Source organism: Pseudorca crassidens, chromosome 13, assembly GCF_039906515.1.
Source record: "Pseudorca crassidens isolate mPseCra1 chromosome 13, mPseCra1.hap1, whole genome shotgun sequence".
Taxonomy (NCBI): Eukaryota; Metazoa; Chordata; class Mammalia; order Artiodactyla; family Delphinidae; genus Pseudorca; species Pseudorca crassidens.
The window spans coordinates 81,602,415-82,114,149 of record NC_090308.1 but is presented as its reverse complement, the minus strand read 5'-3'; the positions used below and the strand labels follow the sequence as shown (position 1 = coordinate 82,114,149).

At 39.7% G+C, this 511,735-nt stretch overlaps 2 protein-coding genes across 4 annotated transcripts; one reads left to right on the top strand and one right to left on the bottom strand.

Annotated features, from left to right (window-relative positions):
• The first annotated feature begins 64,748 nt into the window (after positions 1-64,748).
• COL19A1 (collagen type XIX alpha 1 chain) lies at positions 64,749-416,805 on the top strand. Its single transcript, XM_067702906.1, has 52 exons — positions 64,749-64,877; positions 77,925-77,999; positions 78,851-78,950; positions 109,447-109,570; positions 111,849-112,124; positions 116,204-116,284; positions 120,025-120,150; positions 121,196-121,258; positions 129,460-129,513; positions 152,236-152,280; positions 154,891-154,935; positions 205,030-205,083; positions 221,716-221,769; positions 223,794-223,829; positions 262,728-262,781; positions 309,710-309,763; positions 327,851-327,904; positions 340,394-340,438; positions 346,011-346,073; positions 350,936-350,971; positions 351,884-351,919; positions 352,016-352,069; positions 352,754-352,807; positions 357,950-358,003; positions 358,697-358,786; positions 359,562-359,606; positions 359,714-359,791; positions 361,359-361,394; positions 361,514-361,567; positions 361,668-361,721; positions 362,782-362,823; positions 366,934-367,038; positions 367,120-367,173; positions 367,421-367,474; positions 372,203-372,256; positions 373,659-373,712; positions 375,945-375,989; positions 378,970-379,020; positions 379,106-379,150; positions 379,610-379,636; positions 382,684-382,737; positions 387,843-387,887; positions 390,991-391,035; positions 391,139-391,201; positions 395,340-395,375; positions 395,511-395,555; positions 398,160-398,330; positions 399,851-399,917; positions 410,056-410,207; positions 414,914-414,991; positions 415,172-415,288; positions 416,590-416,805. The coding sequence occupies exons 1-52, from the start codon at positions 64,787-64,789 to the stop codon at positions 416,803-416,805; spliced, it is 3,705 nt and encodes a 1,234-aa protein (XP_067559007.1). The 5' UTR covers positions 64,749-64,786.
• Positions 416,806-423,757: 6,952 nt separating this feature from the next.
• COL9A1 (collagen type IX alpha 1 chain) lies at positions 423,758-492,730 on the bottom strand. 3 transcript variants are annotated; one of them, XM_067702864.1, is made up of 34 exons: positions 492,600-492,730; positions 485,217-485,294; positions 484,479-484,499; positions 482,952-483,026; positions 482,656-482,691; positions 482,458-482,520; positions 476,379-476,432; positions 476,079-476,114; positions 473,409-473,432; positions 472,993-473,046; positions 471,677-471,730; positions 471,002-471,034; positions 470,209-470,265; positions 468,747-468,800; positions 464,320-464,373; positions 462,970-463,023; positions 460,344-460,397; positions 458,904-458,957; positions 458,730-458,783; positions 458,553-458,606; positions 457,693-457,746; positions 456,621-456,665; positions 455,503-455,556; positions 455,345-455,398; positions 447,553-447,606; positions 446,647-446,718; positions 446,102-446,137; positions 445,370-445,414; positions 443,846-443,878; positions 440,664-440,810; positions 440,395-440,449; positions 438,763-438,951; positions 432,812-432,889; positions 423,758-424,672 (listed from the first exon to the last, which is right to left on the bottom strand). In XM_067702864.1, exons 2-34 carry the CDS (start codon positions 485,277-485,279, stop codon positions 424,476-424,478), a joined length of 2,061 nt encoding a protein of 686 aa, XP_067558965.1. In that variant the 5' UTR covers positions 485,280-485,294; positions 492,600-492,730; the 3' UTR covers positions 423,758-424,475. The 3 variants fall into 3 exon arrangements, with proteins under 3 accessions (XP_067558965.1, XP_067558966.1, XP_067558967.1); XM_067702866.1 differs by lacking the exon at positions 423,758-424,672 and adding an exon at positions 429,300-429,892; XM_067702865.1 differs by lacking the exons at positions 484,479-484,499; positions 485,217-485,294; positions 492,600-492,730 and adding an exon at positions 484,562-484,905.
• Positions 492,731-511,735: the final 19,005 nt, after the last annotated feature.

Sequence of the window (511,735 nt, the reverse complement as noted above, 5' to 3'; positions counted from 1 at the left end):
AAAATTGTATTAATTTTAGGAGTACAACATAATGATTTGATATTTAGGATATTGACCAAACTGTAATATATGTAATACTTTTCTCTTCTTCAGGTCTGTTGTTTTTTTTTTTTCTTTTTGACGTTGCTTATTGTGCTTTTTTGCCAAGTAAATTTTACAAAATATTATAGAGTTGCATTATCAGTATTTTTTTTAAAGAAAGTCAGAATTAACAGGGTTTTGGCACACTCTGTTTATAAAAGAATTCCCCCATGTTTTTCCCTATTATTGGTACAGTTTTGGCTTTTACATTTACATCTCAGATCCCTTTGTAGTTTATTCTGGTGTATGGTGTGAGATATAAGTTCAGTTTTACCTTTTTCCATGGCTATCAGCTGTCCAATATCAATTATTAAAAAGACCATTGTTTCCTTTGTGACTTGAGATGCCACCTTTTATCATATACTAAATTTTCTTGCATACCTGGGTCTATTTCTGTACTTACTATTCTGTTGTACAGGTCAGTCTATTCTAATCAGCATATGTAATGTGTGTAACATGTAATGAAAGCAGCAATGGTAGTTCCCACCTGTTATGGGTTGAACTGTGTCTTCCCAAGATTCTTATGTTGAAGTCCTAATCCCCAGGGCCTCAGAGTATGACCTTATAGGGATATAGGGACTTTACAGAGATATCAAGTTAAAATGAATTCATTAGCATCAGTCCTAATCCAATATAACTAGTGTCTTTATAGAAATGAGAAATTTGGCCACAGAGGCATGCACAGGGGGAAGACAATGAGGAGAAGATGGTTGTCTACAAGCCAAGGAAAGAGCCTGTGACAGAGCCTTCCTTGCAGCCGTCAGAAAGAACTCACCCTGCTGACACCTTGATTTTGGACTTCTAGCCTCCAGACCTGAGACAATACATTTCTATTTTGTAAGCCATCCAGTTTGTGGTACTTTGTTACAGTAGTCCTAGCAAACAAATGCAGTCCTCATTGACCTCCTTCTGCAGGACTATTCTAGATATTCTTGCATATTTAAATTTTATAATTGAGAACTTAAAATTGACTTCAGAAAATAAAACTTGTTGGTAATTATATAGATATACAACGTTTCTGTGTGTTCAGCTTTCAAGTCTACTCAATATTCTAGGAATGTTTAAAGTTTCTCATATTTCTTGTTGAGTTTAGGGCTCAGTATTTTTATCTTTTTTGTCTTGATTATAATTTGGATTTTCTCTTACATTATATATTCTAACTGGTTATTGTGTGTGCATTTTAAGGCTATTAATTTTATACCTGCTTCATTAAAAATAATTTGAAAGTTTTCTCTATTTTTTCTAAGTTCTAAAATAAATATCCCTCAATTATTAACTTCAAAGATTTTGTAGAATTGCCTTATGAAAATAACACTGTATTTTTTTTGTGTTTTTTTTTTTTTAACAAGAACTTTATCTCATGGTACATTATGTCTACCTTTAGTAGAGACAGCTAAAACAACTTCTCTATGCCATGGAAAATAGCATGTTAAAGCTTTCTATATAAACTGTTGTCAATGCTGGTCATTTGCGTTTTCCTTGAAAATTATCCACTTAATCCATATTTTAAAAATTATTTGCAAAGTTATCTGCAAAGTAGTCTCATTTTTTAAAAAATACCTCTCTTTCAGTGGTCATTTTCTCCTAGCTATTTTTATTTTGTGTTCTTGATATTTGTCTATTTTGCTGATTTTTTTTTTTTTTTTTTTTTTGCCTAGCTGCTCAGCTTGCAGGATCTTTGTAACCTGGGCCCCCAGCAGTGAAAGCACCAAGTCCAAACCACTGTACTTCCATGGAATTCCCTATTTTGCTGATTTTTAAAGAACCAATATTCTTTTTTTTTAAACATCTTTCTTGGAGTATGATTGCTTTACAATGTTGTGTTAGTTTCTGCTGTAAAACAAAGTGAATCAGCTATACGTATACATCTATCCCCATATCTCCTCCCTCTTGAGCCTCCCTCCCACCCTCCCTATCCCACCCCTCTAGGTGGTCACAAAGCACCGAGCTGATCTCCCTGTGCTATGTGGCTGCTTCCCACTAGCTATCGATTTTACATTGGTAGTGTATATATGTCCATGCCACTCTCTCCGTCCCAGCTTACCCTTCCCCTTCCCCGTGTCCTCAGGTCCATTCTCTACGTCTATGTATTTATTCCTGTCCTGAACCTAGTTTCATCAGAACCATTTTTTTTTGATTCCATATATATGTGTTAGCATACGGTATTTGTTTTTCTCTTTCTGACTTACTTCACTCTGTATGACAGACTCTATGCCCATCTACCTCACTACAAATAACTCAATTTCGTTTCTTTTTATGGATGAGTAATATTCCATTGTATATATGTACCACATCTTCTTTATCCATTCATCTGTCGATGGACACTTAGCTTGCTTCCATGTCCTGGCTATTGTAAATAGTACTGCAGTGAACATTGTGGTACATGACCCTTTTTGAATTATGGTTTTCTCAGGGTATATGCCCAGGAGTGGGATTGCTGGGTTGTATGGTAGTTCTATTTTTAGTTTTTTAAGGAACCTCCATACTGTTCTCCATAGTGGCTGTATCAATGTACATTCCCACCAACAGTGCAAGAGGGTTCCCTTTTCTCTACACCCTCTCCAACGTTTCTTGTTTGTAGATATTTTGATGATGGCCATTCTGACCAGTGTGAGGTGATACCTCATTTTAGTTTTGATTTGCATTTCTCTAATGATTAGTGATGTTGAGCATTCTTTCATGTGTTTGTTGGCAGTCTGTATGTCTTCTTTGGAGAAATGTCTATTTAGGTCTTCTGTCCATTTTGGGGTTGGGTTGTTTGTTTTATTGATATTGAGCTGCATGAGCTGCTTGTATATTTTGGAGATTAATCCTTTGTCAGTTGTTTTATTTGCAAATATCTTCTCCCATTCTGAGGGTTGTCTTTTCATCTTGTTTATGGTTTCCTTTGCTGTGCAAAAGCTTTTAAGTTTCATGAGGTCCCATTTGATTATTTTTGGTTTTCTTTCCATTTCTCTAGAAGGTGGGTCAAAAAGGATCTTGCTGTGATTTATGTCATAGAGTGTTCTGCCTATGTAAAGAACCAATATTTTGATTGATTTGTTTCACTGTTTTTCCATTTCATTAATTTCTGCTTTTATCTTTCTTGTTTATTTTTCTATGATATGCTTTAAGATTATAACTTTTGCCTCAAACTGCTATTTTAACTGTACCTTAAAGATTCCTTTATGTAATACTTTCATTATTGTTTTATAAATTCTGTAATTACATGTACACTTCCCCTTTCTTCGGAGATTTTTTCATTTTTATTGCTATATAACCGCTATAGTACAGTGCACAAATTTTAAGTTTATATGTTGATGATTTTTTACTTAAGAAGACCCCTTGTAACCACCACCCAGATTATGCTGCAGAATGTATATGGTGCCTCAAAAAGCTTCCATGGTCTCTATCAATGAGCAACCACCCATCTCCTCATCACTATGGTCATTATTAATCTAACCTCTGTCACCACAGGTTAATCTTGCCTATTTTTGACCTTATTATATGAAGACCCACAGAGTAAATATGGCCAGTAACATATGAAAGGATGCTCAGACTCTTTAGTAATCAGGGAAATGCAAATTAAGCCAACAATTGAGAAACTATTCACATCACCCAATGGGAAGCATCTTAAAGGCTGAAGAGTGAAGTGGTGGCAGGGACATGAAGCAGTGAAAGCTGTTTTAGAGGTATCTTGGGAAATATGACCATCTTGGAAAATAAAATGTCATTATTATGTAAAGTTAAACATGCACATATGATACAACCCAGCACTGTCACTTTGAGATTTATATCTGAGAGGCATTCCTGCATGTGTTCACAGAAGGCACATTCCAGAATGTTTTAGCAGCATTTAAAAAATAATAACAACATTAATAATAATAACATTTGATGGAAACAACCCAATCTTTCTCCCCTCACATAGATATGTTGTAGAGCATTTACACAATGAAATAATACGTGTGGTAATGAAAGTAAACTACCGTCATGCATCACTTTGAAAAGATCTCTATTTATGTTGGGCAAAAAAGCAAGTTATCAGAGAATACATACAGTATAATTCTGTCACTATAATACTTTAAAATGGGTAAAATTATGCAACATATTCTTTAGGGTTACAAATGTGGTAAAGCTGCCAAGAAAGCCAAGGCATGGTAAATATAAAAACAGTGGTCTCCTTTGTTGTAGAAAAAGAAAACTATTGTGAGGGGTGGCTCACAGGAAGCTTCAACAGAGTTTCAAAGCTTTATTTCATAGGCTCAGGGATGTTGGAGTGCTCATTTTACTATAATTCTTTAAAATGTACTTAGACAATACACATACTCACCTATGTCTGATATATTTCATAATTATAAAAAATTTTAATAATTTAAAAAAGACATAGTGTCTACTGAAGTAATATTTACAAACAACTATGTGAACACATAAGTAACATTACCAGTTATGCTAGAAAAAGTGTCAAATATCAGATAAAGTGTTGTAAATCTTGGTATTACCTGTATTATTTGTGAAGAGAATAAAAATATTCATGAACACCTTGAGAAGTAATACATAATTGTAATTTCTAGGATAATCTTGAAAAGGAAAAAACAGAGTATATAATTTTCAAACTAGTAGTAAGAAAAAATGAAATGCTAAAAATAATTCAAAAGAACAAGAGGAAAGAAACATGGACCAGGCTACAAAAAAAAGCAGAAAATAAGATGGAGGATTAAAGTCCAACTATTCTTTTTTGTACATAGGCCAAATGCTTCAGTAAAAGACAAATGTTGTCAGATTCGATTTTGTGTGTGTGTGAGTGTGCGTGTGTGCGTGTGTGTGCGCATGCATGTGTGTGTGCATGTGTGTTTGTGTGTGTGCTGTGCAGTTTGTAGGATCTTGGTTCTCCCACCAGAGATTGAACCCGGGACCACAATTGTGAAAACACAAAGTCCTAATCGCTGGACCACCATGGAATTCCCGGATTGTATTTTTAAAATTCTAATTATATGCTCTTTACATCAGACATATATAAAAACTAAAGGTGCAGATAGGTTTAAAGTGAAACATGAAGAAAAAAATCCATCAACAGGCACAATCTAAATGTAAGAGAGATAGTAATACTGTAAATTTAATATGTAAAATATATGCTTATATATATTTAATATAATTAATATTGTATATTAATATAAAAGATAGACATTAATTCTAAAATATTTACTGAGGATAAGGAGAGTAACTTCATAATGGTAAATGTTTAATATCTAAACAAGATATCAAATGTTAAATTTGTATACACTTCATAGAGCTTAAAATTTATAAGTCAAAATTGATAGAATCGCAAGAAGCTATAAATAGTATATAAATAAATCATCAAATCTCTCTAAGAAATTCTTATAAAATGCAGGCAGAAAATCAATAAGGATACAGGGGCTTCCCTGGTGGCGCAGTGGTTGAGAGTCCGCCTGCCACTGCAGAGGACACAGGTTCGTGCCCCGGTCCAAGAAGATCCCACATGCCACGGAGCGGCTGGGCCCGTGAGCCATGGCCGCTGAGCCTGCATGCCCGGAGCCTGTGCTCCGCAATGGGAGAGGCCACAACAGTGAGAGGCTCGCGTACTGAAAAAAATAAAAAATAAAAAATAAGGATACAGAAGTTTAAAGAATGTAGGAAACACACTTGAGCAAATGGACACGTACAGAACATGGTGACCAACAAACACAAAATATGTTTCTTTCTGAATACATAGGGAACATTCACAAAACTGTGTCTTCTGAGAACTTATAGCTTTCCATTCATCTCAAGAGGTGTTCAGCTTTACCTCAGTGAAGAGGGTTCTAACTGCTACATCAAGGTTTTGCCTGATGATTCCAAATTTAGATCATCTTGGAGTTTCTGTCCGTTGATTGTCTTTTCCCTTGAAAATGCATCATATTTTTGGTATGTCAAGTAATTTTTTACTTTATCCTGGACATTTTTAACATTAAGTTTGAAATTCTGGATCCTCTTAAAATTCTCTGAAGAATGTTGATTTTGTTTGTTTGTTGTTTTCACAGGTGATCAAAGTTCCAGCTCATCTTCTGTATTGTTGGAGGAGATCACTGAGAGGGCGTGATCAATGGTTGACCCTTGAGTTAGACCCAGGTGATCAGAGGTTCCTCACCCCTCCCCCATCCTTAGGATGTGCATTCCGCTCACCATTCCCGTATTAGGAGCCGTTTCAAGGATGCAGCCTTGGGACATAAATGTGGTGTTGAGACTCCCTGGATGATATATGTGACTGACCCCGCTCAGGCCTCTATATAAACTTCTGCCATTCAGGTGGGTGGGTGCAGAATTCTACTGGTCTTACTGCCGCCCGAGACAAGCCTTGGAAGTAAGTTCCCTTGCTCAGTAAACCTGCCACCTACCCATTCGGGGTGGTCGGCCTCTTTCTTTGGTCTCTCCTTGCCCTCTGTGTACAGGGACCAGTTTCAGATTTCACCAGGAGGCTCCTGAGGTTGTGAACAAACACGGATGCAATGTAGGTTCAGTTGCAAAGCTCTGCCCCACATCTGAGCCACTCAGAGTCTAGTCTGGGATGTGAATGGTGGCTTAGCTTGTAATTTAGTTCTTAAAGCCCTTGTTACTCTTCTTTGGCTGTGTTCTGTACAAGCTCAGTTTGGGGGAACCTGCAAATGACATTAGTTAGCTTTCTGCTCTCTGGAATTTGTCCCTTGCTCTCTGGCTCCCAGATATCCCTGGTTTTTCTGGCCAAAAAATTTGGATTCTATCAGAGTTTTAGTCCCCCATGCTGTTGTGCAATCTGTGTGTACCCTTGGTGTGAGGTTTCAAGGGAACAGAGAAAAGAAAATAATCAGGATGTTCACCCTCTATTCTTTGTACAACAGGTGGTTTTCCTGCCCTTCACCCAGTTCCTCTATCCAGATTCTCAGGGTGCATGGTACCCGCCATGAGCACAGGCGTGTCACGTCACAGTGACAGGAAGTTCTTCACTGTCATTGATTCCTTAGTAATGGCAATTCAGTTCTGCAACTAGCACTGGTTTCAGGAGACTTCGCTGGCCCTTAGTGTAGAAGGACGGTTTCTCTTGAAGTTCTTAGTTTTGCTTCCACTTGATTCTGCCCGTCCCAGGATCAACACCAGGAGATAAAGGAGGAAAGAAAGAAAGAGAGAGAGAGAGGAAGGGAGGGAGGGAGGAAGAAGAAAACCAGAAAACTTACCTTCACTCTCCCAGCCATTCTTCAGATTTTGTCTTTCTTCCCCGATCTGCTTGCCGTTCAGTATTCAGGTAGTTTCTGTAATACCTTGTCCATTGCCTGGTGCTAATCCATGAGAGATGCGAGAGGTGGCTGTTCCATCTGGCCTGCACTGGTGTCTGGCACAGGGTCCGAAATGATGCCTCGCTCCAGACTGTGCCACAGAACCCACGCTCCCAAGGACACCGTGCAAACACCACACCCAGAGCCTTCGGGAGCTGAGGGAGGTGTGCCGATTGAATGGCCCCCGGGAGCCAGGGCACTGGCTGGAGACAAGCAGCACCGACTGGTCCTGGAGGCTGACCACCTCCCCCTTCAGTGGCGCATCAGACAGCAGGTTCTGCAGGGAGAGTGAGCGCAGCCGATACCAACCCCTGGGCTCCAAGGTCACCCTGTTCTACCAAGGCCACTTGTTCAAACAGGAACCTCCACGGTTACGTGATCACGGAGAGGTCCCCTGACCCCTACCTTATTAAATATGCACGAAGCCAAGCAGGAGAGTCTCATCTGGACTGTTAGGCCTGGCGCCTGCAAACTGCACCCAGCCCAGGCCTTGGGATAAGCAGAGCTCAGTGGTGTGTGCTCTCTGCTACTTCTTTATCGGTACGTTTCCCCCTAATAAGCCCTATTTTATGTCTGTACACATGGCTTGGGTGGTGTGTGTTTGTGACCGCTTTGCATAAACCAGATTGAAAAGGTAGTGATCTTTTCATCTTCTATGGAGAGCCTCCATGTTTCCTTTTTCTAATACTATTGCTAGGACTCTATAGACTTCAGCGTGTTCCCAAGTTCTGCCCGATATCTAGCCTTCAGTCTTCCTGCTGAAGCTTACTTAATTCTTTCTTGAATTACTCCAGTGGAAATCTTTACTCATTATCAGAGGATGTATCTGCATACGTCTGCATATTTCCAGAAATTGTCAAATCCCTTGACAGCCTCCTATCTGCAGGCTAAACTTCAGACACATTTCTTAAAATACTTTGATATAAAACATGATCTCTTTTGGCATTTTCGCACTTCAGAACTCAATGTAATTAACTTATATGTGTTAACTACTTTCAAATCAAGCCTTTTCTTTGCTAACATTGCATTGCCCTTTATTCATTATGCATATTAAGGAACCACTAGAATCATAAACACATGGAACTATCAAAATGCTTCTGAAGGGAACTTAAAAATGTCACTTCTTCTAATGGAATATTGATTTCCATGTCTCACAGTTCCGTCTTTTATGTTAATACGACAGTAAATGCCATTAACACTGCAGTGTTTAATAAATACTAAGTAATTTAATTTTTGGAAGGAATTCAGATTCATTCTTGCTATAAATCAAGTATATATGCCTAAATTATTATAGTCAAGGCAGGAAAACCCAGGATATAAAAGCATAGCAAAAGTTTAAATATCTATTTACCTCCTTGAAATGCAATGCAATGAATCTGTTATTTTTTTTAAATAATTTATTTTTGCTGTGTTGCAGCTTTGTTTCTGTGCGAGGGCTTTCTCTAGTTGTGGCAAGCAGGGGCCACTCTTCATCACAGTGCGCGGGCCACTGACTATCGCGGCCTCTCTTGTTGCAGAGCACAGGCTCCAGACGCGCAGGCTCAGTAGTTGTGGCTCACGGGCCTAGTTGCTCCGCGGCATGTGGGATCCTCGCAGACCAGGGCTCGAACCCGTGTCCCCTGCACTAGCAGGCAGATTCTCAACCACTGCGCCACCAGGGAAGCCCAAATCTGTTATTTTTCGAATGTCACCTGTGTGGCAAGAATATTGCAAAGCAGTGCAGGGCATGGATAGGAACAGATGGAGTTTTTATTCTTAAGACCTTTATAGTATAAAGGTGAAAAGACAAGTATAAAAATAACATTAGACAGATTATGATAAGCATCAAAAGAAATGTAAGAATAGGAATGATAATTTAGAGGGTTACCATTACTTTAGGGGTCATTTTGTTAAACACATTCTTCTTGACACTGAAGCAATTGTGACTTAGAGAAGTTGAGGAATTTGCCAAGAAGGAAAGTCATGTATTTGTTGACCTATAGTAAATATAGCTATTGACCTACTCCCCTACCCTGAGCCCAGCATGTGGTATGCGTACTTCTCAAAGAATGGGTAAGATTTAATAGGTAGAGTTTGGAAGGAAGAGGGCATTTGGAAAGAGGGAAGAGCATGAACAAGAGAAAGAGGCACGAATGCACAGTCAATGCAAAGAGTCAATTTAGTCTGAATTTTGGACAATGGTTCTAAAACTTTAGAATATGGAACAAGATTTTTAAACCTGAAAACTCCAGGCCTGTGCTCCTAGAGATTTAGCTTCCGTAAGTAGACTGGGCCCCAGCAATACAAATGTTGACAAAACATCCAGGGATTTGAATGCAAGTGCTACAGAGACATCGTCACTCATCTCTGGGATGAATGGTGGAAGATGAAGTCAAAAGTCAGGGTGAGGGGACCCGAAAAAACCAAAACACTCATTTGAAAAGATACGTGTACCCCAATGTTCACTGCAGCACTATTTACAATAGCCAAGACATGGAAGCAACCTAAGTGTCTATTGACAGCTAAATGGATAAAGAAGATGTGGTACATATATACAAGGGAATATTACTCAGCCATAAAAAAGAATGAAATTTGCCATTTGCAGCAACACGGATGGACCTGTAGAGTATTATGCTAAGTGAAATAAGTCAGACAGAGAAAGACAAATACTGTATGATATCACTTATATGTGGATTCCAAAAAGTACAACAAACCAGTGAATATAACAAAAAAGGAGCAGACTTACAGATATAGAGAACAAACTAGTGGTTACCAGTGGGAATGGGGGGAAGGGGTGAAATAGGGGGAAGGGAGTAAGAGGTACAAACTATTAGGTGTAAAATAAGCTACAAGGATATATTGTACATGGGAAATATAGCTAATATTTTATAATAACTGTAAATAGAAATTAACCTTTAAAACTTGTATAAAAAGTTTAAAACAATATTTTTAAACAGTAGGATAAGGGGGGCTGTCAAGATGTCAGATGATTTTATGCTGAATTTGTAAACTACGAGGAGACATTCAGAGTTATAAGTAGGAAAGTGACATTATTATCCCTATGCTTTTTTTTAATTTATTTTTTTATATTTTTTATTCTTTGATTTGGTGTGTCAGATGAAGGCACCAGAGGTAACTATAATAGGTGAAGAAGAGTACATTTGTTCAGCTTCCTTATCTTTTTTTTTAAAGGCTATTTCTTTAATTAATTAATTTATTTATTTTTGGCTGGGTTGGGTCTTTGTTGCCATGCTCCAGCTTTCTCTAGTTGCAGCGAGCGGGGGCTACTCTGTCGCGGTGCACAGGCTTCTTATTGCGGTGGCTTCTCTTGTCGCACAGCACAGGCTCTAGGCGCGCGGGCTTCAGTAGTTGTGGCATGTGGGCTCAGTAGTGTGGTGCACGGGCTTAGTGGCTCTGCAGCATGTGGGATCTTCCCGGACCAGGGCTCGACCCGTGTTCCCTGCATTGGCAGGTGGATTCACTGCACCACGAGGGAAGCCCCTTATCTTTAATATCGTGATTTTTTAAAAATTAAGTTTTATTGCAGTATAGCTGCTTTACAATGTTGTGTTAGTTTCTGCTGTACGTCAAAGTGAATCAGCTACACTTACACATATATCCCCTCTTTTTTGGATTTCCTTCCCACTTAGGTCACCACAGAGCACTGAGTAGAGTTCCCTGTGCTATACAGTAGGTTCTCATTAGTTATCTATTTTATACATAGAATCAATAGTGTATATATGTCAATCCCAATCTCCCAATTCATTCCAACCCCCCAACCCACCTTGGTGTCCATACGTTTGTTCTCTATGTCTATGTCTCTATTTCTGCTTTGCAAATAGGTTCATCTGTACCATTTTTCTAGATTCCACATATATGTGTTAATATACAATATTTGTTTTTCTCTTTCTGACTTACTTTATTCTGTATGACAGTCTCTAGGTCCATCTGCATCTCTGCAAATGACCCAGTTTCATTCCTTTTCATGGCTGGGTAGTATTCCATTGTATATATGTACCACATCTTCCTTATCCATTTCTCTGTTGATGGACATTTAGGTTGCTTCCATGTCCTGGCTATTGTAAATAGTGCTGCAATGAACATTGGGGTGCATGTGTCTTTTTGAATTATGGTTTTCTCTGGGTATATGCCCAGTAGTGAGATTGCTGGGTCATATGGTAATTCTATTTTTAGTTTTTTAAGGAACCTCCATACTGTTCTCCATAGTGGCTGCACCAATTTACATCCCCACCAACAGTGTAGGAGCGTTCCTTTTTCTCCACACCCTCTCCAGCGTTTTTTGTTTGTAGATATTTTGATGATGGCCATTCTGACTGGTGTGAGGTGATACCTCATTGTAATTTTGATTTGCATATCCCTATGCTTCAAGAATCTGTGTTGCAACAATATATAGCATGCCTTCTAGGTGGGAATCCAATGGGAAACTATTGAAATAGTCTAATCAAAATGAGCCTGAACAACAGAGTAGCTTTAGAATAAACATGAGGAGGCAGATATATATAGATATAGATATAGATATACAAAGTTATTAAAGTAAAATGTATTATTGTAGGCAACATAGTCTACAACAAAGAAGTTAAAGAAAAGACCTGACCTTTCACGATTAATGCACGGGAATATAGTATTAGTGATGGCACTGCTAACATTTTTTTCATGTAAAAGCAAAATTTTTTCTTTTTCTGAGAAATGAAAGTATGGGAGTAAAGAATAATTTTTGGAAATGTTAAGTTGGGTATTCTGTAAAGCTACCCAGGCATTCACACTGTAAATCTGGAGATTAGGAGAGGTCAGGGCTAGAAAAGGGAGTTGAGATTCATTCTCACGGAGGAGATGGTAGGAAACAGGAGATTAGACAAGACCATCAAAGCAGAGGGTTGACCAGTAGGAAAAATGAGACCAAAGGACAGTTCCTGGGGGCAGACCCACCTTTTAGGAGATTGGAAAGCAAGAGTAACAAAAGTTTCAGAAAGCCCCACGCACCAAAGATTCTGTATTCCAGATTCACTTCTCAAGATGAATGTCTGCACATCAAAGCAAGACGAGCAACTGGGTCACAAACCATCTACAGAAATAGAGGAGGTGCCGTCAGGGCTCATTCTTATCAGAACCTGTAAAAAGAGAAAGCAGATATCCCAGGTGGTCCTGTTTTCAGAGGAGGGATTTCATGATGTTGGAAAAACTGTTATCCATTATATCACATCTAACAAGGAGAACACAAGGGTGCCATGAAATGCAGGCCAAGGCAAGATAAAAACCTCAATTCCATCTGACTCTCCCCCATCAAAGCCTACTTGACAGAACTAACTGTGATGAAGATGTGAAAATTATGAAAAAATGGGAAGATATGGAGTTATTTGATGATTATATATACTTTTAAATTCATTGCATTAACTCCATCGTAAGCCTTCTGACCGGTTATATTTTCATAAAAAATTTAAAAATTAATATCCTTACTATCTGAGGACACTCTATAGTCAGAAAAAACGTTTCAACTTCATATCCAATGTGTAGAATCTTTCCAAACAAGTTTCACTGTAAATATTGACACTATTACTCAATTGACATGTCATCATCTTTTCTATGGGCCTATCAAGAAAGGTTTAAGGGCTTCCATGGTGGCGCAGTGGTTGAGAGTCTGCCTGGCAATGCAGAGGACACGGGTTCGTGCCTCGCTCCGAGAAGATCTCACATGCCGCGGAGCGGCTGGGCCCGTGAGCCATGGCCGCTGAGCCTGCGCGTCCGGAGCCTGTGCTCCGCAATGGGAGAAGCCACAGCAGTGAGAGGCCCGAGTACCGCAAAAAAAAAAAAAAAAAAAAAAAAAAAAAAAAGGTTTAAATCAAATACTTTGGCTCAGTTCAAGGTACACTGTACATTTGGTTCTTTATTTACCACCAGTCTAGAAACCCTATTTTTTTTTTAAAGGAAATGATATTCTCTTGGCATATCTTATCTAAGTGACTCACTAATTCATTTCGTATTTACTACACAACTTTCCCAAACTTCATAATTCCTCTATTTAATGATCCAAATGAACATTTTTCCCCAGGCAGCAAGGTCTACCTCTATTTTTTTCTTCAAGATTTACTTTAAACATCTTTCTTATTGCAACTTTTTTTTTTTTTTGGAGTTTTAGGTTCACAGCAAAATTGAGGGGAAAGTACAGAGATTTCCCATAAACTTCCTGTCCCCGTGTGTATCGCATGCCCCATTATCAACATCTCCCAGCAGATGGTACAATTTCTCAGTTTTACAATGAGGAACCTATACTGCTACACCATTATCACTCAAAGTCCATAGTTTACAGTAGAGTTCACTTTTGATGTTGTACATCTTATAGATTTGGACAAAGCTATAATGACATGTACCCATTATTATGGTACCATACAGAGAATTTTCACTGCCCTAAAAATCCTCTGTGCTCTACCTATTCATCCCTCCCCCAACCCCCAAATCCTGATATTTTTACTGTCTGTATACTTTTGCCTTTTCCAAAATGTCAAATAGTTGGAATCCTACAGTATGGAGCCTTTTCAGATTGGTTTCTTTCACTTAGTCATATATATTTAAGGTTCTTCCATGTCTTTTCATGGCTGAGAGCTCATTTCCTTCTATCTGGATACTATTCCATTGTCTAGATGGACCACAGTTTATCCATTCACCTTCTGAAGGACATCTTGTTTTGACAATTATGAATAAAGTTTTGACAATTAGGAATAAAGCAGGTTTTTCGGTGGACAAAATTTTCAGCTCCTTTGGGTAAGTTCCAAGGGGCACAATTCCTGGATTGCACATCGTAAGAGTTTATTTAGTTTTGTAAGACTCTGCCAAACTGTCTTTCAAAGTGGCTGCACCATTTTGCATTCCTACCAGAAACGAATGAGAGTTCCTGTTGCCCCACATCCTCGTCAGCACTTGGTGTTGTCAGTATTATGAATTTCAGTCATTCTAATAGGTGTGTAGTGGTATCCACGGTCATTTTAATTTGCATTTCCCTGGTGACATATGATGTGAAGCATATTTCCATATGCTCACTTGCCTTCTGTATATCTTCTGTGATGAGGTGTCTGTTGAGGACTTTGACCATTTTTTAATTAGGCTGTTTGTCTTCTTAATGTCAAACTTTAAGAGTTGTGTATTTTGAATTACAGTTCTTTATGAGATGTGTCTTTTACAAATATTTTCTCCCGATATGTGGCTTGTCTTTTCATCCTCTTGATACCTCTATTTTAAAATCTACTTTAAAATTTTTTAAGTGATTTACCTATTTTTCTTTTTTGGAAATTGAGGCTGTACTTACTCACCTCTGTTCTTCTGCAGCACTCCCATTTCCCATGATCTCTAAAACACGATGACAAAATCTCCAAGCTTTATCTCTGAGGTGGTTTTTCAAACCTTGTCTTGTTTTGTTTTCTTCAGTCATCTTGATGCCACACAATTTTAAAAATCAGTATCAATCTACCTCCTGAAGAGTCCATTTTTACAGCCGAGGCAGGGAATTTTGTCATTTGGGGCTTTGAAAATAGCCTTGCTTTCTGTATCAGTTATGCACTGCCATAACTCCTGCGCTGTTCTGAGACTGTGTTATCAGTTACCTGTGGTAATATTAAATCTTTATATTCCCTGCTCAGCTTCTGTACAGGTCTGGATTACCAGGCTGGGTTCCCACCTTCATATCTTGTATATTAACCCTTAGTTGTTTTAGTTCTCTTGTTTTCTTAACTAATACAGCCTCTTGAGACATCAGCTTGAACACAGCTAATTAATGTATGCCCTCCTTCCCTAGGGAATGTCAAGGGGGTGGGGATTCTGCTTACTTCTGAATTGGACAACTAACCAGATTCCCCTGCTATTTCACCCTGCCTCTAAAATTAAATCTTCTGTGTCAACGCTGGCTGGAGCCTTGCCGGGGCCAACTTTGAACACTTATTCCTCTCCCTGGGGCTAATCTTGGTGGTCAGATGGGCTTTCTCCAGTGTTCAAACCTTGAATACTCAAATTCAGTTTCCTACTCACTCCTTCCTCCTAACTGCCCTGCATTTTCAGGGACTGAAACCTGCCTTATATCTTAACCCACCTAATAAATGACTTAATTCACTTATCTGGACCTGGATATTTGAACACAGGTAAAGGTTACATGTGTTCTTACTTCCTCACCTATGTTTGATTTAATTATCATTTAATGGTATCAGTTAACTTTCCAATATAGGGAAACATAATGCAAAATTCATGTTAAAGGTCTTGTGAAAGGAGTTGACTTTAGTCAATATTAGTGCTTTATCAGGTACCCATCCCACTATAAATTTCCTTGAAGGAAATACATGTCCAGGGAACAAAGTCAAGCAAATACGTAAATTTGCTCCATAAATAAGAAGCAGAATTATCCTTGGCTATCTGCTTTGACCTTGTCATTCTCTTTATGTAAAAACTTTACGGTGCTGTTAGAAATAACGGTCCCTTCTGTAGCCCTTTAATTCTTTATGCCCTTCACTTTGCTCCAGAAGACTGGCCACTTAGTTCCCCAAAGCCTTGCCTTCAGTGGGTATTTCATCTCAATAACCTAGTAAATAATTTGATGTTCTGAGTTCCTGAGGCTCCATCAATTAATATAAGCTATATTTTCACTGCTCTCAATTCCAGGCAGGCCTCCTATTCCCATGACGGATCGTGGTCTGCAACCATGTCTCCTCATTCACTCTATCGCTCAGCAAATGAAACTAACTCGGCTTGATGGAAGCAGAAAATGGTTTTGTTAAACAGATACAGGGTAACTCACCCAACTTCTTCGTGGCTATACAACAAGGAACGGTGACTAAATCACAGCACAGAAATAGTCTGGTGAAAACGCCACTGCTTCCTTCATTGTGCACTTAGCTGTAACAAGGAACGGTGACTAAGTCACAGCACAGAAATAGTCTGGTGAAAACGCCACTGCTTCCTTCATTGTGCACTTAGCTGGGAGAGAGACTATCTCATATTTTCAGCCTTTACAGTGGGAGGAGTTCAGCCTTGTGTGGTGGGAATTCCCCAAACATGGAAAAGGAATTCACGTGTTGGACGGCCAGAGAGAATAAAAATGTCCACAACGTTATCTTCAGCTTATTCTGTGGCAGACAAAAGAAACTGTAATAGGTCTGCAGTCTTTAAGAGTATGCATTAGTATGTATATTAATTTTGAATTATTTATATCTTATAATTAATGGAAAGCTCCATTTGTTGTATAAATTTATAACAGAACAAAATGAAAAAATGTGGTCTCTAGTTTTAAAACGACAGAGGAATGGATCACAAATATCATAGAGGTGATGTGGCAGTTTGATCAATCTTTCCATCATTGTTAGGTCAGCCTAAACTCTGGAACCACTGACCATTCCAATCGTTACAATAGGAATATAAATCAAGGAAGGATTAAATTTCACTTGATAGATTTGACTTTTTCCATTAATGTCAATGTTTTGGGACTATTTTTTATGTTTGATTGAACTTATTTTCATGACAAATATAAATATAATAGGGAAAATGTTTGATCAAATACTACAACTTTATTCTAGATAAGTTCATTTGTATCTTTGATACAAATTCCACATATGAGTGATATCATATGATATTTGGCTTTCTCTGTCTTACTTCACTTAGTATGATAATCTCTAGGTCCATCCATGTTGCCGCAAATGGCATTATTTCATTCTTTTTAATATCTGAGCAATATTCCATTGTATATATGTACCACATCTTCTTTATCCATTCCTCTGTTTATGGACATTTAGGTCACTTCATGTCTTGGTTATTGTGAAGAATGCTGCTATGAACACTGGGGTGCATGTATACTTTTGAACCAAGTTTTTCTCCGGATATATGCCCAAGAGTGGGATTGCTGAATCATATAGTAGCTCTATTTTTAGTTTTTTAAAGGGGCCTCCATACTGTTCTCCATAGCGGCTGTATCAATTTACACACCCACCAACTGTGTAGGAGGGTTTCCTTTTCTCCACACCCTCTCCAGCATTTATTGCTTGTAGATTTTTTGAGGATGGCCATTCTGACTGGTGTGAGGTGATATCTCATTGTAGTTTTGATTGGCATTTCTCTAATAACTAGCAATGTTGAACATATTTTCATGTGCCTCTTAGCCATCTCTATTCTAGGTGAAGGGAAAAAACAGAGCCAATGGGAAACTGATGCTTCAACTATGGGGCTGTTGTATTTCTCAAGAGATGTGAGAGGCGTGTCACCTCCTGCCAAGCCAGCACTCTACCCATTCTGTCAGCCCTGCCCTGCTGCTCAGGTTGGCCACTATGTCGCATACAACTCTTTCTTCCTTCCCGATTTCACCTCTTCCTCTTCCTGCTGTCTGGTCGCTTTCTGATAGCAAGTCAACACTAAATGACAAGATTCCATATAACTGAAGACTTGACTGGTGATATTGTTATAAAATTCACACATTTATCATGGAACCTGCTTAGTTTCAAGATACCATTAATTGACATTTTTATTAATAGAATGTTGCTATCCCCAGGGAAATTTTGGGTTAGAGAAAACTCCTTACAGCAATAACCAGGGACGTGATCCAACTTACAAAGCAAGAGGAAGAAGTTCCTAAAACTTAATACTTGCTTTAGGATTCTTTCTGATGAGATGACATAAGCTTACTTGTCATGATCCCAAGAGAATCAATCTTAGATAACTGATCAAAGCCCATGCCTTTGTGCATTTGGTTCTAATGAAGGATCCTTTTTTTGTCTTATTGCCAGCTGCTGCAGTCCTTCCATAAAGATGAGAATTTTTTTCCCAAATTTCTTACAGAAGACTTAAAAAGTTTTGTATTTCTACTGATTCTGAGAAATACACTCTTTCGGAGCACTTATTACATGGGTGGACTCTAGTATAGTTCCAAGTATCATTTTTTAATTTTCTATTTATATGAATAAAAATTTTAAGTAATAAATTTTAGGCAGTTATGTGTTCAAAGACAGTTCCTGAATTGCAGGAAAGCATAAGAATAGAGCAATTCTATTTTGGAGAGAAGAATATTTACAAATTAAATTATATTTTCAAAAATTGGACAATTCTTTGCAAAAGTAAGACATATGTTCATGCTTGTAAATTGTTTACAAATACTTTTAGTCCTTGACATTTCAAATATTTGCTTTGAGTAACAAAAACTAACTTGAAAATAAAAATGTAACTATATCTGCAAATTTCATTCAGAGGTCCCAAACATTCTGATTTTATTTTGACAAACTTGATCACTCCACGGTTTGTCCCTTACTAAAACTCGAGTTTTGTCCTGTTTGGAAAGCCAGCGATTTGACCATTTTCCTCTTACCTGTCCCCCTGAATTTACTTCCTGATCATCGTTATGTATAATTTTTTTTACCCGAAACTGACTCAGTAATACTTGCTTTGGGTTAGAACCCTAAGCAATATTTGGGAGAAGATGGGAAATATGATTTCCATGGAAACTAAAAATATGATATGATCTTGAAGGGTTGGCCTTAAATAAAGGTGATTATTTAAGAAAAACTGACCGAAGTGTTGAATCCTCTTTAGGCACTGCATGCTTGGATCAGGAGGTGGGGAAGCAATTCATCGGGACTGTGGAAGCTACTACACTGAGGGGGATTCATTTTGCCTCTCGTCAGGATCAGTTTTACCCGATTGTTTCAGCTTCTGAGAAGCTTCAAAGCTGTGTAACTTGAACGCTGGGACCTCACTTCTCCCAATACCCACTGAACCCCAGCACCAGGTCGTTAAATATTTTCCTGGAGTAACAAACACGTTTTTAACTCCAATAACAAAAGAATGATGTCCAGAAGTTTCATTACTTGTATATAGAATAACTGAAGAATAGAAAATATAAAGGTTAAAGTGGTCTCTCACACAAAGCATATTGTTCTGTCAGAGAAACAATCCTTCCTTTTTGATGAGTGATTTATTACATATTGTTTTTTAATTACTTAATTTATTTTTAAATTTATTTTATGTTTGGCTGCATTGGGTCTTCGTTGCTGCACGGGGGCTTTCTCTAATTGCAGCGAGCGGGGGCTACTCTTCGTTGTGGTGCGCGGGATTCTCACTGCGGTGGCTTCTCTTGCTGTGGAGCACGGGCTCTAGGCACATGGGCTTCAGTAGTTGTGGTGCACTGGCTCAGTAGTTGTGCCTTGTGGGCTCTAGAGCGCAGGCTCAGTTGTTGTGGCACACGGGCTTAGTTGCTCTGAGGCATGTGGGATCTTCCTGGACCAGAGATCAAACCCATGTCCCCTGCATTGGCAAGCAGATTCTTAATCACTGGTGTCACCAGGGAAGCCCCTAAATATTGTTTTAAGCTACCACAATGCTATATAAATTAAAACTATTATGGTTTTGAAGCACTGATTGTCATATTTTTTCCTATAGTAATCTTTCTTTTTGAAAGATTTTTGTCAGACTATAGATGATTAACCTCATTGTAGCTAATGGATATTTTTAAAGCTTATGTAGAAATATAGCATGAATGCCATGGTGAGTTGCCAATACAAAGGGCATATTTTATAAATGGAATTCATCTTAGTTAAATCAACCTGTATTCTGATTCTTTAAAAAAAAGTCCTCTTTTAAAAGGATTTCTTCTTTTAAAAATCCTACTTTTAAAATGTCTTTCAAAATGACATTTTTAAAATGTCATTCCATTTCTTTAAATTATTTCCAACTAGTTACATATACACAATAAACCCAAATGAGGAAGATGCAAGAGGGAGGGGATATGAGGATATACGTATATGTATAGGTGATTCACTTTGTTATACAGCAGAAACTAACACAACATTGTAAAGCAATTATACTCCAATAAAGATGTTAAAAAAATACAATAAATATAATATTTCAATTTCACATTTTTCAATAAAAATAATTGTTTCTTCAAAAATAAAAAAACAATTGAGAAGTGTTTAAGTTGACCTTAAAGGGTAATATATATTATTAGCCAAAATGAATAATGTAATCTCTAAGTCAAGGAAAAATGAAGACAGCAAGAGCATTCTCTGTTTTAAAATATTTTCAGAGAACGATAACTTAATTTTTCATTCAAGATTAAAATATACTCTTGAAACCAAAACTGCTGAGTTAAGTGAAATCTTGTTCTTTTTATAAAATATTGATTTTATTAAAAATTTGACTGTTCCTAAAATATGCTTGAGTTCATTAAACACTAGATTACACTCACTGTAAATTTACGCAGCTGATCCATAAGCTGTGGGGAAAAAAAGTTCATATTGGAAGGGCTGACATTGTCTAAAATATACACAAATCTTTGATATTATGATCTGTTTGGTATCATATTTACCTATGGGTCATTTATTTTTTCCTTAGAAACTCTAGTATGTCAACAAACAGCTGTTGCAAAGCATGCTTATTTTTCTGAGCTGATAGGGAATCAATGGATGTAATTTAGGATTTTAATAATTAAAAAATTCAAAACAGGAAAATGTTTCTCTGTCCCCACCCCTCAGAAAATTTCACATGCCTTAGGGAATCAGAAGACTCAGTTGCAGTTCTAGTCGCCAAAACTAGATGGCGCTCTACAATTATCAGTGCATCAAGTCAATTTCCAGAGGTTTACTGTCATTGGAATCAAGGGTTTAATTAAGGATGTATTTTATGACTTAATTAAGGATGAGTTTCAGGTTTGACCATCTCCTATTCTTCTTCTATAGACCTTTTAAACTTTGTTTTTAATTTTTTACTGAAGTGTAGTTGATTTACAATGTGGTGTTAGTTTCAGGTGTACAGCAAAGTGATTCAGTTACACATTCATATACGTCCAATTTTTTTCAGATTATTTTCCCTTATAGGTTATTACAAAATATTGAGTATATTTCCCTCTATAGACTTTTTTAGGGAGTATGAGACATGCTTTCCTTCTGTTTATTGCCTTAGTTATTCTTTGCCCCACTTCTTAGTCCTTACTCAACACCTGTAAAATCATCAGACATATTGATAAAGAAATTAAGCCCTACAGTAATATTTAAGGGGAAAATCTGTGTTGCACAGCCAGCCAAACTCTTGGCTAGAATTAATGTTCTTGGCTTTGCAGTATCAAGACTAGCCACCTCCCTAACAAGAAGAAAAAGTATGGGCAGGAAGACCGAATTCATTTATGGGAAGGAGTTAGAAAAGTCGGGGTGAGACCCGGTTGTTGCTGTTTCTTCCATCATCACACACAGTAGTTTTGACTCCCGTCCTGAATCACCTCCGTTTCCCCTGTCCTCCACCCTGAGGATCTGTTGTAGAAGCAGCAGAAGGAAGAGGAAGAGAGAAGGACTATGAAAAGCTCACAGAGAAGCACATTCTGTGTGCCAGGCACTGAGCTGAGCTCTTGACATGTGTTTCCGTACTTATTTTTTGAAGAAATCAGAGGAAGTGTGAATGAATGATCTCTCCTTTACTCATGAGGAATCTGGCGCTCGGGTGAACAACTCCCCAAGGTCAATAAATGGCAGATCAAGGAATATCAATGGGGTTTTCTACAACTGTAATTAAGGCATCCAAGAAAACTGGTAATTGTCTCTTTTCTACACTCTGTCTACAGTGAGCAAGCCACAATTCCAGGTCAATACCGTGCAATGTACAATCCTATCTATTATCTCATTTAATATAATAGCCAACTCTGTTGCACTGTGAATAGAAAGTGAAATTTCCAAGTTCAGATCGCCAGTCAGTGGCAATACCAGATAAGAAAATAAGTCCTCTGATAATTAATTTCTGTTTTAGATAAAACTTAAGTACATGAAAATGGTCAACTCATATATTTTTGCTGTTTGCTTTATTTCATATAATTGCCATAAACTATCTTGTTTCACAGTTTTGCTAGTCAATGAGCAATCAATAACGTTTTTATGACCATAAAGTAATTCCCTAAGAATACAAATAGGACACATTAAATTGTTTTTCTTTGTTTTAATTGAAGTATAGTTGATTTACAATGTTGTGTTAGTTTCCATTTCAGGTGTACAGAAGAGTGATTCAGTTACACACACACATATATATATTCTTTTTAAGATTCTTTTCCTTTTTAGTTTATTACAAAATATTGAGTATAGTTCCTTGTGCTCTACAGTAGGTCCTTGCTGGTTTTCAATTAAATTTTAACAATTGCCTACAAGTATGTTTAATTATGCCAAATACACTATAAAGAATATAAATAGAAGACATGATTCCTTCCTTTATGTTCTTAATAAATTACTGGGTAAAACATATATAAAATTTATTCATTACACATTTATTTACTGACAGCTACATCCAAAATTAGTACTGCAGGCAGTCAGAGCCCCTGACCAAGAGGACTGCGGGACAGGACCCACCAGGTACCACCACAACCAGTCATGGGTGTGTTTGTCTGGACACAATTATGGGGAAATCACTTACCATGTGGAAAAAATGCCATTGGCCTTGGGATGAGACTTTCATTTCCTGCCTGGTTTAGAGGAAACCCATACCTGTATAGGAATCCTTAAAATGGCCCCTTCACCAGATGTCAAGCTGTGTTCCTTCCCTCCTCAATCTTTCACCCACTTCTGCCTGGCTTGTCACCATTGCCTTGTATTTGGAGACTTGAAGAAAGTGTTTATCCTCAAAGTGTAAACCTCTATTGTTTATGTTGCATAGCTGAAAGTCTTTTGTTTCTCCACTGATTTCTGATTACTATTCACTTTCTGATTCATGATAATTCAGAAGCTTAGCAACTAACCTCAGTGTGACCTCAGTCATGCTCAGCGAGACTTTTTCTGATGGCTAATTATCAGGATGACCTTACTCCCAACCAACTTCCCTTTTCTGATTCTCAAATTTGACCCACTGAAATTAATTTTACAGTTGACATTTTGTCGTATTTCATTAGCTTTTCTCAACATTTGATTACACACATTGTTTGATTACACGCTTGTCTTGTAAGTGGGAATCATGCTCACACTGAAATGAAAGCTATGGTCATTGTGTAAGAGGTGAAATTTTTACTCTTTTCATTTCCTATGGTAGGTGCGGCTTTGATAGCCTGATGCATTGGGATCAATTTTACATTCGTGTATTACCAGCCCCGTCTGGACTGCATTCCCGAAGTCAGGGTCTGCAAACAGGCTGTCTAGTTCGGTCAGCATCACGTGTGGACATTGGATTTCTGACACCAAAACTCCTCAACCGTCCTGGTCAGTTTTTAGTCTTACAGATTACAAAGAGCTGTGACACATTTTATCCCCTTAAATCTTCACAACACCTCTGTGAGATTTGATTTTAGTTTGTAACCTCCAAACTACCCACGAGGAAATCAAGGATCAGATGAATAAAGGGACTTTTCCCAGGGTACACAGCCAGTGGGTCCCATGAAACTGGGATTCAGTTAGGCCTGACTCTAAATCGAGTACAAACAGCTCATGTGTGTTTAGCACCTGTTACGTGCCAGGCAGGACTCTAAGCACTTTACATGTAAATATTAACTAATTTTAACCTCACAACAACCCTTTGAGGGAGGTACTGTTTTTGTCCCCATTTCACAAATGAGTAAACTGAGGCACAGAGAGGGTAAGTGACTTCTCAAATTCCCACAGCTACTAAGGGACAGAATCTGGCTGCAAACTCGGGCTGAACTCTGCTGACTCTCTTTGTAGAGCGCCACGGGTTTGATGACCTCTTTGGCATCTCACAGAGGTTTTAGGATTTAACAGGATAAAATATATCATGGCTCTTTGTAAGGAATCAAAGCTATCTTCTCCTCAGGAGAGCTGAGAAATTCAGGGTCAGAAAGGAAGTGTGCACATATTATACTGGTGAGGCATGTCCCAGCCAGGTAAAAGTGTGAGTATAAGGCTACGTATTCAACAGAGAATATGCGCCGTCAGCAGCTTTCCCTGCATTTACCACCTTCCTATTTGGAATTTCCTCTAGGTGGTTAAGGAATCAAGATCAGAAAGTTAAGGGCAGGAAACATAAATAATTGTAGGTCATAGGTCCATTCCATATCATTTTTATTCTACTCGACTTCTGTCTTTGTTTTTAAATGATCACCTTCTCATCAAGATTGGCTTTACAAGTTGCCTACTTGGAAATTCAAGAGGCTTATAGTGAAACTTAAAGAAAAATTTTTTTTCCACTCAATTCCATAAATCTTAAAGTTTCACCAAGAGATTCATTTTTCTCTTTAGGTTAGATGTTTTTCGCATCATCTCCAAAAACACTCGTGTGTCACTGTCACTTTTGACAATACTTTTGCATCAAGGTTTTTAGGATATTTAGTTTTGATCAACTCCATTATGAATTATTAGGTGGGTCCCACAGCAGAAAACTCATTTATTTTTGCCCTGGGTAAACAGCTTCTGTCCATTTTATAACTCAAAGCTGTCTGGGGAATTGGGTGATTACCTGGTGAATCTGATCAATATAAACAACCAAACTAGATAATAAAGGCTAAAATAACTTTAAAAAATTAAACCATTATTGCTCAGTCTATCCAGATCCTTGTCTTTATTCAGCACTGAGTTTCTCTGTGGATGGAGCTTCATGGCTCTTTATAGTCTCAGAGAAAATGTCCCTTTTTCTCACTGTATTCTTGAAATACCTATGCTGTGCTTTGTCTGTATGTAAGCCGAGGACACAGGGGTTGCTTGGCTATTGTGTTTAGGAACTCCCAGCTGAGCCCACCAAGTCTCACCAGGCTGGTAAAACCCTTCAGTCCAAATTCACAGCTGACTGAATTTTCTTCCATTTCCTGACGCTATTTGCTCTGAAATACTTAGAATTTGGACTCAAAACTTTTTCGACAAGACACTGTATCTTGACAATAGGCATTAATAAGATGTCGTTGTTACTGAGACACTGACCATAGATCATGCTTATACAGTGTATTTGCACTATAGAAAGTATCCTCCAAACACCGTAGAAGGTTGGGCAAAGCAGATATAAGGAGTAAAAAGGAAAGACCCTTAGAAATCTCAGAACTATTAAAAGTATAAATCGTAAGTAGGTTTTCTTCCTAATCCCAGCAGTATACCCTAAAGGATAAAGATTTACAGTCCTTGTAATTTTATCTAGGGTACTGTAACTGCTATTTCTATTCTTAGCTAAATAAATGTGTTGTCGTTTTTTCACTCTCACGAAACTATTTGCTTCAGTATCTTCTAGCTGGTAAATTCCACTTGTGTTTTAAGTTTTAAAAGGCAAGAGAAATTTTTAAAGTTGCTTGCTTTTGCTGACTTTTAGAATTTTTTTCCATCGTGGTCGTTTTAATATTTCTTTTTGTTTATTTATCTTCTTCATGGATTTATTTTGCATTAACATTTTCTCATCCCCAGCACAAATCTCAAGTTCTCTTTGGCACTATAAGGAACTTAGCTGAGAACTTAAAAAGAGCATACATGATTAAAAGTATATTCCCATTTGAAACATTGCCCTGTCTCCTAGGGAAGATGAGATGCAAATACACGTGACATAACTACCAGAGTGGCATGGTGTCTCCTCCCTGGGACAAAAGGTGGGTTCTCAAATGAGCAAGCTCTACCTACTGCAGTTACTTAGGTTGCATAAACTTTCGCAGTGAAGGGGCAAGGATTCCTCTCCCTGAGTACCCCTAGAAGCTCCTTACAAGGTAGAGCTCGTAGTGGTTTTCAAATGTCAGTGTGTACCAGGATCGCCCAGAGAGCTTGTTAAACCACCTAGTGCTGGACCCACACCCCAGAGCTTCTGATTCAGTAAGTCTGAGGTGAGGCAAGAGAAGTTGCATCTCTAATAAGGCCCAGGTGATTTTATTGCTGCTGCTTTGGGGACCACGTGTCAAGAATCACTGCTTTAATACATGCAAAAAGGGCTTTTTATTTACTTGTTTGCTCTTGATCAAAAAATATATATAATATATATCCGAATAATATATATTTAAATTCTTGAATTTTTGCTTCTCTTGATAAGAAATCAAGATGCTAAAAGCGATAGAAAAACAATTAATGATGATATCTCATTGTGGTTTTGATCAACACTTCCCCAGTGATTAGTGATAGTGACCGTCTTTTCATGTACCTGTGGACCATTTGGACCTGTGGTTCTTTTTCTTTGGAAAAATGTCTATACAGTTCCTCTGTCCACTTTAAATGTTTGTTTGCTTGTTTGTTTTTGCTATTGAGTTGTATGAGTTTTTTATATATTTCGAATATTAACCACTTGTTGGATATACAATTTGTAAATATTTTCTCCCATTCTGTACATTGTCTTTTCATTTTATGAGTTATTTCTTTTGCTGTAGCTTTTCTTTTCTTTTTTTTTTTTTTTTGCGGTACGCAGGCCTCTCACTGTTGTGGCCTCTCCCGTTGCGGAGCACAGGCTCCGGACGCGCAGGCGCAGCGGCCATGGCTCACGGGCCTAGCCGCTCCGCGGCATGTGGGATCTTCCCGGACCGGGTCACGAACCCGCGTCCCCTGCATCGGCAGGCAGACTCTCAACCACTGCGCCACCAGGGAAGCCCTGTTGTAGCTTTTCAGTTTGATGTAGTCCTATTTATAGATTTTTTGCTTTTGTTGCTTGTGCTTTTGCTGTCATATCCAAAAAAATCATTGCCGAGACCAATGTCAAGCAGCTGCTTCTTTATATTTTCGTCTAGAAGTTTTACAGTATCAGGGCTTACGTTTAAGTCTTTAATCCATTTCAAGTTAATTTTTGTGAGTGGTGTAAGAAAGGGGTCCAATTTCATTTTTCTGCATATGGTTATCCAGTTTTTCCAATGCCATTTGTTAGAGAGAATATCCTTTCCCCATTGAGTGTCCTTGGCTCCCTTGTCAAGTTTTAGTTCACCATATATGTAGGACTTTATTTCTGGGCCTTTTATTCTGTCCCATTGGTCTACGTGTCTGGTTTTCTGCCAGTATCATACTGTTTTAATTACTAGACATTTGTACTTTGAAATCAGCAAGTGTGATGCCTCTGACTTTATTCATCTTTCTCAGAATTGCTTTGGCTATTCAAAGTCTTTTGTGGTTCCATACAAGTTTTAGGAATTTTTTTTCTATTTCTGTGAAAAATATAATTTCAATTTTGATAGGGTTTGCATTGAATCTAGAGATGGCTTTGGATAGACCAAATTTTAGCAATGTTACTTTTTCCACTTCATGAACACAGGGTATCTTTCCATTTGTTCATGTCTTCTTCAATTTCTTTCACTAAAGTCCTCTAGTTTTCATTGTACAAATCTTTCATTTCCTTTGTTAAACTTGTCTCTAAGTATTTTATTATTTTTGAAGCTGTTGTGAATGAGATTTTTAAAAATTTCTTCTCAGATATTTCATTGTTAGTGTATAGAAGCACAATTTATTTCTATATGTTGATTTTGATATCCTGCAACGTTACAGAATTCATTGATTAATCCCAGTGGGTTTTTTCACTTGCACATGACCTTCATTATTCTTTCTCTCTTTCATATCATTGTGATGGTCATTGTCTTTCCTTTCACACAGCCTACGGTTGTGGAATGATTGCTATATGCCATGCACATGTATCTTATAGGTGAAGAAACTGAGACACAGAGGGATTAAGTATCACGCCCAATTCATACACCTAATAAGTGGCAGATGTGAGATGTGAACCCAAGTGTCTAACTCTGGAGTTTGTCCTTAAACAATGTGCTATATTAACTTTCAATTTGCAAATGGCCACACAATTGGTTAAATGGCCTTTGAAATAGCTAGTGACATACATTTACCTGTTGAAATAGCCAATTTTGAAAACTATTTTTGAGATTAATGGTTAGATCAGATTATGCATGTTGAAAAAAATTTGTAGTTGCAGTCAGTTGCCAAAAGATCAAAACATGACATTTCTTGCAAGGCCCAATCTCTAACAACTTTCCAGACTCATCTGCACTACAACCCACACTCCAGTTGACATCAGTCTGCTCATGAGCCCTGAAATGACGTTCAGCCTTTGCTTATCCTGTATTTTAAGCCAGTTTTAAACATTTCTCTTCTGCTCCCCAAAGGGAGAATAATTGTTTCTTTTCTCAAGATTCACAGTGTGTTAGTTAACACTCAATCTTTCTCTTCTGAACCAGAAAGCCCTTATCGGGTTTATTCCTCTAGAATCTAAGCTCCCTGAGGGCAAAGTCAGACCTCACTCACAGCCGTGCCCCTCCCACTTCTGGCTGTGCCTGGCTCAGAACTGGGTCAATGCAAGCTGAAGTGTATACCACTGAATGATCCTAGATAAGAAATACCTTGCCGGTGGTCACTCAGCTATTTTGGTTTGAGGCTGAGACTTCAAAACCAGGCCCTCTGAATTCCCATGAGAGCTAAGATCTTTCCACAAGGTCATTTTGGTGATACTGTGCTTGAAAACTCTCTATTACGTTGCCACCTATTTTTACTAGGATGAATTCTTTCTTGTTTCTTCTGTGTGTTTGTTCTACTTCCATAATGTAAGCAGGCTGCCACATCCAATCTGTCATTCTCTCTCTTTCTCTCTCTCTCTTGCATCAGCCAGGCTCTGAATTACTTATATTTCAACCTGCTATTCACAGAACTACCTCCTCTCCTATCTCAGTTTTCTAAATATGTCCAAAACATTCTTATCCTTCCATATTCTTGACTTTGAGGTTATGTACTTTGAACTTCTCCATATACCCTGAAAGCTCCTAGTCTTAGTGTTCTAGCTCACTTTTTTTCTCAATTAGTCAGTAGTTCCATTAACAGGACGTCCTAGTACGTTTTTCCCATTCTAATTAAGAATCTGTGTTTAGAAGCATTTCAAAATCATTGACTACTAATTAATCCAAAACACTTTCACATCCTCTGATTGCTTTGATACATGAAAAGAAATGTAGAAAAAATTGGACTAAGGCAAGTATTTCCAATAGAAATATCTACCTAGGTTTCTAGGGTTGGACCTGAGAAACATTTTTATCATATCCTTTCTCACAGCATCAATTTTTTCCTGTAGTATCTTTCTCTTTTTACTATATGTGTCTTTTTATGCCTTTCAATCTTAAAAGAAAACTGCCAATGGTGTCTTAATTCTCTTGCTTGAATTTCTTCTCAGATTGTTTTTTCTTGATTTCCTCACTCTTATTTTTAATCATTTTCTATATTTTTCATCTGTGAGTAGCAGATGTGGGTAGACTTAGTTATGCTAAGGCAAGAATTAGGTACCAAAATATAATTACTCACCCTATGCTGGTACACTTGATTTAGGAGAGTAGACAATGATTACTTACAAGGCTCATGAGTCAATATTTATCTGGACTAAAATTTTAAAATTTTATATTACTGATAAAGATATAGATTCAGCATGCAGGACCCTTGTATAGTTGGAATCAGTGGAAAAGGGAAAATGGAAAAAGGTTAAAACATTAAAAAATAAGTTTAATAAATAAATTATTATTATTTTATTTTATAAAAAGAAAAAGGTTAAAGATCAGCATTCTTTAACAACTTACTCAATAAACAGGTGTTGAATCCATATTATTTGCAATCACTAAGGAAGATATAAAAACCTGAATGAAATCTGCCTTTCCAGAGCTCACAGTGATATTAAATTTATTTATTACTGGCATCACATAGATGTGGAAAAAAGATATAGAGGATATTGATGGATTTTAAACAGGAGAGAAAAGATATTAAGTTCAGGGAGTTTTATCTTCTTACAGCTACAAGACATTAGAATAGGGTATACATTTAGGAATGTTTGTCCCAAAGGTGTCTAGACAGTAGCCCTCTCAGAGGTTCATAGAAGTTTTAGGTCAGGAAAAGCTCAGATATTATCTAGTCCAACTCTATCACTTTACCATTTAGGAAACTGAGACCCAGAGAGCTGAAATGCTTTATCCAATGTTGGTGACATGTAAGTGACAGAGGGAAGAGTGTAAACCTGGACTCTACATTTTTGTTGATCTTTCTATTTCTAACCTTTGTTACCTATTCATTCCTTTTACAAATATTAAAATAGACCTGGGACTACAAAATATCGGGAATGCAAAGTAAATAAACTATTTTTTGTTCTCAAATTGGTTCTTGTGTAACAAACTTAAAAGGATGGGATAGAGGCGAGGGTGGAGGTGGCCAATTGGGAAAGAGGCAGGAGAAGCCTGCTCAGAAGTGGTTGGTGAGACTGGACATGTTGCCTCTGGGGTTCACAGTTCCAGACATTTACAGGACACTTCTGTCCTTAGTCTGTGCCATGCATGTCTTCCCAGTGAGCTCAACTTGAAAATTAATATTGAATTGTGAAATTAAAACAAATTTGGAGAGGGAGACGATGGTGGAATAGAAGGACTTGAGCTCACCTCCTCTAATGAAAACACTAAAATCACAACTAAATGCTGGACAACCAAAAAAGACTGGAAGCTGCTAAAAAAGATATTCTACGTACATACTAAGAAGACGCCACAGCGAAATGGTAAGAGGGGTACATTCGTGACACAATCAAATTGCATGCTCTCTGGCTGGGTGATCCACAAACTGGAAACTATATCACAGAGTTTCTCCCACAGGAGTGAGAGTTCTAAGTCCCATGTCAGGCTCCCCAACCTGGGGGTCTGGCATTGGGATGAGGAGTCCCTAGAGCATTTGGCTTTGAAAGCCAGTGGAGCTTGAGTGCAGGAGCTCAACAGGACTGGAAGAAACAGAGACTCCACTCTTGGAGGGCACACACAAGGTTTCACACATACTGGGACCATGGAAAAGCAGTGACTCCATAGGACACTGGGACAGACCTACCTGCGGATAGTGGAGGGTCTCCTGGGGAAGCAGGGGTTAGCTGTGGCTCACTGTGCAGGCAAGGACACAGGTGGTGGAGGACCCAGTGAATATTTATCAATGTGAGCTCTCCTGGAGGTCACCAGTTTGGCATCAAGACCTGGCCCCACCCAACACCCTGCAGCCTCCAGTGCTGGGACACCTCAGCCCAAACAACCAACAGGGTGAGAACACAGCCCCACTCACCAGCAGACAGGCTGCATAAAGTCATCCTGAGTGCACAGCCGCCTCTAAACACACCCCTTAACATGACCCTGCCCACCAGAGGGACAAGGACCAGCCCCACCCACCAGTGGGCAGGCACCAGTCCCTCCCACCAGGAAGCCTGCACAGCCCCTGGGCCAACCTCACTCACCAGGGGCTAGACACCAGAAGCAAGAGAAACTACAAACCTACAGCCTGAGAAATGACAACCACAAACACAGAAACTTAGACAAAATGAGATGACAGAGAAATATGTTCCAGATGAAGGAACAAGAAACAATCCTAAAGGAACAACTAAGTGAAGTGAACATAGGCAATCTGCATGAAAGAGAATTAAGAGTAATGGTAGTAAAGGTGATCCAAGATCTCGAAAAAAGAATGGAGGCACAGACTGAGAAGATACAAGAATTGTTTAATAAAGAGCTAGAAATTTAAAGAATAAACAGAGATGAACAATACCATAACTGAAATGAAAAATACACTAGAAAGAATCAATAGCAGAGTAAATGAGGAAGAAGAATGAATAAGTGAGCTGGAACACAGACTGGTAGAAATCACTGCTGCAGGACATAATAAAGAAAAATGATTGAAAAAAAAATGAGGACTGTCTTAGAGACTTTGGGGACAACACTAAAACACAAACATTCGCATTATAGTGGTCCCAAAAAGAGAAGAGAGAGAGAAAGAGACTGAGAAAATATTTGAAGAGATTATAGCTGAAAACTTCCCTAACATGGGAAAGGAAACAGTTACCCAAGTGCAGGAAGCAAAGAGAGTCCCATACAGGATAAACCCAAGGAGGAACATGCAAAGACACATAGTAATCAAACTGACAAAAATTAAAGACAGAGAGAAAATATTAAAAGCAACAAAGGAAAAGCAATAAATAACAAACAGGGAATCCCCATAAGGTTATCAGCTGATTTTTCAGCAGAAATTTTGCAGGCCAGAAGGGAATGACACAATATACTTAAACTCATGAAAGGGAAAATCCTACAACCAAGAATACTGTACCAAGCAAGGTTCTTGTTCAGATTCAATGGAGAAATCAAAAGATTTATAGAAAAGCAAAAGCTAAGAGAATTCAGCACCACCAAACCAGCCTTAAAATGAATGCTAAAGGAACTTCTGTAGGCAGAAAAGAAAAGGCCACAACTGGAAACAAGAAACTTACAAATGGGAGAGCTCACCAGTAAAGGCACATACAGTAAAGGTAGGAAATCATCCACCCACAAATATGATATCAAAACAATCAATCATGAGAAGAGGAGAGTACAAATGCAGGATATTGGAAATGCATTTGAAATTAAAAGACCAGCAACTTAAAACAATCATATATATATATATAATATATATATTGTATATATATTGTATATATATAATATAGTGTATATATATTTTATATATATATATATAATATATATATACTGCTATGTCAAAACCTCATGGTAACTGCAAAGCAAAAATCTACAATAGATACACACACAAAAAAAGAAAAAGCAATTCAAACACAGCTCTACAGATAGTTATCAAATCACAAGAGAAGAGAACAAAAGAGGAAGGGAAGAAAAAAGACCTACAAAAACAAATCCTAAACACTTAACGAACTATCAATAAGAACATACATATCAATAATTATCTTAAATGTAAATAGATTAAATGTTCCAACCAAAAGACATAGACTGGCTGAACAGATACAAAAACAAGACCCATATATATGTTGTCTACAAGAGACCCACTTCAGATCTAGGGACACATACAGACTGAAAGTGAGGGGATGAAAAAAGGTATTCCATGCAAATGAAAATCAAAAGAAAGCTGGAGTAGCAATACTTACATCAGACAAAATAGACTTTAAAATAAAGACTGTTACAAGAGACAAAGAAGGACACTACACAATGATCAAAGGATCAATCTAAGAAAAGATATAACAAGTGTAAATATATGTGCACCAACATAAGAACACCTCAATATATAACAAATGCTAAGAGCCATAAAAAGAGAAATCGACAGTAACACAATAATAGTGAGGGACTTAAACACCCCACTTACATCAATGGACAGATCATCCAGACAGAAAATCAATAAGGAAATACAGGCCTTAGATGACACACTAGACCAGATGAACTTAATTGATATTTATAGAACATTCTATCTGAAAGCAGCAGAATACACATTCTTCTCAGGTGCATATGGAACATTCTTCAGAATAGATCACAAGCTGTGCCAAAAAGCAAACCTCTGTAAATTTAAGAAAACTGAAATCATATCAAGCGTCTTTTTTGACCAAAACACTATGAGATTAGAAATCAAGAGAAACTGGAAATAAAAGGAAAAAACTGTAAAAAACACAAACAAGTGATGGCTAAACAATATGCTACCAGTCAACAAATGGATCACTGAGGAAATCAAAGAGCAAATAAAAAAATACCTAGAGACAAATGAAAATGAAAACATGATCGTCCAAAACCTTTGGGATGCAGTAAAAGCTGCTCTAAGAGGGAAGTTTATAGCACTACAATCTTACACAGGAAACAAGAAAAATCTCAAATAAAAAACCTAACCTTACACTGAAAGCAACTAGAGAAAGAAGAACAAACAAAACCCAAAGTTAGTAGCATGAAAGAGATCATAAAGATCAGAGTAGAAATAAATGAAATAGAGATGAAGAAAACAATAGAAATGATCAATGAAATTAAAAGCTGGTTTTTCGAAAAGATAAACAAAATTGATAAACTTTTTTCAGACTCATCAAGAAAAAAAACGAAAGAGCTCAAATCAATAAAATTTAAAATGAAAAATGAGAAGTTACAACTGACATCACAGAAATACAAAGAATCATAAGAGACTACTAAAAGGAACTATATGCAAATAAGATTGACAAACTAGAAGAAATGGACAAATTCTTAGATAGTTACAATCTTTCAAGACAGAACCAGGAAGAAATAGCAAATATGAACAGACCAATCGCAAGTACTGAAATTAAAACTGTGATTAAAAAACTTCCAGCAAACAAAAGTCCAGGATCAGATGGCTTCACAGGTAAATTCTATCAAACATTTATAGAAGAGTTAACACCCGTCCTTCTGAAACTATTCCAAAAAACTGCAGAGGAAGGAACACTCCCAAACTCATTCTATGAGGTCACCATCACCCTGATACCTAAGCCAGACAAAGATACCACAAAAAGAGAAAATTACAGGCCAATATCACAGATGAACATAGATGCAAAAGTCCTCAAGAAAATATTAACAAATGAAAGCCAACAATACATTAAAAGGATTGTACACCATGATCAAGTGGGATTTATCCCAGGGATGCAAGGATTTTTCAATATCTGCAAATCAATCAGTGTGATACATCACATTAACAAACTGAAGTTAACAACCATATGATCACCTCAATGGATGCATTCAACACTCATTTATCATAAAAACTCTCCAGAAAGTGGGCATGGAGGAAACCTACCTCAACATAATGAAGGTCATATATGACAAGCCCACAAGTAACATCATACTCAACTTTTAAAAGCTGAAAGCATTTCCTCTAAGATCAGGAACAAGACAAGGATGTCCACTCCCACCACTTTTATTCAACATAGTTTTGGAAGTCCTAGCTATGGCAATCAAAGAAGAAAACGAAATAAAAGGAATCCACGTTGGTAAAAAAGAAATAAAATTGTCACTGTTTGCAGATGACATGATACTACACATAGAAAATCCTAAAGATGCTACCTGAAAACTACTAGAACTCATTAAAGAATTTGGTAAGGTTGCAGGATAAAAAATAAATACACAGAAATCTGTTGCATTTCCATACACTAACAATGAAAGATCAGAAAGAGAAATTAAGAAAACACTCCCATTCACCATGGCAATAAAAAAACAACATACGTAGGGTTAAACCTACCTAAAGATGCAAAATACCTGTAATCTGAAAACTATAAGATGCTGATGAAAGAAATCAAAGATGACACAAACAGATGGAAAGATAAACCATGTTCTTATATTGGAAGAATCAATACTGTCAAAATGACTATACTACCCAAGGCAATCTACAGATTCAATGCAATCCCTATCAAATTACCAATGGCATTTTTACAGAACTAGAAGAAAAAAATTCTTAAAATTTATATAGAGACAAAAAAGACCCCAAATAGCCAAAGCAATCTTGAGGGAAGTAAATGGATCTGGAGGAATCAGACTCCCTGACTTCAGACTATACTACAAAGCTACAATAATGAAGACAATATGGTACTGGCACAAAAACAGAAATGTAGATCAATGGAAAAGGACAGAAAGCCCAGAGGTAAACCCACACACCTATGGTCAACTAGTCTATGACAAAGGAGGCAAGAATATACAATGGAGAAAAGACAGCCTCTTCTGTAAGTGGTGCTGGGAAAACTGGACAGCTACACGTAAAAGAATGAACTTAGATCACTCTGTAACACCATACACAAAAATAAACTTAAAATGGGTTAAAGACCTAAATGTAAGACCGGATACTACAAAACTCTTAGAGGAAAACATAGGCAGAACACTCTGTGACATAAACTGCAGCAAGATCTTTTTGGATCCACTTCCTTGAGTAATGAAAATAAAAACAAAAGTAAACAAATCGTACCTAATTAAACTTAAAAGCTTTTGCACAGCAAAGTAAACCATAAAGAAAATGAAAAGACAACCCACGGAATGGGAGAAAATATTTGCAAACTAAGCAACTGACAAAAGATTAATGTCCAAAATACACAAACAGCGCATGCAGCTCAATATCAAACAAACAAGCAACCCGTTCAAAAAATGGGCAGAAGACCTAAATTGACATTTCTCCAAAGAAGATATACAGATGGCCAACAGGCACATGAAAAGATGCTCAACATTCTTAATTATTAGCAAAATGTATAGCAAAATGTATAGCAAAATGTATAGCAAAATGTATAGCAAAACTATAATGAGGTATCACCTCACACTAGTCAGAATGCTCATCATCAAAAAATCTACAAACAGTAAATGCTGGAGAGGGTGTGGAGAAAAGGGAACCTTTCTACACTGTTGGTGGGAATGTAAATTGGTACAACCACTATGAAGAACAGTATGAAGGTTCCTTCAAAAACTAAAAATAGAGCTGGCATATGATCCAGCAATCCCAGTCCTGGGTGTATATCCAGAGGAAAACATGGTTTGATAGGATACATGCACCCCAATGTTTATTGAAGCACTATTTGCAATAGCCAAGACATGGAACAACGTAAATGTCCATCAACAGAGGAATGGTTAAAGAAGATGTGGTACATATATACAATGGAATATTACTCAGCCATAAAAAGGAATGAAATAATGCTAATTGCAGCAATATGGATGGATCTAGAGATTATCATACTAATTGAAGTAAGTCAGAGAACGCCAAATATCATATGATATCACTTATATGTGGAATCTAAAAAGATGATATAAATGAACTTATTTACAAAACAGAAACAGACTCACAGACTTGGAAAACAAACTTATGGTTATTAAAGGGGAAACATGGGAAGGAGGGATAAATTAGTAGTTTGGGATTGACATGTACACACTACTGTTTATAAAATAGATAATCAACAAGTTCCTACTGTATGGCACAGGGAACTCTACTCCATATTCTGTAATAACCTATAAGGGAAAAGAATCTGAAAAAGAGTGAATATGTGTACATGTATAACTGAATCGCTTTGCTGTACACCTGAAACTAGAACAACATTGTAAATGAACTATACCCCAATATAAAATAAAAATTAATTAAAAAAATAAATTAAAAGGATGCGATAACATTACAAAAGAAAGTAAACATAATACCAAGAGGGTACATAGGGAAGAGAGCAGTCGTGTCAGTGAGGGGGGAATCCCCAGATCCCTGCTCTTTATGCATTGACAGAGACCTTCCTGTAAGTCAAAGAGGTTTGGGTGACATCAGGAAAATTTCTGTAGACTAAAAAAAATAAAATGCTGTCAACAACATCTTAGACAAAGAGATAAAGATTCTCACTTTACACTTCTGCTAAAAGTGCAGCCAAAGAAACAAGTTTTGTTGAAATGTTTTGTTTCATTTAACATTTTGACTTGGATATAAACCAATCAGGTAGATTTATTTTTATTAAAAGTTTCAGGATAGTGTTTAAAACACACATAAAAAAACCCCATACAAATAAAAATGCTATATTTTATTGTGTCTTCTAAATTTTTTCCTTTTAAAGAAAGCTTAAAATTTGAGGTAGTATTAATTTTGCTGCATCAATAGAATATAACTTGTAAGTCACAAAGAGTGGTTTATGTCAATTATTCATGAAAAGAAAGTTCCAACGCTGACAGTTAATTTTTATTAAAGAAAGATACAAGGTTATTGTTGATCATAAATTGCCAACTGAATTACATGGAGTAAAAAGAAAGCAGTGTGTTTCTTTCTTAATGAATTCAGACATTCAGTGTTTAGTCCAAGTTTATATACATACTTCTTGAAATAATAAAAGACTGAGTTTCAAACCTGGTTTATTTTTATAAAGCTACTAGCTTTCTCATATTAAAATTTTGAAGATAGCTTACTCAGTCTCCATTTTATTAAAACTTTGATTTCTTGGGTTAATTTCAATAATATAAATAGCAGTAAGGAGCTATGAAAATTTCTCTTTTTTGAGACTACTCAGAATTGTTTTACATAAAGCAGACTTTGAAAAGGTCAAGCATATCTAATTTTCAAAGCAGAGTGTACGTGGTTCAATACATGATGTACATGTTACAGTTACAGGTGAATGCGAAAAAATTTTGGTAATGATACACTATCTCCCCAGCCCACTCTGACAAAAAACAAACCCCAAAGGTAGAAAGCATGGTCTATTTTTAAGATAAATATAATTATTTCTGAGATACTCCAGAACCCTAACATTTTGCTCATAGTTATATCTATGAACTGGAAGACCCACATGATTTTATGATGGTATTATTGAAAACGAAAATCTTGGCTTTTGCAGAATCTGTAGAAACTCTAATATAGACAAAGGCCATTTTTATAATAGTTAAAAGTTGTTTCTGTTGTTAAAAGTTAATAAGTTTGGTCCACAGTCTTCTAGGAATATATAAAAATGTTCTAGAATAATATTTAAAATAATTTGTCAGCAAAATATTACTAAAGGCTTTCAAGTCATCCATCAGTCTGCAATCACATATTTTAGATATAATTTACATTTTACCATCATATTTAAAATATTGTAGTTAATTATTCCTGGTAATGTTGGAATTTCTCTCCCTATACTTTCATTTACATTTGAAGTAGCAGAAAAATTGCCTTTTGGCACTTGAAATGACATTGCTGGCAGAGGTTAATAGGTACTTTCTGGTCAAATTGTTACTGCTTGCTTTTTTCTTTGTTTGTTTTTAATTGTTATACATGCACAGTTTGCAAGGCACTATTCTTTACCAAATTAGAATGATATCTCTTGAGAGATAGTAAACAGAAACTCTATTTCTCTTACATGGAGCAATGGCATATAAAATATTTCCTTATAAATCTAAATTTAGTCCTCTGGAAAGAACTTAAACTATAAGAGAGGCAGATAAATTCTTGGCAATGGTGTGGTACAAAGTAGAAGCATTGCAGTTCTACATTATTCAGCAGGGCTTTTTTTGTTTGTCTATGAGTAATATAAATTTAAATTCAAATTGACTAAAACAGAAAAGGGAATTCATTGACTAACATTATGGAAAACTTGAGGGTTAGGTTCTGCTTTGGGGACTGCTAAATTCAGATGCTCAAGAGATCTCCCACTCATTTCCCAGATATCATTTGCCTTGTGTTGGTTATAATCTTCAAGCAAGTCATCGACATAAGGTGGCCTCCAGAAGCTCTAGGTTCGGTGTTAAAACTAGAGTTCTCTCCTCAACAGTTCCAATAAAAGTCCAGCTCTAGGTATCCTGGGGTGACTTGGACCATGCACACATCCTTGAAGCAAGGGAGGAGAAATGTTCTCACTGTGTCCAGGGAGGTCACGAAGCTGTCAGTTCCAGCCAAGCCACATAGACTGTCCATGAGCCAGAGGTGGCTCCTAGGAGTAAAACCATACAATATTACCGAAGAAAGATGCTAAATAGGAAAAAACAATAAATGTCTATCTTACTCTCAAGTGTAGGGCATTTTGGTCCACTTACTGCTTGATGACTCCTGCTGACTCATTGTCTTTTCCTAATATGATACTTGACTTGAGTTTGAAATGACTAGCAGTAAGAATGTGGGTTCATCTTGATTTTTATGGTATCAGAATGAAGGACAGATAGAGCATCTGGAAGCAAGCTTACAAGGAATTGTCTGTTGCTTTGGGTCAACATGAAGGAAGCAAGGATTTGAAGTACCTTAATCCATTATTTTAAAGCATACCTTAAGCTCTATTATTGTAGTATTTTATAAAACCCTTTTCTTATTTTGTCATTGCATATGATACAAGTATAACCTATTTTTAAAACAAATTCCTGAGTTTTTTCCTTATTGGTAAGCTGTTTTTTTCTCCCAACATGAAGGTCACCATTACAGTTCCAGGCAAAGAGATAGAGGAAGGGAGAGGCCTTCTCTGGAAGGAAGAGGTTAGGATGTAGTGCAAGCCTGCCCCTTTGTCCAGGGCTGTGCGGGGAACTGGGGAGTCAAAGGCAGGACAGTGATCTCCAGTACCAGACTGGAGAGACCTAGTCAGCTGGAAGAAGCCAAAGGATCCTGACTGAGCCGAGAGGGGACAGACAGCGGTTTATTAGCATCAGGCAGAGCAGGTGCAGAGCTGTGATTCATCCAGCATGCGTAGTATGACTGTACTTGTTGTTTATAGCCAGCGTCTGTTTTCTTAGGTGTCCTTGTTGTGCCGGTTTTAAAAAAGTTCTTACCATCACAATCAATAAATGACAATCAAATGTTCGTGGTTGGCCAATCCGTGCATATCCCAGGACCAGCGTGAGGCTGGCCCTCCCTCTCCCCCAATGCCATGCAGTGATTTACACTTCCCTCCTACACATCCAAATGCCACCTTGAAGAGAAATAGGGGATGGAGAATGAGGCATTGTTGCAGGGTTACTTTAGGATTATGCTAATAATCTGTCCAGATCATTGGATGCCCTAATATTTGAGTCAGATGGGGATAAATTTGGTATTTCAATCCTTCTTCCTAGTGAGTAGGTAGGGTCATGAAGATTAGGTCAGTTACAGAGAAATGGAGTTACATTTATATGCACATCCAAATTGTGGAATATATAAATTTGCAATCCTGATGCACAAAATAAGGAATTAGCTTTAGGACCAGTTAATTTCCCCATGGACATTTGCCTGGGATCTCTGTGTGATGTTAAAGCCATAGAAGGCTAAACTTGAGCCTCATAAACCCTACTATGACCCAATTGAAGGATGATACCTTCATAATGAAAATGAACACTCAAAAACACCTGCAGATCATTGTCTAAAATAAGAAAAGGAAGGAAAATCTACTAGCCGTACGAGTGATTAGTTACCCTTTCTTCTCAGTAGATTTAGGAAGGCTTATAATTTTTTAAATAACTCGATTATTTGAAAATGGAAATAGTAGTAGAGGCTACAGGAGAAAGTCGAAAAAAATTTTAGCAAATATAACAGATACAGAATTAATATCCTATTTATAGAAGATAGATTGATCGATTGATCAATTGGTCAATAGGTAGGTAGTACATGGGGCACAAAAAACACTAAAGTACATATTTACAAAGGAAAAGGATAGGGACAGAAAATTTACAAAAAAGAAAAAACAAAAAGAAATATGTGGAAAATGTTTATTTTCAGTGAAGACAAATCATATAAATGATTTGTATAAATAAAAAAAGGACCCTTTCTCACTATTGAAACAGCATGTTATATATTGCTGGTGATTTTGTAAGCTTTTTAGTAATTTTGCAGTATATATCAAGAGGCATAAGAAGGTTGAAATTTGGGAACCAATAACTTAAGAAAATACATAACCTCAAATGTAGAAAACTCTAGATTCATAAACATGTTCATCATGGTTTTTAGCCCTAAAAAAGATGAAACCACCTAAACATTCCAAAGTGGGAGAATGATTAACTACATCTAATCATAATCATCTGAATATTATGTAGGCATTGTGAATACAGGTTATTAGAACCAAAACAAAATGTTTGTCTTCATGCTTAAAGAATAAAATCCACTTAAAGATTTTAGGTATGCTATTATTATATCTAATAACAAGTGTATATCTAAAATATGCTTATGCCAGAATAGTAGGAGTCTCAGGCATTATTTTTCTGTTTTCCAAATACCCACTATGTAGTTAGGAATTTTTATTAATGGCTAAAACATATAAAGAAAGAAAGCATCATTCTGGGTGAGAAAAACCCTGCCTACTCTCTTGGCTATGACAGTAATTGTGTTGCTGATGGATTCGAACATCTCTGGACTCTAGTTTTCTTCACTGCAGACATTATCCAATGCAATCCATTTATTCCAGTCTTTCAAACTCTAAAATTCTGTGATCTATAGTTTATAAATAATGAGCATAAAAAGATAGTTTCAGATTTCTTTCAAAATATTGTTGCCATTATGATATGGAAATGGAGCATTACTATCCAGCAGGGGAGCTTATAAAAAAGAATATAAATAATGCATTTTAAAAGCTTTTACATGCTTAAAATATTTCATGAGTTATGGAAAAGTTATAAAAAAAAGAGTCACTAAACAAAAGCATAAGATTAAATAATCAACACTCAACAAGATTTTCAACAATATATATTTTGTGCAAAGCACTGTGTAGTAAAAAATATAGAGAAACTAATTAGAGAGAAAAAATTTTTAATGATAAGTTACATTAAATATAAATGTATAAATTTAAAACAAATTTACTCATTTTATGATTAGCATATTTTTGGGGTTCTATATTAAAATGTTTTTTTATCATCAGTTAATGAGTATATTTTGCTATATTATATTGTAAAGTTGTGCTTTTATGTTTACTTTTACATCAGTAATCCAGTTGGAATTGAGTTTTTTTAAAAATATGGTATCATGTAGGACATGCACCTTTGCATTATTTATTGAAAATAAATTGAAAAATTTTGGAATCTACATGTTGATTGATACATACTTTAAAAATAACTTCTGATATTTTGATTGGTATAGCATTGAAATGGATTAATCTGTGGGAAACTGGTACCTTTACAATAGCAAATTTACCAAATCACAAACATAGTAAATGCCTCCACTTATTTAGTTATTTAAAATGACCTCTATAATGTTTTATACTTTTCTGTGTAGAAGTCACACAACCTTATTAAAATTATTCCTTTTATTTTGTTTTTAGTGCTGTTGTAAATGGTTTTTTAAAAAAGAAAATTTCATTTTCTAATTAAACATTGCTAGTAAAGAAATATAGATAATATTTATATACTGATCTATAACATTGCTGAATTCTCTTATTAATTCTAGTAGTATTAAAATTCTTTTTATTATTTTTTATTCTATTTTTTCTTTTTTTATTCTATTATTCAACACGTTTTCTATGAAAAATGAGAGTTCTACTTTTTCTTTCTAAACCTTATGTCTTTTATTCTTGCCTTCTTCAGATTAATCAAGCATTTATTTCCACGATAAATATATATATAATTGTACATATAATTTAAATTCAAAAATTCATTATATTTGGTTTTGTCCGTCAAAATCTGTTTAGCTTTATCCATTTGTTTATCCTTTCCTTTGATTTCCCTTTTTTCTTGAAATTTTGTGCTGACATTTAGAATTATTTTATTTTTGTCTGAAAAACTATATTTAGTGTTTTCTTTTAGGATGTGTTGGTGATGAAATAGCTTACTTTTGTTATCTGGATATGCTTTTATTTTCTCTTTGCTTTAAAGATAATTTTGAGGTCTGAAATTTTAGATTGGCAGTTATTTCTTTTTAATACTTTAAAGGCTTCATTTCATTGCCTCTGTCTTGCATTATTTCTTTTGAGAATTAAGCTGTAAATCTTATGCTGCTCCTTTGAAAATGTCTCTTTTTTTCTCCAAATGCTACTAATTTTCTGCAGCTTTAGTATTATGTTCATAGATGTTGTTTTCTTTGCATTTATCCCATTTAGATTTATAGCACTTCTTGAATTTGTAGCTTCATGTCTTTCATCAATCTTGGGGAAAATATTGGCCATTATCTCTTCAAATGTACTGTCAACCTATTGTCTACATCCTCTCCTTCAGGGACTCTAATTATACATATGTAGATATTTCACTTTGTTCAGATGATCTTCTGGCTATTTTTTACTCATTGGTCTTCATACTTCCAGCTAGTTATTTCTACTGACTTTTTTTTTTTTTTCCGGCACTTGGGTCTCTCACCGCTGTGGCCTCTCCCATCGCAGAGCACAGGCTCCAGACTCGCAGGCCCAGCCGCCATGGCTCACGGGCCCAGCCGCTCCACGGCACGTGGGATCCTCCCGGACCGGGGCACGAACCCGTGTCCCCCGCATCGGCAGGCGGATTCCCAACCACTGCGCCACCAGGGAAGCCCCTAACTCAGCACTCTTGCACAAACTTTTCCTTCTGCCTGAATGTCTCCAGTCTACCTGCTGTGTCTCCATAATTCACTCCCTTCCTTCTTTCAGGTTTCTGTTCAAATGTTACCGTTCCATTGAGGCCTCTGACCTCTCTTTATAAAAGAGTAACACACGCTCTGCCTTACCCTCAGCACCCACCCTGGCAATATCTCCTTCCTAGCTTTATTTTCGTCCATCCCATGTGTCACCATCTGACATATATTAGTCACTAATTTCTGAAGTAACTATCCATCACTTCCCTTGGGATATAAATCCTATGAGAGAAGAGAATTCATTTTGTTCATTTGTATCTCGACAGTGCCTCAGACGTGGTAGCACTCTATAAGTATTTGTTGAATCAATGAATATTGAATACACAATATTTTGTGAAGAATTTTCAGAAGGTTTTCAATCCAGCTAAGCCATTAGGAGATAATTATTCACAGAAATTAAATCTAATCTTCCAGTTAGAACATAGCATTGGCATATGAAAAATTGCTATGCATTCATCTCATCTCATCTAGAAGAATCCTTAAACATATCTGCAACTGGTTAAACCAGAAGTATTGATGGAAATATTTGGAGCTATCCCCATCTCGATTAACTTTTCCACCACAATTCATGTAAGGAACATGGAATCTTATCTGTCTTGTTAATGGTTGTTTCCCGAGAAGTAAAAACAGTGTGAGGGGCTCAATAAATATTTTTTGTATTAAAAATTTATTAGAAAATATATATGTGTGTGTTTTTATATATATATATTATGTATTATCCTACAGTTTATAAAGCTCTAGGTCTTCAGAATCTCTTGATTATTTGATGAAGAAAGATTCTATTTTCTCTTGCATCTTCAAATAAAACACAAAGTCAAATGCTCCAACCTTGTAAATTACCAAGGTATTAACGGGAAGCCAGCTGCAACTTACAAATGTCCCTTTTTATAAGAAGTCAATTTGGGCATGTGTTCTCCTTAGTGTTATATAGCATTTGATCTCTCTAGGTCATACATCCATTTTTTAATCTATCTTAACGAGGACTCCTAAGGCCCAACAATGCTTTCAACATTCTCTGAAGCTCACACACGCGCGCACACACACACACACGCACGTATTCATTTTAAAATTCCATTATGTTTACACAGCATGAGGCTACATATTATATGATTGAAGTTTTCTATTTTATTTATGAAAAGATACCTGTGCTATTAATTAATTCATTTATATGGGGACCAATATAAAACCATGAAGAAATTGGACAACAGTACTAGGAACTATAACCTTACCTTAAATACGTAACAAACATATGGTGAAACAGGAGACTCAGTTTTGCCTAGAACACAGCACAAGTCATGCTCTGGTTAAAGGCGCTTAGAGAAGCACATTAACTCCTACAAGCATCATGAGAGTTATTTTAGAAGATACACAGCTCAGGCACTGAGGGAGCCTCAGGCCCTGAAGATAAGGTGGCCAATTAACACTGCTCTTAGGAAAGCTTACAGTGTTGCAGCAGTGATCTGGGGCTTTCACTGGGCCATAGTTACATCGGTCCCAGTCTGATCCCTAGAAATCAATCCTAAATATAAAGGATCTATATGTAAAGTCCTGTCCTTCTATCGATACTTTGTTTGTTTGCTGTATGTGCTAAATATGGGGCTGTCTCACAGGCATTTATACCCATTGTCCTGTTATAATAGTCATAGAGCCTCCTTTCACTCTTGAAAATGTGCCTGCTTGGAAAGAAATGATCTGGTCATCCTATTCAAACCCATCTGTGTAAAGGGAAAAGATTCCTTGTCATAGGCAGTATCTATCCAGAGTCTTCCTTGCAGACCAATACCCTTGAAGAGATTCATTAAGATGAAAGGAACAGAAAAGCCTAAGAATTGATTTACTTTTGATCATTTAAAGAATACATCTTGCTGTTTGTCAATAATTTCAAAATTATGTTTTCATGTGCATATATAAATTATATAAAAATATGAATAATTTTTACTCTAAATTCGACCTTGCTCATATGAACCTAATGGGACACCAATATTAAAAAAAATTACATGAATACCAGTTTTTCATAACAGGGTTATTGTTTCCTTCTTTTTTCCAAAAATAAATCCTCCAAAATATTGAAGGATTATTAAATAAAGGAGGAAATGTTAGGAAATCGCGCTCTACTATTTTTTCCCACTGACCACAACGTGACATGGTAGGGGTTCCTGTCCTTCTAAGATGACCAAGGGTGCTGTGTTGAGCAGTAGCCTGCCCTCAGCCACTCACACACTTAACTTCCCCGCTTTATTAGGGAATTATGTGAGTGCATGCGCTCATTTACATAGCTAAAAAAACAGATTCAAGATTTAAATCACTGGATTATTAAAATAGTGTTTTGCCAAGTCTTATGCCAGGAAACCTAAACACTAGCTCAACACAGAATTTTTAAGTTTGATTTATTTCACCAAGTCCATAAAATACAGTGTTTAATTTTCCCTTTCACTTCTGCATATCTGCAAGTGTCTCTGCTGCACAATGATAATTAGGGTTCATGAAAAGAAAGCAGTCTGTTTCTGGGCTCTCTCTCTCTCCGGCACCCCCTCCTCTTCCCCACTGCCTCTTTCTCTCCTTTTTCCCTCAATTTCTCCAAGGTGGTTGGACAGGAGTCATCCAGGTCTATAGCAACTCCTGTCCCGGTTCAAGGACCAAAACAAATATTAATGTACTACCTTCTGTGAGGAAAATCTGGCTTCATGTGCAGAACTTGCTGCTTCAATCTGTTGAATCTTGGAGAAGCTCACGTGATTCTAGGTCACCTCCTCCCACCCCTGGCCCCCTTCTCCCGATGTGACAGGGGATCGCTTAGCAGGGCTTATGCCCCTCCTCCACACTCAAACACAAACTGTGACACACAGGGCTTGTCTGTCATTTATTACGTAGTTCTCCCTTTCCCCCTTTTGCCTAAAGGATGAGCTTTTGAAAACAAAGCAACTTTGCATTTAATTGAATTGATTAAAATGAATATAGAAACATGATTGGTCCAAGCGATGTTTAAGGTCTCTTGTGTTCCTGAAATACAGGCTTGTTCTCTGTTTCTCTGTTTACCTCAGCCCTTACATCCAAGCCTCCAGCAAGTCTTGTCAAGTTCACCTCTAAAACGTGCCTAGAATTTGTTTACTTCTTTCCTTTTACAACCACCATCCTCATCATAGCCACTGTCATCCTTTGCCTGGATATCACAGCCTCAGAACTGGTGTCTTCATTTCTACTCTCCCATTCTCCACGGGGAAACCAGAGTGATCTTTGCAAAACAAAAATCAGTTCATGTCATTCCCATGCTCAAACCCTTTTTACTGGGGCCTCAGAGGTCCTGCAGGACTTGGCCCTGGACCCCAGCATCTCTGACCACACCCTCTTTTGCCACCCGTTCCAGGCAAGAAGGCCTTTTTAAGTTCATGAACAGGCCCAGCTCTGCCCGCCCAGAACCTCTGCACTGGCTGCTCCTGTCTCTGATCTTTGTGGAGCTGGCATTCACGTCTCAGCTCTAATATCACCCCTTAGAGATGCTTTCTAGGGCTATCCCACCTGTATTTGTCTTTTGCACTCTCGCCTAGTAACTTTTTTTATCACATCACCTCCACATTATTATAGAGAGAGCAAACGGTTAAAAAAAAAAAAAAAAGATGCCAAACTCCCAAGGCCAGGTGCAAAAGGAGAAAGGCCCCGGTCCCTTAGCTTCCCAGGTCCTTCTCAGTTTGAAGAAGGCTCACCTGGCTTGACAGCGTGTCACCAGCAAAGCCATGGGAGCTACAGAAGAAAGAGGGCTTCCTCTGCAAGAAAGAGAACAAAGAGCTACCAAATTGTTCCCCCTCACCTTATTGGGGTGCTGGGTCGATCCCCTGGAGGTGTGGTGAGACTTTCTGAAGAAGATCCCCAGTGAGAGGGGCTGGGTTGGCTGAGTGAGGGACAGGGCCTGCAGAGCTGCACGCGTAGCTGGTTAGCGGCAGTTCTAGAGGCAACAAAGATCCAGGGGAGGATGTGGGATATTGCCCTGGTGGGGCTGAGTGAGTGAAGATGCCCTTTGTGCATCCTCCTAACCATGGAAAATTACCGGTGACTCACATGCTTCACCCTCTTACGATGAAATGTGACTTGGAAGCTTCTCCCATCAAGGGATGGAACCTTGACTCTTAACTGGCTTTGTGACTTGATTTGGCCAATAGAATATGGTAGAAGTGATGGAGGCCAGTTCTGGGTTTAAGCTCAAGAGGGCTTGCAGCTTCCACTTGGTCCCGAACCCCTGTGACCTCCTGGATCAGGCCAGCCTGTTGGAGGGTGCACATAGAGGAGAGATGACCTGTCCCAGCTGAAACACCTACTACCAGCCAATCTTCCTCCGACCTGCCGGCTGACGACAGACACAGGGGAGAGCCCAGCTGAGAGCAGTCACACTGAGCCCAGACAAATGAACTTCACTCAGCAGACCCGTGAGCAATGACAATTGCTTATGCTTCCAGCTACTGAGTTTTGGGATCCGTTATTATAGCTAAAGATACGTGGAGTAAAGAAGCTGAATGCTGCCCGTGACCATTTGTGTCACCTGCCGTGAGATTGTCATTCTGACACAAACCACTGACATGAGACTGACCTTGATGGAGAAAACAGACCCTTCCTGGCCTCACATAGTCCCTGTCTCCTGACGGAACGAGCATCCCCAGGCTGGGGCCAAAACTGGGTGGTAGCACCACAGCAGAACCAGCTGAGCACTGGCCTCAGTTGGGGAGAGGCTCAGCGCAAAGCATCTGTCTGGGAGCCCATGCAAGCAAGTCTTTAGATACAAGATAGTGGGTTTTTGTTTTTTTTTTTTTTTTTTTTGCGGTACGTGGGCCTCTCACTGTTGTGGCCTCTCCCGCCGTGGAGCACAGGCACCGGACGCGCAGGCTCAGCGGCCATGGCTCACGGGCCCAGCCGCTCCGCGGCATGTGGGATCCTCCCGGACCGGAGCACAAACCCCTGTCCCCTGCATCGGCAGGCAGACTCTCAACCACTGCGCCGCCAGGGAAGCACTGTGCGCGGGCTTTCTCTAGTTGCGGCGAGCGGGGGCTACTCTTCATTGCGCTGCGCAGGCTTCTCATTCTGGTGGCTTCTCTTGTTGTGGAGCACGGGGTCTAGGCACACGGGCTTCAGTAGTTGTGGCTCGCGGGCTCTAGAGCACAGGCTCAGTAGTTGTGGCGCACGGGCTTAGTTGCTCCGTGGCATGTGGGATCTTCCCGGACCAGGGATCGAACCCGTGTTCCCTGCATTGGCGGGCAGATTCTTAAACACTGCGCCACCAGGGAAGCCCACATGGTGATTTTTTAAAGTGATTCCATGAGAATCATAAGCTACATATATTCTAAATTGAAAATAAATATTCTAGAAGGAGGTTACAATGAAAAGAATCAATTTTATAGACATAAATCTGACATAATGTTCTAGGCAACCTATCATTTATGATGTGTCAGCACTGAATTTTTTTTTAGTTGCATATAAGATTGGTTCTTTAAAAACATTCAGGAGTTAGTGCAAAGTTTAATTAGAGAATAATTAGAGATTCTTGTTCTAAGAATAGTAAGAGATTAAACAAAGTTGTGTTCTCATTTTCAATAATGAAAATTTCCCTTAGGTTTGGAAAAGGAGTGAAGAGGACATAGGATGAGGACATTTTCGACTAATAAGAATCTGTTGTCTTGATGTGTTGCTGTCCTCAGAGCCTCTGCGCTGGGTCTTTTACAGATGAGATTATTTTGGCAATATGGTAATTTAATTCCCTTAGATGTAAATACCAAACGAACGTACCACTTTTCCGTACCAACTCTGAGATTCAGTCTATACGATGTCATTAGAAAATTGTATGTCCTTAGTTACTTAACCCCCCAAGGCCTCATTTCAATAAATACTTGAAGATTATACTAAGGAAAAATAATTTATTGTCTTAGATGCTCTGGGTATCCTTAAAAAAGGAAAAGACACAGTTCCAGCCCTCAAGGAGTTTACAGTCATGTCAGGGCCAAATACAGAAATGTGTGTGAAACAAGGTGTCAAGTAGGCTGCCATTAAAAAGTGCAAATTGCGCTCCACCATACAGAGGCAGGGAGGGTCTGTTAGGTGGGAAGAGGCCAGGGAAGGAACTGTGTGATAGAAAACACCTCAAATAAGCAGGATTTCAAGAGCCACCTGGCATTTCAGTTGGCGGCTACAACAAGAGAGTGTGAGAAAGCACTGGCTGTTCAGTCTGTGGTCACAGGTCATTAACCTGGTTATGGCGTCATGCGCATTTAAGGGAACTGAGGTGACGGGGTGGAGGTTACGCGGTTTAGGGCCTCGAATTCCAGGGAAAGGATTTAGTTCAGTCGGAAACAAGACAATTCACTTTCCTCTTCTGAATAAGGGGAGACGTGAGCTTGTTCCCTGTTGATTCTTTCAACAAATCTTTATTACAGAAATAGTAAACTCATCATTTCACATGTAATTATTTAGTGAAAGTGCCCACTAGGATGCTCTGATGATTTGTAAATATATTTACTGAGACGACAAAAAATGGACCCTTGAACCATGTGTGTGTTGGGATGTGAGGGACTTAGGGGCGCTGAACCTCTACGCTGTGGAAAATCGGAGTATAACTTTACAGTCAGCTGTCTGTGGTTCTGCAGCCACGGATTCACCAACTATGGGATTTTGTAGTACTGTAGTACGTATTTAGTGGAAAAAAAATCCACGTATAATTGGACCTACACAGTTCAAAGCCGTGCTGTTCAAGGGTCAGCTGAAGTTTGTTCACTGAAATCTTTTGATCCTGACGCTTTCACGTATGAATACAGTTTCCCCCTCTTTTGAACTCTCCCAGCATTTTATATCTTCTTTGCTTATTACATTCCGTATTTTTATTTCAGATCGTCATTATACACATATACATCTCTTTCTTACCAAATGTTAAACCCCAGGAGGTGGGGCCCATGTCTAACCTATCTGTGTATACCCTACAGTGCTTAGTTTAAGAAGCGTTCAAAAATACATATCAAATGAATAAACGCTTTAAATGGTATTAGCTTCCTAGTGAAATCACTAGGCTAATTTCAAATGTTTTACGTTGCATCCTAATTTTTATCTGGAAGATTCCTCCTGGCAATCATTGAAAGGGGTACCTGAAAGGCCAATTTCTCAGTTCTCTTAAACCCACTGCTTTGTTAATTTGTTGGCGATATATAAAACACCACACTTGTTCATGTTTGTTGTACTTTTTATTACAACAGCAATACATGTTCACTGTAGAAAATTTATATATTGCAGACAAGCAAAAGGAAGAAATCAGAATCTCCCATATCCTAACTCAGAAGTAATCACAGCTACTGTTTCAGAGGAGTTTATGAAGCAGGCTCAACATGCATTTTTTGTTTTGTTTTGTTTTTTAACATCTTTATTGGAGTATAATTGCTTTACAATGGTTACTTTCTGCTTTATAACAAAGTGAATCAGTTTACATATACATATGTTCCCATATCTTTTTCCTTTTGCATCTCCGTCCCTCCCACCCTCCCTATCCCACCCCTCTAGATGGTCACAAACCACCTAGCTGATTTCCCTGTGCTATGCGGCTGCTTCCCACTAGCTAACTATTTTACGTTTGGTAGTGTATATATGTCCATGCCACTCTCTCACTTTGTCACAGCTTACCCTTCCCCTCCCCATATCCTCAAGTCCATTCTCTAGTAGGTCTGTGTCTTTATTCCCGTCTTGCCCCTAGGTTCTTCTGACCATTTTCCTTTTTTTTTGAATTCCATATATATATGTGTTAGCATACGGTATTTGTTTTTCTCTTTCTGACTTACTTCACTCTGTATGACAGTCTCTAGGTCCATCCACCTCACTACAAATAGCTCAATTTCGTTTCTTTTTATGGCTGAGTAATATTCCATTGTATATATGTGCCACATCTTCTTTATCCATTCATCCGATGATGGACACTTAGGTTGCTTCCATATCCTGGCTATTGTAAACAGAGCTGCAATGAACATTGTGGTACATGACTCTTTTTGAATTACGGTTTTCTCAGGGTCTATGCCCAGTACTGGGATTGCTGGGTCGTATGGTAGTTCTATCTTTCGTTTTTCACGGAACCTCCGTACTGTTCTCCACAGTGGCTGTATCAATTTACATTCCCACCAACAGGGCAAGAGTCTTCCCTTTTCTCTACACCCTCTCTAGCATTTATTGTTTGTAGATTTTTTTAATGATGGCCATTCTGACTGGTGTGAGGTGATACCTTATTGTGATTTTGATTTGCATTTCTCTAATGATTAGTGATTCAACATGCATTTTTTAAGCTGTTTAATACACTTGGCTAATTTGCCCTTTACAAAGGGCAACTATTTGGTGCCCCTTCTTTTGATGTCAAGAATATTAATCCTGTCAAAATGGGTGGCGGAAAAATCGCCCCTTTATCAAGCTGCATTTCTTTGCATAGTAATTTAGTTGAATATTTTTTCATGTGTTCACTGACCATTTGTATTTCCTTTGTGAATTGCCTCTTTACATTTTTGCCTATTTTTTTTAAATTGGGATACGTATCTCTCTCCTTTTTTAAAAAATGATTTTTGAGAGCTGGGTGTGTAGTAATAAACATTTTCTCCAGTCAGGCATTTGTCTTTTAACATATTTCCTTTCAGCGTCACCGATCCCTAGGAAAAGGGTCTAATAAGCTAAGTGAGAGTCAGATCCATGATCACCTCTTCCTCTCATTCCTAAGCTGAGTCAATGTCAGGAGCTCAATGTCTTCCAGGAACAGAAGCAAACATAGTAACCACCAGCGGAATATTATTTTCTCTATGAGGACAATTATTTTTTGAAACAGGGGTAAAAATAGCATTTAAAAATCTTAAATGCCCTAACTTACTTTTGCCAAACATTTTGAACTAACAGGACTACTTTCTTTCTACCCTTACTTGTATGATACGAATACGAGACACAGTACCGGCCTAAAAAGGAATAGAAAGGGAAGTACGTGCTCTCGATGACAAGTCAGAGTTGGTAATTACAGCTGACAGTGACGTCTGTTCCTCCTCTATGGATGCATTGAAGAATTTCCATGGGGTCTGTATGGGAGTCATGTATGCCTGTGCCCCTCCATTCAATAGAGAATGAGCGCTCTTATGGCTTGTTAACCAAGAAGTTAGCTGGGGGCAATGCTGAAATTCTTTCTTCTTGGAAAATGGAAACTATGAAGGGGGGAAAAAGTGAAAGAAATTACAAAAGGGAAAAAGTAAAGCAACATGGCTGGGAGTACAGAAGTGCACAAAAACGAAGGAAAGGAAGAAGAAGTTGCCATGTTAAAACAGAAGCGATTGAGAAGTGAGGTTTAGAACACACGCATTCTTTCAATTTATTATGGGGCAATTATCAAAATATGGTTCAGTGTTAATTTAAATGTTTAAATTATGTAGGTGGGGCATTAAAAATATGGAACAGTTTTTTAAAATGCATTTCAAATGGAATTTAGCCCACTTAAGGCATAAAAAATACTAGTTAAACATGTCTCCCATGGGAGAAAAGTAGAAAACCGTTTGTTTTTGAAATCTTAAAAAAATTTTTTTGTCACACATGGATACAGCTAAACTGGGTGTTAGAAGCCCTCCAAGCTGTTTGCCAGAATTCAAAGTCCTTTCACATTCCCCTGTAATTTTCAGATGTTCCTTCACCAGTGGTAGCTTCAGAAGTAAGTGGGAAAATGCATAGTTTATAACAGTATTGGGGTTAGATAAATAAAATGGGCTTGGTTAGGAGATCTCTCTACTTGAAGTCACTTTGGAATTCAGTGAAAGGAACTGGATAAAGGACCAAATCCCAGGGATCTGATAGTTCGTGATCATGAAGCCAGCCCACATTTGAACACTTTCCTGAAAGCAAAACACAGGAGGATTTACTGATCTGGAGATGCTGGAGTATCTAGGGACAAAGGAAGCAGTAGATAATAATTTTTAATTGTATTTCTTTATTTTTCACTTTCTTCCAAACTCTTATCTAGTTCAATACTTTGAGCAGGAAAATGAGCAATTCAAGAGAAACAAGAATATTACAGTGTTTGGCTAGTTCCAAAACCTCTTAAAGACTATGAAATTATTAAAATATTTATGAAAATAACGCTAACATGAAGATGATTTACTTGTATTAAAGCACAAATTAGAAGCAAAATTTCAGGCTTCCGGTTAGGTAGTTTTAAAGGCTTATTTTAAATAGTACTAATTAAATGTCAATGTAAAGTTAATTGTCTATGGGAGAAATAAAACCTGGATGCTTTCATTTCAATTAAAAGGTAACGTACAATTGCTTTGAGAGGAAAAAATATTCAAAGAGGGGTAATACTATTTAGAAAATTAGAGAAAGGTCACCACAGTCTGATGCAGGTATGGGAACCCTGTTTTTCGGATGGCCATCTGGGCAGCGTGACTCATGTAACATCCTCCCTCCTTGGCCTCTTTCCACAGTCAACCAAAAACCAGTGATGAAAATCACAGGAGAAGAAAACACATCAGGAGGTTTTCAGTCCTGACATGTAAACACGGTTTGCATCACTATGGATGCAAGACTCTAAAACTACAGGGATTTTGATCAGGATGAAAGACAGGTTTAAAAACTACCAGTCGACTCTTTCACTTCAATGAGGTGGAAATGAGCCGTCTGCTAACAATTTTTTTTAACACTTAAATTTTTTTGCCAGCCTGATTTTATTTCCTGATCTGTGAGCGCAGACATTTGTGAAGCCTATTGCTATGGTTTAAGATAACTTTTAAGCTTAATGATTTTCACCAGTATGGATCAATAGTATAATTTATCCTATTTCGCCAATTGTGGCAATACTGAACATTAAACCAAGTTATCTGTTTTCTAATGCCTGACTTACTTTTCCGAATTCTATAATGGTTCCTACTTTTCTTTCAAACATATATATATATATATATATATATATGTATATATGTCTATACAATACGTATATATACCTACAAGTATACATACATACCGTCTATATATACTGTCTCTACACACACGTCCCCACACACCGATCTGCAGAAAAATGTCACCTTCACAGGTTCGAAGGGATCCCAAAGCGTTTAAAACCCAGGATCTGCAGTACCAATCCATAGAAAGATATAATATTTAAAATCACAAAATAGTTTTGTGGACTCTGAGACAAAACCGTGTCACGCAAGCCTGTACACAAGAGCCTGATTAGAAGGCTGGCGGGCTCTGCTGACCAAATTCATCTAAACTGACGGAAAAGCACAAACTGAAACGTAAACGATGTCCTTCTTTAGCTCAACTGTTAAAAAGCCAATTATCTACCTGTGCGTGCTCGCCGCAGGCAATACTTTGATGACACTTCGCAATCTGGAGTGAGAAACTCTGAAGCCTTTGCATCCACCCGTCCTTCTATCTGGGAACAAGCGAATAAAACAGAAACCCGAAAGGCATAACTCCCGGCTGTAGGGCGACGTGGCTGTAATGCAGGAAAACCTGGGCCTGAGTTGGCGGAGTCCTCGGTCCTCGCCGAGTGGGAGGGTCACACGGGGAGAGACTAATAAGGGCAGCGAGGCGTCCCCCGTCCCCACTCGCAGGGCGCTCAGTGCTCGCGGTGCTGCAGCCGCGCGCGGTCTCCGCTGCGCCTCCGAGGGCCCCGCGCGCGGTCAAGGTAAGTGCGCGGCGCCGCGACCCTGCCCGTCGCCCGCTCCCTCGCACGCACGCGGCTCCGGGTCGCCGCTCGCGTTCGGGCTCCTTCGCGTGCATCCGCTTTTCCAGAAAATCTGAAAACGGCGCTACCCTCGTAGGTGGGTTTGGGTGGATAAATAACGTACACCTGCAATTGCGCATCCCCATAGGTAGCTTAACCCTGGGACCGGCAACGTTTGGCACGATCTGGCCACTGGAGCACGCTGCGTAGACCGTAGGTCGTGTTCCTGTGTTCCCATAATGCAGGCTGCGGGCTGTATACTTTAGTTCTAGGTGGTTCTGCCGGCTCTGTGTGTTTGTAGAGCGGAACCAGGACCCCTGCTGATGCGGTGAGAACAGGCACCGAACACAGAGGAAACAAGGATCCCTGGGGTGGAATGCGCAAAACAAACCCACTCAATAGAAATTCAAGCCGTTAGAGCTTATTTTTTGGTTTCTGTCTCGAAGCGAGGAGACAGTTACGGGACATAAATTGGGAGACGCGGGGTTGCGGCGCCTCCTCCCCTACCCGTTCTGACCCGAGGCTGCTTCTCCGAGCGCGGCTCCCGGGGTGCGGCGCGGGTGGGGATCCCGGGACTCGGCCTCCCCGGCCCGGCTCATCCCGGCGCGCCCGGCCCTGCGCCCTGATTGCCCCGCAGCCGGAGCCGCGAGGCCGGGCCGAGCGCCGGGGTCCCCGCCGTCCCCTGCCTCCGCCAGATCCGCCGCGGCCGCGGGGAGGAGGCGGGCACTGCAGGGTCCCGGAGAAGTTTGTTGGCCCGGAATCAAGCTTGCCGCGGCCGCGGGCTCTCCAGCTCCTCCGGGGCGCGCGGCGTGGCCGCGAAAGCTGCCTCAAGTCGGTTACGGAGGGAGGGGGAGAAAAGCGAGGCGAGTCGGTGGGCAGACGAGCCGGTGGACCGGCAGGGCTGCAGCAGCCTCAGAGGCGCAGAGACGCGGATTGGCAGAGGGTGGGGAGAAGCAGAGTTCCAGATCTCAGGGTCAGCCAGCCTCAGGGGACAGCAGGCTGGGGGTAAAAAGAGGAGGACCCAGATTCCCGCAAATGCATCGTTTTAATCGAACCATCCAGGAACTGGTGACCGGAGCCACTGCTGGAGGCCGGGAAATGGGAGCTTAAAGGAAACCACTGAGCTGCCTCCCCCTACCCCCCCCCCCCCCACCCCGCCCCGTTCCAAGACTACTTGGTTCCATCTTCTGCTTGGAGGAGGGGGCCGAGGAGAAACCAGATGGGAGGATGGTCCGGACGCGCAAAAGGGTTTTGTATCTGCCTGATAATGGAGCGGAGGAGATAAAACCTCTCCAACAGCCCCCTTCCCACCCATCCCGACAAAAAAAAAGAGAGGGAGAGAGCAATGGTGCTTCTTCTGCCCCAAAACAAGTGCCACTGTCATTCTTTAAGGGATTTAATAAACCTCTTCAACTGAGTGACAGTCTTTCAGCATCTCCTTCTGGTCCATGGGGAAAAAACGGTGGGACCCTAAGTAGAGATCTTTGACGTGTGCCTGCAGAAGAGAAGAGATGTTTAGGTCTTCAGATGGTGCAACATGTCCCTAAAACCCCTTCCTGAGGAATAGCTCTTCAGGATGGAAAAGAGGATGGTGATGCCCAGGGTGGAAAGTTCATTCTCTCCCCGGGTGTTAGAAAATGGAGAAAGTTACAGGCAGGTGCTTCTATAATGTGTTGTCCAGCCTGATCTCTAGAACTGGTCAGGAATCTAAGTGGGGTTTGCTGAGAAAGGAGGGAGAAGGTGGGCGATAGAGTAGGGGAGAGAGCCTGAACCTGATAAAAAAAAAAAAAGGTCAGAGAAAGAGCAAAAAGATGACAGGAAACCAAGAGTGATTATTCATTCTCACAGTTGGGACGTGATCTCTGTGCCTGAATCATCATCATCCAAGGAAACCACCTAAAACAGATGGAAACCCGTGGTATTGTCCAGAAATAGAAAGTTCCCATCTACTTTCTGGTCCTTCAGTTTAATCTCTCCTGCTGCAATTTTAGTTCATTTTTTTCCCCAGCAGACAGCAATGCCCAGTGGGTACACAGAATGGATGGTTTAAAGGCAGGAGAAGATACGCAGATAGAGACCATGGTTGTCTGGCCAGTTGGCATCATTAATACAAATTCAAGTGAAGAATGAAAAATTAGCAGGAATATGAACTAGCAGAGCTAGAGAGATGCAATATATAACCTGGAGAGGATGCTGGAAAAAATATTTGAGGTGGGCCACGTTGAGGAGTATATCTTAAAGAGGCAGAGAATAAGGAGGCTTAGCAGAACACAGCAGGAGAGAGGACCTTCCAGCCAGAAGGAAAGGCACGTGTGGAGGCTTAGAGGTGGGCGTGAGCCATCATGTGCCTGGTAAGTTGGGGAATCTAAGCTGGGGTGAAACCAGAGATGAGGAGATCAGATAGCACCTGCCCAGGAAAGATTGGAGAGGAGAGCTGAAGGGCCAGGGGCTCGATAGGGTGTGATTCTGCAGGCCACGAGCGAGATAACCAGGTGAGGAAGTTGCATATCGAATTTGGAAATGATAGAAAGATGGGAAATGCAAGCATGGTATCAAAAAAAAAAAAAGAGTGGAACGATAGGCCTCTCTTATCCATGCAGAGGTTGTGAGGCCCAAAGCGCCTCTGATCCCTGTCGGAGAGAAAGCAAAGATAATCCTGAGATTGCAAGGTTATTCGATCAGAACATTAGGAAAGGCTTCCAAATGGGAACATCAGGAAAAGTTGATAGATTAGGCAGAAAGATACCATATTTATTTAAAATTTGAAGCGGCATTGGGTCATTGATACAGAAATACCTGTGGAGGCCGAGCTAGAGGATTAAAATCTGACAAAATATAGGTCGGTCATGGTGGTTGAAACTGAGAATAGCATCCAGAAAGAAAGTTGATGGTGACAGCTGTCTTTTAGAGAAGTGAGTCAATAAAAGAAACAGGTTGTTGAGGGTGGAGAGAGTTGGTTAAACCTGCTCAAGGGGAACCTAAGCCTGGTGACCCCCTGGGAAGTCGACACTAGTTTTGAAGTGACAGGAAAAATAACAGAACTTTGAGGAAATGTGATAGTGTTGATCAGTTTGAGAGAACTATAAACATTAAGAACCAGGAAGTATGTTTTCGGTAAAAGAAGAAAAGTTCAATAGTATTTTTTTGGTCTCACTAAATAACTGAAATTATGTTCCCTGAGCCTTCTTTTAGTAGTTTTTCCTCTATTTCTCTGTAACTCTTCACTTCATCCATATTTTTTGTAATTGTAAGTCCCTATCTGAATACGTTACTTGGCTTCAACCTTTCATTTGCTTAATTTTAGTCCACATAGGATTGCCTTAGACTATATTCATCCTACACGTTGATCAAATGAGGATCTGTTAAATGCCAAGTTGAAACAAAATGCAAATATCAGATACAACCTGTTTTCGCCAAGATACTCAGTATAGAGGACACAGAACGCGCACAGGTTACTACGATGCAGGGTAGACCAAGCTGAAGCAGGGCTGGATCCTGAGCGCTGGTGGATCACAAGGCAGTGAGTAATGGATTCTGAGACGGGGCTTGCAGACGTCACAGAGGACACAGCATGTGAGCTACACGTGGAGGGCAGATTAGACGAAGAGAGTTGGAAGAACATTCCAGCATGTGCAGAAGCCTGGCACATTTTGGGGCTTGGGAATAGTTTGATGGAGTAGAGTTTGTTTGGACATGAGCCTGGTCAGATGAGTGGAGGCCCTGATGTAACACAGCCTTGAGTGCCTGCTGCCCTAAGGAGTGGGCATGGAAGGCACCAGGAGGCTTTGAGAAGGCAGAACACGAACGCCGGGTCTTTGCTTTAGAAACAGAATTCCTGGGCAGTAGGGAGATGGAACTCCAGGCAACAGTCCTGGGGGAGAGGAGATTATTGGAGTCAGTCGCACTTTTCCAGATTCAAAATTGTAGGGAAGTGAAGTAAGGCAGCTTTTGTGAGGATGGTTGGTATGGATTCAAAAACCATTTCAAAAGTAGATTTGACAGATTTTGAAAGAGATTTTATATGGGGGATGAAGAATGAATTCAAGATGATTTTGAAATTTCTAGCCTGGATTCCTAAGTTAAAGATGATGCCTGTAATTAAAAGATAAAAATCAGGAGGGTTCTGTAGAATATAACAAGGGCAGAAACATTGCCGAAGCTGCAAAAGACCTCGCGGAATAACTTCAATTTCATGACTACGGTCAATAGCAAAATGATGAAATAATGCTGGATGGAGTCCTGAGCTCTTGAGGATACTTTTTTTCCTGTTGTGGGCTTGGATTTTTAACTGCATAGGCGTGACTTTCCAGCCAGTCTTTTACAATAGTTTATAGACTCCACTATAGCTTCACTAAAGATAGATTCTAAAGATTGGTAAAAGAACAGATGTGTAACACCTGTTGCTTTTGCTTACTTACAAGATGTGTCACTTCATAACAGTATGGCCAGATTTCCTTGGTGGAGTTATGTACAGGCGCATTGGAGGGTAGTCAAGGAAGTTTGATTTAAAAATCAACCCTCTACCCACTCACATGGCATTTCCTTTTATAATAAATGTTCTGAAAACTTGGGTTCTTTCAGCCGTTTAACAACTCAAGCCTATTTTTTAAAGTCCACATGTGTTGCTCATTTAACAGCTTACGTAAAGCGAATCAATGTTGCCTTTCTATTTTCTCCTTTCACTTATCTTTTGCATGTTATTTTCTAGTTGGTATTAGATCTAATGCTCTGCCCCTTTACCTGAGACCAAATTCAAATTTCAGAGATGCAGAATGAGCATTATTAACTGTTTGATGGCAGAGAATAAAATTATTCATGTTCTGTAGGCAGATTGGGCTTGGTTTCCTTTGAGATGGCCCCCGACCATCTTATCTAGGCAGCCCCCATTCCGTCATTCTGTCTACTGATTCTGCGTTCCTTTGCTTCCTAGTGTCTGTCTCTAAAAGATGACGTATGTGTCTGTTTGTTTGCCATCTCCCTGACCAGAGTGACCCAGGGACTGTTTGGCTCACTGCTTTGGTGTCCACAGTGTACGTAGTAGGACCACATCCTGTTGATGGGATGAAAGATTAAGATTTCCCAATATTCCTTTCTGTCCTCTTTGTGGTCTCTGTACACAAATATACATTAATAAGAAAATTTTAAAAATCTATGTCCTAATTCAAATATTCTCAGTTTTTATAGTTGCCATCTAAGATTTCAAGAACTGGATTAAAGAAGTTTAAAGGACAGTGGCTCTTTAAAATTCCCTAAGCCCAACCAGTCTCCACAGATATTCTGGTTGGCAAAGGATGGTGAGAATAATGGGTTTTGGTAGAGGTCAGAGGCCAGCCTTCAGGCAGCCGATTTCTCTTTGCTGTTAAGACAATGAGAAGCCAGCTGCAGGCAGGGCTGTCTGGATGACCTTAGAGGGTTCCTGGTCTCCAGGAGTGTTGTCTGCTCAAGACGGCCAGTGCTGGGCATACTCACGACAGTGACTTTCGTACTGGGAAGGAACTGTGGAGGGTCTGGCTCGAATCTTGATGGAGATTAGCTGAAATTTGAAAAGGAAGCTTATAGGGATGTGATAGGTCTGTCCCACACCCTGGTAGTAAACATCATGGGGTAACAGCAGAGGACTTTTAGTCAAGCAGACCCAAACCGGAACCCCAGGCTCTGGGATCCTCTCTATGAGCTTTAATGTTTCATGTCTGTACCAGGCAAGAAGGTCCCTGCTCTGGGCTCTACATTTTAGAAGGTCTTGCTCTGTCTGTGCACCTGCTCTCAGTGGTAAGAGTCCACAGAGGTAAGGGGACCGGCCCACCCAAAGCCAGAGCTTCTAAACTAGGCTGTGGGAATCCAAGATCCTGACATTCCCTGACCAAATGACCTTTAGTCATCTTGCAGGATCTGGACACCTCTTCCTTAGGTCCATCTTCGCAGGGACAGACCAAGCCACTGGTGTGAATGATCCTAACCCCAAGGGGTGGTCAAGGAGAGAAGTGTGCAGGTGCTGTGGACAAAGCTTGGGCTTACGGGCATGTTCCCACATGCGAGAGTGAGGCCCCTCACGGTGCCAATGGAACCAGGAATGGGAAACAGTAAGGGAGGAGCTTTGTCTAGTCCAGAGGCCACTGCATCCCTGGCAGCCTTCTCTGTTCAATTTTGAATGTGATCTTGGCTTTTAGGTCTTTGTGAAAGTTTATTTGTCAAGGTGAAAGGAGAAAATATATACTTCTTATCAGTTTTACTAGCTTTATTTTTAACTTTTAAATATTTAGACATATGGAATGCAGAGCTCTTGCCCTGTACCCTGCTCACGTTAGGAGCAGGCATGCCTGCCTCTCAACTTATTATGAATATTAAATAAAATACCATATATAAAAGAAATTCTGCTTCAGACAATGAGACCAAGTATGTTGCCGGTAATCTCCGTATCCTTCTTAAAATGCATCAAGAGCCATGTTTGTATAAGTATGGAAAAAGGTGATTTGGGGGCCCTAAGAAACCCCAGCATCTACATATATTACCCTGAGGTTCTACATTAGTTACTCAGTCGGTAAAGTACTGAAGGTTAAAGTTTAAATCCTACCTGGAAAGAACAACACATTACACTGTGATAACATTGGCTCGGATTCATTTGTAAAACTATCTTGATAGTCATGAGCTAGGATCTGAGGGGACAGGAGAGAAAACAGGCAAGTTTCAATGAGGAAGGAGATTTTTGGATGGTGGAAAAAGCCCAGAATTGAGAAATCCAGGGAGGGCACCAGAGGTGGGTGGAGAACAGCTAGAAGCAGCCTGAGGACAGCAGGTGTCTGGGGATTGTGGGAAGGATCTGGGAGAGAGGTCCAGGAAGACCTCAAGGGAAGTTTTGCCCTTGACACTTTCGTTGGGGTCAACCCTGGAATTGCCTGCAGCAGAGGGAAAATACCTGGGAAAGGTGTCTTTTTTTTTTTTAAACACAAACAAGGCTTCCTTTTGAGACCCTGTAAAAAGTTTTTTCAGATGTTCGTAGCTGCGTACATGTCTAATCAGGATTGAAACAATGGAAACTTCCAATAGCAAACACGTTTTCGAAACATACAAAAAGAAAGGATGTACATTACAATGACCCTTAAAATATTATAAGATTCTGAAATGCCTTAAGAATTCTGAATGATTAAACTATTGTCACTACAGATTCAAACGTAAGTACACTTCACTGTGTCTCAAGATTTACAAATTGGCAGTTTCCTCCCTTTCAATTCAAAGGATATTTACTGAGTCCTGCTTTTCCAGGTACCATGCCAGGCACCAGGATACAGTGATGGACAAGACACACAGTCCCTGCCCTCAGGAGCTTAGAGTTGAGTGAGGGCCATAAACATGTGTACAGACAGAAAAGTCTGAGCTAGAGAAGAGAGGGGCCACGGCGTCTACTGGTCAGGAAAGGGCTCTTCCACATAGTAACATTTACATTGAAGGATGCAGGATGAACAGGACCCAGCATGTTCCTGGATGAGGAAACAGCATGTGCAAAAGCCCTGAGGCTGGAAAGAGTGAGGGAATTTGAGGAACAGGACATCAGCAGGAGGGCGGGTAGGAGCCAGTTTACTCAGGGCTTCTGGACCATAGAAAGCCTTTTGGATTATATTCGAAGTTCAGTGGGAAACCATTGAAGGGTTAGAAATAGGGGGTGACGTGATCCAACCTTGACTTTAAGGAAAGCTGTCTAGTGCTACATAGAGAGTGAACTCGGTCAGGAGCCCATCGTGGATAGGGAATCAGTTAGGAAGCTTTGGAGGAGTCAACACCAGGGCAACCTGAGCTAGGCCAGTGGCAGAGGAGAGGAGAGCAATGGTTAGTGGGTTTGAGATGTGTTTGGGGTAACACTGATGCGACTTGTTGATGGGGATGTGTGAGATGGGGGTACAGAAGGTGGAAGAATCCATGCGATGCTTGGGTGTCTAGCTGGAACGCTTTGATGGGGGCTAATCATGGAGACTGGGAAGAACGCGAAGGTGCAGGGTGTGGTTAAGAACCAAGCGTTCGATTTGTATGTAGTTACAGATGTCTCCGTGATGTCTGAGAGGCAATAGTGAGTAGGCCGCTGGACGCAAAGTCTAAAGTTAGGAGACCAGGATTAGACTGGAGAGGTAAATGTTAGACCCATCATCTGACAGATACTGCTTAAAGGCGAGAGGATTGGTAAGATTACCTAAGAGACATTATAAAGAGAGAGGAGAGGAGGACCCATAGATCCCACCATTAAGAAATCAGGTAGAGGGCTTCCCTGGTGGCGCAGTGGTTGAGAGTCCGCCTGCCGATGCAGAGGACACGGGTTCGTGCCCCGGTCCGGGAGGATCCCACGTGCCGCGGAGCGGCTGGGCCCGTGAGCCATGGCCGCTGAGCCTGTGCGTCTGGAGCCTGTGCTCCGCAACGGGAGAGGCCACAACAGTGAGAGGCCCGCGTACCACACACACACACAAAAAAACAAGAAAATACTGACACATGCTACAATATGGTTGAACCTCGAGGACAATATGCCTGGTGAATAAAGTCACAAGAGGATAAATACAGTGTGATTCCACGTGCAGGTGACCTAGAGCAGTCAAATTTGTAGAGACAGAAAACAGAATGGTTGTTGCCAGGGGCTGGGGTGGGAGAAATGGGGAGTTACTGTTTAATAGATACAGAGTTTCAGTTTTGCAGGATGAAAAGTGACAGGTGGTGGTGGTGATTATACAGCATGAAGATACTGAATGCCACTGAACTGTACACTTAAAAATGGTTAAGATGGTAAACTTTGTTACGCGTATTTTACCAGGATTAGAAATAAAGATATATACAAATCATCGTAAGTAGCGTGGCTTTAAAAAAATTTAGAAGAGAAATGTAAGTTCTATGAGGCTGTATAGACATTGGTAACTAATTAGGAACTAATCTGAAAATACTTTCAGAGGCTTTCATGCATAATAAGGTATATATTAATATATAATGTCTAATTACATGTATATGCAGATATCCAATTCTATAATTATATATATTGTAAAATTCTATTGTGTTCTCTTTGGTGACGAGGATTTTCTGGAGATAATGCTGAAGGAAACTGTATGCAATAAGCTCAATTCAGATATTTTGTTCTGTTGCAGGTCTGTGGCCACTGGATCCCATGGTTTTGAGGCGCCATGAGACCCGCTGGCTCTTGGAAGCTTTGGTTCTGGGCAGCGATGCTCCTGCTTCCTGCTTCCGCTTCCGTGGTGAGCAGGGACAAGCCAGGTATCCAGGCCACCTCTTGTCCGGTCTCCAAATGTTATTTATAGTTTTTATTTTAAAAAAATATGAAAATAAATCTTATTAGGGTTGAAGAAGCCATAGATTCAATCTACTAGCACAAAATAGATAATAATTTATTGTTTTCCCCATTGACCTTCACATTGCACATTGAGAATGTCTAAAATTACATTTTTTATATGCATATTATATTAGTCTAAATAGCCTTTTCTTTCTCTCACTGATATTTACAAATATAAATATGTATGTACATCTCTGTGTGTGTCTATTTTTCCTTTTCCCCTTTTAATGAAGTTTTTCAAGTTATTCAAATTGTAAGTATAGAAACCCATCCTCAGTTAGGATTAACCAAGGACATAGCTAATGTTAATTACAGAAAAGTGAAAAACAGAATAAGAAATAGAAAAGGAAATGTAGTTTAATTATATATCAATTTTGTAGTATCTCAGATGAGGCAAACGAAAGATTAACAGTCGTGAGAGCACTTTTTGAACTAAATAGATAATATTTATTTGCAACTGTTCAGTTATCAACCTCATAAATATTTCCAAAGGACTTGAAGGCAATTTGAAACATTCACTTCCACTTCTGATTTTTAAAAATGATCCGGTGGCTAATTTGGAAGGCTCTTCTTGAAGATTGAGTATGCGTTAAGTTACTGACCTCAATGTACTTCGCATTCCAAAGTTGAACTAGACACATTGAAAAGCCATTTGCTGAGCAAAGAGAAACTTCAACTCACCTTCTATGCAAAGGATCACATATGATATATTCTGACCCTGGTCACATATGATAACGTGTCCTGAGACTATGAGTCTTATTGTGCTTATTCTTTTGAATGTTTCTTTCAGAATTTTTGCTAAACAGGTATAAACATACCCTAGTAGAGACTTTTGAGTTTGAAGCACTCATAAAATCAAAACATATCTGAGTCACAGTGTTTTGTAAGTCTTTATGATTTTTTACTAATTTGGCAGGAGTTACATTTCATAAAATAATCTACATGAAAGTTTGAATATTCTAACACTGTACAAATGACATCCTGTGGCTATCATACTTTTTTGGGGGAAAATCTTTTTTCAGAAAAGTCGGGCGTGACTCATGGCAAAAAGAAGTCCCTAGGGCAGGGAGTTTATTCTGATAATGTTGCTACTCTTCTGAATTAAAAAAATATACATTTATTTATTTGGGCTACGCCAGTTCTTAGTTGCAGCATGCAGGCTCTTAGTTGTGGCGCGCAGACTTCTTAGTTGCAGCATGCATGAGGGATCTAGTTCCCTGACCAGGAATCGAGCCCCATGCCCCCCGTATGGGGAGCACAGAGTCTTACCCACTGGACCAGCAGGGAAGTCCCTCTTCTGAATCTTTTTTACATCTCTTCCTTTTAAGAGACATAGCAGGAAATGCAATTTGCTACTTAATCAGAGGGGATAGGACTTTTCTGGTTTGAAAGGAGAATGAATCAGTTTCTAGGCACATGCTAGTGTGTAATAAATAAATGTTCCTGATGACATTGATTTGAAGGATCTACATAAATGGTTTTCCAATTTTAGTGTGAGCAAGAATCATCTGGGGTACTGATTCTGGAGTCCCACTCCCAAAGATTCCTATGATGCGGGACAGCATGGGGTGGGATTCAGTAATTTACATCTTTAACCAGCTCCCCACGTGAATCTAATGCCTATGTTTGCGGAAAACAGAGGAACACTCACCTTTGGGATGATTAACTATTTCTTTTTATTATTATTATTTTTTCTTAGCTGGTTGTCTTGCACCTTACACTACCAGGTTGCATTTGTTTATTTATTTAGACTTTAATAACGTTCTTGGGAGGGGTAAGAGCACTTAGCATGAGCTCCTCTCTGGTAACAAATTTCTATGTGTATAATACAGTACTGTTCGCTAGAGATCTTGCGTACAGTACTGATCATCTTGCGTAACTGAAACTTCTCCATCTTGGGATTCCCCTGAATGTTTTGCTCTTGTAGCTTGGCTATGTCAGTTCTTTAATCAGGTTATATTGTATGCAGGAAGACTGAAATGCATATATTCTAGCCCAATTTACCCTACCAAATTAATCTTTCTGAAAGATTTTCCTAAGAGTGTGAATTCCAAATTAACGAACTCTAGTAAGATTCACGTAACCTGAAGCACTAAGGGAAATTCCTAAAGAAAAAAAATGAAGAGTTGTTTTTTATCAGGGCATTTGGTAGGAGATGCTTGTGAAACAGCCCACACTAAACGTGCCATGGAAATTGCTTAACTGCAAGTATCGTTTGCTTTCATTGAAAATGTCAGCACAGCCCTGTCATAAGTATTATTGAAGAGTATAACATTTCGGGCCTGGCAGGGGCTATTCTCATGTCTTGTGTGTCTGATTCATAGCACAAAGTTCCCTTTTTAGTTTCCTCATGTGCAGACCTGTGCCTGTGGTCACTAACCATTTACCGGAGGGAAGTGATTACAGCCTAAAAATAAAATATAACAAATCTGAGGGAGAGGCTAGGGTTTCAGCTCTGGAGTCTGTGAAGTTGTCAACAATCTGCTGTTAAACTTAAATACACGAAGGATAAATCGAGTCTTTTAATTGCTTTACTTAACTCAATGGTGTGCCTAATGATTGCTTGCAATATTGGGCCAGTTGGGATGGAATTCAAGAGTAATATGGAGGGATTCGATAATACCTTTAATATTAAAATCTCGAAGCTATTCAGAATTAGCTATTCCATATTCTTTCATCAGTTTTACTATTATGTTGAGATTATGACATAAGGCATGTTTGCATATTTTCACACTGCAGATAAACAATTCGAATGTGGCCGTTTCAGTTTAGTTGTCAAAAGAGGCTGGGGAAGAGAGTTGTATTAATCAATATACATCACAGAGATCATCTCAAAACTTGCTTTAATTACTTTCTTAAAACTTTTCTGTATGATAGAAGCTTATGTCTCATAATGGTTCCTATGTCTCATGCATTTCCCTTAATCTGTTCTAAGGCAAAAGTACTGAGTTATCATCAAAAGTAATAAAAACAGAAAATAAGGTAAGAAAGAGCAGCAAGAAAAGCCAGACTCAATAAAGAGATAATAGAATGTCATCCCTTTCACTTATGGTAAAACTTCAGGTTAAGTGTCTTGATGGAATTGATTATAAACTTAGGCCCCAAACTATACACATACACCTTTTTAAACTAGTTTTCTATTGATTATAAGGAAAAACTATTCTTCTGAAATTTGGCTTTTACTAATCGACACACGCTGCACTCTTAAACTCAGAGTCGAAGTATGCTATTACATAGAGAGTTTTATTTTGTGTTTTGAAGAATTCCTCATGTTCAGTATGGTACCAGATAAGAGTCCTACTGCTGACAAATGTACTTTGTAACTCCTAAATTTTTAAAGTGCAGGAAAGCTTCACAATTATTAAATAAAGGTTATAGCTCCTAACCTGGTATACTCCTCTGGGGGAACAGTTTTGGATAAAAAATTAGCAGTGAATGTTCTGTGACCCCTCGTTACCCCTTTGTTAATATAGCTGTGTTCCCATTTTTTTCTCATTTTGTCACTTTTCCATATTTTTTTGTTATATTCTGGTCCAAGGTGCTAACCTCTTGTTTTTCTCCCAAACTAGGATACTCTGTAATCCTTCATCAGATGTATTAGCAAAGTATGAAATGTACAGGAGTCCCCAGGGCAACTAGTAACAATTAAATGAAAGGCCTCTGTCAATGGGAAGTCTGTCAGCCTTTAAAAAAAACAAAACAAAACACCTAAAGGCTGTTATTTTGATCCATTTATGAGAAGAAAACAAACTAGTTCTATGTCTGTGGTAAATTACTGCTCTTCAACTTCCCCAATCCTGATCTTGAGACAAATGCTGTGTCAAGAGTTTTGTCACTAAAGGTAAAGAAAACAATTTTCCTAATGCATGTTAGAAAACAAGAGTGATACCTGTCAGGGTGGCCATCATCAAGAAAACCACCAATAACAAATGCTGGAGAGGATGTGGAGAAAAGGGAACCTCGTGCACTGTTAGTGGGAATGTAAACCACTGTTGGTGGTGCAGTCACTGTGGAGCACTGTATGGAGGTTCCTCAGAAAACTAAAACTAGGGCTTCCCTGGTGGCGCAGTGGTTGAGAGTCCGCCTGCCGATGCAGGGGACACGGGTTCGTGCCCCGGTCTGGGAAGATCCCACATGCCGCGGAGTGGCTGGGCCCGTGAGCCATGGCCGCTGAGCCTGCGCGTCTGGAGCCTGTGCTCCGCAACGGGAGAGGCCACAGCAGTGAGAGGCCTGCGTACTGCAACAAAACAAAACAAAACTAAAACTAGAACTACTACATGACCCAGCAATCCCACTCCTGGATATATATCCCGAAAGAAACAAAAACACTAATCTGAAAAGATACATGCACCCCAGTGTTCATAGCAGCACTATTTACAATAGCCAAGATATGGAAGCAACCTAAGTGTCCATCAACAGATGAATGGACAAAGAAGATGTGTATATATACAATGGAAAATTACTCAGCCATAAAAAAGAACGAAATTTTGCCATTTGCAGCAACATGGACAGACTTGGAGGGAGTTATGCTTAGTGACATAAGTCAGAGAAAGAAAAATACTGTAGGTTATCACTTATATGTGGAACTAAAAAATAAAATGAACTAGTGAATATAACAAAAAAGAAACAGACTCACAGATGTAGAGAACAAACTAGTGGTTACCAGTGGGGAGAGGGAAGGAGGGGCAGGATAGGGGTAGGGGATTAAGAGATACAAATTATTATGTATAAAATAAATAAACCACAAGGATATACTGTACAATACAGGAAATACAGCCAATATTTTATAATAACTATAAATGGAGTATAACCTTTAAAATTTTTGAATCACTATGTTGTACACCTGAAACATATAATATTGTATATCAAATATACCTCAATAAAAAAAAGAATGATAAATAGAACGCCTGTGAAACTGGGCAGATTTAACTGCGATTTTACAGGTAATAATAATTCCATAATATGTTATGTGGACTCCAGAGGATATGAAGCAATAGAAAAAATAAAGCAGGTGAAATGGACAAGAGAGAGAAATATTGCAATTTCTCAGGAGATAGCTGTTGCCCTTCCTCCCTTCTGGCCTTACCTCCTGTGTAATGCCATCCATCCCTGTGGCTTTAAGTATGGTTTGTATGTCAGTCACTCCCAAATTTACCTCACAGCCCGCCCCTCTTTTGTGTTCCATACCCATATTTCCTAGTGGCACCTTGAACTTGAGATTTCTAACTCCGTGGCTTTTCCACCGCAGCTGAATTCACTCCTTGTCACAATTCCTTTTCTTCCTCTAGTGGCATTCATTTCAGTAAACTCACCTGTTACCCAGCTGAGCAAGGCATCTCCCCCTCCTCCCTACGTTCAGTCTGTTATCACGTCCTGTTGATTCTTTTTTTTTTACAAGAAAATTTTTTAAAATTTATTTATTTTTGGCTGCGTTGGGTCTTTGTTGCTGTGTGCGGGCTTTCTCTAGTTGCGGCGAGTGGGGGCTACTCTTCGTTGCGGTGCGTGGGCTTCTCACTGTGGTGGCTTCTCTTGTTGCGGAGCACGGACTCTAGGCATGCGGGCTTCAGTAGTTGTGGCGCATGGGCTCTGTAGTTGTGGCTCGCGGGCTGTAGAGCGCAGGCTCAGTAGTTGTGGTGCACGGGCTTAGTTGCTCCGTGGCACGTGGGATCTTCCCAGGGCTCGAACCTGTGTCCCCTGCATTGGCAGGCAGATTCTTAACCACCGCGCCACCAGCTAAGTCCTCATCCTGTCCATTCTTGTGTCTCAGTTCCTTCCCCCTTGTCCATCTTCAGTGTCACCTCTTTAAGTTACCACCCTACCTGGCCTCCAAGAGTATGAGCATGTGGGTGAGGGTGCCAGATGAAATACTGGCCACCCAGTTAAGTTTGAAGTGGGACAAATAATGAAAACATTTTAGTATAAGTATGCTCCAAATATTGCATCAGAAATACGTATGCTAAAAATATTTTTGTTCTTTATCTGACATTCAAATTTCATTGGGCACCTGTGTTTTTATTTGCTGTATTTGGCAATCGTACATGGTATGAAGGGAGGAGAGGGTGTTTCATTATTTACAGGGTGGTCAGGGAGGGCTGACCTCATCGAGGGGCAGTTAAGCAGAGACAGGAAGGTAGTGAGAGAGTGAAGCACGTGATCACCTGGAAAGAAGCACATGCCAAGGCCCCGAGGCAGGGGCGTGCTCAGCGTGTAGGAGAAACGAGACAGAGAGGGAGACTGGAGTCCAGTGAGTGAGGAGAAGGGCACGTGCCCCTCAGAAATGCATCTGTACTTTATGTGTTGTCAGCAGCTGATTTCTGAGCCTGCAAGCTCAAAGGCTAGACCTTGGACTCTGGTAAAATTCACCAGAGCAGCAGACACTGCCCTGTGAGGCCTCTTGGGAGATGCTAAAACCTTGCTCTCTAGGAGTACCAACGGGTAGGCTTCTGAATTTATATCTTTCAGTCACATATCTTCCCTAAAGACCTCTCAACAAGCCTTAATTCACAGGTAGTTTAATACTGTAATAGGAGTTATTCATGATACATTTAAGTACAAATGTGTGGAAACATGTACACTTAGCAAAGTTAAAATATAAAGTATATATCCACTAGACAAATGATATATTTCCTTTCTTTGCAATCAGTAAAGTGGTATATTAATAGCTTAAGTAATGCTAAGAACCCTCTACAAATTGTAAAGGTGTAATAGAACATGTATACATTTATTTTTCAGGATGCCTCTAATTTTGACTTTTCCCCTTGTCTTTGTGGTGCACAAGGAATGACTTCACTCCTGGTTTCTCCTAAGGCCAGAGGCCTCTGGGGCCACAGAGAGTGACTGGTGCGTTTTCTGTATGAGCACCAGCAAAATACACACATCTTTTAGGTATTCAATCAGCAGGGAAAAAGTGGAAAGTTAAAAGAATGGATTTAACCGTTCTGGGCTTTTTAGCTATTTGAGAGGAGAAAGAAGGAATTGAACATGACTCCCGTCATTAAACTGAAGACTTTTACATATGAGTGGGTATAGAAAGACCAGAACAATGATAGGAAAAGTATGTTTTAAAAGACATGTGATCTAATCTCCAGACTAGAATGCTTAACAATATAATAGGAGGCCCAGTCAGCAGGTGAAAACAAGCATGAGGATTTAGAGATTAAGGGAACAAGTGATTTTTTTAAGCATGTGTTTCAAACTGAGAGTGGGGACAAAGTATATTTCCACTAACGAATGAAGAGAGTATCATAGGTACTCTATTACTTTGTTTAGAACATTTTTTTTGGGGGGGGGGTACGCGGGGGGGGGGTACGCGGGCCTCTCACTGTTGTGGCCTCTCCCGTGGCGGAGCACAGGCTCCGGACGCGCAGGCCCAGCGGCCATGGCTCACGGGCCCAGCTGCTCCGCGGCATGTGGGATCTTCCCGGACCGGGGCACGAACCTGCGTCCCCTGCATCGGCAGGCGGACTCTCAACCACTGCGCCACCAGGGAAGCCCTAGAACATGTTTTTGAGATGGATGTTCAGTATAGAGAAAAAAGCTGGACTATGGGAAACGAATTTTATTTCAGCTTTGCCATTGAGTTACTATGTGATCTGGGGGAAAATCACGTAAGTTCTCTTGAATGATTTGTTCGCAGGTCATCAGGTTTCTAATTTTTAGAGGGAGAGAAGGGTAAAATGTATGTGATTACACACATTTGTAAAATGTATGTAATTTTTTGTAGATAATCTAGATAAAATCTTCCCCAAATCTGACCTAGTTGTCTTCTTTTCTGGTTCCTTTACCCCCTTTCAATATCCTTCCAACCCTATAAGCTGCCCAGATCCTTCAAGCTAAGTCAGGAGGAAAGTGGGTCTGAAAATCACTGACAGCATCTTAGCATGAATTTGTCAAAAACTTCTGCATTTATGTTTCAAAAGGTCTGTTGATTAAGGGCCCCTAAATAGTGCATCTTTTGTGGTGAAATTTTCGTAATTACTTTTGAAAGGTTCCCAAGAGCCTTTGAAATGACACTGCTGCCGGGATTCTCCTGACTACCTGACAGGATGCTTGGATATTTGGGTCTTATCAGTAGTTCTTCAAGATAGCACACACATTTACGCAAAAAGTATGCTTTACTTTATGTTAAAATGCAAGTGGCAATGCTTAAAGAAATTAACATATCCAAATTTTAATAGCCACTTCTCCTGTGTTGCCATTTTTATGCAGTGGACCATGAGACTCACACATTCAGCTTCTTGTGCCTTGAGTCTTCCCCCAAAGAATTAACATTTAGTTGTTTTTTTAAACTTTAAATTGAAGTCGAATAAAATTGAGTTAAAATTGAATATATATATATATATTCTTCTTCAGATTCTTTTCCATTATAGGTTATTACAAGACATTGAGTATAGCTCCCTGTGCTATACAGTAGGTCCTTGTTGTTTACCTATTATATATATAGTAGTGTGTATATGTTAATCCCAAACTTCTAATTTATCCCTTCCCCTGTTTCCCCGTTGGTAACTGTAAGTTCGTTTTCTATGTCTGTGAGTCTATTTCTGTTTTGTAAATAAGTTCATTTGTATCATTTTTTAGATTCCACATATAAAGTGATATCATGATATTTGTCTTTGACTTACTTCACTTAAATTAACATTTAGTTTTCATTTGTTTTGTTCAGCTTTTCATAACAGAGCACATATTCTAGAGATACAAAGCTGTATTTGATTTTCATAAACTAAAGACTTTAGTGAAGAAATACTTTCATAAATATTGCTGGAAATGTTCAATTTTCTTCACTTCAAAGTGACAGGTTTATTACTTTGACATCATCATATATTCATTAGATCCTCAGAAGAATTTAAATAAGATATATACTGTTTCCAACTTGGCAATAAGCTAACATAGCTTCCACTCATTACCAAAGTGTCACAGTAGGAAGTTCCTTCCACAGTCTGGATATTTGCTTTGCCAATCATCTATTGGGGTTTCCCTATATATGTTGTGAAGAATTTAAAGTTAACCTCATTTTCTACAGTCATATAGTTATGCAAAGTCATTGTAAAAATTTGATCACAGTTTTGGTGTTTTGCAAAAATTATTTTGAGCTTAAAGTGTTTTCTCACAGACATGCTGTTTTGTATGACACACACCGGGGTCCACAGATCTTAGGTGCACAGTGTAATGAATTTTTGCATATGTATTTACACATCTGTGAAATTGCCACTCAGATCCAAATATAGAACTTTCCATGACCCCAGAAGGCTTTCCTGTAACTAACCCAGTTGACCCCCCTGCCAAGCCAATCAGTATTCTGACATAGATCAGTCATGCAATCTCTTGAACTTCACATAAATGGATTTCTGCAGTTTGTGTTCTTTGGGGAACGGTATTCTTTTTCAGTTACCACTGTATCTCTGAGATTCATCCAGGTCATTGCATGTAGCAGTAGTTCATTCTTTTTTCTATACTTTTTTATTGTATTTACCACAATTTGTCCATTTATCCTCTTGTCAATGGACATTTGGGTTGTTTCCAGTTTTGGATTATTATGAGTTATGCCGCGAGGAATATTCTCTTCTAAAAGAGCCACTTACACCATTTTTGTACTCATTTCTCTTGGGTCATTGAATTTCCAGGTTATAGAGTTCATGAATATTTAGCTTTCGGAAACGCTGCCAATTTTCTAAAGTGGTTGCACTGTTCACCCCCACGAGCAACGTAGACGAGCCTTCCTTTTGCTCCACAGCCTCAACAGTATTTGATGCTGTCAGTTCTTTAATTTTTAGCCATTTAGTGGTATATCATTGTGGTTTTACTTTGCATTCCCCTGATCACTAATGATGTTAAGCACTATTTCATATGCGGGTTGGCATTTTGGATATTTTCTTTTGTGAAGTGCTTAGCTTTTTGGCACATTTTCTTTCTTTCTTTTTTTTTTTTTTTGGTGGTACGTGGGCCTCTCACTGCTGTGGCCTATCCCGTTGCGGAGCACAGGCTCCAGACGCGCAGGCTCAGCAGCCATGGCTCACGGGCCCAGCCGCTCTGCGGCATGTGGAATCTTCCCGGACCGGGGCACGAACCCGTGTCCCCTGCATCGGCAGGCGGACTCTCAACCACTGCGCCACCAGGGAAGCCCCGGCACATTTTCAAAATAGGGTTTTCAATCTTTTCCCCGTTGATTTGTGAGAATTCTCTGTATGTTCTGGATATGATGCTTGATTGGATATACGTATTGTAATAGTCTGTGGCTAGTCTTTTCACTCTTTTAATGTTGTCTTGTGATTATTAAGATTTTAATGAAGTCCAGTTTATCAACCTTTCGTGTTTTCTGTGTCCCTATCAAGAAATATTTGCTACCCTCAGTTCAGGAAGATTTTACGTTTTTCTGTAGTTCCTTATTGTTTTACGTTTCATGTTTAGGTCTAAGATCATCTCTAATTAATTTCTTTGCATGGTTTGAGGTAAGGGTCACAGTCCAGTGTTTTTCTACATGGACATTCAGTTGATGCAGAATCACTGACTGAAAAGACCATCCTTTTCCCATCGAACTGCAGTGGCCCTTTTGTGGTAAATAAGGAGACCACATGTGCACAGGTCTGTGTTTGGACTCTGTCCAATTAATCTGTTTATATGTGCACCAAAATCACGTTATAAAAATCCCTGGTGTCCAATAGTACATGTTCTCAGGCTTGTTCTTCTTCAGTTTTGCCTTAGCTGTTCTAGTATTTTTGGAGTTCACCTTAAATTTGAGAATCAGCTTGTCAGTTTTCAAAGACACAGACACACACACACACACACACACACACACACACACACAGAACCTCTTGGGATTTTATTTGTTATTGCACTACGTCTATATATAAAATTGAGAATTGACGTCTTAACAATACTGAGTCTTCCAGTCTAAATACTTGCTTAATCCACTCAGTCATTTAGGACTTTAATTTCTCTCTTCAACATTCTCTAGTTTTCAGTGCAGAGATCTTGGTTTTTACAAACATGATGATGAACTCAGATAGAAAATGGGTATGATTTCAATTTTCTCAAAAAATGGGTAGTGTTTACAAAAGACCCGATTTTATTATTATTTAGGACCTGCAATCATGTTAAGATCTCTGAGACAGGAATTTCCAGAGAAACTAAGTAATCTTTAAAATGTTCGGTGCTATATATTTTAATTGTGTGGATTGCAGCTTTTAAACCTAAGTGGTAGCACTATTTATGATACGATTTATTCTTCTGGTTCAATATATTAAGCTGATGCCCTGGCACCACCCTTGAAGTCTTTGACACATTTGTGAAATGAAGGGCTGAAAGGCTGAGCGGTTGACCAGGAGAACTGATGGTTTCCACTTCCCACAGAGCAGGAGATCAGTGTGGTTTTCAGCAGTTTATCTCCTCTCTGTCATAAAAACTTTGAGGTCATTATACCCAAACATGAATTTTAGACATTTTAGAAAATTAAGGTTGTGACTGCATGATGCCAAAATAGTTCATCAATTTAGCTCAAGAACTGTCCAGTTGTCCAGTTGGCATATTATAAAAACTAGCTGCAATATTGTCTGGATTGGCTATTAATTTCCTAGAATCCAGCCTGAATTAAATTTAAACAAACCCCAGATAATAAGAAATTAGTGTATGTATGTACATTACTATATTACTGTGTTGTGGTGCAGTGAGTATGCAAATTCACCATAAGTGGAGGCAGACTTTATCTTTTATTTCTTTGAACATCGTTAATTAGCATTAGCATATAATTAATACTTTCTCAATGATTTTTATCTCATTTATTTTTCATTATAGGCCACTTTGGTATGGCAGAGGTCTTTGCTTCTGCTTTTTAGTTTTATTTTAATAACTTAGTTCAGGCTGCTCTAACAAGAATACCATAGGCCTGGAGGCTTAAACTACAGACGTTTATGTCACACAGTTCTGGAGGCTAAGAAGTCCAAGATCAGGCTGCCAGCCTGACCAAGTTCTGATGAGAACCCTCTTCCTGGTTTCCTCACAAGGCAGAGAGAGAGAGAGAAAGGGTCCCTGTTCCTCTACCCTCTTGTAAGGACATCCATCCCATCACCAGGGCTCCACCCCTAGGGCCTCATCCAAACCTGATTCCCTCCCAAAAGCCCCATCTCCAGATAGCACCACACTGGGGATTAAGACCTCAGCATACGAATTTAGGGAGGGGTACATTTAGTCCCATGCAGTCTCCTCCTGTTCTACTAAAGTTTAATATCACTAATACCTAAACCTGAATCCAAGCTGTGTGAAAATAGTAGTAGGTCACTTCTTCTAACATTAGAATATACTTTGAATATGAAAACTTAACGATATTAAAGCTAGCTAATTTCCTAATGTCGAGTATAGAGCGACAATTAGAACATTAGAGCAAATAGTAGCTAACACTGACAAGCGTTCCCTGTGTACCAGGGACTTCACATACATAACCACATGTATTCCTCACGAACACACTGTGAGGTGGGTAATACTCTTATCCTTATTTGAAAGGAATTGAATTGGGCTTCCCTGGTGGCGCAGTGGTTGAGAATCTGCCTGCTAATGCAGGGGACGCAGGTTCGAGCCCTGGTCTGCGAGGATCCCACATGCCACGGAGCAACTAGGCCCGTGAGCCACAACTACTGAGCCTGCGTGTCTGGAGCCTGTGCTTCTCAACAAGAGAGGCCGCGATAGTGAGAGGCTCGCGCACTGCAATGAAGAGCGGCCCCCGCTTGCCACAACTAGAGAAAGCCCTCGCACAGAAACAAAGACCCAACACAGCAAAAATAAATTAATTAATTAATAAAAACTCCTACCCCCAACATCTAAAATAAATAAATAAATAAAATAAAAGGAATTTAATAGAGCGGTTTAATTTCTTTCCATTTTATCTTACATTTCCGATTGTATTGTATGATTCAAATTTATTTGAAAAAAATGATAGACAATGTAATGAAAATTCTCAAAACCTTTTGTTTTTGTTTTAATAGAGAAACAATGTCCTATACTGAGGAAAGAGGGACACCAGTTTACAACAGACTACACAGATAAAGTTGAAGTTTCAGGTAAGCATTACAGTTCTTCACAAAGAAACATTTTTGTGTAAAATTATCACCAAACACATAGTGTATTGTAGGTGACTCCTTCACATTGTAATTTAAGATAACACCAATACTAAAAAATTAAAAGCAAAGAAGTCAGATGTTGTACAAAAATTTCTGAGCGCAGAATTCTACATCATTTAACCTAGGACCCCCAACAACTCAACCTCTCGGAGAACAAAAATTATTTAAAATTTTAAAAGTTGTATCCATTGTAGAAAGTTTGAAAAAAAGAAAAGAAAATGTATGAGAAAGAAGATCTCACTACCCAAATACAGTCATGATTCCCTTTTTGTAACATTCTTATCTTTCTCTTTCTCTTTTTTCCCTTCATCCTCCGTTTTCTCTCTCCACCCTTCCCCCACCCATATATGCACACGTAATCATAATACATATACTGCATTTGAAATCCGAGCATTTCCCCACATCAACATATATTTTTCTAAAGCACGATTTCTTTTAAAAGACTGCTTAGATTTCAATTGAATGGCTGTAGTACTTTTTACTTAACTAATTTTCTGTCTTTAGCTATCAGAGCTGCTACAATAAACTACTCTGCTTACTTATTTAGAATAATTCCTAGGTCAAAGAAAAATAATACTTGAATCTTGTGACATATATTTCATCCTCCTATATCCTAAATAGAGGGAAAAGAAATCAAGAAATTTTGCTGATCCCGTAAAGAGCAGATTTAACTTGAAATAAGTCAGTCTACAGATAAGGACTACAAAAAATCCTATTTAAAAGTTGGTAACTCTGTGAATTTACTAAATTTAATAAAACTGCTGGATTAAATCATTTGTCACATTCCACAGGTTTTGACCTAGGAGAGCGCTTTTCTCTGAGACGTGTATTTTGTGAAGGTGATAAAACTTGTATCAAATTGGGAAGTTCACGTCTTATTAGAGACACCATGTAAGTAAAATAATAATTTTTCTTTACTTTTTAAAAAATTTATTTATTTTTATTTAATTTATTTATTTTTGGCTGTGTTGGGTCTTCGTTGTTGGGCGCAGGCTTTCTCTAGTTGCGGTGAGCGGGGGTTACCCTTCGATGTGGTGCGCAGGCTTCTCACTGCGGTGGCTTCTCTTGTTGCGGAGCACAGGCTCTAGGTGCGCGAGCTTCAGTAGTTGTGGCTCGCGGGCTCAGTAGTTGTGGCACACGGGCTTAGTTGCTCCGCGGCACGTGAGATCTTCCTGGGCCAGGGATCAAACCCATGTCCCCTGCATTGGCAGGTGGATTCTTAACCACTGCACCACCAGGGAAGCCCCTTCTTTACATTTTAATAATACAACATAAACTACTTTCTAAAGAGATTCCAAACAATTTGTTTAAAAATAAAAAGTCTTGTCAACAGTAACACAATCACTTGAATGCTGTGGTAAATGTGTTGTTTGATTATTTGTGGTTTTTAGTAATCTTTACAAACTGATCTTGTTCTATAGCGTAAATTTACATGTATCGATAGCGGCATAATCTTTAGAGAATAGTAAGTAAATTTGTTTTTGAAGAAATATTATTTATGTTTAAATAGACATAACCAAAATTAGATTTTAAAATGTGAATTTTAAACTAAGACACAATGTAGACTTAGAGACAAAAGAGTGATATTTATTTCTACATGCTTCATGCATATAGATAAGCTCCATGGTAAATGAAAATAAAAGAACTTAGCCCTTACTGTATATTCATTTTATATATTGTGTAGAGTATATAGTAAAGAAAAGTCTTTTTTTTTGGTCTTGTTACTCATTTCATTTCAAAATGAATTTACTGAAGGTTTTTTTTTTTAATTGTTGGTTTGTTATCTTTACTATATTTCTTCTTCTGATAAATATGAGATTAAAAAGAATGACTTGCCATTTAAATACTGACAATTTGTCAGCAATTATACAACGCAATAATAATTCCCCATATGGTTGGCTATATGTAATTGGAGGATGGATCAATAGTAATTCAGAAAGCTTGAGTCATCAGGAAGGCAAATATAGCATATATGGTCCTGATATTCAGCCTTTGAGTCCAAGATGAACATTTCAGGGTGTGAATACACTGCAATGAATAAAGCATCAAATTCTGTTTGGGGGCTTCCCTGGTGGCGCAGTGGTTGAGAGTCCGCCTGCCGATGCGGGGGACGCGGGTTCGTGCCCCGGTCCGGGAAGATCCCACATGCCGCGGAGCGGCTGGGCCCGTGAGCCATGGCCACTGAGCCTGCGCGTCCGGAGCCTGTGCTCCGCAACGGGAGAGGCCACAACAGTGAGAGGCCCGTGTACCGCAAAATAAAATTTAAAAAAAGTAAACTGCTCATTAATTGGTAAGAAATCAGAGGGCTAAGGAAGAGGGTAATTTGATACCAGGGGATGTAATGGGTGATTTGTCTGGTGGAGAACTTCAGCAGATGTCACTGTACAGATCTATGCTATTGTGGGCATCTTAAGCCTGAAGGTGGCTTCACATGCAGGCATTAAACCCTCAGGGCTTGACAGCTTCCTATTTGGGTATTCATATGCAGCAAAGAAAAGTCAATATGTATCTCATCTGTATTTCATATATATTGGTTTAGATGTTTCTTAACTACCAGTAGATAACTTTAATTAATGAATTTAAGCAAGGCAATAAATTCTCTTCCAAAAATTAAAATGCATTTTCTCTCTTGCCCTTTTCCTGATGACTTAAACCCCTCTAAGTCTGGCCAGGTGGCCAGAGTACTGGAGAGACAATCTTTGAAAATTCATCGAGCCTGTGTGTAAGAAGACGTAGCGAATTTTAAGTAGCTACATTGGAAAACTTCCTGCCACATTTAGACATTGCTATTCTCTTTTGAATATGTGTGATAATAAATATTAGGTACTACTTGAAATTTATTTTCCGACCTCTGGCTCTAAATCACGGTGCGACTGCTGGGCAATTGATGTGCATGGAGTCTCAGGCTCTGCCAGCAGAACCCGGTCCCTCCACTGCAGGAAACTGGAGGGCATCTGGTTAAGCTGACTAGCTAGTGTCAAGTAGCTTGGCCCAGCTCCACTTACATTTCGCTCCATGAGCCAAGGATGCTAGGATGCTTCTCTCACATGATGCCGTTCTGATTTTTCAATGAGACTGGAGTAAAGTTGCAGCTATTTATATATTTGTAAATGAGCCATCTTGCAGAATCAGCATGGGAAAAGGCAGATGCTAGTTTATATGGAAATTGGGACTCTTTCTGTGCCTGAGCTTGCTTTTATTGTTCTGCCATCTTCCAGGTGAGGGTTACGAGGGGAGAGATCTCATGAGTTGTTGGTCAGGTACCCACTTAGTGCCTTGAGCCTGGCTTAATGTGAGGACCCAAAGGCAGCTCTTGCAAGGGTCCTTCAGATAAACACTGTTGTACCCAAAAAGGTGGCACAGGCTCAGGGAACATCTGACAAGGTTTCTACGTTTGGTTTTCTTTTCTCTTCATGTCCATTCTTTAGTATTCCTTAGGATAGCAAATGGTAAGTATTTGGGTGCTTTCAAAGATTCTGGGTGGCATGCTACCCAGTTTTCTAGAATTTTCTAGCATCATTTTAGAGGAGATTTTCTCAGCTTCATGTATCTACAAGTATCTCTGGTCATGTGAAAGAAATAATTATTTCTCTACAGATTGAAAGCAATATCCCAGGTGATCATACTCTGATTACCTTTAAATTGTCTTTTGGCAATTATCAGGGCAAAATGGTGAAGTTTTGAGAGAAAACATATACAGAACATGCATATGGTACAGAGCGCCTTATTTTCTTGGTATAACATAATTCTTATGTTTCATTGGCTGCTTGTATATAAACATGTTTTTAAATAAAAATGTGTTAGTAGTTGAATATATAAATTTGAAATGTCACAGAAAAGTGAATTCCTGATTTATTATTGAATTCAAGGACGGTAAAGAGCCTTATCTCTCAGGTTCTATGTCTATCTGGAATACTGTGTTGAGAAGGCTTCTGAGGCCCTGTTGAATTCAGCAGATTGGAGTGCTATGGCCCATTCGTGAAAAGAGGGGGGAAGGGAGGGCTGTAGTCTGTAGTCTAGTCTGTAGCCTCTCTGATTTAGGATGACACCTGTGACCGGGTAGCTTTTGCAGCTGCAGCAGTTCCCAAGAATGGGGGGAAATGAGACTCTGTGTGAAAAAATAATCAACACAGATTACTAAGATTTTATGAGCTTGGATAGTGTAGCTAGAAACAGTGGCATAGCTGATAGATATGGTCCTCTTTGCTTTTGTTACAAACAGATAAATCTCCAGTGAAGAGGAGTTGTCTCTCTGTCCCTTTCATTAAATTGGTGGTTGCTTTCTGGAGGCAAAGGGCTCTTTAGTTTCATGGCTTTACATGGAAGAAAAAAGCTGGTAGAAGCCCTTTTCATTTGTGTTTTGTAATACATAATAATCCTCAGCAATCCTTCTAAATATTTAGAAGATATATAGCGTTTTTTAGGAGATTTTAAAGTTCTCTGGACCTTAACAGTTCCCTTGGAAATATTCCCAAATATGGGGAAAGCTGTTGTGTGTATCACAGCATCATCAGCCCTGGTCTTTGCTCCTGTTAAATGATTCACCCCGTGGGCATGTCTTTTCTACATGGACCTTCACACTACCTTAGCTTTTTATTATTATAAATAACACTACAATATACAGGAAAGTTGTTTCCTCTGTTTTTCTGGCTAGAGAGGCCAGTTAAGACTCACCACTTACTCATCACCTCCTTTGTTTATTTTTCACGTGTCCGTTCATTCAGTAAACACTTGTTGAGCCCAAAAAATTCATAAGATTGATTTTTTCAAAGTAGAATTACAAGTTCAGTTTTAGAGATCTTGGTAATATACTTCTAATTATGTTCCATCATTGTTTTATCCATCTCTTCTGCATATTACCCAATTTCCTTAGTAACATTGGATATTATACTTAAAAATTTTGTTATTAAGTTTTGTGTTTTTAACTGAAAACTTGTAACAATTACAAATAAAAGCTGTGGCTTACTATATAAATATTTTAGGGGTTCCCAGAATTTTCTGTTCCGCTTAGGGTGAATAAGAGGTAGCATTCAATAAGTCACTGAAATGAATTCAGTCTAGTCCAGAGCTCACCCTTCTATTCAACATTTACTGAGATTACTATGGACTGAGCACTTTATTAAGCTCTGGGATTGCACTGGTGGAAAAGTGTGGGTCTCATCTTGCCTTCCTGAAGCCTGCTGGAGAGATACACAGTGCAAGGGAAAGCTACACTTTGCTCTTGCCTTGATCCAAGAAGAAACTGAGCTGTGTCCCTCCTATCATTCGAGCATAGGCTGCAGGACTCAAAGCCCACAGCTCCTCTCATAAAAGCTACACTTTCTGAGCACGTGGGCTCAGTAGTTGTGGCTTGCAGGCTCTAGAGTGCAGGCTCAGTAGTGGCACGTGGGATCTTCCTGGACCAGGGCTTGAACCCATGTCTCCTGCATTGGCAGGTGAATTCTTAACCACTGCACCACCAGGGAAGCCCTAAAATTTTTAAATCATATAATTTAGGGAAGTTTTATTTTAGTTTTATTTTTTAACATTTATTTTATTGAAGTATAGTTTATTTACAATGTTGTGTTAACTTCTGCTGTACAGAAGAGTGATTCGATTATACATATATATACATTCTTTTTCATATCCTTTTCCATTATGGTTTATCACAGGATATTGAATATTGTTCCCTGTGCTATACAGAAGGACCTTGTTGTTTATCTATTCTACACATAATAGTTTGCATCTGCTCACCCCAAACTCCCAACCCATCCCTCCCTCACCCCCTCCTCCTTGGCAACCACAAGTCTGTTCTTTATGTCTGTGAGTCTTTCTGTTTTGTAGATATGTTCATTTGTGTCATATTTTAGATTCCACATATAAGTGATATCATACGGTATTTGTCTTTCTATTTCTGACTTCATTTAGTATGATATTCTCTAGGTCCATCCATGTTGCTGCAAATGGCATCATTTCATTCTTTTTTATTCAGTTTAGCCAAATTTTATATATTAGATAGAAAAGAATTTTAAGAGTATTACACAGTTTTAAGAATGCACAGAAATATTTACTTCTCTATCACAAGGACCTCTTTTATATTTTTCTAGAAAATTGAGAGATGTTAATATGTTCCAATAATAAATTGCTTTAGGTTGAAATGGCTACTTGTTTGTTCATAACCACGGGAGTTCCCCTGGTGAAACCTGAAATTGGCCCCTATACACAGAGGGCAAGGAGAGACCAAAGAAAGAGACAGAGCCCCCCAGATTGGTAGGTGGCAGGTTTACTGAGCAAGGGAACGTACATACAAGGCTTGTCTTGGGCGCGGCAAGAGCAGTAAATCTCTGCACCCACCCACCGTAATCATAGTTTATGTAGAGGCCTTAATGGGGGTCAGTCGTGTACACTGTCCAGATGGTCTCAGCCACGCATTACTCTCTCAAGGCTGCATCCTTGAAACAACTCCTAACGTGGGAATGGTGGGCAGAAAGTACATCCCAAGGACAGGGGAGGAGGTTTGGAACCTCTGATTGCCCGGGTCCAGCTCACAGGTCAACTGGTGGGCAAATCCTCTCAATGACTTCCTCCAATACTTCTAAAATGTAACATAATATGAAATATTATCAGTTCAGTAGTTTCATTTAACAGTTTTGGAAGCATTTAATATTATCAACAATTTTAAGTAAGTTGTGATTTTCCTCCCTCAGATTTCATATAATTCAGTAGTTTGGAGGGAGAAGTAAAAAGTATCAGTAATTGATCTTATGTATATAGATTCTACAACATTCATATCTATGTTATTTTATTTTATTTTGGAAACATCACTCAACATATCTACCATCTTAACAAATGTTTAAGTGAATAATATGTCATTGCTGACTATAAGTGCAATGTTATACAGCAGATCTCTTTGTAATTATGGCTAATTACATGTAAATTATCTTATCTTAAAACGTCCTGATGCCATTTACCTTGAGAGGAGTGAAGTACCAGTTAATTCTACTACTTAGGAGTCATAATAATGCCGATGTCATCATCAAGTAATAAAATTAAGGCGTCCTATTTTGGTAATTACTCAGGCCAGCTTGACAGGCATTAATTAATCTACTCCTATGGTTGGATTATATATTACATTTTTGTCTCTCTTCACTTGTCTTTTTATCCTATGAATCAAATCTTATAAGAGACAGCAGAGGTTTTGCTTGGGTGCGGGTTATATGTATGTATCTGTGGAATGTGCACTGCAGGTTTCCAGAATATACAAAAGAAAGCAAGCATGGAACCACACACTTCAGTCATCTTTAATCTTATTTGCCCCATAAAAATGCTATGAGGATTAATTAGCTATTAACCTTCAGTGGTGGCAAATGTGCTGCTTTTATAATGGTTGTAAACCCAAATTTAAGCATGACCTTAAATTGATGAATTAACCAGAGCATCGACCGTAGTAATATATGATGTTTCGTTATACTAGTGCTTAAGAATAGCTTTATTTTTTATTTTTGCGGTACGCGGGCCTCTCACTGTTGTGGCCTCTCCCATCGCGGAGCACAGGTTCCGGACGCGCAGGCTCAGCGGCCATGACTCACGGGCCCAGCCGCTCCGCGGCATGTGGGATCCTCCCGGACCGGGGCACGAACCCGCGTCCCCTGCATCGGCAGGTGGACTCTCAACCACTGCGCCACCAGGGAAGCCCAAGAATAGCTTTATAACAGCTCTACAGATTTTCTTGTGGATCGACAGGACTCCATGTTTCATAAAATAGCATTGGATAGTCTAACCCTCATCCTGAGACACAGAATCAGATAGGAAGATGCAATTATGATTTCACTGACAAACTCTGAAACGTCTGTGAATCCAAGAAGAATAGTGTCAGCTAATAAATCACTAATTTATTATCATCTCAATTCTTTCAACTGAGCCATCAAGGCTAATCAGGAAATAAGCATGGTGGCCACAAAGCTGCATATGTTATCGTATGTGACTCACATCAGCTTGGTAGCGCCTCGTTCATGGCCTCATTTTGGTCGGCACTACAACCAGCCCCTGACAACCACCCTTCTGCCTTCTGTCTATGTGATTTGACTCTTCTAGGGACCTCGTATAAGTGGAATCATCCAATACTTGTCCTTCTGCGTCTGGTTTATTTCACTTAGTATGCTTCTGCTCTTGGGTCCTAATCTCCTTGTCAGTGCATGTCACCCGCCCTTTGCTGTGGGTCCCCTCCATGAAAACGCTTCTTCCTGGGACCCAGCCAACCTCTGCTCAAGGCTGCTTATCCTCAGCCTTCAAGGCCAAAGTTGCTCTGTGTGTGTGTGCTTTGGAGGGTGGTGGCATGGGTTCAGTGACCCTCTAGCTGTCCCGTGGATTCCAGAGCAGTGCTGCTTGGGTACAGAGCCTCACAGTGTAATTTGTTTGTTTGTTTGTTTTTGACCGCGCCATGCGGCTTGCAAGATCTTAGTTTCCCGACTAGGGATTGAACCCGGGCCACGGCAGTGAAAGTGCTGAGTCCTAACCGCTGGACCGCCAGGGAATTCCCTCTCACACTGTATTTAACAACTAACTCTTGGCACTCCTTCCTCTGTGGGGCTCTAAAGCTCATCGATACGGATATAGGCAATCCTCTCTACTATCTTCACAGATAATAGCTCTCTTGTAATTTACCCAGGATAAGAAAATAAAATTCCCTTTGCTTAGGAGACCTATGTAGGAAAAAATATTTCATGATATAGTCACCATTATTTCTAAGTTCAGCTTTGATGCCAATGAAAGAAGAAATTCTAACCAAGTATTTCACTCAATTCCCAAATGACATTGAATACTCACTATGTGCCAGGCACTGAGGATTTAAGAATAAATAAAGACAGCGTCCTAGTTATTTCTGTCTGGGAATTATGGAATTTGTAGCAATCTTTAGATATGAGGTCTGATGAACTCTGGAAGAGCGGATGAACCCTTCCAGGAACCAGGAAAAACTTCATAGGGGATGTGAAAAAAGGCTTGAAGGATGAGCACAAATTTGCCGGGTGGTAGTTGGAGGGGGCATCATGGTGGTTTTCAAGGTCAACGTAATTTGCAGACTGGTGAGAAATCCCGTGTGCTTAGTAAACAGAGGGGAGAGACTGTCTGGTGGTGAAGGAAGCTGAAGGGGCAGCTGAGGTGCTGTTCTGAAAGGCCTTACGTGCCAGGTTAAGGGGTTAGAACTTTATTCATGTAAAAAAGGAAAGTAAAAGGTGAAAGATTTCTGGGCTCTGAAGAGAAACCCGAGTGTATCAGTTATACCACAAGAAAGCCATGTTCAAAAGCGTGAAGGTGTGGGAGGAATAACGTTCCATTCTAGAAAAAGAAAAAAAAAAAAAAAAAAAGGCTGAGTATATGCCGTTGGGAAAGTCACAGCTTTGGGTAGCGACCTGGGACTCCCGGGCTGACCCTGAATTAGAAGCCAAGCCCCCAGACTCAGAAGGACACTTCACAATTCAGAGGACTTCTTGGGGGTGGAGCGGGGTTTGACCCGGGATTTGTTTTATCTTTTTTGGGGGGGTGGGGGACAGTGAAAAAACCTTTTTGAAGAGCAGCTTCTCTGGTCCATCCTCGATTTTTGTTATCAGAATGCCATCTAGTAGGAGGGCTCATTTTCAAGGGGAAGTCATTTACAACGTCACAATGAACAAATGCTAATCGTAACAGGCATAAGATTATTAGAGAGCCATCCAAGCTTTCTTTTCCCATTAGCAACCTATGTGGCTGAATCCCCCGACAAACACAGAAAGGCTAAGATTTCAGAGTCTCTGTGACTATGGAACTCAGACATCATTCCCCCAGCCCCCCACGGCGGGGTGAAGGCATTTCAGACAAACCCTTCAGGCCCTGCGAGCCAAACTGCTTGTAACGTGACAGGTGATGGTGAATGTCAGCTGGGCAAGAAATGACTTACTATAAACTCCAAGCATCTCTCACTTCACTCTCAGGAAATGTAACTTGTATCAGATTTCTCTTCCTGGAAGATATTCAGCAAGTCAGAGGCCCCACTGATACTTGTAAATACGGAAGTTCTTCATAAAGCCTGCCTCACGCTTATTTAGAATGGAAGAATTAATTTGGAAGCCAGTTCTTGATATTTAAAAATAGATTTTTTTCCATTTAGCCGTTTCGTTTTTAAAGCAGAAAAATAAAGGTTGGTCTTGCTAAATATGATCTGGAAAACTCACTTTGGCTCTACCAAAATAGACTTTTAAAAAAAGGGCTTCGCTTCAAGGCTTGCGCTATGAGCTGGTGGAATTAGCCCTGGAATCACTGTAATTAGTAACTAAACTTTTTAAACATTTTGTTCTCTAAGTGTATATCACACTTGGCTTTTGGAACACCACTTACAAAAGGAAATTTCTCCAGAATAATTGTGCCATCTTGTTTTTCAGTCTCTAAGGACTGTAATAGTGAAAGTTTGTTCATCTTTGTTTTTTTCCTTTTTACATTGCACTCCTTGCCTCAAATTCCTTATTATTTAGTTAGGTAAAAGAACAGAAAAGAAACTGGTAGTCATGGGTTTTTCTTTCTAATCCTCTCTTATTCTGTAGTTTGGTTTTGTTCTTTACTTTTCTATACATGAAACAGAGATATTACTTGCCACATGACAAACTAAGGTTCTTTTAGGAACACTGAACAGATACATCAAATTGAACTTGTTGTACAATGAAATTGCCAATTGCTTAATATACTAAGGAGTAAACAAATTTATGAGCTTCATTATGGTCTTTATTTTTCTTGACACACTACTAGGGCATAGTGGGGAAAAAATGAGATCCACTCCCTAATTCCATCTCCCCATAAAACAACTTTATCAATAAATACTTGCATGTACTTACTTTAAAAGAGTGCATTACTATTATTTTTTTAATTAATTAATTAATTTTTTTGACTGCGTTGGGTCTTTGTTGCTGTGTGCAGGCTTCTAATTGCAGTGGCTTCTCTTGTTGCGGAGCACGTGCTCCAGGCACGCGGCTTCAGTAGTTGTGGTGCGTGGGCTCAACAGTTGTGGCTTGCAGGCTCAGTAGTTATGGCGCATGGGCTTAGTTGCTTCATGGTATGTGGGATCTTCCTAGACCAGGGTTCGAACCCGTGTCCCCTTCATTGGCAGGTGGATTCTTAACCACTGAGCCACCAGGGAAGTCCAAGAGTGCATTATTTTTAAGTTTTATGATTTTCCCTGGCTCTTCCATGCTTGCAGTACTCCCTATCTGGAAGGGAGTGTGGAAGAGCAGAGTTCATCCCCTTAAGGCAGTGCTTATTGGTTTCTCATTAATTGGACAGCCAGGAATGCCCATTATTTGTTCAGCTGACATTGTTCTGTCCCCGAGAGACTAGACAGCTTCCCTTCATTAAGGTAACTTTGTGTATAGCTGTGTTAGTCATGGATTCCACAGCTCAGGGGGTGAATGGGATGGAAGCTTCCACTGACCCCTGGGCCAGGGTCAGTGCTAAGGGTTCTCTCTCTTTCCATAATCACTTGAAAGAGGCACATTTATGATCATTATTTTCACATCTCAGGGAATTACCTGTCTTTTTAGTTAGGTAACCTTTCTATTGATGTTCTTCCTTAGGCATTAAAATCCCAACTTATAACTTCTCACCAGTAGGATAAAAAAGGAGGCAGTTTTTATCAGACGCTTCATACTTTTCTTCACATTACATAGGTATTAGTATATACACTGTTCTCATATTTTTCACTACATACCCCCAATTGTACTCATTTAAAGAAAATGCTTCGTGAAAAATCCTATTTTTTTTTCTCTAATAAGTGATCTCTAAGGAATACAGGGCAAATATTCCTGATTGGTTATCACCTTCTATAGCATACATTTCTTTCCTAAAACCCAACAGACAGTATGCCCATTTTAAGGATATTACTATGTGGTTTGTGATACTTCCTGATCTGTGCTCAAAATATCATTAGAAGAAGGAATAATCTACCCCTCAGGGCTACTGGTCACCTAGAATGTGCAAACGTCATCATGAATCCTTTGCTCGGAGCCCAAAATGTGATTTACTCTTGTCGTTAATATTATAGTATGATGTTAAACAGTTTAATTATTTTTTCATTTCTTGACGTTAATATTTTATATTTATTTACACCGACCCTGCCCCACCCAGTACTCAGAAAATAGTTTTTTCTCCCTTACAGTCCCAAAACATTACTTTTAAGTCAGGTCAGTAATGATGAGGGAAACTTTATCTTTAGCCCAGAGGACGCAAGCAACTTGATATACTGGAAAAATCTGACCTCGGAACTAAGAGTCCCGAGTTCAAGTCCCATCCTGACCTTTGTTATTTAACAGAGGCAGTTATTTAACTTCTGTGGCTTTAATTTCTCATTTATCCAGGGAGATGTTGCTCTAAATCACTGTTAAGGTCCCTTTCAGCTTTAGGAGTGTAGGACTACAGGAAATTGTCATGTGTGGTTTCTTTATAACGGAAATATTTCCAAGGATGGGGAGACTTCTGCTCAAAGACACTTTTGGAGAAATCTTCTTGGAGCAGAGATTCTATTTTGCTACAGTCTGTAGAGATTTTAAACTTCTTTTTGAAAGTAAGAATACTGATTGTATTTGTTCCTGGAATTGTCTTGTGTCAAACGTTTTGATTAACCTGCTTTAGACTTGCATAGGGCTTGGTTTTTCCTTCTGCATTTTTCATGATGAATGTGATGTAGCCCAGTCTCATAAGGCCCTGACTTTTAAGGTGTTGTGCAGGGTGACACAGACTTCGTACTGAATACAAGTGTTTGATATCTACCAGGACCGGTCATAGGCATCATCATGGATTTTCCATGAATGGAACACATTTTTATGAGCACCTCCTATATGCCAGGGACTGGTCTAGATGCTTGATTTAGAGCAAGGAGTCTGGCGGAGCCCCTGTTGTCATGGAAATCACATTCTAGTGGCTGGGAACAGGCAATACATGTGGAAACTAATACATTTTTTTAAAAAGTTGGGCTTTCATAAACCTATGAAGGAAATAAAACAGAGCAAGTGTTGTATTACTATAGACCTTTCAGAGAAGGGACATTAGAGCTGAGACCTGAATAGTGAGGAGAAGCGTCCATGTGATGACTCCTGGGAACAAACTTCCCAGGAAGGAATCAGGAAGTACAAAGGCCCAAGACCTCAATAGAATGAGGTGTTCAAGGAACAAAATTCAGGTCACTGCCACTGGAGTGTGGGTGCCACACAGAGACTGGAATAGGACACGATGTGGCAGACTAAGGCAGGGGTCAGAGCACTAGGCCTTGTGAGCCGTCATCAGTGATGTGCGTTTCATTCTAGGAGCCACGGGGCCTTGTAGGAAGGTGATAAGTAAGGGAGGGACCTGGTCTGATTTTCACTTAAAAAGCTCATTCTGACCGCTGTGTGCAGGCTATACTTCAAGGGAGGGAAAAGAGGGAGAGCAATCAGGACGTGTAACAAGAGTCCGGGGCAAGACGTGGCAGCTTGGGATGGGGAGTGAAGGTGGAGCTGGAGAGAAGTGGACAGAGTCGGGATCCATTTGGTGGTAGACACAGTAAGACTTGCTGATGAGTTGGATGGGATTGGAGTTCATAAAGGAAAGGCAAGAATCAGGTATGACTTTTAGGTACTTGGCTGGAGCACCTGGGTGAATAGTCATGTCTTTTACTGAGATGCGGAATCCTTGTAAAGGGATGTGTTTGGTAGGAAGCAAAAAGTTCAATTTCAGTTATTTATTTAGACTTGCCTTTAACATCCAGGTAGAGATGACAAGTGGCAATTTAGGTGTGTGAGTCCACAGTACAGGTAAGGGCAGTAGTCAAGGTTTATCTTGGTTGCCTCTCCCCTTTTCACCTCCTTCCTTCTGGAACCTTCCTCCCAAACTTTCAGTGCCTTCACGGGACACATTTGCTGCCCAGGGCTCACAACAGTGGCATCTCATCTTGGTCGGCCTGACTTAGGGGTGCCTCCTGCTCTGACCTTATTCCTCCCTCGCTGTGCCTTCCCCATTTAAACTTCCATGCTTTACAGCAATCCCCAGAGATTCCCTGTTCTTTGCTTTCCAAGGACAGGATTAATTATTACACGATTTGTTAAGTAATGCGTGACTGGTTTCTAGGGACTATTTTAATGGTAACAAAGCTTGTGTTTATAAAACACATTTTCCAGAGAGGAAGAAAGCTCTCTCATAGTAGAGTATTAAGTGTTTGGGTTTGTCAGTGAAAGTACTTCATAGTTAGGGAGAATGTGAGTATCTCTGAGTCCATACCACATATACAACAGACAGCAGAGTTCCATTGAATATTTAATAACAAGTGTACACACACACAGTGATTAAATACTTCATCTTAGGCCAAGATCTTTCCTGTAATATAGATGCCTTATAGACATCATCGTTTTATTTGTATTTTCTGTTGCTTTTATTTATTTATTTATTTTTTGGCTGTACCACGTGGCGTGTGGGATCTTAGTTCCTTGACCAGGGATTGAACCCATGCCCCCCTGCAGTGGAAGTGTGGATTCTTATCCACTGGACCACCAGGGAAATCCTTGTATTTTCTAATGATTTTAAATAAATTCTGATCAGGAAAGTATTTTTCGTTAGTCAAGTGGGAAAAAAAGATCTAGAGAATGTAGTTATTATGCTATTTAGACAAATACAATCCATTCTTAGAGTCCTATACAGTAAATCCCTATGGTTAATAAGATGTTAATTTTTATCTGACTCCACAAATATAGTTACTAGTACTTTGTAATTAAATATTCTGTTTGAAGCATGTGGAGAAAGTATTGGAAAAAGTGTATTTTCATTTGAAGTTTCTCATCTTCTCTTACTTAACAGCTCAGTGACTTATTATGAAGGCTATAGGCTGGGGCTTATAGATTTTATGACTTATTTTTAACCTCCCATAGTAGTAAAAATAATGTTTTTGTGTTAATTCTCCCTCATCTCTGTCCTTTAAGAATATAAGGTTAGGGGGGCCTCCCTCCCTGGTGGCGCAGTGGTTGAGAGTCCGCCTGCCGATTTAGGGGACGCGGGTTCGTGCCCCGGTCCGGGAAGATCCCACATGCCGCAGAGCGGCTGGGCCCGTGAGCCATGGCGGCTGAGCCTGCGCGTCCGGAGCCTGTGCTCCGCAACGGGAAGAGGCCACAATAGTGAGAGGCCCGCGTACCGCAAAAAAAAAAAAAAAAAAAAAAAAAAGAATATAAGGTTAATTTATAGGTTGTTTTAAAGGTTAGGATTATTTTTTCCTAAACTGAAAATAGTAGTGCTTTCAAAAAAAAGATCACTCCTACAATTTATGCTGATTGCATAAAAACCTCTTAATTTTAATACCAAGAGGGAAGCACGGTAATGTAAGGATCTTTATGAAATTTTGTACTGAGGTCAGAGCCTCAGATCTGGGCATTCTTCCATAGCTGGTCATTATAAGGAACCCCGCTTTTGATCCTCCACCACTTCCTCTATAGTTTTAGAGCATTTCCTTCTATTTTACGATCGAACTGAGGGCTGCTATACATAGAGAATATCAGAGAGCTGTTGGAAACTAAATTTTAGATTTTCCTTAACATTGAAATAAATTACAGGTTCAAAAGAGTCTAAAATATGTGAATTACAAGGCTTCAGAGACACTCCGGATTATATCTAGAACTCTCAGTGGGCTAGTGTAAGGAGGACTCCAGAGGCAGGAAGTGTCCTGGGCTCCTGTGGGTAATTTGGAATGACTTTACTTTGGCTCTCTATGACTTTTACTTAGTCATATTTTGTAAAAATTGTTTTTACATTGAACATTTTGTTAATTTGGCATACCTCTGCTCTCACCTGTCCATGAATATTTAGGTGACTTTCATTAATGTGAAGAAAAGTAGACAATGGGAAATAAAGGATTAACTATACTTATATTTCACTAAACTTTGAGCTCTTCAAATGTAGGTTAATATTAATTTCTGTGGATGAACTTCTCATTTACAGTCTTGAACTAGGTACAATGTGTATAAAATGGAGGGAGGTAGGAAATATCCCATTGAGAATTTCTAGCCCAATATACCTATGAATGACTTTGGCAAGTAAGTCTCAACAGTATTTTTCTTAATGGGAGTATCACTGAATAAGCAAAGGATAGAATTTCTTATAGGAAATTACACTCTATTCAAAAATATTCAAGCATGGATATCTTAGACACTGCAAGCTGTCATTTTATCTCTCTGGTAACAGACCAGTAATCCAATATGGTGTCTTTTATAATAGAAACTTTGGCAAGATGCAGAGAAATTATTCTGTGTCACGTTAAGTGTTTGTGCTTGTGTGATATAAACAAAAAACATAGTCTGTAAGAGTAGATACATGTTGTATTATTTTTAAAATACAAAATATTTTCTTCAAAAATTACAGTCTAGGCAAGCAAAATCATTTTTGGCCTCAAAAGCAGAATATCAATTTCTGAAAGGGAAATATAGTAATTATAAGGATTTTCATCCATTATAAACTTAGACTAAGAAAAAATAATTTTTCTTTAAACATAACTAAATTTATTTCAATGTATTATTTTAAGACTATGTTTATTAAAACATTATTAATATTAATAACATTATTTTGTTTTATTATTTTTGTCACAGAAGAAACCTTTCATGGAATATAAAATATTTTCAATATTTCAGTTACATTTTTAATTTTTTAAAATAATTATATTTAGTTTTATTTATGAAGGATTAAGGAATCATATCAAAATGTTTCATTTGCTGGATCGCTCACTCCACTCATTTAACAAATAGTTATAGACTGCCCTGTTGGCACTGTACTTATGCTTTGTGGGTGGTACAAAGATGGATTAAATGTTGTCTTTGCCTTCAAAGAGCTTGCAATCTCATGATGAAATGTTACAGGTACCTATATGACTATAATCCTAAGTAGAAAGTGAGGAAAAAGGTGTTTTCATTTTTTTTTTCTTTGCGGTACGCAGGCCTCTCACTGTTGTGGCCTCTCCCGTTGTGGAGCACAGGCTCCGGACGCGCAGGCTCAGCGGCTATGGCTCACGGGCCCAGCCGCTCTGCGGCATGTGGGATCTTCCCGGACCGGGGCACGAACCTGCGTCCCCTGCATCGGCAGGCAGACTCTCAACCACTGTGCCACCAGGGAAGCCCAGTTTTCATTATTTTTTGCTTTGTAACAAACCACTGCAAAACTTAGTGGCTTAAAAACAACAATTTATTATTTCTCATGATTTTCTGAGTTAGAAAAAGGCACAGGATTTATCCACATGGTTCTGCTTCATGAGATGCTCACTCAGGTCACTGAGCTGCATTAAGCTTGCAGTCAGGCTGAACTGGAAGATCCAAGAAGATATTACTGATGATGTCAGAAGGAATGGCAAAGTAAGAAGCCCAGAAAATGTACCCATCCATAAAAACAGTAAGAACACAGGATAAATGGTCAAAATCAATATTTCAGAACTCTGGAAATTAACCAAGGGCTTGCAACAATTAATGGGTGTTTATTCAAGAAAAAGACTGACCCTTGGTAAGAATAGCTAGCTTTGTGGCATTTTAAACTTGTCCTATTCACCTCCCTCCCTCTCCCACAATGGTTGACTTGCAAACCAACAGCTCTATAATCACAAGGGCAGACTAGCAGCCTAGTAGCCATTGAAGGGAGGAGAATGGGTTTAGAGGTCAACGAAAACCCTATTTCTAGAAAGCTGTCATTATTTTACCTGACTGGTAGTTCCTTGGAAACCCCAACTCACAGGGCTTGTCTTTATTTGACCTGACTCAGCTCACTCAATAAGTACAGCCTTTTTCCCCTGGCATTTGTTGAAAATAATCAAGAGTAATTGTTTAACATTGCAGCTACCCAAGACAGCAATTAAAATTGGGACAAATGAGAAGATGACCAAATACAATTAAAAGGAAAAGTTGGGGGAGGAGATGTCCATAGAAAGCATTAGAAACCTCCAGCGTGTTTGTGCGATCTACACCTATGTGTAGGCACAGGGATTTGTGGAAACCCAGGAAACCTCCAAAAAGGCCCTACGCTCATTGCCCTGGCCAACTTTGAAACTCTGCACAGGCAAAAAGAGGAGGCTAAGGAGAGTTGTAAACTGCCTGCCTGAGCGTTGAAGCCATTCTCCAACATGCACATAGTGTCTCAGAAGAGGTGTGGATGCTTATAGGTCAAAGGCACTTAACTGTTCAGCCATTAGCTGACCACTAAACTAACTGAGCAGAGACTCCAGTGGTCACACATGACAGAGAAAGCACACTTTACAAAATTAGTTCAGGAAAGTGACTAAGAAAACAAACAACGGCAGCAACAATTATGACAAAAATAATAAACAGCAACAACAGCAAACCACTGATGGATGGAGAATAATCTGATTCCCAGAATTGCCACATGATATTATCTAAAATTTCTACTTTTCAATCAAAAAATTACAAGATATGCAAAGAAACAAAGTATGGCCCACACACAGAGAAAAGAGCAGTTAATAGAAACTGTTACTGAGGAAATCTAGTTATTGGACTTACTAGGTAAAGACTTTAAATCAGCTATTTAAATTATGTTCAAATAACAAAAGGAAGCTGTCTAACGAACTAAAGGAAATTATAAAAATGGAGTCTCACCTAAAGGAGCAAAGGATATACAATGGAGAAGGATAATCCCTTCAATAATTAGTGTTGAGAAAATTGGACAGCCATGTGCCAAAGAGGGAAATGACCACTACCTCACTACATACACAAAAATCAACTGAAAGTGGATTAAAGACTTGACTATGAGATCTGAAACCATAAAATTTCTGGAAGAAAACACAGGCAGTATGTTCTTTGCCATCGGTCTTAGCAATAACTTTCTGGTTGTGTTTCTTCAGGGAAGAGGAACAAAAATAAAAATAAACAAATGGCAGTCTGTATATCTTCTTTGAAGAAATATCTGTTTAGGTCTTCTGCCCATTTTTGGATTGGGTTGTTTGTTTTTTTGATATTGAGCTGCATGAGCTGCTTGTATATTTTGGAGATTACTCCTTTGTCAGTTGCTTCGTTAGCAAATATTTTCTCCAATTCTGACGGTTGTCTTTTCATCTTGTTTATGGTTTCCTTTGCTGTGCAAAAGCTTTTAAGTTTCATTAGGTCTCATTTGTTTATTTTTGTTTTTCTTTCCATTTCTCTAGGACGTGGGTCAAAAAGGATCTTGTTGTGATTTATGTCATAGAGTGTTCTGCCTATGTTTTCCTCTCTAAGAGTTTTATAGTTCCTGGCCTTACATTTAGGTCTTTAATCCATTTTGTGTTTATTTTTGTGTATGGTGTTAGGGAGTGTTCTAATTTCATTCTTTTACATGTAGCTGTCCAGTTTGATTGCCAACAAACACATGAAAGGATGCTCAACATCACTAATCATTAGAGAAATCAAAACTACAATGAGGTATCACCTCACACTGGTCAGAATGGCCATCATCAAAAAATCTACAAACAATAAATGCTGGAGAGGGTGTGGAGAAAAGGAAACCCTCTTGCACTGTTGATGGGAATGTAAATTGATACAGCCACTATGGAGAATAGTATGGAGGTTCCTTAAAAAAACTAAAAGTAGAACTACCATATGACCCAGCAATCCCACTACTGGGCATATACCCTGAGAAAACCATAATTCAAAAAGAGTCATGTACCACAATGTTCATTGCAGCTCTGTTTACAATAGCCAGGACATGGAAGCAACCTAGGTGTCCATAGACAGATGAATGGATAAAGAAGATGTGGCACATATATAGAATGGAATATTACTCCGCCATAGAAAGAAGTGAAATTGAGTTATTTGTAGTGTCGTGGATGGACCTAGAAACTGTCATACAGAGTGAAGTAAGTCAGAAAGAGAAAAACAAATACCGTATGCTAACACATATATGTATGGAATTCAAAAAAAAAGAGGTCAGAAGAACCTAGGGGCAAGACGGGAATAAAGACACAGACCTACTAGAGAATGGACTTGAGGATATGGGGAGGGGGAAGGTAAGCTGTGACAAAGCGAGAGAGTGGCATGGACATATATACACTACCAAACGTAAAATAGATAGCTAGTGGGAAGCAGCTGCGTAGCATAGGGAGATCAGCTAGGTGGTTTGTGACCACCTAGAGGGGTGGGATAGGGAGGGTGGGAGGAGGGAGATGCAAAAAATATGGGAACATATGTATATGTATAACTGATTCACTTTGTTATAAAGTAGAAATTAACACACCATTGTAAAGCAATTACACTCCAATAAAGATGTTAAAAGAAAAAAAGAAAATGTATTTGAAGAAATTATGGCTGAAAACTTCCCAAACCTAAAAAAGGAAACAGATATTCAGATACAGAAAACACAGAGGATCCCAAACAAGATAAATCCAAACAGACTTTCACCAAGACATATTATAATAAAAATGGCAAAAGTTAAAGAGAGGATTCTAAAGGCCACAAGAGAAAAACAAAGAGTTAATTACAGGGGAACCCTTCATAAGGCTATCAGCTGATTTCTCTACAAAAATGATGCAGGCCAGAAGGGAGTGGAAAAATGTATTCAAAGTCCTGAAAGGGAAAAATCTGCAACCTAGGATACTACCCAGCAAGATTATCATTTAGAATAGAAGGAGAGATAAAGAATTTCTCAGAAAAGCAAAAACTAAAAGAATACAGCAATACTAAACTTATCCTAAAGGAAATATTGAAAGGTCGTCTCTAAATAGAAAAGAAGTAAGAATCTATAGGAAAGAGAAAATCACAATTGGAAACTAAATCACTTAAATAAGCCAGTACACAGATTAAAAAAAAAACCAAAAAACAAAAATTTATGGAAAAGTGATGAAAACTACAGTGAACAGCAAAAAGGTGAACATGTAGATGCAAAAGAGGATATCAAAATTATAAAATGTAGGGGAGGAGAGTAAAAAATGTAGATTTTTTTTTCTAGAATGTGTTTGAGCCTATACGACTACCACTCTAAAGCAAGTAGATATAGGAAGGAGTTGACATATGTGAAAAACAGGGCAACTTCAAATCAAAAACATACAATAGAGTCACAAAAAACAAAAATAAGAGAACATAAGCATAATACAAAAGAAAATCATCAAACCACAAAAGGAAAAACAAAAAGAAAAAGGAAAGGACAAAGAAGAAATATAAAATCAATGGCAAAACAAGGTTTAAAATGGAAATAAATGCATATCTATTAATAATTACCTTAAATGTCAATGGACTAAATGTTCCAATCAAAAGACACAGAGTGGCAGATTGGATTAAAAAAACAAGAGCCTAAAACATGCTGCCTACAACAGACCCACTTTAGGGCAAAGGGCACATATAGGTTAAAAGTGAGGGAATGGAAAAAGATATTTCACGCAAGTGGAAATGACGAGAAATGGGGGTTGCAATACTCATAGCGGGCAAAACAGACTTTAAAACAAAGGCTATAAAGAAAGATAAAGAAGAACACTATATACTGCTAAAAGGATCAATACAAGGAGAGGATATTACACTTGTCAACATATATGCACCCAATATAGGAGCACCCAGATACATAAAACAAATACTAAGACATAAAGGGAGAAATTGACAGGAACACAATAACAGTAGAAGACTCTAACACCACTCTCACATCAATGGACAGATCTTCAAGACAGAAAATCAATAAGGCAACAAAGATCCTAAATTATACAATAGAATAGTTAGACTTAATTGATATCTTCAGGACATTACATCCAAAAACAGCAGAATACACATTCTTTTCAAGTACACATGAAACATTCTCTAGGATTGACCATATACTAGGGCACAAAACAAGCCTGAACAAATTTAAGAGTATAGAAATTATTTCAAGGAACTTTTCTGACCACAATGGCATGACAAGAAATCAACCACAGAAAAAGAAACAAGAAAAAAACAATTACATGGAGACTAAACAACATGCTATTAAAAAACCAATGGGTCAGTGATGAAATCAAAGAAGAAATTAAAATATACCTTGAGGCAAATGACAATGAAAACATAACCATACAAATTCTATGGCATGCACCAAAAGCAGTTCTTAGAGGGAATTTCATAGTGATATAAGGCCTTCTTTAAGAAACAAGAAAAATCTCAAATAAACAACCTAAACTACCACTTAAAATAATCAGAAAAAGAAAAACAAACAAAACATAAAGTCTGCAGAAAGAAGGAAGTAATAAAGATCAGAGAGGAAATAAATAGAGATTTAAAAATTAGGAAAAGTCAATAAAACCAAGAGCTTGTTCTTTGAAAGCGTAAGTAAAATTGACAGATCTCTGGCCAGGCTCACCAAGAAAAAAGAGACAAGACCCAAATAAACAAAATAAGAAATGAAAGAGGAGAAATCACAGCTGATACCGTGGAAATACAAAAAACCATAAGGGAATACTGTGAACAATTCTATGCCAACAAATTTGACAACCTAGAAGAAATGGAAAACTTTCTAGAAACATACAGCCCACCAAAACTGAATCAAGAAGAAATAGATAACTTGAACAGACAGATCACTAGAAATTAAATAGTATCTGTAATAAAAAAAACTCCCTACAAACAGAAATCCAGCACCCGATGGCTTCACTGGGGAATTCTACCAAACATACAAAGGAGAACTTATACTGATCCTTCTCAAACTCTTCCGAAAGACTGAAGAGGAAGGAACACTCCCAAAGACATTCTATGAAGCCACCATCACCCTGATACCAAAACCAGACAAAAACACTACCAAAAAAGAAAATTACAGGACAATATCTTTGATGATTATAGACTGAAAAATTCTCAACAGAATATTAGCAAACTGAATCCAACAACACATAAAAAAGTTCATACACCATGACCTAGGGTCATGACCAAGGATTCACCCAAGGGTCATAAGGATGGTTCAACATACGCAAATCAGTCAATGGGATACACCACATCAACAAATGAGAGGATGAAAACCACAAGATCATCTCAATAGATGCAGAAAAAGCATTTGATAAAATTCAACATCCATTCATGGTAAAAATCGCTATGAAAGTGAGTATAGAGGTAACATATCTCAGCATAATAAAAGCTATTTACAATAAACCCACAGCCAATATAATACTCAATGGTGAAAAGCTGAAAGCCTTCCTAATAAAATCTGGAACAAGACAAGGATGCCCACTCTCACTACTTCTCTTCAGCATAGTATTGGAAGTCCTAGCCACAGCAATCAGACAAGAAAAAGAAATAAAACGTATTCAAATTGGTAGGGAAGAGGTAAAATTGTCATTATATGAAGATGATATAATAATATATATATAGAAAACCCTAAAGACTCCACACAAAAGCTATTAGAACTGATAAATGAATTCAGCAAGGTAGCAAGATACAAGATTAACATACAGAATTTGGTTGCATTTCTTGACACTAACAATGAAATATAAGAAAGGGAAAGTAAAAAAGCATTACCTTTTAAAATCGCACCGCCCAAAATAAAATACTTAGAAATAAACCTCACCAAGGAGGTGAAATACTTATATGCTGAGAACTACAAAACATTAATAAAGGAAATTACAGATGACTCAAAGAAATGGAAAGATATCCCATGCTCTTGGATTGGAAGAATTAATATTGTTAAAATGGCCACACTACCCAAAGCAATCTACAGATTTAGTGTGACCCCTATTAAATTACCCATGACATGTTTCACAGAAATAGAAAAATTATCCTAAAATTTATATGGAGCCATAAAAGACCCAGAATTACCAAAGCAATCCTGAAGAAAAAGAACAAAGCAGGAGGCATAACCTTCCCTGACTTCAGACAATACTACAAGCCTACAGTAATCAAAACAGCATGGTACAGGCACAAAAACAGACATATGGATCAATGGGACCGAATAGAGAGTCCAGAAATAAACCCACACACCTACCGTCAATTAATCTTCAACAAAGGAGGCACCAATATACAATGAAGAAAAGAAAGTCTCTTCAGCAAGTGGTGTTGGGAAAGCTGGACAGCCACATGTAAATCAATGAAGTTAGGACGCACCCTCACACTATGCACAAAAATAAGCTCAAAATGGCTTAAAGGCCTAAATATAAGACAAGACACCATAAAACTCCTAGAAAAGAACATAGGCAAAACATTCTCTGACATAAATCACACCAATGTTTTCTTAGGTCAGTCTCCCAAGGCAATGGAAATAAAAGCAAAAATAAACAAATGGGACCTAATCAAACTTATAAGCATTTGCACAGCAAAGGAAACCATAAACAAAATGCAAAGACAACCTACAGACTGGGAGAAATTATTTGCAAATGATGCAACTGTCAAGGGCTTAATTTCTAAAATATACAAAATATATATATTTTAGAAATATATATATATTTTTAAAATATACAAAAAATATTCTAAAATATACAAAAAAATAAACAAACAAAATTTCTAAAATATACAAAAAGTTGTATTGAGTCATACAACTCAATAACAAAAAAGCAAACAACCCAATCAAAAAATGGGCAGAAGACCTAAACAGAGATTTATCCAAAGAAGATATACAGATGGCCAGCAGGCACGTGAAAAGATGCTGAACATCGCTAATTATTAGAGAATTGCAAATCAAAACTACAGTGAGGTACCACCCCACACCAGGCAGAATGGCCATCATTAAAAGTCTACAAGTAACAAATGCTGGAGAGGGGGTGGAGAAAAGGGAACCCGCTTACACTATTGGTGGGAATGTAAATTGATGCAGCCACTATGGAAAACAGTATGGAGGTTCCTCAAAAAACTACAAATAGAGTTGCAATATAATCCAACAATCCCACCCAGACAAAACTATAATTCAAGAGGATACATGCATCCCTATGTTCATAGCAGTACTATTTACAATAGCCAAGACATAGAAACAACCTAAATGTTCATCAACAGATGAATGGATAAAGAAGATGTGGTATATATATATATGTACAATGGAATATTACTGAACCATCAAACCGAATAAAATAATGCCATTTGCAGCAACATGGATGGACCTAGAGATTATCATACTAATTGATGTCAGAAAGAGAAAGACAAATACCATATGATATCACTTACATGTGGAATCTAAAATATGACACAAATCAATATATCTATGAAATATAAATAGACTCACAGATATAGAGAACAGATTTGTGGTTGCCAAGGGGAATGGGCGGTAGGGGAGAGAAGGATTAGGAGACTGGGACTAGCAGATGCAAACTATTATATATAGGATGGATAAACAACAAGGTCCTATTGTATAGCACAGGGAACTACATTCAATATCCTGTGACAAACCATAATGGAAAAGACTATGAAAAAGAATATATACATATATATATACACACACACATATATGTATAACTGAATAACTTTGCGGTACAGAAGAAATTAACACATTGTAAATCAAGTATACGTCAATAAAATTAAAAAAATAAAGATGGCAATGGAAAAAAATGTTACAAGGCTAAGCACAACACGGGGAATATAACCAACACTTTATACTAACTATAAAAGAAGTATAACCTTTAAAAATTGTGAATCACTATATTGTACACCTGTAACATATAATATTGCACATCAACTATACTTCAATTAAAACAAGTTAAAAAGTGTCAATACATCAAGACAATAGAGCAATCACAAATATGTACCCCAAAACAAAGCCCCCAAATTCATGAAGCAAAAACTCACAGAATTGAAGGGAGAAGTAGACAATTCAACAGTAATAGCTGGAGACTTCAGTACCCCATTTTCAAAACAGATAGAACATTAGACAGAAGATCAGTAAGGAAACAGAAGACTTGCACAAATCTACAAGCTATTTAGACCTAACAGACCGTAGAACATTCCGCCTAACAATAGCAGAATACACACTCTTCTCAACTGCATGTGGAACACTCTCCAGGGTAGGCCATATGTTATGTCATAAAGCAAGTCTCAACAAATTTAAAAGGACTGAAACTTTCCTGCTGTTATAGGATTTTAAAAGCAGTCCCATTCCTAATACTAGGTTTTCCGTTCATAACCTTGAGTTCTAATTTTCCTCTCCCAACTGATTTTAAGAACTCATTAGGGCAGGAATCTTCTTTTTCCATCTTTGTAAGCCTCTCTGGGTATTCAGCAAACATTTGTGCAGATCCAGCTTTGCTAACTAGCAGTCACTGATTTGTTTGCTTTTGCACAATGTTGGTCTGGACAGTGTTTATGAAAAATCTGAAATAGTTGCCAAAATTAAAACTCTAAACTTTTCAGATAAAAATCTGGGTATTTGGCTTGTCTTGAAAAATGGGATGAACTGGCAACCCTGGACCCACTTCCCCATATGGTAAGAGTTGGCTGGAGCTAATTAGCAGCTGCCCCTGTAGAAGGGCTGGGCTCTGCATTTCCCTTAGTCTAACGTGTGTGTCCTCTACATGAGAATGGGTAACAGTGCTGTTATTAACTCACTTGCTCTATTTGTTTTTACTAAAGAATTCTTAAGAGGAAAGTGAAAATTTCTTACATGCACATTTCTATCCAAGACAAACTAAAGCTAGACTTAGAGGGGACCATATGTTATTTTTCTTTTAGTTTACAGACTTCTTACATCCGAATTCAGCTCATTAATTGATTCTTTAATAATATTTATTGAGTGCCTACCTTGTGCAGGCACTGCTCTAGATGCTGGTGAATAGGATAGACAAAGAACCTTAGGAAGCTTACATTCCAGTTTCCTGCCTGGGCCCTAGAGCCATGTGGTTGTGACTCTTGGTTTATATCAATGAAGACAGGATGTCTTCAGTGTTAAAACCTTCAGAAGGAACAAGGGGAGTGAGGATTTAGAAGAGGCCAGGGGATTAGGTGATTGGGAATACTTTTATTTTAGTTTACATTTTATATTATTTCATTTCATTTTACTTTATTTTATTTTGACTGCTCTTATCAGTTTTGCCCACAGGACCTTAATAACAGATGAGCACAGAGACAGAACCTGTCTTTGTGCTGATCAGAAGCCAATAACAAAAACAGACATTTCCAAAGTCACCCTTCTGGGTTCTTAAACATGGTGCCAGGTCTCGCCTGTCCTCCTCACTCTGGGTGAGGTTTTTAAGTCTGGTGGCCATGCTGACCAGAGCTGACCCTACAGAGTGCCCCCTTTTATGCTTCCCACTGTCTGGGGGGGTCTCTTCACCAACCTTACTGCTTACCAGTGACGTCCCTGGAGTGTCTGTTGGAACAGGAGGTGGGCAGGGAGCTGAAGGCTGACCCAAGGGTTCCAGCCGCCCACTGACACCCAATAGTCACTACGTGGCTAAGGTGACCAGCACTGTTAAGTAGGCGTGAACAAGGCTACCAGGGCAGGAGTGACACACCGGAACTTCACGGAACCACCAGCAAATCACAGGGTACGCGGGACTGAATACCCCTAACGGCTTTCCATATTGGAAAGAATTCTGCATCGGAAGTCACAGGACCTGGCCCACAGCCCAACTCACTCGCCATTAGCCATCTGGGTGATGGTGTCCCTGGGTGAGTGAAGGGCCGGATGCAGAGGCCTCTGGATTCCAGCAGCACTGGTTCTGGGGAGATACTCCCCTTGGTATGGCATGGAGGCGGGAGGGGCCATGCGGGAGCACAGGTAGGGGAGGACGAGCTCGGAGACAGTGGCTCAGGACACAGTCCTCTGGGGCTGGACACCGGGGACAGTGGCCCGGGACACAGTCCTCTGGGGCTGGACCCTGTGTCCCACTCGCGGATGGCCCGGCCTGGCCCGGAGGTGTGGCGGGAGGAGATGGGCCTGGGTTTGGCCCCAGGAGATCCTGCAGGGCGACCGCAGGCACCATCCCTTGGACAGGATGCCGGTCCCGCTGAGGCCTGTCCCCTGCGAGTGCGGTCTCCGCCCCCATCAGCCCGGGCAGCCCCGCACGTCCACGCCTGTCTGCGGCCCGGGCTCAGCGCCCCCTCCTCGTTCGGTGCAGAGCCTCCGAAAGGGCCTCCCCAAGACTCACCAGCTCGGCCTTCGGACCGGCCTCCAGCTGCCCCGTCTCCTCCGGCCTCTTCTGTGACCCAGTTACATCCTCCTGAAGAATTCAGTTCACTGTAGCCACCGTGCCACCTGGTGGGTCACTCGAGCCCTCCGTCCAGGCGATGATGACCACGGCCTGGCCCATGGTGGTTTCCACTCGCCTTCTTCAAGAGGTACCCAAGGGGCCCTTCCCGTCACCAAGTTTCGGCCTAAAATCGGTGTTGGAACCCATATGACAGTTTTCCTCCAAGTGGTCCGAAGGGGTTCCGAACTCGGGGACTTGTCTCGGCGCAGGCGTGCTCTGAGAGCCCCTAGTGTCGTGGGTTTCCTCCCTCGGGACGAGATTCAGGCGCGTGAAGGGCGGAAACCGAAAGAGAGGGAGGCCGTCTTTTTAGGGCGAGGGTGAAGAGTGACCATCGGTACTTCAACATTCCAGATGCTCCAGAAATGATGGAACTTGCAGTGCTTGGCGGAGGGGGAGGGGGGAATTCCTTAAGTTTAAAAAGGGGTTATCTTTTCATTATTTCATTATTTTCCAACATCCTAATTAAAAGCAAAAGCCAAAAAAAAAAAACTGATAAGCTTCCACAGCAGGGATATTGCCTGAATACCGAAGGACACATTTTCTGATCTGCTCGCCATCCCCAGTACAAATCCCGGAGTTATTCATTATGGGTGGAAATCCCATTTGGAGATAAGCCCATCCGGTTCTTGTATTAACTTCTTGACTCGGTAAGCTAGGCTGTATTTGCCATCGTGGCTGTGGCCGCTGCCCGGGTTCCTCCAACATTGCCCTGTGGCGTCTCGAGCTCCCCTCTGGCGGCCGCTGCGGTTCCCCCTCCAGCCCGCAGCTGCGCGCTCCTTCTGGGCGGGAACCGCGGCTCCCCACCCCCGCCCCAGGCCCACTCGCCGACTGGGTGAGACCGCTCACGTGACGGCCCGCCTCGGGAAGAGGGGCGCACCGTGAGCATCCTCGCGAGGGCCCACGGGATTGATTTTAGAGTACAGGAAGGCTCAGGGCGGAGGGCTGTGACAGTGTGACGTTCAGAGTCTTCATTTAAGAAACTTGGTGGATACCTGGAAGGGTAATATAATGCTGTATAGAGTTTGGAGGGAGTTTTGTCTGTTTTACAGCAGGGGAGAGGGTGAAGATATGCATACATTTGTAAACCGAGATAAGAGGGGCATCGGTGAGGGAGAGATGGGAGATGAAAATGGAGTTTTATCCTCTAAAGTGCAAAAATGACTGTAGAGTGGGAGATGAAGCCACAGAGACAGACATAATACATTCTTAGAAGACGGGAAGCAGTGGGGTCACAGGCAGCAGAAAGGAGGAAGTTAGAACCTCGGAAGCGCAGGGCGGGGTGCTGCTGGCACGTGGTGTACCTCCCCGGGCACGGGAGAGGCTCATCTCAGGGAGGCACCAGCCAGCCTCTGTGGAGGCTGGAGAGGGGTGTGTGTGTGTGTGTGTGTGTGTGTGTGTGTGTGTGTGTGTGTGTGTGTGTGTGTGTGTGTGTGTGTGTGTGTGTGTGTGTGTGTGTGATGAAAATGAGGCCCCAGGTTGCCTCCTCTTTCTTCATCCAGCCAGACAAGAGCTGAGAGCCAGAAAGCCTCCGGACTGGGGGTAAGCAGGTTAGTGAAGAAGGTAAAACTAGAGTTTATATATATTTAGAGGCAGACCTCCTTTTATTGTGTTTCACTTTATTGCACTTCATAGATACTGGATTTTTTACAAATTGAAGGTTTGTGGCAACCCTGGGTTGTCAGATGATGGTTAGCATATTTCTTTTTAGCAGTAAAGCATTTTAAAAATTAAGGTATGTACGTTTTTAGATATAATGCTCTTGCACATGGAATAGAGTACAGCATAGTGTAAACACAACTTTTACACACACGGGAAAACCAAAAAATTCATGTGACTCACTTTTTTTTTGCTGTACGCGGGCCTCTCACTGTGGTGGCCTCTCCCGTTGCGGAGCATAGGCTCCGGACGCGCAGGCTCAGCGGCCATGGCTCACGGGCCCAGCCGCTCCGCGGCATGTGGGATCTTCCCGGACCAGGGCACGAACCCGTGTCCCTTGCATTGGCAGGCGGACTCTCAACCACTGCATCACCAGGGAAGCCCGTGACTCACTTTATTGTGATATTAACTTTATTCCAGTGAGCTGGCCCCAAACCTGCAATATCCCTGAGGTATGCTTATGTACATATACCTACATTTATACAGTATATACGTGAGTGTGTGTGTGTGTGTGTGTGTGTGTGTGTGTGCGCGCGTGCGAGTTTAACCAACTAAGAACTTTAGGCCAGTATAGCTTTTTTTTTTTTTTTTTGTTCCTGATTTCCCTACCACTTGTGACTTTTTCTCTAACACAAAGTGTAAAACCAAAGTTTCAGAATTCTCCATGAGTTTGGTTGTCAGTTTCAGTGGACCTTGGTGTGATATTCCCAGTGAGTAGTTAACCATCTCAATGTATGATGTTTTATTTATATAAACAAGTTCTGGCTATGTTAGTCCTTAAGAGAATTCTTACCTACTACTCCTCATGATTTTTTAAAAGAAAAGCAAGATTCCTGCCTTGCAGAGTTTTTACATACAATGCAGATAACTTTAAAAGTCAACTTGGAGGAATGTATTTCTCCATGTTTTCCAATGAAAGTCTAAATATGATTTATGTTCATGGTGAATTTTTCTCCCCAAGTTTCTTCATGGATCCAGTGAGACCAGGATTTTGAAACAAGGTTGAGACAGAAGCATATTTGGACTGTCTTTAGGCTTCTCTCTGCTACCTAGAAATAACTTACTTATTTTCTGTAAGAATAAAAAATAAGCTAAAATGTCTTTATTATATTTAGTTTCAGTCCTAAATTGATACCTACTAGGAAATCAGAATTAGGAGTTCATTTTGCAAGGGTTTAATATGACAGAAGTTCTTTGGAAGTATACATTTAATTGCTAGCAGTGTTCTTTGAAATGCTCTGTACTTCTGTCTACCGATAAAGCCTAGGGGTACTATTTATTTCCTTTATAACTGTCTACCGTGTGCCAGACTGCAGTGAATTCTGAGATTCTGTTGGAACATCTTGTTCAGTAAATGAATATCGCCCCATAGTACTATAGTCTAGTCACTCGCTTTTACACACCTCAAGCTTTAACAACACCTTCCCGGGAACTTTTTTAAAAGGGAAAGAACAAGGATACAAATTCCATAGGTAAAAGTAGACGTGGAAGCGTCCATGTATGCATTTGGTAGAATGCTGTAAACATGCATAATGAATTCTAAATTCATTGAGAAAATGTGACTAAGATGTTGTGTTGCAGAGACCTTCATACCGAGATTTTGTGTCCTTGCCTTCAGTTTTCCCACGATGGTTCTTTGTTTTTCTCCCACAGTAAGGTGTTTCCCAAAGGCCTTCCTGAGGAGTTCGCCATAGCAGCCGTGTTTCGGGTACGAAGAAGCACCAAAAAGGAACGGTGGTTTCTGTGGCAGGTTTTAAACCAGCAGAATATGCCACAGGTAAGGAACCAGAGAGATGTACTGATCTGTGGCCTCTGGTGGGATTAGGCCAGGTGAATCTTGGATCTGTGGGCATAAATTTGGGAGCAGACCTCATGCACGACTATTCTGTCTTTTAGTGGAATCCTCCACAGGGAAATGCAAGTATTCTCAGAGTTAGAAGGATCTTGCTGAGATTTGTAATGGGAGAGCCTGGTGGGTGAGGCAAGATTAGTTTGTTTTCTGTTTTTGTTTTGTTTTTCTGTTTGTTTTTTTCTACTAGATTCATATTTTTGTCTGAAGACACTCTAACTACCCTTCCTTTACAACTGCTTCATTGACACCAAGACCACTCACTGACGACTTCATTTCCTATTATTTCTGATATTATACATCATTTTAAAGCTGTTCATTGTTTCCTCTGAAAATCCTTAGTAAATTAAGAGATGAGATACAAATATTGATTCCATCAATAAAAATAATTGAACACATGCTAGATGCTAGTTAGTGACAAAGATAAGAGACTGGCAAAGCGTGATTCCTTTTCTCAGGGAGCACATAGGTCTGGGGATGCCATGTATGAGAACAGCCTATTGGAGCATGACCACAAGGTGACAAGTGAGGTGGCCGAGGACAGCTCGGAGTTGGGTGGGGACTGTGCGAGCATGGAAAGGACGGCTCCCCCAGATGGGACATGAGAAGAGCAGGGGTCTAGGAGTACTTGTGGGAGACGTGGCATTTGGGCAGAAAGGAGGGGATGCAGGTGCTCCAGGGAGGGGAGGTAAACATCACAATTACTTACGGGCACCATCCATCTGTGTTTATTTCCGTACATATCCATTGAAATGTGTTTCATTTCACTGGTCTTTTAATATGTTATTATATAGTCACAGTATTAAGATGGAAATATGACTTGAACAGAAAGAACATGTTCTCTATGAAAATGTATTTTCTTTGCACCATGCAAAGCATCAAAGGTTAAAGAAGTTGATCTCAGTTTCCATGCTAAGAGAAGTGATTATTTCTTATTGTTTTTAAATTAGTAACATTTAATTCTTGAATCACTCATACAGAATTATATATATACTTAGATAAACACACACACACACACACATACGCACATACACATACGCACACACACACACTCCTAGATGTCCTCTCAAGAAAGGAGCATATTACATTCATCACATATCCCATATTTAAACCATTTTTGTAGCGGTTGTTTGCTGTTCTTTTTTTTTTTGCTGTACGCGGGCCTCTCACTGTTGTGGCCTCTCACATTGTGGAGCACGGGCTCTGGACGCACAGGCTCTGCGGCCATGGCTCATGGGCCCAGCCACTCCGCGGCATGTGGGATCTTCCTAGACTGGGGCACGAACCCGTGTCCCCTGCATCAGCAGGCGGACTCTCAACCACTGCGCCACCAGGGAAGCCCTGCTGTTCTTATATGTTAACAAATCCAACGGACACAAGTATCATCTAAAATATTTTACTGAGTACCTCAGTTCTACTAACATGCAGCTTGAGTTTATTTTCAATTATTTAATTTTTTTATTGGAGTATAATTGCTTTACAGTGTTGTGTTAGTTTCTGCTGTACAACAAAGTGAATCAGCTATTCGTATACATCTATCCCCATATCTCCTCCCTCTTGTGTCTCCCTCCCTCCCACCCTCCCTATCCCATCCCTCTAGGCGCTCACAAAGCACCGAGCTGAGCTCCCTGTGCTATGCACCTGCTTCCCACCAGCTATCTATTTTACACATGGTGGTGTGTATATGTTAATGCTACTCTCTCAATTCGTCCCACCCTCCACTTCCCCTGTGTGTCCACAAGTTCTTTCTCTACGTCTGCGTCTCCTTTCCTGCCCTGCAAATAGGATCATCTGTACCATTTTTCTAGAGTCCACATATATGCGTTAATATTCGATATTTGTTTTTCTCTTTCTGACTTACTTCACTCTGTATGACAGACTTTAGGTTCATCCACATCACTACAAATGACCCAATTTTGTTCCTTTTTATGGATGAGTAATATTCCATTGCATATATGTACCACATCTTCTTTATCCATTCATCTGTCGATGGGCACTTAGGTTGCTTCCATGTCCTGGCTATTGTAAATAGTGCTGCAGTGAACATTGTGGTGCATGTATCTTTTTGAATTATGCTTTTATCAGGGTATATGCCCTGTAGTAGGATTGCTGGGTCCTATGGTAGCACCTTGAGTTTTGATTTGTGTGCTTTAATAATTTTTAAAACTGAATTTCAAACATTTAAAGATCATTTGCATTTTTGCAGGTTTCTATAGTAGTTGATGGTGGAAAGAAGATGGTGGAATTTATGTTCCAAGCTGTGGAGGGAGATGTGTTGAACTACGTTTTTAAAAATCGAGAACTCCGTCCTTTGTTTGATCGTCAGTGGCATAAACTTGGCTTCAGTATACAATCTCGGGCCATTTCGGTCTATACGGACTGTAACTTAGTTGCAAGCCGGCATATTGATGGAAAGGGCACTGTGGACTTCCACGGAAGGACTGTTATTGCAACCCGAGCTTCAGATGGCAGGCCTGTGGACGTGAGTTGTTAACTAGTAACATTCATAAATTAAAATAAAATATCTTATTAAAACCTTTTTCCTTTAATAACTGTATAATATATTCCCTTCTCAACACTGTTTAAATTAATTTGCCATCAGATGTGTGAAGCATAGCTATGTATTTCCAACTATATATATATGTATATATATATATATATATAAATATATAGTGTGTGTGTGTGTGTGTGTGTGTGAGAGAGAGAGAGAGAGATACGCGGGCCTCTCACTGTTTTGGCCTCTCCCGTTGCGGAGCACAGGCTCTGTACACGCAGGCTCAGCAGCCATGGCTCACGGGCCCAGCCGCTCCGCGACATGTGGGATCTTCCTGGACCGGGGCGCGAACCCATGTCCCCTGAATCGGCAGGCGGACTCTCAACCACTGCGCCACCAGGGAAGCCCTCCAACTATATTTTCACATATATTATTTTCTATCTATTTTCACCCATTTTTCTCTAGCCTGTGAATTTAAAAGAACTAGGTTATGCCTTAAAAAATAAGGTTATTAAAATTAAATGTTAGTAAAAATTGAAAATATTATACAAAAGTAAGCTTGGTCTAAGTTCCTATGTCTTGAATAGAAAGGACTGGAAAAAGATGAAATTTAAGTTAAATGGTTCTGGTGTTTTCATTCAAGAACAATAGGCTATTTATTCATCCTCAGAATCACAAATGTTTGTACTGCAGACTGTTTTTCATTAGCTTATAATGTTTCTTTAGAGTTCTGTTGGACTGAAACACAACAGTAGGTCATTGGATGAGAACAATTGTCTAGTAAAACCCTTTCAGATGAAAAGTTTCTTTAAAAATTATATTTGATGCTCACATGGTACAGATTTATTATTAATTTCCCAAAGGCCTATAATCTTTAAAAAGGGGGATATATCTAAATTTGATGACTTCACATTTTCTTATGGGTGGAATGATGGGAAAACCCATAAAAATAATCTGAATGCAGGACACCAATAGGAATTGTTAACGCAAAGCCCTTAACAGTTCAATTTTGTTTCAAAAGTACGGTTCTGTGCACATACATGTTTGGCCAGCATATTATTTCTAAAGGCCCCTGTGGAAGGCATCAGAGATAGATGACAGATGGATAGATAGATAGATATTATATATATGTGTGTGTGTATGTATATATATATATATATATATATCTCCAATAAAATATTATTTTTAAACTGTCTTCTCTTAGACACAATGAACAAATCAGTGAGAGTGTCATAACGAGGGTTCAGTGATGATTATCAAGATACCCCAGAGCAGGAGAAGCCAGTTCTGGACGTAAGACATCATGGCATCAGGGAGAGTGAGCTTGCTTGGGGATCAGACAGGTGTGATTGTAAATCCTAGTTCATCCACTTAATTCTTATGATCTGCTAATTTATCTTGCTCACTCTTAATTTATCTGAGTCTCGGTATCCTAAATTATAAAATAATATTGGTAGACTCGTTAGTTATAATTGCATGGCGTATGTGCCATAGTGCATAGTATGTGGTCAGTTTTCTGTGTATTCATTTATTTATTTAGGGCCAGACATGCCGTTCAACCTGGCATAAAAGAGCGGAAAACAACAACAAAATCTGCTCCTCTCTCAAAGATCTTAAAGGCTCAGTCTGTGTCAGAAAGATGGATCAAGTATGTGTCAGTAAATGGTGGCTGCCAATAATAATCACCGTATTAATTGTAGTGACAACAGTCCTAGACAGACCTTTCAGAAAGGTCTCTCCAGAGTCAAGGGAGGAAGTGGAGTCCAGCAGCTAAAACTCAGACGTGTGACTTCCATGGGTGGAGTGTAGGTAGATGGGAAGTGATCTTCAGGGGATTCTAGTAACAGGAGTAGGGGTGGCGGTAGCCCTTGCTGGAGCCCTGGTGTTGACTGGAATCTGATCTCCTGCAGGACTAGCGAGGGCAAAGTGGGGAATGGCAAGAACCAAAGAACATGAGGATTAAGATAAATTCATAACCTTTGAGGGAGAGATGACAATGAGAGAGGAGCAAGTTATTCCAAGAGTGGGGTCCTGACTCCAAGCTCCCGTCTCAAGGTTGAGTGTTGTGTCCTGTGTCTAATTAACTTTTTACTCAAGGGAACAACCTGAGGCTGAAGAATATCACTGTGAGTCCTGATGAAAAGCCACAATGGGAAAATTATAGTCTCACAACACTTTCATAGTTTAATGTGGAATCTTAGTTCACTTAAGAAATAATATTAAAGCCATGTCACGATGATGGAGCTTTAGAGGAGTCACTGTTTAAGTTAAACAAACAAATAAAATACGTATTTTACTTTTTAAAGATTCTTGGTCCTACTAAAACTCTAAGTAAACTAATATTTTTATTATCTCCATACAAGCTCTGTGATTTATAAGATCTGTTGTAACATGAAAATGTTTTGTTTATTCAGAACGTAAGTTATCAAAAAAACCTTCTAATGATTAGGTTTTATTTTACATATACTACCCGTGTGCTTTCGTGCAGAGAAATAGGTGACAAAACTGATAAAAGAATTTTTTTTTAACAAAAAAATTCTGTGTGACAGGGTCAGTGCATTCTCATTCTAAAGCACTATGTCAGTGAAGGATTCTAAAGCAACTAATGAATTAAAAAAGCATAATTAAACTAGGCTGATTGTAGTTTCAGTGTCATGGGTACTTTATTAGGTTCTAATCCATGAAAAATTGATCATCTATCTTCAGTTAAGTAAAATAATTCATATGAAGGCCCTAGCACAGTGGATGATACATAATAGAATTTCAGTATGTATTGACTATTTAGATAACAGTGTTGATGATAAATTAGTTTTAGTTAAGGAGAATATTAATTAATTGGAGTCTCTACATTCTTCATTCTACATAATGGGTATGTTACTGCCTGGTGTTTCATTAGACTATGTAAGACAGTGTATTTAAACTTTATAAATAAAAGTTTACTTCAGTAACCTTGCAAAAAGTTATAGAAGAGAAATCATTAAGTTTCACTTCATCTCAGAATTTTGCATTGGCTGCAAATCTTAGGCTGTTCATGAAGCCAAAAGATGTCTGGAATTCTTAATGCTTTCTGTGAGCTGAATTGATTTTGTTCATCTCAGTGTAGAGTAATAGTTACAGCTTTTTCCCTCCTTTCTTGCTTTGTTGGTGTTGGGTTAGAGATTCAGAGCTAACCTAAGATATCTGCTTTCTATTATCATAGGATTATTATATTATTATAGTTGGGTCTTACTATAGAAAGTACTTACTGACCTCAGAGAAATACATAATCTAGCTCTGTTACACTAGGAGACAGAGAAAGATGTGGAAAGAGGAGAGAGAGAGAAAGAGAGAGAAAGGCGGGGAGAAGGGCAAGGAAAGAGGTTGTTCCTGACCTATGTTATATGTCAAATCATCATAAGATTATTAATTAAATTATTAAATTTACAACCACAAACTCGTTTGAAGCAGCCTCTCTGTGCATCTGTCATATTGAAATTTTGTCAATAGTCTGTACCATTTACTTTCTCTGATGTGGTTGTTTGATCTTGCACTTGAAGACATGATTGTACTTTCCTGAAACTACTTTTAATTTCATGTCCGAATGCCAACAAGTGTGGATTTGCTGAGCAAATAGAAGAATCAATTATTTTTGTAAAAATACTGTGAGTCATGCTCAAGAGTATGCCATGTAACATAAAATCCTTAGGTATTAGACAGTATCCATGAAAAGTAGATAAAAACTAAATACCTTTTTTTTCTTCTTATCGTAGTGCATTCCTCTCTTTAATTAAATACTTCTTTTTGATGGTTTGAAACAAGGAGCAAAGATCTGCAATTGCTCTATTACTTGATTTCCTTTACATATAGATTTATCTCAACAGCCGAATCCATTTCTGTTTCTCAAAGGGTCCATAAAATCATGAATCCTAAATTAAACAAAAACCGAAATATCTGCCAGTGATCTATTTGTATAAATATTAGCTTCTTTTTTTTCTTTCCAGTTAAATTACCATCGTTCCCAAATGCCTAAATGTGATTTTCAAAAAGAAAAATACTAATGATATATCTTATTACTAATTTTTTAATAGGTTGAAATTCACCAACTTCAAATCTACTGTAACTCGAACTTCGTAGCTCAAGAAACGTGTTGTGAGATATCAGCCCCTAAGGTAAGCTCAGTTTTGGGGGTGTGAAGACTGTAGAAGGCCAGTTGCCTGGGCTGTAGAGTCGTGTAGGGCAGCACTGAACGTCTTCTCTTGAATCCAGGCGAGGAAACAGTTCCAAGCAAGAGACCCCTCATGGGGCTGTCCCATCGTCTCTTGTCACAATTTTAATCCCAGTGCTTCATCTTGAACTTCAGGAAAGATATGGCCTCACTTTGGACTCCACATGAGTAAAAGAGAACTTATGCCTTTCTCACTAAACGCGCTCTGACGGTAGCATCAGCATTTTCCAGTTACAGGGGTTTTACGTCTGTGATTGTACGTTATTCCCACTCACTTCCCTCTCCTAGCCGTCACCCTTCCTGGCCAGTTTTCCTTTGTGAGAGATTTTTCACCTGCACCTTCCCCTCTCCTGTTAGCGCCGTGGTCCACCTTTACCTCGTGCTTGGATCGTCGCATTATTGTGTCATCCTCCTTCCCTGTCCCCACATAGCCAGAATAAGTCTCTGCATCACTGCTTTGTAGGTTCATTTACCTTCTTCCACTAAAAATCTGTTATTCAGAAACACCGATCTTCTAGATATTGTGCTAAGCAACAAGGCTGGCTGACGTGAATAAGGCACATTCCCGATCCTCTGCTCTTCTCACCCTCAAAGCCTTTGGTTACTCCCTGTTTGCAACAAATTAGAAATTCAGTTTCTTAGTCTCTCACTCTTAATATTCTCAACCTAACTTTACAACTATTACTTTCTTGTACCAACCTTCCATTAAAAAAACCCCACTAAATTCAGTACTTTCTGCATCTCTTATTGCAATGGTCATGTGTGTGTCTTACATTATTAGATATAGTTGTATTTGCTTTTAATTTATTCAACTACCTTTGAAACTCATTGAGGGGAATTGCACTTTTGTACCCTTCTTTTTGAACAATGAACCCTTCTTTTTGAAACAATGATTATTGCTTTGTTTGTAAAAGATGTCAAAACATTGTTTCTTGACTTGTTGACTGGTGTTTGAAAGGGATTAATTCTGAAAAGTCTTACAGAAAGAACATATGAAAAGTAAAAGGTGAAAATGTTATTCTTTGGGTCAGATTTCCCAGAAGTTCTAAACTTACCATTGAAAATTGTAAGAATATTTATCCATAGTTTAGTAGTTCAAAAGTATTTTTAACTTCTATCACTCACTTTGGGCAGTAGAATAATAATGTGATTAACTGACTCAAAGCATAGCTAAGTCTGTAAAAATTATATGTTTTGCTAATGTAACTTGGTTTTATAAACCATATCTCCAACCCAGTTTATGGCTCTCATTGCAAGGAAAGCCAGCCAAATATCTTTCTATAAATATCTGAAAAGGTAATTAAGAATGCCAGTCTACAGACTTGAAACACCTAGACTTCCTGGAGGCACACATTTAAATCTTGAAGATGTGAATTCTCCAAAAGTTTTTCTTTAATTAATTATGCTTCTTTTATGTGAGAGCTTTTAAAATACGAATTTTCCCTGATTGAAAAGTAACAACATGATGTTCTGAGGTACCTAAATATTATACTCTTGACCAATAGTCACTCCAACTTGAATTACGAGAAAACTGTTTAAGGAAATAGGTGATGGATTCGATGGAGTGGCTCGATAATTAAAAGCAGTGACATGACCCCACACATCATGAAAAAAAATTTTAAATCGTGCTTGAAAAAGATTTGGTTTTAAAGAGTAGAAAAATAAGGTAGGAAATCATCTCCAACCTTGGAAAAAAATAACAAAAGACTGCTTATTTTCCTGCTGATAAGTATTTGGGGCGGACATCACCATTCTGTTAATCGTTAACAGGAAATGAATATGTGCTATACTTACATTTAATGGAAATATATATTTTGGAAGGTAAATAGTTATATAAAAGATACTTAAGTGCATCTGTTGTAATTTTGGCATCAACTATATTTTTTGAAAAATATTTGAACTCAGCAAATTTTAATGTACTCGCTTAAAAATCTGATTTTGTCCTGTAATTTCAAATCAGACATCCTTTCTGTTAATAATATTTTATAGCATATTTCAAAAGTGAAATTTATTCAGGATAATCTATAAATATACTTCTTTGCTGCTATTAATTAGGGTTTCTCTTTCTGAAGCAGTCATATTTCATGACTACAGACCTAGACACAGAGAATGAAGAATAAAGAGGAAGAGAGGAGAAAAGCAGCAACATTTGTTGAAAATAAAGGAGAAAGATGATTAAGATTTTGAGGGTTTATTAACTAAATATGTGTTATATCAAAACCAGAGGTTTTATGAAGCAGGGGATCCTTACTTGTACATCTTATGTTCTCTGTAGGCACTTTTTGGAAAGTGTGGGCAGTTTTATAGTGAAGCCTGACACATGCTTTTAAAGTCTTAAAGTAGTGAATCAGTTATCCAGAGCAAAACTGTGAGCTCGGAATAGGTCTTGATTATCTAACTGAACCCATGGGGCACGGGGCAGGAACTGGCTGGAAAATCATATCAAATCATAGGACATAAATGGATCATTTTGGTGATAATCTTATGTGTTTCATTCTAATGTAATTTTTAGACTTGTGGACTTGGAAACTTATGATAACTAAACAGCTAATCATTAAATCTGCAGAGAGTAAGTGTGATAGAACTAGTGGTAAAGACAGGAAACTAGTCCCAGTTTTTCTGGGAGCTATTTTTCTTACCGTGTTTACTGTGCTCACAAGCATTAGAATGCTACACACTTTTTCAAAACATTATTTTGTTTGAAAAGTTATGTATGTTTACTATATAAAATTTGGAAAATACAGCCAACTTCATAGAAGAAAATAAATATCAACCATGATCTCATTGCAATAAATAACCACAGACAATATTTTAATTTTGTATCCTGACAGTATTTTTCCAGGCATATATAATTTGTAGTATATAAAGTAATGTGTGAACACTTCCCCCTAAAATGCAAATTCAGAGATATGAAATTGCAAATTCATGAAACTGCAAATTCAGAGTTACAAACCGTGGTAAGGACTCTGGTAAATGATATTGAGAGGAAAGGATGCATTTATCTTCTTCAGATGGCCATCTGGATTTATTTTTTGACAGAAAAAAAGTTCATTGCTTTGTAACCAAATTTCACTTCATGTGGCCATCCCCACATGTTCTGAACACACTGGATAAGTTATAAAAGTCATCACTTGTCTGTTACAGTGGAGACTTTTGAATAAAGAACAATGGACTGGAATAAGATATACATACTTTGATTAAATACATACTACCTTAGAGCATAAAAAGAGTTTATTTTCTACTTTTACATGCGTTTATAATCATCTTCTTGAACTAAACGATGTTCTAAAAGTTCAAATTACATTCTTTTATTTTAAAATTTGTTCCCGAAACACATATACCAATGTTATTTGTATAAAGTATTTTATTGTAACAATTGTAATTCTTGTAAACGTTTGATATTACTGTACTTGTCATAAAGTCACCTATAATAGCTTTCGAATTTCTCACCAAAACCAACAATTTAATGCATTTCTAGTGTGTTGTCAGTGTAATAAAAACGTAGGAGTCTAGTGAAAAGGCAAAGTCATTATGGACTTTCACAGGTTGGTGTCAACCTTTGGTTATTAGAAAGAAGTTCTTGCAAGAACCTCCAGTCATGTCTAGTTTGGTGAGAGTCAGTGCTGGGAATGTCACCGCATTTGGAATTGACCCCATATCCTAAAGCCTCTTTCTGGATTTTAGTGCCCAGAGCAGCATAGCTTTGGAAGTACTGCAGCATCATTGGTACCCGCTCATGCCAGTAGAATGTCTGCATTTCTGCCAGCAAAGCAGGAACTTACAGACCAGTGCCAGTGCATTCCAAACAAGGTATGCTCCCTTTCCCCTATGCCCACGGAAAAGCCACGCCACACAGTGAGCCAGGCCCTGCGGGTGTGGCCCTGGTCTTTCTCTTTAGTGTGCCTGGGCCTCTCAGTTGCTGGGTGGGTTAAGAGAAGGGGGTTGGGGATAGGACCTCCTGGATTTTGATCTGGAGAGTTCTGAGGCCATCTGACCTTCTTTCCTGGGTAGGAAGTAGAAGAAAATAAAGGGAGGAGCCACCTGTACAGCAGCTAAGTACAAGGGCATAACACATGCCAGGAATAGGCTTCAATTCTGCAAATTCACAGATGAAGGAAACGCAGTGCCTGCCCCTCAACGCATACCCAAAGATACTCTACGTAGTGTGGGGACTGTGTCTGTCCAGTATCCCAAATATCCACCCAGCTCTCCTTTCTGCAGTGAGTTGTACAGGAAGTGCAGAGGAGCTCTGTTATTGCCCAAAGAATTTGTTTTGCTTGCCCCTTCCTGGTCAGGAAGCCTGGGCCCGTTGGGCTACACAAACGTCTTTTGTGGATGTTAATGGCACTCAGAGGCCTGAGTGATCTCTGATGGCTTTCCTCTACACCAGTACAAAGGGAAGGGAGACTTGCCCAGCTTCTAGAGCAGAAGGTCCCCGGCACCATGACTGGATGCACGCTTAGGCTTAGGGCATCCTGCGCCACTTCCCTTCCGGGCTGGAGTAGTGGTGGGGAGGGTGAGGTGGGAGTTTAGAGGAAGCTTTCATTTCCTCAAGTGAATAGCTCTGCACAGGAAGCTCCGTGCTAAAGGCTAGTACGAGGTGCAGGGTGCGTGGAGGAGAGCGCACGTTCCAGCCCATGGAAGGTCTCGGGGAGGAGATGATGCTGGCGGGCGTTTGGAATAGGGGGTATGAGCCTTATGATGAGGGGAGAAGGGCCTCCCAGCGGAGGGACCTGCATCAGCTCCCAGGAAAGCAAAGCTTTGTCTTACTATTGTCAACTTCTTATTTATAGACTATGGGGTTTTAGTTCAACATGACAGAATATTTGATAACACAAAATTCATTTCTGCTCAGGGAGAAGCAGGATTACTGGGAGTTCCAGGCTCACCTGGACAGAAGGGGGACAAAGGAGAGCAGGTAAGACACCAGCCAACGCTGTCGGGACAAAAGAGGATTCGTCCAAAAGTGACTTCACAATTGTGTCCACCTCATGTTTCTGTGTCCCATACAAATGCACATTTCTGTGAAAGGCTATCGAGGGCTGTATTTAAGTGCTGATCACTGAAATAAGGAAGACTATATTGGCATGTAAGTCTGCTTTTGTATTCCAACTGGAAGGCTGGCCTAAAATGTACCTGTAAACCACAAGGAAAACTGTGAAGCAAGAAAGTGTCTTTTAGTTGGGCTCTAGCCTTCCTTAGCATTTTCTTCCCCAGATATGTGACGAACTCCTGTTTCTCTGTCTGCTGATAGGTCTCCACTGAAGATTCTTCCCCACCCTTTATTCATACAGCTCACCTTTGTTGAGCACCTGCTCTGCATAAGGCCTAGTGCTGGGTGTTAGAGTGGATAGAAGGAACAGCCTATGTTCCAGGATTTTACATCTGGAAGGAGATAGAAGACCTTACAAGGCCACACCAGTTAGGTGCTGTAGGAGGGTTGCAGGGGCCCTGAGGTAACAGTCTTGGGGAGACTGGGGAGAGAGTTTGCTAGAGAAGATGGTGGGTGACCTGGACCTGTGCAGATCTGAGTCTAGCCAGGATCCATGCTTTTCCTTTCTCCCTGTCCTTCTCAAAACAGAGCTGTCTATTCCTCACTCTTTGAGTCATGTCTTTTTATTAACCATTTTTTTAATTGAAGTATAGTTAATTTACAATGTTTTGTTAGCTTCAGGAGTACAGCAGAGTTATTCAGCGATATATATATATATATAACTGACTCTATATATATAAGTATATTCTTTTTCAGATTCTTTTCAATTATAGGTTATTACAAGACATTGAGTATAGTTCCCTGTGCTATACAGTAGGTCCTTGTTGGTTATCTGTTTAACATGTAGTAGTGTGTATATGTTAATCCCAAACTCCTAATTTGTCTCCCCCTCCATCTCCCTCTGGTAACCATAAGTTTGTTTTCTATGAGTCACGTCTTTTGTTAGCTAACTAGGTAGATTAATTCCTGCTAAGATTAGGAGTTGATTATGTTCTTACTATCTTTCCAAGGTAGAACAGATTTAAATTCTTTTCATGCCTTAACTTGGAAGTCCATGGTTCTAAATTATTTATATAATCTACGTGGACTCCTTATTTTAAAAGGTAAGAGACTGAAGTTTGTGAAATGACTGATCCCTCAAAGTTGCACAGCAAGCTTCAGCCAAGCCATCCTTGGTCTTTTGACTCCCAAAGGAGGGTCCACCATTGTACCTTCCATGGGAACTTCTGGCACCTAAGCAAGTGCTTGAGAAGAAATATTTGGGTTTGGGATGGGCATTTATTTTTGCCCTTGAGATCACACTTGTTTATTTTTGTTACTTTTGCTTTTGGAGACATATTCAAAAAAATTATCACCAAGATGTATGTTGAGGGGCTTACTGCCTATGTTTTCTTCTAGGAATTCTATGGTTTCAGATCTTACGTTCAAGTCTTTAATCCATTTTGGGTTAATTTTTTTGTATGGTATAAGATATTGGTCAAGTTTCATTCTTCTTTGCATGTGGCTCTGCAGTTTTCTCAGCACTCACTGTTTATTTATTTTAAAATTTTTATTTATTTTTTATTGAAGTATAGTTGATTTACAGTGTTGTGTCAGTTTCAGGTATACAGCAAAGTGATTCAGTTATCTATATATATTCTTTTTCAGATTCTTTTCCCTTATAGATTATTACAAAATATTGAGTATAGTTCCACATGCTATACAGTAGGTCCTTGTTGGTTATCTGTTTTATATATAGTAGGGTGTATATATTAATCCCAAACTCTTAATTTATCACTCCCTCCTTTCCTCTTTGGTAACATAAGTTTGTTTTTTATGTCTGTGGGTCTATTTCTGTTTTGCATATAAGTTCATTTGTATCATTCTTTTTTAGATTCCATGTATAAGCAATATCATATGATATTTGTCATTCTCTGTAGGGCTTCATTTAGTATGATAATCTCTAGGTCCATCCGTGTTGCTTCAAATGGCATTATTTCATTCTTTTTTATGGGTATTATTCCATTCTATATATGTACCACATCTTCTTTATCCATTCATCTGTCGATGGACATTTAGGTTGCTTCCATGTCTTGGCTATTATAAATAGCCAACACTATTTATTGAAGAGGCTATCCTTTCCCCACTATATATTTGTGACTCCTTTGTCATAAATTAATTGACCATATATGTGTGGGTTTATTTTTGGATTCTCTGTTCTTTTCCACTGATATATGTGTCTGTTTTTATGCCAATACCACACTGTTCTAATTACTATAACTTTATAATATAGTTTGGAAAGAAGATCCATCTATATGCTACCTATAAAATACACTTTATATGTAAGGACACACACAAACTGAAAGCAAAGGGATTGGAAAAGATATTCCAATCTTTTGCAAATGGAAATCAAAAGGAAGCTGAGTAGCTATACTTATATCAGACAAAATAGACTTTAAACAAGGAATGTAATAAGAGCCAAAGGTGGGTTTTATATAATGATAAAGGGGTCAATCCAACAAGAGGATGTAACATTTGTAAGTATTTATGCACTTAACCCAGAAGTGCCTAAATATATAAAGCAAATATTAACATTCCTAAAGGGAGAAGTAGTCAGTAATACAATAATAGTAGGAAACTTTAATACCCCACTACATCAATGGATACATCATCCAGACAGAAAATCAATAAGGAAACACTAGCCTTAAATGACAGATGAATCAGAGGAACTTAAGAGATATATATAGAACATTCCCTCTGAAAGCAATAGAATATATTCTTCTCAAATATATATGGAACATTTTCTAGAACAGATCGTACTTTAGGCCATGAAACAAGTCTTAATGAATTTAAAAGGATTGAAATTGTATCAAGCATATTTTTCTGACCACAGTGGTATGAAACTAGAAATTAATTACACGAAGGAAACTGGAACATTCACAAATGTAGAGATTAAACAACATGCTACTGGGCAACCAGTGGGTGAAAAAAGAAGTCAAAAAAGAAATGAAAAATTACCTTGAGACAAAAGAAAATGGAAATATAACATACCAAAATTTGTGGGATGCAACAAAAGCAGTTCTAAGAGAGGAGTTCATAGAGATAAGTGCCCATCTCAAGAAACAATCAGAGGCTCGAATAAACAACCTAACTTTACACCTTAATGAACTAGCAAAAGAAGAACAAATGAAGTCCAAAGTTAGTAGAAGGAAGGAAATAAAATTTAGAGCAGGGCTTCCCTGGTGGCGCAGTGTTTGAGAGTCCGCCGGCCGATGCAGGGGACGCAGGTTCGTGACCCAGTCCAGGAAGATCCCACATGCCATGGAGAGGCTGGGCCAATGAGCCATGGCTGCTGAGCCTGCGTCCGGAGCCTGTGCTCCACAATGGGAGAGGCCACAACAGTGAGAGGCCCGCGTACTGCCAAAAAAAAAAAAAAATTAGAGCATAAATAAATGAAATAGAGACTAAAAATACAATGGAGAAGATCAATGTAACTGCTTTTCTGAAGAGAGAAACAAATTGACAAGCCTATAGCTAGCTAGACTCACCAAGAAAAAAAGAGAGGACTCAAATAAACAATAAAAATGAAAGAGGGCATGGTACAACTGATACCACAGAAATAAAAAAGATCATAATTATTAGAAAATTTATTGTATGCCAAATCTATAAACTATACAAAATGTATCTTAGAGTTATAATGTATTACATAATTTCCCATTTATGATACATTTAAAAAATAATAACATTTGTTTTAACTTCCAGACTACACAAAATTCATAATGGCAAGAGATTTTAGTGGCAAGGCAATGACAGCTGGGATAAAATAAATGGATAACCTACAAAAGAAGGCAAATAATCACTATACTTCCTTTATTGTTTCAGTACATGCACCAGCATTTAATTAAACCAGCATAATCCTTGATGTGCAAATACAACTTCAGATGACCATGGCCATGAATGTGATCAGCTTTTTTTTATAAACATGGATGTATTTTCCTTTTGAGGAGTTGATGAGTACATTTCTGTTCTTATTGTACTACGTGATCCTGCAACTTTAATGGGCAGTAAATAAAGATGGCTTTCCACCTGTGTTTGAGTCTTGTATATAAGTTTCATTACTAGAGCAGGTGCACAAAATACTGCCTGCACAGTTTGAAGATCAAAAGTCATCTTTGCTCTAAGGCATATTGAATAGTTGATTTTGTGAAATGATCAGAAGTGCAGTGTTACTAAGGCAACCAGATGTTGTTCTCAAGGTTTTTCTTTTGGTGTGTAAGACCAAGAGAGTATATTTAGGGGCTGTAGGACAGTACATTAGAAGGAGTACCACTTTGGAGCCTGAATGACTTGGGATTGAATCCTGTCCACCTCTTACTTGCTTTGAAAATGGTGCTTAATAACACTGAGTCAACAGCTTATTGTGAAGAAGGAATACTTAGTACCAGGAACTGGTACATAGTAGATACTTAGCAAATGTATGTTTCCCCTACTTTTTTATCCACAGTCATGTGTTGAAGGAGAGGTAGAGGGTAATCCTTTTAGATTGAGTTGAGTTTCATACGTGGTTTGATTAAAATCAAACACATCTTCATTTTGTGAAATAATTCCTTAGAATTTTCAATTGATTACATGTTTTAGGTTATAAAAACCTTGAGTTGTTATATGCCACTCATAGTAAATATTAATAATTTAATGACAGTCATTTCTTCAAAAGATCACTCAGTGATTTAAGTATTTCATTCAAATCTGTGTCTTTTGTTCCCAATCTTATTTGACAAGACTTTTTTTAGATATAGTGTGCTAGTTTTTGAAATTTAATTTTTCTCATTCTCATTTTTCTCATTTTACTTTTGGCCCAATGAGATAAAATGAGAAAAGTTTTGAGAATACAGTTCCCAAATCTCTTTCCAAGTTATGTATTACTCATTACAATATTTCTGAAGGTCTTATTTTTTTTTTTTTTTTTTTTGCGTTACGTGGGCCTCTCACTGTTGTGGTCTCTCCCATTGCGGAGCACAGGCTCCGGACGCGCAGGCTCAGCGGCCATGGCTCACGGGCCCAGCTGCTCTGCGGCATGTGGGATCTTCCCGGACCGGGGCACGAACCCGCGTCCCCTGCACTGGCAGGCGGACTCCCAACCACTGCGCCACCAGGGAAGCCCAGGTCTTACGTTTTGAGAATCCTTACTGTCATCTGTGGCAGCTTTATAAAGAGCAAATTTTACTTTATTTATGCCTGTACACTATGAGTTAGACAGCTGTTCTGAATAATCCTGTAAGTAAATCTTGTCCCACCTGGATCAAAACCCACCCATGGCTTCCTGTTCCCCTCAAGATAACATTGAAGCTCTAACCACGGGCCACAAAGCTTCCCATAATGTGTAGAGCTCTCCCTACCCCACTACCTCTCCCTATAGTGGCTCCTACACTCTCCCCTTGTTCATGTCTGTTCCAAGGTCTTTGCACCAGGCTACATATACCTGGAATGTTCTAGATATTCACATTTCTCTTTCCTTCACATCATTTAGGCTCTCTCTCATAAATCACTTTAAAATAGAAAGGCCTGGGGACTTCCCTGATTGGTGCAGTGGTTAAGAATCTGCCTGCCAATGCAGGGGACACGGGTTCGAGCCCTGGTCTGGGAAGATCCCACATGCCGCGGAGCAGCTAGGCCTGTGAGCCACAACTACTGAACCTGCGCGTCTGGAGCCTGTGCTCTGCAGCGGGAGAGGCCGGGACAGTGAGAGGCCCGCGCACCGCGATGAAGAGTGGCCCCCGCTCACCGCAACTGGATAAAGCCCTCACACACAAACGAAGACCCAACACAGCCAAAAAAATTAAATAAATTAATTAATTAAATAAAAAAAAATAGAAAGGCCTCTTCTGACATCTCTGTGTAAAAAGCATCCCTTCATTCCACCTCTGTCTTCTTTCTTTTCTTAGCACTTTTATCGTCACTTGACATGTTATCATTATACCTCCATTTATTCCCCCACTAGAATATGAGTTCCTTGAGCACCATACATAGAACAGCACATAATAGGAGCTAAAAATACGTTGAATGAATGAATATTCTACCACAAGGAAGGTCTAAGTCATCAACTCAGCTGTTTCTAGAACCTGTGAATTCTCTGCCCCAGTTGCCCAGTGGACCTTGCCAAGCAGGGCGAAGAGTCAGTTTGCAGAGAAGGAGCTAGATAAGCTAAATCGTTAAGAACTGTTACATTATTCACTAATGTTCTACTACACTTTTTCCTTTACAAACAAAAGCATTTAAAAAAATTTACATAGTGACCTGATTAGTTTTAGCTTGATGTTACCCACTAGTTAATGATGAATCAGAAATATTTGGAGAAAAGTCACAAGTTTTGGGATGACTTAGTGTTTATTTGCCTATTTTTTCATCCACACTGTGATGCTTCGTAAGTCTGATTTACTGCTTTTTTCTTCATAAAGCTTATGACCCCCTCTCTTGGAGAGAGTTTGAGATTCAACCACTGCTTATGAACACATAGCTGTGATGAATATTCTGTATCAGGCCACCCAATCAGACCATCCTAACCATGCCCTCTGTCCAAGACTAAACTCTGGATGACATTATTTGAAATAATAATTAAGACTTTTCTTTCATTTAGACTCAATGATTGTAATTTTCTGAATCTTTTAATTCCCTTTTCTTAGCAGATGTGGTTAGCAGCCTAATTACTTAGCAACTACATTACTTTCTCAGTTCTTTAATACCCTTGCTAATACCTTCACCCACTTCAGAGTTGAAATTCCCTCAGTTTTATAACATAGCAGCTCAATTTCAATGTTCCTGAACCTAAGGAGGAGTATGATCTGAGGTCTATTTGGGGAATAATTTTCCAGTTTAGTTTTGTATTATTACCTTCCGTATCAAGTTAATTTCCCGAAAAGTGTAGGCTTTATGAAATGATTGCTTTGTAGGTATACTTTTAGAGAAAATCAAACTAATTTAAGATGAAATGTTAACTTACTTGACTCTATAGTCAAAAACTTTGGTATTGTTTTTTTTCTACTACCCCTACTCTCCAATCTCACTGTATGGAAGTTTCCATTTTGAGTGGTCTAGTGTGTTAACCCAGAGATTACTAGTGAATTTCCCTTTATTTTTTTTCCAGTGTGACATTACTCATGTGCCCGTTCCGAAGACACACCACACCAATAAAAAATAATTGAATCAAAATATGTTCATAATTTTTTAAAAGAAGGAATATTTTTCCCTTAGTAATAACCTCAAAGAAGCAAGATTTAATATTTATGGTTTTGAATTTTTGTCTATGTCAATATGAGAATTAAAGAATATTTCTTTATCCTTTCTAATCTAATATTGAGCATATTGGATTAATTGACAGGTTTGTTTTTGTAATTTTACTCCATCTGATACAATCTCATCTAATCTATAGGAACTTGAAGTTGACATTTATTTGTATGCCTTAAATCTGAAATTAACAGGTAATATCAGGGTAATAATGGTATTATATACTCATAGAATTCTAATGTGTTTATTAATCTCTACCAAGCATTAGTAATAGAGAAATTCATTCAGAAAGTTTACATTATTGTCCACTGTCTCAAGGATAAATTTATTAGACTGAATTTGTGAAAGAGCCATAAAGGCAGATAAAGGTAGCCCATCAGCTTCACTGAGCAGATTTTTCCAGTTAACGTGGATGAGCAAGGAAATTGACAAAAGGATTGACCCAGCTTCGGAGTGTTTTCCTGGAGGATGTAATGGAAGGTCAGGCACACTAAATATAAAAATATGGGTACCTTGGAGTCTGAAATTTCATGACTTATTTGAATTGAAAGTACCAGGTACTAGTTGAAGTAACAGCAATAGAACCATTCCTTAACCTTTGATAAATATAAAAGAAATGAGAAAGCTGTACTGCATATGTCTGTGTGGAGAATGTCTAGTTTGAGTTTTGATTAGCACTCTGATATTTATTATTAAATTTCTGATAATTTATTAATTGTCAAAAGTATAGTTTAATGACTTGTGAATAACAGGAAAAAAAACTTAACGGCACACACTTTGGTGCGAGCAAAATCAACTCATCTATGACAACCTTAGCAATTAATACACCTTTGAAAAAACTCCTAATGAGCATTTCTATATTTCAGGGTGCAGTTGGTCTTAAAGGTGAATTGGGTGCTCCTGGAATTCCTGGGGAAAAGGTATGTGGATCAGACCCTTGATTAAGCTTTGTAGCTATTTTACCAGGTTGTATCAGAGAGGAAGGGAAAATACATGGAACAAGTCTGGTATTTCGGGGGGCGGGGGGCAGTCAGCAAACTGTGACCCTGCAGGAGGGCTGCCAAAAATTCCTGCTGTATGATTTAGTAAATCAGGTTTTACTGGAGCACAGCCATGCTCATGGGTCTTCATAATGGCTAAGGCTGCTTTTGTGCCACACAGCAGTGTCTAGTAATTGTGGCAGAGATTCTAAGACATTTACTGTCTGGTCCTTTGCAGAAAACAGTTGCTTCAGAACATTAGTCATTATTCTAAGAGACCCAAAGTTTCTTAATTTCACTATTTTATGGTTGGTATAGTATCTTTCTTGCGGGGGAGGGTTACTTATTGATATGTTTTATCTTTTCTCTCTTTTTAAATTGAAGTCTAGGTGATTTACAAGGTTGTGTTAGTTTCAGGTGTACAGCAAAGTGATTCAGCTATACATATATATATATATATATATAAATCTATTCTTTCTCAGATTCTTTTCCCTTGTAGTTTATTACAAGATATTGAATATAGTTCCCTGTGTTACACAGTAGGCCCTTGTTGTTTACCTATTTTATTTATAGTATTGTGTATCTGTTAATCCCAAGCTCCTAATTTATCACTCCCCTATTTTCCCCTTTGGTAACCGTAAGTCTGGTTTCTATGTCTGTGACTCTGTTTCTGTTTTTGTAGATAAGTTCATTTGTATCATTTTTTAAGATTCCACAAATAAGCGACCACATGATATAGGATCTTTTAATATGTATTTCACTGCAGACATAAATAAACATTTAAAAATAAAGTATTGCATGAAATATGATAAATAAAAATACAAGAAATATATTTCAATCCATCAATAAAATGATTTTCACATTGTCTTCTCTAATACTGTAAAGATGATTCTAAATAATGAGTCCACTCACAAGAGGTTAGCATACTTATTCAGGAAACTTAAAAAAATTGTTATATTTGTAAATTAGACTGCAATTATCTTGTCTTATTTTTCACTTAGATTGTTGAATTATTAGAGTTTTACATATTGATGCTAAGAAAATTCTCTTCTTCACTAAAATAAATTTAACATAAATTTTCGTAGCTGTTCTAGCTGCACTAATTATCAAGTGAGTCCATTTTGCCTCACTATCTAGAGGGTCATGACCCCTGTGGTTATGAAGCTATCATTGTCACGAGGGGAACTGAAGCTGAAGTGGTAGGAGGTTCAGAGCTTATTTTCTGAGCCCTTCTTAAACGTGTCTCTGATATCTGACTGCTTCACTGATGTTGCTCTGTTTCTTTTAGAAATTATTCAGCCTGATATGCAAATTCTTTGCTCCTGTAAATGGTAGACTCAGTAAAACCCAACAAACTTTGTAAACAATGGTACCTTGCTGCAAGCTAATGATTATTTGGGCTGCTGTCCTCTTGCTTAATCTTTCTGATGACATTAAACGAAGACACTTCAATAAGTAAAAGTTCCTTCAGACACTTGTTTAAAGGTCTGAATCCTTCAAAATGCCATTTCCCCAAGAGAATACTACTTAATCACCTAACTCTTGAAGAGCTTGCCCAGTCCAAATTTGCTTTATATACCCATTTCACCAATCTCTTCCTAAAATATATTGTTCAGATTGTTTAGATTTCAGATCATTGGGATTTTAAAAATTACTTGAATATGGGAACTCTTTCCTTTTTTCTTTGCCAAGTACAGAATCATTGGAGAACTTGGACTATAAAATAGATTATTAGACTTCTTTTTTTTTTCGTATATCTTAGAGCTGAGTTATGCTACTTTTTTTAAAAATCAAATCATACATATGATTATAGAAACAGTAAAATGCCAGGCAAAATAGAAAAGACAAATTGAGAAAAGATAATTAGAACGTACATACAAGAGAGGGATTACTTATACCACCATATGAACAAATCTTTTTCTTTTTTATACAGGAGGTTCTTATTAGTCATCCATTTTATACACATCAGTGTATACACGTCAATCCCAATCGCCCAATTCATCACAGCACCACCACCACCCACTGCCGCTTTCCCCCTTTGGTGTCCATACATTTGTTCTCTACATCTGTGTCTCAATTTCTGCCCTGAAAACCGGTTCATCTGTACCATTTTTCTAGGTTCCACATATATGCGTTAATATACGATATTTGTTTCTCTCTTTCTGACTTACTTCACTCTGTATGACAGTCTCTAGATCCATCCACGTCTCTACAAATGACCCAATTTCGTTCCTTTTATGGCTGAGTAATATTCCATTTTAAAAATAATTTTATTATACATGTACCACGTCTTCTTTATCCATTCATCTGTCGATGGGCATTTAGGTTGCTTCCATGACCTGGCTATTGTAAATAGTGCTGCAATGAACACTGTGGTACATGACTCTTTTTGAATTATGGTTTTCTCTGGGTATATGCCCAGTAGTGGGATTGCTGGATCATATGGTAATTCTATTTTTAGTATTTTAAGGAACCTCCATACTGTTCTCCATAGTGGCTGTATCAATTTACATTCCCACCAACAGTATAAGAGGGTTCCCTTTATCCACACCCCCTCCATCATTTGTTGTTTGTAGATTTTCTTATGATGCCCATTCTAACTGCTGTGAGGTGATACCTCATTGTAGTTTTGATTTGCATTTCTCTAATAATTAGTGGTGTTGAGCAGCTTTTCATGTGCCTCTTGGCCATCTGTATGTCTTCTTTGGAGAAATGTCTATTTAGGTCTTCTGCCCATTTTTGGATTGGGTTGTTTGTTTTTTTAATATTGAACTGCATAAGCTGTTTATATATTTTGGAGATTAATCCTTTGTCTGTTGGTTTGTTTGCAAATATTTTCTCTGAGGGTTGTCTTCTCTTCTGAGGGTTGTCTTTCCGTCTTCTTTATGGTTTCCTTTGCTTTGCAAAAGCTTTGAAGTTTCATTAGGTCCCATTTGTTTATTTTTGTTTTTATTTCCATTTCTCTAGGAGGTGGATCAAAAAAGATCTTGCTGTGATTTATGTCAAAGAGTGTTCTTCCTATGTTTTCCTCTAAGAGTTTTATAGTGTCCGGTCTTATATTTAGGTCTCTAATCCATTTTGAGTTTATTTTTGTGTATGGTGTTAGGGAGTGTTCTAATTTCATTCTTTTACATGTAGCTGTCCAGTTTTGACAGCACCACTTATTGAAGAGACTGTCTTTCTCCATTATATATTCTTGCCTCCTTTGTCATAGATTAGTTGACCATAGGTGTGTGGGTTTATCTCTGGGCTTTCTATCTTGTTCCATTGATCTATATTTCTGTTTTTGTGCCAGTAACATATTGTCTTGATTACTTGTAAAGTAGTTTGAAGTCAGGGAGTCTGATTCCTCCAGCTCCGTTTTTTTCCCTCAAGACTGCTTTGGCTATTCAGGGTCTTTTTGTCTCCATACAAATTTTAAGATTTTTTGTTCTAGTTCCGTAAAAAATGCTATTGGTATTTTGATAGGGATTGCATTGAATCTGTAGATTGCTTTGGGTAGTAGAATCATTTTCACAATATTGATTCTTCCAATACAAGAACATGGTATATCTCTCCATCTGTTGGTATCTTCTTTAATTTCTTTCATCAGTGTCTTATAGTTTTCTGCATACAGGTCTTTTGTCTCCCCGGGTAGGTTTATTCGTAGGTATGTTATTCTTTTTGTTGCACTGGTAAATGGGACTGTTTACTTAATTTCACTTTCAGATATTTCATCATTAGTGTATAGGAATGCAAGAGATTTCTGTGCATTAATTTTGTATCCTGCTCCTTTACCAAATTCATTGATGAGCTCTAGTAGTTTTCTGGTGGCACCTTTAGGATTCTCTATGTATAGTATCGTGTCATCTGCAAACAGTGACAGTTTTCTTCTTTTCCAATTTGTAGTCTTTTTATTTCTTTTTCTTCTCTGATTGCCGTGGCTAGGACTCACAAAACTATGTTGAATAATAGTGGTGAGAGTGGACATCCTTGTCTTGTACCTGATCTTAGAGGAAATGCTTTCAGTTTTTCACCATTAAAAATTATGTTTGCTGTGGGTTTGTCATATATGGCCTTTATTATGTTGAGGTAGGTTCCCTCTATGCCCACTTTCTGGAGAGTTTTTATCATAAATGGGTGTTGAATTTTGTCGAAAGCTTTTTCTACATCTATTGAGATGATCATATGGTTTTTATTCTTCAATTTGTTAATATGGTGTATCACATTGATTGATTTGTGTATACTGAAGAATCCTTGCATCCCTGGGATAAATCCCACTTGATCATGGTGTATGATCCTTTTAATGTGCTCTGGATTCTGTTTGCTTGTATTTTGTTGAGGATTTTTGCATCTATATTCATGAGCGGTATTGGTCTGTAATTTTCTTTTTTTGTAGTGTCTTGGTTTGGTTTTGGTATCAGGGTGATGGTGGCCTTCCAGAATGAGTTTGGGAGTGTTCCTTCCTCTACAATTTTTTGGAAGAGTTTGAGAAGGATGGGTGTTACTCTTCTCTAAATGTTTGAAAGAATTCACCTGTGAAGCCATCGGGTCCTGGACTTTTGTGTGTTGGAAGATTTTTAATCACAGTTTCAATTTCATTACTTGTGATTGGTCTGTTCATATTTTCTATTTCTTCCTGGTTCAGTCTTGGAAGGTTATACCTTTCTAAGAACTTGTCCATTTCTTCCAGGTTGCCTATTTTTTTGGCATAGAGTTGCTTGTAGTAGTCTCTTAGGATGCTTTGTATTTCTGTGGGGTCTTTGTAACTTCTTTTTCATTTCTAATTCTATTGATTTGAGTCCTCTCGCTCTTTTTCTTGATGAGTCTGGCTAATGGTTTATCAATTTTGTTTCTCTTCTCAAAGAGCCAGCTTTTAGTTTTATTGATCTTTGCTATTGTTTTGTTTGTTTCTATTTCATTTATTTCTGCTCGGATCTATATAATTTCTTTCCTTCTGCTAACTTTGGGTTTTGTTTGTTCTTCTTTCTCTGGTTCCTTTAGTTGTAAGGTTAGATTGTTTATTTGAGATTTTTCTTTTTTCTTGAGGTAGGCTTATATAGCTATAAACTTCCCTCTTAGAACTGCTTTTGCTGCATCCCGTAGGTTTTGGATCATCGTGTTTTCATTGTCATTTGTCTCTAGGTATTTTCTGATTTTCTCTTTGATTTCTTCAGTGATCTCTTGGTTATTTAGTAACATACTGTTTAGCCTCCATGTGTTTGTGTTTTTTACGTTTTTTTCCCTGTAATTGATTTCTGACCTCATAGTGTTGTGGTCAGAAAAGATGCTTGATATGATTTCAATTTTTTTAAATTTACTGTGGCTTGATTTATGACCGAAGATGTGATCTATCCTGGAGAATGTTCTGTACGCACCGGAGAAGAAAGTGTAATCTACTGTTTTTGGATGGAATGTCCTATAAATATCAATTAAATTTATCTGGCCTTTTGTGTCATTTAAAACTTTGGTTTACTTATTTATTTTCATTTTGGATAATCTGTCCATTGGTGCAAGTGAGGTGTTAAAAGTCCCCCACTATTATTGTGTTATTGTTAATTTCCTCTTTTATAGCTATTAGCAGTTGCCTTATGTATTGAGGTGCTCTGATGTTGTGTGCATATATATTTATAATTGTTATATCTTCTTCTTGGATTGATCCCTTGATCATTATATAGTGTCCTTCCTTGTCTCTTGTAACATTATTTATTTTAAAGTCTATTTTATCTGATATGAGTATTGCTACTCCAGCTTTCTTTTGATTTCCATTTGCATGGAATATCTTTTTCCATCCCCTCACTCTCAGTCTGTATGTGTCCTTAGGTCTGAAGTGGGTCTCTTGTAGACAGCATATATATGGGTCTTATTGTTGTATCCATTCAGCGAGCCTGTGTCTTTTGGTTGGAGCATTTAATACATTCACATTTAGGTAATTATTGATATGTATGTTCCTATGACCATTTTCTTAATTGTTTTGGGTTTGGTTTTGTAGGTCCTTTTCTTCCCTTGTGTTTCCCACTTAGCGAAGTTCCTTTAGCATTTGTTGTAGAGCTGGTTTGGTGGTGCTGAATTCTCTTAGCTTTTGCATGTCTGTAAAGCTTTTGATTTCTCCATCGAATCTGAATGAGATCCTTGCTGGGTAGAGTAATCTTGGTTGTAGTTTCTTCCCTTTCATCACTTTAAGTATATCATGCCACTCCCTTCTGGCTTGTAGAGTTTCTGCTGAGAAATCAGCTGTTACCCTTATGGGAGTTCCCTTGTATGTTATTTGTCATTTTTCCCTTGCTGCTTTCAATAACTTTTGTTTGTCTTTAATTTTTGCCAGTTTGATTACTATGTGTCTCAGCATGTTTCTCCTTGGGTTTATCCTGTATGGGACTCGCTGTGCTTCCTGGACTGGGTGGCTGTTTCCTTTCCCATGTTAGGGAAGTTTTCTACTATAATCTCTTCAAATAATTTCTTGGGTCCTTTCTCTCTCTCTTCTCCTTCTGGAACCCCTATAATGTGAATGTTGTTGCGTTTAATGTTGTCCCAGAGGTGTCTTAGACTGTCTTCAGTTCTTTTCCTTCTTTTTTCTCTCTTCTGTTCTGCAGCAGTGAATTCCACCATTCTGTCTTCCAGATCACTTATCTATTCTTCTGCCTTAGTTATTCTCCTATTGATTCCTTCTAGTGTAGTTTTCCTTTCAATTATTGTATTGTTCATCTCTGTTTGTTTGTTCTTTAATTCTTCTACATCTTTGTTAAACATTTCTTGCATCTTCTCGCTCTTTGCCTCCATTCTTTTTTCAAGGTCCTGGATCATTTTCACTATCATTATTCTGAATTCTTTTTCTGGAAGGTTGCCTATCTCCACTTCATTTAGTTGTTTTTTGCGGGTTTTATCTTGTTCCTTCATCTGGTACATAGCCCTCTGCCTTTTCATCTTGTCTGTCTTTCTGTGAATGTCGTTTTTGTTCCACAGGCTGCAGGACTGTAGTTCTTCTTCCTTCTGCTGTCTGCCCTCTGGTCTAGACTTCTTTATTGTGGGGTGTAAAATAAGATTTAATTGGGTTTACACAATGAATAAAGGGAAAGTGGATAAAATTCTCCTGTTATATTTTAAAACAGAATTTACTAAGATTGGTATAAAATACTGTTAATTGGGGCTTCCCTGGTGGGGAAGTGGTTAAGAATGCACCTGCCAATGCAGGAGACATGGCTTCAAGCCCTGGTCCGGGAAGTTGCTCCCACGTGCCGCGGAGCAACTAAGCCCGTGTTCCACAACTACTGAGCCTGCGTGCCACAACTACTGAAGCCCGGGCACCTAGAGCCCCTGTGCTGCAATAAGAGAAGCCACCGTAATGAGAAGGTGAAGCACCACAATGAAGAGTAGCCCCCGCTCGCTGCAACTAGAGAAAGCCCGTGTGCAGCAACGAAGACCCAACGCAGCCCAAAAATAAATAAATACATAAAATGAGTCTAAAAATAAATACTGTTAATTGAATTTGGTGCAAATGAGGTGACATCTCTTGGATCCTATTTGTGGAAACCAGGCCTAAGGTGCTACTGACTGGCTGTGGAGGAGGCTCTTAGCTCTGAAAAGGAGTTCTCAGCAGGTGGGACTCAATACAGGAGCTAGAGAGTAATCAAGAGGCTCAACTGCTGCAGATGTTGATCAAATCAATCTTCATCAAGGACCGTGAGAGTAAGAAAGCAGCAGGCTGGGAAGTTAAACATGCAAGCCAAGGAATTCTCCAGAAAAAAATAGAGTTTCTTAGAAAAGCAAGGGCATTTTGGGCTGAGTGAAGGAGCTGGAGCAAGATGTGGTGTTCCAGACAAACACAACTCAGAATTAAAGATGCTGTTGCTTTTCCTAGAAGCCCAGATCTGTAGAAAGAATTTCATGAGATGATTCACCCAACACTCCACTTAAAGTAAAACTGCAGTAGATATAAGGGAATATACTAGCTAGCAGTGAATCACTTGGATGTAGTAATTCTGGGAATGGAAAGCCTCAGCCCTTTGGGCCCATTTGGTCAAACTGGTGACAAGAGTGAGTCTCAGAAGATCTGTGTGAAGACACTGTCTCCAGGGAACTTAAAAGCTGAAGTGTTCATCGACAGATCAGTGGATAAAGAAGATGTGGCACATATATTCAATGGACTACTACTCAGCCATAAATAACTGAGTTATTTATAGTGAGGTGGATGGACCTAGAGTCTGTCATACAGAGTGAAGTAAGTCAGAAAGAGAAAAACAAATACTATATGCTAACACATATATATGGAATGTAAAAAAAAAGGTTCTGATGAAACTAGGGGCAGTACAGAAATAAAGACACAGATGTAGAGAATGGACTTGAGGACATGGGGAGGGGGAAGGGTAAACTGGGACAAAGTGAGAGTGTCATGGACATATAAATACACTACCAAATGTAAAATAGATAGCTAGTGGGAAGCAGCTGCATAGCATAGGGAGATCAGCTCGGTGCTTTGTGACCACCTAGAGGGGTGGGATAGGGAGGGTGGGAGGGAGACGCAAGAGGGAGGGGATATGGGGATATATGTATACGTATAGCTGATTCACTTTGTTATACAGCAGAAACTAACACACCATTGTAAAGCAATTATACTCCAATAAAGATGTTAAAAAGAAAAAAGCTAACGTGGTGAAGGAAAGGCCGTATCCATGGTACTCTAAAACCAATGCACACTGTCCTGGCAAACTCTCTCTCATGTTTCCCCAAGCAGTCTCCACAAGTTTAATTTACTTGAGTCGCTCTCAGAGAGCCTCACAGACAATCAGAGAATTTGTTCAGCTTCCTGTGGTGCTAACCATGGTATCAGGCTGCACTTAGCTCTTGGGTCCTGGTTTCAGGCATCTTCAGGGACCTTCCCAACATCTGTAGAATCACCAAGTCTTTGACCATAACTTCTCTTCAAGGGCCCAGTCACTGGTGGTGCCAGGTCTACTTCTAACTTGTCACTTCATTTAGCTGTTAAAGGTATATAACACTCATCAGTGAAGAAATGTCACCTCAAGAGCATTTTTCTCACTTCTATAATCCACAGGTTACCATTTATTTAAAATATCTCTAATGAATATACACAAAATGAAAATAACAAGAAAGCTACTATGTATCTATTGGCATGCTTTATAAGTTTTAAATATTTGACTCCAATGAGGATATATCAATTTTTTTATTTTTTAAATTTCATAAACTTTAAATATAGTTGTAAAGATGGGCACTTATGTTTGGGGTACAGTACTTCCATTCTTTTATGATGAAAATAACTTGATTGATTTTCCTAAGTTTCCAAGGAAAAATTATTCTTAAAGTGTTATGTATCCTCAGAGCCGTGTCTCCCAGAGGATGCACACAGCATCCCCGAGCTTGGCCTGGATTCTGCTTCTCAACAGTTGTGATTCTTTGGGGTTCTTTTCTTAGATTTAGAAGTGCTTAAGAGTTCTGTTAAAAGACAAAATAAAAAAAGATGAATTTGCTCACTTGGAGAAGAACATATGCAAAGTGCCATAGAACCTATATCTCAGGTAAAATATTCTCAAAGGGAAGGTTTTTTTTAAGGTTTAATATTTAAACTAGAAAACCAATTTTTTTTTTTTTCTCTTCCAATCCTTTTTTTTTTTTTTTTAACATCTTTATTGGGGTATAATTGCTTTACAATGGTGTGTTAGTTTCTGCTTTATAACAAAGTGAATCAGTCATACATAAACATATGTTCCCATATGTCTTCCCTGTTGTGTCTCCCTCCCTCCCACCCTCCCCATCCCACCCCTCCAGGCGGTCACAAAGCACCGAGCCAATATTCCTGTGCCATGCGGCTGCTTCCCACTAGCTATCTACCTTACTGCGTTTGTTAGTGTGTATATGCCCATGACTCTCTCTCGCCCTGTCACAGCTCACCCTTCCCCCTAGAAAACCAATTTATATGAATGGAGGGAAGCCTATTCTGAGCAGAGTAGAGTAGAATTTGTATATTAACTGCACTTTATACTTACATACAATGTGATACAGTAATAAATTAAGTGATTTGCATATAAATCCCATTATCCTAAAATAAACCTACACTTCGAAGTTTGTCGAGGTGATAGCAGTAAATTTTTTTAAGTCAAGGCCCTGAACAAAGTATTAGTTTCTTGAGGTGGCATTTTTCTTCTGAGGCCCAGGAGGCTTTATGTAATATGGAATCATGAAGACTTTGAAGATGAGGAACTATAGCAGTTAATTATGCTCTTTTGTAATTATAATACGCATTACCTTGTACAGACTTGCATAGGCCTTCTAACCTGATAGATACATAGCCTTACTGCCAACACACCACAGAAAAATAACTGTCCCCTTTACGTTTACTCAGCACAGCTAGGATTTTGCCTAAGATATTTGGTAAGTTTTCTGTTCTGGGTTCAAATAAGAAAATCTACTCTATGCAGCAAGGGTTCTTAGATATAAGTCACTGGTGACTTCCAGTCAGCTTGGTTGGACAGAAGCCACTGTCAGTCAAAACAAGTAAATTGGATGGTTAAGTTTCCAAGAGCACTGAGTGGCTTAATGCATGAGATCACACAAGGGCATACGCACATATGTCATACACACATACACACGCACACACACACACACACACACAGGTGCTCACAACTCACATCCTCATGATGCGCAGTGGGAAAATGAGATTGGGCCCCTGCAGCAAATCCTGCCCACTGCCCTACCTCCAGACTTCACACTCAAAGCATGCTTGCATTTGCTGCTTGAATATTGCAAATAAAAAATGGCCTCACTCCCTATTTCACTTGTGTATGTCATGTATCAGATATGTTTTTTGAGAAGTAGGGATAGTTTTTTAAAATAGGAATACTTATCTTCCAATAATCTTAATCCTAATAATGTGACAGTAAAAAATTAAATAAAATAGAGCCTAATTTATGCTAAAACCAATTTTCGATCTGCTGAATTACCTAGAATTTGTCCTGAAGTGTTTATTTTAGTGGGAAAACTTTTGATAAATTTATTTCACTTTTCGTGGGGTAGGTGTGCAGTAAGTGATAGCCCTCATTGTTCTGTCATTCAATTATTAAATACCCAGAGTTATAAACATCTTGGGTTTGAATCCCAGCTCAAATCCTTACTCTGTGTAATTTGGGACATGTCTCTTACAGTTTCTAAGTTTTCTTTTTATGAAATGGGAATTATATTGTACCTACTTCTAGTTTTGTCTTAAAGATTAGATGAAATAATTCATGAGATTGCCAGCTCAGTGCCTGATAAATAAATATTTGGAAAACAGTAGATATAATTTTAAAAGAAAACAGTTTAATGATTCTCTTATTCTAAACTCTGGCTTACTAAGAGACTAAACTAGAACTCATTTGAGGGAATTTATATTATTTATTCAAAATATATTGGATGGAAACGTTAAAATAAAAGTCACATATGTTAGAAAACTTTGACTTCTTAAAACAAACTGGATATTAGGAATCTAATGAATTTTCAACCTAACCAAAAAATATGAGTACAAACTTTTACAATAATAATAATAGTGACCATTTACTTTATAATTATTATGTGCTAAGTACTATCAAGAAACTTCTTTACATTATTTCATTCATTCCCCACGGTATCTCTATGAGGTACGATTTTGTTTTTTAATTTTTAAAGTATTTATTGGAAAAATTTCGCCACATGACAATTACTCCATAGCAGTGGGACACACACCTATTTCCACATGACTTCTTCAACAACACACATTATTGAGTTTTTCCATTTTCTATTTAATAGGTGAAACATTATACCACATTATTATTTTACTTTCCATGTTTAAAAGTATGAGAGATTATAAGTCATTTATATATGAATTTTTTTCTCTGAAATGCCCTTGCCCTTTCTTTACATTGGATTGTTGTTGTTTTTCTTATTGATTTACAAGATCTCTTTACATATATTAACCCATTGTCAGATGGCCTGCTATTCTTTTTTTTTTTACATCTTTATTGGAGTATAATTGCTTTACAATGGTGTGTTAGTTTCCGCTTTATAGCAAAGTGAATCAGTTATACATATACATATGTTCCCATATCTCTTCCCTCTTGCATCCCCCTCCCTCCCACCCTCCCTATCCCACCCCTCCAGGCGGTCACAAAGCACCGAGCTGATCTCCCTGTGCTATGCGGCTGCTTCCCACTAGCTATCTACCTTACGTTTGGTAGTGTGTATATGTCCATGCCTCTCTCTCGCTTTGTCACAGCTTACCCTTCCCCCTCCCCATATCCTCAAGTCCATTCTCTAGTAGGTCTGTGTCTTTATTCCTGTCTTACCCCTAGGTTCTTCATGACATTTTTTTTTACTTAAATTCCATATATATGTGTTAGCATACGGTATTTGTCTTTCTCTTTCTGACTTACTTCACTCTGTATGACAGACTCTAGGTCTATCCACCTCATTACAAATAGCTCAATTTCGTTTCTTTTTATGGCTGAGTAATTCCATTGTATATATGTGCCACATCTTCTTTATCCATTCATCCGATGATGGACACTTAGGTTGCTTCCATCTTCTGGCTTTTGTAAATAGAGCTGCAATGAACATTTTGGTACATGACTCTTTTTGAATTATGGTTTCCTCAGGGTATATGCCCAGTAGTGGGATTGCTGGGTCCTATGGTAGTTTTATTTGTAGTTCTTTAAGGAAGCTCCATACTGTTCTCCATAGTGGCTGTACCAATTCACATTCCCACCAGCAGTGCAAGAGTGTTCCCTTTTCTCCACACCCTCTCCAGCATTTATTGTTTCTAGATTTTTTGATGATGGCCATTCTGACTGGTGTGAGATGATATCTCATTGTAGTTTTGATTTGCATTTCTATGAAGTACGATTTATCATCACTGTTTCACAGATGGAGAAACTTCCCCAAAGTTTCATCGCTAACTACTAGTGAAGTCAGGATTTGAATTTCTACCCACGTGAATCCATGGCTCTGGCACCTTTACCGTATTACCTCGTCTGAAGCGTCCCTCAAGTGCTCACATTTCCTTTGCAGACAGTTCTGAATTAGATCTTAAATTCATTTATCTGCAGGCAAGAGAGGGAACTGCACAGGGGACTTCCTTCCTTCCTGCTCCAGGGAGGGCTGTGTCCCTTGTCTTGAAATCTATGGACCCTTTTAAAGTCTGCCTATCCTTAGAGATAATTCTCCCGGCCTCAGAAAATTGTGTCCATCTCTTGAAAATCATCATCATATGTTTTTCACCAAATGAAAGGATTGTGTCTAGCTTTACTTTCTGAAATAAGCATTATGAAAACAATGCAGTTTTATTTTGTCTGGTTTCCTAATTCCAAATTATATTTAAAATATGTTTCCAAACTTCCCAAACTTGACTCTCTGGAGATCCTGTCTGACCTCCAGGCAGGCCCATCATGGCCACACTGTCCAGATAAACCTTACCTCAGTGTCTAATCTAGAAACTTCTCTATTTATGCTCTTCTCCAAATATGCTTTTGATATTATATATATATGTGTAAATTTTATATTCATTTGATCAAATATATCTATAAATTGTATATTTACTTGATCAAAAATACAAGTGTTTCATCTAGTACCGTGATGTTCTTTTTTTAAAAAAATCAAACTTCTAGAGGTAAAAAGCCACATGCATTAAGGCGCTTAAGAAGTGTATCTGATAGTGTGGTGAGAGAGTTGCCAAGTTGCATGTCTTAAAAATAGCTGGGCTAACTGTCCTCATTAAGAGCTGCTTTGTGTACCGGATCTTTGCACCATCAACTCTGAAGCCCCAGCTCTTTGCAGGAGGGTGAGAGCAAACTGGACAGATCCATTGTTCCCTAACTGTCTTTATATTTCTTTTCTGTTGGAAAATGAAATGACTGTGATCTTTGAATCTCGGTTTTCCCTTAAAAAGACATTTTATGAGAAGACTGCAGCTTCAGGAAATAAAGGCAGACGCTGTTACAGTTTATGAAAGCGCAGACAAGGCCGGTAGCTGTTGTGAATTATAATGAACTCTGCAACAGCCCTGGTCCAGATGTAGCATTAATGCCTCAGATACTCCGAAACTTACAGGCATTTGTTGAGAAAGCTGAAGAATTTTTTTTTGTCATTTGGCTTTCTCCCTGCATTATCTAGTTTCATCCAGTTTGCCAGTGAAATTCAGAATTAAGATGAATTTCAGAGTTCTTCCCAAGATCAAAAAAGTTAAAATATCTATTAGTATGTGACAATTTATTGTCCAAATCACAACACTAAATGAGGAGAAAAAAAAGTACAACACAGCTTTATTCTAAAAATGGGATATTTCCTTTCTGTGAAATTGTCAAGGTTTATATTAGGAGTTGATACCTCTTAAACAGAGAGTCACACACATACTCCTGTATTTCAGAAAATCCTGCAGTGAATAAAGGTATAGTCAAATCTGGACATAGGATTGAACTTTTTATTATAACCAATTTCTATTCATGGTTAAAATGGCCACAAAGAAAACAGTTTTGTCCGCCTGCTTCTTGACCTCACTTACTACAGTTACAAGAATGATGCTTGAATTATCAGTGAAAAATGACTGCCTTTACCTGGAGTAAGTCTCATTTAATTGTCTTATCTGTGGGCAGTATATTGATACAAGATAGCACTAAAATAAGCAGAAACCCGAGAAGGACAGAGGTAATAGAAGGATAGGAAAAAGAAAAAGAGGCTTGCTCACTCTGCAGTTGAGTTTATTTCTTAATGGTTTCTTATTCCCTCCTAATGCCTTCCACTCGCACCCCAAGTGGAGCAGTTGGCAGAGAACACAACAGATGGATGACAGGCTCAACACATGCAGTGGCTCTGGCACCCCGGCACTCGACTTTTATTTGCTAAACGGTTAGCCAGGTTTTAAGAAGCTAGTCTGCTAATGTTCCTATTTGGTTTAATGCACTGTGAGAATCTAGAACACAAATATTAAAGTATTGCCATCAAAAAGATCACGCAGTCTCTGTTTCTCTGCATAGTTTAGTGGCTAATTATTTTAATCTTTTCAAAAAATTTTTTATTGCAGTAGAGTTGATTTACAATGTTGTGTTAATTTCTGCTATACAGCAGAGTGATTTTATTATACACATATATACATTCTTTTTCATATTCTTTTCCATTATGGTTTATCACAGGATATTGAGTATAGTTCCCTGTGCTATACAGTAGGACCTTGTTGTTTACCCATCCTGTATACAATAGTTTGCATCTGCTAATCCCAACCTCCCAATCATTCCCTCCCTCCCCCTCCCTCCCCCTTGGCAACCACAAGTCTGTTTTCTATGTCTGTGGATCTATGTCTGTTTTGTATATAAATTCATTTGTATCATATTTTTAGATTCCACCTATAAGTGATATTATATGATATTTATCTTTCTCTTTCTGACTTACTTCACTTAGTATGATATTCTCTAGGTCCATCCATGTTGCTGCAAATGGCATTATTTCATTCTCTTTTATGGCTGAGTAATATTCCTGTGTGTGTGTGTGTGTGTGTGTGTACACACACACACACACACACACACACACACACATACCGCATCTTCTTTATCCATTCATCTGTTGATGGACATCTAGGTTGCTTCCATACCTTGGCACTATTGTGAATAGTGCTGCTATGAAAATATGGGTGCGTGTATCTTTTCTAATTACAGTTTTGTCCTAATTATTTTATTTCTGGTGTAGATTACTGAGATACTCAATAGGGAATTTAGAGGTGTAATTGTTATTTTATATAGACGTCTACAAGTTCAGATAATAGAATTTTCTTAATGTGGCTGTGTCTAAAGGAGCTTTTTGCAGCCTAGTCAGGGTTGTCATAGCCTGTGGACGGTCATGCACGAGCTTGTTGGGTAAGAGAAGAAGATTCGAGAGGATGACCACAGTCAGCATCTTTCTTTCCTCCCACCGTCACTGCATTTTCACAGATCACTGACTTCACAGCTCAAGAAAAATTGCATCTATTTCATGAATTCTCCTTGGCCACCAGGCAGACTTAGCAGCCCTGCACTCTGCTCGTGTAGCGCTTTGTTTACATTACCCACATAGTCTGTGTGTCTTGGTCCCCACTGTGACCTCCTGGAGAACAAGGGCCGGGGATCCCTCTCACACCTTTCACCCCAGCACCTGGCCCAGCGCGTGGCACCTCCTTGGTTCTGCATAATGTTTGTTGAGCTGTTCAGAGCTCAAGTCAGTAGAGAAGAGGAACAGAGGATGACTGTTAGAAAACCATGCCGAGGGAGGATTGGAAAGGCCCCCAAAGCCGCGAGGCTTCGGTCCAAATCTCCTGTACTATCTGCAGACACGCACTTCAGGGAATAGGAGGGCCAGAGACTCTCCCATGTCTGGTGAAGCTGACAGGGGTGCTTCGGGGGTGAAACAGAAATAGAGGGAAGAGTGTGCAGCCCCAGAACTGGCTTCCCATTTCCCTTGGAGACAACATGCTCTCCCTCCTCTCTCCAGCATAAATCTCCAGGTGATTTTGCTGCCTTGTCCTCCGTACTAGGTTTGCAAATCTCCTGACTTGCTTACAACGTTGCTAAGGCGTGTTCTTCCTCCAGACCTTCACAGCCATTTATCTCAGGTCTAAAGATAGGTAACCGATGCCTTCAATGCATTGAAGCTCCAGTAGAAGTAACTGATACAGAGTAGAACTCTAAATTACTCAGCATGAGGACTACTTCGGGCCAGAAACAGTTTGCAGTTACCGGTGTCTCACTGTCTCCAAGTAGGAGCTTACTGATGACACTGTCCTTCTCTTTATATCTTCAGTTATCTCCTGTTAGAATACTTGATTCAGATGTCAGTTACTCCACTCTAGATAGTTCAGTGGATGATTTGCACTAAATGTCTTCTGTTTCCCTGGTACTGTTGTGAAGCTTCAAGTTTGCCTAAAGACTGCCTTCCAGCTAGTCTCACAAGGAAGTGAAAAGCCCACACACTCATTCTTAACAGATCCACTTGAAGAAAACCTTACTGATTTTGAAAATCACTGATTTTGAAAACCTTACTGAAAACCACACTAGATTTTGTAGTGTGGTCTTACAACATTGGCCAGGGCTCAGTTCCCTAACTTTGCTGTAAGTGGAAAGAAACGTTTACGTCCCCAAACCATTTCAAAATTACTTGTTTTTTATTTGAATAACTCAGCATAATTTGCACTCCAGTAATTTGAAAGAGGATTGTAAAAATATCCTCTTTGAAAGGAAAACTTAATGGTTTTAGTTGACTACAAGTTCAATGTATGCACAAGCAATTTAGTTTTAAAAAAGCAAGTTGTAGTAATGCCAGTATTGTATAGTATCCAGAACAAGGTGTGTGTGTGTATGTGTGTGTATGCCAGTACTCATCTCTGTGTGGTTGAGACCATATCTGGAGTGATGTGCTGAATTCTCAGTGCCACATTTTAAAGGACAGTGTGTGCCCATGGAACAGTTAGTTACTATAATATTAAGGGACTCCAAACTATCATTTGAAAAATGATAGGATTACTGAATAGGCTTAATGGTGACACAAAAGGATGTCATGTATAAGTCCCATATGATATTTGTCCTGTGTGAAATAAGACCAATGGGCAGAAATTTGGGAAAGGTTAATTTGGGTTCAGAAGGCATTGTTTCAATATCCGTACATCAAATTGTTTTGTTTTGCTCTCCACAATGCAAATTAAACAGCAAACTAGCCTGACTTTAAGAAGCTTTCAATAGGGTCAGTGCCTTAGCAGATTCTTTGGTGGAGCTGGTGGATACAAATGTATAAATTTACACCTGTCCCTGTATTTAAGAATACCCACCCTGCTTGTTTTCTAGGTGTGTGCCCTTGCATGTACTTGTGTGCACACAGATACACTCAGTTTAATAGTTTTTGAGAAAGTAGATGTTGGGTTCAGCTGCTGCTAACTCCCCACATTTATATAACTATGATTAAAACATGTATTGACCATGTATTACTGATGGTGGGCTGGCTTTCTCTTCTTTGAAATGACCATAAGAATAAGTAATAATAGGGTCTCATTCATTTTTGTTTAAGAATGTTTTAAATTTGCCTTATTCTGAGCATTCATGTGATAATATATCCCCATGTGTTAGCTGCATGAAGGATCCAACAAATACAAAGAATTCAAAAAGTTTGAAGTTTTAAACCCTATGAAGTACATAGTTTTTTTACTTAACAATTTATTTCTTGGAATGAAGTCCCAGAATATAGAAGGAAAAAATACTCTTCCCTGAAACAAAAGGACTCTGATTGGACGAGATATCAGAAAAAATATAGGAGGTATATGTTTTATTTCCTGAAATATTTAGTTGAGTGGCAGGAATTTAGAACCATATAAAAATTAAATCCCGAAAGATTATGGCCTGAGTACAACATGCCTATTGTCGTAATTATAGAGGTCAAGTTAGTGATACAAAAAATCATAACCAGTTTTACTTTTGGCTGCTTCCTTTACTGGTTTTCATGCTAGGATTCTGGCATTCCACTTCAGATATTTGTTCCAGCTATTTCACTCAAAACTCAATTTAAGTAAATTTACTCTTAATGAATATGAATTAATTAGTGGGAAAATATTGATATACTTCCAAGCGTACAGTAAATTCAAACAGAAGATTGTGTTCCTGGGAAACTTGCTCTAAGTAAAATGATAAGTCAAATTACATTTTTAAATATGGAAACAGTGTTATAAATGGGATCTCAGACTTTTTTTTTAACATCTTAATTGGAGTATAATTGCTTTACAATGGTGTGTTAGTTTCTGCTTTATAACACAGTGAATCAGCTATGCATATACATATATCCCCATATCCCCTCCCTCTTGCGTCTCCCTCCCACCCTCCCTATCCCACCCCTCTAGGTGGTCACAAAGCACTGAGCTGATCTCCCTGTGCTATGTGGCTGCTTCCCACTAGCTACCTATTTTACATTTGGTAGTGTATATATGTCCATGCCACTCTCTCACTTCGTCCCAGCTTACCCTTTCCCCTCCCCGTGTCCTCAAGTCCATTCTCTACATCTGCAGGATCTCAGACTTTTTATTTTATTTTATTTATGTATTTATTTTGCGGTACGCGGGCCTCTCACCGCTGTGGCCTCTCCCATTGCGGAGCACAGGCTCTGGACGCGCAGGCTCAGCGGCCATGGCCCACGGGCCCAGCCGCTCCGCGTCATGCAGGATCCTCCCGGACCGGGGCACGAACCCGTGTCCCCTGCATCGGCAGGTGGACTCTCAACCACTGCGCCACCAGGGAAGCCCCAGGATCTCAGACTTTTTAATCAAAGTCTGAATGCCTAACTTTTAAAAGAAAAAAATCGCCAAAACATAGTATATAACTTTCTATTTTCCAGGCTTGGGTCTAGTTATAAGGGAATTTTCATTTACCTGCTTAATCTGCCTTTCTTTGCTTGGTCTCCTTGGTACTAGGTTTGCAAACTACAGCCCTAGGGAGTATGATTCTTTATTAAATGTCTTTCAGTCAGCATGTATTTCCTGCATAAGAAAAGACATTGATTCCAATGTCAAAGAAATCAGGAAAACTAATAATTTATCTTGTATGCCTAGCTGTGCTTACTTCCAGGAAATGAGCAGTGATAAAAAGGAAGTAAAATGAAATCCTTTGATCAGCTTTTCCGAAAGCCACCAGCTGCTCCTAAATCACACTTAAGTTTTTTTCCAAAAGCTTTCCAAAGAGGTTACTTTGAATTCTGGAAAGGGCTTTTTAGGTTACTCTGTGAAGTTGAAGACACGCTCTGTATGACACTAATGCCATGGCATCGACGCTATCAGCAGCAATGTTAGATTTTGCCCTGCTTTATATTACACGTATTCATACAGTGCCCATCTGGAGCTTCAATCTGTAATACGAAAGGGACGCGGGCCCTTTGATGGAAAAACCTGTAATAGAAAGTATATGCTGGAGAAACAAAATTTGAAAGTTATAGTAGATACAGAAAACATTGATTATCATTTTCTTTCAATAATGGGCTAAAGTATTGATGGGAAGCCAAAAAAGAGGCTTCTTATTTCCTCCTGTGCTGAGACTGGGAGCACCGAGGGATACCAAGAGTTTAGAAAAAACAGCTAATGTCTGCTCATCCAGTAATTTTAGGCAGGCATTTATTTGTTGGATAGAATTCAATTTGACCCCAAGCTGCATGGGCACCAGAGCTTTGAAACTGTGATTCAGAGTAAAGAAGGGCTCATTCTGTTGACATAAATTAGGTTTTAGATAAAGTCCTGACAGGAGAAACGTAGTCTGTTAATCTGTTAAACAAAATTTTGCTCTTTAAGACTATATTCTTCTTTAGTTGTTATGCTACTTAGTAGTTTGTTTTTTTTTTGAGATATAGTCAGAAACGAATATGCTAAGTTATCCTTCGGACTGGAAAAATGACAAATGATTTTACATGATTATAAGTTTCTATGTCAGACATCTCTGGTAACTTTGAGAAAATCTGTGAGAAGAAAATAAATTGGTTTCTGAATACCAAAGTTACAGACTTTAAGCTTCAGAAGTTCCCCAGTATCTCAAAATCTTTCATATGTTGTTGTGTCACGTGAAGCCAACTCATTTCCTGGAAGAGTAATCAGTGGTGTCCATTGGGTTATCCATGGAGCTTAGAATTATGTTTACAAAACAAATTTTGGGTCAGGAAAGAGCAGAGACCAATTAACACTGGCCATAGGAAAACATTTTAATTGCAACAATCGTAAAACCAGTGTCCATTAAAGAGAGAAACATTCTTCCTGTCAAAGAAGAATGGTACCCAGTTGACAGTGCATCTGGGTGTGACCCTAACCTGACATGTGCCAGAGGTGGCCCTTTAGGTGCCAGTCTTTGGAGCACATGACACATAGGAGTGAGCTGTGAGCAAAGAAAAAGGGAAGGAGCTACTGACATTGCTTTCCTTTTTCCAAAAAGTATTTTTGGCAGTGTAGACTGTGTCAGTGTACCTTACCGGATTACAAACCATATATTGTTATTGTGTGTAACTTGTAATATGGTGTAAAACATTATATTGGACCAACCAGTGAAAATAATTCTGCTCCTCATGGACAAGTGGACATACTTCTGTGATGAGTAACAGCTCAGTTTCCATAGAATGTTCCCTGGTGTCAAAAACTTAATGTGCTTTGACTTTCACTTTATTAAGTGAAATGGGAAGTTTCTAATATATTTGTGGGATGCCTCAGGTCTAGAACTATAACAACTTTTTAAATGATAGAAATATATTTATTACATAGATAAGTACACTGTATTTTACTGATGCCTCAACACTTGGCCACAAAGTTTTGCCTTTAGTGTTTAGTATATTCTGTGATGATAGCAGTTACACTGTGCAGCACAGATAATTTAATCTAGTCAAAGAAAAGCCTTAGTCTTTAAAATATGTTATGTATATAGCAGTACACTGCTGGCAAAAATGACTAAGCCTTTCCAAAAATGTATTAATTGATGAAACGGTAACGATCTCTTTAGGCTTAAACAGAACATATTATTGCTATTTTAAAATTTGAATGTATGATTTTTTTCTTCATATATTTGAATTTTATTTTTAAAACTCTAAGAAGTGGTATCTAACTTCATTTTAGGTAACACTTTAAAAACAAGCTGTTGTTTCATAAATGTTTGCTAGAAATAAAGCGGGTCAGTAGAATTGTTAGTTTATTTTGAGCTTTCTAAACCTGGAAATTTGGGAGCCCAAGTCACATCCTTGAAGCAGCAGAATTCCTGAGGCTCCACTGGGAATGTGCACATCCTCCCAGGAGTATCTTGTTCTAGCTTGTGTGCCATTTGCAAACCAGACTTGTCAAAGAGATGGCCCATGAATTCCAGCAATGGAAACTGATAGGCATCTGCTGAAAACCTTTGTACCCAACACAGGAACCAGATGGATGGAAAGAACTCAAAATTCTCCCAAGTAACTGTTTCAAGTAGAACGGCATTGGGCACGTCTTCAAAACTGATCTAAAGGCAATCAACGGGAATGAGAAAGAAAGTAGATATGCTTTATATATATAAAAATATTATATATATATATATATATATATATATATATATATATATATATATATATATAGTTTTTAGATAAGAGGTCACTTACAAGCCAGAATGAAATCTTTTCCATGAGGCAGTGCAGGTGGGTGATTAGGTGCGCAGAGATGAAGTAGGTGAACTTGAATTCCAGGTCTATATCCCGATTGTGTAATCATCTGTAAGAAGATGGTCATAATAGTTGTATCTACCTGATAGATTTGTTGTGAGAACAGTGCCTGGCCCATAGACAGCCTGTGTCGGATTTTAATATTATGCCCAGAGGTTTAAAAGAGAGAAAATAAGATGAAGGGCACTAAGTGGCACATGGGAAAGCATGGGCTGTGCAGTCTGAGAGACCTCCATTCAAATCTTAGGTGATGCTCCTAGTTGGTGACTGTGAGCATGCTACCGAACCGCTCAGAGCCTCTATTTTCTTATTTTCTGAATGCAAGTACTAGTCTTGGAGTTGGGAGATGAAGGATGGGTGCGAAGCCCCCTGTACCCCTGTACTTGATACACGTTCAGCATTAGGCTGCCTTTCCTCCCAGCCTAGAACAAGTTGTTAAAAAAACACAAACATTTCTTTATTCACTTGTTTTTTGTGGCTAACAAAGTTTATTCTGTGTATTTCTTTTAGGGCGAAAATGGTTTACATGGAGCTCCAGGCTTACCTGGTCAAAAGGTAAAGAGATTTTTAATGTTTCATATTAGTTAAGAACTTTAACATCTTGAAAGTTGAATGTGTACATAAATATAGTGAAGATTTAGAGAATGTGTTTGATGAAATTGAATTCCCTGAGTCAACCAGCACTTGAACTTCCTTTCCAAAGAGAGCCCGTGGAAGCGATCCCTTCTCAAAGGACCTACTTTAGGAGGGAGCTTTATCGGAGAGGTTTAGCCACATGCTTCTCCGGAGAAGTGGGCAATGATGCTTCATGGGGGCCCGGGGAGTGAGCACAGCTGCTCTGGGAATGTTTTCACTGTTGAGTCTAAAATGAAGACTGGAACAGGCTTTACTACCTTTGACAGTGTGTGGTTACTTCTTTTCCTTTTTGTATTTCCCAGATTGAGCTAAACATAATGGTTGCAATGATATAAAACATTAAATCTTACAAAGATGCTACAACGAATCTCTTCAAAAAATTCTTTCAGAATGATAAATTCATAATCAGTAGGGACTTTTGCATTGGCTAGGGTGCTTCTTTCTGGGCCTAGAATCTTTCTCCTTACCAAGGTAAACTTCATTTCACCCCTTTATTGTCCATGGGCTGATTTTTCCTCCTGGGAAGAAATATGATTGTAGGTGACCAGCATTATTGGAAACACAGAGACTGGTTTATTCCAGTTTCCTGAAGGGATGGGGAGCCCCTTCAGGCGGCGCCAGCTGTCATGACGCCACCCAGATAATCCCACCACAGGGGAGAGCATTATTGGTGCGATATTAGATGCCCACCAAAGCCAAGCATATCATTTCTATGCTCTGGAGAAGTTTTACAGATCTTAGCAACAGGAAGTCAGAAGTTACTGTCGCATCTAGGTTTTGCTCTGTAGCTAAAAATTACCGTTAAAAAGATACGCACGTATTTGTAGTTACAGCTTTTGAAAAATCCTCCTTTACTTACTTGATGAAGATACTAAGATTGAACTGGCAGTGATGAAATGGCAAGCTTCTGCACTTCTTCACAGCAGTTCTAGACAAAACCCATTGATACAGCGGGTGCTGCATCTGTGAGTCGAGTTGCCAGCCAAGGGATGTGTAGATTTATCTTCTGGGAAACAGTTTAGGACCTTCCAGCAGCGGTTTATGGTGGCTGCCTCATGCTGGCATTGTGGCCGATGTACTGCGGTGTTCAGCAGCTTTGTGTCAGCTTGAATTAACAGATCAAGTTAAAGTCTATATTTTAGGAAAAGTGGTAGAAAAAAGATAGACCACACATTCAGTGGCAAATATACCCAAATACTAACTTGCTTTCTTTCCTGTACCTTTTTTGAAGGTAGATAAAGCAGAAGTAATTATTATTATTATTATTATTATTTTAAATTAAATTTATTTTATTTTGGCTGCGTTGGGTCTTCGTTGCTGCGCGTGGGCTTTCTCTAGCTGCAGCGAGCGGGGGCTACTCTTCATTGCAGTGCGTGGGCTTCTCATTGCAGTGACTTCTCTTGTTGCGGAGCACGGGCTGTAGAGCGCAGGCTCAGCAGTTGTGATGCACGGGCTTAGTTGCTCCGCGGCATGTGGGATCTTCCCTGGCCAGGGCTCGAACCCGTGTCCCCTGCATTGGCAGGCGGATTCGTAACCACTGCGCCACCAGAAGCCCCAGAAGTAATGACTTAATCGGGTGTGTGTGTATGTGTCATCGGGTGTATGAGTACATGTATAATATACACATAGTAAAAAAGCAGGCATTCCTTTGCTTACACACAAATTTTAATTACATTAAGTGTCACCTTGTTTGAAGCACTGCAGATAAAAACTGGAGATAAGAAACCCTCCATCCCTCGTCTTGGTTTACTGACCGCTTCCTGTGGGTGGAGGGGTGGGTATGACCCACCCCCAGCATTCCCTTGCCGGCTACGCTGTTGTGAGTGCCTGATGTATATTTGCCGTTCAATGAATATTTGTTGATCGTATGAATGAAACATCAGTACTCTAAATATCTGTACAGAGTTAAGTGGGAAAATAAGCTTGTCAGATCAGAGAGGTTTTACTTGAAGAACAGGGGGTTTATACCTCTCAGAAACAACATGATGAGTGAGAGCCCACACCCGTTCTGTGCTGGAGAGGCGGGCCATCTGGGTGGGAAAGAGCCTGGCACCGGTGTCAGAGCCAGAGCACGAACCCTGGCCGCGTTCATCACATACCTCTCCCTGGGACGGTCTTTCGTGGAAGTCAGCTTGAGAAGGATGTTTCTCCTGGATCTGGTGGAATAAATAGTGGTAGTAATAACAACAGTAATGGCTAAATGAGTCTGTGCCAGGCACGCTATTTGATGCATTCAGTTCTCAAAACACCTATGAGAAACGTACTTTGGTTGCAGAACTTCCGGTCTATGGAGATTAAATTGCATTGCAAGTAGTGAAGCTATATAGGTTTTACTCTAGAAAATTATTCCTTCAGTGTTTAGAAATGTTTAAATTTTGTATAAGTTAATATTGGCTTCGAGCTTACATTTCAGAAATGGTTTTAATATATACAATTATTGATTTTTCAATATTAGAAACTACGATTATTATTATTACTTGTGTTAAAAGTAGTGCCCGTTATTATACCCGTCACATTCCTCTTCTACAGGGAGAGCAAGGCTTCGAAGGTAGCAAAGGAGAAATTGGTGGGAAGGTAAAGATCACTTTTCATACTCATCTGTAAAACTAAATTGTGTTCTTGAAAATATTTTGAAGTAGAATATTTAACTTGTTTTTGTGCTTTCCATAAAAGCAATTCAATGATTTTATAGAAATAATTTAAAATATGTGCTTCACCTAAGGTAGACTTACCATGTCGATGACTGTCATAAATCTTTCTACACTTGTTTAGGTGGTAGTTATTTCTACATATTTCTAGTGAAATCATAAATAATTCAGACATTTATTAAGCATTATATTTTTGTGCTGCAACATCATTGATGTGCTCGTGAAACGTCCAAGTCTAAATAAATGCTTTGTTTATATGTACACCTAGTTTATCAGTGGAGTTTTTCCTGAGGAAATAAATAAGTAGAACTAATTGTAATAGTCAAGGTCCAACAGAAAAGGTATGGCACATTCAAAATAGAATAGTGTGGAAGAGTTGAATAAAGGGAATGTTTAAAAGGCAGGGGCAACATTTAGGAAAACCGTAAGGATTGTGCAATATTCCAGACTGGGTTATAGGGAACGCCTTAAACCCCGCCAGGTTACTGGTTACCAGACTCAGAGGTAAAGAAAGCCATGTGGAGAGGGCTGCAGGTTGCAGCTGAGAGAAGCTGTTAACCCCTCCATTCAAGCAGTCGTTTCACACATTCACAGCTTTGTACTCAAGGACGGAACTGTCTTAGTCATCTAGAACTTCCCTTCACACAATCATCTGCATCCTTCTGCATTTCACGTGTCTAGTTTTATTTTCAAATAGAACAAAAACAGCACCATTCCGTTGTTTCATAACGTGCCATGTAGTTGGGCAGCCAGAGGAGATCATCTCAAATTAGACTGTGTGGCCTGTGTTGAGTTTGCTGAGCCGTTGTCAGATACTTGCTTCTTCAGTAAGTATTTATAGACAGAATGAGCATCTATTATTATTATAAGACAAATTACACATGTTGTAAGCTACTTGCTAATCACTTTTCCTCACAGAACAGTGAGGGGGAAGGAAGGATAGCCATGTAATTATCGTATAATTGAAGAGAAGTCCATTGAGAGATGAGTGTTTTTTAAGTGGATCCTCCTTCTTAGGAAGCTCTTGAATATTTTTGCTTTAGAATAACCATCATTGCGAGACCATGGCTTTAAATAAATGCTTTACATAGTCCTGCTTTATTAATGGGACTTTACCTGTAGGAACAAGTAAGAATAAGCAAGGAAAACAGATATATTCCCTGTAATTTAAAGTCGCCATCTCACTAGAATCTTAGTGGCTATTTTGATATTTTAGATATATGGTTGGTATAGCTTAGTAATAAATAGATTCTCACAGGCTATGAGGTATTGAAAAACATTCAGTATATCTGGCTTCAAAGATTTCCCTTCTAATTCCTCATATCTGTTAACTGTTGCCTTCAAATAGTCCCTGTCACCGAGAGGTGAAAATATTTATGGAGAATATGGTTATCAGGAAGAAATAAAGCACCAAGTAGAAAAGACAGTGTCTTGAATGAGAATTACAGCTTGAATGGTTTATAGTCAAATGTAAGATTCACATAACAACACTTATGTTAAAAATATGTTCTGCTTTGATTTTTGTTTACCATATATGGGATGTTTGGGTTTCTTCAGTGTTACATGCTGTGTATTATGACACATGACCACACATATTTTTCCATAAGATAAATAGTTGATATCCAAGTATTCGTTTCTAGATTAGAAACTTTTTGTTTCTAGATTAAACAAGAAAAATATGTGAGGCACTCATCTCTGTGTGACACCAGAATGAGATTCTTGGACTGCTTGCAACACAATTTGTTTTCTATATAAAGACAATCTCATTTGAATTTCAATTCTTTGTGGAAAACTGAATATATAGTGAAAATAAGGCTCACCTTTCTTCTTTAATTACCTTAATGTGGCCTCTACTGTGTTTAAAATTTGACTGTTATAAATGACAAAATTCACGAGTTGCAAAATGAAATAATTCAGGAAGTTGCTCTTGTTCAGAGGTATCATATCTACCAAAGCCACGTGGCTACTGACCAAAAAAGGAAGTTTATCAACTGTCAAAGAGAAAATACCATATGATGGTTTTCAGATGATGTTTCTATAATCCAGTATAAACCACGTAGAGAAATCTGCTGCTTCTCTTTATGGCTAGAAAACTAGCTTTCAGGCCAGCTTGACCCAAGCTGGACTATCACGGGGTTCCTCAGTGTATTGAAGATGCTGCCCTCATTCCAGAAAAGAACCCATGGAACTAGAGCAAGTATAGCGGACCTCATCTGAAAGCATGTTCCCGAGTCTGTCTACAGCAACTTATTACAGGGCAGAAACTCACGCCTCACCAAGTCAGTCCTAAAGGGAAAAGTATTTGAAGGGGTGGTTCTTTCTGTCAAAGATTAGTTTCTGATGCTGGCAAGACTCTCCCAGAGGACAGCTGTCTTCAGGTTTGCCACGTTCTGGTTGAGCTTAGGAACGACCTCACCCCACTGACCTGTTACTGGCTGGAGCACATTCAGGGATCCCTGGATCCCTGACAGCGTAGCCCACGAGGCAGGAGAGGGGATGTCTAGATTCTGGCTGAGGAATAGACCCCCAGCTGAGGTCTACATTCTGATTTCTCTGTTTCTATAGGAGTGGTCTTAAACATCCCTTCTTTGGGGGATTTTCCTTAGGTTCCTTCAGTATTACTGTAGATGTTATATGGCTACTACTAGCAGTAAACAAAATGAAGAGTTCGCTCTTCTTTTTTTAAAAATTTATTTTATGGAAGTATAGTCAACTTACAATGTTGTGTTAGTTTTTGCTGTATAGCAAAGTGATTCAGTTATACATATATGTACAATCGTTTTCATATTCTTTTCCATTATGGTTGATTACAGGATGTTGAATGTAGTTCCCTGTGCTGTACAGTAGGACCTTGTTGTTTATCCATCCTGTATATAACAGTTTGCATTTGCTACCCCCAAACTCCTACTCCATCCCTCTCCCCAACCTTGGCAACCACAAATCTGTTCTCTACGTTTGTGAGTCGGTTTCTGTTTTGTAGATAAGTTCATGTCTGTCATATTTTAGAGTCCACATATAAGTGATACATGATATTTGTCTTTCTCTGTCTGACTTACTTCACTTAGTATGATAATCTCTAGGCCCATCCATGTTGCTGCAAATGGCATAATTTCATTCTTTTTTATGGCTGAGTAGTATTCCATTGTATATATGTACCACATCTTATTTATCCATTCATCTGTTGATGGACATTTAGGTTGCTTCCATGTCTTGGCTGTTGTAAATAGTGATGCTGTGAACATAGGGGTGCATGTATCTTTTAAAATCATAGTTTTGTCCAGATATACGCCCAGGAGTGGGATTGCTGGATCATAGGGTAGTTATATGTTTAATTTTTCGAGGAACCTCCATTATGTTTTCCCTAGTGGCTGCACCAATTTACATTCCCACCAACAGTGTAGGAGGGTTCCCTTTTCTCCACACCCTCTCCAGCATTTATTATTTGTAGATTTTTTAATGATGGCCATTCTGACTGGTGAAGAGTCCACTCTTTTTTTTTTTTTTTTTTTTTTTTGGCGGTACGCGGGCCTCTCACCATTGTGGCCTCTCCCGTTGCAGAGCACAGGCTCCAAGAGTCCACTCTTGATGACAGTTATCCCCACTGTCAGCCTTCCTCATAATGACATAGCCAAACCAACTCTTGTTATACAACCAAGGTAGATGCAAGAGCTAGGCTCTGAATATGACTTTAGAAAAAGGCCATCTGGCAGGGGTTCAATGAAGTGATCACCATTCCTAAATGCTGAGCCCAGATCTTTACTTTAGATCTTTGTGAAAACAGGAGTATTACTCGGTTGCATTTATGAAAAGGAGCAAATAGAAAAGCAAATGTAAACATCTGCTTCATAATAGAATTCAATATTTTAAGTAATTGCTTCAGATCATGTAATTTAGTTTGCTTTTAAAATTCTCATTCTTGTATGTTGTCAGTCAAACCCTAACTGACTTAAAGTTTAAAAACTAATTTCTTTAGCATTAAACTTGATTCTGCTGCACTTTACTGTTAACATATCATTTACTTGTGAGAGAGAAACATCCAGTGGCAACTGTTACTCTCGCCACAGTGTTCCTGACATTTTCTAGCTAAAATGTTGTCGATTTTGGTTCATTCAAGAGTGACATTTAAGATAATATGGGCACACATGGCAGCAAATCTTTACAGGGATCTAAGATGTTTCAGCAACTGTGAAACTTTTCCATTTGATATTGAGATTATCTGGTCTCTTCAAGATCTCTTAAGTTTAATGAAAAGAAAAGAGAACAACCAAATTGCTTTTTGTCATGAACCATGTGGCTCCAGGAGATGTGGACAGTGTGCAACAGTTCACGTGTTCTATAGTCTAGAGTGTTCATGTTTCAACAGTTTCTGACTTATGGGCATTACCTACTTTCATCATCTTGATCAATGATCTTTTATTTCACCCTGAGTTAAACTAATAACAATAACCATAACCATAACACTAACAAATGCATATGATTCCTGCTTTAATTTATCTCTGAAAACTTTGGAAAACTGGTTGCTATAAATTTCCAGTGACTTGTGATTTTTATTGTCTTCTTACCAGAGTGTTGTCTAGGTCCTGAAATGCCATATATTTATTTAAATCAGAAAATTATATTTAAATATTGATTACTCTGGTTTTATAGCTGTTGCAAATACTTTACCTGACAGAATCCACTGGAAAAACACCTAACTGATGCCTATTTAGTTGATTTATTTAACCACGTATTATTGTATTGTATTACTGCAATATAAGGTAGTATAATCTGTAATATAATTTTGTAGAAAATGTGATATTCAAATGAATAGAATTATTAAAATGTCTATTCTAATGTATGGTTAAGTACAAGTACGCTTTACTAATCCAAAACTGTCTCGGTTATTTATAATTAAGGCATGCATCCGATCGTTTGTATTTCTTAATTTTCAGATGACATAACTAAAATTCTCATTGGCCATCCTAGAATAAAATATACATTTAGGCTTAGTGTTGATTTTATGAATGATGTGTGGCCTTTTGCCTTCTAGCATTAAATATCATGAGATTATAGTCAATAAGGCAATCAATAGTAATCATGTGCTACTAGAAACAACAATTATGCCTTCAAATAAATCAAGACCTTTTACACTGGAAGATAGTTTCACTTTTCGTTAGTCAATATTCCATCCAATTGTTGTTATGGTAATTGCACATAGAACTTGAGTTGAGAATTTGAAGGCATAGCTGTGGTATTTTTGCCATTTAAAGTTTTGTTGGAGAATGAGAAAAAGCATAAGTGAGTATGCCTCTATAATATGCATAAGTTATTCTTCACAACCTTCTGGGGTAGCATCTTGGTCATTTGGCAGGGAACACGCATTCCTAGTTTCTGGAGAACCACTCCAGGGAGAGCCTAGACTTAACAGTTCATTGTGGAACTGATGGTGGAACTGATGGTAGGATAAGTGGATTCACATTCCAGTGTCCCGTGTTCTAATCCAGCTCTGCCATGCCAACTGTGTGAACCTGGACATGTTCCTTGCTGTCTTTACCTTACTCTCCTTTTCTATAAGATAAAGATAATTCATACTTATGGGATTTTTGTTTTGTTTTGTTTTTTGTTTTTTGCGGTACGTGGGCCTCTCACTGTTGTGGCCTCTCCTGTTGCGGAGCACAGGCTCTGGATGCGCAGACTCAGCGGCCATGGCTCACGGGCCCAGCCGCTCTGCGGCATGTGGGATCTTCCCGGACTGGGGCACGAACCTGTGTCCCCTGCATCGGCAGGAGGACTCTCAACCACTGTGCCACCAGGGAAGCCCCCTTATGGGATTTTTGTAGGAGTAAAACAAGTGCCTAGTAACTAAAAGGTGCTCAGTAAATGTTAATATCCCCAACAGCCAAAATGTAAATATTGATATTTTGAGGAAAATAGATTTGATATAATTACTATGTCTGATTTTTTATTTGCCTAGTATTACTTCCTAATTTTACTTCTAAATAAGTAAGGAAAAGACGAGAGGATATATTAGTTAGCTACCGGCGTGTAACAAATCACCCTAAACTTCAGTGGCTTAACACATTCATTTGTCTAGCTTGTTCTCCTGTGGTTTAGCAGTTTAGACTGGGCTTATTAGCTCAGTGACTTTGCTCCCAGCTGGTCTTGTCTAGGTTTGCTGTGTATCTGTGCTCAGCTGATGGGTTGGCTGAGGGTGGCTGGTCTAGGTCGGGCTCTGATGGACAGCATGTCTACTCAGATGGTCTCCCATCCTCCAACGATGGCCCTGTTCTCAAGGTAACGGCAGGGGTCCAAAGAGAGCAGGCAGAAGCACATAAGGCCTCTCCAGGCCCCTGGTTCAGAGCCAGCATGCCATCAACTCTGCCACATTGTGTTGGCCAAAGCAAGTCCCAAACCGAGCCCTGATTCAAGGGGCGGGAAAACAAATGCCACCTCTTGATAGCGACAAAGTCTCACTGCAAGGGGTATGGCTACATAGAGGGGTGAAAAATGGGGCCATTTTTGTAATAAATTGAACGCAAATGAGATAAAATTTCCTTATTTTAGTATAACAGTTGAACTCTACTTCAGAGCAAAAAGGGTGAATAATTTAGCGACTTCATTCCCCTTCTTCTCCCATGACTTGCATAGTAATCATTAAAGTTATGTTTACATAGTGGGACTCAGAGACTGGGTCAAAAGATATTTCCATATTTGAAATGGTAGAGATGCTTTGTGTGTAATAGGAAAATATTATAGAAAGATGAAATTCTCAATTAGAATGGGAAGGGAGAGATACAAGGTGTCAAATAGCTAAACCAAGGAATGACTTAGTACTTTTACATAGTCCCATGTGCTTATTAATTTTAGCTAAAGTAATACTGAGACCAGAACAACTGGGAAAAGCAGGTCAGAGTTGAAATGTATTTTTAGGATTTCACTATTAAAGCTTTCTGGGCAATTATGCTTAGCATTCAGAATGAATGCAAGAATGTTAAATACTGTTATTATAAATATAGCATTTCCCATCATCACTTTAAAACAACTGTTGACATGTCACCTCACTTCCTGTGAATTCTCTCTTGGTTCCCCTTGTAGAATTTGCTGAACATCAGCATATTGGACAATTGTTTCATTTACCCTGGTAACATGTAACACTTCGGCAACTTTTAGGAAGGGCTTACTTGTTTAATTTGACAGTTGACTTGAAAAATGAAGAGAACAGATGGAGTAGAATAATAACTATGATTTCAAAATACACAGCAATTTATCTGTGGCCAATGCCAATTGGTATGGGAGCAGCCATGCCAACTTTCAATTAGCCATGGTAGCAGGCAGTGGGGAAGTGTAATGGTAATCCCACAGCCAAGCTGGAGACTTAACGTTAGTCTTCACTGATTGTGTGTCATTTTCTTCATTCTTTACGGGGCTAGTGAATAACTCTAGATTATGTCAAATATGTTGCTACATCTTTTAATAGTGGTTATAGAAAAAGTGAAATGTCAAAAAAAGAGACATGAAAAAGAGGAGAATAACCATCAAGGGCTGTACTATTTCATGAATGTTAGTCTTTTAAAGTATTATTTTTAATAATTGCTTAATATTTCACTGTATGGATATATATTTTATTTGACCATTCCCTTGTTGGAAATTTAAGTCCTTCTTATTTGTTTTTGTTTCTTTTTTGTTTCGGTTGTTTTAAATGTTTTAGCTAGTACATGTAATGCAGACTCAGCATACTTTGATAAGCATCTTTAAATATATCTCTTGCTCTTCCTTTAAACTAGATTTCTGGAATTAAAATTATTGGGTTGATGAGTATTGAAAGTTTTAAGATTCTTGATACATATACTCAAATTACTCTCTCCAAAGTTTTTTTTCAATCAGTTTACACATTCGTAAGTAGTGGTTGCATCCTTATTCCACCCTCACTAGCTTTAAGTATTAAGTTTTTCAAATGTTTACAATTTTTAATCAATAAACATTATTTCCCTTTAAAATTTTATTTCTTTATTTCTTGTATTTCTTTAACTATATCACCTTAAACACTTATACACACAATTCTGTCATAGGTATTATAAATATTATTTTCATCTTAAGGTTTGTCTTTAATGTTTACTATGAATTGATATACAGAAATTCTAAATTTCTTTGTTGACAGTTGGTGTTTCTTTAATGATTTCCTTAATTCCTTCTGTATTTTGATATCCTGTGCTTTCAAGAAATCAGTTAAATATTCACTCACATTTTCTTCTAGTTTTGCTTTTACACATTGTAACCCTTTCTTCCACCTAAATGTATTTTGATGATGTTATGAGATGAAACTTGACTTTTCCTTCAAAACCGTGTCTGATAATAATTTCCTTACACGTTTGTTCATGATGCTTTCTTTATCATATACTAATTCTTATATGCCAAGATTATTTTAGGGGTATGTATTCTGTCTATTGATTACTGTATTGCTGCCACATTATTTTAATTATTTTAGCTCTTATAATACATTTTAACATCTAGCACTGGGAACACTTTTTCATTACTCTTCTTTTAAAATGTTTTCTTGCATACTTTTACCCACTTATAGTGCTACTTGCTACATGTTTAAATTTGGATGGTTACCCACTCTTTGATTTCCTCATCCTTGAACCGAGAATAATAATGATACTGATTTTATTGGGTTTGTGTCAAACTTAAATGATGTTGTCATCAAAGGATCCAAACAAGTGCCCGGCATAGAGTAAGATGTTGAAAAGTGTTTGCTTTTATTTATTTATTTATTTATTTATTTTTGCCGTACGCGGGCTTCTCACTGCTGTGGCCTCTCCCGTGGCGGAGCACAGGCTCCGGACGCGCAGGCTCAGCGGCCATGGCTCACGGGCCCAGCCGCTCCGCGGCATGTGGGATCTTCCCGGACTGGGGCACGAACCCACTTGCCCTGCATTGGCAGGCGGACTCAACCATTGCTCCACCAGGGAAGCCCCGTTTGCTTTTATTTTTGTCTTCTTTATGAATTTAGTTTAGTTCTCCTAGTTCCAAAATGTCAGTATTACTGTTGGTATAACTACCAGTTGGTTTTATGTTAACTCTACACGTTGCCTTGGGATAGGGCAGAGTGTGGCTGAGCCTCAGAGGAGTGGACTCAGGAACTCATACGCCTCTGCATCCTCTCTTTTCTTCTCTGGCCACATGATCTCTCTTATCTGTGAAACCGCTCTGTTCTCTTGTGTTACATCCTGACTCTGCTTGCTCATTGGTAAACTTAGTATTAGGAGGCCACACCAGAGTGGCAGCCTTGTCCCCAGCTCGCACACCTTCATAATCCCAATGCCAATAACACACTGCCATCACCAGGTGTCATACCCACATTCCGAGTACAGAGAATCTAGTTGACTCACCTCTGGTTCCATCACCTGAGTCTGGAAAGCCCTGCGGCCAACTCAGCTGACTTACAGAGAGTGCATGGGATTTATAAGAAGGGATACGGGGGTGAGAAAAAAAAAAAGCAGCCGTAAGTCTGTGAGTATTGCTGATATATGGGAAAGCTCTTGATTTTTGTATCTCTATTTAGTATCTAGTCACTTTACCCAATTCTTTTCTTGAATCTAGTTCCTAATTTTATTAATTCTGCTAGTTTTTCCATTGAAAGCAATGGGCTGTATATGACGGTGTCATAGGAAATGTGCATTCTGGCTTCTTCGTTCCAATTGCTTTAGCTCTCTTCATGTGTCACGTCTTGCTGTAGGGTGCCTACTAGGAGGCTGTGCAGTAGTCAAGCAAGAGATGATTGCAGCTTGTAATTTTCCTGGAGGTGGAGAGAAGTGGATAGATTTCACATATAACTTGGAGATAGCACCAACTGATTTTAGTGATGTAGGTGTAAGAGAGAAGGTGGTGATAAGAGATAACTGTCACATTCTGGCCATTGTACATTGGAAGAGGAACAAATTTGGGTAGGGGCTTATACCATGAGTTTGAGGTTGTGTGAGGCATCTAATGAGGTCTGAGCCTGGAGTTCAGAAAAAAAAGTCTGTACTCCAGTTACAAGTGATGGGTGGTCAGCACATTGCAATGGGAGTGGGCGAGACTGCATAAGGAGAGGGGTTGGAAGTTGGAGAAGGCCTGGGCCTGTGAGCTGAGGAGCTTCAACATTCAGAAGTTGAGTAGAGGAAGAAGAAGAACATAGAGAAGATGCATCTGGAGAAGTGCAGCGAAAACCAGTAGAATGTGTTGCCAAGCAGAAGAAAGTGAGTGTTTACAAGTTCAAAATGCGCTTAGCAGTCAAATGGGATCGCAATATCGGTAGCTAATATTTGTTGAACATTTACTATGCTCAGCCATTTTTCTTCTCTGAGCTTCATATGAATTACCTCATTTAATCCTCCCAGCATCTCTCTGCTGTTATTATCCCCACTCTGTAGATGAGGAAACAGGGGCAGAAGGTGAAAAATTAAGAAGGAACACCAGAGCCCTAACTCACTGCCTCCCTAGATGAGCAAGTAAAATTGTTGCCATGGGTCACTGGTGACTTTGGCAAAGGTCATTTTGGTGGAATAATAAGGGTAGACATCAAGTGCAGTATGTTGAAGAGTGACGGACAAGTAAAGAGAGCATGCAGAGAACCCTCTCAAGAACCATCTGTGAGGGGTGAGGGGGCACAGCCGTAGCCAAGGGGTGTGGATTGTAGAAGAAGAAACTTTAATGCGCCAACGTCCAAAGCAAGCTTGAGTCCTTGAGAGCAAAACCTTCTTGATTAAGATAGAACCCCAGGGCTTCCCTGGTGGCGCAGTGGTTGAGAGTCCTCCTGCCGATGCAGGGGACATGGGTTTGTTCCCTTGTCTGGGGGGATCCCACGTGCCACAGAGCAGCTGGGCCCGTGGGCCATGGCTGCTGGGCTTGCGCATCCGGAGCCTGTGCTCCGCAACGGCAGAGGCCAAGGCCACAACTGTGAGAGGCCCGCGTGCCGCAAAAAAAAAAAAGAAGTCCACATGCCGAAAATAAGACCCAATGCAGCCAAAAAAAAAAAAAGATAGACCCCCAAAGAATAGTACAGACCAAGCTCACGCAGAGAGCTGCAAATGTCTAACATTTCCTAAGGAATGTCAGACTTATGCCAATGATAATGTAATATTTAAGAAATTCCCATTAAAATCAAGAACAAGACAAAGGTATCACCATTATTATTTAACAGTGTTCTGAAATTTCCGGCCAGTGTCAGTTTTACTTCCAAATTATAGTTTGCATCTATCTGTTTCTCTCCATAGCCCCCAATACCACCAAGCTGTAATCATTTATTATCAACTCCTGCCTAATCTTCCTGTTTTCACTCTCTCTCTTCTCTCGTCCATCCTCCAATTATAGAGATGGATCTTTACAAAACTACTCATGGGCTCTTTGTACTTGAAATATTTAGCTGCTTCCCATTAAGTGAAAATCCCCAGTCCCTGTAGTTGCCTCTCATCTCTCATTCACTCCCCTTCTGTACTTCTGCTCCTGCCGCAGTTCCCTGAACTCGCCAGCCTGTCTTCTGCCTCGGAACTGTCCGTTGATTCTGTTTGGAACACTCTTTCCCTTCCGTTGGTTAACCTCTATCTACGTCTTCAAAGTCGTTTTCTCAGGGGAGGCTTTCTTGATACTCCAATCAAATTCAGTTCCTTTTGTTTAATTTCTCATTGTACCTTTAATACTACACTTCACCTTTATACCACTTATCACAATTTATAATTATAAATTTACTGACTTTTTTTTTTTCTATTTCCCCCAGTAGAACAGTAGCTTCATAAGAGCAGGGACCGTATCTGTTTACGTCTTTATCTCAGAAAACCAACATAATGCCGAGCATATAGAAGAATTCAATTGGTTAATTCAATGCTGAAGAGATTAGTGTAGACAAGGCTTAGTGTTTCTTTTCAACCTTCTGAAGTATTCGATAATTGTTATTTTGATTTATTCAACTCAGTATCAACCCTGTTTTTTCAGATTCCGGCTATTGAATTTGTGAGGTGGAGTGAGAGATCAAAATTAGTTTCACATGTATGACGTTGAAATTCTGTTTCATATATTTGTCTTGAAAAGATATCACTTATATGTGGAATCTAAAATATGACACAAATGAACTTATCTATGAAATAGGAACAGACTCACAGATGTAGAGAACAGACTTGTGGTTGCCAAGGCGGGGGGTAGGGGGAGGTATAGATTGGGAGTTTGGAATTAGCAGATGCAAACTGTAATATATAGAATAGATAAACAACAAGCTCCTACTGTATAGCACAGCGAACTGTAGTCAGTATCCTGTGATAAACCATAAGGGAAAAGAATATGAAAAAAGAATGTGTGTGTATATGTATATAACTGAATCAATTTGCTGCACACCAGAAGCTAACACAACACTGTAAACCAACTATACTTCAATAAAATAAATTTTAAAAAATAAGTTTTGTTTCAAAAAAGACAATATATAAAACATATATTTAATAGTAAACTATATTTAATAGTATACTAAAATGTGCAGAGAAGTAATAATCGGTTAACATAGTTCCATTTTTCATTACTTGTGAAGGACCTTGCCTTTGGCAAGCCACTATTCAGTTCCTTACTCTAAAAAACAAAATAATCCAGTTCTTTTAATACCAGATATTACACAGTGTCTTTTTAACTTTGTGGTAGTGTGAAGGGTCGTCTATTGAGTCTTCTGTCATAATTTTTAGTTGCAATTACAGTGGAATTTTTGGAACTATTGACAGCAGTAACCTTAGGTTGGTTTTGCATGGAAATTTATTCAGTAACTATTTTATGTAATTTAAGGACAAAAAAATATGGAAATTCAGGGCACATAATGAGAGATAAGTAGAAGAGTCACGACCCTCATTCACATGATTGTTAAGACAACTTGACTGTGGATAGCTTTCTCTTTAGTAGGGGCTGAGTATCCTCAAAGGGTGGTTTACAGTTTGTCTGAATTCTGCTCTTATTTTGACCTTTATTCCAGTTACCCTCTTTCTTCATTCCAGGCTCCGGCGCTGTCTCGGGTGCCCACTCCTGCGCTTTAGTTCCCTCCGCCTTGCTCAGGGTCACCCTCTGCTATAGACTTAGTCTTCTCCACTTTCCCTGGGCTCCTTTTTCCACAGCCTCTTGGTAATCCTGCCGCCCCTCCGGCTTTCTTTCCCAGCTCTTTTGCTTTCATCCCATCCAAGCCTAGTTCCCTTTTCTAGTTACTTTCCTTCCATTTTTATTTCAGGTAGCTCTGAGGAGGAAAGATAAATTTTAATATAAACATAAAAATTCCTGAACAGGTGACTTGAGTATTTTGTGGACTCAGTAACAAGGAAGAGATCTGTTACGCAGTTCCCCTCTCACATGAGAGCATTCCTGAATCAGACTGAGTTTTAAATTAAGAGGAAGGTAAAGGCAACCCTCACATTTGGTGACAGAGGTTTTAGTGTAATGAAAAGATGTGGTTTTTAAAAATTACAAAAAGAAATGGACTTAAAAATGTATCTGGCAATTGCTTCTTCTTCATATAATCATAAAATATTCATTATATCTCACTGTTTTCACTAGATCCCAGTTAATAAATATACCTCACATAACCGCATCTCTTTGTTGGAGGTGATTCCAGATGGTAGGGGAATCATTAATTCATGGTCACCAAATATTAGATGACAGGTGCATCATTTTTATTTAGAGCCCAGTGGCATGTGAGCTTCCTTCACAGTCAATGTAAAAGCAATTCACTGTATAGTCGTTGCTGAACAAGTGTCCCGCCAGACTTACATAGCAAAATTCCACTGCTCAGAAAGCAGAGGTGTGATGCAGCTGCTGTCCTAGTGGACATTGTACAAACAACCGCCTGTGTGACAAGTTACTGTCTGGACTTAGGATCGTCTATTGCTTCTTAGTTTAATATCTTAAAGAATTTATTTTGGGGTCTTATTTTGCTTGCTAATCTTCACAATCTTCTTTAAGCCATAAAAGTAACTCCCACCACCTGTTCTAATAGCAACAGAGGAGGAATGAGGCAAGACACAGAAAGCAGTTAATATTGGCTTCGTCTTTTCTGCATTCTTCCTTGATGTTCTCTGTGTCCCGCTGATCATGAGGTCATCATACCATGAGATCAAAAATAATGACAAAATGGTAAAGCACAAACGCTTTGGGCAAACGTTTTGTGGAATGTTACTTTAAGTCCGCGCACTTGTCCCGCCCTGGGGTGGAGTGTGGTGATGCAGATGGCATCACCTGCTGTCCGTGTTCCAGGGCTCACCTGCAGTGGTCCTTTCTCCCACTTAAGGTTTACTTGTGTGTACAGATGATTCATGGCGTTGATGTCCTGGTGAAAATCGAGGGCTGAGTCACACAGGAGCACCCAGGAGACAGAGGTCAAACCAAGGCCTCTTCCTTTTAGAGGGAACTCAGGAGGTCATCTCCGCTGACCCTCATCCGTTATTTGGATTTTGACAGCTTCCAGGGTCTGCTCACTAATGCTAATAACAGACAATTCTAAGTTCTTCATTTTAAGTCAAAATCTATTCCCTGTTATTTTGACCAGTTTATCCCCTTGGGAAGAATACTTTCTCGGCTTGTTCCTTCTTCAAGTGACTGACAGGCTTTTGGAGCATTGACAGTGGCAGATGTCTTCTCCTGAACATTTGCACGCTAGGATCTCAGGTGTTTCTGTTGTGCCTCGTGGATGCAGAGGCCCCTACTGGTCCTCACAGACTTCATCTTGTGATGCGCCAGCTTATCAGGGTGCTGTTAGTGGGATGCTCACAAGTGGGCAAGATCTTCTGGTGCGTTTGAGGAGTGGATAATGCAGGCGATATAATAGAGTGAAGGGGGTTTAGTGGGGCTGAGCCCTAATCCTGGCTCCAGCTTAGCTGATTGCATGGCTGTTTCAGAATCTCCATCTGTAAAAGGAGAGGGCGAGGCTGGGTTACCTCTGGAAGCACAAATGTTCAGAGCTAGACTGAATCTCAAAATATGATAGGTCTGTACTATTGTCAGGCAGTTGTTTCCTTGAATCAGAATGTAAGCATTGACATTTATACGTGCCAACTTTTATTGTGGGGTTTCCCCCTAGTGTTTCTACTTGGAAACTTTAACCCTTGATTCTGACATCTATTACGACAGTCACTTTTTAGCTTTCTAGCGGCCACAAATTTTGTATACATAAATTCTGAGTCTTTGAGTAACTGATATAAATATTGAATAAGACAAGACCTAGGGCACAGCTCTGTGGCACACCCTTGGAGAAATCTTTCTATGACGACTAAACACAAATGGATATAAAATTAGCATATTTAACCACTTACTTCACTGCAGTTTAACCCACATTTATCTAACACATGCTAAGAAATTTTGTTAAATGTCTTACTGCATGAAATAAACCAATCTCATAACATTTGAATGATTTTTGTTTTTTGACATGAGGTACCTTCTTGATAATCATCTTATTCTTTACAAAGGGCATAAAACCAATTTGCTTAATAACTAATTGTAGAATTTTGCCAAGGATTGATATTCAGCTTACTCATTACTCATGTGTATTCTTTAAATGAGGAAACATTGTTGGATCTAGGCCTTTTCTTCTCCAAGATTCTCAGAAATTCACGTGAGTGGCTAATTTCCATGAGCTCTTAGTTATCTGTGCTTAATCTGTCCTCTCCTATCTTAACGTCTGTCTTTGTCTCAAGGGTAGTTAACTAGAATCGATGAATTAAAAAGCCTTGAATTTATTTTCAAAGCAGTTTGATGCCAACTAGAACCCAGCTTGATACTGAAGTTTCCTTCTGAACACGTGCTAGGTTTTAGAACACGCTTGTTCAGGCATCCATTTACTTGATCATTTACTATCTACTCTGTACCAGACACTGTGCAGCGCTACTGTAACAGAGATGAAAGAGAAAACATTCTTTCAGACAGCATGCGTGAGGTGTTGGATGGTTTGTAAAGGGTGCCATGGGAAGGAAGAGGAGGGAGTGAAAACTCTGCCTGGCAGAGGGAAGTGAGCTGGGAAAGGGCTCCGTAGTGAGTTTTGAAGCATAGGTAGGAGTTCTCCAGAACAAGGGAGAGGCAAATGGAATAGTCCACTTACAAAGGCACAGAGTAAGACAAGTATGAGCTGTATGGGGAACCAGATGGAGTATATTGTACAACAAAATGAAAAGCAGGGACCACCAGGGGGAAAAAGAAGGAAAGAACTTTCAAAAAAGTGACTAAAGTACAGCTTCAGGCAGAGCACCCTTCAGGAGAATTGCGAGGAAGGAATATCAAGAGGTGCCCTCTGAGCAGCCAGTTCAGCTCGCTCTCCCCTGGTAGGGGCACCACCTGACCCCCAGGCAAGCAGTCAGTAAGGCAGAGAACCTTGATATTCTGGAAGAGTCATCCCACAAGAAAACCCATCTGAAAGCCAGTGTTCCTATGAAAGACTCAGGCTGGCTTAAATAAGACTTTAGTTCTGCCTTTTGCTTGGCATTTACTAGGAATTTCTGAAGCTCTCTATTTTCTTTATTCTTGCAGTTTATAGGAACTGAAAATTTTAGCCTAAGAGGGAAAATGGATTTGAGCTGTAGTCTTGGTTTATTCTGCTAGTTGCTGTCCTAAGGCTACTTAATCTGAATTAGTTTATCCTTTATTCAATTAAAGAAAGAAAAGAGCATGAGATATAGCCACCTCTTTTATGAGTCAAATGAGATTTAGAATTTGATCATAACGTCTAAGGGGTGAATTCCTGGCTTTATGTGGTAATAAACAGCCACGGTCGTATTTATAGAAGAACCCAATTTACTGATCTGAATTCCAATAATTACTAGCCAGATGTTGAGTCTTTTCTTGTAATTTCCCTCCTCAAGTTGTCACAAGAATTCTCAGGGATTCTGTGTGTGTTACCTCTGATCAGTGTGTGTGTCAGCAGTAGGCCTTAATGCTGCCATTCCCTCTTTTGGTTCTTGAGAAGAAGAGGAAGAAATTTCAGGTCTCATTTGAGCTGGCACCTGCAGGTTATGCTGTATCTCCGTTCACTTAGGTTGATTGCTGGTATCTATAAAGAGAGAGTGAGAGACAGAGACAGAGACAGGCAGAGAGACAGAGGGGGAGAATCAGTTATCCAATAGACAGTTATTTTGTATGTTCATAGAATATTTAGAAAAGATTATGATTCCTTGGGAAAACAAATAAGTTTAAAAAGCAGACCTCTTGCAAGACACATTCCTGGATATAAACAATAATAAAGAAATCAAGAAATGAAGAAAAATACTCCTAAATATAACCCTTGAGCCAAAGAGTAAATAAAAGGGGAATTCATAGAAATTAATGAACAAGAAAATACTTTATATCAAAATAAATGGAGCATGAAAAAGCTATACTGTGGGTGAAAATATACAGTGCAAAACATGTTTAAGTATAAAGGAGAAAATATAAAAAGAAAGGGAATAAGTTTTTATCTCATACAATAATAGAGCAACAAATAAACCAAAATAAAATAGTAGAAGAGAATTAATAAGTATAATCATAAAATAGTTAAACAGAATTTTTTTATTGATGTATAGTTGACTTACAATATTACATTAGTTTTAGGTGTACAGCCTATTGGTTCAGTATTTTTACAGGTTATATGCCATTAAAAGTCATTACAGGACAATGGCTATAATTCCCTGTGCTATATATCATTGTTGCTTATCTAATTTATACATAGTAATTTTTATCTCTTAGTCCCATACGCCTAACTGGCCCCTCCCCCCGCCCTCTCCCCACTGGTAACGACTAGTTTGCTCTCTATGTCTGTTAGTCTTCTGTTTTGCTGTATACATTCATTTACATTATATTTTAGATTCCACATATAAGTGATACCATAAAGTATTTGTCTTTCTCTGACTTATTTCACTAAGTATAATATCCTCTAAGACCGTCCCCACTGCTGCAAATGGCAGAATTTCATTCCAACAGAATTTTTTTAAAAAATTGTTAAAAGGATAAACAAATCCAAAATCTGGTTTAATAAAATGGCCAATAAAATAAATAAAATTCAGTTAAGGAAACAGAAAATAAAAATTAGAAATGAGACAAATTGGAAAGAAGAAAGAAATTTATAAACATAAATTTGACCACAGATAGTGTGTGGGCTAAAAGATTCCGAGAGACTACTATGTGTGATTCTAAAGAAAGGATTTTGATGACCTAGAAGGATAGATGATTTCCTCCCAAAAATGTAAAAAATAGACAAAGAATCGTTGGAAAATATGACTTCACTAATTATGTGGAAGAAATTGAAGAGATGATTCAAGGTCTACCACTGAAAAAAGGACAAGGACTAAGTGGTTTCTCAGCAGGGTTTACCTAGCTCATGTTGTTTAAAGTATTTTAGACCAAAGAAAAGATGGACGGGGGCTTCCCTGGTGGCGCAGTGGTTGAGAGTCTGCTTGCCGATGCAGGAGACACGGGTTCGTGCCCCGGTCTGGGAAGATCTCACATGCCGCAGAGCGGCTGGGCCCGTGAGCCATGGCTGCTGAGCCTGCGCATCTGGAGCCTGTGCTCCACAACGGGAGAGGCCACAGCAGTGAGAGGCCCGCGTACTGCAAAAAAAAAAAAAAAGAAAAAAGATGGACAGCTTCTAAGATGTCAGCACAACTTTAATGCCAGGTCTAATAAAAAACAAAAGGAAAACTGTAACCTAATTTTGTTTATGAATATAGATATATTTAAAAAATGAAATATTAGCAAATAGAATTCAACAGTTCAGCGAAAGGAAGTTCAATACTAGGAAGTTAAGGATGATTCAAGTTAAGAGATTTTATCAGCATACTACATGACATCAACCATGTGAAGTGTAAAATTTTTGTGATCATATAGATAGATGCAGAAGCTTTTGATAATACACGATAATGCAATGATCATTCATAATCAAATCTCCAAGGAAAACAGGAATTGATGGAATATTTTTACTAAAATCCAACCACAAATATTATTCTTAAAAAAGGCAAAACTATGTTAGAAATTGTTAAATAAGCAAAATTAAGACTTAAGGAGGTAAAATTGCCATCACCATTGCATCATAAGAAAATTAAATAACTTGTATGAATTGGAAAAAAGAGGTAAACCTATACCTTTTTATTGGATTGCATATGTAGAAAGCCTAAGCGACTTTACTAGGAAGAAATTTTCAATTTCTAAGAGATTTGAGGAATTGGGTTAGATATCAGAGATGTATTGAACAATAGATTTTCTTTAGCTTAGCCATAAACATCTAGAAAGGTAAATAGGAAATATTCTATTAATATTGAATGTAAGTTATAAAAGCAATAAGAATTGGGGAAATTTTTTTTTTTTTTTTTTTGTGGTATGTGGGCCTCTCACTGCTGTGGCCTCTCCCGTTGCGGAGCGCAGGCTCCGGACGCGCAGGCCCAGCGGCCATGGCTCACGGGCCCAGCCGCTCCGTGGCATGTGGGATCTTCCCGGACCGGGGCACGAACCCGTGTTCCCTGCATCGGCAGGCGGACTCTCAACCACTGCACCACCAGGGAAGCCCCAAAATTGGGGAAATTTTGAATAAGAAAGGAATATGGTGTATACAAAGAAAAAGCATATGAAGAAGATCTAAATGAATATACAAACTATTTCCTTAAAAAGCTTCAATATTAAAAGTTCAGTAATTCAAAATCAATATGTAAATTTAATGCAATACAAATAAAAATGCTGAGCTATTTTAAAATTTGTTTGGAGTTGGATAAGATTGCTTAAAATTTATAGGGCCAGGGCTTCCCTGGTGGCGCAGTGGTTGAGAGTCCGCCTGCTAATGCAAGGGACACGGGTTCGTGCCCCGGTCCGGGAAGATTCCACATGCCGCGGAGCGGCTGGGCCCGTGAGCCATGGCCGCTGAGCCTGTGCATCCGGACCCTGTGCTCTGCAACGGGAGAGGCCGCAGCAGTGAGAGGCCCGCGTACCGAAAAAAAAAAAAAAATTTATAGGGCCAAATAAATACCTGAAAAGAGTCAAAAATGTTTCAAGAACAATAGTAAGGGTTGACTTGCTTTGCCAGAAATTATACCATCTTCTAAAATAACCATAATAATGTAAATGTTATAACATATAGTATAAAGATAGAACAAAACTGAGAATCTAGAAATTGACCCCTGAATTTATGAGAATTTAATAAATACTGTATTTCAATTCAGTGGATATGGATGGATTATTCCATAGATGTTCTGGTACCACTGACTCTATACATATGAAAAATACCCTATACCCTATACAAAAATAAATCCCAGATGGACAAAGGATTTATGTAAAAATCAAAACAAAACAATATATATTTTGTATTTGTACAACCTAGGGACAAGGGTATATCTAACCAAGATTTTAAACCCAGAAACTATAAAATAAAAGGCAAATATATTAGACATAAAGATTAAACATTTCAATGGTGAAGGACTATAGTCAAAATCAATTAGAGGGCTTCCCTGGTGGTGCAGTGGTTGAGAGTCCACCTGCCGATGCGGGGGACGTGGGTTTGTGCCCCGGTCCGGGAGGATCCCACATGCCGCGGAGCGGCTGGGCCCGTGAGCCATGGCCGCTGGGCCTGTGCGTCCGGAGCCTGTGCTCCGCAATGGAAGAGGCCACAGCAGTGAGAGGCCTGCGTACCAAAAAAAAAAAAAAAACAATTAGAAAATGATGGTTCTGGTAATATTATAATGAAATTAACAGGCAGCCGGTTAACATTTGTACTTTTCAGAGAGTTTTTAAAAATGGATGAGAAAGGATGAACAGTTTAATTTTTAAAAGTGAACAAAGTGTATGAACAGGTTGTTTAGTAAAGAGAAAACTCAAAATACTAACAAACATATAACAGACTCAGATTCACCAGTAGGCAGTGATATGTAATTTAAAGCAATTAGGAATTATGACTTCACACCATCAGCCTGACACCTGTTGCTCTATGTGATTCAAGGACAAAGCATTCCCATACATCGCTGGTGGGATGTTTAGAGCTACAGACTCTTGTGGAAAGAAATTTGGCAACATCTATTTAAAACAAAATTTTAATGCATAATCTTAAGACTCTGATCTATGTAAATAGAGCTGCAGTGAACATTTTGGTACATGACTCTTTTTGAATTATGGTTTTCTCAGGGTATATGCCCAGTAGTGGGATTGCTGAGTCGTATGGTAGTTCTATTTGTAGTTTTGTAAGGAGCCTCCATACTGTTCTCCACAGTGGCTGTATCAATTTACATTCCCACCAACAGTGCAAGAGGGTTCCCTTTTCTCCACATCCTCTCCAGCATTTATTGTTTGTAGATTTTTTGATGATGGACATTCTGACTGGTGTGAGATTATATTTCATTGTAGTTTTGATTTGCATTTGTCTAATGATTAATGATGTTGAGCATTCTTTCATGTGTTTGTTGGCAATCTGTATATCTTCTTTGGAGAAATGTTTATTTAGGTCTTCTGTCCATTTTTGGATTCGGTTGTCTGTTTTTTTGATATTGAGCTGCATGAGTTGCTTCTATGTTTTGGAGATTAATCCTTTGTCAGTTGCTTCATTTGCAAATATTTCTCCCATTCTCAGGGGTGTCTTTTGGTCTTGTTTATGGTTTCCTTTGCTGTGCAAAAGCTTTGAAGTTTCATTCGGTCTCATTTGTTTATTTTTGTTTTCATTTCCATTTCTCTAGGAGGTGGGTCAAAAAGGATCTTGCTGTGATTTATGTCATAGAGTGTTCTGCCTATGTTTTCCTCTAAGAGTTTTATAGTGTGTGGCCTTACATTTAGGTCTTTAATCCATTTTGTGTTTATTTTTGTGTATGGTGTCAGGGAGTGTTCTAATTTCATTCTTTTACATGTAGCTGTCCAGTTTCCCAGCACCACTTATTGAAGAGGCTGTCTTTTCTCCACTGTATATTCTTGCCTCCTTTATCAAAGATAAGGTGACCATATGTGCGTGGATTTATCTCTGGGCTTTCTATCCTGTCCCACTGATCTATATTACTGTTTTTGTGCCAGTACCATACTGTCTTGATTACTGTAGCAGCCAACATCATCCTCAATGGTGAAAAACTGAAACCATTTCCACTAAGATCAGGAACAAGACAAGGTTGCCTACTCTCACCACTATTATTCAACGTAGTTTTGGAAGTTTTAGCCATAACAATCAGAGAAGAAAAAGAAATAAAAGGAATTCAAACTGGAAAAGAAGAAGTAGAGCTGTCACTGTTTGCAGATGACATGATACAATACATGGAGAATCCTAAAGATGCTACGAGAAAACTACTAGAGCTAATCAATGAATTTGGTAAAGTAGCAGGATACAAAATTAATGCACAGAAATCTCTTGTGTTCTTATACACTAATGATGAAAAATCTGAAAGTGAAGTTAAGAAAACACTCCCATTTACCATTGCAACAAAAAGAATAAAATGTCTAGGAATAAACCTACCTAAGGAGACAAAAGATCTGTATGCAGAAAATTATAAGACACTGATGAAAGAAATTAAAGATGATACAAATAGATGGAGCGATATACCATGTTCTTGGATTAGAAGAATCAATATTGTGAAAATGACTACAGTACCCAAAGCAATCTACAGATTCAGTGCAATCCCTATCAAACTACCACTGGCATTTTTCACAGAACTAGAACAAAAAATTTCACAATTTGTATGGAAACACAAAGACCCCGAATAGCCAAAGCAATCTTGAGAAAGAAAATCGAAGCTGGAGGAATCAGGCTCCCTGACTTCAGACTATGATATAACCAATTTTTAAAGCAAAAAAAAAAAAAAAGAAATCCATAGTGTGTGTGTGACTCTGTGTGTGTGTGTGTGTGTGTGTGTGTGTGTGTATCCAGCAATGATTATATGAATTTGGAGAAAAAATTGGAAGGATACCTACAAAGTTGATAACGAAGGTCTGGCATTCAGAAAAGGGGTAAAAACAAAAAAGTATGGGAAGAAGAGTATTATTTATTGTTATGCTTCATTACTTACATTATATATATTTATATTAAAAAAATTTCTATCTATGAAATAGTTTATATTTATGAATTTAATATATCATATTCATTAATTTTACATTCATAAGATATATGTATAAATATATTCATATACTATATAAATCTACAGATACGTATATTCTTGAGAATGTATCAAATATTTTATAAGACAACATTTAAAAATCTGCTAAAATATATATTTTATGTGATTATGTTTAGGAATTTATGTAAAATTTCTGTAAGTTAGGTGATTTTTTAATTTTAAAAAACAAGTACAAGAGAGATGGATTGAAGAATGAAAAATATCTAGCTAACTGCTACGATAATACATAAATGAGATTGAACTAGGATTATGATAATGGTAATGGCAGCATCAGGCAGAACAGGGGCAATTTAACTAGAATAAAAAAGAAAATACACGAAGAAAGAAGAGTGGGGAAAGGGAGGAGGGATTCTCTTCTGATCCGTTGGTCTGTTTGTCTACCCCTGTACAAGTACAACACTGCCTAAATTACTGACATTTTATAGTAAGTATTGCACTGAAAGCACCAGTAGTGTGAGTCCTTCAACTTACTTATTAAGATTGCCTTGGGTGCCGACGTAGAGAATGGACTTGAGGCCACAGGGAGGGGGAAGGGTAAGCTGGGATCGAAGTGAGAGTGGCATGGACATATATACACTACCAAATGTAAAATAGATAACTAGTGGGAAGCAGCCACATAGCACAGGGAGATCAGCTCAGTGCTTTGTGTCCACCTAGAGGGGTGGGATAGAGAGTTTGGGAGGGAGGGAGACTTAAGAGGGAGGAGATATGGGGACATATGTATATGTATAAATGATTCACTTTGTTATACAGCATAAACTAACACAACATTGTAAAGCAGTTATACTCCAATAAAGATGTTAAAAATAGAAAGATTGTCTTGTGTAACCTAGGACCTTGGCATCTTCATATTAATTTTTAAATCAACATGTCAATTTCCACACTCACATACATACAACCTGCTGAGGTTTTGACTTAGTTTTTTTTCAATCTATAGATTGTTTGGGAGGAGTTTACCTTTTAATAATAGAGGCATCAAATCTACAGTATATCTGTTTATTTAGGTTTTTCAAATCATCTTGTAGTAATTAATTTTCACTGTAGGCTTCTTACATAATTTTTGTTATCACTAGGTATTTGATGTTTTTAATACTATTTTTGATAATTTTAGATTTTTAATTTCCAGTTGATATTTGCTAGAATATTGAAATACACTGATCTTTGTTTATTGACCTTGTATCCAGCAACCTTGCTTAATTAACTAATTTAAATTCTATTAGTTTGTAGATTATTATATTGTATGTGAATAAATAGTTCTATTTCTTCCATTCCAGTTTTTATCGCTTGGATTTCTTTTTCTTGTCATATTGTACTGGCTAGGACTTTCAGTACACTATTGAATAGAAGTGGTTATAGTGGACATCTTGTCTTTTTTTCTGAATGCATGGGGAAAGAATTCAATATTTTATCATTAAGTATGCTTTAGGTTCCTGTAGAGACGCTTTATCATAATAAGGATATCAAGAATATAGTTTTCTGAGCTTATTCCTGAATACCCATTCAGATAGTTAATTTTTACAATGTCTTTTTAGCAGCTGGTAAGATGATACTATGATTTTCCTTCTTTTCTACACTGATTGATTTTTAAATGTTAAGCCAGACTTGGATTAGTAGAATAAAACTCATTTGTTCATGATATATTATCCCTTTTTGTATATCACTGGATTCAATTAACTAATATCTGTTTTAGGATTTTCGAAGCAGTGCTTATGAAAACTTGAGAGGTTTTTCCTTGTAATTTCCCTGTCAGATTTTGGTATTAGATTTATGCTGGGTTCATAAAATGAAATGAAAACTGTGACCTTTATTTCTGTTCTCTGAAGGAGTATGTATACTATTTGTGTTAATTCTTCCTAAATGTTTCTAAGAATTCACCAGAAAAGCCAGCAGGATCTGGAGGTTTCTTTGTGAAATATTTTAATTTATGGGTTTAGTGATTTTGTATTACTTAGTTGCTTTGTTTTGCATGTCTCCTCAAAATTTGGAAAACTTTTGTTCCAGTGGTTATATTCATAAACTATGATATCTCTTTTTCTACTCAGTATCTATTGATTTCCTTCTCTGGAATGGCAGAATTAATATATTTCCACTTCCATCCCTGCCACTGTCTGACTTCAATGAATTATTATTTTTCTTAGTTTTTACATTGGTATTATTGATTTGCTTATCTCTGTTAATTTTTTAGCTTTAAAGACAATTTTTAATACCTCATCACAAAAGGTAAAGGAATTATTACACCCACGTTACCATTCTCTTTCTCTCTTCTTCTAATTTTTGTTAGATGTACAATTTCAACATTTTTCAACATGTATTTATAGTAATTACATGTTGTTCTTTAATCACAATTCATAATTTTTCTTTTTTATTTCAGTCCTGCAGCTAAATGGAATCTGTGTTCATTGTTAGTCCTTTACCTACAGCTTCTATATTCTTTCGGTTGGGTGATGTCTGTCTTCTAGTAGTTCCTTCTCAAAAAGTTTATGAAAAAAAACACATGGAGTACGTGGCGATCACCACAAATTTTCTTTTACTTTATACTTTAATGACAGTTTAGTTGGGTTTATAGTTCTTGGGACACTCTTTGTTTCCTTGGGGGACATTTTAGCCATTGCTACTAACATTGAATTTTGAATGCTGCCGTGGAGTTATGTGTGACCAGCCTAAAACTTTTTGTAGGAGATTGATAATTTTCTTCACTTTAAAGAAGGAGTTAATGCACATACAATAATCAAATGTGTAATTTAAGGCTTCATTTAAGAGCTGGTAGCATTTGAGGGAAATTGATTTTTTTAGACTTAATTCGGCTAAGTACAAAAAGTCTCCCTACCTGAGGAGCTGGGGTCAGAACATAAAGTATACCTCAGACATGTCTTTTAGGGAAGGTATTTTTTTCCCTGGGCATTATAATACTTGAAAAAGAACTCCTCACTATTAAAATTTTGATAGTACAAGGTTAAAAGATATATTTAACCTGAGTTTTGCTGTGTGGGAGGGTTTTGGAATCTTTAGCTTACTGATTCCACTTGTAGCCAGGTTCTAGCTTTCAGTGGAAGAGCCTCCAAGTGAATCAGTGGGGAAGGACTAAAGCCAAATATGGAGGCATGACAATCACTGCTTTACTCCTTCCTCTGAGTAGAAACACCCTTCCAGATACCCATGGTTCCATGGTCCAGTGTGAGTTCAGCACCGTTAGAAAAGAAGAGGAGGACGAGAGGAGACGCAGAGACTTTGCAGTTAGGTCGGTTGGAGAGAGAGCTTAATCGGAAGAACCTGGACCACTGCTAAGTGAGTGCAGACAGTGGAGAGTGGAGACAGGGGCCCTGGAGCCTGCGTTCCCTTCACCATCACGGAACATCTTCAAAAGTTCCTGAAACGTTTCTTTGTCCACAAAATTGTAAAAATTTACCTTATTTCAAAAACTTCGCTCAAAAAAGTCTCTTCTGGGAGTCTTTGAAAGTTCAGGCTATTTAAAAATGCATATTATTAATTTTACTGAGTTTATAGCCATTATGGTCTAGCAGTGTGTATAATATATATCAGGGGACATCTTAAAACGCATATTATTGTAAAATGCATATTTAAGGCGCTTCCACTTACATAAATTGAATTTAATAGATTGTAACAACTTCAGTGGGACCAGTAGGGTCTTAGGAAAACATAGTTCAGGGTCTTGTTAAAACATATATTCTCTTGGTGTCATATTCTACTTAGAGAATTTGCTTTAGTAACCTAGAGCTTGAATGTGTTTGTCTTGCTTAATTAAAAATAAAAATTGAAAAGTAAGTTTTTTTCAGTGAGACAGTCTACTAAGTCAGGAAGAAAGCAAATTTTGCAATTAATTGAATTGTTTTTAGTTTCAAATCACATACAGAGAAAAGTGTCAGTTAAGAATAATAGCTGCCAGTAGAAGTTTTTAATGACTTACAAATTACTGTGTATAAAAAGTCTTCCGGGCTTCCCAGGTGGCGCAGTGGTTGAGAGTCCTCCTGCCGATGCAGGGGACATGGGTTCCTGCCCCGGTCCGGGAAGATCCCACATGCCGCGGAGCGGCTGGGCCCGTGAGCCATGGCCGCTGAGCCTGCGCGTCTGGAGCCTGTATTCCGCAACGGGAGAGGCCACAACAGTGAGAGGCCCGTGTATCACAAAAAAAAAAAAAAAAAAAAAAATTTTGTGTCAGAAATGTCAAGGTACATGTGTTTCTGGTTAAGCTGAGGTTATTAATTGTTAGTTATCAACAGATATATTTAATGAAAAGCACTGAGTGTAAATTATATCCAGTGTTTTTCGGAATGTGGTCTGCAAACCACCTACATCAGAATCTCCTAGGTGCTTAAAATGCCTGCTTCTGAGTCCCACCCTAGGTTTTTGCATTTTAATCAGCTCCCTCACAGATTCTTGCACACCAAGAAAAATTTGAGAGCAGTAGTAATTTTCATCTATAAACCTATAACGTAATCAAATCCTGGAGTCCTATCTAGACTAAACCCTGCTGCCTGGGTGTACACTCGAACCGCGCAGTGTATGCTATAACTCCTTAAACGTTCTTCAAGGAATACGTATCATGTTGACTGTTCAGAATCTAAAGCTATCAACCACTCAAGGCCTAGGGATGCTCAGTGATAGTAACTGACCCTCACCTACAGCACAACACTGGACCCACCAACACCAAAAACACAACGAAACAAAACCCTCTGTCGTATTGTCTCATTGTTGTCTTCCTCAAAAACAGAACTATATTAATAACGAATAACCCTATCTCTAAACTTTTTCACTATTTTCTCTTCTTTTAGAGGTACAAACAGTAGCCTCTTGAGCCAGTGAAAATTGCAGTTATCTGTGGCCCAGCTACAAGGCTGCATTGCAGGAAAATTCTTCATGTGCTACCGAGAAGTATCAACTCCAGTAGTTGAAATAAATTTGAAACAAATCTCACACTAATGGCTTAAAGTCCTTAAAAGGATTGCCTGGTTACTGGTTTCACTCACAGCAAAGCGGTTGTAACACATAGAATCATCTAGAGGTGCTTATGTGCTTGAGAAGTTTTCTAAAAGTTAGAGTCGTAAGCACCACCATTGGTATCAAAGCTCTTCAGTTCATAGGCTTCCAGGACTTGGATGGAACAAAATGCCTCCCGGTTGTGCTCCATGGCCTTGGGGGGGGCGGGGGGGGCTCTTGCTTGTGGAGAAGGATTCCCAGCTGTGCTCACTTAGGAGCCCTCTGACTAATACTCTCCGTTCCCCTGTAGAGAACCCCTACCGGAATATAGTTATTAATACCATAAAAGTGCCCCATAAAATCTTGTGAAGTCGTGGACTTGCTTAGCCCAAGGTTGCAGTAAATGGAAAATGTGAAAAGTTTGAAATTAAGTATGAACATCGAGTTCTGACATGGGAAGAATAAACTGAATAAGTGAAAAAAATAAGGATAATTATTTGGATCTTTAGAGCTTTAAACTAAATTATCTGGCTCATGTAGGTTCTGGGAAACACTCAGAAGTGATATGCTGTTGGCCTTGCTGTTAGAAACAACTTTATTTGAGTTTTTAATGTTTTTAAACTTAAATTAAAAATGATTTAAATGTGAAGAAATGATTTACAGTTTTCTCTCATTCCTGTAGTTTCCTTCTCAACTAACTGCAGTCTTATTTGTGAGTGATTTGTTACATTAGAGACAGGTGAAAACGTACATCGTTTCATCTACTTTTCCCACTGGCTGGATTTGACTAACAATTCAATAGTGAATCCTGACATGAACGGCTTTTGAGTAATAAAGGCCGGAAGATGAAGATCTAGATCCTCAGTCTAGAGCAGAGTTGTGTGTCTGAATTCTTAGTCCTCCGCTACAAGTTTGCTTTTGGGATTTGGTCTTTCCCTATTAGTTTGTTCCCAGATGACACAGTAAGGAAAACACCATCCTCACTACCAATAAATAAATGCTGTACTGGGATCATTTGGGAGATCAGAACTCTGATTATGAGAAGACTCCTAGCACCTCTTATATCTTCTCATGAATCTGACAAGAGAGTTTGCTTAGTTTTGTGCTAGATGATTTGGAGGAATTTTTTAAAATATATGTGTTATGGAGACAATCTCAGTGTCCATCAATAGATGAATGGATAAAGAAGATGTAATTAATACACACACACAAACACACACACAATGGAATGGTTTCAGCCATAAAAAACAATGAAATTTTGCCATTTGCAGCAACATGGATGGACTTGGAGGGTATTATCAGACAGAGAAAGACAAATACTGTATGATTTCACTTATATGGAATCTAAAAAATACAACAAACCAGTGAAGAAAACAAAAAAGAAGCAGGCTCACAGATGTAGAGGACAAACTAGTGGTTACCAGTGGGGAGAGGGAAGGGCGGAGGGGCACGATAGGGGTAGGAAAAATTATTATTATGGAATTGTATGAAATCATGTGTGTGAAACTTTTGAAAATTGTAAAACACTATATAATTTAAAGACTCATTCAATAAAAACAACTGAAGGAAAAAGACCCATGTGTTAAGAGACTCACAACACTGCTGGAGACTCAAACCAAGCCTACCTCCTGTCCCCCTCGGGAGACTCAAGTTGTCGTCAGTTCAACCATCACCCCTTGCGAGGATGATTCCCAAACCTGTGTCCTGCACCTGAGTTCTCTCCTGGAGTTTGCCTCCCTTTCCAAACTACCCGAGACCCGTCCTCCTGGATGTCAGTGTCTCAAACGAAACCCATCCCCTTCCCTCTTTCCTCTGCTGTCTGCCCCTCTTCCTGCACTTGCCCTTTTCTGCCTGTGGTGATGACCTCACCATCCTCCCGAGCTTTGCGTAGGCCCAAACCTGTAGTTTTCGTTAACTCTTATTTCTCTTTCTTCGGTCGCATCTCAGTTCTCGTAGCTGCCCTGCGTTTTCATTCCCGTGCCATCGTCCCGAGTTCCAGCCCTCCTCGCTCTTGCTAGACCGCTGGCATAGCCTCCTAACTGAATCCTACCTCTAACCTCTCCCCTCCCCAAAGTGTGTCCTACAGGCCTCGCTCCGCTCATCTCCAAGAAGTGCAGTGCCTCCGCCATGGCTACACGAGGACATCCTCGCTCCCTAACTTACCCATCACGGTCCTGCACACTTAATCCTCCCTGTCGGCCGGCTTCTTTTCATAGCATTGCTCTTGTGCAGAATCCTGTGCTTCACTGAAACCAAGTAACTTGCTGGCCCTTCAGATTTGTGCCTTTACTTCCACATTTTCCTTGTTCTGGAATAGCCTCCCCTCATTTCTTTTGATCTAGACTGTGCCTAGAACATGAGAACTTGCCCGGGATTTAGGGACAGAATTAAATACAGACTAAAGTTGAAGAGCCTGAGCCCTAGAATGAAACTGCCGGGGTTCAAACCCTGGCTCTCCCACTTATCGTTGTGTGAAGATACTCTTTCTGTACCTCAGTTTCCTCATCTAGAAAATGGGGAAAACTGTAGCATCTAATGCATGGTGCCGTGGTGAAGTTTATTTACTTGAAGTTAAGGCTCTGAGAATAGTGTCTCATGCATGTAAAATCTTATATAAATGCTAGACACCAATTGTGAATGAGTAACTGTTTTCTTCATTTCTAGGGCGTTACCCTTTAAGCAGATTCTTATATAGGTATCAGAAAGTTTCATAATGAATATGTGTATATAACTTATCTCTATAATTGTGGGCATGAAATCACTTTGCTTACCTTCAGGTAAAATAAAGAACTAGTGCTCGGGCATATTAAAGAAATTATTAAGGACAATTTCAAACAAACACAAAAGACAATAAAGGAGACTTGTGAATACCTACATGTGCATAGCTGGCTTCGACTCCTGGCCGATCTTGTCTCCACTCGACCCCATCCGTGTTCCTGTGGGAGTGACCCCTATTCTTCATCTATGAACAGTTCAGTACGTGTCTCCAAATAAGAAGAACTTTTTAAAAACATAACCACTATACCAATTTCACACTTAAAATTTTAAACAATAACTTCTTAACGTCATTAGGTAATCACATGGTGTTCAGATTTCAAGAATGGTATAAAAATCGTAACTTTTTTTTTTTTTAACATTTTGCTTTAGTCAGGATCCAAATAAAGGCTCACACGTTCCAGTTGGTTGCTGTGCTTTTAGGTGTGTTAATCTGTAATTTCTCCTCTATCTCTCTGTTATTTTGTTTGTTTTCATTATATTATTTGTTAAGGAAGCGGGGCTGTTTGTACCGAAGGGTTTCCCAGTGTGGATTTGATTACATCTCCGTGGTGTAATTTAATATGTTCCTCTCTCCTCTGTGTTCCCTTTAAATGGGGAGTTAGATAAGCCTTAGGTATGCTGTTCTGGGCACGATCACTTCGTAAGTGGTGTGGTATTCTTCTATCGGAAGGGACCTAATGTCCAGAAATCTCTCTTTTTGTGATGATAGCAGCCATTGATCATCAATACCTACACCCATTAATTCATTTAGGGTTTCAAAACGGTACTATTTTAATTTCCTCATCTCCTCTACATTTATTGGCTGGAATGTTTCTATAGGGAAGAACCTCCCCTCATCTGCTCTCTGATTACTCAGTGGTATGGTTCACATAGGAAAGTCCTGCTACATGCTTGATTCTTTCCATTTATATACCATTTTTCAAAATACTGAGTTGATTCTCTAGTATCTTACAGTGGTTACCACTTATGTTTTATTTTGTTTGTTTTTTTCAGTTTTGTGAACCTGCTTTTCTTCCATTGTAGTTACCCTTATTGATTCTCAAATTGTCCTCTTCGTAGTCAGTAGGAACCTCTCCAGTGAGCCTGCTAATCCCTCTGATGTGAAGCAGGCATCTTGGACAGCTTCCATGGATAACATGTTCCATGCTCCTGCGTATGATTTAAGTCCTAACCATGCTGCAGGGCCTTAGTTCTTACCTCCAACCTGAAGGCTTCCTGCCCACATCTGCTTACAGTACTCACCTCACCACTGAAGCCCAGCAGCCTCAAAGTTGTAGGGTCTTTGCCAGACATCAGAGGCTGGCTTCCCCAGACGGCAACGTTCAGTCTTCAGGTCCCCAGTGCTTGGAAGAAGGCCTCACATACGTCCTGATGAAATCGATTTGATTACTTAGTGTTGCTTTTGTTAAGTAGACTTAAAGTTACGTAACCCTTCAAGAATTTAATGGGAATAATCTTGCGTATTGTGGGATTTGAGAACCAAGTAGTTTTCTGATCTTGTGTGTATTATTGGATGTGCTTTCTTCAGTCAAGATTCAATGAGTGACATTAAACCACAAACTTTATAAAATATCAGGAAAATTATAAAAAAAAACAGTACAGAAAACACCCACATATCTTTCACCTCATATGGTAGGTCATTTGTGTTCTCTTCCTCTCTCTCTCTCTTTCTCTCTTTCTATCTATCTACCTACCTACCTATCTATAAAATATACATATAATATGTATCTCTATAAAATATATATAACATCATATTTAATATCATATATTATCTTACATAATAATATGCATAATACATATAATATATAGGTAATAGATGTGTTTTATATTATATATTTATACATAACATACATATTTGTATATTATACATACTTATATAATAATATTTACATATAACTTTTTTCATATGATTTGACAATAAGTTACTTAAATCATGGCCTCTTAACTCTAAATATTTGATTGTGTAGTTTCTAAGAATAGGGATATTCTCTTATATAACCACAGTACAAGTAACAGTTTCATATGTTTACATTAATTTATTACATGTGTAGATTTTAAGAAAACTAAGTAACATTTACTGGCAGTTTGTAAGCACCTTTTGCAGGCAGCAGCTCAACATCATGCCAAGAGACAGAAGATACTATTAGGCTGTTTGTTGATAAAGAAACAAGCTCAGAAAGGTTATAATTTTGCTGATGTTTAGTTCTTTGCTCTTTATGTCTTGCTAACTCCAGTTAAGTGAGACTTCCTAGAAAAGTTTATAGAAGATCTACTTCCAAAACAAGCAAAGAAGGGTTGCATCCTAGTCAGACCAAGAGCAGGGTAGAGACAGCCATGGGAGCAGTGATTCATTGGTCTGGTTGAGATTTGCCTGTGATGACTGTAGAGGGTTTCCTTGTAGATCTGTCATTCTCACTGGATTCCCAGGAAGCAGCTGCAATCGACTGAGCTGTCTCTCCCAGATGAGTGTAAAGTTTCAGCTCTTTTCCTCATCAGCAAAATGAAATGAAATGTAGAATTTTGAAAAGGCCTGTAATACTATTGCAGACATTGCTGTAATTTGGAAATTTTCATGCTAACACACAGATGATGTGGCAGTTTTGAGAATTCATTATACTTGAATTCCAAATCAGTTTTAGAGACTGTCATTTAAAATGCCATTATTTTACTCAGAATTCTTCCTGATGATACTTCATTTGAGAGACATCTGTGGGAGACCCACTGTGTGCCTCTGCCCATGGGCATCTGAGATGAGGCCATTCAGTTTGGGCCCATCTCCCATCCCACCCAGCCTCATGCTCTGCCTATGCTCTGTCCACCTGCTCACACATCACCTCATGCCTGGCTTCCCCAAAGATGCACCTCTTGGTATGTCACATCACCCAGGATTATTCCTGCTGTGGTGCCTCCCTCCTCTGTATAATCAAATTCATTCATATTCCCCCCTCCCCCTCCCCCTCAACCCCCATCAGTCAATATGAGAATAACTTGTGTCTTCTTAATGGTCGTTCCTAACGTAGTCACCACAATTTTAGGCACAGTGGGAAGGGTGGGCTGTGGCATACCATCTTGTCATCATGGTACACTGGGGCCATTTCTACAGATGCTTTAGTTTACTGTCATATGTTAGTATCTGTAGAAGTCATGACAACAGTTCTTTGAATGTTTCCTTGGTCCCTGTACCACAGAATCAGTTTCTAAGAAACTTGGAAATTCAGAGGCTACATTAGCAAACATAAACACCACTGCCTAGTAGTAGATTTTCCAAAGATTTAGCTTTCAAGAAGAGAGTCTTGAATTTAGACCTCATACAAATGTCAGTTGGGTGGCTTTCCTACCATAGCAATTAGCCAGTTAACTGGGCAGCCACGGCTAAGGCAACTTAATAATGGATGACTTAAGCTCGTGTAAAACCATGTTTGTTTAACCAGAATTATGCCATTGTTTTGTTAGTAAATCAAAGCATAGACCACTTCTTGCTATTTTGAACTCCAAGGACCATCTAGATTCCTTAATTATATTAACATTTTGTGTCTAAAATTATTTGAAATAGTGGACTGTCAACTAGACCTTGGAAATGGTTTGTGATACATCAGTGAGAGTGTTTCTTGAAAGAGGATTTGCTCTTCTTATATGACATATGAGCCAAATTAAATTTACAATATAATTATCAATAGATCTGCATTTTTAGTTATTAAAGGAAATTGATATAAGCTGATTTTATAAAAGTTATTTTGTCAGATTAAGTTCTTTCTCCTCCTTGGAGAGATAACATAATTAGGTTTATGTGACAAATGCACTTAGGTGAGTAATCTTGGCTCCTATCCATTTAGATAAAAGAATTTTGAACAATCTGTGACGTAACAAATAAGTTTATCAAGACAGACTCGTTCTGAGACTTTGAAAAGCAGGGCCACTTGTCTCTGAATGAGAAGTTGTCTCAGCCTTTATCTCTATTTATTCTTAGAGCCTCAGGAAGTCATTATTTTAAAAGAATCTTGGGAATGTAATTCATAATGTAACACTTTACGTATACGTTCTTCCATCTCAGCATTGCAACAGTAGTATTCAGGTAGGTTTAGAAGTTATTTGCTTTTCCTAGTTAAAAATCCAAAAGCCGATAACGGTAAAGACTTTACACAGCTGTAGAGACACGTGTAATTAGACTCAGGCCTCCTGTTTCCTAGCACCAGACTCACTTCACTAGATCACAATTGGAACATTAAGCTCTGGCTTGGCAGTTTCTGAGAATCTATCACGTTTCTCAGTATATATTTAGCTGCTAGAGACATAATCAGTCACATCTTTATCATCCTCATTATCCCTAATAACAAAGCACTAAATTAGTACTGATTGTAAGCTATATTAAGATGATAAGTCACAGATATCTTTAAGTTAGAAAAGAATGTCTTATTTGGGAAAAAAAAGTTCTTTTTTGTAACTGCCTTTCATTAACTAATCTATATATATATATATATGTGAGTTAGTAGTGCAGTTGACCCTTGAACTGTGTGGGTCCACTTACTTGCGGAGTTTTTCAACAGTAAATACTATGGTACTATGCCATCTGTGATGGGTTGAATCCACGGAGGCGGAAACTCAGATATGGAGGAACAGCAGATATGGGGAGCCAACTCGAAGTTATCTGTGGATTTCCCACTGCTCAGAGGATCAGTGCCCCTAACTCCCTCGTTCAAGAGTCAAGTGAATGCTGCAGGTGTATTCTTTTAATTTTCAAATTTACAACATTTAGGCAAAGGGGTTTTGCTTAAAATGATATTTCTTAACTTACTGATTCTTAATAGTGAATGGAAAACAAGATATTTTAACGGTTTAAATAACTGAAAAATTAATTATATTGAAAATTTATTTGAAACCTTTGAGCCTTAACAATTCACAAAAGAAGTGTGTTTAATTGTTTCTGTTCTCCTATATTGATTAGATTTATCTCCATTTCAATAGACCAGATAATAACACAAATCAGAGAGTGTCCATATTAAGTTTATTTTGTTAAAGGTTTACACTGACGCACACACACACAGAGTTGACCCTTGAACAACTCTAGGGGTTAAGGGTGCCGACTCTCTGTGCGGTTAAAAATTCTGGTATAAATTTATCGTCAGCCTTCTGTAGCTGCAGTTCCTCAGTCACAGATTCAACCAACCACAGATTTTGTAGTATTGTACATATTTACAATTGAAAAAAATTTGCGTATAAGTGGACCCAGGCAGTTCAAACCTGTGCTGTTCAAGGTTATGTTATATGAAACATAAAATACATCTATAAGGTAGAAGGATGTAATTATTGATAATTACATTAAACATGATCTAAAAGTCATACAGAAATACAAATGACCTGGTATAGCCAATGAAAAAAAAAAAAAACGGAATGATTAAAACTACCTGGTTTCAACATTTATGATAAAGTAATTAAGAAAGTGTAGTGTTAGTGTAATGACTGACAAATAGACCAATGGCAAAGTATAGAATCCAAAAATAACCCCACATATATATGTACAACTTATTTTCAACACAGGTACAAAAACAATTCAGCAGATAATGGACAGTTTTTTCAACAAAACCTTTGGAACAATTAGATATTCATGTCAAAAAGGAAGAATTTCAATCCATATCTTCCATGTTATCTATTACATTTATCCATTTATTTATAAATAAGTTTATAAATTCTTGGATATGACACTAAAAGTCCAATCCATAAGAGATAAAGTTGTTATATTAGACTTTATCAAAATTAAAACTGTCTCTTAGACTCTGCTCAGAGAATGAAAAAACAAGCTACACAGTGGAGAAAATCTTTGCAAATTACATACAAGATAAAGGATAAAGATAAATATAAATTTATATATTTTATCCAAAATATATAAATAACATTAAACAATCCAAATTTTAAAATGAATAAATTATTTGAAAAGGACACTCAGACAATAAAGATCACAAATAAACACAGGAAAAATGCTCAAAATAGTCACTAACGAAATGCAAAAACAAAAAACAAATTTTAAAAGAGCACACAAATGTTTGTTATTTTAATTGTTGTGATGGTTTCATGGCTGTATACGTACGTCAAAACTTATCAAATTGCACACATTAAATATGTGCAGTATGTTAATTATACCTCAATAAAGATGTTAAAGCTTTTAAATTTGAAAATGCCTTGACAAAAATAGACAGCCAAACCACATCCTGGGAGCAAATATTTGCGAATTGTATCTGATAAATGACTTGCATATGTACCATTCAAAGAACTTTTAAAATGCAGTAATAAGACAGGCAAACATTAAAAATGGGCAAAATATTTGAATGGATACTTCACTGAAGAAGATATGTGGGCTTCCCTGGTGGCGCAGTGGTTGAGGGTCTGCCTGCTGATGCAAGGGACACGGGTTCGTGCCCCGGTCCGGGAGGATCCCACGTGCCGCGGAGCGGCTGGGCCCGTGAGCCATGGCCACTGAGCCTGCGCGTCTGGAGCCTGTGCTCCACAACGGGAGAGGCCACAGCAGTGAGAGGCCCGTGTACTGCAAAAAAAAAAAAAAAAAAGATATGTGAATGGCTAATTAGCACATGAAAAAAATCATTAATTATTGAGAAAATGCAAGTGAAAACCACATGAGATAACTGTATGCACTGACTAGAATGGCTGTAATTAAAAAGACTGACAATACCAGCTACTGGTGAGAAGTAGTAGTAACTTGACACCTTTACACTGAGGATGAGAATGGCAAATGATACAGGCACTTTGGAAACTGGTTTGGAAGTTTCCTAAAAAGTTACACATACACTTAACCATGTGACCTGGCTATTATACTTTTAGGTATTTACCCAAGAGAAATAAAAACCATGTCCACACAAAGATATTTATGCCATTGTCCCTAGCAGAATTATTTAGAATAGCTAAAAACGGGAAACTGGTGAGTGGATAAACAAAATGTGATATATGCGTACAAAGAACACTACTCAGAAATAAGAAATGAACTACTTTTCCATGTAGCAACAGAATTATGCTGTGTCAAAGAAGCCAGACCAAAAAATAAAAAACCTCCATATTGTACTGTTCTGTTTATATGAAATTTCTAGAAAAAAAGCAAAAATATAGACAAAAAGCACATCAGTGGTTGTCTGGGCTGTAGCTATGATGGGCAACTGACTACAAATGGGTACAAGGGAACTTTTCCGGGTGAGGGTGTTTTAATCTTGAATTGTGGTGGTGATGGCACAACTATATAAATTTACTAAAATTCAGTGAACTGAACATGTCAATATTATGGTGTATAAATTATACCTTAACAAATCTGTTAAAAAGATATTTAGGCTGAAAGTAGAAATTTGGGGCTTATCAGCATATAGATGGTGACTCTAGCTATAAAAATAGAGATTATACCGGGAAAGTCTGCTGAAAATGAAAACAGAAGAAGCTGTTTTCTGCAGATCCCTGTGGAAGAGCAACATTTAGACGATGCAGCAAAAAAAGAAAATGAGGAAATGTGGGTACTGAAGTAGAATAAAAACCAAACAAATATAGTGTCTCAGCAAGCAGTTATTTCTAGGAGGGTTTGGTCAAAAAGATATCAAATGCTACCGATGGGTCAAAGGAGAAAAAAGACTGTACGGCATCTGGTGGTCACCTGAGACCTTGGCATGAGTGGGTTTTGAGTAACAGGGAGGGTCCAAGTCAATCTGGAGTGGCCTGCAAAGTGAATGAGAAGGAACAGAATGCAGACAAGAGGTATCAGAGCCTGTTTCCAAAGCTTATCTGAAAATAGAAGGAGCAGATGAAGCAGAAACCAACAGGAGAGGGAAGTGAGAGGCTTTGTTTTAATAGAAGATTCAACAACCTCTTTCAGTGGGAGCAGGGGGATGGAACAGAGGATGAAACAATTCTTCCATGCTTTAGAATAGAGGAGAGGACGGTATCGATGTAAGTGAATTCGTAGATTTCAAGGCATTAAGGGAAGGTTTGTGTGACAGCGTCTGTTTTCTCCGTGGGCACCATGCTCACCCGAGGGTAAGATCAGGAATCTTAATACCGAGGGTTTGAAGGAAACGGAGTAGTGTAAGGACCTAGAATGAGGTTAGTGATCATGATTTTATAATGGCATTATCGGCCCAGTTGTGTGACTTTCTCTAGGATTGTTCAGCAGCTGAGGAACAAGAGAGAAGGTGGGCAGTTGGACTCGAGGTTGGCTCCGTCAGAGAGACAGAAGAACAAGTGTGTTCAGAGTAGTGGTAGAAGAGTGGATGAAGTAAGAATGCAGACAGAAATGAAGACACTGGGGTCTGATGGACACTGTTTTCACTTGGGTTCTCCTGACTTAGAAGCAGGTAGTTTATTTAGCAGGGGTCTCAAGAAGCAGGAGTAAAGGGATGGGGAAAAGCTAATTTAAAAAGGCACATTTTTAGCCACTTATCATTGTAGGCAACTGAGGCTGAGACGTGCTGGGGATCCCTGAGGAATCCTGTAGAATGTGCTTTACGGTTGTCTCTCTATAGGACAGGAAGCTGACACATTAATCCATCAACTCCAGTTACCCTTTGGTGGAGGATTGCTTCAAGGGCTCTTGAATTCCCCCCACCCCCTTAGATGTTGACAGTATCTAAGAGCCCATAGGAACTGAACACAGCTTCAGCTGAGAGTTGAGCTAGGGCATGTGGTACAAGGTAAATTACACCAAGTGAAGGAAAGTCCCTATGAGGTCAGAGTAACAGCAAATAACTTGGGATAGTAGGAGGAGTTCTTTGGGTGTGTGAAAGTTACATATGTCCTCTGAGCTACTGATTTATCATCAGTAAAAGGGGATGAGAACATGCAACTTGCAGAGTTACTGCTACAAGTATCACAAGCCCTTTCTGTGTAAAGTGCGCGGCACAGAGCCTGGCATATAGTAAAGCACACAGAATAGAAGCCAGTGTATTATTGCTACTATCTATTGAAATATCAGTAATGTTAATAACTACCTGCATTGTGGATAATAATAGATTAATCCAAACTCTGTAAAAGAGTTTCACTACTTTCCTGAACACAATATTTTGTATACCAAGGCATTGTGATTTTGTTTCGAAGGATATTAAATTTTGGCATAGTTTTTTTAAACCATTTTTAAATGAAGTATAGTTAATTTACAGTATTGTGTTAGCTTCAGGTATACAGTAAAGTGATTCAGTTACATATACCTTCTTTTTCAGATTCTTTTCCATCATAGGTTATTACAAGACATTGAATATAGTTCCCTGTGCTATACAGTAGGTCCCTGCTGTTTATCTGTTTTATGCATAATAGTGTGTACATGTTAATCCCAAACTCCTAATTTATCTACTCCCGGTACCCACCCCTGCTATCCCCTCTGGTAACTGTAAGTTTGTTTTCTATGTCTGTGAGTCTGTTTCTGTTTTATAAATAAGTTCATTTGTATCATTTTTTTAAATTCCACATATAAGTGATATCATATGATATTTGTCTTTCTCTGTCTGACTTACTTCACTTAATATGATAATCTAGGTCCATCCATGTTGCTGCAAATGGCATTATTTCATAAATTTTGGTATAGTTTTGAAAATAGTTTCATCAAAGAATGGGTATAGGAAGAATCTTAAATGTAATCTGATTTCCATTTATCCTCTTTCCTTTGGTTGGGATTGCATTTAAGTTTTGTCAGACTAGAATGATCGTATTTTCAAAGAAATCTCCAGAGATGTTCTACTGGTTTTGTTTTTGAATCTTCTGCATTTGAATTTATCCTAACACTGAGAAACAATCTAAATGCAACTACTCTCTAACAACCTCTGATGTCAAATAAATTTTCTTTAATTCTGGCTTATTAATGCTGTAGTTTTGTTTTCAATCATTTTCTTCTCAATGGACAAAAAAGGAACAGCTGGTTACTATTGTCAACTTTGTTTGGGATTTAAGTATGCAATGCTTGAATATCTTTTTTTTTTTGTCTGGATATAGAACTCCCACTGCTTTCAAAGAATGATAGAATTTACAATAACGAAGCTTTAGAGCTCACCTAGTCCCAGTATATAACCTGATGAATTAATACCAGTTAAAATATTAGTAATTGTCATCTAGCATTTCTTTTGTATTCCTCATGGGTAATTGCCTGATGTGTCCTTTGCTCAATTACCAGTTGGTATATTATTCTTTTTCTTATGAATGATAAAAGCTCTGTGTATTAATGATGTTAAGCATTAAGCCACCATATGATGCTTTTTTTTCCCCATTTTGTCACTTGCCCTTTGGTTTAGTTTATATTTTTGCCTTATAAGTTTATAATTAGTGTTTTGTCAAATGTATTATTTTTTATGAATTTCTTTTTTTTTGTTTCTATACTTAGAGACACCTTACTCACCATGAGTTCTAAGCTATGTTTCACTTATATTTTCTTCTGCTCCTTTAACATTTTTATTTTTAAGTGGGCTATCTAACCCGTCCAGAATTCACTTTAATGCAAGATTGCACTTACTCCTAATAAAGTCCATGGTGTTTATATAGCATATTGTTTCCGTCTAACATTTCATATCATGAATATGAAATGAAATGTTCATAATATATATCAGTGGTTCTCAGCTGAAGACAATTTTGCCTTCTATGGGAAATTTGGCAATATCTGGAGATATTTTAATATCTGGAGATATTTTATTTGTTAAGACTGAAGGTAGGTAGGGTGCAGGAGAGGCTACCTACTGGCCTTTAGTGAATAGAGGCCAGGATGTTGCTAAACATCCTATAATGTACAGGAGAGCCCTCGCAAGGAAGAATTGTCAATGATGCCAAGAGTAAGAGATCTTGATAGGAGAGAGGAGAGAGAGAGAGAGAGAGAGAGAGAGGGAGAGAGAGAGAGAGAGAGAGAGAGAGAGATCGATTGGGAGGTCCTCTGCCAGTTACAAGCTCATCAGTAGTGATAGTACCTGGCTGATATTTGTTTCCTACCCTGAGGGGCATTGTCAGAGACTTTGCCTCGTGATTTGCAGAAAACCAGATTTCTGCATTGTATTTTTGCTTATCCCCAGTCTGTTTTAAAAACAAATGAGCTTAATAGTTTTAGAGCACAGATTGTGGAGCCATAGTGCCTGGGTTGAATCAGGATCCTGCCCCTTTTAAGTTGTGTGACATTGGGCAAGTTACTTAACCTCTCTGTCTTCAGTTCCCTTACCTGTAAAATGAGGGTAATAATCGTATCTTTACCCCAGATTGTCATAGAATTGCAGGATGCTTAAAGCAGTGCTTGGCACATAGTAAACATTATAGAAGGGTTGGTGACGGTGATAATAATAAAGTAAATGACTTTTTTTTAATGAACCTTATTTGATCACCATGGCCCCTACTTCTTATATTAAAAGTAATACTTTTTAAAATTGATTGCATTTTTGCCACTGATCAATTTGAAGCAGCTTGTTTCTTCTTTAGCCATCTGCCGCATTTCTTGTGCCCTTGCCATGCCGCATAAACCCCATCAGACTATCAGCTCTGTTCTCTATATTATTGTTGTTATTATTGAACTTTTATAACTGACAAGTTGCAGGTTTCCTTGTAGACACATGTCTCTTTAATATTTAGAGTTGCTTATGCTTTCTGTCTATGAGAACCATTAATTTTGAATAAAGACTGTATTCATTTTTAGTTACATTCTGAAAGTCAATGATGCTATCTATGGAATTATATTTGTCTTCTTGTGTCAAAGAATTCAGTTTATTCTATTAACTTGTGCGGAATACATTTTATATCGATATCTAGACACTGTGTTGTTTTGGATCCCCTTACTAGATATTTTCTTCTGGGTATTTCTGAACCTCTTGATTTCTATTTTGCTTTCTGTCATATATGCCACTCTCTGGATTAGTACAGTCCAGTGGAATTTTCTGTGGTGATGTAAATATTCTATCCTGCGCAGTCCAATATAGTCGGCACTACTGAGCACTTGAAATGTGGCTAGGGAAACTGAAAAACTGAATTTTAAATTTCACTAAATAGCCATGTGTGGCCAGCGGCTACGAGCCTGGAGAGCCCAGCTCTGCAGCATCTCCTTACCCTCCATTTCCAGTTTAACATCTTCAGTTTCATTATTTCTTGAATGTATTTCACTGAATATGTTTGTGTGGCCTTTTGTTCATCCTATATATTATATGTATTTCTTGTATTGCAAGTAATCAAATTATTTTTACTTCATTTCCTGTGTTTTCAATATGGTAATAACACATAGTCTTAGATGATTGCGTAGGGGTAGAAAACTTTTCCCTTCTTCCCTTCTAGGTTCTCTGACGGGTCTAATAATTAAATTGACATATGATAGACTAACAGGAGAAAAAGAAAGTTTTAGTACCAAAGCCCCATAAAAATATGACACCCAAAGGCAGTCAGGCAGTTGAGGCTTATCCACCATCAGACCTAAGGAGTGGGACGGGCCAGGCTTGCAAGGGGAGGAAGACAACTCGCCGAAGGATGAGAAGGGCATATGTGTGGTAAGCAGATGTTTGCCTGTCATGTAGACAATTCTTTAGATACAAAGTTATCCCTGGTAATAGTTCTGTTTCTGGGCCAAGCCCCCTATTAAATTCTTTTAGGCAATTAAGGGAGAGGGAAAAAAGCTGTTCCGGAGTCTTATGGGGCTTAATTGCCTTTAGCTCAATGCAGTCCACATGCCAAAGTGGCACATTTTGGGGTGGTTTGTGCTGCTGGCACTTAATTGGGACTGTACATGTGTATTTCTACTTGTAAAATATTTAAAATATTATCTCTTAAAATCAGGTGCTTGCTTTTCTTTTTCTTTTTTTTTATTGAAGTATAATTTATTTATAATATTATGTTAGTTTCAGGTGTACAGCATAGTGATTCAATATTTTTATAGATTATGCTCCATTTAAAGTTATTACAAAATAATGGCTATATATCCCTGTGCTGTATATCTTTGTAGTTAATTTGTTCTATACATAGTAGTTGGTGCCTCTTAATCCCATAGCCCTATGGTGCCCTTACTTCCTCTCCCTCTCCACTGATAACCATTAGTTTGTTTTCTAGTTCTGTTTTGTTATATTCATTCGTTTTATTTTTTTTAGATTCCACATATAGGTGATAACATAGAGTATTTGTCTTTCATCTGACTTATTTAACTAAATATAATGCCCTCCAGACCTCTCCATATTGCTGCAAGTGGCAAAATGTTCTTTTTTATGGCTGAGTAGTATTCCAGTGTGTGTGTGTGTGTGTGTGTGTACACCACATCTTCTATATATGTTCATCTGTTCATGGACACTTAGGTTGCTTCCATATCTCGGCTATTACAAATAATGCTGTGAACATTGGGGTGTATGCATCTTTTCAAATTAGTGTTTTTGTTTTTTTAGATATATGCCCAGGAGTGGAATTGCTGGCTCATATGGTAGTTCTATTTTTAGTTTTTTGAGGAACCTCCATACAGTCACTGTTTTTCACAATGACTGCACCAATTTACATTCCCACCTACAGTGTACAAGGGCTCCCTTTTCTCCACATCTTTGCCAACATTTATTATTTGTGGTCTTTCAGATGATAGCTCTTCTTACAGGTGTGAGGTGATATCTCATTGTAGTTTTGATTTGCATTTTTCTAACATCTTTTCATTGAAAGATGAACATCTTTTCATTGCCTGTCAGCCATCTGTATGTCTTCTTTGGAAAAATGTCTATTCAGGTCTTCTGTCCATTTTTTAATTGGGTTGTTTTTTTATTTGATATTGAGTTATATGAACTGTTTATGTATTTTGGATGTTAACTCCTTATCAGTCATATCATTTGCAAATATTTTCTCCCATTCATTATGTTGTTTTTTTTTTGTTTTTGTTGCTGTGCAAAAGTTTTTAAGTTTAATTAGTTCCAATTAGTTTACCCTTGCTTTTGTTTCCTTTGCCTTAGGAGACAGATCCATACAGATATTGCTATTATTTATGTCAGTGACCTGCCTATGTTTTCTTCTAGGAGTTTTATGGTTTCCAGAGCTACATTTAGGTCTTTAATCCATTTTGAGTTTATTTTTCTATATGGTGTGAGAAAATGTTCTAACTTTATTCTTTTACATATACAATAGCTGTCCAGGTTTCCCAGCATCACTTATTGAAAAGACTGTCTTTTCTCCATTGTATATTCCTGCCTCCTTTGTCATAGATTAATTGACTATCGGTTAGTGGGTTTGTTTCTGGGCTTTTTGTCCTGTTCCATTGATCTGTGTGTCTGTTTTTGTGCCATTGCCATGCTGTTTTGATTACTGTAGCTTTGTAGTATAATCTGAAGTCAGGGAATGTGACATGTGTAGCTTTGTTTTTTTTGGAAGCTTTCTTTGGCAATTTGGGGTCTTTTCTAATTCCATATAAATTTGGGGGTTAGGTGTTCTAGTTCTGTGAAAAATATCCTGGATATTTTGATAGAGATTGCATTGAATCTGTAGATTGTCTTGGGTAGTATGATCATTTTAACAATATTAACTTTACCAATCCATGAACGTGGTATATCTTTCCATCTCTTTGTGTCATCTTCAATTTCTTTCATCAGTGTCTTATAGTTTTCAGAGTACAGGTCTTTTACCTCATTAGTTATATTTATTCCTAGGTATTCTAGTCTTTCTGATACAACTGTAAATGAGATTGTTTCCTTAATTTCTTTTTCTGATAGTTCATTGTTAGTGTATAGAAATGCAACAGCTTTTTGTGTATTAATTTTGTATCCTGAAATTTTACTGAATTCATTGATGAGATCTAGTAGTTTTTTGGTGGTGTCTTTAGGGTTTTCTATGTATAGTATCAGGTCGTGTGCAAACAGTGACAGTTTTACTTCTTCCTTTCCAATTTGGATGATTTTATTTCTTTTTCTGTCTGATTGCTGTGGGTAGGACTTCTGATACTACTTGAATAAAAGTCATGATAGAAGACATCCTTGGCTTTTTCCTTATCTTAGAGGAAATGTTTTCAGCTTTTCACTGTTGAGTATGATTTGAGCTGTGGGCCTATTATATGTGGCCTTCATTATGTTAAGGTATGTTCCCTCTATTCCCACTTTGTGGAGAGTTTTTGTCATAAATGGATGTTGAATTTGAAAAATTTGTTCTGCATCTATTGAGATGATTATATGATTTCTATTCTTCAATTTGTTGATGTGGTGTGTCACACTGATTTGCAAATACTGAACCATCCTTGCATCTGTGATAAATCCCACTTGATCATGATGTATGATCCTTTTGATCTATGGTTGGATTCAGTTTGCTAATATTTTGTTGAGGATTTTTAAATCAGTGATACTGGCCTGTAGTTTTCTTTCTTTTTTGTGATATCTTTATCTGGTGATGCTGGCTTTATAGAATGAGTTTGGAAGCATTCCTTCCTCTACAAGTTTTTGGAATAGTTTGAGAAGGATAGATGTTAACTCTTCTCTAAATGCTTGGTAGCATTCACCTGTGAAGACATTTGGTTCTGGACTTGAGTTTTGTTTTGTTTTGTTACTGATTCAATTTCATTACTGGTAATTGGTCTGTTCATATTTTCTATTTCTTCCAGGTTCAGTCTTGGGAGATTATACATTTCTTGGAATTTGTCCATTTCTTCTAGGTTTTCCATTTTATTGGCATATAGTTGTTCATAGTAATCTTTTATGATCCTATTTATATTTCTGTGGTGTTGGTTGTAACTTCTCCTTTTCCATTTCTGATTTTATTGATTTAGAACCTCCATCTTTTTGGGGTTTTTTTAATGAGTCTGGCCAAAGGTTTATCAATTTTGTTTATCTTTTCAAAGAACCAGCTCTTATTTCATTGATATTTTCTATTATTTTTTAGTGTCTATTTCATTTATTTCTCCTCTGATCTTTATGATTTATTTCCTTCTACTAATTTTGGATTTTGATCATTTTTCTTTTTCCAGTTCCTTTAGTATAAGGTTAGGTTGTTTATTTAAGCTTTTTCTTGTTTCTTGAGGTAGGCTTGTATCACTATAAACTTCCCCATTAGAACTGCTTTTGCTGCATCCCATAGATTTTTGGATTGTTGTGTTTTCATTTTCATTTGTCACCATGTATCTTTTCATTTCTTCTTTGATTTCTTCAGTGATTCATCGGTTGTTTAGTAGCATATTGTTTTGCTTCTACGTGTTTGTGGTTTCTTTGTGTTTTTTTCTTGTAGTTAATTTCTAGTGTCAGACTGTTGTCGTCAGAAAAGATGCTTGATGTAATTTCATTCTTAAAATTATTGTTTTGTGGCCTAGAATGTGATTTATCCTGGAGAATGTTCTATGTACACTTGAAAATAATGTGTATTCCTTTTTTTGGTGAATGGAATGTCCTGTATATATCTGTTTAATTCATCTGATCTAATGTGTCATTTAAGGCCAGTGTTTCCTCATTGTTTTCTGTCTGGGTGATCTGCCCATGGATGTAAGTGGGTGTTAATGTCCCCTACTATTATTGTGTTAGTTACAATTCTCCCTTTCTGTCTGTTAATATTTGTTTTATGTATATAGGTGTTCTTATGTTGAGTTCATATATATTTACAATTGTTATATCTTCTTCTTTGATTGATCCCTTGATCATTAAGTAATGTCCTTCTTTGTCTCTTGTTTATAGCTTTAAAGTCTATTTTGTCTGAAAAATTATTGCCACCCCAGCTTTCCTTTTTGTTAATAGAAGTATAGTTGATTTACAATATTATATTAGTTTCAGGTGTACAACATAGTGATTCAGTGTTTTTACAGATTATATTCTCCTTAAAGTTATTACAAAACAAGAGCTATATTTCCCTGTACTGTACACTATATTCTTGTTGCTTTTCAGTTTTACCCATAGTAGTTTGTATCTCTTAATCCCATACCCTTGTCTTGCCCACTGGCAGGCCGAGCCAGGTCTTGGGGTCTCTAAGTGCAGAGCCCAGGCGTCCCAGAGTGGGCCAATTCCTGGCACAGCTGGCTTTAGGGTCTGGGGTGTCCTGAAGCTTGTTTCAGCCTGCTGGTGAGTGGGGTCAGATCCTGGGGCAGCTGGCTGAGTGGCCCATGGTGTCTCACAGCTGGTGTTGGCCTGCTGGTGAGTGGGGTTGGATCCCAGGGTGTCCTGTAACTGGTGTCTGCCCACTGGTGGGTGAGGCTGGTCCTGAAGCTAGAGCAGGCTGGCTGGTAGGCAGGGCCAGTCCCCAGGTCTCTGGCTGCAGGGCCCTGGGAGTCCCAGGTCTAGTGTCTGCACACTGGTGTGTGGAGCTGGATCTTCAGCCCTCTGGTGGGCAGGGATGTGTCCAGGGACAGCTGTGGGCTCAGGGGGTCTTAAGGCAGCCTGCTTGCTGGTGAGCTTTGCCCCCACCCAGTTAGTTGCTTGTCCTGAGATGTCCCAGCACTAGCACCTACAGGCTGTTGAGCCAGTGTGGGTCTGGGTCCTGGGGCTAATAAGCTAGAAGGAGGATTCCATAGTTGTGCTTCCCAGTGCCAGTGTCAACATGGTAGAATGAGCTCCCCCAAATGGCTGCTGCCGGTGTCTGTGTCCCCAGGGTGAGCTCCACTTGCCTCCTTCTCCTCTGAGAGACTCTTCAAGATCAGCAGGTGGGTCTGACCCAGGGTCCTTTCAAGTTACTGCTTCTGTCCTGGGTCCCAGATCATGTGAGATTTTGTGTGCACCCTTTAAGAGTGGAGTCTCTATTTCCCACAGCCGCCATGGCTCTCCCAACGTGATCCCCACTGTCCTTCAAAGCCAGATGTTCTGGGGCTCGTCTTCCCAGTGCAGGACCACCAGGCTGGGGAGCCCAACGTGGGGCTCAGACCCCTTGCTCCTTGGGAAGAATCTCTGTAATTGTAATTATTCTCCCATTTGTGGGTCACTTACCCAGGGGTATGGGTCTGGGTCTCCACCCCTTCTATCTGTCTTGTTTTGGTTCCTTCTTTATATCTTTAGTTGTAGAAGACCCCTTCTGCTAGTCTTCATTGGTAGGTGCTCTATAAATAGTTGTAACTTTGTTGTACCCAGGAGAGGAGGTGAGCTCATGTTCCTACTCCACCATCTTGGCCCAGGAGGCGCTTGCTTTTCTTTCTTGCAAATAAAAATAATAATGTTTATTGCCTTAAAAAATGAAGAGCAAAGGAATATATAAAGAAGGGAATAAAATCACCCTAGTGGCACAAAGCAGAGAGAGATAACTACTACTACTACTATTACTACTATACACACACAGAGTGATGTGTGATCCACTTGGAACTTGAATGAGTTCTTTCTACACATAATATATTCTTTTATTTTTAAACACTTTACATATTATACAAATAATACATGTTTCTTGTTTAAAAATTGAAAAACAGTGAAGAGTATACTGAAGGAAATAAAATCGTCCATAGTCACAGCATGCATAGATTATTTATTTTTATTTTTCTGATTTGTTTTCTTCCAATAGCATTTCTAAGACCCATAGGTAGATTTATGCACAGGTAGGTAGGTGGATGTTCAGGTAGACAAGCATTTCTTTTTAAGTTTTTGAATTATACTGTAGCTATGCAGGGTGAACCAATAAAAGTATATACCTTTCAGATAGTAATCAGACAAAAATATATGGAGCTATGAGATGTGTCATCAACAATGGCATTAGTGGCCATTTTGAACATTTGTAACTTTACAGTAATAAAAATAGATATTGATTAACATTTATTCACTAAATTTGGTAATCAGATACTTGTATCTTACTTTTTTATATTGTGAGAGCTTTCCTATAGTATAAAATAAAATTCATAAACATGATTTTAATGGTTGCAGCTTATTCCACTGTATCTATATACCATAATTTATCTACCCAGTTCCCCATTATTGGACATTTAGTATGTTTCTCTTTTTACTACTATAAATAGCATTGCACTCTACATCTTACTGCCTAAAACTTTTCATCTCTGATTATTTCCTTAGGATACATTCTTAGCAGCAAAATCACTGGGCCCAATGACATGAGCAGATTTAAGACCCTTGATATACATTGCCAAATTGCCCTCCAGGAAATTCTTTGTTGCTTATAGAAAAAAAAAATAATCCTTGTTCTATTTATACTCTTTAATCATTTTTATGCGACTTTTTTTGAACCTTTAAACTTCTCTTCGGTTTTAGGACTCAGAATTGTTTTTTAATCAATGTTTCTTTCAAGGGATTAGTGAAGTAATCATGTTGTTATAAATAGCCAAACAATGCAAGTCCCTTGTTTTTTCTTAGTAAAGGTTTTCAGTTGTAACATTTTTCATTGTATAAATTGTTTCTTTCTAGGGTGCACAAGGAGAAAAAGGAGATCCAGGTTTGGCCGGAGTTAATGGGCAAGATGTAAGCCTAACTTTTTTTCTAACATTCTGTTAACATTTTGCCGCTGAAATATGCTAACTATCTAATGCTATTGAGACTTGACTATGCTTGGAAGAACTAGCCATAGTCATTGCAAAGTCAAGAATCAAGGTCGTCTTTTACGTGGCTCAGTGGAGCCCCAGTATTTATTTTTTTTTAAAGGCCACTGACTTTATTGATTTAAAAAACTTTACAGAGACAGTGACTGTCCTGCCCAAAAGAGGGCCAAAGAGCATGAAACAGACCAGGTAGGGGGAGCTATGTGGTCCTCGGCCAGCTTCTGGTGCTGAAGAAAAATGAGGACCTTCTTAGGAAATGGCTGAAGGACACATGTGGCACCAGTATTTTTAGTTTCGTAATGACCAGGTAGTTCCCTGGCTTTAGATGCCTTGTACGTGTACTCATCCTTCACAGCCCTTTCTTCCTTGCTATTTCTGGCTTGCATTTCTTCTATCTTCCTTTCTCTTTCTTTTTTCTTCTTGCCTGTATTCTGCTGTGACCTGTGTTCTTACCCAGGTTACTTTTCATCTTACCCCCAATCTCCATCTACTGAGGGGTCTGCAGAGATCGATCTCAGTGATGAGAGGAAAGGGCAGAAGGGAGGGAACCATGTGTATCTGTGTTGCTCCCCCTCCATTGCACCTACTCCCCAACCTCAGGGCTCCTGTCCCTGTCCCAGGGAACATCCTTGAGTCCTCTCCTGCACCCTGCCCCCGACCCCCGCCCAGGACAGCTGTCCCCCCGGAGCTTCACTTGGGTTCTTATGATGGAGTTCGGAGGATAAACCAAATCTGGGCTTTCCTCTAAGTGTAAATTACTCCCCCTTCAGGACATCAGAGGTACCATTTACTGTAGATATACTAACTTTACTAAGGCAGGTATCCACAATGAAAAATTTTTTTCCTCACAGTTTCCCTTATTCATCTGCATAAAAGTGTTTCAGAAAGGTTCTGAAGGACCATACTACTTACTTTCTGGATAAAAGAATAAGGAAGCTAGATCCAGTTCCCTAATGCCCTAGAGGTGCTATGAAATCCACCTGGTCTGCAGTAGATGGTTGCACACAGTGGGAAGGGAGGCTGAACATTGTAGTCCCTGGGGCCTGTGGACAAAGTAAGAGGGATTCTGGGAGCGGGAGAGCAACACCCCAGGAGTTACTCCGGCTTGAGGCTCTAGCCCCCCACAGCTTTACTCTCTTACTTCCTTAGAAGCCCCATTCACATCTTTAATATGATATCCTTCTTGTTTCTGTCTTCTTCAAAGGGATTTTTCTCCACCAGAGACTGGGAGCTGCAGCAATGGTTGGAGCTAAGGGAGTCTCTGCATTTTCTCTGCCTCCTTACAGTACATCAGGATGCTGAATGTCCTGACCATTGGCCCATACACTTAATAGAGCATCTAATTTCCCCCCACCCCCCAACCCTGTCACGGGAGATCCTGGTGTCGTGGGAAGAGATCTCCAGTGAGAAGTCAGAGCCCAGTGTATGTCCCCGTTCTGTCACTAGTTGAGGAAATCACTTCTCAGAGTCTGTAAGGTGATAGCCTTAGAATAGATTCTAAAGTCCCCATCACTGCAATGCCCTGTTATTTAATACAAAGAGATTACTGAGATTAATTAGGATTACAGTCTTGAAAAGCACGATGAAACCTGAAGCATTCATTCAGGTGTTTGGACTTCCAGATGCATGTTAGGCAATGTAGGGAAAACACGATGGGAAAACAGCTGGACCCCAGGCATGGGCAGTGGTCTGTGTGAGCACTTTCCTCCTCTGGCTGGGTGCATGGGGTGATGTGGTTCGTGTTGTGTTTAAAGGAAGATTCCTTTCACAGCGTGTTCTACAAAATGCATAGAGTTGAGGCCTTTGCCTGTGCTTTTGTTCTTTCTATCATATCCTTTATGAGAGCAAAGACCATTTCTTGGAGCCGCTAGTACTTAGTAGATGTTTGGAGTAAGTTCTCAATAATTAGTTGCTAAATTTTCACGTTAAAACTTGAGAGATTATTATAATAGTCTAAAATATAAGTAATTAGAACCTAAACTAGGAAAACAGAGGTGAAAGGGAGTGCACAGTGATATTGCAGAGGTAAAATACATGCAACTTGGTGCTTGATTCCAGCGAAAACTCAAAAATAGCCCAAGGTTTTGACCATTCATTACAGGAAGGATATTATCTCATGATAAATGTCAGAGTGTTGAGAGAGATTAACTACAGCTTTGCAAAAGATGACCAAGCTGCATGTATGCTGCTCCCCGAGATACAGGAGCAAAACAGGGATTTTTATTTTATTTTATTTTATTGGCCGCGCCTCGTGGCATGCGGGATCCTAGTTCCCCAACCAGGGATCGACCCCGTGCTCCCTGCAGTGGAAGCATGGATTCTCAACCACTGGACCACCAGGGAATTCCCAAAACAAGGATTTTTAGAAGTTAATTAAGATAGTGTTAGAACTGAAATAGAGAAAGGATTTATCCAAACACTCGAGTAAAACTGGAAGGAGATTTGAGGGGTTGGAGCCTGAAATATAGTCACATTAACTTAGAGATTTGGAAACTTTTCTTATGTTGTCTGAAGGTAAGGTGATTTGGCTTTTTAGAATTAATCAGTTTGTACACACATAGATATGAGTGCCTTCTACTTGCCCAGATCTAAAGACCGTCTTGCTGAGAGAGCCCCCAGCCTAGTGGGTAGTGTGACCTTTCCTCTTTGACAAGGGTCTGGGAAGAGTCCTTCACACACACACACACACACACACACACACACACGGGTGTGTTATTCCTTTAGCACCATCACTGTCTCATATAGCTCATTAGGTACATTATAAAGCGTGACAAAGCACATTAAGTTTTCTCACTTGGTTACTTAATTAATATTCCTTCCCTTAATTTTGCCAAAGGTATTCAGAGGTCATGACTAAGGAGAAATAAGAAAAAGTAATGAAAGTTCTCTTTTTACCCCTCTACTCTTACTAGGGGTAAAGAATCACGTGCTCTGTTATTTATTCCATCGGTGATGGTTTTAATATTGTGCCATAGTCCAAAAAACTGTTTTCATGAGGAATTTGAAATTCAGTCTTTACCCCAGCTTTACAGGGTAGACGGTGCAAGGGGTGATAGCATCCCTATTTTTAGAGGCAAGAAATAAGAGCTTAAGAAATTAAGAAATTTTCTTTTAGAAAATGGTAAAATCAGCCTTTATCCCTTGTTTGACCGAAAAGTCTCTTAATCTTCCCACTAAGTCATGCCACATTTCTCATTGTCTATTTTTCAATGGTAAAATAAACTTACTCCACGAACCAAAATCATTCAGCATTTATGACAGTTTGCTCTGCCTTTTGGTAAGAGCAGGTACACATTCTTAGGGAATGAAGGGCATTATAATAGCTGTCTCAGCTTGCATTGAAGTCAAGCCATGATGGACATTTTAACTTCAGGAACATTCTATTGGAATGCAGAGTGAATAACCTCAGTGGGCCAGGTCATGGCAGCTACTTTCCAAGTCAGAGAAAATTGGAAGAATTTAATATTCCTGTGAAACAGATTCAAAGCCTTTTCATAGTCTTTATTCTTATATATTAAATATATCTTGATATAAATGTATCTTCTAATAATTTCATCTGTGCCAGCTTTCCCGCAAAGTGGACAAGCTCACTTCAGAAAATGTAAACCTCCTTTAAAGGGAAGTATGCCAGTTCAGCTTTCTTAATGGGACATTCTTGGCATTTTGGTCATGATGGTTCTTTGCCACGTGGGACTATCTTGCAAGAGCAGAATGCATAGTGTCCTTGAGGCTCACCAACTAATCACCAGTAGCAGCTCTTAGTCATTAGGACAAAAAAAAAAAATGTTCTGATATCTTTCTAAATGCATCCGTGTGTGTGTGTGTGTCTGTGTGTGTGTGTGTGTGTGTGTGTGTGTAAACTTTGATTGATCTTCAAGGTACTGGGGTATTGGACTAAAGGTATTGGACTATACATGCTCATATTTCCCTTATAGTTTAAATAATGCATACCAAATATATATTGAACTTGTCAAAACTTTGAGTTACTAGAATTTAGCCTTCAAAATATAAGACCTCAGCTTCACATATTCTAGTTTATAATTAAGTGATTTTGACTGTGACCTACTATGAGATGCATTCAACAGTGGCACCTTAAAACAGACTTGAGGGGGAATCTTAGAAAGTTGTTAAAATGATCTTCGAAGCCAGACTACCTGGGCTCAAATCCCAGCTCTACCACTGCCCAACTGGCATACTAATTAGTACATTATTTATTGTCTCTGTGCCTGTTTCTTCATCTGCACAATAGGATGATAATATTAATAGCACTAACTCATAGTCTTTTTTTTTTTAATTAAAGGGGTCATCATACATAAAGCATTTAGGTCAGTGCCTTGCATACAGTAAGAGCTATATAAACATTTGCTATTATTCGAAACTTAAATAAAGCACATTTTCTCTAATATAGAGATAGGTAGATAGATCTTCTAATTTATTTTTTGTGGGGTTGTGTAATCTTGGAAAAGTAGATTTCAATTATTTAGTTTAGTCTTCTCCTTTGCATCTTTGTTATTGTTTTTCAAACAACTCATCAGAATTACAGCATCTGATGTTTCTAAAATGGTCACGTTAATCTCCTTACACCAATGCAATCTGTATACTGAATACAAAAATACTGGAATCACAAAGCTGCGATATCGGCTGGTGACAGCTGGTGCCATTGCTAGGGAACAAGATGCAGTGGGTGGAAGATGGGGAAAATAATGAATAGATGGGTTAAAAATTTTAACAAATAACATTACCTTGTATCAAATGATGTTTAAAGATGCTGCATACCACCAGTAAGTAGGTCCTCCAATAAAAATTAATTCATGGTCTACCTGCTTTTATAATTTTAGTTTTGATACTGTCCTTCAGCTTTCAGCTTGCATTTTTAAAAATTTTTATTGAGATATAGTTGATTTACAATGTTGTGATAATTACTGCTATACAACAAATTGATTCAGTTATACATATATATACACACAATCTTTTTTATATATATTCTTTTCCATATGGTTTATCATAGGATATTGAATATAGTTCCCTGTGCTATACAGTAGGACCTTGTCTTTTATCCATTCTATATATAAAAGCTTACGTCTGCTAACCCCAACCTCCCATTCCCTCCCTCCCCCAAACCCCTCCCCATTGACAACCACCAGTCTGTTCTCTGTGTCCGTGATTCTGTTTCATAAATAGGTTCATTTGCATCATATTTTAGATTCCACATAGGACCACTATCATATGATGTTTGTCTTTTTCTGGTTTACTTCACCTAGTGTGATAGTCTCTAGGTCCATCCATGTAGCTGCAGATGGCATTATTTCATTCTTTTTTATGGCTGAGTAATATTCCACTGTATACGTGTACCACATCTTCTTTATCCATTCCTCTGTCGATGGACATTTAGGTTGTTTCCATGAAGACAGCTATTATTTATACCTATTGTATAGGGAAGCTTAAATAATGCACCCATGATAATGCATGAGTCCTTTCCTGACTGTCCTGAACTCCACGTGTCTGAAGTCCTGAGCACCTCCAGGAGAATGAGGCGTCTCCGAGACCTGCTCCCGTCATGCCTGCTGTGCACATGTCTATCATAGTCCTCACTGCTCACGTCCACCGGCAGCTGGTGGCTTTATTACCCCACCTCCTCCCCGAGCAGTTGATTAAACCAGGGATAGTTATCTGACACATCAGCAAGTAAGTCCCTCCTCCAGAAGGTGCAGTTAGGGTTAGTTTGTCAGGCAGGAATGTTAAAGTTTTTAATGTATTATTTTATGCTTCAAATAATATTTTCGTGGCATGTCACATATATGATGATTATGAATTATAGAAGTAACTGGAACACTGATCTACCCAGAGCTCAACCTAATGCCATGCCCACTGTAGAGTTAACCATTTTCCCAAATGTTGTGTTTCACGTTCCCTGCCATTATTAAAAACAATGACTTCCAATTATTGAGCCTGAACCATGAAGGGCAGGGCAGAGTAGAAGAACATGAGTAGAAGAACATGCTCTCACTCCCTCTTGAGAGAACACCAGAATCACAACTAACTGCTGAACAGTCATTGACAGGAAGACACTGGAACTCACCAAAAAAGATACCCCACATCCAAAGACAAAGGAGAAGCCACAGTGAGACGGTAGGAGGGTCACAATCACAGTAAAATCAAATCCCATAACTGCTGGGTGGGTGACTCACAGACTGGAAAACACTTATACCACAGAAGTCCACCCACTGGAGTGAAGGTTCTGAGCCCCACGTCAGGCTTCCCAACCTGGGGTTCCAGCAACGGGAGGAGGAATTCCTAGAGAATCAGACTTTGAAGGACAGTGGGATTTGATTGCAGGACTCTGACAGGACTGGGGGAAACAGAGACTCCACTCTTGGAGGGCACACACAAAGTAGTCTGTACATCAGGACCCAGGGGAAGAAGCAGTGACCCCATAGGAGACTGAACCAGACCTACCTGCTAGTGTTGGAGGGTCTCCTGCAGAGGCAGTGGGTGGCTGTGTCTCACCATGGGGACAAGGACACTGGCAGCAGAAGTTCTGAGAAGTACTCCTTAGCATGAGCCCTCCCAGAGTCCGCCATTAGGCCCACCAAAGAGCCCAGGTAGGCTCCAGTGTTGGGTCACCTCAGGCGAAACAACAAACAAGGGGGGAACCCAGCCCCACGCATCAGCAGTCAAGAGGATTAAAGTTTTACTGAGTGCTACCCACCAGAGAAAAAGCCAGCTCTACCCACCACCAGTCCCTCCCATCAGGAAACTTGCAGAAGCCTCTTAAAGAATCTCATACACCAGAGGGAAGACAGTAGAAGCAAGAAGAACAATAATCCTGCAGCCAGTGGAACAAAAACCACATTCACAGAAAGATAGACAAGATGAAAAGGCAGAGGGCTATGTACCAGATGAAGGAACAAGATAAAACCCCAGAAAAACAACTAAATGAAGTGAAGATAGGGAATCTTCCAGAAAAAGAATTCAGAATAATGATAGTGAAGATGATCAAGGACTTCGGAAAAAGAACAGAGGCAAAGATCGAGAAGATGCGAGAAATGTTTAACAAAGACCTAGAAGAATTAAAGAACAAACAAACAGAGATGAACAATACAATAACTGAAAGGAAAACTACACTAGAAGGAATCAATAGCAGAATGACTGAGGCAGAAGAACGGATAAGTGACCTGGAAGACAGAATGGTGGAATTCACTGCTGTTGAACAGAATAAAGAAAAAAGAATGAAAAGAAATGAAGACAGCCTAAGAGACTTCTGGGATAACATTAAACGCAACAACATTTGCATTATAGGGGTCCCAGAAGGAGAAGAGAGAGAGAAAGGACCTGAGAAAATATTTGAAGAGGTTATAGTCGAAAACTTCCCTAACATGGGAAAGGAAATAGCCACCGAAGTCCAGGAAGCATAGAGAGTCCCATACACAATAAACCCAAGGAGAAACATGCCGAGACACATAGTAGTCAAATTGGCAAAAATTAAAGACAAAGAATTATTGAAAGCAGCAAGGGAAAAATGACAAATAACATACAAGGGAACTCCCATAAGGGTAACAGCTGATTTCTCAGCAGAAACTCTACAAGCCAGAAGGGAGTAGCACGATATACTTAAAGTGATGAAACGGAAAACCTACAACCAAGATTACTCTACCCAGCAAGGATCCCATTCAGATTCAATGGAGAAATCAAAAGCTTTACAGACAAGCAAAAGCAAAGAGATTTCAGCACCACAAAACCAGCTCTACAACAAATGCTAAAGGAACTTCTCTAAGTAGAAAAAACAAGAGAAGAAAAGGACCTACAAAAACAAACCCAAAACAATTAAGAAAATGGTCATAGGAACATACATATCGATAATAACCTTAAACATGAATGTATTAAATGCTCCAACCAAAAGACACAGGCTTGCTGAATGGATACAAAAACAAGACCCATATATATGCTGTCTACAAGAGACCCACTTCAGACCTAGGGCCACATACAGACTGAAAGTGAGGGGATGGAAAAAGATACTCCATGCAAATGGAAATCAAAAGAAAGCTGGAGTAGCGATACCCATATCAGATAATATAGACTTTAAAATAAAGAATGTTACAAGAGACAAGGTAGGACACTATATAATGATCAAGGGATCAATCCAAGAAGAAGATATAACAATTATAAATATATATGCACACAACATCAGAGCACCTCAATACATAAGGCAACTGCTAACAGCCCTAAAAGAGGAAATCGACAGTAACACAATAATAGTGGGGGACTTTAACACCTCACTTGCACCAATGGTCAGATCATCCAAAATGAAAATAAATAAGGAATCACAAGCTTTAAATGACATAATAGACCAGATAGATTTAATTGACATTTATATGACATTCCATCCAAAACAGCAGATTACACTTTCTACTCAAGTGCGCATGGAACATTCTCCAGGATAGATCACATCTTGGGTCACAAGTCAAGCCTCAGTAAATTTAAAAAAATTGAAATCATATCAAGCATCTTTTCCAACCACAACACCATGAGATTAGAAATCAGTTACAGGGAAAAAAACGTAAAAAACACAAACACATGGAGGCTAAACAATACATTACTAAATAACTAAGAGATCACTGAAGAAATCAAAGAGGAAATGAAAAAATACATAGGGACAAATGACAATGAAAACACGACGATCCAAAACCTATGGGATGCAGCAAAAGCAGTTCTAAGAGGGAAGTTTATAGCTATACAAGCTTACCTCAAGAAACAAGAAAAATCTCAAATAAACAATCTAACCTTACACCTAAAGGAACTAGAGAAAGTAGAGCAAACAAAACCCAAAGTTAGCAGAAGGAAAGAAATCATAAAGATCCGAGCAGAAATAAATGAAATAGAAACAAAGAAGACAATAGCAAAGATCAATAAAACTAAAAGCTGGTTCTATGAGAAGATAATATTGATAAACCATTAGCCAGACTCATCAAGAAAAAAAGGAAGACTCAAATCAAAAGAATTAGAAAGGCAAAAGGAAAAGTAACAACAGACACCAAAGAAATGCAAAGCATCCTAAGAGACTACTACAAGCAATTCTATGCCAAAAAAATGGACAACTGGAAGAAATGGACAAATTCTTAGAAAGGTATAACCTTCCAAGACTGAATCAGGAAGAAATAGAAAATATGAACAGACCAATCACAAGTAATGAAATTGAAACTGTGATTAAATATCTTCCAACAAACAAAAATCCAGGACCAGATGGCATAAAGGTGTATTCTGTCAAACATTTAGAGAAGAGCTAACACCCATGCTTCTCAAACTCTTCCAAAAAATTGTGGAGGAAGGAACACTCCCTAACTGATTCTATGAGGCCACCATCAATCACCCTGATACCAAAACCAGACAAAGATACTACAAAAAAAGAAAATTACAGACCAATATCACTCATGAATATAGATGCAAAAATCCTCAAAAAATACTAGCAAACAGAATCCAAGAGCACATTAAAAGGATCATACACCATGATCAAGTGGGAATTATCCCAGGGATGCAAGGATTCTTCAATATATGCAAATCAATCAATTTGATACACCATGTTAACAAATTGAAGGAGAAAAACCATATGATCATCTCAATAGATGCAGAAAAAGCTTTTGACAAAATTCAACACCCATTTATGATAAAAACTCTCCAGAAAGTGGGCATAGAGGGAACCTACCTCAATGTAATAAAGGCCATGTACGACAAACCTACAGCAACATTATTATCAATGGTGAAAACCTGAAAGCATTTCCTCTAAGATTAGGAACAATACAAGGATGTCACTCTCACCACTATTATTCAACATAGTTTTGGAAGTCCTAGCCGTGGCAATCAGAGAAGAAAACGAAATAAAAGGACTACAAATTGGAAAAGAAGAAGTAAAACTGTCACTGCTTGCAGTTGACATGATACTCTACATAGAGAATCCTAATGATGCCACCTAGAAAACTACTAGAAAACTAGTAGTTTCTAGTAGAAAACTACTGGAGCTAATCAATGAATTTGGTAAAGTTGCAGGATACAAAATTAATGCACAGAAATCTCTTGCATTCCTATATACCGATGATGAAAAATCTGAATGAGAAATTAAGGAAACACTCCCATTTACCATTGCAATAAAAAGAATAAAATACCTAAGAATAAACCTACCTAGGGAGACAAAAGGCCTGTATGCAGAAAACTATAAGACACTAATGAAAGAAATTAAAGATGATACCAACGGGTGGAGAGATATACAATATTCTTCGATTGGAAGAAGTAATATTGTGAAAATGACTATACTACCCAAAGCAATCTACAGATTCAATGCAATCCCTGTCAAATTACCAACAGCATTTTTTACAGAACTGCAACAAAAAATCTTAAAATTTGTATGGAGACACAAAGGACCCCAAACAGCCAAAGCAGTCCCGAGGGAGAAAAGCGGAGCTGGAGGAATCAGAATCCCTGACTTCAGACTATACTACAAAGCTACAGTAATCAAGACAGTATGGTACTGGCACAAAAACAGAAATATAGATTAATGGAACAAGATAGAAAACCCAGAGATAAACCCACATACCTATGGTCAGCTAATGTATGACAAAGGAGGCAAGGATATACAATGGAGAAAAGACAGTCTTTTCAATAAGTGGTGCTGGGAAAACTGGACAGCTACATGTAAAACAATTAAATTAGAACACTCCCTAACACCATACACAAAAATAAACTCAAAATGGATTAGAGACCTAAATCTAAGACCGGACACTATAAAACACTTAGAGGAAACATAGGAAGAACACTGTTTGACATAAATCACAGTAAGATCTTTTTGGATCCACCTCCTAGAGAAATGGAAATAAAAACAAAAATAAACAAATGGGACCTAATGCAACTTCCAAGCTTTTGCACAGCAAAGGAAACCATAAACAAGATGAAAAGACAACCCTCAGAATGCGAGAAAATATTTGCAGACAAATCAACGGACAAAGAATTAATCTCCAAAATATTTAAACAACTCATGCAGCTCAATATTAAAAAAACAAACAACCCAATCCAAAAATGGGCAGAAGACCTAAATAGACATTTCTCCAAAGAAGACAGACAGATGGCCAAGAAGCACATGAAAAGCTGCTCAACATCACTAATTATTAGAGAAATGCGAATCAAAACTACAATGAGGTATCACCTCACACCAGTTAGAATGGGCATCATTAGAAAATCTACAAACAGAAAATGCTGAAGAGGGTGTGGAGCAAAGGGAACCCTCTTGCACTGTTGGTGGGAATGTAAATTGATACAGCCACTATGGAGAACTGTATGGAGGTTCGTTATAAAACTGAAAATAAAATTATCATGTGATCCAGCAATCCCTCTCCTGGGCACATACCCAGAGAAAACCATAATTCAAAAAGACACATGCACCCCAATGTTCACTGCAGCACTGTTTACAATAGCCAGGTCATGGAAGCAACCTAAATGCCCATCGACAGATGAATGGATAAAGAAGATGTGGTACATATATACAATGGAATATTATTCAGCCATAAAAGTAACGAAATTGGGTCATTTGTTGAGACGTGGATGGATCTAGAGACTGTCATATAGAGTGAAGTAAGTCAGAAAGAGAAAAACAAATATTGTATATTAACGCATATATGTGAAACCTAGAAAAGTGGTACAGATGAACTGGTTTGTAGGGAAGAAATAGAGACACAAATGTAGAGAATAAATGTATGGACACCAAGGGGGGAAGTGCGGGGGGCGCTGGTGGTGGGATGAATTGGGAGATTGGGATTGACAAGTATACACTAATGTGTATGAAATGGATGACTAATAGATACCTTCTGTATAAAAAATCAAATTCAAAAAATAAATAAGTAAATAAATAAAACAATGACTTCCTACTTATCTCTTCGTAGGAGTACTGGGTTCAGTCTTGCATGTGTGTAGATGTTCCATAATATTGGTTGCATAAATAGAAAGTTGATGTCTTTCTCCACCATTTCTTTCTTCATGTTTGTTTTTTCTCGGGATGATGTTCTACCAGCAAGAAGAGAGAATACCTCTTTTTAGTAAATTTCTCAGCAGTAAATGGCACTCTGACCGTTGTTAAAATGGTAAAGAAGGCTTTTTGTTTTTAATATCTTTATTGCAGTATAATTGCTTTACAATGGTGTGTTAGTTTCTGCTTTATAACAAAGTGAATCAGCTATACATATACATATATCCCCATATCTCCTCCCTCTTGCATCTCCCTCCCTCCCACCCTTCCTATCCCACCCCTCTAAGTGTTCACAAAGCACAGAGCTGATCTCCCTGTGCTATGTGGCTGCTTCCCACTAGCTATCTATTCTACATTTGGTGGTGTATATATGTCCATGCCACTCTCTCATTTCGGTCCCAGCTTACCCTTCCCCCTACCCATGTCCTCAAGTCCATTCTCTACGTCTGCGTCTTTATTCCTGTCATGCCCCTACGTTCTTCAGAATCTTTTTTTTTTTTTTAGATTCCATATATATGTGTTAGCATATACAGAATTTGTTTTTCTCTTTCTGACTTACTTCACTCTGTATGACAGACTCTAGGTCCATCCACATCACTACAAATAACTCAGTTTCATTTCTTTTTATGGCTGAGTAATATTCCATTGTGTATATGTGCCACATCTTCTTTATCCATTCATCTGTTGATGGACACTTAGGTTGCTTCCATGTCCTGGCTATTGTCAATAGAGCTGCAATGAACATTGTGGTACATGACTCTTTCTGAATTATGGTTTTCTCAGGGTATATGCCCAGGAGTGGGATTGCTGGATCATATGGTAACTCTATTTTTAGTTTAGTTTTTTTTTTTTTTTTTTTTTGCGGTACGTGGGCCTCTCCCTGCTGTGGGCTCTCCCGCCGCGGAGCACAGGCTCCGGACGCGTAGGCTCAGCGGCCATGGCTCATGGGCCCAGCCACTCTTCGGCATGTGGGATCCTTCCGGAACGGGGCACGAACCCGTGTCCCCTGCATCGGCAGGCGGACTCTCAACCACTGTGCCACCAGGGAAGCCCTATTTTTACTTTTTTAAGGAACCTCCATACTGTTCTCCATAATGGCTCTATCAATTTACATTCCCACCAACAGTGTAAGAGTGTTCCCTCTTCTCCACACCCTCTGCAGCATTTATTGTTTGTAGATTTTTTGATTATGGCCATTCTGACTGGTATGAGGTGATACCTCATTGTAGTTTTGATTTGCATTTTTCTAATAATTAGTGATGTTGATCATCCTTTCATGTGTTTGTTGGCAATCTGTATATCTTCTTTGGAGAAATGTCTGTTTAGGTCTTCTGCCCACTTTGGGATTGGGTTGTTTGTTTTTTTGATATTGAGCTGCATGAGCTGCTTGTACATTTTGGAGATTAATTCTTTGTCAGTTGCTTCATTTGCAAATACTTTCTCCTGTTCTGAGGGTTTTTTAAAATGGTAAAGAAAGCTTCTAATTGAAGATTATCACAATATGAGTATTGCAATAGGGAAGAGAGATTGGGCTCAACTCTGAATACAAGGATGAGTGGGGATTTATGGCCAAGGAATAGAGAGATGTGGTCAGTGAGTGGAATAGCCAGTCACTTAAGCCAAGTACACATCAGCCTTGGTCCCTCCCTTTCCCTGGCCCTACCTCCAGCGCTTCTGCAAGTCCATCCTCAGCCATCTTGCTCTCTTGTTTGCAAAGCTGCAAGACCCCCTTTTCTGCTTCTGCTTTTGCTGTGTACAATCTACTTTCATGTTGTAGCCAAAACTATCTTTTTTTGGAAACACAGTCAAATCATGCCATTTCTAGGCTAAAACCCTAAGTGGCTTCCCCTTGCACTTAGAACAAAACCCATGCTTCTCTCCAGGGCCTGCAGTTCTCTATGTGCTGTGACCCTTGACTAACCTTGATTTCATCTCCTGCTCTTTACCTCCTTACCAGCTCATGACACTCCTTCCACCTAGAGGGCTTTTGTGCTTGCTGTTGCCTCACCCACTCGTCCCTCCGCTTGCCCCAACACTTTTTTCCAGGATCACTGCATGACTGGATCCTGTGAAACAAACATCTCCTCCACCCAGAGCCCGTTTCCAACCACTACCCTCACTGAAATAGCAGCGTCTGCCCCACACTCATCACATTCAGCCCGTGGACCTGTTCATTGTCGGTCACCCTCCTCTATAACGTGAATTCCATTGGGGCAGGAATCCTGACTTTGTTATCGAAAAAATTATTATGATACTTGTTAAAATGGTAAAGAAGATTTTTAATTCAAGATTATTGCAATATGAGTATTGCAATAGGGAAGAGAGATTGGGCTCAACTCTGAATACAACAAGGATGAGTGGGAATTTATAGCAAAGGAGTAGAGCGATATAGTCAGCGAATGGAATATTACTAAGAGCAGACATCAAGGCTGGGGGATTTTCTCTAAACTGCCTTAAGAGGATTCTTGCTAAAGGCACACCAAAGACTTATGCATCAAAGAGGGGGATGAGGGACTTGATCAGGTATCAAGGCTGGGGAATTCTTTCTAAACTGACTTAACAAGATTCTTGCTAAAACTGGGCCAAGCAAGCCAAGGACAGACAGGATGGGGCCGAAGTTGAGTCCTGGCTCAAGTTTCGTTAAGGAGGGGGTCTTTGTCAACTTCCTGTTCTTTTTTGTGTCTCTCAATAACACTCTCTAATACCAATAAAGTATAATATATTATATTTTAAAATGTAATATTATAATTTCAAGACAAAGGTAAATATACTATACTTTCTTATAGCCACATTGTAAAAAGTAAGAAGAAACAGGTGAAACTAATTTTAATAATATATCTTATTTAATCCCATATCCACAATGTTATCTTTTCAATACGTAATCAACAGAAAAATTATTAATGAGCTACTGTACATTCTTTTTTGTACCAAATATTGAAACCCCGATGGTATTGCACACTCACGGCACATTTCCATTCAGACTAGCCACGTTTCAAGGGTGAAAAGCTACATGAGGCCCAGGGCCACCTATCGGGCAGTACAGATCTGACAACTGTAGGGGTGACTGCACAGAGGGTATCCAGTAAATGTCTACTGAATAAATGCATGAGCAAACTAAGAATAAACCGTAATCACAGAAATAGCTGTTTTCTTTCCACAAGTGTTCAGAATATGTTGATGCCAAGTTTTACTCCAGAGGCATGTATAAATAGAGTATGTGTTGCTTGATTTGGGAAAGAATGGGTATTTCAAATAATAAAGAGAATATCACACCTCAAATATGATTTAATTTTTCACTCATCCTTGTTCTATAAATACCTGGAGGTAATGATGGAAGGAACATAGCTATGAATTTTATCCACAAAGTTGTTTATGCACCACAAAGGTGTTTGTTTTAACCAATGATTGAATAGATGTTTTCACCCATTAAATTTTTTTTCTTAAAGTATAAGGCTACAGTTTTCACATATTCTTTGTAACAAGATTATTTTAAATACCTCGTTTACTTTTGTTGCTTTAAATTCATCCTCAGCTTCTACATCGAGTAGCTACAAGTGATGGCATTTGGCATTGTTTATTCACCACAAAATGTCAGAACAGTAAGATCTGGATGCCTCAGCTAGGAACAGTAAGATGCTTGGATTTACTGTGCCTTCTGTGGCTTCAGAATATTTCTTTTTTCCATTATTGTTCTTCCCTCACCCAATGTGTTAAATTAAGGCTGAGAAAAGATATTTATTCCTATTTACCATACAGTTGGGACGTGTCTATCTAATTTTCTTTCTGTTTACACTGTGAATACATTCAACTGTAGCACTGATCTCCTCCAGTGAAATCTATTGTGGTGTTCCTCACAGCTGTCATTTCTGAATCGGATCAACCAAATACCTACTAAAACACCCAAGAGTTCAGAAGACTCATGAATATATTTATCTGATATGCTCTCTATGTCTTATATAGTTTTATTTGATAGCTTTATAAATCCAGGTAAAAAAAAGAAATAGGAGCTAGAAAACTAAACCAGACTTTAAAACAGGAGAGAGATTGCATTTTAGCTCCAGCTTTGTGAGGGATGGGAAAAGAATACATCCTTCATCCCTTCCCCTCCCCACAATTAGATTTCTCGATAGAGACGAAAAAATGTTTTTGATTTAAATCTTGAATTTTGGGGGCAAGCTTTATAAAGGCCAAATCAATGCTAAATCAGAGGTATTTACAACATCCACAAATTTAAGCCCAAGTGGATACTTAGAAGCTCATATAGACCTAAATGATGTTCTCCCAGATGGTGAATTAATGTAATTTTAGCAGGAAGCAAAGTTGCACAAATATGCAGTATTGCGGCCTCACACTGATTTAATGTATCTGTACCCACCACAGCGCAGATGTGGTATATCATTTTAGAGCCAGTTTTTCTATACTACACACTGAAGATGAGATTTGGGAGTTCAGTAAATTGTGATTTATTTTGCGACTAATGACTTGTTCGAAATTGCAGCTTTCTGTGAACTGTATATAGAAATCACATTGGCTGTGTTCTTTGCACAGGGTTTGAAAGGTGACGTGGGTCCGCATGGTCCACCTGGCCCAAAAGGAGAAAAGGTACCGTATTCACCCAGGAAAGTGCCAATCTTTCCTTAAGAAAACCCCAAGAACCTATGAAGTGACTTTTCATTGATACTGTTTAACTGCCAAAAGTTAATTTTGTTAAAATTAACCAAAGGCTGTTATGTTAAAAGCATCTGAACAAGAAGAAAAGCCTTTTGGTTCATTTAATTAGTTTGAGGAGATTAAATGCACAATTGCTAGTCGACATTAATTTGTGTTTATAAGATTTCCCTTTTCTCTCCCTTGCTTAACAGCATTAAGTATTGCATCACCAAATTAGCAGCCATGTCCTGTACTGGAGACCTTTGCCAATAGCACTGAGCTGCTACCACAATGGTGAAGCAGGCGACCTTTGCGGGGAAGGAGTCTAACTGTGCATCTCAGTCTTAATCTAAATGCCCCGTTTCCTAACACCTTTTCTCATATGTCATTTTATAGTGGCCTATTGGCAGGGACCTTGAAAAGAGAATTATGAGATAGTAAAAAGCAAAAGTTGTTTTGAGTAAGGTCCTTGGATGATACTAGTTTGATGACAATTGTACGTGTAGACGTTTTGCACTGTATTTTGTTCTCCATTCTCAGCCCATTTAGAAATCTTTGTCTATCTTCAATATTTACCTCTACATTAAAATTGACTTTGCGAATTGGTCCCCAATGACTGATTTAAGCTCCATCGATGTTCTTTAACAGCTATCGGTTATTTTTATTCAGTTGTTCCGAAAATAATGATTACACAAGGCTAAGTCCTCACTTTTGAGGTGATTATGTTAGATGAAAAAAGAGAACGTCATAGAGATACTCCCAACATGAGAATACAGCATGCCAGTGCCCCATGCCACATGGTGTTGGTTCCACAAGGTCCATTTGAAGGGGGATTATGGCAGTGATGCTTGACTTTTTTTTAAGCAATGACTTTATTCAATTCACCAACGGCACTCCAGGATTCAATTTATTTGTCTGCAAAATGAGGAGTTTTGTTGAGATGGAGGGTCCCTAAGAGTCTGTCAAATTTAACATTCTAAGACTTGCCTTTTAAAAAAACTTAATTTCTCTTATTGAGGTGTAGTTAATTTACAATATTATATTAGTTTCAGTTGTACAGCATAGTGATTCAAAATTTTTATAGATTATACTCCATTTAAAGTTATTGTAAAATATTGTAAAATATTTTAAAATATTGTAAAATATTGTAAAATATTGGCTATATTCCCTGTGCTGAACAGTATATCCTCGTAGCTTATTTATTTCGTGCTTAGTAGTTTGTACTTCTTAATCATTTACCCCTTAATCATTTGCCTTTCCCAGTGATGCTTGATCTTAATGACTAAGAGTTCTCATGAAATAAATAAGGATGCTGATACAATAAAGCATATAGGTGACATATTTATAAATTGGAAAATGATAAACTTTTAGATTAACTATATTTTTTAGATTTTGAATAGTTTGTCAGTATATCCACCTGGTAATTTGTATTCACATAGGTCAGCAAAGCAATATTAGTATTTAAAAGTACATGAATATAGGCAAAGCCTCATACAGTTGTTGGCAAGTGCAAGGCCAGTTCAGCAAAGCTTTAAAAGAGGCAGTGGGACTGCTCTTGCAGCTGGAAGGCATGAAGTGGGGAGACCCACTTATTATTTCTTCTGATCCCCATGCTAACTTTGTCAGAAATATAATCTGTCGTTTTGACAATTTCCAGCTGCTCCATTGGCAAGTAACCATATTTGAAGAGATATTCTAATTTTGGATTAGTAGACAAAAGAATAGAAACTAGATTATTTTAGCTTTTCAAAACAAGTTCTGCCGCTGCAGAAAGCATGGGGATGCACAAGGCGATATTTATATCATGAGAGCTAAAAGCACATGATCAATTTTTCATTGTGCAGAGACCTTTATCAAGGTAAAATTCTACTTTTCTTCCAGATTTATCTAGATATTGCTTTGATCCATTCAGAAAATTTATAAAATGAGCAAAAAGGGACTATTGGTAATTGCAGCTTTTCTTTCATCTATTTTAGGGAGATCTGGGACATCCAGGACCGCCAGCCTTAACTGTAAGTATTCTTGAAGTCAAAATTCAAAACAAATACGTTAAACCTGTTTATTATTCACATTACATCATTATTAAACCAGAATTTAAGCCACTGGATATTTTGAGAACTGAAAGTGACTTGAGTAGATCTAGGCAAACCTCCAGATTTTAAAGATGAGGCATCTGCCCACAACACTGAAGGGCTTAACCCGAGGTCATGCAGGTAGTTCTAGAAAAGCCTGGAAGCAGTACCTAACCTAAGCAATTTCCTCCACCCTCCATGTGGTTCATAATTTTGCCCCTTAAAAGTTTGATTATACATCCTTAACATGACATTTAAAGTTAATGGAAGCAGAGACAGTTCTATTTACTCTAAAAACTATAAAAGAACAAAATAAACTATAATCACCCAACGTATAAATATAGCTACCTATTTAAACTGTTACATTCTCCAAAACCTGTTCAAGACTGTTGTTTTTTCCTATGTGAGTTGCTTCTAAGATTTGCACATGATGAAATGTCAGTATTTCAGAAACAGATTTATGAGAAAAGTTTATAATGTGCACATAATGGGATTGTTCTCAATTAAATGGTTCATCATTTATTAAACATTTAATCATAAGTATGTAATGATTTTATATTTGGATACAATTTGCTGTTACTGATTTTCTTCGTCGTCCGTTAGGGTTTCTCATTTAACTTAAAGATTTGGTCTGAGAATGACACTAAGCCTAATGGAAAAGAAGAAAAGCTTTTAATTAAGATCATGTGTAGCCTGAGGTCTCTTGAATTTTATGTTGCTATCATCTAATGACATAAATTAAGAATTTAAATCATCAGTTTTCCGAGACCTGTCGTGGTCATAGAAGGTTAGGTATAAAGAAGTCTAGCATCTGGATGGGGGTCTTCCAGCGGAGCAGCATAGGACTCGCAAAGGCTGTGTGACTTTGATAACATTCCTATTTATCTTTGTACTTGAAAATGTCATTATGAACACTATATTAATAATGTCTTACACAGATAATCTTTGCAATGCTCACTTGAAGGGCAAATATCTCTTCATAAGTGGAAAATCTAAGGAACCAAACGAATGACTTTCTTAGGACTATCCAAGTTCAATTCACACTGGAATTCTCTGCTTGAAGCTTTGATTTTCAAGATGGAAATAAAAACTATTTATTTGAGAGGAGACTTTAAATGCATATTATTCAATTTTTTATAATTTGTGGAGTTTATTTCTTACATTATTTGACAGTGATTTCGAGTTAAGCCTGCTCATTTTATTTAAATCACATGCTTGCTTTTCTTCAACTGAGTTATGTGCTCAATCATTCCACGTAGTTATCTGATTACCTAGTTGTTTTCAACTTGTGTTTGAAGACCAAAATGCAATCTCTATCTGTATCATTTCACCCGATAAGCAAATTTGACCCCTCAGCCAGAATATTATATTGGACTCTATCTATCTTGTGGATTTTTAGTGACAGCTGACATCTTTCTGCCAGGTAGCACCTTGTAGATGTCTCTTTGCCCTGTTCAGCTGGCAGACACCAAAGGAGTACAAGCTGATCTTTACACTTATCTAAAGATATAAGAGAGACGCTAAAGTAGGAGGTCAAGATGGCAGATTAGGAGGACGTGGAGCTCACCTCCCCCCACAAACACATCAAAAATACAACTGCAGGTGGAACAATTCTCACAGAAAACCAACTGAAATCTAGCAGAAGATCTCTTACACAGCCAAAGCTGGAAGAAAGATTCCCGCAAAATAAAAAAGGCATTGGGACAGGACAGGTGCCCCTGGGAGGGAGCTGTGAAAGAGGAAAGGTCCGCATGGGTAGCCCCTCGCCCTTGGAAACCCTTCACTAGCTGGGGGGTCCATCGGGACAGATAGAGGAGCTGGAGCGGGCCTGGACTCTGCCCACGAGGAGTCTGTGTGTGCTGGCTTGTTAGCAGTCAGGGCACAGAGAGACTGGTAGTGATGGCTGCCACCTTACCCACCTCCCAGTCTGAAACGCACTTTGGGTGGAGCTGCTAGAATACAGAGGAGGTAGGAGCTGAAACTTGGGCTTCTGTGGACGAACGCTGGGAGAGGACTCGGTCTAGCTGTGTGTAGACAGCCCCCAGGGCCTGGAGTGTAGTCCAGACCTAACCCCAGAGCCTGTTGTTAGTGCACATATGGCAGAGTGTGGGCCCACCATAGGGACCCCCCACAATTAGCCTGCCCACGCGGGGCACTGCTCCATTGGCGGGCTTTGTGCGTGCACGCACTGTGGGGCAGGGGCTGACACCTGAGCCCATAATCAGCACTCCCACAGTGGGGGCAGGTGAGAGGTGGGCCCTGCAGCAGCAGACTTCATTGGTGTGCACACCAGTGGGGGGCACTGTCCACAGAATGGCACATCTCCAGCGGACAGGCCCTGGCGAGAAGTGTGCAGAGGTTCCTTTCCCAGCAGGAATGCTTCAGTTCCACCCACCTCACACAAAACTTGGAGCTGGAATCCTGGGGGAGAGGCTCTGGGAGAGCCCTACCACAGAGGAGGCCTAGGTCTCAGGTGGCAGCACACCACTTCAATTCCTGCAGCTACAATGCCCTGATCCCCAGGGCCAGCCTTACACTAGGTCTGGGACAAACACAACAGAGAAAGGGATGTGACCTTGGGCTGCTTCTGAGCAGAACTGTGGACGCCTGAATAGGCGGTGCATAGGTTCACTGTGACCACATGGGCTTCTCTTGCTTCAGCACTCACCTCCTTGGGACAGAGCACACACTTAAGGTCAACAGAGCCTTATCAAACCCAACCTTCACGGCTTCTACTGAAACAACTGGGGAGCAGACCCCACCTCCAACAGGGTTGTGACAGCCACGGAGCAAAGAGGAGGCCCCACCCAACGTGCAGGGCAGGATTTGGATACCACGACACCAGTCATACCCTCTATCAAGGGGATAACAGCCAGCACACTCTGAGGAGAGATGTGGCAGGCATCCGTTATGAAAACAGTTCTCACAGCAAAAATATTAGACTTACGTAGTCTACAAAGGGATGCTCCGACATAAAAACAGCCCTCCAAGACCACAGTAGATAACTGTTTCTCCTAACTTCACAGAGTCAGAGAAATATAAGTAAAATGAAGAAACAGAGGAACTACTCTCAATAAAAAGAACAAGTGAAATCCCCTAAAAAACAATTAATGAAACATACCTCTTCAGTCTACTAGACCTCTGAGTTCAAAAAGGAGGTAATTAAAATGCTAAAGGAATTAAGAAAGATTTTCAATAGAAATGCAGATCACTGTAACAAGGAACTAAAAACTGTAAAGAAGAAACAATCAAAATTAGACAACTCAATTGCTGAGATAAAAAATGAGCTAAAAGCAGACTGAATAATGCAGAAGAACAAATTAGTGATTTGGAAGATAGAATAATGGAAATCACCCAATCAGAACAGCACACAGAAAGACAAATGAAAAAACAAATGAAGGCTTCCCTGGTGGTGCAGTGGTTAAGAATCCACCTGCCAATGCAGGGGACATGGGCTTGAGCCCTGGTCCAGGAAGATCCCACATGCCACGGAGCAACCAAGCCCCTGTGCCACAACTACTGAGCCTGTGCTCTAGAGCCCACAAGGCACAACTACTGAGCCCACGTGCCACAACTACTGAAGCCTGCGTGCCTAGAGCCCGTGCTCCGCAACAAGAGAAGCCACTGCAATGAGAAGCCTGCACACCACAATGAAGAGTAGCCCCTGCTTGCCGCAACTAGAGAAAGCCCACGCATAGCAATGAATACCCAACGCAGCCAAAAATAAATAAATTTTTTAAAAATGAAAGAAACATACGAGATCTATGGTATTATATAAAGTGTGCTAACCTACACGTAATAAGAGTTCCAGAAGGAAAAAAAAAAGAGAGAGAAAGGGATCAAAAATTGTATTTGAAGAAATTATGGCTGAACACTTCCCAAACCTAAATAAAGAAAGAGATATTCAGGTACAGGGAGCACAGAGGGTTCTGAACAAGATGAACCCAAACAGACCCACATCAAGACATATCATAATTAAAATGGCAAAAGTAAAAGAGAGGATTCTGAAGTCAGCAAGAGAAAAACAAAGAGTCAGTTACAAGGGAACCCTCATAGGCTGATTCCTCTACAGAAACTTCGCAGGCCAGAAGGGAGTGTCAATATATATTCAAAGTCCTGAAAGGGGAAAACCTGCAACCTAGGATACTCTACCCAGCAATATTATCATTTAAAAAAGGAGAAACAAATAATTTCTTGACAGAAACTGAAAGAATACAGCAATACTAAAGCTAACCTAAAAGAAATATTTAAAGATCTTCTCTAAATATAAAAGAAGCAAGAATCTATAGGAAAGGGAAAAACACAGTAGGACAGGCCAATATATAAAATGATTAAACATCACTTAAATAAGCCAGTGCAAAGATTAAAAAACAATAAAAAATGTTGTTAAAGCAATTATAACTACAATTAACAGCAAAAAGATAAATATGAAGATGTAAAATAGGACATCAAAATCACAAAATGCAGAAGAGGGGAGTAAAAAATATATATATATATTTTTAGAATGTGTCTGAACTTACATGACTATCAGTCTAAAGCAAGTAGATATAGTTCTGGGTTAACATACTTGAAAACCAGAGTAGCCACAAATCAAAAACATACAACAGATTCACAAAAACCAAAAAGAAAGGCACTCAAGCATAATACAAAAGAAAACCATCAAACCACAAAAGGAAAACCAAAAAGAAAGGAACAAAGAAGAACTACAAAATCAGCTGGAAAATAAGGTTTAAAATGGTAATAAATACATCTTATCAATAATTACTTTAAATGTCAATGGACTAAATGCTCCAATTAAAAGACATTGAGTGGCAGATTGGATAAAAAAAACACTAGAATCTATAATATGCTGCTACAAAAGACTCACTTTAGGGTGAAAGACACACATAGATTGAAAGCAAGGGGGTGGAAAAAGATATTTCATGCAAATGAAAACAACAAAAAAGCAGGGGTAGCAATACTCATATCAGCCAAAATAGACTTTAAAACAAAGTCTATAACCAAGGACAAAGAATGGCATTAGATATTGATAAGGGGGTCAATACAAGAAGAAGATATTATACTCATTAACATATATGCACCCAATATAGGAGCATCTAAATGTATAAAACAAATACTAACAGACATAAAAGGAGAAATTGACAGGAATACAATAATAGTGGCATACTTTAACACCACACTGACATCAATGGACCAATCTTCCATACAGGAAATCAGTAAGGCAACAGAGATCCTAAATGACACAATATAACAGTTGGACTTAATTGATATCTACAGGAAACTACATCCAGAAACCCCAGAATACACATTCTTTTCAATCGTGCATGGAACATTCTCTAGGATAGACCACATACTAAGACACAAAACAAGCATCAACACATTTAAGAGGATAGAAGTTATTTCAAGCATCTTTTCTCACTACAATGGTAAGAAACTAGAAATCAACCACAGAAAGAAAAACAGGGGGAAAAAAACATTACATGGAGACTAATCATAATCATGCTATTAAAAAACCAGTGGGTCAATGAAAAAATCAGAAAATACTTTGAGACAAACAACAATGAAAACATAGCCTTACAAAAATCTATGGGATGGGGACAAATGTATATGTATAACTGATTCACTTTGTTATAAAGCAGAAACTAACACCATTGTAAAGCAATTATACTACAATAAAGATGTTTTTAAAAAATCTATGGGATACAGCAAAGGCAGTTCTAATAGGGAAGTTCATAGTGATACAGGCCCTCTTCAAGAAACAAGAAAAACATCAAGTAAACAACCTAACCTATCACCTAAAAGAATTAGAAAAAGAAGAACAAAACCCAAAATCAGCAGAAAGAAGGAAATAATAAAGATCAGAGGGGAAATAAATAAAATTGAGATAAAAAACAATAAAAAAGATCAATAAAACTACGAGCTGGTTTTTTGAAAGGATAAATAAAATTGACAAACCTCTAGCCAGGTTCACCAAGAAGGAAAGAGAGAGGACCCAAGTAAACAAAATGAGAAATGAAAGAGGAGAGATAACTACCAATACCACAGAAATACAAAACATTATGAGAAAATACTATGAACAGTTATATGCCAACAGATTGGACAACTTGGAAGAAATGAACAAGTTTCTAGAAACATATAGCCTGCCAAAGCTGAGTCAAGAAGAAACAGATCATTTGAACAGACTGATTACTAGAAGTGAAATAGAATCTGTAATTAAAAAAAAAAAAAAAACCTCCCTATAAACAAAAGCCCAGGACCAGATGGCTCACTGGGGAATTCTACCAAATACACAAATAAGAATTTATATCTATCCTTCATAAACTATTCCAAAAGAATGAAATGAGGGACCGCTCCCACAGTCATTATATGAAGCCATTATCACCCTGAAACCAAAATTAGAGAAAGACACTGCAAAAAAAGAAAATTATAGAGGAATATCCTTGATGAATATAGATGCAAAACTCCTCAACAGAATATTAGCAAACTGAATCTAACAGTACATGAAAAGTATCATACACCATGATCAAGTTGGATTCATTTCAGGGTCACAAGGATGGTTCAACATACTCAAATCAACCAGTGCCTTACATCACATCAACAAAAGAGAAGACAAAAACCACATGATCATCTCAATAGACACAGAAAAGGCATTTGATAAAATTCAACGTTCATCCATGATAAAAACTCTCACCAAAGTGGGTATAGAGGGAACATATCTCAACATAATAAGAGCCATTTATGACAAACCCATAGCCAACTTATAACTTACTGGTGAAAAGCTGAAACCCTTCCTGTTAGTTTCTGGAGCAAGCAAGGATGCCCACTCTTACTACTTCTATTCAACATAGAATTGGAAGACTTAGCCACAGCAGTCAGACAAGAAAAAGAAATAAAGGATCCAAGTTGGAAGGGAAGAGATTAAATTGTCACTATATGCAGATGACATGATACTCTACATAGAAAACCCTAAAGACTTCACACAAAAACTATTAGAATTAATAAAAGAATTCAGCAAGGTTGCAGGATACAAAATTAATATACAGAAATATATTGCATTTCTTTACGGTAACAATGAAATACCAGAAAAAGAAAGTAAAAAAACCTCAAAAATCCCATTTAAAATCACATCAAAAAAAATTTAGATATAAACCTAACTAAGGAGGTGAAAGACCTATACAGTGAAAGCTATAAGACATTGATAAAGGAAATTGAAGATGATTCAAAGAAATGGAAAGATATCCATTTCTCTTGGATTGAAAGAATTAGTATTGTTAAGATGGCCATACTACCCAAAGCAATATACGAATTTAATGCAATCCCTATCAAATTACCCATGACACTTTTCACAGAACTAAAAACAATAATCCTAAAATTTATATGCAGCCACAAAAGACCCAGAATTGCCAAAGCAATCCTGAGGAAAAATAATAAAACTGGAGGCATAAGCCTCCCAGACTTCAGATAATACTACAAACCTTCAGTAATCAAAACATTGTGGTATTGGCACAAAAGCAGACATATAGGCAAATGGAACAGAATAAAGAACCCAGAAATAAAACCACACACCTACAGTCAATCTACAACAAAGGAGGCAAGAATATACAATGGAGAAAAGACAGTCTGAAACTAAAATCAATAAAAATAGAAAAGCTGGAAAATTTAAAAATATGTGGAAATTAAGCAACACACTCCTGTACAGCCAATGGGTCAAAAATTAAAAGGGAAATATAAAAATATCTTTAAAAAAGTGAAAATGGAAACAAAACATACCAAAACTTATAGGATGAAGCAAAGGCAATTCTAAGAGAGGTGTTTATAGCTATAAATGCCTACATTAAGAAAAAAGAAAGATCTCAAGTAAACAACCTAACTTTACACCTAAATGTCCTAGGAAAGGAAGAACAAACAAGGTCCAAAGTTAGGAGAATCAAAAAAATAACAATGATCAGGGCAGGGATAAATGAAATGGAGACCAGAAAAACAATAGAAAAGATCAATTAAACTAAGAGCTGGTTTTTGACAAACTTTTAGCTAGACTAACTAAGAAAATAGAGAAAAGACTAAATAAAATCAGAAATAAAAGAGGAGACATTACAAATAATACAATAGAAATAAAAAGGATCATAAGAGAGTACTATGAATAATTATACACCAACAAATCAGACAGCCTAGAAGAAATGGATAAATTCCTACCAAGACTGAATCATGAAGAAATAGAAAATTTGAATGGACTAATAATGAGTGAAAAAATTGTATCAGTAATAAAGAACCTCTCAATAAAGAAAAGTCCAGGACCAGATATTTCACTGGTGAATTATACCAGACATTTAAAGAATTAATGCCACTCCTTCTCAAACTGTTCCAAAAAATTTAAGAGGAGGAAACATTTCCAAACTCATAACATGAAGCAAGCATTACCCTGATACTAAAGCCAGATAGGGACACTATAAGAAAACTCCAGACCAATATCCTGGATGATTATAAATGCAAAAATTTTCAAAAAAATACTAGCAAATCGAATTCAACATCATATTAAAAGGATTATACACTGTGACCCCTGAAATGCAAGGATGTTTCAACATACAAAAGTCAAATAGTGTGATATACCACATTAATAAAATGAAAGATGAAAATCATATGATCATCTCAATAGATACAGAAAAAGCATTTGATACAATTCAACAATGTTTCATGATAAAAACCCTCAACAAATTGGCTATAGAAGGAACATACCTCAACATAATAAAGGGCATGTATGACAAGCCCAGAGCAAACATCATACTCAACAGTGGAAGGTTGAAAGCTTTTCCTCTAAGATCAGGAACAAGACAAGTGTGCCCACTCTTCCCAGTCTTATTCAACATAGTACTGGAAGTCTTAGCCAGAGAAATTAGGGAAGAAAAAAGAAATAAAATGCATTCAAATCAGAAAAGAAAAAGTAAAATTTTCTTTATTTGCAGATGTCAAGATCTTACATATAGAAAATTTTAAAGACTCCACCAAAAAACTGTTAGGAATAATCAACAAATTCAGTAAAGCTGCAGGATACAAAATCAACACACAGAAATCAGTTTCATTTCTATACACTAACAAAATATCTGAAAAAGAAATAAAGAAATCAATCCTATTCACAATAGCATCAACAACAATAACATTTTAGGAATAAATTTAACCAAGAAAGGAAGAAGATATGTGCAGTGAAAACTACAAGACTTTGGTGAAAGACATGGAAGAAAACACAAACAAATAGAAATACATGCTGTGTTCATGGATTGGAAGAAATAATATTGTTAAAATGTTCATACTACCCAAAGCCATCTATAGATTCAGTGCAATCCCTATCAAAATTCTAATGGCATTTTTTTTATAGAAATAGAAAAAAATCCTAACATTCTTATGAAATCATGAAAGACTGTAAAGAGCCAAAGCAATCCTGATAAGGAAGAACAAAGCTGGAGGCATCACACTTCTTGACCTCTAACTATATTACAAAGTTGTATTAATCAAAACAGTATGGTACTGTCACAAAAATAGACACATACACCACTGGAACATAACTGGGAGCCCAGAAATAAATCCAGGCATATACCGTCAACTAATATTTGATGAGGGAGCCAACAACACTCATTGGAGAAAATATAGTCTCTTCAATGATTTGGGGGAAAACTGGGTAATCACATGCCAAAGACTGAATTGGACCCCTATCTTACACCACTCACAAAAATTAACTTGAAATGATTTAAAGACTTAAATGTAAGAGCTGAAACTATAAAACTCCTAGAAGAAAACCTAAGGAAAATCTACTTGACATTGGTCTTGGCAATGAATTTTTGACTATGACTCCATAAGTACAGCAACAAAAGCAAAAATAAAAATGTGGGACTACATCAAACTCAAAAGTTTCTGTACAGCAAAAGAAACAGTCGACAAAATGAAAAGGCAACTATGGAATGGGAGAAATATTTACAACCGTATATCTGACAAAGGGTTAATATACAAAATATATTAGGAACTCATTTAACTCAACAGCAAAAAGCCCAAATTAATCCCATTTTAAAATGAGCAAAGGACCTGAATAGATATTTTCCCAAAGAAGACATTCATTTGGCCAACAGGTACATGAAAAGATGTTCAACATTGCCAGTCATCAGGGAAATGCAAATCAAAACCACAATGAGATATCACCTCACCCCTGTCAGTAGGACTATTATCAAAAAGACAAGAGATAACAAGTGTTGGCGAGGATGTGGAGAAAAGGGAGCCCTGTGCCCTGTTGGTGGGAATGTAAACTGGTGCAGCCTCTATGGAAAACAGTATGGAGGATCCTTAAAAAAATTAAAAATAAGACTACCATATGATTTAGCAATCCGAATTCTGAGTATATATCCCAAAGAAATGCAGTCAGTACAGTTGACCCTTGAACAACCCAGGTTTGAATTGCATGAATTCCCATTTATATGTGAATTTACTATATGAGCCATGGTTGGTAGAATCCAAGGATATGGAACCATGGATACTGAGGGTTGGCTATAAAGTTATACACTGATATTTGACTACACTCCTAACCCCTGTGTTGTTAAAGAGTCAACTGTATTTCAAAGGAATATCTGCATTTCCATGCTCATTGCAGCACTATTCACAAATAGCCAGGACATGGAAACAACCTAACAAGTGTCCATCAAGAGATGAATGGATAAAGAACATGGAGATACACACACACACACACACACACACACACACACTTACAAAATTATTCAGCCATAAAAAGAAAGAAATCCTGTCACTTGTGACAGTATGGATGGTCCTTCAGGTCATTATGCTAAATGAAATAAGTCAGAAGGACAAATACTATATGTTCCCACTTGTATGCAGAAGATAAAAAAGCTGAATTCATAGAAACAGATAGTAGAATAGTGGTTGGGAGGGGTGGAGGGTGGGGGAAATAGGGAAATGTTGGTCAAAATGTACAAACTTCTAGTTTTATGATGAATAAGTTCTGGAGATCTAATATACAGCATGGTGACTCTAGTTAGCAATGCTGTATTATATACCTGAAAGTGAGTAAAAGACTAGATCTTAAATGTTATCACCAGACGTGCAAAAGAAGGGTGTCTATGTGAGATGATGGAGCTATTAACTAACCTTATTGTGGTAATCATTTCACTATAGATACGCATCTCAAATCATCACGTTGTGCATCTTAAACTTACACAGTGTGATATGTCAATTGTATCCCAATAAATCCGGGGGAAAAAATGAGTTACTGATGAATTTGAAATGTCTCTTCTGTTGGTATTTATAACTTACAAAGAAGATATGTATTTATGTGAGTTAAAACCAACACTGAATAAGGAAAACTTATTATAATAACATCCAAACTTGTTTGATCAAAATACAGTTTATTCTAAGAGCATAATGTAAATTTATGTTAAAAATAGATTCTGATAAATTATTCTGAAATCACCAAGATTTTGACCTAATAATCCTCTATTAAATGTAGGTATTTTATGGTTTATTCACGTTATTTGAATTATGACATTTTACCTTAGCTTTTTCTTTACATTTAAATATTAGATATAAACCCTTACATTTAAATATGCAGGTATAAAAAGTACATTTCTTTATTCTTCATCATTTGTTGTTAAAATCTTAATTTTGTGTAAATGTAGTACTTCGTTATATATAAAACTTTAAAAAATTGTTGTGTATGTTTTATATCCTTACTATTACCAACTTCTCCTCCACTAGATAATATACTACTGTTTTTTCAGTAAAGTTTTGCTGAAGCTCCAGAAACAAGGCAGCGACTGTTACTGAAATGAGGCAGTAGGCTGACACCTCTGTCTCCTTCCTTCTTGTCTCTTCTGGGCTTTGCACCTCATGTCAGAAGCGACAGGTGAAGGAAGGTGCAGCAGTGCTACTTCAATATATCCACTTATTTTAGTTCCCAGGAAAATGCCTATGTGGCTCTGGCCATGTCCCTTTGGGGAGTCATTAAATTCTCACCCAGATGGCACCAAATGTTTACACAGAAGCCAAAGGTTAAGTCAATCACCAGCAGAAGTGTCTTAGGCATGCTCACTAAATGATACTTTAAATGCAGCCCTGGGGCCCAGATAAATCCAGCTTATGTGAGTTATAGGCACGGGGGCGGGGCACAGACTTCACCCTATAAAAACTACCTTAAATACCAAAAGTAACTGAGAGACAATCTCAGCTGGTCATTTATAGATCAAATGACACAAATTAACAGATGGCCCTAATGCACAAGAGATCATATAGTATTCACCTAAGGAATAAGGCTATTTTCTAAATTAGTGTGTACAAGATACAAAATCAGTTCAGTAGATGACCTGGTCCCTTCCCTAGCTTCTCCTTCCCTTTTTACCTACTTTTACTTATTCGAATGCTAATTATATATCAGACACTAGATATCTGGGGACACAGAAATACTCATTGTCACTGCCTTCTTGGGACCTATTTGGTTTAAGAAAAAGCAACCAGATGGTTAAAGCTGATCATTTTATAAACTGATCGTTTGCAATTAATATACAAATAGTGTACAAGTATTGGTACACAACAGAACAGTAGTTCTGTTGACCCTACACAAAAACATTATTTCAGAGAAAGTAATTTTTTTGCTAGAATTTTCATGCTGTAATTTAAAGTTATTTACTTTGAATACATTTAAATCACAGCCTCAAATACTAAATGATGCTTTCTTATTAAAATTGCTAAGGAACTATAACTATTTCTTTTTAGGTGAATGAAGTAGAAAAATTCTTGTTAAATGCCCATAGAACATAATTTCTCTTTCTGTTCTTATCAGAATAAATACATGTTCTATAGCATTTATGAATTATACATATTTATATTTACCTATTAAAATATGTACTATAGCATAGTAAGTGACAGGCAATTCAATTTAAGATTATTTTGAATTCTTTACATTTCAAAATCTGTTATTTATATGGTCTTTCTATGGATTGCCTGAATTTGAATTAATAATATTAATCTAGTAAAGTTACATAATTCATAGTTAATTCTTGTTAACTTTCTGAAACTGGTGATCCAGGCCAATATTGGGATTTTTAGGGTACTAGTGGATCAGTAGAAAGAAGGCAGTTGAAATTTTTTTTTTTAATTAATGCTTTTTAAAATTTGTGGGCAAAAGGCTTACATAAATAAATTAGTTGATTAAAATAGAGAGTGTTTCTATACTATAAATCTATTTTTATTGAGTCTGTGCAGAAATGTAGGGGAGTTGATGCTTAAGGCCCTAGGAAGATTTATGTTTAGCCTCAGAGAAGATTTATGTTTTGGAAAAACCTACCATCGGCTCATTTGACAAGGAGGTGATTTATGTATTTTTCATTAGATGAATGGTTTGAGAATAACTCCTTCTGCCCTCCTGTTTATAGTTTGTTTCTGTTTCAAAAAACATTTCAAATTGTTTTCACCAAAATTCTAAATTATGCATTTTAAAACTCAACAGTAAAACTTTCTTTCCTAAAAGTGCTATACACTGGCAATTTAGTACTGTTATGAAAGAGCTATTTTATTTCAAGTTGAGATGCTCAGCAACCTAGAAAAATACCTTAAAATGTATCTCAAATGCCATTAGAAAATTATAAAATGGATAAGACTTTTGAAAAATTATATGCAGAAAAACATGTACTTAAGTCATAAATCTACACAGAAATTAGTTTAATTCAATTCTACTCTGTTTAAACATTTAAAAAAATTTGGTAGAAACCTTACATTGATCTATAAGGTGGTATTTTAAAATGATTGTTCTCTAAAAGTATTTGAATTATATTCATTACAATTAACCATTCCATTGGTTTTAGCTAACCAAAAATCCATGCATTATAGCTTAAGAGTTATGCAGACCCTGGATCCAGACAGTGGCTTTGAACCTCACCATGTTACTTGAATTTTCTGTGCCCTAGTTTCATCCTCTAAAAATGAGATAATATTTCTTGTTGCACAGTGTTGTAGTGATGATTAGATTAAATGGTACATGTAAAATCTTTTGAATAATGACTGGCTCTTAGTAAGTACTGTTTAACTTTTAGCAGGTATTCTTATCACTATTATATTACTATTCAGTGGCAAAAATATCAGTAGGAATGAACATCAATGGGAATGAGGCCTTTATGAAGTACTTGCTGAGAAATGTTCAAAGAGAACTTTTGTATAGTCATCTTTATGGGTAGAATTCTTTCACCTTGAGAAAACTAGTAAATGTAAACTAAATTGAACTATTTTCTTTTTTACCTCTAGTAAAACCTCCATGAGGACAGAGCCTGGTCTAACTTATATACAGCTGTAGCCCCAGAGACTAAAAGTACTTGGTGCAGTGTAGGGACCCAATAAATATTTCCTCTTCATAGGCAGAGGAAACAAATATTTTTCATTGACAGACATATTATGAAAACAAAATATCACCAAATCCTACAGTTAAAATATCTATAGGAAAATACAAAATCATCAACTTGAACATCATAATGAAGAGTAGATTCTCTCTTTCCAGCTGAAGCTAATTACTTTAGGGCAGGGATTCTCCTCCCATGTTGAAATTTTTCAATTTCAGAATGGCGGTTCTGATATCACTTATTGTCCCTGATTTTTTTTTTAATTCAGTTTGAGAAACATGTTTTTTGTGGGCAGCTGGAATTATCACCTTAGTTGAAGAATTCTACCTTCTGTTCACTATACTGCAGACATGAACAGAAGCTTTATATATTCTAATCCATTATTAAAGTCAACTTTTGAGAAGTAAAGGAACACTGGATGTGGAGCCTAGAAACCCTAATCTATCCTGAAAGGTGCAACTGTTTTTGTGCCCCAGAGGAAGGACTTTCTTATACAAATATCCTTAAAAAGATAGTTCAGAATGAAAGGGCAGTTAGTACTTCCCTCACAAGATACACAGAAACATGCAAGACCCATGGGAAGACCCATAGTCTCCCCGAAACAGCCACTCCTCTTGCTCTACCGTCTGAGCTTCTGGCAAATTTTCCTGAGTGTACCACTCATTCAGCCTCTCGGACTGGCCTCACCAAAAGAGGCTGGGACCAAACTTTCAATCTGTCTCAGATAGCGTTTAACAAGGGCTACTATTAACAGGACTCCAAGCAAGTAGATGAGGCCAACCTGTAGTGCTGATCTCAACCATGTTCCCCAGAATCCCACACCCAACCAGCTAAGCAAATCCCATGTAGCCTCCAAGTCTGTCTTAGGAGACCAGATGATTTTCCCAAGTTTCTGAGCTGACCTTTCCCCTTGACTTGAAGAATTAATCCAGGTACATCAGGCAGGACACGCATATTTTTAATAAAACTTACAGAGACCCATTGTGTGTGTCACTTTAGCTGGGCGGGCTGTTATAAGGGTGCTGAGTGATCAGTGGCCATTATCTTTCTGATCTAGAACCACATCGAGCCAACAAGAGCATCTAGGTGGCTGAGCCAGAATGAAATCTGAATTCTCTAGGTCGCCTTCTGGTTAGGCCACCACCTGAAGGGTGTGAAAAGGTAGTTCAGAACATAGAACGGTTAGCACCTCACTCACAACACAAGCAGAAATGCACAAGCTTCATGGAGAGTTTTCTCCAACCACCAGCCCTGGTGTATTGCATCTTTTTTTAGGCAAGTCCTGGCAGATGATTGCTCATTTATTTACCACAGCACTGCTAACTGTACAGCTGCCTCCTCCAGCTTCTGACCAGTTCTAATCCTCAGATGCCTTTTGGGGCTTTGCTGTTCTTAACTTCCCTTCAGTCTATGCTGTTCACTTTTCATTCTGTTTTTTAATAGCGTGCCATCCTGTTTCACAACCACTCTCAGTTTCCCAGTATAATATATTCTGGAAAGTTTAATATCTTCATATATCAAAAATGTTGTGGGTCTTAAATATGATACCATTGACCTGAAACACAATTCATGGATGAAGATTATGTGTATTCAAATAAATCGTATGCTCCAGATAATTCTTTGGAAGTAGAAGTAGAATATATTCGAAGTAGAATAGGGTTTAGGGGTCAGACATACTTAAGTTTAGAGCTCAGGTCCCTCACTTATTTGCAGTGTTATCTTTAGGAAGTTTGTTTTTCTCATCTATAAAAGGGCGAAATTATATTTCTTAGGGTTGTTAGAATTAAATAAAATCACTTAAAGTGGCTAGTGGAATTCCTGGTGCAAGAGCAGGTACTCTTCCTAATTTATGATTGTGAGTGTGTGGAGGTCATCAAAGCGTTTGTTGAAATGATGCTGAAATGCTGCACTAGCGCATCTGCCTTTTGGTTCTGTGCAAACAGGAGAGTCTTTTTCTATCCTGTCCTTTTACTTACTATTGTTTGCTTGTTACAGCTTTATATTAGTACATCGACTCTCAAATTATCTTGATTTGTTCACTTGATACACTAGTTACTCTTTATCAGAAGCTTGAAAATAACTTTTTGCGTGCTCCATTTCATTGAAATATTAAGAAAACATTAATTATAATTAACCTTCATGCCAACTTTCTAGTGTTTGATTGGTAGCTTGAAAATTAAGGGGTTTTTCCTGGCTTTGATAGTATCACAATCTGGTTATTTAGAAGACACATCATGTTACTAACCCAGAAGATTAAAAAGTGGCACGGGAACAACATCCTGGGGGGTTTATGTGACACATCACAACTAATCTCGATGTTGCTTGCACTGAATTGGAGTTACACTGACACAGCCTTAATTAATTCAGGCTATAAAATAAATGTGATTAGGTAAGGTAAGTGTTTGATCCCATTTCTAAAAGGTTGTGTTTTAAACAGTATTTATATATAGACAGATTCGTCCATTGAATTGCAGTATAATTTCTACAGAAACAGTTCTCAAATGTATTTAAATAAGTCTCAGGATTCTAATATTTTTCAAGGATAAGTCTTTTTTTCAATATAAAAACTGCTAGCACACACTTTCTCACTTAACATTCACAAAAAAACCAATAAACAGACAAGGCAACTACTTTACCCATTAGTGCACAAATTACTAAAATGCACCGTATAGTTAATTCTTAATTCCCAGGGAGTTCTCACTGATCTTGTGAATTAAGAATTAACCATTCAATATTAAAGCAACCACCCTGGTATTTTTCAAGTGTTCTGCAGAAATAACAAGGCTTGTTTAATCTTTAAAGGCCACTCCTTTGTTTTGCCATCAGTAAGTAGAAAGTTGAATCTAAAGACAAAGTGATGATTAAAGAAAGGATGTGAACAGAGTTCATAGAAAAGAAAGAATAAGATCACTCTTAAACATATTAAAAGACATCTAAATTCACTTATAATAAATGTAAACTAAAATGGCTCTGAGATACTACTTTTCTCTTGCAAGATTGGCAATGCTCTCAATTCTTTTGGATATATACTCAGAAGTAGGATTTCTGGATCGTATGATAATTGTATTTCTAATTTTTCTAGTAACTTTTATACTGTTTTTCATAGCAGCTGCACCATTTTACATTCCCACCAACAGTGTACAAGGGTTCCAATTTTTCTACATTTTTGCTAACACTTGTTATTTTTTTAAAACAGTAGTCATTCTAACAGGTATGAGGTGATATCTCATTGTGGTTTTTGACCTGCATTTCCCTGATGATTATTGATGTTAAAGATCTTTTCATATGTCTGTGACAAAATTACCAAGATATGGAAACAACCTAAATGTCCATTGATGGATACATGGATTAAAAAAGTGGTGTATTTATAAAATGGAATATTATTCAGCCTTAAAAAAGAAGGAAACCTTGCCCTATGCAACAACATGAATGAACCTGAAGGACATTAAGTGAGATAAGCCAGTCACAAAAGGACAAATACTGCATGATTCCACTTGTATCTAAAATAGTCAAGCTTATAGAAACAGAAAGTAGAATAGTGATTGCCAGGAGCTGGGGGTAGGGGAAATTATGGAGCTGCTGTGAAAACTATAAAGTTTCTGTTATACAAGATTAATATGGTCTAAAGGTCTGCTGGAAAACTTTATGCTTACAGTTAACAATGCTATATTGTGCAATTAAAAATTTGTTAAGAGGGTAGACCTCATGTAAAAAATTCTTACCACAATAAGAAAAATAGGTAGGCAAAAGTCTAAAAGTTTGACAGTATAGTACATGGGCAAAAATGTAGAGGAACACACTCATACATTCTGAGGGAAGAATGCCTAGATACAATCTCTGTGGAGGATAATTTGATACTGTCTATCAATATTTCACATTTTCTTTGAACCAGAAAATATAAATAGAGATATTGTCACTCGTTTATGAAATTGTGCACATACAAGGCTAAAATTTCAGCATTGTTTGAAATAGTAAAAGAATGGAAACAATCTTGGTGCCAAGCGCAGGTGAATGATGAATGGAGTTATAGTATTATTCTTATTATTCTAAAAATAGAAAATGTTCACTTTTTTATGACTGCGTAAATATTACTGTTTGCAGACCCAAGTGGTATACTTTCCTTTATTGAATAGGTTTGTTGTTACTCTTGTTTTGTTTTGTGGTGTTTCTAGTTGTATTTCTGTTTTCCCTGCACTTATCTTCCATGTTTTTCAAATTCTCTTACTGAGTCTCTTATGTTGGGGGAGTACCTTTCAGACCTCTTACTCCATCCTTTACTACAAGCTTTCTAAGCCAACTACAAATTTCTCATTCTGTGACTCCCTTTATTTTTTGTCCTGGGTTGATTCCAGGGCTTCTTTTCTTTGTCATCTCCTTTCTTGGTTTTATTCTTTCTTCTATGTGAACACATCCTGAAGCAAATTATTAAGACAACGTGAAAAGGAGGTAAATTTTCCGAGATTGTACATATCTAAAAATGTTTCTGACACAAGCCTCTTAGATAGCCTCATCCACCAGAGGGCAGACAGCAGAAGCAAGAACTACAATCCTGCAGCCTGTGGAAGGAAAACCACATTCACAGAAAGATAGACAAAAGGAAAAGGGAGAGGACTTTGTACCAGTTGAAGGAACAAGATAAAACCCCAGAAAAACAACTAAATGAAATGGAGATAGTCAACCTTCCAGAGAAAGAACTCAGAATGATGATAGTGAAGATGATCCAGGACCTCGGAAAAAGAATGGGGACAAAGATTTAGAAGATGCAAGAAATGTTTAACAAAGACCTAGAAGAATTAAAGAACAAACATCTAGATGAATTAAAGAACAAACAAGCAGAGATGAACAGTACAGTAACTAAAATGAAAAATACACTAGAAGGAATCAATAGCAGGGTAACTGAGGCAGAAGAACGGATAAGTGACCTGGAAGACAGAATGGTGGAATTTACTGCTGCAGAACAGAATAAAGAGAAAAGAAGGAAAAGAAATGAAGACAGCCTAAGAGACCTCTGGGACAACATTAAACGCAATAACATTCGGATTATAGAGGTCCCAGAAGGAGAAGAGAGAGAGAAAGGACCCGAGAAAATATTTGAAGAAATTATAGTTGATATATTCCCTAACATGGGAAAGGAAATAGCCACCCAAGTCCATGAAGCACAGACAGTCCCAGGCAGGATAAACCCAAGGAGAAGCACGCCGAGACACATAGTAATCAAATTGACAAAAATTAAAGACAAAGAAAAATTATTGAAAGAAACAAGGAAAAAATGACAAATAACATACAAGGGAATGCCCATAGGTTAACAGCTGATTTCTCAGCAGAAACTCTGCAAACCAGAAGGCCATGGCACGATATATTCAAAGTGATGAAAGGGAAGAACCTACAACCAAGATTACTCTACCTGGCAAGGATCTCATTCAGATTCAACAGAGAAATCAAACGCTTTACAGCCAAGCAAAAGCTAAGAGAATTCAGCACCACCAAACCAACTCTACAACAAGCGCTAAAGGAACTTCTGTAAGTGGGAAACACAAGAGAAGAAAAGGACCTACAAAAACAAAACTATAACAATTAAGAAAATGGTAATAGGAACATACATATCAATAATTACCTTAAATGTGAATGTACTGAATGCTGCAACCAAAAGACACAACTCGCTGAATGGATACAAAAATAAGACCCATATATATGCTGTCTACAAGAGACCCACTTCAGACATAGGGACACATACAGACTGAGAGTGAGGGGGTGGAAAAAGATATTCCATACAAATGGAAATGAAAAGAAAGCTGGAGTAGCAATACTCATATCGGATAAAATAGACTTTAAAATAAAGAATGTTACAAGAGACAAGGAAGGACACTACGTAATGATCAAGGGATCAATCCAAGAATAAGATATAACAATTATAAATATCAGTGTACCCAACATAGGAGCACCTCAATACATAAGGCAACTGCTAACACCTCTAAAAGAGGAAATCGACAATAATACAATAATAGTGGGGGACATTAACACCTCACTTACACCGATGGACAAAACATCCAGACAGAAAATGAATAAGGAAACACAAGCTTTAAATCACACAATAGGCCAGATAGATTTAACTGATATTTATAAGACATTCCATCCAAAAACAGCAGATTACACTTTCTTCTAAAGTGCACACAGAACATTCTCCAGGATAGATTACATCTTGGGTCACAAATCAAACCTCAGTAAATTTAAGAAAATTGAAATCATATCAAGCATCTTTTCCAACCACAGCACTGTGAGATTAGAAATCAATTACAGGGGGAAAAAACGTAAAAATCACAAACACATGGAGGCTAAACAATACGTTACTAAATAGCCGAGATATCACTGAAGAAATCAATGATGAAATCACAAAATACCTAGACATAAATTACAATCAAAACATGATGATTCAAAACCTATGGGATGCAGGAAAAGCAGTTCTAAGAGGGAAGTTTATAGCACTACAAGCCTACCTCAAGAAACAAGAAAAATCTCAAATAAACAGTCTAATCTTACACCAAAAGGGACTAGAGAACGGAGAACAAACAAAACCCAAAGTTAGTAGAAGGAAGGAAATCATAAAGATCAGAGCAGAAGTAAATGAAATAGAAACAAAGAAGACAATAGCAAAGAACAATAAAACTAAAAGCTTGTTCTTTGAGAAGATAAACAAAACTGATAAACCATTAGCCAGACTCATCAAGAAAAAGAGGGAGAGGACTCAAATCAATAAAATTAGAAATGAAAAAAGAGAAGATACAATGGACACCGCAGAAATACAAATCATCCTAAGAGACTACTGCAAGCAACTCTATGCCAATAAAATGGACAACCTGGAAGAAATGGACAAATTCTTAGAAAGGTATAACCTTCCAAGACTGAACCAGGAAGAAATAGTAAATATGAACTGACCAATCACAAGTAATGAAATTGAAACTGCGATTAAAAATCTTCCAACAAACAAAAGTCCAGGATCAGATGGCTTCACAGGTGAATTCTATCAAACACTTAGAGAAGAGCTAACACCCATTCTTCTCAAACTCTTCCAAAAATTTGCAGAGGAAGGAACACTCCCAAACTCATTCCTTGAGGCCACCATCACCTTGTTACCAAAACCAGACAAGGATACTACTTAAAAGAAAATTACAGACCAATTTCACTGATGAATATAGATGCAAAAATCCTCAACAAAATACTAGCAAACAGACTCCAACAACACATTAAAAGGCTCCAAGTGGGATTTATCCCAGGGATGCAAGGATTCTTCAATATATGCAAATCAATCAATGTGATACACCATATTAAACTGAAGAATAAATACTATATGATCATCTCAATAGATGCAGAAAAAGCTTTTGACAAAATTCAACACCCATGTATGATAAAAACTCTCCAGAAAGTGGTCATAGAGGAAACTACCTCAATATAATAAAGGCCATATATGACAAACCCACAGCAAACATTCTCAGTGGTGAAAAGCTTATAGCATTTCCTCTAATATCAGGAACAAGACAAAGATGTCCACTCTCACCACTATTATTCAACATAGTTTTGGAAGTCCTAGCCACAGCAATCAGAGAAGAAAAAGAAATAAAAGGAATACAAATTCAAAAAGAAGTAAAACTGTCACTGTTTGCAGATGACATGATACTCTACATAGAGAATCCTAAAGATGCTCCCAGAAAACTACTAGAGCTAATCAATGAATTTGGTAAAATTGCAGGATACAAAATTAATGCGCAGAAATCTCTTGCATTCCTATACACTAGCAATGAATGATCAGAAAAAGAAGTTAAGGAAGCAATCCCATTCACCATTGCAACAAAAAGAATAAAATACCTAGGAATTTACCTACCTAAGGAGGTAAAATACCTGAACTCAGAAAAATATAAGACACTGATGACAGAAATCAAAGATGACACTAACAGATGGAGAGATATACCATGTTCTTGGATTGGAAGCATCAATATTGTGGAAATGACTATACTACCCAAAGCAATCTACAGATTCAATGCAATCCCTATTAAATTACTAGTGGCATTTTTTACAGAACTAGAACAAAAAAATCTTAAAATTTGTATGGAGACACAAAAGACCCTGTATAGCCAAAGCAGTCTTGAGGGAAAAAAACGGAGCTAGAGGAATCAGACTCTCTGACTTCAGACTATACTACAAAGGTACAGTAATCAAGACAATATGGTACTGGCACAAAAACAGAAATACAGATCAATGGAACAGAATAGAAAGCCCAGAGATAAACCCACACACCTATGGTCAACTAAGGCAAGGATACACAGTGGAGAAAAGACAGTCTCTTCAATAAGTGATGCTGGGAAAACTGGACAGCTACATGTAAAACAATGAAATTAGAACACTCCCCAACACCATACGCAAAAATAAACTCAAAATGGGTTAAAGACCTAAATATAAGGCCATACACTATAAAACTCTTAAAGGAAAACATAGGAAGAACACTCTTTGACATAAATCACAGTAAGATTTTTTTTGATCCACCCCTAGAGTAATGGAAATAAAAACAAAAATAAACAAATGGGACCCAATGAAACTTAAAAGTTTTTGCAAAGCAAAGGAAACTACAAACAAGACAAAAAGACAACCCTCAGAATGGGAGAAAATATTTGCAGATGAATCAACGGACAAAGGATTAATCTCCAAAATATATAAACAGCTCATGCAGCTCAATATTAAAAAAACAACCTAATCCAAAAATGGGCAGAAGAACTTAATAGACATTTCTCCAAAGAAGACAGACAGATGGCCAAGAAGCACATGAAAAGCTGCTCAACATCACTAACTATTAGAGAAATGCAAATCAAAATACAATGAGGTATCACCTCACACCAGTTAGAATGGGCATCATCAGAAAATCCACAAACAACAAATGTTGGAGAGGGTGTGGAGAGAAGGGAACCCTCTTGCACTGTTGGTGGGAATGTAAATTGATACAGCCACTATGGAGAACAGTATGGAGTTTCCTTAAAAAACTAAAAATAGAATTACCATATGACTCAGCAGTCCCACTACCGGGCATGTATCCAGAGAAAACCATAATTTAAAAAGACACATGCACTACAATGTCCATTGCAGCAGTATTTACAATACCCAGGTCATGAAAGCAACCTAAATGCCCATCGACAGATGAATGGATAAAGAAGATGTGGTACATATATACAATGGAATATTACTCAGCCATAAAAAGGAACGGAATTGGATCATTTGTAGAGACGTGGATGGATCTAGAGACTGTAATCGAGTGAAGTAAGAAAGAGAAAAGCAAATATCGCATATTAACACATGTATGTGGAACCTAGAAAAATGGTACAGATGAACCAGTTTGCAGGGCAGAAATAGAGACACAGATGTAGAGAACAAATGTATGGACACCAAGGGGGGAAAGTGGCAGAGAGGGGGCTGTTGGTGTTGGGATGAACTGGGAGATTGGGATTGACATGTATACACTAATACGTATAAAATAGATAACTAATAAGAACCTGCTGTATAAAAATTAAATAAAATTCAAAAAAAGAAAAAGAAATGGAAACCAACCAATCCTGGAACTGAAGATTAATTGTACTTATAACAATCAGGGTGACACTAGTCAGACCGCTGATGACCAATTTCAAGGTGACTGTCAGAGCTGACTGTGCTGTACTGCATGTAGCCCTCTCCCTTCACCTATAAAAGCTCTTATCCCTGGATTGTCACAGGAGTGGGACAGGGGCAGGGAGTTGCCCTTTGGACAGGCATCCACCGCCTCCACCTCCATCTCTGGTTGCCAGCATCCAAAATAAAGCAAGGGTTCCTTTCCACCAAAAAAATAATAAATAAATAAATATAAAAATGTTTCTATTCTACTCTCACACTTGATTGGTAGCTTGTCTTGGTATAGAATTCTAGGTTCAAAACTCTTTCCATCAGAATTATAATGGTTTTGCATCATTGTCTTTTAGCTGATATCAATGTTGCTCCTGAGAAATCTAATGCCTTATGAACTCTAGAGAAAGCAAGGATTCTAGTATCTGATTAATTCACCATTCTTCTTCCGAAATTCTTCATTCAGGGAAACAGAGGGAAGCTACATTTTTTCCATTCTCTTTCCGGTTGGGTTAGAATTACCCTTGCATTTGCTCCTTCCTCTGTGCCATGTGATTCATAGTTAAACTTTATGATCTATAGGAGCATCTCCCGATATACGGTGATAAGGTGTTTGACGTTTAAAAACACTCTTCTGTTAACAGAGCCTAATTTCCAGCCCCCTGTCTGTGTCTGTGTTTACTCTTCCATTGTCTTTACACTTTTGCTATTATTATCTTAATCTTCCTGAGGAAAATGGATACCTCTGACAGGTAGAAAGAGGTTAAAAAGTGAAAAGTCTTCAATATATATTTTAAATATTTTTTTAAAGTTCTTTATTACCATATGGAGCATTTCCCCCCCCCCTTGGAAGTTTGGTTTTCACCACCTTACTCAATTGCCACTCACTTAACCTGATATTGTATAAACCATCTTCAGTTATCTGATTAAATATCTAGGTCTCTCATGTGGTGTGTGAATATCTCTGTTCTGATTTACATTTTATTCCTAAGTTTACTAGCTTGTTACCTTCAGTCTGGTTATTTATGTTGCATAGCCGAAATACAAACATTATTAATGCTGTTACATTTGGAATTACATCTCTATCAGGTTGTCCATTCTTCAGAAGACAATGGAAGAGGTATAAAGACAACCTATGTATAGATTATCCATCTTTCTGCAGTGGAACCATGTTCCACTGACTTATGGCAAAGCCAATCCAAAATACAGATTGTTATGATGATCAGACTAATCATTAAAACTGAAACAATCAAATTCTCCCTCACATAAGTCATTAAGACAGATGATACAAATGGATTTGACAGACCGTGGCCCAAAGATTTTTTACTTGTCAACAGAGCTTTGAGTTAACTGAAATCAAACTATTTCATTTATTAAGTTAGGGCCGATATAAAGCAAATCTACTTAAAGACTTTCATAGTCAATAATAATTACAAATCTGAAATTACTTACGACAAATAAATGAAAGTGAGTCAAGAATAATTGCCAAATAGGAAACTACATTATTTTAGGTGACATAAGCATTTTAAATAATTTGATTGGATCTATTTCTTTGTAATTAATGGTTTACGTAGATACTTTAATCACTGCAGTTCATGTTGTTTTTTTAAAAAGTAAGTATTTAATCCTCATCAGTGTGAGATAAATTAAAGACAGAGCTTATATTTCTTCTTCTGATGAAGGGCAAACTCCTCCAGATAGAAGTGTAGCATCTATTCTGCAGTACTACCACGTAAGAATTTTAAATAACTTGGATTATTTTGGTATCAAGTGGGATTTGTATATGAAGAATATAGGTTTCTAAACTGGAATTTCTGTAGCTATGGCAAGTAATATCCTCACTACAGCAGAAGTACTAGGAGAAGTGTAAAGAATCAGAATCTTAGCAGCCATTCGTCCATTCAACACCTACTGAAAGCAGTCCATTTTGCTAGATAAGATGCAAAGGGGAACGAAACTGAGGATATATATATAATTTGTGAAGTGGAATGCCTCATAATAGGAGGAAAGGTCATTGTTAGGGGAAACTCTGTGGGACTTACGGATGTCCCACAGCATTCTAGAGTCACAGACTGTGTTCTGTTATTTAATTTATAATATTTCTAGTTTTATTGGTTAAATCAATGGTGACTGAGAACGTGCTATTTCAGAATCTATATAATAAAAAGAAATGTGATTTCTGAGTTCAGAAAACACAGAAAAAGATTAGTATTAAAATTTGTCCCTGCAACCACAAAGAACAATCATAATTCATTATGTCTCATGTCTAAAATACTGCCAGAGATTTTGAATGAAATTGTTAAGTTTTGAAAGCACTACGAATGACCTCTATTTTTTAAATTGTTGAAAGTAAGATAAAATTGTCCATCCAATTATGGAACTTGTTTACTGTAACTGAGAATGATTGAAACATTCCTGTCCACACAAATATTTCATAGACTTTTCTTTCTGGTGACAGCTCTTCTTATCCTTCTCTTGTCAGTGTTACTGCAAAGGTTTGCAAGGGCTTTTTTAGTGTATAGAAGAGATTCTATTGTTTTTTATTTCAAAAACATCTATTTCTTAGTGTGTGATGACAACTGCTTATGATAAAATGATAGGCTTTTTATGTATAACATAGAATTTATTTTCCAAATACTTACACTCCCTAAGGGAAATTATTTCTTGCATCCTGACAATTCTGTGAAATAGCATAAAACTGGTCACTCCTTTAATTTATCATCATAAATATTCTTAAATGCCGCTTCTCAGAACTAACATGAAAATCGCTTCCCATGACTGAACTATATGTCTATTATATTTTTTATTTATTTGTTTTTTGTTCTGATACCTCCAACTTATAAGATTTGTTCGAATTGTTCTCATGTTAAAGGCATGAAATTTTCTATAAAGACAGATAAACTCTGTTTTCCGTCTTAATTTTCTACATGCTATTGGAAACACAGAAAACGCCCTAGTGGAATTCTAAGAATTTATGCAGATTCTGCTTAATCTTATGTTTCAAACCTATGAAGCATCTTCTAAACCAATAATCATAACACTTAAAATACACTTACTTGCATAACATTTTTGCTGAAGTGGGTTTTAGGGATCATATGTTCTGCAACATTCCTGGCAAGGGAGTACAAAGGATACTTTAAAATGAAACTTCAGTCTTTTACTTCAGCTTCTTTCTTTGACTGAGAAGTTATGAATATGTCTTGCCTTCATTTCACAAATGAAACTGTGTTCAAATGCAATTAATCTACCCTATTAACTCTACTAAACATCTGCTGTATTTGTTAGACACTTCAAAACTTTGCTCTGAACCAGTTAATTCTAAGTAATTTCTCAGTTAAATATTTACATGGGCTTCCATGATGATAAACTCTCGCCTGTCTTAAACAATCAGCAGATTGTCCAGAGAGAGCTATGTGCAGTGTAACACACTGTAATAGCGATCCACTGGGACTTAAAATGGTTTAGCTGGCTGGGACTATTTTTTGCATATTTTTATCCTAGCTAAAAGGGGTAACAGCCTTAGGAATTCCTTTCCTTGTCAACGTTTTTAATGTCCAGAATTCTTTTTAAAAAATGAATGCTTGTATAGACGTATGCAGATGTTTACATTGTGAATATCCTAAATACATTCTTAAGCTTCTCTTTCAGAAAAGCAATAAATCTTCATGGTTGTGAAATTTTAGGAATAAAACAATTTAGAGTTATTTTCATAGCAGCCTAAGTAGATGGAAAAAGAAGAAAAAAATGATTAGGTATTATTCTTTACCACATTAAACTGAAGAAGAAAATAATGCACAGATTATGCAAAGATGTCATGTGCACAAAGATACTTAAATATGATTCTCTAACTAGAAAAATGATATAAATCTGTAAAACATCAAATAGTGGTCAAAGATTTAAATAAGTTCCATAATGGAGATGATGTCAAAAATGGTAGATGATTAATTGTTTTTAATTTGAGCCTTCACAGACTTTAGGATTTTTTTCTTTATTGAAATATAACATATATACAGAAAAGTATGTATCACAAGATGTAGTTCAAAGGAGTTTTTACAAATTGAATATATCCACTTTACCAACATATAGATCAAGAATCAGAGCAATTGAACACAACCATGATACCAAAATCCAGATCAAGAATCAGAACAAACTCTCCTGGTTTTTTGATTCTGTATTACAATAAGAGTAGATGATTAATTCTTCAATGAACTGTAAGGCAGTTTTACTGTTAGACATCAGAGAGTGGAATGATCAGTTTAGATGAGAAATACAGACAAAATTGAAAGTCCACCAGTGTGGTATTTAAGTCCAAGGCCAAGTTTTGAAAATAAATATAATTACATGTAGACCAGAAACCTTTTGCTACCACTATCACCGCTCAGTGTTATTCTATCTCCATTTAGTTCCTTATGATCCAACTTTGTAAGTACTTATTGAGTCTCTTCTGTAAGTGTGGTAAAGGATAGAAAAAAAATGATTCTTTGTTCTCTAGAACTCATAATCAACTGAGAGGATGAGTAAAGCACACACATATGGCATTTACAAGGTCAGAGTAGGAAGGAATTACGGGAAGGGTTCTGACACAAATGGTGGGCTCTACCCAAGTTTAATTTGAAGAGCATCAGCCTAGGTATATCTACAATTTTTATGCTAAGTGGAAGGTTAATCCATTGTTTGACTTTACTAAATGCAAGGAGTAGTTAGCTGGAGAATTGTAAATAATGTATCATCCCCAAATTTTAATTTCTTATTTCTGGGAAAAAATATTTTTCCACAGTTGGTTGACCTGTGTTTTACTAATGACAATATTGATATCATTTTTCTTTGTAAATGTCAAGTAGTAATATTCAATAAAGTCAGATCAAAAATATTCTGAATATTAATGTAATATAGCTAGGATTAAAACCTGGTCATGGATAATTCAAATAGTGAATAATCCATTGGAGATTAAGAATAATCCTACTTTTTTATCAAATTCCTTTCTGGGCCCCAGACTTAGCAAAGGTAAGGGGTGGGGGAGGATTATTCAGAATCATGACCGTACAGGAGGCATATTAGTGGGTTTATGTGTGTGAGTGTATCATGTCTTACTTTTGGACTTTTCACACAAAAGGTTCTCATAAATTTTTTTTGAATCCATCAAATACATTCCAAATCAAGTTTAATATTTTTGTCTTATGTACACTTTTGCCATATAATTTCGCAAACTAGTAAAGAGAATGGAATTTTTATTACATGTGGCTCAGAATTAATTGTACTCCCTTGATGAATGTTTGGTGTGTGTATGTTTTAGTAGCTCATGTTTAAAAACACTGAAAGAGCTGTCAACATTTGGATGGATATCAAAAATATTATGTATAAGTTTGACTATTCATGAAATGAAAATAGTTTCCTAAGGGCAAAGAGAAAGAGTTTAATCTGGAGCCAAGATTTTGTCAATCTTATTAAAAAGGACACAACTCCCTGTAATTACCTTGTAATTAATATTTGGTACATTTGGATTGTAAAATTTGTTTTTCTTATACACGTTAGGAATTTACCATCCTAAAGTTGGCCTAATTAGCCAAATTCCTTGGTTATATACCATTTGGCAGGTGTTTTTGGTAAAAATAAACAGAACTGATCACCTTTTTCATTCCCTGGTTTTTATTCCTGTGTAAATCATAAAACATAGGTTCTACATGCCCCTATAACAAAGTGTTCCAAAAATAGGTAAAAGAAATTAATAAATAAATATATTTTATGAATATTTTGTGGAGAAAGACTCAGAAAGATTTGGGGAACACTGAGGATGGGTGATACATCCAGGATTTTTTGTACTAATGCTTTTTTAAAATTACTTATAGTGATTTACACTAAATTCTGACAATTTTAATCAAAGGAAAGCTATCTGAGTGAAAAATTAAAGTATATCTTTAACCTTTTTATTTATTCTAAATAAAATTAGATGGTGAACTTAATGTTATGACATTTATGAAAATTTAGTTTCTATGAAAAACCAAAAAATGTATACATAATAAATAATTATAGGTCATCACAAACACACCTGATGTTTTAGTTTAAAGGTAGTCATGACTTTTAAAGGAAATAGTCACAGTATAAAAAAGAATCCTAATTTTCTAAAATTAGATAATAAAAGAATGTTTATCCTGGAATGATATGTTTGAATAGATTTCTCATATTCCAAAGCGTTTAAGGCATTTAATATATAATAGGTTGACCATACATATATATTTTAACATCTTTATTGGAGTATAATTGCTTACAATTGTGTGTTAATTTCTGCTTTATAACAAAGTGAATCTGGTATACATATACATATATCCGCATATCTCTTCCCTCTTGCATCTCCTTCCCTCCCACCCTCCCTATCCTACCCCTCTAGGTGGTCACAAAGCACCGAGCTGATCTCCCTGTGCTATGCAGCTGCTTCCCACCAGCTATCTATTTTACGTTTGGTAGTGTATATAAGTCCATGCCACTCACTCACTTTGTCCCAGCTTACCTTCCCCCTCCCCATATCCTCAAGTCCATTCTCTAGTAGGTCTGCATCTTTATTCCCGTCTTGCCCCTAGGTTCTTCATGACCTTTTTTTTTTTTTTTTAGATTCCATATATATACGTGTTAGCATACGGTATTTGTTTTTCTCTTTCTGACTTACTTCACTCTGTATGACAGACTCTAGGTCCATCCACCTCACTACAAATAACTCAATTTCATTTCTTTTTATGGCTGAGTAATATTCCACTGTATATAGGTGCCACAACTTCTTTATCCATTCATCTGTCGATGGACACTTAGGTTGCTTCCATGTCCTGGCTATTAATAGAGCTGCAATGAACACTGTGATACATGACTCTTTTTGAATTATGGTTTTCTCAGGGTATATGCCCAGTAGTGGGATTGCTTGGTCATATGGTAGTTCTATTTTTAGCTTTTTAAGGAACCTCCATACGGTTCTACATAGTGGCTGTATCAATTTACATTCCCACCAACAGTGCAAGAGGGTTCCCTTTTCTCCACACCCTCTCCAGCATTTATTGTTTGCATATTTTTTGATAATGGCCATTCTGACTGGTGTGAGATGATATCTCATTGTAGTTTTGATTTGCATTTCTCTAATGATTAATTATGTTGAGCATTCTTTCATGTGTTTGTTGGCAATCTGTATATCTTCTTTGGAGAAACGTCTATTTAGGTCTTCTGCCCATTTTTGGACTGGGTTGTTTGTTTTTTTGTTATTGAGCTGCATGAGCTGCTTGTAAATTTTGCAGATTAATCCTTTGTCAGTTGCTTCATTTGCAAATATTTTCTCCCATTCTGAGGATTGTCTTTTGGCCTTGTTTATGGTTTCCTTTGCTGTGCAAAAGCTTTGAAGTTTCATTAGGTCCCATTTGTTTATTTTTGTTTTTATTTCCATTCATCTAGAAGATGGGTCAAAACGGATCTTGCTGTGATTTATATCATGGAGTGTTCTGCCTATGTTTTCCTCTAAGAGTTTTATAATGTCTGGCCTTACATTTAGGTCTTTAATCCATTTTGAGTTTACTTTTGTGTATGGTGTTAGGTAGTGTTCTAATTTCATTCTTTTACATGTAGCTGTCCAGTTTTCCCAGCACCACTTATCAAAGAGGCTGTATTTTCTCCACTATATATTCTTGTCTCCTTTATCAAAGATAAGGTGACCATATGTGCGTGGGTTTATCTCTGGGCTTTCTATCCTGTTCCATTGATCTATATGTCTGTTTTTGTGCCAGTACCATACTGTCTTGATTACTGTAGCTTTGTAGTATAGTCTGAAGTCCAGGAGCCTCATTCCTCCAGCTCCATTTTTCTTTCTCAAGATTGCTTTGGCTATTTGGGGTCTTTTGTGTTTCCATACAAATTTGAAATTTTTTGTTCTAGTTCTGTGAAAAATGCCAGTGGAATTTTTTTTTTTTTTTTTGCGGTACATGGGCCTCTCACTGTTGTGGCCTCTCCCGTTGCAGAGCACAGGCTCCGGACGCGCAGGCTCAGCAGCCATGGCTCACAGGCCCAGCCGCTTCGTGGCATGTGGGATCTTCCTGGACCTGGACACGAACCCGTGTCCCCTGCATCAGCAGGCAGACTCAACAACTGCGCCACCAGGGAAGGCCGCCAGTGGTAGTTTAATAGGGATTGCATTGAATCTGTAGATTGCTTTGGGTAGTATAGTCATTTTCACAATGTTGATTCTTCCAATCCAAGAACATAGTATATATCTCCATCTATTTGTATCATCTTTAATTTCTTTCATCAGTGTCTTATAATTTTCTGCATACAGGTCTTTTGTCTCCTTAGGTAGGTTTATTCCTAGATATTTTATTCTTTTTGTTGCATTGGTAAATGGGAATGTTTTCTTGATTTCACTTTCAGATATTTCATCATTAATGTATAGGAATGCCAGAGATTTCTGTGCATTAATTTTGTATCCTGCTACCTTACCAAATTCATTGATTAGCTCTAGTAGTTTTCTGGGAGCATCTTTAGGATTCTCTATGTATAGTATCATGTCATCTGCAAACAGTGACAGCTTTACTTCTTCTTTTCCTATTTGGATTCCTTTTATTTCTTTTTCTTCTCTGACTGCTGTGGCTAAAACTTCCAAAACTATGTTGAATAAAAGTGGTCTTGTTCCTGATCTTAGAGGAAATGGTTTCAGTTTTTCACCATTGAGAATGATGTTGGCTGTGGGTTTGTCATATATGACCTTTATTATGTTGAGGTAAGTTCCCTCTATGCCTACTTTCTGGAAGGTTTTTATCATAAATGGGTGTTGAATTTTGTCGAAAACTTTCTCTGCCTCTATTGAGATGATCATATGGTTTTTATCCTTCAATTTATTAATATGCTGTATCACATTGATTGATTTGCATATATTGACGAATCCCTGCACTCCTGGGATAAACCCCAGTTTATCATGGTGTATGATCCATTTAATGTGCTGTGGGATTCTGTTTGCTAGTATTTTGTGGAGGATTTTTGCATCTATGTTCATCAGTGATATTGGCCTGTAGTGTTCTTTCTTTGTGACATCTTTTTCTGCTTTTGGTTTCAGGGTGATGGTGGCCTCGTAGAATGAGTTTGGGAGTGTTTTTCATTTCTAATTCTATTGATTTGAGTCTTTTCCCTTTTTTCTTGGTGAGTCTGGCTGATGGTTTATCAATTTTGTTTATCTTCTCAAAGAACCAGTTTTTATTTTTATTGATCTTTGCTATAGTTTCCTTCATTTCTTTTTCATTTATTTCTGATCTGATCTTTATGATTTCTTTCCTTCTGCCAACTTTGGGATGTTTTTTGTTCTTCTTTCTCTAATTGCTTTAGGGGTAAGGTTAGGTGGTTTATTTGAGATGTTTCTTGTTTCTTCAGGTAGGATTATATTGCTATAAACTTCCCTCTTAGAACTGCTTTTGCTGCATCCCATAGGTTTTGGGTCGTCGTGTTTTCATTGTCATTTGTTTCCAGGTATTTTTTGATTTCCTCTTAGATTTCTTCAGTGATCTCTTGGTTAGTAAGTAGTTTATTGTTTAGCTTCCATGTGTTTGTGTTTTTTACAGATTTTTTCCTGTAATTGATATGTAGTCTCATAATGTTGTGATTGGAAAAGATAATTGATACAATTTCTATTTCCTTAAATTTACCAAGGCTTGATTTGTCACCCAAGATATGATCTATCCTGGAGAATGTTCCATGAGCACTTGAGAAGAAAGACAATTCTGTTGTGTTTGGATGGACTGTCCTATAAATATCAAGTCCATCTTGTTTAATGTCATTTAAAGCTTGTGTTTCCTTATTTATTTTCATAGTGGATGATCTGTCCATTGGTGAACATAGGGTGTTAAAGTCTCCTACTATGATTGTATTACTGTCGATTTCCCCTTTTGTGGCTGTTAGTATTTGCCTTATATATTGAGGTGCTCCTGTATTGGGTGCATAAATATTTACAATTTTTATATCTTCTTCTTGGATTGATCCCTTGATCATTATGTAGTGTCCTTCTTTGTCTCTTCTAATAGTCTTTGTTTTAAAGTCTATTTTTGTCTGATATGAGAATTGCTACTCCAGCTTTCTTTTGATTTCCATTTGCATGGAATATCTTTTCCCATCCCCTTACTTTCAGTCTGTATGTGTCCCTAGGTCTGAAGTGGGTCTCTTGTAGACAGCATATATACGGGTCTTGTTTTTGTATCCATTCAGCCAGTCTATGTCTTTTGGTTGGAGCATTTAATCCATTTACATTTTAGGTAATTATCGATATGTATGTTCCTATTACCATTTTCTTAATTGTTTTGGGTTTGTTGTTGTAGGTCTTTTCCTTCTCTTGTGTTTCCTGCCTAGACAAGTTCCTTTAGCATTTCTTTTAAAGCTGGTTTGGTGGTGCTGAATTCTCTTAGCTTTTGCTTGTCTGTAAAGGTTTTAATTTCTCCATCAAATCTGAATGAGATCCTTGCTGGGTAGAGCAATCTTGGTTATAGGTTTTTCCCCTTCATCACTTTAAATATTTCCTGCCACTCCCTTCTGGCTTGCAGAGTTTCTGCTGAAAGATCAACTGTTAACCTTATGGGGATTCCCTTGTATGTTGTTTTTCCCTTGCTGCTTTTTATATTTGTTCTTTGCATTTAATTGTTGATAGTTTGATTAATATGTGTCTTGGTGTGTTTCTCCTTGGATTTATCCTGTATGGGATTCTCTGTGCTTCCTGAACTTGATTAACCATTTCCTTTCCCACATTAGGGAAGTTTTCAACTATAATCTCTTCAAATATTTTCTCAGTCCCTTTCTTTTTCTCTTCTTCTTCTGGGACCCCTATAATTCGAATGTTGGTGCCTTTATTGTTGTCCCAGATGTCTCTGAGACTGTCCTCAATTCTTTTCATTCTTTTTTCTTTACTCTGCTCTGCAATAGTTATTTCCACTATTTTATCTTCCAGGTCACTTATCCGTTCTTCTGCCTCAGTTATTCTGCTATTGATCCCTTCTAGAGAATTTTTAATTTCATTTATTGTGTTTTTCATCACTGTTTGTTTGCTGTTTTGTTCTTCTAGGTCCTTGTTAAACGTTTCTTGTATTTTCTCCATTCTATTTCCAAGATTTTGCATCATCTTTACTATCATTATTCTGAATTCTTTTTCAGGTAGACTGCCTATTTCCTCTTCCTTTGTTAGGTCTGGTTTTTACCTTACTTTTTTTTTACCTTACTTCTTCATCTGCTGTGTGTTTCTCTGTCTTCTCATTTTTGCCTAGCTTACTGTGTTTGGGGTCTCCTTTTCAACAGGCTGCAGGTTCCTTGTTCCCATTGTTTTTGGTGTCTGCCCCCAGTGGCTAAGGTTGTTTCAGTGGGTTGTGTAGGCTTCCTGGTGGAGGGGACTAGTGCCTGTGTTCTGGTGGATGAAGCTGGATCTTGTCTTTCTCGTGGGCAGGTCCACATCTGGTGGTGTGTTTTGGGGTGTCTGTGGCCTTATTATGATTTTAGACAGCCTCTCTGCTAAAGGGTGGGGTGTGTTCCTGTCTTGTTAGTTGTTTGGCTTAGGGTGTCCAGCACTGTAGCGAGCTGGTCATTGAGTGGAGCAGGGTCTTGGCATTGAGATGGAGATATCTGGGAGATTTTCACTGTTTGATATTACATGGAGCTGGGAGGTCTCTTGTGGACCAGTGTCCTGAAGTTGGCTCTCTGACCTCAGAGGCACAGGCCTGACACCTGGCTGGAGTACCAAGAGCCTGTCATCCACACGGCTTAGAATAAAAGAGAGAAAAAAAAGAAAGAGAGAAAGAAGAAGATAAAATAAAATAAAGTTATTAAAATAAAAAATAATTATTAAAAAAAATTTCAAGTAATTAAAAAAAAAAAGAAAGAAGAGTGCAACCAAACCAAAAAACAAATCCACCAATGATAACAAGCACTAAAAAAAGAAAAGAAAACAAAAAAGGACAGACAGAACCCTAGGACAAATGGTAAAAGCAAAGCTATACAGACAAAATCACACACAGAAGCATACACATACACACTCACAAAAAGAGAAAAAGGGAAATATATATATCTTTGCTTCCAAGGTCCATCTCCTCAATTTGGGATGATTTGTTGTCTATTCAGGTATTCCACAGATGCAGGTACATCAAGTTGATTGTGGAGATTTAGTCCGCTGTTCCTGAGGCTGCTGGGAGAGATTTCCCTTTCTCTTCTTTGTTCGCACAGCTCCCGGGGCTCAGCTTTGGATTTGCAGCCCCGCCTCTGCGTGTAGGTCGCTGGAGGGCGTCTGTTTTTCGCTCAGACGGGACGGGGTTAAAGAGCCGCTGATTCGGGGAGGGAGGGGCGCGGAGTGCGGGGCGAGCCTGCGGCGTCAGAGGCGGCGTGACATTGCACCAGCCTGAGGCGCCTGTGCGTTCTCCCGGGGAAGTTGTCCCTGGATCCCAGGACCCTGGCAGTGGCGGGCTGCACAGGCTCCCAGGAGGGGATGTGTGGAAAGTGACCTGTGCTCGCACACAGGCTTCTTGGTGGCGGCAGCAGCAGCCTTAGCGTCTCCCGCCCGTCTCTGGGGTCCGCGCTTTTAGCCGCGGCTCGCGCCCGTCTCTGGAGCTCCTTTAAGCAGCGCTCTTAATCCCCTCTCCTCGCGCACCGGGAAACAAAGAGGGAAGAAAAAGCCTCTTGCCTCTTCGGCAGGTCCAGACTTTTCCCGGACCCCCTCCCCGCAAGCCGTGGCGCACTAACCCCCTTCAGGCTGTGTTCACACCGCCAACCCCAGTCCTCTCCCTGCACTCCGACCAAAGCCCGAGCCTCAGCTCCCAGCCCCGCCCGCCCTGGCGGGTGAGCAGACAAGCCTCTCGGGCTGGTGAGTGCCGGTCAGCCCCGATCCTCTGTGCGGGAATCTCCCCGCTTTGCCCTCCACACCCCTGTTGCTGCGCTCTCCTCCGTGGCTCCGAAGCCTCCCCCTCCACCACCCACAGTCTCCGCCCGCGAAGGGACTCTTAGTGTGTGGAAACCTTTCCTCCTTCACGGCTCCCTCCCACTGGTGCAGGTCCCGTCCCTACCCTTTTGTCTCTGTTTTTTCTTTTTTCTTGTCCCTACCCAGGTACGTGGGGGGTTTCTTGCCTTTGGGGAGGTCTGAGGTCTTCTGCCAGCGTTCAGTAGGTGTTCTGTAGGAGTTGTTCCACGTGTAGATGTATTTCTGATGTATCTGTGGGGAGGAGGGTGATCTCCATGTCTTACTCTTCCGCCATCTTGAACCATACATATTTTTAAAACCCTTTGAACAGTACTGGCTTACCAAAACCTTTTTTTTTTTCTTTTTTTTTTTACAGTGAATTGATTTCCCATTATGATTTTTTTTTCACTCAGACATTAACAGGCACCTAGAGTTGAATAAGACACTGATTCTACCTGTTATCCTTAGAGCCTGGTGAATCATTACCTGAATAATCTTTTAAGTAGACTTATGATAAGTACTTTAAAGAACAAGTATAAGGCACCCTACGACTGATGAAACAAGGCATTCATCTCTTCATGTGGACAACCAGAGGAGGTCAGGCTGGGTTTTCGGGTTTGGCTGTGCTGTGTAGGATGGAGGGGTCCACCATGTCTAGTGTCACGAAGGAGGCTCTCATAGATGATCAAGCAAGAAGGGTGATGGAGCAGAAGGTTGAAGGGAGATAATAAATGTACCCAAATCTCTTGTGGAGCTACAGCAATTGGACTTGGTGACTGGATGTGAAAGAGAAGTGAGAGAGGCAGGTATGGAGGACGAGTTATAGATTCCTGGCAGGAGCCCTAGCAGAATGGTGCGTGGGTTTACAGAGTTGGGGGGTGCTGGAAGAGGACCCAGTTTTGGTGGGAGGGTCCTAGATGTGGTGTCAGTGTGCTAAATTCAAATGCTGGTGAGAGAGCGGAGTGGGCGTGTTAGGCAGGCAGTTGGATGTGTGGACCTGCAACTCAGAGATAAACTGAGTTATAAATCTTGGCATCATTGGCCTGGAGAATCCAAAGCCCATGGTATATGAGACCATGGTGGGAGAGTGTAGACTGGGAAGAAAACGGGCCTAAACACTCACACTGAAAGGTTGAATAGGGAAGGAGGAAGCAGCAGGGGAGACTAAGACGCTTTCAGAGAGGTAACAACTAGCAATCAATGCCAGAGACTTTAAAATCAGCCGTGTCATCATTTTGCTTTTCATGCTGAGTGAGAATTCCTGTGTAATAGTAACTGTCTGTGAGAACCAGGGGATTGACTTTCGGATTCGTGCACCTGGGATTTCCTGGGCCTCCTGTAAAAAAAAACAAAGGTTATTTTTTCTACCACTTGACAATGTTATGAGAAAGTATTAAATAATGTGTATGATGCTAAAAATTAAATGTTAGGAGTAGGTGAATGTTGAAGCCAACGTCGTAACTAGGTGTTCTCTCAGTGGATAGTCACAGAGCCACTCTCAACCAAAAATGCCATTGCATTTATAGAGTTTAAGTATATGAAGCAGCATTTTTTTCTGCCTGCAAATATTGTTACCATTTATTGATGGCAGTTTGATAAAACATGGTTCCAGTCATATGGGAGTCGCCACTGGGGGTGAACACTGCGCCTCCCACGTGGTTAGGAATCACCTTTCTTTTCTTTTCTGGTGTTAACTCCAAAGATAAACCAGTCAAAGGACAATTCAGCATTATTAATGTATTAGGTAGGCTAGGCTAGGCTTGGAAGAGTTCGAATCACTTTAAAAGTTGTCTATAATCAATAAAATAGGTATTAATTTTCACAACGTTCTTTGCAAGGCAGGTATACTTGAAACAATCTATTAATAGGTGTTGTTTTTCCTCCTAGGGCTCCCTGGGGATCCAAGGCCCCCAAGGTCCACCTGGGAAAGAGGGTCAGAGGGTAAGTAGACACAGAACAACTGGCAGGCATTACTAACTCAGGGGTTACTTGTTTCTGAACACTTATAAAAATAAAATCAAAATCCAGCAAGCAGATGGGCTTGAGGAAAATATCAACTACCTGAAAGCCGAAATTTGAGATTTTGACAGCGCTTTTACAATCCAGAAAATTCTATATATTTTCCAGATGGTGGAATGTGGAAATATAATTTGGGTGAAATGAATTAACCATAATTTGATCTGAAGCACGTTGGTCCTCTTTTGGGGTTTTTGAGTTAAGCTCATCTTTGCAGAGTTAAGTTTGATGGGTTCTATTTGTGGAGTTCTAGCCTGTTCATGAATTCTGTAAAGACTGTGGATATTAACTACATTCCTTAGCCAAATTAAATTGTTGACATTAGTGACTCTTTGTAGTTACTCTCCTGCCTTTGAGATAAAGTATGTAATATGTGGATACACTGTACTTGCCTGGGAGTATAGCAATCACCTTCCAGGGCAGTTAGGCTTAGTGGCTCCCCCTAAAAGGAACCCCTGCAGTGACAGATAATTGGTCAGCTCTGCATGAACACTTTCTGCAAGGGGGCACCCCATTCTTGTCGCTAATTGTTATTAACTGTTTTCAAATCATGTTGAAGTCTCCAGACATTTTATGTGTGCTTTCTTATAGGAGTAGTATTTTGAACTTCTGTTACCTTACGGATGAGAGTTGTGTAACTCACAGAGCATAGATGACTTGCCTGAAGTCATAGAACTACTAAAAAGTTGAGCCAGAACTTGAATTTGGGGCTTCTGGCTTTGGATACCATGTTCTCTTTTACTGTCTCAGTCTATTAACCCCAAATCTCTTTTCAGTCATTTAAATTTATTATTCCCAGTTCTGCCCACTGGACTAGATGATGTCTACGTTTTCTCAGTTAGAACATTTCTGTGTCCAGTTTTTATTCCCAGTGGCTATTTCAGTGAACATAAAAGGGCTTAATAAGTTTTGATGGCTAAGAAAATAAAAGGGAAAATGTTGTGAATAATAGCTAACATTTATCAGCTGCCTACAATGTGCTAAATGATTCATATTTCATTTATTTCTCACAATAGCTCTGTGAAGTAAGTTCTACTGTAGCCCTCACAGAGAAAACTGAGTTCGAACACTTTGCTAGAAAGTGGACTCTGCTGGTATTTTAAAATTATTTACAAAGTAGTCACATTTGGGTTCTAGTCTCAACACCTGTGTGTACAATTGTAGTTTCCCCTTTTAGCTCTCCAGCCCCTCTCTATCCAAGAGTTCATTAATCCACATGATCAATGTTTTAAATAGCCTTGGGGAAACATAGACGATTACTTCCCTAGATCTATGTTTTTGAGGCTGCCTTAAGCGTTTTCACCCACTGGGGGCAGAGGACTAGATGAAATGATCATGTGAAGTTAATTTCCAAGCTTCTTATTCTATTTTCTCACAGTCATGACCAAGATTTCTGTTGTATCTAGGACCATGTTTCTGAATTAATTTCGGTCTGCAGCATCCAGGGAACATTTTCCTTCTAGTAACTACCCCTTCCTGGAAACTGAGTGATAAATTATACTCCCTAGTTAATATCCAAAATACATAAGGAACTCATGCAACTCAATAGCAAAAAAAACCCAATAACCCCATTTAAAAATGGGCAAAGGACCTGAATAGACACTTCTCAAAAGAAGACATACACATGGACAACAGGTATATGAAAAGGTAGCTAATCATCAAGGAAATGCAAACCAAAACCACAGTGAGCTGTCACCTCAAACCAGCTAGAATGGCTAGTATCAGAAAGACAAGAGATAAGAAGTGTTGGCCAGGGTGTGGGGAATAGGGAACCCTCGTGCACTGTTGGTGGGAATGTAAACTGGTACAGCCAGTGTGGAAAAGAGTATGGAGGTTCCTCCAGAAAAGTAAAAATAGAACTACCTTACGACCCAGCACTCCCACTTCTGGGTGTGTATCTAACGGGAGGAAGTCAGTATTTCGAAGAGATATGCGTACTCCCATGATATGGAAACAACCTAAAGGTCTATTGACAGATGAATGGATAAAGAAAATGTGATTACACACACACACACACACACACACACACACACACACACACACAGTGGAATATTATTCAGCCTTAATAAAGAAGTAGGTCTTGCCACTTGTGATACCATGGAGGAACCTGGAGGACTTTATGCTACATGAAAGAAGCCAGACACAGAAAGACAAATACGCCTTTGCATGTGGAATCTGAGAATGTAAAATCCATAGAAACAGAGTAGACTGGTGATCACTGGAGGCTGAGGGGAGAAGGGGGTAAGAGAAGATGTCAGTCAAGGGGTACGATTTTTAGTTATACAAGATGGATAAGTTCTGGGGACTTAATGTACAGCAATGAGACTGTAGTTAATATTGTGTTGTATACTTGAAATTGGCTAAAAGGGTAGATCTTAAGTGTTTTCACGACAAAAAACAGTAACTATTTGTGAGGGGATGGATATGTTAATTAGCTTGATTGTGGTGATTTTCAAAATGCATATCACATCAAGTTGTATACCTTAAATATATAAAATTTTAATTGTCAACAATAACTCAGTAAAGTACAACGATAAATAGGTTTTTAATTTCAACTCCAATAAAAAACCCTAGGTGGTTTGAGATGGAAATTATGGAGTGAGGTGGGCGAAGCTAGACAGTATGTCTGAATTCTTCCCCCTGTGGCAGAGCTTTTCTTTTTTTTTAATTTTGTGTGGTAAGAACATTTAACATGAGATCATCTCTCTTAACGAATTTTAAGCATACAAGGAAATTGTACTTCTGACTTGTACTGACAGGTGGTCAATTCAAGGTGCCTCCTCCTTTATTTTAATGAAAACTTCTTCCCAGTCAGATCTTCATCCATCCTGCGATTGTGCAGTTGCCTTTCTTTATCACAGAGTAGGAATTGACCCTTGTGATTGTTAAATTTCATGTTCTGGATTTTAGTTTCTAATACCATTCTATTGTGTTTTTTGCCAGTGATATAGCTCCCAGATTTACATCACCTTAAATTTTGATAAGCCTACCCGTTGAGTCTTCATTCATATCACTAATAAATCCTGAGCAGAACAGGGCCTGAAAACTCTAACAACAGCAAAGCTGCCATCTTGTCTACCACTGATATTCATGTGACATGATACAAGTCATGTACAAATACATTCGGACTCTCCCTCCTTCCAACCCACATTTCTTAATTTGGCTTGTAAGATAATTATGAGAGTCTTTGTCAGACTAGCTGAAATAAAAAATATTCAGATGAGGCTCTTTGAAAATAGTAATGCTTCAAATTGAAATTGTACCCTAGCGAAGCTTACATTTCAGAAGAAGGTGAGTTAAAGAATAAATTAAACTTATGTAGTCTTCATGACAGTTTTGGAGGAACGTATTCAAATTGTAAAGTTCAACCACTATATTATGCAAATTTACTCCATTTATGAATATGTATAATTCAGATAATTTTATATTACTTTTATTGTAACTTATCAACAAGTAACAGTGTCAGAAACTAAGGAATGTAATAGAATTTTGTAGATAATGTAAGGCAAGGTTTATCAATATTACTGCTCTTTCACAAATGCCATATTTATAGAGGAGAGCATTTAGATCAGGTATTATTGATATTATACACATTTACAAATGATTATTTCCAAATGTACTCAGGGATTTATTCTGCTTTTTCAGCTACTTAAAAGTGAAGCAGATTAAAGAAAAAAGCATTCTTACATATTTACATTTAGACCCATCTTAGTGCCACCATTTCTTCTCTGCTCAAGAGTTAGGCAGCACTCACCTCTTTTGGACATGCAAATGTACATGCATATGCAGGTGTGTGTGTGCATACACACAGACAGACACACACACACTGAAAGCTAAGACCTGTCATTTTTCACTTCACTGAACTTTGCAATAGAAAACAACAGAAAAATCTAGGAATTTAAAATTCTTTTCTATTGACCCATTGTCAAGAAAACTCATATTTTGATTACATGTGTTTGATCAGGAATGAATTGACTATCGCTAAGTTTATTGAAATGAAATATAAAATATGTGCAAGTTTATGCACCTTACTCCTAGGCATAATGTCTTTAAGGAAAGTAGAAGAAATCATTGATTTATTGGTTTTCCTCAATGATTAAATAGAGACTAGCCTGTATTCTACTAATATCTCTCAATTATGGTGAGTTTCAAACATAATTGTCACATGTAAGCATACCAAACATTATAGAAAATGTTAATAATACTACTAATAATACCACTGTTATTTTATTGAGGCTTAAATAAATATTATAAATATAAAAATTTTTTCTCTTTAACCCTTTGCGTAGAGTTTTCTATAAGCACGATAAAAACATTATTTTTTACCAAGTACCACACCAAAATTCTGTTTGAAATTTTCATTAGTTGACTTTCTTCTCTTTATTGTCTTGTAAGCTACTAAATTTTAGATAAGTGTTCATTTAATAAAACATAGTAGTAGTATGATTCTTGTACTTAAAAGCTGCTGTTAACCATAACAGTGTTTGGTGGTGATATAGATCTGAGATTTGTGGCCTTTTTTTTTTTTCTTAACCTCCTTATTTGAATCTCTTATATGCCATTGCTTTTTCCGTTTGTTATCTTTTTGATAACAAGTGAAACATTTGGCTGGCATATTTTGGGATCTCACATCCTTTATAGATTAACACAATTTTAAAAATTCAGCTAATGTTGAATATTGACCCTGAGCCGCAGGTGAGAGTGTGTCAGGGAGCAGTAAGGGAAAGCAGCATGGGGACCACCTGCCTGGACACCAAGGGGCTGTCCAGCCCATGGTGGCAGAGAAAGACCAGCAGGGGGACCGGGATACTGCAGAGCCAGGAAGTCAACAGAAGGGCGTTTCAAGATGCATGGAGGGTTCAACAGCATTAAAATTTGGAAAAAATTTGGGGGAGAGATACTGGATAAAAGGAGAGGTGGCTGGAATTGGTACCAGCTGAGAGAGAAGTTTTAGTTGAATAAATAAATGGGAGAGCATTAGAAACAAAAATTGCAAGAAAAGATGTGAGGGAATTAGGGGGTGAATTGTGAGGAAGGAGAGGCAGCAGTGGGGAATCGGGGAAAAAGAGAAGGACGGGAATTGGATGTGAGCCCAAGAAGGTGTCTTGATGAAAAGTGGAATATTTCAGACGGCTGAGCATGTTCGTGGACGTTTACATGAGACATCTCAAAAGAACTGGCATTTATAAAAATCCCCTCTAAGATGTAGATTCCTTATAGGATTTCCTAATATTCCTAATACCCAAAACATAAAAAATAAGTATCATTTTAATGTAACCTTGGATTTCTCCTTTATAGTCACATTAAAGTGCATGTCTGAACAATCTCAGGGCCTTTTGTTAAAGTCCCTCTGGGTCTGTGAAAGAACATTTATTGGTGAATCAGCTAGTGACTGCCCCGACCAGAAGTTTGTTCGGCTGGACCAAGATGCCACCACACTCTTGCATTCTTTGTTGCTGGATCCTCATTTTGATCCTGAAGAGAAATTTTATGTTTTAAATGCTTACAAGCCACCCTGTGTCTTTTATTTTAATTAATTTTTATTGGCGTACAGTTGCTTTACAATGTTGTGTTAGTTTCTACTGTACAGCAAAATGAAGCAGCTATACGTATACATACATCCCCTCCGTTTTGGATTTCCTTCCCATTTAGGTCACCACAGTGCGTTAAGTAGAGTTCCCCGTGCTATACAGTATGTTCTCATTAGTTATCTGTTTTATACATAGTATCAATAGTGTATATGTGTCAATCCCAATCTCCCAATTCCTCCCACCTCCCCATTGGTATCCGTACATTTTTTCTCTATGTCTGTGTCTTTATTTCTGCTTTGCAAATAACGTCATGTATACCATTTTTCTAGATACCACATATATGCCTTTAAATACAATACTTGTCTTTCTCTTTCTGACTTACTTCACTCTGTATGACACTCTCTAGGTCCGTCCACATCTCTACAAATGATGCAATTTCATTCCTTTTAATGGTTGAGTAATATTCCATTGTATATATGTGCCACATCTTCTTCATCCATTCCTCTGTTGAATATTTAGGTTGCGTCCATGTACTGGCTATTGTAAATAGTGCTGCTATGTCAGTTTAGCTTCTCTGCCTGTGCTTGTCCTTTTTTTTTTTTTCATTTTTATTCCTTCCAGGAAGCCATCCATTTAATTTCCTCCTTTTAACATTTTTGTGCAGATTCTACTTTTTTTACTCTCCCTTGAAGTGCTTGCTCCAAACCACCCTGAACCCTGCATCTGGGGTCAGGGTTCCTTGTGTCCTAAACAGCATGGAGAACTCACCCTACTTAGCGTGTGTCCCATCAGGGTGTGTCCTTCCACACCAGCCCAGACTTGATGGCAAAGGAACTGAGTCATATTTCCTTCACGAGGGGGGAGTCTGATGGTCAGTCCTGCAAAGGCACAGAGGACAGGGCAGACCATGTGTCTGCTGGCTTCTTAGTGTGTAAGCAACATAGGGGATTATGTGGAGGCAATTCAGATCACCTGGGTTTAAACCCGAGCCTCACCACCTCTTAGCTTTGTGATCCTGGGCAAGTTCCTCAGCCTTTCTGCCGCTCTGTTTCCTCACTTAGAAGACAGAGATTCTAATAACCCCTACCTACCTGGAAGAGCTGTTGAAAGGAGTGTGCCAGGTAGGGGTTAGCTGTTGTGATTCTCACCTGCGACCTGCGGATCTGAAGCTGTGTGCAGACGGGAAAGGAAGTATGTGAACTCAGAGTATTAGGACTTGATTAAAGAGAATGTCTAATTGGTCAAGAAAAACTACTGAAAGTAAAATGACTGCTTTAACTACCACTCCATTGAACTCATTTTATTTAACTTTTTTTTTTTTTTTTTTTTTTGCGGTACGCGGGCCTCTCACTGCTGTGGCCTCTCCCGTTGCGGAGCACAGGCTCAGCGGCCATGGCTCACGGGCCCAGCCGCTCCGTGGCATGTGGGATCTTCCCAGACCGGGGCACGACCCTGTGTCCCCTGCATCGGCAGGCGGACGCTCAACCACTGTGCCACCAGGGAAGCCCCATTTTATTTAACTTTTACTTGAATTCCTACTTTATTTGGATGTCCATGCTCATGTTCTAATGCCCCAGAAGCTTTATGAAGCCCAATGTTTATCCAGTTTCACAATAAACAAGTATATTAACAAGTTTGGAAATGTCGAGTAGATTAAGTTGTTTTCCTTGAAGAAGCAGAGATGAGTGTCCTCATTGTGGAGTAGCTAAGACCTTAATGTTTGTTTTGTGAACAAATTTGTGCCGATCACGTATAAGTTCACTAAGGCATTCATGGAAAAACAACTTGTTCTTCTTTTGGCTTGTTTGTTTCTGAGCTGGCTTATATGCATTACCTAAGGCAACACAAGTAACATCAATTATGTTCTCATAATTAGTGAGTTATATCCATCTCCTCAGGAAAAAGGACGTCAAAATCACTGCTTCTGTGAAATCAACGCACACCACAGGACTCATCCAAGTAAAATTTTCCTTAAGCTGAATTGTTTTTATGGGGCTTGACGTATTTTTCAAGTGAAATTATGCCATTATGGCCTGGCCATGACCCGTGGCAGCTTTAAATAGAACACACACAAACCCACTAAAGCAGGTCAGAACTGCCTCACAGTGTGGTCAGCACAAGCGTCTCTTCTTGCTTAGGAGGGGGCTGACTTCAGAGCTGTAGAATGACCTCAGAGTTTCAATGAAGTGAGTTCGGGGCCTGGGGAAACCACTCTGATTTTCTGTAGTTGTAATTCCACTATTTTACATGTGCTTGAACATGGGAGAGGAGACTTATAAAGAATGGATAGTGATGAACTTTCAGTTTCAGGAAGTAGTTTGGTTAGTTGCACATTAAGGTGAGAGGAGAATATCAGATTGTCTTCTTATCTTTATGTGTTGAAACCGACAGTGCCCTTTAGAATGCATCGTGAGTGCATCCGTAATTCTGCTCAGCCCCCAAATCAACGCCTGGTGTCCTTGTACCAAGGATTAGTATTGCTAAGAGAAAAAAGTCAACACATTATTTTAAATAATACTTTTAACCCTGGTCCCATGTAGAACATAAATGTGGAGGGAAAGCATCTTTTTTGCTTGGGATCCATGTATAAATATGTAAACACACATGTTGTAAAGAGCAACTTAGAGGTTTTGCGTCCTATAACTAGTGGTTTGTGTTTATTGCACGTCTTAAACTCCCTGGCATTCAGATGACATCTTTTCCCACTTACTTCCTGTGATATTTCCTGAGGATTTCTTTCTGGTTTTTCTTTTTCTTTTCTTTTTTTTTTTTTTTGCGGTACGCGGGCCTCTCACTGTTGTGGCCTCTCCCGTTGCGGAGTACAGGCTCCAGACGCGCAGGCTCAGCGGCCATGGCTCACGGGCCCAGCCGCTCCGCGGCATGTGGGATCTTCCCGGACCGGGACATGAACCCGTGTCCCCTGCATCGGCAGGCGGACTTTCAACCACTGCGCCACCAGGGAAGCCCCTGAGGATTTCTTCTTAAGGATTAGAGAGTTTCGGAGAGATACCATCCATCTTTGACGCCATCTGCCATTTAGATGGGGAACTGGGAAAGTGTGTACCCTGTTCAGGTCCAGAGAGCTATGCTGCTTTCCCCCAACTCCTTTCGTGAATGTGCAAAACCAACATGAGACTCAGAGGCCAGAAATCATCAGATCTCCATACCTGACTCCTGTATGCAGAGTTCTGTACCTGACTTTGGGGAGCTGTTACTATCATTTCAGTACCTGATGCTGCCAGCTTTGCCTTTACTTGGCTTTCTTTCTAGAACCTCACTTATCATTTAGGATTATCTAGTTATTCACATTTTATCTATAAGACTATTAAAAATAACACTTATAAAAGGTCAATATTACATAATTGAGAAAACACTGAGTTAAATCAACCACTTAGTGAGAAAAGTATACTGTGGTATAATTTCTATGATATAATCATATGTTGGTATATTTTCTTATTGAAGTGTAGTTGATTTACAATATTATATCAGTTTCAGGTGTACGATATAGTGATTTGATATTTTTATAGATTGTACTCCATTTAAGTTATTACAAAATATGGCTATATTCCCCTGTGCTGTACAACATATCCTTGTTGCTTATTATTTTATACATTATAGTTTGTATCCCTTAATCCCCTACCCCAATCTTGTAGTCCCCCCATCCCTCTCCCCACTGGTAACCACTAGTTTGTTCTCTATACCTGTGAGTCTATTTCTGTTTTGTTATATTCATTCGTTTGTTTTATTTTTTAGATTCCACATATGAGTGGTAACATACAATATTTGTCTTTCTCTGTCTGACTTATTTCACTAAGCATAATAATCTCTAGGCCCATCTATGTTGCTGCAAATGGCAGAATTTCATTCATTTTTATTCTTTGGTAATTCCAGTGTATATATACATATCACACCTTCTTTATCTATTCATCTGTTATGGACACTTAGGTTGCTTCCATATCTCGGTTATTGTAGATAATGCTGCTATGAACATTGAGGTGCATGTATCTCTTCAAATTAGTGTTTTCATTTTCTTTGGATGTATACCCAGATGGAATTGTAGGATCATATGGTAGTTCTATTTTTGGTTTTTTGAGGAACCTCCATACTGTTTTCCACAGTGGCTGCACCAATTTACATTCCCACCAGCAGTGTACAAGGGCTCCCTTTTCTCCACATCCTCACCAACATTTATTATTTGTGATCTTTTAGATGATAGCTCTTCTCACAGGTGTGAAGTGATATTTATTTGATTTGCATTTCTCCAATGACTATAATGTTGAGCATCTTTTCATGTGCCTGTTGGCCATCCATATGCTTTGTTTAGAAAAATATCTATTCAGGTCTTCTGCTCATTTTTTAATTGAGTCGTTTGGATTTTTTTGATATTTAGTTGTATGAGCTGTATTTATATGTTGGATATTAACCCCTTATCAGTCATATCATTTGCAAATATTTTCTCCTGTTCAGTAGGTTGTCTTTTTGTTTTGTCAATGGTTTCATTTGATGTGCAAAAGCTTTTAAGTTTAATTAGGTCCAATTTGTTTATTTTTGCTTTTGTTTCCTTTGCCTTAGGAGATAGATCCAAAAAATATTGCTGTAATTTATGTCAAAAGAGTATTCGGCTGTTCTCTTCCAGAAGTTTTATGCTCTCCAGGCTTACATTTAGGTCTTTAATACATTTTGAGCTTAATTTTGTGTATGGTATGAGAAAATGTTCTGATGTCATTCTTTTACATGTAGCTGTCCAGTTTTCCCAGCAACACTTATTGGAAAGACAGTCTTTTATCCATTGCATAGTCTTGCCTCCATTGTCATTGATTAATTGACCATAAGTGTGTGGGTTTATTTCTGGGCTCTATTCTGTTCCATTGTTCTATGTGTTTGTTTTTGTGCCAGTACCATACTGTTTTGATGACTGTAGCTTTATAGTAGGGTGTGAAGTCAGGGAGTGTGGTACCTCCAGCTTTGTTCTTTTTCCTCAAAATTGCTTTGTCAATTAGGAGTCTTTTGTGGGTCCATATAAATTTTAGGATTATTTGTTCTAGTTCTGTGAAAAATGTCACAGATATTTTGATAGGGATTACATTAAATCTGTAGATTGTTTGGGGTAGTATGGACATTTAAACAATATTAATTCTTCCAGTTAAAGAACGTGGAATATCTTTCCATTTCTTGGTATCTTTTTCTGTATCTATTGAAACCAACATGTGATTTTTATTCTTCAATTTGTTAATATGGTGTATCACATTGATTTGTGGGTATTGAACTATCCTTGCTCCCTTGGAATAAATCACACTTGAGCATAGTGTATAGTATTCATAGTGATTCTTTTTATATATTGTGGAATTGGTTTGCTAATATTTTGTTCAGGATTTTTGCGTCTATAGTCATCACAGATATTGGCATGTTATTTTCTTTTTTTGTAGTGTCTTTGTCTGGTTTTGATATCAGAGTGATGGTGGGCTCATAGAATGAATCTGGGAGTGTTCCCTCCTCTTCAATTTTTTGCAAGAGTTGGAGAAAGATAGGTATTAACTCTTCTTTGTGTGTTTGGTAGAATTCCCATGTGAAGCCATCCAGTCCTGGACTTTTGGTTGCTGGGAGATTTTTTTATTACAAATTCAATCTCACTACTAGTGATCAATCTGTTCACATTGTCTATTTCTTCCTTATTCAGTCTTTGAAGTTTGTATGTTTCTAGAAATTTTTCCATTTCTTCTAGGTTGTCCAATTTGTTGGCACATAACTGTTTGTAGTATTCTCAAGATTTTTTGTGTCTCTATGATATCAGTTGTTATTTCTCTTTTTTTATTTCTTATTTCATTTATTTGAGTCTTCTCTCTTTCCTTTTGATGAGCCTAGTTAAAGTTTTATTAATTTTGATTATTTTAAAAGAAGAGAAACAGCTCTTAGTCTCTTAGATCTTTTCTATTGATTGTTGGTCTCTATTTTATTTATTTCCTGTTTGATCTTTATTATTTCCATCCTTCTTCTGACTTTGGGAAGAAGTTTGTTCTTCTTTTTCTAATTCCTTTAGATGGTGGATTAGGTTGTTTATTTGAGACTTTTCTTATTTCTTGAGGTAAGCCTGTATTTCATCCCATAGATTTTGGAGTGTTGTGTTTCCATTTTCATTTGCCTTGAGGTATTTTCTGATTTCCTTTTTGATTTCTTCATTGACCCACTGGTTTTTCTTAGTAGCATGTTGTTTAGTCTCCACTTGTTTGTGTTTCTCCAATTTTTCTTCCTGTAATTGATTTCTAATTTCATATCATTGTGGTCACAAAAATATGTTTGTTGTAATTTCTGTCCTTTAAATGTATTTAGATTTGTTTTGTAGCCTAGCATGTGATCTATCCTAGAGAAGTTTCATGTGCACTTGAGAAGAATGCTTTTGGATGGAATGTCCTCTATATATCTGTAAATCCATTTGGTCTGTTGTGGACCATGGCTGCCTTATTGACTTTCTATTTGGATGATCTGTCCATTGATATAAGTAGGGTATTAAAGTCCTCTATTATTATTGTATTTTTGTCAGTGTCTCCCTTTATGTCAGTTAATATTTGCTCTATATATTTAAGTGCTCCTGTTTTGGTTGCCTATACATTAACAAGTGTGATATCCTCTTCTTGTATTGATCCCTTTATCATTATATAATATCCTGTTGTCTTTTATTATAGACTTCGCTTTAAAGCCTATTTTATCTGATATGAGTATTGCTATCCTCACTTGCTTGTCATTTCTATTTTCATGAAATATCTTTTTCCATCCCCTAATTTTCAGTCTGTATGTTCTTAGCTCTGAAGTAAGTCTCTTGTTAGCACCATATAGATGGGTCTTGTTTTTCATCTAACCAGCCACCTTATGACTTTACTGGATCATTTAGTGCATTGACATTTAAAGTGCCTATTGATAGGTATGTACTTATTGCCATTCTGTTATTTGTTTTCTCGTTGTTTTTGTAGTTCTCTCTGTTCTTTTCTTCTTCTTTTAGTTTTTTCTCTTGTGGTCTGATAATTTTCTTTAGTGGCATGCTTGTGTTCCTTTATTTCTAGTTTTTGTGTATCTATTGTAGGTCCCTTTGTTTGTTTGTTTGTTTCATGGGATTTTTAACAGTCTTTTCCTGGAGGAAAAGGGAGAGTAGAGATGGTCCTTCCCAAAGTTCAGTTGCTGTAGGCAGCGCCTTTCAGTGTTTTCCCCAGGGATTCCTCACCCTGGGTCTTCCCTTGAAGGCTGGAGGTCAAGGAGGGTAGAGAGGATGCTCCTTTAACTTAACTTAGCTGTGGGCAGCTCTTCCTAGCTGGTTTCAAAGGATTTCTCACCCAGGGTAGAGATGATGAGGGTTTCCCTTGCACCTTCCTCCCCATCCTGGTCTTTGTTAGGATATGAGGGTGGGACGGCAGGTGCTCTGGGAATCTGGGGTTTGCCTCCCCAGAGCTGTGGTGGGTACAAAGAGATGGTGGCAGGTGGGGGCCTTGGGCCTGGCACAGGATACAGGCTGCAGGCTGCAGGGCTCAGGGCATGGGTCTGTTGTAGGTTCTCTTTTTTTTAATTATAAGCTTTTTCCTTTATTAATTTATGTATCAACATTATTTAACATATGCCACAACATACCCAGTATTAACATGCTTGCAAAATGGACTTTTGGAGGCATGAAAAAAATTTAATGATAAGACTGTAGACACACTTCTGATTCGGACAGTTTGCATGCATATAGTTGTGCAATAAACTGCTAAAGGTTCATTTTACAAAAATTACCCTAATTACTATTTAAAGTATTTTTAAATATTGCCTATACTATATAATTCCATAGAATATCTTGAAATTATATGTTGTAGCTTCTTGATTTGTGGTCACCATGTGGTTCACATATGTTGACCTATCACTGAATCTACTTATTTTAAACTGATACACATTTAAGTTTAAACACATTCTAATGACATTTTTTACTCCTCTTTCCGATGTTTTGTGTTTTTTATGTCATATTTTACATCTTAGTGTCTATCCCTTCACTGTTTGTTAGCTGCAGTTGATTTTACAATTTTTGTCTTTTAGTCTTCATACTTGTTTATTTAAGTGGTTGATCCATAGCCTTTACCATATATTTGTCTTTACTAGTGAGATTTTTCCTTTCTTCTAAATTCTCACTTTTTGTTGTAGTCTTTTCTTTTCCACTTAGAGCAGACCCTTTAGCATTTCTTGTAGGGTCAGTTTAGTATTGATGAACTTTTTTAGTTTTTTTGCTCATCTGAGAAGTTCTCTATCTCTCATTTAATTCTGAATAATAACCTTGCTGGGTAGGGTATCCTAGATTGTAGGTTTTTCTGTTTCAGGACTTTAAATATATCATGAAACTCCCTTCTTGTCTGAAAAGTTTCTGCAGAAAAATCAACTGATAGCTTATGGTTGTTCCCTGTGACTCTTTGTTTCTTTCTTGTTGCCTTTAAAATTCTCTTTATCTTTAACTTTTGCCATTCTAATTATATGGCTTTGTGTGGGTCTCTGGATCCATCTTGTTAGGGCCTCTCTGTGCTTCCTGTGCCTAAAAATCTCTTTCCTTCTCCAGCTTTGGGAAGTTTTCAGCTATTAATGTCAGCAAATATATTTTTGACCCCCTTTTCTCTCTCTCTTCTTCTGGGACCCCTATAATGTGAATATTAGTATGCTTGATATTGTCCCATAGCTCTCTTAAACTGTTCTTTTTAAAATTCTTGTTTCTTTTTGCTCTTCTATTTGGGTCATGTTCGTTATTCTGTCTTCTAGATCATTTATGTGCTCTTCCATATCACCTAATCTGCTGTTCATTCCTTCTAGTGTGTTTTTCATTTCAGCTATTGAATGATTTGCTTCTGTCTGATTCTTTATTATATTTTCTAGTTCCTTGTTAAAATTTTAACTGTGCTCACCCCTTATTTTCTCTAATTCAGTTAGCATTTTTACTACTAATTTTTTGAATTCTTTATCTGGTAAGTTTTTTATTTCTGTTTCATTATTTCTTTTTCTTAGGGGTCTTCTCTTCCTCGTTCAATTGAGACAAATTCCTCTATCTTCTCATTTTGCTTAACTTTGTCTGTCTCTATGAAATTAGATGAAACAGTTACCTATGGTGGTCTTGAAGGGATGCCCTTACGTGGGAGTGTCCCTGTACAGCCTGCATGTACTTTGTGGCTTTGGCAGGATTGCTGGATTGATGTGAACAGAAGTCACATCTTTCCTGAGGGCGTGCTGACAGCCATCAGATTGGTAGGAGGAGGCACTAGAGCTCGAGGGGCTGGAGCCGGAACCAGGTTTGAGCCTGTGCTTCCACTCTGCTCAGTGGCCATCACTGCCCCACAGGGGTGGGTCTGGTCTCAAGTTGCTGGAGCAGAAGCCCTGAGGTTTGGGTGTGAGTTGGCTCTGTTCTCTTCAAGTGTGTGCTCTCCCACCCCAGCACTGGAGTCCCCACCCCAGAGGGGAGCTGTTGTGCTGCAGCAAGAGCGCCTGGGGTGGGCACTCAGCATGGGTCACGGTGGGGTCCGTGGTGAGCCCCCTGTGCTCAGAGACCCAGACTACTCCTGATGCCCTGCTGGTGCAGGTACTGATGATGGTGACCTCTGTCCTGCTCAGAGGTCGCTTCAGGTCTGAGCCACTTCTGTGCCTCACAGCCAAGCCCTCACACTGGTGTGGATCTGTGTCATGAAGCACGTGTGGCTGGAGCTTTCACTTGGCTCCGTCTGGACGTGCAAGCTGGGGCAGTCATAGGAAACTGGGCAGCCACCCGTGCATTTTCAATTCACCCTCTGCACCCTGCTTCGGGGGCAAGCAAGCGTGTACTCACTCCTCCTGAGCAGAGTCCAGGCTTCCCACTGCCCTCCTGTCAGTCCCACTGGCCCTCCAGCCAACCAAGGGGACTTGTCTCCCCTTCGTGGGACACCAGGACTGGGGAAGTCGGTCTGCAGCTCTCACCACTCACTCCCCAGGGGAGGGTGTCCATCTGTGTCAGCCCTCCGGGCACGGATCCCGACCTGATCACTTCTCTTCCATTCCTAACCAATTCTGTGTGGCTCTTTCTCACAGCCTTGCTTGCACGGGAGTCTTTCTGCCAGTTTCCAGTTCGTTTTCAGTGAGAATTATTCCACATGTAGATGTATTTTTGATGTGTCTGTCGGAGGAAGTGAGTTCCGTGTCTTCCTCCTCTGCCATCGTGATCTCCTCCCCAGTGAGAGTTTATTTTGCATTCTTACTCTCGTCATATGAGGTACCATTTCTACTAGGAATATAAAGCTTTCAAACATTGTTAAGTATCTGTGATATTATATATATTTGAATGATGTGCATTTGTCATCGGACGTTTTTCAGTTCTTTTTTTATGTGCTCTGGGGGCTGTATGTTGTACATGTGTATAAATAAGTAAATATAAAGTCTTCCATCACATTAGTCCCTATCTCAGAGATTCAGTGAGGAATCAGCATAGACTGTAGAAATTGCCTAGTCTTCGTCCCTTTGTCATGTGATGCATTTCTCGGAGCAATAGTATATCATTCAGTACTTCGCATATTAGCTTCTTGTGCTTGTCGTAACTGATGAGGCCCCGAACAGCATGTGATTTCTTATTAAGCAAGTGGCTTCACCATCAACTCCTTCACGTAATAAGGTGTGACAACATTTGGGAGATTTCTTAATAACGTTTTGGAGTTCTTGTCCGTTAGATGTTCTTCAAGATATAACATCAGAATTTCAGGGAACTTTGAAAAAGATTTTAAGGAATGACATTGGCCTGTTTTTTCTGAAAATTTGTGCTTCACTGTTTTCTCCTAGTATCCTGCCCCCCAGGTACTCCTGCCCACTCTAGCTGGGTGTCTCCAAAACTGCCTCAGATAGAGTTGCTGCAGCAATGGAGCAGGCAGGAAGAAGGAAAAGAGGCTAATATACATTAATGTCCAACAGATGTCTCCAAGGGAGTCGTTGTGTGGCCAGAAAAAGAATCCCCCACTTTTGCCTCACACTAGGACTGGTAGGAAAGATAAATCAGTGGAACAAGCTGTTGGGAGACAACTTGTAGCTCAGTCTAATTAGAATCAGGTAAAAAAGAGACACAGTAGAGATGTAACCCTGTCTTAGTGAGACCAGGCCACCCCTTAAAGTTAAATATCACAGCGGGTTAATGACAGTGAACCTGTGGTGAACTTCACTGTATGTAGGGAGTCTCTGCTGTGCCCTTGAAGCAGCAGACAGAGTGCCCTGGGGAGCCTGCAGCAAGAACGAGCTTGTAACCAGTGGTTTTGTTACAGTAATACACGCATAGATCATTAAGCCACAATGAGCTGAGGTTCTTATTCATTTAAATGAAGGGTCAGGGCTTCCCTGGTGGCGCAGTGGTTGGGAGTCCGCCTGCCGATGCAGGGGACACGGGCTCGTGCCCCGGTCCGGGAAGATCCCACATGCCGCAGAGCAGCTGTGCCCGTGAGCCATGGCCGCTGAGCCTGCGCGTCCGGAGCCTGTGCTCCGCAACGGAAGAGGCCACAGCAGTGAGAGGCCCGCCTACCGCAAATAATAATAATAATAATAATAATAAAATAAAATAAAATAAATGAAGGGTCAAATGACAGTATTTGTATTGTAGCAGCATGGCTTTATAAGCTGTCTCTGTTATTTGCATTAGTAAAGAGGAAATGTTTTATACGTTCCAAATCGGATCCTGCTCTAAAAGTCTTATTTATTTATGCGATTACACCCAAGGGCTGGTCTCTGCTGTAGAAGAAGATCACCATCTCATGGGGACTTCTCCAAACTGGAGGCACTCAGAAACTGAGTCCCAGAGAGACTGGGAGCCACTTCAGATGAATGGGTCTGGGGGGCGGGCCCATTTCAGGGACATCAAACTGTCACATTTTAGAGCTGAAAGGAGGCTGTTGTGTCATTCCAGTCCACCAGTTAAGGAAACTGAGGGTCAGAAATATTTAGCAGTTCTCCAAGTCTGGACGGCTATTATCCTCTTTAACTGTTCTGTGTAAGAAGCGTCCACTGTCTGTTTGGTGGCTTCATGCCAAAATCCAGATTTGCATGTTGAGAATTTAACCAAAGCCACTTTATTTCTCTAATTAAGACCACACGTAATGAGGGACAAATGTAGATAGGTATAGTTGGTCCTTTCGTGGTCTCCACACGTTGTAAAACCTGCACATTCTGCCCCTGAGTCCTGCTTACCTTGCAGCAGAATGGGGAACCTGCACTGCCTGGTCAGTGAAGTCCGAGCTGCTCTTTTCCAGATTAATTTGTGACTGCAGGCAAATCACTCAAGATTCTAATCTGTTTCATCACAGTTTAGCTCTCAGTTATATTATGGGATTAAGCCAGAGGCACTTTGAATGGACTCTGGCGACCAGTGTTCTCTGAAAGAGTCTTATAAGTATTACCTGCTCAGCCACAGAAACACTCAAAGAGAATGGAAAAGTGGGAGGCCCTTTCTGCCAGGGTGGCGACATGCTAATGCTCCCGTATCAGTATCTTTCTTCAGAAGATCACACTGAACCCCTTAGCAGCTATTTGGTACGTTTACCATTGGAAGTGTCAAGTACAAAGTAAATTATCCATTTGAGACACAGTGACTATCTATGTGGGTGGCGGCCAAAACCAAGAATTAATCACAAGTTATTAATCAATTTGGGAAATACAAACTTACATGTTTTCAAAAATGCAAAACCTTTGCAACATGAAACATTTTTATGGCCTAATGACTTGAAAGTCAGCAAATTATGTTCCTAATAAATAATACAAGACCTCATCTTTGTAAAATTCCATAGTATTTTCAGTTACCTTAGATGATAGTACAGAATTCTCAAAGTAAGTTTAACTTTATGACACTTTAGTTTTTTTCAATATGTTATATTTCAATTCTCAGGGGAGAGCAGAGATATAGCAAAATAAATGTGGTGTAACAGTCCTAAGAAAAGTTGGAAATTTTTCTTTTATGGGATATAAGTAGACTACAGAGTACTCACTTCTAAATTTCTTGAAACAGTTGTATTCAGAGTAGCTCTTGTACTCTGCAGAAATAACTTAGACCCTACTTTTCCTCATTTTCCTTTAAAAGCAGTAAACTTTTGACTGGATTTTTTCATGAATTGTTATAGATACATTTGACACTTTTAATATGTTCAGCACAAACATATACATACATGTATGTGTGTATATCTATGTAGGTGTTATCATTGTGCTTTTCAAATTCATAACTACATACAACATATGCTGGGACCACTATACTGTGTTCTTTGTGACTTGTGGTTCTAAAATCACTAAACAGTGCACACCGTGAACAAGGATTGTTATTTGTATCATCAGAGATGTTTACAGTGTGTCTATGAGATAATGAAAAAGAATATCTAAAAATATATTTAGTGCCTTGATTGTACATACAATTTGATATTGTAAACACATATAATTTATACACATTCAATAATAATGATAATATATTTTTATTCGATAGTAATAACGTCTTAATAAAATTAACCCTAGAAATATAATGAAAAGAGTTAAATACCATTGAAGAAAACATTTACACCTTTCTGCCATACTGAAGGCTGTCCTTCAACTCTCCATTGGCCATGTGTTTCTACAACGTTCCAAATTTTTTGCAGAAATATTTCAATAACATACACTTAAATTGTGTTTAAATTTAAATTAAACATTTCAATTGTGCACTTATTCAATTGTGTTCATAGTTTATCTTCAGAAGAATTTGAGGGTCTTATAAATCCAATCAAACCAAAATCTGTACACTAAGAGGAGAAGACAAGAGATAATTAATAAAAAGTAGGAAAAAGATGAAAATAAGGGGAAAGACCTATATTGAGGGAAGCAACTACATTTGAACAAAAACCTGAGAGATCTGAGAGTCTATTTATTTATTCAAGAAATGTCTGAGTGCCTATTTTGTGGTGAGGTACCATGGAAGGTGGCTTAGATCAGGTTTCCCCAAAAGCAGCATCTAAGATGGGATTCCTGTGCATGTGATTTTCAGAAGAAATCTCTAAGAGAGTGAGGAAAGCAGGAAAAAGGAAGAGTGCAGGCAGAAATGTGGTTTCCCAAGTCTAGTCTCAGCATTATCTCACGAGGCACTCTGGAGCACCACAGGATCTGTCCTATGCTGGGGTTAGGGGCCACGTTTTGATACCCACCAACCACACAAGGTGGGGAAATGTGCAGTAACTTCTCAGGTATCTCCAGGCAAGTTAGCTCCTATAGAGTGAAGCAAACCTCTAGGAAAGGCACTGGCAGAAGCCATTAGCAGCTGACACCCATGGCAGCTGGACACCAAGCCTGGCACCAACAGCACCTGCACCAGAGGTGAAATAAAAGACCATACTCATCACCAGTGCAGAATCCTCAAGGGCTTTCAAGCAGAAATGAAGACATGATGAAAACTTTGATAATAGTGACCTCACCATGAGAGTGAGAGAGACAGCGACCTAGAGACAGAGAGAGAGTGTGTGTTTTATGTTGAAACAGATGATAGAACTATTCCTTTAGGCTGAGCTGAGGTGCCAGGCACCACCCTTTTGCACTAGGAACTCTGGTCTGAAGCACCAGGTGCAAGGCATCTAGGCTACACCTTAAGAGCAAATGAAACTAGATGAAGCATGAAGGAAAAGGGGCAAAAAAGGACATGCCTAATGTTTCATAAAGAACTGTCTTGGGATTGGCTAGCAAGATGGCAGAGTAGAAGGAAATGAGCTCACCCCTTCTTACAAAAACACCCAAATCACAACTAACCTCTGAACAACCATCGACAAAAAAACTCCACACTGGAACCAACCAAAAAAGATACCCTACATCCAAAGCCACAGTGAGACAGTAGGAGGGGCACACCCCACAATAAAATCAAATCCCATACCTGCCAGTGGGCAACCCACAAACTGGAAAATAATTATACCACAGAAGTTCTCCCACAGGAGTGAAAGTTCTGAGTCCTACGTCAGGCTTCCCAGCCTGGGAGTCTAGCAATGGGAGGAGGAGCCCCCAGAGAGTCTGGCTTTGAAGGCCAGCTGGGTTTGATCGCAGGAATTCCACAGGATGGGGGAAACAGAAACTCTACTCTTGGAGGGTGCACACAAGGTCCTGTGTGTACCAGGACCCAGGGAAAAAAGCAGTGACCTCATAAGAGACCAGGACAGACTTAGTACTGGAGGGTCTCCTGCAGAGGGTGGGGGTGGCTGTGGCTCACTGTGGAGACAAAGACACTGGTGGTGGTAATTCTGGGGAGCACTCATTGGCGTGAGCCCTCCTGGAGGCCACCATTTCCTCCACAAGAAGTGGCCCCACCCTACAGCCTGTAGGTTCCAGTGCTGGGATGCCTCAGGCCAAACAACCAACAGGACAGGAACACAGCCCACCCACCAGCAGACAGGCTACTTAAAGTCTTCCTGAGCATGGCCCTGCCCACCACAGCAACAATACCCAGCTCCACCCACCAGTGTGCAGGAACACATCCCTCCCACCAGGAAACCTGCACAAGCCTCTTAGATAGCCTCATCCACCAGAGGGCAGACAGCAAAAGCAAGAACTGCAATCCTGCAGCCCGTGGAATGAAAACTGCAATCACAGAAAGTTAGACAAAATGAGATGGCAGAGGAATATGTTCCAAATGAAGGAAAAAGATAAAACCCTAGAAGAACAACTAAGTGAAGTGGAGACAGGCAACCTACCTGAAAAAGAATTCAGAATAATGATAGTGAAGATGATCCAAGATCTCAGAAAAAGAATGGAGGCACAGATCAAGAAGATGCAAGAAATGTTTAAGACCTAGAAGAACTAAAGATCAAATGAACAGAGATGAACAATACAATAGCTGAAATAAAAAATACACTAAAGGAATCAATAGCAGAGTAACTAAGCAGAAGAACGGATAAGTGACCTGGAAGACAGAATGGTGGAAATCACTGCTGTGGAACAGAATAAAGAAAAAAAGAATGAAAAGAAATGAAGACAGTCTAAGAGACCTCTGGGACAACATTAAACAACAGCATTTGCATTATAGGGGTCCCAGAAGGAGAAGAGAGAGAGAAAGGACCTGAGAAAATATTTGAAGAGCTAATAGCTGAAAACTTATCTAACATGGGAAAGGAAACTGTCACCCAAGTCCAGGAAGCACTGAGAGTCCTAGGCAGGAAAAACCCAAGGAGGAGCATGCTGAGACACATAGTAATCAAACTGGCAAAAATTAAAGACAAAGAAAAAGTACTAAAAGCAACAAGGGAAAAGTAACAACCCTAACACTAACCCTAGCCCTAACCCTAACCTTAACCCTAACATACAAGGGAACTCCTGTAAAATTATCAGCTGATTTCTCAGCAGAAACTGCAGGCCAGAAGGGAGTGGCATGATATATTTAAAGTGGTGAAAGGCAAGAACCTACAACGAAGATTACTTTACCCAGCAAGGCCATCATTCAGATTTCATGGAGAAATCCAAAGCTTTACAGACAAGCAAACGCTAAGAGAATTCAGCACCACCAGACCAGCTTTGCAGCAAATGCTAAAGGAACTTCTCTAAGTGGAAAAGAAGAGGCCACTACTAGAAACAAGAAAATTACGAATGGAAAAGCTCACCAGTAAAGGCAAACATAAAATATAGGTAGGAAATCATCTGCACATAAACATAATATCAAAACCAGCAATTCTGAGAAGAGGATAGAACTATTCTTTTAGTCTAATCAATAAGTAATAAAAGGCTAAACTCAGATCATGCTTGTAAAAACAAGTGATATGACCAGGTGGGACAGACATCAAGGAGAGAGAATGAGTAGAAACAAGGCAATGGATTTATGCATCAAAGTGTTTACTGAAGTACCAAATCTGAAATGGTGGTAGACCAAAGTAGAAAACGCTGGAGGAAAACATTCTTTTGGAGATGAGTCAGTTTGAAGCCTAAAGCATTAGAGCTGCGGAAAGGCTCTGAAAATGGAAATGCACCAGCCCCTTAAAACTTGAATCAAGATCATAAGAAAAAGGACAAAGTTTACTGTTAGAAAGTCATCAATGTGTGGGTGATAAATGAAGCCATCAGAGTGGGTAGGATGACCAAGGGGGAGACTGTGGGGAGGAAAGAACTGAGGGTAGACTTTGAAACTAGGATAAGCCTATATGTAAGAACGGGTGGTTAGGTGAATGAGAGAGTCAAAAGTGTAAGAGAAATAGAACTAGAGGAAAGTTTTGAAAGAGACTGGAGATGATCACCTGATGGGAAGTGCTTCCAATGCATCAGGGCAGATGAGGGCTGAGGAAAAGCCATTGATGCCCTTGGATGAGGCTGGTTTCTAAGACTGGCTGTGCTGTGAAGACACAGGCATGACTTTTCACAGGTCTTGGGAGTGTAGTAGGTATTGAGAAAGTCAGCGTGGGGAGGTGTCGACTGAAAAAAAACACACAACCTAAAACTTGCAAGTTACGTTTTTTGGGGTGACCTTACTAAGGACTACAGCCTGGGAGACAGCCTCTCAGATAGCTCTGAGCAGGAACTGCTCCAAAGACGTAAGGGAGGAATCAAGATATATAGGAGTTTTTGCTGAAAAAAATAATGTAGTCCAAAATCAAAAAATTACTGCTAATTACAAAAAACAGACATCTCAAACTAATGATTTTCGAGCTTTTCTGTTTATGGGAAGATGCAAAAATCTGGGCTCATTGAAATTACTCCTAAGGTATGCATCGTAACTACCTACGGCCAGTATCCAATACAGAATGTTTCCTGTTTTTCTCTATCCTGTATTCCCCTCAGGGCTACCGTGGCTGATGGCTTGATGGAGGGCAACATTTGTTGTTTATTGCAATAGAGATGACATTCTTTGTCCACAGGATTATGGACTATTCTTTTCAGAAGGTGAGATGTAAAGAGAGATGGTGTAAGGTCACATTTGGAGAGGTCAAGAAAAAGATTTTTTTTAATTGAGTACATTTGCAAACTGAGGCAAGGAAGTCAGTAAATAGGGGGAAACTGAAGTTGCAAGCAACAAAGATTATTACTTTTAGTAATAAGCAATCCAGAAGTACCAGAGGAGGTTGAAAGATAAGACACAAGATGAGAACGTATGGGAAGAGAGGAGGGGCGTGGACCCTCACTTTGTGGGACAAGTAGGAATCAAGGCATTATGTGTCTCTTACAAAAAGGATTTTCCAGCGTAGATATAATTTCATGAGACTTCTGCTGTGTATAAGAGGCAAGGGTCTCAAGACTGTTCATTGTTTTCAGGCCACAGAGATTTACACCTACTACTTCCTTCTTCCATGAACAGCAAGCCCAATTCAATCGAGTAAAAGCAGAGAGAAATATAGAAGTTAGAGGAAACCGAACTAAAATAGATGTCGGGTGGGCAGGGCATTAGGAGAAAAAATAGTCTATTGTAATTTTCCTTTGTAAATTACCAGTGGTATCTTAAGAGAACATTTCTGTTATCAGCCATTTGTCTGAATTCATTTATTTTGTTTTATAAATCCATTTTGCTAGAATACAATCCTAACTCCTTGGAAAACTTCATTTTATTGATATAAGGTAAATGATGTCAGAGTAAAATATCACCAAAATTAAATTGTTCTTATTTTTATTGATTTTGGCAATTTTCACTTTTTATATCTCTGTACACATTCTGGAAACTGTCATTCTTTTTTTTTTTTTTTTTTTTGCAAATGATATAAAATTTCTGAAGCATGCTAATTAAGCATAACTCCCAATCTAGGAAATGTCAAGGGTATGGTCTACCATATAAGTAGTTCTGCCTGTGTCTTTTCATCAATAAATCCTTGTGGTTATACCTATAAATTTTTGTATACTATCCTGCCAACTTTCTATGGGCTTAAAATCTTTTTCATTGGGAGCTGATGGAAATGAATATGGTGTATTTCTCTGCAGTTGTTGCCATAGCGATAAAACCTCTCCAAGGTAAAACAAGAGATGGCATAAAAATTACTAATTCAAAAGAAGTTATGCTTCTAATTCAATATTGAAAATGGTGCCCTACTCCCTTTCTCTTTTATTTTGTCAAAATTGCATGACAGGAGTGTGTCTAATATACTTTTATTAGATAATGTCTATATAAGAAAAACTAAAACAAACAAAAAAAATGAAAAAGGTGAATTCCCCCACAGCATTTAGTGGGATGAGGCTTTATTTTAAATCTTTTCTTCTTAAGACTTACAGCATTCCTAATTATCTGCCTTATGCTCCACCTCCATACTCCTTCTTTATATTTTGCTATTCAATTGTAAATCTAATTACCTTTAATGAGTTTTCTCAAAAACAATTTATTTGCTTTCTTTTTCTGCCACATCATTTCCAACAATTAGACACATTTTCTAGCAATAACATAATTACAAAGTTGAACAAATCTATGAAACTTTCTCAGATCTTATTACCGTTCATGTTCAGATTTTGAAAGTCTTCCCCTGAAAAACCAAATTAGAACACTCTTGGAAAATATTCTGTGACTTAGCATTGTTTTACTTAATCAACCTCAATTTGATTCTGGTACAAAAATGTCAGCATCATCACTTTCCAGAGACGTTGTAATGAGCTAAACCAACACTAAGACAGATGATTAATTAGGTGGGGAAGAGTCAGCCAATGAAACAAAGACTGTCATGGACCATGTGCCTACAGCATCCCTGGGAGAGCTGTGTGATAGAGAAAGAAGAAAGGAGACAAAGTTAGATAAAATAGACCCTACCTTATCTGTATTTTCCTCAAAACTAGCCTTGTGTTTGCTTTCCTTTAAAGCATAGACTACTGTGCACCTAGTTAAAAGGACCTAAAAGAAAGGAGAAGAATTGAAAAAGTTGTCCTTATAAAAGAGATAAGCATTAATAAACCGTGGATGCTGTGTAATACGATGCTACTCAAATGTGGTGCTCAAAGTGTTACTGGACCATGATAAGCACAGAAATTGAAAATATGTGTTTAGAAAGTTCTATAACAATTTAACAAGCATGTGATTGTTGGACTTAGCAAGTAGAGCAGGCTGTGGATGAGTTGGTGTGTTGAACAAACACGCAGAGTCATGAGGGTGCTAGCTGCCTACAAGTCATGAACAGTAGGGTCACACTACAACACGAGGCATTTTAAGGTTAGCTTGTCAATTGTAATCCACAAAAATCTGAGAAACCCAAATCATTTACTTTCTATTATGAGTTTTTATTACTTTAACTTTAAATTACGTTAGTGAAGTAAAATTTATATTACTCATTTTTAACCCTAATGAACTAATGGCAAAACAAGCTTCATGGGTTTTTTTGGACATATGTTTTCAGTAGAAGCAAACTACCTGATGTCCATGGAAGTGACTGCAAATAAACAAAGACCAAAAGAATTGATACTAGTTTTACTAGGAAGTATGATCACTCATATACTGAGTTCAGCTAATTGAAGGTGAAGTATTAAATCATTGCATGTTCTGGGCAGACGTGGACTGGCTAATGAAGCAATGAAATCATCAAGACATAAGCAACATTTACACAGGAAACAAAAATAAATTCAAAACCAAAACAATTTTGAAAGCATGAACACTGACTTAAAAGGCAATGGAAGCAAAGTTCAGTGACTCATATTTAAACCTTAATGTTTTGGAGATGTCTTTTAAAGTAGTACTTTAGATTTCTGAGGCTGGAAAATAAACATGCAGTTGTGAAGGCACTAGTGAAAGGTGACGTCAGAGATACTTGCTTGGAAATATTGAATGAATATGTGACAATGATTCCGTTGCTTGACATATTTAAAAAACAAGCTAATACCAACTCAGAGAGCAAACAAAACCAGCAAAACATTTTTGCTGCGTCTTGACAAATGCACAGGTAATGCCCATATTGCAATTGTTTTGGTAAATGTGCAATTATAGATGATAGTAATATTAGGAAGAATTTTTTTCTTCTGCTTCTTTGCCCACAAATATAGCTAACTGTGAGCTGTTAAAAAAAAAAAAAAACTATGAACATAGTCATTGAACTATGCAAAAACATTGTCAACAAAACATGGTTTGGAGTTCAATTTTTGTACGGGAATATGTTCTGATGGTGAAGCTGCAATGGTAGGGAACTATTCTGGAGCAATTTTCCAGATTAGGGAGCTTACAGGAGAATGTACACCAACACTCTGCTTCCTTCATCAAGAAAGTCTTGCTAGCAAAGGAATGTCAGCTGAACTACACAATAGGCTTAATGACATGGTAAAAATTATGAATTTGTAAAGATTAATATGCCAAATGTGAGATTTAAAATTTTTGAGATAATGTGGAAAACGGTCAAAACAACAATTATTGCATAGTGAGGTACTTTGATGGTTTTCAAGGAGAACAACTTAGGAATGTTAAAATTAGGGAATCAAATCACTGTTTCTGCAAGTTAAGAAACTAAGGCTTCCCTGGTGGTGCAGTGGTTGAGAGTCCACCTGCAGATGCAGGGGACACGGGCTTGTGCCCCGATCCGGGAAGATCCCACATGCCACGGAGTGGCTAGGTCCGTGAGCCATGGCCGCTGAGCCTGCGCGTCCAGAGCCTGTGCTCCGCAACGGGAGAGGCCACAACAGTGACAGGCCTGCGTACCACAAGAAAAAAAAAAAAGAAAGTAATCACTAGTTACCAGAGAAATGCAAATCAAAACGAAAATGATATATCACATCACACCTGTTAGAATGGCTATTATCAAAAGACAAGGGATAACAAGTGTTGGAGGGGATGTGGAGAAATGGAAACCCTGGTTCACTTGTGGCAGGAATGTAAAGTGGTGCAGCCGCTACGGAGAACAGAATGGAGGTTCCTCAAAAAGAATTAAAAGTAAAAGTGCCCTATGATCCAGCAATTCCACTTCTGGGTATATATCCAAAGGAAATGAAAACAGGATCTCAAAGAGATATACGCACCCCATGTTCACTGCAGCACTATTCACAACAGCCAAGACATGGTAATAATCCAAGTGTCCTTCAATGAATTCATGCATAAAGAAGATATTTTATAGATACAGATATATCACACATACAATGGAATATTATTCAGCCTTGAGAAAGAAGGAAATTCTGCTGTTTGGGACAACATGGTTGGGCTTAAGGGTATTGTGATAAATGAAATAAGTCAGAGAGAGAAAGACAAATACCATATATCACTTATATGTGGAATTTAAAACAGCCACGCTCATAGAAACAGAGACTAGAATGGTGATTACCAGGGACTGTGAGATGGGGGAAATTGGGAGAAGAAAAAAAAACAAAAAGAAACCTTGACAGACAGATGTGCTTTTTGTCTCATATCTTCAGTATTTTTAATAATATCAATACTTCCATGCAAAGAAAGAATGCAATTTGTTTTCCAATGGCCAAAAAAATTTGAAGAGTAAAAACTGAAGTTTCTGCAGATTGTTACAATATATTCCCATAGTTTCACAACAATTATCAAAGAAGTTATGATGTTGATTTTCTTCTGAGTTTGCTGAAGCCAGTTTGAAAGGTCTTAGTCCATTCCTTTCAACATACCTGTGTTAAACTGATTTCTATACTGAAAGTCATTCAAACAAAAAATGAAGCAGTATAGATAAAGTTGTGCACTACAAGTGTTACTGAGCCCAAGCCCACACTGCTCGCTGCACAACAGGCCAGTAAATCGAGAGACTAGTTGTTGGGGCAAAGAATAGCGACTTTATTCGGAAAGCCAGCAGACCGAGAGGATGGTGGACTAATGTCCCAAAGAACCATCTTCCCCAAGTTAAAATTCAGGCTTTTTTCCATAATAAAAGGGGTGGAGAGGTATGGTTGGTTGCTGTAAACTTCTTGGTGCAAGAATTCTTTGTTCTTGTAGCTGTCCACGTAAGTCTGGTCATAGTATTCCCATAAACCTCCAACAAGACAAATGTTATTCTCTGATCTGCAACCTTTAAAGGTCAGAGCCTTGAGAATGGGTTCTCCTGTACATTTCAGGCTATAGGCAACATTCCTAATTTGTAGCAAAAGCAATAGAATACAAAGGTTAAAGAAAAAGAGACAAAGCCAATATGGAATCAGATTTGCCCTTCCCTATTACAATTCCTCAATGTCAAATATCCTGTGGGAAAAGGGGTGATTTACATAAGTAGCATTGTTGTCAATTCAACCTAGGTTAGGTATGTTAACAAGCAAAAAGCAAGCTCACTTTTTTACATTAAAAACTTTAAACACTGATATAATGGTGTTTATTTGTTCAGAGAGTGTATATAGACATTTAATATATGGAATCACTATTTTGCTCATAACTTTTTATTATAACTGGAAAACAACAAAAAGTTCCAAGTATAACAGTGAATCTTTTTTTATCAGCATATATACTCACTTTCAACAGTTTGTACAGTTTTGTACTTTGTTCTTTTTCCCCTCCATTGTTAGTTTGATATTTATTAAAGTGTAATTTTATGTCTGTCGAATCCAATAGTAAACATTAGGACTTATACTCTGTATGTTCTTATCTCTTTTTTCCTAGTAATTCAGTTTTACTGTAGTTTATAAAAGTACCAGTCTACAACAAATGGGAAATTTACAAACCAGTCCTCCACCACGGAGTTAGAGAACCACTGACTTAGTGAGTTACACTGACTACAGGCAAAAACTATGATAACAAACACTTTATTACCAGCAGAGAGAATTTATTTTATTTAAGTAATGCTAATTAAGCTTGTAAGACTAGTTAGCCTTGTAATAATTACAAGAAATGTGCATTTAGCCAGGTCAACTCTAGGAATCAACTATGCAAATATGCAGTGAGTTCTCAGCTATGCAGTTATGCTAGCAGCTGTATTGTATATAAAGTACGAGAGGGTGACGTGTTTTACCGCCTGCTCTGCTTTATTCCTGACGCCTAAATTAGTTCTCCTGGAATCTCTGTGCAGGTCAAGACAACTAGTGGGGCTAAAAGTGACTTTGTAAATGGAGTCTTTTTGTAAACGGGGTCTCTGAGAAACCATTCTAAGAGGAAAGTGCCTTCCTCTCTCACTCTTGGTTTTCCCCCCGGGAAGAAGATAAAATGGAAGTTAATGGGTAAAGTGTGACCAAGAGTCTGACTTACCTTTTTAAGGTCTGAACATCCATTTTACACAATATGATGGATATAGGTGTATAGATAGGCAAACAAGAAGATACCGTTGAAGGTAGCCCAGGAAGGGTCTGTGAAGAGAACTAACTGTCATGCCCAGCTTAGGCTCACGCTGACCAGCGTTCTTTGGGTAAGATGATGACTAATTTTGACATGGCTAAAGCTGACTTGATCACAAAACTGCCAGATTTGGGACCATCTCATCAACTGTTGGTGCTATATTACAGTGATAACAATAATATATGCACTATTGTAGCAATAAAAATAATATGTATGGTAATTCTGTATTACCCTGTTTACTCACAACATCCTCCTGTATTAAGGATTATTCTCTCCACTTGTCCGATGAGGACGTGAGCCTTAAAGAAGTTAAAGTGATTTGTTCAGGATCACAGAGCAAGAAATTTTTAGAGTCAGGTTCTAACAGAAGTCTGTTGCCAAACCCTGGTCCCACAATAGCCGTTTTTCAGACTTTGTGTCATGATCCATTAGCAGGTCAGAAATTGGCTTACCGGAGCACAATCAGTTTTGTTTTCTTTTTTAAAGAATTGGACAAATACAACAGAATACACAAAACAGTTTAACCAATCTTGAGGAAAGTGGGTGGTGTCAGAAGCTATTCTGCCTGTTTTCTCTGCCCAGCCCTCCTCAGTCCGCGGCTGCCTTGATTCACTCCCTCCCAACCCCTTCACCTTTCCTGCTCTCCCTGACTACAACTCGTGCACGTGAAGGTTAGCTGGTGGGGGAGATGCTTCTCCTGTTGTAGAGTGGCCTGAGTGGTGGTAGTCAAGGCCACCCACAAACCCAGCCAATGGAAGGAGGGCCATTTATCATTTGATTGGTTAATGTCTCGTATGGGGATCTGGTTCCTTGAACTTTGTATTAATAAAATGTTAAACTCTGCGTCACCTCATCAGTGAAAACCCTTGGAGGTCACAGGTTCTGGAGTGATGCAGATTCCTGGGTAAACCCTGGCTCTGTGACCCAGGGAATGCTACCCACCTTCTCGGAGCCTCTGTCTCCTTAGTTATACAATGGGAGTGATGCTAATGATGCCTATCCCAAAATGATGATTAGAAAAATATATGTGTAAGCAACCAGTTCAGGGCCTGTCACACAACAAGGGCTCAATGACCACTATCTATGATATCATACTTACAAAAGTAATTTCCAAGTCTTTGAGCACAACAAAATCCACTAGCACTAAAGCCACGGAAACCGTTTAGTGGTTCTTTTAGAATCCCAGAGACTTTTGTGGATTTGTCACCTAGCATAGTTTTGGCCTGAAGAAAGGAACCAGTCACCAGGTGTTCAGGGGCTGAAATCCAGCCTGTGACCCACGAACCAACCGTGTGTCCAGTGTAGGGCTGCAGCCACCAGGAGGAAGGGTACCTTTTTCTCCTTCGCACGAAAGCACTGGATCAGCCACTGATGGCCCATCTTCTGGGTCATCAAAGTCAGCACTACTGTGTGGGAGCTAGAAGTACCATTCAGTGGACTTTTCCATTTAATAAAGTGCTAGATGAATACATTTTCACTGCAATGGGTCCCCCCAAATATTTGGTATTCTAGAACAGTTGTGAGAGGTTCTTTGTTACACAGACGCCATACTATCAAGCAGCACATCAGGGCTAAACTATTTATAACATAGGTCAACAGAGTATTTTTTGAAGTGTTTTATGGACTGCAGATGTTTCGAAAGGATTCTTCATTCTTTATCCTCCCGCTCCTTGATGTTATGAAATATGACAGAAGGCTTTTTTAAGGTCACCATATATCTAGCTTATTGAAAACGGATACTCTATTTCAAAGCTCTAAGAAACTGATACTTGGGATCAGTAGACCCAGATTTAATTTCGGCTTTTGCTCAGTTTACATTTTAAACTCCATTTAAAAATATTTTTCATTATCGTGCTGTTACAGAGACGACTAACGTTTTGTGTAACCGGAAGTCTTTTATCCCCAACTAGGTGTTTTAAAATTTAGCTACATAAATTGAAATATTGGAAGTGAGTTACGCTGTTGAAACCTTGATCGTATGTTAATAACTGAATTGACATTTTACAGGATAAAGGTTTTCCACGAGAGAAAAATGAAATGGTGCTAAATTCCTGAATTCCTTGGGCCGTTGGTTCTTTTCTTGGGTGAAAGACTTGAGCAACACTAAACCCCAATACAGAAAACCTAAAAAAAGCAATGGAGAGTGCCTTATAATAAAATAAATAGCATTACATTTTCTGTACTTCTGTATTTCGCTACTTTGGAAATATTTTTATTTGGAAATGTTATCTACACACACACACACACACACTCTCTCTCTCTCTCTCTCTCTCTCTCTCTCTCTCAAACATTCCCAACAAGGATAGATTTTTTTTTTTTTGCAGTACGCGGTCCTCTCACTGTTGTGGCCTCTCCCGTTGCGGAGCACAGGCTCCGGACGCACAGGCTCAGTGGCCATGGCTCACGGGCCCAGCCGCTCGGCGGCATGTGGGATCCTCCCGGACCGGGGCACGAACCCGCGTCCCCTGCATCGGCAGGCGGACTCTCAACCACTGCGCCACCAGGGAAGCCCAAAGATAGATCTTAAAAACATAATATTGAGTACAAAAAAATTTGTTAAAGGATACATACAAAAAATAATTTTTACAACTTTCAAAATACTGGGCACTACTTAGTTATTCATATATATAAATATATATGTATATATAGGTATGTGTATATATATATGTGTGTGTGTGTGTGTGTGTGTTTATTGAGTACATGAACCAGAAGGGTGACATCCAATTCGTGAGAGTAGTTACACCTCAGGAGGAGTGAGGGAAACAAGACTACAAGAAAGGACTCCCATTTAATCTGTAACATTTTATTTATTTTAAAAAAGACTTGAAGAAAATATTGCAAAATACTACCAGTTGTTAATTCTGTGCTGTGGGAAGATAATCATTTGTTATGTTACTCTTTTTATAGACCTGCATTTTTAAAAATTTTTCAGCAAAATAATTTCAAAATACTAATGAAATTTTTGTCTTGTGTTCTCTAAAACAACACTAACAAAAATAATGATTAAAAACACCACCAGGGCTTCCCTGGTGGCGCAGTGGTTGAGAGTCCGCCTGCCGATGCAGGGGACGCGGGTTCGTGCCCCGGGCTGGGAAGATCCCACGTGCCGCGGAGCGGCTGGGCCCGTGAGCCATGGCCGCTGAGCCTGCGCGTCCAGAGCCTGTGCTGCGCAATGGGAGAGGCCACAGCAGTGAGAGGCCCGCGTACCACAAAAAAAAAAAAAAAAAAATCACCAGATCCTAAAGAATTTTTGAGACATAATTAATCCCACAGTTTTGGTGTTGATCCTTGTCTAAAAGTACAGTAATGAATGAGATCACACTGTTTTCCTCATTAGTACAGGCTCTTCATTTGCCTGGTACCTTTCCAAAGCGTTACACTTAATTCCATTTTAATTGTTAGCTCAGGCCAAAAATTAGAACAAGTGTTTCTTGAGCACCTACAATTTGCCAGGCACTATTGTAGCCACTGGAGATAGCCGATGAAAACAATAGACTGGGACTCAGCAAACGATGGCCCTTAGGCCAAATCTGGTCCATGCGTTTTTGTAAATAAAGTTTTATTGGAACACATCCACGCTCATTTGCTTACATGTTGTCTATGACTATTCTACAACAACAGAGTATTGTGCCAGACTGAAATATCTACTCTCTTACCCTTTACAGGAAAACTTGGCCAACCCCTGCAATAGACAAAAACCTCTACCCTCATGGAGCTTGCAATCTATTACAAAGACAGACAGTAACAAAATAAATGTCTTAGAATGGTTGGTGGTGGTACATGCAACTGAGAATAAGAAAGCAGGGGAAGGGGTTAGGGAGTGTTGTGAGGAGGTCAGAGAAAGCCACGTTGCAAGGATGACCTGGGAGCAAAGATCTAAGAGGTGAGGGACCAGCTCTGTGGAAATCTGGGTGAAGCAGACAGTGCCAAGGCCTGAGGTGGAAAGTTCAAGGAGCTGCAGGAAGCTGTGTGGCTGGCCGGGTGTGAGAGCAGCGGATGTGGGGCAGAGCCCTGCAGGCCGTGGCAAGGAGCTAGGCTTTTGCTCTTAGTAAGGGCCCTAGTTTGTCCTTTGTAAAATCTAGAATGTTGATTTCACTCCAAGAGTGAGGCCAAAGCTATGGATACCACATTTTTAGGCAAAATATTATTTACATTTGAAAATTTCAGTTCTAACCCGACTGGCCATCCTGCCAATTCTGACCAGTGTTCAGGGAAGAGAACAGGCTAGCTGATGGCTGAATATTATTACTATTTGAAAAACATTTCTGCAGACATATCTTACCCATGAGTCAGCCAGGCTGAAATATTAGTGTCAGACAGCACATTCTACGTAAAGTTTTGGTTTAGGCCAGGAGGGTAGCCTCAAAGTACTAAATTTCAAAATGAGTATTTGGGATATATTTTTCCTTGGTATTTGCCAAAAATGGAATTGATCCACTAGCTCTATATCTGAATGTGTTGGACCACCTTCCGCATGTCCCCACGCAGTGTAACCTCTCCAGGAAAGCTTGGAACCTTCTGTCCAGAAGGATGGGTGGGCACCGATGGAGAACTTGCTCGCTGCCAGGCACCATCCCTCTGCCTTCAAGAAAATTTATGGGGAAAGATTATAGAAAGCTCTTTTCAAACTTTGGTATTTCTCTTACAGTAAATATTTCTCAGGGACTCATGTATTCCAGCCCAATGTTTTTAGGCAGGTATGTTATTAGTCCTTTTTTAAAAAAAAACAAAAAATAAACGGTTAAGGGTGAGAGATGATATAACTGGCTCAGGTTTGCTTAGCTGATAAATACAAGAGACGGTACTAATGGCCAGGTCTCTCCCTTCTTAGTACAGCGCACTTTTCCATTCTGTTTTTATTGTTAATCAATGATCAATTATTTTGTCATAAATATATGAGTTAAAATCTATATTCACCTCTACCTTTGTACAGAAAAAGCATGACCATGGGCAAGTACACCACATAATTAAAGTATGCCAAAATAGAAATATCAGTTTTGGCCAAGTTTAATGCAACCTCCAGCTCTTGAAAATAGTTATAAGCTACTGTTCTCTTTTCTTGAATGTCTTTAAGCAGCCTTGATTTTTTGTGTGGAGAAAATCTGGTAGACAGGAAAGAAGAGAAATTAATACTAGACTAAAAGCCCCCCAAACCTTCAAAGGTAGGATCTGTGTCTAATTTTCTCTTTAATCTCCAATATTCATATAGTAAGCACTTAATAAATGCAGCAATGCTTATCACTGACACAAGGTTATCTCTTTACTGAATTTCCCACTCATTTATGTTCTTCTGGAAGTTGATTTCTCATTTTGGTACAAAACAGATCTGTAATTTTTGTTTGTTTGTTTTTGTTTTTTGCGGTACGCGGGCCTCTCACTGTTGTGACCTCTCCCGTTGCGGAGCACAGGCTCTGGACGCGCAGGCTCAGCGGCCATGGCTCATGGGACCAGCCGCTCCGCGGCATGTGGGATCTTCCCGGACTGGGGCACGAACGCGCGTCCCCGGCATCGGCAGGCGGACTCTCAACCACCGTGCCACCAGGGAAGCCCCAGATCTGTAATTTTGATTGCTTTCAACCTTAGCTCTTGTAGTTTTAGTTGTCAGTGTTTCTGAAGGATTTAAATTAAGGTTCTGTCTTCAGAAACCCAGATATCCAAATGAACGTGCAACTATTACCAAATAATTTTATGTTTAGAATCATTTACCCACATGACTGGATTTTCTCTTTGCCTCTGAAGATCTTGACATCAAATAGACCCCACCGCCTATGTCCTCTCCTTTAAATGGGCTTAACTCTTGTTTCTTCAATATGATTTTCTCCAAATAATCATCAGATAGAAATATTTTATTATATGTAAGGAAAAGATAATGACATAACTACTTCCAGTTATACTTTTTTCCCCAGCTTTTGATTTCTCAGCCATGATCTAACATTGAGAGTTTTTTTGCTTTCATTAGCTTCCCAGAGTTCTCATTTGTAAAGTCACTGGGACCTGTGGCCATCTGTTACTTTCAGACATCTTTATAGCTTTGATTCTATATTTTAAAAGGTGTTCAAGCTATGGCATCCTTTCGCAGTAAAGACTCTAAAGTTATTAATTAATCATAATATAAAAAAGATTATAAACTGCATTTGCATATTTCTGTGTACATTAATTTAAACATCCTTTTTTTCCCCCCTGCAAGGTCTTTTGCTTTAGTGAGGGCAACCAACTGACAGACTGCTCATTAATCATACATATTAACGGAGTAGTTAAAGCTTTAAAGTCTAACTCACCATTCTGTCTACAGGGACCAGTCCTTGTTTTCTAAATGTGATGACATACACTTCAGACACTGCTAATTAGGTCTTTCCCTTGAAAATTCATCCTGACATGTTTCAAGAACATATTTTTCCCTTGAGTACAAGCTCATTAAATTATAAATATCTTTATATAAGTCTTGCAGGATTACTTAAACAATGCAGCATTCTCTATTTGAAAACCGTTGTTCACAGTGAAGGATGAAATAGATCTCATTTCCTTATATCATTTTTTCGGTCAAAAACAATGGACTGGGTAAATATCAGAGAATAATAGATATTATATTCAGTAACGTAAGATGTTAAAGGAAGGTAAAAAATACTTCGTACTTATAAATGGAAATGGGTATTAGTCAGGGTTCTCCAGAAAAATGAAAGCATCAGGATGTGTATACAGAGAGAAAGAGACAGAGAGAATTGGCTCACACAGTTGTAGAGTCTTGGTAAATCCAAAACCTATAGAGTAGTCTGGTAGGCTGGAGACCCAGTGAAGAGTTGCAGTTCAAGTCCAAAGGCCGTCTGCAGGCAGAGTTCCTTCTTGCCTTGGGGAGGTCAGTCTTTGTTCCATTCAGGCCTTGGACCGATTGGCGAGACCCGCACACCTTATCGAGGGCAGCCTGCTGTGCTCAGAATCCACCATCTAAATGCTAATCTCATCCAAAAACCACCTTTACAGAAACATTCAGAAAAATGTTTGGCCAAATATCTGGGCACCACATAAACTTAACCGCCACAAAATGCTATACAGATACTCAACTCTTGATCATCTGCACAAATGGAAGGAAATGTTCCTGCGAGCGACCTAAATCAGATAAGCTACAGTCAGTTCTGTTGAGCCCCTGAATTACATGATCAGTCTGTAGCAGTTTTACCCTAGTGGCTGCTAATCTACACAGGCAAGTGTTTAGGTCAACCTCATGATGCGGCCCCTTTACGACAACTCCCAATGGTTTCCCAAGACAATCAAAGGAAGAAAACACAAAGCCCTCACCACAGTCTTCAAGGCTCAGCTAATGTGCCCTGCCTGCCACCCATCCACGGCTTGTGCTTCTCCAGCCACCCAGGGCTTTGTTCTCACTGTTCCGTCTGCTGGATGTCCTTTCTCAGCCCTTGCACAGCCCACGGACTCGTTTGGTTCAGGTGTCTGCTGAGACCTCCCCTGATTTTTCTATCTGAAATGGCACACCACCCTATCTAACTCTGTATCCCTGTACCCTGCTTTACTTTTTATGATTCTTGTCGCTATCCAGAATTTATATCTCTACTCGTGTCGTTATCAGATACGCAGTCAGTATAACAGGGAGGGATGATCAGGGATGACACAGCCAGGTTACCTGAATTCAAGTCCCAGCTCTGCTGCTTATCTGGACGTGTGACCTCAGGCAAGCTGCTCTGTCACTCAGTTGCCTCATCCGTAAAACAGAGACACCTCAAAGATATTACGAGGACTTTGAAGATATAATGAATACATAGATATAAATTGCTTTGAACGGTGTCTGGCAGAGAGAAAGGACCAGGTGCTATCTATTTCTATCACTGTCTCCGCTAGAATATAAGCTCTCTGAGGACAGAATGGATTCAGGGTATTTCCAGAGCACAGAGAAGGATCTGGCCCACAGTAAGGACTCATTAAATGTTTGTTGAACGAATTAATGAAGGAATCTGGGAACATGCCAGCTGAGAATGGGAAATATGTTCTACAAAAACACAGTGAAGAGGTGGTAGGTTGTTGGGCTGCAGGCCTAGAAGGCCTGCATTTGCCCAGCTTTAAGACCGAAGAAAGAGCCCGGAGTCAGCAACAGAGACATCAGTGGCTTCATGGATCGGGGCGCTTACACGTCTGAAGCAAGGTCCTGGAGGGATTTCCAGTTATAGGGGAGTTGACGTCAGGTGGGCTCATCGGTTACCAGGGAAACCAGCAGAGGGACACAGGCCCCTCACCAGCCCTTTGACAAGGACAGTCACTCGCTGGGGCCTGGGGCAAGTACGTAGGAAGGTCAGTCCTGTGAGTAGGTGTTGGTTAGGCTTTAGGGATGTCTGTATAGGGATGGATGGATGTACGTCCTGTGTAGCAGGACGCTCAGCATAAGATGTAGCTGCGGTTTCTGCCTGAAGGATACTTCTCTAAAGGGGACTGAGAAGTCAAAGGAGAACATAAAAAGAATCCAGCAAATGACCTGCAGCTGGGGCTGGCAGGGCCAACTGAGGTACCAGCTTTCCCAAGACACTCTAACCTTGCTCTGGGAAAAGGTCGGAGCTGAAGGAGAAAGAGACTGTGGGAAAGCAGCTGGAAGAGGTCAGACTCAGAGTTCCTCTTACCCAGTCACACTGGCAAGTGACCTTGGGTGTCAGGTTTAAGGAAATGAAAAGAGTATTCAAGTCAAGAAAAAACATACCCAGTATTTACATAATGGCAGGTCCACAAGCATTCAGTTTTTGAAGGTCATCAATACAGAGTCCCAATACCTAAGTCCATCGTGAAAGCACAAGGAGTGGTGGCGGGAAATGCCTTCCAAGCCCAGTTGATTGAAAGGTTGGCAATAAGTATCAGAGGACAAAAGGACCAAAGAGGACACATCTGTATGGGGGCACAAGTGTCCATGGAAGCTGTTCCTGTCTGAGGGGACTCTTCAGGGTCTAGCACCCCATCTCATTGCCAAGGGGGTGCAGACGGCTTCCTCCACCCGCATTTCCCTCCCATCCCATCCCGGTGACCAACCCCCCGCCACTTCCCCTGTCAAACGAAAGGCTGAGAGAGTTACTGAAAGGTTTGGGAAGCAACTTAATTCTCACCTTCCCTCCCCAGAACTCCTGAGTTTACCTACAACCAAATGAACAACACTCTCCAAATAGCTGTTGTCAATAGCTGTCCCTCCTCTTCTACCCTGAAAGCAAGATCCAGGCCTTATTCGTATATTTTCCCCCTAGAACAGTACGTAAAACACAGACAGTACATTTCTGCTGAATACATTTACTCATTTTTTGGATAGGGTTTGAAGTGGGCATTTAAATATCCAAGTGGGATTTAATCCATTGAATTTAAGTTGATGGATTGAGAATTACACACTGAAAGTTCTTCTGTATCAAAATTGGGTGACCTTCACACTTGCCTCTTACGGATCCTTGGGGGTTCTCTCTGCTTACGGGAAGTTATTGAATAGCTGCAAAATGTATTCCTATGAATTTATTTGCTGTTGCTCAACCCAGTCTTTCTCTCTGAAACTGCAGTTCTGAACTTCCACCCCTTGAGGGCACATTTCATTTGTTAAAGTATGTGACTCAAAAATACTGAAAATGCACTTCTATAAATTTAGCTTCATTGAAATCAAGATATGAAATGTCATTAATGATTTCTTTGTTCCAGTGCCGACTGGTAAGGCTGAATTCCTTCTTATACACTGGCTCAAGCTCTGACCCGTCTGAAATTTGTTGAGGAACCTCATCACATCGTTTTCATGTTAACATTTCTTTTAAATAAGACACTAGCAGTTTATGTGCATTATTTGTCCCTCTACGTGTTGATTTCATCCACTCTCTAAGTCTAAAAATGTAACAGTTTCCTGAATAAAAATGAAAGATGCTTGAAGCCTATGAGTGCTTGGAGATGGGGACCCCAGGGCATGGGCATAGTTCTTGGACAAGGAAGGCAGAGTCCAAGCCCGATTCTCCTCCTCCGGCCTGCAAGCATCCCCCTGCAAACTTCCAAATACGGAGGGAGCGTCCCCCCTCTCACTGCCGCACAATAAAATGTATCACAGAGGGTCAGGAAGCAGCTAAGCCATGCCCTACCGTGCCCCACCCCTGAGCCGGGATGAACCAAGTGCATTGGCTGAGGTTGGCAATGGCAGGATAGAAAACAGAGCCCGCGATTGGGACAGAGAGAGTTGGTGGTTTGGCAAGACCGTCGGGAGTCCAGTCTAAGTGGAAGGTTGTGGTTGTCCTGCTGGCGCAAGGCAAAGGCAAGCAGCCACCAGGGGAGCAGCTGAGAGAACTAGAAAGACCTGAATTCCCAAAAGGGCAAAGTCGTAAGGCGATGGGACATTTAAAAATCTGGCTTGGTGGTGGGAAAACAAGAGAAACTCAACAATTAGAGCAGCAAAGTAACTGAAATCGTGAATGACCAGGATATGCCCCCCCAAGGACACCTTCATCCTGAGGGTTACGGATTTTAAGATCAGACACACTTGGGGTTAAATTTTAGCCCCACCAATTAAGAGCAGGGTGATTTGGAGCTAGATGTTTAATCTTTCGTTCTCTGTAAAATGGGAACAGTATCACTCACCCACAGTAGTTTGCAGCAGATTAAGTGAAATAGCGTAAGTCCGTGCTTAGCACTCAGGGCTTGGCCCATGGCAAGCATCTGATCAATGGTAACCATTTTAATAATCATTTGTCATAGGCTTTTATGTTTCTTGGTACATGCACAGCTTGGAGCACACAAGGAAAAGGTGATTTGGGGTTCATCCAGTCAGAAGGGACTTAAGAGGTCAGACCTTAATTATACTTATCTTCATGACCAAATTGGTGCCGCCATGATAACTTCATAGGAATGCTAAACAGTGACTGTAGACCATGCTGACCACAGACCAGACCACCTGGCCCAGTCCAGCGCTTCGATGAAGTGTTACCGTTTATTCAGATTATCATTTATTCAGTTATAGCTGAGGGGGTTTAGTTAATATTGTCACATTTCTAACTTGTTTTGAAAAGCCACATTAGGTACTGGTAGAGTCCATCCAAAGGGGAAAAAAAGGAAGAGAACTGGGCTTCCCTGGTGGCGCAGTGGTTGAGAGTCCGCCTGCCGATACAGGGGACGCAGGTTCGTGCCCCGGTCCGGGAAGATCCCACATGCTGCGGAGCGGCTGGGCCAGTGAGCCATGGCCGCTGAGCCTGCGCGTCCGGAGCCTGTGCTCCGCAACGGGAGAGGCCACAGCAGTGAGAGGCCCACGTACCGCCAAAAAAAAAAAAAAAAGGAAGGGAACAGAGAGATGGGGAAATTGTGACATGATTTAGAAATTTTAAGATCCCAACCTAAATGAGAAAAGCAATATCGGGAATAGCATCACAATATGGATTCATCTTCCCTTAGCCCTAAACCTATTTCAGATTCTTTGTTCATGTTGAATTACATCCTCTTCCCGTGTCCTTACAAGAGCCACTTGTCTGATCCCTGAAATAAGGAGACCATTATGACTAGCCTCATTGCTGTCTTAGATGTATTTTTAAAGATGTTAAGAAATAAAATTCACTTAAGATGTTATGCATTCCTCATGTAAGTATTCCGTTCCCATTTTTTCACATATCGTTGATTTCAAAATGTGCTGACCTTTTACATCAGTCATTAATCTTATTTCCGTTCACAATGTAAAAAAAGAAAACTAAACTTCCCAGATGGTCTGTAATGTTTTCCTGTGTAATTAACACCTACTTCACAGTTGTGGGTGCCAGTCAAGGCCCTGTCTCCTCTTCCTCGACATCTCCTTGGTACCTTGTTCAGGCTGAGTTGATGCCTAAGACTGTGCTGAATACACACATGGGAACAAGGGAATTCTGGAGAGGAGCCAGCTGCATTAGAAGACCTGGCAATTTAGAGAGATTACTAACACACGTGTCTCCTCTGTGGGCTTGAGGGCTGCATACCACCCTTTATTTCGGTACGATTACTACTGTAACTTGTCCTCGTCGTCATCATCAACAGCAAAAACCATCTGACAGATAAGTACCAGTCGCCCATTATTTGCATTCTTCCCTTCTTAATGCTCCTGGATGGTCAAATGTTTATAAATCAAGTGGCTAATTTAAGATACATGTGCTCTCATACTGCAAGTCATCCTGGAAGCATCAAGTTATTTTTACTGTTGAAAATTTGTAGATGTCATTTATTTAAATAGGCCTGGGTTTTTTTTTTTTCCTTCCTGACAGTATTGACCCTCTGTGGTCATGTACACAGCAAATGCAGATGGATGAAGTCATCTGATAATTCAAATAAAATCACTCCATCGTGGAAATCTCCTGGTTTCATTTTTTTAATTTTTATTGAAGTATAACAAACATTCAGGATGTATGTATCCTAAGGAGACCACTTGTTGATTTTTCACAAATCAAGAACACGCTTGTAACCTGCACACAGTTCAAGAAACAGGACGTCCGCATCTTAGTCTGATGATCTCAGTCGCTCCCCACTCCCACATGGGTGACCTATTGCAACTTCTAACAGCTTAGCTTAGTATTGCCTGCTTTTATTCCTTATATGAATTGATCAACGTTGTGTTTACACAATTTAACCATATTGTTGCATATAGTTGTATTCCATTCATTTCCGTTGTTATATAGTATTCCACTGTATGAATAATCTACAATTTACTTTTTCTATTTCTACTCTTAATGGGCATCTTGATTGTTGTTTTAGATGAAAAAATCCCCTATGCAAGGTTGACAGTTGGTTACGTTTTTTAACTGATGCACAACACAGATTTTAGAAGGTTTTCTTGATATATTATCAACATTTTTAAATGGAAAAAAAAAGGATAATTGGATAAAGGATGGTAGAAGGGCAGGGAGAAAAGAAACTAACATTTATTATTCCCACTGTGTCAGATATTATAGTAGGAGTGTTGTTGTTGTTGTTGTTAATTGTGGAGAAAAACACATAGCATAAAATTTACCATCTTAACCATTTTCAGCTGTACAGTTCATTAGTGTAAGTACAGCCGCATTGTTGTGAAAAGATCTTCAGAACTTTTTCATCTTGTAAAACTAAAACTCTGCTCCCATTAAATGACTTCCCCTATCCCCCGCCCCCCAGCCCCTGGCCACCACCATTCTACCTTCTGCTTCTATAAATTTGGCTACTCTAAGTACCTCATATAAGCGAAATCATACGGTATTTGTCTTCTACTGACTTATTTCACTGTGCCTATTTTGATTGGCATGATGTCATCAAGGTTTATCCATGTTGTAGCATGTATCAGAATGTCCTTCCTTTTCAAAATTGAATAATATTCCATCGTATGTACCACATTTTGTTTATCCACTCATCTGTTAATGGACGTTTGGATTGGTTCTGCCTCTTGGCTATTCTGAATAGTGCTGCGTATGAACATAGTGTGCAGATATCTCTTCACGACCCTGTTTTCAATTCCTTTGGATATAGACCCAGAAGTGGGATTTCTGGATCACATGGTCGTTCTACTTTTCATTATTTTAAAAATCTGCGCAGTGTTTTCCACAGCAGTTGCTCCATTCTACAATCTCGCCAGCAGTGCGCGAGCATTCCAGTTTCTCCAGATCCTCACGAACGCTTATTTTGTTTTTTGAAACTAGCCATCCTAATGGGTGTGTGCGTGGCAGGAATTTTACACATTATCTCTTTTTTAATTCTTCACAAACAGGCTTCAATGGGTAAGTACCAATTTTACAGCAAGGACATCTTGACACAAGAACCTTCCATAAAAGAAAAGGCTGGGATTCCAATCCAGGCGGTCCTGAAGTTGACAATGGGGTTTTTATTCTTAAAGTTCCACGCAGTCACAAAACCAACCCAGCTCTTTTGTTCTGAGCTACAAGGTTTACAAGATTAAGGGCTATACAAGATTGCCTGACTTTAAATATGAAATAAGAGGTTGAGGTTTAGAACAGGAGTTCTCACAGTGTGGTCTCAAGGCCAGTAGCATCAGTACTGCTGGGAACTTGTTATAAATGTGAGTTCTCGGGTCCCACCCCGGACATGCTGAGTCAGAAACTCTGGAAGTGGGGAGAGCAATCTGTTTCTGCTAGGTCTCCCGAGGATGCTGATGTGTGATCGGGTTAGAGCACCACTGGGCTTAAATCATTAGACAAATACCTAAGCTGCAGTCTGATAACCTTTACACTGTTGCCAAACAGGAAACGTACGTGTTGAGCACTCTGAGGTTTCCAGGGCAACCTGATATGGTAAATCTGCCTTTTATGCTTCATACTCCCAATTTTCAGAAGAGTATTGGCTTAGCCCAATTGCAATGCTGCTGAAACCATCCATTTGGAGATTGAGCCAGACTCCAACTGATCAATTGCTTCTGAACAAATGGCCACCTGGGACCAGGCACCCTAGCCAGGAAGGCCGCACCCAGCTCAGCATTTTTCTGTTATGTGCTGGGATTTTCATCCCAACCCACAACCGAGTGCCCACTTCTTGTCTCACTTTACAGTGGGTCTAGAATGAAGGGCCTGAAATAAGAGGAGACAGAAGTGGAAAGAAACACGCAAAAACAGCCCCTCTATCGACGTCAGGAGGGTATTCCCTGGCCCTCCCAGGCACAGCCCCAGCCCCAGAGCATGGAATCTAAAAAAGCCTAATTCATCAACACAGAGACAATGTTGGCTGCCAAAGGCTGAGGAAGGGGAAATGAGGAGATGCCGGTCAAAGTGCACAGACTTCCAGTTAGAAGATGAATAAGTTTGGGGATCTAATGTACAGCATGGTGACTATAGTTAACAATATTGTGTTTATACTTGAAAGTTGCTGAGAGAGTAGTGTTTAAATGTTCTCAACACACACACACAAATGGTAATTATGTAGGCTGACGGGGGTATTCACTAACTTTATTCCTAACATATAAGTGTATGAAGGCATCACTTGTACACATGAAACTTACACAATGTTACATGCCAATTATATCTGAGTAAAGCTGAAAAAGAAAAAAGTATTCAAATCTGCTTCAGGATGTTACTAGAAATTCAAGCCTAGAAACCACATTTAAACTGAAAATACGTGCTGGCTGAAGTCAGCTGTGTACAGTATGTTCCAATAATTTGATGGTCCTCAAAAACATCTTACCTGCATGTCTACTGTTAGCAAGGAGGCATAGAGACAGTCAGCGTTCCCCTGTGCTCTTCCAGAGACACATCCGCACACTCTTGACAGTCGCAAGGCTTTGAACAATGATGTAAATCAGCAGCGACGTGCAAGAGTTTGGAAGCTTGCCCGTACCATACTGAACCATGAATCCGTCTACTCCTCATGTTAAGACATGACAATGTTATGCTACAATATCTGAGACTTGGTTTATCTTAAACATTAACTCTGTGATAAAAGTTGATCAATAACCTCATTTTCTCCACTTCCTGCCCAAATCAATATATATATCTCTTTTAAGGAAAGGAGACTGCACACAAAGTTTATCCTATGGTTTTAACTTACCTCACCCTAAAAGAAAGAACCAATCACCTACTCCAATGTCACCGATTTTGTTTCTTTGTGCTCTTGTAAATGAATAAATTACGGTGCTTCCACTTTCCAAGTAAACAAACGTTGTATCGTTGATTAATCCTCAGGGGCTGATTGACTTGGATTTACTAAAAGACCCAATATATTGATTTTCAGAATGTGTAAACTGCAAAACAAGAAAATTATGTCCATGTGTGTAACTTTTATTCAGTATACAGAATATTAAATTATATATTCATTCCAATCTTACAACCCCCCAAAGGAAATCCAAGGTTCAGATCTCTAAAACAGAAGGTACATGAAAATAACTACTCATTTTATTTCTGGTTTTAATGAAATTAGAAAAAAAATCTGTTCTGTAGTTGTTAGCCAGGAGTTTTTATGAATACAGCTGCTATTTTTATATGGAGTCCTCGACAGTAGGTACTCAACTTGCCTTCAGCAATTAATGGAAGCATTTCCCACCCAATCACAGTGTCGCATTTGCTTACCTACCTTCCAGACCTTACTCTGCTGCTTCAGTGGGTATTGCATTTCCTACCCAACTCCAAGCTTAGCTGAAGGCCAGAAAGATCAAGCCTGACTCTTTCAGAGCAAGAAAATCTGTCAGTGAAATGAGCCTTTCCCTGTTTATGCTTACAATTCTCCCCAAAAAGAGTTGAAAGATCATCCTAATACTTTTACCTTTTAAGTAACAACAAGCCATAATATGTATTAACATACTACCAATATGGTAATAAAATAAAGTTATTTGTAACAATGAAACAGAATTAGAAAACCTGCTCAGAAATGCTTCTCATTCAAAATGTGTGCTATCCATACCTAAGCTGGCTTCCTTCTATGATAAAGGAAAGAAAATAATTAAGAAAAGAAATGTATAATAAATCAATGTTTTTTAAATGATATAGATACACAGGTACTTAGAAATGTCATTCTGGCTCTTGCAATTGGAATTTAGCTAGTTGCGAACTTGGGGAGTTAACATTCACTTACAATAATGAAGATTAATAAGCAAGGAGTGAACATTTTATTTCACTTACAAAACAGCTTAATCATCCAAAGGGAAGAAAAAAGCTAGTTAATGTGCTTTTCACAACATATATAATTATAATATGGCTTACGGAAGTGCTTTTCAAACTTTAGTGAGTATGAGTATTACCTGAAGGGGTTTTTTAAATGCATATTCATGGATCCCTTCCCCAGAGATTCTAAACCAGTAAGTCCAGGATGGAGCCCAGAAAAGTGTATTTTTAATACCTGATAGCACCCTCAGGAAGCTCCTATAAAATTGGAATTCAGATCACTCTTTGAGAAATACCAATTTAAGATGATAAATGCATTTATTATTGCACCTGAACCCACTGAATTATCAGATAAAATGCCCATCTTAGCCCATCTTTCAGATACTTTATATTACTTTGCTAGAGTACCAAAGTAGACAGCCTTTGAAGGGCTGCTCATAAGAGTCACAGTTTATTCATTAGAGGCACTGTTTTTCTCATCTTGGCTGTTAAAAATTGTCTCAGAGCTTTTAGACTTCACAGGTCTTTAAAGGTCATGTGGACTTGGAATTGTTTTTTAACTTTTAGTTAATTTTTAGTCTTTAAAATTGCCATTTAATATTGTCTCATCTTAAAATAAAATGGAATCACAGTAGCTGTTGTCTGTTTCTCTTTGGTTTCTAGGGAAGACGAGGAAAACCAGGTCCTCCAGGAAAACCAGGGCCTCCAGGACCACCTGTGAGTAAACAGTAGGGTATTTCATGAGTCCCTCTGTACTGCTGTGTGTTCATCTAAAGGTTATCTTAATCCCCTGTAGATAATAATTTCCATCTTTCCACTGTTTAACATGGTTGTGCTCCCTACACCTCCCACCACCACCAACCAAGAGATCAGGGAGGCTGGTGGCCGGCTGCACCCCCTGCCCACTTCATTCCTGGACAGGAGCAAGTGTACTGCCTGCACGGGCGCCCCAAGCCAAGTCCCAGATCAGCAAACCCTGTGCTGAACCCACCTGAGCCCCATCTCCTCAATTTCTTAACATCCAGGCTGGTGGTCAGTCAGACATCTGGGGAAGCATGCCTACTTTTCTTGACACAGCTATTTTGCCAGTAGAATTTCATAGACTATTGTTGCTAAAGAGAGCCATAAAGATCGTGTAGCCAATTAGCTGATCTCATCCTTTACCCCAAGCTTCTAGAGGAAGTGTGCAATTTCTTGTGGCTCTGCTAACTCTTCAACCCACTGGAGTCTGGATTATGTCCAAGCTACTCCGCCGGCCCTGCATTCTCCATGATCACCAGTATCTCTGAGTCACGAGATTCCCTGAGTGCCTTTCAGGCTTCACCTTATTTCACTGCTGTATAGGAACTGACGCTGTTGACTGTTCTACCCTTGAAACTCTCTATTCTCTTGGTTCACTGACGCTGATCGTTTTCTCCTACCTTTGAGGCCATCGTTTTTGTCTCCTTCCATAAAGCTGTTCCCCCTTCCCTTATTTATACGTTGTATGGTTTAAAGAATCCCAGTCTTCTATTTCCACCCAAACATTCCTCCTGAGTTCCAGGCTCCTGCACACCACGGGCTGCTCAGTATCTCCACTTGGAGGTCTCCTATGTACTACAAACATAGCCTGTCCAAAACTAAACTCTAAAAATGACCCTAGATTTTTTTTCTCTCTCTCTCATCCTCCACATCCAAATAGTTCCTAAATCATGTCAATTCTACTTCCCATTAGCTCTCATTCCTCATACCACTTCCTTATTTAGGCCCTTGTCAATTTGTATCTATATTTTTATAGCCTTCTCCCAGCCGTCTCATTGCCTCTACCTTCTACAAGTGGGGTAATATTTCTAAATCATAACTCTGATCACGTAGCTCTTTGGTTGAAAACTCTTTAATAACTTCCCTTTCCTTCCAGATGGATTCCATATCTTCTACGGCCATTCCAGTCCCTTCAAAGTTTGTCCTTTTCCTATCTTTGTCTATCCTCCTCTGTGCCCTTTCTTCTTTTGCAACCTGTAGTGTCATCTTTCTTTATGATCTCAAAATGCCGCACATTGCAAATGTTCTCCCCAAGGCCCAGGTGAGCTTCCCCACCTGCAGGACTCAGCTCAGACCCCAGGTCTCCCACGAAGCCCTTGCCGGTGCTCTCGGCACAGCACGAGAGGTGTCATCCTCCGCAATCCTATGAGCTTATGCCTCCTGCAGACAGAGCACATTGTTTTATGACTCCTATTTTCCTTGTCTTTCTGACCACTGCCCTGTGAATATTTTTTGAACCTCTATTTTATCATCATTGTCTAGCACAGTTTCTGGCATGTAGCATGTAATTGTTAATTATTTAATGAATGAGTCAACAAATGAATATACTTCATAGATGAGAAAATGAAGACGGGAGAAGAGGTGACTTTTTAAAGGCTAGAACCACCTGCGCCACCACTAGAGGGCTCTAGACTGAGCTCCTTAGGAGTCACTTAGGGTGTGGCCACATGCCAAAGGTGAAAAAGATTGCTGCTCTGTCAATGATTTCATTTCATCCATTTAGCCGTTCAAGTAAATTGTTCTCTTAGCAATGTGCTGGTGTCAGTTGATACTGGTTATGAAACAACTGGGGGGAAAATGGCATCAATTGGACATCCTGGAATCCAGTCTTTAAAGGAATCAGCTCTGTTGATTTTTATCCCAAATTTCCTGGCAAAAGAGAGAACTCATTGTAGGATTTTCGGTAATTGTCTCGTGCTATAAACAAGAAAAGCTGGTACAAGCTAACAGGCAAGATTAGACTTTCCCATAGTTTTCTAAATGCATGATGCTGCTTTCAAGACAAGGTAATTGTTGTCTCAGAGGAGGAATTTGAATGATGAAGGCCTTTATGACAGGCTTGCCAAATGTCTAGGAGAGAAGAGGATTACACCACATCCTGGAATGAGTCCTCAGCTGTAGATCAAATGAGTTTACTGAAGAATTTAGAAGATTAAGAAATATGCGACCATATGAAAGAGTTTATAATATTCAATTCCACAGGTTTTGATTGCCAGAGTGTTTGGGAGAGAGAGGTACTTATTTTATTTCAAGTATTAGATTTAGAATTTAAACTCAGCTATGGGTCTGACACACAGTGTTCATTAAATCCTGAGTACACGGTATTTAAAAGAAAAGTGGTTTATTATCTTTTGTAATACAATAAAATACCAATTTGTTAGACTACCAAAAAAGGGGAGAAATTCTATACAAAAAAGAAAAGGTTTTTATTCATAGGTCAGCTCTTGTTTAAAAAGAATTATTAGACTATATCATCCGCTCATTTTTGTATAAGAATTGTGGTTTATGGAAACTCTGTCTTTTTGATTGTGGGATAACTCCTCTAGTGGATTAAATATCTTTTGTCTGATACAAGTATTATCAAAACTCTATCTTGGGGTACATTTTTCATCAGCTTTTGTATTTTTTTAAGTTATTCACATAATAGATGACATGCATACCACCATACTGCAAAAAGTCCTATGAAGCACCTTGTCATTCTTACAGGAATTAGTCAAGGGAAGCATTGAAAAGAAAGGTGAACTACCTGGCTCCCCACATTCTTCTATGCCACCTTCATGTTTAATCTCCCTAAACATAATGTACTTTAGCAAGAGGACTGCTATTTCCCAAATGGTTAGAAATGAACAGAGTTCTTCAAAATCAGTCCTTTCAAGATCATATTAACCAACACTTTAAGAAAATGAGCTTATACAAAAATCAACCTGCTTCTAATTCACATCATTCAATAGTTTCACAAACTATTAAACATTTATTTAAGGCCTACTACGTGCCTAACACTGTTGGGAGCTAGGCTTGCAAAAATGAATACGATGTGGACCTTGCCCTTCAAGTATTTAAGTTTAACTCACAGAAAATGTGAATAGAGGAAGAAAACTTGGAAAAGATAACGCCAGGGTGGTTTTCTTCTGGAATTGACAACTGAAGCATAAAAGTTGAGCCTTAAAAACAAGGAGGAATTCCTGCCCATCATGACACATGGATGAGCCCGGAGGGCGTTATGCTGAGTGAAATAAGCCAGTTCACCGAAAGACAAAGACTGCATGGCTCCACTTTTTGAGATTTCTAAAATGGTCAGACTTATGGAAGCAGAGAACACACAGGGGCGGGAGTACTGGGGAGTGTTATTCAACAGGTATAAAGTTTCAGTTATGCAGGATGATTACATCCCAGAGATCTGCCCTACGACATAGTGCCTATAGGTAGCCATGCAGTATTGTCATTTCAAAACTTGTTAAGAGGGTAGATTTCAGGTTAGGTGTTCTTACCACACACACGCACACACGCACACACTGAGGGACAGAAGGGAAGGCTGGGAGGTGCTGGGTATGTCAGTTACGTTGGTTGTGGTGATGAGATCACAGGTGTTTGCATCTGTCCAAACTCATCACATTGTACACATTAAATACGTGCAGTTCTTTGTGTCTCACTTATACCTCAATAAAGCTGTTTCTATAAAAGTTGAGAAGGTCTGTCCAGTAAAGCAAATAGAGGGGAAGGAGAGAGCAAGCTAGGAGCTGCTGACAGAGGAAAGCAGCCTGAACAAAAGCTGAGCCCCGGGGAGTGGGGCAGGCGGCGGCCAGGCAGCTCTGACCACAGCACTGATACGTCGGGTCCAGCCCGGGCAGCGTCCTGGCAGAACTGCTATGAGGTCCACATGTCCCAAGAAGCCAGGACAATCTGTGAAGAGCTCTGAGTGGAGAGTCCCAGGGCCAGACTTCCTGATAGGTCTCTCTAGTGGCACAGTAGTTGGAATGCTGAGAGAGAGTGAGATCCATCTCAGCTATCATAGTATTTACTAGTCATTTGTATTTTATTACAACTGACGTAGAGCTTAAGAGACGTCCCCCTTTACTTGTGGGCATTTTTAGATCAAAATGTTGTTGTTTTTCATTTGTTTGTCTTCTTCCACTTTGTACCTTATGTGAGATGAGCCCTCCCCCCTTCACAACAGGAAGGAAGGTAACAAGAGAAAGAAGGAAAGGTTGTTAGGCACCAAGATCCTTCCGACTGAGACTGGGAGATGGTGTCTGACTCACCCTACTGGCTGGCGTCTGAGATTCCTAAAGCATGTGTTAGAATGTCTTATGACAATGTGAACTATAAAAAAATATTAATTTTCTCTCTTATCAAGCAATAATCAAATAATACATAATGTCTCTCAAATGAGTGAACAGAATAGTATATAATTTTACTATATGTTTGAGCAATTAGCCTTCAGAAAAGTTAAGGGAAAATTTTTTATTGATTTACTCTGACCGATGGGATTGTCTGAAAAGAACCAAGGAATAGGAGTTTTTAGGAGGCATGGATCCTTTGATAACAGCATACTTTGCTCAATTTCTTCAAGAAAATGTTCTCCCCTCCAGGGCTTTAGAGATGTTCCCTACATCAAAGGTACTGTTGTTATTCTGGGGAGTGTCAATGAAGATTTTTAAAAAATAGAAGAAAGAAATCTCTAATGGCCTGAAGCAACTCAAATAATTAAAACATTTTAACCAACCATTCTATTTGTGATTGTTCTGAAGCCAAATTTGTATTTTCTCACTTTCTTAAGAAACATTGGTACCAAAAAGTTTAGTTGTTTACAAAGAAGAATTTCCCACAACTTTGTGTGTGTGGAAGGACAATCTCTTTCACCCTGAGAGAGTACATTCTCTAGGGGAAAGAATCTAATAAAGGAATATTTACTAAAAGTAGATCTTTGAACTAATATTATTAGATTTTCTTTATGAAGTATTGTTTCATCAAAGTCATATATATTACTCCAATTTAGCTTCCCATACTTAACAGCAACTTTTCCTCTCTTTGAGGAAGGTTTAGTTGAAACTTAGACACATGTAATCTGCATACATAAAATTATCCTTATTGAGATGCTGGTAATTGAGGGGCAACTAACTGGTTCACAGAGCTGGCCACAACCCTTCATCACTTTTTATAAAGTATTGGTCCAATTTCCTGTTAATAAGCAGAGCTGATCTTACCTATACAAAGGGAAAAGCTCCCAAATTCCCCCAAGTAACTTCTGTCATCTTGTTTTGAATGAATATTCTTCATTGGAGGGAAACCATTAAGTAGCAATGTCATGGACTGATAATACCTGCAAATACACTAAGATTATGATTTTTTAAATTATTTATTTATTTTTGGCTGCATTGGGTCTTTGTTGCTGCGCGCGGGCTTTCTCTAGTTGCGGTGAGTAGGGGCTACTCTTCCTTGTGGTGCGTGGGCTTCTCATTGCAGTGGCTTCTCTTGTTGCAGAGCACGGGCTCTAGGCACGCGGGCTCAGCAGTTGGGGCTCACGGGCTCAGTAGTTGTGGCTCGTGGTCTTTAGAGCGCAGGCTCAGTAGCTGTGGCACATGGGCTTAGTTGCTCCACGGCATGTGGGATCTTCCCGGACCAGAGCTCAAACCTGTGTCCCCTGCAGTGGCAGGCGGATTCTTAACCACTGCACCACCAGGGAAGTCCCTAAGATTATGATTGAGAGCAGTTTTCAGAGAGGAAGCACGAGAGCATTAAGCCTCTCCCTGGGGAAGGAAATAGCAGTAACTCCTGAGGAAACATATTCCACCAAAGAGAGAGAAATGGACCGGGAGAGGTGATTACAGCCCTAGCTCTGTGTTCGGTGCTCCACTGCCAGCGCAATATGTAATCCTCACAACTACCACGAGAAGTAGAAATGATGCTCATTTTATAATGGGGTAAAGGTTGCTTAGAAACATCGAGTAACTTGCCCAGGATCACACAAGTATAAGTAGGGGTTGTAGACTTGAGACCCAGGAATGGACCGCTAAACCCACCTTTATTCTCTCACTCACTCTCCAGTAAAAATTTCTTTGTCTTTCAAGCCTTCCAGTTATCTGAGTAGCATAAAGGAATGGAAAATAGTGGCCTCGTGTTAGGATGATGAGGCTTCGAGAGTCTCGGGACTTGAAATGCCTTAGTTTATTTCAGAGTATTCCAGGTTTTCATTCCTTTAGAAGGGAGAGCAGAGCAGCTGGCAATGAGGCGGAACAGAAGAGTTTAACTAATGAGCCATTAAAGGCGGCATGTCTTAGCCCACCCGTTTGACACTTCCATCACTTCTCATTCATCATCCCAGCAAACGTGTTTATTAAAAACCACATTAATTGGAAAATGTGTTATTATTCCTTTCTGGTGCAGGCAGGGCCCTTGATTTCCTTTCTTTTTTTTCCTCTGGCATTGTTTTTGTGCATTGTTTCATTATTGCAGTAAGAGAATTGAGCGGTGGGGCTCACGTGTGTCACAGAAATTCACATAATTTGTAATGTGGACCAGGAGCTCCCTCTACTGTTTCCACTGGGAAAGCTCTAGAAGAATGACTGTTCAGCCCTCAGGAGGCTGTCCAGGGTCTGGAGATTGCTCAGTGTTCGAGGCTTAATTATAAATCTACATGATTTTCAAAGTTTATTTTCAGGATTTTGTTGCATCTTATGCTTATCCTGTATTTTAAATACAAATGCTAGCTCATCGACAGTCATTTTCAATGTCAACCGGATGCCCTCTAGAAGTGAAAGCCCTTAGCTTTCTCTAAAATGCTGACTTATTGTAACACGCTGATAAAACTCTACAGCGTGAGTTTTTGTGGGAGCTGACTCTGGTGGAATTTGTGCTTCTTTTCTAAAGGAACCATAAGATTGAAAACATATACAACCATGTTGTTTCCATTCTCATTTTAATTTCAGTGTAGAACTTCTTTCACCTTTAATGCATGAGGCATTGCTCAATCCTGAAGGTTGTGGTTACAGAGCAGGATACATGGTTAAAAGAGTGAATTTAGGATGTGAAATTGAATTCATTTATCCAACACATACTTACCTCGATCACCTAGCATGTGTTAATGACTGTTACAAACCTTGAGTATACAGTGGTTTATTTAAAAAAAAAAAAAAAAACAGACAAATTAAAGCTAAGGTCTCGGGCTTCCCTGGTGGCGCAGTGGTTGAGAGTCCACCTGCTGATGCAGGGGACACGGATTCATGCCCCAGTCTGGGAAGATCCCACATGCCGCGGAGCGGCTAGGCCTGTGAGCTGTGGCCACTGAGCCTGCGCGTCCGGAGCCTGTGCTCCGCAACAGGAGAGGCCGCAACAGTGAGAGGCCCGTGTACCGTAAAAAACAAAAACAAACAAACAAATAAATAAATAAATAAAGCTAAGGTCTCTACCTTCAATAACTTACACTCTATCATGTGTGTGTAGGGTGAGGGACCGATGGTGAAGAGGCAATTCCATAGGTAGACAAAACAATTTCAGCTTAATATGCAGTACTGCAGGGGAATAAACTGGGTAGCGTGAGAGTGGTTTGGGAGGAAGAGTTGTTGCCCTAGTTAAGGTGGTCCAAGTGGCATCTCTGAGCATCTAGGTGACATTACTTGAGAAGGAGCCAGCAGTGTGAGGCCCAGAGCAAGAACTTTCCAGCCACAAAGATCAGGAAGTGCAAAGGGCCTGAGGTGGGAGAGAGGTTGCTGGATTCAGTAAACAGAAAGGAGCTAGGAGAACAGTGCCAGAGGAGGCTTTGGAGCTGAGTGGCCTTATGAGAGTGGAATTGGGGAGCAGGGTCGGGGGGAGAATAAGTGGCAAGGAAAATAATCAACTGGTCACATCTCTCTTTTTTAGGTCTTTGTGTTTTTATCTCAGGCGGTTAGATTTTTATTTTGATGTGATGAAATTATTATTCCTAATGATAATTCTAAAGGCAGCATCATTGTAGCATATCGTTTTTAGTCTTTGCATGGACAGGGAACAGACTTGTTTGCTGAGAAAAGAAGGAAACAGACAAAGCTTTGACAGTTGCCCATTTCACTTCAGCCCAGCCTGAATCCAGGGGACACCATGTTTTTCCTTGGAGACGGAGAATCTCATCACATACAAGTCTCATTCTTTCCTCCCCACAGCTACACCTGAGGCTTCCTTTCTGATAGGCTGCAGGTTGATATGAGCAGTTATAACTATGAAAGTCTATGCTCTGGAAACACCGTGGAACTAATGCCTTCCTGCATCTGTGCCCTGTTATCCATCACTATCCCCACCTTTTCCGTCTTCATCTCCAGCCTTATTTCCTATGCACTGAGGACCCATGGTGCAAAGTTAATGTTAGCAAGGCCCACCCCTAAGGGAAGTTAGTCCCCAAGACACATTTTGGACTGCTCAATAAAGTGGATGACAAGAATGTCCAATTAAAACATTTGACTTCTTGCTAAAATACTCTGTGTGACTATATGCATTTTGAGAACCATCATGCATCAGTGGGAATCCAGTTCATAGTCTGAACATCCATCTACAAGCTTTGAATTGATCAGGGTTTTCTGTTTCTCAGTTTTCCTTTCAGCAAAGAACTTTAGTCTCTTTGGTCTATTAATGGCTAAAGGCCATGTACTGTACTGATATCTTTGGAGGAAAAGAACCTAACCATTTATCTGTGTCAACGGGAATAGTAATTTTATTCATAATAAAAATAAGATGACTTCCTCAGAGTTAAAAATAAAGATACCTAAGACCTATAAAATGGAGGCATGGCCAGTTAATCATTTTTATTGCCACTCGTCCCCCACTGGGGCCATGGTCCCAGACAAAACAGCTGTTGCCAACATTACTAACATTCCAGTGTCACCTTGTGTGGCCACGGAATCCGTAGACACGCCTGTGAGGCAGCTGGGGTCTCAGGTGGAGAATGTGAAAACCAGCACTTGGGCTCCACTCCCTAATTACTTCTCTTTTTTTTCTCCCAATGAGCAGCAGCAGTGAGACATTATTAGCCACTTTCTGACTGCCTGAGTTTTTTACTAATTATAGATACACTTGGGAAGAAAAGGATTTTATGTTCTTACAGCCACTGACTCCTTTTCTTCATTTGGGGTCGTGTTATTGAAACCAACTATTAAGACTTCTGAATGACAGACGTTGTGTATAGCAAGGATGGGACAGAATATTTGAAATCCTTGATATATGGTCACCAAACTTGTTATTGGGCCAGTGCATAGATTCAATACTGATTCTTTGTGGGAGGTAAACAGTAAGGTTTTAATAAATCCGATTGGCCTTTGAGAAATATTCAAAAAGGGAGACTTGATTCCTAAATGATCTTATAATTTGTATTTGCTGATATAGTTTACAAAATTATCTCCATACAGCATTTAATTTTACCGCCGTATAACTCCGTGAAACAGGCAAGAAAAGATTATCTCCATTTTAACAATAAGAAAAGTCTGGGCCTCCAGAAGTAAGGGGCTTAGCTAAACCCCTTCAGTCAGTTTTCTGACTGAAGCTACAACCTGGTAGCTACAACCTGGTAGGAAATTGTTTCCATCAAAGGAGAGACTAAAAGAAGTTATGTGAGTAGAGAAGCAACAAGTTTTCAGCATTATCCGGGGAACCTGAAACATGAGAGGAAATTCTGTAGAAAGTAAGCCTGGAAGGAGCTTCAGTTATATCTGTAATTTCGTTAAAAGGTAAAGAGATCTAAAGTAAATATGGCAGACGGTTAGGACCTGACAACATTGGATTGTGGATTCATGGGGATTTATCCTATTATATTCTGTACTTTTCAACATGCTTGAAATATTCCAAATTTCTTTGACAAAACAGGAAAAGCATCCTGTGGGATGGGCTGAGGTTAATATCACTAATTACTTCTTCACCGGCCTAGAGTGTCAGCATCTTCTCTTTTGCCTGAAATCCTTTGCAGAATGGGGCAAAGTGTTTTAAAAATGGAATCATTCAGTATTCTTTTCTAGAACTTCCCTGAGTGTCCCCTCTGTAACCGTGCGGTTCAGTTGAGCCAAGACATGTCACTTGCATATTTATCATGAGTATGACCTACAGATCACAAGGAAACCTTGATGGCAGACACTTGAGTTGAAAGTGGAGGCTCCAATCACCAAAAAATAAAACGTCCCTTTGCTTTTGTCCAGAATGTCCCCAACCATTCGAGTTGTGTACATGCCCTTGGCCTCTATGTAACTTGGCAGCATGCAAGCCAGTGCCATCAGCCTGGCTGTCTGAAGTCTCTGCGGTTTGCCTGGGAATCATGTTTTCTCTGTCTAGGAAGCACTGTCATCCTACCAACACTTGTTTGTCTAAACTTTTTTATTTTATATTGGAGCATAGTTGATTAACAATGTTGTGTTAGATTAACACTTTGTGTTAGCAAAGTGATTCACTTATACATATACATGTACCTATTCTTTTTCAGAATCTTTTCCCATTTAGGTTGTTACATACTATTGAGCACAGACGTAGAGAAGAACTTATGGTTACAGGGGTGGGCGGCGGAAATGGTGAGGGGAAGGGATAGTTAGGGAGTTTGGGATTGACATGTACCAACACTTTTAAAGAGAGTGAATATTATCAGTTACATAAGTGGAATCTCAAAGCACTGATAGGTGCAGGCTGTGTAAGCCAACCTCCCTTCAGATTTGAGAGGTGTATTGAGAGATTCCTGAGGTCAGACAGGGGAGTGCAAGCTCAGCTGTTCCCCAGGTATGGTTTCTGTTGATGGTGAACTTCGGGCGATGCCCCTGGATACAGATCATTTGTTTCGCAATCTCCATCCTTACTAGTTCTCATGCCCCGCTGGCTTTAATCACCTCATGCAGGGTCAGTGATGTGGCTTCGGTGGGGAGGCAAGGCCCCTCTAGAGACTGCTGCTGCCCCTTATATTACAGGAAGCTGACACGTAACGTTTTTGCTTTTGCAGGACATACTGAGGGGAAATGAGTATGAAACATTTTATGGATGGATAAGCAGAATCGCAGCGTTAGGGGAAGAATCATTTTTTTCTGACTGTCATGCCATGGAAATCAGTCATCAATGTCCCAGCAAGGCACTCTATCAAGAATGCAATGGGCTTTATAACCAATTAGATGGATTTGTTTCATGGTATCAGGGAAAATAAGCTCCTTTAGAAAATGATTTTTTTTTCTCCCTTGGAAAGTAAAGTGTTAAAAACTTCTGAGCCTCACAGCATAATGTAGAAAATCTGCTTTTATGAAATGGATTAATTACACCCATTGAATGCATTCACTGTCACAGCCTCATCCTCCCACCCCTGTTCCAAAATGACAAGTGAAACCAGCGGCTGTGTAATTTTGGAAAACAATCAGGTCACATATTGAGTATTTTGCTTATTCATATAACCATAAACTGCCTCTGCTTGAGTTCCCTCAATTACACAGCTCAGTGTGCAGGCCAGAAGAGACAAGCCCAGCTCAAGTGAGCACTTCTGGAATACACAGAGGGATGCATTTGAAAAATGTCCAAAGTGGCAGATGTGAAAACTTCTCATTCAAGACCCAGAAGCGCTGCTTCGCTGCAATCCTTCACCTGTTAATCACGCTGCTTCTGAACTTCTGAACCAGGGTTGCTGGCAATATCTCATATAGAGATACTTAGGAGCTACTGATCTTTCAAAGTAGAGTGCACGTGTATGCCACTGGGGTGGGGCAAGGGGGACCTGGCTGAGACAAGAGACGATCACTGCTGCTCAGAATTTCCAGAGCTTCACCAAGATTAAACGTTGGCTGCTGGCTTCTAACAAAAACTGCTCTTATCTTTTTTAGGGGAAGTCCCCAGAAGATGCCCTTGACCAATGCTTGAACCAGTGTATTGCTGTATCACTTAAATCCTTCAGATCCCACGTGGCAATACACAAATCTCTCTTCCACAGGAACACAATGGCACAATTGTAGTTTTGTTTGAAGGGTATCTCGTCTTCTTACTAAGTGTGACTACTTTCCCATGACTGTTCATCCACTGCAATTTCACGCTCGTAGGAATTTCAGCCTATCAATATGATCCCTAAGCAATCTTACTCTCTTGTTTCTAGTCTTTTTCCCACCACCTCTGACCATTTGTGTGTTTTTCTTCTACCGTCTCCTAAATGCCAAGACTCTACCCCTCATTTGGTATCATTTGAACTTCAAACGTTACTTAAGATGCCGATCAAGATTGCCAACTTCTTTCCTTTTCCCTCTCAGAAGTCTCCCTCTCACCTCTCTCTAATCCAGGCCCTCCTTGATTTTAACACTTCTTGTATCTGCCTGTGGTTCCTCTCTCTTATCCTCACCCTCCTCCCACTCTGGTCACTCTCCTCTTGATCTCTTCTTGTCCAGTCTTTGAAAAGGTGCGTCTACACTGCGTCCTGGAGCTCCCTGTGCTTGGCCCTTGTAGATTCTGTCCCTCATTAATAGATCTGCAGCCTTTTACCCTTGAGTGCCCTACGTGATGTTTTTAACCAGCTTTAAGATGATTGATTTTGGTTTTTTTTTTCTCTATCTGTCATCCCTCTCACTGTGAGGCAGATAAAGGAAAGAGTTAAAATATCAAAGATACAGCGTCAGGCCATCTTGGGTTGAAATCTAGCTGTTGTCTGCTAGTTGTATGACCTTGGGTGAGATAGTAAACTTTTTGTTATAAGTAAAATAAGGATAATGCCTACCTCATTGGACTGCTGTAAAAGCAAAATGCAATAACATACGTACCTGCCACACAGTTATTACTTTCCAAGGGTTACTATTGCCATTTATTAATATTCTTATCATTATCCCATTTTATCATTCTCTTCCATCTGCTCATTATGTTTTACTTTCTTTCCCAGGATTTAACCCAGGACCTCCCATTTCTAAAGCAAAATTGTTGATACCTTTCCAAGTTCTTTGATTATCATCCTCCTATAGCTTTTTCCTCTGAGTCCCACTTTTTACAATCAAAGTTCGTCTTAAGACTTAACTACATTTCTCAGAGCCTCATGCCAGAAAGTGAGTGCCAAAGGCCTGGGGGGCTGCGAAGCCACAGTCTTCAGGATCTGCACTCCCCCCTTTTCTGTACCCTCTCCTCCCTCGGTGCTGTCTTCTCCTGTCCCACCTGCCACATAGCATCCCGTTAGTCCTCCCCTTTTTTGTCCCATCCAACTTGCTCTCAGGAAATACTTACTGAATGACCCATAAGCATATATTCAAGTGGAACAACTCTTATACATGGTTCTACCATTTGTTTATTGCGTGATTTGGGGGTAAATCTATCAGTTTTTCCCTGTCAGATGGAGAACATAATCATACCCATCTCACATAGTCTTTATGAGAATCAACTAAGATGATGTGTTTTGCAGTCACATTACCCTGCCATCTAAGAAAATATAAGTGAAAACGTATTTAGAATTATGCTGAGCTGTATGAATATGAAACATTAGTATTACATCTCCCAAGAACACTTGTATTCGAGCTGGTGATAAAACCCAACACCAGATAAACCAGTCTTTCTATATGAAGTTTTAGGCAGGCATATACCAGAAGGTGGGTGAGACATTTTCAGAAATAAGAGCCCCTTCCCAGGAACCTTAAATTTCACCTAATACATGCTATCTGGCCCACATCCCCACTGTAATCCCATAAAGGAGAACTTGAGGTCTCTGTGTTGAAATATAACCATAGTATAAACACTTAATGAATCCCCTCCTTGCTTCAGAAATCGTATTTTGCAATTTGAGAGTTTTCAGCAATTTTGGAGGGGAGGGGTTGGAGTGCTGGTATCTCCTTAGCCACTAAAACTTTGTAGCAGAAACATTCTCTGAAAAACAATCTATTCTAAAATTACAACTGTTTAAGTTAATTAAATCCCAAGAGACAATGAAAAAACTCATTTAGAGCAAATATTTAAGATAAATAAAAGAATCTGTGTTTAAAAGAAAAAGAAATTGATATCCCAAATATTTTCTAAAGAGTACTATTGATTTTTCTCTCAGAATTGGAGACAACTTTCCATGTTGTAATTCTGGTCAAAAATCCATCCATAAGCTCTTTTCTACTAACTGGAGCTCACTGCAGCTTTGTTTTCAGTTATTTAGCCAGATTCTTAGATTAATCTGCATCTGTTGGCCCTGTTTTCTGTGAGTTTGGAAGCAGCAAGACCCCTGCTCGGTTTGCTACCATTCCTAACTGAAATCAAAACGAACGAGCAAGAAATTGGCTATACCCTCAAAATTTTTCTTGCAAAAGATTCTATTGAATTCAGCAAATACTGGGATGGGGGTACTATATGTTATGATAAGATAAAAAAGATTGAAACTCCTATCTTCAAGGAGTTTTCATTCCAACTGGGAAGATAGACATGTACTCAAACCACCATAAATCAGGGCTTCCCTGGTGGCGCAGTGGTTGAGAGTCCGCCTGCCGATGCAGGGGATGTGGGTTCGTGCCCTGGTCCGGGAAGATCCCACATGCCGCGGAGCGGCTGGGCCCGTGAGCCATGGCCGCTGAGCCCGCGCGTCCGGAGCCTGTGCTCCGCAAGGGGAGAGGCCACAACAGTGAGAGGCCTGCGTACCACACACACACACACACAAAAAAAAAACATAAATCAGTATAAATGTGCTTCACTAAGTTATATATAATGTTATAGATGGCATATATATATGTAAGAGAAAAGCTCATTCTGACACTAACCTTCCCAGCAATTACTGTATTATTGAAACATGCCTCATCTTACCATTTCTATGAATGAGGCTAGGCTTCCTAATAATTTTTTTAATATAAGAAAAATAATTACTGGTCTTTGCCTTTTCTACTAGCCATTAGAAAGTTAGAAATATTTCTTGAAAATTAGCCCAAATGACTTTTCAATAACAAACTTTCTATCTCTTCTTATAGCAAAGCTGTTTTTTAGCATGCTTTGAAAAAAGTTGATTAGTGCAACTTTCTTCATAGAGGTTTTTGGTATTTCAAAGGTTGTTAGCAAAGTTAATTGGAAACCCACGGGGCCAGAAGGCAGTTGTGTACAACCTGAAAATATGTATTTGTGAATCCTGAAAGGAGCCCCTAATGAGAGAGCTCCTAATGAAGAGTGCTGGTGCGTGGAGATGAGTGGTACCCAGATGGCGCACGGACGTTCAGTCAGCAGTTATGGGGAGCTGAAGGATGCTTTCAGAGAAGAGGGAGGAAGGAAGACAGTTCAGAAAGGAGGGCCAGAGAGGGAGCAGAGTGGCTGAGGGGCCACGGAGACCTTGATTCAGAACATCAAGGGTGCGCTAAAGCTGACCCAAAGGCCCAGCCCCGACGGTGACAGGGAGCTCGCAGCAGAGACCAGGGAAGGGAAAAAAGGCAAAAGTGGGTTCTTCGAGCTCCGCATACTGCGTGAACTGGCTGGAAAATGAAAGTGCGGCCAAGACCAGGACCGAAGAAGCTTTAACACAGAGCTCTTCCCATCCTTTAGACGTTGGGAATCTGTGGCCCAAACTGAAATCTAAGGAGCTGATAATGCAAACAGTTGATCATTTTCACACTAGCATCTGATGACGCTGGTGGCAGACAGGATATTTCTCTGTCTTCCACCTCTAGCAAGATTTTAGCCAAAAAAAAAAAAACCCCTTTTTAAATGCTTTAAACTATTACCGAGCATATATGTTCCCAAGTTGAACGTATCTTTAATTCCCTTCATCACACCAGGCATGGTTCTTTGCAGTAGGAAACAACATCAGGGTCTCTCCCCACACCAGGCTGATGGACCGCTCCGGTAATTACACGCAAGCACAGTTGGGTTATAAACAGGTGTGTCTCCCCGGAGCTCATGAGCATTTTACAGCTGTTGTGTAATTGTCTACTTATCCCATTAACTCAGGCGTCCTGTGTCTCCCAGCCCAACACAAATAGAGCAAAGCCGTGGTATCTGTATAGCTGCTGCAGGTCACTACAGGAGCAGGACACTGGGACAGTTTTCCTTTCCATAACCATAATTTAAAATTTCCTGCAAAAATTATTTTAGGCTGAGAATCTGCTTTTAAGTTACAAGAGTTGAGCAACTAAGAAGTGAGTTTGGGGCCAGGCTGCCTCCATTAAATATTAGCCCTGCCACGTACCATGGGTGTGACCTTGGGCCAGTTAACTATTTCAAACGCTCATTTTTCTGTATCTTTGAATTGGAAATAATGATGGTACATACCTCATGGTGTCCTTGTAGAGATGAAATGAGCTAGTCTATTTGAAACCCTCGGTGTAATGCCGGGCGCACGACACACGCCACCTAAATGTGTGCCGTTATTATTTAATGGATTCTTCTGCTCTAGTTGACAGACGTTATTAACTGATCCGCTGTATTCAGGAGCCCCACTTGTTACGCCTTTCCCTTTTAGCTAAGACGAATGTGTCTGAAGCTAAGTGTACCTACCACATCACTAGTCTTTGATCTAATTGACCTTATGATCAATACACATTCACCAGTCACCCAATGCCTGCTATGCAGATACCCCTAAGTTACCTTTGATGCTACTACATACGGTATCTAAGATTTCTCCTTGCCTTGTTAAAAATAGTTGCAGAAGGATCAATGTGTATGGAGTCTCACGTCTCCTGAATTTCAAGAATGAGTTCCTAGCTTGTACCTTCTTGGCCGGAAACTTTGTGAAACAACCCCCAACTCAGTAATTGCTTTCCTCTTCGCTTCAACTACCTGACCTGGAATACGTCACACAAAGCTGGCTGATGGAAAAAGAACCTGAAAAACAATAGCGCCTTGAGAATTATTTTCTGACATTAGCTCTGTTTTGATTCCAGCAAGGTAACAGCGTCGTTTGTCTTTCCAACCACAGTCAGCTCCGTTCCGCACAAGGCCTATTATTTTCTCACGAGTTATATCTGCCTCCTTCTATCATCCATCACTACATCTTGCTGTCCTCAACATTTAACGGCACAAAGTAAAGCCTTCATGTTAGATCTTCTCTCACAGGCCGTTCCTAAGAAACACCCGTCATAACTGTTGACCAACATTAATCTTTTCGAGATAACCTAAGGTGTTACCTATATCAGTGAGTGCAGCTAGCAGATGTTCCTTAAAATGTTTCTTCACTTTCCAAAGCTTTCGTTTGCTTTTTAAATTAATCATCTTTGTATAATGGTGACTTTGGTTGGCTGAATCATGATCTTTCAGTGTCTTATCTTCTGAGAACTTCGCTTCTGTAACATTTTCTCTCCTCTAGGAGCTTTCAAGGTGCGGATGAAATATGCAGTCTCTTTTCTGAGATAACTGAATCTATTTTGGCTGAACTACCTAAATTAAAATCACGTTAATCTTTGCGTTTTCTTACACCCCTTTCCCCAAAATTTAATCCCTGAAAAACTCAGAGAACGCTTCTCTTCCTCTCTTCCTGGAAGTTTTAGGGACAGACAAATGTCTTTACTTCCTTCCTATCCACCCAAAGCTCAGCAGAGGGCTTCGTGAATATTTCCACATCATCTGAAAACTACATGTATTTAAAGGTCTTAAGCCCAAGGTTATACAGCAGATATCTTTTTCTGGCCTGAAAGTCCGTGGGAAGCCCATGTTCACCCAACTAATTCAAATAAGTAAAGCAATAACAAAACAATATTTTCCCTTATTTTTTAAGGTAATAACACGTGGGCATACACGTCCATAATTCATTGATAAAAGCCCTATAAGAAGTGTCAAACATAAACTGAAGCTCTTCAGCCTCTTCCCTTGAGGAGTTTTATGGGTAAGATTCCTTTTAATAAGGAATATGCTGATGGCTGACCTTTTAGTAAAATGTTACGTGTTCCCGGTTAGGACCTTTCTTTGGATTCATGCAGGATTTAACCTAGAAATACGTTTAAGAACCAGATAAGCTAATGTCCATGTGATTCTCTATTAATTAGAATACTTGACTGAACAGACACTTCCTTCTTCTTACCTGTGAGATTTTAAGAGCTCTTAGATACATTATTTAAATACACATTGTTTTGGTAAATGTTTACGTATGTCTTTGATTTGTTTCTAATACAGGGACCTCCTGGAATACAAGGAATGCAACAGCCTCTTGATGGATATTATCACAAGGTATGGCTTCTTCCACTCACATCATGTATACAGAGATTTTATGTGATGGTATTTTTGGAAAATAAAATGAACTTAATTGCTAACTGCTCAGACTTTGAAACATAATCACATACACTTAACATCTTTCCATAATGAAAATGTTTCCAAAAAAGTATTTTGATCAGCATCTTTTTTACAAAACCAGGATTTTATCTTTATTTAGTTATTTATTTTTTAATTAATTTATTTATTTTTGGCTGGGTTGGGTCTTCGTTGCTGCACACGGGCTTTCTCTAGTTGCGGCAAGCAGGGGCTTCTCTTCGTTGTGGTGCGCAGGCTTCTCATTGTGGTGGCTTCTCTTGTGGCGGAGCACGGGCTCTAGGCCCGTGCAGGCTTCAGTAGTTGTGGCTCGCGGGCTCCAGGCATGCGGGCTTCAGTAGTTGTGGTGCACGGGCTTAGTTGCCCCATGGCATGTGAGATCCTCCCGGACCAGGGCTCGAACCCATGTCCCCTGCATTGGCAGGTGGATGCTTAAGCACTGCGCCACCAGGGAAGTCCCTATCTTTACTTTTTAAAAGTTTATTTCAAAGTTTGCAAAAGTTCATACAAAAAATTAACATAAAAAACAGGTTTCACCATTGATAGCATCATATATGTGGTTTCCCTGAAGGCAGAAAGAGATGATTTGCTACCTTAGAGCTCTGGGTACTGCAACGGGTGATAGATTTCTTACCAAACTAACAGGTGCTACACTAAAATCTCAAGCAAAGGTTTACATACTATGGGTCAAGACTGTAGTCTCCCACCTCTCAGGAAGGAGCCACTTTAACTTCACCAAGATTTTTAATTACCCATTGGTTTGGATGGAATATGACATAGAAGGATCTGACAGCCAAAAGGCAAGACAGTTTTGCCCCCAATTCTACAAGGAAGCACAGCAGATGGAGAAAAATGGGTGTGGGCAACCGAGTGTGACTCAGAGACCTAAGTGAGACCACTGGTTGGCTCACCATTCAGCACATGTTTGGGGTCTGATCACTTTGTGAGGGGCATTCTGGCCACTGACTCGGATCCCTTATTACATCATGGTTTATCACTGATAAGCTGCAAATTTGGAGAAACTCCCCTTTATGTCTGTCCTGTGTTCTTGGTCTCCCTTTCGTAGATTCCTCTGGCTACTTTTGTTCCTCTGTTTAAAAACCCAAAGAAACACTCTGTGCCAGCAGAGGCCTTGAAGGCAGGTGCACAGAAAATGACAAGCTAATTAATTCAAAATCCCAATTCTTCCATCAGATTAAGTTCAACATGAAGACGTGGATCGTTTGTGGCTGATAAATTTAAAATCAGAAGGGTGGAAAGTCTCTTCCACTTCCTGCATGATCCTATCTTAACTTTTCTCATTTCCTTAGATTTTCCAGGGAATATTGTATTAGGAGGAACGTATGAGGTATATTGTATGATCCTTTAGTAAACATTTTCTGTAGAGCTCTCTCTGTACCAACTGTTTCACAACCATAAGGCTTGGCCCACATGAAAAAACGTAAGAGAAGCATATCTAAAATTACTCAGTTAAAATACACTGCATTTCTGTAATGACATCTACTGGTACAAAATAGGATTTACTATAAATGCTTCAAAATAATGAGAATGAGTGGGCTCTGATCTAACAGTGTCAGCTAAAAAAAACGTAAAGAATATTGTGTGTTACTACCACCCTTGGTATAAAATTTACCAAGTTGCTACTCAGCTACTTAGATATTTGCCATCCTTTGCAAAACTTTTAATGCTCATCTCTTTACAAGTCTCTCAGCATTACTTCTGCATATAGTTTATCTTGCCAGCGAGTCAGTTTTCCCTTAAATGAAGATATATAGTGCATTTATATTTTAGAATCTGAAGTTGAGAACATAAATTTTTTACTTTAAGGTTATATTTCCCCAAAACGAGGCTGACCGGAGAAGGTGGGTGGAGTCTTGCTAACAGCAAACCAGTTCTCTGAATTTAGCTGTTGACTCACCTAAAAGAACTCCAGCTATTGTTACTACCGTTGTTACCACGGGATTGAGGCTCACAGGCGTTTAGTCCACCTGTGCTCAAAAGGTGACTTCAGAATTGGAGCACCGCTGGGTAAAGAGGGGAGACCATAGCTTCTCTTCCCCAAATGAAACACCGTTGCCAGTTAACATCAGAAGGCTTTAGACCCGCCTGGGAATTAATGGAAGGTAACTTTCCAAATACTTGACTCTGTTTCCTTCTGAGAATAGTTAGGGCTGTTCCATGGAGGTCCCACCAGGATGGATGGAGGGGTAGGGCCCACCTTCTCAGCACCTACACTGAGCACCTTTCTGGGTTGTAACCGCCACCTCTTCACCCTCGGCTTCACAAAAGAAAGGGCCAAGCGTGCCATGGTGAATGAGATGCCTGTCTTCACTTGGCCGTGTCCCCAGCAGGTCACGACCCCCACCCGTTTGGGAGGCTGAGCTTGTTTCGATTTGCAGTTCATCGCATGCCTGATGGTCTGGCCGTCGCAAATAAGCACAGAGAGAAGGGGGCCCCTGAGTGAAACTTTCCTGGAGAGTAAATAATGGACCACGTATTGAAACATATAAAGTGACATTCCAAGGTTAAAATAATCTTCCCGTTTAAATTGTCATTGATTTATGTAATGTCTGCACTTGAGTCCTGGGCCTCGGCACCTCAGCTCGCAGCAGCTCAGCCGTCCTGCAGCCTGGATTCTGCGGAAGCAGCTGCCCCTGGGAGAACGAGTGGCAGACCACTCATACACCTCCCCTCCCCTTCCTCTCCTGAAAGAGCTCCTGGCTCATTCCCTCATCCCAGGAATCCTCAAAGCAAAGTAATTGCCTTTGGCCCCTGTACAAGAGTTGATCGTTTTCCCCTACACTTTTCCTTGTCATCAGAGGAAGAAGCTCAGGCATAAGAAGCCCTCTCCTCTCACAGCACAAATCAAAAAGAGAATTGAGGAAGAAAACAAAGGAAGTGAGGAAAAGAGAGACTAAGGAGGGAGGTCAAGACAGTTATATAAGTATGTTTCTGTGTATTTTGCATGCCCACTTGAGGATGCAAAGAATGAAAGGTAGATTCCCCTCTCCATCACAAAAATAATTTGCAGAACAGCTGCTCCCATTCTTCAAGACTGGTTGCAAAGGAGCAACAATGCCGAGCATATTCTTCCCCTCAAGGAAAATCTTCTCACAATCCAGCAAACTGCTCTGCATTGTCTCCAGCTCTGGGGATTTTAAGAAAAATTTGATAGGTTCTGTCAACTGCTAAAGCGGTCAGATCCAGAGCTCCTTACACCAATCTAGATGGGAAAGGAAAAAAAAAAAGCATTCTCTGTGGAGGCCAGGTACTTGCAGGTTTTACATTCCACGTTGGTTTTTAAAGATGCATGTGGAAAATGGGTAGTTGGTTATCTTAACATCACCAGCCTCGGTGCAATTTGCAGAGAATCAGTCTCATCTGTTGGAGACTGATGCTGTGTCTCCCTGCAGCCAGTTCCAGTGTTCACTTCTCCAAATTGTTGATCCAAGAAAACCCATTTGCTAACAAAATAATCTGTTTTTCCTTTCAAGTATCAAACCACAACTTCATTTTCATATGCACAGACTAGAAAGGACAGAAAACATTTCTCCAGCATCAAACACTCAAGGTCTTTCCAAGCGGTGAGTTAAACCCAAAGATAGCACAGAAAGTGAAGACCTCCTTGGAAACACTGGAGGCAACCCTTCTGGGCCTGGAAGACTTAGAAATAAAATTTAAGTCCTAACTTCCTGTCTTCCCCTCCCAGTGCCCCAGGATCCACTAGCTTTGGAAAACATCATGGATTTAGGCACAGACATACGGATTTTTGGATTTTAGCAGTATTACAGAGAAATCTCAAACTCACCTGGGCCCGGCCCCTCCCCTCTGTGGCCCACCACACTCGGAGCTGGTGAAATGTGTTCCCGCGAGCACCTGAGAAGCTGGACTTGGTGCCAGCCTTGGGCCTTCTTTCCAAGTGAGCACAGCCCTCTTAGGCCACATGTTCTATTTAACTTACTAGGGCTACTGTAATGAAGCAAAGTGACTGGCTTAACCCCCAGAAATGTGTGATCTCACAGCTCCGGAGGTGTTGACAGGGCCACGCTGTCTCTGGGGCTGCCGGGAGAGGTGTGTTCAGGCCTCACTCCCGGCTCCTGGTGGCTCCTTGGCTTGTAGTACCTCCAGCTTTGTTCTTCTTTCTCAAAATGACTTTGGCTATTCAGAGTCTTTTATGGTTCCATATAAATTTTAGGATGATCTGTTCTAGTTCTGTGAAAAACTGTAATCGATATTTTGATAGAGGTTGCATTAACTCTGTAGATTGCTTTGGGTTGCATGGCCATTTTAACAATATTAATTCTTCCAGTCCATGAAGATGGGATATCTTTCCATTTCTTTGTATCATCTTCATTTCCTGAATATTGTTTTAGAGTTTTCAGAGCATGGATACTTCACCTTCTCAGTTAAGTTTATACCTAGGTATTTTATTCTTTTTGATTTGATTTTAAATGGGATTGTTTTCTTGCTTTCTCTTTCAGATAGTTCATTATTAGTGTATAGAAAAGCAACAGATTTTTGTATGCTTATCTCACATCCTGCAACTTTACTGAATTTGTTTATTGGTTCTAATAGTTTTTTGATGGAGACTTTGAGGTTTTCTATATATAGTATCAAGTCATCTGCCAAAAGTGACAGTTTTACTTCTTTCCTTCCCATTTGGGTGCCTCTTATTTTTTTTTTCATGTCTGATTACTGTGGCTAGGACTTCCAATACTATATTAAATAGAAGTGCAAAAACGGGCAAACACGTTTTCTTCCTGATTTTAGAGGAAAGGCTTTCAGGTTTTCACTGCTGAATAAGATGTTAGCTATAGGTTTGTCATAAATGTCATTTATTATGTCAAGATAGGTTTCCTCTACACCAAGTTTGATGAGAATTTTTATCATGAATGGATGTTGAATTTTGACAAATGCTTTTTCTGTGTCTGTTCAGATTACCCTGTGATTTTTATCCTTCCCTTTGTTAATGTGGTGTATCACATTGGTTGATTTATGGGTATTGAACCATCCTTACATCCCCGGAATAAATCCCACTTGATCATAGTGTGTGGTCCCTTTTATATATTGTTGAATTCAGTTTACTAATATTTTGTTGAGGATTTTTGCATCTATGTCCATCAGAGATATTTTCTTTTTTTGTAGTTTCTTCATCTGGTTTTGGCATCAGAGTAATGGTGGCCTTGTAGAATGAATTTGGGAGTGTCCCCTCCTCTTCAAATTTTTGGAATAGTTTGAGAAAGATAGGTATTAGCTCTTCTTAATATGTTTGGTAGAATTCCTCTGTGAATCTGTCTGGTCCTGGACTTTTGTTTGCTTGGAGCTTTTTTTTAAAATTACAAATTCAATTTTGCTACTAGTGATTGATCTGTTCAGCTAGTCTATTTCTTCCTTGTTCAGCCTTGGAAGATTGTATTTTACTAGAAATTTGTCCATCTCTTCTAGGGTGTCCAATTTGTTGGCCTATAACTGTAGTATTATCTTAAAATGTTTTGTATCTCTGTGGTATCAGTTTTTATTTCTCCTCTTTCATTTCTTATTTTATTTGGGTCCTCTGTCTTTTTTTCTTGATGAGCCTCACTAAAGGCTTATCAACTTTGTTTATCTTTTAAAACAACCAGCTCTTGGTTTCATTGATCTTTTCTTTTTGTCTCTATTTTATTTATTTCCTCTATGATATTTATTATTTCCTCCCTTCTGCTGTTTTTCTTTTTATTATTCCTTTAGATGAGAAGTTAGGTTTTTTATTTGAAAGTTGTTTGTTTGTTTGTTTCTTGAGGTAGGCCTGTATCACTATGAACTTCCCTCTTAGGACTGCTTTTACTACATCCTATAGATTTTGGAAAGTTGTGTTTTTATTTTATTTATTTTTTTGTCTCAAGGAATTTTCTGATTTCCTCTGTGATTTCAGCATTGATCCATTGATTTTTTAGTAGCATGTTGTTTAGTCTCCACGTGTGTGTGTTTTTCCCATTTTTCTTCCTGTAATTGATTGATTGTAATGGTCTCATACCATTGTGGTTGGAATAAATGCTTGATATATTTTCTAACCTGTTAAATTTATTCAGACTTGTTTTGTAGCCTAGCATGTGATCTATCCCAAAGAACATTCCATGTGCACTTGAAAAGAATGTTTCTTTTGCTCTTTTTGGATGGAATGTCTTATGATATCTATTAAGTCCAACTAGTCTAGTGTGTCATTTAAGACTACTGTTTCCTTATTGATTTCCTTTCTGGATGATCTGTCCATTGAAGTAAGTGGGGTGTTAAAGTCCCTTGCTATTATTGTACAGCAAGTCCCCTATATACGAACCTTCAAGTTGTGCACTTTCAAAGATGCAAACGTGCCTTTGCATGTCCGATCAGGTAAGTTAGTTCACTTGTCTGGCATACGTTGTCATGTGTGTGCATCCTCTACGAGTGGTTGAGCTTTTGTGTACTTTACTGTTCAGTATTGCATAGGGTACAATAGTACAGTATCTTTATTTCAAGCCCAGCATGTCTGGAAGCAAGTGTAAAAGCAGCAGTATATAGCCAACTGTGCTAGTTGGGTACCTAGGCTAACTTTGTTGGACTTACGAATAAACTGGATTTACCAATATGCTCTTGGAACAGAACTCGTTCATATGTATGGGACTTACTGTACTGTGAATTTCTCCCTTCCTATCTGTTAATATTTGCTTTATATATTTAGGTGCTTCTGTATTGGGTGCATATATGTTAACGAGTATAGTATCCTCTTCTTGCATTGATCCATTCATCATTATATAATGCCCTTCTTTGTCTTTTGTCTTTGTTTTAAAGTCTATTTTGTCTAGTATGAGTACTGCTACCCCCACTTTCTTGTCACTCCTATTTGCATGAAATATCTTTTTCCATCCCCTCACTTTCAGTTTGAAGTGAGTCTCTTGTAAGCATCATATAGATGGGTCTTGTTTTGTTTATCCAATCAGCCACCCTATTTCTTCTTACTGGAACATTTAGTCCTTTGACATTTAAAGTGAACTAACAGGTATGTACTTACTGCTGTTTTGTTACTTGTTTTCTGGTTGTTTTTGTAATTCTTCTCTGTTCTTTTGTTATTGTAGTTTCTTCCCTTGTGGTTTGATGATTTTCTTTAGTGGTATGCTTGTGTTCCTTTCTCTCTAGTTTTTTGTGTATCTATTTTAGGTTTTTGATTTGTTGTTACATATATGTAATGACCTATAACTATTTCTACTTGTTTTAAACTGATAGTCGTTTAAGTTCAATCACATTCTAAAAGATCTACATTTTTTATTCTCCCCCCACATTTTGTGTTTTTAAGGTCATATTTTCCATCTTCATGTTGATCCCTTCACTGTTTATTGTAGTTGATTTTACAATTCTTTTCTTTTAATCTTTGTACTAGCTTATTTAAGTTGTTGATTCACAGCCATTACTATATATTTACCTTTAATGGTGGGATTTTTCCTTTCCTGTAGATTCTTCCTTCTTACTGTAGCCTTTTCTTTTCCACCTAGAGATGACCCTTTAACATTTCTTTTAGGGTAAGTTTAGTATTGATGAACTTTTTTAGTTTTTTCTTGTCTGAGAATTTCTTTATCTCTCCTTCAGTTCTAAATGATAAGCTTGCTGGGTAGATTATTCTAGATTATAGGTTTTTCACTTTCAGCACTTTCCCTTTTGGCCTGCAAAGTTTCTGCAGTAAAATCAGTTGATAGCCTTATGGGGGTTGCCTTGTATATGATTCTTTGTTTTTCTCTTGCTACCTTTAGAATTCTCTCTTTAACTTTTGCCACTTTAATTATGATATGTCTTGGTGTGTGTCTATTTGAGTTCATCCTGTTTGGAACCCTCTATGCCTCCTGTATCTGGATATTTTTTCCTTCTTCAGGTTTGGGAATTTTTCAGCCATAATTTCATCAAATACATTTTTTTACTACTTTCTCTCTCTCTTCTCCTTCTGTGTTCTCTATAATATGAATGTTGGTATGCTTAACGTTGTCTCAGAGGTCCCTTAAACTGTTCTCACTTTTTAGAATTTATTTTTCTTTTTGCTGCTCTGATTGGATGATTTTCATAGTCCATCTTCCAGATTACTTATATGTTCTTCTGTATCACCTAGTCTGCTGTTCATTCTTTCTAGTGTGTTTCTTTATTACTCATTTATTGTATTCTTCAGTTCTGACTCATTCTTTTTTATATTTTCTAGTTCCTTGTTAAAATTCTCACTGTGTTCATCTATTGTTTTCTCTAATTCAGTTATTATTCTTATTACTAACGCTTTGAACTCTTTATCTGATAGATTACTTATTTCTATTTAATTACTTATCTTTTCAGGGGTTTTCTTTTGTCTCATTTGAACCAAATTCCTCTGTTTTCTCATTTTGCTAACTTTCTCTGTTAGGTGAACCAGTTACCTTTATGGTCTTGAAGGGGTGTCCTTTTGTGGGAGCTTCCCTCTACAGTCTGCATCTGCCCAGTGGCTTTGCGGGGAGAGCTGGATCCGACCTGAGCCTGAGGCACGTCTTCCTCCAGGGTGTGCTGGCTGCTCTTACCTTGGTAGGAAGTGGGGCTGGAGATGGAGGTGCTAGAGCTGGAGCCAGGTGTGATTCAGGGCTTCTCCTCTGCTTAGTGACCATCACCGCCCCACTGGGGAGTGGGGGCAGTTTGCTGGTTGCTGGAGCAGAAGCCACGAGGGTCAGGTCTGAGATGGCTCTGTTCCCTCCAAGAGTGTGCTTTCCCCTCTCCTACCACCACCACCCTTGCCCCAGAGGGGAGCAGTGTTGGAGCAAGAGGGCCTGGAGTGGTTACTCAGTGTGGGTCAAGGTGCAGGCTGTGGTGTTCCTGGCACCGTTAGAGTTCTGGGAGGCCCCCACTCTGCTGCCTCCAGGGGTGACAGCAATGGCCACTGTCCCCCCACTCAGATGCTGTGCCAGGTCTAAGGCAGCTCCATCACCCCACAACCGCGCATCCCCCTTGACCATGGCAGTCCTTGCTGTAGTGTGGAGCTGCACCACAGAGCCAGCGGGCTGGTCCAGGTGCTCAACTTGGGCTGGGGAACCTGCAGGCATGGCCACAGGTAACCAGCCAGAGTCCTGGGTAGTTTTCATCTGCTCCCTCCGCCTTGTTTTGGGAGTAAGCGAGTGTGCGCACACGCTTCACAAGCAGACTCGAGGTTTCTTACAGCCCCGCTGTCAGGGCCACTGGTCTGCAAACCAGCTAAGGGGACTCATCCTCCTGACGTCAGACCCCAGGGCTGGAGCACCCAAAATGTGGTTCAAACCACTTGCTTCCCAGGGAGGATCCCTGAGGCCATGTAATCCCCCTTCTCTTCTGTGTCCCCCGCTATGGGTGCAAGTCCCAACCTGATCGCTTCTCTTCCCTTCCTACCAGATTTTGTGTGGATCCTTCTTACGGTCTTGATTGTATAAGAGTCTCTGTGTCAGTCTCCAGTTTGTTTTCAGTGAGAGTTGCTCCACATGTGGGTGTGTTACCAGTGTGTTCGTGGGGGGAGGTGAGCTCAGCCTCCTCCTACTCTGCCACCTTGGTCTCCCCAGAATTCCTGAAATGTGCAGGCTGAGTAGCACACACAACAACCTTCTCCGCTGCACCATAGAAACTCTTCAACAAACACACTCAAGAGGGTACAGCTATTATAGCTACTCAAAAGGTTTATGAGAACCATTCAGATAACATGGCAGCAAGGCACAAAATGACCTCGTAAAATTAGAATAACATCTGAGGCAGAACCGTGGGCTCCAGAAACACAAGGACGATGTCTCATTATTTCTGTAGAGCCAAGTAATTATCCGGTACAATTAACTTGGAGAAAGCGGAGAGGAGAATCTCACATGCCAACAAATAAATGCAGCTGAAGTTCCAGTTTGCCTCTGCCTTAAGTACTGTTAGCCCAAGAGTGGAGAACACCTACAGAGGCCACTGTGGGTCCTTGATTAGATGAGTTTCCTGACCTAGCTATGGAGTGAAGCAAACATATGGCACTCTGCTAGGCAGTAAATACCATGTTGTTTCTCTGGATAGGAAAGCCTCCAGAAAAGTCAAGATTTTAGAACAATACAGCCTATGGATAGAATAATATGACTTGGTGCTGCAGAGGCATTTCTTCATCCCTGAAGCATCTCTGATGCCCTTTAGGTTGCCGGGGTTCAGAGGAGGAGGGGAATCTAAACCAAGGTGCTACACTGTGAGATGCTCTCAGCAAATGTACTTTGGGTGCTCTTCTGCTCTGCAAGCCAAGAGCATGGGGCCTCCCAATCCAAAGACCACCTCTGGACAACTTGTGTCTTAGACCAAAGCACGTTCCGCCTTCCCCACACGTCACGGCATAAGCAGAGCTAGGCAGAGACTCTGATGGGTTGTGCATAGTCATTGGCTCCAGGCCCAGGTGGTAGTATTTTCAGGAAATTCCTAGAGTTTCTGTGTTTCTGTGCAGATTGCATTCAAACAACCTACCATTTTCTAACTGCTCATTCTTGCAATGAGCAGCCTTGGAGTGTTATACCTCATTTTCAGATATGTCCCTGTAATAATTTATAGCTCGGGATTTTGAGACGACAATTTTTATTTTCAATTTAGACATCTCGGATCAAAGTTAAGTAGGAAAAATGAGAGAATATCACAAGACCAGTAATAACAGCAGTTATAAACTATTTATTTTTAATTGGAGTAGAATGAGTAACATGGAGGCACATTTAAAATGTTAAACTGTAGCAACAGTGATCTGAACCAGTGCCTCTGTATATTTTTGTTGTTTAAGCATTTCTGTACTTTGAATTTTCTCTACCAACATATGTATTTTTAATTAAAAAAAACATTAATGGGAAAAAATCATGTAAGTCAGAATCATTGGCATATTTATTCAACAAATACTTGTTGAGTGCGTCCTATACGTTAGGTAGGGCACTAGGCGTGGGGCGGCCATTCAGTTCCAGGCCATCATGGACCTTACATGCCAATGCAAGAGGTGCAAATATTTTTAAACAAACACAACATTTTCAATGTTAGTATTATGAAGGAGAAACACCATGTCCAATGAAAACCTATGAGGGGAACTTGTCTGGAGACCCACAGGAAGCATTTTATCTCAGTAGTTGCGCCCTGAGGGTTGAGAGGTTGCTAACCAGACAAAGAAGTGAGAACAGGGTGGGGAACTACAGGGAGGGACAGGAAGGATCTCGGTCCATTTGAAGAGCTGAGAGAAGACCTTAATACGACTCTGCTAAGGTTTTGAAGGAAGGAGGTCAGAATGTCGTTTGAAGATCACTCTCCGACCTTCTACAGAGAATGTATGGTGGGGAGGGGGGAAGAGTGGATTATAGGGCCAATGAGGGAGCCATTGCAGTGATCCTGGCGAGATGTGATGGTGGCCTTCCCAGTGAGGGCGAGTAGAATGGAGAGAAGAGATTTGGGGACAGAGGCAACCAGACCGGATGACATTGTCCTCAAGGAACAGAGGAGGGCAGAGTTAACGACGACACCCAGATGGAAGAAGAAAGAGCTCTGCAGATGGGAGAGGATGAATTCAGACTTTCTTTCCTTGATTTTTTTCAGTTATACAATGAAATTACCACTCATTTTAACAAGTCAAACCGCAGAGATATATTAAGAAGAAGTTAATTATCATTCTCCCCCTTCTGGACTAACAAATGTTAACAATGTGATATTCTCATCTTTCTCACTTATATCGCCTTATTTGTTGTATTTTTTAATTCAGTTTTGAACTTGTCAAATATAAATCTCTTCTAGAATTTACGAGTGATAGGTCAAGTAGAAAATTAGATATAGGTGTCAAAGCCCAGAAGGGAGCCGTGTGCTGGGTTTACAAATTTGTCTTTCTTGGTGTAGATGATGCCTAAGCTGCGGGGTAGATAAGAGTATCTGGGACCAAATGTTGAGTCAACAAGAGAGCTGGACCCAGTCCTGAGGGGGTCCAACCTTGAGCAGTTAGGAGATGGTGTGGGAGGAGAGGTCAGAGAAACAGGAGAATGTGTGGGATGCAAGTCACGACGTGCCAAATGAAGCCAAGAGGGCAGTGAAAGGAATGTCCATTACACTGAGCAGCAAGGATATCACTGCTAGCCTTAGACAGTCCTATCCGTGGAGTGGATGGGCACCGAGTGAGGCTGCCGGGCGTTAATTTGAAGTATTGCTAATTCACCCCTGGAGACGTGTATTTCTCCAGCGTCACCTCCTGGGGGGATGTCACAGCAAGGATAGGTAGGGTCTCAATAATTAGAGCTTTTCAGGAATATTTGACAGAACGTGAGAGAGGCAAACAGGATTAAAATGATATCTATAAAAAGCTGTTACTGTGCTGTTATCTCACTATTTCTATGCTTAATTAGGGACTGAATGTATTAAAAATAAATGGATTTTTGTCTTTTTATCTGTTTTATGTTTACCTAGGGAAACCTTGGTGAGCATGGAGCTGGTGGCCCAAAAGGAGAGAAGGTAATCACATTTGTGAAGTAAATTTGAGTAAAAACATCTTACACCAACTCACACCCATTCACACATCAGGGCAGTCCCGCTGCCCCGCGGGCTCCAAGTCAGCCTGCAGTGGGCACGAGCCTCCCTGGCCTCCAAGAGAAGGCCCTGAGTAGCTGACTACAGGAAGGGAACACATCCACATCGAGGGGAAATAGCTGTCACAGGTAAATGAAATTAGGACACAGGTTTCGGTTTTTAATTAGATGTTTCATGGATCCATGTAGACGGCAAAAACCATCTGAAAGGCCCTTTGACACGATGCCCGAGGCTCGCTATTTTTGTGTTTTCTTAAGCGTCCAAACATAAACTATCATGGGAGCATTTTGGGGTGGGGTTTTATCATGTACAGTCTCGGTTTAACCAAATAATTATTTCAAAATAGCTTTACAGTTAAAATACTGACGAATTCGCACTGCCTTCTCATCATCATTCACGGGTTTAATTATATTAGCTGTGAAGATGACAGATGCCCTTGCCTGGTCAAAAAGATGTTTCACTCCTGTTCGATCCTGCAGTTGGGATGACCTTGGATTCAGTGGGAACATGCCATTGTCAAGAAAAACAAAATGCAGGAACGATACTCAATGTTTTGTAATAACCTATAAGGGAAAAGAATCAGAAAAAATAGATATATATGTATGTAAAATGGAATCACTTTGCTGTACACCTGAAACTAACACAACGTTGTAAATCAACTCTACTTCAATTTAAAAAAGGGGGAAAAATGCACGTTAAATCCACAGACAGAGGCAAGTGGGTTGGAACTACTCTGCGGGAACATGGCCTGGGGGTTCTCTCTTCATTCATTCACCCAGTAAAAATTCTCATGATTGAGGGCAGGGTGTTTCGACATGAATCCAAGAAAATATGACTTCTGTGCCTTATAAATCAGTGCAGCCAATCTATTCACAAGATCATACCTCCGTAACCAGAAAAAACTGCTACAAGATAGTCTCAACAGAAAGTAGGGGCTTCTTATAGACTGACCATTGAAAATGAAATTTCCTGCAAATAAGTAAACAACTAAAACCTTGACATTCTTAAAAAGGCATCCCAGAAATTGATTATCCAGCAATAAGGTCATTTATGTGTCTTGGATTGTACTGCTAGTACATTAGCATTATTTCCTGTAACCAAATAGCTTGCGGAATTCCTACACCACCATAAGGAACACATTATATTTTAAGCAATTACTGCTGGACACATGCAGACTAAGGAGAAAAAAAAAGAAAACCACAAAGCTTGTCACTTAGGACAGCTGAGCAAAGAGAGTTGTGGCACTTTTAAAGTATTTAAATGATGATTCATTTCTTGAAACAAAACAGCTGGCCCTGGTTTTGCTATGTTCATTAGGAAACATATGTTACTTAGGAATTCTTAAGACCTCAATGATGAGAAATTTGATTCTGTCAAACAGGTGTATTTCAAACTCTAAGGACCCTTTCTATGGCTCAAAATCTTTTCTAATTGCTTCAGAATCTTAAGTGGAATTAGAAAAAGCCAGTGGCATGACTGTTGCCTCTTCCTGCCCAAAGAAATAACCCAGGAGAGTCTACAGAGAACCTGATATAAACGCCCATATGAAATGATTTGTAAGAATTCTAATTAAAAGGAGAAAGACTCTGCCTGTAAATAATGCATATGATAAACTCAAAAACATAAGCACCGCATTTGCTAGAAGAGTAGAATCACCTCTACCTATACACACTCACTTAGTACCTGGGCTGAATCTATACTTTTGTTCTTAAAATTATAATGCTGCTCCTGGGTCACTGTAGTGAGAATTTAAAGCTCCTTCAAGCTGCTCTTTCAGATCTTTGCTTGAACCTGTGGTGGACTCTGGTGCTTCAGAGCTCCAACTGCACGTTGGAACCCCCTGAGGGCTTTTAGAAGGTACCAGTACTCAGGTTCCATCTCCAGATACTCTGATGTGGGGCAGAGCCCATGTATATGGTTGATCTGGGGTGGCGGCAGAGTTGGGGGTGGTCCATATTGCTATTATTTAAAAGAGCTTCAGGTAATTCTACCTGGCAGCCAGGGTGGAGAACCATTGAGTGCTAAAAAGATCCTGGGCTTTGGCATCAAAAGTTGATTGTGCCATTAACAACTCTGTCTCCTTGGGAAAGACACTTTATTTCTCTGAGCGCCAGTTTCCTCATTTGTGAAATGGACACAGTCACATCTACACAGAGAATTGATGGCAGGATTGAAATCAAATGAGATGAGATGAACTTGCCCGAAGCACAATACGTGGCACATATGAAGCCCTCACTAATGCTTCACTCCTTCCTATCCATCCACTCCAAACTTTCTTCATTCTCATAAGGTATCGTTTATCTCTGTTTGATATTAATAGTTAGTTGTTACCATCCTTAACACCCGGTCTTGATCATCTTTGCTTCTCCCACCACAATGTTGAGGCTCAATTTATCTTGTAGAATAAAAGATTGAACAAGAAGTACAATTTCAACCCATAAGTGACTTATTGCTGCATCACACATCACTTCTTGACGCCCCGGCTGGCAGAGTAGAATCACAAAACCAGCCTACCATTTGGAACCCAGCCTTCCAGTGAAGCACCAGAACAGATGCAAACAGCAATAGGATGAACACACTCCTAGGTTAGCAGCCAAGTCCTGTATCAAGAACACTGGGATACAGGAAGAAACACCAAGCAACACTACCGGCTTTTAATGGTAAATGGCGATGGAGACCATGATATCCAAGTAACCAGTCTACCAGGACTGAAATGACGACCTGAGACTGATGGGATCTGGTGAGGGGATGATGCTGTGTTTGCAGGTCAGTCGGGGGGAACTGCTCCTTTATAGAGACGGTGGAATAGGTGACAGAATATCTAAGGACTCCTGAGGAATTAGCGGTGTCTTTTAGGGCAGTTGTCAGAGGGGAAAGATGGAGGCTCAACACCACCAGACCTTTCAAATAGCATCCAAGGTGTCAAATTAAATGACAGCCTTTCCTGAAGCTAAGTAAACTCATCACTTGTCTTTCAGCTCATAGCCACTGATAACTCACTGAACACCCATTCTCACTATGAAAAACAGCATACGTGTCTGTGCTTCAGGTGTGAAATGCTTTTGTTTGTAGAGTTTTATACACGGGAACGGAACTCTTAGATTTCCTCCAAGCCCAGACACCCCTTCGTACCAATCAGAGATGGACCAAAGCCTCTGTTGGGTCCTTCCTCTGCATTTCAATGGAGACCTGTATACATTGCTTCAAATACTTAGCAGCTGTGAACATAGGTACTCTTCCTGCAAGTATATTCCGCTCCCCTTACCTTTGGTATTGAGCAGATGTGACTTTTATAGTAATTTCTAGACCCTTTCCTTGATTTCTACATTTACTTTATGCACCTTACTAGGCATAAGTTTTTCTATCACACCTATGGACTGGGGCTTTTAGCACCCATCAAGTGGGTAATAGGAAGGTCACTCTGTACAGCCTAACACTTGTATAAGGCCAATTGTTTATTTATCCTTTCAAACCAACAGCAATCAGCCCCTTAAATGTCTCCACCAATTTCTTCCTCTTTGTACTATGGATAGAGTTCAATATCTGTAGGAAAAAAAGGCTTCTCCTACAATATGGTAAGTGCAAAACTGATGGTACATTACATGTTTGGGTGGTACACTATAAAGGAAAATACTTGTATTAATAAAATCAAGATTACATTTACAAAATATATTCCACAAATCTAGACACCACCTTAATAAAAACATGGATTTGTCTGTCCATTATATATGACAGGCTCCCTCTTCCTCTAGTCTAAAATCACAAGATACTGATTAGGATAGAAATATAGAAATAAAACAATGTTTTAGGGCTGTAATTAACTAGTACTTGAAATACTTTGGGTAGATTGTTGTTGGAGGATTCAAAATAAACACATAGGGTTTCCCTGGTGGTGCAGTGGTTGAGAGTCTGCCTGCCGAGGCAGGGGACATGGGTTCGTGCCCCAGTCCAGGAAGATCCCACATGCCGTGGAGCGGCTGGGCCCCGTGAGCCATGGCCGCTGAGCCTGCGTGTCCGGAGCCTGTGCTCCGCAACGGGAGAGGCCACAACAGTGAGAGGCCCGCGTACTGCAAAAAAAATTAAAAATAAAAAAATAAACACATAAACATATCCACACAGGGGGCAGGTATAAAGATGTTCATTGCAGCCTTGTTTATAATAGAGAAAAGCTAGAGGCAACCAAATACCCATCAGTAGGGCTTTGACGAACCCCGATACATTAACACAGTAGAATGCTATCTGAGGGTTCAATGAATGAGCTAGGTCTAAATATATCTATTAATAGAGGATGGATATTAAAAACCACATTAAGTAGGGAAAAAAGTCACAAAATATTATATACAAGATCAAACAATGGCTTCTATAGAATTTGTTTTAAATATCCAAAATAACATATTATTTATGGTTCCACATATGCAGTAAAAGTGCAAAAATATAGACTGAAAACATAAGTACTAAATTCATGACAGTGGCTCTCTCTGGGACAGGAAGAGAGAGAGAATTTAAAACTTCTTCGGTTATAAATTTTTTTTCTTTCTTCCATCTTGGGTGTGTGGTCCATGGAGGTTTGACATATTCAACTTTATGTGTTTTGTATTTTTTTCAAAATAAAAAAAAAAACAAGATGGGCAAAAAAGGCATATACTTGGAAGTGCAATGGTGAATATTGTTTTGCAAAAATGCTCCTGAGATTGGAAAATAACCAACATTACATAACTTCTAGTGGCTGCATTTAATTTAACAACTGTCTGGTATTCGGGAATGCTGGTTAACATTTAAATGGAAGCACAATGCTGGGACATCCCTGAAGTCTAATTAACGATACATTTCCTTGCCACAAGTATTATTTCTAAAATTTTATTTTCTCGAAATTCCCTTTATATGTCACATACAAATCCCTTCTCAAGATTTTTGACCAGAACCTCTTAGGCATTTCTAAGTTGCTACTGTCCTCACATCAACAAGAATGCCTTCTTTGTTCACAGCCGAACATTTAAGTGGTGATACAAGTGCTGGAAACAGTGGAGAGATGTGTTTTTCTTCCTGTGACTCCTCACCCCTCCACCTCCCCCAACCTGAAAAAAGAAAGAAGTGTCTGAAATAAAATGGGTCTGGATTATTGTGTCAGTTAAATTATCTCATGTCTTTAAAACAACAAAAAAATTTTTTTTTGCAAAAACAAAATACAGCAGAGCGAAATTATAATTTTTTCCCTCTAAATGTTCTTTCCTTGAAAAATAATTGACTTTTGTTTCACATTAATTTTAAAGATCCTAATGAATATTATGGATTTCTAAAAGACCTAAAGGCATCGTGGAGCACTGACAAACATTATTATGCAAATAGCCTAACTGGATTCAGAACTTCACATTGCCTCTTGGAGGATAAGAGATAACTTCCGTGGTTAGAAAGGGCACAGGCAATGCTCTGACCCTGACAGTCACAACAGGACTCACCTGGCTTCCTGCAAAAACTTTCTTCTGCTTTTTCTTGAAAGGGTGAAATTGGACCACCAGGATTTCCAGGCTCTATTGGCCCTAAAGGTGAAAAAGGAGAATCTGTAAGTATTTTAGCTTTGAGAGCAGAGGAAGAATATCCAAAAGATAGAATTAAAAATATATTTCTTAATCAGCCCCAATTCCATGCACCTTGGTTGCCCCTGCCATAGGGAACAATAGATCAGATATTTGAGCATGTACTCTAGTCAAGGTACTAAGTTTTTTACAGGTATTACCTCACTTAGTTCATTTTTTAAAAAATCACCCCCATCCTTCAGATGAGGAAACTGAGGCACAGAGAGGTTAAGTAACTTCTGTAAGTTCACACAGCTAGGAAGTATTGAAACCATGAATCACTCCTAGGCAGGCAGATTCCAGAACCCAGGGTTTAAAAATCACTAAGCTGGGCTTCCCTGGTGGCGCAGTGGTTGAGAGTCCGCTTGCCGATGCAGGGCACATGGGTTCGTGCCCCGGTCCGGGAAGATCCCACATGCCGTGGAGCGGCTGGGCCCGTGAGCCATGGCCGCTGAGCCTGCACGTCCGGAGCCTGTGCTCCGCAACGGCAAAGGCCACAACAGTGAGAGGCCCGCGTGTGGCAAAAAAGAAAAAAAAAAAAATCACTAAGCTGCCATGCTATAACTAAACATAATAACTCAAATGAATAATAAAAGCATCTTTGGGCTTCCCTGGTGGCACAGTGGTTAAGAATCCACCTGCCAATGCAAGGGACACGGGTTCGAGCCCTGGTCCAGGAAGATCCCACATGCTGTGGAGCAACTAAGCCCATGCGCCACAACTCCTGAGCCTGCGCTCTAGAGCCCGTGAGCCACGACTACTGAAGCCCACGTGCCACAACTACTGAGCCTGCGTGCCTAGAGCCCATGCCCCGCAATAAGAGAGGCCACTGCAATGAGAAGCCCACACACCGCAACGAAGAGTAGCCCCCGCTCACCACAACTAGAAAAAGCCCGTGTGCAGCAATGAAGACCCAATGGCAGCCAAAAATAATTTAATTAATTTTTTAAAAAATGAAGCATCTTTGGCAATGACAGTCATTTTTCAGGCAGCTTTAGAATCAGTGCTGTCACTCATGTACTCCGAAGTTCTCCTACTTCAGGAATCATGCTTGCCCTTAGTATTCCATCCAGGCCAGTAACAGCCCTTCCTGGGACTCTCTGGGAAATCTCATGTGTCCCACAAATCCAGTCTGGTGTCTGCTGCCCCGTCCATCTGCCCGCTCACTCCTGATACTCCACACTTGTGGGCACGTCTCCCACCTCTTACCTACCTCTCTGGGTCCCCACTGACTCCCCTCCATGCTGGAACACTGACACTCACCTTCTCCTAATTTCCACGTGACCCATAACAGCCCAGTCCCTAAGATTTACTACAGTTCTACTGGGATAGCTGGGACTTATAGAGCAGAATAGAGAAATCTGAATGGGTTAGAGCAGTGCTTCTCATACTAAATGTGAACTTAAATAACCTGAAGATCATTTTGAAATGCCAATGCTAGTTCAGCAGGTCTGGCTTGGGCTTTTTACCAAACCCACGTTCAGCTGCTGATGGCTCATAAGCCAATAATTCGAGAGGCACATGTCAGTAGAAAGGAAAGATGCTTTAATCAGAAAAGCCAGCCATCTGAGAAGATGGTGGACTTGTGTCAAGAGACCAACTCCAAAGATTCTGCTCAGCCAGGACAGTTTTTAGAGGGAAAAATGGGGGAAGGATCTCAGTGAATCATTGAGGCAGGAGGTTGGGTTCTGCATCTTTCTCCATTGCATGCAGACTGGCTGACTCTTTCTTCAGATGTTGTCTTGCCCGTGTGATCTGCCAGCAGGAGAGTTAGTCATATTTTAACTGCTTAATTCTTCATTCTTACTTCTTTTCATCTAGGAAAAGAATCAACAGGTTAGACAAGGCATGGGGTGCATTCAGGACAGCACAAGTCAGGAGTTAGTTTCAATTGCTTAGTGATCTCATTTTTATATTTAGGTTCTTTTAAGTTTAGAAGGGAACAGAAATGGGCAAACAGGAAAGGAACAAAAGAGCTGCTTTCAGCCTGAGTGGCTGTATTTCTCAAAGTCCCAGGCCGTGCTCCTGCTGTGGGTCCCTAGACCATGCTTTGCGTAGCAAGCGCTGGAGGATGTCACAGTTCCTAAGGGTTTCCCTGTGGTTCTCCGTCCTGCCACCAAGACCCAACCCCCTGAGACTACCTTTCGCCCCATCTATCTTACCCAGGAGAAACCAGCTTCTTTTCCTCTCAGTTCTTCTCCTTGTCAGTTCCCTCTGAAACCCTGAATTATCCCACACCCCTTACACGTCTTTGCCTGCCTCTCTTCTCACCACCCCCCACAGGAAAAAACACAAATATCACATTATTAGCAGAGCAGTTTAGCTCTTTGTGATCTCAACCTCTTTAATACAGAACAGGATGTGGACTTAACTTTGCATAATAACCAGAAGGCCCGAACAGAACAATAGTCTTCATCCAGATCTGAATTAGGAGCCTGAATGGTACTTTAAAAGGGCACTTTGTTCCCCGTTATAGGAAATTTAGAACAGGACCGGGTTAGACATCAGAGCTGAAATATCGTCTGGTTGAACCCCAGGATCTTATAGATAAGGAAAAAGAGGCTCTAAAATGTAGAAGACTTGTCCCAGATGGTAGCCATTGGAACTAGGACGAAACATCAGGTCTCTCGATAACCAGGCTCCTGATTTTGGTTCTTTTTTCTTTTACAAGCAGTTACTTTAGTCAGTGTGGCTTGACAGAGGTCCTAGATAAGCAATGTGCTATAATCAGAAACAAGCAGTTACAAAAGCAATGTTGCCCATTGCTCACATCTAATTAACTTCGTCTCCTATCTTAAAACTCAAATTGATTTTTAGAATTAAGACTGAAAAGCAAAAATATAAAGCCCTAATCTAATATATAGAAATTATCCAATAATAAGAGATGTAATGATGTTGGATAGATATGGGTCATATTAGTCAGAGTAGGTAGGTTATGCCTAGTAACAAATTAGCCCTGAAAGATCTATGGTTTTAACCCAAGAAAGGTTTTCTCTTGCTCATGCTGCCTGCCCAGCGTGGTCGGGAGGAGTGGGTGTCCTGCTGTACACGACCCTCAGTGACCAGTCACCAGGCTGATTGGCACCCAGGAGCTACGCCATCTGCTAGGTGCAAACTTCTCAGCCACCACTGCCAGGGTAGCAGGACTGGAGGATGATGAATGGGCTCCTTCAAGCGGCATGCATCACTTCTGCACACATTTCACGGTCAGAACTAGCTGCCTGGCCTCACATAACTGCAGGGAGCTTGGAAACGTCAGGGAGAAGATGGGGGCCCACAGTGTCCAGGTCATGGGACACGAGGCTTGTTCAGTAACCGCACCCCTCCCGATCGTGACCTGAAGGTCAAGCCCCTAAGAGGACCTTTGAGAGCAGCAGTACCTACCATAGTGGTTCTCACACTTGCCCTTGACTTTCAGATGCAAAAGAAAATTACTAAAATTACTAAGTTACTAAAAATGTGTGGTATCCATCTTATTGTCAATTCACTCCATTCAAATAATAAATCGATTACATTTCAAATCAAATCAAACAGACTGAGCAAGCAAAGCCTGGGATTGAAGTCAGACTGCCTGGATTTAAATCATCAGTGACCTCTTACTGATTCTGTGACCTTGAGGAAATGGCTTAATTTCTCTGGGCCTCAGATTACCCCTCTGTAAATGAGTGTACTCATCGTACCCAGCCTGTTGACACAAGAGGGTAACTGTGTTAGTGTATAAAAAGTGATTAAAACAGGTATAAGTGTTTTATTCAATACATGTCAGCTACTATTGTTATATCTGTAAAACTTTAAATTCCCTAATTTAATAAACTTTTGTTCGACACCAATAGTGTACCCCAGAGTTGCTATGATAGTCAAGATGAATTATATCTCTACCTTCACAGAGTTTATTGGCAAGATAGACAAGGGAACATACAGTGGACGAATGCTGTTTTAGGGGAAGTAACTCAGTTACTCAGAAACTTTCTGAGTCTCTTTCCTCATTCCTGAAATGGGACAATATCTCCCTCACAGCCCTGTAGTGAAGGTTAAATGACATCATGATACATACCTTCAAGAACAGAAGTTAATAAGGGGAAGCCTCCCCGTGTGTGTGTGTGTGTGTGTGTGTGTGTGTGTGTGTGTGTGTTAAGGGTGGGTTGTGGTGTTAGTAACACAGTGACAACAGGGGCAGTGTTACTTAATAAGGGGCATTCCTTCAAAGCTTCTGTCTCTCCCCAGAACCTTCATACCTAGACCCAACAAGAACTAGTATCAGTTCCACAGACTTGTACTGTTACTCACCCAGTAATTAACTGCCTCAAGCCATTTTCATTAAAAGAAAAATGAAAATTAGTAAAGTATTTTTAAAATAATGATTTTGCATTTTTAAACACTAATTTAAACTCTGTATTTTTAAGCACCAACTGAAGTAACTGGAAAAATTCAAATGAATGTCCTTCCACTGATCACTCTGGCATCTTCACATTCATTCTGCCTCTGATTGGATGTGTGTGTGTGTGTGTGTGTGTGTGTGTGTGTGTGTGTGTGTGTGACCATCTTCTATCTGAACCATGCAAGAGGAAGCTGTGGCCTTGGACCGCATTGTAATTTGTCAACCACGCAGGATTCTCAAAATAACATTGAAATGATTAACTTACTGTTCATTTGGAAATATGAAACGGTTTTTAAATTCATTTTCGTATGGTCCTTCTAAGCTGCATAGGCAGACAATGTGACATTCTGGATCACTGCATGTTTGCAATGGAGTCTGAGTTTGGCCTGCAGGATTTACCCACATCCAGGTTTGGAGAGATTATTCCTAAAAGCGTTTATAAATGATTCTGTTTTCCACCCATTTTCCTAGGGTGAACCCTTTACAAAAGGTGAAAAGGGAGATAGAGTAAGTAGATGTTTTATCACTGTCTTGGGTTTTCTACTTCATTTTCTTTCTCTCTGTTTTCTAGTATGTTTACTTTGGAGTCTAATACATTTGATAAGGTCAGCTCCCTGAGCATTTTACTTTTTCCTCTGTGAATTTTGACTCTTTTATTTTGATAAATGAGAAATTTTAAACCTTGTTAAGTGTTATCATGTGATGACACTTCCACATTGGCTTTGGGTACTGTATATTTTCTTTAACCCATTACTATTTGTGACTGGACATGAACGTGATGAAAGGTATACACTAAGGATATTTAAAATACAAAATTAATATGTAAGATACAGATTTTTTTCAAAAATTTTGTTAATGATACAAATTGGATTTCTCAAACAAGAAAGGATCAATGATAAGTCATGGAAAATAAGAAAAGCAAACTCATTATAGCCAATGTTGTCCTCTTTTGTGTAACCTTAATTTTTGTGTGTTTTTTTGTTCCGTTAAATACATAGACCTGAAAGTAGAATCTCTATGACATATCAACTTAAACTTTACTCTTTCTTTTTCGCCCTCATCTGCAGTTTTAGTTCTCTTGAGATACAAGATGAACTGGCAGCAAATTATAACAATGTCAGCTAAGTAGGGAACTCAGTGACCGCTAATGGACCATGATGGTTAAAGTGTCAAAAGTGACATTGGGGAAAAAAACTGTTACAGAGAAGAAAGAAAAATAGGAAATTATTGTTTATGTATTAGCAATAATTATTTTAAATCATATTTTAGAATGAACCCTCCTTGACTTCACCATGTCTTCCATAATTTTCCCCTTTATTGTATGTCAGCTAGTGGGGAAGTAGATGAATTGCAGCATTAGAGATGCTCTTCTCCATCCATATTTAAACATTACACATATGGTCCTTCTTTCATTTACAGGGAGAACCTGGAATAAGAGGATCACAGGGAATAAAGGTAATCCCCTGACCCCCTTCTCTTGCATCTCCGATGTAATGAGATTGTGAAACATTAAAATAACCATTTCACTTTCCTTCCCACCCATATGTTTAGGGCGAGCCTGGAGATCCTAGCCCCCCTGGTGTAATAGGAAGCTCAGGACTAAAGGTATATAAGAAATAACTGAGACGAATGAGGATATTATTTTGAAGTTATAGCCATTTCTGTGTAAAACAAGGAACTCTGATGGACCACTCATTTTCATCACAAATGTTCTCAGAGACTTTATCATGTTTCCATGGTGATCTCCCCGATCCCCACATTGGCCGCATTTATTACCTACATGGTAACTGGGCCTTATGGATCACAATGGGATTTTTAAGCTCTTTTCAGACCATATTCACGATAGCATCCTAAAAGCTTTAAGAGTAAACAGTGTGAGCCATGTCTATGACCCTGAGCTGTATTCTCAAAGAGAACAGGATTCAGGATTCAATTTCCTAATCCAAAATGATGCAGCCCAGAAGTGTTTGAGTTGCCCACGCAGGACTCTACAGGAGCGACCCAAAGAAGACCAGCTGTTGGGAGGTGCTGGAGAGATTCGTGTGATATGCCCCCACCAGTGGGCAAGGCAAGTTATCCAGGCCTCACCTACTGGTGAGAACAGACTCATTTAAGTGACAACATCTTGAAACTATCTTTGTAGGCCCAAAGCACGTTTCAGTGTTATATAGAGGAGGCTGGATGGTGGAAAGTCAATCTTTCTATAGATAAAGGTCACACCATGTTTTACATATATTCAGGTACCATCTAATTTTTATCAAATTAAAGTACATATCACCTTCTATTTAGGGTCAGCAAGGACCCGCAGGCCCTATGGGACCCAGAGGACCACCAGGAGATACTGTATGTATAGTAGATGCATGTGTCTTTGATATTTGGAAATTAAATTGAGACTAAAGCATGTTTTTTTTTTGTTTTTTTGTTTGTTTGTTTTGCGATACGCGGGCCTCTCACTGTTGTGGCCTCTCCCATTGCGGAGCACAGGCTCCGGATGCACAGGCTCAGCGGCCATGGCTCACGGGCCCAGCCGCTCCGCGGCATGTGGGATCTTCCCGGACTGGGGCACGAACCCACGTCCCCTGCATTGGCAGGCAGACTCTCAACCACTGCGCCACCAGGGAAGCCCCCTAAAGCATGTTTTAAAGAACATCAACATCTGTTCATGTGACTGAGTTATACTACATTTTCCAAAGGCATGGGTCATCTCTACCAATAAAACTGAGCACACCTAATGTCAGGGGCTGTTGAGAACATTAGTATCTTCATATAGTCATACGAGGTCCTTTTGAATATTAGCCTAAGAAATCAGTCTTTGAAACCCAAGTTAGCATTTCCATTATACATCATTATAAATGGCTTTTGGTTCAATTCTCCATCCAAGTAAGATACTTCCAAAGCTTCTGTTGTTGTCTTCTTGCAACATTCTCCAAAAAGGGCAAGTCTTTTGGCTGAAAATATTTATATAATGCAATTGGAGAAAGGTCCTCCGGTTGCATTAAACCTAGCTTTACTCAGCACACACACACACACACACACACACACACACACACATACACACCCTCACACCGTTTAAATGTACTTTTTTTTTTAATTGAAGTAGTTGATTTACAATATTATATTAGTTTCAGGTGCACATTATGGTAATTCAATACTTTTATAGATTATATACCATTTAAAGTTATTACAAAATAATGGCTATTTTTCCTGTGTTGTACAATGTATCCTACTTGCTTATTTATTCTATACACAGTAGTTTGCACTTCTTAATTCCCTTACCCCTATCTCCTCCCCCCTTCCCTTTCCTCCACTGGTAACCACTAGATTGTTCTCTATATCTGTGTGTCTGTTATATATTGTTATGTTCAATCATTTGTTTTATTTTTTAGATTCCACATATACGTGATAACATACAATATTTGTCTGTCTCCATCTGACATATTTCATAAAGCACAGTACCCTCTAGGTCCAGCCACACTGTTGCAAATGGCAGAATTTCATTCTTTCTTATGGCTGAGTTGCATGTATATGACATCTTCTTTATCCATTCATCTATTGATGGACACTTAGGTTGCTTCCTTATCTTGGCAACTATAAATAATGCTGCTAAGAACATTGGGGTGCATGTATCTTTTTGAATTACTGTTTTCATTTCCTTTGAATATATAACCAGGCATGGGGTTGCTGGATCACTAAGTAACTCTATTTTTAGTTTTTTGAGGAACTTCCACAATGATTTCTCTAGTGGCTGCACCGATTTACATTCCCACCAATAGTGCACTAGGGTTCCTTTTTTGCCACATCCTTTCCAACACTTGTTATTTGTAGAATTTTTGATGGTAGCCATTCCGACAGGTGTGAGGTGATACCTCATTGTGGCTTCGATTTGCATTTCCCTGATGATTAACGATGTTGAGCATCTTTTCGTGTGCTTGTTGGCCATCTGTATGTCTTCTTTGGAAAAATGTCTATTCAGGTCTTCTGCCCATTTCTTAAATCAGGTTGTTTGTTTTTCTTAATATTGAGTTTTATGAGCTGTTTATATGTTTTTGATATTAATTCTTTATCAGTCATATCATTTGCAAATATTTTCTCCTATTCAGTAGATTGTCTTTTCATTTTGTCAATGGTTTCCCTTGCTGTGCAAAAGCTTTTAAGTTTAGTTAGGCTGCATTTATTTATTTTTGCTTTTGTTCCCTTTGCCTTAGAAAACAGATCCAAATATATTGCTACAATTTATGTCAAAGAGTGTTCTGCCTATTTTTTCTTTTAGGAGTTTTATGGTTTCAGGTCTTACATTTAGGTCTTTAATTCAGTTTGAGTTTATTTTTGTATATGGTGTGAGAAAATGTTCTAACTTATTGTTTTACATGTAGCTGTCTAGTTTTCCCAGCACCACTTATTGAAGAGATTGTCTTTTCTCCACTGTATATTCTTGCTTTCTTTGCCGTAGGTTAATTGACCAATAATTGGTTTATTTCTGAGCTATCTATGGTTCCATTGAGCTATGTGTCTGTTTTTGTGCCAGTACCATACTGTTTTGATTACTGTAGCTTTGTAATATACTCTGAAGTCCGAGTGTGTCATATCTCCAGCTTTGTTCTTCTTTCTCAAGATTGCTTTGGCAATGTGATGTCTTTTGTGGTCCCATATAAATTTTAGGATTATTTATCCTAGTTCTGTGAAAAATGCATTGGGCAATGCATTAAATCTGTCGATTGCTTTGGGTTGTAATGACAGTTTAACAGTATTAATCCTTTCAATCTATGAACACAGGGTCTTTCCATTTCTTTATATCTTCTTCAATTTCCTTCATCAGTGTTTTATAGTTTTTAGACTATAGATTTTTCGCCTCATTGGTTAAGTTTATTCCTAGGTATTTTATTCTTTTTCATTCAATTTTATATGGGATTATTTTCTTGCTTTCTCTTTTGGATAGTTTCATTATTAGTGTATAGAAAAGCAACAGATTTCTGTATATTAATCTCATATCCTGCAACTTTACTGAATTCATTTGTTACATCTAAAAGTTTTTTGGTGGAGACTTTACAGCTTTCTATATATAGTATCATGGCATCTGCATATAGTGACAGTTTTACTGCTTTCCTTCCAATTTGGATGCCTTTTATTTCTTTCTCTTGTCTGGTTGCTGTGGCTAGGACTTCCAATACTATGTTAAATAGAACTGGTGAGAGTGGGCATACACATTTTCTTCCTTATTTTAGAGGAAAGGCTTTCAGCTTTTTACCACTGAGTATGATGTTAGCTTTGAGTTTGTCATAAATGGTGTTTGTGATGTTGAGATATGTTCCCTCAGTACCAACTTGGATGAACATTTATCATGAGTGGATGTTTAAGTTTGTGAATTGCTTTTTCTGCATGTTTTGAGATTATCATAATTTTTACCCTTCTTTTTGTAAATGTGGTGCATCACATAGATTGATTTGCAGATATTGAACCATCCTTACATCCCTGGAATAAATACCACTTGATTATGATTCCTTTTATAAATTCTTGAATTCAGTTTGCTAATATTTTGTTGAGGATTTTTGCATCTATATTCATCAGAGATATTGGCCTGTAATTTTCTTTTTTTGTAATGTCTTTGTCTGGTTTTGGTATCAGAGTAATGGTGGTCCTATAGAATGAATTTGGCAGTGTTCCCTCCTCTTCAACTTTTTGGAATAGTTTGCGGAGGAAAGGCATTAGCTCTTCACTATATGTTCGGTAGAATTCACCTGTGAAGCTCTCCAGTCCTGGACTTTTGCTTGCTGTAGGGTTTTTTTTAATTGCAAATTCAATTTCACTACTAGTGACCAGCCTGTTCAGATTGTCTATTACTTTCTAATTCAGTGTTGGATGGTTTTATGTTTCTAGAAATTTGTCCACTTCTTCTATGTTGTCCAATTTTTTGGCATATAACTAGTATTCTTTTATGATTTTTTGCATCTCTGTGGTAATGGTTATCATTTTTCCTCTTTCATTTCTTATTTGGTTTATGTGTGTCCTCTCTTTTTTTTTTTGATGAGTTCTCACTAAAGGCTTATCAATTTTGTTTATCTTTTCAAAAAACATAGCTCTTTGTTTCATTGATCTTATCTATTGTTTGGGGGTTTGGGAATCTTTATTTTATTTAATATTTCTTCTCTGATCTTTGTCATTTCCTTCCTTCTTCAGACTTTCAGTTTTGTTTGTTCTTCTTTTTCTAATTCCTTTACATGGGAGGTTAGGTTGTTTATTTGAGATTTTTTCTTGTTTGTTGAGTTAGGCCTATACCACCATAAACTTAGAACTGCTTTTGCTGTATCCCATAGATTTTGGAAAGTTGTGTTTCCATTTTCATTTGTCTTGAGGTGTTTTCTGATTTCCTCTTGATTTCTTCATTTACACATTGGCTTTTTAGTAACATGTTGTTTAGTCTCCACAATTTTGTGTTTATCCCATTTTATTTCCTGTAATCGAGTTCTAGTTTCATACTATTTTGGTTGGAAAAAATGCTTGATATAATTTCTGTTCTCTTATATTTGTTGAGACTTGTTTTGTGGCCTAGCATGTGATCTATCCTGGAGAACATTCCATGTGCACTTGAAAAGAATGTGTATTCTTCTGTTTTTTGATTGAATAAATGCACTTTCCTATCCACTCCCCCATGTCAGCTTTGTGTCCCTTGGACAATCTTCCTAGCCTTCTGACATCTTGGGAGCCAAAACCTCACTATCAATCCTCACTTGAGCAAAACGAGAAAAATGCTTGACCATCACTTCTTAACACTGATCTCTATCTGGCCATGATTTGAGTACCCTCCATGCAACTGTTAGAATCTCTCCTTTTCCCATCACCTTGGGAGCAGCCCCATGACATCTTGCTCTGTTCTCCATGCTCCCTGACTGAGACTACAGGGGTTCATCTTTCAGCACGTTTGGTCACTTGGTACTTTGAACATTCACTTCATGAAGCAAATCTTTTTGTTGCACCCCCAAGCCATTTAGTGAACCATTGAAGGTGTACCTAATGGAGAGATCTTACAAAAAGAAACATAATGCTGGTGGCACAGGTGGAGCCACAAGATGCCCAAGAAATGACGTTAAGTGATAGTGGCTAGAGCTAAAATAGAGACTAAAATAAAAGAGCCTTTCTTGCCAAATCATAGTAAAAGCATATTTTCTATTTACCCCATTGTCTTTCTGACTCATCATGTGATGCCACCAAGAGCCGTTCTTCCATGCCTTTTGGCAGTAATATGGATGGGGCATTTCGTTCAGGTCTCCCTTATTTAGTTTCTTTCTCATTACATTCAGGTTCCCTCACTTGAAACAACAAGCCACATATTTTCATTAAGGTTTTTCTCTCTCCAGCAGACCAAAATCAACACGTTCCCAGGTAGTTTGCATGTTAAAATTCTGTTCTCCTGAAAGACTCACAGACAGAAATGTTATTACAATAAGAGATTTTCTAATTGCTCTCTCCCTTTTATTCTGAATTTTCTAGGGATTGCCAGGAGAACACGGTATCCCAGGAAAACAAGGCATTAAGGGAGAAAAGGTATAGCTTCCGTTTCACTCACTTTGTATATTAAGTAGCTGGGTAGGAGGAAGAGACAGAGGGTCATAAGGACACTGAGGGAGTGAAAGGACAGGCCAGGGCAGCTGGGATTGTGCAGGAGATAGATGTTCGCATAAACTATGGCATGAGCGTCATCCCTGGACACTATGGCAGCCCGGGTTCTGGCACTGAAAATGCAATGTGACAAAATGAACTGCCTTAGAGTTGAAGATCTCAGGACTCAAAAACCCTGTTTCAGGCTCAGCTAACAACTCAGGTATAGACCTAAGAAGTCTCAATCTCTCAGTACCTGTTTCTTGATGTCTATGTGGAAATAGTATTTTAGTACTGAACCATTACTTGGAAATAAAGAAAACATAAAGGTCATCTAAAGAACTATATGAATAGATTTTTATATTTTTTGCATATCTATTTATACACGTACATACATTTCATGATACTGTAAACCTACTGTAACATAGCTCACCGCAAGATCTAGGTGCACTTAAGATAACAGAACAGTGTCCGTGTGGATTGGACACTCAGTACATATAGTGGAATGAGTGAGTGAATGGGTGAGAGAATGCAGTGTGACTGGCTATGGTGACATCTTAATACTATGGAAACTGCTGCCTCTACATGTCCCACCATGAACCTGAGTGATGAAGTGAGAATCTTACCTTGTTTCCTCAGGGAGACCCAGGTGGGATTATAGGCCCTCCTGGACTTCCAGGTCCAAAAGGTGAGGCTGGTCCTCCAGGAAAAAGCCTGCCAGGGGAACCAGTAAGTACCAATCCTTTTACTAACATTTCCTTTGAAAGTTGATTAATTACTGTTTGTGTGTTCCCACTTTCAGATCACAGGCATAGGAATGTTTAGGTCTGCAGAAAAAGAAGTATTCATCTTATTCTTTAGATCAGAGGTCTAATCTTTTTGGAAATTTGATGCAAGCAAAGGGCTCTCATCTGAAGAAAATGCACACACATGCACCATTTTTCATACAATTTTGGGAGATTCACAGGTGCCCCTGAAGCTTCTGCAGGGACTATTTAGGGATCTATGAAGCCTAGTAAGGTTTGCTAGTTTTAAACCATAAACCTTCCTTGGACAATATCTTAAAACAGAAGAACTGCCTGAAATTTCCCTTCTAGAGGCTCTGCATATATAGCCATAGGTGGTCATCTTTAAAAAATGTCCTTGTGGCCTGGGCTAATCCCAGGACATAGAAAACTGGATAGCTGGAAAATCCAACCCATATGGCTGTTTCATCTGCCTTTTTTTCTCATCCCCTTTGACCTTTTATATGAATAGTAATAAATAATTCTCAATATCAGATGCCTCATTTTAAAGATGAAAACATCTTATATTTTAAAGTAACTACACAAAATCTGCAGCCTAGTGAAATTTGTGTTCCCTCTTCCTTACTATTTTACAGAAAAGGTTTATTCAAAAAAGATGAAGAGCAATGAAATATTTTTGAGTTATGACTTCTAAGATGTAATTAACCTTTTTAGGAAAAGAAATGTATTCACTTCCTTTTCTCTTCTTTTTCTTTTAGGGGTTAGATGGAAATCCTGGAGCACCTGGTCCGCGAGGGCCAAAGGTAAAAATATCTTAACATAATTTTTAAAGAATTAATAATTAACCAAATATAACTGGAAAATCCATGTCCCTTGAGCCTCACACTAACAGAAGCATCTAATTGCACAGGGAGAAAGAGGACTGCCAGGTATCCACGGCTCCCCAGGTGACATAGGCCCCCCAGGGATAGGAATTCCTGGCCGAACTGTAAGTGAAATTCAATCAAGTTTTTGAAACCCTGTTGACCCAATGTTGTGAAATAAAATCCAGCAACAAATTTGAATATGGAGAAAAGAGTGAAATGGTCAGAGGAGATACAAAAAGTGCTAGTCAGAGAGCAAGAATTAATGGGCTTTGTGGTTATATCCTAAGCACAGAAGGTACCCACTGTTGATTGACTTACAGATGCTAATCACACGTACACTGATTTTGAATTAGAAGAAGTTATTTAACACTTTATTCCTCCATTCTATATATTTAAAAGTACAAATGAGTGTAAGATTATGAGAATGCCCAATATTAGGATATTATATATTACTGTTTGTTTTTAATTAGAATAAAATGAAAAGTTACTTTTAAAGTGAATGGAGTGCCTATAAATGAGATGATATCAAAAATCTCTATGTAATATCTTAAAGAAGAGAGAATAGAGATAGTTTTTGATAGTTAAGACAAATAATAGAAAGTTTTTTGACGTGTTTTAGCTACAAGGGTAATAATGATAATAATGACCATTGTATGCATACTTGTGGACTAAATAGCAGTAAGAGATAAAACTTTTTATTTACTATGAAAAAAGATAAAAGATTTTGGGACAAGAAAAGTGAAATAGATGGTTATCCCAAAGACATTAATTTGGGGATTGGCCTTGAAATGAAATTATCGTGAGAGGTAAAAGAAGATGTAAATAGTGAATGGTTATATTGTGTGTGGCTGTTGTTTGATTTTCCAGGGTGAGAATATAAAAACCACTGGAGATGGGAGATTAAACAAAGTAAAAAAGTAGGTCAGGAAATTATTAGGGGAGTGAAGGAGGTTGAAGCGAAAAATAACCCAAAAAACCAAAAATAACTTAAGCACACGGTATAAATAGAAAGGAAGCAAAAGGTAGCTTTGACAATAGGAATATTTATTTAAAAGTAAGAAGGGAAAAGGCAATGAGCAGGTAGTGAAGCCAGGTGCCGAGACCCCAGCTCTTTACTCACCCAGGTGATCAGTCAGTTCCTCATCCAGGGGTCCATGGTCATGAGATAGGGATGGATCTGTCATCATTAGGTTCACTGATAATCTCCCAGCCTCATTTCAGTTACCCCTAATTCCAGTTTTCTAACATAGAAAAGAATAACTGAAGTTTTGTTTCCAGTTCCCGTCACTGAACACTGGTTCTGGCAATTTCTTCAGAGAAATGACTCCCAGTACAAAGCAGGAAGGAGAGGAAGCCCCAAGCCGGTTACCCTGTGGCCGGCCAGTGTCTAGCAGACAGAACTTGGGCGTGTTGTTTGTGCGCCCGTGAGTGGGCAGGGACCGACGGCGGGCTCAGGGGCGGCCCAGGCGTCTGAACACAGTTACGGTGGTGCTTCCAGCACTGCATCTGGTCAGGTGTTCACCTGCCACCCAGAACTCTTGGCCAGCTTTGCAGAGAGTTTTCAGAGTGTGCAGGGTGGCAAGCCCTGTTGTCCACTATGTAAATTACAGTACTTGGCCCTTTATCCCACTTGGGTAATCTATGGACATTCCCAGCAGAATTCTGATCACTGAATCTCCTTCTATTCAGGGCTCCCAAGGCCCAGCTGGAGAGCCAGGGATTCAGGTAAGCTACTTAACCAAGTTATCTGGCACAGCAAATCCATCTTGCTGATTGGGGGGGTGGGGATGGGGGCAATTACTAAAAGACTATCCTTATAAGTAACTATTTTCCCCCTTTGCCAGGGTCCTCGAGGTCTCCCTGGGTTGCCAGGAGCTCCAGGGACCCCAGGGAATGATGTAAGGACAGTTTTTACCTACTTCCCCTCTCCCCCACACCTGCTTTAATCTGAACCTGTGCCGAGGTGCAAAGATTTGAACATGCTGCTTCTGTTTTCAGGGAGCTCCTGGGAGGGATGGAAAGCCAGGTCTGCCAGGCCCCCCAGGTGACCCGGTATGTTGACACACTGTGTCTGATTTATGTATCTTTAATGCACGCAGCAGCCTAACAGCCTACCAAGCAAGTTTTGCTGTCCGGACTAATTAGAATGTTCAGTGACTGCTTAGTGATTTTGTTTATCCCCACTTCTTTGTAGAGGGGAAAAAAATTCAAGCTACATCAGCATTTTTGTGTGTGTGACGAATACTTATTTCCCGAGGGTATAATTCAGCTGTGCAATTTTTTGCCCCAAGCTGAACCTTGGTGTATAATGTCTCAATCCCATGGAAAATTGAGTTAAAATACATAGCCACGGATTCTGTTCTTTCTAATGCTAGTAACGAAATGAACTTCATTTTTCTAAATGAAAGTCTGCGGGTAAGTTTCCCACAATATGGTACATATCTATTGATTTGGTGGCTTTAAGAATGCTGAAATGGTTCAATTACAAAACTGGCTTGAGTAGGCTTTTCAGAACAGGTTTAGGCACTAAATGGGTGTTCCAAAGTTTTATTTTAGGTTAAACCTTGCTTTGAGTGACAGTGAAATCCCTTTAAATAGCCTCCAAATTGGCAGTTATAATTTAAGAAGCCATATGGTATATGACATTGTATTAAGAATGTTGTATAATAAAACCCAAATCTGGCCTCTCGGTTCTGAGTCTCACAAGTCCTCCTACACCATTTGAGCCTCATGTGCCGTTATAAGTTACATGCAGAGGCGTATCTTGGCCTTTAACTCCCTCGCTGAGTGAGTCATGTGTGTATGTGTATTGACTGGGAACCTTTAAAGCATTACTGGGGGTCTACGGTGTCTCTCTGAAAGGACGCTTTAAGACACGAGGCCAAAGCACTGCCCGAGTCCTGTGTCTGTTTCTGGATAGGAAGCATCATGTTGGCCAACCATCCTGGTGGTGAGGCTCTTCTAAGCCCTACCATTTGTCACCATGGTGACAAATCTCAGCTGGCCTGGTGTTTTGAGGGAAAACATCTACATTCATTATGTTTGTATTGTATTGTGTGCCTGTATATGTATAATTACATGCCTTGGGGTTTTTTTTTCTCCTTATCCACAGATTGCACTTCCTCTCTTGGGAGACATTGGGGCCTTGTTCAAGGTACTCTGTGGCTATGTAAGAAATTATGTGTTAACTTCCGGGAAAAATCAGAAAGGAAATCTTTACAAGAATTTGAGTTAATTGCTTAGCCTGAATTAAAATTCAGTTTCTTAATGGCAGAACATCTTTCAGATAGAAAAAGGAACACGTATCTGTATATGACTAGTGCCACTTATACTAATTCCCCACTCTCTTCTCTACCAGCCTCTCATTTTGGGTGTGGAGGAACAGGGGGGCAGGGGAGGAGGTGGTAGTTCTGAGATGAGCTGCAGGAGAGGAATGGTGTCATTAGGTAGATGTTTTCTCTCTGCAGCAATAGCTTTCTCTTAATGGTGTTTACCCACCCAGGCTCATCACTGTGAAACCCAGTCCTCCTCACAGTATCTGCCCTGGCCAGTCCAGGATGCAAAGCAATGCTGCTCAATAAACAGCTAGCTTGCAATTTTATGTCATGGGATTTTACAAAGTGAGTTACAAAATTCCATAGCTGACAATTGCCCTGTGACTCTGTTAAATAAAAATGATCTCTACCTATTATCCACCTCACAGGGAATTAATCTTGCTATCGTTTTTTTTCTCTAATACTTTCCTCTATTTTGTTTGTAAAACAGATGGGGGGAGGTTGATAATAGGACACCTGGAGGTTGTGTATTTGCATGTTTCTTTGTGGAATGCTAAGACTGTACCCAAATGAAAGTCTGTCCCTTTATATTCCACTCAAACCTCATGTGTCGTATCTGTCAATGTATGAATGGACAGTATATTTGTACACACACACACGAGCTATGTGTGTGTATATGTGATCTATTTTATATTCCCAGCATTTAACCTAATGGTTCCTGCAACGACTTACTCAATAGTAGGCAGTCAGGAATATTTGCTGAATTGAATTCACAAGACTAGAATTCTAGTAAATATATTTGTCAGGTGATAAAGGTTTTGAGAATAGTATATGAATATAAATGTAAATGTAGATATAAATATAAATATATGGGGGGGTTTAAGACTTTCAAAAGCTAACATTTTCTCATAAGTCAGAAAATAGGGGCTTCCCTGGTGGCGCAGTGGTTGAGAATCTGCCTGCTATTGCGGGGGACACGGGTTTGAGCCCTGGTCTGGGAAGATCCCACATGCCGCAGAGCAACTAGGCCCGTGAGCCACAACTACTGAGTCTGTGCGTCTGGAGTCTATGCTCCGCAACAAGAGAGGCCGTGATACTGAGAGGCCCGCGCACTGCGATGAAGAGTGGCCCCCGCTTGCCACAACTAGAGAAAGCCCTCGCACAGAAACAAAGACCCAACACAGCCCTAAATTAATTAATTAATTAATTAATTAATTAAGAAAAAAAGAGCAAATCCTATTTTTTTAAAAAAATAGTATTTATGGGGGCTTCAGGAGGATCTTACGTTTATTGAGTTATGATTACATGCCAGGCAACACACTGCTTTACTTATATCATCTCACTTAACCTGCGCAAGAATCCTATGAGTTCAGGCTGTGGAGTTTCCCATTCTGTACACGAGAGACCTAAATTCTGAGGAGTTAAGTACCTTGCTCAGAGTCACACAGCCAGTAAGTGTGACATTAACACAGGAGTGCAGGTCCTCAGACAGTCAGTCTCATGTTCTCTACGAGGGCAGTGATGTTGGAAATGGCAGGATTGTAGGAGTTATATCATTGCGGAACAGTTAGGGCTCTTTAAGGATCAAAAAAAATTATTGACTATCCTGATTGATAGGCTGTGGCAGCTCCCACTACAGACAAAAAGACTGCAAACAGGCTCTGACAGGGAAAAGAACCAGGGCTCCGATGGCCTCAGACATGGAAGTAGTCAACAGTTTCACCAGGGCAGCATCCCCTTAATAAATGCCCTTGCCGGGGTCCAGACCCAGCATCACCTCATGGAGGTTTTGAGTCTCAGGGGAGCCAGTTGGCAAGAGGTGGGCAGGACCCCTGACTGAGTCCCAGCAAGCTGTATTCAGTAGAAGAGAAGCATGTAGTTCCCCAAAGCATATGGGAATTTTAATCCTAATCCTGTCACCCAGTACATTAACTGTCCCACTCTGTCTTAAAGTCTTTAGCGGACTTGATCGTCCTGCTCTCTGTTTTCAAAAACTGTGTTTGAATAAAGTGTTGAAAAGAACTGACATATTTCCCAGCCCGAATGATGTATACCTTCAAAGACCTTCCTCCAGGTTAATCTGTGTATCAGTCCTTCTTTGAACGAGCTTGTGTATTAGCTAATAACTGCGTCTTTATCCTCTCCGTGAGAAAAATCTTAAAAGATTTTTTTTCAAGAACCTTAATGAAATCCACTTTTCCTTCATTTACCATTCTAGTAACTCTAACCTAAAGAAGATGAGGTCAGTTTGAAATGACTCTAGAAAATCCTATTGACTCGTAATTATTTCCATTTTTTATGTTTTATTAAAACAATCCTGAAACTACCACAACATTGTAAATCAACTATACTTCAATAAAAATCAATTGACTAATCCATCCTAAAATGTTACTTATATACAAAGTAGAAATAGACCCACAGACATGGAAAACAAACTTATGGTTACCAAAGGGGAAACGGGCTAAGGGATAAATTAGGAGTTTGGGATTAACATATGAACACTACTGTATGCAATAGATAACCAACAAAGACCTACTGTAGCACAGGGAACTATGCTCAATATTTTGCAATAACCTATAGGGGAAAAGAATCTGAAAAAAAGATATATATGTATGTATAAGTGAATTACTTTGCCATTTACCTGAAATTAACACAACATTGTGAATCAACTATACTTCAGTAAAAAAGCAATCAATTGAATAATCCATTCTAAAATGTTACTATATATTGATATGCCATGTTATAATGTCTACAGATACAGTAGACATTCTTTATACTTTTTGAAATATGGAAAGCTTTTTGGTTCTCTGAAGTCCTCAAGCGTCTCTACCGTCACAGTTTTTCAGATTGAGTAGGGGTGGTTCTACAATTATGTACGTGTTTCTTAACTCCTGTACCAGCACGTTAGCTCAGCGGAATGATCCTAGTGGTAAAATTAGTTTGGGAAACTTTGCACATTCCAACTCCTTCTCATGTATTCCAGCTCTAAGAAGGACAACCACAAAGAGAACTGTTCTGACCCAGCATTTCTTAGGCAAATTGCCTCAGAACCTTTTCAATATCATACAAAATTAGTCCTCCATGGAGCATATGTTTGGAAATCAAACTTGTGCTGATATACACTGGGTCAAAAATACTGAACTTCATGGGCTTTCTTGCCAGCTTCCCATCAACGGCAAGCTTCCATTCCCTCTTCATGTTTAAGGATTCTTCCCTTTGGTTAAAAAGATGGAAGAATTGAGACTTAGGTTGTCCTACCTTTGGTCAATTGTTAAATTTAAGCTGTCTCCCCCACTCAGTAGTCCCTATTTTATGCCTTTCCTGATCATATTTTTATAACAGGTTATTTAAAAATAAGCCTCTGTAGGCTTTATGTGATAAGAAGTTTATCTTGTGAGCTCAGATACCTAAATTGAAGCCTTTGCAGATCAGCTAAAGATTACAGAGAAGGCGATGGAAAGGTGATTCCACTTATATTTCCTATCTGCACTTGGATTTGACTTAGAAGTCAAGTCCCAGTCGCTCAAATAATTGTTTCCCGCGTGAGTGTTTCCCCTAACAAATAAAAGGTTAGTAAGCTGTGTTTAGGGCTCTCCAACTGATTGGGCTCTCAAAAGGGGAAATCCTTTCTTCACAGCTTTTTCTTTCTTTCTTTCTTCCTTCCTTCCTTCCTTTCTTTCTTTCTTATGATTTATGCTATTGGTTTTATGAGCTCTGTAATCTTGCTGGTTATTCCAAACTTTATTGCCACCTCTCTTTTTAAACATGCTGCTAAGCAACTGAAACTCTGTGTTCTTGACTTATGAGTTTATCTTTTAAAATAGTTTTTGCCTCCCCAAAAGTAGTCTTTCAAATTGAATAAATTAAGTTTCTGAAAGTAGAATGACATACCAATGGCTATCACTCAACTCTCACAAAAGTTCAAATAGAAGTTCAAATCCAATCAATGAATAATGAATCTCCAGTGACCTTATCTCTGTCTTCATTAGAACTTCTGTGGCAACTGCCAAGCCAGTGTCCCTGGGCTGAAAAGCAACAAAGGAGAAGAAGCAGGTGCCGGTGAGCCCGGACAGTTTGATTCTGTAGCCCAGAAGGTAAGAAGGGGGCTAAGTGTTGGTGGACCCTGGAGGTGACACATGGTGCCTTCTCTCAGCTGTGACTGCTCTGTCCTCTAGGGCGATGTAGGGCCACGAGGTCCTCCAGGAGTCCCAGGCAGAGAGGGACCAAAGGTAAGGAAGTCTCTCCTCTGTGCAACCTTTAATTCAGGTAAAAAAAAGAAATACATTTTAAAATACAGTCCTTTTTCTAAAACTATTTTGATAAAGTGGTGTAAAAGCCATTTGCAGATGTCATTTATTTTTTTCCCCCGATTCTGTCCAAATGACATGCCCCAAGTGTCCTGAGAAGAGATATGTTCATTTTCCCAAAAGATGACAAAATGACTGAGTGTACTAACTAAATGTATTGTGTCTCTAGGGGAGCAAAGGAGAGCGAGGCTACCCCGGGATACGTGGGGAGAAAGGCAATGAGGTAAAAGGCTCTTCTCTGATCATGCAGCCCTACTGTTGATTCTTCCCATGTGACACAACAAAAGGACATCAATTTTCCATATCTCATGTTTGATGCTAAACAAATAGAAACAAAGACAGGTTTTTTCCACGTGTTAACACATTGAAAATAATACGTCGATGCTTATTTTCAGTGATCCAGTTTCTGAGACAAGGGAATTCAAACACAAAGTTAACATAGCAGTTACTACGTTTCTGTTTTCTCATAGCAGGTAACAATTCCAGCTCTCTCAAGATAAAAGCAAGAAGAAAGAGGAAAAGGAGATTTACTGAAAAGAATCCCAAAGTAGCTCATAGAATTGAAGGGATAGTTAGCAACCAGCCTAGGGATAGGGGCAGCTCCAGAACTCAGCAGAACTTCCCTGGGCCGCTGCTGCAACGTGACTCAGTTTCACTGACCTTGGTTTGTTTGTATCTCTGCTCAACTTTCAAACTCTTGGGAGGAAGAAAAAAAAAAACTATCAAATGGGTCTGCTTGGACTGGTTTAAATCAGCTGCCCACCCTCCCACTAAGGTTCAAAGTCAAATGTGCTCTTGAGATGGTGGCATAATTTTCTGACTCTCAGCCACACTGACGCTCAGGATAGCATTCTTTCCTGCATAATTCACACGAACTCTTAGAAAAACCAATTAGGATGGTGAATTCTTGTTAGTTTAAACAGTTTTGATACTAATAATTCTTAATGAAAGTAAGTAAGCCATCTAGTAACCTTGATGTTAGTGCAGAAAATCAAAATGATATAAAGTAGATCTTTTTTTTGAGTTGGAGTTATATATTTCACATTATAAATTATCATCGTTGTTATTGTTTTTAATTAACATGGATTCTATCCAAGAAAACTGTGAGGATTGGCTTGGTTTTTGTCCAAGTTAAAAATTGAAGAGCAAAGAAATACAACATTTCTTTTCATCTGTAAATAAAACAGTAAAGGCATTTTATTTTCTAAATAAGGAAGAGGTGTTGAGCTTTTGTGTCTTCATGCTCCACAGAACGTTGCACTAAAGTACAAGCACAGTGTCTGATTTTAATAGTCTAACAGCTTTTAACTGCCTAGACTCAAGAAGTAGGCTTTAAAGGCAATTGAGAATGTAATAACAAAAAGATCAGGAAATAATTGGAATTCAGGCTTTTTCATAAGTGACTCTAAATTAAATTTATTAGAAGTTAACTTTTATTGATTCTTCAGAATCCTTAGCACTCCTGGTGAACTGCAATCCCTCCTTAATCACTATTTTAGTGTGCTTTTCCTTAAGTACACCTTGCTGGGTTTTTAACACAGCGTACACAGACTTTGCACAAGACACTTAGACAATTCCAGCTAGTTCAGGAGGAGATTCTCCACTGTTTCTTCACATCACATGAATAATATGAATAAACCTGAAGTAACATACTAGCTCAGTTGGGCCTTTGGGGGGGTAACGGGGCAAGGCAGCTTGTCCCTCTCAGGCAGGTGGGAAATATTGAATATTATCTTGTCTTCCACTTGGACTCAGATACTCACTTAAATTTTAATTTGTTGATTTGTTTAAGTGAATGAAACTTTGCCCAAGAACATATGTATTTCCAGCTGGCCAATAAACTCTACTATTTTAATATGCATATAATATCTAATCATACAGAATCTAAGATGTCTGTTCTACCCTTAGTGGAAAAGATGCAGAAGGACACCCTGTCTCTTTGAGGAATTCCCAATTATTATTTAATAATTATCCAATGGTCGATTTAATCCATTTGGGAACTTAAAGAGAGGAATTGCCTTTCGGTTTATTGCGCTTACAAAAGTGACGTTACCCTCAACGGTTTTTACAGGTGTTGTTTCACAGTGCAAGGTAGCAAATTAGCAGATGCTGATAGAACACAGACTTACCTCTCATAGAGGGAGTTCTTGCTTGGAATACAGGTCTTTCTACAATATTTTAGAATAATAATTGATACATAGGACAGGAAAAATACTGTCAGCCATAAGTTGTAGCAATGGGAAAATAAATATTCTTGGTAGCAACTGAGGTAGGACTTGCAAAATCAAAATACCAGAATAGGGAAAGAACTTAGCTCTAATGATCCTTGACTATGCAGTAAATTTTAATTTGTATTTTAGTTTGGTACAATATGCTAAATTGACTGTCCTACTCTTTAATAGGTATTTGTCTTCTTTAATGACCTTTCTTGTCTTGTAAAATTACCTGCTTGCCCTTTATACATCCATAGTAACTTTTACCCTTACTACAGAATTTCAGCTTGTTCAGAGAAAGATGGCTGAGAAGGATTTCTTTTTATTTATGGACTGAGGTTTACTTTAAAGTTTAATGTGGTCATCAAAGGTTAATGAGTCCCAAGCTTATAAACTGGACTACCTAAAGACTCACTCAGCATCTCTAGACTGATTCAGTGTTGAGACTAAAAGTAGCAGAAAAAAAAAAGAATACATATGAACACACATATCTTATACACGTACATAGAGAATTTTATGGAAATGTGGGTGTTTTGAGATAAAGCAATTTGTGGCATAGCATTTATAATCTCCAGACATTTAGAGATCCATTCCAGAAGGAAATTTGTTTCCTTTCCACTTATAACCCCATATACAAGTTAATGGTGGGGGAATAAAAAGAGTCAATACAACATGACAATGTGTACCGCCCACAAATGCACATGGGCACATGCGCGCACACACACACGCACACACACACTGAGCGTTGCCGGTGAGGATGATACCATCTTGAAGAAAGTATATGTCCACATTAACACAAGTATACATAAGACTTTACCCAAGACTCTTGTTACATGAGGAATTTCGGCACCTTCAAGGAGAGCCTTTCCAGCATTTCTTCACCTCCCATCACATGGAAAAACCTGAAGGAATATATGATCCCATTCGGCATTAGATGGACAGACCTGACAGAGCTTGGTCCTTAATCCCATTGATGCAAAGAACCTTGATCCTGTAGAATTTTGTTCCTCTAGAGCTCCCATAGATAACTATGTAGCAATTTTCCCATGGTCACTTCACCTGATATTTATAATATGTATAAAATGCATATTTCATCACAGTAAAGGATAAAGGAATTTATTATAACAATGAATGGTTTGGCACTATAAAAGGAGTACTCAGTAAAGAAAATTCAATCCTGAAAAAGTGGAACCGTTCAAAATAGAACTTGACACGTCATATGGTTATGTGAAATAATAAATGGGTATTTCAAAGTATATTTTTCCCATTGTAGAAATCATCTGAGTTCCTTATAGAAAATTTGAGAAATACACAAAAGCACTAAAAAGACAAAAGTTATTCCTATTTGTACTTCTCCGACTGTTGGTAAAAGTCAGATTGTTGTCCACAACCCCTCATCCACAATTCCAAAGTTCAAATGCCTCTGAAAACCCGGGAAATTTTTCCCAAGTTTGCAGCAAATTTATTTGGCAGCAAAGTCTAACCTGAAGTCATATGGAGCTAGTCTATTTATCCCACTTGGTGAGACTATCATATGTTTTGCTATAGAAATATTTGTGTGTTTATTAGCAGGTGCTGCCTCAGGTGCCATGGGAGTGTTATGTAATATCCAGTATGAGCACTGTGTTCCCTTTGAAACAAATCTGAAAATTCAGAACCCTGAAACACACCTGACACTAAAGTTTCCAGAGAAGGCATTATGAGCCTCTACCAGGCTCATATTTTATGAAGTGCATTTCTAATTTTTTAATAATTTGGACCTTTATGTAACATTTTGTAACGTTTCCTTTTCTTTGTTATTCAATAGCTTTTGAAACACGATTTTAACAGTTGCAAAATATTTCATATTATGAATTTTATGTAACTTATTTAACTAATATTCTTTTGCTGACTTACTTGGTAAAGGAACAAATTAATTACATGAGTTATCAGTTAATCTTACCAATTCTTTTTTGAATATATAAATGTATCCAGTATAATTAGCATGACACTACAAATCTTAGGCGGGGCCTAAGAAGCTATCTCTTCACTTTTACCTTTAAGCCATTAAAGGGTTATAAATTTAAATTCGCCGATGAGCTGTATTTCTTATAATGAACTGGCCGGCTAAACTAAATACTGTATCATAAAACAGAGTCCGTTGCTCCACCAACTGAAAAAGCATTAGTGTAACCATGTATTTCTTTGATGGCATTCTGCTCATCTGAAATTTGTATTTTCATGCTTTAGCAGTGCCGGCTTCTCAAAGATGGCTATTGTCAATGGAGGGGCTCTGTGAGATCAGAAATGTTCCGTGAATTACCAACACATTAAATTATGTTTGTAACAAATTCCATGTCGTGGCATTTTAGCTCGCCATCCTTACTCTTAGAAAACGCGTGTGTGCAGATGACAAATGTGTTTCTTGATTAGCCAGCAAAGATGGGTAGTTTTCAATCGTCAAAATATTTGATGAACTAGGGCTTCACTGGTGGTGCAGCGGTTGAGAGCGCCTGCCGATGCAGGGGACGCGGGTTCGTGCCCCGGTCCGGGAAGATCCCATATGCCGCGGAGCGGCTGGGCCCGTGAGCCATGGCCGCTGAGCCTGCGCATCCGGAGCCTGTGCTCCGCAACGGGAGAGACCATGGCAGTGCGAGGCCCGCATACCGCAAAAAAAAAAAAAAAAAAAAATTGAGGAACTAAAATGCTTTGTTTCCAATGATATAACAGATTTTTATGGTAGGAACTATCTCTTTTAGGGTCTCCAAGGCGTTCCGGGCCTTCCAGGTGCTCCTGGCCCGACTGGACCCCCTGTAAGTATTTGCTAAAATGGTTTCACTCAGAGCCCATATCTGCTGGTATGACGCAAAGTGAACTAACATTCTTTATTGATTTTTGTTCTCTGTTCCTCTGTGTGGAGTATGCAGCTATTGCTGGGGAAAGTGGCATCCAACATCTCAGATTTTTGTTAGTATTCCTTAAGGCTGCTTGGGGTTGTGGAGACTTGTCGTGAAAATTCTACCAGACCGGAAAGCAGACTGTGATGAAGCAAGTCGATTTGAACAGACGTTGGATGTAGAGGAGCGTTATCTTTTTTAGCTATAATTTTTCTGGCATCAACCTTAGGGACAGATATTCAGATGGTTACACCCTTACATTTTTAAGCGCCATAAACTAAGAATTTATTCTCTAGACAGGAAAAAAAAAAAAAACGGGTCAAGGACTATCAGATTCAATTTACTTTTATTCCTGTTTCTGACTTAAAATACGCTCTACTTTGGTCGGCACTTTTTTCCGCTGTCTCTCTCAAGCGCAGCATCAGGGCCTTTTTGTCTTCAGTTACCCTGTTTGCTTAAAGCAATCTTTTTTCCTTTCCCACCTGCTAAACCCAGTCTATCATGAGAGCAGAGCTCAAATCTAGGTTTGCCAGTTAAAATACAGGACATGAGGCTCAATTTGAATTTCATGTAAATAAATACTTTCATAGCATGTTTGTCCCAAATATTGTATTGTTATTTGCTAAATCTAGCAACCCTCCTCAAGCCTCAATTTTTCTAACTCTTTCCTTCTTAGAGTGCCTAGGCAAAGGGTATGTAGGAATGTAATCGTGTTCTTTCATGTTTTGAATCATGGGTTTGCCATAATGAAAATGTTACCTTTTATGCTTTCACCACAGTTATATAGAACAAACCTGGCTCTAAATTGTACACTAAAATTAAAAGTTAAGAGAAAGAGTTGTGAAAGGAGCCATGGAAATGATAGCTAACTCTACGCTCAAAGAAGATTTTAAACTAAATTTTATTTTCCATTGGTAAAATGCAGATCGCATAACCCACCTTGTTAATTCTGCTCTGTGAAGTATTTAAAATGGTGATCACCACCGAAATTGTAGCTCATTTAGGAAGGCGTAATGCTGTGTAAATTGCCGTTTAAACAGCAAGGCTAAATTCTTAAATGTATTAAGAGGTTCCAGTTAAGGCCATTAAATGTGGTTGGCCAAGGTGAAAAAGCGACCACAAATACAAATTTTATCCTTCCAAGGGCTTATTAGCAGGATACAGCTGCTGTATCGGCCTGAAGAAATATAAGCTTATAGGACTGATTTTAATTAGGATCAAATGAACTTCGAAGTGTATCAGTTTGAGCAACCAACTTCCAATACCCTTGGCCGTTTGGGTGTTGTTTCTGTGACAAACTTAGTTTTGTGTTTTACAGGGCTTGTTGGGAAGAACGGGACATCCTGGCCCCTCGGGAACAAAGGGTAACAAGGTACAGAGGGAAAGCCTCACTTACTGTCCAGATTGGGGCTTGGGGTAGGGGCAAGGTGAGCCTACTTACAGAGAAATCCATAAAATCAAGCAAAGCCTCAAAGTACTATAGGAGTGATGTCAGGGAAGTGGGCTTGGAAAGACATAGGTCCCAAAATTGGTCTGAAGACAAGAGATATGTTCCCAGGGAAGAGGATGAATAGCACATAGGTGCCACACAGCAAACATCCAAGCTGGACTCAGGGTCCTGGGCATCCACCGTGGGGAAGGATGGGGTGAGGGTCGCCTCCCGATGAGGTGCAGGAAGGTAGTTTGTATCTGGAAGTCCAGCCGCAGGTGCCAAGGCTCCCGACAGGAGGCTCGCTCTCAGAACCAACGAGGATCCCAGTAAATGACGTGCTTGCTGAGAAAATCTGCAAGATCTGTCCTTAGAGGGTCATAGGGGAGATCCGCGAAAGAACCAGCACAACTTGCTTCCTGGGGGGTCCGGTTGACAGGACAGATGGGTTGCTGTGGTCAGCAGGGAGAACCAGCAAAAGAGGTCTCAGCAGGAAGATCACAGTTACCCCATTTAGGATCTAAAGTGTCACCCACAGTGTGATAGAACCAGCACATGAGTCACACGGACTAACTCTTTGGATGAGAAATTTAAGAATCCAGAGACCATGTGAGCCACTCAAGTGGCTTCTACCCCAAAATGACCACAGTGGGGCATAATGGCATCAAGGAGCAAAGGAATCCCCCCAAAATGAAAGGCAACAACATGCTTATTCTGGACAGTCTCAGCACAGTTTCTCAGATAGCATCCCAGGGAGCTTGCCCACCTCCACCAGCCTTTTTGATTTGTTCTCGACGGAAATTATTCAGTCAGAGATTTGCCTTTTGAAGTTAATGGGAATTCCACAATGAGATGAGCTTTGGGGCACAATCGAGAATGAAAATATGACTATTAATTGTGCCGGAAAAAAAAAGTCCTTTCAATAGGCGCATATTTTCCTTGTTTGTCGTCCTCTCACAGTTCATGAGAATCATGACATGATTCTCTGAAGGACGCTGCTAGCAGAGCCCCATGCGTCTTAGAGAGAGAGCCGCCAGCAGAGCAGTTTGGGAAAACATACAGTATACTCATGGTCACTCCTTCTCAGACAGATACATTGCAAGAAAAACTTAACAGTTGGTTTTTATTGATAAAGATACAATCAAAAGGTTTCTAGGGTTCTTTGGTTACTGAAAAAATGGGGAGATTGGAATGAAATCCTTCATCAAATTTATGAAAATAGACTAAAATCCCTCAAAATTCTTGGGCATTTTAAAGTAGGAATTTTACTCTCTCTGGATTCTTTTTTAATGAACCATTTCTTGCCATCGCCCCTGATATTGAGGGACCCAAAAGATTTTGTGAGGCTACTATTCTAAAAAAAAAAAAAAAAAAAAAAAAAGCAATTACAGGAAAAAACGATTAAAGGCACCGAAAGGAGTATCATACCTCTGTTTATCATGGACCAATAAGCATCCTATGTTTTAGCAAAATATAGATGAAATCCCGTTTTTCAAGTTTCAACTTGAATGCATTTCTCACACATTTCATTTTCAGTCTGCTTTGCCTGGAAGCAGAATGTCTGAGGCTGTTTACATTGTAAAGAACATTCCCCTTATACAGCGTTGTACCACAGTCACTTCTGCTCAGTGGGACATGCCTGATATTCACTTAGGATGTGAAAGAAGGTTTTCCTCCTGCAGACACACACAGGTTGTGCTTTTCTACTTTAGTCAGAGCATGTGGATGCCCTCTCTGGTTCCCAAAAGATGAAGGTGGTGGAGGTGAGGCTAGAAGCGAGGGTCTGACCCAAAGAGCCGTGTCCCTGAGCTGCCCCAGCCTTCAGGAAGTGTGCTCTGCACCCCCATGTGGGGAGAGTTCCCCCAGCTGCACTCGAAGTCCAGGACCTGGTCACCTGCTTGTCTGGCTCCATCTAAAAATAAGCTTCATCCCTGGTGCTCACACCGTGAGGACCCAAATGCCTGTGGGGAAAGGCATTTACCTTTCCCGCGGTCTAGTAATGTTAATTCTCCAGGTGAAGGGAAAAGCCCCACTGAATAAGACTTTGCAAGGGTGAGCAAAATGACAAGTCATATTGACTTCAGAATGTGGCTCTCGGAGCAAGCGCAGTCGGGCCCATAAACCTGGAGTAGAAATGTCTAAGCCGTTGATGTTGGTCTGTGTACCCCCTTGCAGGGCAGCGAGGGACCCCCTGGGAGACCCGGACCACCTGGACCACCTGTGAGTTGTTTCAGGTTTAAAACATAAATTCATGCATCTACTTCAGACTTGTATAAACAACAAGGTCCTATTATATAGCACAGGGAATTATATTCCATATCCTGTAATAAACCATAATGGAAAAGAAAAAAAAAGGATTTTACTTTTTTTGTTTGTTTTTTTGTTGTTTTTTTAAATAGACTTTATTTTTTTTTTGATGATTTTTTATGTTTGAAGGAAAATTTCACAGAAAATGCAAAGAGTTCCCATGTGGTCCTGCCACACACATGCAGTTTCCCTTATCATTAATATCTTACATTAGTGTGGAATTGTACTCTTTAAAAGTATAAACTTTATGGTATGTGAATTTTATCTCGGCTTAAAAATCCAAAACATATGTATAAAGTTCCTTCTAACTCTGATATAATGATTTTTCAGTGGCATGTATAACAAAATTATTATTATGAAGTATATGTTGAGAAATATTATTTGTCACATTAACTATCCAGGTAATATAATTTCTCTCTTAGAGTAGAATTTTTTACAGTCGAGGAACTGATATTGATACATTAGTATTAACTAAACTCTATAGTTGACCCTGGGGTTTACTTTTTCGGTTGTATGGTCCATTAGTTTTGATAAGTGCATGGTCTCGTGTATCCACCATCACAGTACCATACAGAACAGTTTCACTGCCCTGAAAACGTCCTGTGCTACACTTGTTCATCGCTCACCTCCCTGTCCCTCCAGCCGCTAGAAACTGTTGGTCTCTTTACTATCTCTATACTTCTGCCTTTTTCAGAATGTCCTGTAGTTGAAATCAAAAAAAAGCTTTTATGACTCAGAGGTCAGACTACACTTAGATATTCTCAAGGATAAAAGTCATCTGAGTTTTATGTATAAATGTGAATGACAGCCAGGGTGGCTTAGGGGAGCCCTGATTCCCTCATTAGCTCAGCCCTGAGGCACACTGCTCGGATTTGCAGACTGTGGGCCTCCCTGCTGTGGACTCAGTTCAGGTGGGTGTGCACCCCTACTCTCCACTTCCTGCCTGGGGGACCCTGGGAAAGTCATTTAACCTCAATGAACCTCATTCACAGAAAAGACAGGGGCTGTAAAAAGACATCCCTTCCGGCAGTGTGAGTTGGTAGAAAAATTCTGTTGTGCTGTGTGTGTTCATTACCATCTATGATGCCCGAGATGCAAGGAAATTCTATTTCTATGGCGCCTAGTGAATGAAACGTACAAGGGCCACCGCTGCTTTCGTGCTAGGGAATGAGACAGACGCGCACATTGTCGGGAGGCTGGGGAGGACAGGGGCCTCTCTCTGGAGCAAGTCTGCCCTCAAGTGGGGTCTCGCTCAAACAGCATCACAGCGTCCGTCCGGCCAAGCGTTTTTTCCCACCTGCCTCAGAAAGAGAGGTGAAGAAGCCAGACTCCCCCAGAAGGGGCAGAATTCATCCATGACTTTGTTTTTTTTGGAGAAACACAATCAGAAGTTTAATAACATGTGCGCTTCCTATATGCAAGGGAGACATCCAGGAAAACTGAGTAACGCCCTGAAATGGCCCAAGTCCTCACCTTAAGTACCATCCTCATCTAAAAACAAGAGAAAGGAAGGGTATGGCTGCTGTGCAGTTTCACGTCTCAGCTTTCTCCACTGGTAAGAGTTTCTTGAGATGCTGAAGACAACAAAGATACATCGCTAGTCTGCATGCAATCGCACGTTTGCGCACATCAGTGAATACACTGGCACTCGGTTTCCCTAAACGTGCTCTTCATTTTTGTTTTACTTACCTTCTCCCTTGACAAGGAGGCAGAGCAGGCAGCATTTGAGGCTCAAACACTAAAATACCCTCCCTCCCCAGTGGACAGAACAGCAAAATACAACATGAGCTCCCAAAAGGGACCTCTGTTTTATGATGGGCTTAAGAAATCTCCCTTGCCCCCCAGCCCGATTCTCCAAAACTATTTATTCTTCAAAACAAATTAAATGTTGTCTTTTCTGTGAAGCACCCCCCTGCGGCCCTGGAAATCTCAGACAAAAGTATCCTTCCCCCTCCAGGACTAAATACAGTAGACATTCAGCAGTTGTCACATGAACGAGTGAAATACTGAAGGAATAAACGAACAGAGCATTTTTCCTTCCTTCACAAGTGTTTGGAAGATGCATGCAAAGCATGCGCCCTGAGCACCACTGACCGCCGTGGTCCCAAAACGGCAATGATGGCTCTTCAGTTTTGCAGCTGAAGCGTGGAAATCACAATAAAGGAAAACGCAGGTTATGATTCTATGGGAATTTTTAAAAAGAAGGCTAGGAGATCCTAACTAAAATTTTCATATGCAAATTTTTCCTGAATGCCAAAATGTACGATTTTGAAAGCCTCTCACATTAGTTCTCTTTAAGTGTTAGTTGCTCTGGGACTTTGCATTCAGAGGTCAATTTATTAGGAAGTTCCTCTTCCCTATTGTTCTAAAGAATATGTTTTTGTAGAAACATCCATGCAGGGTTGTGAGTAACAACATCTCCCCCCTTTCCCTTAATTTTCTATTTAGTATGAAGAGAGTGTGGAAAAAAATTACCTTTCAGCAGCCAGATTGTTCCCTGTTCACATCTTCATCAGCACTCCTGTGTTATGGCCTGCAGGTCAGCAGGCTGTAAACAGTTAGCATAAATTGGCAATTCAGAAACTGAATTTTAATGAGCAAATAATATTTTCCTCTGAATGCATTAGTGTCTCATCTGTCAAGCCGGCACATTCATCACAGCCCCACCCAAAGTGTGTGCGCGTGCTCCAGGTGAAGCCCACATGCCTTCTGGTTTTTTCTTCTACGTTTGCTTTAGAAGAACCAAAAATGGGAACGTTATTATTTTTACCAATAACATTAAACTCAGTTTCTAAAATAGAGTAGGAAAAATATCATTTGGTGAAACAACAAAAGGTAGAGATGCTCACTATTAACTTCAAAGGATAACTCCATGTTTCATTTCTTTCCTAAGGGTGTACCATTCAATGAAGGAAATGGAATGAGCAGTTTATATAAAATCCAGGTATTTACTTTTCTAATTATGTAAAATCACTTTCCGGCTATGGGTTACTACAAATTCTTCTCACCTTTGTCTTTTTCTTTTGAAGGGAGGTGTGAACGCTCCCAGTTTTCCAGGGCCACCTGGCCCCCCTGTGAGTACAGTTGTTTATCACCAAGCATATTTTAGCTGAGCAGCCTCACACACACACACACACACACACACACACACACACACACACAGACCTCCTAAGTTCACTGAAAAGTATGTGTTACAAATACAAAGAAAATTTTCTGCAGGAGGAAATAAATGAAACCAATTATAATAACATTGGGGAAACATACACAGTCAAAATAAAGGAAAACAGCATTCTGCGTAGTGGTGTCGCTTTTTGGAAACCTGAGAACTAAATCAATGTCCAAACAGTCACCGTCATGGGAGTTCCATCAAGTTATATTTCCTCATCTTATTATGCTTCACATCCAAACCATAGCAAAACACAACTTGCAGATATTTTTATGTGTATTAAAGCCAATTGGATAAAAATTCTTCATAGTTTGTAAGTTTGCTTGGGTCGTTATTTTCAAGATGACTTCTCATATTTTTCTTATAGGGCCCCAAAGGTGATCCTGGCCCAGTGGTATGTATATTCCCATGTTTTGTGTCATTTAGAAAATAAATCTTTATTCGAGTTTGAAAGAAGACCTTCAGGAGAGATGCCTGCCTTCTGAGATGTCCCTTGGTTACATGGAGGAAGCGGGCAACCTCCTCGTGTCAGGATGCCTCGGTCCTGATGTGTCCCTGCCCTTGACGCTCTTCCATCAGGGTGATTTTGAAAATCACCCCGGGCTGGAGGAAGACGCATAGAAAGCTCCCGAGAAATAGGACACTTTCTTCCAATAGGACTATTTTGATGATTGGTTCCATGTTCAGTAGATCGTGGGAGAAAACTATTGGAAAGAAATTCCTTAATAGGTCTGTCATCTCCCCCACCGACACTACAAGAAGACAGGGACGGTTTATTTGCTTTGACTGTCTTAGGCAGTTGTTCTGGAGGCGACGTGGTGCGCTGTCATAACCCTGCTTATTAGGAGCGATGTTTCAGGAGGTTTTGCCCCTTGGCCTGGGAAGAGATCCTGCGCTCCAGCCTTCCGAAGGATGATGATTGTTAAGCACCTTTCTCAGCCACGGAGCGGCCCTGTAAAAGTTCTGCCAGACGCAATTCGATTCCCTTTATTCCTTGGCAGGTTTTCCTGTCATGTCCTTTTCAGGCATGTGTCCTGTCCTTCATATTTCATTTCTATGTCCTTCAACCTTTGGGTATATACTTGAAACTCACATGTATCTGAAACTGAAATAAACTTTCAAACCACTTGCCATTGCCGTGGGAGGAAATCGCAGGCCCTTTCATTACAGTGGAGTTTGGTAAAACTAGATGAATAAATTTTAAACGAGCGAAAGAAGAGCCATAAAAAGCAATCTTTTTACATCTAAATAGATTTTCAAAGGAGACGCATGAAAGAGCTTATTTTTTGTTATTGGGCAATATATATTAAAAGCCAATTTGTTTTCCCCTATGAAATGCCCAGTTTGTAGCACTTTCCGAATCCCAAACATGTCATTTAGAAGTTTCCGTTGTTTCATTACTCATGCTGTGCTTTCTTTATCTGTAACGTTTTTTAATGCTTTCACCTCCCCCCGCATATCCTTCATTCCAATCTGAATCTTCTTTCATCTTATTGATAAAAATTTCCTCCTGGTCTTTCCTTCTCATACTCACACACACAAGCATCCCCTCTGAGTCATTCATGGACACGTAGGCTTCTCGCTGACTTTTCTGGAACACCCAAGTTTTTAAATTAGTAACTGTAGATTAAGGTGAGAAACCTTTTTAAAAAGTATTATAATAAAGGATAAATTATGATTCACTTGGATTCGAAAGCACGTGGCAACAAAAATGTAGACAGCATTGAGTAGAATTTGAAGAGATTAGGCTTCAAAATTTTTTAGCTGCAACAAAGAATAAAGAATAAAAACTAAGTGGACGACGTTCCTTGCTTTTAGAGTTGTGAATTAAGTGGGTGAAGCACAAAAACAGAAGTGTGGGATCACGAAATTAAGTACCAAGTAAACCTTCAGGTTTATCTTAGATAAAACTTTAGATTATCCCTTTGGGCTCCATGTCACCACCACCGGGCAACTCATTTCTGACCAGTTGCCCTGAATAGAGAAATACTACCTCATAGCATAGAGATAGATAAGCCAGGAATGGTGGAGTCACAGGTCACAGAGCAGAAAATGGAAAAGTCCCATCGGGGTAGGTGTGGGGAGATATACTCTTCCAGCATCCTTCAAATCCCAGGACACCAGATCTGTACCACTGTTTCTAATCTTCTCAGTGAACCTTTACAGATAAAAATTACCCTTAATTGAATGTATTATCTTCTGAGGCACTCCATTTCATTCCCTTGGTATTCAATTGATAATTGGCTTCAATTAAATATTTATTATTAGCTACTTTCAGACAAATACTGATTGATTGGCTGAGCGCTGTCCAACCAATTCCTCTGTCCTAAGGATAGTTGAGAATATAAACAAAGGAAATCAAAGAGCTTATTTCCTTTGTCTATAACCCAGAGCCTCCATTACAGAGCTTCCTGCAGAATAGAATCTGAACATCTTTTTTTCCTGATTGACAGGTTACATATTGGTAGTTGTTTAAAAAGGCTTTTGAAGCAAAGAAAGGATCAAATGATATGCTTCCTCATTAAGCATCCCGTGATAAGGACAATATCATAAATCATAATGGGAGTTAAGTGTTGGTAATATTTTTGAAGCAGATTAGAATTAGGCATGCAAAAATACATTTACAGAGAATGACCTTGGGAAGCTACCTTTTCTATGTGATTGTGTTGAAAACATCCAGTGTCTTAAGAAAATATTTGCAGTTAACATTAATTCGTTAACAAGGAGGTATCAAACAACTACCCACTTTATCTCTCTTAATTTAAAACCCCTGTTGTTTATTGTTCAAAGGTGGCAGCTTCCTTCACCCTGACCTTTCTAAATGGGTTCCTTGAGGGCCTAGAGGTTCCAGTCATCTGGGACCAGACACCAGCATATGTAACAGGTTTTTTTTTTTAGCAGAAATGCTTACCTGTCTCCTGTCAGTGAGCCATCATAAATAACTGCTCCTGGGCTGTCCTCGGAAGCATCCACAATTCACATCCAGCTCCAGGAAATATTGAGGGATTATAAACTTTGAGAGCTCCATCTTCATCCACTCTTAAAGACTTCAGTCTTGTTTTCTGATCATCTAGAAGGCTTAGGTACCTTATAAATTGGCAAAGTTTATTAAAGCCCAGTCTTTCCTTCTAATTCTTATTGAAATTGGAGTTATCACTGACTAGAGGGATTCGTTCAGAGCAGATTCTTCATCAGGATAAAAACGATTCATTAGAAAAGATACTCATACTTCTCCAGGGAATAGCTTTATTTTCAAACTGTTCCCAAATATCAAATGCAAGAATACAGTTGCTTGAAAATAGAGCGTACTATTTACTTGCTAAATTACCAATTGATGTTTGAGGGAGTATTTTTTAGGCAAAAAATATCTTTGCTTTTGAAATCAATGCTTAAAAAACCTTTTGACCATTGCTTCTGTGTTCTTATGTTCATATTTAACAGGGAGAACCTGGTGTGATGGGGTTGCCAGGATTAGAAGGATTTCCTGGTATAAAGGTAAGTGCAGGGTTAGACGTGTGATCACTGATTCAACATTCAAAAATGTTTATGGGGCACCTACTGTTGGACCAGGAACTGTTTTAGGTTTGGGGATGTATAAGCGAACAAAAGAGACAAAAATTACGTTCTAAGAAGGGGATACAGAAACTAAAAGAATAAACACAAATAACGAAATAATATTGTTGGTAAGTGCTATGGAAAGAAAAAGTAGAGGCAGGTTGAGGGCATCAGGAGTGCGGAAGGGAAGGGTATCATTTTAAATCGGGTGGTCTGAGAACGCAAGAACAGAGCAAAGACTTGGAAGAGGTAGGGGGCAGTTAGCCAAGCCCCCTCAAGCCAGAATGAAGAATGTTCCAGGCAAGGTGAGTAAGTTCTAGAGACGTAGTGTATAGCAAGGTGACACTAGGTAACCGTGCTAAACTGTACGCTTGAAATCTGCTAAGCGTTTTCACCACACGCACACGCGCACACACACACACAGTGACCTGTGTGAGGTGATAGGGATGTGAATTACTTGGATTGCGGTGATCATTTCACAATGTATACGTATATCAAATCATCATGCTGTACACCTTAAATATATACAACTAAAAAAAATTTTTTAAAAGAAGAAAAACCAGCAGGTCTAAATGCCCTGAGGCAGAGCATTCCTGGTACATCCAAGGAGACCCGGGGAGTGAGCGAGGGGATATGGTAGGAGATGAGATCAGAGAGGTGGGGTGGCAGTTAGGAGCAGCCCCGCCATGTTGAGGTCAATGCTACTCACTGGCCAGTGCAGTACCAGTGCCAGTCTGCAGACTTGTTATGGACTCTGGGGCAAGGTGAGCACAGAGATGGAGAGAAAGCATTTAAGCAACTTGTCTGGCAGCTTGACTTTTGACGTTGCCATGATATCCAAACATGTGACCAGTAGACTCACCTTGGATCATGATGCATTAGAAAATAAATAAGTAAATAAACTGCTCCTTTGCCACAGGTAGTTTGAGAAGCACTAATTAATAAAGAGGCTTACCAGCCATTGTAAGGACTTTATCCTTCACTCTGAGGGAATACGGAGCCAGCGGTGGTTTCTGAGTAGTAGAGTGATGGGGCCCACAGCTGGAGAGTGAGGATGGGGCAGGGAAGACACTGTTCCTGTAGACGGGGGGAGTGGTGTCGGCTCAGATAAGAGCAGAAACGGTGGCGGTCCTGAGGAGCAGATAGGTTATGGACGTGCTGTGAAGGCAGAGCAACAGGATTGATGGGATGTGGGTCTAAGAGTCAAGGACGGCTCCATGGTGTTGACCTGAGCAACTGGCATGGCAGGGCGTCATCAACAGAAATGAGGAAAGTTACAGATAGACAATGATCCAGAGTATGATTTTGGACATGGGACTGAGTTTGGAAGTATCTATTAGACAGCAAAGTGAGGGTATTGAGTAGGCAGTACAATAGAAAAGTATGGAGTTTAAAAAAGAGTCTAAGGGAATTCCCCGGCAGTCCAGTGGTTAAGAATCCACACTTCCACTGCAGAGGGCATGGGTTCGATCCCTGGTCGGGGAAGTAAAATCCCACATGCTGCGTGGTGCAGCCAAAAATTAAATAATAATAATAATAATAATAATAAAGAGTCTAAGATACGGATTGCTTGTCTAAGCATATAGATGCTGCCTGAAAGTCAGAAGGCTGGATAAGATCACCAAGAGAATGACAGTAGAGTCTTTTAAAAGAGAAGAGGATCAGTCAACTATACTCCAATAAAAATTCATTTAAAAGACAAAAAATTAAAAACAAAAAGTGTTGTTTATTCACTCAAAAAAATGGAAGAGGGTCAAGGACTGAGCCCCGAGGCCCTCCAACATTAAGATCAGGAAGAAAAGGGGGAATGAGTAAGGGAGACTGAGGAGGAGTGACCAGGGAAATAGGAGGAAATGTTGGCTTCCTGGAAATCAAGCAAAGATCACGTAGCAAGAAGAGAGAGTGAAAATCTGTCTCAATCCTACAGATAGGTCAAGTAGGATGGGGTCAAGTAGGATGGCAGAGTACTGACATTGGATTCAGCAATATAGAGGTCACGTATCACCAGAGGAGTGATTACTGTTTCACTGTGTTGGTAGGACCAATTGCTGGACTTGAATGGGTTTAAGAGAGAATGACAAAACAAGATTTAGAGACAGCAAATACAGTTTAAACAGTGCTTAAGGAGTTTTGCTGCAAAGGAAAGTAAAGAAATGGGCCAGCAGCTGCTGGAGAAGATAGGGCAAGGTTTGCTAAAACGAACTTTAAGACCACAGAAGTAGCAGACTGTTACTGTGCTGAAGAAAGGGGAGGGGGATGACAAGATAGGAGGAGAGGCGAGAATTGCTGGAATGACATCCTTAGATAGCTAAGAGGAAAGGGGACCTAGAGCATAAATGCAGGCTTTGGCCTCAGAGAGAAGCATGGATAGTTCATCTATGGTAACTGTTGGGAAATCAGAGAACAGGGGCACAGATGCTGGTATGTGGGCCCATGAATTGGTTGGAGTCTATAGAGGTTCTTTTCTGATTGCTTCAGTTTTCTCAGAGATGGAGGAGTCCAGGTCATCATCTGAGAGTGTGGTAGGGAGAAGAGGTTGGAGATTTAAGGAGAAGATCTTCTCAGAGAGAGGGAAAATCCAGGGACCAGAGAGTGTGATGGCTGAGCAGAACCCCCTAGAGCAGCGGTCCCCAACCCCCGGGCCTCGGCTGGTCCGTGGCCTGTTAGGAACTGGGCCGCCCAGCAGGAGGGGAGCGGCAGGCGAGCGAGTGAAGCTGCGTCTGTATTTACAGCCGCTCCCCATGGCTCGTAGTACCGCCTGAGCTCCGCCTCCCGTCAGCATTATGGTGAGCTGTATAATTATTTCACTATATATTACAATGTAATAATAATAGAAATAAAGTGCACAATAAATGTAATGCGCTCAAATCATCCCGAAACCATCTCCCCTCCCCCACCCCGGTCTGTGGAAAAATTGTCTTCCACAAAACCGGTCCCTGGTGCCAAAAAGTTGGGGACCGCTACCCTAGAGGTTCATGGTCATGAACTGAAGTGAGATTATGTACCATGTACATACGCTCAGGCAAAGGCACAGAACAGGAGGGGAGCTGGCTTTAAACAAGCCTCCGGTTTTGACAAGTGAGTGCAAGAAGCAAGAATGGGCCAGGAAGCCAACAGTATACACAAGGGAGTGATTATAACAAGCGACTGTGGAATTTAAACTAGATAAATAAGGAGGAGAGGCCATCTAGGCAATGAAGGATAATGAAAAATTTGTATCATGGATGGATTAGAGATCTTGGTGACATCAAAAGTTTTGGGGGTTCAAAGTACTCAAGGGAGTGGTTTAGAATGATGGAAGATGGTGGTCCAAGGTTGGAATGCGTGCAGTGGAGGTTATGGAGGGATATAGTTATTGTTTTTGACAAGGTCTCAGGTATAGCTATGGAAATAAGAGGCCATACCGTTAGGGGAAAGTGGTTCAAAGAACTGTGAGACCCGATTGTTGGAAGGAACATCTTACCAGAGAGGAGCCCTCTTAACATTCACCTTTATCAGATATGCAAATGTTTCCATTGAATGGAAAGCTCCAGTATATTCATTTCCAGGGTAAAAATCCTGTAATTAAAAAAGGGCAGAGTGGAACTGACAAGGATTCCCTGTTTACATCCTTCACCCATTTTTCTACTAGTTCTTTTTTTTTTTTTTTGGACTGTAGCTATGCTTTATATATTAAAGATACTACTTCTATCTTATATGGTGGAGGCTTTATCCTGGTTGGTCCTTGCCTCTCATTTTTATGTTTAATCTTATTCTATATGTAAATATAACTTTTATGTGGTCAAATGTAAAACTGTTTTCCTTTATGATTTCTTATTCTGCTTTTATGCACTAAATGACTTGCATTCTCATTCTCAAGCAAAATCAGATAATATGACTTGATTTTCTTCTAGTTCTTATTAATTCATTTTATTTTTATATAATCTATATGGAATTTATATGGAGTATAATGCAAAGAAGGGAATCAGATTTTTTCAAAGAAATTATTCAGTTATGAGCACTATTTGTTGAATAATACAGCCCTTTCATTACTAAAATTCTATTATAAATGTTGGTTTGTTTCTGAGGTTTCTGTTATATTGCATTGATATACTGCTTAATCTTGGGCCAGTATTCCATTATTGCAATTATTATAGCTTTATGGTATGTTGAAATACGATATTGCTAACCTCTTTATTATTCTTCTTTTATTTTTTCTCTTATCCTCGACTATATTTATTATCCCAAGCGAACTTTAATATCATTTGATCAAGCCACAATTTGTAAAAATTGCATTAATTTATAAATTAGTTCGGGTGGTAATGACACCTTTATAGCACTGCCATGCCCTCCAAGAACAAAACATCTCTCTCCATTTAATCAAGTGTTCTTTTATGTCCCTTAGGGAACTTTGGAAGTTTTTTAATGTAGATTCTGCTCAACAAAAAATGACCATTTTATTACCCCATATATAATCAGAGGTATTCTTAGCCTTGTCGGCTTTATCTAAAATACCACATTGCCTTTGGAAAAAGGGTTGAGTCAGTCCACTGTTCAGAGCAATTCCAGGGCTCTTCTTATTGGCCTAAAGAGGAGAAGCTACAACATCCCCAGTTCTAAACACATTTATTCTAACCTACATCCAATGAGACAAGTACAGCGAAAGCTTTTTAGAAGACATTCAGTGTGCTTAGCTTTTAAGTATTAGTGATGAATTACTTTTGAATATGTGGAATGAAACTGTTGACTGATTTTACCTGTAATATGGATGGGGCTCTGTTTAAAAGAATAGGTCACAGAAATGCTTGTTTTCATTAAGATTATTATTTGCTTTGGTTTTATGGGGAAAAAAAAAGAGAAAGAGAGAGAGAGAACTTTAGTAGGTTCCATTGGCTGCAGTTTTCATTTTGTTCTTTTCCCATCTGGGCTCTAGCTTCACCCAGCTGATACGGATAACATTTATAAGTTCCAAAGAGAAGCTTTACCAAATCCAAATTATTACTTGAGCATTAATTTCATCGGTGGAGATTTTATAGATATCATTATAAATAGTACATTTTTTCCAGGGAGATCGAGGCCCGGCAGGTCCCCCTGGAGTGGCGGGAATCTCGGTGAGTCCAGATTCTCTCATGTTGGTTTCACGGGCACCGACCGTCAGAAGGGCTGGGAGCACGCAGTGACTCCTTAAACCTCCGGTTTAAAAAGCAGAACCATCCGTCCCTCTCCCACCTCAAGAATGCTCCTTTCTTTATTTTCATCTTTTAAATTTTTTTCTTTGTTTTTTTCTCCCCAACTCACTTTCACATGGGAAGGGGAAGCCCAGTGACCTGCGTCAACACATTAAGATAGCACAGCTCTGAGAAGCTTGTTGGGTTTCTCTATTCCTGTCATAGTTCAAGGTTTCTTGATCCTCAAAAGGCAAAGTCCTCAGGCACGTGCTTCAGGACCTTCTTATTAAGCTGCCATCTGCCTGAGTTTTCCCTCAGCCAGGTGTTATTAGTAGAGCTTTATGGCTGCTAATGTGTCCTCGTAAACTAGCCCTCCCAGCCTCTCAATCATTTTTGTTGCTCTCTGTGTCCAGTGTTTTAATGTGTCCAGTGTTTTAATCTCAATCAAGGTCTTTCCAGATGAATAGGAAGTGCTCCAGGAAAGGTTAAAATCATTCCTCTGAGCCCTGGGGATTATTCTGATCTTCATTCATGAGGCTCTAATTAAAACTTTGTGGTCAGGCTTGATGAATAAGAGCCCGCTTATCCTCGCTAGCTGCCCCTGCAGGGTGGGCCAGGGTAGGAAAGTCAACGGAAACTGTGTTCTTCAGTCACAGGAACATGAGGAAGATAAGAAAGGGCCCTACCATCTCCACCCAGCACCATTCAGACCCTCCTACCACCACCCCGCAGCACCCGTCCTTCAAAAGGAGGGTAGCCACTCTATTTAGTTGCTAAATCTAACAACAAAAAAGTAAAAACCCATCCACACTCCATAGCAAAGCATCCTGTATGACGGATAACATCCCCTTAATTAGCTGCTTTAGGGCTTCCCTGGTGGCGCAGTGGTTGAGAGTCCGCCTGCCGATGCAGGGGAAGCGGGTTCATGCCCCGGTCCGGGAAAATCCCGCATGCCGTGGAGCGGCTGGACCCGTGAGCCGCGGCCGCTGAGCCTGCGCGTCCGGAGCCCGTGCTCCGCAACGGGAGAGGCCACAGCAGTGAGAGGCCTGCGTACCGCAAAAAAAAAAAAAAACAGTAACATGAAAATATTTTCTTTAGCAAGCACTGCAGAATTTGTGGTACACGAAAGCATTCTTCTTGACAACTGGCTCACACTATCCCCCTCCTCCCCGCCGTCCCCTGCTCACTACCACTCCTAGCAACATATTCGCAGCTGTTTGTGCAATTGCCCTGAGTCCCCTACAACCCGCCTCAGGGTGCCTTCACAGCCTGTGTTTGTTTCCACCTGGTATAATGAAGTGTAATGCCCCACAGTGCTCACTCAGGTGGGACTATAAATTCCTTTCAGCCATTACCCTAAACTGAGTCTACCTTCAAAGAAAAGATACTAGCAACCATTGAAAGTATTGAAAAAATCAGTGATAGGATCAAAAGACGATCCAAATGAAGAATTCCAAGGATACTTTGAAGGATGCAGCATGATTGAAATTAGAGGCTAGCCTGCCACTTGTTGGGATGTCCAAGATGTAATACATTTACCTAAAATGCAGCTTTCCTATCTCATCATTAAGAAGATTAACTGACAATGACAGAAATAGGGAAGGGTAAACATTTTGCACGCTGCAAATATACAACTGGATAGTTAAAAGTGCACCTCTCTTTTTTATAACTGGACCTTACTGTGGCTCGGAAAAATGAATTAGTTCAAAGATTCTGGAAATAGTGACAGTTACACAACAGTGTGAATGTACTTGATGCCACTGAATTGTACACATAAAATGGCTAAAATGGTAGCTTTCGCGTTATGTATATTTTACCACAATAAAAGACTTTTAAGGTGATGGTTCTGGTTGAAGCAGGGATGTGTCTACCTGCTTAGCACATCACAGGCCTCTGCTGAGAGCCAAGCGGCCCGGTCCTGCTCTTCCTGGAACAGAGCTGTCTGTTTCCTCCTAGTGCACTCAGGCCCTCCAGGGCCTTCCCCAGGGCTCTTCTTCCCCTCCCTCCCAGGATGGCGTGTGGGCAGAGGGGGCACCATGCCCTCCCCGGGGCCTCCGAGGTCCCTGCCAGCACTACCCAGCCTTTGGGATCTTTGTCTGGAGTTCCAGGCCCAAGCACCTGCACCCCTGAGTCCATGCCAAGACCCTTTGGGATACTGGCTTTCTCAGCCCTAACACATCCCCCAACTCAGGTCCGTTGGATTCCAGGCACTCCTGCTGCAGGCGGGCGGTGGGAGCCCGGATGCCATCTCGGGACCTTGTGTCTGCCTCGCCTCGGTACTCATCTGTAGCTGACCTGCCAGGCGGTCTGCTCCCAGAGTTCCATACAGCAAGTGCGGAAAATGGCCTCCCTCTGCATTCCCTTGCAACCTACTGGGATTTCCATGGTCTCAGTCCCACACCTGCATCTCCAACCACAAGAGGTTCAAGGTGCAGGCGGCGGCTCTTTCTCAAAGGCAGGATCCTTAGGCCTGGCCTGGACGCTTGGGCTCGTGTCCACTGCCGTCTCTGCTGGTGCGTCTTCCTCTCTCACCCCTCCTGTGGTCTCTCTAACCCACGGTTTCTCCGTCCTCAGTCTTCCAGGCTGCGGTACGCTGGGTCACGCCAACCTTGTCCTCTCCTTTCAACAAAACGGCCTTTCAAATCAACCACGCTTCTTTTCAGGCTATCTCACTATGAACTGAAAAAGCTTCTTGTGAAAATCAAAATCTAGGAAGGACTTCTTTGACCCACCGTGCCCTCCTTCCCCCTAAAGTAAAGACGATCTGCCCATCAAGAGGGATTTCCAGAAATGAGGATACACTGGCTTAATATTTTCAAAAGGCTTATCCTCCCTCCCATACCACACACCCCTATGTGCATTGAGGGACTGCCGTCCCGTCTGCCCAGTGCAGTGTGGTTTCCGGGACTCTGGCCGGTAGGGATGCCAGGTCGGTGTAGAGCCGCACCTGCAGCACAGGTGGTGCACGCACAGGTGGGGGAGGGAAGCACGTGGCCTCATTCAGTAATCTGGCTCCTAACATTTCCCCCTTGGCTTCCTTTCCCAGGGGAAACCCGGGGCCCCAGGCCCTCCAGGAATTCCAGGAGAACCGGTCAGTTGCCCATTCCTTACTTAGCCGTGGTCCTTGTGTTGTACTGCATGCAGCTTCAAAGCTCTTCTTCGCAGCTAATGTTTGTCTGTGGCCATGTCTACAGGGTGAGAGAGGGCCTGTTGGAGACATAGGTTTCCCTGGACCAGAAGGACCCTCAGGAAAGCCCGTAAGTCCTTTATCTATTATTTGCCAGTTTAAGAAATGTTCTAAGCATTGCCTCTTTACCTCTCTCTTCAGAAAGTCTGAGACTGGAATAAGTAGTTTCCAAGTAAGTAAGCGCAGGTCTGCAAATGGCTTTGCGGGGTGTGGTTCTCACGGAGTGCCCAGCTCTCTGTGAGTATCTCTATGTCTTAAACCACAGTGAGAACAGTGAGGTCTTTTGTTTTAAATGTCAGGAAATCAGACTCATTATTTCTCAGGTCTGAGGTCCTCAGCAGAGCTAAAACATGAAATGGCCTGTCATATCCTGAAATACAAAGACTCGCAGATGTAACACCTGTGTGTTAAGCTAGAGAGGAAAGAAGCTCTTGTATCAGATTCCCTCCTTTACCTGTGGGCCTTGTTCTTACACGTTCATAAATCACTGCTGTCAAATACATCATCCCCTCCTGTCCTAGAAGAGCTCTTGGCTACTGATATATAATATGGATGTGACATTGTAACAACCATTCCTACTAACTCAACTCAATCCCACATATTGTCAGCTCATCCCTGCCGTTTGCTAAGGATGTGCTGGGCCCCGAGGGAGGGGATATAAAGAGGAATAGACATACCTCACTCTCGGGTGCGCTTTTTGTAGAAGTCCCTGCTCCCTTTGCTTGTTTCTGCGCCGTGGGGTGGGTGGGAAGGGGATGCTGTTAGGAGAAGGGGGGCTGAAGGTGACCGCACAGCGCAGAGTTCAGGAGGCTGCTCAGAATCTGTGAGATCACAGGGTAAGGGCATTCCCTGGCCACAGCCTCCCCAGAGAAGGCGACATGAACGCACGGGAAGTGTACGCAATTTAGAGTCAGGAAGATCTGGGTTTGAGTTATGACTCAAAGGGTTTGTGAGTCACTTAAGCAACGTGACATATGGTAAGACGTCCAATGCCTGCCGTGGGAGACGCCCCATTAATATTAGTCTCATTCCCTCCCTCCCCTCCCCATCCCAGCCCCTGTAAGCCACTCACAAATGCTTGCCATCCAGTTCCGAGGGGATGATGCAAAAAGCAATCTGTTCACTCAGCAAATACTTCTTGAGCGCCTACTACATGCCAAGCACTGGGAGGTTTCAGCTCATCGGATTTACATTCTAGTACAGGGACACAAGACAACAAACAGACACACACAACTTCAGGGAGAAGATGATCTGAGCAGGGTGAAGCCCTAGAGCAGAATTTAAATAGGGCAGTCAATAAAGGCCCACCACTCGAGCAAACCCTGCATGACGGGAGAGCTCAAGCCATGGGGAGGTCAGCAGGGCGGGGAGGCAGGGGGAGCTTGTTCCAAGAAAAAGGAATGGCTAGTAGAGCCTGCTGTGTTGAAGGAAGGGAGGAAGGCCTGAAGGCAGGCGTGAGCTGAGCTAAAGGAGAGGGGCAAAGATACGGAGGGAGAGGCAGCCAGTGGCGGAGCACGAGGAACTTCTAAGCTGGGAATGGAGGGCGGGTTTCATGTGAAGTCTGACGGAGACCCACTGGAGCATCTGTAGCAGGGAAGGAAAATGACTGGACTGCATTTCAAGGAGTACTGTGAGTTCTGTGCGGAGGGCACACCGTAGGGAACGGAACTCTGAAGCGTCGCCATAATCCCCATGAGAATCACAGATGGTGGGAAGAGGAGATCTAGGGTGTGCACTGAAGGTAGAGCCAGCTACACTCGCTGATGGATCAGACAGATGCAGAGTGGGAGGAAGAGACCAGTCAAAGCTGTGGTTTGGGGTCTGAGCAACCGGGTCAGGGTGGTATGTTTCGTGACATGGGTGGGTTTGGGAGGAAAAACTGAGCTCTCTGTTGTAAAACTTCATGTTGAAGCACTAGTAGACATCCAAGTGGATTTCTAATCAAGTAAGCAGTGTATATGTGCCTCTGCAATTAATGGAGAGGCCAGGACTGGAGAGACTGATTTGGGTCTTTCAACCTGAGCCTGGATGCAGTGGGGTCACTGCAAACTGGGAAGAGAACAGGGCTGTTAGGAGAGGATATGGCAGAAAGACGGAGAAGGTGCAGCCAGTGAGATGTGAAGAAAACCAGGCGAAGGCGGTTTCCTGGATGTGGAGGGAGGTAAGTGTTGAAGAGAAACGAGAGGAAAACATACAGAAAAGTAACAAAGGATCTGACAATTCTCCCCCACGTTTGGAAATGTGGACCTCATTGCGAGGAGAGTACAGCACGGTAGGATCTTGATGAAGAATGACCCCGTTGAGAGGGGACATTTGAAGATACAAGAGAGTGGACTTAGAGTAAGGAGAGAAGACTCCCAAGTGGAAACTGGTGTTTACAAGGAACAGGGCAGAGCAGCCTTCTCACGGGGAGGGGGCGGGCGGAAGTCCGAGTACGCATGTGCACAGGTGCATGGCTCTGGCGGCGGGGAGGTGAGCGGGTCCTCTGCTGTGATTTTCTCAGTGAAGTACGGAAGTCATCAGTTGACCATGAGGAGTGGGGTGGTGATGCTGGAGGTTTCGTGAGACAGGAAAATATGTGCAAGTACTTCTGGAAAGAAGGAGTCAAGTCAGGAAATACAGAAGGATGGCTGGTGATGCAGAGGGGCTGCTTGGGAGCTGCTGCCATACGTGTAGATCAGAACACCTGAGCGAGGGTAACCCTTCTTCACCCACAGTCAGCTGCTCAGACGCAGGTTGCAGCGGAGGGAAAGCTGGTTATACTTTCTGAGTTAGAAAAAAGAATAGGGTTCTTGCAGATAAGTGAGACGAGGGGGATAGAGGTAAATCCACTGAGGTTTTTGCAAAAATTTCTGAAAGCAGAACTCACCACCCCCCACCATGGAGAACAAGTTAGTAACGCCTTCATAGAAAAGAGAACACACATGAGAGTCATTGATGAATTACAAGAGACAAAAAATTATCTATAGGTTTATTCATTTTCTTGTATTGTTACCAAAAACATGAATTATATTTTTACACCAGATTTATCTTCTTTTATTCAATTAACACAGTTGTTTCTTTCACATCCTCTCCTTCATCAGCTTTATCCTTTTTTGCTTGTGTTTCTGGATGACATAAATCCTTTGAACCTGATGCTTTGGGCAACTTGGTCTTAGTTAAAGTGCCCTAGATAATTCCCAGGCTGTTCAGGAAGGCCGAGGGACTCTGGTTGGGTTCCCAACTGTGGCAGGTGTTAGTGTGATTTACATCAGTGAAAACACAGACCTTTCTGCAGGTCCATCCTTGCAGACTGCACTCCAGCACAGTCAGAGTCTCCCGGGTTTGCAGAGGAGCAAGTCCATGCACCTGCCTGCTGGCTAAGAAATCATTTCCTCACCTTGGTCTCCCTCTTCAAATCAAATCGCAGAAACGTACCTGCTGTCTCACTCTCAGTATCTGATGGGACCCCAGGTGCTCTCCCTTCTTAACGCCTCCCAGTCGGTGGTTCTCCCAAGCTTATAAATCTGTAAGCAGGATTGGGCTTTATTACCACCTCCAGAACTGCCATGTATAGTTCGGGAAACTTCCAGTTTACTAAGAAAAAGCCACTATTTAATACTCTCAGAAAACATGATTACGGATTTCTCACTGTCCTTTCCTATTTTCTAACTGAAAAATAACAATCGTTCTCTGGCTGACAGTTTATTTCATAGTGGCATCTGGCTCTGGCCATGTTATGAGATTTCTCAAGCAGCAACGGAGACCATTTACTGAGAATGACTTTCTTTGGTAGGAAAATTGTTAGAAGGGAACAATAAATGCCGTACACCAGCCAACCAGTGCCATGGGGAACCTTCTTATTTCTCAGAATGTACCTAATGGAATAAGTAAGGAAAATAACCCTGTTGACTATTTACAGTGAGCTAGGCATTTTCTGTTATTTCCCTAAATCCTTAGTTTTAAGGCCCTTATTTTATCCTGACTTTATAAGTGGAGAAGCTGACGCTATTAAGGTTAAGTAAATTGCCTGAAGTAAATGGAACTTGCAAGTGACAGAGTCAGAATTTAAACTTGGGGCTGACTCTATCGATTTTGTTTTCCATTTCACCACACTGCCTCACCAAAATCTCAGTAGAAATAAGTCCTTGAAACTTTACCCTCTTGTTGCATTTAACTATGTCTGTTAATGCAGAATGAGAAATATTGATCATTTTTTGTCTTTACAGGGAATAAATGGGAAAGATGGATTACCAGGTGCGCAGGTATGGAAAATACTGTTGAAAATAAATGTTCTAATGCAAAACTACATCCAGATTACCTGCCAGAGCTCCCGATCCAGCAGCTTGATGAGAAATCTTGGCACACAGTGATTTTTAGCGCTGACATTTGTTTTTCAGGGCATCATGGGTAAGCCTGGAGAGAGAGGCCCCAAAGGAGAACGGGTATGTACATTCCTACTGTGATTGTTATTTAAGTCTGTCTCCACAACTGCCCCCTCATTTGAGTTACACAGTTATGGTCGTAGACCCCCTCGAAATCTCCGCATATGAAAAGGCTGGGGTATTTGTGATCCAAGGTCTCTGCCAGGCATAAAATGGGACCATTCAGGGAAACAGGATCAGGGTGTATGGCAGATACCCCTACCTGGTTCGCCTTTATTCACAACTAAGTCTGGTTTGCTGTTCCAGTTTGGAAAGCTTCTATCAGCCTCCTGTCTCAGACACCTGTCCCTACGGTAACTATCACCCGTGTGTTCTTTACCTGAAGTAGGGTTTCTCCACCTCAGCACTGTTACTCTCTGGGGCAGATAATTCTTTGTCACAGGTGCCTGTCCTGTGCTTTGTAAGATGTTTAGCTGCATCCCTGGCCTCTACCCACTAGACACTGTACAACCAACCTCCCTCCAAAAATGTCTCCTTGCAACTCCAAATGCCTCCCTGGGAGCAGAGGAGTTGTCAAGACCCCCTGAGCTGGGGGAATAATACTAGGCTGAGTAAGGGGGGCTGGTGAGGGGCGAGAGAAAGACAAAGGGGAAATGAACATATAGAGCTACTAGTAATGCCAGTCACGGCGTACGCTTTTCTTTTCATTGTTTTGGTTGTTGATGTCATTGTTGCAGCTTCCCATTCTCTTCTCTAAGGAACCTTAGCATTTTCTGCTAGAAATGGATTCATTCCATGGCAACATGTTCCTTGAGCATTGTTATTCAGAGGGGTTCTAGCGAGGGCTTGCGTGTGTGTGTGTGCGCGCGCGTGCGCACGCACGTGCACACACGTTCTTGTGTACTGGTGTCTAGTTTACTTATTATTACCCAAATAATCCATGCTAACTGAAGGAAACACAAAAATAGAGATAATATAAAGAAAAAATAAAAAAGCCTACCTTATCCCACTACACAGAGATATTTTGGACATATTTCCATCTCACTGTTATACATCATATACACGTTTGCTCAATGCATCAGTACAAGTGAATATATACTTTTCAAAAAATTGGTTCATACTGTTTCGTAAGTGAATTCTTTCACCTAATATATGACGACCATCTTTCCATGTCAGTAAATCTAGATCCACGTGGACATTTTAGTGGCTATATGTTATTCCACTGTTTGGATATACCTTTTCCAAGGTATTTGGAAAATACCCTGCCCCCTTTTCCTGGGTATTTAGGTTCTTTCTAATTTTCATGATAAAAACCTTACTATAATGAACATCCGTGTGCCTAAAGTATAAATAATTTTAATCATGTTTATTTTGCGCATGCTCAAAGTGTGCTAGTGGTTCTTTTCTTTCTTTCTTTTTTAATCTTAGTCATCTCCAATATTTCTCCAGATGCAAGCTGGGTTGATATACTTGTATGAGACATATTTTTATAACCAAGACAGTAGAATTGAAATTAGGTCCAACTGTTTTTCTTCTTTCTACATGGCTTCTTTCTATATCTCTTCATTTATGACCAAATAGATCTTTGTAATTGTTCATTCATTTTTATTATTTTTTAAATCAGGAGAAATAGAGTTTGGACTTCTGCAGAATAGTCACAAATAAAAGAATCATACAGTGAAACACCGGGCAGGTCAATGCACCATTCTTTCACATTCAGTGTGATCATCACCTCCTGGAACTGTGGAACTGAATGTTTGAAATGTGGTACTGAGACACCTGCTCAGTCACACGCGTATTCTCTCATTCACATTCTCCCTCTCTCTCTCTCTCTCTCACCCCCTCCCTCTTTCATACTCTCATGCACAGACACATACAGTAGTAGACACCTTGCAGGATCAAAGTCTACATTAACGAAACTTCTTCTCAGATTCAGGCACATCTAATTTATTATGGCATCTTAATCAATGAATTCTCTTACAGTTTATTCACATTATTGAACGAATGACCTCAGTGATGACTCTCCACCCCAGTGACCTACTTTGAACCTTCCCAAAGGCTCCCTTTCTCACCTTCCTGACTCTTTAAGATACACTGCGCACGCACACACTCACACACACACAGACACGTGTGCATGTAAAACACGAGCACAGAAACCAACCCACAGAAACTATTAAAGGCCAAGCATATGGGAAAAAGCAGAAAAAAGAAAAAACACATGATTTAGGGGAGATTTTGAGTGTCCTGAAGCTTTTCCGAGTGAAAGCTTTCAGTGATGAAATCTTCTTAACCATCTTCCTTCCTTATTGAAAAGGAGACCCAAGCCTGAAGTGACAGCCGCTGTTGACTTTCAAAAGTGGCATCATTGTAGACTGGCACCCGGGTACAAGTAACATCGCCACTAACTTTGTACTGAGTGCTTTCCACGTGTCGGCTTGTTCTAGGCCCTTCACCTGAGTTAACTCACTTCTCAGCATCGCCTATTCAGTGGATACTCTTAATAACCCCACTTTAGGGAGAGGACGCAGGGTGGAGCGAGTTCGATTCACTTCACCCCAGGCCTCACAGCTAGTACGGGCCAGTATGAATCCAGAACCTCTGCTTTTAGCCACAGCTAACGTGCTTCTAGAAGAGCTCATTCTTATTCATGTTTCTCCTTAACAGGGTGATCAGGGGATTCCAGGAGACCGAGGCCCACAGGGTGAACGCGGAAAACCAGGCCTTCCAGGCATAAAGGGAGCTATAGGTCCTATGGGGCCCCCAGGAAATAAGGGCTCCCCAGGCTCCCCGGGGCACCAAGGCCTTCCAGGCCACCCAGGCCTCCCCGGCTCCCCGGTAAGTGGGCAAGGACCTCGTGGCTGGGACTGACCACGTGTCCCTTTTACAACAAGAGCAGTCATAAACCTTTCAAGATTAATATAATGAACCTAAGCTGGCTTCTACAAGGGTGGCAATAGCTGTCATTTATTTCAAGTTATGTGTGGACTCCCCCTCTTAGTACTCGCTAAACATCCCTCAATAGAGCCTCACAACTAACCTGGGAGGACAGGTGACCTGCCCATCCGCCTTGATGAATGCAGAAGCCGAGTGCCGACCTGTCCAACGTCACAGTTATCCAGTGGGTCAGACCCAGACCTGACCGACTCCAAGCCCACACTCTTCCATACTATCCACAATGTCCCCTTACACTACCCAGAAAGCACACGTCTGCTTCATGTTAACACTCCATTCTGTTGACAATCAGAACAACACATCTGCCCTGTATGGTGCTTTGAAGTGGAAACCTGTTAGGCCAAGAAAGAGTGTTTGGCTAAGGAAGCCCATGTCCTTATGAGCATCGTCAGGAGGCTGGTGGATGGCCATTCCACGGAGGACTGAATCTGAAAATATCCACGTCAGGAAGAAAGGGGAGTCCTCGCGTGAGGCCAGGGGGTTAAGGACATGCCGTCCTCAGATAGTCAGCCAATTCCAGAGATGGGGCCGAATTGGGCGTTCCCACCACGTGCTTTAGTTTACCCACTCTGCCTGCACTCTGCTTGAATAAAGCCCATACAGTGAACCCTCAGGGCTGTGTCAGCACGTGGTATTAGATGCATTCATTCAAGTTCATTTGCCCCATAAACAGTGAACGTAAAATATTGAAATTGGAACTGTTCTGTCCCACAGAAATCATCACTTTATGAGTAACAACATACTTTGAAACCCTAACCATCATGAAAAATAATAGCTCCCTTTTAAAAATGTCAAGGTATTATAGTAAAACGTTACTGTTACAAATGTGAGATACCATTTTAAATGTTAGGTTCTTTGTCAAATTCATGGAGATTTATTTGTCAAGGGGTTAAAAATTCAACTGGCGCCGTTTACCTCCTCCGCCTTACCAGATCCCACAGCATTTTCTATCAAGGAAAGGAAATTGCTTAATACAAGTGTGCTTACAATGTGCAGATTGCAAATAAACTTCACCATGAAATGAGTAAAACTTGGTAAGTTTTATCCCATGAACAAAACATGCTGAAGAATCATTCAGCGTACTTGGAGTTCTCTTCCTTTGAAGATACATAATAAAATCAGTTAGATATTGACTTTACCAGTGTCCAGGGATTAGTTACAGGTTAAGAATGTGCCTGGGGTGGTCCCGTCATAACACTGGTTCAAATTACTTCAGAAAATGAAGTAATAGGAAATGTCTTTCCTAATCGTGTGAAATCTAATAGGAAGTATGTTCGTATCGCTGGTTACGGTGCCGGCCCACAGCTTGTAAAGCACTGTAGTTATGCACTTCTTCCCAGCATTTCTGTTCTTTATTCACTTGTGCTAGGTTCTGCATTAACAGGCCTTTTTTCTCTCTTTAGGCTGATGTGGTTTCATTTGAAGAAATAAAGAAGTATATTAATCAAGAGGTTCTGAGGATTTTTGAAGGTGAGATTTGCTTAATACACATTTCGGAAGTTTCCCCCCCCTCCCCCCTCCCCTCAGCTGTAGGGGGTCCCTCTAGCAGCGTTCTCCAAAGATGGCAGGGCAGCTGCAGCAAGCAAAGAATCATTTTTCCTTTTGTGTGTGTGTGGGGGGCGGGGGGGGCAAGGTGAAGGGAGAGGATACATTTCTAAATGGTTTTTAAAAATCAAAATAATATTGCATGACATGTGAAACGATCAGAAATTCAAATCTGTGTCCACAAATAAAGTTTCGTTGGAGTGCAGTCCTACTCCTTCCTTTATGTATTTTCTCTGGTTGCTTTCATGCTGGACAGGAGGATTGAGCATGTGACAGGGACCGTATAGCCTGTAAATCCTTAAAGATGTACTATGCGACCCTTCGCGGAGAAAGTATTCTGACGCCTGATGTATATACTTTAATAATGCAGCCTAAGATAGCATTCCTTAAAAAAAAAGTCTCCATGTCACACTGTTGATTCATTTTGAGTTTTCAGTTAACTAACAACCCCCTATGTTCCTTATACGAACTTTTAAAAATCAGGGGTTTCTCATTACGCGCTGCGTTCATTTTTACAACGTTAAGTTTGTGGTTTTATGTTTCTTCTTATTCAGTTTCAAGTGATTGGTGTTCAAACATCATTCTCACCTGAAAATATCTTTTGGAATCTTGTCCCATAGGGCAGGCTGGCTGACCCGCATAACTTCGTGTCATCTCTCAATTTCCTAGGCATGTCATCATTCTAATTGTTGCTAGAAATGTTGACTAAGGAGGGTTAGGGCTAAATGCCATTGCGTTTGTCCTGCTCGTTCGTAAATCATCTATGAATCTATGGTATTAACGAGTTCTGAATCCATACAGCTGTCTTAAAATCCACTCTACATCTCTTTCTTTAGTCACAAGGATATTACATGATTTAATCAAATGATTTGCTAAACTCAAGACCGCGTCCCTCAACTGTGAGCTTATAAGGTGGGAATTATTTGTCTTGAGAAAATAAATCTACATTGGCTGGTGGTTCCCACTTCTTTTGCAAAGCATCCTTCCTTTGCTAAGCTAAAAATGCGTTATTGAATTTTGCAAGCAGTAGGATTACAAGATGCCCTGATTTCCTCTTAAATCTTTCACTGCCAACATGGAGTTAGCCTCTCTCCAGGAAGCCCTGAATATTTTAAGCAGTAGTTAGATTTAGAGACCAAAATCTCTCGGTGCTTGAGGGCACATTATCTTATTTCACCTGAGCACTTGAGAGAGAACAGATTAGCCCAGGGACTTTTGGTAGCTTCAGTGACAAAATAGAAGAAAAATGTTTTTTCAAAGGTCATGAATTCATGCTGTTGATTTCACTTCACATTGATCCCTGCGAAGTACCTTTAGCTTGCTCTGACATGACAGTTTATTAATACAATTGTCTGCTCTTTTTTTTTTCCTGAGCTACCAGTTTTCTCTTTGTAATTTTAATTTTGCCCTTACATTTTAGAATCTCCTTTTATCACGTCCGTGATCTCTTATCTCAGGCAGCTTTAACGTGGAGCTTCAATTTCTTAAAATACTTTACATAAAAACACAGAGTAAATAGTTCTGTAGTTAATTAGTCTAAGTTTTTAAAGGCTGGTTAAGGAGGTCAGAAAATATAGCCAGGCACTCTCAGAAAAACGTGACATGCGGAGATACAGGAGGTGTCCGTGTTGCAAGTCCTGGGGACACTGGATAAAGGCAGAGCCCTGGTGGCCTGCCCAGCAGGTGAGGCTCCACACGGCCCTCTCAGGCCACCGGGAGGGTCCTCCCAGGAAGGGCTGTCGGCCTCCTGAGGACGGAGGTCACGGAAGCTGGGCCACTCACGACCCATCTGTCCCACCCCCTCTCCCCCAGCCTAGTGAGGCCCAGTAGAGTGGTCAGTGCCCCCCGCAGAGGCCCCAGATGTCTTGGCGTCAAGACAATATTCTCAAGTGGCCCCAAAGCAAATTTTTTCCTGAGACTTCCAGACTCTGAGACTCCAAATGGGATCTCCCCTCTCTTTTTATCTCTGTTGGCCCCAGCCCTACAAAACCGTCTTCTCCCGAACAAAGTTGTACCTGGAACCCAGAATTTAGTTATTCGGCACTTTAGTTCATTTGTCCCAAGATTATTTCAGGTCAGTCCATGTCATCTTCCACTTCAAAGTCACCTTTTCCATTGCCTCTGAACACCATTTATAAAAGAGAAAAACAAAATCCTCCATTTTCACAAATCTTAGAGCTCCAGGGTCACAGTTCTCCTTTTCAGAAAGCTTTCTCCGTAAAAGCCAAGATGAATTCTCACGTGTTAAAACAGTTACGGGCTCCAGTGAAGCAGCCCCTGTCTGCCTCTCTCTGGCTGAACCACTTCACAGAGAGCTGTGTCCGTGGCAGCCGATCGCCTCTGCTCCACTCACCCCTGCAAGTCCTCAGCCTCGAGAGGGATCCTCTCTGCTCAGCAGCCGCGGGTCGTCTGCGGGGCTCAGGGGAGTCCTGCTGTCCCGGGTCATCGTCCAGACCATAGCAAGGCCCTAGACCAGGCCCCAAAACTCAGGCTCTGCTCATGGAGGTTTCCAACCCCTCTGGGGATTCGCAGGCGACCCCGCTGACACAGCACTCCCACAGATCTCACACTTGGGACTGTCACCCAGGCCACTGAGCCCTCTTTCAACTTCCTGATGCCCTGTCCCAGACCCAGCATGCTGGAAGAAAGATGGTTCTCCACCCATCCCAGGTCCGGGTTTCTGGCAGACACAATGCACAGACATACACCCCATCTAAAGTTGCGTTAGATTCTTGATTTGATTGGCCAAGAGCTCAAACCCTTGTGCGTGCAAGGTGGCCACACAGAAAGGGGACAGAAGCTGTGCGTCTCAGCTTAGCCCCTTTTTGTTTGATGAGGGCTCTGCAGCCAGATCTGAGAAGCTTCATTCTTGCTATGACACCCACCAGCCTATTATATTTGGGGATTTATATCACCCTGCAGGCAGGATTTACCAACCTGGGCAGGCAAGTGGACAAACGTCTGGCCCTCTGGGTTCTTTTTTTTTTTTTTTTCCCCTTCTGCGGTACGCGGGCCTCTCACTGCTGTGGCCTCTCCCGTTGCGGAGCACAGGCTCCGGACGCGCAGGCTCACAGGCCCAGCCGCTCCGCGGCACATGGGATCTTCCCAGACCAGGGCACGAACTCGTGTCCCCTGCATCGGCAGGCGGACTCTCAACCACTGCGCCACCAGGGAAGCCCCCCTCTGGGTTCTTGAGACAAACTTGGAAGCGACAAGGCCATACCGACGTCTGTGGGAGGACAGGAGGATTGGGGCTGTGTCCCTGAGCAATGCTTCTGCCTCTAGATTGCCAGGGCCAGGAAAGCCCCTCACCTATGTTTTCTCCATTTTCCATACATAGTTTCATCCACATGTGCGTGAACATGTATGAATATGGATTATCCTGTCCTCTTGTTTCCAGGCTGCAACATCTCTACGATGAAGATAGTAATTTATATATGTATTTGTATACACATATTTGTATATGTACAGTCTTCTCCTAGATACACATAATTGGAGACGTAGATAGTTTTTAAAAATAGTTTCCACATCGTAGTCTCTGTCTCTTCCAACCTGCATCTTTCTGTTTGTTTGGGTCTATCATTCAGCTTAGAGGGTTTCCTCAGTGCCAGCCATCCTTGGCCATGTGCTCATACAAGAGCATGGGTTCTAAACAACTGCTGGAAAGTTAGGAGTGAATGGTGGCCTTGCCAACAACGAGCTTTACCGTCGGGTAATCTGGATGGTTTTGGGGGGGTTTTGTTTGTTATTTTTTTAATTAAGGGACCCTCAACTTCACTGTCTTGAAGTCTTTCCTTGTATTCTGGTCAGATTCCCCAAAGGAAACACTTGCATCTCCTGCCGGGTTGCCAGCATTTGGGGAGCAAGGTAGGCGGATAGGGCAGTGGTGGCCTCAGCTCCAACAAGGCAATGCCCATTTCTTCTCCTTGTTTTCAGTAGGCAAGCCTGAGTCTCAACACAGTCTGGGGTCCCCAGTGCAGAGATGGTCTATTTACACGTTTCAGGTGATAAACCTGCCGCCTTTTGCTGGGATTAGGAAGGGGCAGCTAGGCAGCTGCACAGAGCAGAGAAAGGGATTTCTAAGATCATTTCTTAAACAGGCTTTCATCCAGTCCCCCTTATTTTAGTTCCCCTCCTTTAGCCCCACTTCCAGATGTAACTCCCGAACGTTTTAAGGATTTTGTGATTTAACACAGGCTGTTTCTCAGCTCCTGGTGTAAAGATTTGGTTTTCTTGAGTCTGCTAAGTCATCCACACTCTGCCATCTGGTTCTCAGCTTCCAAAGGTTAATGTCGTCTCCTTTCACATTCTCCCATTCTTGTGGTTTTATGCCTTTAAAGGTAACTTACCATTGTTCTGCAGTGATTCAAGAAAGAGTTACAGCAGATGCATGTGTTCAATCTACCATCTTTACTCATAATAACATTTCAAAGCAACAAAGGTGACAAAGAATCGAGCCAGAGTTAAATGTAGCAATAACAACCCTTGGACGGTAATGTGCCACGAAATGAATATGAAGCCACCAAAGATGCTGCTGAATTAACAGAATGAAACTAGAAAATCATTCTCAAGACATGAAAGGAAATTACTCTTCTGATATTTTTGCCCATTAAGAGATCTAATTTTTGCTTCCACATTTAAGAGATGTATGGAAAAAACCCAGAACATTGGAACCAAAAAGTGACTTACAGAACAGATTACCAAGCCTATGAGTAAAAGTTATTTAACCTGAAGGCTAAGAGGTAACAATATTATCAAGTAGATGACTGATTTCCCAAGGGAAATACTCATTAACTACTCTCTGTTTTCCATAAGGGGGTAACAAAAGGAAATAAGTTGACACTACACCAGGAAAATGGGCAATTAAACATTTGAATGGGCATTAGGAGAAAAAAGTGAATTTCTCTCTTTGAAAGTATTTACGAATTCTGTGAAATAGAAGGTAGATGTGGGCCAGATGACAAACTTCCTTCTCAGTAGAATGTACTTTATTATCACATCAATGTTAATGTCTGCATGATATTAACAAGCCCATTCTCCAGGGAAGGCCAGCCATTGGTGTCGTTTGTTAGAATGACTGCTGTGGGGTTGCCTCGGCAGATGGCCTGTGTGAGTCTGGTTTACACAAGCTCCTCTCCAAACTCTTCAATTTCCTGCCTCATTACAAAGCACAGCCAAAAACAGTTTAATTGACCAAAGATCCCTGAAAACAGAGGAAACGCAATTAAGAATACAAGTCTTTACAATTTATTTACCAGCTCAGAAACATATTATTTAAAATTATAGAGCATTGGAGTATGGTTCAGAGGAGGTAATTACCCTGTGCTAAATAACTGTTTTTGAGTGTATCTTAAAGCTAGATAATTTACAGCTAGAAGTAATTATTTAAAAGAACTCTCTGTTTTGCTAAAAATATTTAAAAGCACCCAAAGCAAGTTACTTACAAATTCAATTCCTACATTAAAGAGGAAAACTAGTGCTATGAATATTTGTGTTTAGATATTGAAGATATTCAAAGAGGTATGTTTCAAATTAAGAAAACTTGTACTGAAATATATATCTATCTTTTAAGTGCAAAACAACAAATAATATGCAAAGTTTCAAACTGTGATCACTGAATTTCATATTTTTTTATAAAACACGCAGTTTACGATGTAATATAAAGATATTCTATCTAGATTCAATGTGATGATTTGCAAAACTATATATATTAATTGCAAATTTGTTTTATCTGTTGTTACTGGAAACAAATGTATTAACAGCAACCAAACACGCCCCAGGTGGAAAGTCAGGTAATAAAAAGTTTTACTGGAAAGCCGGTGACTTAATGTCACTCTTACGGATGACTCATCAGACCCTCATTGGTTTTCATCATCATTGTCAATCAATCCACATCAGAGATTCTGGTCCTCTGGGTACTGGCATGTTTCCATTCAGTTTGCTTTGTGATTTCAGAATGTGAGTGTAGGGTGATTACTCTTTTGTTTATTATAGCTAATACTCCACATTTGTTGAGGCTTTTCCCTTAATGATTCTATTTGAAAAGAATTTTGGTTTTATCTCCTAAACAGTGTAGGGACCTACATGTTTTTAAACAAAATTTTTATTGAAAGTCCATTGAAAAATAGGTTTTACTCAGTAGTAATTTGCTCTTTATCAAAAATTTGTAAAACATACACATCCTGTTTAAGCGAAAAGTGTCTTTAAAGTTCAACTAAGTGAATTAAACTGAGCGAAGAGACTGGAGAAAATTGAGGTAATTCTTTACAAGGTCTATATGGTTTGGCCCTTGTTTTTTCTAACTGGCAGCTATAGATTCTAATATGTTACTGTCATTTGGTTCTTAGTTGCAGAATAAACACTAATTTAATCAGTAAAACATTTTTCTAGAAGATTGGTCTGCACCAAACCTATGCTGAATTTTTCACATGGAAGGGTCATTTCTTACTACTTACTAGCTATATCTTTGAAAAATTGTTAGTTTTACAAGTGAAATCATTTGAATTTGCTTTTTAAAGAAAATAGGTGAAAAAAAAATGTGGTTACTTTTTTTTTGTCATGGCAAGGATATGCCTTCCTCCAGTTTTCTATTTTAAATCTAGTTACATATATATTAGATTTCTTAAATATGAGCTATATAAAATATAAACAAAACAAGCAAGTTTAAATACAGAATCCAGTGATACATTGTATTTATCATGGACTTTGGGTGAATTTGCATTAATGACTACCAAAATTATCCATACAGTGGCAAAATATTGAAAAGGCTTTTGAGATGAAATTTAACTGAACAATAGTCTATGTGGGGTTAATAACCAAGAATTCTACAATAATAAGTGTAACCGTGGATTTGCTTATTCAAAAAAGTAATTCTGAGAATAATTATATAACAGATTTCTAGTCATAAAATAAAGCTTATTGGTAGTTAATCTTTATAGTGCACGGAGCTTATAAAAACATGGATAATAATTCTTATTGAATATTGAAATGATAATCTCTCTCTGCTCTCTCCATGATTTCTTTTTTTTTTTAACATCTTTATTGGAATATAATTGCTCTACAATGGTGTGTTAGTTTCTGCTTTATAACGAAGTGAATCAGCTATATGTATACATATATCCCCATATCCCCTCCCTCTTGCGTCTCCCTCCTACCCTCCCTATCCCACCCCTCTAGGTGGTCACAAAGCACCGAGCTGATCTCCCTGTGCTATGCGGCTGCTTCCCACTAGCTATCTATTCTACATTTGGTAGTATATATATGTCCATGTCACTCTCTCACTTTGTCTCAGCTTACCCTTCCCCTTCCCCCTGTCCTCAAGTCCATTCTCTACATCTGCCTCTTTATTCCTGTCCTGCCCCTAGGTTCTCCAGAACCATTTTTTTTTTCTAGATTCCATATATATGTGTTAGCATACAGTATTTGTTTTTCTCTTTCTGACTTACTTCACTCTGTATGACAGACTCTAGGTCCATCCACCTCACTACAAATAACTCAATTTTGTTTCTTTTTTGGCTGAGAAATTCTCCATGATTTCTGAACAAGAGCACCTAATGCAGAAAATGTTAAAGGCCCAATGCAAAGCCCTGCTTATAGAGAATGTTTAATTTAGTTAATAATTTGACTTGTTTAGGAATTTTAGGGTGAAAATTTTTATTTATATTTTCATATTTCCATTTTTGGTGTTCATTTTCCAGACCCTTTAAATGTTATGAGTTATTAATGCACCAACGTCCTATGATGCAGAGTCACTTTTTTGTGGACCCTAAGCACTGACATTCGATGTACCCTGTAGGACACACTCACGGTCAGACAGCCGAGCTCACCCGAGGTAGCACTCTTACCCAGTCCTGCCTCCCCTCCCTGGACTTTCTCTTTAGGACCCAGAGGAACAGGGTTGGGCTCCAGGCAGCCTGGTGGATGAACAAAGGGCAGATGACAGTGATGTGTCCTTGAGAAGATTTAGGACGTATTCAGGTCATAAAGGTCACATCACTCCACACTGACAAAAGATTTTTAAATGTTCTGGATAGCTTGTCAACTTCCTGTAACGTGTGTTCTTAGTTTCAGCGTTTTCTTGAGGTTCACAGAAATGCACAGAGACTTTGCTGGTTTCGCTCGGTCTGCAGTTGGCATTCCCTGGGCGCATACTCCTCGACAGCGATGCTGCGTTTGTCCCTTGGGCCAAATGAGACATCCTTCCTACTAAAACCTTGGCTGACTGATGGAACTAACTGGAAATCAAACCAAAAACAAAAAGAAAAAAAGAATAATATTGAGGGTGTATAACAGAACATTTTCTCTAAAAAGCATAAATTGTTGACAAAGTAAAGGATTAGCCCAGTATAGAAATTAAACAGTGCCATGAAACCATAATGAATAGGAAGCCAGTGACCCATCTTTTCAATAAATAAACTTCTCAATAATGCAGTTTTGTTCAAGGATATAAAGTGTCACATACCATATGAGTTATCTATTGCTGCATAAGAAAATATCTCAAAACTTTAGCGGCTTAAAACAACAGTGTTTATTATCATGCGTTTTCTGTGGATCAGGGACTTAAAGGGTCACTTACTTGTGTGGCTCTGTCTCGGCGTCTGTCATGAAGTTGCTTTCAGGGTGTCAGCCAGAGCTGACGTCCTCTGAAGGCTCAGCTGGGGCGGGAAGATCCACCTCCGGGCTCGCTCACGTGGCTGTTGGCAGGTGGCTTCAGCTCACCCCAATGTGGGTCTTTTCATGCCCTCACGACGCGGCAGCTGGCTTCCCCCAGAATGAGAATCTAAGAGAGAAAGCAGCCAGGAAGCCACGAGGCTTTATGACTTAGTGTCCCCACTTGCCTTTCTTCTATTCATTAGAAGTGAAAGGAAGTTCAGCCCACACTCCAGAATAGGGGGATTAGGCTCCACCTAATTCCATTTGGAAGGGAGTGTCAAAGACCTTGTCCACATATTTTAAACCACCACACCGCACATTCACAGCACTGCTGGAAAGTGGCTTAAATGTATTATAACAACCAGTTTTTAATATGAACCTGAATTCTCTCCTCAAGTCATTACCAGAGGTTAATTAGGCTCTAGGACAGCGGTCCCCAACCTTTTTGGCACCAGGGACTGGTTTCGTGGAAGACAGTTTTTCCACAGACCGGGGACGGGAGTGGTTTGGGGATGATTCAAGCGCATTACATCTATTGTGTACTTTATTTCTATTAGTATTACACTGTAATATATAATGAACTAATTATACAGCTCACCATAATGCAGAATCAGTGGGAGCCCTGAGCTTGTTGTTTTCCTGCAACTCTATGGTCCCATCCGGGGGTGATGGAAGACAGTGACACCCGATGTGCGTTGCTTATGTCCAGTCTACTCCATAAGGTGCAGCTTAATTGTCACTTGCCACTCACTGGTAAGGTTTTGATATGAGTCTGTAAGCAGTTGATTTATTATGGTCTCTGTGCAGTCAAACCTCTCTGCTCATGATGATCTGTATTTGCAGCCGCTCCCCAGTGCTAGCATCACCGCCTCAGCTCCACCTCAGGTCATCAGGCATTAGATTCTCATAAGGACCATGCAACCTAGATCCCTCGCATGTGCAGTTCACAGTAGGGTTTGTGCTCCTATGAGAATCTAATGCTGCAGCTGATCTGACAGGAGACGGAGCTCAGGAGGTAATGCGAGCCCTGGGGAGCAGCTGCAAATACAGACGAAGCTTCGCCCCGCTTGCCTGCCGCTCACCTCCTGCTGTGTGCCCGGTTCCTAATGGGCCATGGACCCCTGCTCTAGGGTATTGTCTTCTAGATGGGCAACATCTCTGAAGCACTGAAGGTTCTCAGTCCTCTGATCAACACAACTCATCTGCATCCGTATTCAAACAACTTTGTACAATCTGTTCTACTTGAACAATCAAAAAAATCTCTCCACGCTCAGACCACTTGGTAAATTAGATGTGCTTAAATTGAAAACCAAGTAATTTTTTGTTGAATTTTATGTAAAAATATTTGAAAACTTTTGACATAAAAAGTATTTCCATAACATGCATATTATTTTCCCTTTCATCAATGAAGAGAGGATGGCTGTGTTCCTGTCTCAGCTCAAGCTGCCAGCAGCAATGCTGGCTGCCCAAGCTCATGGGAGGCCTGGTCCACCAGGAAAGGATGGGTTGCCTGGGCCACCAGGAGACCCTGGGCCCCAAGGTACGTCTTTGAGGACAATATTTGTTTACCAACTCTTTAACTCTCAGTATTTATAACATGCTAATCACAGTTAAGGCAAAAATTATATCTATCTATATACATTACAAATATATATTAATATACATTAAAAGTATGTATATTAGATTATATATAATATATATACTTGGTATGTGTTTTATAAATTTATATAAAAATATGTATATATAATGATTTAATATAGGATATCTTGTTAATATTTGATATTCTAGAAATAAATTTTTAATTCATTCCAGTTTAAACCTGACTGATAATTATCTGCTAATCTAAATGTATTTAATAACAATACTTATTATGATAATAACAGCAATAATGTGCTTATTTATCATTATTATCTGCAAATTTCTAGTCATTTATGCGTCGCAGTTAATGTAAGTAGACAACAAGAATCTTAGTATCTTAGTATCTTAAAGAAACTGAGGAAAAAGTCTTAAGACCTGCTACTATGACTAGTGATTTGGGTCCGAAATATATTTTTGAGAAATTTTAGAATCCTTTTTCTTCTGCTAAAAGTTGTGGATGGTAACTTCTGAACTAAAAAAAAAAAAAATTCTCATGTTGTTTTTAAATTTTTCAAAGCAAGACTTAAATCGGCAAAAACAAAATTTGCTCCACTGATGATAACTTGATAAGAGACATGATCTTAAATGTAGCTTGGCTAAATTTAGCTGGCAAGAGCATTTCTAGAAGTGTGATTGGCAATCAGCAGAGGGGCCAAGGGGACCCTGGTTTAGAAGATTCACAGCTCTGACAAGGAAGCATTAGATCCAATGAGTACGTACTGTGAGAGGAAAGACCAGAGACACTGCTTTTCATGTGTTATTATAGAGGAACTCAAGGGCTCTCCTTGGAATAATCAAAAGCTTGTGTAAAGGAGAAAGACAAAGATGCTAATCTGGAAAGATGCATGCACCCCAGTGTTCATAGCAGCACTATTTACAGTAGCCAAGACAGGGAAGCAACCTAAGTGTCCATCAACAGATGAATGGATCAAGGAGAAAAGAGAAAGTTAACACCAATATCACATAGGAATACAGTTCAAAATACTATATATGCGGAGAGTTATTTCCCTTTCACTAGTTCACTTTCCTTCCTACGGCTTCTCTATTTTCTGTAGGAAGAGCCCAGAGGTGATTGCTGTGTCCTCCCTCCCCTGAAAGGGGCACAGCTTTCCCCGGTCATGGGGTTTGTGAGGGTCCTAACTTCCCACTGAGACTGACAAGCCTTCTGGTTTAGCTAGCACAGTGTAAAACAATGGCAGTGAATCACTCTAGTTTACCTGAACTGTCTTTTCTACCTAGTTTCTCTTAGGTCACAGAGAGTTTTGGCAGGGAATTGGAAGCAAGTGTAGAAGCAGGTGTAGCCTTGTGTGTGTACCATTGTGTAAAGGGTGGTTAATTACCATCTTCTGCTAGTTGGGTCTGTTGTGAATTCAGAGTGTAGGAGACGGGAAGGAAGACCTTGATAGCCCATCTGAAGATGTTTGATGCCTCAAACCATGTGAAGAACCAGGACTGTTAACACCAATAGGAGAAAGATCTTGGACAGATGCTTCACACAGTGGCCATCTAAGGGGACAAGAGCAATGCATGGTCAGGATAGCAAGGAAAACCTTTCTGGAACTAGAGTCACCTGTCCACACAAACCCCTGTCTCGGGCTCCCTCCCATGCAGGGAAGGCCCACCTGGAAGGCCCATCTGGAAGGCTCTCGGGCAGAGGCCGTGCCAGGTCAGCAGTGTTCGTGCAGCTTTTGGAAACAAGACCTCTGTTCACCACTCATTGGCCTTCACTTCCGCTAAAGATTTCTATGGGTTTTATCTGCTGTGCTGCTGAGGAGACCTCATCTACTGTTTCCACTCCTGATGGGGCTTCGGATCCAGTTCTTTTTTTTTTGTTTTGCGATACGCGGGCCTCTCACTGTTGTGGCCTCTCCCGTTGCAGAGCACAGGCTCCAGACACGCAGGCCCAGCGGCCATGGCTCACGGACCCTGCCACTCCGCAGCATGTGGGATCTTCCCAGACTGGGGCACGAACCCGTGTCCCCTGCATCGGCAGGCGGACTCTCAACCACTGCGCCACCAGGGAAGCCCTCCAACATTTTTAAAAAGAATGTTTAGTAAAATTAACAAAACTCTTGTCCCACCAGAGGGTTCTGACCACAGACATATCTTGATTATAACTCAGGTGTCTCCTCAACGTTTGCATATCTCCTTTTCAGGATTTGTTACATGCCAGAAATGCAGCCAAAAAATAAAACTCGTGAAATGTGGGAGTTTATAATAAGACCTGAAAGTCAAAATGACTCCTTGATCCATGGGCTGCAGAATGGATGTAGTGTTAGCAGGCGTGAAAACAACATGAATCTTGTTGAACATCCTTTCAGCACCTGCTCTTCTTGCAGTGAGAGTAGATGCCAATATGATTCTGAGTTGGGTCACCTTGTTTGCACTTTTCCTAAATTCCCCAAAGGGCAATTGTTGATGCCTTTTTTTTAGTTCAAAAGCATTTCCAGACAGTTTTCGATTTTAACCATCCTTTGGGTTTCGGATTATTGCCTTCCCACTGTGCTGTGGGAGGAGTGCTTTCCTTGGTGTCCTTTATTCCCAGCCCCCAAAAGTGGGAGTTGCTTTGGGGGGGTTACTAGGAGAAAACGGATCCAGCCATTCTATCCCACATCAATTTTGGAGGGGTGGTATTGGGAATGATGGTTCTTACTTTTGAACTTCTAAAGTTCAGCTGTTATTGGTTTGTAATGAAAGAAACCACCTGTTATGTATAAGCCAGTGGCCCATAGAGTAGTTGACGTGACTGAGATAGATTTGACCCTTCAGATCTGTTAGCAGTAGGGGCCTTAGGAAATGGGAGGCATATGTGTGTCAGTATGGTGACGGGTTCAGTGGCCAATTAGTGGGCCAGAACAAGCAGGCCAGACAATGTGGAAGGCTTGCAGACAGCTTGTAAGGTCCCACATGAAGAGTCATTCCCAAATGCCAGTAACACTCTTTTTCTGACCTCATTTTCCCAGCGTGCATGTAAATGCACTGATTTACAGCTTTAGAAGTAAATCCCTTGTGTTGAAAGGGAAATAAAGTCTAACACCTTAAAAACTCCAGCAAGCACAGTTCTTCAATGATGAGAAGCTCTAGATGTTTTGGATTAGGGCACTGCTGTTGTTTTATATTTTTTCCTACGTAAGCTACACTGATATCAAACTCTCATCCTGTACCTAGGGGCCAAGAAAACACATGTCTGTTTGCAGATAGACCAGCCTTTCAGTCTTTTCCAAATTTCGAGAGAGGCCTACCCCAAAGGGTGAAAAGCTTAATTCTAGAGAATGGGGACGTTGTTTTTGACCTTATTAGCGTTCCTATCTGAAGTGTTGTTGTGGAAAAAATATGTATAGCTGATTCACTTTGTTATAAAGCAGAAACTAACACACCATTGTAAAGCAATTATACTCCAATGAAGATGTTAAATAATAATAATAAGACCCTGGACTTCCCCTGTGGCGCAGTGGTAAAGAATCCACCTGCCAGTGCAGGGGACACGGATTTGATCCCTGGTGCAGGAAGATCCCACATGCCGCGGAGCAGCTAAGCCCGTGCACCACAACTACTGAAGCCCGCGCGCCTAAAGCCCGTGCTCCGCAAGAAGAGAAGCCACCACAGTGAGAAACCCGCGCACCACAACGAAGGGTAGCCCCTGCTCGCCGCAACTAGAGAAAGCAACATTTTCCACATTTCCTGCGCGCAGCAACGAAGACCCAACACAGCCAAAAATAAATAAATAAGAAATAAATAAGACCCTAAGGCTTCTGGGGAGACTTCATAAGGAATGAGCTTGGGACCTTTTTAGGAAAGTTAAGAGTAGAAAGTTCTCATGTGCTTTGTCCACTTCAACATCTTTATCTGTTAATAGTCGGTCTGTATTTACCTAATGATGTGAGAGATCTGTACAAACAAGTTGTTACATTTGACAGGACACGTGTCAATGTTACCTTATTATACAAATACACGAATTATTGTTTCTTGTTTTGTGATGCCATAGGCACTGAAATCCATATGGAATGATATATTTTGCATTATATTGAAATCTGAGAACTGAGTTTAAATATGTAGCTCTAGCACCTACGTTGTTCGTTTGGAATTGCGTTCGGTGTCGTTAACCCTCTTGTTAATCGGAAGTTCATGTATCTTCACTTATGTTTCTTTCCTCCTCATGTTTTTAGCCTATGATCTTAAGCCCTCACTGAGATGACTTGAGAGCCACCTTAACGAGGTGTCTGTAATAGCAGGAGCTGGGTTGAACTATTAAATATACCTCAGGTGGTAAATGTCATTTTCCTGCAGAAATGTTTAGATATAGATTTGGAAGGGTGCTTTCAAATGACCCTAAGTCCAAACATTTCTCCTTACTGCTCACGTTTGTTAAATGAAGGTCACTCACATAAAAGAAATCCTGGTGATATTTTAAACGTGAATATGTATCTATTTAGTGTTCACTCCACTGTTCTCTCTAGGATCTAGGATTGTATTGAATCTCTGTAACATAGTTTTCAGATATAAATGTGTGAAGATAGTCCACTGGGTGGATTTTCAATATACACCTCAAAATATTTCCTGAACGTATATCAGTCTGTTGCCAGAGAACACGCTTACTTTTTTGTCTCTCTTTTTGTATATCTCCCATTTAGGCTACCGAGGACAGAAGGGAGAAAGAGGGGAACCGGGAATGGGGCTTCCAGGGAGCCCAGGACTTCCTGGGACCTCAGGTAATAGTGATATTATCTTCTTCACAACATGAGCAGACCTCCCAAAATAGAAGCCATGCCTGCTCCCCGATGGCCCTTAGGTATCGCTGCAGGTGACACTGAATGACCCACGTTGGTTGGAGGGAGGGAGCAAATGCCATATGTTGACCTGTGTTCTGATGGGGTCTTTTATTTCATTAGCTCCGGGCCTGCCAGGCTCACCAGGTGCCCCAGGGCCCCAGGGCCCCCCAGGACCCAGTGGAAGGTGTAACCCAGGAGACTGCCTGTATCCCGTCTCTCACGCCCGTCAGCAGACAGGTGGGAAATAACCGTACCTGAGGACGACTCGATTCCCAGCCATCCCTCCTGCTGTTGGAGCTTTCTTAGTACTGTCAGACCCTCATGATTCATGGGTGACTTTTTTTTTGATGTAGGCCAGACATTAAGAGCAAAAATTGGAATTCTATTCCTATAGTAATGGTGAGATCAGTCTCTTTAGAATTTTTCCAAATTCATTCCATGTGTCTTGTTTCACCATTATTATGATTTTTATTCAGAGTTTTCTATGAAATATGCAAGCAAATCATATCATTGGTTCTTCTTCAAGAGGAAATGACATCTTATGATTTAGCAGACTGACGGCGATGTGCGTCTTATAATCTCATCAACTTGTATCTGGCCTTTGGTTTCTGAATTTTACAGTTTCAGACTTACCTGAAAGTTTTCTTGGTGTTTAAATTTACTAGCATTGCTAAAAATCTCATCACCTTTTTTGATATAGTGCATTGTTCCTGCTGAATGTTTTTTGACTACTTTTTATAGCTTAAGAATTCTTACACCGTCCTGTATCCATTCTACTTATGCAGAGAAATAGATAGGCAATAAGACCTTCACTTCATAACTTATATTTTGGAAGAAAACCCAGGCGGCCGTTTTATCAGGGAGCCCAAAATCCTACCATAGCCAACTGCTGAAATGATTTTGTGGATTCTGTGTAATGAGCTCCATTCAAAGCAATTCCACCGGCATGAGTATGTCCTGCATAAGAAGGGAGGCAAGAAGTCAAAGCCCAGCACTGTGGCCCCTGCACTGAGCTTCTCATTTGGGAAACAGAAAGCTGTTTTCCCTAGAAGGTATCTGGTACTGAAGGCACCAAGCTGTCTTTGGTAGTCTCGAAGCTTAAAGGGCCTCGCAAGGTCTTTGGGCCCCTGTATCCATTATCCTTCTGACCTCATCACTCTCAGAGTTTAAGAACCAGCCATCAGAACAAAGGATGGGACTTGTAGCAACTGGAAAAGAAACCCCCTTGACCTAGAAGATGAATGTGTGGTGTCAGCAGACGCATACTGCCAAGCCCAGAAGCTCTGGTGGAGAAGGATGTTTCTCAGAAGCTGCAGCAAGAGGTGCGGGGCAGAGAAGGAAAGCCACGAGACCCAACATGCAGCCGGCGCCGAGACCAGAGAGTCCACGCACTGCGGGGAAACAGGCACTGCCCGGACCACGTCCTCTGGCCAGGAGCGAGAATGTGCGATTGCCAACCACAGGGCAAAACGGTTCTTCTGTTGCCTGGCTCTACATTATTTTGAGAAACTGTTGGTTGAAAACAATGGATTTCCTAGGGCACCGAGCATGAGGATATTGCTGACGTCTACGTGGTGGGTCCCAGGGATGCTGAGAGTGCCCAGAGCCCTCCCGCTGCAGACATCCCATCCCGAGGCCGTCGGGGCAAGCTGGGGAAAGCTGTGAGCAGGGTCTCGTGGGGAGCGTTGCTACATGAAGGCGGCTTCGTTCAAACGCACCCAGGGTTTGAACTGGGTCTCACTGTAGACGGATGAACTGCTGGTCAGGTACTGTCTACGTGGCTGTGCGTACATGCAACCTTTTCATTATTTCATGTTGAATGATGCTGTATATTTCACTTCCAAGTTTATTTATTTTCTTTTCCAAGGTCATTTTATTTATTTCAAGTGTTGTTAACTTTAAATTGATTTTCTTCTTCATTTTCTTTCCTGTGCAATACCTACAATGGTGCTGTGTTTTAGACTTGACACAATCAGAATATACATACACATTTTCTTAGGAAAATGATCATTTATCACTCCCCCCCAAAAAAATGTACAGAGATCTAAAATCTGGTGCTATGTGTATATCTTGAGCTTTTAATTTGTGGGACTTTAATTTGTTGAATTTTCTGAAAGCTTTACAACTCCTCTGCCACTCATAAATTTACTTGAACTTGTCATAAAGCTCAACATTTTATATGTTTTCAAAGATTATTTTTTCAAATTAGTTAATAGTTTGGTTCTCCTTTTGCCTCTTTGCTAATCTGGAAGTATTTATTTTAGCATTTTACTGTTTTCATGAACTTTTTTGCTATTGGTGATCGATGTATTTTTGTTTTCTTTGAGTCGATCCCTTCACAGACATCAGAAGACTCGCTTCACTTTCTTGTTTTATAAATTCTGCTTATTTTAATTCCAGAGAATATGTCATGTATCCTTTCCTACAAATGGTATATTTAGGAACTTTTCTTGTTCTAAATTCCATTAAGGCCGGGCTGGTTTATTCCTGCTTCAAGAATCTGGATTTATTCAGCTGGTTTGAGGAGCTGGTGCATATTACAAGGTAGAGCTGTCACAATGACACAGCCTGTTTTTTAACAACCGACACACGTGACTCAATCTACCTGGGGCGTAACCAGGGGAACAGGCTGTGTCACGTGGAGCGAGTCTCTCCTCAGCCACCTGTGTGTCCACCGTCTCATCTCTGTACACGAGATGCGGCCAAAAGCAGCAAGAAAGCCTGAGTCCAGCTAACGCAACACCAAATAAAGCGGAGAGTTGGCAGTTGCCTGATTCTTTTAACAAAAAGAAAGGGGATAATTAAGGCCCCAAAGTCGGGTGTGAAAATTTCCCCTAACTGGCTCAGTGGTTGCCAATTCTCTTGTATTCTTTTTGTTTTTTCCATTCCAAAACTTTGTTTACTTTCACACAGATGTCAGTAATGTCCACAGCAGGGAAAAAGAATGACCACATTTCCTGAATTATCTCTTCTTTGGACTCCAGACAACATAAGTGTTCAAATACAAAAGAATTTTGGCCATGATGGCTATTAAATATTAAAATTGTGTTTACCCTATATGTTTGATTTCCAGTCTAACATTTTATACCAAGGTCAGTTAACACTGTCAGATAGAAATCCTTCTATGCAAAGGACAAGATATGACTTCAATTAATATTTATGGCCTTTGTAACCTAAAGGAAAAAGGAAGAATAATTCATGAGTTTGTTCATTGTTCTTTCCTACTGAAGACATTAACCATTTTTTCATAACAGAAACACAGCCAGTCTTAACCTTTGAAATTTTTCACCTCATGATCAAAGTAATTTGATTAATGACTTTAAAGTATTGATAATCCCATAAGCTTATTTCTATGTTTCATGACATTGTTGAAACTTTAAAATTGTAGTCAATTTTATTATAGAACTTCAGTGATTATCTTAAGATGTGTTATCTGTAAAAGATGCCATTTGATGTTTGGGTTATAAAATAATGTTTTATGAATATGTTTTAGGAGTTAAATAAGATTTAGCCTTTCTGCAGTCTTTCTAATCTGTTGAGAACCTGTGATATACCTCCTGTTGTCCACAAGATGGTGTTTAAAGCAATTTGTATCAGAAGAACTGAACAGACTTGCAGAAATACAAATCTAGAAACAGTTTAGTGGGCAACAACTCAGTCAGAACCTTTGCTTTTGCACTTATTCTTTTTTACTTTTGTAAATAATTTCTTGTTAATTTATCTTTTGTTATCTTGTTTTGTTCATTTATATTTTTCTTCATTTTAAGTATCTTTATGAAGCAGGCACAGTAACTCTTGATTTGTTGGCTATTTCAATTTTATTTCGTCAGGGGATTTATATGCCTAGTTAACTTGCAAAGTTACTATTTGTAACTTTAGTTTGTATGCTACCCTCCTATTTTAGTGATTAACATGAAAACCCCTGAGGAATCATCTTACCTTCTAAACAGAAGAGAAAGTCTCTTTTGGCAAATAAAAAGAATCTGGCTTATCACAAGAAGTAGACCATTTACAGACTTAGACAATGTCCAAATCTCCACATTGTTCAAAGTACTTAAAATTTTACAATTAGATTTGTATAATTATATTTTTCTAGAAATGTATCACTGTTTACAAAAGCAAGATAAGGAACACTATTTTTCAAAATACCATTTAAATTTTCCTAACACTGGTAATAATATCCTGATAATGAGAACCTCCAGGTTAAGTTATATGCTTAAGTTTTTTCCAATGAAGTCTCAGAATAGTTTTGCAGGTTTGTTCATTGCTCTCGTTTTTAAATTATTTTTCACATTTGTCCGTGTCCACCTTCTTAAGACACACAAGTGTTTATTGTCACTGCTTCCCGTGTTCTTTCCCAGTACTCTAGTGTGAAGGATCAGACCCCTTTTTATACCCCTGTCTCTCTCTCTCTCTCTCTCACGGGTTACACGGCCTTCCAAGAGGGGGAGGTGCAGACAGAATTGAATTTGTGTCTTTTATGCCTATTACTTCAAAACAACTTAGCCCGTTGAATTGTATTCATTCATTAGTTGCCAGGTAAAGGTAGCATTAATGACATTAAATGTGTTTAACTACTAGCAGTCTCAGGAAACAAGACAAATTGATAACTTCAGTTTTATTGTGCGGTATAGCTGGAGCTGTGACCAAAACATTTCACTCAGCAAAATCATGCCAGGGTAACTGGTCAAGCTCGTTACATTGAATGAAGAACCAGATGAGCACAGAGACCTCATCCAGAGAAGCAGACCCAGAATAGCAAAAGTTTACCTCGAAGATAAGGCAGGCTTATAAAACCAAGCTAAGTCTAAGAAAATCTAAATGGAAAAAATGTCGTGTTCAGAGCCAGCAGTGAGTGATACAGGTTACAACTCAAAGAGTTACCTACTTGCTTCACGAATTTGTCAAAAGAGAATACTAATAAAGCAGGAGGTTTCACTAAACTCGGGGGTAGTTCAATAAGCTTTGAGTTTATCAGGAGGGTGTGTGTCGCTTGACGATTAGAAGCGTATGGGTATAAAGATGCTAATTACATGACAACTTTTTATCTGGCTGTATTATTTAAAGTACCTTTTAGGGAAAAATATTTTTCGGTGTATTAATGTATTTAAATTCAGATTGTTTCATGGCATATTTTATAACTATTTTTAAGATTTAGGATGCATTTTTTGCCCATTTTGTTTGTTCCCTATCTTACCTCATCAAGCTCTTTAATTCAACATACTGATGTGAAGTGGAATGGCGCTAGTTTTTTGCTAGATCCCACATGGATATAACGCTTTGAGGCCTAGATTCCTGTTTGTTCATGATGCATAATGAGCTTGTCTGTTATCTCAGCAATAAAGGATTTGACCCTAAATCGGGGAATTCCGAGGTGCCGTTGTTAACAGCATCTCTTCTTTGGCCGAAGGCTCACATTTCCGTCATTCTGATGGGTCTCAACCACAGGGCAACTGCGGAAGCACTCACATGCCCCGCGTGAGCCACACGGATGCCCAAGGAACCAGCAAATGGGCCTATTGCAGGGTCTGGCTCAACACCATGCTGGTAATTACACTTATGTTTGTCACATGAATCAATGCTTAGGTCGTAATCATTAAGTTTATAGCCCATCTCCAGGGCAGCTCATAAAAAGCTTGGTCTAATGATTTCAGATGAGAATTAAAAGCAGAAATAAAGGTCAGCGAGTAGCCAGGCCTTTGTGACTTTCGTCCCACAGAGTGATCTGCTCACTAAATCACGTGGGCTTGAGCGAGACGAGAATGTCACAGTTAACTTTTCTCATAAACATAAGCTCTTCCATCATGAGTGACAGGCCAATAGGCGACGAAAGGTTAAATACACAGCATGTTTCCTTCACTGAGATGAATCACACGAAAACATGCCAGTGGATTTAGATGTCCGCTTAGACTGGGAAATGATTTATGTAGTTCTTCACTGTCCTCACCCTCAGGTCCCCTTATGACATAGTATATAAATTGACCGTGTGCTAAGATATCTCTAAGATATTTTCAGATCTTTTCATACAAGAATTTTCAACTTGGAGGTCAGAGACAATTTCAAATAAATCTTTAAAAAAGTTAGTTTCTTGGAGCCAGTTTCCATCATTTGTTCTCTCTGTAGGTTTTCTTAGAAAACTTGGCGTCAAGAGCAGGATGTGAAGGCATTGTTAAGGGGAAAGTTAGCATGGATTCCCATTTATTACGATTAAAAATAGGTTCAGTCAGCATCCTCTTTCTGATAACCAGATCTAACAAATACATTACAGTTCCTCTAGTTAATCATTTCAAGAGCACTTGGGCATGTGTATTTATAGCCATACATTCTTATGGTAAACCAATTTTGATTTAATATTTACCGAGCCATGTGCATTAATGCTGCCATGTCCTAGATCACAAGCTCGCTAACAGACTCAGTACACTGCTGAAAAGTATCTATTTTACTCTAGGAAAAAAACAAAGAGACTTGACCTATATTTATTGAACACAAACCTTCTAAAAAGATATTTTAAATAACTTATGTCCATTCCCTGTTTGTAAACGGCAGGATTACTAGTTGGCTAGTATTTTTTTTTTCTTAATATTGCTTTTTCACACCTTTTGCCAGGGCTCCCAGAAGATGTTTAAAAGCAATTCTCTTGATATTTGGTGTGATTTTATGTATTTCTAGTGATCTTCCCCGCATACTGATCTATTTTTAAACCCAGAGATGTTGGATATCAGAGAGGCTGTAATAGCCAAAAAATTAGATACTATAATCAGAGGTGATCTTCTAAAGCAGGGATTTACATTCAGCTTATTTCAGGCTGCAAGTAAATCAGATTTTATTTATGATGTTTAAGAATAGCAATATTCGTTTAGTCAGCTTGAAGTATTGTGTCCATAAATAATCAAATCAGTCATGAAACTGATGGGACTCATTCATACTCCTCTGCTAGACAAAGTCAATTATCCCAAACTATGCCAGGCAATTGATGTGCTCAGTCACCCCGGGAAGTGATGTCCATAGTTTTTAATCAACCTGTCAGATCTTTGGGATGAAAACCAGGTCAGGATGCCATAGAAGCACTGACTGGAAATAAATCATTTGCCCTTGGGTAAGTGACATGCCCGTTTCTAACCACCTGTATTTATTCACATGCTCTTCTCAACAACTCTTGACACTTCATCCAACTTTGAAAAGTAATCCCAAAGGTTTTGAAGATTTCTGTTTTGCTAGAGAGAGAGATTTGGTCTAATTCAGTATTCATCAACTCTCTTTCACGGAGACCATTTGTGAGATGCTTTTCTTTGCAATTTCTCAGTCAAGTATTTACTGCTTCTGTAAACTATGTGACCGAACTGGATTTACAGTGGACTGTTCCCACCATTTGGAATGTGCTCATCTTGCCCAATCTCTCTGTAAGTGGTTGTTTCCGGTCTTGCTGTATCTGGGAAGCTTGCTGTACTGCCTTTTGTATATCAAGTTTGGAAAACAGTTGATTCAACTTTTCTTTGAAATTTTATTTTTTTTTTAATTTTCTTATGAACCTGAAAGTATAGAACTGAGAAACGTATTTATTTGGTTATCTAATTTTTCTTTTGTTGTATTTGACGATGTTACTCCAGTTAAAATAAAACCACCTTGGTGAAAAGACAAGGCAGTTTCTTTGCATTTATTTTCAGTACCTGAAAAGGTTTGCCATTCATATGAAGACAATTTTAAGTAGTTATGACAGATATCTCTGCTTCCAAAGATTCTCTCTTCCCCAAGAAGGAAGACCATCCTTCCCAGGGTGTCAATGGCCCTGATCTATTGCGGCCGAGTTGGAATTATTTCCCTTAAACACAATCCATACCACAGAACTAGATGCCGTGAGCAGTTTAAAAGAATCCCAAGTACAGACTATATAATGACTGATTTCACCAAACGAATCGGGCTGAAGTTTTTAAATGTAGAGAAAGTACACCTGAGGGAAAAAAAATGGCATCAAAGATCCTATTGGGGCTCACTCCCCTTGACGTGAGAGAATTGAGCGCCATAACTAAAAAGACATTGGCTGTCTGGAGCGCAGTGCTATGGCCTGGGACAAGTCAGTCGTAGGCACTGTGACGTAAAATGAATATATTAAGTCTGATCGATAGTTAACATGATGTTGTTGATGAAACAGCAGGCCAATGTGATCATGTAAGTAGTAATAAAGGGCTTGAGTGGTCAGGCAATACCTATCTTATTGATAAGAATACAGTGCTTCAGCTGAGCTGCCTTTATAAGAAAAACGGCAAAACACAAATCATTTTTGCATCAGTGAAGTTCTAACTAGGAGGGCGCTAACGCACCATTGAAGTCGGCGGTTCCACTCCTAGAAACCAAGCAAGGCCAGGCGCAGGGGCCCCGTGAAATCTCTGACATAGCATGCGAGCGGATTTGCGTGCATGCGTTTGTGCATCCTTCTGGGCTATGGGTTCACAGTTTTCACTTCATTTCAGAAAGGTCCGTGAAGCCCTCCCCATCTCCCCCCAGTCCCCCACCAAACACATACATACGAAGAACTCTGTCACAGAACAACACCCTCTGGGGAGCAGTAAGGGCATTTTAATTTCTCTGTAGAAGAAATCACTAACATTATAAACGTAAGCCTACAGAAATGAGGAAAGTTTTAAGTATCTGAATAATCTCAGTGACTTTTTTTCATTGAACATGACTATAAGAAAACACGGCAAGAGATCAAGAAACCGTATTTATTGCTTCTTTGGTACAACCAGAGACGTTACCTCAAACCTTTAAAATAAATAATCTCATCGATAAAACTTACAAATGGCAGGATATTAAGATTCCTTCTTTGCTTTCACACAGAAGAGCCCAAAATATAAGCGGGTTTGGGACACAGTACAGTTCCACAAAACTTCAAGCTGATGCTGAGGACCTACACGTGCAGCATGGAAACCGCTCCGAGCGGCACAGCACCCCTGGCCCCCCCGGGATTTGGGGGGGATTTTGAGCACCAGTTCTATTGACGGTAGTGGGGTTTCTTCATAATCAGTCTGGTAATCATAGAGCTGAAACTATCATCTGAGAACAAGCTCTCAATAAAAAATGAAAAGAACTGCCGCAACTGAGGTAAACCAAACAGCTGTTTTTGTTTATTGGCTCCGTGGCCCATGACGTAACACACACGGATAGCACACGGAAGTTCCAGATCCTGGGGACAGGACTACTGTCAGTTCTATTTGTTAGTTTGATCGATGACCCTGTGGCTCCTCTCCAAGGAAAAGGAAAGAGGATTTATTGAATAGCACCATGGTTCTAAACCTGATGGTCAGGTGGGACTTCTATCAATAGAATAACATTGAAGGTAAGGCACCGTCACCTGGGCCCTGGCTTCTGGGGTGTTTCTCCTCCAAGCCGTTCGCCAGGCATGGTTTGTGCAGACAGCTGTGCCGCACTAAGCCTTTGATGGATCTGGACCTTTGCTATTAAATGCCCGCTGCCCAGCCTGTAAGGTGCAGGAGGCTGGCTCGCAGAAACCAGGAGGGCCAGGAGGTCCCGGGGGGCCGGGTACACCAGGGATGCCTGCCACCCCTGGGGGGCCTCGCTCACCATCCCGGCCATTCCTCCCGTAGCTGGCAGGACCTGGGTCACCTGAAACACACAGAAGATGCACGTGTAAGCAGGCGTGCCCTCACAGCTAGAGACACAGAAGGCACTGGACCCTCCACCCTGCCCACTGCCCGGCAGCGTGTACAGAGGCCCTTGACAAACGCTTTTAGAAATGACAGAGGATGATTAAAGCAGACGACGATGATGATGATGATAATGATATAAAAAAACTCCTTCATTGCAGCTGGGTTTCTTCAAAATCAAAAGTGTTAGGAGACCTCACCTCTCTCACCCCTATTTCCACCAGAGGAGCTGAACTGCACAGTATGGTAGCCTCTCTACACAGACACCTACCGAGCCTGGGAACGTGGCCATGTCAAATGGGGGGTGAACCATAAGTGCCAAACATGTCTGGACTTCGATTTCTTAATAATTCATTAATAACTTTGGTACTTATTACACGATGAAATTATAATATTTTGGACCCTGGGTTAAATAATTATTAAATCCTACTATAAGTATACATATTAACTATTATTTAAATGAATTTCACCTGATTCTTTGGACTTTTCTAACGTGGCGACTAGCAGATTTAAAATTATACACGCAACTCATGTGGTTCACGTTGGGTTTCTTTGAACAGCACTCCGCTAGCAGCTGCCCTTATTTCTAGTGGGTCCTCAATTTCCGGGCAGGGAGATGTACAGCTCGGTGGTGGGCAGAGGCAGACAGGTGGCTGGAAGTTCTCGCTCTGCCATTTATGAGTCAGGCGACATCAGCAAGGCACTCCCCTCCCCGTCTCTTCCTCTACAGGACGGATGATGCTTGCCTGATAATAAAGTTCCGAGCCTGAAGGCACCCGATAAATGACTATTAGAATGCTACCGGTTCACGTCTCTTAGAAGACTGTGCAATGCACCCTGCAAAGCTGCCGGAAAGTCCTCTCATCAGCCGGAACTACACGGTGTCCTAGGTTTCTTAGGGGCGTCGCTTTCTTTTGTCAAGTGCAGAGGTTGTTTGGTTCACCCACGAACCAGTGAGGCCCGGCGGCACGGCTCCCGTAACCGAGAGACATTTCTGCTGAACGTGTACTTCATCGCACCAGCAGCGCTGACATACTATTACTGCAAAGGGGGCAATAAGACGGCCGTGTAAAAGGAATCGTCTGTGCCAGGATAACACGGTCTTACACAGATCCTCATTGGTGTCAACTGTTTTAACTTGGCTGTTCAACCAAAAAGTTGAAAACCAAATCTATATGTTCAGCTATATATTTACGTAGGTTTACTTCCTTTCCTTCTTTCTTGGTGGTTTTTAGTTTTCTTTTCCTATTTTAGCGGTCTTGTTACATGTGTTTTTTGTTGGTCTTATTACAGTGACCTGGTCTTATTAAGCTGTCTTATTACATAGCCCGCATACTTTTAGAAGGGAACTAGGTTAGAGATCCTGCTTTAGCTATAACACCTCATTTTTCCTGCTTTATCTACAATTAGACCCACACAAAGCAACATTACAGGACAAAACATTACTAAGTTTTCAGAGAATAATTATCTTTGATTTTATACATCGCAAGGCTGTAGACAAGCAGATGTAAGTCATTTCCCTTCATTGATCCCATGAGCTTTCATTTGACTATAATAAGTTGTGATGAAGCAGATGATTCTGTGTTTCCCTCTCAAGACAAGGCACCTGAGAAAGTCTCCCTCTAACCCACAGCACCCAACAACAAGGCTTCAGCAGAACCGTGCCTCTAGCAGAGCCTGTTCAGATCTCCGGGCGCTGGGACAGTTGAAGGTTAAGTTGATCTTTTAAGGATTAAAAAGAGAGGTCAGATATAAATGCATTTGAAAGCTGATTTTCATGCTCCCACTGAGACATTCCAGGATGCCTTAACAAAAATCAAATCAAGATTAGGGGGAGAAAACGCCCAAAGGAGAGGTGGCACACGCAGTGACCACAGGGGCAGGGAGTGTAGGTTGGGATGGGCAGCTCCTGTGTTGTAAGCAGTGTCATCAGAACACAGCATGGCCATTAGTTTCCATGTTGCCCCAGCTGCTTTGGCACTACAAGGGCACAGGTGTGGGTGGCAACAGAAGCCACCTGGCCTGCAGAGCTCAAAGAATGTGGTCCTTTACCCAAAAAGTTTGCTGACTCCTGATGTAGTAAAGAAACTGCCCTGGATTAAGAAATCCGCCCTCTGTCTTCACGGGAGACCACAGACGTAATGGAAGCTGTAACACGTCAGGGTTATGGAGACAGCAGGAAGGACTGAGGCATGCGGTGACCTGGAGAGTGGACGCCAGCCTGTCCCCGCTGCCATGGCGAACACGGGCCAGGGCTGCCAGACCTCTGGTCATTTCAAGGGCAACTCAGAAGCTGAGTTTTTAAATAAATAGCTTTCCTTTTTTAGCCACTAATTTACTTTTTTAACATGTGTAACGCCAGCCTCCTGCCTAAGACCTAAAACTTCAGGGAGTTTCTTTTCTACTACACAAGCAGTATGAAAAAGCAGAAGGAGAACTTTTTTTCAAGTTGAGCTCCCCCATTTTAACACAATCCAGGAGAGGGTGTTTTCAGTGACTGAGTTTATTCCAGATTCCTGCGTATCCTCCAAGGAAAGAGTTGATGAAACCATCCTGTCTCCCCTGGATTTATTCTAAGCACATGGAGCCCAAGTCTTCCCTGGCAAACGCAGCAAGTTGCCCTTTGGAGCGTTGGGTAAGTCATCACCAGCCCACCAGCATTCCCTTTACCCTGTGCCACTCACTGGCGATCCCACTTTCCTGGTGTGTAAACTGAGAGAGTGAAGGTGAAATCCAGAGTCACACAGTCACGTGGCTAGAAAGCGCTGGAGTTAGAAATGAGGGCCCTGGACCCCTCCTCCACCCTAACTGTGCTTCCACACCTACTGATTTGCTAACTCTGACAAGGTGTATCCATGAGTGCGTGTGTGTGTGTGTGTGTGTGTGTGTGGTTTAATTCATTGAGCCTGAATTGACTGAGAGGCAGAAAGAGACACGATAGCCAAGCATGACTAACGATTCTTCTGCAACTCTAACTATCACAAGTGACTAAAGCTATTTTTCTGAGGTGAAATGGCCAGAGGAAAAAAAAAACAGCCTTCCCATAACAGCTTATGAGTTTCTGGTGAACCCTGACCTTGGGCATCTACCCTCCAAGGTGCTCTAAGACTATTATGGGGGAGCCAAATTTGGGGGTGACACCAAGTCATTCAGGAAGTCCAGCGGCTGCGTTAGCAAATATTTATAAACCACTTTCCAACTCTTATGAGGAAGAGAAAGCACGGATCTGAAGTATTCTCATTCTGCTTTGCCTACCTCACGGGTCTGCAGCTGCACTAACTGCCTAATCATTACACAGTTTTCTGAAATTTCAAGGACCTGTAAAATGTTATTGCCAAACTTTTCATGATTTTTTTTTTTTAAATGAATGTCTGTGCCATTCTCTGAGCTGACAGGAGAGGGCAGTCGTGTTACACTGACAGAGGCGCAACCTGGCTGGAACATTCTTTGGAACCTAATAAATAATACCTGCTACGGAATAAAAGGGGCTGTACATGGCAGGCTTTAAAAACAAAACAAAACCTGGAAATAATTTTCAGCATTAAATAGGGAATTCCTTACATTTCTCACCTCGTACCGAGCTAACTTTTGTGGTGTTTGACAAAGCACATATGTTTAAGGATGTGGTGTATACAGTGGTCTGTTTACATAAGATGCCCAAGACCGAATAAAATAGTGGAAACAGGACAGCAGTGGAAATAGAGGAGAAATGACTACTGCTACACATAAAGGTAGCAGTTAGGTAGCAGTTACTGCTACCTAAAACAGGTGTGCCCCTTGCGCCTGGGGACTTTTTCCACCCAGTATTCACAAGTGAATCTCACCTATCTGCAAATCTTGCACAAGAAACCTGGCATGATGAGCGCAGGTCAGCTCTAACCTCCCAGGAACATTCACACACAACCATCATTTAACTTCCTCCTTCCCCCAGTGCGTTTAGATGCACAAAGAGGAAGTGAAGACCCACTCTCAAATATTTTTTCTTCAAATCCCCAGAGTGCCAAGGAACTAGTCCCCAATGGACCAGGCAGGCAAAAAGATACTGGTGATGAGACAGCCCCATCCAACAACCCACCGAAGGGCTCTGGTAAGAGACGGGAGGTAGGGGCAGGGATGGGGTCTAAGGCCCCAGGGGTCTCGCTCGATCTGGTCCCCACAGCTCCACGAGAGAGGCAGAAAGGGGATCGTGCCGAAGTCAGATGCCAGGATGGCGAGATAGACTCAGCATACACCCGGACCACCAGTGCATCATTTTGTCCACGACGTGAACCTGGACGTGTGAACACTGGCCTCTGTCACTTACTACCTGGGAGACTTTGTCAGGGCCTGTGACCTTTGTAAGTCTGTATTTCTTCAAATACAAAAGGAAGAAAAATAATAATAATAGTAATGAGCTAAAATTGCAGAATGTTTGCCATAAGCCACGCACTAACCTAAGTGCTTTCCATATATGAACACATCCACAGACCCTCCTAGATGAGTCCATAGGGCAGGTAGGGGTATAACCCCCCAATGTGCAGGGGACAAGCTGAGCACACGGAGATGACAGAGCTGAAAAGGAGTGACACAGCAGAACCCACCCTAGGGCAGCCTCGTTCGGAGCCCATCCTTCTTACACACCTGCCCTGCCGGCTTCTGGCTGCAGGCGAGAAGCAAGCTAGACGATTTAGGTCTACGTTTAGACAACAGAGCACTACAGCCAAAATGACAGTCCATGTCACGGTCATAATAATAAGCCGTGGTCCATATTAGGCGATGTACCATCACAAACCCGAAGGGCACATAATACTTAACACTGAACAAGCTGAGAGAAGGAGGGGAGACCGAGAACTAAAAGAGTCCAGAAAGAATAAAGCAATCCTGACAACTGATAGATCATGAAGGTATTAGTTAACCTTTTTCCAAGGATATCAGATGTGTTAGCACCAAGAATGACCAAAGGATCTCCTTTCCATTCAGGAGAATTCGAGTCCCAAATCCAACAATCGGGACAACAAAGGGGGTCACAGAGTACCCTGTTCTGCAAGCTCCTTCCTTTACATAAGACGTATATTTACCTAGAAGGTTTCGGACGAGTTCCTGAACACAGCCCTGGTGAAGGTCCCCCCAGGTCCTGAAGTCCTCATAAGATCATGTTTGTGAGAGACCAGAAATCACATTCCTAATCACATTCCGTGCTCTACGGGGGAAATGAAAAATGGCCCAGCCTCTCAGTGGATAATGAACTAATGACATGATTTACTGTGACCCAGCACTTTGCATTTGTGATTTGGAGTTGAAGTAGATTTCACGGAGGGAAGGTCCGAGGTGTCAGAGGTGGTGCCGGATGACAGAAGAGTAGCGTCTTCTTACTGAGAGCCAGGGGAGAAGCCACAGGGACTGAGCTAGGGTCCACCTCTGACCTTCATCTACCTCAAAACGCAAAAGTGCATTTGTTACGTTAATAATAGTACCAATAGCTAACATTTCTTGAGCACCCACTGTAGCCAGAAGCTGTCGTAAGCATGCTACATGGATTGATTTTTCTTTAATTCTCAGAATTAGCCTCTCCGAGAGATGTGATTATTGACTATATCACTCTTTCGTAAGTGGGGAAACAGGCACTGGGCAGTCAAGAACTTGCCCGATGTCATAAAGCTAGTAAGTGAGAGTCAGGATTTGAGCCCAGATGTCTGATTTATGGAACCCACACTCCCAAGAGTCCACTTTCAGAGGACTCACTTTAGAGGCGGAATGGCCCTAAAAGCTCTTGTTCAGGGACTTGATGGATTTGGGAAACTGTCATCTGAGTACGTTTAGGTGTAGACAAGGGGATGTGAGCTGACTCAAAACCAAAGCCCCAGCTCAGCTGGTGCCTCAAGGAGGCTGATAAATTTGGACCCTTTGAGCCTGTGTGGTAAAGCACGCTTCAGAAAGCTGGCCTTAATTTTTTCAAGAATAATCTGTAACTCCGATTTTTCACTAAATAATGTCAAATATCCTCTCAGTGAAAAATGTAACAAAAGCACAGAAAAAGGAAGACCAGATTTCCAAGTGGTACCAGGAAGGGAGGGGCAAGGGCTGGGAAACGGCAGAAAGGAAACGGAAGAGGGAAGGTTTCAGGGTCCTGAATTGGGGAGCCCACGAAGCTTTTTAAGAAATCAGATTTAAGTATTAATTCCAAGACCAGCTGCGACAAATCGAACCATTGTCATAAAGGAAATGCAATGAGGGCCAGGCAGAGATGCCAGAGACGCCTTGCCCTACCTTACCACTCGCCCGCACAGATGACAGGTGTGCTAAAAAGCAAACCTGTGGAGCCCCCTGGGGCAGAGCAAGGGCCCCGGAGCACCAGGCAAGCCCGAGGTGAGGCATAACGCGCCCCCTCGTGGCAGCCCGGGACACTGCACAAATCCAAGCTGGTCTTTCTCGATCTTCCCATTTTTAAACTCAAAATGGGGTTTATGAACAGATTTTTTAAAAATAAGAGTCACCAGAAATGATCATGTATTTTTGTTAAAGGAAAATCGTGCTAATAGTGCAAGTTGCTTATCCAAGAACTGTTATTTGTCAACCAAATGCGCAAAGGAGAAATTGTCAGTCTCTCCTATAAATACATAGATAACTAAGTAAATGGTGAAGATGATATTTTATCAGCTTTCAAACCTCCTATTCCTACCATTGATAAAGGAGAAGCGCACTCGGTAAATTCTATTTTCCTTTTCTCTCTTCTAAACATCCATCAGTGAATCCAGACTTCATTGTTTACCAAAATCTTCTTGTCTGGGTCCCATTGAACTCCAACCAGGTCTTCTGTCCTTTTCCAATCATAAAGGCTTCCTTTTCCAATCACAAAAATTCATCAGTTTGTGAAAACATCTCGACAGCCCATGAATCACCGTTTTAGAAAGGCAGTGTTTGAGCTATCTCCAAACGCATTTTTTAAAAATTCTTTTAAATGAGAAAGCCAAACCCAGAAGCAATGCAATGGATAATTAGAAAGCAATGATGCTTCAGGCTGCAATTATAGCCACAAACCACTATGTAAGCCTGTGGCAGAATTAGAAAACGATCATTTCTTTTGCTAGATTTCCCTCAACCAAGTTTTCCAAATCCACTGTGGGAGTGTGGGGCACCCACCTGCACAAGCCCCCCTCCCCCGACTGGTGTCCCCAGAGCTTTGGGGCCCTTCCTGAGCCCTGGCCCAGCAGTGATCAGAGCGTTTGCTGGGAGACTGCAGGCCATTCATGCTCTTCAACTGAACTGGCTTTCGGCCCACGAGGCTGCTTCTGTGGTTGGACCTGGCAGTCATTCCCAACGTGCAGCAGCCTGGACTCTGGCCACAGAGTAGCCAGTGTGTAAAGAGAACAGACGGCCAGTGAGAGGACCCGGGCTCTCACACAGAGGCCACTTTGTCACCTCGGTCGACCCAGCTGGGATGCATCCTTGGGCATGACTTTCGTGAGTAGGAATGTTTCAGGTTTATTTATTTGGGGATGTGGGCCTCTGGAGGGTCTGGACGTTTGAAGGAGAAGCTTTTAGAATAAGATGTCAGTTACTCCCCATGCGTCACGAATAGCTGAAGACGTGGATTCGTTTTCCTGCTGCTCTGACTTTTTGGTTTAAAGGAAAAGAAGAGGGAACTCTCAACCGGGCTAGAAGTGGACAGGACCCCATTCATTCAGCATTTTATAACGAGTGCATTGTGGTTGGACCTTGACACTATTTTTTAAAGTACTTATTCAAGAAAGTAATATTTCAGGGAGGGAGACGCAAGAGGGAAGAGATATGGGAACATATGTATATGTATAACTGATTCACTTTGTTATAAAGCAGAAACTAACACACCATGGTAAAGCAATTATACTCCAATAAAGAGGTTTAAAAAAAAAAAGAAAGTAATATTTCAAGCCCTGACATGTATTTTCTCTCAAAGAATACAGACGTGATTTACAGACTGTTTAACTCCTCATTAAAGTTGGTCCTGAAAGAGCCACGCCAGCCATCACTGCACATCACATGATAAACAGAGGCAAACAAAGAGCAGTTCTTTAAAATGTGCTCCAGTTCAGACCACCCGCTGCCCGCCAAGTTCCCACCTCAGCCTGTTTGTTCTTACCTGGGAGACCTGAAGTCCCGGGCAAACCTTTGGGACCTCTTCCTGGGGGGCCACGATCACCTCTTTCCCCCATGTCACCTGTGTTTCATTAGAGAAATGTTATTTTTCTATATGTCTATAAAAGTAAACTTCCATATTTTTAAACTTAAAGCAAAGCCTACATTCAGAAACCAAAAAGTAGGAAGTTGCCACAATGTAGGTCGTAGTAAGTAGGTAGCAAGGCAAAAATCAAGTTAATTATATTGAGATCTAAGGGGGAAAAAAATCAGATGATCATATCTGTAGATGCTGGAAAGATATTTGACAATTAAACATGCATCCCTGATACAACAGTCAATAAAATAAGACTCAGGCTATTTCCTTAACATGATAAAGTATATCTGTCTCAGCACTGAAGCTGGCATAATGCTTAACGAGAAACACAGAGCAGCTTCCTTATAGTCAGAACATTACAAAGATGCCCACTTTATCATTATTATTTATTATTTGGTTTGAGCCATCCCTAGTTTCAGATGATATGACTGCTTATCTTAAACCCTAGAAAATCAACTCAAAATCTACTAAAAGCAATAAAAGAATTCAGTAAAGTAGCAAGGTACAAAATACATGGAAATCAATCATTTTCATATATACAAACAACAATCCGTGATAAGAGGTAGTGAACAAAGATCCCACTTGTAATAGCAACTAAATTATCAAATAACTAGGAAAATAAGTTTAATCAGAAATATGCAGATCCAACATGAAAACAGATCCCCTTTGTAATAGCAGCTAACTTACTAAATAACTAGGAATAAGTTTAATCAGAAATATGCAAATCCAACATGAAAGAAAATTGAACAGAAGATTGAAAACGATCTAAGTATCCATTAAATACACTATGGTACTTCCACAGAGCAGAATACTAGGCACAGGTGAAGAAGAGCCAGAAAGGTCTTTGAAGTGATCCCCAAGATATTGTTAAGCGAAAAAAGCAAGGCCCAGATCACTTACTAATGGACAGCATGATTCGTTGTTAAAAGGATGTAGGGAAAATAAATATATTCATAGATCCTTTATAGCGTCACTGGTAAGGGTATGTAGGAAACCAATAATAGCGATTCCCTAATGAGAAGGATAAAGGAAACCAGACAGATGGGAGACAGGGGTGGGAGAGACACTCTTCACTAAGTATCTTTTTAGACATTTTAATTTCTTGAACAATGTAAATTTAGTATCACCAAAAATAAATTAATGAAGTTTCAAAATTTAAAGTGTGTTGTCATCAGTGCCTCCATTTCACTTCTCATTATTTATAGGGAATGTACTTTGGAGTGCGACCAACCATGTGTGTTTGCAAGACAGTTGACTGAATTCAGGGATCGGCAGCCACGGAACAAAGTTACATAAATTATCCTGGCCCTGCAGAGACCACACTTAGAAACTTGGCCTCATTGACAAGATGACCTAATACCTTAGTTAACTGGTCCTAAATGACGTACGCTGCTTCTGGTACAAGACCAGTTCTACTATCCCATTAGTACAGTAGTATATCATTATTTTACTACATCGTTACAAGATGCAATAGCATTTTGCAACAAATTCTATACATAATCACTTTTTCCAAATATTCGCCCAACCTCATTGAAAATCGACAGGTTTGTTACAATTTAAAAAACAAAGTCACAAGTGCACAACAAAAATAGGAAGAATATCGGTACAACCATCTGTGCATTTGTCAAATAGTCAAAAATCTCAAATTGTGACATGAATGTTTAAAAGTTACCATACTTTAACTTTAGCTGTGAATGTCCTTGTGTGAACATTTTTATGGTGAATGAACTACATTTTGAAATCAATTTAAATTTTATAAATACTGTGAAAGGATGTACAGCTCAGCTTGAACTCATACATAAACTAGTTGTTTCTTACACTCATCGTCAGTATGGCCTTACTGTATTAGGAAGATATGACAATTAACATTTTTAAAACTAACAGCTTAAGCTCTCTTGTTAACTTAGCAATTTAAATGTGTCACCTCGTAATTTTTGAGGCTGGCAGTGAGAATGTGCCACATTTTCTGAAGACATGAGGTGAAGATTATAAATTAAAATGCAACTTTCACAGCGATAGTGACAGTTAAGCGCGCTCTAGCATGAAGCCGCACCAACTTCAAAATGTTGTTTGCAAGGAATAAGACCGCGGTCTCTTTAAAAGGACTATTTTATATATCAATATATGTTACCAAACGTATAGGAAAAGACGGAAATAATGGGCGAAGTGATGTGAAATTTCCGGAGAGATATGAAAACTCTTAAGGAAAACAATGGTAATTCTAGAACTGAAAAATACAAGATCTGAAAGTAAAAATTCATCGGATGGCATTGCCAGCATATTTGGATACTGCAGAATACAGACAGCATGGTGACAGTAATAAACAGCACTGTATGATATATAGAATAACATTTTCTCCAGATTAAAAAAAAAGACCCCTGTCTGGGAAAACACATTTTCGACGAGCCCCGGGACAGAGCCACACTGCAACCTGCAGCGGCCGTCGTGTGTCGGCTCTGCTACCCCCAGGGTTAATCTACTTCTTCAAACACTGGTCACGTCTTCCTTCAAGACATAGGAAACCTGGCTCAGGGAACTCAAGTCCACCTTTGTTAGCCTATTGTCAGAAAAGACATATAAAAAGCTTGTAAAATAAGCTTTGGATAAGGTATGAAGGGAATAGGCAGTTTGAATCAAAAAATAGCTCTGTACGAACAGAGTTGGGGAAACTAGAGAAATTCCCATTGCTCCAAAATTGCTCTCGATTTCATCTATTTGGAAGCTATAATTGATGCTCTACCTCCAGGTGAGCAGATTAACACTGGAAAAGGTGAGTCTCAGATATGCCCGGTGTACTTTCCCCAGCCTGCGTTAACACAGGGACACGTCTGCTTGACCCCCATTAAAAGATCTAAAAATACACACAGCCTTCCTCAAAGGGACTTAAAATTAACAAACCATGAACATTTACAAAGAGTATTTATGACATGAAAGACTGACTTAATCCTAAGTAAAGTGGACCCAGGGCCAGTCAGGTGCCTTTCGTGTTTCTGCTCAAGCGTCACATGAAATGAACACACAGCTCTAATGCGTTTGTGTAAAAGTGTGCAAAACATGTGGGTGAAAACCAAAAACTACACAAACATGATGGAAGCTTTCAGTACGGTCTGAGGCTTTTTTCTACCAGCTCCTGTTAAAAATGTTCCACTGTGTTTTTCAAAGTAACTTTTTAGGAAGAAAACAGTGATTTGATTAAGACATAGCCTGAACTGTTAAAAGCTTTAGTAAAACTTATTTGTTTTAATAAAACTTATCTACATAGGAATTTCTCTGGAAAAAGACCCTCAAAGCAACTCTATGGCAAACCAAGACTTCCACCATCCCTTCTTTGTTAAGCATGAAAACAAAAAAGCAACAGGTGACAATGAAACACGTCTCTTCTCTGATTGGTGGAACAGTTAAGTTTCAAATGGTGGAGTGTTTATTCTCAAGGAATATTTGTTTTACTACCTTTGGGTAGTAGAACACTATGTGTTTTCTACTAAGTAGGGCTGCTAATGTATGTGGTGGACAAGAAAGGTCAAGTCCAATTACCTAAAACCATACATCTCCAAATGTATGACAGCAGCAACTGAAATAGAAAATCTGATTATTCCTTTCTGCCCACACCCCAAATCTTAAGAAGTAGAACTCGGAGGAGATGCTGCTTTAAAGGAACCCAATGCCAAGAAAGGTATGGAGGAGGGCGGGGCGAGAAAGTTCTTTAGAAAAAAGAAAAGAATTATCTCACTTCTAGATTATAGGCTATGTCATAAACACCGCAGAAAAAATACAAGGAAGCCCCTTATAACATCGAACTCTGCTTGATGAATGAACTTAGTGCCAGAGACATTTCTCAGGTTCCAAATATAGGAATATATTTTTCTTCCCTTCAAAATAAGGTTCACTGCTGGAGTCAACCCAGCGCAACCCAGACACAATTCCACACTGCAATTCCCAGCTTCCCGGAAAGTGTCCAGATCATGTCACCTTTGTTTCCAGAGCTTCTCAGCCCTGATTGCTTGTTCAGATAACCTGGGGAATATTTTCAAAGCCTGGGGCCTAGACCAAGTCAATCAAAATCTCTGGGCACGGGACCCAGACGTGAGCAGTGTTTAAAGCTCCTTGGGTCAGTCCCATGGGGAGCCCAGGCTGGAGAAGGCAGCCCTCGGCAGGCTCTCCTGGTGGAGCAAGTACACAGACATTTTCCTGTCTTAGGAAGTAAGATGGGACTTCAGGAGTGGGCTCTTACTAACTCAAAGTCAAGGTCAGCCCCAAATATGGAGACTTCCTTTTGGCCAGAGAAAACAGGGCTGTGATCCTCTTAGCCCTACAAGGTGGCCCTCCCCTGGGAAGGCGGGACCTTGCCTGTAGGGTAAGGACCACCCTAGACTTGTGCATTTCCACCGCAGGCCCCTCTCCAGAGTTGCTGACTCAGGGGGTCTCTGGTGATGTTGGTGCTGCAGGGACCACTCTTTCGGAACCGTTGTACTTTAGTTCACTTCAGTGAACTCACCAAGGCAGAGGAGTCATCCGTGGGCTGGGGCACAACAGGGCGAGCTCAGCCAGCAGTCCGCCCACAGCACGGAGTTCCCTAGAATGGTTTACGGAGCAAACGGGCCCGACCACAGGGAGAGCACCTCCGCTATGGATTCCTGAATGCAAGCTCAAAGCAGGACCAAGATGAATGAATGGCTAAGGGGTTCTTTCAGAGAAGAGGTCCAGTTCTCTTTAAGGTGAACTCGGAGCTCTCTCCATATGATTTTGTCCAGCCTCCAAAAACATGAAAATCGTGCCAGATTTACAGGAGGCCCCAATTAGGGCTCTTTTTTTTTTTTTTTTAACACGCAGCTCTGCACATGCCAAAAAAACAGAAACAAAAAACGTAATTAACAACACTGTTCCAGCTGAGAGTGCCGTGAACCAAACACATCAAGCACTCATCTACAGATCCCGAAAGGCATCTTGTTTGACCTCTGACCGTTAGCACCATAATATTTATCCCTAATTGGAGCACCACTGCCTAAAACACAACAGTACCTCTCTTGTTCTTGAAGCCACATTTTTCTGAAGTTCCGCAGAGAGCTGTCAGTCACTCATCATGATGCAGAAACTCTGCACTTTTAGTCCCTTCTGTCGATTATCCCAGGCCCACCAGCCCCCATGCTGACATACTCACCTCAACTAGCAAACACCATCAGAGGCAGCCAGTTCTTCTGCAAATCCTGCAGAATACCTAACACACTCACAATCCTGCTGGCCTACAAAATACCGGTTTCCAGGGCTTAACTTGCTTTAAATAAAAGGAGAAGAAACAAACTCCCTCACACCCTCTCACATGTTAAATAAGGAATAAAGTTGTACCTCAGAGCCGAAAAAAAAAAACCCAGCAAAACTGATATCCAATGTCACTCTTTAAAAGAAGAGGGAGGCGGCTTTGATGCATGCTGTGATTTTTCTGATGTCCTGCTAACAAATTTTGTTACTTGAAGTAACAGATAACATTAAAGGGCCAGTTGCCATCTTAGAAGAGTTCTACAATGATATTAAGGTCTCAAAAAAACAAAAAACAAAAAACAAAACTTTAAAGATCCTTTACCAGATCCTGTAAAGTTTACCTTGATCTATGATTAAAGCAGTGTAACTGTAAAAGATTGGTACCACAAGTCAAGGGACCTTAATTCCAGTATTGGGTCTACTGTCGTCACACACCAAGGCCAAGAAAATATCAAACGATAGTTTTCTAATCTTTACCGTCACCACAGTAAGAAAACAATCCGTCTTCTTGTCTCCTAGATACCTGGCACTTTAGGACAAGTGAATCCTTCTGAGAAAAAGCCAGTGTGTGTTCCTGGTTCCACGTGGACAAAATGCCTTACCTTTCGCTCCCCTCAAACCAAGAGCCCCGGGGGGGCCCTTCATGCCCGGGAGGCCTCGAAGTCCCATCTGGCCTGGGAAACCGTTCTCTCCAGGGGGGCCTGGGGGACCAGGGGGGCCAGGCCGCCCGGGGAGGCCCGAGGCTCCGAAGTCCGGACGCTTGAGACTTGCAGCCATCTCAGCAAAATGCTCTAAAAGATAATAAACAGAACAGTCCCAGTGAGTCAGAAATATGAAAGCGATTCGAATGAAAAAAGAACTATTTCAAGTGCCTTTTTTCTAAATGTGTCACCAGAGCTTCAAAACTGCTGGTGAGGCCTGAATAGAGCTGGGCCATTGTCCACGGGCTTTCTGCCAGGAGGTTTCACTGGTGCTGCTTTGTTCAGCCCTCCCTGGATGGACCCTGCTGCTCTGAGACAAGGGGATAAAAGACCTTAAACTTCAGGGCTGAGCGGTGTCCAAAGAGATGAGTGTGTCACCTGAACCTGGCTGGTTACCTGAAAACCCGGGATAAAAAGAAAGTGAGCTTCTCAACACAGGAAGAAGTGGACACCCAGAAGCTTCTCAAATGCAAGGACATTGTCCAGAATTAGTACTGAGATACCGTTTGAGACCTAGGCTCACGGTTTTAGTTTGAAGATATTAAGTAATATGAAATACCCTGAGGATTCATGACTTTCTATTCATTCTCCTTCTCAAAAGTTTTTTCACGCTTGGAAGAGACACCAGACATTAAAGAAAGCCTGCTTCTTAGAAATGGTCACTGCCTGTCTTAAAAACTCATAACTGTGTAGGCTCTTTCAGGAAGCATTAAATAGATTAAGAAACATCCACTAAAACCATAGAGAACAAAACATCTTCCCATTAAAATAGGGGAAATATTTTAGTGTCATTTTTTTTTTAATTTAGGGTGTGAAGGAGAAAATGAATTGGAAACACATTTCTCAACAAGATTTTTAAATTGTTCAAATGCAGGTATCCTAAGTTGGCCTTATTTAAGTGAGAGTTAACATAAAGTCATAATTTTCTCAACACTTAATGTTTAAACTGGAAATATCCTTTCAAGATAAGATGTCTGCGATATTGGTTTTCAAATTTAGAGGGGACCGTTTCATTCTGAAAAACTCTATGATTCTACTAGACAAATTATACTAGCTCCTGAACACACAAAAGATGAGTGTTTCTTCATGAGAGAATTGGTTCCAACCAGAATCAAATAATAAACAAATAATAAACAAATCGGCATAGGCTTCTTATGGGCAGAAGTCTGCCAGTTACTTCTCATATAATCTATAGAGAGAGCCTAGGTCAGTGCCAGGTACACACCAAGTGGTAGGATAGTAAGAGGGGAAAGAGCCTGAGAATTTGTGTTCCAAAGGGGGGGGAAGGTGTCTGTATCTGTGTGTGTGTGTGTGTGTGTGTGTGTGTGTGTGCTTTCTTGTAAATTAACCACATTGGCAAAAAAAAAAAAAAAAAAAAAAATCCTGGCGAGCCCAGAAAGGTACTATTTTTCCTTGAGGCTATAAGCTATTGCACATGGCGACAAATTGTATAGAACAGACGTGAAATTACCAGTATTCAAAATCCCCCGCCTTTAAAGCACACAAAAAGTCAAGCGGCGATGATGTATTTACCTCGAATGACTCTCATGCAAACCTGCTTAATGTGCTGATCGGTGGGTGCTCTGCCCTGGGACAGAAAAGACAAAAGCCAGTTTGTACACAGAACCACAAAGAGGACATTGTTCAATGGTAAACCGACAGGCTGGGCAAGGAAACAGGTGGCTGGAACCAGAAGAGCTGGCCCCATGCTGCTGAGGAGCTGAGGTCTGGCCCTACCCCCGCGCTCCCTGCCGTGGGATGGAGTCTCCAAAGGGAAACCCCAGGGGCTGCCCAGCACTCACGGGAGGGCCCTGGATCCCAGGCAGGCCGGTGGCGCCCTGTTCTCCCTGCACGCCTCGCGGGCCAGGGGGTCCTTGTGGTCCTTCCACCCCAGGAAGCCCCCGGCTTCCTTCCGGTCCCCTCAAGCCAGGCTCCCCGGGGCTACCTGCCTGGAACACAAGGGCACACTGTTAGTCCAGGCTAGACACAAGGAATGCGTCTGCTTCATGTTACTACAAGCGCTGCCATGAAATTGTGGGTTTACTTACGTTCTGCCTCCCAAGCCGTATTTGCTCAGAGCTTACAAAGCCTCAAGGTAAACACACGTAATGCCACACAGCAGCTCTCCAATCTCTTAGAATTCCAGCTCAAGTAAACGTTTTAAAGATCTTTCTTTGGGGTATAGTTATTATTTCAAAATGTTAATGGGAAGAATATATTTTAAAACCACATTCTTCACACTTTAAGTCACTTCTAAGAGCACGTTAATTTTTAATAAAACGTGTTAACTTTTTCTGGCCACAGAAAGGCCACTGAGTTCACAAGACACGTCACCTTCTATATCACCAATATAGAAAGCATAAAATAAAGATATTTCCAAGAACATAAGTTAGTTAGCCTTTATAACATTCTTTGGAGAGTTTGAAGAAGCCAGATGTATCCAGGAATTATAAAATACTAACATAAAACTAAATCAATGCATTTAAAATGCCAGAACAAGAAGAGTGAGTCCATAGTTTATCTAAGTATTGAGGAAGTTAAAAATCTAAACATTAAAGATGTTAAAAATAAACCAATTATTTCCTTGGCACAAAAGCATATACCAATTAAATTTTTCTTCTGAAAGCAGACCACTAAAAGCATCTTTAAAGTCCTCATCTACAAAAACTGCTTTAAAGAGAGACTAAATTAATTCACTTTTTCTTAAACGACCTCTGGTGGAATTTGTGGCAAAGTGGTTTCAGTGGACTGCTGTTTTCAGAGTGAAAACGAGAAGATAAACGCACAGGAGACATTGAGGGAAACACCACTGCTCAAGGTCTGAATGTTCATAAAGCATATGCAACATTTATCTAGGAAAAGCCGACTTGTTCAAAAGCTCAAATGTTTTAAACTGAAGAAATGAAGGTGATGAAGCAAGGCTGTCCCTAGACACATCTAAAGAAAGCTCACGGAGTGTGCTTTATACACACAAAAATTGATATTCATCTTAGTCAACCTGTCCAAATTGCCTCTATGAAGAAATTATGGCTTAAAAGATTTCCAGAGTCAGGGTCAAGGGGGAAAGCTAAGCACGTGTTATGGAACGAAGGTTGGGGAACTGTCGGGTGACTGGTATGCAAGACCATAGCAACTTCTAAAAACACCCAGAGGAGAAGCCAAGATGAATTCAGAATGCGCTAAGAGCTGGTGGAAGACAAAGGAGGCCGAATCGGAGTGTATTACCTTGCTGGCAACATCTGAAATGTTGCTAGAACAAGGAGCAGGGCATTTTTGATGAAGAGATCAAGGGCCAACATGACCAGGACGTCACAAGGGCCCTGGGTCTTTGGGAAAGAATTCCTCACTTGAGGAGGGGTACGCTGATGTAGAGACCAGCGTGCAGACCTCACCCACTTACCAGCTTTGTCTTGCTGAAATCACCGAGAAAAGGAAAAGCTTTTCTGTTAGTAACTCTGTCCCCTGATTCTGGGACGGTGCACTTCAATTTCATCTGTATTACTTGGGTAATGTCAGGAAAGACAGGGGTAGGAAGGGAGGTGATGAATCAAGAGCTAATTCCTCGTATTATATCCAAATTTAAATGAAATTAACTCATTTTCACACCTGCATTGTTCATCTACTTTTTTCTTTTATAACTCGAATTCTCACCTTTGAACATTACTGATTATTTCTAGAGAGTGAAGGAGGATTTCCATTACCGAATTCTATCAAGGTTTACTCTTTACATTGTTCTCAATCCTAAACGATTTCTGTCAAAGATTCTTAGGCATAAAGATGTTATTTGAAGCTTGAGACTGTCACATGATGTTTAGAGGCAGTATGTAAACAGGTAAGATAATATAATGTAACAATTTCCATCTCAGTGCTGTGTGAAGATCCCAGGGCAGGGCACTGTAACCAAGGCTGGGTGGGTCCTCCCGGAGAAAGCTGAGCGGAGGATGGGGCTAAAAGCTTAGGTAGGAGGTGCTATTCTAAGGAAAGAGAGTGTCCAGGACTAGAAGAAGTGCACAAGGCATTGAACAGCACGCGCCAAGCAAAAAGAACCACAGACAGATGACGTTCCAGAGAGGTCGGAGATGAGGCTGGTGAGGCTCATCAAAGGCTCTGTATACATTTGCTAAGAGTCTGAATTATTCTATAAAATGTTATTCTTCAAGGGTTTTAAGCAGAGGAGGAATAGATAGTAGGCTTTATCTTCTCATCTAGATGACATTGGCTGTCACGAGGATAACACACTGGACCAGGACAGAGAGAAGTCAGGGGCGGGGATTCCAGAAACAAGAAGACTTGGAGATTCATGGAAACTGGTGATAGATGCACTTGAGACTGAAGTCTGAGCTTCCTCCTTTCTGCTTGTATTATCTTAAATTTCTTATTTTATTAGACGTGTGTTCCTTTCAAATTAGCAAGCCATTCTAGATTTGCTATTAATTGTTTCTATAATTCTGAATACATCTAATCTCTAAGGACATCAGTTTCGTTTCTGTAAAATGATAAATTGAATGAGATGGTTATTTTCTCGCTCTAATAATTATCTGTATTTTCTTAGGTATCGTGCCTATAACTTACTTCCCCGACGAGAACACACAGAAGATTAGGAAAATTGCTGAAATATTTGCAATGCTATGACTGACAATGAAATTCACTTATGTTCTTGTCACTGCAAAGCACAGGTCGGTTCTTATAAAGTAAACCATTTGTGGAAGAAATTACGACGTATATTCAGTGAGCCACTTTAATATGAAAAAAAAAACTTCCTTTAGACTGATTAGGTCAAAAGGCAGATCCATTTACACTGTTGTGAGGTTTTTTCTTTGGACTAATCCACTACTCAGAGAATAAATGTAGGTGTTAATTTCCTTAAAGGTAAATCCTTTTAGAATTGAATTTTCTAGAATTCTTTCATAAAGCAGAGCATTGCATTTTCTATAGCTTTATTCATATTTTTATTTTTTATACCGTTACTGTTCATTATACTTACAGATCCCTTTGGGCCAGGTAATCCTATATCTCCCTAAATCAATAAAACAAAATTATATTAGAACAATGTTTACTAAAAACTCTAAAAAGCTTATCATGCTGCCAAACTCAATAGAAAACCATGAACAGAACCATGACACCACAGAAAAAAATTAGATTCACAATTTGGATTCTGGTCCCCTCCCAGCCTTTGGCTAACTTGTCTGTTAAATAATAGGGTTGAACCACAGCTCTCCAAGGCTGCATTCAGATTTAAAATGCTAGGTGTGGAGAACTGAAATGTGCAAGTCAAAAGACATTAAGCTAGCATGCTGGTATAAAACATAATAGACATTTAAACCAGATGACTTCATTTCTGAAACTCTAACAATATTTTTAAACTCAACCCCAAAAGTCTATCAAACCAAATATGCATGCTCTTATGCTTAAAAAAAAACCCTGACTATCTCCCACCACTAGTTCTAGGTATGAATTCGGCTCATCTTAGCACGTCAATGCATGTCCACTACAAAACAGGACGACTTAAAACATCCCCTTAAGGACCTCCCTGGAGGTCCAGTGGTTAAGACTCCACGCTTCCGATGCAGGGGGCACGGGTTCGATCCCTTGTAGGGGAGCTAAGATCCCACAAGCTGCACAGTGTGGCCAAAAATAAATAAACAAAAATTTAAAAATAAATAAATTAAAAAACAAAACATCCTCTTAGCTTATAAAATGAACAGTTTCAACAGAAAATAAAATTGAAATCCCCCTTTTACTAATTTACTTAATAGTTAGGAAGATTTGCCTCATTCAGATGTTAACTGAAATCCTAAAACTCTGAATAAAACACTATCAGCATTTTCTCCTGTACTGAAAGCTCTCTGAAACTATCTTCTGAGAATTCTGTCACGCACACACACCCCCAAAGGACCAAGCATAAGTTTCCACACAAGGTCCTCTTACGTTGTGTCATGACCATAAAGGATGCGCCAGCAGACCTAGCAGTGCTGTGGAGGTGATGACTTGCTCTGCTCCCTGCCTTCCTGGAGATCTAGCAGAAGGCTCCCCTGGACCCGGAATCACTTCTTTGGAGGGTCTTAGACTCCAAAAGGCCGTGGAGAATACCCACGGTCAAACTTGGGAGCCTCAATTCTCTAACTACAATAATCTATAATACAAACTATAATAAAGCTTTAATTTTGTTTCCGTGATGGGCACTATTCATAGACTTGTCTACAGCCACCTAAGAATCACCTTGAATGTCTACATGGAAAACCACAAGAAAACATGCCCTCCATAGGGAACGCTTTGTCCTCCCAACACTTAAGGCCACGTCTATCGATGTTGCCGTGTTTCCCCTCCACTTTACTTGATCTTGGGTGCGATTCTCGGGGATTGTTTTTTAGCTTATGTAAGAAACATATTACCTTTAAAGAAGTCAGCAAGGATAGCAAGGTCAGAGAAAAGAAAAAGTACGTATGTTTCTAATACAGTCCAAAATCAGTGAGTCTCCATCAATAACCAGAAAAAAAAAGGGTCTTACCAGTTCACCCCTTCCTCCCAGTTCTCCCTCTTCACCAGAGGCACCCTAAAAGTTAAAATCACATTTTTTAAGTTCTTAGTTCCTTGGCTCAATTTTAACCAGTCAACATTGAGAAGTATTCAAAAGTCCCTGCGGTGCCCCCAAGATCATGCAGAAATATGAAATGATCTCAGTGGTTTTCCTATCTAGCTGTCAGGGGCTTGTCCAACCCAGAAAACAGCCCAGAGAAAAGCCAGAAGGTGAAGTTGAGTTTCTGCTAAAGGTAAGGATTAATGACTATATCCACCAATTTTATAATTAGGTAATATTTAAAAAGGGTTCTTAGAGTTGAGAAAAAAACAAACAAACAAACAAACAAACACCAGGGCAAGGACTAACTCTAATTCACATGCATCGTTTATTTGCTAAGGTCTTGGTAAAGAAAAAACAAAACATTATGATGCGGCTATGGAAGGCCTCATCAGACTGGAGTAAACCGATCTGTTGCGTAAGAGAGACAGGGCCATTCTTTTCAAAGGAAGGACAATGTTTATTCTTGAAGGCAGAGCCATCATTCGCTCCGGCTTATTAAAATGGTAGATAAGGCTACAGACCAAATTAAACCCTGCGTTTCACTCACTGTGAAGTACATTGAGCCTCCACATTTTACCCACACCGCAGGTCAGCCAGTGCCCCCTGCTGGTAAGGCACATTAATGCACATTAAGCGCTGCATTTCACACATGGCACCTACCTGTTCACCCTTTGGACCAGGTTCACCAACTACGCCCTGTAATGAAAAAAATATACTTTTTCAGTGTTTTGAGGTTTTTAACTATATAATTTCAAAACGAACCAACTCCCCTTATTGGGCTGATGAATAGGAACAAGTATGAATAATCCTCATCACCTCACCACCTAGAAAGAGTCAGGTCAGACCTGGAGAAACTGACAGTTGTCCAAAAAAGGCACTGGCAACCTGAAGTGTCCTCTGATCACATCCATGTAAAATGTAACTAGTAGGACTGGAAGCTTAGAACTAAATAGGATGTGTGATTACAGCTGAAATGTTTACTTTACTCAGCTTTTATTTTTCCCTTCTGATAAATTACTATATTAATAGATTTTTTTTGTTGTTTCTTAATCTCAACTCTCAGTAATTTAAGATATCTTTCTTGATAGCTCTCTATGGTCATTTCTAGAAAAATTCTCCATTGGGCCAAAAGCGACCTTGGTTTCTCAACATAGTAGAAATCACCCTTCCAAATAAGGAACTTTCTGGACAGCTAGGTATCTTACCCTGTCACCTTTCATTCCAGGAAGTCCAGGGGGGCCAGGCAAGCCGGGGAAGCCAGGTCTGCCGAGAGAACCCTGAAAGACAAACACAGAGTCCCCAGAACCACTGCTACCGCAACACTGAAAGCACATAAGCCAGACACAACCTTGGGTGTGTGGACTCCTGTCTAGAATAAATGTGCTATGTTGGTTTAACTCTGCTTCTCGAATTTGTCACTCTCCCAACTCCCAGGAGAAGAGAGCCAGTCCCCCCCCACCCCGGACTCCATCCCACCTCTGAGGTCCCCAGTTCCAGGGCTAGCACCCCTTCCCAACAGTGGGCTCTTTGAGCTGAGTCCCCGCCTCGCTGGCTGTGTAAACAAGCACGGCTGGAGGAGTAAAAGGGCGGCATTCATGCATTTGCTCTCCAAGTCCAAGAACAACCAGGAGCCAAATGTAGCACTTTGTATCTCTCCCAGTTTTCAAATAAATGCTACAAGCCACACTGATTAAAATACCCTTTAAGGGTCTCCTAGATTTAATTTGAAATTCCTCATTTACATTTTCACACATTCACATAGGAATAGAAATCAAGTAAGGATGATGCAATTACCCTTTGTAAATTATTTTTCTCTCCTTGCTGCTTTTAAAAAACGTATTGTGGGCTTCCCTGGTGGCGCAGTGGTTGAGAGTCCGCCTGCCGATGCAGGGGACACGGGTTCGTGCCCCGGTCGGGGAAGATCCCACGTGCCGCGGAGCGGCTGGGCCCGTGAGCCATGGCCTCTGAGCCTGCGCGTCCGGAGCCTGTGCTCCGCAACGGGAGAGGCCACCACAACAGTGAGAGGCCCGCGTACCGCAAAAAAAAAAAAAAAAAAACGTATTGTGCTTTGTATGAAGCAAATAAACTGCGGGACCAGAACTATTACTTACCAGTTTACCTGGTAGTCCTGGGGGTCCTACTGGTCCTTCTTCACCTCTACTGCCCTAGAAACACACAAACATGATGGTCAACCAGACAGTCTGCCGAAATGCAAATGTTTAATCACTATTTCAATGAAGTAACATGCTACCTAGGTTTTTGTTTAACTATAAAGGTCACCAAAGTATTCTCCCCATCTTCACCTGAAGGCAGAGACCTTTATATTAAATGCCTGCAGCCTCGTCAGTGTTCATCCCGAGTTCTAACAGTCCTAACGCTGTTCGTTGTGAATACAGACTGTTGGATGGACAGGATACCTGATACATCTACAAGAAATGGCCATTAGGAATTTTCAGCATCTACTTCACCATCCAGATTAGATTATGGTGATTTGCGTACATGCTTTATCCTCTCATTTAGACTACATGTTCTTGAGGTATAGGTATAGTCAAATTTTGAATTCCACATAAATGTGTAAAACACAGAGTACATTTCAGGTCTACAGTACATTTTAAAGCAGCATCTGGCAAGTGATCTTGAACCTCGAAAGAGTGAAAAAGACACAGGACAGAGATGTTCGCCTTCAAATTACTACTGTAACTTCAAAAAGACATAAATAGCAGAAATGTATAAAGTTTCTGAAAAAGTCTTTGTTCTACTCATTCTAAACATGTCTTAAAAGATTACATAGACTTTAGAAAGAACAATTTATAATGTAGATACACCAAAAGCAACACTCTCGTTTCATTTTGTGAGCCAATATCAATTTATTTGACACTGGAAGCCCTTTGAGAAAAGGAAACACCACGAACTCTTCAATTTCTTTCTCTGAGAACTTCATACACTTTAATGCAGTCTGACAAAAGCTTGTTTCATTTCTCACTCAAGTTCCACTAAGCTGAACACTGAGGTTGCTGGATAAATAATCACATTTCCTGGATGGTGTACACAAAATGAAGGCAGTCTTTTGAGTTTGTTTTTCTTTCAAATGACATGACAACTTCATATTAATGTTTAATATTTATAAGTGCTTCTGATAAGATTATCCTGATCTGACCCATATGTTATTCATTCATCTATAAAAAGAACAAAATGTCAAGATCTATAAACCTTCTGCATTTTCAGTTGCTCTAGAGGACTGAGAATTGTATACCAAATTACAAGTCTCTAGCTATAATTTCACATGACTTACAGGTGATTTAAACAAAATACTCGTAAATGCTTTTCAAAAACTTTCATATAAATGTTCTGTCTAATGCATGAGTTTGAATAATACATTGGTACGTAACGCTTGTGAGCAGCTTGGAAGCCAGAAGCAGTGCCCCATGTGGACGGATGTTAGAAGGATATATTGATAAGTCAGGTGAAAACCAGCCCTTACGATAGGTTCTTCTATGTGTCTCTACACATAAAGATGGGGTTTCACTCCATTAATACGACCCAGTACTTCCAAGTTCAAGATAGATTTTCTTCAGTACATCTGCTCTGCTGGCATTTTCAAATTATTTCTGAACTGCATCCTGATTGAGATCCTAAATGTCATTGAGATAAAATGACTTTAATTCACAGAACGATTAACAGTCATTGGTGGGAAACATAATTAATCGTGTCAGAAAGGGAAAGCAAAGTTCTCGACACAACCTCAAGTATTCATGTCTAAATAAATGAACCATTATGCCATCTTATCCAAAACAAAGATGATTAATATACTCTTTTCCTCTTCCACAAACCAAAAGGCTAAATGAAAATAAAGGACTCTATAACCTTTCATTTACTTTTGGAGAGATTAATTATCTTTTCAGTCAAAGACAAAGATTTTCTCTGCTGGAATCTTATTTTCTCTGTCTTTCATGAGCTCTCATTATTCAGTTCAGAAGTCTTTTCCAAGCCCCGCCAGCCCTTGGTAATACCTACGAACGGCTCAGAACCCAGTCTACGCAGCCTGCTCTGCTGACCTATAGCCATGACAGGGCAACACATGTAGGACCAGGGGAGGGATGGGTGAAATTACGGGCATTCACTTTTCTGTCCCTGCACAAATAGACAGCGTGTGGGTCCTCATTTTCATTTCACGTCTAGCTTATAAACCCTTGGCTATTCTGAACTTAGATATTTCTATAGAAATCATCCCACTGTGCGAAAAGGTAATGTTTATTTTCACAAGGACCAAACAGCTACCAAAAAAAAAAAAGAAAGGGCAAGATTTTCTCATGGCCATTCTTATGATTTCTGTGTTCTAAAAACATGCATATTCTTCCTGTGAGTTCTTTAATTTCACCTGTAACTAAGATGAACATGAGAAATTGAGATATAAATAGTAATCTCTAAAAAAAAACACAGGTTAAACTAAATACATCCTGCAGGGAGCAATTCACCCTAACCTGGTAACAACAAGAGTGCTAGAAAAATGATAAATCTCTTCTGTTTCAACAGCTACGGTGAAACCACATTCTCGGATGTGGGCCAGGGAGGCTGGTGGGGAAATGGCTCTTCTGTCCCATGGCTGATATTTACAAACCTCTTGACAGAAGTTATGGGTTTTAACAAGAGAATTGGAAGGAACCAGATAAAAAGGCAACATCCTACCACTGAAAATGCGAAGACCATAAGAAAATGCTCTATTTTCCTCTTGGGTGCTCTGTGCCACCATATTTATCTCCAACATGTTAAGACACATCTTCCAATTCGTCTCTATCTAAGAAGCCAATCAAGGCTTAAAGAAAACAAAAGATGCAGACCCTCTACCAATGATTCCGAACCCTGGCTGTGCATCAGAATCCCCTGAGGAGGTTTTAGAAATATATTTCAGTGGTGTCTTCACCACCCCACCTCCCCTCTCCCCTCCGCATTCCACCCCTCTCCCCCAGGTCCTGATTCTGTAGGTCTGGGGTAAGACCCAGGAAATTACTGGGGCTTGTGTTCTGTTCATTTGTCTTCACCAGCTTGACTTAGATTCTTGTTAAATGCTCACTGCGAAAGCTCCATAAATACTAAAATTTGCTAAATGTGTTTTGTGCCGTTAGAATTTGCCAGGCTAACTTCAAATAAAAACATGCAGCGGGGCTTCCCTGGTGGCGCAGTGGTTGAGAGTCCGCCTGCCGATGCAGGGGACGCGGGTTCGTGCCCCGGTCTGGGAAGATCCCACATGCCGCGGAGCGGCTGGGCCCGTGAGCCATGGCCACTGAAACTGCGCGTCCGGAGCCTGTGCTCCGCAACGGGAGAGGCCACAACAGTGAGAGGCCCGCGTACCGCAAAAAAAAAAAACAAACCATGCAGCAGAACCTTGACGTTGGAGGCATTAGAGGGTGGAGATGGGGACCTGGACACTAAGCCCCAAGGCCAGGTCTGAAGTTTGGCTCCGCCAGGCACCAGCTGACTCCAGGCAGGCAACCCAACCCCTGTGTGCCTCGTCTCCTCATCTGTAAAATGGGCTTTGGGGAGGATTGAATAGATACATGAAGTACTTAGAACAACGTCCAGCTCACAGTAAGCACTGCAGACGTGCTAGTTATTATGTTTATCCAAGGAATAAAGACATCAGTCAAAATGATGGTTTTCAATCAAATGTTCCATTAAATGTTCTTTTCACTTCAAATCTTCCAAATTTCTTTAAAAGCATGAGTTATGCTTGGAAAAAACAAGTCTTTAGTCCTCATTTCTCGAGTTTCTGTCAGATCACTAAGAAGGCGCCTTTTTTATAAAGAAATCCTAGCAGCTATTTTGTAAAACTCATTTTAATAAATCCAAATACTTCAATATGGAAGTCTCCCTTTCAAAATGGAACTATTAGACTTCTAAAATACCACCGAAAAATGCATTTTATCATACTTGGGTTGTCATAATTATTTTACCAAAAAAATGGACTTTACTCCACTGTGCTCTAGATTGTGGTGGTGGTTGTATTTGCCTGATAACCCCAAGTGCTAACTAGCTGAAGAACAAACATTATCCTTAGTACCTTGCCAGTTTCAGAACTGGGAAATTATAAATCACTCTACTCAGTCTGTAGTATACACTAAATTCCTCTTTCTGGCAAAAAGGATGTTCAACCCAGAAGATGAGTTATGATTGCTAAAGACTGCTGCTTTTACAAACCCATTTTCATATTACATTGGCAGATCATATTAGTCCTACTACAGGGATGATTTTTAGGCTTGCCACAGAAATATTTTTTAAGATTCATTCAATTTTACAACATTGTGTACTTTGTATTTCTCTCCAGTGTAGGTTTAAATATCCCCTCACACAGAAGCAGATGACAATCTGTTTACACTATAACCATCACAGCTGCTTCACGAAGTGTTGACTGGGAGAATATTCCAGAGTCTGATGGGGTAGGAAGGTAGCTTAGGTCACTCAACTGCACAGCATGTGGGACCTCTGTGCTGAAGCTGCTGGTGATGGGGTCAGGTTAGAAGGCTTCAAGAGAGAGGAGACAGGCTTCCACATCCCACGAGTGTATAGTCTTCAGAAAACTGGGGGTAGATCGGTGTGGCACTCATCCCAGTCGAACTCACGAGAGCAGAGCAAACACAACCCACTCAACAAAAGCCCTGGCAAGTTCTGGGAAGCCTGGAAGAGGAAGCCGGACCGGAGCGACTACACGGTAGGACCAAATCAGAGGCCCCAGCCACCTGCTGGCTCTAAACCAGGAGTCACCCAGACGCAGGTGTAAACACAGGGGAATGTGACAGAGAAAGCCGGACGCACAAGCCAAGTGGTAAAGATACGTGCTCATACGTAATCCCTAGAGATGCCAAAACTCCAGTATTTTTTGCCGTGGCGTTGGCGAAAGTTGACGGAACAATGGTGAGGAAAGGGGAGAATTTAATTTCAAAGACAGACTACAGTTAACCTTGATTCTTCCACAGGACACATTAGAAATAGGTTTCATTCCTTCTACTCAGCTTCTCAATTTAAGATTTGCAGGAAGAACTGATCAAACTTGTGGGGAATAGGTGACAATGTGTGAATTTACCAAGAAAATGAATTTAATGATGGAAAATGAAAGAACAAATGTATCTTTCAGTAAGTACATTTGGTGTAAAAACTCTGATCCAGAACTATAATATTTATAACCACACGTGATACTCTTCTGAAAAATTTATAGTAGGTGAAAAGTCAATTATGAACAGAGGCAGCATAGCAAGATTTACTGTACCTCCCATCCAATGCATTTCAAGGAATATTTATTGAGCACGACCTTACGGCAGGCCCCGAGGAAAGAGATGTAGGGAACACAAATGTGGATCAGACGTGTTCCTGACTTCCTGCAGTTTCCACACCACAGGGCAAAAAGGGACCAAGGGTTACAGGTTCAGAATAAGGAGAGATCACTTCTATCTGGGGGGTAGGGCGTCATCAGAGATGGTTCCATGGCAGAATTAACACTTCAATTGTATCTAGGAGGGCACATGGGATATCCAGTCAGAGAAATAGAGGAAAAAGCCATCTCAGCTGCAGGGCATCACAAAGAAAACAGGCAGTCTGAGAAGTGCAGAGAGTGTTTGGGAATTAGCATGAAGTCTAGCTTGGCTGGAACACAGGCTCTTAGCAAGGCAGAAATGGGAAGTAAAACTAGGGGATAAACAGACAGTTTAGGATTTCAGGCTTTCCTTTATGTCAGTGGAAATCCACTGAAGATTTTTAAATGAAGACGAGAAATGATGCTGGATGCTGTACTTTGCAAAGACCAGTATGGAGGCACGTGCAGACTTGGAGTCCTACCGTTCCCCAGGCATTTACGTTTGTCACCAGGACTGCGGGAACACTGCTGGAGTTCTAGATGCAGGACACCCTGCGGTGTGCAAGAGTCCTGGAGAACGGAGAGCTATCCCAGCCAGAATACCGAGAGTACCCTGCTGCGAGCCGCAGCAGAAGGAAAGATGGGAGCAGGGAAGGCAAATCAGGAAATGACTGCAACCAGCAAGCAGCAGTGAACCACCTGAGCCAGGGGGTGGACGTGGGCTTAGAAAGAAGGGTCAGACATGAGGCTTTAGAGAGGACGTGGTAGGATGAGCAGGTCCACCTGGGGCAGGAACGTGATGGAGAAGAGACACCAAGGTTTTGAGCCTCGGTGACGGCAACAGTGGGAGGAACGCGGACGCTTACAGAAACTAACAAGCAAAACCGGAATCAGGCCCCAAACCCTGCGCAGGCATAACTTCCTCGGATCCGCCGCCCTCCCGTGAGCGAAGTCAACACCGGCTCCACCGCACGCCATCGCTTCCGAAGGCCGGCCTCGCGTCCTGAGCTGGGGATGGGCCGAGCCCACTGCACCCGTACGGCTTGTGCTGTGTGCCTGGTCCTGCCATCAGCAGGGGGACCTACAACTGTACTGCTTTCTGCTCTATAACGTGAGTACGAGATGAAATAGGCAATTTTCTCAAAGCTCCAGCGCCCTTCCTCCACACCGATCAGTCTTTCTGTTGCTTCAGAAATAGGATCCAGCTATGACCTCACTGCTCTGACAGTCAGTCGAGGGAAAGTATTGGACACCGCCTGGTACAGGTCAGCTGACGGACAGCGGTGAGAGGTGGGAAAACTCCACACTCCACTCTCATATCGCGAGACACCTGGGATATTTCACTTTTCCGAAGCGTGAAAATCCTCACTCAACATACTCAAGAGACGCTCTTTAAAAAGTAACAATGATATTTGGGAACGTTTCTGTGTTCTCACTTGGAGTTATTTGTGTTACCCGACAGGCTTTGAAGATAAGAACTTAAAATCAAGACCAGGGAGAATTTTTTTAAAGTTAAGTTTGAGTGCATCATGTTTCATTTCCAAATCAGTTTCTCTCTAAGGGTTAAAGTGTATCTAGTGAGAAAATATACATAGCTATATTTGCTGCAAAATAGACACATTTATAAATTCACACTAAAAGAAGTCTGGCAGGTTCTCAAAAGATTAAAATAGAGTTATCACACAATCCCCTCGTAGGTATGTACTCAAGTGAAATGAAACAAGTCAACACAAAAACTTGTAGAAAAACGTCCACAGCAGCATTAATCATAATGGTCGAAAAGTGGAAACAGCCCCCATGCCCATCGATGCATGAATGGATGAATAAAACGTGGTACATCCATACAATTGAATACTATTTGGCAATAAAAAGGAATGAAGTACTGATACATGGTACAGCATAGCAGAACCTTGAAACATTATGCTAAGTGAGAGAAGCCAATCATTAAAAACCCCACATACTGCATGATTCCATTTATGTGAAATTTCCAGAAGGGGCAAATCTACAGAAAGTGGATGAGTGGTTTCCTAGGTTTGAGAGGACTGGGTGGGGGCGGGGAAATGTTGAATTGCAAGTGGATCTAGAGTTTCTTTTTGAGGTGATGAAAATGTTTTAAAGTGGACTGTGGTGACGATTGCACAATTCTGCAAACGTACTAAAACTCAGTGGATTGTATATTTAAATGGGTGAATTATATAGTATGTGAATTATACCTCAATAAAGTTGTTTTTTTTAATCACACTAAAATATTTCCTACATCATGGGATGAGAGCAGAAAGGGTCAGCGTGTTTTTTTTTGAATACTTCATTTTTGTTTCTACTTTCTAGGGGAAAAAAAGCATATTGTATATCTAAGTAGCATTCCTGTTCCATTGTTTATCTGGATTCTCACATGTCAGAAGGCATTCCTGGATGAGTTAGTGGATGAATGAATAAAGGAAGGAAGGAAGGGAGGGAGGGAGGGAGGGAGGGAGGGAGGGAGGGAGAGGCGGGAAGGAAGACCCAGCAAAGCCTGGGGAAGGCACTTTGGGAGGGGTCCACAGAAAAGGAATACTCACAGGGAGGCCCCGAGGTCCTCGGGGTCCCACCTCTCCTGGTGGCCCCTGGCGGCCCTGTTATAAGGAAGGCAGGTAAAGAAAAAGTTAAACTCCCTAATCCTTTGCTTAGTGATTACAACAGGTTACAAGGTATGAAAAGGTAACCTATGGCAACTTACCGGTTTGCCTGAATTCCCCAGTTGACCGGGCTTCCCTGGAGCACCTGTGTTACCCTGAAGGTAAAATACAATATTTAGAGTAATTCAGGCAGTAAATAAGCATAATGATCAACCTGTCTTACCCAGGCTGGGTATTTCTTACACTTAAATAGCGTTACTTTCCTGATTTTACATTGAGATGTAAACTCTCTTTCTTGGTGGGTACATCCAAGTTCTTTAGAATTAGGTTAGGATACTGTTTTGTCACTTCCAGAGGCATAATATAGAGGTCAAAAATGTTTAAAAGCGAAGGTCAGATGTCCAAAAATGAAGGTCTTTAGACAGACAAGAATACGAGAGGATTTTTCTTTCTTTACAATATGAATTGTATATGTCTTTCTTCATCATTTCCACCTCTAATACAGTTCCTGGAGCCTTTTTATTGATACCTGACGTTGACACCATTAAAACTGTAAAAGATCGTGCCAACATGAGGAAATAAGGGATGCGCCAGGAAGCTCCAGGGAAAGCAGGTGTCTGGGACCCCACCCCACCATCAGTTGCTCATGGTCTGCGTACTAGGGCACATCTCTGCTCAAGACTCCATGAGCCACTACGATCGGAGGCCTGGAGCCGTGTAATCTAACAGTAATCAATTTCTACGTTATTCACAGTTGATCTATTTTATTTAAAGTAATGCTATATTTTATCCCTTTAACTTTTTCTTTCAACTGTTGTTCTTAAGTGCTCGAATATAAGCACTTAAAACTGATCATTATGTGAACAAAATGCTTAATATCTTTTAGCTTAAGATAAATCATCTTAATAATATGCACTGACATTTTCTATGGCTTTATATCGTCCTCATAGTAAATCGTAAAGAGCAACCAAACTTTCTCTGTTTTACACTGGCAGAGGATGACCCTTTCAAGAAGGTAGTCCGATCAGCAACGCTTTGTCAAAGTACCATTTCTGCAACTGGGAAAGAGATTAGCTTCTGAAGCCTTAAGGCCTTTTTGATTTCTCCTTAAGGTCAAACATAAAATAAAAGGCAGGTTGGAAATATATAAAATGATACATAAAATATATTAGTAAAAGAATAAAGAAATAGAGAAAAATATTAATTACAAAGTTTTTACCTTTTCACCGGCAACACCCTTTGCGCCAGGAATTCCAGGTATACCCTGAAAGCACGCACAGAGAACTTAGGTTTAATCACCTCCTCTGAGAATCCGTGAGATGCCAAGCCCACTGCATACTGCCGAGGGGCTGGGGGCGTCGTGACAACCTCAAAGTTTTAGAGGGAGATTCTTCCTAGTTCCCCAGTTTGAACAGTTATAGACCTACCCACAGTGGAGAAGGCAACTTAACTGTAACTGGCTTGTTATGTCTGAATACCCTTACAGCAAATTCTAGCTCTAAACTAAAGTTACTTTTCAAGGATGAACTTCCAAATTAGAATCCTATTTTCAGATCAACAGGAGCTCTTCCTGGCATGATTTCATGTGTGGAATACAAAGCAAGGACCTATCAAAAACTCTAAGCCTTAAGTAGAAAAAGAGAATGGCAGGAGAATGCTGGGTCTGAGATTTGGTGCCACTGGGAGGCCTGATTTCTCTGATTATTTTAAGGTTTCAGATATCATAAGAAACCGAGGGCAGCCCTCATCATTACCAAGTATCCCTTTTAACTTGAAATACTTGCCTCCAAAGGGCCAAGAATACACGTGGTATAACCCACGTGAACTTCCAGCCACATTAATGCAGGAAAACACCAATTTGAATAATTCAAAATAGCACACGATCCAACAATGAAATCTTATTATCTCACATCGTTCCCTGAACATCCTCTCAACCTCTTATGGCTCAACCCTGGTACAAGAGCTTCAGAACTGGTTAAAAGTAGGAGGAAGTATAAAGCCTGGACCACAGCTCAGGGTTAGTGAAACGATATAAGGAAGGTTTAGTGAACTCTAGAGAGAGGAGGGATGCAAAATATAAAGTTAAAGCTCAGGGTGGTTACCAGAGAAATAACTAGTTATTCAGAGAAAAAGTACAGAAATGTCAATGTAAAACTGTAAAGATATAAAATGAAAGCATCATTTCTTCTCCAGAACTTATCAAATTACATACAAAACATGTTTCTCCCCCAAGTGCATATCTTCCAAATATGTATATAAACCAATCAACGTTTAAATACTCAAATACTTACAGGTAACCCCTGCAACCCTGCTTCCCCAGGAGGTCCAGGTTTCCCTAGTTCACCCTGAAAAAAAATTTTGTTGAATCTGTATGAACTGCCGTCCTTCTTTAAAGAAAAGGAAAGACCAAGACCTTCTAAGTAAAAGGAGTATCCGCACAGCTGACCTTACTTGCACTTTTATAGCATGACCCAGTTCGGGGCGGGGAGATGGGATAGGACTTAGGACAGAAATGCAATCAAAATACATAATTTCCTTCTGCCTACTTTCATCAATGGGGCAATTTTACTGACTTTCTGAAACCAAGCAAACAAACATTCTATTCTAATAATTTTTTTTTATTGAAGTGTGGTTGATTTAGAATGTGGTGTTAATTTCTGCTGTACAGAAAAGTGACTCAGCTATACACACAGATACCTTCTTTTCATTATTCTTTTCCATTATGGTTTATCTCAGGACACTGGATATAGTTCCTTTTGCTGTACAGTAGGACCTTGTTGTTTATCCATCCTATATATAATAGTTTGCATTTGCTGATCCCAACCTCCCAGTCTGTCCCTCCCCAGACTCCTCCCCCTTGGCAACCACAAGTCGGTTCTCTATGTCTGTGAGTCTGTTTTGTGTTTTGTAGATAGGTTCATTTGTGCCATGTTTCAGATTCCACTTGTAACTGATATCATATGGTATTTGTCTTTCTCTTTCTGACTTCTAATAAGTATCTTGAACTGACACTTGATTAAAAAATTAGAAGGAGGAAAAAAGCCAAAACCAGCTCCATAAAAGTCCCAATGACGTAGTAATGGAAACTCTGTGCTTGGCTGGCCCCGGGCAGGGACGACTCCACCACCTTTAGACTAAATCACACAGCTACCTTTGTTCCCGGCATTCCAGGTATCCCATCCCGGCCGTCCACACCTGGCAAGCCCTAAAGACGCACAAAGAAACACACTGTCTCTTAGAAACACATTCTTCTTCCCTTCAACACTTTCTAAAGTTTTATTAAAATAAGCACTTTGAAAAATGGGCTTGATGACTACAGCTCACGTACCGTGTCGCCCTTGGACCCAGGGAGACCAGGAATTCCTCGAGAACCTTGAGCCCCCTGCAGGGTAGAAGGGAGAAGACAGACAAGACACAGTCAATTACCACGTGTACTTAGGTCACATCAAAGAGACCAGCACAACCTGCATGCTCGCGGTGATGAACGCGAATTCAAACTCACTCTGTCTCCCTTGGGACCTGTTTCTCCTAGAGGTCCTCGCCGCCCTTGATCACCCTGTATGAAAATAAAATTGCGTTTAAATAAACAAAAGTAACTTTTTGATAGACTTTCGAAATTATAAAACACCATCTACGCTGCCTTACTATTGCCCTTTCATCCCAATGGCTTTGCTCTATCATGGATGCCTCAAGAAATCTTTTTATAAAAATTATATGGTCCTCAAAATTGATATTACCATAAAGATAATTGAGACGTACATGTCTATTGATTTCATTGTCAAGGCATAATGCTCTGTGCTCTTTGGATGAATAAGTATAATAAAATTAAGGTCCGCACTGCAGGTAACCTTGACATCCGTAACTATATCTACACATCCTCTAGCCTCATTGACTATCGTGGTGGGTCGAGGTTTGGACGAGTTGCCAACCTTTTCTCCATATTACTTGCTCCCCCAGTCAATAATAATGATTTCTGTCACAATTACCCAACTAATGTTGATATACGGTACAGGCGGTAATAGACGAGAAGAGGTGTCTTCCTAAAATATAGCTTTTGTTGAATTGCTTAACTGCTCTGAGACCTCAAATGGCTTCCTGTTCCTACTGGATCACTTCGGATCGCCCAGATTGGCATCACACACTCTCCATCATGTGCTTCGACCTTATCTATTCAAGTTCATCCTCTCAAAAGGAGCTCTGCACCCAGGCCGTGCCGGCCCTAAGGCAGCACACACCCCCATCACCCCGACAGGGCTTCTTCCCGCCTGTGCCCCGCCTCCCCCCCAGCACGGCTTTGCAGGCCCTCCTTCCTCTCAGGCCCGCTCGGTGCACTACCTCCACCACACGTTCTGGAGGTTGATCTTAAAATGTCATCCTTCAGTTACACTCTGTCCTTCCCACTGGACCTCGATAGTTGGAAATTCTATCTTACTATACCTTTTCTTCTTTTCAATGTGGTGTGAGAGATATTAATGAACAGCTCTTTGGTTTATTTACTTCCAAAACAGGTGTGAGGCCGTCCACAATAAGGACACGTGTGCACACGGCCGTCAGAAGATCAGATAATGAGATCAGAAATCACAGGAGAGAAAAATGACAGAACTACCCAAGAATTTCAAGCGAGAGAGTTTCTGTGACTCTATGCCTCCTAGCAACCAAAGCAAAAGGAAAACGCAGCAAAAGCCTAAAAACTTAACAAGTTGACTGTACTTATGAGAAAAACAAAACCCATAACAAGTCAGAAGAACATTTCTCTGTACAAAAAAGAGATGCTTGTCTTAATTTTAAAATTTTAAATAAATATAGAAACTATTGCCCATTTTTCCACCTTATTCACACGTAAAGACACTTGCACACACACACATACATATAGCAAAAAAATCTATCATTGATCATTGTGAAAAAATCTATCAGTGGATCCCATGAAAGGAAAACTACTCACAGGTGCACCGGGGAGACCTTGTGGTCCGGGTTCTCCATCTAAGCCCCGAGCGCCCTGGAAATACACGAGACAAAGAAATGAACTTGAGATCAGCCATGTATGCTAAAGGGCACACCAGTCTTTCTAAAGAACTTCAATAGCCAGATAAAAAGGAGGTTTTGTGTTTTGTAATATATACTCTATTCATCAGTGAACCCGAGGAGTATTTAATCAGAAACCTCAGATGTTAAAACATTGGTTTACATTCTCTCATCCCACCAAAAGTACCTACACCCAATCTTTGATACCACCCTGAATATTTTAAGTTAACAAACACTGCGTCCATTCCTGATTGCTGATATGAGCTACCTGTTTAGAGAACTTGGCAAGCCTACTGGAAAAGGTTTGGTCATCACACTCCAGGGTTCTCAGGATCCCTACAGGAATTCATTGATGGTGAAGACGAACGGGCCACCCAAATAGTAGCTGCTGTGGACTCCGCAGCCACCACACCAGTGGGAGGGATTTCTGGGACTCAAGATCCCCACCCAGACCTAGAATCAGGAGTCCAGCCGTGTGATTCAGAGGAATGAACTGTAATAAGGATTTAAGCATCCCCTCTTCCATCCTGGATAGATGGTAGGTTCAGTATGTGTAAAGTAATTGATCTATTTTCTCCACAAGAGATTTACCCTGCTGAGTGATGATGGCTAAAAACTACAGAGTTTTATAAATCTAATCGTCGTGAAACTATCTCTGTCTTTGTTATCTATTGCACATATCGCCTCCCTATTTTCATTATAAGAATGAAAATGTGATTTGAAAACAAAAATATGGGGTTTTCAGTGCTCTCTACGTATGCTGCATGACAAGACACACACCCCTGTTTAAAACTTCTTCTCATCTACCAGGGGAACGAGAAGACAGATGGGCACCTGAAGCGAACAAGCCATCTCCTGACAAACAGGCTTGCAAGGAGGAGATGATAAAAGAAATGGAAAACAGTCAAAAGGGTATTGGGTAAATGTCAGGCCAAGAAAACCAGGTGGACGGTGTCTTCAGTAAGAAGTAAAAATTAGAAAACCTTTGCTAGAAGGTTCAGACGTGGGTAGAATCAAAGAAAGAAGCAGAGGCACCACAGAGCCTTGAAAACCTCTGATCCCTAAAACTAGAATAGAGCAGAAGGCGTTCTCCTTCCACCAGTGAAGAAGAGGTTTGGGAGACCTGAAAAAGCCCTTGAAGTCGTCACTCACGTTGCCTGGTGGAAGGAGAGCCAGCCTTCGGTTATAGAAATGGCTTGGACGCTGCCCGTCTCTCTCCCTTTCTCTCTCTCTCTCTCTTATTGCTGTTCAGCACCAGCTCAGACCCTAACTGCTGTTACTAGGTAACCACTCCGCAGGTCTGAATTCACCGGAAGAGCTTTTTTCTTTTTAATGAAAGCAATTGGACAAAAATCAGAGGAAATGAGAAATTTTGAAAACTACCAAGTAGCAAAATACCTCAAATAAAGAGCATATCAAGAACAGTAATTGGTTTCAAAGTGAGGGTCACGTATTTTAGGAAGTGATTTAAACCCAGAAAAAGCAAAAGCCTGTGTATCAGCAACTTCAAAATAAATGGGATTTATTTTTTAATAACAGAAGAGTACACACAGAATGTTCCTTAAGGAAACATGAGTACAGAAATGCAAAATATGTTTTTAAAAATACAGTGTTTTTAGAAAAGAAACCGCATTCTATAGGAAACAGAAGAGGGAGACGGGCACAATGAGAAAACCTAGACAGACAGAGAAAGCGGCTGAAAAAATGAAAGTGATGGAATTATTCATGAAGCAATTCCTTCGATCCACAAAAGTGTGCATCTCTTTATTGAAAAGGTTGAATTTCATTTACTGAGCACCTACAATGTGCCCGTTATCCTTGTCCGGTTGCTAATGAAAGACTCTGTGCTTCTGTGCAGAACAACATGAATTAGCCTCAGAGGTTCTGCAGAGGGTGAGGCGAGGGTCAGGAGGGGTGGTGGGCAAAGAGCCCCGTTTTTAATTCTCTGGAGCCTACAAATGGGCTTTCCTAACAAACTTTCTACAAAGTGCTGACCATTTCCTTAACATCTGAGAGAAGCTAGACACGCCCCCTCCACTCATACACACACACACACACACACACACACACGCACAGCAAGAAAAATATTTCTGAGCTCATCATGAATGCTCAAGCTTGCCTTGTTATTGCTTCTTCTATTCACTCAGACAAGCCATCCCTGCCCTGCCCTGCCCTCCCCACCAAGGGCAACGCGCCATCCTCAGCTCCACCTCTCCATCCTCCTCTGCTTTTGCTGGGCACTCCAGGTACTGTGTCAGTGTTATCAGTGTCAACTACCGATAAAGAAAAGAGATTAACCGTAACAGCCCTGCTTACTCCTATTTACCCAAAATAATTTAAAATATATAATAATAACAAGTATCCTGTGTATGACTCATTTCTATCATCTACGTTTATAACAGAAAGTAAGAACCCAACCAAACATCTACAAAGCACCAAGTAAGAAATAAAAAGTGACGTTGTTAAAGATAAGAAGATATTTGAAATGGCCCCAAACGTAAACATTTATGCATTTTGGTAGTGTATCATCACCATCATCATCTTACTTTTTCCCCTTTGGCCCCAGTTATGCCAGCGATGCCTCTTAAACCTTGAGCTCCCTGGAAATGTAAAAAAGAGAAGTAAATTCTTTTAGTTGAAGCGCACATTCCTTGATGTCATCACAAATGCTGATCGAGAAGAATGTTATCATAACCAAAGGTAACACTGAGAAAAAGTGACATTATATTGCAGACAAACTTTCCTGGTTTACAAGAAAAATCCAAAAGGAATTCTTCTGATGTTAAAACCCTTTTTAAAAATTCTGAAGACTTACACAAATCTGGAATCGGAACAATGACTGATGGCAAAAGAGTAGGTATCATTAGCCTCAAAGAATCATGATAAAGCCTTTGACTTTTAACTCACACAGAATACACTGCCACTTTTGCCTCCTTCGTGGTTTGTAACATGGTTACGGGTCACATGATCGTGATTTTAAACCTTGGACTAATTTTTCCCCACCAGTGTGTGCCATCCAAGGCAACAGGTCCCCACAAAAGCTTCTTCCTATAAGTGTAGCTGGGGTCTCCATCATTCACTTGCCATCACTCTACGTTACACCATTTCTACAATAAAAGGCATTCTGAATCCCAATCTGGGGCAGGAGGAAGCCATCTCCTCCCTTCTCGGGCACAGGAGTGGGTAATCCTCAAAATGAGGGTGCAGGGCGTCGATCCTAGGACCCCCTTCAACACTGAGTGTTGTCATTCTTGACTGTCTGGACCCACAGCAGCAGATGCCGTAGAGATGCTCCCTGGGGAGAAGCAGCGGGCAGACGCCCCATCAGGAAAGCGGGGTAGTCACTTCTGGGCAACTTGCTAACTGTCCACAATGGCTTAGGATAAAGTAGCTCTAGGCCAGTCATTTCCCCGTGCTCTCACTGCAGAAAAGGGGGCATCTCCAACTGTTTGTTTTACATACAGGTCAGTCCCGGTTCTCTGTAGATCAATTAGGAATGGCCTGAAATACACATGGCCAGGGTGATCCAGTCAGGACACAAAGTGAGATCTGGCCAAATCAGAATAAAGCCGCTCATTCTTGTGGGGCTTATTTTCTGACTCTGAAGGTAATTCAAAAAAGAATTCCAAAAATATTTGGGTCAATAGCAGAGACATGAGAATGACATGTGTTGTCTCCCGAGCTCGTGCATAAGTGTTCCAAAAAGCATACTTTTTACAAATCTTGCATTCCTTGACAGATGCTGTATATTTAAAAAATGAAAAACTGTGAATTTTACAGAAATATTTTGGCATATCCTCTCCCAAATCCCAGAAGTTCAGCAAGCAGTAATGATATCCTCCAAAGATCACCAGGGTCCCGCAACATAGTTAAGTACGTTTCTAAAAATACTTCACCGGAGGTCCTTGAGCTCCAACCTGTCCAATTCCGCCCTGGTCTCCTTCTTCACCCTGAAAAAACAGAGAGAAGGGCACCAAATGGACACTGAAATGGGCTCGGTCTAACTTGGCACGTGGTAAGTTCATCTGGCATCTCCTGAATTAGTCTACTATACTTGCTTAAATTATTTTATATGAGTAGTCCATATTAATTGCAGAACATTCAGAAAATACAGAGATGCATATAAAGTCACCCAAATCCCACCTTTCCACTATAAACACCAGTAACATTTTGGATGCTATCCTTTCAAAGCTTTTCTAAAGAGAGAGAGAGGAGGGGAGGGAAAGAGGAAGAGGGGGAGAGAGAGAGGGAGTGTATGCATTCATGTTCTAAGTATGTGTGTTGTGGGTGTATTATTAAGAAAGTGTGATCACACTATGCAAACTTTTCCTTAAACTATAATATTTTAAATTATGGTTTTCATTTTAACTTTTTCTTTATAGTTTTTGTACCATGCACAGTTTTTTTTTTTAATTGTACTTAAATCTAAATCTGTCTTTTCTTCCATGGCTTCTACCTTTGATGGTGCTCGGAAAAGCCTTCTCTGACACCCCCAAAATATATGAATATTCATCTATATTTTTCTTCTAGTAATTTTATAGTTCATTTCTTACATAGAAATTTTTAGTTATCAGTAATTTATTTTTATGTAAATATAGAGTAGAAATCTATTTTTTTCCTGATAACTGGCACTCTATCCGATATCACTTATTGAATAATAGATTCTCTCCACCCAGGCTGCAAAATTCATCTTTAATGTATGTTAAATTGATAAATATACTTGTTTCTGGACTTCCTTCCTATTCAGCTATACTGTTCTGCTGTATGATGTTGTCAATACCATAATGTTTTAATTATCGAAATTCTATAATACATTTTAATCTCAGGTTGGGAGAATTCCTTTACCTTTATTTTTCATTTATAATTACTCTTATTTTCAGATTTTCTTAAATGTTTACCCTTCCACATGAACTTCGGAATTGTTGGGCGAATCTTCACAAAAACACTGCTTGCTTTGTATTAGGACTTCATTAAATTAATAGATTGTAGAGAGAGAGTTAGAATCTTCACAATACTGAGTCTTTCCATCTCAGAACTCAGTGTGTCTTCATATTTAGTCAAAACGTTTTCTTTTTCTTTCCACCAGTAAAGTTTTTTTCTTTTCATTTTGTTGAATACTTCTTAAGTTTGTTCTAAAGTATTTTGACTACCTGGTGGCTATTGCCAATGGAATCTTCTTCCATTATGTTTTTTAACTAATTATTGGTTTAACTTTTTGATACTAATTTTATAATCTCTGATATACTTTAAAATGTTAGGATATTCTAAACAGAAATCCAACTACTGTTTCTTACAGAAAGATTCCTTTATGGACTCTGGGAAAAAAGTTATTTTCTCTCTGACAAAGGTTTTGCTTTTCACAATAGATATACTGTTTTACATTTTCTGTGGTAATGAATAACTTAAATTGTGAAATTCATCATGAGAAACATTCTTAGTTTTTGATATTTGTTTATAATGGTAGATTAAAATCCAGTTCTATTGTTTATTACATGTTTCAATTCACCCATTTTCCTACTCCACATGCTATACTTTATACATAGAAGTTTTTGCACACAAACACACACACACACACACACACACGCAAAGAAATACAAAAAATTTAGTAGCAGTGTTAATATAGAACATTTGGGCATCTAGTGCAAAGAACTAGGCTATACCTAAGTAATTTACACTTGATGTTTGAATGAACTCTGAGAGTCTTACATAGTGGATCTTTGTCTCATAATTATATTCAGATTAATTCCATCAGAACATAAGATTGACAGTGGAGGGAGATGGTCCTAATGGGAAAGCCAGTGAATAAGCTAGTTTATGGAGCGGACAATCAACACATGTGTATGATTAAATACTACTTGTATTTCCCCATGTAAGTACAAAAACAACAGTGATTGTAATTTTTCATTAGCAGGTTTTGGGGTATTTTCCCATAGATTCTTGATAAACCTTGGAGTAATGTATTTGACTGAAATATTTCACCAGCAGATGAATAGCACACAATAACTAATCTATAACCACAAAGCTAAATGACAAATTTAGGAATAGCAACTTATTACCGTTTTACTGAAAGATTTTTGACTATTCATTCTTATCTTTATAAACAATTTTTTAAATCTTCATTAATTAATTTGTAGAGTAAACTCAAGGCAGAACTGTGAATCTGAAAGCTAACTTCAGACCCCTATAGTCTCATAATTCTTCATCTTTCTGCTTTCAGTTTACAGTTAAAAGCATCTATTAGCCCTTTCAAGTTTCATTGTTCAAGGAGCTATCTTATCTTCATAGGCCGATTTTCAAAGACACCACTGAAAGTGTTAAGTGACATAAACATGTGAAATAAATTAAAGGAGTTTTCAACAACTTTTAATGAAAATTTTGGCCAGTTACCTAACACACCAAACAATTTGCAGGTTCCCCAATGAAGACCAAACCAAATTTGAAAGTCCAGATCACTAACTTGTATAGGTCTCAAAAATGCTAGTTTCGCGGGAGAGTGGAGAGACACTCTGACTGACAGGTCCATTCCCAAATCCCATGGGATGGGGAAGTGGAAGTTCCCCCAAGAAAAGAGGTCACCCCAAAAAAAGAAAGGGATGCAGGGCATCAAAAATAGCAGAAGTCTACTAAATCTGCTTTATTATACATATTACCTCCTGAATATTTGGTGTCATTTAATATTCCTACACACTTGTTTCTGAGGTTAGATGATAGTCTATTATATGGGTACGTCATACTTAATTTAGCCATATTGGACATTTTTCATTTCTGCGCCCTTAGCGCTTAGAATAAACCCTGGCACATAGTGGGTACTTAATAAATATTTGTTGTTTTTTTTAAATTACGAATTGAAAAATTCAATGGAGGAATGAGCACACAGAGAAATTTCCAAAGTACTTGATTTTTTTTTCTATTTTCTCCAATTTGACATCAAGAATCCAGCTGTTATATGCCAGATAAATAAAATGCCTTAACTATTCAGAGCCTAAGTAATAAAAGACTTTTTAAATGCATGTTCATACTGTAATAAGGTACTGGAAATTGGCTTATTTATCCTCATTATCTGAGATTGTTCAACAGCTTTACCTAAGGAGTTCAAGAATATTAATGCCTGGGAATTCCCTGGCGGTCCAGTGGTTAGGACTCCGTGCTTTCACTGCCGAGGGCCCAGGTTCGATCCCTGGCCGGGGCAATAAGATCCTACAAGCCCTGCGGCACGGCCAAAAAATAAGGAATATTAATGCCTGCCTGAAGGTATTAATAAATTGCCTCTCAAGCTCTTAACTTCTAAAGAAAAAGACTTCTGCCATCCAATAATGGTGTAGAAGGGCATATTCAACAAAGTCTAGAAGACCCACATTGATAAGAACAGTTTGACTTTGTAAAATATCATGGAATTAACCGGAACTAAAATTCTACCGTACAAGAAGTCAAATTCTTAGTTACTCTAAAGAGATTTCATCCTAATGGATGAAAAGAAAAGGCAAATAGGTCACCTTGCTTTAAATTTCAGCCTTGGATTTTCCGTAGGACATGCCAGCCCCAATGCAAGTTGTGCTGTGGATTTCAGTTTCTACCCAGAATATAATATAAGTGCCAATTGCTAACTTCCAGATTACTCAAAATCTAAGTTACACTGAAATTAGGTCAGAAACAGATAAATTATTTCAGAACTTAAGATGAGAGGCTATGAGCCAATTACCAACTTCCCTGTTTGCTAGTCTCAGCAACACTTGTCATGAAATTTTACTCCTGTCATAAAAATTTTGCTTAGTGGAGTGGAACAACCAGCTAGAATAACACTTGACTATCAAAACCATCAAGGAAAAGAGCTGAGTGTGACTGATTTGAAAAGGAAAGCAAGGGGTAGCAATACAGGAAAGAATGAAAGTATATGGCGCTTTCTTTGTTCTTTTTTTTGTAACTGAACAATGTTAGAATATGATGCTTAATCAGAATATTAATGCATCTACTGAGAACTTGTTAATCATCACTGGAAAAGGAAGGGTAAAATAGTATGCTTTTATTATCCCTTATAATTCTTTTTTTTTTTTTTTTGTGGTACGCGGGCCTCTCACTGTCGTGGCCTCTCCCGTTGCGGAGCACAGGCTCCGGACGCGCAGGCTCAGTGGCCATGGCTCACAGGCCCAGCCGCTCCGCGGCATGTGGGATCTTCCCAGACCGGGGCACGAACCCGTGTCCCCTGCATCGGCAGGCGGACTCTCAACCACTGCGCCACCAGGGAAGCCTCCTTATAATTCTTTAGAATGAAAGTGATCACGACCTCCTAATCACAATTTTCCCACTAAATATTCATTGTCCTTACCTTGTGACCTTGTCTTCCAGGTTCACCAATCTCTCCTTTAGCCCCTTTATGACCCTAACAAATGCAAAAGTACATAAGTACAGAAATAAATAAATAGACAAGCAAACAAACGTGTTGAGTTTGGCACAGAAAGTGGTCAGAAGGCTCACGAAATGACCTTGCTCCCCCCAAATCTATGTCCATAGGCTGCTAGCCGAAAGGTTATGTCAGAGAAATGACAGCCTTAGAAGACCTTAATAACACCATGTGGGCTACATGACCACAGTATATAATAAATATCAGTTTCAGTTAATAGACAAACTCTGTTGGAGAATAGCAAACACCCCGTTACCTAGTTCAGCCACTGGGCAATGACTCACTGCCAGCCGGTCCCTAACCCTCCCTCCTCAGCTCCCTCCCACAGTTGGGCGAAGGGCATGGAGTCTTCTCCAGCATCACTAACTCGCTCTCCAGAGGTGACGGCTGACACACCCAACGGGCTACTCTCTGCTCTCTGGAGGCTCCCCTGAAAACCTCTGCTTCCTCTGTGCCCATCTCCTTCCTGGAAGCAGAAGAAGGGCTTCCCCAGACACACGACTTTCTGCCTCTTCTTGTACACAGTTTAAGTGCAGGTGACAAGCTATAAGCGGCAGCCCGTGAAGGTTGCAGAACATGTGCAGAAATCCTCATCTTTCACTGTCAAGCCACCTGTTCTAAGCATATGTGCGCTTCGGGTCAGGGACATGGGGCAAGTGTGAAATAAACATTCTGAAATTAAGTCTGTCAGAGCTTCCTTCCTCAGAACCTTTCTTGTACCAAGGGTGCAAGTCTCTGTGAAAAACAAGACACCAAGCCAGGCCCAAGTCTTCTGCAGTTATGGGAACCCACCAAAGCTAACCTCCACGAAAATCACAGTGGGAAACCCAGGGCCTTGGAGCCTTTGAGATCTTTGGCAGAACTTCCCTGGTCTGGACTAGAGAGAGAAAGCCATTTAACCCCAGCTTTTGGTATTTATTCTCTTATTTTTATGGGCAATTTTGAAGTAGTTATGATGGCAGAGTGAGAGAAAAACACTTTTGGAAAGTCTCTTTTCTTCTCTATTTTGCACAGTTTTTCCAATTCTTTTTAACTAAACCAGTTTCACATACATCATGTGTACCGTCCCTGGCTCGCATCTCTCATCACTGGAGCAAACTTCTGAACCTTCATTTGGTGTTGTAGGGTCCCTCCATTCAATACATTTCACTGGTATTTCTTCCCTGAACAGCACTGAATAATCAAGCATCTGTGTCTGTCAGGGTACCAGCGGGAATCTCCAGGACTGTATAAGGACCACAGAATAAGCGACACAGACTTTCCCAATCCATCAAAGTGGGCACTCCGCACCAGAAAGGCCAGTGCTTCAAGGAAAGGCTCTCCTTTTCCTGTGGATAATACTCTTGAAAACAGAAAACAGAATACAGCATGGAAACTATTCTCTTACCCTCATGCCCGGCAGGCCTGGATATCCAGAGCGGCCCGGTGGACAGGAACTGGGACACTGCCCGAGAGACAGAGAGACAGTAAACCAGAGCTTCTACTTTATGACAAAATGGTACCTCCTTTAGGAGTCCAGCTACAGAACCCCAATTCAATTATATTCATGAAATAACTCTGACTAACCCCTTTCCTTTTTTATTCTTTTATTTTTAAACTTGGAAATATTCCTAGCTTACAGAAAAGTACAGAGAACATAACAAACCCTTTCCCCACGTATCCGCCACCCAGATTTAATGAATGTTACTATTTTGCCATATTTACTTCAGATTTAACTTGTTAAAGAAATAAAATGATTGCAGACAGGCCACTGTCCCAGGACCTGACCTCTGTCCCCTCCCACCTGCCCCCCACTCCAACAGCTCTGTCCTGAGGGTCACGTCCCCCCAACAAATGGACCAAAATTGCATTTAGTGCAGTTTTCCTACATCGTTTGAATATTAGTCTATAAGGAAAACAAGTCTCAGAGCGGATTGTTTGACTTCTGGTGAAAAAGCATGTCTTAGTCATAAAGTAAAAAGATTATGGAAAAAAAGGTATTTCTATAATGAAAAACGGTTTTTCTGAGTGTACACAAGCGACCAGTTCACCAGTCCGGCCGACTGCTCTGCTATCTGAGTAAAGTAAAAGACAGAAATACAACATATTCCAGTGAGGTCATTTTAAAGAGAATTCACCTTTTAAAGAGAATTCCTGGTCTTTGACCTAAACTGTACTTTGTTCAAAGGAAAACGTCTTACCAATGGATCTCCGTCATGAAAGCCAATTGTTCCCTAAAGTAAAGAAAATACTAAAGTTAAGAATATAGTGAAACATTTTAATTCAAACTACTAACAACAGAAAGTTCATTGGACAAAAATACAATCAGTGTACTTGTTCAATAACCTATACGGAATAAATAGCGTATAATACGCTAACATTCTAAAAACTTGACCTGGCCTCTTCTGTTTGGAGAAAACTAAATTGCAGTAGATTATTTCTTTCAGGGGACTGAAGGGAAATAAAATGAGAGAATAGAAAATATGGAGAACTCTAAATCGTAAATTAAAAATAAGGATAATCTCCTAATTAACTGCATTTTTAAAAGTACTTAACTGTAAATCCTTCGTAAAAACGAGTTCCTTTGAAAATGTTCCCTTTATATGTCCAAGGTTTGAACATTTGAGAAACCACAAGCCTCAAAGCACTTCAAATACAATCAGTAAACCAGTCCCCGTGAAAACCATCTTTTAAATTATTGTGATTTCTCTACTGTTCTGGCCTAAAAAGACCATGCTCTGAATGAGTGAAAAAATCATAGCCATTCTGGAATTTTAGGACAATGACTTGACTTAAAGGTACTTCCATTTTTGGTTCTTAGGTTTCTTTAATCCCAACCCTCAGGCACAGAGAAATTCAATCTTCAAAGAACTTACGCTGGGTCCCGGGGGACCAGGGGGGCCCGGTGGTCCTCTTCTCCCAGGGTCACCCTAAGTTATTTGAAAATTGTGACACAGTGGTTATACACATGTCAAAACATAGTGCGTAAAACTGGCGAGGCATGAGAAACTGACATTCCTAGAAACACTGCAGAGCTCAGCCTGCATGGACCTGCCACCAAAATCGATGGGGGACCCACAACCCAACTACCTCCACAAAGCCAGAAGAATAAAGGAGTTCCGGTCTCACCAAAGTAGTAAGACAAGGCAGAGGGAGACTTGGGGGAAAAAGCCAGTCCTTCTCTATAGGATGATCACTTTATCTACTCTGCAAACAAACTGGAAACACTACGTACTTCTCTAGTTGATTATCAGGGGAACCAGGACAGCCAACACTGCTGATGCTGCCCAGCTAACAGCAGCAAGGAAGGCTTGCGCCTGCCTGAAGCTGCAACAGGGAAGGTCGTCACCTCTGCAGGGCCAGCCACCCCTGGGGCTCTTCACCCAGAAGCTATCCCTCGGTCTGTCACTGCACGCTCTTGCCATTGGGACGGAAGGTCAAGATGGCTGAATTCAAATAAGCCATTCAGATGAAAATGGAGCCCAGTTAGACTTATTATCCAGAGTTGACTCCTGGCGCATCTTTTCCTTCCTAATGTTCTATCATAAGAAGTCAAAGGCATCTGACAATCAATTTTACAATCATTTCATATTCATTCATCATTCACTAAATAAATTTGTCAAACAGTAGCACCTACAGCCTCTCCGTGGATTTACTATTACCTATCGTTCAGAGAACGTCAATGATTCAACGTTTTTTGAATATTTATTGAATATGAACATCAAACACGTTACCAGCAATTTCTTCCATGAAGTTCAGCTCTTTACTGACTAAAGTGAAGTTCTGTCAGTTCGATTATGATTTCATGATCCTAACATACGTGTACATGGTAGTAATTTTAGACTATTCACTTCATTTCCTGCAGAGAGACTAATAAAAGAGACACTGGACCCCAATCCTGGCTGAGAGTCTGTAAAGCGAAGGTGACACTTCTCCACTTGATCACTAATTCTAGAAGTTGGGAAGAAAAGTTTAGCTGAAAACTTCAGGGAAAAAATTTAAATCACTCTACAAAAATGAGGGGGTATTATCACCCTGGTCTTCATCAATATTATAAACTGGAATGAAATTCATCTGCCGTTTCTTGGATTTGCAGGGGGAAGCATACAGCTAGGGCGATGAGCCTTCCCTAGTAACATCTTCGGTTAAATCAGCAAATGTCTGTCAATGCGCTGTGTGTGCGTGTACTCACAATTGGTCCAACACGGCCAAGCTCTCCGGGGAGGCCTGCTCCCCCAGGAGGACCCTGCAGTCAACAAATTAAAGGGACACGGTGATTTACGAATGTTTTTACAATCTATGACAAGCGATATCAAGTACGATAAGCTGACTTAGAATTACGTATCTGAGCTAGATTTGGTTTCCAACGAGAAATTTGGACCAAATTTTAATTGCTTATATAGAAATTAATTAAATTAACAGAAATTCCTTAAATTAATAAAATACTTTTAGCAGAATAGGGGTGCTGTCATAGTAGTCCCGTAAGATCATTCAGGTAGGACACTATAAACGCCACTGGGTACAGTGTTAGCTGGAGAGTAGGGTCGGGATCTGAGAAACGGGCCATTTTTGTAGACTATGTAAAACAAACCAAGAGATAATACTTACAGGAGGTCCAGGAATACCACGGCCCTAAAAGATTAAAATAAAAGTTGTTACGGTACGTCACCCATACTTAGTGTAAATACAGACACAGAAATAACTCAGTTCAAAAATAAACAATAGGGCACTAAGATCCCGCATGCCACAGGGCAACTAAGCCCACGCGCCACAATTAGAGAGCCCGCATGCCACAACTAGAGAAGCCTGACTGCCGCAACGAAGAGCCCATGTGCCGCAACTAAGACCCAAAGCAGCCAAAATAAATAAATTAATTAATTAATTTAAAAAAATAAATAAAGTTTATCACTAAATAAACATAAGATGTTCATTCTACAGAAAGGACTGGGTAAGGAAAAGCAAACACGGCTCTACTTCTAAAGGAAGAAATTTGCTTCAGCTCCTCAAATATTCTTTTGACGTCTAAGCTAACCAGTAATATTTTTTCCAAACTTTTTTTTAAAGAAAACCAAGATACCGTTACTCACAAAGAGGCACAACCAGACTTTTTCACATTCTTTTCCATTGTAGGTTATTACAAGATGATGAATATAGCTCCCTGTGCTATGCAGTAGGTCCTTGTTGATTTTCTATTTTGTATGTAGTAGTTTGTATACACTAATCCCAAACTCCTAATTTATCCCTCCCCCTCTTCCCCCTTTAGTAACCATAAGTTTGTTTTCTATGTCTGTGGGCCTATTTCTGTTTTGTAAATGAGTTCACTTGTATCATGTTTTAAATTCTGCATATAAGTGATATCACTTGTCATGTTTTATAAGAAACCTACATTAAAAGCAATACAATACTGCTTTAAAGTTTCTAATGTGATATTTGGAAGTTCCCCAAACTTCCTCTCCCTAGTTTAGGAGAGAACTTCCTAAAGTTCTCTCCCTTTAGCACAGAGGGGCGGGGGAGAAGAAAAGGGTTTAGAAACACACCCTTCGACAGGTAGGGCTATATGCAGACACCAAATCCATTAGATACTGAAAATGAAACGGTGTCACTCATGAAATAACCTCCAATGGATCCTAATTTAGTATGCTGAATTTTATTTTAGAGCTGGTCACCCCATCTCACACTCCTTTACATTTTCTATCTCTTGAGCAACACCGAACTGCGTGTAATCAAGGGTTGAAACCACGCCTTCCGCAGCCTCGCAGCCTGGATTCCAAGCACAGGGCCTAGTACATAAGAAGCTCTAGTTCTACGCTTGTTGAACTTAATAAAACTGAGCATCTGCTACCTAGAGCCCCTATTCTCTCTATGCTTTCCGGGGTCAGTCTCCCGGCCTTGGGTTTCCTCTCCTCTGTTGGCTTGAATCCCTTGTATTCATAACTGTCTCTGATACCATATTCCTGATAGCTTATACTTCCAGACCTCCTTTTCTAAAATATCCTTATATGAAGCACCCAGTGGAATCAGTGCACATCCTCTGATAATGATATTATTTTTTAACATCTTTATTGGGGTATAATTGCTTTACAATGGTGTGTTAGTTTCTGCTTTATAACAAAGCGAATCAGTTATACATATACATATGTTCCCATATCTCTTCCCTCTTGCATCTCCCTCCCTCCCACCCTCCCTATCCCACCCCTCCAGGCGGTCACAAAGCACGGAGCTGATCTCCCTGTGCTATGCGGCTGCTTCCCACTAGCCACCTACCTTACGTTTGGTAGTGTATATATGTCCATGCCTCTCTCTCGCTTTGTCACAGCTCACCCTTCCCCCTCCCCATATCCTCAAGTCCGTTCTCTATTATTTCTAATTATTTAGGCAGCCACAACAAGTATGAATTTCACATGAGCAGTATGTTTTAATGATAAGTGGGACTTTTTTTAAGCGATTCTTTGAAAAATTACTTCTATTTGAACATTTTAATATGTGGATCAATTTGGGGAATAAATGTTCTGTTTGGCAATACCAAAGTAATCAATAAGTTATTTCATTATCAGAGACCTAGAGGTTTGATAAATTTCACTAAATCTAAAAAAAAAGGCATCTCTATAAGATGTTGAGCTCTGAGCTGAAAATATGGGAGAAAGGCCAGCAAGATATTCACTTCTGCAGATAGACTTATAATGGAAAAGCTGACAGACACTGAAATAAGGCAAAGAAAACAGTGAGAATAGAAAACAAGGAGGAAAAATACAGATTCATGACAAGAACAAAAGAGGAATGAAGAGCAGAATAGAAAAAAAGATAGCAGCCTGAGAACCCAGTTCTCTTGTAGACTGAAATAACACAAGTCTGCCAGATTGTGCAATGTGGAAAAAGACTTGCCAGGGAACCAGGTGGGTGATAATATCTGACATATCTGACAGCCAATATTTCATTAGAGATAAAACCAGTTGTGAAGAAAGTGGTGTGATGCCCAGGTCTAAACACTGAATACTTAGATTTGCTGTTGTTATGCAAGAAACATTTTCCATCAGTGGGACCGAGAGGGGGATGTCTATTGGGAAACGCTACCTGCAAACAGATGTATGTGTTTTACACCATACATTCAAATTGCTCTAAAATTTCTCTACTCATAGTCAGAATGCTTATCACAGCAGATAAGTCATAAACTCCTTTGTGATGTGTATTATGTAGAAAACTACATTGAAAAATTTCACAGTGGCAGAGTTTTACCTAAAGATAGGAGATTATCAACCACGTCACTTTACATTTACTTACTGGAAATCCACGAGGTCCCGGCACGCCAGGTTCTCCCTAAAAATAAAAATAGCTCCATTGTACTTAGCTTTTAGCAGAATGAATATGTAAGTATGCAAACTGGGTAAATATTGAGATCATTACAACACTCCATCTTGGTGTTTCGGATGTAATTTAATTCAACTGAAACACGATTTTAGTTGAACAAGTGTATTTCAGCTACTTCACAACTAATCTGTTAGTTGATATGGAAACACCACAATGAAATTATGCTTCCACACTTAATTAATACCAGCAATTAATACCAGGTGGCTAACTTACTTTCTGTCCTCTCGGTCCAACAGAGCCAGGAGATCCATTAGGTCCCGTTAATCCCTAATAAAGCAAGATGATGTTAGAACTAATACAGCATCCTTAGGCAAACCACTAAGTGGATAATTTTGCTTAATTTGTTAATTATATACAGGATGGTTGCCTAAATATTTGTAAAGAAATACCTTTGCATATTCTTTCTGAAAGCTAATGTTTAAGATCTGCCTGTTAGTTACTTTCTGTTGATATAAATTCTATCCTATTCCTAACTTCCTGCTAAATGCATTGTTTCTCACAGGGTTCAATAATTTAGTACTTTTGTCTCTGCTTTGAAAAATGCAAACTAATAGTTACAGTGTTCTAATAGGTAAGTCTGATACGACGACAGATCTTGTCTCTGCCATTTAGCCATATTTATGTACCTCTTTGACTTCGTTTATAAAACAAAAACACTGTATGTCTCTGTAGCTTTTGAATCACGTCTTGAGAGTTAAAATGTTCCTTCAATAGTAATTAAAACTAATCCATCGCATTATTGCCTTAGAGCCGTCTAAAGGTCTCTAGTCATCTTAGCAATGATGACTGCTTACGGAATACATTAACTTCTAAATTTGAATCACTTGAGAGCATGTATGTTTCTAGGTTATCTCCCTTAGTAAAATGGCTATTATTAAGTATACATTTTCATATGTGCCACTCAGTATGTAGAACTTAAGTCAGTTACTGAAAATTAATAGGGAAAATGACAATGTTTGGAAGTGATGCTTTAATAGCCGCTTTAGCTTTACATACGATGGTTATAACTGTGTTTCACAGTAATTGACTTAATAGATATCAAAGCATGATAACACCACGTGTACATCCAAATTTCCACATCAGGTAAGGATGCATTTTTATCTTTGTAATTTTTTCTTTACTTTTAGATGTTGTCATTTATAATGTAATCTTGAAGGGAACACCTTGCTAAAGACAAATATGTATATGTGTATCTATAGATGTATACATACATATATGTACATATACATATATGCATGCATATACAATATAAATACCTTATAAAACCTATACATTATCAAGATTTTGAAAAAGGCTAAAATGATATTAATTGAGGGATGGATTCCTTGAAAATATGAAAGCCCTACTTAAAAATAATCACCAAAATCCATATTTAATCTGTCCCATATTTAATCTGTCTGCATAAATATCAGTAAGATGCATTCACGTAGCTTATATAGAAAACTATTTCACTGATCACCACTTTTACATTTCTCTACATCAATTATTTTCCCTCATAACTCCAAAGAGCGAATCAAAGGAAGCAGAAAAGAATGAGTTGAAAATGTTAATTACTGGAAATTTAGCAAAGAATAAAGTTATCAAACACACACGGAAGAGTTTTTGACAGGCTGAGATTTTCAATCTCCCCAGTATAACTGTAACGCTGTAACTTGGGAACAGGTCCCAGCATCTTAGTTGCTGAGCACCTATGGTAACGGAACGTTGGCTTTTGTATTTCAGCAAACAAACCATTCCTGCAGGGGCACTCTGGTAACACATATGGCACATGGGTTGTATAAACCTCAGGGCATGTCTGACGAATGGGACGTCTGATGTCCACTCTATGCATATACCCTCCAAGACCAATCCTGGTCAATTCCCACACGCACAGCCAGCTAACCATCTTCACTCAGTGATTGAAATAACTGACAAGGTTGGAGGACAGTAGCTACGGTATATGGTAGAACTTCAGCTCCATAATAAGGAAGCAGAACGGCTGGATACCCTGGAGGCTGCTTCCAGTCACTTCTTATTTATACTGTCTTCCATAGACATGATAAACTATGTCTAAACACTAGGAGGCTCTTCGAATGAATGAAAATATATTCTGGTGTCTGATGATCCAGTGAACTCTTTTATGAAATAGCCATGTAGAAAAGCATAAGCTCCATGAGGACGGGACTGTGTCCATTACAATCCTAGCACATTGTCCCAACATCTAACACACACTCAGTACACGACTACTGAATAAATTACTTTGGGTGTTGGGTGGAGGGACTTCACACCTGTCCTTCCACATCATCTTTACTTTCGGTTCAAATCCCAACTCTGGCACTTAATTGCTGTGCAACCATGGTCAAGTTGCTCAACTGTATGTAGCCTCAGTTTCCTAATCTGTAAAATAGCTATAATGTTAATATCTACCTCATATGGTAATTTTGAACATTCATTGGGATATTACACACAGAGTGTTTACAACAGTGCCAGGCAGAGCGGACACTGAGTTATGTTAGCTGTTCTTATCATCATCATCATTGTGTGGTCAGACTACACTAGATGCTAACGAAGAGTTCACAGGAAGTGATGTTTCCTGCCCTCTGGGAGCTTAAAACCTCATTCAGAAGGGGTTCTGCAAATAAACAAGCAAAAAGTTCTAGGTATTAACCACGGGCACTGTGCTTCACAGCCCCCCTCACATGTTTTTTTTTTTGCCGCCTGACTAGTTCCACTTACACTGACCTTTCAGAGTAGTTTCTTTATTACTCACTATCCTAATCATATAACATCTATCAGGGATGATAGCTGTATACATTCAGAGGATGTTCTAACCTCTTGCCTGTAAAAAGTAGCATGGCTTAACTATAATTCCTGTACTTCATTCTAATTCCTCTTCTCTGTATCTGAGACGGATGCTATACGAATGCAAAAAAAAATACTGCTTTACAGAGCTCACTAAGCATGCCACAGCAAAAGTGCCTATAAGAATATAAGTTATGAATGATAACAGCACAGCTGTCCTTTGGGAGCAGAGCTTACAACCAAGCTCTGACGTCTTTAATTTTACACGTCTATAAGGGAAAAGAATCAACTTACTAAAGTCTTAGCAGGAAAGGAGGGATTTTATATGGATGTACATAAGTCTCCTACAATTTACATTTACAGATGCACGCATACAACTCCAACTTGCAATCGTTCTTATTTGTCAAAGAAATGACTAGAGGAAAATATTGGCAGCGGCAGAAAGAACTGCTTTCATATGAATGCTTATGAAGATTAAGTTCTATACGGGACGATAGTAAAGCCAACTGTGTTCTGAAACTTCCTGCCTCTGTCTGGCAGAGCACAACAGCCATCAACAGTAATTTCCTTCCCACATTCCAACCACTCAGCTCAAGAGACCCAACACATAATCCCACAGGATTAGCTGCCATGACTCGTTTACCTTTTCTGTCACGAATCCACTTGATTCAGGTTAATTACCTTGAAGCCACGTTCCTTTCAGATCCTTCCAAACACCATCGATTAACCATTTGTTAACATTACCAAAAATACCGCTTTGCCATGAACCAAGGTTGGAGGGTTCAGATCCCACCACTACACTTAGGTTCACCTACCAAGAAAGATAACTTACGCTTTCCCACTTACTTAGTTCTCAAGCCCAGAGACAAACAGCAAACTCTGATCCAGCTTCTGGTATTTCATTAGTCTCAAGGTCTATTCTCAATTTAGGGTAAAAGGTCTGTTTAAAATGTCAAATGTGTCAAAGAGTGGAATAAAAAAAACTTTTCAGGTCAGGATTTTGTAAGCTGCATGTGGTTCCATTTCAAACTTTGGTGAACATGAAATTTATACCAATATTTACAAGTAATTATAAACTATCAATTAAAATATTTTTACTATCCATTGAATTTTTAATATCATATTTCTTGGTTGGTAATTCAGATAACAAAAATTCACTATCATTCTTTTTCTCCCTCTTTTCTCCAAATATTCATCTATTTAAGAACCTCATTCATATCTGCATGAGGCAAAGCTATCTGGAAAGAAAGTGACTCGAAAAATCAAGAAATCTGGTTTCTTTCACCATCTTAGCCACTGAATAACTCTGGGCCCCTGGGGGAACTACTTGTCCTCATAATTATTCAGTGTCCTGGTCTGTGAAGAATAAAATTAGCCAAACCTACTTTCCAGCTTGTTGTAAAGTTAAAGGAAATAATGTTTGTGACTGCATTTGAAAAAAAAGTTCTACTCAAATGCAAATTAGTATGGTTCATTTTTTGCTCAGTTCTAAAAATGCCCAAAATACTGGCGCACACACGACTTTCTTACTTTATCTCTCCTTCCTTTCTCTTTCTCTTTTTCTCTTGCTTTCCTTTGCAATCCCAGAAGATTGATTCAATGCCCTCATCAGTGTCTCCCTGAGGACCTTCCAGGGTCAAAGTTCTATGATATAAGAAACCTTACTATTTTACACTTTTTAACTTTGGAAATCTGATTTGGAAATCTGCACTGTGGTACTGCAACTATAGACAAAGGAGAAAAAAAAAACTATTTGTAGGTGTTATTTACATTGTACTTCTGAAGATTTTGAAGACCTTTCATTTGTTTATCCCAAGTTTCTGTTTAAGCGTGGAAATTACTTTATAAAGCAAAACCAGTCATTGTCTTTATTCTTCTTTACAGGTGAAAAATTTGTTGCACCTGCTACAAAAGCACCATAATTCTAGTCCTCTGTCTGAAATTATGGCAACTCAATAGTGAGACAAGACTTCAGGCCATTGGTTTACGCTTCAACCGCCACAACAATCAATAATAATGATAGTCATTTAATCATCAATTTTCTTTTCACATAAAGCAAGGTCCACGTTTCAAAGGAATGCAGAAATAAATCCAACCTGTATTGGGCTACTGGTTTACTTAGTGGCCTTGTATTTATCAGACGTTTTTGTTATCATGTGTCATAAGTAATTCACGGAGTTTCAAAGAAAAGCTTGATAGCCAACAAGTTATATCATTTCAGTTTGTATTATACGAATATTGGTCCCTGGGAACCTCATGCAGTGCCACTTTGCATACCTAGAAAGTTCAAACTAGGGCCTTTGAAGCATAAAACAAAGTCGATATCTCCTAAGGCGATGAATAGCATAGACAAATATTTTCATTATGCTAATCTCGATAAAGAAAGCACATCTTAATAACCACTAACATCTAGCTGTGTGGTTTTTCTTTTTCTCAAAATGAAGGCTCTGTCTTAAACTCCAGTCAAAACTTCTCGGAATCTATAATCATAGGTTTTCGGGTGCTTTTTTTTTTTATTTAGAAAAGTCCTTAGTTGGGGGAAACCACATGAGATGGTAACTTGAAGGATAACTTGAGGGACCCAGCCTTGTCTGTTCTCTGAGAGCAGGCGCTGGGTCTTACTTCACTTCGTATCCAGCGGCAAAGTCAAGGAGTGGCCTGCAGTGAGACCTCAATAAATATCAGTCCAGTGTACGGACAGAGAAGCCGAGAGGCCTGAAGTCCTTTTACTCTGAAGAAATGTTACTTAGTGTTAGGTTTATCACACGGCTCAGCATCTGAGCGTCCCTCCTATGCGGGGGAGGCAGGTGTGCTGGGGGGTAGGCTGGGGAGAGGCTGCTGCTTCCCGGTCTTCAGGCAACCCTAGTCAGCTTATTTCTGTCAGTGACGTCAGCCAAGAAAACACCCGTGGAAAGAGAGAAGACTAGTTTTGAATTTCCTCTTCCACGTGTACTGACCAGTTCCCTGCCCCAGCCCTGCTTCCACCCACCCCCACTCACTTCAGACCCTCCCCTCAAGAGCATCTTTCTCTTCTCTTTTCCTTGGGATTTAGGAGAACCCCAAGAACCTTCCCCTGCAGGTTCCTTTTCTAAATGCATTTAGGGGGTGCCGGAAGGCAAGGGCAGAGACGGCTTGCTGGGAAGCCCCTGCAGAGGCCAGTCGGATCCCTCCTCCCCGGCACCGGCTGAGCAGGGGAGTGGACGGTTAGAGGCAGGAACCGGTACCCACCTATGTTTTCTGAGAGCAGGAAATGCCAGCGCTGCGTGCTCTCCCCAGGGAGCTGCGCGGAGCCTCCACCCTCGAAGACCCATGCGCAGAAACGGCCACGTCCGTGCCAAGCCCGCGCGCAAGGCCAAGTTCAGGGCCACAGCCCTGCTGCAGCTGGGACCACGGTCACCCCCATCCCTGCAGCCTGCGCCTCTCTACACGCGCACACACACACACACACACACACACACGCACACACACACGCCTTGGGCCCGGCTGCGCGCCCCCAGTTCCCACTACTCACGTCTGCGCCCGGCGTGCCAGGTTTGCCCGGAGCTCCCGGCTTTCCCGGCTCTCCCGGGGGGCCCTGGGCAGGGAGGTCGCGAGGCAGGGAGAGAAAAAAGGAGAGAAAAGGGGGCAGAGTTGAGACTCTTCTAACGCACGTGGCTGCAGACCACGTCGGAAGGAAGGAAGTGGAGGGCCAAGGCGCTGATCCACTTACCGGGGGGCCCGGGGGACCCTTCGGACCTCGGTCACCCTGGAGGACAGGAGGAAAGGGAGAGCAGTCCGTGAGAGGGGGGCGCTGGGGACCCCTCCGGGAGAATCCCTCACAAATCGGGGACGGGGACGGGCTAAACGGTGCTGGTCCATGACCAACTGGGGTCACAGGACACGTGACCTCCTCCCTCCGAAATTCCCAGGCTTCCAGGCTCACCCACGTCCCATCCCGCCTTTGGGTGGGGGGCTCCGTGCGCTCTCAAAGAACCCACCCGAGCCGCTGGGGAAGGTGACACTTACGTCGATGCCATCGATGCCCGGGACTCCAGGGGGGCCCGGCGGCCCCGGAGGACCCTGCTCACCCGGGGGTCCCCTCTGACAAGAGAGCGCACATGGATTAGTGGAGTACGTGGGGCAACGACGCGAAACTGGACACCAGGGCCGAAGGCCCCCCGCGTGGCCCGGTAAAGGCATTGCCCTGCAGAGGCCGGGGTTTGAACCCAACATAACACGGGGGGATCGAACTTCCAAGGGAACTTCTTCCCCTCCTCAAGGTTCTCAGTGAGGCTGACAGTGAGGTTAGAGCACAGTCCAGGCCCCCAGGGTGGAGTCCTCACGTCTACAGAGCATTCAACCGAAGGGGGCTTGTGAGGAAGAGGGGACCTCTTCCTCAAGGGATTCGATCTTGAAGCTGGTGGTCACTGAATACCTCGATTTAATCGGTGATTGCGGGTCAGTGTTTTGGCCAAAGTGGAACAGGTAGGAGCGGAGGCGCTCCAGCCCAGATCAACTACAGTGTCATTCTGTAGACCTTCCTGTGCTCAGGAGAAAGCTGGGGGAATCCTCTCAGGGAAAGACAAGGGAGGATGGGGGCGGGTGGGGAAAGCGGTGAAACCCAGCGAGCGCCTGGCCCTCTTTCAGATCCGCCTGCAGCGATTCTCTTGCAGGAGGTCTGGGCACCTCGCTTCAAAAACACCCCAAATTTCAGGCTGACCCTAGGGTGTGACCCCTTTTATCGGCTGCAAACAGCTCAGCTTTGATGGTGTTAGAGGGAAGGCTGGCCTCTGAAATAGTTTGCACACGTTGCTTAGGGAATGTGAGATTTTTTTTCTCTGTCTCTCTTCTAAATTTAAAAAAAGAAAGAAAGAAAAAAGCTTCATTCTGATGAAAGGAAACTTGGTTTTTCTAAACTCCGGGGACCAGACAGGTTACAATGGGGTCTTTGTAAGTGAAACCTCAAACGGCGCTGGCTCCCCTGCCCCCGCGGGGTCCTGTCCTGGGCGGAGGGAGGAGACGCCGAGCCTTCGGGAAGCTGCCGAAATTTCGAGGCGAGTCCGGGCCGCGGGTCCACCCTGACCAGCGGGCACAGTGGGCGGGATGCAAAGTTTGCTGGAACACCGCCTACTCACGCTGGGCTGCCCTGGACCGCGCCAGGAGGGGGAGGGGACGGGGGAGGAGAGGGGGAGGGGACAGGGGAGGAGAGGGGGAGGGAAAGGGGGAGGGGATGGAAGGGGAAAGGGGAGGGGAGGGGAAGGGAGGGGAAGGAGGGAGGGGAGGGAAGGGGGGAGGGGGAAGGGGCAGGGGAAGGGGGGAGGGGCAGTCAGGCTGAAAATTAAACCCCGGCCTCCAGCCTCCGCCGGCCTCCACCGCCTGAGCCTGCAGTATGGGGGCCCGGTGGGCGAGGGGGCGCCCTTTCCGGGACCGTAGGGGTCACCTAGGGCCCCCGCCTCCCACCGTGCTCGCCGCAGGATGCGCGGGGCCCGGCAGCCCACGGGGTGCTCGGCACCTTCCCTGAGGCTCCCCCGACGGCTGCGCCCCCTGGCTTACCAGGTCGGTGGTCTCGCTGGGCTGGAGAAGAAAAGATGGGGAGACAGTGGGAAGGCGTCCCCCTAAACCCGCGCGCAACTTACTTGAGCCACGCACAGGCAGAGCCCCGACAGCAGCAGTCCCAGCCCGAGGGCCCCGCGGTCCCGCGCCGACCAGGCCATCCCCGCCGCGCGCCGCTAATCCCCGGGCCCGCCCTCCACGCGCGCACAGTGGCGCTTGTCCCCACAAAGAGCGCCCCCAGACAGAGAGGCCTAAATTCCTCCTGTTTGTGAGTGGCCCCGGAGAGGGTCCTGGGGATTGGAGGAGAGCTTGCGGGGCCGGGAGGACGGATAGAATGACAACAGTCCCTTTTAACCCCTTCCCCGCGGCCGCTCAGGCCGGTTCTGCACGCGCCCCTCCCGCCCCAGGGCAGCAAGCATCCTGCTGTCCTAGGAGCCAAGGCGACGGCCTGCGTGCCACTGAGGGCTGCGACCGGCAGTGTTCTTGCGGAGATGTTTGCGAGGGGAGGAGGGAGGGTCGTAAGCCACCCAAGGTAGAAACAGACACCCCCGCCCCAAGGTGGTTTCTACCCGCCCAGCTGTGGGTGGGACCGGTGCTTCCTTACTGTCTATCTGGTCTGTGCTGCAAAGCCTGGATTCTTTAGAGAAAGAGAGTGGGGAGGGGGGGATTTTGAGGAGGTGGCGAGAGCTACGCTGGGTGGAAGTGGTCTTTGCAGGTGGTCCAGGGACTCGCTGTTACCCTCGTTGGCAGCTCCTGGCAAGTTTCTCTCCTGGGTCGCAGTGGGTCACAATGAATCAGCATCCACTGGAGTTCAAACTGGGGAAAGACAGCAGCCAGTCAGTTCAGGTTTTTTTGGAGCACAGAAGCAGGTCGCTTAAAAAGGAGATGAGTTTGTAAGTGTGGTCCAATGGTTAAGTGTCTGGTCACCAACTTGAACTGGTTGACCTCAGCGGACCAGGACTTTTGTTCCTGAATACCATTTTTTTTCCAATAGAAACGGGCTGCAAACCCTTCCCACTTTTCTCCTATCATTGGATGTAGATGACTTTAGCTCTGCACTGCTCCAGCACAGCCCTGGGCAGGAAACCCATCACTGGCACTGACTTTCTATTTCTATCCTCACCACAACGTTCAAGAGGTAGATTCTGTTAAAATGAGTCTCAGAGAGAACAGGAAACTGTCCTAGGCACCAGCCAATAAGTGTCAGAGTCTGGATGGGATCCCAGAGGACATATGCACTGACACTTCACACGGGAAAAGATTAGAAACAGAGGCGGCACCAGGAATAAAGTAGAGAAAGGAAAATTGGGTCCTGGGAGAATATGCGTGCTAGACATTTGCCACAGAGTGTCACAGCTTAAAATGGAAATAGGAAGGTCTGGAAGTGGAGGGAATGAGAGAAATTTAGGACTCAGGAAAAAAACAAGGTAATAAAAAATATTTCAGTTTAATTCATTGGTTGAAGAGATATAAAATTCCTAGACAATTGAAAGTCAGGTGTGTCTTGACAACCTCTTACCTTTTAGCAGGTGTTAAGGGAGAAAGAAGAACAGGAGAGAAACAGAACAAAGGAAGAGTGGCCAGGTCTGAATCTGAAAGCCTCAGGTGAGAAGGTTAAAAAAAAAAAAAAAAAGATGTACCCCACAGGAAGCCTGCCACCAAGTGCCACTCTGGCCCCTCTTCAATGAGGAAGTTCCTTGTCAGGCATTTCTGTTTGGATCCATGTTTCTTGGTCAGTTGATTCTCCTGACATTCTGCACATGTCCAGTTCCCAAATCTAAACATAATGTCATCTAAATATAAAGTAGCTTAATGTAAGGTAATCTCTTTTCTTTCATCCAATGGTGATTTGCACTCCATCCCTCCTGCCAAAATGACTCCATCTACTGGATCTAGAATCAAGTTAGACACATTTTTCCCATTGTTCCAGAAGCAACCAGAGTTGAAGTTACTGGATGGAAGGTCAGAGTTGGAAGGAATGAAAGATGAAGTCCTTTCCTTCTCCCCACAGACGAAGGGAAAGTTAACCAAAATTTTATAAAGGGGTGAAAATAAGACATCAAGCTTTGACATTCCTGCATTGGTGCCCCTTCTCACAGGCCCTGGAATTCTCCTCTTCCTCCATTTTTCTTGTTTCCCTCAACCATACTATGCCTTTTCTCCAGAAAATGTGGACACTGGAAAAACGAATTCAGTGAGATGAAAAGAAAGTGAGCAGCTAAATCAAGACATATTTTAGGGTGGAAAGTTATCTACAAATTGTATGAAATCTATGCTGATCTGCATGTTCTTGGTGTGAATTATTTAACAATTGCATATTGACATCCTACAAAAGAACTGCTTTCCAAACCACACAATAGCTTGCAGCTAAGGAAATCACTTTAATCAAACATTTTGTTTTGCATCATAATAGTCTTGTTTGCTTGGGAGGGATTTTATCTTGGTTCTGTTCCAACCTGCAGAGGAAACTGTAAAAGGAAGATGAAAGAATGGAACAACCTTTTCCTTAATGACTACTAAGTACCTGGCATGCCCCCAACAGCTCTTGGAGGCCAGTCACACACGGGTAAAGGGGCTCAGAGGGGTTAAATCATTTGCCAGGTCGCACAGCTAGTAAACGTCAGAGCTGACATTCCCAATGTTCCTGACTCTAAAATAAGGACTTTCTCTGCTATCCCGGTCAGCCTCCTTGGAGAATGCAGCATCTCTCTAGAATGAATCATGATTTTCTAAGCAGGTAACCCATGCGTGTGGTGATTGAACATTTGTACTAAAGATGAATAGAAAAGAAGACAGACCTAGAAATTAAAACTGCATAAACTTACTTCCTACATGTACTAGAAAACTTCAGAACTCGACAAATAAATTTTCATAAGAACTCAAAACTCACCCTACTTGCATGCTTGTTATAGAAACAGATCCAGAAGCAAACTTTCTACTGTTCCTCCCAAAACTGGCAGCCGTTTCTATATGCAGTTACATATTCATGTGTATGACAAAATATCACATAGGAAATGTGATTTTTTTTCCTCAGTGACCAGATAAAAGTTTTACCAGAATAAGAAAAGGTGCCTCCCCTTCCCTGACTCTCAAAATAAAAGAGACCACTCATACAATGTTATTCACTAAGTCCTTTGTGAATTGGTATCAAACTAGGCATGCATTGTATGTGGGTGATTCTTTGATTCTCAAAAATAATTCATACCTTAACCGCCTTGAGAAATTTTAATTATATGGCTAACCAGGAAACCTATATCCTTTGTTTAGATAGTTCATTAAAGTTACTTATTGCAAATGCAAAGTAATTCATTAAGCTATTTTCTCAAAAATGTAATTCTGTCTGGATAAATAGGTACACCTGTGTAAGTACGCACGATGCAGTTGTGGTGCAGGATAAGGGGGAATGGAATGGAATTCACTTGTGAATACAGGCTGGGTTGTGACAGAGTGTCACCCAGATCAGAGGTTTCTGAACACATCTGTGCTTCCACATAAACACCACCTATGCACTAATAATCATCTATACAACAACCGTTTGGGGGCATACAATATGAATTCTAATTTCCATGCTAATTATTTTGAAGGAAGATTGGCAGAGTTCCCTGGTAAAAGTCACTCTCGTTATACATCTAAAATGCTGATTTCCACACATCTCTCATTTTCATACCTGGAATCATTCTTCATTTTGAATACCCATGAACAAAACATATGTGACTAATGTTTTAATTTAGTCCGTCAGCAAACATTTTTCAAGTCCCAATATAAGCCAAGCACTGAGGAAATATTCTACGGGAACCAGATATTCTCCTCCCCATAATGGGCTTACAGTATGTGACACGAAAAAAAAAATACAAGCAGAGAAATAAAAAGTTAAAAGTTTTTTTTAATCTGTTAAGCAGAACATGAAAGGCCCTAGGACAATCCATATTTCTCAACGTAAAATACCTCTGCATTGTTTCAAGGCAAACTGGGTTGTGTGAGTGTAAGTTGTCTTACATCTGCCTAGATTCATCATTATCCAATTGTTTTCAATAGGACTCTGAGGTATAATTCTATCCCCTAAGCTAGAGTAGGGTCCAGCTGACAACACATTAAACCAAGGAATTTTGGCCCCAACTCTCTACTCTTTTAATAGGGCTAGAGATTTCTACTTACTTTGCTAGGTTATTGACAAATATTAATAAGGTACTTAAGCCATTCAGAAGAACTAAACAAAAACTAATAGCAGACAACTACCTTTTCCTCCGAGAGAGAATTTTAATGACAAACTATGGAACTTGACTCTATATTAAGGAGAATGGCACAAGGCTTAATATTTTGCAAACTGAATTATGATTAGATTTTATATACATTGCCTAAAAACTAGCCCTTCAAATATAAATTCTTTAATAGGAGAGGTGATTCATTAAGCTTTTTGTCTAGTCAGTAGCAACAAAGATTTAAAGAGATACTTGAATTCACAGATCTCGTCCTTCTTTTCAGTTTATGATGACATGTTGTTCTCTACCGTCATAAGGGACCTCCTCTAGGTGAAGCTTCCTGGTTGCTGAGCTGGAGGTTCTGAGCTGTGACAAAATCAGAAATTCCCCTAACTTTGTGTAGACTAGGCCATGCGGTTCCAGACTTAGTGCCAAGAATGTGGTTAAATATGAGTGGGCAACACTCATCCAAATCACACCAAAGGCAGAGGCAGAATGGTGAAAGGGGAAAGCAGTGGACTTGGAGTTAGCAGACTGGCAACTAGTCATTTACTCATTTTTTAAGTCAGCATATCTTTGTATAGCACATTCATGTGCTTCAAGAAAGATAGTATGGAAGATACAAAAATGTTTAGTGTATAGGACAGTATCTAAGCTGAAAAATGTTTTTGAAAATAAATACGACAGCAGTTGAGATGAGAAAGATATACTTCTGGCTAAGGTCATCAACAAGGGGATCATATAACATGGAATACATAAGGAGGGACCTGAAGGCATTTAAGGTTTTCATAAGCAGAGATGGGGAGGTTGAAGGATAGAGTTCTGAAGAGAGGAGGTGACAATAACACCAACAAATTGAACCTAGAATAAATGAACACGTTTCCAGAAACATACAGACTGACAAGACCGGGTCAAGAAGAAACAGATAATTTGAACAAACAGATCACTAGAAGTGAAATCGAATCTGTAATTTTTAAAAAAATCCTTACAAACAAAAGTCCAGGACCAGATGTCTTCACTGGGGAATTCTACCAAACATACAAAGAAGAACTTATACCTATCCTTCTCAAACTATTCCCAAAAATTGAAGAGGAGGGAACACTCCCAAATTCATTCTATGAGGCCACCATCACCCTGATACCAAAACCAGACAAAGACACTATGGAAAAAAAAAAACTACAGGCCAATATCTTAGATGAATATAGATGCAAAAATCCTCAACAAAATATTAACAAACCAAATCCAATAATACATAAAAAGAATCAGACACCATTATCAAGCTGGAGTCATTCCAGTGCCACAAGGATGGTTCAACATACACAAATCAATCAATGTGATACACTACATTAAGAAAACAAAGGATAAAAATCACACGATCATCTCAACAGATGCAGAAAAAGCATTTGACAAAATTTGGCATCCATTCATGATAAAAATGCTCACCAAGCTGGGTATAGAGGGAACATATCTCAACATAATAAAGGCCATTTATGACAAACCACAGCCAACATAATACTCAACAGTGAAAAGCTGAAAGCCTTTCCTCTAAAATCAGGAGCAAGACAAGGATGTCCACTCTCACCACTTTTATTCAACATAGTATTGTAAGTCCTAGCCACAGCAATCAAACAAGAAAAAGAAATAAAGTATATCTAATTTGGAAGGGAAGAGGTAAAACTGCCACTATTTGCAGAGGATATGATACTCTGTATAGAGAACCATAAAGTCTCTACACAAAACTATTAGAACTAATAAATGAATTCAGCAATGTAGCAGGATACAAGATTAATATACAGAAATCTGTTGTGTTTCTTTACACTAATAATGAGATATCAGAAAGAGAAAAAAAATCCTCTTTAAAATTGCTTTAAAAGAATAAAATACCTAAGAATAAATTTAACCAAGAAGGTGAAAGATCTACACTCTGAAAACTATAAAACATTGATGAAGGAAATTGAAGATGATACAAAGAAATGGAAAGACATCCCATGCTCTTGGATTGGGAGAATTAATATTGTTAAGACGGCCATAATACCCAAAGCAATCTACATATTTAATGCAATCTCTATCAAAATACCCATCACATTTTTCACAGCACTAAAACAAATAATCCTAAAATTTATATGGAACCATAAAAGACACAGAATTGCCAAGTCAGTCTTGAGAAAAAAGAACAAAGTTGGAGATATAACCCTTCCAGACTTCAGACTATACTACAAAGCTACAGTAATCAAAACAGTGTGGTACAGTATCAGCACAAAAACAGAACATAGATCAATGGAACAGAATAGACAGCCCAGAAATAAACCAATTAATGGTCAATTAATCTATGACAAGGAAGGCAAGAATATACAGTGGAGAAAAGACAGTCTCTTCAACAAGTGGTGCTGGGGAAGCTGGACAGCTACATGTAAATCAGTGAAATTCGAACACACCCTCACACCATACACAAAAATAGACTCAGAATGGCTTAAAAACCTAAATATAAGGCATGATACCATGAAGCTCCTAGAAGAGGACATAGGCAAAACATTCTTTGACATAAATCATAACAGTATTTTCTTAGAACATTCTCCCAAGGCAAAAGAAATAAAAGCAAAAATAAACAAATGGGACCTAATCAAACTTAAAACCTTTTGCACAGCAAAGGAAACCATCAACAAAATGAAAAGACAACCTACAGAATGGGAAAGAACATTGTCAAAGAATGCAACTGACAAGGGATTGATATCCAAAATATACAAACAGTTCATATAACTCAATACAGTATGGAAAAACAAACAATGCAATTGAAAAATGGACAGAAGACCTAAATAGGCATTTTTCCAAAGAAGACATACAGATGGCCAATAAGCACGTGAAAAGAAGCTCAATGTCACTAATTATTAGAGGAAATGCAAATCAAAACTACAATGAGCTATCACCTCACACTAGTCAGAATGGCTACCATCAAAAAGTCTACAAGTAATATATGCTGGAGAGGGTGTGAGAAAAGGGAACCCTCCTACACTGTTGGTGGGAATGTAAACTGATACAGCCACTAAGGAAAACAGTATGGAGGTTCCTTTAAAAAACAAAAATTAAAATTAAAAAAAAATAAAACCTACCATATGATCCAGGAATCCCACTCCTGGGTATATATCCAGAAAAAAATGAAAACCCTAATTTGAAAAAACACATGCACCTCAATGTTCCTAGCAGCACTATTTACAATAGCCAAGACATGGAAGCATCCTAAATGTCCATCAACAGATGACTAGACAAAGAAGATATGGTACATATATACAATGCAATATCACTCAGTCTTTTAAAAAATGAAATTTTGCCATTTGCAGCAACATGGATGGACCTAGAGATTGTCATACTAACTGAAGTTAGCCAGACAGAAACAGACAAATATATATTATATGACATAACTCTTATGTGGAATCTAAAAAATAATACAAATGAAGCTATATACAAAACAGAAACAGACTCAAAGACATAGAAAACAAACTTATGATTACCAAAGAGGAGAAGGAGGAAAGGAGGCACAAATTAGGAGTATGGGATTAACAGACACAAACTACTATACATAAAATAGATAAGCAACAAGGATTTACTGTATAGCACAGGGAAATATACCCAATATCTTACAATAACCTATGATGGAATATAATCTGAAAAAAGACTGAATCATCATTACGCTGTACACCTAAAGCTAATGCAATATTGCAAATCAACTATACTTCAAAAAAAAAAAAAGGTCTCCTCTTAAGATGCTCCTAAATGCTCTGTCCTTATCTCCCGCTCCAATGTACTGTCAAAACTCAGCCAAAGAGATGCTTTAAAAAGAAAACATGTTGTTTATCTAGCCCAATTATCTGATAGCTTTCTATCTCACACATGACAGGAAAGCCAGGGTGCTGACAGTGTCTCTCACCTTCACATCATGGTCCCTCTCCAGCCTCAGAGCCTGCTTCTCTCCGTCTCATCCCAGCTACACTGGTCTCCATGCTTTCCTCAAAGACAGCCGACAACACTAACACAGTCCCTTTGACTCACTCTCTCTTTGTGGAATCCTCCTCCCCCAGATAGTATATACGTGCTAATTCCCCCGACTCCTTCATGTTTTGTTTTGTTTTGTTTTCTCAAGGAGGCTCTCTCTCTAGGCACTCCAATTGTCTTCTTTTTTCTCTACAGCAGTTATGACCACCTGTCATACTATAAACCTATTGATTTACTCATCTGTGTTCATCACCTCTCCCTAGAAAGAATGTAAGCACCATTGCAGCTTTAATTTCTGTCTATAACTTAGCAGATGTTTAGTAAATAGTTACTGAGTGTTAATAAATGAATACATAGAAATGGATAAGAAATATAATGAAGAAAGTATTGTTAGTATTTGCCTTCTTGTTTGATTACAACTCAGGGCAAGCCCCTTCCCCTGTCTGGGTTTTCATTTCTTCATGTATAGACTGAGAGGTTGGAACTACATAGACTTAGTTTCCTATAGCTCTGAAAGCCCATGATTCTATGGATACCATGTTGTAACCAAAGAAACTAACAACAGAGGAATTAACGTGAAGAGAAGGGAAAATGCCGTTGAATGAATCTCTTGCTTTCTAGTCACCCAGTCTACATCACAAAGATTCTTTATGATCTTAGTCTGTATACATTTTAGGAAAAATAAAATACTAATAACAATGATTTTTTTTTTCATTGCAACAGTCTGGGCACAGCTGAAGCCAATAAAAGTTTTTGTACTTTCTATTTTCCATTAAAAGCAAGTTTGGCCGTCGTTTAGTTTTCACTCTGGTTGTCCTTAGCACCTTCCCCTATCATGGCTCCTCCTGTGATAGCAGCTCTATTTTCTGTGCTCTTCTTGTTTTATTGCCACCTAGTGCAAGATCCAGCGGATGTAGCAAGCTAAGTTTTATCTCTGAAAGACTAACAGTCAACGTTCAAAAATAACCTGATCAAATCACACCAAAGTGTTATAAAAAGTATTTTCTATGGATATGTACAGATAACACTACCATTTCTTTCATATTTATTTAATACTTCCTAGTGAAAGAGTATTTGTAAAAAGCACTTGTCAAAAGCAACGTAATAAGCAAACAATAGTTTAGATATTTTGCACAGTAGATAATGCATTTCTTAAATGACTGAAAACATAACTTTCCTATAATATTTCTCAAATACCAGAAATAATATTAATCACAACCTCATAATTTATCTTTCCCATGTTATCATTCATGAAACGTTCTTTGTACACTGGGAAGTTAGTATGACAATTCTGTGGGATAGAGAGAAAGACATAGCTTCTCCATCCTGGGTTTTGCTGGTTCTTTCTATAATATTTGCTCTCACATTTTCTCTGAATTTGAAAAAAATAACATAGAGCAACACGGTTGAAATATAATTTTTAAAAGCATTATATCTGTCTGATTAATCATGTTCTGCCTTGGTTTATTCAGAATATGCATAGGTAAAAAGATAAAGGGTTTTCCTCGTGCACTGTTGGTGGGAATGTAAATTGATACAGCCACTGTGGAGAACAGTATGGAGGTTCCTTAAAAAACTACAAATAGAATTACTGTATGACCCAGGAATCCCACTACTTGGCACATACCCAGAGAAAACCATAATTCAAAAAGACACATGCACCCCAATGTTCATTGCAGCACTGTTTACAATAGCCAGGACGTGGAAGCAACCTAAATGCCCATCGACAGATGAACGGATAAAGAAGATGTGGTACATATATACAATGGAATATTACTCAGCCATAAAGAGGAACAAAATTGAGTCATTTGTAGAGACATGGATGGACCTAGAGACTGTCATACAGGATGAAGTAAGTCAGAAAGAGAAAAACAAATATCGTATATTAACACATATATGTGGAATCTAGAAAAATGGTACAGATGAACCAGTTTGCAGGGCAGAAATAGAGACACAGATGTAGAGAACAAACGTATGGACACCAAGGGGGGAAAGCAGGGGTGGTGGTGGTGGGATGAATTGGGATATTGGGATTGACATGTATACACTAATAGGTATAAAATGGATAACAAATAAGAACCTGCTGTATAAGAAAATATAAAATAAAATTCAAATGTAAAAAAAAAGATAAAGGGTTTGAATCATGTATTTGTAAAGCCATATATACTTTCATCCTCCCTCAAAGAAGCCCAAACCCCTAATGTACATCCCTGAAAAGGTAGAAAGCCTTACTTTGTTTTCTAATGGAGCCGTACCAAATAACTCTCCCGGGCAACCACGTTGCCAATGAACAATAAAGAACCTGCCATAAAGTCACGTTTTTATGGTATACTGCCAAGAAACTGAGCTTTGCCTAAAATACAGGCACAAAGGCGAATAGAAAATATGGAATTTATGGCTTTGGAGTCAAACTATGTATTATAGCAGTACTTTGGGGAAAATATAAATACTCTGAGCCCACTAACTAACCACGAATGATGCGAAGGTGTTTGAGCTGTGCAGCACGGGAGCAGCTGCTCTGCAAGTCTTATGTAAACCTCTTGCAACTGGTTTCCTTTTCCAATTTAGAAAAGGGAAAGAGACAAAAGATGGGCTAGATCGGGAGAAATCACAAACAAGCACAATATAAATGAGTCTCTTAGTGTTAGCACCCCATCAAATGTTGTGTTCCACTGCCTTTTTATTATGCAGTTCCTAGGGTTACCTTTTGACATCTGTTAATACCTTTAAAAGGGGCGTTTGCTTTACTAAAGAAAAGCAAGTGCCGATCCTGAAAAAAGTATTTAATTAATGTGGAGTGTCAAAGATTAGAATGAATCTGATTTCATGAAGGAAAATAGAAAAAGGCACTGTTACTTGTTGCTTTCATGTTAGCAGCACATTTCATTTTAATCTAAAATCTCTCACAAGGAATACTGAAGACTTGCTGTCTCCAAATCAAGAGAAGAGTGCCCTATCAGGATACGTCCTCTACCACTCAGAATACACAGATCCCGCTGTTCACCACTCTGTAAGTCTTCCAAGAGACAGTCGCTGCAGTCATTGATGGCAGCTTGAGATTTCAGCCAACGTGAGACCATCGGCCACAAAATAAAAACAAGGGCGTAGGGACAATTCATGGGCATTTGGGTTTGTCTGGGGACTCGTATGAGCACTTGACTATTCTTAGTCTAGAAAAGTAAAGAGCAGTGTCGGAAAACTAATAAAGCTAGAAAAGGTAAGAATTCACAGATATGGGAATTCCCACATGAGAATTCCTTTTCCTAGATCACTGGACTTTATCTTCTCCTGGGTAACTCTCCTCTCCCCCTAGGATTCCTCTCAAAGGCCACCTCCCACAGGAAACCTCCTTGGACTTCACTCCCATGCCTCCCTGCCCCCATCTGAGTGAAGAGCCTTTTCCCTGTGCCTCCCTCCACTTTCCTGATCCTTATCATGTTATTTTGTCATCGTTTACTTATCTCAACCACTCACCCTCCCAGGAACTGGGAGAACAAGACCTGTGACTTGTTTAATTCTCTACACCCAGTATAGAGGCAAAAACTGAAAGCTCACTAGGGACTTCCCTGGTGGTCTGGTGGTTAAGATTCTGCCCTCCCAATGCAGGGGGCACGGGTTTGATCTCGCTGGCTAGGGAACTAAGATCCCGCATGCCCTGCGGTGTAGCCAAAAAGTAAATAAAAAACAAAAGCTCACTAAATGAATAACAAGTAGGACCAATGTCTGAGGACATGTTTTATACTGCACAGTTTCCCTTCTTTTAAAAAAATTTATTTTATTTTGTCCTGCAAAGTAAATTCTGAAAAATCTATGCAAATCACAAATACCTTCCAAAATGAGAATGATGAGATCCTTTATAAGAAAAGATATGTGGTTATTACATATGTTTCTATTTTTCTCAAAGGAAAGTTAGTTGGCATAGACAAAATAAGGTAGATTAGAAATTTTATGCCTAACACTGTTTCTTACAAGCCAAGAAACCTACATGAAGCCATGTCTTCAACTGAAAAATAGAGAGAATCCAATCTGTGTTTGCTCTCTTATGAACTTGTTGAAAGGATAAAGTAAGTTAATGGGAATAGAAGTATTTTTAAAACTTTTACATTGGTATATTAGGGGTATTAAGATGCTAAAAAAGCATAAATGGGATTTAATTACGTAGAGTTTTCTACTTCTTTGTCTTATACAGGGTAAAAGTTGAGGAATATGTTTTGGTGACAAGTTTGAGTTTGACATTGTCACAGCCTGTCCTTGGACGTAAGTAGGATATTTTTGGACCTATAACCTTGATCTATGTTAGTTATGGTTACCACCACCAACCACATCATCAAATACAGAACTTTAATGACACGTTAGACCCAAGTCTCTTTTGTGTTTCCTCGTGGTAGAGTCAGAATTCAGTACAAAAGAAAAAAATCGTTCATGCCTGTTCCAAATACTTTTAACATGGACAGTGTGCTGACTTTGAAAAGCTCCTTGGTGGAACAAAAGTGAAATGTAACACCAGCTGCCGGCATCTTAGTTGCATTCCTGCACACGGCAGAATAAAATTGAAGATAACTGTCCCAACTGGTCTCCACTGTGATGTAAGACCACATTCGGCAGACAACCTACAGTCAGCTGTAACATGATCGGCTAGACTATAATATAACGAAGTAATACTGAGACTTTACTGCTCTGGCCATCAGTCAACTTAATAGCATCCTAGCATGCAGAATTCAGAATTATAATGACTTGAAATGTTTTTCAAGAGCAATGAATTAGTAAATCAATTATACAAGTACTTGACTGCTATCCATCACAGTGAGGACATACCCTCAGGTCTCCTTCCCTCACTTATGGTCCAGAAGTGACACAGACATGGCAGAGGTTGTGTGGTCTGAAAGCCACCCCAATGCCATTGCAAAGGTCTTGCTGCACAAAATTTCAAGATGGCATCACGATGGCCCACTGGCTTTCTAACCCAGCCACTTGAGTGTGATAACTCACTATTTGGAGGAATACTTTCTCGAGTGCCTACAAGTCAGAGCAGTAACGTGGCAGTTAAAAATTGCTTCCTGTCCATCACAGAATATAGAAATTTCACACTATCCTTCACACTAGTCACACTTCTTCCCTTGAAAATAAGTTATTTGAACAATTCCATTACTGAGATGCCCGATAACCTTTCTTTCTTTGGACAAGTGCACAGGAACCATTCAAAATCATTGTGTCACCTCTGCTACCCTCCATGATATGAGTTCTGTGACTACAATTTAACAGCTCTGTACGAGAGACAGAAGTGGGGTGGGGGGGGAATCAATAGTTTATTTATTGAGCTCTAAATTCTTTTGTTTTTTCCAACAGATCACTTGTCCAGTAAGATATAGTTTTTAAATTCCCGTAACAATATTATGAAATATCCTTTAAAGGACAGCTCAGTGAAAGTTTAACGATTCAAAATGATAGAACTATATGGTACTAGTTGGCACAATTATTGTGTCATCATACAATTCCTTACCTTTATATCCATGGGTCTCTACAGCAAAATCACGAACAGAGCTCTAAAATCCTTTATTTTCATAATATGTCATGCGAGACCTACTTCTAAATAAAGAAATATTGTGCCGTCTACATGATTTTCATTCTTGTGGGTCAGATACCATACAGCCTCCTAACCTTGCCTCTCACCTGCCCTCACCACCCCCCATCACACACACTCACTCACATTTTCACACACACATTTCATCCACACCAGCCAGCCTCCAGATCTTTGAATGTGCCTACTTACTCTCTTACTTCTTTTTCCTTTAATGCTCTTTCTCTCAGCTAGAATATACTTTCTCCTCTTTTTACCAATTCAAATCCTTCCATTTCAAGGTTTCATTGCTTCTGAGAAGCATGGGATTCTTGACTAACTGAATCCACCACTCATCTTAACCTTACTTTGAATATGCTCATTGGTTATTTATAAGCAATAGGTACCACACAAGTATGGGTTTCTTTCAAGTTGCCTCAAAGGATTCTGGGTGCTCCAGGTGGGCATGTAGCATCTCCCAAGTAGACCTCAAGCTCCTTAGGATGAGGAAACATCTACTCAACTTGCTCTGATTCCCCATTCCATCTGGCAAGTGTTTCTGCTCAAAAAATGCACTGAAGGCATCTTGCAAAACTGCTTGGATGACTTTTAAAGATAAATAACTGTCCATTGTTTAAGATATTCGAATGATTTTTAAAGATGTCTGAGGTATTAATTTTCACCAATCTGGGTTTGTTTTAATCTCCCACAGTGTACGTTTGTATACTTACCGGAACAGAAACTTGAGGATTATCCACAAGTTTTCCCAGCACAGCAAAGCCATCGACATCGATCTGGCCTCTTGGCTTTATAGGTAAGGACTCGATCCTGTTGCAGTCAACAAAAAGAGTCGCACTGCTCCTTTCCACGCCAATCATGATCTTATGCCACTGGGAATCAAACAAGGAGGGCAAATTCGAAAAGGTCACAGTTTGGAGACTTCCGTCCAGTCCCTTGTATGAAAACGCAACAGATTTTGTTTCGCCATTAATCTTCACGCCAACTTGCTCCTTCCCCGAGGAATCTTGAATCTGCCAAACGCTCCAGTTCTTTTCAAGTGTGCTTCCAGTCATCCGAAAAGTGGTTAGAAAGGAGTATTCTTCAGGCAGCCCACTGGGATATAATTGCCTGAGCAAAATTTTAAGACAGTAAATGTAAACCTTGTTTTCTGTACCCAAGCATATTACCATATTTCCTAATTATGCTGTTTTAGATTCTAGACCTACAGAAAGGCTCCAGTGTGAAAAACCATGTACAAGTTGTTCTTTCATGACTGTTCATAAAGACCTTCACTGAAGTTCCTTCGTGTACATTAATGTTTCATCTTAAAATACACATCTTAAAATCTTAAAATACACATTTAAAGAAAACCCTCCCTCATAGCAAAGGAGTGTTCCCAAATGTCACATAATCCCAACAGTATTACTATTTATGCTACCTAAAGAGCTACTATTCAGCAATTCCACCTCAAAAAACACATTCCGCCAAAAACACATTCTTGCAAAGTTCTGGGCAACATTCTTCCACAAATGAGAGAAGAGATCATTTGGAATCCAAAGCAGCTCTACCAGTTTAGGACACCCTTTAATTAAAGCGGGTTCTTGAAATTTTATTTTAACGTAATATGTTAGGATTTTTTGTTATTTCCATAATTGCTTGGATTTTCCCCTCCCCAAGTATAACCTAGACTCATAAGTACTTTGAGAATCGGTCACTTGCAGACGTGAGAAACCCCTTCACACTGAGCGTGTCTGTCTTTTCCAAGGACTTCAGTGTGTTAAAGTAGCAGCTGGTTGCTTGTCACTGGACATGTGACAAGGGAAAGGTGACCAGTTATTAATTCTCTACTCCAACCCAGTTGTTCCTCAATCTGCCAGTTAAATCTGTATCATGTCAACTTCCTTTACTGCTCTAAATGGCTGCATAAGACTTCATTGTTCCTCCTGCATCCCCCATCTCTGTGAGGTAGCCATCTGGAGCTGCACCAGCTACCTGGGTCTTCTGTTGATGCCAAGTGGCTAAAAGCTGAAGACCAAACTTTAAAAAATCAGGACACAGTAAATGTAAACATCAGCGTTACATCTTTACCTTCAGGGGCTTGAAGGTTGTTTCCTTCTACCTTCCTCCTTATAAGCATAGAAAATTTCCTAAGCAAAGGAGAAATCCTAGGAGAACTAGATGCCAATTAATTTTGTTTGAACAATTACGGACCAGGATCCAAAGTCCTAAATAAACTTCCTTCAGGTCAAACTCCTGTTTTACGGCCCTCTTCTTGTGTAAAGAAGAAAAGGCAAGAAGAAACAGCTAAGTGGATACTGGTTTAATTTGTTACAACCTAATATGAATAACATAAAAAATCATTGTATTAGCATATGCACTCTGCCCGTTACTTTAAAATATATTGCTGGGGTCAAAAAGTTCTAAACCAAAATTTTCCTCAGCCCCAAATGTTTAGCTGTCATAGCTAGCTGTCAACTATGTCAACAAATGTCATTGCTTTGTTAGTTTTATAAAAATAACAAAAATGTGAAAGCTTCATCTGAGTATTCTTTTATCATCCAAGTACTTCTTTAGCCATTATTTTCTAAGATGACTTTAGTTTTTATTTATAACACTGGATGAATTCAATTTTCAGTTCATATTTTTAATTGATTACTGGTGATGTTTATTATTCTTATTGCAAAGCTTTCAATTTGCTAAATATATTTTACGTCTGTCAAGTGTACAGGAGGTTTAAATATGTACATTTTAGAAGATTCAGTTTGGAACTAAAGAAGAAAAAAACGTATGCAAGAACTATTTACTATCCTATCTTCCCAGAAAAAGGATGTCTAACATATCTATTTTGATATTTGTTTTCAATATAGATTCTGTTTGTCATTTTGACTTTAGGTTTCTCAGATTACACCTATTCCAGAATCTTCTAGAGAAGAAACTAAGGTTCACTAATGACAGTGTAAGACATTGCCTACTTTAAATTAATATTGATATGTTAGTATTGATAATACTAGATCCATACACACATCCTTAAAATATTCATGCCCTTTGATCCAATACTTTTCATTTTGGAAACTTAAGAAAGTAATCACAAAATGGTGAAACAATTTTATTTATGAAACATGTATTGCATCATTTGTAATGACAAAACGTTGGAAATAATGTAAATGTTCAATAAAATAGTAATTGTAAACAGTGAAAAAAAGATATTGCCTACTGTGTAATTGTAAAACCTTATGGAAGTTTATACATCTCATTTAACCAACCTTGATTAATTTGGAGGTAGGAGGTAACTTAAAAGTCTTATTCAATGGTGAAATTTGGCAAGTCTCCATTTAAATTATAATTTTTTTTTATTATTCTTTCCAACCAATGACCTGAATTTAACTAGATACTTAAAGAGTTTTAGGGGGAGCCCAAGATAGTTATTGTTGAGGTGTGAGTTTTTCCAAGAAGGAAGATAATCCTAATATTTTATCTTCTCTACCTTAAAGCATTAATTTTCTAGGCTTTTAAAAACATATCTGTGTAAAAAATAATAATAATAAAAAATATCAAAAAATAAGAAACTTATCTGTGTCACCTATATATTTGTTTAAAGATGTACTGAGCAAGCCTGCAGAATTTCATCAGTCTCTAGGAAAAACAAGTCTAGGTGTTTTGATACTAGAAGTCACAGTAACTTCTCATGACTCCTTTGCAAAGACATTATGAGGTTAACAGAGGGATCTCTCCCAATTTGTGCTTCATCCAATCTCTCCTGCTAAGTGAACAAAGTGATTGTGTTGAAGGTAAGATATGACAAAACGTCTTCATTTACTTCTGACTTGGTCACGTAATGCCAAAAACTTTTTAAAAATGGGAGGTGGTTGAGGTTGCTGGAAGAATAATTCATGATAAACATGTGGCTAAGTCAAGAGCGGCCATCTCTCTTTCTCCATATATATGAGTATAATATGTGTGTTTGTGTGTCTACACAAATGTCATCAGGATTATCATGCTATTACTCTTTTGAACTAGGTTAATGCAGTAAGAGGGAAGAGGAGAATGGTAAGAGGAAAAACATGGTGAGAAGAGAAAATTCCTTTTAGTGTTCAAGTTAATAAAATATATGTGTGTGTGTGTTTATTTGTGTACACCTAAGGCCATTTAAAAGTCCTCATAAGTTTAAGTTATAGGGCTTCCCTGGTGGCGCAGTGGTTGAGGGTCCGCCTGCCGATGCAGGGGACGCGGGTTCGTGCCCCGGTCCGGGAAGATCCCACGTGCCGCGGAGCAGCTGGGCCCGTGAGCCATGGCTGCTGAGCCTGCGCATCCGGAGCCTGTGCTCCGCAACGGGAGAGGCCACAGCAGTGCGAGGCCCGCGTACCACAAAAAAAAAAAAAAAAAAAAAAAGTTTAAGTTATAGAACAGTCAGTCTCATTTTCTTTTTTGAACAACTGAGATTCTTTTCTGGCAACTATGCTCTACACATCGATAAGTAAACTTGACAGGATACATAATTTAAAAGAAGCTGAATCTATAAATGATTTACTTCATTATGTTACAATCTGCACAGACTACCTTAAAAGGAGAACCATAGGGTTTGAATAAAACATAAGAAATCTTTGAACCTTGGAACATTTGTTTAGGACCTTAACCCAAAGAAAAGCTACGGACTGTTACTGCAAACAAACATAATATATTTGAAGTACAAGTTGAGATTGTGACACTCTTATGCCTAAAAAAAAGAATAAAAAGCACCAAAATTATGTGGCTCCTAATATTTCTAAAAAATTGAAACATAAATAAGGATGAATCGTGACTCTATCACATTAGCTCCCTATGCCATACTCTCCCTCCCAAAAAGATCGTGCTAATAGTTTCTTTCACTCCTTCGGAGCCTATATTCTCCTGCACAGATTCCCTTAAAAACCAAGACAGTCTACTGCATGCATGGTTTGAGAGCAGTTCAGGTCCCTGCCTTTCTTGAGTGAATAGGACTTGGAGGGCAGCTCGCAAAGAAAGAATCCACTAAGGTGAAACCACCCCCATCTGCACCTCTCTCTTCTACTGCTCTCCACCACTTACAATAAACATTTCACCAATACCCGTGTACCAGGCTCTATTCGTCATCTCCGTGTACTAACGTTTTCTCTTCATGGCAACCCAATGGCATCATTATTATCATTCCTAGTTTTAAACTGAGGGAACAGAATCAAAGACCGTCTAAGCAACTTGCCCAAGGGACTCCACCTATCTCAGCCCTCTGGCTCTCCTCCTTCCTTTTTTATTTCTTTCTGCTACTCTCTTCTTCTATTCCTTCCTCCTTCTTTCTTCATATCTGAATAAACCTTGCCAGTAGAGCAAGAGCCTTTAGTCCTTGTGGGAGCAAGGAGTCAAGGAGACAGAAAATACGGGACATTGGTAAAAATGTCCTGGGACGTTTTCACCTGTGGAAAATATTTCGTGATCACTCTAGGCACTTAGAGAAAAACAACAGCAAAGATGAGCAGGAGGTAGGAAGGCTCCATGGCCTCAAGTTTATCGACCTCTGAACTTAGAGTTAATGACAGTCCAGATTGTACCTTAAATTATAGAGAAGAAAGGTCAACATTGAGGGTCTCGTGTCATGTTTAGTTATTTTATTGAAGAAAGAAAAACCAAAGTATTCTAAAGCTTATTTAAGAACACATCTAGCATATGAAAAGACAATATAAGAAAAAAGTCAATGGCTGCTATCATGCCTTTAATCTTTCCAAATGTGACTGGTTTCCAGGGTCAGTATGGGATAGTGGTTAGAAGCTCAGCTTCTGAAATGATTCTCCCTGGGTTTCAATCCCCCCAGCACCTCCTAACTCTGTGGCCTTATGCAAGTAACAAACTTTCTGGCCTCGGTTTTCTCCTCCATGAAATGTGGATAATAATGTCCCCACCATAAAATTGTAATGAAGATGTTAATTAGTAAATCTATAAAAAGAGCTTATACAGTACACTATTTTGTTTTATAAAATATAGTATGTTCAAAACATGAATTTCTATCTGCAATCTGGCACTATATCAGAATATTCTAATTTTAACAAAATGTTCATTATTATAAACATTTAGAATCTCATGATATCCTTTTAGTGCTCTTATAAATCATTCTTTACCTTTACATCTTAATTTCTATCAAAGCCCTAATTTTCTCATTCATATACCAAAGGAATCTTAGTTACATTTTTTACAGTGCCCTAAAACAGTCAATCATCATCATCATCATTACATTTAAGGTTTTTAGGTGATATAAAACTGAAGCTCATTCCTAACAATGGCATGATTCAAAACTTACACATGCACTAAACCACCTCAGTTATAATAATTTAGAAGAAAAGGCTTAGTTCCAGAGAAGGAGATGCAGGATTTTTAAAGTATTATCACTACCATTGTTTCTGTTATCATTATTCTAGTTTTGCTTTTGTTTGGTTCCTGCCAGGAGCCAAGCACTAGATGTGTGGATCTATTTCAGCACCAGGATGCTTGAACAGCGCCATCGTGAGCCTTCTAACCGCTCAGCGGTTTCTAGTTAAATTTATGGGGAGCTGCAAGAGCGAGGAGTTATGGGGATATATGTATATGTATACGTATAGCTGATTCACTTTGTTATAAAGCAGAAACTAACACACCATTCTAAAGCAATTATACTCCAATAAAGATGCTTAAAAAAATTTTATGCTTAACCTCTGGCACTTTTCACAGAGGGTCCTTTCAGGCAAAACCAGACAAATTTTAGAAAAACAGAGAGCAAAGTAATAAGAACATGTCCTGAATCAATGTATAATAGCCTCAGTGATCCTTTTTTCCTGGAATGGAAAGTAAATTACGTACTGAAAACATGAAGAGCATTCACATATTCAGGTACTAAAGATAGGTAGGTAAATAAATTCCTTCATCTTTAAATAAAATCATGATCCAATAAACACTGAGCAGGAGATGACTCTCAAGACTGATTAGATTTTCATTTTTTAAGTTGCGCTTGAGGCAGATAATTAGATCAAGTATTTTTTTACGTTACCTGGTTGGAATCCTGAAGTCTACCTTCTTTCCCAGTTTGTAAGCCACTTGTAATGCAGTGGACCCCACTACCCTCTGGATAGCTTTTCTAGATGCGGCTTTATCTATCTGGAACTGAGAAATCAGGTCAAACCCTACAGAAAGAGAACATGAAATAAAAGTCTAAAATGAGATTGGTTTCATTCCTTTCCACAACTTTCCCAAATAAAACATGTATCAGGTAGGTTTATAGAAAACATGCATTGTCAATATGATACACTGATACTCACCTGGTAAATCGTCTTGTCCAATCCTGACCTTTGGACAGAGTTCATTTTCACCATTAGCATTTGAATTAACAGGGAACCCTGCAAAAGAGATAACATGTCATCCTACCTCAACCCCTACAGGGATCATGGGGATATATCAATAATAATGAGCTGGGCAACTGTTTAAAGTACAAAGTTATACAAAACATACTAAACTATGCTATATTTACTTACAAGTAGTGTATTTGGCTTTAACTCTATGACTCTATGATTATAATTTATTCATCTTCAACCCATCCTGGAAGTGAGGCAAGGCACAAAGTTGTTTTAATAATTTGTGTTGGGAAAATGTTCCCTTTGGGGAAGTTCAGAATTTGTTCTTTTTGGAACCAGAGCTGCATGATGTTCTGAATGGCACAGTGTCAGAAGACTGTTTGGAAAACTTCTGGTGATTTGGGCTAGAAGATATTCCTTTAACACCACAAATTTTAGAAATTCTGAGAGGAGCCAGAGAGCCAGTTCAATGGGACTTCTGAAAAGTGAAGTTCTTAAGAATCTTTGTCAAGTTGAGAAAGGAGTTGAGGATGTCTTAGGATTCATTAACCCTAAACAAAATATAGAGGATGCACTTAAGTTCATAAATTTATTCTAAGAGATCAAATAAGCGTTCCAACTAGACTATGACCAGCATCTTAGAATAAGGAAGAGTGACAAGACAAAAGAATTGTGAGAATTAAACCCTCAATCACAAGAAGGATGAGAAATCCTAGAATGAAATTGGGTGCTCCTTACTCAAGTGAAAAGTTGTAGGGGGGGACAGTTTTTTCAACAACACAGAAGGCTTCTTGTAACTGTCCAACCCCGGTGCCCTGCTGGTCCTCACCTGGTGACAGACACGTCCTAGATTTCAGAAAAAGCATTTTCCAGTTACACAGCTTTGGCCTGGCCATTTCAGTACATCAAACATACTCTTTATATGCCCCCTGACCCCAGATTATTGGCTTCCATCCATCTATCCATCCATCATTACCAATCACCATCTGAACCAGGGAGGCGCTGGGTGAGGCACTGCAGCCCACAGATTAGGTCTCCTGCCCAGCTGTGATCACAGCCAGGACTTTTCCATGTGCAACACTGACCACGGAAAACAAGCTATAGAGCAGGGTTGAAGAAGGAGGGTGTGAAGGGTCCTGGATGCCTCACTCAGCCACAGCCCTGCTTGATCCTTTCCGGAAGGAGTAACATTGTGAAATCTAGAAACTGTGGCCCTTACTTGGGCGGCGCTTGACAGTTGCGGATGCCCAAGGTCCCACAAAGCTGCATACAAAGAAGAGAAATGGGATTTTCCTGAAGAGAAGAGAAGAAAAATGACTCAGACAGGAGTCCTTCCACATGGGGACTGCTTCACTGTTTTAGATACAGCTCACCCGATGACTGCAGGTGACCGACCCTCAGTCCGGTTTACTTCTTCCATTTTCTTTATTAGATCCGATGAAGAGATTTAATGAGTTCTCACATTTCTGTCTCGCTTTCTCCATACCTACCTGTCTCACTCTTTCTACACCCATATCCTTGTCTCTGCTTTCGTTTATCTTCCTTTTTCTGCCTCTCCATCTGGGTGGCTGTCTCTTTCTCCCTCTTTCTCTGGCTCTCTCCTGTCTCTCATTTTTGCTCTTTTCTGTCTCACTCCATCATCTATCTCTCTGTCTCTCTGCTCTCCCCTCTCCCCTCCTACCACCACTGCAAAAACACAGACCTTGGGTTCCAAGGATCCCCAGCCCAGTCTCCCCACGACTCTTTTCTGCGTCAAGGTCTTACCAGAGGTTCTTCATTTTCCTGACTGGTTTTCCTTTGTTGCCAACAGTCCCAATGAAGAAGGGGTTGTGGGGAGTCAGTGCCCCCCCGAGACCCCTTCAGTGCCACCCCAGGCCGGCCTTGGTCCCTCCTGCCCCTGTGAGGGCTTAAAGCAAAGGGAGTGAACCAGAGGCATCTGGTGACACTTTAAGCCAAAGCAGAGGGAAGGGGTGGGAAGAGGCCGCCCTGTAAGGCCAGGCCTAGCCAGGGGTGTGTCCCCAAAGCTAACAAGGTTACACTGAAGGAGGGATTAGCAAGGGAACGTTTGCTGAAAAGAAAAAAAAAAAAATCAGGATGTGGAGAAATTCACCAGAAAAAAATCCAGACAAGCTGCTATAGGAATACAGTGGAAGCTTTGAGAACTGCTCTAGGAATACACTGCAAGCTTTTGGAGGACTTGGGTAAAGAGGGGCTCCCTGGAAGGCAGGGATGTGGGAATTCACAGCGGCCCTGGTGCCCAGCCAACCTAGGTTTGAATCCCGGTTTGTTCTGAAGCTCTTCAGCTGTTGGCCTCAGGCAAAGTAGTTAATCTGCCTGTAACTTAGTTGTCTTAACTGCAATCAATACAAGTTGAACATAGTTACCCCAAACAATTGTTAAAGAATTAAACAAAATAGAAGAGCCTCACACCTGGCCTTTGAAAACCATCATTATTCCCCATAATCATTGTCATTGTAGCTAACACTTCACCATGTGTGCCACTCTATTGAAAGTACTTGACGCCTGATAACATTTAATTCTCATTGCACTATAAGGTAAGACTGAAATGATCTCTATTCTAGAAATGAGACAACTGGGGCACAGAAAATGAAGTAACTTGTAACTTCAAAGTTGCACAGCTAAGTTACTCAATACACTGCAAGCTCTCTGTACTTGATGGCTGGAAATCTTGATAAAATGTAACATCAAGCCCAGGTCTTATTTCTTCTTAAACTCTATAGTTACAGCACCAGAGCCGAGCAGAATATCCTCGGAAGTCAGCAACATATTATGCTCTAAAAACAAGTTGAGTTCCAGTTACAAGGAGCACAGACCTGGAGAAAGAGATTTGTATCAGCCCCGTGTCACACACACCCACTCTCTCCCAGAACCTGAGCAAGCCCCCATGCCACCCACTCAGGACGGTCGAGCCCAAAATCAAGGACTTTCAGGGTCGGAGCATCCAATGATCCTAATAAGTCCATGGTATCTAGCATGAAGTTGCTTTGCTTCCTTGACGTTTCTTTAATTTTTAAATTAATTAAACATTCTATTTCACTGCAAAATAAGCAGTGTTGCTTCTTATGTTTTGTTTGGTGCCCCCCCCCAAAAAAATCCTTTCCTCTTCTGCCTCTCTCAGCTCGCTGGAGGGTTTGGCCTGACAAGTTGGGAGCTAGGCAAACTCCACTGTCCATTTGTGCCCCATTGCTTTTCTGTTCATGACCTATCTGTTGGACCCCTGTCTCCCCCCAGCGTTGGGACATCCATTTCGTCACGTTGTCTGGGGCTTTCCACACGGCCCTGTCATTCTTCTTTCATCTATCAAAGTTGCAGTTTCCTAGGGCAGCCATTCTGGCTGAGTCACAGAATTACAGAGGGTCTTAGCTTATTCTTATAAGTCAGCCAGAGCTTATCTTACATAAATGGAGCAGTTTATTAGCCCAAAGAACTGACCCTCTACTGGTAGGACATCAGAGGAGAAATTGTGCAGCTGGGGACCTCCTGACATCCTGAAATCACACAGGGTAAGCCAGCCCTAGCTCCACAGGGAAAAGGGCCTTTTCCAAAGGGACCCTCTTCACTGAAGTTCTCTATTTGCGATACAGATCCTCTAATATTAATACTCTGGGAAAGAAGAGGCAGATTTCCCTATGGAATTAAGTGTTCGAGAAATCTTTTTGTTAAGTGTTTTAGAGATCTCACCTCTGCTTTCGCCTCCCCCCCCCCCACTTTGAAGAATCCTCTCCAGCTACGATCTGAAGACAAGTGAGGGAGAGACTTTAATAAAAGATAAAAGAATAGAGAAGAAAATGGGTTTGTTTATAAGTAGTTGGGCTTCTTTCCAGCTTGGCAGTTTTATTTAAGGTGGTAAAGAGCAAGCAACAACTCTATTAAGGAAGAATGTAAATCCAGAGAAAACAAAATATTTTTGTCTCACACACATATTTAGGACAGTTTTTCTCCTCCCCCCACCCCCCTTTTCTCTTAATCATATTTCCTAATATGACATTAGAGTCTCACAGGGAACAGTGCAAACCCCAAGCTATTCCTGTCTGGGTCAGGTTGCATCCTAAAATCATAGGCACACAAGATTTTTTACCATTAACTCTGTTCCCTCACCTTACTTAACAGTTCTGATCCTGAAAAACCATGTGGAAATGAAATCTGGTCAATCATATCAGACTGTAAATGCACTGACAGCTTGATATTTTAAATGATCCATTTTGTAAATGAAAGTATTTGATACAGAGTAACTGGGTTTTTACCCTTCTTTACTCCCTCCCCACCCAGACACACTGTCCTCTACACAACATACATATATACTAATATTTTCCCTTCTATAAACCCAGAATTTTATTTATTTACAGTTTAAATCAGGGAACATCACCACAAATAATCATATGCCTTGATCATCTGCTTTCTTTTACTCAGTTTACTCAGTCATTCAACAAACACTTCTTGAATCACTATGTATCCCGAGTATATGCCACTGCTACCAAGGGCTAGGAGTTGAAGAGACAAAAGGATGAATAAACACAACCTTGCCCTGAAGAAGCCCATGGCCCAGTGGGGAATCCAATATAAAAATGACTGCAAGATAGCGAGTGAAAGAGGCTGCAGCATCACTGAAAACAAGTATGAACTCAGTCCAGGAACACTGGGAAATTTTTCATTTAAAAAACCTTTTCTTTTTTTAATTGAAGTAAAATCGGCATGTAACGTTATAGAAGTTTCAGGTGCACAGCTTTATAATTTGGCATCTGTATACACTACAAAATGATCAACAATGAAGGTCTAGTTACCATCCGTCACCACACAACTGATCCTTCACCCATTTGGCTGACCCCCGAACCCCCTACCCCGTTGGTAATCACTAATTTAGTCTCTGTATCTACGAGTTCATTTTTGTTCTGTTTTCTTTGTTCATTTGTTTGTTTCTTTGTTTGTTTTAGATTCTACATATGAGTGAAATTGTACAGTATTTGTCTTTTTCCTTCTCTGTGTGTGGGTGTGTATATATATATATATATACAATGGAATATATATATATATATCACATCTTCTTTATCCATCCATCCATTGATGGACATGGGTTATTTTCAAATCTTGACTATTGTAAATAATGCTGCAACAAACATAAGGGTACATATATATTTTTGAATTAGTGGCTGCACCAATTTATAGTCCCACCAACAGTATTAGAGGGTTCCCGTGTCCCCACATCCTTGCCAACACTTGTTATTCTTGTCTTTGAGAATAGCCATTCTAACAGGTGCGTGGTGATAGTTCATTGTGGGTTTGATATGCATCTCCCTGATAATTAGTGATGTTGAAAATCTGTTCATGTGTCTGTTGGCCATTTGTATGTATTCTTTGAAAAACGTCTCTTCAGAACCTCTGCCTATTTTTTAATCAGGTTGTTTGGGTTTTTATTGTTGAGTTCTATGAGATCCTGATATATTTTCTATATTAAGTCCTTATCAGATATTTGATTTGCAAATATCTTCTTCCATTCGGTAAGTTACCTTTTAATTTTGATGATGGACTCCTTCACTGTGCAGAAGCTTTTTTGTTTGACATAATCCCATTTGTTTACTTTTGCTTTTGTTTCCCTTGCTTTTGGAGTCAGATCCACAAAAACATCACTAAGTCTGATGTCAAGGAGCTTACCACCTGTGTCTTCTTCTGGGAATTTTATGGCTTCAGGTCTTACATTCAAATCTTTAATCCATTTTGAGGTAATTTTTGTGTGTGGTGTAAGACAGGGGTCCAGTCTCATTCTTCGCATGTTGTTGTCCAGTTTTCTCAACACCATTTACTTAAAAGACTGTCCTTTCTCCATTTTATGTCCCTGGATCCTCTGTCATAAATTAACTGTACATATATGTGTCCATAGAGTTAATGCCAATATCATGCTCTTTGATTACTATAGCTGTGTAGTAAAATCTAAAATCAAAGAGCATGATAACGCCAATTTTATTCTTATTCTCAAGATTGCTTTGGCTTTGGGGGATCTTTTGCGGCTCCGTGCAAATTTTATAATTATTTGTTCTAGTCCTGTGAAAAATGCCATTAGAATCTTAATGGGGATTGCATTGACTTTGTAGATTGCTTTGGATAGTATAGATATTTTCACAATATTAATTCTTCCAACTCATGGGCATGATATATAGTTCCATTGATTTG

Coding starts and splice junctions, on each gene's coding strand:
- COL19A1 (XM_067702906.1), top strand. CDS start 64,787: ATGAGACCCGCTGGCTCTTGGAAGCTTTGGTTCTGGGCAGCGATGCTC. Junction 205,084..221,715: donor CCGGAGTTAATGGGCAAGAT/GTAAGCCTAACT, acceptor TTCTTTGCACAG/GGTTTGAAAGGTGACGTGGG. Junction 361,722..362,781: donor CAGGCCCCCCAGGTGACCCG/GTATGTTGACAC, acceptor CCTTATCCACAG/ATTGCACTTCCTCTCTTGGG.
- COL9A1 (XM_067702864.1), bottom strand. CDS start 485,279: ATGCTGATTCATTGTGACCCACTGCGACCCAGGAGAGAAACTTGCCAG. Junction 470,266..471,001: donor TTCATGACGGAGATCCATTG/GTAAGACGTTTT, acceptor TCTCTCGGGCAG/TGTCCCAGTTCCTGTCCACC. Junction 456,666..457,692: donor CAGGGTTGCAGGGGTTACCT/GTAAGTATTTGA, acceptor GCGTGCTTTCAG/GGTATACCTGGAATTCCTGG.